Source organism: Microplitis mediator, chromosome 2 (assembly GCF_029852145.1).
Source record: "Microplitis mediator isolate UGA2020A chromosome 2, iyMicMedi2.1, whole genome shotgun sequence".
NCBI lineage: Eukaryota > Metazoa > Arthropoda > Insecta > Hymenoptera > Braconidae > Microplitis > Microplitis mediator.
In genome coordinates this window covers 5,580,940-6,153,780 of record NC_079970.1, presented here as the reverse complement: position 1 = coordinate 6,153,780, position 572,841 = coordinate 5,580,940, and the positions used below count along the sequence as shown (strand labels likewise).

The 572,841-nt window shown below is 32.0% G+C and overlaps 28 protein-coding genes and 3 long non-coding RNA genes across 41 annotated transcripts; 17 read left to right on the top strand and 14 right to left on the bottom strand.

Moving 5' to 3' along the window:
* Positions 1-3,401: 3,401 nt before the first annotated feature.
* Positions 3,402-9,052, bottom strand: LOC130663936 (proton-coupled folate transporter). Its single transcript, XM_057463518.1, has 9 exons — positions 8,860-9,052; positions 8,253-8,435; positions 7,904-8,134; positions 6,110-6,461; positions 5,656-6,051; positions 5,455-5,592; positions 5,283-5,366; positions 3,844-4,000; positions 3,402-3,762 (listed from the first exon to the last, which is right to left on the bottom strand). The coding sequence occupies exons 2-9, from the start codon at positions 8,274-8,276 to the stop codon at positions 3,645-3,647; spliced, it is 1,500 nt and encodes a 499-aa protein (XP_057319501.1). The 5' UTR covers positions 8,277-8,435; positions 8,860-9,052; the 3' UTR covers positions 3,402-3,644.
* A 2,009-nt stretch (positions 9,053-11,061) lies between these two features.
* LOC130663933 (adenylate cyclase type 5) lies at positions 11,062-119,089 on the bottom strand. 3 transcript variants are annotated; one of them, XM_057463512.1, is made up of 20 exons: positions 118,557-119,089; positions 102,425-102,649; positions 93,368-93,628; positions 93,097-93,261; positions 84,935-85,145; positions 83,430-83,842; positions 59,216-59,365; positions 36,516-36,637; positions 34,043-34,135; positions 23,284-23,430; positions 19,785-19,943; positions 19,450-19,698; positions 19,205-19,367; positions 18,262-18,359; positions 17,260-17,344; positions 16,828-16,944; positions 15,636-15,761; positions 15,090-15,470; positions 14,731-14,950; positions 11,062-13,838 (listed from the first exon to the last, which is right to left on the bottom strand). In XM_057463512.1, the coding sequence occupies exons 2-20, from the start codon at positions 102,500-102,502 to the stop codon at positions 13,342-13,344; spliced, it is 3,735 nt and encodes a 1,244-aa protein (XP_057319495.1). In that variant the 5' UTR covers positions 102,503-102,649; positions 118,557-119,089; the 3' UTR covers positions 11,062-13,341. The 3 variants fall into 3 exon arrangements, with proteins under 3 accessions (XP_057319495.1, XP_057319496.1, XP_057319497.1); XM_057463513.1 differs by lacking the exon at positions 118,557-119,089 and adding an exon at positions 110,749-110,920; XM_057463514.1 differs by lacking the exon at positions 93,368-93,628.
* Positions 26,425-30,831, top strand: LOC130663935 (membrane-associated protein Hem-like). The gene is made up of 2 exons (XM_057463517.1): positions 26,425-26,708; positions 26,785-30,831. The coding sequence occupies exon 2, from the start codon at positions 26,876-26,878 to the stop codon at positions 30,245-30,247; it is 3,372 nt and encodes a 1,123-aa protein (XP_057319500.1). The 5' UTR covers positions 26,425-26,708; positions 26,785-26,875; the 3' UTR covers positions 30,248-30,831.
* On the top strand, positions 41,605-45,550 carry LOC130663937 (uncharacterized). Its single transcript, XM_057463519.1, has 5 exons — positions 41,605-41,761; positions 43,074-43,535; positions 43,615-43,809; positions 44,470-44,637; positions 45,029-45,550. The coding sequence occupies exons 1-5, from the start codon at positions 41,708-41,710 to the stop codon at positions 45,221-45,223; spliced, it is 1,074 nt and encodes a 357-aa protein (XP_057319502.1). The 5' UTR covers positions 41,605-41,707; the 3' UTR covers positions 45,224-45,550.
* LOC130663938 (uncharacterized) lies at positions 49,498-50,799 on the top strand. Its single transcript, XM_057463520.1, has 4 exons — positions 49,498-49,657; positions 49,944-50,162; positions 50,233-50,400; positions 50,499-50,799. The coding sequence occupies exons 1-4, from the start codon at positions 49,604-49,606 to the stop codon at positions 50,688-50,690; spliced, it is 633 nt and encodes a 210-aa protein (XP_057319503.1). The 5' UTR covers positions 49,498-49,603; the 3' UTR covers positions 50,691-50,799.
* On the top strand, positions 52,774-57,245 carry LOC130663934 (uncharacterized protein DDB_G0290685-like). The gene is made up of 4 exons (XM_057463515.1): positions 52,774-52,926; positions 53,001-56,126; positions 56,218-56,385; positions 56,460-57,245. Exons 1-4 carry the CDS (start codon positions 52,873-52,875, stop codon positions 56,652-56,654), a joined length of 3,543 nt encoding a protein of 1,180 aa, XP_057319498.1. The 5' UTR covers positions 52,774-52,872; the 3' UTR covers positions 56,655-57,245.
* Positions 81,221-83,782, top strand: LOC130663939 (uncharacterized). Its single transcript, XR_008989265.1, has 2 exons — positions 81,221-81,722; positions 83,246-83,782. It is a non-coding gene; the product is annotated as an uncharacterized LOC130663939 (long non-coding RNA).
* Positions 119,090-124,109: 5,020 nt separating the features above from the next.
* Positions 124,110-133,894, top strand: LOC130663652 (uncharacterized). Of its 2 annotated transcripts, none has more exons than XM_057463011.1 (7): positions 124,110-124,509; positions 125,965-126,280; positions 127,812-128,087; positions 129,155-129,387; positions 129,531-129,797; positions 130,876-131,131; positions 133,014-133,894. In XM_057463011.1, the coding sequence occupies exons 2-7, from the start codon at positions 126,022-126,024 to the stop codon at positions 133,184-133,186; spliced, it is 1,464 nt and encodes a 487-aa protein (XP_057318994.1). In that variant the 5' UTR covers positions 124,110-124,509; positions 125,965-126,021; the 3' UTR covers positions 133,187-133,894. The 2 variants fall into 2 exon arrangements, with proteins under 2 accessions (XP_057318994.1, XP_057318995.1); XM_057463012.1 differs by lacking the exon at positions 124,110-124,509 and adding an exon at positions 125,285-125,635.
* Positions 133,895-149,123: 15,229 nt separating this feature from the next.
* On the bottom strand, positions 149,124-152,017 carry LOC130664164 (uncharacterized). The gene is made up of 3 exons (XM_057463973.1): positions 151,811-152,017; positions 150,286-150,585; positions 149,124-149,495 (listed from the first exon to the last, which is right to left on the bottom strand). The coding sequence occupies exons 1-3, from the start codon at positions 152,015-152,017 to the stop codon at positions 149,124-149,126; spliced, it is 879 nt and encodes a 292-aa protein (XP_057319956.1).
* A 5,633-nt stretch (positions 152,018-157,650) lies between these two features.
* On the top strand, positions 157,651-161,345 carry LOC130663520 (protein SGT1 homolog). Its single transcript, XM_057462784.1, has 5 exons — positions 157,651-157,874; positions 158,022-158,132; positions 159,518-159,719; positions 159,796-159,992; positions 161,025-161,345. The coding sequence occupies exons 1-5, from the start codon at positions 157,842-157,844 to the stop codon at positions 161,127-161,129; spliced, it is 648 nt and encodes a 215-aa protein (XP_057318767.1). The 5' UTR covers positions 157,651-157,841; the 3' UTR covers positions 161,130-161,345.
* Positions 161,346-161,397: 52 nt separating this feature from the next.
* LOC130663519 (uncharacterized) lies at positions 161,398-164,551 on the bottom strand. The gene is made up of 2 exons (XM_057462783.1): positions 164,145-164,551; positions 161,398-162,398 (listed from the first exon to the last, which is right to left on the bottom strand). The coding sequence occupies exons 1-2, from the start codon at positions 164,304-164,306 to the stop codon at positions 161,601-161,603; spliced, it is 960 nt and encodes a 319-aa protein (XP_057318766.1). The 5' UTR covers positions 164,307-164,551; the 3' UTR covers positions 161,398-161,600.
* A 3,388-nt stretch (positions 164,552-167,939) lies between these two features.
* LOC130663348 (kanadaptin) lies at positions 167,940-172,000 on the top strand. The gene is made up of 2 exons (XM_057462519.1): positions 167,940-168,108; positions 168,178-172,000. Exons 1-2 carry the CDS (start codon positions 168,106-168,108, stop codon positions 170,431-170,433), a joined length of 2,259 nt encoding a protein of 752 aa, XP_057318502.1. The 5' UTR covers positions 167,940-168,105; the 3' UTR covers positions 170,434-172,000.
* LOC130663349 (uncharacterized) lies at positions 171,983-174,279 on the bottom strand. The gene is made up of 5 exons (XM_057462520.1): positions 174,120-174,279; positions 173,671-173,814; positions 172,343-172,449; positions 172,152-172,263; positions 171,983-172,076 (listed from the first exon to the last, which is right to left on the bottom strand). The coding sequence occupies exons 1-5, from the start codon at positions 174,166-174,168 to the stop codon at positions 171,997-171,999; spliced, it is 492 nt and encodes a 163-aa protein (XP_057318503.1). The 5' UTR covers positions 174,169-174,279; the 3' UTR covers positions 171,983-171,996.
* Positions 174,280-186,485: 12,206 nt separating this feature from the next.
* LOC130664264 (Krueppel-like factor 3) lies at positions 186,486-400,246 on the bottom strand. 2 transcript variants are annotated; one of them, XM_057464138.1, is made up of 8 exons: positions 398,283-400,246; positions 382,157-382,787; positions 331,728-331,763; positions 319,746-319,835; positions 304,030-304,198; positions 205,470-205,728; positions 201,646-201,866; positions 186,486-192,130 (listed from the first exon to the last, which is right to left on the bottom strand). In XM_057464138.1, exons 2-8 carry the CDS (start codon positions 382,166-382,168, stop codon positions 191,958-191,960), a joined length of 960 nt encoding a protein of 319 aa, XP_057320121.1. In that variant the 5' UTR covers positions 382,169-382,787; positions 398,283-400,246; the 3' UTR covers positions 186,486-191,957. The 2 variants fall into 2 exon arrangements, with proteins under 2 accessions (XP_057320121.1, XP_057320123.1); XM_057464140.1 differs by lacking the exon at positions 331,728-331,763 and having other exon boundaries at positions 398,283-400,244.
* A 1,380-nt stretch (positions 400,247-401,626) lies between these two features.
* On the bottom strand, positions 401,627-406,809 carry LOC130664174 (fatty acyl-CoA reductase wat-like). The gene is made up of 8 exons (XM_057463991.1): positions 406,423-406,809; positions 405,843-405,933; positions 405,524-405,769; positions 403,774-403,919; positions 403,394-403,696; positions 402,450-402,770; positions 402,106-402,363; positions 401,627-401,818 (listed from the first exon to the last, which is right to left on the bottom strand). Exons 1-8 carry the CDS (start codon positions 406,587-406,589, stop codon positions 401,719-401,721), a joined length of 1,632 nt encoding a protein of 543 aa, XP_057319974.1. The 5' UTR covers positions 406,590-406,809; the 3' UTR covers positions 401,627-401,718.
* Positions 406,810-410,199: 3,390 nt separating this feature from the next.
* LOC130664171 (WASH complex subunit 2) lies at positions 410,200-417,173 on the bottom strand. 2 transcript variants are annotated; one of them, XM_057463985.1, is made up of 9 exons: positions 417,005-417,173; positions 416,735-416,869; positions 415,791-416,661; positions 415,529-415,720; positions 415,146-415,459; positions 414,487-414,857; positions 412,403-413,970; positions 412,214-412,326; positions 410,200-412,133 (listed from the first exon to the last, which is right to left on the bottom strand). In XM_057463985.1, exons 1-9 carry the CDS (start codon positions 417,005-417,007, stop codon positions 410,688-410,690), a joined length of 5,013 nt encoding a protein of 1,670 aa, XP_057319968.1. In that variant the 5' UTR covers positions 417,008-417,173; the 3' UTR covers positions 410,200-410,687. The 2 variants fall into 2 exon arrangements, with proteins under 2 accessions (XP_057319968.1, XP_057319967.1); XM_057463984.1 differs by having other exon boundaries at positions 412,403-413,973; positions 417,005-417,172.
* Positions 417,174-417,239: 66 nt separating this feature from the next.
* Positions 417,240-420,229, top strand: LOC130664178 (STING ER exit protein). Its single transcript, XM_057463996.1, has 4 exons — positions 417,240-417,511; positions 418,604-418,760; positions 418,843-419,071; positions 420,051-420,229. Exons 1-4 carry the CDS (start codon positions 417,391-417,393, stop codon positions 420,198-420,200), a joined length of 657 nt encoding a protein of 218 aa, XP_057319979.1. The 5' UTR covers positions 417,240-417,390; the 3' UTR covers positions 420,201-420,229.
* Positions 420,230-420,658: 429 nt separating this feature from the next.
* Positions 420,659-431,592, bottom strand: LOC130664169 (uncharacterized). 3 transcript variants are annotated; one of them, XM_057463980.1, is made up of 6 exons: positions 431,458-431,592; positions 430,110-430,373; positions 429,125-429,328; positions 423,577-428,764; positions 423,266-423,499; positions 420,659-423,197 (listed from the first exon to the last, which is right to left on the bottom strand). In XM_057463980.1, exons 2-6 carry the CDS (start codon positions 430,340-430,342, stop codon positions 422,127-422,129), a joined length of 6,930 nt encoding a protein of 2,309 aa, XP_057319963.1. In that variant the 5' UTR covers positions 430,343-430,373; positions 431,458-431,592; the 3' UTR covers positions 420,659-422,126. The 3 variants fall into 3 exon arrangements, with proteins under 3 accessions (XP_057319963.1, XP_057319962.1, XP_057319964.1); XM_057463979.1 differs by lacking the exon at positions 431,458-431,592 and adding an exon at positions 430,792-430,928 and having other exon boundaries at positions 420,660-423,197; XM_057463981.1 differs by lacking the exons at positions 429,125-429,328; positions 431,458-431,592 and adding an exon at positions 430,792-430,928 and having other exon boundaries at positions 420,660-423,197.
* On the top strand, positions 428,548-430,948 carry LOC130664182 (uncharacterized). Its single transcript, XR_008989321.1, has 2 exons — positions 428,548-428,681; positions 430,570-430,948. It is a non-coding gene; the product is annotated as an uncharacterized LOC130664182 (long non-coding RNA).
* Positions 431,547-433,443, top strand: LOC130664177 (protein bric-a-brac 1-like). The gene is made up of 6 exons (XM_057463995.1): positions 431,547-431,687; positions 431,796-432,013; positions 432,082-432,261; positions 432,338-432,551; positions 432,649-432,741; positions 433,003-433,443. Exons 2-6 carry the CDS (start codon positions 431,807-431,809, stop codon positions 433,260-433,262), a joined length of 954 nt encoding a protein of 317 aa, XP_057319978.1. The 5' UTR covers positions 431,547-431,687; positions 431,796-431,806; the 3' UTR covers positions 433,263-433,443.
* A 30-nt stretch (positions 433,444-433,473) lies between these two features.
* Positions 433,474-435,621, bottom strand: LOC130664180 (probable NADH dehydrogenase [ubiquinone] 1 alpha subcomplex subunit 12). Its single transcript, XM_057463998.1, has 3 exons — positions 435,446-435,621; positions 435,200-435,282; positions 433,474-433,843 (listed from the first exon to the last, which is right to left on the bottom strand). Exons 1-3 carry the CDS (start codon positions 435,544-435,546, stop codon positions 433,602-433,604), a joined length of 426 nt encoding a protein of 141 aa, XP_057319981.1. The 5' UTR covers positions 435,547-435,621; the 3' UTR covers positions 433,474-433,601.
* Positions 435,622-436,026: 405 nt separating this feature from the next.
* LOC130664176 (GTP-binding protein 10 homolog) lies at positions 436,027-437,983 on the top strand. Its single transcript, XM_057463993.1, has 4 exons — positions 436,027-436,239; positions 436,423-436,729; positions 436,946-437,164; positions 437,317-437,983. The coding sequence occupies exons 1-4, from the start codon at positions 436,204-436,206 to the stop codon at positions 437,922-437,924; spliced, it is 1,170 nt and encodes a 389-aa protein (XP_057319976.1). The 5' UTR covers positions 436,027-436,203; the 3' UTR covers positions 437,925-437,983.
* On the bottom strand, positions 437,959-441,101 carry LOC130664175 (tRNA N6-adenosine threonylcarbamoyltransferase, mitochondrial). Its single transcript, XM_057463992.1, has 5 exons — positions 440,870-441,101; positions 439,894-440,152; positions 438,856-438,984; positions 438,421-438,777; positions 437,959-438,355 (listed from the first exon to the last, which is right to left on the bottom strand). Exons 1-5 carry the CDS (start codon positions 441,079-441,081, stop codon positions 438,056-438,058), a joined length of 1,257 nt encoding a protein of 418 aa, XP_057319975.1. The 5' UTR covers positions 441,082-441,101; the 3' UTR covers positions 437,959-438,055.
* Positions 441,102-441,303: 202 nt separating this feature from the next.
* Positions 441,304-443,116, top strand: LOC130664173 (nuclear RNA export factor 1-like). The gene has a single exon (XM_057463990.1). It carries the CDS (start codon positions 441,304-441,306, stop codon positions 443,008-443,010), a length of 1,707 nt encoding a protein of 568 aa, XP_057319973.1. The 3' UTR covers positions 443,011-443,116.
* Positions 443,117-443,137: 21 nt separating this feature from the next.
* LOC130664170 (integrator complex subunit 1) lies at positions 443,138-450,845 on the bottom strand. 2 transcript variants are annotated; one of them, XM_057463982.1, is made up of 4 exons: positions 450,688-450,845; positions 444,751-450,619; positions 444,400-444,672; positions 443,138-443,270 (listed from the first exon to the last, which is right to left on the bottom strand). In XM_057463982.1, the coding sequence occupies exons 2-4, from the start codon at positions 450,587-450,589 to the stop codon at positions 443,155-443,157; spliced, it is 6,228 nt and encodes a 2,075-aa protein (XP_057319965.1). In that variant the 5' UTR covers positions 450,590-450,619; positions 450,688-450,845; the 3' UTR covers positions 443,138-443,154. The 2 variants fall into 2 exon arrangements, with proteins under 2 accessions (XP_057319965.1, XP_057319966.1); XM_057463983.1 differs by having other exon boundaries at positions 444,751-450,616; positions 450,688-450,844.
* On the top strand, positions 450,813-457,102 carry LOC130664172 (DNA replication ATP-dependent helicase/nuclease DNA2). 3 transcript variants are annotated; one of them, XM_057463988.1, is made up of 7 exons: positions 450,813-450,939; positions 452,018-452,975; positions 453,050-454,988; positions 455,055-455,248; positions 455,339-455,350; positions 455,421-455,607; positions 456,404-457,102. In XM_057463988.1, the coding sequence occupies exons 2-7, from the start codon at positions 452,077-452,079 to the stop codon at positions 457,001-457,003; spliced, it is 3,831 nt and encodes a 1,276-aa protein (XP_057319971.1). In that variant the 5' UTR covers positions 450,813-450,939; positions 452,018-452,076; the 3' UTR covers positions 457,004-457,102. The 3 variants fall into 3 exon arrangements, with proteins under 3 accessions (XP_057319971.1, XP_057319970.1, XP_057319972.1); XM_057463987.1 differs by having other exon boundaries at positions 450,920-451,048; XM_057463989.1 differs by lacking the exon at positions 455,339-455,350 and having other exon boundaries at positions 450,920-451,048.
* A 345-nt stretch (positions 457,103-457,447) lies between these two features.
* Positions 457,448-459,489, bottom strand: LOC130664179 (ubiquitin-conjugating enzyme E2 L3). Its single transcript, XM_057463997.1, has 5 exons — positions 459,282-459,489; positions 459,006-459,195; positions 458,696-458,791; positions 458,435-458,621; positions 457,448-457,888 (listed from the first exon to the last, which is right to left on the bottom strand). The coding sequence occupies exons 2-5, from the start codon at positions 459,030-459,032 to the stop codon at positions 457,722-457,724; spliced, it is 477 nt and encodes a 158-aa protein (XP_057319980.1). The 5' UTR covers positions 459,033-459,195; positions 459,282-459,489; the 3' UTR covers positions 457,448-457,721.
* Positions 459,490-461,512: 2,023 nt separating this feature from the next.
* On the bottom strand, positions 461,513-466,511 carry LOC130663279 (phospholipase D1). Its single transcript, XM_057462407.1, has 4 exons — positions 466,171-466,511; positions 464,836-465,465; positions 464,207-464,751; positions 461,513-464,133 (listed from the first exon to the last, which is right to left on the bottom strand). The coding sequence occupies exons 2-4, from the start codon at positions 465,426-465,428 to the stop codon at positions 461,783-461,785; spliced, it is 3,489 nt and encodes a 1,162-aa protein (XP_057318390.1). The 5' UTR covers positions 465,429-465,465; positions 466,171-466,511; the 3' UTR covers positions 461,513-461,782.
* Positions 466,512-472,976: 6,465 nt separating this feature from the next.
* LOC130663340 (mucin-2-like) lies at positions 472,977-498,170 on the top strand. Its single transcript, XM_057462510.1, has 17 exons — positions 472,977-473,066; positions 478,831-480,106; positions 480,174-480,646; positions 480,921-480,974; positions 481,298-481,423; positions 483,873-485,312; positions 486,072-486,215; positions 488,231-491,236; positions 492,703-492,861; positions 492,980-493,036; positions 493,134-493,301; positions 493,458-494,015; positions 494,100-494,180; positions 496,078-496,942; positions 497,040-497,248; positions 497,317-497,586; positions 497,693-498,170. Exons 1-17 carry the CDS (start codon positions 472,977-472,979, stop codon positions 497,762-497,764), a joined length of 9,048 nt encoding a protein of 3,015 aa, XP_057318493.1. The 3' UTR covers positions 497,765-498,170.
* An 11,854-nt stretch (positions 498,171-510,024) lies between these two features.
* Positions 510,025-510,900, top strand: LOC130663362 (uncharacterized). Its single transcript, XR_008989181.1, has 3 exons — positions 510,025-510,137; positions 510,253-510,381; positions 510,582-510,900. It is a non-coding gene; the product is annotated as an uncharacterized LOC130663362 (long non-coding RNA).
* Positions 510,901-511,969: 1,069 nt separating this feature from the next.
* LOC130663409 (DNA-binding protein D-ETS-4) lies at positions 511,970-549,720 on the top strand. The gene is made up of 6 exons (XM_057462615.1): positions 511,970-512,523; positions 536,519-536,916; positions 537,000-537,706; positions 540,033-540,187; positions 543,654-543,855; positions 543,966-549,720. Exons 1-6 carry the CDS (start codon positions 512,491-512,493, stop codon positions 544,304-544,306), a joined length of 1,836 nt encoding a protein of 611 aa, XP_057318598.1. The 5' UTR covers positions 511,970-512,490; the 3' UTR covers positions 544,307-549,720.
* Positions 549,721-572,841: the final 23,121 nt, after the last annotated feature.

Sequence of the window (572,841 nt, the reverse complement as noted above, 5' to 3'; positions counted from 1 at the left end):
GTAAAAAAATGGTGTTAAAGTGGACTTATTTTAACGCCGTTGCGGTATTAAAATGGACTCATGCTAGTGTCACGGTGTTACTCAGCGGTGTTATTCAAACGATATTAAAATGGTGTATATAAGGAGTGAATTAAATGATCGAAGTATAAGATGTGTTTTAAGATCTACGATACGGAAAATAATAATACACGCTGATAAAAAAAATGCTAACTATCACCATCTTGCAATAGGGAATAATTACCATCTCTATGTGATAATAATTATCATGCTCTTATGTTAACTATTCGTTTCTCGTATAGTAATATTTCTTATATCTGAAAAATTTTTTAAATTTGCCTTCTGAGATAGTAATGATTATCATCTCGGATAAGAATGCGTACCATCTCCGATAGGAAAAGTTAACATAAAAGAATGAGAATCATTAAATTGTAAAGATGGGAATAGTCACTTCGTTAATATGGGAAGTATTACCACTTTTTTTTCAGCGTGTAATAATAAGATTTAGTTACAGTTAAGAAATTATCCTTAATTGAGATAAGAACAATTTGATTATCTATGTACACTGAGAGAACAATTTATTTGAGCCTGAAATAAGAAATGTCACTACTATTAAACTGAACAAATTGCATAAATTGTTCATCACTTATCGACTTAAATATTTAGGAACAATGTTAGGAGTAATATTTTTATTATGACTCCGAAGTTTTTCATAAAGAAATAACTGATTTGAAAATGATAAATTAATCATTGGTAATTTTATTTTATTTTTTTCGCTGATTTAGTTTGCAAAGAGATTTGAATCATAAAAATCTGATTCCCATATTTTATACAATAACATTAACGTGTAATTATGGACAAATATTCTTTGGGTTTCTCCATAAATTTGTAAAACTGTCGTATCATTAATTTTTGAAACAATAAAAAATCCTTTTTTTGTATTCAACACACAATTTGACTTCTGATGCTTCAAAAATAAAGCTACTTTTTTTTTACACCGCTTAACACCGGTACCGGTGTTATTTTAACACCGTTTGCGGAGTTAAGTTTATCACCGATAACTTTAATACCGAGATAGGGTGAGCTTACACCGGTTTGTTTTTATAGTGTATTGATTCAAGGATTAATTTTTTTAATGATCAAGAAAATTTATTTTTGTATAAAACATTTATCACTATTTTAAATTCCGCTTAAACTTTTTTTGCTGGTTACGAGAAGAAAAAAGTTTTAATGAGAGTAACTAGAAGAGTAATGAGTTTTGACTTTTTGACATTAAATAGGAAAAGTAAATTTTTAACTTAAAGAATCTGTCTCAGTATTATTACGCAGCAATTATAGAAACAGTTATTTAAAACTTAAAATTTATTTTATTTTTAATAATCTTAGAACATTATCAGAAATACGTGGCTTTATTATAAAAAAAAAAAAAAAAAAAAATAATATCAATTATAAAATTGAAATGTCATTTTTTTTAATCCACCGACAAATAAGTGACTAAGAAAAAAAATTCAAAATATTAAAAGTGTAGCCCTACTTTCACTTTTCGACTTTCGACAATATCTAGTAATTAATTTTATTCAAATTTACACAGACACATTTTCAAATTTTATTATATTATTTTATCTACTTCTATTTAACAGACTAATTATTACCATTTTTGTCTGTTCCACATTAGTGAACACTAAGATTAATAAATCAATTAAATATATATACGTGTGCTTATCAGTTATTATTAATTATTCTAGAAATTAATACTTGTGAATACCATTGTATCTAATTAATTCCAATTGATATAGCTTACATATATAATGCATGAATGCATTCCCGGAATATTATAGATCGAAGGGTCTCAGGACTCGAATAAGATGATTCCTGTTCTATGGAAGTTCTTAATAAACTACTTAAATTTATAGTTCAGTGATCTTACATTTATGTTACCCCAATTATATTACTAATAATCCTTATTATAATTTTTATTTTTGATGGTGAATTTATTTAAGGATCAGATTTTTTTCTATTTAGGGGAGGGAGGGGCAAAACGGGGTACTTAAGAAATACCAAGTTTTCGAGGACTCAAATACACTAAATCTTTTTTTTATTTTTTTAATGACATTCAAAGTAAATAGAAAAAATTTTCAGTTACCGTTGAAAAGCCTGATTCAAAAATCTAATTTGAAATAATTCAAACACGATCCGAAACAATTCAAAGTTGGCAAAAATGACTATATATAGATATACACTTTAACATGGATTGAATTATTCCAAATTAGATTTCTGAATCAGGGAAAAAAAAATTTTTAATTTTGCGGGCAAAATGGGGTACCCCTTAAAAAAGGTAAAAAAAAAATTTCTGGATTTTAAATGAATTTCATTAAGTTAAATTTTTTTCTAAGTAATTTACATGAAGAAAAATTATATTTTACATGATTATTGGATACAAAAGCAGGAAAACAAATTTTTAATAGTTTTTATCATAAAACAAAAGTCATTAATATTTTGCAACTGACAATTGATTTTTGAAAAAGTTTAACAAAAAAAAATCAAAATAACGCTCAATTATATTTACAAAAACGATTTTTGGAATGTTCAAAAACCGTTCAAAATATAAAATACCCTGACCCCTTTTGCCCTTCCCCCTCTCCTATTATTGAAGGAATCACGGCTTTACTGATCTGTGTAATTGACAGAATATTTTTAAAAATCTATACTACATATGTGTGATTATATGTGGATTAATAATAATAAATTGCATTATTTTATATGCGCACTGCAATACCATACATTAATTGAATAGAATCAAACTCTCAAATTATTATTTTATCTACAGATTTTTTTGTTAAAAGAAATAATTTAAAAAATAAAAAGTTATGGATTAATTTGATAAAGGAAATAATTATAAATATGAAGTCATGCATGAATGATATTCAATATGTAATTATGTGGAAAATAACATGATAAGAATAATTAATAAGATTAGCCGGAAAAGTGTTGTAAAAAATCAAGGCTAAGGTGATTTAAATCTGACACGTGTCCATAGAACATTACATCGTTGTTTTTTAAATTATTGTACAATTAAATTTTTATTACTGCTTCGTTTTAATAATTTTTGTTTCAAAATCATTATTCTGCGGTGCGGTATTAAAAATTTAAATACTTGTGCATTAAATATTAATAATGTATTGCAATGTATTACTTAAATAAATACTGAAATACTAGTATACTTTTAATGTCTTTATTGCTTATATACTTAAACCAAAATAAAGTCTTAGTGACGTAACAATTTGAGTACAAAATTATTAACTACAATTATCAATACATTGTAATTGATAATGAATATTAACATCGAACACGTGTAACTACAGCTGATAATTTTCTTTATTAAAGAATAAAAATTTTATTTACAAAAAATATTTACAAATCATTTCGTATCGCGAATTATCAAATACTTTTTATATAACAAAAATTTTCTTTACAAAAGTAAAAAAAAATTATTAAAATTTTTTTTTAGTTTTTAGTTTCAATTATTTTTTAGCTGTAATATAAAACTCGTATATTAATAATTAACATTAATAATTAATTAATAAAAAAAATAATAATTAATTAATAAAAAAATATTAATAATGTACACGAGTTATGAAATACTTTTTTCACGTATTTATACGTTCTTGACTATTGGAAATTGTATTTACGTCTAAAGTCGAAGCTTCGCTGGGATCATAATTATCTTCTTCTCGTTGATTAGTTCCCGATGATAAATGTATGACGCTGTAAAAGTTAATTAATTTTTATCAAAAGAAAAAAAAATGAACATGACTTGCTAATAATTAAAACACAACAATGACTTACAGAATGAGAAGCAGTACTGCAATTTGTGTGGCAAAAGTGAGCCAATAAATAGCACTTGGTACTGTATGATATGTCGCGTTATAAAGTTGTGAATATAATACTCCGCTGAAAAAAGGCACTGCATTATCACATACTGATAACATCGCAAAAACTTTACCTGAAATTTAAAAAAATTCAAATATTAAATAAAGATAAATGCACTGAAAAATCGAGAGTTAATTCGGAGTGATTACAGATTTATTTTAATCTTCACTCCGTTACTCGGAATTCCGGAGTTTTTAAAAAAATCACTCCGCATAAAGAGTAAATAGAAAATTTGTCTTTTCAGTGGAGTGATTTTGGAGGGATCTGGATTTTATTTAAATCCGCATTCACTTCTATTCGGAATTTTAATATTAAAATTAATTCCCTTTGGAGTGAATTTCACTCCGAGGGGATTAAATAAATACACAGTCACCCGCTCCGCATTCACTCCGGAATTAATACGCGTTCACTCCGCAAATTTTTTACAGTGTAATGTTTTTTATTGTAATAATTAATAATTTTTTAAATTCCCGTGTAAGAAAATTCATTCAAAAAATGTTCCAAAAGATTCCTGACAGCGAACTTTAAAAATTGAGACAGTTCTAAACTTTAAGTTGAACATTTTTTTAGCTTTGAAAAAATTAGAAAGTGAACGATTTGCAACTGGTGTAGACTTTTCCTGCGCGTATTTTTTTTAGCAAAAATGATTTGATTTGACAATTGTTTGAGTTTGAAAAACATTGAAAAAAAAAGAAATTAATTAAAAATTATGAACACTTACGACTCTTACCAGAATAATTCAGGTATGAGGTAAAAATAAATAAAAATGATTTAAAAATATTTATGAACATTTTTTTACTTTTATTAGAACTTTTTGGGAAGATCATTTTTTTCACTTTTTGAATTGTTCAAAAATAATAAAAAAAATGAGTGATTGGAATCAATTTTGAACTTTTTAAGCTTAAGAGGATGTGCCATCTATTCTCTTTCTCACACACATGTGAACGAACGGAACTGTCCTTGTTGCACTTACATAAGCAAATGGAAATTTCAAATGAGCCGTTCTCAGATATAAACTGCAATTTCCGAACTAGAAACATTTCATTCGATAAATAATAAGTTTACGCATCGAATGACATATTTCGTTTAATAATTTGGGTCTTTACCTGTGAAAACGGTTCATTTGAAAATCACCTGGTACACTCTCTTAAAAATTTTGTTTAAAAAATTTAAAAAAAAACCCCACAAGAAAAATCCACACTAGTTGAAAATTTTCCACACTTCTAATTGTTTTAAAGTTCCGAAATTTTCAACTCAAAGCTCAGAATTGTTTCAATTTTGGAAGTTCACTTTCAGAACATTTTTGGAACAAATTTTTTTTACACGGATTAATAAAGAATTAATATATAATATACCTCGTTCATTGATTGGTACGACCTTGGAAGTCATTGATCTTAAAACTGGTGCGACTACTGGTCCAATTGCCGCGACTGCTGCCCCTGTGATAAAATTTATTTTTATTAATATACAATTTAAATTAAATGATTTAAAATTCATCATACATATTATACATTTACAAATACATACCAGCGTAAAATATATTTGGTACAGTAGCAGAAGCGAAAAAAATTCTACCAGCAGCATGAGATAACGCGCCAATCATAACAATAATAGTATCTCTTAATCCCAATAATTTGCTCAGTGTTGGTCCGCCAATTAACATCGCTAATTGATTAATTATCATTAATAAATTATTTTAAAAATAAATAAAAAAGTATATAAATTTACCAGCGACAAAGAATGACGACTGAAATGTCCTAAATTTACTGAAAGTCGCAACGTCCCATTGAAAAATTCTCTGAGTGTACAAATAGCTCATGGGTTTTTCGTCTCTTTGAAAAGTATAGAAAGCCATTGCAATAAATAATATCCACAAATGAAGTCTCGCATTGTTGTTACGTGGCTTAGTGAGAGTTCTAATGGTCGCAATAACGTGCTCTTTGTCAAAAAAGTCTGTCAAAACATTGACTCCAACTAAAGGCTTTTGTCGTGGGTTTGTTTGCCACTTCAATACAATAAGTGAATAAATAACAGATATTACAAGCAGAGTTGTGTTTATAATAAACATTATTGTGTATGAATGATTAAATACGCTGGTAAATAGATAAGACCCAAGTGCAATACCTGCAAATAAACAATTTAATCAGTAAAATAAATTTTATTTATTTATTTGTTGTGTTACCTGTTGGCATAGCACTCAGATATGCGATATCAAGGATAGTAACTCGTAGTGTCCGTTGTTTTACAGAAGAAACATCGGATATGTAAGCGAAACAGCTACCAAAAATTGCAACGTCTCCACCGAGCATACCCATGGGTATACTTGCTGTGTAGATGATCATAAATAAATCCCAGTCGGGCATCAATGTGTTTACAACAATCATTCCGGAGTAAATAATTTTACCCAGAAGGCCTATTATCAAGGGCAACTTTCTACCACGTCGGTCACTCCAGTTACCGAAGAACAGAGATAAAATTATTGGCACGACATGACCGGCGATGTTGTTCCATTGATGAAAGTCTGACACTGTCACCTGCAAAATATCAATACAGTATAGATTTTAATATTTGTTTTATAGAGATAAATATATACAAAAAAAAAAATTCTCGACTGAAAGTATAATCATTCTTCACAGTAAAAAAGGATTCGTCAAAATCAACACATATCGTATGTAAAACGAACTTTTTACACTTATTTGTATGTTATTTTAACATGCTGTGAGTGTTAAAAAAAGTTACACACGTATATGCTAATAGTAAAAATTTTCCAAGAAATCTTGTGTGATGTTCGAAATTATTTTTAACATATTTTGTATGTTGATTTTACAGTAACATATAAAAAGTGTTACTTTCGAATAAAGTAACATTTTTAAATTTAAATTGACACACAAAAGTGTTTAAAATTCAACACTCAGAATTCAACACACACTCTTTTTTTTACACTTTGACGATTCGTTTTTTACTGTGTTGATCCGATAAATTTTTTTTCGAAAACCTCAATTTTCTGGAATAAAGTAGAATGATTTTGACCAAGACGAATTTTCTTGGCTCAAAAAAATTCTTGATTTGGTTCCTGAAGACGTTTGTCTTCAAAAATATTTTCTTGACTGAAGATAAATTTTTTTTTTGTGCACGGACAAATTATTCTTGTTTGAAATGCTACGGTGTCACAGTAAAGTCGGACCATGTTGGCCACCTGATGGAAATTCAAATAGACACATGCAAAATTTACAATGAACACAGTAATTTGTGATTTATTCGCTGTAAATTTTACTATGGCTATAGTAATTTTCGCAGATGGCCGACATGGACCTGCTTTTCTATGAAACCACAGCATTTCAAACGAGAATAATTTCTCCGGGTACGGAAAAAAACTCATAAAATTACAGTTTCGCGTGGAAATGTCATATGTTTACAATAATGATAAGAAATAATAAAATTTTATGACAAGTAGGGGAGGATGGGGCAAAGTGGGCCTCCATAAAATTGCATAGAGACCCACTTTGCCCCACCCTCCCCTACTTAAAAATTTTATTTATGATCAATTTATACTAAAATTAGAATATGTATAAATTGTTAATACTGTGGTAATGAAAATATATGTCGCGATTTAATGATATTTTAATTTATTTTGCAGTAAAAAAAAAGTCAGTCGAAAACTATTGATAAATTAAAAAAATTATTAATATTTTTATTGTAAGCATTAATTCATGTATTGCATTATAACTTTTTTTTTAAACTTAAAATTTATCAGTTTCATTGAAGTATGATAATTTTATCACAAGTATTGTAATTTAAAAATACAATAACATTTTTTTTTTATTACACAATTGACTCATAATTTTACGATAAAGAAATAAGAAATTTTTGCTTCTCTTTGAGTCATAAAATTATTATAAAAATTTTAAAAAATGCAATTAAACCGTAACTTTTTTTTTCTATATGAAAAATAGATAAAAAATTTTATTTTTCTTACCTGAACAATATTTTTAACCGTGTCATTTTGTTTAATATTCTGGCAAACTTCTTCAGAGAACCCGTGATTAACTCGACACGATTTGTATACAAAAAGTGCTTGCTCGACAACTGACGTTATCATGTAAGCCATGATATAGAGCCACATTGTCGGCTCTACAGATATGTAACGAATCCATCCGAAGTATTTTTTCAGTACATGAGATGAAGATCTGTTTTGCACTACGACTACCTGACAAAAATTAATTAATTACTAAAATTAAACTCCGGCTCCGGAGTTTCACATAAAGTTAAATAATTTAAATCTATGTCTTGCAAATAATAAATTCAAAAAGTGATTAAAAAAATACCTCAGGTAAAATATCCTCGTTCATTTTTAAAAACTTGATATTTTTTTCACGAACTAAATACACTCGTCAGTACTTTTATAATTACAAAGAGACACTAAGTCACTAAATTGTCCATCCCAAATACTTTAATATTCCCTTTATCTAATGTATCACGATCAAAGTGTTCAGATGTCAGTGTTAATTCTATAAGAACAGTAATAAAGAAGATTAAGTAACTGGATGCTCTAAAGAAAAAAAAAAAAAAAAAAAAATCTTTTGCTTAAGTTTCATTTATGATAACATTTATATACTTATCACAATATATGACGCAAACGAGAATATGTTACTTAAATAATTAAAATGTGACTGCATATAAATAATTAATCATTTTTTTTTTAATATTTATACTAAAAATTTTATTGTAAAAAAAATTTAAATTATCGTTACCGTAAGTAAATTTTTATTAATAATTATTTTTATCAATTAAATTTTAAATTAGAGTAATTATTTGCATCTATTGCGCAAGTAAAATAAAAGCAGTAAAGAATAATTTAAAAATGAATAAAAAATATGACGTAAATTTTCGCGATTTTTTGAAAAATATTAAATTTGAAAAATGATTTTTAACCTTTCATTTTGGAGTAACTAAAAATCCATCTGACCACGTGTTCACAAGTAAATTTAAGTCGACTGTATACAACATGCGCTCACTACGTTGAAACTTTCATAGATATTTTTATATAATAATAATATTCCGACACTGCGCAAGAGCCGCAGACATGCGTTTCCGTACTATCGATTTAAATTACACACGCTCATTTTTCTTTACTAGTATGAGTATAAACGGTCCAGTTTTTTTAAAAAACTTGATTAACCCGTTCCGAGTCGCTCCGTATCGGCGGTTTTTAAAAAATAAATAAATAAAATGCGGGAAAAATAAATAATCAGATGTTTATTATTTTTATTTATTTTTATAATCAAAAATTTATTTATCGTCAATCACGATTATATTTTTTATCAGAATTAAATATTGCACATAAAGCAAATTTTATTTTGTCAATTGAGACTTAATATTTTTTCTTTAGGCCATCAAAGATACGTCAGTTTGTAATAGACTTTAAACAGTTATTAAATACTATACATACATATAATATACATGTAATATAGATAAAATTTTTATATAAGTATATATATGTGTATATATACATATATAGACTTATATAATTATATTTTGAAACAAATTATATTGACTATTTTTTTATCCGGATACTTTTATTTCCTAATTTAGATTTTTTCAACTACATAATAAATTTTAAAAGTTTCTATGATATTTCTTATTTCAAATAATTATTCTTTGGTACAATTACACAGAAAAAAACAATTTCTTGGCGCAAAAAAAATTTGTATGATGAATTAAAAATAAAAATTTTATTAGGACTAAGGTGAGAGACTCAATACCCAATCAGGGAACTAGTACCCGATTACTCATGTATTTTTAATGAGTGTCGATGTAGCAGAGATCAGACAAATTAAAAACTATAAATAAATAGAGTAAATTATTAAAAAAATGACATTTATAAAAAATGCACATTAATTTAGCAATTTTTTAAGTGCGCATTTTTATTCGGTTTTAATTTATTGATTATTTACTCTGTTTATTAATAATTAAAAATTTTTCTGATGTCTTCTACATTCACACTCATATATTTTTATACCTATATTTACTAAATATAGATACACAAATTTACGGAGTGATCGGGTCCTGAGTCTTTTACCATACACAGAAAAAAAATTTCGATTGAAAATAAATATTCTTGATTCAAGAAATTTTTTTTGAAAATTGATATTTTCTTGGGTAAAATAGAAATCTCCTCTGACCAAGACAAATTTTCTTAGCTCAAGAAAATCTTGACGGTTCCCGATGACGTTTGTCTTCCAAAATATTTTCTTGACTCAAGATAACTTTTTTTTATGGGGAAAAAATTTCTTGACGAAAGAAATTTGTTTTCGCCCTAAAAATATTTTTTCATGCCCCAAAAAAAAATTTTTCTCGTCCCAAGAAAATTTTTGTTTGCAATTTTTGGAACAACTGAAAATTTTTATGGGGCGAGTAAAATTTTTTGCTTCTAGAAACCCTTTTTTTCTGTGTAGGTTTACTTAAACCACATTTATATTTTTATAACTTATTTAATTTTTTTAAAACTTTATTATGTAACGTCATATATTTTGAAACCTAAACAATTTTTTTTAAAAATATTATTAAACAAATATAATAAATACGTTACATAATCAATCACGCGGTACATTTTTCCAGCACATTTAAGTCACAATAATAAATATATACTCACTACTTTTAAATTATTTATTGACATATATATTAATATATTATTTGAATACGAATAACCATATCCGCATATATTTTAATTAAATATAATTATACTTTGTTAGTTATCATATCAATTATCACATATTTTAGTACTTAGTTAATATTTTTGCATAATAAATAAAATATATATGCAAAAATAATAAATATACTCAATAATATACTTGACTTCTGTACTTCTGGACCTGCCAGTTAATCGGAAATAAAATATTACTATTATTGTTATTATTATTTAATTTCGATTAATTACTCATTCATTGAACTCGCATCAAATCCACTGTACATGTGGATAAAATATTATTTTTATCTTCGCAATCATTCCGTAATTGGATTTTTATCTTTTACAATTCCTATTATCTCTTAACCACACATTAATTTTTTTAAAATTAAAACAATTAAGACCACAAATAAAATTCATAAATATTTTATTTTATAGCTTTTTATAAGTCCGTCAACGTTAAAGCATTTCATTTTTTTTCATTTCGTTGTTTATCTGTATGCGGTCTCGTTGATTTTACACTCCATTTTTTTAATTATTGACAATTATTTTGTGTTATTTTTATTATCATTATTAATATAATTATAACAAATAATAAATTGCATAATTTTTTTTACAATTGCAATATATTTTATACATGTATATAATTGCGTATTATAGAGGCAAAATATTACAAGGAATGTAAATAAATATATAAATTATTTAGAGTGAGTGTTTGATCTTAAAATTAAGTACATGTACGATTCTAAATCGCTTTGTGGAAGAGCCATTCAACAACTAATTACAACTATTTATTTGTTTATTTTTTTTTATAACCATCAGTAGATAGTGGGAGAGAGCTGGGCAAAATGGGGAGGTGATAGAAAATTTAGTTTTTTATATTGAATAGGTTTAAATTTTTAATTTTTATTTATATTTAAAAAAATAAGAAAAGAATTTAATTTTTCTTGAAACTTTTTTTTCTTTTTGAAAGAAATCGAGGCCTATAAAAAAAAAAAACCCAAAATAAAAGAAGACTATTTACACTGTAAAAAAATTTCGGAGTGCAGTTTAAATCCGGAGTGAATGCGGAGTGGATTTTTATTTAATTCCCTTGGAGTCAAATTCACTCCAAAGGGAATTTATTTTAATATTAAAATTCCGAATCGGAGTCAATGCGGATTTAAAAATAATCCGGATCACTTCAAAATCACTCAACTGGAAAAACAAACTCTCTGTTTACTTCATATACAGAGTAATTTTTTTTTTAAACTCCAAAATCCCGAGTGACGGAGTGAATTCGGATTTAAGGAGAGTCTATAGTAATTTTTGTCCGAGTTTTTTTTCTCAAACTTAATCGCAAAACTAAGAACGAGGCTCGATGCATTACTCTATAAACTAGCAGTCTACGTTTTGATTTTTGAAAAATATTCATTTTTTTAAAAGAAAAACGAAGACAAAGTTTCCATTTACTGCGCAAGTGCAACAAGGATAGTTCCGTTTGTTGACTTGAGTGAGATACAGAAAAAAATTCAGACCCCTCTTAAATAAAATCCGCAATCACTTCGAATTCACTTCCGATTTTTTCACAGCATAATATTTTTGATGGCATTTTACAAGTATTGTAATTACATATAAATTTAAGACAGAAATATAACTGTCACATTTTGAAAGTAAAAGCGCGAAATTTGTTTTTTTTAATTTTGAAAAAAAAAAAAAAAAAAAACTTGAATTTAAAAAAAAAGTCCTGGACATTTCATTGCTCAAAAATTCGAAGTAAGGTAACAGTACCAAATATTGACCGAGTTTCACTCAATGACCAAGTACTTAAATACCCTTGAAAATTTTTAAATTGACAAATTTAATTCACGAAAAATATGTAGTTATGTTATAAATTTTTCATGGATTAAATTCAACAATTTTTAAATTTTTGAATTTAGTATCTGGTCATTAACCGGAGCTGGGTCACTATTTGGTACTGTTACCTAATAAATTACAATTTAGGACCATTTTTAACATTTTTTTTAACTACCCCATTTTGCTTGACCTTCTCATAATTATTAGTTACTTATTTTTTAACAATATACATTTTATTGAGATTTAAATTTCCCGCTTGCCATTCAAATAATCTACTGATATCTTATCTGCCACAAAATTATTTTACCGACAGTAAAATCGTCTGTTATCTACCGTCGTCATAAATAAATTCAAACTCTTAAAATAAAATTTAAAAAATAACAATAATACTATTTATCACTTGAATAAATAAAATAAATAATAAATACATGTCTGTGCGCAAATACAAAAATGAATAAGTAAACCTTAAAAAATTCTATTTAACAATTAATAATCAATAATTAAAACGAGTGCTTAATTAATAATTAATTCAACAATAATCATAATAACATAAAATAAAATTAAAATTTTTCATTTCTTGCACAAATTAATGATCCAATTAATTAAAGAGATTCTTGTTATCGGACATTAAAAATATTTTTTCCACTTCAAGTCTTTTTAATAATTAAATCTATTTAAATACACAAATTTGTCATATATTCATATAGTAGCAGCTAATAATAAAATACAATAAACAGTAGCTATATCGAACATCGTTAATCGAACGCAATTGAAATGAAATAAAATTAAAAATAACTCTCCTCTTATTTAATATTTAAAAAAAAAATCAATTGCGCGCTACAAATACTCTCACTTAAAAAGATAGGCAGTAAAAAAAATCAATTATCGATACTTCAAAGAGCCTGACTACTGATAATATCTGAAGGATCGGAAATTTTTTTATCGATACTATTGATGTTGTTGTAATTAAAGTGACAATCGTTTTCAGGTATAGTAGCCATAGCTTTATTAGGATCGTTGCGACCGTCTAAGAAGTAAGTTATCATACTTCCTTTACCCTTGACCTGAATGGGGCCACGGCAAGTAAGTGGGTATCCTTTGGCACTGAGAATATCGCGTACTTCCTTCGTCACTTGAATGCTATCCAGGACGCCTGTCGAGTCCATTCTCGAGGCAACATTAACAGCATTTCCCCAGATATCGTATTGTGGTTTACGTGCACCTATTACCCCTGCCACGACTGGTCCGATGTTTATACCGACCCTCATCTTGAAGTTGTTGAAGCTGTGTTCATTTACGTAGGCCAATTGATCGCGTATTCTCAATGCATAATCTGCCATCGCTGTTATGTGCTTGTAGTCTTTCATATCACAGGTACTTTTTGTTAGACCTACCCCAATATTCATATCATTAAAATCATTTTTTAAAATTATTATTACGATTATTAATATACTGTAAAAAATTTTAAGTAAAAAAAAAATTTATGAGTTTTTTAATTATTATTTAACAATAAGAGAATTTGGAAATTTAAAATAGTATATTACACACCTAGAGCGAAAAGTACACAGAAAAAAAAAGAATTTTTGGCGTAAAAAATTTTTACTGCCCAAAGAAAATTTTCAATTGAACCAAGAAATTTTTTGTATTATGAATTGAAGCCGAAAATTTTCTTAGCGTAAGAAAAAATTTCTTAGATCAGAAAATTTTTTCTAGTCATAAGAAAATTTTGTTTTCATTTTATAATGCAAAATTTTTTTTGCGCCAAGAAATCTTTTTTTTCTGTGTAGGACATTCCGACCCACGTGTGAAATCGCCTACCCAAGTCGAAGGCGAGGGTGACAAAACGCGGATTGGAACGTCCTGCCTTCTTCCGTGGGTCTATAAAATTTTTCACCAGATCTGCTCGTGAAAGTTCAAATTTTTGCCACTATTTGTGGGTAGAATGGCACACGCGCTAATTTTTATCATTTGATTTTTCATAAGAGAAAAGAACGATTTTCTTTCCTTTAAACAGGACAGGAATTCAAACTTTCGGTACAGGTATGGTGAAAAAAAAATTTTTTTTTGAAAAAAAGAAAACCTCAAAACTGGATTTGAACCACTGACTTTATATTTTTAAAAGCCCGCGGATATTTAAAATGAACCAAAATTTAAATTATGAAAAAAATTATTTCAAGAAGGCTGGCAATTTTGGTAGGACATTTTACCCTACTCTACTGTCAAATTTATAATTTAAAAATTTTTTACAGTATTACAGTAAAAAATAAAAATAGTAAACAAACCTGAAGCTGCCATATAAGTAGCTCCCGTACTCTTAATTTTTTCAATATACTTGAACTTATCTTCAGCAAGTATTTCATCAAAATCAGCAATTATTTCGTTTAAAAGTCTCAGACATTCCACACCTTCATTATTAGCCTCTAACTCAACATAGAACTCGGAGAAGTTTGGTATTGACGCAAACATAATACACACAAAGTCGCATTGCTCATGATATAGTTCCTGCAAAGTCAGAGAAGCTGAGTTAAGATGAAAATGATATTATTATATAACCATAATGTATATGTATCAGAATATTATAATTATTGTCGGGACACATGAGACACCAGCATCCATATATGTCGAAAGTGTAATTACGTACATCAGCAGAGTTTACAGTTCGCAAGAAGTATGCGGCGACATGCTCTGGCAGGATGTTTGCAAGAAGCTTTTGGTTGTAAGCCTTCAAATGCTCCATTTCCTCTTTCTCTTCAGTCGCCTGAAGCTTCCACAGGAAGTCAAGACGATATGTCGCCTCAGTGTGCTGGGAGTGTGCCACCAAGAAGGCCATGAAGAAGATCACCAGTACTCCAGCTAACCATCTGCCTGACTGATCAATGTCCTCTTCGTTCGAGGACTGGTAAATGCTCACAGCCAAATAGCAGACCACGATTATGCTCAGCACCGCTACTTTGAAAACTGACGTCAGTATTTGATACACTGCACATGTTACCATTACCAGCATCACCAACACGGGAAATAACTGCAATCAAATGGTTAATGATGGTTCTTAAATTACACTATTGCTTTTTATTTTATACTGTTACTACTACTTCTACTACTACTACTACTACTGTTACTGCTGCGGTAGATAGAGTAATGTAGAGGTATCTTCTACACTTTATTTATTTATTTTTTTTATTCTTACGTCAGAAAAAAGTGTATAATAGCATGGTCCTGTTGCTGAAGGGATTTGAACCATTACTGTTGAATTGTCATGAGATTTTCTTGTCCAAGTGTTATTACTACAGACATTACTGTTGTCCAATGTGACCTATTTATGTGAAAAAAATTGTTTTATATTTTTATAATATGCACGGGGAAAATAAAATAATAGGAATTACTATCTAGTTATGGTAAAATTTTCTACCATCAGTAGATAGTAGTGAATACATAAAGGATTGTAATAATTGTTATAAATATGGTGAATGTTACAATCTAGATGATTTCCCATACAAAAAAAAAGAATCGGCCCATTACTGGGTCGTGAATGGCTGCAAATTTTCAAGCATCGGCCGAAGATCGGCTGAATATCGGATGATAACGGTATGCCAAGTATGGCAGTCAACAGCATTGGCCAATCGTGGCAATCAATCATTACATCGGCCAAAGCTTGGTATCAAGAGCACTCGATTAAACCGTTGGCCAACAAACGGTGGTTAATTGTGCGCCGTTTTTATAAGCAAAAAGATGGCTGCCAATGATTCGCCATGCACGGGCCAGTATAGTTAGCCATTTATTGGCCAATCATTCCCATACAAAAAAAATATATATCCGGGCAAATCTGGAATATGTCGCATATATGCAACATATATATAAATATATGTCTCATATAGGCAGATTTGCCCGGATATATCCGGATATATTTTTTTCGTATGGGTTACAAACTAGGCATCGGCCGATCTATGGGAAAATTTCGAAACTCGGCGACTTTGTATGGGTTATACAATCATCTAGAGAGTATTCACTATCTATTGATGGTAGAAAATTTTACCATAACTAGATAGTAATTCCTATTATTCAATTTTTTCTGCGTGGAAAAAAAATTTTCATTTAAAGGGGCCGTTCTTAGAATACGTTCGCATTTATGGGGGAGAGGGAGGTGTCGCTTGATGTGACAAGGAGGCTCAGGGGTCTAAGGAAACGTGACATTTGCAGCTCATCAAACAATTTTGCAAATTTGTCTCTCGGTTTTTTAAAAACTTTTTTTTTACGATAGAAAATCAGACGTTTCATATTAGGAAATTTATAAATATTTCCGTAATAATGGGGGAGGGGGGGGTCTAAAAAGGTAAAATTTTGTGTGACGTATTTTATGAACGACCTCAAATTTAAATTACCAATGGCGATAAAATTGTTAAAAACGTTAGGAAGACTACGATTGTTGCGATACTTTGAGCTATCATACGATTTTCAAAAATGGCTATCGATATATTTCTTATCCATTCTGGTATTTTCTGAAAATAAATATTTATTTCATATTATATTTGCTTTTACGATAGAATTTTTTATCTTATCAATTTTTAAAATAAAAAAAAAATTTTAATATCGAGCTAGTAATATAAAGTATAAAAGTTTTATGAAACTGATGTATATTTAAAAGTTCAACGTATCTGAATACAAATGGAATTGTGAATTGAAATATGATAAGTTAAAAAGAAAGATGAAAATGGCGAGTCGATATTTTCACTATTTTCTATTTTCTATATGAATGTTTAAGAAAAAAAATTTATTATTTTATTGTGGCAGTAAAATAGAAAAATTGATATTACCTCATTTTTCTCAGCTAGAAGAATACTATTTATCAAAATTATGATAAATGAGCTGATTCCAGTGCACACGTAAAAATAAATACTCCTAAAAAAAATTTTACATTTATATTCATAATTTTGAAGAATTATTTTATAATGACATGGAGTCTAATTTTGAAAATCGAGTTAAAACAAACTTTGGACTAAATTTGGGGGATGGACAAAATGGGAACCAAAATAAATCAAATTTTCTACTGACATAAAAAATTCTTTTTTTTCATTTTCGGGCAAAATGGACTAATTCCGAATAAATGAAAAAAAATTTTCTTAAACTTCTAAAAAAATTCAATCAGGTCAGTGATTTACGTGTAAAAAATATGAGTGTGAATGTAGCAGACATCAGACAAATTTAAAATTGTAAATAAATAGAGTAAATAATTAATAAATTTAAATTTTTAAAAAATGCGCATTTAAAAAATTTTAAAATGAATCAGTGCATTTTTTCTCAATATCATTTTTTTAATTATTTACTCCATTTATTTATAATTTTAAATTTGTCTGATGTCTGCTACATTCACACTCATGTAAAAAATATGATTATCATATACAAGTAAAAACGTAAAACAAAATTTTTTTAAAAATAAGTCCCGCGCATTTTGAATTATTTTTGAATAATTTTAAAAGTTATGAATAATGATTTAAATTTAAAAAAAAAATTTTAAATACCCCATTTTATCCAACCCTCCAATAAATTTGAGTATCGATAATAAATTATTAAATAAAAAACTTTCAATATAAATAATGAATAGTGATATTTTTATACATAAATAATTGAATATATATTTTAAGTTTAAAACAGTTTTGATTTAAATTGAACGTAAGAATCTAATTTGAATAATAAGATACTTATTTTTCTTTTCTGTACGTACGAAGTGACATAGTAAGAACGAGACTAAAAAACGTGACTCAATTTACAGATGGTACCTCCGTGTGATATATCACATCTATATAAAATTAACATACCCAGACAAACTGATAGCAATTGCGACCACAACAATCACGTAAACGAATCCCGAGCACACGAAATACGCCGATAGCATTCGATCTCGTTCTCTAGAATACTAAAACAAATTATTTATTAAAAATCAATATTAACCGTAACTCTACCTTCTCCCTTAAAATAAGTCAGTGAAAAGTACTTCAATCAATGAATATTCCCGTATACCACTGATTTAATCAGTAATATACTTCCCTATCAAAAAAATCCATATGGGAATCCAGCCTAGATTCCTATTGGGTTCTCACATGGCGTTATCGGATAAATTCTCATATGGTTTCCAATAGAAATATTAATCTGTCCTTTTATTTATGCGTATCAATAGACTGTAGACATAAAAATCTAGATATCCCGGATTCTATAGAAATTACTTGTATAGAAACCCGGATTTCTATGTAAACTTTCTATATGAAAACATATGATACTACAGTTAACTGACGTCTAATAATCTTTGGAATTTATTCAAAACGATAAATTATAAAAAAAAATATTAAAAAAATTGCACCTGTAGTTTTTAAAATTTTCTACATGTGCATATTTTTAGTTTTTTTGTTTTTTATAATTGATTTGTTGAAAAAAAATTCAAAAATTGTTAATTATCTACTAACTTCAGGATTACAAAGAAATCCATGGATTTCTATTATGAGAATCCAGATACTTATAGTTTCTTACATGAATTCTTGTATAAATCCATACACTCCCATATTGATTCCTATGGATTCTTACATAAATCTTCCATACTTCTATATATGGATTTTTATGAGTTCCCATGCAATCCCACGTGGATTTTTTTGATAGAGTTGGGACTGACTCGCAGTGAATATTCACTGATTTACAGCACTTTTCACTGATTTATTTTTAAAGAGTTCATAATAATCTTTTTTAAAATAAAAATAATAATAAATTAACCTTTTCTTCAATATCCGGCCTCCGAAAGGTCAAAATAAAAGGAGTACAGTGCTCGGACCTGAGTCTGTCGATGCTTCTAGCGTCAATAGCCCTCATGAGATACTCATTCACTTCATCCTCGGGATCTTTCTCCGACTCAATTGTCTCGTAGCCGAACCCCAATCTGCATTAATTATTCACAATACCCTTAGCCATTTATCTTGGAGTCTATTTAATTTATTAATTAGTATCAATAATAAATATACTTGTTATGTTTTCCATGTTGCGAGCCATGGCCCATCATTCGCATTTCCTTGGATACATTGCCGTTGACGGAGTAGCCTTTCCTTAATCGCGGGCTCGTTAAATTATCTTTGAATGTATCTCCAGGGACAATTAAATATGTCTTGATATTGTGCTCCTTTAAATAAGAATTTCTCTCCCCGCCATTTCCCTCTTCTACTTCATAGTCACCACCCAGGCAATCTAATGTTTCTTTAGTAATATGTACCCGTCTAAAATTATAGTATAAACAAAATAAATAGACAGCTGACAATTTAATTAATTTATTTATTTATTTATTTATTCATATTCAAGTTACCCAGGTATTCCACCACTTTCCATATAGTTAGCGAGAGTTACATCATTACTCCAGACATCGAATTGCCACTTTCTGAGCCCGAGTACACCACAGTGGACTCTTCCTGTATGAATACCAACCCTCATGTTGACATTCACCGCCATGACCTCTCTCACGAGCCTGTTAAATTAACGTCACACAAGTTAATTAACTTGTGTGCTAACTAACTATATTTTGCTTTTATTTATATTAGGGCTTTTATATTGATCGAAAGAAGAGGAAAAAATAAAAAAAGGAAATCACTCAAATTAATTTAATCCTCAGGTTTTTTTTTTTTTATAATCCAAAAAAATAATAATAGTGTGTATTGTTAAAGAGTATTATCAACTAGGGTATAACGGGAAAAAAAATATTTTTTAAATCGATCCTTGTGGTAATCCTTAAGCTGAGTAATATCATAAGTACCGGGTTGATTATATGCGCTCGCTATTTATATATATTTTTTTTTTTGAATTTATGAGCTAACTGAATTTATGAGTGATGAGATTGTAAGCCGCGGTATTATGAAGGAAAGCTTAAGATGATAAAAAATAAAGAGAATATTGGATGAGATTTTTTGTCGGTCATGAATTGTTAATTTAATTGAAAATTACTGAGACTTTTTTTTTGTTACTTAACTTCGAAATATTGTTTTAAGTACGTGGTTAATTTTTTTTTATTCGTAAGACTATTTATTTTGAATTTTTTTCAAGTACTATTATTATTCTCGCTTCCTATTTTTATTCTGGATTGTAATTAGAACAGTGGAAATGAGAGGAGATATTAAAGAGGATCGTATGTTCATTAAAGAATGCTTAGTAATTTTCGTAATTTAAATATATGTATAGAAAATTAAAAAAAAATTAATAAGAATAATAATATTAGCGAGCAACCTACGTCTGCTCGAGTATTACTGCCAAATTTATTACAAAAGATTTGAATTTAAATGTTTATTAAAATCTCTACTGTAAATCGACTCTAGAATCTTTTATTTATTTTTATGATCATTGAAATTTAATAAGACAAACTTGATCATTAGCTCGCAAACTTATTGATTTCGATGATTGTATAGTACGGTGGTCGTTAAAAATTAAATTTCTCAGGCGACCCATTAAAAGCTTCTTTTTAGTCGAAAAATACGAGGGGAATTTGGTTTTTTCGTTTTAAGTAAAAAGAATACGTGCCGCAGGACGATCAAAGTTCATTTTTCGATGCAATCGCGTTTTTTTTTAATATCTCATGAAATATGCAGATTAAAGGACAAAATCATAGAAACAATTTTGTAGGATATTAAATTCTTGACAAAAAAGGTCATATTCATTTTTTTTTATAAAATGTGTACACTGGAAAAAATAAATATTTGTCCCAAATAAATCAATTTATTTATGGCTTTTTTTTTAATATATCTTAATGACAAATAAATATATTTGGTACAACAAAATATGACAGTTGATTCAAATAATTTTATAATTTTACGGAAATATATAATTTATTTGTGGTAAGTAATTTATATATTTGTAGTAAAGATATTAAATTTGTGACAAATAACCTAAAATTTGGCGATACTATACATATATTTGAAGCTCTTATTTATTTGTAGCAATTGGATCATTTCTTTACCACAAATAAATCACTTATTTCGCGCAATTAAACTACTCAAATATAATATATCTTTCTCACAATTAAATATTTATTTCGACATATCCAAATATACGATATCTTTGGATCAAATAAATCTTAGTTGGCTCAAATAAATCTTTTTTTCAGTGTATTTATGAAGATATTTTAAGAAAACTTTTTTTATATCTTATCAATTGAACGTTTTAAGGATTGCAAATTTTGAAAATAACATTTTTCTAAATATATATAGAAACTATAACAAGCATTAAGGATTAATATGTTACGAATTATGAAGTTGTCTAAATTTAAGAAAAAACGTTATTTTCGGCATTCGTTTCTATTAAAATGCTCAATTGATAAGATCTAAAATAGTTTTTTAAAAATATCTTCATAAACACACATTTTATAAAAAAAATCAACATGACTTTTGTTGTCGACAATTTAATTTCCTACAAAATTGTTCCTATAATTTTTTCCTTTAATCTGCATATTTCATGAGATATTTAAAAAAAACCGCGATTGCATCAAAAAATGAACTTTGATCGTCCTGCGGCGCGTGTTCTTTTTACTTGAAACGAAAAAACCAAATTCCCCACGTATTTTTTCACTAAAAAGAAGCTTTTTATGGGGCCCCTGAGAAAATTTAATTTTTAACGACCACCCTATTGTATAATCATGGGATTCCTTAAAAAAAATCGACACACGATCAAATTTTTTTTTATTAGTCGTCTAATATATTTTTTTTCACTGATACCAAATTAAATCTGTTTACTTTTTATTATCATAGAAGACATGGCGTAGACTAAAGTATTTTTATTTTCTCTTAATAACATATACGATAGTAACATATATTCAGTCATATTCAGTGACAGAATAATTAAAATATTAATTTATGTAAAGAAAATAAATACGATCGTCTTTTTTCCCGCGTAATTTAAATGCGATTCGAATGATAGAAATAAACTGATTCATCTCGATATTTGGCAATAAGAAGGCGTTTAAACCATGAAAAGGCACAAATTCAAGTCAAAACCTTTCTAACAATATAAATAAATGAATAATAATAATAATTTAGTTGTTATAATTTAAGTCATTTGTGATATACATTTTAAATGTCAGTTAATGGCAATATTTAAAATTAAACAGTTCATTTATTCAGATGTCATTCTTGTAAAAGGAAAAATAAAATAAAAAAAATTTAATGAAACGGAAGAAAAAATTACGAGAAAGGGAAAAATTTTATTTTTTTTAAGAAGTTAAAAAGAACTTGTTATTAATAAGTAATTAACAAGCTTGACGGGTAGCCATAATAACTAGTTTCTTAATTAAAAAATAATTAAACTTTTCTGAAATTATAGTTTTTTTTTTTTAATTTATTCAGTTTTAATTATTAATCACTGAATGAATAAGCAATAGGGATGTACATTAGTGACTTAACTTTTTTTTATAATGAAGATTAATTTCAACGGTCCATTAGTTTGAGACGAGGGTTATAATTTCTTAAGATGAAATTCGAAAATCTTAAGTAGATTATAAAGTAATAAATAAAATTTTGATATTTAAAGTCAAGGAAAATATTGCTTTGATAAAAGTCTTAAGAAGTATTGAGAAGAAAAATAAAAGTGAAAAGTGTTTGAAGAGAAAGAAAAAATATTTAAGAACCGTTCCGGAGTTTTAGATATCCAGTCGATCATTAAGAGTTTAACGACTGGTAAAAATTTTATTAGACGAGTTGTTGGACCAAAAAATTGCAATCTTTGAAATTTTACTTGTTAATTTTTTTTCAACGCGCGCGTTTGAAATGGATTGAATTTAAATTCATAAGGGTTTAATTGCGTAAGCAAATATTTGAAATAGTTACGCAATAGCATCGATCATATCCAATCCCATTTCCACACAGCAATGGGCATGATCCGGTCTCGGTTCAGGTAATCCAGATACGCAGTAATAACAATCCCCCAGGAGTTTAATCCTCAGACAATAATGCTCTGCTGCAAGACGATCAAATCTGTAATTTATTTATAAACTTGTATTAATTTTTAAAAATGTATTTTATGCTCTTTTAAATTAATGATTTTAAAAACTCTATATAATTTATTGAAATATTAATAGTTGATTACAAATTCTCATTGTGAAATTAAAAAGATTTTAATTTAAATAATTAAAAAAAAAAATTAAATATAAAATAGAATTTATACTCAGAAATTTATTGTATACATATATGTTTGAATGTTTTATACGAGCTTCAATATTTCGATGACAAGAGATAAAAGGAGGGCGGAATGCTAATAATTATTATTAAATTGAAATCGTGTTCTTGATGTATTATTGGTATATTTAAAGCACTGAACGTTGATTAAATTCAGAAATAATCTAAAATATAAAATCTCAGTTCAGCTTTTGATTATTTCCTTTCTTTTATTATTATTTTTTTTAATACTATAAAATATTATGAACTATAATTAAATTTTTTCTATGGTCTTCCACAGAGTATTTTTACTCCGACATATATTTATTTAACTATTTTACTTCTTTATTTCTTTTGTAAAACATTTTCAAGCTGAATGATAATTTTCTACTCGTACTTGAAAGATAAAATTTCAAAGAGAACGTAATGTATTACAAAGAATGAAAGATCTTCAGTTATAAGTAATATTAAAAAATACGTATTACATTTACGTACGATATCGCATGACTCGAAATAATTATTATTCAAAAGCCAGAAAGATAAAATTCCCTTTATAACTTAAATTACATTATAACCCGTTACGTGATTGAATTGATAGTCAATGAGCTGTAACTCGTTGAAAGAAAAATCTAAATAAAGTTTAATTCTTTGTTATAATTTTCGCAGACTTTCCAGCACTTATTCCCCAATTTATTATATATTTTCCTTTCAAAACGACTTATCGAGTCAATTGTCCGGAGTCTATCGCTTTCTTTCGGTCTCAATGAGTGCTCCCTTATAACCAGAATATGAAACTGGAAAATACCAATTAAATTTTCATCGATTCTCCACAAGCGCCTCATTTTTTTTAAGTAATCTTAACCTTCTCGAATTTTAGATTTCTATTAATTTATTCATTGACTATCATTAAATATTATGTCATTTTTACAGTTTTGAAGTAGAGGGACTTTGCAAAAATTTGATTCTGTAATTTCTACACTTTTTTTTTTCGAAAAAAGTCTATTTGCCTTTTTGTGAAATTACATTTCTTTTACAATATTAATTGTTATTTAATTTGGCCGCAATGAACTCAAAAAAATATCCAATACAATGTCTTAAGACTGTTGGTAAGTTGATGGTCCCTAGACGAGCAGCTCGCAACTATTTAAACCTCCTTACTGTATTCTTACACCGAGAGAAAAAAAATTGAATTCAAGTAAATATGTTTACTTGACTCATAATACTAAAAACAAAAAAACATTTACTACATCGAAGTATTCCCGCACAAAAAAATATATGAATAACATATATGTCCCATATAGCCGATACATTGATGCATGTATGTCACATATATATTTTTTTATGTGGGTTATATTTCTTGTCTTTATAACAATTGTTTAAATCTACTCATAAATTTCTACAGACAATGCATTTTTGCTAAAATTAAGTAAATATTTTTTTGGCACTATTTAAGGGGGATAGCCACTGTGAGGATCGAAAAAATAGGTGATTTTCGGGAATTTTTTTGACTGGAATAATAAAGGAATTTAGGGATCGGGTTTTCTTTGTTTTCTAAAGTATACATTGAAGATAATTCTCCTAAATTTTCATTAAAAAATATCATGTTGTTACAAAGTTATAAGCATTTTTGTGGAGCAACAAAAAAATTTCCCCCACCACGGTGTCATCTCTAACTCAAAAACGGATTATCAGAAACGAAAAAACCAAACGGCGTTGTAATCTGTATGCATGTGGTTATCGTTGCACATAGGGGATTTTGAAAATTTGGATTTGAAAAAAAACGGCGACATATTAAAAATTTTTTCGTTATTTTTACTCATTTTTTTGGATTCAAACAGCCCTAAAAAATCTTAAAAATCAAAATTTTTCAAAATCCCCTACGTGCAACTTTAGCTACTGCATAGACGAATACGGCAAAAAAAAAAGTTGCGAATCGGTTGATATTTATGCAAATTACAGATATCACCAGTTCAAAAAAAGTAGTTTCGAGAAAAATGCGTTTAAAGTTTTTAGTCGATGCAACGGTCAATTGACGCGCTGTCACAAAAATGACTATAACTTGAAAATGATTCGGAATTTTCATATAAAACTTAGATACATATTTTTGAACATATACACTTTGATTTAATAAAAAAAAAAAAAATTTTTTTTTTTTTCAAATTTCACAGTGGCTATCCCCCTTAAGTAAACTAATATTTAAATTAAGAAATTTCACCTGGAAATATACACTTTTTTCTCTCAGTGTATCAGCAATAATAACACTTTTTTTTTTATTTTAATTTTAACAACTTATGTTGGAACTTCTATTCGAACTGGATCAACACAAACAGCCATAACTTTTACAATGATTAATTTTTTTTTCAAATTTTAGTGAAGTCAAGTCGAAACACCATGTAATGATGCTATATTTTTACTTTTGTAAAATAAAATAATTTACTGGCAAAAAAAAATTATTTAAAAACATCATTTTTCCATGCTTCTGACTACCCCTAACCCCTTAAGTTACTTTTATAATAATTATTTTTCTTTTCTTATGTTTACTGTAATTTCTCCACTATTTTTTTTTCCATGTACTAACATGTCAACATCAGTTTAAAAATTTCCACAGAAAACCTGCTTATATCAAATAAAAACCCGCCAGCCGTCACATGTTAAAATCTAAACACTGATTGGTGGACAAAAGTGGGCCTTATCGACCGAAAATATCTACACATAAACTTCTACATTCTTGATTACTTTTTTCCTCTACCGCTAGATGTCGTTCCAATCGGAAATCAACCTTAACCTTCTACCCATGTCTTACTCAACATTCTCCGATTCTCGCCTGACATTGTCAGAGAATAGCAGTATAATATTGTCAAAGTGTTCTCGTGTAAAATGAAATTGTTAAATTCAGTTACTTGAGAACTTTTATATTACTAATTTCTTTTTATATAAATATATATAAATCCACACATATCATATTCCAAGTGCATTTATTAGTTTAATACATAAAAATATATATAAATTAAAATATATGTATATCAGTATTTACTTGTTAACCAAACTTTTACATTCTATAAATTGTTATTGACTGCTGCCTTATTAAAAATTAATAAGTAAATAAATTATTTAAATATAATTATTTATTTAATTATCATTAGTATTTAAAATTTTATTTATTTTATGTTTCAGATACGGGATTTACGTGAAACCGGTGTCTGCAATAACAGTGAGTGAAAGTTTATTTTTAGTATTTTGAATAATTAACAGTATTTTGAAAATTATGGCCCGTTCAGTTCTTCCCAGTCAACAAAAGTTGGCTGAAAAATTAATAATCCTAAATGACCGGGGTATCGGGATGCTAACTCGTCTTTACAACATAAAAAAAGCCTGCGACACTAAATCAAAGCCACCGACAGTATTGTCTGACAAGTTACTTGAGTCGTCAATTAAATTGATTGTCAGAAAATTTCCTAACGTAGACGCCAAGGGATTCCAGACCGTAACAAATCTGCGAAATGAAATAGTTAAATCTTTGTCCCTCTACTACTATACGATTGTTGATTTACTAGACTTCAAGGACAATGTTTGCGAATTATTGACTACCATGGATGCCTGTGGAGTCTACATGGACATCACACTGAATTTCGATTTAACAAAAGCGTATTTAGATTTAATAACCACTTACGTTACACTAATGATTTTACTGTCCAAATGGGAGGACCGGAAAGCAGTATTAGGTCTTTTTAATATAGCCTACGAAATGGTTAATAAAAAATCGGATAACACTTTTCCTAGACTAGGGCAAATGATCGTGGAGTATGATGTCCCATTTAAAAAATTGTCGGAAGAATTTATCCCTCATTTAAATCTATTGCGAGGAGCTCTGACTTCGCTGTGGGCAATTTATCCGAGCAGAAACATGACAGCAGATAATTGGCGCGCAGATCAAAAATTAAGTATTACAGGAAGTCCGGGTAAATTATTAAAGGCTGCATCAACTGACACTATGTCTTGCGAAACCTTAAGTTTAGATAGAGTAGAAAAGTGGATAATCCTAGGCTTTACCTTGTGTCACTCGATTTTAAGCCAAGACCAGCCAAATAAACTGTGGACTACTGCCCTAGAATCCGGATGGGTATTAACGCTTTTCCGTGATGAGGTTATATATATCCATCAATATATACAGTCTTTCTTTGAGTCAATAAAAGGCTACAGCAAAAGGGTTTCAGAAGTTAAAGACTGCTATAATCAGGCGATTCAAAAGTCTGCTTTAAGACACAGAGAAAAACGGAAATTTCTCAGAACTGCTTTGAAAGACTTGGCGCTAATTTTGAGTGATCAGCCAGGTCTTTTGGGCCCTAAAGCTTTGCTAGTATTCATGGGATTGTCTCATGCTAGAGACGAAATATTGTGGATTTTGAGACACGGCGACAATCCGCCGAATCAAGGAAAGGGCAAAAGTCGGGGAAATGAAGATTTAGTTGACAGACAGCTTCCTGAACTTTTATTTCACTGTGAAGAATTGCGGGCTCTAGTTAGAAAGTATTCTCAAGTCCTTCAACGGTACTACGTTCAGTTTCTTTCGGGTTTCGACGCTCCTGTACTTCATCAAATGATTCAAAATCTCTCAGGTCTTCCGGAAGACGAAGGTGTCATTCTAAGTGACTTGTGTTCGATGATGGCGAGTGTGACAGTAAAGCAGGTGGAAGAGCATGAAATGTTTGATTTCCGTGGGTTGAGACTCGATTGGATCAGGTTGCAAGCCTACATGTCAGTGACTAACTGCAATATGAGTCTGGCAGATAATCGTGAATTAGCAGCTTTTATGGATACCGTAATTTTTCACACTAAAATGGTAGATTATCTCGATGAAATGCTTAACGATACCTCAGATTTGTCGATTTACTGCTTCTACAGTAAAGTTTTTGAAGAACAATTTCACATGTGCCTTGAATTTCCCGCTCAAAATAGATACATAATCACTTATCCACTTCTATGCAGCCATTTCCAAACTTCAACACACCAGCTTTGTCCTGAAGAACGTCATCATATTCACGACAGAAGTCGTTCTATCGTTGACATGTTTCTCAACGAAATGGCTAAAGAAGCTAAAAATATTATCACAACTATTTGCGACGAGCAGTGCAACATGAGTGACAGACTTTTGCCAAAACACTGTGCGCAATTAATTTCACAAGCTTTCAATCGTAAGAAAAAAGACAAAAATAAGAAAAATATTTACGAAATACAAAAACCTGGGGTAGAAAGTTACAGGAGAACGAGAGAAGATCTTACTACGATGGATAAATTACACATGGCATTGACTGAACTTTGTCATGCGATAAACTATTGCCCTGCAATAAATGTTTGGAATATAACATTCGCACCCCGGGAGTACCTGAACCAGCATCTTGAGGCGAGATTTTCCCGAGCTCTTGTTGGCATGGTTATGTTTAATCCAGAATCAAGCGAAATAGCTAAGCCATCAGAACTTGTCATAAGTATTAGAGCCTACATGAATGTACTGCAGTCGGTTGAAAATTACGTGCACATAGATATCACGAGAATTTTTAACAATGCTCTACTTCAACAAACTCAACCAATTGATAGCCACGGCGATAAAACAATAGCTGCTCTATACACGCAATGGTATTCTGAAGTTTTATTGAGAAGAGTTAGTGCTGGTAATATATGTTACTCTGCAAACCAACGAGCATTTGTAAGCTTAGCAATAGAGAGCGCAGTACCATTCAATGCTGAGGAGTTTACGGACATCAATGAGCTCAGAGCTTTGGCTGAGCTTGTGGGTCCTTATGGTATGAAAATGCTCAACGAAACTCTTATGTGGCATATCTCTAGTCAAGTGCAAGAACTAAAGAAACTCGTCGCTAATAATAGAGAAGTTTTGATGGCTTTGAGAACAAATTTCGACAAGCCGGAAATAATGATCGACCAGTTTAAACGTCTGCAGCACGTTGAAAATGTCTTGCAGAGGTTCACGATAATTGGCGTGATTCTCAGCTTCAGACAGCTCGCGCAGGATGCGTTGAATGATGTCCTGGAAGACCGGATTCCTTTTCTCTTGAGTTCGATAGCTGACTTACGGCATCAGCTGCCTTCAGACGACCCGATGAATTTGGTTTCCGAAATGACTTCGGCCGTCGGGTTGACGTGCAAAGTTGACCCGACGCTCATCAATGCGCTTAAAACTCAGTCCACAGAAGTTGGAATGGAAGAAGAAGAACATTTATCTGTTTGTCTTCTGATGGTCTTCGTCGCGGTTTCTATTCCGAAATTAGCTCGCAATGAAAATTCATTTTATCGCGCGTCGCTAGAGGGGCATTCTAATAATATTCACTGCATAGGAACTGCTGTAAATAATATATTTGGCGCGCTTTTTACGCTGTGTGGTCAGAATGACATCGAAGATAGAATGAAGGAGTTCTTGGCCTTGGCCTCATCCAGCTTGTTGAGACTTGGTCAAGAAAATGACAAGGAAACCATAAAAAATAGAGAGTCTGTTTATCTGCTGCTCAACGAGATCGTCCAGGAGTCGCCGTTCTTAACAATGGATCTTCTGGAAAGTTGCTTCCCTTATGCGCTGATAAGAAATGCATATCATGATGTATGCAAGATGGAACTCCAGATTTGAAGATATCTCAATGGTTAAGTTAATAGTGATTAAAGACTGATAATACTTTCCATAATTATCACAATTATTGCGTATTGTTGCACAATAAATAGCACTTAAGAATTAAGGTAATCTACTATTTTATTTTATAAATTTATCTGCTTGTATATCACTTGCATTATATATATAATTGGAGTGTGTTGAAGAAAGTAAAATAGTTTATCTTCAACTTTTATTTTCTTAAAAAATAGTTTAATCTTCTTTAGAAAAAAGCTCTCTAACTAACTTTAAGTGGTGGCTATACTAAATAACTTATAATTCTCATTCAAACAATATCAAGTATTGAAAATAATTAGTCTAATAATAAGTAAGAAATAAGTCCTTCTACTTGGTAGAACTCAGTCATATTGTTGGAAAAATTTATAGTGTTAAATTTATATTTTTAAAAATATTTTATATGCGCTTAAATATTTCAATAAAAAGAGATAAAAGGAACGAGGAATGTTGATGATCATTGTTAAATTAAAATCGTGCCCTTGATGTATTATCAGTATATTTAAAGCATTGAACGTTGATTAAATTCAGAAATAATCTAAAATATAAAATCTCAGTTCAGCTTTTATTTATTTCCTTTCTTTTATTATCATTTTTTTTAATACTATAAATTATTATGAACTATAATTAAATTTTTTCTATGGTCTTCCACAGAGTATTTTTACTCCGACATATATTTATTTAACTATTTTACTTCTTTATTTCTTTTGTAAAACATTTCCAAGCTGAATGATAATTTTCTGCTCGTACTTGAAAGATAAAATTTCAAAGAGAACGTAATGTATTACAAAGAATGAAAGATCTTCAGTTATAAGTAATATTAAAAAATACGTATTACATTTACGTACGATATCGCATGACTCGAAATAATTATTATTCAAGAGCCAGAAAGATAAAATTCCCTTTATAACTTAAATTACATTATAACCCGTTACGTGATTGAATTGATAATCAATGAGCTGTAACTCGTTGAAAGAAAAATCTAAATAAAGTTTAATTCTTTGTTATAATTTTCGCAGACTTTCCAGCACTTATTCCCCAATTTATTATATATTTTCCTTTTAAAACGACTTATCGAGTCAATTGTCCGAAGTCTATCGCTTTCTTTCGGTCTCAATGAGTGCTCCCCTATAACCAGAATACGAAGCTGAAAAATACCAATTAAATTTTCATCGATTATCCACAAGTACCACATCCTTTTCCAAGTTATTTTTTTTTTCCTCTTTTTCCATCGCTCCTTTTTATTTATTTCAATTTTTTTTTCCTATTCTCGTTGGTAACCGTAGCTCTTGTTGCATCAAGAGTAATCGTATCCCTTCCGGCTCTAATTTTTTTAAATCCCTCTTTAACTTTATCAACTCTTGACATCGCATTTAGACAACAGCTACAAAAGCAACAAAATACCTCATAAATTATATACTACCGTGTGTAAGTAAAAGGTAGTGTATACTTCCTTACTCTCTCGTTCATAATCAATACATTATTTTTTTTTTCATCTCAACATTATGAAAAAATTATTAAAATTTTCTGATAATTTTTAATCATTGAAATCATAACAATAATAATTTGATCACAAAAAAAGATTTCATCAACATTTTATATTTCATTTATTTATTGAATTTAATTTTTATTTACACTGTAAAAAATTTTTAGACTCGGTGGAGTGTAAATGACTCGGTGTAAAAATTTTTGTGTGAAAAATATACCAAATATTGTGTCAAATTTAGACGGTGTGAATTAAAAATTTGTACACCGTCAAGCTCGTAAAGGTAAGAGTACTATTACCTAGCCCCAAACCAGTAGCCAGCTGACTCATGTTAAATTATATCTATATATATTTTGAGCCAATGTTAAAGTATATGACCGGCTGGCTACTGGTGCTCTTACCCTATACTTATCAATTAAATATATACAAATGTTCACTGATGATTTGTCGCTCATTAATCAAAATTATAAAGAGTAATACGGAATGGTGTGAAAAAAGTAGATTACATCGTTATTTCACTTTACATCGCTGTGTAAGGATTTCGGGGACCATTTTTACACCAAAATTATTTACAGTGTAAGGTAAAAGCCCCTATACCCGTTCACTTTTCATTGGAGTAAGATTAAATCACTCAATATAAATTAATAAATAAAATGAAAAACCAAATTTTTTTATTATAGTTATTTTTTGAAGTTTCGAGTATTAGAATAAAATTTAAGTTTGAAAAATAATCTTGATAATTAATTATTATTAATTTTTTAAATAAAGTCCTTGAGTGTACCCATAGTCGCTCACTAAAAGTTGTCATTTACCATTACTCGACCAACACATGGCCCTATAGTCGCTCAAAGACAATATCAATTAAACTATGATAAGTTTATTGATTTGGACAAATAATTTATAAATTATACTACTTTATTCTTTCATAACATAAAATTTCATGAATTTTAAAAATGTATTTAACAAGATATAGTTATAACAATTCTTAAAAAATTTGACGTAACCTAAATTTAATCTAACGAATGAACGTTAAAGTAAAAAATGCCCGGCTTTGCGCGATTTTGAAAACAGTCATTTAATTTAAATTTATAATCTATTATAAAATAATTTGATACATCATATTTTAATATATTTAGATTCAAAAATAATTATTTATCAATAATAATATTTTAGTTGTAATTTTTTTTTTATAAAAATTATAAAAAATCGCCTTAAATAGTTAAAGTGAGCGACTAATGGTACTGAGCAAGTATAGGGGCTTTTACCTTACCAAAGTTTTTTTTAAAAGGGTTTACTCTGATTATATAATATAATTAATATAATATACATTCAGTACATCTGATGTTAATAATAATAATAATAATAATAATAATAATAATAATAATAATACCCTTTGTCCATTGGGATTGAATGAAAGCATAACATTAATTTATAATTATTAAATTAATATTCCACCAACTCGGTAGACTTATCGATACATTCGATCAAATTATTCATCAATCTATTTATAAATACATCCCTACATATATATATATAAATCATAATACATTGCACTGTGGCATTTTATTACGTAAAATTTGATGTTCCGAACCGCAGGATGAATATTTGTTTCAATTATTAAACAACTCAGTATATACATATCAACTGAAATAGCTTGTCTGTATAATCGAATAAGATAAACATGACATTTTCCACAGTATGGTATTCATCTATTTATAGATTTATTTTGTGATTTAATTTTCTGTATCCATCACTCGTCAGCCGTACGAATGCCTGAATTTATATGCATTCTCTCGACTCAAATTAATTACATCCACTCGTATTCAAATATTATTATTTTCCCAACAAAAGACTAAAATAATTCAACCTATATAACTGTTTTTATTTCGTCTTATTAAACTTTTATAATAATTTTATTTCATGCACAAGTTTTCTCATTCTGTCAATAAAACAGAGTTTGAGTTTGAGTTTACTTTTATTTAGCAAAAAACATCCTCGTTTGTATGGTAAAAGTTTCAATTACATTTAGTCACACAAAGACAAACTTTTCTTGAGGTTATTGCGTGGGTCTCTTTTATTGTTATCGTTATTTTTATTTTATTTTTTATTATTAAAGAGGTCATTCGATATTTAATAATATGTTGTCATCCGACCTCAACGCTATTCATTTTTAATAAATAATCCTTATTGAAGACGTTATCGCTCTCATTATTTATGAGTACTTACCGCTTAAATGAATAGTTAATACTTAGTTAGTATAAAATAAATAAACTCACCTGGCAAAAAGTTCGTTGAGTAGTCGCACAAGTTCCTCGGCTGTGCATTGGTCAGATAATGAAGTAAATCCACAAATGTCAGCAAAGAGAATACTGAAACACGGTTTTCTACGTTAATTGAATTTATTAATTTATTAGATCATAAATTACCCCGTTTTAGTGGATAATCATTAATTTAACTACGCAATTGATTATTTATGCAAACAACGATTTTTCCAATTAATTTGTTTATTATTAATCAGCTTACATAATTAATTATTATTCCCTGTTGCTGGGTAGACCGCGGCAGCACTTTTTGACACTTGATGAATTATTTTGTCCCGTTTATTTACAGTATATTGTACAACTAGTGCGGTAAGTTGTCGATTGCCCACGCACATTTGCTCGTGCGGGTAATCGGCAACACCGCACGAATTGAACATACTTTTTTTTATTATTAATGCGATATGCGTACTATTTTAGTGCTCGATGTTTTGTTCACCAAGTAGCTGTTTGCCCATTCAACTGTTGCCGCGACATTTGTGTGCGTTATACGATTATCTGCGTGTGACAAGTAAATTTAAGTGCGACAAGTTGAATGGGCAAACGGCTATTTGGCGAACGAAAGAACGTGCGCCAAGATAGCACATATCGCATGAATGGTAAAAAATAACTCATTAATGTACACTAGGGTGGTCGTTAAAAATTAAATTTTCTCAGGCACTCCATAAAAAGCTTCTTTTTAGTAAAATAATAAGTGGGGAATTTTTTTTTTTTTTTTTAAGTAAAAAGAACACGTACCGCAGGATGATCAAAATTCATTTTTCGATACAATCGCGGTTTTTTTTAAATATCTCATGAAATATGCAGATTAAAGGAAAAAATCATAGGAACAATTTTGTAGGAAATTACATTTTTGACAAAAACGTTCATGTTCATTTTTTTTATAAAATGTGTATTTATGAAGATATTTTAAAAACATTTTTTTTATATCTTATCAATTGAGCGTTTTAAGGATTGCAAATTTTGAAAATAACATTTTTCTAAGTATATAAAAACTACAACAAGCATTAATGATTGATATGTTACGAGTTACGAAGTTGTCTATATTTAAGAAAAAAACGATATTTTTGATATTCGTTATCCTTAAAATGCTCAATTGATGATAAGATCTAAAAAAGTTTTTTTAAAATATCTTCATAAATACACATTTTATAAAAAAAATGAATATGACCCTTTTTGTCAAGAATTTAATTTCCTACAAAATTGTTTCTATGGTTTATCCCTTTAATCTGCATATTTCATGAGATATTGAAAAAAAACCGTGATTGTATCGAAAAATGAACTTTGATCGTCCTGGGGCACGATCCTTTTACTTGAAACGAAAAAACCAAATTCCCCACGTATTTTTTTACTAAAAAGAAGCTTTTTATGGGGCGTCTGAGAAAATTTAACGACCACCCTAATATACACTTGTGTCTATTAGTGGCAAAGTCTACAAGTGGTCCTTCTATTCTAGCCGAAAAAAATTTTTCTTGTAGTTTTTATTGTCAGTCGCTTCATTGGTTCCGTGGATTAAATAATAAAAAAAAAATCGAATCTCAATTTTCTAATAAAAATGCGGGTATGAAAATAAATTGAGTTATCCAGATTAATATAGATTTTTGTTAATCTAAAATTATTAAATTTTTTTTGAGCTTCCAAAATTTCCATTTAAATAAAAATTTGTAATGTCAAGTCATAATTTTTATTTGTCCAGTTTTAGATTAAATTTTCGTTTTTCAAATTAAAAATTCGGAAAATTTGATCGGGCTGCCAAGAAGTATAATTTTTGTTTTAAATGTTGAATCTGCGGTTAATAAGGTGATAAAAAAAAATCAATCCTTTGAAGGCTTTCTTTAGCCGCATCGAGACCATAACTAAAAATTTTCAATAATGGAAAGTTTTGAAATTTTTTCTTATAAATTTCATAATACACTCTATGTAAATAAATTCAATATTATGCATTATTTGAAGAGTATCGAAGACTCGACTCCAGGATAAAAAGATTTTATTTGAAGCGAAGCTAAGTCAAGTATACTATATAAAAAGTGCATCTGACATTTGCTATTATTCGAAATACGTTTGTGATTGTTTGTCTTGAAATTACGTTAGCAAACCTTTCAGAAGTCGGTAAACTACTCAAAGAAAAGAATTATATATACATATAAAAAGAAATTTTCCCTAAGAGCTGGTGAAGATATTCAGTAAAACGATATTGATCTCTATCGATCTATCAAAATCAATAATCTATATGAACTTAAAGCTTAACGTCACTTATTTACTCAGTAAATTGAATCGTCGATTCGTCAGTGAGTACCGGAAGACAAACGTTGTTCTACAATTCACTTTTCAACATAAAATTTAATATTTTTTTCTTTTATCTCAACTTCATTTGGTTTTATATTATAATGTAATAACTTTTATTCTTATAACATAAATAAAATTAACTTACCTGACATTATCGTGTCTTTGAATGTAAATTTTATGAAACATACTGTCCTTCGGTTTACCAGCAATATCAGCTTTCATCTCAACAGCGACATGTCGTGGCAAAACACTCAACAGTAGTCTTTCCTGAAAAAAAAAAAAAAAATGTTGGAAAATTCAAAAGTGCTCATTTTATTTTTAATCATTATTTTATAATATTAATTATGAATTTAATTTAACTTTTGAATTATTAGTTTGATTTTTTTATTTCGCATTTTCAGTTGAATTTTTTTTAAATATCCCGGCTTTATAGGGGAAGGGCGGGGCAAAAGGGGGTAGGGTGGGCAAAACGGGGTATCCCAAAAATTTTATAAAAAAAAAAAAATTTTTTTTTTTCGTCTAATTAGTATAAATCCGATATATATTCGCGCACTTTTAGCCCTACGCATGAAACTTGGGACAAAATGGACCAGCCGAAAATCTTGAAGAACTGAATCTTTCAAATTTTTATCGTTCGATTAAAAGAAATTTGATATATTTCCGCATTTTTAGCCCTACCCATAACACCTAAGGCAAAATGGACCAGCCGAAAATTAAAAAAAAATGATTCTTTCATATTTTTATCGTCAAATTGAAAAAAAATATAATACACTAATCCATTTTTCGGCTGATTTGTTATAGCTGGGGCAAATTTGGCCACTAAAATTATTCGAAAATAATATTTAACTCTTTTATTGATAAAATATTATAAATAATGCAATATAATCTGCAATCTAAAAAATCAAAAAACACGTTTTTTGGGTTCAAAATAATGACAAATAAGAAATACAGAATTGTTTTTTTTTATTAAATAGCAATTAGTAATTAAGCTAATCGAGGGGAAACGATTTATTACACTTAAAAAAATTTTTCTTGAGTATTATAAAACCAAAAATAGTTGTCAAGAGAAAGAAATACATTCTTAATAATGAAAACAATTTAAAAAAAAAAAAAAAAAAAATATCATTTTTTGGAGGGAGGCCTCTCTGCCCCACAAAATTTTTTTTTTTGCCTTCGTGTCCACCAATGATGTGAAATGTAATTTTTCTTTATGTATATTACATATAAAAGATTCAAGTAATAAAATTTGATCGATTTTCAGAAATTTTTTTTTTCAACTTTTGTTAAGGGTACCCCGTTTTGCCCGCCAAAAATAAAAATTTTATTTTGCAACGGCAGCTAAAAATTTTGTCTATTTACCTCGAATATCATTAAAAACAAAAAGATTTAGCGTATTTTAGTCCTCGAAAACTTAGTATTTCCTTAGGTACCCCCTTTTGCCCCCCCCCCCTCCCCTATCTTAGATATTAAATTTTTAAATCCTACTGTGACACTAGTGCTGCTGCCTCTAGTGCTGCTACCTCTAGTTGATGGAGAGAAAAATAATAATAACACTAGTAAAAATAAAAATGGCCGTTCAATTTTTCGTGAATTATCGGTTTTGAGTTTTTTTTATTAACTACAAATAAACAAACAGGATTTGAGTAGTAAGTTTTAAAAAGATTCTTGAGATAAAAAATACGAAGCTGATAAAAAAATAATTAGGACGCTTAATTACGTGTATCGAGAATTATCGTGTCTGCAAACTTTCATACAAGACAATTGACAGAACTGATTTTTTGGACTAAAATACTTTATTTTAACTCAGCGGAATAAGGTCTTAATATTAGATCGAAATTATTCCTTAATAAATTGTTTTTATACGGGTATAAAATTTAACTCAGGTGCAGTTAAAAAAAGTGTAGAAATAATTTAGCGTAAGAAAAATAGTCCCATAAACTCAAGTGATCGTAAAGCAGCCTCAGTGATTCCGCACTTGAGGTGTGCAATAAAAAATTTAAATTGCACACCTCAAGCACAAACGCGCTCTGTGTGCTTTACGATTAAAATTATTTCGTCCATTAATTTTTACGATTATCTGCACGTCCAATTTTTCAAAGTTAGATATTAATATTTAGTACAGCAATTTTGAGCAATCTAACGCGATATTAACACATCATAATCATGAATTCTGTCTATCTAAAGTCGTGAGGAAACCAGAGTGCAAGTTAGTTGTTTTCAACGCGATGATCTCCCATTGAAATGCAGAGCTGAGTTTCCTCATTTTGAATTCTCTCTTCTCTTATCAAACTGCTCATAGTCGACGTTTTCACAGTATACTCATCTTTGATAAAATATATGTATAGATATGAATATACATATACATAAAATTACTGAAACGTGCATACACGAATCAAAAGGATCATACTCAATGTCGACTAGTAAAGGATTCTCTAAAAATAATGAACCCTTTAGTTTCGTTAGAAATAGATGTCACTCAATCAACTACAAAATTTTACCCCATTTATATGACAATCAACAAATTAAATATATTAATTGATAATTAAAATTTATAATGCAAGGCCCAGTGAACACATGACCTTATTTTGACGTCATACGTAGGTCATAGCAATGTCACGACATCTGATGTAAATTTGATGTCAATCTGACGTTCTACATGACTTTAATATGATGTAAAGCTTGTGACATCATATTGATGTAAGCATGACTCTTGTACTATGTCACAGTTATGACTTATGTATAACGTACGTTTGACATAGAATCTACATCACATTGTTATGTAGTAATAAAGTCATTATCCGTATATCATAATGACGTAATTTTAAAATCATACATTTATGTCAGTAGCAAAGTCACGGTTATACACAATGTGGATGTCACTCTTACATCATATCTTTACATCAGTGACAAGTCAGTATTTTACGCAATGCTGATGTAATGTCCGAGTCATAGTTTTTTATCATCTATTTATTGAAATAAAACAATCATAGAATGAATTTTCAAACATGTGTAAATGTGTAAAAATAACAACTAAACGTCGAACATTTTTGGGGTCAAAGTAATCGATAAATTCGATAATAGATCATTCAGACGTTTTAGATTAAAACATTAGCGTGAGCATAAAAAAATTAACTTTATTTTTTTAAATGATATATCGAAAATATCATTTAGGATGACAAAGAAAATGTAACGACAGTTTGAACTTTTTTGCTATTATGATTTTAAAGTTTAGTATCACAATTTTTCAATCGATTGAATTTCATACGATTTTGTGAAATTATTTAATGTTTCGCAAAATTTTATTTAAGATTTTTTAAATTTCACATCACAACAAAAAATTAAAAAATTTGATGAAACTTAATGAAATTTTATACAATTATCATCGAGGTCGACAAATATTGCTTCTATAAAATTTCATATAAAATCATGGAGTTTTTTAAATTTTGTAAAAATCCATCACGAAAACTTATTAACTATGTCTTTTCCGGCATTTCACTCTAAATACATCAATTAAGCACGAGATTTGAACTCTCGTGATGTGGACCAGTGAGCAACGTTCAGGACTCCCAGCCAAGAGGAGCCGTGTTCGAACCCAGCAGACGCCCAGGATTTTTTCATCATTTAACGTTATCTAATCTCGTTTCAGAATTCACAATGCGTTCGCGCGGTAATAATCAAATCAAAAATTCGGTATTTCATTTTATTTTTTTCTTTTTCAAAATATTTTTTCCGAATTGATAATTTTGACATCACCCATATGTCATATTGACGTCATAGAAGGTCAGACAGACATCACATTTACATCATGCATACGTCATTAGTTTTACATCATAATCTTACGTAAAAAAGTGGGAAATAATGAGTCACACCTGACTCATTCGTGACTTATATCTTACGTAAATGATGACATAGCGTAACGTCACTCTGACGTCAAATTTACGTCAATGTGTTTACTGGGGGACGATCATTAAATTAAATTATTTGGTAGTTGTGATTAAATTATGGTTTTTTATTGTAAGTAAATAAAAAATTAATAGGACTATATTTTACGAGTCGGGTAAAAAATTTTTAAAATATAAGAATATTATTAATTCAAATATCGTAATAAAAGAATAATAATTTAATAAGAATTAGATAGATTTAAATTGGTTTGGTAATACGTTCAATTGGAAATTTAATAAATGAAAAAAAAAAAATAATAATAATTTTATATATTATATTGTTATTTTTCAGCGACTTGAAATTTTTCTTTAGTATTAATTTCGAAATTGCAAACTATTTCACTATCGCAATATCAATTAACACTGCGTCCTTGTAAATTATAAATGATTTTTATCAGTTTCATATAATTGCAAGGGATATCAGTAAAAACTCGTATTACTGCTCAACAATAAGTTTTCGTTCTTAAAATATTAAATTTAATATTTTTCAAAACTATTGTTATAATCATCATATTATTGGATTTAGGGTAAAATGAGTCCGTCTTCTTAAAAAAATCATTTTTTTTTTTTATATTTAATTCCACATTATTCTATTCGCAAAAAGAAAACATTTGATATTAATTCGATCTAAAGTTTAAAAAAAAACTGGAGACCAGTTGACCCTGCGGGCCAGATCCAAATCAGTCCATCATTCAAAAATTATATTCAAATTATAATATTCAAATTATAGATTATTTACATACGTACATGCATACATTCGGGCATTATTTTGAAAATAGTCAAAATAGTTTTCTAGGACCTCAAAACGTCGATCTGTTCAAAAATCGATCCGAAACCAATGACTTTCCTTTATTTTTGAAAATTTTCAGTTTTCTTAGCGAGAAGTTAGAAATAATGCAAAATACGGGATAAAATGATCTTTTCTAAAAAATGTTTCTAGCGAAATATTGGATGGTTTAAAATTCTCCATAATGTCCATCTTGTCCCTTTCTGCGGTTTTCGGAAATAATTTTTGGAGGTTCGTTCTACAGTTAGTAATATATGAAAAATTATTGGATATCGATCATACCTCCCTCTCCTTTTTATTCCATTTTGTTTATAAATATAATTACAAAATAAATATTTTATTTTTCTATATATTATTTCTTTAGATACCTAAAAGGCCTAGTTGTATTCGCAAGGAAATTCTTATCATTTATAAGCACGCGAAATAATTATTTTTAATCGTTAAGTATTTAATTGGACTATACCCACTGCAATATGAATCAATGACGTAAATTATTTAAACAACATCTAGTCCAGTGTCATTTAGTGTCCAACGTTCAGCGACTTGTCCAACAACAACTTAATTTTACAGTCATTGAAAAAATATTTTTTTTTCTGAATATACGTAACAATGAATATTTTAGCAGCTGGTGTTTTAACATTGTTCCTAATATTTAATTCAAAGGTCAGTACACGGAAAAAAAAAAACTTTAAAAATTACTATTTGAAATTATAACCCGGAACCCGGTTGTCAATATGGGGAATTTTAACATTCAAATAGTAAATTTTATAATACGTGTCGTCTATTTTCTAAGTATCAGTTACGACTTTTAAAGTTCAAATTGTAATATTTCTTACATAGACAATAAATTTTTCTTTATCCCTTAGTCGAAAGTACGCACTTCCCTCCCTAATTTTAAGGCCTAAAGTCTTATTTCCCTCTCCTGGTGGAGTTACATGCGCGTCACTTTTGTCGCCGGGAGCAAAAAATTTTTTCGGGCCTACAGAAACAGCCGGTTGCTGCCATCTAGTGATCGTCTACCACTTTATAAATAAAATTTTTCACGATAACGTCGTAGATCGTTGCTTTATATATGCGTCAGTATTTTTGTGTCTCGTTGTACGTAATATTTTAATTAAACAGTGTAATTACAATGATAAGATAAATGAAAAAGTTTCATCGGATGAATCTATGGACGAGGATGAGGTGATAAAAGATTTTGATGCAGAGGCGAAGTTAATTATTGAAAGTTTATGTATTTATTTATATATTATTTATTGGCAGGAAAAAAATCTTGTTTATAGGCATAAATTTATTTCTTTCGAAAAAAAATAGTTATTTTTTATTTTTTATAAGTATAATTATGTCTTTTTTTTTGTTTTGTTTTTGATGCCTGCCCTCGCCGACCAGACGCACTCGCTTCGCTCGTGCTTTCAAATGTCGCGGGGCAGGCAGCAAAAACGCAACAAAAAAAAAAAAAGAGAGACGGAAAAAAATTAAAGTTTTATGTATGTCCGAAAGAGGCGCGTCAATAGGGAGCAAATAAAAAAAACATGGCCGACCTGTCAGCTGAAGGCAGAACGTGGTTGTATTGTTCATAGTATTCAAAAATGTAATTAATAAACGTATTTTCGACCAGGTATAAAGAAAAATCGTATACACCACACGGGAAGATAGTTGAAAGCCCTGCCCTGTGTGTCATGATGCCCTCGGCTTCGCCTCGGGCATCTTATCACACAGGGCAGGAATTTCAACTTTCTTCCCTTGTAGTGTAATATACTATTCATACTTATCCTGTAATTATTCACGTTTTCATCATAAACGAAAAAATTACTATTTAGAATGATGGTATTTACTGATCTCTTTATCATTATATTACTTGTCATTCTCAATTTATATTCTTCATTTTTTTCCGTGTACTTATTTGTTAAATTTCAGCATTCCCTTCAAGAATTTCATTTATAATTTTTATGATTACTGAAAATTTATTTACAAGGTCACTGCCCTTGGAGGTTCGGCATCTATTGGTGGTGGAAAAGCAGAAGGTAGTGTTTCAGGAGATCTACCAGATGCTGGTGGGCAAGTAGGAGGTGATGTTTCTGGAGATCTTCCAGATGCTGGTGGACAAGTAGGAGGTGATGTTTCTGGAGATCTACCAGATGCTGGTGGACAAGTAGGAGGTGATGTTTCAGGTGGAATTTCAGGAAATATCCAACTGCCAGAGAATATTTTAACAGAATGTGGCGTTGGTGGTAGTGCTGACGCTAGTGCTGACGCTGATGCATCAACTTCTGGAGTAGAAGGAAGTGCAGAAGTAAATGTAGATGTAAATTTACCATCGTGTGACTGTGTCAGAAAATTCGATGTCGAAGGTTCTGCAGAGGCTGAAGGTTCTGCTAGTGTCGGTGGAGTAGAGGGTAGTGCAGGTGGTAGCGTCAGTGGAAGTGCTTCACTTGCCGTAAGAAAAATATTCATTCAAATTCATATATTTAAATTTAATCATATGACAATTTTGTTTTATTTATTAAAAATTAAAGATGCCAGGAGTTAATTGCGTCGAAAAAGATACTCCTGATGAGGAAACAGACTCCGGATATTCTTATACAGTAGATATGACAAGAGATTTTTTATTCTGCCCAGACAATGATTTTATCGCTGCATGGCAAGTTGAAAATATTGATTCACCCACTAAATATCTTCAAACAATGGATGCAGATAATTCACTTAAAATAGTAATCATTTTTTATTTATGAAATATTGCACACCTCAATCGCGAAAACATTTAGTGTGCTTTACTGTCACTCTTTCGCTCTTGACCCCACTGACTTAATGATATTAATTTTAAAAAATTGATTTAGTCCAAAGCTACGAGTGCATTAATTGTAAAGTTTGGACACGTAAAACTACGATAACTTTCAAAAACACAACTTATCGACCTAATTTCTTTTCATTATCTTTGTATTTTTGATCGCAAGAACCCTTGAAAATCATTATCTGAATCTTTTTTGTTTAATTGTAATCAATGAAAACTTAAAAACTCATTTTTCACGAAAAATTTCGCTGTAATTTTTGTTTTTACTGTTATTATTATTATTTTCATTACTTCTCTCCATCAACTACTGGCAGCAGCACTAGCGTGGCAGTAAGATTGAAAGAAAGTGACATCTAACACAGAAAGGCGGGAAATTTAAAAAAAAATATTAAACTGAAAATAAGAAATAAAAAAATGAATGAATAACTCAAAAGTTGAATGAAAATTCATATTATCAAAAAAAAATTAATTATTTAAAATAAAATGAGTGGTTGAGGTGTGCACTTTTGGATTTGCCAACATATTTTATGTGTTATTAATATTATTATTATCATATTAATTATTTATTTGTACATAACAGTACGCAATCGATATAACAGTAGGTAAAACTACAGTTTATGAGGTAAAAAAAAGTGATAAAATGGCATCTGTATGCAATGATTCATATCCCGAAAAATCTGTTGAAGCTAATATTTACGAAATCCTGAAATTATCTATCATGGATGGCGAAGGATGTCCTGTAGAAAAAGTATTTTGAATAATTATAAATACCTTAACAATAAGATCCTTTAAAGCCCTAGCAGATCCGAATTGCGGTAAAATACGGTAATCTACCGTAATTTACTGTAATTCGCCGTAAATTACGGTGAAATCCCACAAATTACGGTAAAATATTATATTTTTATAGTTATTCGGATCTGCCAGGGAGAACAATAAAACTAAGGATGGCGTCCCATGGAACTAGTAGAACGGAATTGGAGCGCGATATATTTAAATTTCAAAATTTAGAAGTTTTACATGTCGAACTTTTTTGAATATTTTTTCGAACAAATTTTTTTTATACGGGGCTCCAACAGCTTCATGGGACGTGACCACAATATAAAGACTATCGATAATTTATAATTTACATTAACTTTTAGGGCGATGATTACACTATTCCTCATAACATGAAGTCCGTAACTCTTTCATTCGGTAAACCAATACCGTGTGGTGATTATACATTGCATATAAATATTGATACACCTAAAGGTGATTGGGCACTGGGGATTTATTACGCGTGGACGATTGAAAAAGGTGCAACTGAGTGTACAGATGAAGCTGAGCAACTTGATTAGTGATTTATTACACTAATATTTGTGGTTTATAATATGATACTGAAGTTAGCCGACGTCTAATAATTTTTTGATTATTTTTCTCAAGATAAATTATAAAAAAAAAATATTTGAAGAAATTGCACCTATAGTTTTTTTAATTTTCTAAATGTGCTTATTTTTAGTTTATTTTTTTTTTTTTGTCATTAATTTGTTTAAATAAAAATCCAAAAATTTTTGATCGTCTGTCAATTTCAGGATCATGTTTATAATGATATAAAAATTATGTTGAACCATCAAGCCATGAAATAGTAACTAAAGAAATAAAATTTTTGCGTAAATGCTAAATAATTTTTTTTATTTATTAAAAAAGCAACGTTTCCTATATCAGCATGTAGAATAAACTACTGTCACAATATTATTACAATTTTTTTTTCTCCTGTTTCTACTGTTGTGAAATCCATAAAGGATCTATTACATTATTTTTACCCATCGTATTTTTAAAACTCCAAACATTCAACAACAGGTTTTAGTGGATGCTAAAACTCAAAAAATTTCATTTGAATATTCCCGATCTACGTACAGTTTACTTTTCTCCGACACTTTTAATTCTAAGCTATAACTAAAAAAAAAAAATATACTAGTTGAATGCATCTAATATATTTTAGGAGTGTGCGAATATCATACGAATCGAATCGAATCGAATAGCAACATTCGATTCGAAATACTATTCGAATAATTCGAACTATTCGAATAGTTCGAATAATTCAAATAATTGTCTTGTGCTCTTAAATTAATCGATTTTGATGGAAAATTTGTCTTGTTCGGGTGTATATGACTCAATTTGAACATTTTTTTCATAGAACTCATTACTAAAATAATAAAAATTTTATTTTTAAAAAAAAGTGTCATCCGGTCATATCCGGAATGATGTTAATAAATACGACGAATACAAATTCTTTAATTTAATAATTAGTTTATTATTTGGTTTGAATTCAGATTGTTTGAATAATTCGATTCGATTCGAGACGAATAATTCGTAAATTTGAATATTCGCACACCCCTAATATATTTGATGTAGTGTAAATAATTAAATTATTGACTTATTATAAAAAAAATTTTAAATAGGATTTTTAATGTTGGTCTTTCTTTCGTTATTTAAATATCTAGAAAAGAAGTACTTGCACGTGCAACTGATAACTTTGAAACGGAAATTATCGATAATTATGTAGATAACTAGGCTATGTTTATTACCAGAGAAGTTTTTTTCTAGCAACGAACGAGTGGGTAATTTTTAATAATTTAATATTATATTTTTCATATTACCTGCATTGATACTGAGAGTTTTAATGTCTAGAGACAGTCGAATTTCTGACCGACAATGCAGCAAAAAAACAATGCTGTACATTAAATATGTTAATTTCAGTAATTTAACAAGAAAATCAATGACTTTTTATTGATTTAACGATTCTCGGGTAAAAAAATTCAGCTGCAAAGGCTCAATTTGGCCGAAATCATGCTGAATCCGTAAAATTTTATTTTATTGATAGAGGTCGAAAGTTGGACGAAAAATTTTTATATTTAATAAATAGGCCAATATTTGACTGACAATTGAATCGGCTTATATTCGACTATAGTATTTTTATTTTCAATAAAATTATGAGACTTAAGTTATTAAAAACTTATATAGTTAATTATAAGATTTATATGACCGGAAATATATTATTATTATTATTATTATTATTCATATTCATTTTTTTCTTTTATTTATCTAAATCAAATAATAATGTTATCTTTTCACCAACTATAGGGGATTGAAATTTTTATTTAATTTTATAGGCTTCGCTGCTTCAAAAATCCGATAGATTCTTATAGCTGCATGTATAAGGCATGTATAACTTATTCATTCTTATAAAATTTCTATGGGAATTCATGAGAATTTATTGGATTCTATGAGATTTTCTGAACAGGGTTAATAATTAATCACCCGGGAAAAACTAATTACATATGGCTATATATGGTATATCTTTGAGTGACGACTCCCACAGACTACACTGTAAAAAATTCGCGGATTAAATCCGGAGTGAATGAATTTTTAATTATTTACTCCCCTTGGAGTGAAATTCATTCCGAAGGAGAGTTTTCGCGGAGTAGATAATTTTTTATTAATTTAATCCCTTCGGAGTGAAATTCACTTCGGAGAGGAGTTTTGAAAATATTATTGATAAAAAATAACTCCACTAAATAAAATCGAAGTAAAAACTCGCATATTACACTACTGATTAGCTGATACGCACACACATATTCGGACACACACACGCATACACAATCGCGCACTCGCACACACACGCGAACTCACACACGTACACTTACACACTCACACTAACTCGCACACATGCGCATTCGTACACACACATACTGTTTAACAGTTAAATATAAATTAATATAAATTCATTTAAAAGTTAAAACTCCGGACCGGAGTGAATTGGGAGTGAAATAAAATCTGCGTCACTCCAAAATCACTCTTCTAAAAAAAACTCCCAATTCACTCCAAGTGGCGGAGTGAATTCGGATTGAAATTAAATCCGGATTCACTCTCGATTTTTTACAGTGTACGTATAAATATCAAAAGATTCGTAAGCCAATGATTGTCATAAAGACCTGCATGAAAATTAAAAAGTTTTACAATTCAGAAGAATCGCGATAATCATTTATATTTTATTTAATCAAATCCCTCGCGGTTTTGCGAATGCCGTAAAAATGCCGTAAATTTTCGGCATTTATACACATGCCGTAAATTTACCGTAATAATTTGGTAATAATATGGTTATATTGGCCAGTTTTTTTGCTGTACTTATACTGTAGAGTTACCAGATTATTATAGTAAAATTACTATAAAAATGCCGAACTTTTACCAAAAAAATGCCGTAAAAAAACTATAAAAATGCCGTAAAAAAACTATAAAAATGCCGAACTTTTACCGAAAAAATGCTATATAAATACCGCAATAATGCGATAATTTTATAATAATACAATTGTATTTTTTTTGGTAATTATACCGTAGATATCCTGCGATTTTGCCAGATTTATCCTGATATAATGAAAAATTGTAAAAAATTTGGTTTTATTTTATATTTACTTCTGCGGTTAAAATCATCGAAAATGTGCAAAGTGTAAAATTTTATATTTTATTCTATTAGTTCACACATTTCTTATTGAAACAAAAGAATGTAAGTGAAAATAAGAATCCGGGAAAATTGAGGTTTTCAATTTTCTTAAGTTTGTTTGTATACGTATAAATACAATTAGTGTCATCTTTCGAATAAGCGATTTGGCATAATGGTTAACAGATCAGGCTTTAAATCATCAGCACTCGGGATCGAGCCCACGAGTTGGCGGGTTTTTTTTTTTTTTTTTTTTTCATGACAGTTATTGTACATATAACTTTATAATGTTATATATAATTATATATAATTAAATAAAATTTTCTATAATTATATATAATTTTTGTTCCGGGTAGAACGGTTTAGTGCTGCAAAAATGCCGAAAATATGCTGTATAATTACGGTTTTAATGCTGTTAAAATACCGTATTTTTTCTGTTTTATTACCGTAAATATTCTGAATTTTTTTCGTAAATTTTTGATAGTAATGCGGCAAAAAAACTGGCCAAAATAACTTGAATAATACCATATTTATGCAGTATTTATACCGTATAATTCCGGTATTATTTCGGTATTTCCAAAACCGCGAGGGATATAATAACAATAATAACAGTATAAATCTTCGTCTCTAACGTTGGCCATTTTTAGACTTCATTGTCCGTCAAATTTCGGCTATTTCTAGGCCTAGTGAATTTCGGCCTTGTTCACTACCTGGATATTTATCGGCTAAGAAAGAAATAATTATTTTTTCATCCGGGGAACCTAACATCAACCTGAGAAGCCTTAATTTTAAACTCTTTTTAAGCTGAAGAGCCTAATTTGACGTTTCTGTCAAACTAAATTGCCTGACTAATTGATTTTATTTTAAAGCTCAGTTTCAGCCTGATAGTCTTGAAAAGTAAAATATGACGACCTTTCAGTCTGAGTTCAAGGTCATTTTATAAATTTAAATATTTTAATTTTTTTCAACTCTTAGCCACCAGTTTATTTATTTGTAAATAATGCTGAAATTTTTCGATTCGGGTGATCTTATCTTTATTAACCACAAAAAATAATTATTTCTAAATGCTAGTGAATAATCAAAATATGTAATTGGAGTTAACTCAATATGATAAGAACTAATAACTATTTACTTACTGTCTAACTTAGTGTATTTATTATTAAAAGTTCAAGAAGTTGTCTAACAACTGTTGAATATCGCAAAAGTTAAAAAAATATATTTTTATAATTTTTACGTAACAATGAAAATTTTAGCAGTTGCTATAATAACCTTGTCTTTGATATGCAATTCAAAAGTAAGTACAATTCTAAATATATAATACAAGAATATTTATTTATTTGTCAATTAAATTTCTTTCATATAGAAGTTGCATAGCAAAATCAAATTTATCCGTTTAGGGGAAATAAAATATTGGAGTAACACCAAAATATTAAGAAACAAAATCATTAAAATTTGTTGTTTTAAATAAAAATTTACAATTTTTATGATTAATTAAAGTTAATTTACACCTGTAATAAATTTCCTGCACATTTATGTATTTAAATTTAATGTTTTTTTTTCATATATATTTAAAATATAAGATTCCAAGAGTTAATTGTGTCAAAAGAGAGACTTCTGAACCAGAACCAGAACCAGAAACTACTGAATCGGATGCACCTGACGTATATTCTTATAAAGTAGACATAATAAAACATCTTCTACTGGTCCCTCCTAATGATATTTTTCACATCGAAGACCGAAACGACGATGAACCCGCTGAATACCATCAAACAATGACTGCAAATAGCTCACTTAATATAGTAAACTTTTTTCTTCCTATAATTATATACATTTTTTTTTTTATTACAATTATTTACTTATGAATAATAGTATCGAGCCGACATAAAAATAAACGAAAATTGGGCTTATGAAACGAAGGGTGATGGAAAAATGACAACTTTATGCGAAGATTCATATCCCGAGAAATCTGTTGAAGCTAATATTTGGAAAATTATGAATTTAGCTCTCATGGATGGCCAAAGCTGTCCAATACCAAAAGTATATAAATAATAAACAGTTTAAAAATAATTTCTATTGAGAGACGATAAAACTCCAACAGAAGTAATCGATTATTCATAATTTATATAAACTTTTAGGGATATAAATTTGTTGTTCCCCGTCGTTTACCGTCGACGTTTCTTACGTTCGATAAACCAATACCATGTGGTGATTACGTATTGCATATGGATTTCGACACGTCTGAAGGAGAGTGGATAATCGGGGTCTACTTCGATTGGACAATTGAAAAAGGTTCAACTGAATGTACAGACGAAGTCAATCCACTTTAGCAATAATTAATTACTGTAATGTTTGTGATTTATAATGATGTACATTAGTGTTATTAAAATTTAAATCCATGAAATAAATGAGAGTATTCAAATTTTTGTGAAATCATTGAATGATTCGTTCTATATGTTATGGCTAAAGCCCAATATTGACTAAAGCTAGACTTAGCTGGCTACACTTGTTCATAACAACTTTAGCCCTACCATATACACCAACAAAGTCACTTTGTTTATCGTAACATGTATAAAAAATTTCTATGTCACACTAGAAAAAATATTGTTTTGTTTTTTCCGTGCACTTACTTTTCTAATTATTTCGTTTGAATTCAATAATAGTTGTTTGTTCAATTATCAAAAATTAACATTTATTTCATTTAAATTAAAAGAAATCAAAGATTTATTTCAATCCGAATTAATTCCGTCACTCGAAGTTCTGGCGTTTTTAAAAAAATCACTCCGCATAGGAAGTGAAGAGTTTTTTATCAGCAGAGTGATTTCGGAATAAAGTGAATTTTATTTCAATCCGCTTCCACTCTGATCCAGAGTTTGAATGTTAAAATTCCCCCCCCCCCTTCCTCCCCCAAGTGAATTTCACCCCTCATTTACTCCGCAAATTTTTTACAGCGTAAAAGCTCGCAACTTGCATGTATAGTCGAACTCCATCAACTCGGATTCCATTATCACGAAACTTTCCCTTAATCTTGACTCCCACCTGATGCTATACAATTGCATGGCTCTGTGTATATTTATCTATGCATCATTCATGTAGATGTAAGAGCGTATGTGTCAGTTTAGTTTTTAAGGAAGAAATTAACTCGGAAATTCCAAGAAATTTCTGCTTCTTTGCAGAGTAACTGTCCGAGTCAGTGAAATTCGAATGTAGAACATTTATAAGCATGTCGTAGTTTATGAAATAAGCATCACTTAACATTCGGATGACTTTATTTTCACCATACCTGCACCGAAAGTTTGAATTCTTGCCTTGACTAGAGGGAAAAAAGTCGTTCTTTTCTGTTATGGAAATACAAATGATAAAAATTAACCCTTGCGCCATTCGTCCTCCGCGCAGAAGAAAAATTAAAACTTTCAGGTACAGATCTGGTGAAAATTGTATGTACAACACGGAAGAAGGTACGATGTCCCAATCCACGTGTTTGCCACCCTCGCTTTTGGTTCGAGTAAGCGAGTACACACGTGGGTTGGAATTCCCTCTTTTTCCTGCTTTGGTGTGTAGTATACTATAGATAGTGATTTTCCATAGTGTTCTTGTGATACAAAATACCAAGATAATAAAAAAAAAGTTAGGCCGATTAATGTGACTATCGGGAGTTATCGCATTTACTAAGTTTCATACGAGACAATTCACAACTCGTGTTTCTGAGATTAAAATAATTTATATTTAATTAATGGAATAATGAATCGACTTAATGTTGGGTCAGAGTTATTTTTTAATAAATTGTCTTTATATTAGTATAAATTTAACCCTTTTTAATGTAATCAATACAGTGTAAAGATAATTTAATGTAAGTAAATGAGTCGAAAACAATAGATCGATCATAAAGCACCCTCAGCGCTTTCGCGCTTGAGGTGTGCAATACAATAGCTATGCACACCTCAAGCACGACAGCGCTGAATGTGCTTTGTATTTTATTGTGGTCTACGAAAAATTGATTAGAATATGAAATATATCATTCTATTCTGGATGGGGTTATGTAGCACTTTTTTGAAAATATGTAAGTACTGTTGTCGATTTTAATAAATTTATAAAAGCTTGATGACTTTATTGAAAGTTCTATTCAATTATTCCGTAGAGGAAATATATCTTATAATATAAGTTGTAATTATTATTGTTTCATTTTATTTATGATCGAAGAAAAATATAATTATCAGTAAAATATAAAAATATTGTTTCCTTTAACTTGACGGAAAATGTTATATATTAGTCGATAACTCTTTCATGTATAACTTGGTACTATGTAATAATTATCGATAAGTCAGCAACTGCGTCAGCAATATTCAAGGATTCTAATTATCGATAAGTGTAATTGGCCAATTTAAATTTATTATGATAAAGATATGAACAAAAATTTGACGTAGAAACGAAAGTAAAAATAATATTATTACACTCATGGATGTAAAACCAACAGAGAATAGAAGGATAAATTATTAATTAATATACGACGAAATGAAGGGTATTACTATATTACTGTTGTCGATAGTTGGCATTTTTCATGTCGATGTAAGTACTAAACTTTGTTTTGATCGTTTTTTCATTTGACAATTTTAAATGGTAAATAAAAAACATAATCACAGGGGATGCCAGTAAATGAAGGATATGCGGATAGCAATGGGTACGTGACATTGGGTACAGATCCGGAAAATGGGCCACTGGGTGCGAGACCTGAAGATGAACCAATGGGTAAAGGGCCTGACGATGGACCAATGGGTGGAGGACCTGAAGACGGACCAATGGATGAAGGGCCTCAAGATAATCCGATGGGCGGTGGACCTGAAGATGGTCCGATGGATGGAGGACCTGAAGACGGACCAATGGGTGGAGGACCTGAAGATGGTCCGATGGATGGGGGACCTGAAGATAATCTGATGGGTGGAGGACCTGAAGATGGTCCGATGGATGGGGGACCTGAAGATGGACCAATGGGTGGGGAACCCGAAGATGGTCCGATGGATGGAGGATCTGACGATGGACCAATGGGTGGAGGACCTGAAGATAATCTGATGGGTGGAGGACCTGAAAATGGTCCGATGGATGGAGGACCTGATGGACCAATGGGTGGAGGACCTGAAGATGGTCCGATGGATGGGGGACCTGAAGATGGACCAATGGATGGAGGACCTGAAGATGGACCTATGGGTGGAGGACCTGAAGATGGTCCGATGGATGGGGGACCTGAAGATGGACCAATGGATGGAGGACCTGAAGATGGACCTATGGGTGGAGGACCTGAAGACGGACCAATGGGTGGAGGACCTGAAGATGGACCAATGGGTGGAGGACCTGAAGATGGTCCGATGGATGGAGGACCTGAAGATGGACCAATGGGTGGAGGACCTGAAGATGGTCCGATGGATGGAGGACCTGAAGACGGACCAATGGGTGGAGGACCTGAAGATGGTCCGATGGATGGAGGATCTGAAGATGGACCAATGGGTGGAGGACCTGAAGATAATCTGATGGGTGGAGGACCTGGAAATGGTCCGATGGATGGAGGACCTGATGGACCAATGGGTGGAGGACCTGAAGATGGACCAATGGGTGGAGGACCTGAAGATGGTCCGATGGATGGAGGACCTGAAGACGGACCAATGGGTGGAGGACCTGAAGATGGTCCGATGGATGGAGGATCTGAAGACGGACCAATGGATGGAGGACCTGAAGATGGACCTATGGATGGAGGACCTGAAGATGGACCTATGGGTGGAGGACCTGAAGATGGTTCGATGGATGGGGGACCTGAAGATGGACCAATGGGTGGAGGACCTGAAGATGGTCCGATGGATGGAGGATCTGAAGATGGACCAATGGGTGGAGGACCTGAAGACGGACCAATGGGTGGAGGACCTGAAGATGGTCCGATGGATGGGGGACCTGGAGATGGACCAATGGGTGGAGGACCTGAAGATGGACCAATGGGTGGAGGACCTGAAGACGGACCAATGTATGGAGGACCTGAAGATGGACCAATGGGTGGAGGACCTGAAGACGGACCAATGTATGGAGGACCTGAAGATGGACCAATGGGTGGGGGACCTGAAGATGGTCCGATGGATGGAGGACCTGAAGACGGACCAATGGGTGAAGGACCTGAAGATGGTCCGATGGATGGAGGACCTGAAGACGGACCAATGGGTGGAGGACCTGAAGATGGACCAATGGGTGGAGGACCTGAAGATGGTCCGATGGATGGAGGACCTGAAGATGGACCAATGGGTGGAGGACCTGAAGATGGGCCAATGGGTGGAGGACCTGAAGATGGACCAATGGGTGGAGGACCTGAAGATGGGCCAATGGGTGTAGAGCCTGAAGATGACTCCATTAACAATGGAAATGATGGTGGTATATTTGAAAGAAATGGTGACGATGACGATGATAAGAATGAAAATGATGACGGTGGTATATTCGGAGGAAATAGTGATGATGACAACGATGAAAATGGAAACAGTGACGATGACGATGATAAGAATGAAAATGATGACGGTGGTATATTTGGAGGAAATAGTGATGATAACAACGATGAAAATAGAAACAGCGGTAACGACGATGATAAGAATGAAAGTGATGACGGTGGTATATTTGGAGGAAATAGTGATGGTGACTCCGACGAAAATGGAAACGGTGACGATGACGATGATAAGAATGAAAGTGATGACGGTGGCATATTTGGAGGAAGTAGTGACGATGACGATGATAAGAAAGAAAATGACGACGACGGTATATCTGGAGGAAATAGTGATGGTGACTCCGACGAAAATGGAAACGGTGACGATGACGATGATAAGAATGAAAATGATGACGGTGGTATATTTGGAGGAAATAGTGATGATAACAACGATGAAAATGGAAACGGTGATGACGACGATGATAAGAATGAAAGTGATGACGGTGGCATATTTGGAGGTAGTAGTGACGATGACGATGATAAGAAAGAAAATGACGACGGCGGTATATCTGGAGGAAATAGTGACGGTGACTCCGACGAAAATGGAAACGGTGACGATGACGATAATAAGAATGAAAATGATGACGGTGGTATATTTGGAGGAAATAGTGATGATGACAACGATGAAAATGGAAACGGTGATGACGACGATGATAAGAATGAAAGTGATGCCGGTGGCATATTTGGAGGTAGTAGTGACGATGACGATGATAAGAAAGAAAATGACGACGGTGGTATATCTGGAGGAAATAGTGATGGTGACTCCGACGAAAATGGAAACGGTGACGATGACGATGATAAGAATGAAAATGATGACGGTGGTATATTTGGAGGAAATAGTGATGATGACAACGACGAAAATGGAAACGGTGATGATGACGATGATAAGAAAGAAAATGACGACGGTGGTATATCTGGAGGAAATAGTGATGATGACTCCGACGAAAATGGAAACGGTGACGATGACGATGATAAGAATGAAAATGATGACGGTGGTATTTTAGGAGGTGATGATGCCGATGATTCCAATAACAGTGATTCAGACAGTGCTAAAGAAACTTCCGAAAGTAGTACAGACAATAGTGGATCTCAGGTCGAGACGTCAGATCCAATTGGTGATCAATCTTACACTGTCAACATTACAAGAGCTTCTTCAACTTCGAGCGAAAATGACTTGGTCCAGTCATCGGACGTGCCAAACAAAAAGTCATTTATCAAATATCTCCAATCAATGACTGACGAAAACGCGTTATTAATTGTAAGTTTACAACAAAAATTCACTTCATACATTTGCCTTATGTTTTCATATCTAACCAATATTCTAATACGATTACTTCCAAAATTTTCAGATGAAAGCCAACATCAGTGTAGATGACGTCGAAATCTACGATTCTACTACTAAAAACGACTTGACCAATGTTTGCGATACTTCATATCCCGCCGGATCTGTCGCAGCAAACATCAAGACAATTCTTTCTACTACTATCATGGCCGGTGCCGAATGTCCGATTCAAAAGGTACAGACCATTTTAATCTCTCGATACTCTTCTTCCTTCCCCACTAATACTACCAATCAAATTTTTTTTTTAAGAACGCATATCGTACTGTTCCATACGAATTGGATCCTCTCACTCTCGAGTTCAAGAATCCATTACCATGCGGCAATTATTTGATGGATGTAACTCTCGATACTCCTGAGAAAATGAGAGCCCTTGATTTAACTTTTAGTTGGACGATACCCGTTAGTCCAAATTGTCTAACAGAGCCCATGATGCTTAAATCATAACAAGCTATTTTTATTCTTTAATCAAACGTCAAATTATATATATCTTTCCATTCAAACGTAAACATCAACTGTTCATTTTTATAGGTGGTAGCAATTCATCAACTAATTATCTTACTGCGCTTATTATTACTTACGTAATGTTAACTGATAATTATATAAGGTTGAAGTACCGTTTATGGCCACTGCTCTATTTTTGAACATTTTGATACTTTATTTTAATCAATGAAAAAGTATAAAAAAAACTTGGATTGTAATGGTGTTGTGAAAGTATCTTTAAACACATTTTAAAAATTGATTAGGAGAGAGTTGGGGGGGGGGGGGTCAAAACGTTGTACTTAAGGAAATACTAAGTTCTCGCAAAAATTTCATTATTTGAGGGCAAAATGAGGTACCCCCTAAATATCCTGATTAAACAAAACGTTTTTCAAGTGTCCAAAACTGGCTCTCAAGTGGTCAGAAATGGCACTTCTACCCTATTATTCGTAATTATTCATACAAAATAATGTAATACCTTTAAGTAACCAAAATTTCTATTTTCTATTAAACAATCGTCTTTATTTTATCAATAAGAAAATAAATTAAATTACCCAGTAGATATACAAACTTTTGTTTTCATTTTTACCTTCGTCCTCATTATCATCCAAGCGGTTGATAAATTCTATTGATGAATTTTTAATTATTCTCAATAATTACGTCAAAAATATTCTTAAGAATAATACCGAAGATATAGGGATTGGAAATATGGAAGATTATCTTTAGTACAAAAACAACTTAACCGGGCTCTTGGCCGAGCGGTATAAGGCGTATGACTCTAGATCATTCGGACAAGTTCAATCAGCCGGGTGCTGGGTTCGAATCTCAGTGAGTGCAGATATGAATTTTTCATAAAAGCCTGAGGTCTATTTGCCCTGAGGTTGTTCCAACGCCGAAATCACAAATGTCCCACTGTCCCCACGTTCCATACCCAACAGTTAATAAGTTGCTGATGACCCTGTCAGTTAGGGCGACTTTAAAAAAAAAACTTAATTTTAAATGAACTCTTACCGAAGAAATCATTAACCCTTTCCCTTGTAGAAAAAAAAAATATTGACAACGGGGCCAGTCTTGGCACAATACTGGGCTATCCAGGCTCAGCCTCCAAAGGTTGGTCCGAGATCCGACCAACGTTCAAGTGACGAGCCTCGGTTCGCCAGTCTTGGGTCAAGATTCAGCCACTACTCATGTAACAAGCCTTAGTTTGCCATTCTTGGGACAAGGTTCAACAGACATTTAATTGACAAGCCTTCGTTTGCCAGTCTTGGGCCAAGATTCAGCCAATACTCAAATAACAAGCCCTGGTTTACCAGTCTAAATAACAAATGGTACTTAAAAACCTCTGGATCTATGTATAGTATAACAGCCTAGTGGATAAGACACTTACCTAGCCGCCATGAAGGACCAGGTTCGAGACCCAGCAAATGCAAAAAAAATTAGTTTCATCGATTTACCTGATTTCTCTGTATACAAATTTATTTCCATATGTTACCATCACGCACATGTCTACTAATATTTATTTATTTTTTTTTTTAATTTATTTTTAATAAGTATAGGTGCTTATTTAGCAACAGTCTTGGCACAATACTGTCACTAAAGCTTGGCTTGGTGTTATCATTTCGATGCTTAGACAGACTTGGGCCAAGCTTGGATTTCAAGCTTCCCCCAGAGTTAATGAGTCTTGCGCCAAGCCTCGGCCAAGCTTGGACCTATTGTTTTTTCCTATAAGGGTCATTGGTCGCGCTTCACTGCCCACCTTCGTTGGTCACGTCGCGGGGAATCGCTGTGATGTTAATTTGCTTACAGCGTTGCCAAATCTGTAGACAATTTATGACAGCCATACTAGCTTTCTATACTTCGGTTCCGTATATGTGGCAACATTGAGAATAAAATGTCACTGTCTAGTTTGGTCGCGCTCACGGGGAATCGCCGTGAATCGACGTTCATTCGACATTTATTATTTAATATATAATTAATATAAATAATTATAACTTTAGAATCTCTTTTAATGTATGTTTAATAGATCAAAGAATGAATAGCTGAATTGTTGAAAGCCAAAAAAAAATTATTTATGTTTTATATTACAAAATAAAGAAAACAAGCGGGGAATCGCTTATAGGGCGACCAACGAAGGGTTAATACAAACTTCAGATTTGACGGGAGCCGAAAATTTAATAAAACTTAAAAAAAATGCGAGTCCTCTAACGAAATCATTCTTCCAAAGAATTTTCGTTTTTTCTAGTACCAATAATATGCGATACAATAAAATTCAATTTAAATCACGTGCGTGACAAGTAACTGCTGAAGGAAATAAAATTCAATATGAGAATGCTACGCCTACGGTATTTGAATGTTAAATTTATCTCACAACTTTTTTCAAAGCTATAAATTATGTAGATTGTGGTGAAATTTTTTTCATCAGCTGTCGAAATATATTTAAATAAAATAACGTTTATTATCTTTTAATAGATTTCAAATACAAGCTACTTTCAAATAAAAAATTAAAATGGTTGATATGATTAAAATACCTGTTGCTGATTTTCTCTTTGAGTAGTGAGTCGCGCTTCGACACACTGCCGTGTTTCTAAGAAAGCTTGTCTCTGCGCTATTTCTCTAGGGTGGTGTGTTAATGCTCCAGCGACGTTCGTGCCTCCCACAACGACAATGGAACTGAGTAACTGTAAATAACATCAATAACATATATTTATTCTCTAGCTCATAATTTATATAACGTCGATTGATAAAAAAAAAATTATAATGTCTCAATATTTTCGTTTCATTAAAACTATTAATGAGTAAAACCCAGAGCATAAAGACTTTATAAAAGTGCTCTCAACAATTTCCCTGAAATAAAAAAGCCCTTAATTGCTTTAAAAAAAAAAAAAGTAAAATGTTGAATAAAAGTAAAAGTTTAGCAAAAAGTTTGCTCGAGGGGTTTCGCTAACTTTCATCTATTTTCCGACATTACTTTTTTCTTTATGTATTTTTGTGTCATCTCGAGTTGAGTTGGCATGTGATTCTGGTCACGGAATTCGTGCTTTAGCATGACAAGACCTTTCCTTTACTCTTTTCTTGCTCGAAACGAGCGTTGCCGTGAGAACATTTAAACAAATAAACGTTGTCTAAATCTACTTTGTACACACTTTCGAGTCGAGTTTTTACTTTATTCTTTCTTAAAACAACTATTTTCAGCTGTTTACATGTCCCAGAAAATTCACAAACATCCAACACCGAGCGATAGTCGTCTGAGCCTTTCTAACAAAGACAGGGTTTAATTTAATTCCGGCTTTAGTGCGACACGCTGACAAACTATTTCTATACAAACCACCAAGTGCAAGTAAAAGCGTTGAAGGGATTCTCATATTTTTACTAACAAGTACAGTCTAGTAAATTAAGTTCCAAGGTTAGATACACTACTGTTGAAAATTGGTAGTGAATTCAAAGTGATCAAAGATTTTATTTCAATTTGAATTCACTTTGTCGCTCGGAGTTCCGTTTTTTTAAAAAATTACTCCGAATGCGGAGTAAATAGCGAGTTTATTTTTCCACCGAAGTAATTTCGGAGTGATCTGGATTTTATTTCACTTCGATTCGTAGTTTTAATATTGAAATAAACTCCTCTTCGGAGCTAATTTCACTTCAAGGAGATTAACCCTTTTCCGATTGACCTTGAATCCCTACTCTTAATTTGGATCGTCCGTCTTCGTTTTTAAGTCAAAGAACGCTAGCCTATTTAGTAGAGAAGGAGCAGAAAAAATAGTACTCTCTAAACATGAATTAGTGGAAATTTCATTAATTACGTTAGTGAAGCAGTATTCACTTCATAATCAGTGTATTTAAATAACAAATTAGTGAATTCTCGCTAATAAATTTAGTACTATAATTTTCACTAGCAAATTAGTGATTTTCACTACTAAACTAGCGATATTTTCATAATTTCTACAAGTGAAACTGTTATTCACTTCTTAATTTATGAATTTCACAATTTCACTAGTAACTTTAACTAACAAATAATTAAATATTTTGCTAGATATAAATATAATTAATAATTATGGTACTATTTTTAAAAATTTTAATAAAAAACTTTCAAAATAAAAAAAAAAATAGAAGTACAGAACAATAATATATTTGTATGAATAGTACGTCAATCATAACATCACGGATTTTTTATTTCTTCATCAGTTATTGTTTGGTATCATAACGAATATACTATTTACACTCAGGCGATCACATGCGTAGGCCAGCGCAGTGGATAGAATCAAAGACTTTGAATCGGAAGGATGCAGGTTCGAGCCCAGCAGTCACCGGGATTTTTTCATCAATCAAAATCATGTATACTTCCTCTAAGTAATGATTCTAATACACTAATCACATTTCGGATCTAATTACAAGTGTCTTATATTTTTTTTCGCAATATAATATTTTTTTTCACCGATGTAATCAGTGGATTCCCATATTCACTTTTCAATTTAGTGGATTCTCATATTCACTTATCAAATCAGTGAATTCCAATATTCACATATTCATTTAGTGAATATTCACTAATTCTGCGTGGTACGATTGTAGCATTGACAATTAGTGAATATTCACTTAAAATTAGTGAAAAATCACTAATTCATATTTAGAGAGTAGAAGGGGGAGCATGCATGCACTAATATGATTGAACCGATACTCATACATCCTTACTAAAAACTGTGATTGGTTTTATTCACAGCTCACACCGAGATTCCTCGAGACTCCAAACCGGGAAAGGGTTAAGTAAAAAAACAATCATCCATTCCGCATTCACTCCAATTTTAATCCGCATTCACTCCGCAATTTCTTCACAGTGTAGTAACTAAACCGCGAAGTATTTTGATGACAGTTTAAATTGAAAATCTTTGGATTGTGGAATTGAGATTTCTGGCGATATTAAACGGGATAAGTTTGTCCGAAATTCGTTATCACCTTCAGAAGCTGTTAGAATGGAATCCCATTTTCTAGATACTTGGTACCAGATACCAGAAAATGTCTTTTTAGACATTCCCTTTATACATAATATAACTTTAAGATAAAGCGAAAGAGCAAGTCAATTTAGTAACATAGGTTCTGGACAAGCTTCCACAAGGGTCCAAGAATATTCACGCCCAGTGACCGTTTGACGTCTACTCTCTCTCTAATTAAATCCATCGCCGTTGACCCATGCGTCTATGTATATTCCTGTTAGTAAATTATGTTTGGTTATAGTCTTTGAGCGACATGAAAGAGCTTGAATTGGCTTAAAAAAAAAAAGTTTTAACTTTAGCTTTAGCTTTGTTTTTATTTTTATCTTTAAAGTGAAAAAAAAAATAGCTCACAATGTATTCCGTTGTTAATTGTGATGTGCGACTGTAGAATGTTATCGTTAATTGGCGAAAAAATTTTAGCAGCAAGTGTAGAGTGTTATTGGACATCAATTAATAGCGTCCGCGTCTCTGTTCGCATCTGGTGTGCGAGTGCGCAGGCAAAGTGGGGTATTGAGAGTAAAGTGCGTTATTAGTTACGGAAAATTTAAATTAACTGACAAATGTGTGCAACTAACTTGTTAGTCTTTTCCTCAATACCAGTATCGATGTGCATGACAATGTTTCTCGGGTCGAGGACATTCGGCGATAAATGCGTCAATTTGTAATTGTTGAACCGTATATTGTTACTGATGGCAACTCTATTCGCAGTCTTTTAAATAAATTATTTTCTTCAGATGCAAGTAAATAAAATATTTAAAATATTGTCATTCATTTTATATCGTTTATTATTTCAAACGATAGTAAGTGAAATTCATGAAAATTAAATTACAATCGATGAAAAGTTATTTGTTTCGGATAATAAATTACGTTATCCAAGTTTTGTATTGTTGTATTCATTTAATTCTTAGAAGTACTTTTGTCTCCGTAAATCAATATCCCGTAATTAAATGACGTCATTTAAATTAAGTAATTTATGTTAAAGTTATTAAGCGTAATTTTAATGCCATGTTTTTAAAGTTTATAATTTAAATACTGGAAAATACTTTTCTGTGAAAGAGGGAAGAAATTAAATGAAGGAAACGGAAGAAAAAAAATTAAGAAGACTAAATAGTTTGAAAGTTTTCACGACATATACTGAGCAGAAAAATAAATAATATTTTGACTAAATAATTTACTTTAATCAAGAAATATTTGCTCTTTAAATAGTGCAATTAGTAGCACGGGGTGAAACAAAAGGATTTGAGGTAGAGCCGAAAGCGAGGGGTGCTATCACACAAAGAGAATTGCGTTTCATCGTGAAATAATTTTTAACAATTACCTGAATTTAATTTTAGACTTTAGATGTCGGAAGCCAGTGGTAATAAGATAATTTCAGCACAATAGCGTATGTACAAATTCAGCTGTCAACTGTCAACTTGACAGGACTGAAATGAAGTTAGAAACTCATTTTGCGGACAGAACTAGACATTTTCTGCCCTAGGGAAGAAGCCGATCATTACACGCTGAATCAGATTGATCAGAAGTTTACTTGTTCCGACTGACTAAACAGACATTGAAACTCGTAATTTCGAAGTAAAGATTAAGTTTGTTTTGCACAAATCAAGTTTATGACATTCTGACATGAATTTTTAGGAATAACCGATAAAATTACCAATACAACGATAACTTCAAGTAGTTGGTAATAAAACGAATAATGATCTGTTTTAAAATCGTTGTATTAATAAAATAGTTCTTTCGCCGCTATTCTTATGGCTGTATGCAAAATCAGGTTGATAAGGTTTTACAACAAGTAATTATGTAATTAGACGCGAAGAAGCCGATTTTGATAATTAAAAAGTTCTACGATGGTCCAGTTTATTGTTATAAACAATTTAATTGTATAAACTTAAATTACAAGAAAACTATAACTGATAGCTCTTAAATAATGACAAAATTAGCTTTTTTGCATCAAAATACACAAATAATGCTAGAATCATCTTTCGTCTATCTCTATTATTTATTAAGATATAGCGTCTTAAAAAATACAAACTTTTTGCCAGGTCCGTTTGCCTGTGGATGCGCGCGCAATTTCTAGCCAAACGGACCTGGCAAAAAGTTTGTATTTTTTAAGACGCTATATCTTAATAAATAATAGAGATAGACGAAAGATGATTCTAGCATTATTTGTGTATTTTGATGCAAAAAAGCTAATTTTGTCATTATTTAAGAGCTATCAATTGTACTAATTTACCGTCTTTTAGTGAGTTTAGAGATGCTTGCTATAAACACTTTATCAGTATACAAAATAATAATAATAATAATAATAATAATAATAATAATAATAATAATAATAATAATAATAATAATAATAATAATAATAATAATAATAATAATAATAAATAACAGTTATATTCAAAATTGTTGTAAATTGAGACTAAAGTTAATTATTTATAAATGTAAATTACTTAATAATCACAATGATGTATGAAACTAGATTGTTTTACTATACAGTATACAGAATAATAATAATGATAATAATTAATAACAGTTATATTAAAAATTGTTCTAATTTAAGATTAAAATTAATTATTTATAAATGTAAATTAATTAATATTCGCAATGATGTATGAAACTCGATTGTTATACTATACAAAAATTGTAATTAAATGGATAAAGGATGGCCGCAAGGAGCTTAGACTCCATGGCCAAATAAACAAAATTTCTATCTATCTATCTATCTAGCAATTATAGTTTTCTTGTAATTTAAGTTTGAACAATCAAATTGTTTATAACAAAAAACTGGACCACTGCAGAACTTTTTAATTATCAAAATTGGTTTCCTCGCGCCTAATTACATAAATACTCGTTGAAAAACTTTATCAACCTGATTTTGCATACAGCCATAAGAATAGCGGCGATATGACTAAAATGTTTTATCTAGAGGCAGGTAATACAATTGTCTATTCAAGAAATTTTTTAAATTTAGAAAAATTTGATCTATAAGGTAAAAGACCCAGTACCTGTTCAGGGAACTAGTACCTGATTACTCCGTGTATTTGTATACCTATATCTACCAAATTTGACTAAATATAGATGTACAAATACACGGAGTGATCAGGTACTAGTTCCCTGATCAGGTACTGGGTCTCTTACCGTAGATAAAAATAATAAAAAATGTTAAGTATCGTAAAAGATTTATAAAATAAATACATTTATAAAGTGCTTGAGGATATTTTAAGCAATTTTAAAGCACGTATATACTGATTAAAACTCCTACGGCAGTTATATTACAATAATGACAATAATGATAATAATAATAACAAGTAATCCTTCGCTATTATTCACATTTTCCATTGGCATTGAACTTAAAAAATTCAACAAGGAAAAAATGAAAAATAAATGCACTGAAAAAATTTGCGGAGTGAACGTGGATTAAATCTGGAGTGAATTCAGAGCGGATGACTGAGTATTTATTTAAACCCTTTGGAGTAAAATTCACTCCGAAAAGAAGATCATACTAATAATAAAACTCCGAATCGGATTCTCTTCCGATTTCTTACAGTGGGGAAAAAATTTAAATATCAAAAATGAAAAAACTACCAGATTGCTCAATCAAAATCTTGAAAGCTAATAATTCGAGAGTTAGATAATTTATTAAATTTTTCTAATGGTTCTCTATCAAAGTCTTGATCGTTGTCAAAGCCTTTCTCAATTTTGACGTATCTGTAATCGCCAGCTGTTTGGAATTTCCAACCCTAAACACGAAAGTTACTAAACCAGAACCTAAATACAATAGCTGAGGATGGTACACTAGAGGAAGTCTTGGATAAGTATGAGAACTAAATATATAGAAATAGATGTACATACACATAAGCAAGTACATTGAATATATCGACTTTTCTCAGTTTACGTATAACTGAGCGTGCACGAAATATCGATTTGTAACTTCTATCTCTCTCATTTTCTTTACATCACCCCCCTTCAACTCCTCTACCCGTTTTAGTTCCGCTTCCGGTTACGAAGCTTTTTAACATACAACAAGAGCTTATAGACCATTGATCCCAATGAAATATAAATGTGTTACAAAATATAACAATTTATTATTTTTTTCTGATAACATTTTTATTGTCATCGAAATATTTTTTTAACTGAAAGCCCCATCACGCCCTAAACAAAATCAAAAATTTTTTTCTCAACAACAAATGAAAATTTAATTTCGTCTTTTTGAATAAAAACGGAAGTTCAAAGATTTAGCTAATTTAAGATTTAAAAAGTTAATTTTTTTCTCAGCGTCTCCATTTTGCTGCTCTCCTCTTTATTGGAAATACTGGATTGTATATTCAATATGCACTATTAATTTAATTTTCAATCATGTATGATTCAAGTGCAGCTAATTTTGATCACTGATGAACAGTGATGGTATTGCTGATGAATATAGTTATTATTAATAACAATAATAATAATAAAGCATGAGTGTTTGAAGTATAACGAGAAATAGTATTAAATTACGCGTTATTTTAAAGTGGATACTTATCATTTAACAGTAATTAAATACACTGAAAAAAGTACTATTGTTCAGAATAAATTTTCATTGTTCAAAAATTTTTTTATTGAATTATAGATACATCGGGAAAGAGCGAGCAAAACGGACCACTCTAAAATTTGATAAAAAATATATTTCTTCTGTCTATTACGACTTTTGTCATCATTTTCGTACAACTCAGACTATCCCGAAATTTTTTTTCAAAACGTTCCTTTACAGAATTTTGTTTCAGGGATTTTTCAGTGAACTCAATATATTGTTGACCACAAAAAATACATGTACCTGAAGATCGGAACGTTTTTCGCGGTACGAAAATAAGAAAACAAAATGAAAAGTAAAAAATCTACTGCACAGTTGGAAATTTTATGTTCTTGTGTATAAAAATTCAATGGTTAAATATTTTGTGTCATTTATTTGACACCATCAAGCGTAATTTTAATTAAAGTTGTATGTATTATCTGATCTTAGCAAGTTTTAAACCTGTATTATTGTTTGACACAACTATAATGTGCTGAATTAACACAAAAAATTGAGTGGACCATTTGGGACGTGTGATTTGAGTTAAATTTCTAGATTTCTGAAATGTTTCGTATGAGCGCTAGTACGTTGGCCGAAAATCGCAGCCACCCCCAATTACCTCTCGTCGCCCTTAAGCAGTCAAATCGCATACATTTTTTTTATGTTTGTTGCGCGAAAAACGTTCCGATTTTCAGGTACCTAAAAATACATACGATGACTTCGCTATGTTTAAATTTTATGTAAGTTATTTATTTTCAATAATTTTATTTTCCCGGCATATTTAGTTTCGTTTCAGGAATTTTTCAGTGAACTCAATTTATTGTTGAGCACAAAAATGCATGTACCTGAAGATCGGAACGTTTTTCGCGGTACGAAAATAAAAAAAAACAAAATGAAAAGTAAAATATCTACTGAATCTAGATTTCTGAAATGTTTCGCATGGGCGCTAGTATATTGGCCGAAAATTGCACTCTCTGAATACAAATTAGTGACAATCACTATTTGGCAGTGAATAGTCACTTATTGCTAAAGAAAAGGATACTACTATTTATTATACTACTACTACTATTTGAATTAGTGACATACTTTTCACTAGCAAACAGTGAATAATCACTATTTTTACTATTTCAAATTTAAGAGAGTAGCCACCCCTTGTCACCCTTAAGTAGTCAACTCGCATAAATTTTTTTTATTTTCCTTGCACGAAAAACCTTCCGAATTTCAAGTACCTAAAAATACGTACGATGACTTCGCTGTATTTAAATTTTATGCAAGTTATTTATTTACAATAATTTTATTTTTCCGGTATATTTATTTACTAACAGTATTACAAATCTCTTCTTTTACTTAAATTAGATATTAAAAATTTTTTTCTAGTCATTTTTATAGATGAAAAAAAAAATTTCCTCTTTTATTTGGGGTGATCCGTTTTGCCCGCCCGGGGAAAAAAATTTTCCCACATCTCCAGATATATCTAAAAATGATCAAACTTAAATAAAACAAAAATTGTTTGTATCATGTTTATAGATTAGAGAATATATCCTTGTCTCAAGAAATTTTCCTCAGCAATAGTAATTTTCTCACTCTGTTTACACAGTTTCAAATTTCACTCAATACAAAATTGGTCTTTTATTTATGAAATGGTGTTTCAACAAGCCATGATCAATTTACTGAAAATAAAACCTGATGAAAGCAAAATAGAAGTATTAATTACCATTTTGTTGGGCACGAAGAGCACAAAATATTAAATATTAAATTTTGATTAAAATTATTATTAACATCAACAAAGCTTCCAACTAAAATGTTTTAATTAATATCGAGTTTTAATTAACATCTATTAATAAATCATTTCTAATTAATAAAATATATGATGCAAACGGTGTTCAAAAAATCTAAAATACTCGTAACTAAAATAAGTCTTTGATTTATCGAATGTTGATTTAATGAGATTGGAAGCACAGAATAATTTTCTTTATCGTTCATGAATAAATTTATTTTCGTAAAATTCACCACCGACTACGGAGTTCGTTAGCAAGAGTAATCAGGTTTTGATGCTGCACAATAAATAAAGGTCTCTATACTCTGTACACGTAAATATACGTTAGTTTGAGGGCAGTGTGGCTTTTCATCCAACTTCTATAATATATCACAACGATCATATCTCTTCAGTGATATCACTATCTCTTTGAACTTGCGACCATGAAAATGAAATATCGATTGCTGAATAAATTCAATGAAAAACGATAAAATAAATAAATAAAGTAAAAAGTATCCAATAGAGTACTTGAGCAATAAATATCTATAGTCTACCGTTAAATATTTATTTTAATGTCATATATACATATATAAGGTTTTATATTTCCGGTAATTAAAATCCTCGAGCAAACGTTTCAGAAATAGTTTCCAGTTTCAAACTATTGTCATTAATTGCAATTTTTGACCGGTTAACAGAAGCTTTGATGCATTTTATTTTTACAATAAAAAATTTTTCTCCTTTAAAAAAAAAAATATAAAATTTATTTGTGTATATTTTTTCTCTCAGAAGTATTTTTTTGATTTAAAAATAACGACATGTCCAATGGGAATGTACAGTATTTATTTTTATTTATATAAATTTTTTTTTCTACGCTAAGTGAAACAGAAAAATTGAATAAAATAAATTTAGTTGAAAAAAAAAAAACGCAATGTTTCATGATAAAGATTTAAAAGAGCTGATATGTCACAATTAGAGAGCTGAGCAGTGTTGTGTAAATTACAAGCCACTTTCTCGGTTTTTATTTTATTATTATTTTTTTATAGCCAATTTTTCACTTTTATGCGTATTCTGATAATATGCAAATATAAAAAATAATATTATTTATTTTATAAAGAAATTTTTTTAACCTTGTGCTTTATTTTTATTTATTTGATCATGACTTTTGATTAATTTTAAATATAAATTACAAATAATAACGCACTGGTGAAATTAAATTTTATAGCTGAATTGGTAATAAATTAAATATACGGGCATTTTATTAAATTTCAATCGTTTTTCCATTATATATTATGATTACTTTTATATCGAAATATTTTAGTTTTTAAATTAACAATAAATTTCCAATCTTTTACCAAATTCACTCTCTATTTTTTTCTATTTCATATTAAAATATTTTTTTTTCAACCATAATCAAGATAAAAAAAAATGATAACTAAAGTAAGTACTGTGTAGTGACACAGTACGTAAAAGCTTTGATTTACCTGCTGACAGGCATAATAATGGTAATCATTATTATTATTTTAATAGTTAGTAAAATAATGATTTTTAGTAACAAAAAAAAAGGTTGAATGTGCGATCAACTTGAGCGCGACACAAAAGACGGGAAATCCAATTAATCTTTAGGTCATTGGACATACGTAACACGTACACACCTAAACATGAAGATTAAGTTACCACGACAAGTTGAGTGGGCAAATGGGGCGAGTGCGTGAGGAAACTAAAGCACAATCAATGCTTTTACAAAATTCTATTTAAGTATATTAACATTCTGAACAAATACTAACTATTTAATTATCAATTATTAAACATAGGAAATGGGCGGGAAAAACGAACCATCCCAAAATTTGGTAAAAAATTTTTTTTTCCAAAATCGTTTTTTTAAGTCATTTAATTCGATTCTTGTTATCAGATTTGTATAATTTTAAGTGCCCAAAATTTTTATTCAGAGACTTTTTAGTAGACCCAATATATTGTTGGCCAGATTTTTCTGTAGGAGAGAGGGGGCAGAGTAGGCCCCTTAAGGAAAATAATTATAATATCATTAATTTTTTTTATGCGTTTACTTCTTTTTAGATACTTGATACTCATTGTCACTTCATTATGCTGCGTCCATGGATTGAAATGGAAAAATCGAAAATTAGGGGCAAAGTGGGCCTTCCAAAAAATTTCGAATTTGATATTTTTTATTCTTTACACGTGTGGTATTTGCAAATAACTATAACACAATTGTATTTTAATAACATAAACGTCATTTTAATAGTCTGCTGCGATATAACTTTAACACGTAATTTTATTATCTTTAACTTTCTTAATAAATTATATTTAATCAACAGTTTCAGTGGTCTATTTTAGCCTTCATTGTATAAGAAATTTCGATAAGCTTATTATCCGTCCGAATTCATAGGCGCCTAGAAAATTTTAAGGGGCCTACTTTGCCCCCAGGGGCCCACTTTACCCCCTCCTCTATGTATTTTTATACATACGATGTCTTCGTCGCTACATTGATATTTTATAAAAGATATTTATCTTCAATAATTTTTTTTTTTTCAGTATCTTTATTTAACGTCATGTGGGACAAGTGTGCGCACACTTACTCTCTAAATCTGAAACAGTGACTACTCACTGTTTCATAGCTACAAGTATACCAATTATATACACTATTTTTCAGTGGTTTTCACTGTTTCAGATTTAGAGAATACCCACAGCGCACACTTGCCCCTCATGACTTTACTAACAGTATTATAAATCTCGTTTTTCACTTAGATTATATATAAGCAATTTTGTTACAGTCATTTTTTTTAAATAAAAGAAAAAAAAATTTTCACTTTTTTTGGGGGTGGTCCGTTTTGTCCGTCCAGAGAAAAAATTTACTTCATATGGCATCTGGAAATCTATTAATTACTTCAAATAGAAATTAAAAAAAATTTGCTGTATTCAAATGCACAGAAATCCATTATTTTTTTAGCGGTCCCATTTTGCCCGCCCTTTCCCTAAATATTTAAGTATAATAGAATACCTCATAACTGATATAAAAAAATTATTAAAATGGTTATGCCCTCATTAATTAGTTCTACAAATATTTTACAGTAATTAAATAAATTCAATTTTTTTGAAATTTTTGTTTGTTCAAGAAAATTTATTTTTTTATGGCTACTTCATTAAAGACTGAAAAAAATTTCATCCTACGCGTGCTTGGGCTTAAAATTTTCACCAGTGATACCGTCGACCGTTTCCAAAAAAAAAATTCTTAAATAAACATAATTAAGATAAAGTTAATTAGTAAAATCTATTTGTTATTAATTAAAGCTGTGTACTAATTATGATAATGTAAATTACTAATTAAAAATTTTGCTGTAGACTGAATGAATGTAATCCATTTAATCAAAAGTCTGTGGAACAGCTGAATATAATAATAACAGCAATAGTAATAGTAATTAAATGAAAACTTTTGATAATAAATAGAAAGTCAGAGATGACTTCTGACAAGAAAATTTAACAGCACTCCTTCTTATTAACATTGTTTGTTGTATCTCTTGAGCTTGTTGCTCGTTATATCATTTTTCTGGCTAGTAGTGTATACATTTAACGTTATAACTATTTATTTGCGTCACTCAAAACTGTAGCGGTTTTAAAATAATAACAAAAGGAATCTAGGAGTGAATAGTAATGAAGTTACTAAAGGCTCAAGAATTTTCTCATTTTATTTTATAATTATAAAACCGACATTCAAAAAAAAAAAGTTATAAATATATACAGGGGAAGGGGAGGAGCAAAACGGGGTAGGGTAGGCAAAACAGGATACCCTTAAAATTTTATAAAAAAAAAATTCTATTTTTTAAATGGTTTTTGAAAATCCCAAAATCACTTTTGTAAATATTATTGAGCGTTATTTTGATTTTTTTTTTTTTTGTTAAACTTTTTCAAAAATCAATTGGCACCCGAGTCGAAATATTAGACGTAAGTTAAACATTCTTAACGTTTTGAACGTAATTTGAACGTTCTTAACGTTTTGAAAGTAAATTGAACGATTTTTTTGTATTTTGGTTCATAAAAAATTGATAGTTTCATAAGTTATGATTTTAGTTTAATGATAACATCAATTAATTTATTTCAATATTTGTAATCACAATTTTCATCACCTTGTTATCATAATATATGAACAGATATACATATATAGTGTTAAAGATAGAAGTATGAAACTGAAAAAAATTTTTTTTCAAAATACGAATTCTTTATTTTAGAGCCAGAAAAGCGGACGACAAAATTTTAGGGAATTGACGTGATTATAATCCAGGAGTACAAAATCGATGAAAAAAATTTTTGGTATATGCTTATGTTTTCTTATTGGAAGTATAAATGAGTATTAATTTTATGATAAATATGTTTTCAATTTATGATACTCCAATCTATGTTCAAAACGTTCAATTTACGTTCAAAACGTTCAATTTACGTCTAATATTTCGACTCGGGCAGTTGAAAAATATTAACCCGTCAGCACTTCCGTCAGTTTTTCGGTATACTTTACGCCCGTGATGAGTTTTGCTCACGCTCAACGCTTACGCGCGTAGGCACCAAACAAATTTTTTCAAATTTTAAGCCAGAAAATATTTTTCATAAATTAATTACTCTATGTATTATAAGAATAATAAAAAATAAATAAATCATAATTGTAATTTATTTACGATTACTAAACGTAATTTAAACTTTAACGAATTCCACCGAATAACTCCGCACACCGCAGACTTTTAAAGGTATACAAGCAGTCACGAGAGTAACCGAACATAGAATTTTTTCACTTACGCCTTTACGCCCGTGATGAGGAAAATGCTCACATTTTTTCAGGAGCGTAAAAAAAAATTTTTTTATAATTTCTATGACAACCAAACATTTTTTTTTTTTTAAGCGCAATCTGAAAATGTATAAAACTATTCAAAGATAGAAAAAATTTCAACTATTCGTTCCATTAAAAAAAAAAATTATTCATGTTCAAAATTGAGCCTGAGCAAAATGCTCATAACGGGACTGCTGACGGGTTAATGACTCTTGTTTTATGATAAAAACTATTAAAAATTTGTTTTTCTTCTTTTGTATCCAATAATCATGTAAAATATCGTTTTTCTTCATGTAAATTACTTACAAAAAAATTTAACTTAATCAAATTCATTTAAAATCCAGAAATTTTTTTTTACCTTTTTTAGGGGGTACCTTATTTTGCCCGCGAAAATGAAAATTTTTTTTTTTAATGGTAGCTGAAAATTTTTTCTATTTACTTTGAATATAATTAAAAAAAAAAAAGATTTACTGTATTTGAGTCTTCGAAAAATTGGTATTTCCTTAAGTGCCCCGTTTTGCCCCTCCCTTCCCTATATTGTTATTACTATGAAAATAACTAATTTTGAGTCTTCTCATACTTTTAGCGAACTTTCAAAAATTTTAATTTACGTTCTAATGATTTCTGTATCATTTTTTGACTACTTAGCATTCACAGACGTCGAATAAATTTATAGAAAGTGTGAAAATACTAACAACTAATAACTAATACCTACAAAAAAATATATCGAATTTATTGTCATGACAGGCAGAGGGTATCAAGTTCGGAAAAGTTCTAGAATTTTTGCTATGATAAAAATAAATTTCTTAACAATAATTAAGAAATGAGATAAGAAATAATACACTTATCCAAAAAATTAAAGGAACAAGAAAATTTTATAAATTTTTTAGTGATTTTTGGAAGGCTGTATTTTCGTGAAAAATGATCGTATTGAAAAAATAAAAAAAGCAAATTGAAGCTTGAAATCTCTAGTTTGAAGATCTTTCAGCAAAATATTTTTTTGAGCCACGGTTTTTGCGGAATCAGAAGAAAAATGTCGAGACAAAATTTTTCTAAATTTTTTGGTTTCGTTTTTTAGGTCTACGGGGCCGGGAAAAATTTTTTCAAAAAAACAAATTCATGGCTTGTTTAGGAAATTTATTCAGCTACAATTTGCTTTTTTTTGTTTCTCTGTACGACAATTTGCTGCTGAGATATCAGCCTTCAAATGAAAAAGGATCCTTTTGTCTTTGATTATTGATATCTCAGCAAGAAATGGTCACACCGTAATTTAAAAGGCAGTTTAATAAACTTGAATAAATCCCCTACAAGCTCCATTTTTGATTTTTAAAAAAAAAAATTTTTTTTCATCCTTGATATCCATTTGAAAAACCTTTAAAAAATGGCCATTTTCTGGTTGTTTAGTCGACTCATCGCTACTCTGCAAATATTGATAAAAAAAATAATGTTGCCAGGTAATTTTACAGCTTAATGTACCCCCAAAAACCCTGGAAATTTTCAGATTGATCCATTGAACCGTTTGTCCGGTCCGATTGCTCAAAATTTACAAAACAATTAAAGGAACAAGTTTTGTTCCTTAATTTGTGTAATCATTACCAAAATGAAAAAATTAATTTTTTTTCGGATTTTCTTCCATTTTTGCGTTAGTTATTCAGTAAATGTAAGGTTAAGAGGAAAAAAAAAAAATTTTCCAAAAAACGAGACCAAACAAGAATTTTTTCCAATTTTTTTTTTTTATGTTTTATTCGGGGGGTTATTTTTTTTTTCGTTTTTCGGAAAAAAATTTTTTGTTTTTATTTACCTTACATTTACTGAATAACTAATGCAAAAATGGAAGAAAATCCGAAAAAAAATTAATTTTTTCATTTTGGTAATGATTACACAAATTAAGGAACAAAACTTGTTCCTTTAATTGTTTTGTAAATTTTGAGCAATCGGACCGGACAAACGGTTCAATGGATCAATCTGAAAATTTCCAGGGTTTTTGGGGGTACATTAAGCTGTAAAATTACCTGGCAACATTATTTTTTTTATCAATATTTGCAGAGTAGCGATGAGTCGACTAAACAACCAGAAAATGGCCATTTTTTAAAGGTTTTTCAAATGGATATCAAGGATGAAAAAAAATTTTTTTTTTTAAAAATCAAAAATGGAGCTTGTAGGGGATTTATTCAAGTTTATTAAACTGCCTTTTAAATTACGGTGTGACCATTTCTTGCTGAGATATCAATAATCAAAGACAAAAGGATCCTTTTTCATTTGAAGGCTGATATCTCAGCAGCAAATTGTCGTACAGAGAAACAAAAAAAAGCAAATTGTAGCTGAATAAATTTCCTAAACAAGCCATGAATTTGTTTTTTTGAAAAAATTTTTCCCGGCCCCGTAGACCTAAAAAACGAAACCAAAAAATTTAGAAAAATTTTGTCTCGACATTTTTCTTCTGATTCCGCAAAAACCGTGGCTCAAAAAAATATTTTGCTGAAAGATCTTCAAACTAGAGATTTCAAGCTTCAATTTGCTTTTTTTATTTTTTCAATACGATCATTTTTCACGAAAATACAGCCTTCCAAAAATCACTAAAAAATTTATAAAATTTTCTTGTTCCTTTAATTTTTTGGATAAGTGTAAAATGCGACACAATTGCTCTGTAAAATTAAAACAAATTTCAAATAAATAGAAAAATTCAATAAACTCAATTTTTGTATTGGGGTCGACGGTGAATTGTTCTTATTAATTAGAAATAAAATAGATATGAAATCTAAAAGAGAGTGAAGCACTAAAATAATCCATCAATTGATAGGAAGAAGAAATGTTTTTTTTTAATATTTATTTGAAAAAATCTTTAAGGGTGATCTCATCGATCTATTCTATACATTTTGTTCATTTTTCTTAACGCTATCATCAGACTTTATCCCATCAGCAAGGAAGACATATAAATTCTCGGATTAGAATCAAGGGGATCAAAGTATCAAAGTTAAATGTGTATAGAGTAAAAAGTGAGAAATGTCTCGGAAAAAAAATATATAAAATAAAATAATGACTTTCCGTTAAGTGTTGAATGCCACACATAAGGAGATTTTACGTTTTTAACGATCATATTTATCTCGTACATCATTTATCTCCATTGAAAACATTTCCCAGATGAAAAGAATTTCTGTATATCATTTCAAGGATCTTCAGAACCAGAGGGTTTTGCTACTTTTTACCACCTTCATTCTTATACTTTTTCTCATCATTTTTTTCAGCAATTTAATATTTAATTTTTTCTAAAAATTAATAAATGGAATCTAAGAAAGAAATTTTATTAAACCATCAGAATATTTTTCCCCTTACTGATGATTTGTATCGAAATACTTGTATAGTAATATGGCTGCAGAAAATTTTGTTTGTTTAGGCAGCACCAGTAGAAGCTCTCAGTGATACTAAAAAGACTGGATAAAAAAAATCTTAAATTTCCCGACTCAGCGGAAGATGAAAAACAAAGTAAAGAATGAACACGGGGAGAAAAGCCCTCGTCTGTTCGTCGGTTCTAAATCGCGGCTTTACTACTGTATATTCTTCACTCTTCACTCTTTACTCTTCACTCTTCAACTTTCACACTATATAATACTACTCGGGAGTATCGGTACCTCGGTGGCTGAGAATTTATTCCTACTTTTAGTCTTGAGGGCAAGGAATTTAAGCTACCAGAAAGTGTATAACTTATTCGCATCAATAACTTTTTCTGAGAGAGTAAAACTGGCAATTCATGTTGCTTAAATTTTTTCAACCGGTTACGTTCGGAATTCACTACTTTATTATTTGTATTTTATTATTAAAATTTAAATCATACTTCACATTCACCTTGAGCAATCATTATTAAAAATAAATTTCACTATTTTCTATACAGCTTAACTATTAAATTGTAATTTGTATTCCATTTTAAATGAACTGATACTTGATGAAGAATAGAACTGGCCAAATAGAGCAGCTTAAATGTTTTAATTCTTATTTATTACTCTTATTATTATTTTTTAGTAATTTATCTTAATTACTAGCCTTCTAAAAGTACTTAGGCCCCACCCTTCCTTTCCACCCTCTATCCTTATATATTTTTATTAACAAAATCATTTGAAGACAAGTAATTAATTATTTGTTTACTGACTAATAGGTGGATCTCTTTTAAAAAAAGTTATTTTTTATTAATTTTTAATACAAATTTTTTTTTCAAATTATAGGCATAAAAAAAGGTTTTTATTATTTTAGACTCTATATATATACAAAAAAAAAATTCACGTTTTCGTGATAAATAAATTGATACAAAAAATTTTCAGAGGGAAAATTTATAAGTAAATTGAAAACTGGTTACTTTACTTGTTTTAGCAAAAAAATTTTTTTTGAGGCCACCCCATTTTGTTCGAAATGGAAAAAACAAATTTGAATATTAATTTAAATTTTGTTCATTTTTCCCAACTCTTCTCTATTTTATGAAATAATATCACATGTATCAAGATAAAAATAAAAAAATGATTTACTATGAAAAAATATTTGTTCCTTCTGCCTGATTTTATTTCCGAGCTAACGTCGTTATTTTTTTTACACTCAATAAGATTGCTTGAGGGTGGTCATATAAATCGATTACTCATCTGTCAATCTAACTTTTCAGACAGCGCACACATAAAAATATAATTTTACTCATGTCAGCAAACAACCAAACAAGCAATTTAGCTTTATTGAGATTCGGCAAACTAAAAAACTATTTTTGAATTTATTTTTCTTTTCAAAGTTAATTTCTAACGAGTCTCCATCTTTATCTTTATCTAAACCACATTAAGTTACAACAATTAACTACTTTCTTCTATTGACATTGCCACAATTTAACAGAGAAAACTCACAATGTCTAGTCACTCTAACAATTTAATTAAACCCATTGTTCCGAGTTTCATTGTCAGTGTTTGGTTAACATCCAACAGAATATTAAACTGGACATTTTATCGTTAAAAAAAAAGTTCAAATAAATATAAACATAAACATTAAAAAATATATTAAGCAATCTACGAACGGAAATGGCTAATTTGTTATAAATTTTATGATTGATTGAAACATCTAATTGTTTCCCTTGAAATCGATTGTTTTCTTTCATGATATTTCATTCTACTGTCGATTAAAGTTTTTTACATAAATCATTCTATTAAATAAATTGAACTCTGTGAGCATTGAGATAGAAAATTTATTGAAGTTTTTAAAAAATTCTTTTTCTTTAACTGAAATTAAATTTTCCAAATATTGATTAAATAATTTCTTTTTTTTTCGGACGCAATGATGATAATAATAATAATAATTAAATTTATTTAAAACCGTAAGATGGACGGTGGAGAAAAAGGATCTTCATGAATTTGATGCACTGAAAAAAAAAATTTGCTATAATAACAAGAGTCAGGATTACGCAGCTATTTGTTATGACAGCAAAACTATCTTGGTTAACGCAACGAAGTGACATTTGTTGTGGTAAGTAAAGTGAAGTTGTTGTTGTAACAAATGATATGTGTTGAGGACAAATTTTTTGAATACGCATAGAATTTTGTGCTTTAATTAGTTGAACAATATCATTAAGAATTTATCACAAGTTTTTGATTTTGGGCATAAATTGTGTTTGTAAATTATGGCTAAAATTTTAAACGCTATTTATTTTGAAAAGTATATTAAGTATAGTTAAAGGCGAGTGCCTTGAAGAAGTGATTTTCTTGACTCAAGAGAATATATCGAGAAGCGATAATATTGTAACAAATGTGAAACTGATCTTTTTAAATATTTGAATTTTACTGCTGTTAGTTGTGTACCTGAAGATCGGAACGTTTTTCGAACAACGAAAATGAAAAAAATTGATGAAATTTGACTGCTTAAGAAGTAATTTCGGAGTTAAGGGTTGGCTTAAGATTTTCGGCTGACATATTAGCATCTACATGCGAAACATTTCAGAAATCTAGTCATCCAGTAGATTTTTTACGTTCCAAATTTTTTTTTCGTTGGGCGAAAAACGTTACGATCTTCAGGTACATTGTTAATTGTGGTGTTGTTATTTCTAATCTAAGTGTGTTATCATTGTAGTGTATAAGTGATATTAATTTATAAGTTACAAATACTACAATATCTTAGGTGAAGTAAAATTTTCTCGAGTCAAGAAATCTTTATAAAACCTAATTTAGTATTTAGCTCAACGCATGTCATTTGTTATAACGGCAACTTCACTTTACTTACCATAACAAATGTTACTTCGTTGCGTTGACCAAGATGGATTTGTTATCTTAACAAATAACTGCGTAATCCAGCCGTTTGTTAAGACACAAAAGTTTTTTTTTTCAGTGTGGTTTTTTATTATAAATATAACTTATTTTATTGCTATATTTGTTTGTCATGTTTTCTAGAAAATAAATCAAGCAAATATGAGGAAAAAAAAGTAATTCAACCGCGAGTTTTTTCAGACTATTATAAACGGTATTGTTTGAAACAAGTTTTCAATCTCAGATTATCTATGGCTCAAATCTATGATCAATTTTCTTTATCTTTAGTAGGACAGCTTGTTAACAGAAATAGAAACAAAGATATAGAGAGTCAGGAAATAGAGGATATTACTTTGATATTGATCTATTATTTTTGTTTTACTTTTATATGTCTAATAAAAAAACTTTTAGATATCTATTGATTGTCTAATAGAAAATTATATAAATAACGATGCTACTGAGTCAATTTATTTTATCAGTGGATCTATTAATTACTAAAAAAAGAAAACAATTATAAAAATGAAATAACTTTTTTAATAAATTGTAACAAATTAAGTGTCATTTTCAGATTATAATAGATTTTATTCAAGTCTTGAGTGGAAAAAAGAACTTTTATGAGTGAAAATCACTTTATCACGTACTGAATCGATTATAAAAGCAGAAAATGTTAATTTCTAGATTAAGCTCATGACAAAGCTGAAGTTTAAATAAAAAAAAAAATTTTTATTCATCTGATTCATGCTGTCAGAAAAATATTCATCAATTTAAATATGTAACTGAAGATCGGAACGTTTTTCGCGCAACGAAAATGAAAAAAAGTTATGTAATTTGACTGCTTAAGGAGTAGTTCCGGAGATTGAAGGTGGGCTAAGATTTTTGGCTGACATACCAGCATTCATATGCGAAACATTTCAGAAATCTAGTCATCCAGACGATTTTTTACTTTCCATTTTTTTATTTTCGTTGAGCAAAGAACGTTTCGATTTTCAGGTATATGTTTAAATACATTAATAATTATTTATTTATTTATTTCTTTTTCATTGGAATTCGATTACTAAAAACTCTAATTTTGATATCATTCAGTCGGACCTACGCTGTAAAAAATCGGGAATGAATTCGGAGTAAATATGGATTCTATTTCAATCCAGATTCATTCCGTCTTTTGAAATTCCAGAACTCAAAAAAAAATTCTCTGCGTACTGAGTAGATAGGGAGTTTTTTTTCAGCAGAATGATTTTGGAGTGACGAGGATTTTATTCCAATCCACATCCTCTCCGATCCGGAGTTTTAATGATACATTGAACTCCCCTCCGGAGTAAATTTGATTCCCCATACGAAAAAAATATATATCCGGATATATCCGGGCAAATCTGGAATATGTCGCATATTATGCAACATATATATAAATATATGTCTCATATATGCAGATTTGCCCGGATATATATTTTTTTCATATGGGTCCGAGGGGATTAAATAAATAAAAAATCATCGACTCCGTATCCACTCCGGATTTCACTCGTGTTCACTCCGTAAATTTTTTATAGCATACTCATACATTTTATATATATATATGAATGGATGTGTAAGCTCTATTCGCATCGCCTGGCACAAGAAATTCAAGAGCTTAACGTCGAGAAAAGCCGAAGAGAGTTGTTGAAGAAGATCGTCAACAACCAATACGACATGTTGTAAGACTCGCTGCTACTACAAGAAGATCAAGTTTTACATTCTCTTTTTTTCTTTTTATGCTCTTGAACTTTTCTTTTATAAGACATTGGAAAACTATTTTTAATTCATGTTTAAGTGTTTGAAAATTATTAACGAAACTATTATCCATTAGAATTATTATTTTTATTACTATTGTATCGATTACCGCTTGGAAGTCCCTACTTTTTTTTTATTTTCTGAAAAGTTCTCGAAATATTTCCCCCAGCTTCAAAATTTTCCGTCCTGTTTCCGACACTTTTATAATTTTCCATATGGTCTCAGGTTCTGGAATTTTTTTATACTTTTATTAACTGTTCCAGTGAGATTTTTCAAAATTTTCAGTGATTTGGAAATATTTCATAAAATTTTATAATTTCTTTTAAAAAAAAAAGTTAAATTATCTGGTACGCCAAGACATCTAATATTAAATATTGATGCAGAAATGAAAGCCGTATTGATTGTTCAGTACCTTGACGACAAATTCAAATGGAATAATAAACGTAGTAATCCATTAAAACATGTCATGTTACCAATGTTTATATTTTATAATACATATTTCCAATCTAAGTACTCTCTAATTATCATAACCATTAATCACAGTCTAGGTGTTTATTTTTCTGTGATCGCACTCGACATTAAAGCAAAAAGTTAATGCTCATAATAAAGGAAACAAAAAAAAATAACAATAATTATTTAAAGTTGCATGTAAATAAGTACGGACGTGAAACGCGAAGAATTACGTGCATAATTTACTTGCATTTAGTCGCTCTTATCGTTTGGTAACCTTGTGATAAAGGAAAATTAAAAAATATATCGTTGAAAACACGAATAGTAAACAGTTATAGGTGAACATTACGTTGTAAATTATTGAATTTACTGCCACAGTATGACTTATTTTAATAATTTTTTTTTAAATTACATTTCAAGTTTCTCAATATTTTTATTTATTATTTTAGGTAAGTCAAAAACTCTTAATGTGCCTGAGTCAAAATTTAAATCGTAGATTGAACGTACAAGACGTTGAAAACGTAAATTCAACCTTTCAAGACGTAAATAGTCGTAAAACGTATTTTAGACATAGCTGACGTACGAAAACGTAAATAAGACGCGTAATCGTAAATCGTAGATACAACCTTCCAAAACTGGCGATAAAACAATTAAACTATATCGGAAACATTTTTGTCTACAAGCTTCTAGGTAGTCTGTAAGACCCAAAAAAACTCGAGAAACTGAACATCAGTACCCGCATGAAAAAACTTTATATGTGAAAACATATATGATAGAATATATGAATATTATAATGTGATATATTGTACAATATATAAAATAGTATTTATATTTTTGCCGTATTAATATATGATAATATATTGAAAAAAAATATATTGCTAGAATATATTATCAATATATTTATCAATATATGACTTTTTATGTATGTTTTACATATATATTTTAATATATCTTCTTTATATTGATATATTATATTGAAAGTAGTATATTAATTAATATATAGTATTTTTTATATTTTTTATATATGTTTTCCAATATATTGCAAAATATATGGTTTCCAATATATTGTAAAATATATGGCACTTTTTTTACTTTTCTTAGGTTATTGCCAGTAAATATAAGGTCAATGAAAAGAAGGAGAAGAAATAATGAATTTGACTTTTTTTTTGTGGAATTGTGTAGAAATTGAAAAAGTATATTAAAAAATAAAATTTTCAATATATTGCGAAAAATATAAGTTTTGATATACTGGAAAAATATAATTCCAATATACCGCGAACCATATATTTAATCATATAAATTCTTTCATATATAATCAATTATATAGAGACCATATACCACTAATTATATGAGTCAAAATATATGGATATATATATCAAGTTTATTATATTATACTTATAAATTATATATATACTATCCATATATGATAAGAATATATTGAGCATTATATGAGATAGTATATATAGAAAAATACAAAACATTATATACAAGTAAATATATTATGATAATTATATAATCCAATATATGTAAAAAACATATATTTTTCAATATAGATATTTTTGCCGCTATATATTTATCACATATTCACCATATGTTTTTTTATATACTTTTAACAATATATAGCTTTTCCATGCGGGTAGAGTTATCTCCTGCAAGGCCCAAAATATTTTTCTACAGCTGCTAAGAATTTCTATTTCTTATCTTCTAGCTGCTAGACATGTCTTTTGGCAATGAAATGTTTCTGACATAGTTTTATTGTTTGATTGCAAATTTTGAAAGGTTGTATCTACGATTTACGATTACGCAAGTCTTATTTACGTTTTCGTACGTCAACTACGTCTAAAATACGTTTTACGACTATTTACGTTTTGAAATGTTGAATTTACGTTTTCAACGTCTTGTACGTTCAATCTACGATTTAAATTTTGACTCGGGTGAATGGGAAATTTATTAATTAAATCATTTATTTTAGTCTTGAACGAATCAAAAATGGATGACAAAGGTCCAGTTCCTTATCCAGTAGACCGTGATAATTATCAGGGTCCTTAATGACACTTATTTAATCAATCAATTTGTATATTTATTGGTAAATTAAAGGGGTTAAATAATTTAAAAAATATTTAATTTAAAACACTTGTGTATGAATAAAAACTTACGTGCGCTAGCATTGCGGGATAATCTTGGGAATAGAGTACAAAAGCACCAATGAGATGGGTAACGGAGAAAATAACACCAGCAATGCAGGCATGACGTAGTCGAATTGGCAAAAGAGCGTAGGCCATGTAGATAAAAAAACAAACAGACCAAGCTGCCGCGAGTGGTCCACCTGTACGTAAATGGTCGATTCTCGTCATTGACATTGTGCTGGCTGTTGAGTCAGAGCTTAACATGTCTCTCATGATCATATCCTCGGGATTCATAGTGGCTATTTTATCGTCCCAATTTGGTAAATAGGCCAGATGAATATTTAGTGTAATTTGTAGTCCTAGTAATGTTACTAGTACTGCTCCACTCACTCCTGCTAACCAGACTTCATTCATTCCTGGTCTTGATATTGCTGCCACTAAGCCTGCATTTAAAAATTATTATTTTTAAAAACAAAAATAAAAATATTAGTTATCAAATGGAACAAAAAATAATTAAGAGATTCATTGTTGTGATTAATGACTTTGAGGAGGCTGATAAAAAATTCTGAGTCCGCGATGTGGTGTGAATAATTTGGTATGAAAATTTTCATATCGCCGGTGTAAAAGTTACACGACGTAAGGTCGACTACACCGAGTCCAAAAATTTTTTGCAGTGTATTGAGTAAAGTACCGGCAGGTAATAAGGCCTAGCTAAGGGAGATTTTGAATAGAATCGAAAACATTGCATTTAATTATCGAAATTTATCATTAATCTTTATTTCAATACATTAGCTATAAAATGTAATGGTAATTTATACTACAAACAAACAAAAAATTAAACTTTTACAAAAATCATACAAATAGGCCCTATTTTACTACGGTAGGGTAATAAGGCCTACGGGTTAAACAAAATGGAATGGTTTAATTATACTTAATAAAATTGGTATTAGAGATGAATCATCACTTAAATTTAGCAACAATACTTTTTTAAAGACAGAAGACTAGATTGTTTTTTATAATTTCTTCTGCGCTACGACATCATATGACGGATGATGAAATATAGGAGACAGGGAATGTGGTATCGGGACTCTATAAACTTGTCGTAACATCTCTATGCAAGACCCTTCTACTAGAGTAGCCTTTAGCGGAGGCGGTTATTTTAAATATCATTATCAGGCCTTATTACCCGCGGGTACCTTAATTATTTCAAGTTAATAATTTTAGAAGTTAAAGTTGAATAAATTAATTTCAATGTAAAAAACAATTATTCGACAATGTATGAATTTTAAGCTGATAACACTGAACGGTGTAAAAGATAACACACACCGTGTTAAAATTACACAGCTTGATGTTTCACAGTGAAAAAATTTCACAGTGAAAAAATTTCACACCGTCAATTCACACCGAGGACACCGTGTGCAGTTCTCGGGGACCATTTTCACACCATAAATATTTTACAGTGTAGTCAAACTGAATAATGGCAATAATTTGTTTCAAACTTATTAAAAGGCTGATTTATTAATGTGTATAGTTACCGGCATAAATAGCGATACAAGTAAGTACAGCAAGTGTCAGGGATAAATTTTCAGGCCGTTGAATGAGAGTAAAAAAAGGCTGATCGCTGGTAAATATCAATCTGAGAACTAACAACCCCAGTGCTATTGATAATCCAGTCAGAAGTCCTAGCACATGAGTCATATTACTTTGATTCATACGTAGAAAATAACGTTGGTACAGCATCTCCACCTACGGTTGACATTAAAAGATAAAAGATGTTTAGTTTTTTTATTTATTACCTCATTTCATTTTTTTTAGTAAAAAAAATATCCATATTTTTTATTTTATTATTCTATTATTAAATTTTATGCTAAGAAGAAAAAAATGAAGATAATCAAGATTTAAAGTCGTCTTTCATTGTTTTTGCACAATTTGTAGTATTAAATTTTTCTTTTTATTTCATATTCTGTGCAAGAGAGGGTGGGGTATAAGAAATAAAGTTTTTATTATTCCAATATACCAGATTGCCAAAATTTATTTATTTATTTTTTTATTTTTCAATAAAAAAAGTTTTTACTTAAAAAATGATAAAAATAATTTTCAAAAATGGCTCAAATAATTTAAAAAAAATAACTGAGATTTTTGCTTGATAATTAAAATTTATAATAACTGAGATATTTTAACGATAGTTTGTGTAGAAAATTAAATTTAGTAACGTGAGTATAATAATGATTGGATATAAAATATTAAATTACTTAATTAAAGATAATAATTATTTTAAATTGAACACAAAGATTAAGTTTTAGCTTTTTAAATCCGAGCTGCAGACTCGTATATCTAAATACACGTTAGAGCCAGTTGTTTGGTGTAAAGTTTCTTTGTAGTAACATAGGCTGGGATATTAAACGCGAAAACGCAAAATCTAATTAGAACGTCACGAGAATTCTCTCGCGCACAGTGAAGCGATTACACTATTGGCGGACAATTCGTATTTCCTCTTTCTTCTTTATCAGCCTTTGTTTCGTTTCGTGTACAGCTGGTAGATCTGATGAACAGAATTCTACACCAGAATATATATAAATATATATATATTGAAGTAGTAAATTTAGTGTTATAGAGTGAGTTTAGAGTTTCAAGAGACCGCGTTGTATATAACCCAACTATATTTGCGTAGGAGTGTCGTTTAACGTAAGCCACAAAGAGTTCTATCCCATTTTATGTTTCGCTGAGAATTGCTAATTTTTCTTTGACACTCAAGTTATTTATTATACGTCTCTCAGCTATACAATTCATTTTAAATATTTTTTTAACTTGACATTTAAATTTATTTTTATAAATACTAATAACAACAGAATCATTTTATGTTAAATATTTTTTTGATATTTATTTCATAAATATCAATAATGTATTTTTTGAATCAATCGATTTATTTATTTTTAGCAATTTAAATGTTTGAATTTTTTTTTTAACTTGTTGAGATTGCGAATAAACTGGAACTACATGCAAATCCAGTGAACTCAATATACTTACCCTAACATCAATCTTTGGAGGTAAGTGGTACTATACGTGAGTATATAAAGTTTTTGAGGACTTTATATAGTTCACCCTACATCTAATATTGCCTCATGTTACTTTTATCATTATTATTATTATTTTTATTATTTATGTTTCGAAATACATGAATTTATATTTTGCTTCCCTCTTGAGTTTACACTAGACTGTGTAATTTTAAAAAATTTTTTATGCTCACTTTTAAAAATCTTTCAGAGTACTTTTGGTAAGGAAAAAATTTAGTCGAGAAGTAGACTTCTAGTCGTCACAAAGTACTTTGACATATCGAGGACTTATTTTTGAAACCTTTTTTTTTTTAACACTTGCTCTTGAATTCTGTTACATATTTTTTACTCATACTTGCATGGAAGTAATCATTGTTATTAAATTTCGTTCAAAGTATTAAAACAAATTTTTTTTTTAGTTATCCCAGGTCAAAAATAAAACTTGATTTAGACTTAGTTCACCAACTCATACAAAAAAAAAGAATCGGTCCAGCACTGGGTCGTAAATGGCTGCCAATTTTCAAGCATCGGCCAAAGATCGGTTGAATATCGGATGATAACGATATGCCAAGCATTGGCCAATCGTAGCAATCGATCATCGGCCAAAGCTTGGTATCAAGAGCACTCGATCAAACCGTTGACCAACGAACGGCGGTTAATTGTGCGCCGATTTTATAAGCAAAAAGACGGTTGCCAATGATTCACCATGCACGGGCCAGTATAGTTAGCCATCTATTGGTCAATCATTGCAAACCAGGCATCGGCCGATCTGTGGGAAAATTTCGAAGCGCGGCGGCTTTGTATTGGAAGTCGAAATTTAGAGCCTTCTTTTACAAGACAAACTCGACTTTTTTTTACAGAGATATGAAATACATTGAGTTTTCGTTTTGGTTTAGACTTAACTGGCTTTCTTAGTCACGATTTAAGACGAAAAAGTCTAAATCAAGTCAATTTCGACTTGATTTAGACTTCTTCGACTTAAATTATAAAGCGAAACAGTCAAAATTAAAATCAAACGTGAAAATCAAACTTTTTTTCGACTTGGTTCAGCAACTCGAAAGTAAGGTGAATGATCGTCGTGCTCGAAGTAAAGCCAAATAAGTTCAAACTACACGGAAAAGAAAAAATAGTAGTGGCTACTCTCTGAGATAGTACTGAGTTCTTTCTGTAAAAAAAAAATTTCAGACAGTACTGTATGCTATCTAGACTATATCCACTACTCTCTGGAAAGTACTGAGTACTATCCCGGACAGTAGTGGATATAGTCTAGACAGTAGTGGATACATTCTAGATAGCATACAGTACTGTCTAAAATTTTTTTTTTACAGAAAGTACTCAGTACTATCCCAGAGAGTAGCCACTACTATTTTTTTTTTTCCGTGTAAGATGAAAAAAAGTTCTAAACATTGACAAAAATTTAATTTAAGTCGAAGAAGTCGAGACCTTATCGAAAAATCGTCGGCAAATCGATAACTTCATCAAGTTTTATTTTTGACCCAGGATCCCACTTCGCTCAAAAGTACAATTTTTTTTTCTTTTATTAATGATAATTTAAAATTTTTCTTACTTTCCGTAAATAAATTTCTTCTATATCATTTATAGTGCCAAAAAAACTCGCAAATATTAAAAATAATTAAAAATAAATTCAAATCAATTTTTGAAAAATATAATCATGAGTAAGTCTTTGAAGATATTTTTTTTCAATTAAAGCTATCAACTATATAATACTGAGTATTAAAAGAAACACTGCTGGCAAGACACCCAAAGCTATTAATTTATCTGTCAAATACGCCATAAAATATAAGTGATTATAATCTTTAGCGTAACGTGACGATAAATGTTTATAAACTATATAAGCAATGATGTGTTGATTGAACACGTCTGTTAATTATCCAAAATGAAACAATGTGAGTGATATATAACACTCTGGATGAAGAGTATTCAACCACATATAAAAGGGCAAACGGGCGAGTGATGTTTTGTTAAGCCCAATGTTGCAGAAGAGATGATAAGAGCTGAGTTGTTATATATTCTCAACGTGTTTTACCGCCGCTCGATCGATAGATAAACCACGATAATCTCTGACGTTTATTTCCGGTTCACGATAACAATTTATTATTATCATTATCACTATCGCCATAAATTACCGTCATAATCTATTTCTCGTACTCTTAAATCCAAGGAATCCCAAGCTGTCAAATAATTTTTTGACTCTTTCATTGTTGAGCTTAGAGTCTATTAGCCCGTAAGATAATTAGCTTGAGTCTATTTGCCAAGTTCGAGGAATATTAGGACAATCGACAGTACCCATATCTCAATTGCGATGCTTGTTACACATTCGCAAGCTTCAAATACCTCGTGATCGATAGTCAGATGCTATATATCAGATTGAGTGAAGTCACAAATATAGATAATTTACCTGCATCTACTAATGGGCGTCTGTAGTAGCGCATGAGTTGATTTGGTAATTAATTCTATCATTGCGTCGATGCTGGTAATTCTGTCGATCATACGCAATTCAATACAAACTGTCACTGATATATATTATTATTGGGTCTTTGATATTGTTATATATCTTGATTGTATCAAGTTAAATATCCGATACGAAGGCACTTGATTGTCATCACTTGCAATTAATTAACGCGCTCTATATACACTAATGATCTTTAATTTGATGGTATGGTTTTCATACAATAATAATAATAATAATAATAATAATAATAATAATAATAATTTAAATAAAAAATATTAATGATTTGATTATTTAATACACTGAGAGAAAAGTGCACGGTTGTGGTAACTAGAAATGGATGAGAATGAAAAAATAATCATCTTAACTAATATTTCTAGTTTCTTGAACTATATCATAGTGTCCGAAACTATTTGAAAGTAGTAGTTTTAACTAAGCATTTGTTTTGTTGTGGTAACTATTTAATATTATTTCTCAGAACTTATACTTCAGCGGAATCATAAAAGTTTCAGCAATTGTACGATTATAATTTCATTAATTTAGCATCATTTAAGTCGTCGACGAAAATAATTAAGGATTTTTTCTTCATTATTTTTTTGTAATAAGAATACTATTTTTGACTTAGTTACGTTCGCTATTGTCATTGTTCATTGAACTATAACACAGTTAAAACAGCTATGATATCATCGTACATTTTACAGCTATATATTAGTTATCTGAACTGGGGGTAATAGTGGAGGCTTCATTGAACTATGTTTTTCATAGTTCAGAAAACCAGTTTTTTCTCTCAGTGTGATTTGTTTATACTTATACACTATAAAAAAACGGCGTAAGTCCACGCTACCCCGGTAAATTATCGATCTTAAATATAATCCGAAAAGCGGTGTTAAAATAACACCTGCAGTGGTGTAAAACAATTTTCCGGTGTTAAGCGGTGTTAAAGAAAAATTAGTTTTATTTTTGAAGTATCAGAAGTCGAATTGTATTTCAAATACAAAAAAAAAATTTTATTGTTTAGAAAATTAGTAATATGACAGATTTACAAATTTATGGAGAAATCCGAAGAATTTTTGTCCATAATGATATTTTAGTGTTTTTGTATAAAATACGGGAAACAGATTTTTATGATTCAAGTCTCTTTGCAAATTAAATCAACACGGAAAGACTGGAACCCGACTGATTACTGTTCTGCACCTGACTCAGTACGGTGCTGGAAAAAAAATACTCGATTGTGGTGCAGCACCACACTGATTACTGTGCAGGACAGTCGTGTGCGCATATCACTCAGTCAGGTCCTGCACAGTAATCAGTGTGGTGCTGCACCACAATCGAGCATTTTTTTCCAGCACCGTACTGAGTCAGGTGCAGAACAGTAACCAGTCGGGTTCTAATCTTTCCGTGAACGAAAAAAATAAAATAAAATTATCAATGATTGATTTATCTTTTTTGAATCATTTATTACCGCATTAAAAATAATTACAATATTGTTCCAACATATTTAATTTGACAAGCGATAAAAAATTTATGCCATTTGTAAATAACAATAAAATTGACATTGCTGAGTTTATAGATAATAAAATTGATTTTATCTCATAATTAACGATAATTTCGTAATTTTAACGGATTATTATCATTATTTTATTCTGTTTTGTAGATCTTAAACTTCTTATACTCTAATCGGAGTTAATTTACTTCTTATGTACACCTTATTAACACCGCTACACCGACGTGAGTTCATTTTAACACCGCTTTTTTTTACAGCGTAAAGTATAAACATCTTCATTTTTTTTTTTTTTTTTTTTATATAACGATTCTTGAATGTAAATTAAAGAATAAAAACGATCATATAAATGTAATTAATTATCGTATACTCATAAATTAAATGAAAGTGATATCACTATTTCTGTTGATAATCTACTGGATGAACGTCTTGATATAAAACAAATGTTATATATTGAGCAAAGGTACGTAGCTTGTGGAGTAAAAGGATAAAATAAGTTCCACTGTGATACGGAGACACAGATGTATCTCTTGTGGCAGTTGGAAAATAATCTTGACACGTGTCTTATCATCTCGAAATTCTCGAGGAAAGTTTTTTTCGTGCTACTGAAAGTATAAGAATAAGAAGGGTCGAAAAATGAACAGCGCAATTTTATTTTTTGCTTTGTTATTTTTCTTGTGTATACGAAATATCTCAAGATTTTAGATTTTTTTTTCTCTTTTATCCAGTTTTTTTTATTTGTTATGCTCTTCGGAGTTTTTCGTGCTTATAAGAAATAAGTTGGCATGAGAACACGCGCAGGTGTCGAATAGAGAATCCAATTATGTTTTCACTACACAATGATATACTGTCTATTTATCTCAATATATATATGTATATTACCACTAAAAAAAGTAAGAAAAGTTACTCGTGATTTAAATGAGATAATAACAATTGGTGGAAATTAAATTTTATTAATTTTACTTTATTTTAGACAGTTGATAAGAATTGAATTTTTTTTTCCAAGTAATTTATTTACCTTAAGTTTTATTTTGATGGAATGAAATTTCTTTAAATTACTCGAAGTCATTCAATTATTTCAGTCTTTAATCCATTGAAGAATAATGTTTTTTTTTTTTTAGTGGCCTAATATTTGTTATTTATTGAATAATTGTTATTACCAAGTGAATTGAAGTAAAAACAGTTTTTTTACTCTCTTAATCTGAATCAGTGAATATTCACTGATGTAAATAGTCCCAAGTATATCATTGCAAATCACCCGGGTCATAATATCAAGCCTCAATCTAGCCTCATCGAACCCAAGTAAGCCTCAATCCAGCCTCACTGAGTAAAAAAAGCATTTTGAGCCTCAAATAATGCTCACAGAGCCTCAATGAGCCTCAGATAGTGCTCACAGAGCCTCAAATGATTCGCCAAGATCCTCAAGAAGCCTCGATAAGTCTCAAATGAACCTACTACTCGACTATGTAATTTAAATTCGATTAGTATTATTTAAGGCTCTTTGATCACCATTTGAAGCTTATTGAGGCTCTGTGAGCATTATTTGAGGCTCAAAATGATTTTTTTACCCAGTGAGGCTGGATTGAGGCTTGATATTATGACCCGGGCAGTAAAATATTACTGATTCAATTAGTAAAAATCGGGTGTCCGCTCAAAATATCACAAAAAAAATTTCCCATACAAAAATACCATAAAACTAAAATATACAATGACAAAAATAGCCTGATACAAAAATTACTAAATAAAAATAAAAACTATATACTAAAAAATATAAATCTGATATGAATAAATGACTGAAAAAAATTGATATGAAATGGTGGCAGTAAGTTTTTATTACCAGGTTATTTTTGTACTTAGATATTGTTTACAAGGATATTATTGTGTCTGGTTATTTTTGTATAAAATTATTTTTTTAAATAGTCATTTTTGCATCAGGTTAATTTCGACTAGTTTTTATTGTGATGGTTATTAAAAACAGGGTATTTAGGACTGTAACCAAAAATCGATTTACTATAAGAATCAGTAAAACGTTACTGATTCAATCAGTGGAAATCGCTTTACTATTTTAATCAATAAAATTGTTACTGAATAAAATAGTGATCGTAACAGATGTAATTAGTCATAACTATTGATTTAGTTTTTGATGCGAAAAAAAATCAGTATTTATTGATTAATGCACATTAAAAGTACAAAAATTAATATCATGATTATATATTAAGCCGTTGATGAAAATAGAATCAACATATATACAAGTTTTTTTATCAAATACGTTCTCCATTCTGTAACCAAGTGGTATTACTTCAGGCTCTACATATTCACTGCATTCTTTTGATACATCGATTTGTTGATTTAAATTCTTATGCATATTTCAAAATATTAATAAATAAATTTTCTAATAAAAATTGAATAAGTAAATTATCGATCCGAATTTTTGTCAGCTAATTTAAACAGAAATTTGAATAAAATTCCGATGATAAATTTTTTAATTGACTTTAGATTGTAATCTTTGATAGCCCATTTTACCCATGGTGTCTATTTTGACCTTTCATAATTTAAAAAAAAAATTTCTCAAATTCCCATCCCATTTCAACTTCTCGTCTCTGATTTTTTTCAAATTCATAATAGAATTAAATAATTGAGTGATAAATTAAATATAAATAAAAAATCAATTACCTGAAGATTTTTGAATCGATGTGACCTACAAAGTGCACGTAAAAAACGACTGAGTGCACACTTTCTTTCATTTTCTGTTGAATGAGAACTAAAACCAGTCATCGAAATCGGGTCTTTTAATCCTCCTGTGGCTAAACTTACGCCTATTTCTGATCCCAGTCCCATCTGAAACCAAAAATAAATAAATTTATAAGCCAAGCTCGCAATAATTTTGACGAAAATAAAAATTAAATTCAAATTAATACAATATTTATTTATGAAAGAATAATACCGTCACAATAGAAGGTCTTTGCGCGCCAGTAAAGTGTTCAATGACCTCCCAGTTTGATTTCTTGAACGGTGTATGGGGTGTCCTAGGTGTGTTTGGAGAATGGGGCTGCGAACTGGGTGTTTGTGCTTGAGATTTTTGTTCACGATTCAACAACAATTCAACCGATGGCTTAATACCATCGCCACTAGTCACGTGTTGCCGTAAACTAGCCCATCTTCTTGTGCTCCGGGACCCAGTCATTGTCGTGGTGCCAAGCTCACCCTGAAAAATTTATTATTATGGCCGTTTTTATTTTCCTTTTTTATCCGGGACGTAATTTATCGTTTAAACATATCATCTATAACCTGGATATAATAGGATATATCAGTTTATTTTATCATCGATAAAGTCTTTTTCTTTTACTTCTTACTCTCCTTCGTCTGGTTTCTTTTATTCTAACGCGTTAATTTTAAAGTAAATTTATATACCAGTATATTTATATAATTATGCTATTTTTAAATACTAAACTTCTGTCAGGCTTAATAGATTGACTTGTTTGAAAAATATTTTTTGACATAATTATTAAGCTGTTTTTTAAAAATAATTTATCTGAGTTGAAAAGATAATTTATTATTTAGTGTTTTAAGAAATTTCGCTCACTGACAGGATTATTTCTCAATATTAAAATTTAAATAGGCCATTAAGATGTTTCCGTAGCTGCCAAAAAACTTTCAAGAACTTGTAATTAATGTGGAAAATCAACTTTTTGATATTAAAATGTAAAAAATTTGCGAAATGAACGGGGATTAAATCGGGAGTAATTGCGAGGATGACTGTGTATTTATTTAATCTTTGAGTAAAATTCCTTCTGATGGAGTGTTTATTTTAATATTAAAACTCTGAACCGAAGTGAATGCAGATTTAAATAAAATCTAGATCTGCTGGAAAAAGAAACTCCCTGTTTACTCCGTATGTGGAATGATTTTTTGCAAAACTCTGTGATCATTCCGCTTTCACTCCCGATTTTTACAGAGTAACATAAGAATTAATCAAATTTAATTAGCATCAGTCTTGTCAGTTTGAATATCCTTTCTGTACACGGAAAAAAGGACTGTGGCTGTAACAGGACATGGATCTAGAGACAATGTGAATTGTCTTCGTCGTCCTCAGCCTTGCGGTTCCCATTTTTTTCGTCTCGTTTCGTCTGAAACTACCAAATCATAGTGCCGTGGCCACATGACTAATTATCACGTCGACGCATGTCCGTAAGGGTGCAGTGCGGACAGAGTAAGTTGATGAATTTTCACATACGTTGCCGTGTTTGAATAAGTGCGGGTCTTTGCTTAGCAAGAACTTCAGCACATTGTTCTGTCCAAGTAATTATAAAATTTGTTAGAGGTCAGCCTAAGCCAGGGTTCAACCCACGAATTCTGGTGGCTGCTGGTGAAAATCGCCGAAGTCAAAAGCGATTTGTCTCAACCTGTATCAGCTACAGGACTTAGTTCTGTTGTAGCTACAGGAGTTGCCCTGTAGCTGCAACAGGAAAACCACGTAGTTATTTACAAGATCAGTCCTGTTGCTATAACAAGGCGAGTTCTGTAGCTGCTACAGAACTTTCCTGTTGCAGCGACTAACTCATGCTACAGGACCTATTCCTGTTGCAGCGACAGTTCTTTTTTTTTCGTGTATGGAAAGGGCGGGAAAACCAAACCGTTAAGGAAATAATGATTTTTTATGCACTTCAATGCGACGAATTATTTTTTTTTAACTTCCACTTGGAATAATCGAACCAAATTTTCAGTTGCCATGGAAAAATTTTTTTATGAACTTTTTGAAACGGTATTTATCCTGCCCTGTTTCTGTTTTCCCACCTTTCGCCAAATTGCCTGTTAATAATCTCATTTTAGTCTAATATATTGATTGTAAATGCAAGTAAATCAATGGAAATTTTTAAGTGACGATAAATAATTTTATTTTACTTGTCAGTATTTACTTTTTATTAAATTTGTTTGGCAAAATTTTTAATTATTTGTGTTTAAAAATAAATTAAAATCATGTTAAATAAATAATGAACTTATTTGTTTCGATAAAATAACTCGAGTTTTAAATTGAATTTGCTATAAAAGTTTTAACGTACTGTAAATTGCTAACGAATTTGCTTTATCAAGTCTGTAGACGGCAGGTCAGTAAATTATTTCGATAATACTCTGCTTTGTCTTATATATAAATTTAAATTTATCCCTGTAACCACCGACACTTTTAGGAAAAAATTTATCAGAGAATATTTTACTGTTTTTTTTTTTTTTTTACTCAGATGTTTTTTTTTAAATTCAAATAAATTTTACTTCAATTCAAACATTTTCTCAATATTTAAACTACTGATAATTTTTTTTTAAAGTAAGTAAAGAACTTAAAAAAAAAAAAAAAGTATCGGCACATTTTTCAGTGTCAGTTAAACCTTTTGTACGATTCCTTGAAATAGTTTTTAAATCTAATAGATACACTGGTTTTTACAAAAGAATATTTTCCTTCACAAATTCTTTATCCACATTTTTACTTCAACCATATCTCATTTTTGCAAATCTATAAATATATATATATATATAACCTTTTTATATATTTTGCAATGTACCTAAACCCATTCATAATTAGTCTAAAATTTTTTCTTTAAAAATTCATCAAAATATTTTTGATCCCAAATTTTTAAATAAAAGAAAATATTTAAATAAAAATTAAAGGAGTAAAAATAATCTAAATTTATTTTTTGAGGTTTCTTGGTATCAAGAATATTTTCAAAAATAAAAAAAAAGTAAACCGGAAAATCTTACTTTACTCATCACATTTTCTTAAATGAGTATGGCCGTTGATACTAATGGAGCTTTCAGTACAACAACTTTTTTTGTACCCTCTGAGGATTAACAGCTTCAGACCCGAAAGAACACTAATAAAAAAGCTTGTAAGTACGTGGCAAATATATTTTTTATAGCACATAACATTACACTTGAGTACATGTTACATATTGTTATAGCCACTATAAAAACACAACTCAAAATAAAGTAAACAAGTCAATTTTGTTATAAAGTTTCTTTTTTTTTTTTTTGAGGGCAAAAAATGCTTTTTTCATGTGCGGATGAACGTACGAATGAATAGATTGTGTTATGTTCAGAGATGCAGTATCAGTGCTATGAGATTCTGTGTTACGAATAAACGTGACTTGACTACTGTCGACACGATACCAAACACACGTGACTGTGATCTATAGCATATGCAGTTTGCTAGTATGCAGCCAGTGAACAAGACTAGACTCTATATCAACGAGGATGTATGAATTCATTGAGTAATCGACAGTAAATAATTCCACGTAATTTATTGTTCACAACGAAAATTACACAGGTCACTTGCTATATTCCCTCTACATTATATTTTATGCATTACGGAGATAATTCAGTTAATCGAGTTTTATTTATACCTCAGTAATCAAAGGAATTTTTGATTATTGGTATTTGTTGTTTTGATTCAATTAATTAATTTATTCCATATATATGTCTGGTTATAATTACTAGTGCAACAAACAATTCGATTACTCAACATACCTGGGGGCTATAGAGAGCCTGAATTTTATTTTCACCACACCTGCGCTAAAAGTTTACATTCCTGTCCTGTTTAGACGGAAAAAGTCGTTCTTTTCTATTATGAGAAAATAACTGATAACACTTGGTGCATGCGCCATTCTTCACGCAAACAGAGACAAAACTTTAAACTTCGAGATGCAGATCTGGTAAAAAAATATGAAAAACGGTTGACCCTGCGAGAAAACCCCAAAACTACCGGGTATTTTAGAGCTCAGGAGCTGAGTCTAGATTATCTGTAGAATTTCTATAGGAATTCTTAGACGGCGATCCCGATTCAAATTAAGGTATCCGATGGATGCTTAAAAGCCTTGAGGGTATCAGAAAAGTCTTCTGGAAGAACGCTAGCACATAAAAGTGAAGGAAACAAAATTTTTCTTCAAGTACCGAGCCCTTGGCCTAGATTTTCTATGGGATTTCCATAGAAATTCTTGGCATCAGAAAAGTTTTCTGGAAGAACGCTAGCACATAAAAGTGAAGGAAGTGATTTTTTTTATGCTGTCGATCAAACTTGAAACAGGAATTAAATCATTCAAAAAGTTATTACACTCATACGAAAAATTATTATGCTGTGTCACAATACTTGCAATGTGCGAGAAACTTATCGATAAGCTTTAATAAAAATTACTTTCATACATTATAATCATTGTGATGCGGTATAATAATTTTTTATGAGAGCATAATAACTTTTTGGATGCTTTACTTCCTGTTTCAAGTTTGCTCGGCAGCATAATAAAAATTGGTAGATTTTGAAGCCACATTTTTCTCCGTGTACCGAGCCCTTGGTCTAGATTTTCTGTAAGATTTCTATAGAATTTCTTCAATCAGTTTGTATTTCCAAAGCAGGTAACCCTGTAATAGGAACATCGCGTAAATTCAGCAGTCATTAAATTATTCAGGTATTTAATTTAATTTTAAAACTTTTGATTTCACTGTATAACATATGTAATTTGCATAGTTTAAGATAAATAAGTACATTATAACTTTTTGTGTTAGGAAATGGTTGTCCTTGATAAAAGTGGTCATTGAATTTTTTTCGGTTAAATTTCTAATACAAATCCAAGTAATCCAAGCAAACTAATAACAGTACAAACAATGTACAGATAAAAATAACTTGATACGTAATTAAAAGTGCGACAGTTTCGTATTCTGGCGAAGGTCTTTAATAGGATTAAGTCAATAATGTTGAGAAAAGTAAGCGAAACTTGGCATCTTGTAGTTTCATATATAAAAACCGAGAATGGGTTAGTAATAAATGAAAAAAATAATAACAACAATACATTTTACTGTCGTTGAATGAAACACAAGACTGAATAAGTGAAGATTGGTATGTCCCAACAGACTGCGGTACTTAGTCTGTCCTGGTTTGTCCTTTTCACTCTTTGCAGTTTTCATTCTAGCGAATTGTACGACCCTGCGAAATTTACCGCACCGTAGTTGCGAAATATATCAGTACATCGCAAAACGTATATATATTTGAGAGAAGACAAGTATAGATATACATTGGATATACTCTCGATGCTATTTCTGATTACTAGTACGGCAGTAAACTAGCGTTTTGGGGTTTTAGCGAAGGCAAATTCATCATGTATAGCATGATTCAAATGTCCACATGTTGGAATGCATTAGTATAAATGGACTTTATCAAGGCCTTCGGCCTGCTCTCGGCAGCTACCCTCTGTATAGATTCTCGATCTCTGCACTAGATTCTAACGATTCAAAGTCACATGTGCGCTACTCTGAATCGCGTTAGGATATTGAATTGAAAATGAAAATGGGCTTTAAAGGCGAGTTTCAGCTTTATAAGCTGGAATGGGTAAACTCTGAACTCCTAAAATAACTAAAACTATGTGGTATGTATGTATATATTTTAAAAGTTGGAAGGGATATTCGACGGGTTGTTTAAAGTGGTGGGTAAACACGAAACAGTTTTTAAAAATGAATATTCGTTTTTTAAAATTATTTTATAAGTTTTTAAAATATAAGGACACAATAGTTATCGATTGAACTCTAATTTATAAAAGGAGTGATTAATAGTTAGAGAAATGAAAAAAAATCACTATGGAGGGTGGAGCACGTAATGCAAATAGATGAAGGTGGGGCACATTGTTTTTTTTTTTCTTTTTCTGATTAAAATTGTCACAAAATTTTTTTTTTCATAAAAGTTCATGTTCTTGAAGTCAACAGATAATTAGCAATTTTCAAAATTCTTTTTTTTTTCAACAAGTCCATTTATAAAAAAAAAAATCTGAAAACTGCCTGACCCTGCGGGCCAGCCCCAAAACTTCCCGCTGTTTACGAGCTCAGGGAGTCAGGAAACATTATTACTTGTAAATTTTTGAGCTCCTCGAGCTCAAAAATTCGTTAGGCCGGTAAAACATACCTTCACTAAAAAATTATAATTTTTTGTCCGACGATATCTTTGGATGGAATGAACCGATTTGGACGTTCTTGGTGGCAATCGAAAGGGCTCAACAAGACTTAAAACTGATTCCATTTTGAGGTGAATCGGGTAAGTAGTTTATAAGTTATACGCAAAAAACCGAAAACAAAAAAAATTTTTATTTTTATTCTTCGTATAACTCGTAAACTACATGACCGATCTACCCAAAAATCTATTCAACTCTAAGTTTTGGTGAGCCTTTTCGATTGCCACTAAGAACGTTCAAATCGGTTTATTCCATCCAAAGATATCGTCGGACGTAAAAAAGATCACACACACATACACACGGACGTCCATCCGGGAATAGTCAGAATTGCTTCCTAGGACCTCCAAACGTCGACATCTGATAGAAATTCGATTTTCGAAAATCGGACCGAAACCAATAAGTTCCCTTTTTTTGAAAATTTTCAATTTTCTTAGCGGGAAGTTAAAAAAAAATAAAAATATGCACATGTAGAAAATTAAAAAAACTACAGGTGCAATTTTTAAAAAGATTTTTTTCTTATAATTTGTTATTTTTAAAAAAATCTAAAAGTCATTAGACGTCGGCTAACTTCAGTACCATAAAATTCTCACATCAATCGAAAAAAAAAAAAAATCATTGGAGACTAAATTTTGTATTGTAAGAAAGTAGCAATCAAATTAATACTTTACAAGTATGTTTATAACGTGATTTGTGATTTAATCAATTTACGGGATATAACACCGATGATAAAGGTTGATTATCGACTTGACCTATTGTCAGTACGTTAATCACAAAATACCATAGCTCAAAGCCCGCCGATTATGAACCAAACCGAAAACCGAAGATTACGTTGTACAGAGCAGAGAACAGTACTTAACATCCTCCACGTCTGCTCTACAGTCTATGTATATAAACATCAGTTGAGAGTAAGGGAGTAGACTGACGACAAGTATATAGTGAGTCAACTACTCGTAAGCGGCATACGGGTAAGCCAGATGTCATGATAATCTCGTTATCAACTCAAATAGCTGGCTGGGCTCCACAATTATATCAGGGTACCCCCACAAAATCGATTTCGTCACGGCTTCATTCCGGTTCGTCTACGCTTCCTATCCGCGTCATTCTCATCACTATATCTAGCTACCGCACTAACACTACAACACAATACCTCTCAAATCGATCTTTACATCTGATCACGATAACAACTCTTCAAGTCCAGGAATTTCAAGGATTTTGTAATAAAAATTTATTACAAAATTTTTTTACTTTTTTTACAAAAAGAAAAAAAAAGTTTGAACATTCGATTAAAGAAATAATCGATTTTGTTTGAATTTTAATTTAGTTTTGGTGAATTTCATTATTAAACTACTTAAATTACTACACTGTAAAAAAAAACGGGGTAAGTCCAAGCGATGTAGGGGTTAAAATTTTCGGTGTTAAATTTCAACACTGAAAGTGGTGATAAATAACACCGCCGTCGGTGTAAGTATTCTTTACCAGTGTTAAAAAAATTTCCCGGTGTTGAAATATTTTTTCACTGTTGAAAATATTTGACTTTGTGAATATTTTTACTTACTCGATCACTAGAATTAAACAGTATTTTTATTCACTAATTAAATTATTGGTGATTGAAATGGTGTGCGTAAAATTGTGTTATTTTTAAGTAAATTCCGTACACGGAGAGAAATTTATGGTAGCCGTTCCTAGTACGTTTATGAAATATCATCCCATATCGTTATGGTAATGGTTACTTGGAATTATGGGATATAAGCCCATACTTTCTGGGATAAGTTCCCATAAGTATGGGAATAATTCCTATAATTATGGTAACAGTTCCCATACTGCATGTGAAAAAATAATGGTAATGATTACCATAATATTATGGTAATCGTTCCCATTATACTATGGTAAACGTTACTATAATATTGTGGTAATGGTTTCCATATATCATGGTAATGGTTACCGTTATGTTATGTTATAATAATGGTAATCGTTACCATCATACCGTAGTAACCGTTACCATCATAGTATAGTAATCGTTATCATAATAGTATGGTAACCATTACCACAATATTATAGTAACCATTACCATAATATTACAGTAATGATAACTATAATATATATAGGTGCCATTCGTATAATCAACATTTCAAAAAAACCGGTTACTATGCATTATGGGAACCATTCCCATAATATATTGTAATTGTTACCATAAATTTATCTCCGTGTATAACACAAATAATTATTTAAATAAGTACTCAGCAAAATTAAAATTTCTTCCAGATAATATTCATTAAATTTAAAAATTTTTTATATGTAATACATTTTTTTTTCTAGTTTCTATATGTGGAAATTTTTTTTACACTGATTTAACACCGCTAAATTACTCCGCCGACACCGGTGTTATTTCATTTTAACACTGCGCAGTGTTAAATTGAGTCCATTTTTAAGACTGCTTTTTTTCAGTGTATGAAAACTATTGATAATTAAATAAAATATTAAAGATGTAAGTGATGTTCTCGTATCGCAGCAATCCGTCATTTCCAATTCAACTCAATGAACAATTGTTGCTTGTTAGCAATCCCAAATCGATTCATCCTGTCTCATATAATACACTTGCCTGTCATTTGCACGTAATTTGATTAAAAAAAAAAAAAATTTTTGAAAAAAAGTGTATCAAAGTTCGATGACATTCGCTTGCATGAATAAATTAAATTTTTTTTTTTAATTCCGATGATTTATTTTTGCCTTGTAATGAAAAAGAAAAAGTGCATGGGCTTGATATAAAACAAGTTGCTGAGAGTGTAAAATTTTTTTAATTACATTTTCAAAAAAGTTTAGCTCTGGATTTGGCAGATTTTTAATTGGGTAGCAATTTAAAAGTACGCGTTCGACCCTTTGATTAAAAATAACAAACTACAAAAATAATTGAAACAAAATAATAATTGATATATATGTTCAATGGAACTAATAATTTACTGGTATGTAGGAAGCTAAAAAAATATAAATTGTATTGAATGAAATAGCAAACGAGTACGTACCTGATTACTTCGTCTACTCCCACGCAGACTCAGCCGTTGGGTCCACTCGCGATTCGGCAAATCTCCAAACTTTTCCATTTCTTTTTTTTTCTTTCTTTCTAATTTTTTATTTCTACTATTTTTTTAAAAGTTCTATTTTTATTCTTGGTTATTTTTTCGCCTCCCGGAAGCCAAACTATCTGGCGACCTGAGTGCTACGTTTTGTTACTCCATTATTACTTGTCTCTGAAAAAAAAAATATATATATATTTTTATAAAATATCAAAGCTTTGTTTTTAATACCTTATATTTCATTTTTCAACCCTCGTAACTCAATAAAACAAAATAAAAAATTTATATAAATAATTTTTTTTCATTACATTCTGATTCTGTTGACCAACATAGTGATTATATATTTATTCAATGATTGGTTGGCAATATCAAGACAACCATCTAATAATTGAAGAAATAAAATATAAAATAAATATAATCTCTACGATGAAATACTATATTTAATAAAAATAAAAAAATAAAAGCTCATTTTCTGTACTTGTAATTTTTTTATTTTATTATATATAGAAGATAAAATAACTTTTATTTCCGTAGGGAAGTAAACTTCAATATGATCTTATTACAGAATCAAGTCTTTTGAACTGATAGTTACATAAATTTAAAAAAAAAAACTTTAAAATAATTTTACGGCAAAATTGTAGATTCTGACATCACACATAAATTTTTAGAATGGAAATTTAGTTATTATACACAGTAAAAAAAATTTTTACTCACTCCAAGCAATTTTTTGTATTCTAAATTCAAAATAAAAATTGTCTTGGGGCGAAAAAAAATTTCTTGCGTCGATAAATTTTTTCTAATTCTAAAAAAATTTTTGTCTTCAATTCATAATGCAAAATATTTCTTGCTCCAAGAAATTCTATTTTCCTGTGTCTATGTATGTATATATGCATAGATAGATATATATGTGTTAGTAGAGTAATTATAATAACTTGGCAGCGAATTTTTAAAATTTCTCAAAGCATATACTTGGCTCTTTATGCTGTGGAACGATGCGTGAGAATTCCCACAGCAAATGTAATTTTACGGGCTGTTACTTTGCTTAGTATATTATACCTACTTGTGAATTAGTTTAGTAATAATGAATTACTTGCATTTAATGTATAATAAAACGAGCTTTTAACATTTTCGACTTTCATATCAACATAAATTAACGAACATTTTTTATTTTATATTTCAACATAAAATAAATTTAAAAGTTATTTATTTTTATTATATTTCATAAACTCCAATGCATGTTACTAAAAAATTAATTTAAATACATACATATATATATATATATATATATATATATATATATATGCATTCATAGATACTTATAAATATTCATATACATATAGGGTACGCAAATCTTACTTGAAATAATTTATTCATACTGAAATTAATTACTCTACATTATTTATTTTGATTAATTTTACACGAATCTGTAATCACTTTTTGATAATTTTAATTAAACAATTTTTTTATTTTTTATTCAAATATAAATCCTCTCTTTTTCTCTCTTCCTCGATAAATATACATCTGTGTGATTGATTATTGACTTTTAATATAAATATTGATAATTAAAAAAAAATAAAAATGAAAGTGAAACAAATTCCCAGTCCTTTGATTTTTTTTTTATAGTAAAATTTATCGAGCAATAAATTTGACAATGATGTGCTCATATTGTGACAATTGAATGCTGGACAATAGTTGTCACAACAGTCATTTTTACGGTCAACGATTGTAAAAAAGTCAATAATATTCATCCAAGTAAAAGCTCTTCTACAATAATATTTATCGTATCACTTTTATTTAAAAAAAAAAAAGAATTAAAAACGATGTATCACAAACTGTGAACATGAACGTGAAAATGAAAATGAAATATTACAAGGCCGAATTCAATTGGTAGCGAAAGATACTAACAAAAAAATAAATTAAAACCAGTGATGCTTTATAAATCTAGTTGAAATACCAAGTATGTAACTGAGTATATTCAACGTGTCCTAGTGCATTTAACACACAACTGAGAGCCACGAACATCGGGAATAAATTATGCATACATGATGCATTGTACAAACCTACATCCTGTCAAATTATATTAACCACATCCTAAACATAATTTGATATTGCGTTCTATTACAATCTGCCTGTCCAACCGATAATTAAATAATATATGTCATTAATTTATTTATTTCAAACCAAAAATACATACAAACAAATTGAGGTACTTTAATAATGTGACACTTATGTCAAGTGCATATCCGAGTCAAAATTAAAAAACTAGATTCAGCCTCCAAATTCTACTCGAGGGTAAGGAGGCTGAAATTAGTTTTTTAGATAAGCCCAAGCTGTACAACGAAACCTTAATTTCAGCCTAAACTTGGTATTTTTGTCCGCTTTTACCAAGTTTAGGCTGAAATTAGTATTACAGAACCCTAAAATGACCCTCCAAAGCCTACAATTTGAATCAGGTGCGGGGAAAGAAGGGAAAGGAGAAGGAATGGAAATCAAAATGGCTGCCGGGAGCGGGAAAAATTTAAAATTTTAAAATTATTTTTTTATTCATTAATTATAATTTTCAGAAATTTGAACAAAATATAACTAAAATTATCAAATTACTTTAGAAAGAGAAGACGCAAAAATTGAGCCATTTCTGTATTTTTTTTTTTTTTTTTTTTTTTTTTTTGATGATGCATCAGATTTTCGATCATATTAATTTCTAACCGAGTCGAAATTTTTAATTTAGGGAAAAAACGCTATAAATATCAACCGAACGCACACGATTCAGTGGGATTCGAACCCGGGACCTAACGAACGAAAGACCGACGCTTTAACGACTAGGCTACGCTACCGACAGTGACTGCTAAGTTTACTTGTGCTATATGAGATTGTAAGAATAACTCACTTTTGAAACAGCAAAATATAATTGAAAATCTATTATTAGTAATAACAAAAAAATTTCTTATTTTTTTTTCGTGTGCTATATAATCCTGCGTGTAAGTAATTGTGATATGTGTAATTTTGGTTATATAGTTATGTATAAAATTATTTAAAAAATATATAGGCTCTATATATGGCCATGTACCCCCATGAAAAAAATTTATAGAAAAAATATATTTTTCATATTCAAAAATGTATTAAAAATATATCTTAGAATATGTAAAAAATACATGTATAAAAATATATTTGTAAATATAACAAAAATATAGGTATGGTGAGATAAAAAAATATATTCGTAATAGGGGAGGGTGGGGCAGAGCGGCCCCCCTAAGCCAATTATTATTTTTTGTGGCTTTCAACCATAAGATCACTTTACTTTTGTCCTATTTCGAACAAATTTATGGACATTTTGCCAAAATTCTGAAAATTTTTTTTTTTTTGTGGGGCAGAGCGGCCCCCCTTCAAAAAGTGATAAAAAAATTTTTTTTTTCGTTTTTTTTTTTTTTAAATTGTTTTCATCATTAAGAATGTATTTCTTTCTCTTGACAACTATTTTTGGTTTTATATTACTCGAAAAAAATTTTTTAAAGCGTAAAAAATCGTTCACTCTCGATTACCTTAATTACTAATTGTTATTTAATAAAAAAAAAAATCGATTCTATAATTTTACTTTATTTCAAAAATTTATCACCTAAAAAAAAAAATTTAATTTTTATGAATTTTTAGTGACCAAATTTGCCTCTTACATAGAGAAACGGCCGAAAAATATGAAAAAATAATTTTTTCGAAAGTTTCGGCTGGTCCATTTTGCCCCAGGTGTTATGCGTAGGGCTAGAAATGTGGAATTATGATAATTTTTTTTTAATTTGACGATAAAAATATGAAAAAATCACTTTTTCAAAATTTTAGGCTTGTCCATTTTGCCCCAAATGTTATGCGTAGGGGTAAAAATGCGCAAACATATCGGATTTATAGTAATTAGTCGAAAAAAAAAAAAATTTTTTTTTGGTCAAAATTTCAGGGGGGCCGCTCTGCCCCATGGGGGCCACTCTGCCCCACCCTCCCCTATATTTTAAATTTATAAAAAATATAATTATCAAAATATTAAAAAATTATATAAAAATATGTTTTTCTGTTAATCAACAACATAGAAAAAGAAATATAAAAAGTTTATGTAAAAAACATATTTTTTATATGTTTTTCCTTACATTGTTGATCAACAATTGTAGATTGACGAAATTCTATGTTCCATGAAATCGTAAAATTAACCTACTTATACTCTTAGTAGGCTGAAGTACCGAAAAATAGGGTTTTAAAGCGATCTTAGGTTTTGGAGGTTGAAAATATTATTCTAAAACACGAATTTCGGCCTCCATACCCTAGTTTGAGTATAGTGAGGGTCAAAATAGTATTTCACATTCAGCGGTAGGTACAACATCAAAAGAAATGAGGTTTTTGAGGCTCGAATTAGTGTTTTAATTTTGACTCGGGTTGTCTTGTGAAAAACGGCTCCAAATTTCGACTTGGTAAACCAAGTCTAAATCAAGTTTTATTTTTGACCCGGGTATAGAAATAGGGAATATTTGATTCACTGCAATTTTCAATCGTTCAAAGGAACATGGAAAAAATAAACTTTAAAAATTATGATCCTGAAGTTAGCAGACAATCAACAATTTTTGAACTTTTTTTTTTTTCAATAAATCGATTGCAAAAAAATAAAATAAAAATATGCACATGTAGAAAATTAAAAAAGCTACAGGTGGAATTTTTTAAATATTTTGTTTTTTTTAAATTTATCATTTTTTAAAAATTCAAAATTATTAGACGTCAGCTAACTTCAGTATCATTAAAAATTAGTGTTTGAAATTATAACCCGGAACCCGGGTGTCAATATGGGGAATTTTAACATTACAAATAATGAATTTTATAATACGTGTCGTCAATTTCCTAAGTATCAGTTACGATTTTTAAAGTTCAAATAGTTATTTTTCTTGCATAGACAATAAATTTTCATGCTTATCCTGTAATTACTATATAGAGAATAGAAAAAATTACTATTTAGAATGATAGTATTTACTGATCACTTTATCATAATATTACTTGTCGTTCTCAATTTTTATAGTTCATTTTTGTCAGTGAATTCAATTAGAACAGTAAATAATTTTTAATGTTACAATAAAATTGACTTGAAAAAAAAAAATAATAATAATAATTAGCTCAAAATTGATAACAATTTTAAGTATAATTGAAGCATCAATATTATAGATATTTAAATTTGAATTATTAGAGTACTCGTATTTAAAAATAACTTTTTAAGTCCAACTTCCATTAGCATAAAAAAACAGTGGAAAGAAATTTAACTATAAATAATTGTAGTAAAAGTTTATAAAAGAAAGACGAAAATAAATCATTTTATTTAAATATTCAGTTGTATAAAAAAGTTATACGAGTCGCTAAAGTTTTGTGTTTAAAGTTTTATACGGCGGGTATTTTAACGGTTGTAAGATTTCTTTGTTTATTCTGAGTTCGATGTTTGAAATATCTTTGATTTTTATTTTTAAATGTCGAAGAATTGTTATCTGAAAATCTAAATTTTTTAAATAATTTACTATTTTATTTTTAATTTCAAAAATATTTTCTGATTGAAAATTTTTATCTCCGCTCATTTTTGGGTTTTCAGATTCGATTATTAGTTTAAAATAAATTTTTTTAAGAATACAGGGTAAAATGGGCACCTGAGAAAATAATGAAATTAAAAAAAAACGTTTTTGGTCTCCGACATCTCAGAAAAAAAAGTTTCTTAATTAAAATTATGAAATATAAAGAACTCTCAATTTTCTGTAAGAACGAAATAAAATAAAAAAATGAAAGTAATAAAAATGTTCTTATTAAATTTTTTTGCTGTTCACTTTAAGTGAACAAAAGTCGCCGCTTTGAAATGAATGCATATACCATTCTCTTTGTACTTACATCACAGCAAAAAATATCAACAATTTACTTAAATTAACATAAATATACATGACTATAAAAACTTTAATCATTATATGTAAAAATTTATCGTCACCTTAAAATTTTTAAAATTCTGTTTGTTAATTTTTCTATACTCTAAAAAATTTGCGGAGTGAACGCGGATTAAATCCGGAGTGAACGCGTACCAGTTGATTTTTTATTAATTTCACCCCTTTCTTAGTGAATTTTACTCTACGAGGTTTCCTTTTAATATTACGCACATAAAAAGAAAGAACTTATTGTCCCAACAAAGTTTTTGGATTATGAATTAAAAACAGAAAACTTCTTAGGGCTAAAAAATTTTTAATTTATAATGCAAAAAATTTCTTGGGACAAATGAAAATTTTTTGCGCCAATAAATTGTTTTTTTCTATGCATCACTTCAAAATTACTTCATTGAAAAAAAAGCATATGTGAGTCGAAATATCTAGTGTGATTCCAACGTCTCGAGCATCACAAACGTAACTCCAACGTCTCGGACGTTGCAAATGTAAAATCCATGTTTTAAAAGCATTACAAGCAAGAATTTCATTTTGTAAATATAAAAAACGTAAATTAAACGTAAGATTTTCCGTGCAGTGAAAATCCGGAATGGTTCATTGTTATGAAATCAATTTCCTCGAATCAGGTGGTCCTAAATAGATGAATTTATCTATTGTGGTAGTGAAAAACTATTCGTTTCGATGTTTAATAAATGGTCGAGATCGAAACTACTCGTTGTATTAGGCTTATCGACTTTTCGACTGATCGATTATATGAAGATCATTTGTGTACATTGTAATATTGATTGTGACCAATAGAATGTAATCAGCTGACAGGCTGACAAACTGACAGGCCTGATAATTGTCGTTAATACAAGAACATATATTTAAACTAAATGTTTATTATTTAAATGATTAAAATGATAAATTTCATTTTAAAATATTTTATTGAACATGATGGTAAGTGATCAATAAATTTTCAGTCGCGTATTTTGTATATATTTCATCAATGAACCATTTCGGATTTTCACTGTACTGAAAATCTTACGTTTAATTTACGTTTTTTATATTTACAAAATAAAATTCATGTTTGTAATGCTTTTGAAACATGGATTTTACATTTGCAACATCCGTAATGCTCGAGACGTTGGATTTACACTTGACACGCTCGAGACGTTGGAATCACACTTAATATTTTGACTCGGGCGGTGTAATTTTAGAAAAAATTCTCCGCGTGACGGAATAATTTCGGATTGAAATAAAATTTCAATTCACTCGAAATTGACTTCCGATTTTCTACAGTTTCGTTAATGACTTTCCATCAAAAACTTAATAATTAAGTATCTAAAATAAAACATCTCAAGTACATTTTGCACGATATTTACGATAAACAAACTTTTGTGATCACAATTTCTAATCATAAAGTCGTGAGCTCCCGATTACACAGAATTAAAGTTTCCGATGTGTTAAATACTCAATCAATCATAACTTCGGTCTATATATAGACTCGACAAAATCATTAACTTCTGTAAAAATTTCCGAACGAATAGAAATAAAATAAAATATATCACAAAACATACACAAATGTAGTAGGATTAAATCCATTATGGAATTAAAAGTTTGTAAGTTCTGAGTTATAACTTGTAACTTATAACTGTGAGCTTTCAGCATCATGTACACTGGATTTAAAATCTTACCGAGCGTCTTAAAGATGATTTTATTCGAGGAAAATTATTAAGTTAAAGAGAAAATACTTAAGTAAATGTTTTATATATTAGTTTTGTATATAATACTTATTATATCTTCAAAAAGTTTATTACTGTTTGGAAAGTACTCTCTTTAGTGGATCACGAAAAGTTAAGAAAGGAAAAAAATTTTTTAAGTGGCTGGAGAACGGAAAGAGGGCACTTGTGGTAAGGGAAATTATTATCTTAATTTACACTAGGGAAATTCAATTCAAATTACATGGTAATTTTTCCCTTGATATGGAGCTTTTATGGGATTTACCTTAGGAAAAAAGCTTGAAAAGTTATTTTTCATCAATTGTTAATTCGTCGAGGAGAATGTCGGCATTCAATGAAATATTTTTTAGTTTATTATGATAATTACGAGTAAGTTACGTAATAAAATAAATTAACAGACGTTTTTTAGTAAGAAAAATAAAAGTTTAAGCAGAAAATAACTTGTATAAATGTAAGAGCAACTCTAAAAGCTGTAAAAAATTTGCGGCTGAGCGATATAATAAAAGCTGTTGAATTTTAAAATATACAAAAGGCTTTAAAGTGTACATAAGACTATGTATTCATGAGTGCCTATTCACTTTTCTTTATTTTTTTATTTTTTTTCGTACTCTTTACTTACTTTTCTATTTTGTACTCGTACATGTTAGCCGTTATGTCGAGCACTACCATTTTTCTCTCTTGCTTTCTATTTTATTCTCAAACAATAACATTCACGCTGTGCTCAAAGCATAGGGAGTCAACTTCTCGGAATTGTTTTAACGTACTTTTGACCACGAACAAAAAAATGACATCTTTTTTTTTATGTAATAATGATGAAAACGAAACAAATATTTGTAAAAGACAATTTTGTTCTGAAAACAAAAAATATATACATATATATCGATACTGCCATTCTAATACGTCGTATTCCACATTTGGGAAATTTTTCAGGAGACGATAAAAACGTTTCACGGTCGGCAAAGAAAATTATTTGTAATATGTTTACATTGGTATAACCTACAAATTTATTTTCATGTTTTTTATCAAATTCAAGCAGTTGTAGTGAATAAATAATTTTGAATTATATTCTGTAAGAAGAGTAAAAAATCATGCATAATTACCTTCTTACTGATATCCTTAATTGCTTTCTTAAAATTAACTTAAAATTGAAAATGTTAGGCGTGACTGAACCTATGCGAATATGGGATTTGTACGACATATTAGAATGGCGCGAAAGTCTGCGTATGGGATACGACATATTATTAGAATATTTATTTAAAAATAATAATAAACAATTAACCGCTACAATTTTGAGATAAGTTGCACATTGTTACAATGATTCTATTTTTCAAAAAAAGTGAAAATGCCAAATTTTGTGAGATACAACGTATTAGAATAGCAGTATCGATATGTGTGTAGGGTGGGTAAAATTTTTTTGTAGTGTTGAATTATCTTTTTGACAGTTCGAATTTTTTTTACAACGATTTCCCATCAATTTGAAATTTTTGGGAATCAACTTTTGCGTTTTCAAAAAAAAATTTTTGTCAATCGTTTCATTCTTGAACTGTGTGAACGATATTATTTGTGAAATTTATACGCGAATAACAAGATTTCATAAATTTTCGAAGAAATATGAATCAAAAATTTTTTTGATTTTTTTAGAGATTTCCATTTTCCTTAGAGATACAAAAAAAAGTTCCTTCATAGAAATTGAAAATTTAATCAATTTTTATTTTAATATAAGTGAAAAATATAAGGTTTTGCGTGATCATGATAAAAGAAGTGCATTTTTTCTGTAGCGAATCTATTTTGCCCACCCCTCCTTTATATATATAAATATACTCTATATGTATGTATGCGTGTGTGGTTATGTCTTGTATGATAAGCAATTTCACCAAAAGTATAATAAAAATACGTGCAATTTTCAAATTTAAACGACAAAGAAGAAATTCGCCTTTTGTCTTTTAAAAGTATGCTGATTTTTCTCATAAAATATGACATATAAATCACAAAGAAAAATTCATATATTAACTATTAGGTAAAAAAAAAAAAAAAAAAAAACATTCCATAACATTAACATAAGAAAATAAATTTTTTAGCTGAAATATATCCCAAAATTAGCATAAAAAATACACAGTTTGATTTATTGAAACCGTGTATACTCTAAGTGTTTTACGACCACTAATTTGGTTACTCAAAATTACAAGCCACGTTATAGTCCATTATTTATTTAAAAAAGTACTCAACGTTATAAAGTGAACCTCATAATTTAACTAAGTAACTGGTACTTTATATTTATCGTTTTTAAATAGTTTAATTATGTAATTAAGTATTCCGAGAGGTTATTTCGCGATGGTTGCTTTGAAATTACGGCATCGAAGCTTTGAAACTTTCCTTTTTCTTATAATTATGGAGCGAAGTGTTACATTACACAGAAAAAAAAGATATCTTGTATGGCGCAAAATTTTCACTCACCCGAAGAAAATTTTTACTTGCCCTAAGAAATTTTCTGCATTATGAATTCAAACCGGAAATTTCCTTAGGGAGGGAAAAAAAATTTCTTGTCCAAAATTTCCTGTTTTCATTTCATAATGAAAAATTTTTCTTGAGCCGAGAAATCCTTTTGTTCTGTGCAGTGACTAGGGAGCACAGAAATTAAAAAAATATAGGGTAGAGGTGCCATTTGTGGCCACTGCTCCACTTTTGGACATTTAATCATTTATTTTAATTAGTGAAAAGTATCTTTAAACATATTTCAACAATTGATTATGTTATTGGGTCTTTTACGAATTAATTTATTTTAATTTTTCAAGTGTCCAAAACTGGCTCTAAAGTGAACAAAAACGGTACCTCTACCCTAATGAGACATTGATTTAAAAATTTTAATTTAAAATTTTAGTATCCCACTTTACGAAAGCGAAAAAAAAATTTGATTTAAATGAACAATTTATTAGTTAGATTTTTTTTGAATGAGATATTTATCAGTATTTAAAAATTTAATTTATCATCGCGATCTTAGAGTAATTAACGATAAGAAACTAATATGCCATTAAATATTAAAGAAAATGGAGTGCAGCGAATGAATAAAAACAGGATATAACCTGGAGCGGAAGAGGAAGTGGCGATAGGTCGAAGGGGAACTAAAATCAGGTTAATAAAACCCAAACTACTCGAATAATGATAAAACTGATAACAAGGTTGTTTAAAAGTGTTACAGAGGAAGAAAGTTTCCAAATATACATAAACAGATTTTTTATCGTCGCTTAAAAGAAAAAAAGCATAATCTGATCTGAGTATAAAAAGTGTCAGCTAAAACGCTGCTTCTACAATATAATTAAAATAAATTAATGACATTTAAAAATTAAACTTTTTTGAATATCATTAATTAAATTTATGAAGATAAAAAAAAGATTTTTTAAATTTTATTTTTTTGAAATTTTCTTAGTATTATCATAAACTTGAGGGAACTTTAATGCAACGTATTTACCGTTAAATTGAGTTAAAAAGTTTTGGGATCGCCGTAAAGCTTAAAATAAAGAAGACGTTTTTTCTTTTTGCCGGAAAAAAAAGGTGAAAGTTGATAAAGAATTTTCGTGGCATTTATAAAATAATAATAGACGTCGGAGTTAATTGTAAAGGAAGCTCTTAACTTGTTTAAATAGAATTTATTATAAATTTGACATATTTAATTCCAGCGTGTACCCAACATCTGCCAGTAAAAGAAAGCGAAACTAAATCAAGAGAAGGAAGAGAAGGAATTTATGAAATTCAACCAACTTGAGGCGAAAATTTAAAATCTAACTGACTAGATTTAAGGTCACGTGAACTCGTATTGTATCCAGAGTGACCTCGACTTAGTCTAGATTAAATAGAGCGACACAACGATGTCGTGGTCACAACAATTGCGAGGACAACATACCAAGGAGATTTTATTATTTTAGATTTAAACCGACACTACTCGGAGTGATGCTCAAGATTCTTATTACACTTGAACTCTATATATATATATATATATATATATATATATATAGTTACATACATGCAATGTGCAAGAGTAAATACCTTGTCAATGATTATTTTACGAGTAAGTTCTAATCAAATTAAACGGATATTCCGGTCTAGTCTATTGAGACTGTGTTTGGTTTCATTTGCTTATCGATTTTAATAAATATATTACCTATTTAACTATATACTTTTATTTATTTATGCATCAATTTATTTTTTTAAACATTAAAATTAAATAAAAGCTGAGGGAAATTTATGGATATTCAATTTAAATTTATAATATTCAAAGCAAGATTTATATCATAGATACGTCATATTTATTTTGATTAATTATGATTCAGGGATTTTCGGTTGACTTCTATAATATTTTTTCACCCGGTGCGATCTTATATATATTCATATGTACTGACATTTTTATTTAAATTTATTTGAGTTCTGTTTAACTTGTTTTATTACTCAACTTATAAAGTGGATAAATAATTTTTTCATTAATTATATTTCACACGCAGAGGATTTTTGAGTGTAAATTATCCATAAAGTTTGGTACTGTGAGGACATCTAGTCAGTAACTAAATTTTTACTGTTGTTAGTAGAAATTGCACTTAATTTACATGCTATCGAGTAGTATATTTTAGAATGTGCATGGAGAAAATTTGGATATTTACCACATGGCCTCACAGTATCAAACTATTGGTTAATTTTCACTAAAAATTTATCTGCGTGTAATAAGTTCAGGATTTTAAATTTAATTCATGCCTCCATGAGTCTGAGTATGTTCAATTCAAGCCTTTGTAAGTCTCAGTACCTGTGTAAAAAAAATTCGTTCCAAAAAGGTGCCAAAAAAGTTCCGCACTATAACTTCGAATGGAACTTTTTTGGAACGTTAGTAATTTTGATGGTAAGAAAAAAGTTTTTATGAGCAAATTTAGAGTAAAAAAAGGACGTTCTTGGAACTTTTTTGGAATTTTTTATGGAAAAAATTTGGAAGTAGTGATTTTTGAACTATTTTGACATGTTTCTAGAACGTCTTTAGTCTACAAAAGATGCAGAAGTAGTGATTTTGGAATGTTTTGGAGTGCCTTTTTTAGTCCATAAAAAAGTCAAAAGTGCTGATTCTGGGACTTTTTTGGAATGTCTATATAAAATTCCAAAAAAGTTCCAAGAATGTCCTTTTTTGACTCTAAATTTGCTCATAAAAACTTTATTTTTACCATCAAAATTACTAACCTTTTTTCTACACGGGTAGGTCTATTTCAGGCTTTTAAAATTACTATGTCCTAAAAAGTCTAACCCTTCAGTACTCTCGTCTTTTTTAGTGTCTCGCTTGCACTACAGCGACATCCTATAATTTGAATAATGTCCTGTGAGCAAAATGCTCATAACGAAAGTGCTGATGAAGTTTTCAATGCTCATTTAACTTCAAAGTATGCCTTACATTTCGACTCAGGTTTTTTTCAAAAAACACTTTGTCTTTTTTTTTTAATGAAATTTCAGTCTTATTAGTTTAGTAAATTTTCTCTTACTTTTTTTTATACATTTAATTATTTATAATTACATATATATTTTTTGGTTATTAATTATTAAATTTTGATTTCTGTTATGAGTAATGATAAGTGTTGACAATTTGTAGTTACAATATTTCAAAGTGTTAACGACAAACAGCTCGGAGTAATAAATCAAAACTTGTCACGCTAGACTACGGGCAACTGACTTTGCTCGTAACGCTTAAGTACCTAATAACAATAACTAATATTTTATACAAATGACAATTAGGAAAATAAATTATTTTAATTTTAAAATATAGCTGATGTCAAGAGAGAAAAAAATTCCATTATCACGTATTTTTATTTATTTGCTTTGACTTAAATAATTTTAGTGTAGGCGTAGAGTCGATTGTTAACACGACTCTTGGATCTAAGAAACCAGTTCAACGAGTGTAAGGAGCGGTGACACATACAATATATAAATATATATATATATAAAGGACATAAACCGGAACTTGTACTAACAAACGCTCCCTTGAGAAATGACTATGTTCCTCAAACCACCCGTTTTCTATTTGTGGTACTTCATTGTACTTCTTCTTTTTTATCCCCGTTTTCTTTTACTTTTTTTTTAGAAAAAAATTATTTTATTATCTTCCGATAAATTTCAACTTTAAATTTATTATTACTATCCATTTCGACTGTAATATATATCACAAAAAAAGGAAATTACTTTTTTTTTAAGTGAGGTCAAGAAAAAGACTTTACACTTAATTACTTATGTCAATATATATAGCTCTCATTATTGAATTTATGACAAATATTTAAACACTGTAAAGAAAGCGGTGTTAAAGTCAACTGACACTGATGTAGCGGTGCTACTTAGCGGTGTTAAGACAGTCTACATAAGGAGTAAATTAACTCCGATCGGAGTATAAGGGTATGAGTATAAGTGTTTTAAGATCTATAAGACAGAAAAAAAAATAATATCAATTCATTAAAATAACGAAACTATCGTTTATAGAAATGAGAATAATTTTATTAACTATAAAATAAAAAATTTAACTAAAAAAATCGCATAAATTTTTTATCACTGATCAAATTAAATATTTAGGAACAATGTTATAGTTATTTTTATTATAACTCTGGAGTATTTCATAGGGTAATAACTGATTTAAAGATGATAAATTAATTATTGGTAATTTTATTGTATTTTTCTCGCTGATTTAATTTGCAAAGAGACTTGAATCATAAAAATCTCCCATAATTTGTACAATAACTTTAAAGTGTTATTATGGACAAATATTATGTGGATTTTTCCACAAATTAGTAAATTTTCCGTGTATAAAAATTTTTTTTTGGTAATTAATTTAGATCTGAATTTCATCGCGAAACTCAGATCGTGACACAAATATGACTTTCATCATGAGTTTGCTCCAACTTTTCGTCTAGTGAATTCGTATCAATTCTAAAATTAATTTATTTCGTCTTTGGATTGGACTTGGGATGACTTCGATAGAAACTTGACTGAATTGTTACTATATTTTAAACCTTTTGTGAAATTTATCGATTCAGAAATTACCAATAAATTTCTTCTATCAAGTACTTGATTTACATAAATCAGTTTCGATTGTAAACTGAATTTAGTGAATGAACTTTGGATCACGAGGATTAAAATTTGACCGAGTCATAATTTTGTCGTGTTTATAGTTTATTGGTACAAATTCATTATGAAAGTCATACTTGTGTCACAATCTGAGTTTCATGATGAAATTTAAATCTTAATTCATTGTGAATAAATTTTTTTTTACACGACAATTGTCCTTCCGTAATTTTCGAAACAACAATTTTTTTTTGTATCTGAACTACAATTTGACTTCTGATACTTTTAAAAATTATACTGATTTTTATTCACCCGCTTAACACCGAGAAAAATTTTGATACTCTACCGGCGTTATTTAGTCATCGTTTTCGGGGTTAAATTTAACACCAGGATAGCAAAGATTTACACCATTTTTTTTCAGTGTATTGTTCGAATCCAAATATTTAAAAAAAATATATTTTTTAACTTTAACAATCGAAACTTGTATTCCTCTATACAAAATGTATATGAACGATATATTTATATAACAATCACTTGAATTAAAATATCTATGAACATTATTCTCCAAAATTAATTTAATAGCGTGTTGTTCCTGTTATACAACAATGGTTTTAATTTTAACGTGTCTAATTAAATTCCAACAAAACAAAAAATAAAACATTAAAAAGAATTTTTTTTTGACTCATTCACTAATTATTCAATTAAATTTTTGTGTTAATTAAAATATATGTAAAATTAAAAAATTTGCTACCTCAGAGTTTATCACGTCTTTATAATTAAATCTAATTAAAATGACAAATAAAAGAGTAGAAAAAATATATTTCTTCTCATTAAAATAACAACACAATCGGTCGGATTGACATATGTCTGATTGAAGCAGAGTTCATACTACTTTCTGACCGCGAAGCGCCGCAAGGTCGAGATTACTCGCTTCTATCCAATCGATTTATAAATTACATTTATATATAGGTACCTATAATAATGTACAAGTACATCACAGTTCAAACGATCGCAATGTACACAATAAGTGCAAGCCGAATCACTGACGACAATCGCAATGACATTGTAAACTACATTATGCTAATTTTTTTACTACTCAATAAAAATCGACATTTTGTATTAATGAGTATCAAATAAATTCTCTCCGAAAACAAATGAATTCAAAATTAATTCACCAACAATAATAACAATAATAAATTTTTCATTACTTCATAAATTAAATTTTATTGTTCTATTAAAAAAAAAAAAAAAAATAATAATAATAATAATAATAATAATAATAAGAATGGAATATATTAGATAATATTCAGTATCATAAATAATAATAAATGATCTGCATAAAAAATAAATCCTTACCGCATCTCTTTGGTATATTCGATAACTTCAAACAATCCGCGTCGTGGCATCGTAATGCTCACGTCAAGGACGGAGCTCTCTGCAATTATTTTTAAAGTATTTTCTGTCCATTTCCATCGGTACATTGTCTAAACTATTATTTTATTATTATTATTATTATTTTTAATTTTATTTCAAATTTCACTTCCTACATTTATCGCAATCTCTTATATACAAACTAAAAAAAAACCATCACATTTGTCCACAAACTTTTTCTGTTTTTGGGTGTAAGTAAAAAAATTACTTACACAAAAATTTATATTCATAATTTATGTTTACATTACGTTAATTAAATACACTGTTAAAATTTTTTTAACAACACACATTAGAGCGCCAAAGATTTAAAAATTATTTTGAATTTAAAAAAAAAATTTTATTTAAAATTACTATTGACTTACGTTTCATAGTTACTTAAGATCGCGTATGGTAAGAATAGAAAAATAATCGTCAAGTTATAAATATATATAAGAGCAAATGCAAACCGTCTTACTCGAATGCCGCGCGCTGACTGAACCAACGGGGATTGACGGTTCAGCGATTGCGGCTGCTTCGACGCCACCACCATCCAAACAATTTTGATTTATTTATATTCTTATTTTTCACATTCATTGATCAATTAGCCAGTATTATTATCTCGATCAATTAAAGTAATCAAACAGTAGCAATTATTTTTTAAAATTAAATTATAAATTTTTTAATAAAAAAAATGTCTAATAAATTTCACGAAAATTGACAAGTCTGTTATCTAAATACTTTTATTATATAAAAATGATAATTCCAATGTTTTATAGTCCATTAATATATTAAGAATTTATATTTATAAAAATATATATGAAAAATAAAAGTACGTGATGATGTAATTTAAAAACGGATCATTGGTTTGAAACGAGCAATGTGGCGCCAGGTTTAACTAAGAACATGACAATAAAAGATTACGATCTCTACTAACACCCTCATATGTTACCATTATTATATTTTTTCATATATTTCGTTTATATATATTTAATATCGGCTGTCTCATCTAATTAACTGTAAAAAAAATGTTTTTTTTTTAAAATCGTTAACGAAAATATTAAAAAATTTTTATATTTTTTTTTTCTATCGTTATAATTGCAAAAAATAATAAGCCGTTATATTTTGGTACCAACAAAGCTGAAAAAATGCTATTGTTATTTTTTTTTCACTCCTTTTTTTAATCTCTACGTGATACCGTTTCATAAATAAATATTCTGGTGCAAAAAACTGAATATCGAAGCAGCCGTAAATATGACAGGTATAATTAAATATAAACCGGGTAGTATTGAAATGTAAAGAAAAAAAAATTATTGTTATATTATTGTGGAATCTATTATTGTTCTGAGTTACCATGAGTTTGAATTATCCAGAGTACCCGCTTTTTTTTACACGCGAAAAAAAAATCCGCTTAAAGAGGATTTTTTTTACCTTCATATTCACATTCTCAACTGTACAAAAGTGTAAAATTAAATTTACATTTTATTATATTTTGATAAAATAATGGCTTTCAAAAATTTTTTCAATAATTTTTTTTTATCAAAAAAATAAATCCGAAAACAAACAAGATATTTTAAAATATATTCATAGAATGTATTTGGTTAAAAGAATTGAATTTCCGGTTTATGACGAACAATTCAAAAATTTTTTCTATCTATTTTTTTTTTTTTTTTAATTAACTTATTGTTTTATTCAGTTGATAAAACTAAAATGATTGAAAAAAAAAATTTAATAATGAATATTGATACAAAAATATGTTAACTCAGTTAAAAATAATTTAACGGCTCGTAATTTAAAATAATAATTTTTTTAATGTTTATTTAACGAGGTATTGGATATTTAGTGGAGGCTAAATAAAAAGAGTAGTGACATATAATGCGTGTAACTCAAGTATAACGATCTAAATATAGTATTTTCTAACATAGAGCAAAGAAGTCTAGAGCTTTACCTGATCGTATTAACCCAGTTCTTATCGATTGCCTCCAGGGTTTCGTTACTGCCTCAGATGAACAAAAGTACTTGATAAAAAATATTGTTACTCTTTATCAGCCTGTAAATTGACTTTCTCTGGTAACCAGTCAAATAAATTCGATCGATTTACCAGCTGATCTAATTACTCGTTGTTTATGCCTTCATATTCAATTTTTTCCCTCTATTTTTATTTTTCTCATATTTCGACGCTGTTCTATTATTTTTCCGACTACTCATTACTTGAATTATTGTAAGAAAATATTATTGAATAAACAGTAAATTGAGCCCTTGACAAAATTAATGATCTATTTTTTTTTTTGTACAGAATTTTATTTAACTGAATGAGTTCATTGAACCTCAAATTTCAATAAATTAATTCGTGTTTTTTTTGCCTTAAAAAAAATGAGGAAAATCAAAAAATTTTTTTTACAGAATTCAAATTATTTCGAAGGTTAAACTTTTTAAAGGAGTCATTTTACCCCACTTTTATTGATAGATTTTAATTCATTAATTAAATTGGTTAATTCAAATTAATAAATAATCCTGAATAATTAATGAGGATCTGAAGTACGAGCACAGTTAGAAGTTTCAGAATAAAATAAATTTGTTGAACCCTTACTTAGACAGCTATTAGTATATTCCCTGAATCTTAAATACTGTTCATACCAGAAAAGACATTAAGCTTTTTAATTCATTATTATTACTGGTATTACATCAGGATTTAGAGTAACCCTTTTATTACAGTCTACGATTTAGATCAAAACTTTGAATTCTCCGTTTTGGGGGAGAGACGAGCAAATTGAGACGCTAAGAAAATTATGCATCTTCTTAAACTTTTATAAGCTGGATCACGAGAAATTGACTGAGAACTGCTTGTCAGTTGTCGTCAAAAATCACTCAGTCAAGTTTTCGGTCAATTTTTCATAAAGGAATTTCCTACACGCTGAAAAAAATCCTAACTATTACCATCTTGCAGTAGGGAATGATTACCATCTCTATAGTTGGATTAGCGAGACTTTGCATCTCGGATATTTTTAGTTTTTACCCCCACCATCTAAATTCAATACCTAAGACATTGCGTCTTGATAGTGGGGGTAAAAAACCGAAGCTCAAAGTCTCGCTCATCCAACTATATGTGATAATCATTATCATGCTTTTATGTTAACTATTCGTTTTTCGTATAGTAATAATTACTATTGCCGATAGAAATAGTTACCATCTAGATAGTAATATTTCTTATATCTGAAAAATTTTGGACTTTGCCTTCTAAGATAGTAATGATTATCATCACTCCAATAGGAAAAGTTAACATAAAAGAATGAGAATCATTCAAATGTAAGGATGGGAATAGTTACTTCGTTAAGATGGCAAGTATTACCATTTTTTTTTCAGCGTGTAGACAATATTAAAAAAAAAATGTACGGGCCTTTTTAATCGTAAGTAAACTGCAAGTCATATCATTCAACGTAACCCTCAATTCGTTTACTTGAAAAAATTCGTAAAAATTTTCTCTTCAATTGTATTTAAAGTCCTCCCAGAAAGTAAATCGCCGTCGGGAATTATCGGAAATTTTCGGTTTATATTGTTAATGTTTAGTAACGGCGTGAAATTAGACTTCTTTTCTAATAGTAGGGGTAAAAACCGAAGACGACTTACTCTTTGGGAGGACTTTAGATGCGAAATGACAGTAAAAAATCGGATTGTCAGTTGAACCTGCGGGCCAGCCCCAAAACTTCCCGCGGTTTTCGAGCTTAAGAACCTCGAAAACATTATTGTGAATACATTTGCGAGCTCTTCAAGCTCAAAAATACTTTTGTATGCTGTTGTTTTCGAAAAAAAACGTTTTTCATCATTTTTTCTCCGACGATATCTCTCAAACGAATTGACCGATTGAGACGGTTAAGGTGGCAATCGACGTGGTTTATTAAGTTGAAGAACTGGTGAGATTTTGAAATCGATTGATTCAATTTTTTCGTAGATATTCGAAAAAAACGTTTTTCAATATTTCTTTCATCAACGATATCTCTCAAACGAATAAACCGATTGAGGCGGTTGAGGTGGCAATCGACGCGTTTTATCAAGTACTAAAGCTGATCAAATTTTGAATTCGACTTATTTAGTCGTTTTTGAGATATTTCAAAAAAAATTGAAAAATTTTTTTTTTTAATTCTTTCGACAACGGTTTCTCTTGAATGAATGAACCGATTTTGATGGTTGAGGTGGCATTTGACGCGGCTTATAAAGTTTCAGAGCCCAGTCGATTTCGGAATCAATCCATTGAGCACATTAAAAGTTATCCACAAAAAACATTTTTGAAAAAATTTTATTTTCGGAATATCTCCAAACGCACCCTACCGATCAAACTCAATTTCTCACAGCTTCAAGATATTGACAAGCCGCGTCAAACGATACCTTAAAGTTCAAAATCGGTTCAACCGTTCAAAAGATACAGGTATTTACATACGTACGTACATACATACATGCATACACTCGGACGTCATCTTGAAATTAGTCAGAATAGCTTCCTAGAAGCTCAAAACGTCAAGATCTCTTAGAAATTCAATTTTCATAAATTGGACCGAAACCAATAATTTCCCGAATTTTTGAAAATTTACAATTTTCTTAGCGGGAAGTTAAAAAATTTTTCGGTCAATTTATAACAAAACAATGTTTTGGGTAAAATCAAGTTCTCGCAAGAACTGTCATTAAATTCAAAAAATAACTGGTGGTCAATTTTTTAGCGGTCAATAGACGTCAATTGTCAGACAATGTCTCAATTAACATTAAAAAAATTTTCCTTTGAACAAAATTAGGTCTAAAAAAAAAAAAAATTTTTTTTTTATATTTCTTAGTAAATATCTAAGTGTGAAGATTTACTGAAGTCAGAGATGTAATTTTTTCATAAAGTTCGAGAATAAAAGCATGAAAAGAAAATTTTTCAAGACTGAATGAAATAAAATTTGTGAAAATAATTGCCAAAATGCTTAAAATTATGAGTAATTATATATATTTATATAAATAAATTTTTTATATTTATTTAATGATAATTGATTTTATTTGTATAAATAACTAATTAACTTTCATTGCCCAAGCTACAAAAAGTTGGATATAAAAATTGTTGATTGAAATATAAATTAAAAATAATAATCCATTTTCTTGCCGTTGACAAATAACTAAAAAAACAAACACCTACAATCCAGTGATTACACAATCTGAAGATTAAAAAATCAGGCATGAAAATCCATTAATATCAAGTGAGGTTCAAGTAGACAGTTTTATTTATCGAACCATAAATTTATAAACAATCTAAAAAAAAAATTACAATTAAAATTAAAAAATTATTAAATAGAAAAATCTTTTTTTTTTATTTTTTAATAAAAATATTTAAGAATTTCTGCTTATCAGTCCAAGTAATGAGTAATGAGCAATTAAGCTAAATTACGTATATAAATTTTTAAAAATAAACATTCAAGTGTCATTAAGGTTCATGCGCGAAGCGGGAGTGTGCGCACAAGGATACCTTGTGGAAAGAGAACGAGTAGATACAGCTAAAGCTCAAGCTGCTCAGCTCAGCACTGAAGCTTTTTCAACCAATCTAATATACCTACTGTTACTCTTTAATCGTGATTACGCGTAATATTTAATGATAAACATTTGTGCTAGTCCGCATTGTGATTAATAACTCCGATAATTATCCATCTAAGTATACATATACCTTTACTCACTCAATATATATATATATATACATATATTCATATACAAATATACATATACATGTATATACACATACACACATACATGTATATATGTACAGAAATATATATAAAGTATCATGAGAACGTTTGTGAAATTTACTGAAACATAAACAATTCCTGTGAAAGCTCCCAAGATTATCATTGGGCGGTGTCAGGTTAGGACTTTGATAAAAAAGGTAAGAACAATTAAATAATTACTCACATGCATGCATACATAAAGCGAACTTTAATTAACATCATATATATTTTATATTATTTTATTTTATTACTCATTTTTTAGTAAAAGTTTTTATGTCAGGACTCAGGACATAAAAAAAATTTGAATAATAAAAAAATATATGACGTTATATCACATGATAATAAAAACAGCCGGAAATTATATTAAATTAAATCAATATTTATTATTGATATAAATATATCAAATTATAAATTTCGATAGGAGCAGAAATAATTTTTTTAAAAATACATCGTTTGCAAAATTTTGTCCTGCTAATTTTGAACCGATTTTTTAACGAAATTTATTTATTTAAAAAATAAATTTAGTGACATTTGATATTTAAAATTAGTAATAGAATTTTAATTGAATTGTTTAACTAAAATTGATAAGTATATAGAAGTATATGTATACATATATCTAGATGATAAAATCATGTAAGACTATTCGCAAATTATCAGTGAAATAATGGGCTAGGGAATAATATTGTGGTAGAATGATTTATTAAAGACGGTCGTTATACGTTGAGTTAAATTATACCTTATATTTTAAAAGTTAAGTGATATTTATTACGTAATTTATTATCATACTCCTTTCATCTATATATACACACACATATGTATATATATCTGTATCCATATTGTAAATGTACAGGAATCATATACAGTTGTCATTAGTATGTATGAGTCAGCAACAGTATATATGTCATGTACGTGAACTGTAATATTAAACTATGAATTAAAGACCGGGTTCTTAACAAGTTAGTTTCGTTCATAAAATATTATCGTAAAATTTAAATTTTAATTAATATTACAGCGATGAGGATAAAAAATAATTACTGGTTAATTAAACTAATGAATAGAGACAAAAGAAATTAATTGCTAATAGGGAGTTTATTAATAAATTAAAATAATGACAAAAGTGATGCTGACAGTAACTAATAATTCGCGCTCTTTTATTAATCCACGGCACTGTGTACACTATAAAAAATCAATAAACTACCCGTAGATAGAGGATAAAAAATTATAATAGACTTTAGAACACAAGGCTGTGTACTCTGCCGATCAGCCATGTGATGTACACGCAAAGTAAATATTAAACATACTTATAAACCTTTCGTGGCTTGTGGTGTATGTGTATATATATATATAAATACATCGTTATGGTATTATATAAGAGACGTATTTTTTTTTAATTTAAATTTCCACTCGTTTACTTGTAAACTTTTATAATAATCTATAATCTATGTTCGTTAATTATATTTCAGTTTAACATTTATTATTAGAACTAAAAAAAAAAGTTTTCAAGTTAATTAAAAATTATTAGTTCTATCAATTTAATTTACACGACAATTTTCAAGTTTTCATTACATAAAAGTTTGAAAATTTGTTATTAAATTATGAAATTATTGTTTCAGTGAAAAAAATAAAAAAAATAAGAAAAACTGGCGATTTTAAAGAATTGTATAACAAAAATGATAGACGAGGACGATCACGATGAACAAGTACGTTGTACCGGTAGTGATGTGGAAATAGAAGAGTACACGGACACGGAGGAACCAGCATACACAACTTATCAGTCAACTGACAAGCTCTTTGATACAGAGCAACCGTGTTGGCAAAGGTTTAGTTTTCTAGCCACCTTGGGCATTGTCACAGCATCGGTTACAACCTCTATCATCAGTTTGCCACTCTACCTCGAGAATGTCAGCGGCACAGCGAATGCCTACACAGGTACCCAATTGCACCCTTGTTATGTAGCACTTTATACTGCGTTCTGCACTGAACACTAAACACTCTATCTACTGTATACGCAAAACCATTTTACACACCATTATATAGGTGACAGGTATTTGTGTATTGTGTGAGCTTCGATCAATTGACGTTTACCATCCACTTCTATAACCGGCAAATATATATCACGGATTTAGTTCTCTCAATACAGAACCCAGTAGACGAGCGGAGACAGAATCGGGAGGAGAGACGTCGGGACAAAGCTGATAGCTGTCTCTTGTCATGATAGATATTACAAGCTGTCAATTCATACTGACTGACGCGAGTCTTTGACTTTTAAATAATCATTACTATTAGTATTGATTATTATCATAATTTATGATGCACTGTAAAAAATTGCGAGTGATAACGAATTTTATTTAAATCTGAATTCGTTCCGTCACTTTACAAACGGAGTAAATAAGGAGTTTGCTTTTTCAGCTGAGTGGTTTCGGAGTGATCTGGAATTCATTTCAATCCGCATTCACTCCAATTCGGAGTTTTAATATTAAAATAAACATCTTTTAGGAGTGAATTTCACTCCGAGGGGATTAAATAAATAAAGTCATTCGCCTCTTATTCACTCCGCATTTACTTCGCGTTCATTTCGTTAATTTTGAACTTCCCGCTTAGAAAATTAAAAATTTTTAGAAGGGAAGTTATTGGTTTCGGTCCAATTTTCGAAAATCGAGTTTTTCGGATGGACGTCCGCGTGTGTGTAGGTATGTATGTATAGATGTATGTAAACTCATTTTTGTCGTACGACTTAGAAATGATTAGGTTTTGAAGTCAATCGGCCAAGTAGTTTACGAGTTCCCATACAAAAAAAAAGAATCGGCACATTACTGGGTCGTGAATGGCTGCCAATTTTCAAGCATCGGCCGAAGATCGGCTCAATATCGGATGATAACGGTATGCCAAGCATGGCAGTCGCAAGCATTGGCCAATCATGGCAATCAATCATCGGCCAAAGCTTGGTATCAAGAGCACTCGATCAAACCGTTGGCCAACGAACGGCAGTTAATTGTGCGCCGTTTTTATAAGCAAAAAAACGGCTGCCAATGATTCACCATGCATGGGCCAGTATAGTTAGCCATTTATTGGCCAATCATTGCAAACCAGGCATCGGCCGATCTATGGGAAAATTTCGAAGCTCGGCGACTTTGAATGGGTTATACGAAAAATAAAAATTGAAAATTTGCTTGTTTTAGATTTTTTTCATATAACTCATAAACTACTTGCCCGATTTGGCTCAAAACGTATTAAGTTCTAAGCCTTGATGAGCTCTTTCGATTGCCGCGAAACACGTTTTTGATTGAAAAACAAAATAACCATTTTTTGTCTTCGGAGAGCTTAAAATTTACAAATCATAACGTTTTTGAGCTTTCTGAGCTCGAAAACCGCGGGAAATTTCGGGGTTGGCCCACAGGGTCAACCGTTTTTCAGATTTTTTACACTGTGGATTAATGTTAATTATTTTTTCATCTTGCAGGACTTTTATTTATTGCATTTCTATCAACTTGTATTTTGGGATTGATCTGCGTTATTGGGGAAAAAGTATCGCCACCACCTACACTTGTTCCCAACAGTCTCAAAATAAAAATACCAAGATGTAGTCTCGTCAAGATAAGTTGTTTTTACGCACTCTCGGGAATACTTGCGACACTTTCATTGGATCAAAATCGAGTGCTTTGTCACCTTCAGGATCCCATCAAGGGCATAACGCTTGTTTTCTCCCTTGTTTACTATTTTTTCTTCTGTCGCAAAAGTAAGTCATCGTTTTTTTTTACTCAAATATTTATTCAATAAAAATAACAATAACCGCTGCTTTGTAAGCACGATGATATACCAATATCCGAATAATAAATCAAAATAAATATGAGAAACTGGCAAACAATGAAAACGTGCAAATAATTCAAACGAACAAGTTTTAAATAAAAATTGAAATTTATTTATTTTTATAAAAGTTTTTATATTTAAATAATTATTTACTCACAATCTGGAATTATATTAGTATTGTCGATAGTAAACTCAATATTATGCCAATAAATTTGATTGAAAGGTTGAAAATAAAATAAAAAATTAATTACACTGACTCAATTAAACTCTATTTCAAGGTTTTTTATTTTTTTTCTCCTGTTACATCACTTTAGATCTTAAATTATTGAGCGCTTTAATCCGATAATTTTAAGTGAAGAGACGGGTATAAATTTCTAAACTGAACTATTATTAAGGAATCGATATTCAAGTCAAATTGAATACCAAAGTGTTCAGTACCCAAGAGTTACTTCAATTTGAATTATTTCAGTTGAGACAAAAAATTTTTTCTCAAGTAGCGAAGGGAGAGACAAATTGGGTTTGCAAAGAAAAAAAAAGCAATAGTGTTTTTTTTTCACTAATTCTTTTTTTTTTGTCCTCAAATAAGTGTTTGATGTCACTACGACTCAGTCATAAATAAAAAATGCAGGGCAAAATGGACTGCTAAAAAAATTTTACAACTTAAGATTCAATTTTACTTTTTTTTCATAATAAAAATAATTTTAACATAAATTTTTTTTTTAAATTATGCAAATAAAAATCTGTCGGCTGATTTTAGATTTAAAAATTTTTTGAAAAAATTTTTGGAGGCCCAAATTGCCCCGCAAAGTCTAAATTGATCATATGCAATTTTCGAAAAATTTCTGAAGGCATATTTTCGCCCGTGGAATTTTAATTTAAGAAAAAAAAAGTCCACCCCCTCTGTCTCCCTTCTCTCACTTGATAAATTTAAATTTTTAAAAATAGTTACTGTTATTATTCATAAATAATAAATAATTAAGACCCGAAATCTTTCAGTGATGAGTCTTCAGCGTATATTTTCCAGTACGACGATAATAGTCGGTCTGTTTATAAGCGTGGACTACGGACTGTGTGATGAATTCCGGTGTCGCGGCCGCGAAGTATCTGCACACACATTAACAGAAAGAGGTTCTTGGGGTATACGAGCGGTTTGGACACTAGTTTATGTGGCATCACTGGCAGTGTTTGCTATGGTCTTCACTCTACTTGAGCTCCACTTTACCACCGGGGTAAGTACGGTCATATATATAAATATATGTTTGCAATATAGCATAGTAGATTTGTCTAAGGCCTAGGCAGATAAAAATATTATGCCGCCCACATAAATTCAGCTGTTATGAGCTGATTGACTAGGGAGAGATTTAATTTACAGCAACAAAGTGCCTGTCGTTTGTTGACGACTCAGCACAATTCATTCCTCTACACTGTATCGAGGCTGGTATCATCTCGTGATATAAGACGACGTGGTTCTGAAGAAGAAGGGGGCCGTTTATTACATGTCACTGATCCAGACCCGACGATCAAGCATAAGCACTTACCCAAACCACCGATACTTAAAACTTTGTTTCATATTCATGCCATTTCTTTTATTGTCATTCTCGCGTTTATCTGGATTGATACGCTGCCTGGTATTGGTCGAGTAAGTATTATTTTTTTTTTTTCTTTATTTTATTTATTTTTCATGTCATTTTTTTATTCATACAATTTTTTGTTGACTTGGCATTTTTTAATTTAAGAAAATTTTTAGACATAAATTTTGTGATGCATAAAAAATGTCACAAATTTAGTTAGTGACAATTTCGTAAAAAAATGAAAATTTTTTAAATTTGAAATTTGCATATCTGTTGTAGTTAAATGATATGATTTTTTTTTTTATTTATTTTACCAAAATAAAAAGACCATTTCTCTAAAACTCGAATATTGAGAAAAAAAATTTTTTTACTCTGACAATTTCATCTAAAAGCTTATTTTCGCTTCAATCTCCTTTCTTGTTTTTTTTTTTAATTTTTTAGGTCAATTTGTCCTCGTTTTATTGAATACTGCAGCAAAAAGCTCGAGCTTGAATAAAAGTTATCATAACTAGAAAAAATCATGCCGAACTTAAACTTTTCATTATAAACTTTTCAAATGCAGCTGATTTGACGCGACTGTAATTTTTTTCTCATAACTTTACTCAAAAATAAATTTAATAAATTAGTAGTAGTGTCGCCTCTGTTTCCGCTAAAGAAATTTAAGAAAAAAAAATAGTCAATCTCTCAAATATCAGCGCGAAAGCTCCAGCCCAAGTTACAGTCGGAAATTTTATTTATTGTCCTTAATATTGTTTTGATTTATAGATTCGTATTTTATTTCATACTTTATTTATTCTTTATTTCACACTTTAGACTCGAATAAATTTTTTATTCCGTCCCAATATTATTTATTTATATTTTTTTTCCGCATCCAATTTTTTATTTATCCTTTTTCTCTACCCCTCTTTTTTTCACATACTGTAGTCTCGTATTTTTTATTCCATGCTTTAGACTTGCAGTTTTTATTTTATATCCAGTATTTTTCTTACTTCATCAATCACTACGATGAAAAACACATTTGTTCTTTCACTTTCCTATGCCAGTGTACCCACACATTAATTCCTATCTACAAACACACACACGCACACATACAGAGACTTACATATATACATATTTTATTATTTTTTTCTCTGTACATGGCACTAGGGTCTTACTCCAAAAGAGCTATACACAACAATTGAGCACGGCTTCAAGTGTCACTTTAAAAGCAGCAGCTCTTGCACTGGAGTAGCGAACCACGGATGGATTTTTCTCTTCTCCTACATCACCTTTTCCATATCAATCTTGAATTTTTTGTCCATGTGTGAGAGTGCTGTCTTCACCGTTGCCGCAACTACTATTTCTCTACCTCTATCCGGCATTTGGTGGAGTATTTATAAGATGGATGTTGGTTCTAATGGAGGTAAGGAAACCCTTTACAAATACATACATATTTTATTTATCTAGTAAAAAGGATTATATTCATTCAAATAATTATTAGAGTTTCAAGTAACGGTGCATTAATTTAGTCGAATAAAATTTATTGCAATGAAAAAAAACTGTGGATTAAACCGTGAGTTCACACTGTAAAATATTTTGAGTCCACGGTTGGAGTGAATAATTTGGTGTTAAAATTTTCAACACTGCCGGTGTGAAAGTTACATGATGCGGGATGTTAAATTATGGACCGTGTGAATGAGGACGTTCAGACCACGAATGGTGTAAATGTATAAGTTATTTATTTAAAACTCTCGATTACTTTGACAATAAGTATTTGATTTTTATTTTACCCCTACGAAAAAAGTATATATACGGGCAAAATTGAATATATGTTTCATATATGCGGCATATATTCAGATTTGCCTGAATATATACGAATATATACTTTTTCCGTACGGTATAAAATAATCTACATCAACAATAATAATGATATTAGAGTCGGACCTCGTTATAAGACAAGTTCGGGTCGTAGGGGAAAAAATTCTTAGAATTAAGGCTCCCCCACTATTGTGCTTAGCAGTGTTTGCGCCCGTCTCACTATAAGACTATCGTCGTTTTGCGTTTTATTTGTGTATTCGGTTCAACTCTACTCTATTATACAGTGAATCTATTTTGTATATAATCATAAATAAACAGAATTTTGTCATTCTTTTCTCTTAATTAATTATGTGAAACCATGAAATTTTTCATATTTTTTATGAAAATAAATTACTTAATCTACAATCTATATGTATGCAAATTTTATCTCGATTTTAGTCGTACTGTTCGTTAGTCTTATATCGAAGTTTCGGCGCAAAATTTTCATTGATTTCTTGGTGGGGGAAGCGTTCCGAGAAAGTTTTAACAAATTAAGGGGAAGAGTCTTATAACGCGTAGTTTTATCACTATACTCAGAAAATTAAGTAATTGTGTTTATTATGCTAAATTGTTAATTCCGCTCATCTAGAATGATTAGAACGTTTTTCAATGCAAAAGTACTTAGTGTTATAATTTTTTTTAATAGTATTAATAATTATTGGATGATAACTTCTGTAGTAAATGTCGTAACTCAAGCGCGAAAGCGCAGGTGTGCTTTATGGACGGTTTTTTATTTAATTTTCTGAGTGTAGGTCCGACTGTATTTAATAATTTTTAACCAAAGATTATTTTATCAAACAATATTTGAGGTAATAACACCGAATAGTGTGAAGGAAAACACTCATACGGTGTTAAAAATACACCGCTTGATATTTCACACCGTCAATTCACACCGAACAAACCGTATGAAGTCCTCGAGGACGATTTTAACACCAAAAATTTTTTACAGTAAATGTATATTTTATAATTAAAACTCCGGATCGTAGTGAATGAATTGAAATACAATCCATGTTCACTCCGAATTGACTTATAATTTTTCACGGTGTAGATAAATGATTTTCTCTTTTGATTTATTATAACAAACCTTATTTTACGGGTAATCTTTTACTAACTAAAAATGATGAATCACTAGATTTTTTGACCGCTTTTTTCCCCTCAGACGTAATATAATATATTATAGATAAACTTATCAATTGAGTGAAATAATAGTTACCCTAATACGCTTCTAGCATAACACAAGATATTGATTAGCAACCTTATTTAAAAATAAATAATGGGTCTAGGTCAAAATTCTTGATCAATAGTCCCCAGATCTAAAATCCCTAATGAAAAAAATGTAAATGAGTAATACTCGATCTCTGGAATTAAGTGATTTTTGATAATTTAGAATTAAGTATTTTTAATGGAGCTCATAATTAATTAAGTAATTTATTTTTTTTTTTATAAAGGAATAATTATATGGTCACCTGGTGTAACTGGTGAACTTATCTGCGCTCTTCTCGGTCTTCCTGTAGTACTACTTGGACTTGGTCTTCTTATAAGATCTCACTTTCGTGATACTCAACCTACTTACCAAAGTATTCCACCTCCAGATCTACATCGCGAAATCTACAATAGATGAATTTTATCCTTTAAGAAAATTTAAATTCATTTTTATTTATTAATAGAGATTAGAAACATGAAAGTATGCGTGCGATCATCGATCAATTGAATTTGAAAAGAAAAAAAAATATATATATATATATATAAAATATATATATGTATTCATAATTAATAATCAATAAGTAGTAAGAAGAGAAGTTAAATTTTCATGTCATGCCAAAAATATGCCGAGCCATGTCAACTAATTTTTAAACCTTGTTATAGCTTTTAGACTTTTTACTAATTCCCTTTCCCCATTAAATATAAAAACATTAATAATGTTTTTTATGTACACATCTTTTGTTATCCATATTAATTGTCACGTACTTTTTTAAATGAAAAATTTACAGAAAGTAGTTTTATATAAAAACAAAATTTTTAAAAATCAATTTAGATTTAACATTTTTATTTATTTTTTTATTTAAAAAGATTTTTTTTTATTTTAATAAAAATGCTCACTGCTTTATTGTAAAATACACGGATTGCCAAAAAAATTAATCAGTATTTGATGCTACGACTTAAAAAACAAACACAGTATTATAATTATTATTTAGAATTAGTAATTGTATTAATAAGTGTAAGACAATTCATGCCAATTATTAATATAATTAATTAAAAAGTTATTTTTTTATTAGCATTCCATGCGCTAAATTTAAAAAATTAACTAACTACAAGTCACCGGTTTAATAAAAATTTTAATTAATGAATTTTTTATTACAGTCATCAAATTATTTACTTAAATAATTATGTGATAAAAATGCATAAAATATTTCATAATTTTAAGACTTTTAACATCCGCTGATTTTTTTAAATAGAAAGTGCAAAGTAATTTTTAACGAAAACTCTTAAATTTTTTTCTAAGTAATTTTCATAATTTTAATAAAAAAAAACGATCCTGAAGTTAGCAGACAGTTAAAAATTTTTTGATTTTTTTTTAACAATTTAATTTGAAGAAAAAAAAAACTAAAAATATGCACATGTAGACAATTTAAAAGACTACAGGTGCAATTTTTTAATATATTTTTTTTTTATAATTTATTGTTTAAAAAAAATTTTTTAAATTATTAGACGTCTGCTAACTTCAATACCATAAAAAAATGTAGTCAATTAAATTGTCTTTTAAAAATAAAAAAATTATTTATCGAAATAATTAAAATTAATTGAATAATGAATTTCAATAATTTGTGTAATTTGTAATTTGTAATGATTATTTATAAACGATCCCTTGTAATGAAATTCATTCTAAAAAAATTTAAAAATTGTTCGCGCTGTAGAGTTTTTTAATTTTCGGCGCAAGTCGCCGTAAAATTTGAAGTGGAATTTTAAAAAGTAATAGTAATTCAATTATAATTTAATGGAAATCTATTATTATTTATATATGAATTTTGTTTTTTACTGTACTCATAATTTTATTTCGAGAAATTTTTTTGTCGACAAATTTCAATATTTGTTAATTTTGACGTATGAATAAATAAAAATTTGAGAACAAATTAAAAAAAAACACTAAAAGTTTAAAAATACTGACATTAAGTTATAAATCACGATTATTTATTTTTGAATTTTCTGAAGTTCAAAAAAAAGTTTCACTGTCTTGAATTCTCAACTTCTGTATGACAAACTGTTTTTGAATTTTCTTAGACTGAATTTTATTTTTTCAGAGGGATTGAGTATATATATCTATATTATTGTATAGAAAGCTGTAATGACACAAAAAAAAATTAATGTATAAGAGTACGATCACAAAATTAATAATGTAATCAATATAAAATAGAAATAAATGTAACGCGTTGATTATATTTTACCAAAAAAGCCATACGTCCATGATTTTTATAATTATAGTAACGATAAATGCTAGCACGAAATTAGTAGAAAGTAAAATAGTATATAAATGTTTGCGGCTTTGATGATTGTAATGATTGATACTTAGTTTTGAAACTTTTTTGAAGGTATAAATTCTTCATTGGAATGTATAACAGTAGTCAGCGATTGCGTCCAAAAAATAATAATCTGTCATAGTTTGGTATTCTTTTTTTTATGCTCATTGTTCATTAAAAAAAAAATTTACTTGCAATGAACACAAAGTCCATTTGAGACAATGAATTTTGGTTAAAAAAAAATTGCAGTAAATTTTAAAAATAATTTCTCAATAATTATTTTATAATTTCTGAATATTAAATTATTGTTAATGTATTTTAATTGCTGACGTATAAATTTTTTTGGTCGTTTTCAAAAAATTAAAATAATAATTTAAATTGAAACTAAAACTAAATATTTGAAATGAAACTAAATTTGATCTTCCATTTCCTATAAAAAATTAATAATTAAGATAAAAAGTAATGATAAAAAAAAAATATTCTAAACCAAATGAATGAAAAATGTATTTTTTATGAAAGAATCTTTGCAATTTATTTGCTTACATGTTGTAACTTATAACTTATTTTGAATAAAAATTAATCCGATAATCACAATGACCTACGCTTCATATAATAAAAGTATATAAATGTTAAATATATACTTACTAGTAATGAAATGAACCCTATCAAAAAAATCCATGTAGGATTGCGTGGGAACCCATAAGAATCCATATAGGAAAATATAACTTTATGTAAGAGTCCATAGGAATTCATATAAGTATATGGATTTATATAAAAATCCATGTAGGAAACCATGGGTATGGATTCCCACATGGGAAATTCACATAGGAAACTGAGTACCTGGATTTCCATATAGGAACGACATAGGAATTTGGACTTCTTTATGGGAAGTTTATATTGGAATTTGGGTTTATATATAAGTAATCTCTACTCGCAGAGTAAAAATTACCCATTAAGTTTGATATTGTAAGTGCATCTAGCCAGTAACTAAATTTTTACTATGTTGTTAGTAGAAATTTCACTTGATTTACATGCTATCAAAATGAGATATTTACCGCATGTCCTCACAGTATCAAACTTTTTAGGCAATTTTTACTAAAAATTTTTCTGCGTGTATAGAAACCGCGTTATCTATATTTCTATATCTATTGTCTAATGATAAGAGTATATGAATCTACGCTTTCTCTATGGTTTCCTATAGGAAACCATATGGGAATTCATCCAAAAACGCCATGTGGGAACTCACATAAGATACTGTGGGTACTTGAATTCCCACTCTCTAAACATGAATAAGTGAAATTAGTGAATATTCACTAATTTCCACTAATTCATGTTTAGAGAGCATATAGAAACTTAGATATATGAATTCCTTTATTGTTGGAAATTCCTACAGGAATCTGGGTATCTGGATTTCTATATCTATCGTCTATTGATACGAGTATATGAATATGTGGATTCCTATAGGGAACCATATGGGAATCCATCCGAAAACGTCATGTGAGAACCCAATAGGAATCTAGACTGGATTCTCATATGGATTTTTTTGATAACAAAGCTATTTGAAAAAAAAAGTGTTGCTATAGAATCATGTAATTTAGTACGAATTAAAAAATAAAAATGGAAAATTTAAAACACAAATCTGCTCAATTTGGTCTACTACAGATGTAGTCCATATAAAATATACTGATTCATTGCAAATAAGATTAATTGCTAAATGTATTACCTCAAATAATGCATTCATGTTTAAATTATAGCGAAATATATATATATATATATTTATATATATATATATATAGCGTTATACAACGTTAATTAAATTACTCGGAGAAGCAATTGAAATTAATAAACGTACGCTAAGGAACTAATTACATGATGAATTATTCAAAACTACGAAAATTCAATATACATAAAATTAAGTTAATTAATTGATATAAATTACTTAGTGGACATGTGTTAATTATTATGAATCATAACTATTGATACTTAATATGTGGGTTGTAGATAATAAATAATTTTGGGGTACGTTTATTTAACTTCTGTTGTTGTTCCTCATAAAAATAAAGTAAAATATTGAAAATGAATTAAAATATAAATAAATAAGACTATCATACATTAATAAATAAGAATAAACAAAATGTAATATGTATATGTATATTTAAATCAAACTTTTAGAGATAACATTGTGATTGTTAAACTGTTATGAAAATGAAATTTAAATGCCAACAGAAATATAATAATCTTATACATATATTTTATTTGGTAATTATTTAACCGTCTTTATAATTATTTCAAAATTAATATAATTTACGCTGAGAAAAAAATTGCCAATCACATATTTGGTTGTTTTAACTGAATATTTTATAATCCACCAACAAAACAAATAATTTGAAACTATAAAATATTTAATAAAAATAATTACGCGTTAAGTAAGCAAAGCATAAAATCAAATTGATTACCTGTAGAGCTTATAAAGTGGTCATTATGAAATATATGGGTGTGGTGCATCCCTACAGAGAATTTCTCTACATTATAAAATCTCACAAAGTTTTTCCCTACACGAATCAACTCTACAGACAAATTTTTACATCGCAACAACTCTACAAACGATTGTTTTCACATCGATCCATCTCTACATGAGAACATTTCTCATATTGAAAATCTCTACAGCGATCATTTTTACTAGGCGCTAAGTTCAAACTGTAGAATTTTTGTTATGACATTTCATTAATGAAATAGGTTAAGTATATGAAAGAAAGAATAAATGAAATTTAAATAAAAAGGATTGAACCCTGTGTATTTTAGAAATGATTCCGATAGTATTAATATTAAGGGTGGCGTTCCCATAATTATACGAACTGCTCCCATAAATTATGGACGTAGCTTCTATAACGGTATAAGAAAAAAATCTCATGAAATTATGAAAACCGTACCCGTAATTTTTCATAAGGTCCTGACGAGGTCCTTATCGGGTTAACCTTATTTCAAATAAGGTCCCGATCAGAGTATCCTGACGAGGATCCTGATATGGATGCAACGCTTAAGACCCATGAGGTCCTTATCGGGATTGCCTTATCAGGACCTTACCAGGATATCCTCATCACACCCTTATCAGGTCTTTACCAGGATATCCTCATCAAATCCTTATCAGGATTACGTTATTAGTAATTATTTAAAAAAAAATATTAAATTGAAAAAAAAAAAAAGAGATTTTAATTCGATCGAGAATGTTATCTATTGTATTGAAAGCATTAATTAGAGGAAGTAAACATATTTTTTATTAATGAAAAAATCCCGATAACTGCTGGGCTCGAACCTGCGATTCGAAGTCCTCGATGCTATCTACTGGCCTGACATACACAAGTGATCTTGAAAGTGTAAACATAATATTAATTATGATGTCAAAAAACAACTGATAAAGAAGTAAAAAATCTGTGCTATAATGATTGACGTGATTTTTAGATGATATTTTTTTGTACTTTTTGAATTTTTAGCCTGTAAATGAAATATTTGAAGGAATGGGATAACTTTTTTTTAAACAAGGATATCCAGATAAGGTCCTGATCAGGAACTCGTCAGGTTGACCCGATCGCCAATAACTTATTTTTTTTAATAGAGATATCCTGATGATTTCCTGATCAGGAACTTGTCAGGTTGGCCTGGTGACAAATAACTTCTTATTTGAATAGGGATATCCTGATGAGATCCTGATCAAGAACTCGTCAGGTTGACCTGATGGCAAATAACTTTTTTTTGAATAAGGATATCCTGATGAGGTCCTGACAAGGAACTTGTCAGGATTGCCCTAATAAGACAAACCTTATATTAACCTGATAAGGTCTTTATGGTACTTCAGGCAAATCAGGAAGCAATTCTAGTCATTTTAGTGTCATGCTCATAAAAAAAATAGTCTTCTGATCGATTTTAAGAGCTTGACATTAAAATAAAAATAACTATAAAACAATGCGGAATTCGAAAAAACTTTATTTGGTATAACTTCTAGGGAATAAAATTGTCTACCAAAAAGTTCCCATGATATTTTGTAATAGGTCTGATAGTTTCGCAGGAAAAGTAAGAAAAACTCAAAATTTAATATGAATTCGACTTCAACCTCAAATAACTTTTGATCAAATAGATTTATCAAAAAATGATAAGAAACTTTTTTTGCAGAGCATTCAATTCCCTACAAAAATATGCCTGCCAATTATTCCTATGACGCATCGTTAGCTACTTATAAAAATCAGAAAACATAAAAAAAATTTTTCCCATGTTATTCTTATGGGAAATAGAAAAGTGCAATGCGGACAATGTTAATATTAATATTAAGAGCTCTAATTTTCACAGGCGTCTTTTTTTATCTAAACGAAACTTTTCAACCTGTTTGGAAGAAAAAAAAAAATTTGTTTGTTTTTTGAATCACCCTAATATGTATTCATAATTAATAATCAATAAGGAGTAAGAAGAGAAGTTAAATTTTCATGTCATGCCAAAAATATGCCGAGCCATGTCAACTAATTTTTGAACCTTGTTATAGCTTTTAGACTTTTTACTAATTCCCTTTCCCCATTAAATATAAAAACATTAATAATGTTTTTTATGTACACATCTTTTAATATCCATATTAATTGTCACGTACTTTTTTAAAAAAAAACTTTACAGAAAGTAGTTTTACATAAAAACAAAATTTTTAAAAATCAATTTTGATTTAACATTTTTATTTAAAAAGATTTTTTTTTATTTCAATAAAAATGCTCACTGCTTTATTGTAAAATACACGAATTGCCAAAAAAATTAATCAGTATTTGATGCTACGACTTAAAAACAAACACAGTATTATAATTATTATTTAGAATTAGTGATTGTATTGATAAGTGTAAGACAATTCATGCCAATTATTAATCAAATTAATTAAAAAGTTATTTTTTTATTAGCATTCCATGCGGTAAATTTAAAAAATTAATTGTCTAAAAATTTCTCCGGTTCAATAAAAATTTTAATTAATAAATTTTTGATTACAGTCATTAAATTATTTACTTAAATAATTATGTGATGAAAATGCATAAAATGTTTTATAATTTTAAGATTTTTAACATCCGCTGATTTTTTTGAATAGAAAGTGCAAAGTAATTTTTAACGAAAACTCTTAAATTTTTAACTTTCCGCTAAGAAAATTGTAAATTGTTAAAAATTTTGGAAGTTATTGAATTCGGTCCGATTTACGAAAATCGAATTTTCATCAGATGTCGACGTTTTGAGGTCCTAGGTAGCTATTCTGACTAATTTCACGATGATGTCCGAGTGTATGTATGTATGTATGTACGCACGTATGTAAATACCTGTATCTTTCGAACGGATGAACCGATTTTGAACTTTAAGGTGTCATTCGACGCGGCTTGTCAATATCTTGAAGCTGTAAGAAAACTGAGCTTGATCGGTTATGGGGCTCGTTCAGAGATATTCCAAAAATAAAATTTTTTCAAAAATGTTTTGTTTGGATAACTTTTAATTTGCTCGATGGATTGATCCCGACATGGATTGGGCTCTAGAGCTTTATAAGCCGCATCGAATGCCACCTCAACCATCGAAATCGGTTCATTCCTTCAAGAGAAACCGTTGTCGAAATAATTAATAATAATTTTCTTTGTTAGTTTTTTTGAAATATTCTAAAATCGACTCGATAAATCGAATTCAAAATTTGATCAGCTTTAGAACTTGATAAAACGCGTCGATTGTGACCTCAACCGTCTCAATCGGTTTATTTGTTTAAGAGATATCGTTGGAGAAAAAATGGTAAAAAACTATTTTTTCGAAAAGAACGGCATACAAAAGTATTTTCGAGCTCGAGGAACTCGAAAATGTATTCTCGACAAAGTTTTCGAGCTCGAGGAGCAACAAGAAGATATTGACAAGCCACGTCGAATGACACCTGAAAGTTCAAAATCGGTTTATCCGTTCGAAAGATACAGGTATTCACATACGTACGTACGAACATACATACATACGTACGAACGTACGTACGTACGTACATACATACTGTGACGTTATTTTTTTGGACGAGGCTTGGATTGAGTTGACGTCACAATCACCAACTGATTTTGGGGCATAACCGAGCATGGTAACTCAAGATTTAGAATTTAGCTACAGAAAATTGCGATTTTTATACAGTTTTTTTTTGGTGATCGAGATATAGTTTAAGCATAAAATATGGAGTAACGTTTGGCTACAGAAAATTTATATGGGAAATTTATTGTGGGATATGGGTTGAGATTAGAGTTTGGTAAAAGATAAAGTTTGAGTTTTGGAATTTACAGTTTTTGGTTTATTGGGTATGTGGAAAAGTCGGAACAACCGTGGAATAGGGCTCAAGTAATTGCCACCCGGTTGTATCTGATGTCAGGATGCTTGCCTGACCCTATGAGACTTCCATGTGGAGTGCAGAGGTCTAGCTGAAATGCTAGCGCTCCAAAATAGGGACTATGGACTAGGTGTAAGAGATCAGTTTTGTTTTTATGATTGGCAGGACTCAGCGATGGTTTAGTGACCACTATCGCTGTGGAAGCCGCTATTTCTGGTCATTTTTGGAGTTTTGGGTTTTGTTGGTAGGCCTCAGTGGACAGCTTTGACCAGTGTGCTGCTGAGGGTAACCATTGGTCACTTAGTTTTAAGAATTTTAGTCTGCGATCTCACCGAAGCCAAGTCCAGGAGAGCGCACACATTGGGATATCCATACTCAATATCGAGTTGGAGTTATGGAGTAAAGTATAGAGAGCCGGTATAGATAGCGATGATGTTTTTGGCCTGGGGAGTACAGTGGGGTTTTCGACTCTGGTCGCTCGAAGCGAGCAGACGTGTTCAGGAGTGATGCTTCAGAAAGCTACAGGTTGGAGTAATCGTTATAGAAGTATTGCTTAAAACAGTGTGAGACGTTACTTGATATTTTATTCATCAGTAATCAGGTATGAGATAATTATTATAAATAATTAATCGAGTTTGAGTTAGAATCTTGAGGTATTATGCTACGGTTTTAGTTAAAGAAAAGATATAAGATTTGTGAAAAGTATGAGAAAGTAGTTACAGTTTTGAGTCAGGTTCGCGATCTAATGTTAATATTATTTTTATAAAATAATTATAGGGAATATGTTAGTCAGTAAGTTAATTATTGCCTAATGAACGTCAAAAATGAGATCCAGGTACGTTAGTCGTACGATTTTTGCTACAGCAAGTATGCTAGAGTAACAAATTTAAGATTATGGTTCCCGTTCACCGAGTACTATTTGAGTATCGGTTGGCTCCAGTTATTTAATTATTTTAATTAATTATTTTTAATTAATTTAGTTATAAGGTTTAGACGCGCATCATTTAGATGCCAAGTTGCCGTTCGGATTTACTGGATCGTTGTATTTTTCGGATTCAGTATTTTGTTATAGAGAGTAAGATTATTTGTATTATGTTCTAGTATTTGATTTATTTTATTGTTAAATAAAAATTGCAAATCATTTAATAATTTACACGAGTTTGGGATGATTTAACCCGGACCACTCCCTCTCTCCATAAACCTACACACTGAGCGACACCACGGCATACCGTAACTCTGTTTTTAGTGCTCCAGTCTCTGTCTTGTTTTGCTATTAAGTTTGAGCATTTTAGTTTAAGTTTTGAATTTTATTTTATGCGTGGTTTTGTTGATAATTCCACAGATCAAAAATTATCCACCTCATTTATGCGTGGTTTATGAAATAATTCCACAGATCAAAAATTATTAAAATTTTCGTAATTTACTGGTTTGGTGATTCCAGTGATAAAAATTACCTGGCGCCCTATTAGTATCGAGACTGGAGGCTAAGGACAGAGAACGAAGTTGTAGCGCAAAGATTAGCGTATAATTTTTGCGTTATAATACATACATACATACACTCGGACATCATCATGAAATTAGTCAGAATAGCTTTCTAGGACCTCAAAACGTCGACATCTAATGAAATTTCGATTTTCGAAATCGGACCGAAACCAATAACTTCAAAAACTAAAAATATGCACATGTAGAAAGTTTAAAAGACTACAGGTAAAATTTTTTGAAATAATTTTTTTTTTATAGTTTATTGTTTAAAAAAAATTTGTTAAATTATTAGACGGCTGCTAACTTCAGTACCATAAAAAAATGTAGTCAATTAAATTGTCTTTTAAAAATAAAAAAATTATTTATCGAAATAATTAAAATTTATTAAATAATGAATTTAAATAAATCGTGTAATTTGTAATTTGTAATGATTATTTATAAACGATCCCTTGTAATGAAATTCATTCTAAAACAATTTAAAAATCGTTCGAGCTGTAGAATTTTGTAATTTTCGACGCAAGTCGCCGTAAAATTTGAAGTGAAATTTTAGAAAATGATAGTAATGTAATGGAAATGTATTTCTAGTTTTATATAAATTTTGTTTCTTATTATTCTCATAATTTTATTTCGAGAAATTTTTTTTGTCGACAAATTTCAATATTTGTTAATTTTGACGAATGAATAAATGAAAATTTGAGAACAAAAAAAAAACCACTAAAAGTTTAAAAATACTGACATTTAGTTATAAACAGCAACAAGTTTTTGTTTTACATCAATTTTCTATGGGTTTTCTATCGATTTTCTATGACAGCAACTAGTTTTTGTTTTCTGTCAATTTTCTATGGGTTTTCTATCGATTTTCTATGAGAGCAACAAGTTTTTGTTTTCTGTCAATTTTCTATGGGTTTTCTAACGATTTTCTATGACAGCAACAAGTTTTTGTTTTATATCAATTTTCTATGGGTTTTCTGTCGATTCTCTATGACAGCAACAAGTTTTTGTTTTATGTCAATTTTCTATGGGTTTTCTATCGATTCTCTATGACAGCAACTAGTTTTTGTTTTCTGTCAATTTTCTATGGGTTTTCTATCGATATTCTATGACAGCAACAAGTTTTTGTTTTCTGTCAATTTTCTATGGGTTTTCTATCGATTTTCTATGAGAGCAACAAGTTTTTGTTTTCTGTCAATTTTCTATGGGTTTTCTATCGATTTTCTATGACAGCAACAAGTTTTTGTTCTCTGTCTATTTTCTATGGGTTTTTCATCGATTTTCTATGACAGCAACAAGTTTTTGTTTTATATCAATTTTCTATGAGTTTGCTATCGATTTTCTATGACAGCAACAAGTTTTTGTTTTATATCAATTTTCTATGGGTTTTCTATCGATTTCCTATGACAGCAACAATTTTTTGTTTTATATCAATTTTTTATGGGTTTTCTATCGATTTCCTATGACAGCAACAAGTTTTTGTTTTATATCAATTTTCTATGGGTTTTCTATCGATTTTCTATGATAAATCACGAATATTTATTTTTGAATTTTCTAAAGTTTAAAAAAAGTTTCACTGTCTTAAATTCTTAACTTCTGTATGATAAACTGTTTTTGAATTCTTTTAGACTGAATTAGGGGAAGGGGCGGGGTAAAAGGGGGTAGGGTAGGCAAACCGGGGTACCCCCAAAATTTTATGAAAAAAAAAATTTTATTTTCGTCTAATTAGTATAAATCCGATATATATTCGCGCACTTTTAGCCCTACGCATGAAACTTGGGGCAAAATAGACCAGCCGAAAACCTTGAAGAACTGAATCTTCCAAATTTTTATCGTTAAATTAAAAGAAATTTGATGTTTCCGCAAATTCAGCCCTCCCTATAATACCTAGGGCAAAACGGACCAGACGAAAATTTTTAAAAAATGTTTCTTTTATAATTTTATCGTCCAATTGAAAAAAATATAATACACTAATCCATTTTTCGGCTGATTTGTTATAGCTTGGGCAAATTTGGCCACTTAAAATATTCGAAAATAATATTTAACTCTTTTATTGATAAAATATTATAAATAATGCAATATAATCTGCAATCTAAAAAATCAAAAAACACGTTTTTTGGGTTCAAAATGATGACAAATAAAAAATACAAAATCGTTTTTTTTTATTAAATAGCAATTAGTAATTAAGCTAATCGAGGGGAAACGATTTATTACACTTAAAAAAATTTCTCTTGAGTATTATAAATCCAAAAATAGTTTTCAAGAGAAAGAATTACATTCTTAATAATGAAAACAATTTAAGAAAAAAAAAAAAAAATATCATTTTTTGGAGGGAGGCCTCTTTGCCTCACAAAAATTTTTTTTTTTGCCTTGGTGTCCACCAATGATGTGAAATGGAATTTTTTTTTATGTATATTACATATAAAAGATTCAAGTAATAAAATTCGATCAATTTTCCGAAATTTTTTTTTTTCAACTTCTTTTAAGGGTACCCCGTTTTGCCCGCCAAAAATAAAAATTTTATTTCTTAACGGCAGCTAAAAATTTTGTCTATTTAACTCGAATATCACTAAAAACAAAAAGATTTAGCGTATTTTAGTCCTCGAAAACTTAGTATTTCCTTAGGTACCCCCCCTTCCCCTATATTTTTTCAGAGGGATTGAGTATATATATTATTGTATAGAAAGCTGTAATGACACAAAAAAAATTAATGTATAAGAGTACGATCACAAAATTAATAATGTAATCAATATAAAATAGAAATAAATGTAACGCGTTGATTATATTTTACCAAAAAAGCCATACGTCCATGATTTTTATAATTATAGTAACGATAAATGCTAGCACGAGATTAGTAGAAAGTAAAAAAGTATATAAATGTTTGCGGCTTTGATGATTGTAATGATTGATACTTAGTTTTGAAACTTTTTTGAAGGTATAAATTCTTCATTGGAATGTATAACAGTAGTCAGCGATTGCATCCAAAAAATAATAATCTGTCATAGTTTGGTATTCTTTTTTTTTATGCTCATTGCTTATTAAAAAAAAAATTGGCATTTAATGAACACAAAGTCCACTTGAGTCAATAAATTCTGGTTGAAAAAAATTGCGGTAAATTTTCAAAATAATTTCTCAATAATTATTTTATAATTTCTGAATATTAACCCTGATAGCCAAGTTGGCGAGAAACTGGCGACAAACTAACAGCCGCAGCTAAACGCCAAGTTGGCCGCAAAAGTTGATATTTCCATAGTTGATAGACACTTTCTGAAAAAGTTAGAAATCCGATAAGCTGACAGTCAATTTCTGAGAAAGTTGGTGGCCATAAATTGGCAATCCATAAGTTGACGGAAAGTTGCCTTCAATTTTCTCAGAAACCTGCTTTCGAATTGCGGCTCTTCCTTGGCGCCAACTTTCTCAGAAAGTTGGTGGTAACTTGTAGCCAAAAGTTGCAAAAGCTAGAGTTGTCGACAACTTGTCGTCAAGTTGGTCGCCAACTAATGAATACCAACTTTTTGACGAGCAACTCGTGCTATCAGAGAAATTATTGTTGATGCATTTTAATTGCTGATGGAAACCCATAAGAATCCATATAGAAAGTATAAGTTTATGTCAGAATTAATAGGAATTAATATAAGAGCGTATAGATTTATATAAAAATTCATGTTGGATTTATTAGACAATTTACAATTTTCGGATATTTATTTTAACAAATCAATTAAAGAAAAAAAAAAAAATATGCGGATGTATACAATTAATAAAGCTATTGGTGCAATTTTCTAAATACATTTTTTTTAATGATTTACCGTTTTTAAAAAAAATCAAAAATTATCAGGCTACGGCTAATTTCACGTTTTTGAAAAATAATTTTCTAATTAATAATAATTATGTCGACTATTTCCGTGAAGTCAATTTTTAAATAAACGTTTTTTTACCCGTCAGCCGGTTGTCAAATTTGTGAAAAATATTAAAAATACTTATGGTTGGATTAGCGAGACTTTGCGTTTCAGATATTTTCGGTTTTTCACCCTCATTATCTAAATTTAATACTTAAGGCATGTGCCTTGATGGTGGGGATAAAAAACCGAAAATTTCAAAAACTCAAAGTTTCGCTAATCCAACTATAACTAATGGTCATTAATTACAGTTTGATTTGTCCGAACAAACCCTGTGGAAAAGCTCTCATAAATTCTGATAAAATATTGAATATTTTTTATGAGAATCTATGAGCTTCGAAAATATCTATGAGATTTAAAAAAATTCTCATATGAATTTTTATGAGAATCTATGAGTCAAAGCTTTTGATGTTTTCCTATCATGATTTCCGTACTAGATTTTTAAAAGAATGAGTAAGATTTTTTAATTTATGAGATTTTGTGACTCGAATTCCGCCAACGATTATGAGATTCAATAAGTACTTTCATTTCTATAAGATTGTTACAGTTTATTCTAATGTATTTTCAATAAGAATTGATCAGGCGAATTCCGATGTTATAATACTTACAAAATCTCAATAAGATTATTTTTTTATACGAAATTTTCAGAATTTATAAGTTTTAGTAAGAGTTATCCTAGGAGATAATATCTTATTGAATATCATAAAATATTTGTCATATTTTATGAGAAAATATTTAACATGTATTTCTTCGAAATTTTATGAGATTGAATCAGGAATCACATGGACAAATGCAGACCTTTTTCTCATAAAAATTTTATGAGAATTAGTAAGAAAATCTATAATCGAATTAACTTGTAAAAACTTAAAAGATTTAATTTTAATTTAAAAGCTATGTGATTTATGAGTTTTTGTAAGTTTTAGTTAGAAGGCTATTACTTATAAAATATTATGGAGTACTTATGAGATTTTATAAATAATTTCCATTCACATAAAATATTAATTTTATCAGATTCATTCAAAAATAATTGCTCAACTTCATTTTTGTTTTATAAGAATTTACACCCAAAATACTAATATTATCACTATTTCTTGTACTTTAAGTATTTTAACTGTTCGGAGATGAGTGAAAATATAAGTTTATATGTGATTTTTTACAAACCCAGTTATGTATCTTGCCCCATTTTTTTTTTTTTTTTGGTGCAAGATACATTATTTTTTTGTAGTGATATTGCATTTTTTTGGTTCAACAGAATAAAATTTCTCGGAACAAGTACTATTCTTTTCACGCAAGTTTTTTTGTATTCTCCGACCAAAATAACAAAAGTTGTTTAAGCCAAGAGAAAAAATTTCTCGGGAGAAAAGATCGATATGGAGAAGGGGAAAGTCACCGGTGCTAGGCAGCAGCAGCGGGAGTAGTTCGGTGCTCGCCACGAGATCGCACCTACGATTTGTAGTGTCCCTGGTAAGACATTTATTTCAGAAGTGTTATATTCCAAATTTCAATACGATTTTATTCGAGTACTCCTGTCATTTGACAGACCAACAAGTACCTGTTTGGGTTGTACTATGGTATATCCCATAATACATCATGACTTTAATATTTAATATTAATGTTTACTTGAGTAAATTTGATGAATAAATAAACGGACTCAATTTCATAGATTTTTCGTGAATAGATTGCTAAAGATTTTCCGCGTAAATACTCATACAAATATTCTTGAGTATACATAATAGAAACTTTTTGAATTCATGCTAAAAAATTCAATAATTTAGCATATAAACTATATGGAAAATAACTGTACTCACATTGATTAATCAGTATCAAATCTTGTATGATTACTTTAGAAATCGTCTCATACGATCTTATTCATTTCCAAAATCTACTCAATTGTAAACTTTACATTTTTCGAAAACTTATAAATACTTATAATTACAATATTACAGCTTCTGTTTCTTATAGATTCTGATAATTTATATGAGAATTTTAAGAAAAAAATTTTTTTGATGCACCATCTATGAGAAAATAATTGTATCAGAATTTTTGAGATTTTTCGTGGACAAATACTGATCGTTTTCTCATAGCCAATTTTTTTTTATGAGATTTTATAAGACCTTTTCCACAGGGAAGAAAATCGCCGTTGGATGTCTGAAGTCAGCATCGCTTAGTCAGAGTTATAAAATAATGTACTCTTTTATTATTAAAAAATATTTCTTCTCTATGGAATAATTTGAATAATTTGTTAAATACTATTCACTTGATAAACTGAATTAATTAGTCAATATCATTAGGATGCTTTGGGTTCAATATTCCGTCAGATTGCTATCTATCGAGCCGTGGAAGTATTGCTTGTTTAAAAGCTTCATTATTCAAAGCATTTAAATTACCATCACTACAAGTCGTTTGTTTTTCAGGTCCTTCGGCTTTACTCTTGTCGATTAACACATTTGGTAATGCTGTGCACGCTGTCAGTACACCGATTAATTCGGTGTTTGCTAACATTTTATTAATATAGTCGACACTGGGAGGACGAGTCCTGCAACCAGTGTCGATCATAGTTGAAGCAAGTACTTCTTGATATTCTTTCATCAGTGCCACTTTATGTTCTTGCAACACTTTGTATGATATACTTGTGTTGAAGAAATATTGCAAATCTATTCCAGGCGTTCCATACCTGGACATCTGGAAATCGACCTAAAAAGTTTCAATTCAAACTATTAGTCTTTAACTTTATCCCGAGTCGAAAAGTTTTAGCATTATTTCAAACTGATTAGGCTTAACTGAACCTTAAATGAAGCTGACTGCGCTGAATTGAACCTTACTTGAAACTGACTACGCTTAATTCAGCCTTAAATTAAACTGTTCAGCCTTTTAGTTAAAATTATTTCAAACTGATCAGCCTGCTAGTGGAATTAAGTTAAAGCTGGATTCAACCTGAATAAGCTTAAGCATCAAACTGACGTGAAATTTTCAGGCTGTTTTAAAACTGAACAGCCTACTATATAATTGACACTGAATTCAAGCTGAATAACCTGTCGGTTTAGCTTAACTTTTGAGCTTATTTTCGAACTGAATAAACTGCTATTTAACAAAATTTAGACTTGAATTGAAACTGCCACACTGTCATTATAGAGCAAAATTTCGAACTGAAGAACCTCAATTCTGCACTTATTTGAAGCTGGTCACACTGCTACAATTGAACATATTTTTAACCTAAAGAGCCTGATTTGACGCTTTTGTCAAACTGAATAGCCTGACTAATTGATTTTATTTTCAAGCTTAATTTCAGCCTGATGGTCCTGAAAAGTAAAATATGACGACCTTTCAGTCTGAGTTCAGACTCATTTTTTAATGTATTTCAGATAGCCACTTTATTTTTTTCTACTGTTGGTTAGCAGTTTATTCAGTCTGAATTAATGCTGAAACTTTTCGACTTGGGAGTTACCACGAAAACAAACTTTAGTTACTACGAAAACAAACTTACAAAAACATGATCTATGACGTTCCCTTGCTCGTCATATTTAAACATCATGTTGTTGATCCAGCAATCTCCGTGGTTGATTACGCTGAACTCTGTCTCCATCTGTTCGACTATTTTACACACTCGGGGGAAAATAGTATGTGACAACTCTCTCAATTTTGTTATGCACGATGATGTTAGCTCTCGCCAGGTCTCAGCTGTATTAATGAACGAATCCATTAAGTCCTTGTAAAATTGAGCGTCTTGTGGCGTATGGTCACTTGAAAACAATCCCATTTTATGTTCTTTTTTGCAATTTGGCGTCTAAATAAAAACAAACATAAACATTACCCTATTTTTAACTTTCCGCTATAAAAATTTAAAATTTAAAAAAAAAAAAGGAAGTTATTGGTTTCGGTCCGATTACCATAAAATTCTCAGCGTGTATACGGAAAAAAAAGAACTGTTGCTGCAACAGGACCTGGCCCTGTGGCAGCAGCAGGACTTACTCCTGTTGCAGCAACAGGAAAGTCCTGTTACAGCCACAGAAATATTCCTGTTGCAGCCACAGGAATAGTCTTGAATTCATAATGGGTATAATATATATATTTAATTATATGTATCAATAGCGGAAGGGGGGAGGGGCAAAATGGGTCCCTCAAAATTCTTAACATGAAAAGTTTTTGGGGCAGGGGGAGAGGCGAAATGGGACACTAAGGCAAAATGGTTCCCCTATAATTTTGAACATGAAAAGTGTTGGGGGGGGGGGGTAAAATGGGCTGCCTAGACTTCGAAAACCTACGAATATTTTTTAGCCAAACGGATTTCTAAAATGTTTTTAACAGAAATGATCAAAGAATTATGATAAGGGGCAAGCTAGGTCACGACTTCAACAGCATTACTAGCTAGAATTCAATTTTTTCGAATTAATCGAATAGTAATCCAACAGAAAACTTTGAATCAAGTTATTTTAAGGTCCAAATCTTCACTGTCAACTCTTTTTTATACTAAATACATAGCAAAAAGTTTAAAAATATAAAACGAGTGAGAAACATACATTGAGTTTTGTTGGGGGCCCGTTTTACCCAACTATTCAGGATTTTTCATTTTGATAGACACAGCAAGATAATACTAAAAACTCAGCAGAACGAAAAAAAAAGTTAAATAAACTGAAAAACTTGCATTATGAAATTTTTTTGAGAGGGCCCATTTTGCCCCGCATATATTAATTTTTTATTTTTGAAAGACAGAATAAATTGAAGTCAAATACTTGGCAAGGAAGTAAAAAAGAAGTAAAACAAGTAAAAAATACTGAGGTTTGAAAATTTTTTTTCTTAAGCAGCCCATGTTGCCTCCCCCCCCCCCCTTTCCCCTATTGATATATATAATTAAATATATATATTATACTCAGTATGAATTCAAGACTATTCCTGTGGATGCAACAGGAATAATCCTGTGGCTGCAACAGGAATATTCCTGTGGCTGTAACATGACTAAGTCCTGTTGCTGTAACAGCAACAAATAAATAATACAAATAAATAATACTCACATTTTCAATTATATAAACAGAGCTGGCATGAAATTGCGCCAGCCTAATTAGAGCCAGTCTGAAACATTTAAGATCCAAGCCGAGCAGACGATCAGCCATTTGGTATCCCAATGGGGCCAAGTCTTCTAATATCAGCACGGTAAGATCTTCGATCTGAGAAAAATAGCATCTTCCTGCGAGTTTTATCTTCTTTAAAGCTGACTCCATTTGTTTGAGGGTGGAGTTCATCAATTTGATTTCTTTTTTGAAGAGCTTAGCTTTCTTGATCTAAAAATAGTTGAAATTGAAGGATTAAATTAAATGAATAACAATTTTTCATTATGTTCACGAAGAGAATAATTACCATTCTACATGGTAAACAGTCCTATTTTTAAAAGCATAGGAATCATTACTATATAGCATGAGAATAATTACCATTATTCTAGTAATATTTACCATACAACATAGTAATCATGCTACTGGTAGATATTACTTTGTAGCATAGTAGTCAAAGCCATGCTAGAATGGTACTGAGTCCCATGCTGAATAGCATGAACGCAGTTTCAATATTAAGCGCTGCTATATAGTATATAGGGGAAGGAGGGCCAAAGGGGGAGGGTAAGCTAAACGGGGTACCCCCAAAATTGTATAAAAAAAAACTTATATTTCAAATGGTTTTTGAACATTCCAGAATCATTTTTGTAAATTTAATTAAGCATTATTTTGAACTTTTTTTGTTAAACGTTTCACAAATTAATTCTCAGTTCAAAAATATTTATAACATTTGTTTTATGATAGAAACTATTGAAAATTTTTAACTTCCCGCTAAGAAAATTGTGAATTTTCAAAAATTCAGGAAGTGATTGGTTTCGGTCCAATTTACGAAAATCAAATTTCTAAGAAATATTGACGTTTTAAGCTTCTAGGAAGCTATTTTGACTAATTTCAAGATGATGTCCGAATGTATGCATGTATGTATGTACGTACGCAAGCACGTATGTAAATACCTGTATCTTTTGAACGGATGAACCGATTTTGAACTTTAAAGTGTCATTCGACGCAGCTTGTCAATATCTTGAAGCTGTAAAAAATTGAGCTTGATCGGTACGGTTCGTTTGGAGATATTCCAAAAATAAAAATTTTTGAAAAATTTTTTTTTTTGAATAACTTTTTATGTGCTGGACGGATTGATTTCAAAATCAACTTTGCCTGTAGCAGACAACAATAGCTGTACTCGTATTTTATCGGGTAATAAGGTAAAAGACCCTACACCCGCTCAGTACCATTAGTCGCTCACTTCAACTGATTAAGGAGTTTTTTTATCATTTTTATTAAAACAAATTTCAACTAAAAATATTACTATTGTTAAATAATTATTTGTGAATCTAAATATATTTAAATATGATGTATCAAATTATTTTATAATAGATTATAGATTTAAATTAAGTGGCTGTTTCCAAAATCGCGCTCAGCCGGGCATTTTTTACTTTAACGTTCATTCGTTAGATTTAATTTAGGTTACGTCAAATTTTTTAAGAATTGTTATATCTTATTAAATATATTTTTAAAATTCATGAAATTTTATATTATGAAAGAATAAAGTACACGAAAAGAAAATTATGGGAAGTTTTGCTATGCGTTATAGGAATGGTTCCCATAATGGTATGGGAATAGTACCTATTGGCAAGGTGCGCGACGGAAACGACATCTGTCGACCGCATTAAATCATCCTCTAAAAGCGCAGAGATAATACGGCAAATTGATATAAACAAATAATTAAAATTTATAAAAATCGTGAAATATATGTGCAATACCACACTTGAAAGGTGGAAAAAATAAATAAGATTATGTTAAAAAAAGTAAGTATAAAAAATTTAAATAAATACTAAATAAATATTCTTTCGCACTGCATAAGGTTAGCTTCTGATAATAATAATAACAACAACAATAATAGTCATAATAACGAAAGAGTTCAAATAATTATAATTATTTTAAATTTGAAAACATTAATTTGCATTAAGTAAAGAAATCAAAATGATTTCAATTATTTGTAATTTTAAATTTTGAAACTCTAAAATTTAAAAAACTTTGTGTTAAAAATTTTTAACAACTATTTGTTCTCATTTTTTAACACTGCTTTCATGTAACAATTCACAACATAAGTGCGATTTAACGCGTATTTCGTTCACTGTGGGCGCTGTAGTAGATTCGGTTGTCCCTACCCTATACCCCACACCTTGCCAATACTATTATAGGGATCGTTCCTATAATTTATGGGAATAGTTCCCATAATAGTATGAGAATAGTTCCCATACCATTATGGGAACCATTCCCATAATGGTATGGGAATACATCTTATACCAATATGGGAACCATTCCCATAATATGATGGGAACTATTCCCATAATGGTGTGGGAACTATTCCTATAGGGGAAGGGGGGGGGGCAAAATGGGCCCCCTAAAATTTTGGATGCCTCGAAATATTAGGGGGCAAAATGGGCCCCCAAAGTTTTTAACATGAAAAGTGTTTGGGGCGGGGAAGGGGCAAAATGGAACATTCAGGCAAAATGGGCCACTGAGGCAAAATGGTCCCCTCAAAATTTTTAACATGAAAAGTGTTGGGGGGAGGGGGTAAAATGGGCTGTCTAGACTTTGAAAACCTACGAATATTTTTTAGCCAAACGGGTTCCTAAAATTTTTTTAACAGATATGATTAAACGTAAGTATATTAACTCTACTTTTCTAAATGATATCTGTATTCAAAAATTTTTAATCTTCGCCCTATAAATATTTTTTAAATTTTTATTTCAGAACATACAGAAATTTTGATGCTAAAAAAAGTAGCACTGATGTATTTGTATCAAATATATTAGTAAGGAAATTTCGTAATGCGAATTGTAAAAAAATGTAAACTTAAGAATTCAATTTGTAACATTTATTATAAATATTCTTATCAATAAATTTGTATGCATTTCCGAGATCACCAACAGTCGTGAGTCATTAAATTACTTTTGTTTGAAGTGCTTACATTACAAGTCGCGAATACAAAAAGTGTACTTTTCAAGTTTAAAAAAAAAAAAATTGTAAGCATTACGTTTAATAAAATGTATATGGCTTGAAGATAAACAATAGTTTTGTTTACTGAATTGTAATATAAGATATAAAGAATACTCTCGTAACATTTTTTTCATTTAAATGGGAAATTTTTTCACACAATTTAATAATAAAAATATTATATAAGTGTTCTGTTATTTTTAGATTTTACTAAATAATGCTAGACTACGTAATAGTAAAACTAAAAGAAAGAAATGAAGATCCTTGGAAGGTAATCCCTAAGAAATGGCTTAAGCGCGACGATGAGAGAATGATCTGGTGGCCTGTCAATGATGTTAATTACCAAATGGAATATAAAATAACGTTTAATAGGAATTCTCGTAATTGGAGTATGCATCCTATTACTGCAGTAGACCCAGCAAGTTATGGTTTGGAAATAATTTTAATTAATTAATTTTGTTTTTATCATTTCACTTAAAGTTTTGGTGTTTTCCAGCCGAAAGAAGATAATTTTAGTCCAATGCCGCTAATTAATATTATAGTCCGTCCCATAACCAAAAAGTTTTCGTCCCACTACCATTACTTACCATTACAAATCAATTTAAAAAAGAAAAAACAAAAAAAATTATTATGCGCATGTAGAAAATTAAAAAAGCTATAGGTGCAATTTTCTATACATATTAGGGTGGCCCAAAAAACCCGACTATTTTTTTTTCTTGAGTCTCTTATGAAAATTTGTTAGTTCAAGATGTTTTAAGAAGCCTCTCCAAAAATCAGCTCGATAAAAAATTTTCAAGAGGTCACTCACGAATTTCGAAAATATAAAAAATGATCAAAATTCGGATTTTTTTGTTCTAAATTCCTTTTTTCTCGTGGCAGCTATTGTTTATATTTATGAAATCATTACGCTAAAAATTTCAGCCCAAAATTAAAATATTCAAACGTCGCTCAAGAATTTTTAATGTTTCCGAGAGTACTGTCTCTTGGATGTTTTCGAGCGACCCTTGGATGTTAATAATAAACTTTCTCAATATTTTTATCATCAATTTATATCATACTGAATAAAAATACAACCCGAGAAAGATAAATAATAAGTTATTTATGTACTTTTTTATTTTTTAATTCAATTTTTAGGTTTTTTTGCTTATTCAAAACTTACGTAAGTTTTAATTTTTTTTTTTCTTATTTTTTTATAGTTTTATTAAATTATTTTTTATGATACAAGTATAAATTGACATTAAATATTTATTTTTATAAATAAAAGATCATATTTAGATCTTGAAAGTATGTTTTTGGAGTGATAAAATGGAGGAAAAAAAAATAAACCACAGTAGTTTTATCAAATGATTTTAATTTTTCATTTATTGTTTTATAGCATGACTAATTTTTTATATTTTAAATATTAAAAAAAAATATGTATATGTTATAAAAAACTTTTTTCCAGTCACGCTTAAAAAAATTTTGACTTCGCTTACAGCACTTAAAAAGTTTTATGAAAATGGGACTTAGAACAAAATTTTTGGTGTAAACTTGGTGTATACTCAGTGCATATACGCCGCGTATACACCATGTATATTTGGTATATACTTAGTGGATAGCGACCCAATTTTATTATTTAAAACTGTCCTGTATATTTTGGTTATGCAAAAGTTATATTTAAGTGGAATGACAATAATTGAGTTATAAAAAAATATAAAAACTAATTCAAACTATTAGTTACATATTATCAGTTAATATTCAAAATACTTGAGCGCCGTTTAAATATTTAAACATTGGGCTGAGATTTTCAGCATAGTCATCATTTTATAAAATATTGCTGCCATGAGGAAGAAAAAATTTAGAAACAAAAAATCCGAATTCCAATCATTTTTAATATTTTTAAAATTCGTGAGCGACCTCGTGAAAATTTTTTATAGAGCTGATTTTTGAAGTGGCCTCTTAAAATATCTTAAACCAACAAATCTTCATAAGAGACTCGAAAAAAAAAAATAGTTGGTTTTTTTGGGCCACCCCAGATAGCAACATGACGTCTTGATGAGTTCTGAATGAGTTCCTATTTATGATTTGAACTTTATGTTAACAATTAATTACACTCTAACAAATTGTTGCCTTAAACTTAACAAAAAGTCAACAATTTTTTTTGTGCCGCCTGGGCTTTAGCAAAAAGTTGAACGTTGAATTCAGTGATACGCAGTAGCGTCATCTTGGCGCGAAATTTCAAAATTCAAATTTAATAATTTTATTAAAATTTATTTGTGTCAATAATCATATTAATTAGACTAAAGAGTATACTAGAATTTTTTTATTTTCATCAATAATTTATTAATTGTTCTTGTTACTTGCGCGGTAAATTTAGATATTCGAAAAATAACTTATTAGAAATAAGAGAAATGCACCCAAACAAACATTTTTTTTATCCGCCAGCTGATTGTCAAATTTTTTTAAAATATTAAAAATTTTAACCTTCAGTTTAGCTTCGCTGTCACTAAGCAACCGTTTTGTTTTTAATTTCTCTCAATAATTTTTAATATTAACACCTGTCATTCTTTAATAATAATAAAAAAATTAATAGCATATTTAAATGTTTCGTTATTTATTTTTTTTCTTTCTCTGCATGATACAATTAATGTTAATAATCGTTCAACAAACAGAAATGATTTTGATTAAAAATTTTCTATACTTCATTGAAAGATTATTTTAATAAAAGTTTTTCAAATTTTTTAATTAATAATTAACATAAATAATTATTTTATCGCAAAATAAATAACCAGTGACTAAAGCGCGTAGACGTCAGAATTTTGAACTAAACTTGTTATGATTTTTCTAGAACAAAAAAACTGAACCTCACATCAAGGAAATATAAATCTGACTTTTAGGATTTACTCCAGATTTCAGTGACTTGCAATTCATAAATGAATTTAAACTTAACATATTTTTAATTTAAAAAAATCTCGTTAATTTAAAAAATCGATTTGCAAATAAGGAATAAACATTTAAAATGGCGAGCGAAGCAGAAGTAATAAACAATCAAGTGAGTAAAATTTATTATAAAGTAACGTAGGTAATTTTAAACAGTAAAAAAAAAATAATTACATTCATATCTGTCATCTTAAATTTCATGTTTAATTATTTTTTCCTAAACAATATTTTAAATTAATTTTTACTGTCAATATTCTAGATGCCAACTCCAAAAATAAATCATGACTGGTATCAAACAGAAGCTTTCGTTATTGTGACAGTGCTGGCTAAGAATACGAGTAACGTTAAAGTTCAATACAGTGAAAGAACTGTAAGTATTTAAATATTTATTATTTTATTAATTGAAGTAAAAAACCCATACTCGCTCACTTTTCATTATGATCCTGAAGTTAGTAGACAATTAAAAATTTTTTAATTTTTTTTTCACCAAATCAATTACAAAAAAAAAAAAAACTAAAAATATGCACATGTAGGAAATTTAAAAAACTACAGGTGCAATTTTTTCAAATATTTTTTTTTTTATAATTTATTGTTTAAAAAAACATCTAAAAATTATTAGATCTCGGCTAACTCCAGTATCATCTTTTCATTAGAGTGAAAATGACAATAAAGTTAGCAGACATTTATTAATTTTTTGATTTTTTTTAACAAAAAAATAAATATTAGAAAAATAATTTGAAAAATTGTACGTATAGTTTATGAAATTTTCGACATGTGCATTTTTTTAGAAATATTTTTTTTTCATTATTTATGTGTTAAAAAAAACTTTTTAATTTCAAATGTCTGCTAACTTATGATACTAAAGTTAGCCGAGTCTAATAATTTTTAGATTTTTTTTTAGACGATAAATTATTAAAAAAAAATATTTGAAAAAACTTCACTTATAGTTTTTCAAATTTTCTGCCTGTGTATATTTTTGGTTTATTTTTTTTTTCAACAATTTATCGTTTTTCAAAGAATCCTAAAATTATTAGACGTCGGTTAACTTCTGGACCATTGCTAACTTTACCATCAGAAATTGAAATCAAACCAATCAATATAAATTGGTGAATTAAATAAATAATCACATATTTATATACATGTTATATTTTACTATATTTAGATTTACAAATGATTATTTATCATGTACCTGAAGATCAGAACGTTTTTGTGCAACAAAAAAAAAAATTGGACATTAAAAAATCAACTGGATGACAAGATTTCTGAAATGTTTCGCATATAAATGCTCGTATATCAGCCGAAAACCTTAGGTCACCCCCAAGCTCAGGAACTACCCCTTAATCAGTCGATCTATGAGTATGAATGTAGCAGATATCAGACAAATTTAAAATTATAAATATATAGAGTGAATAATTAAAAAAAAAACATTTCTAAAAAATTCACTTATTAATTTTAAAATTTTTTAAATGCTCATTTTTTTAATTTTATTTTTTTAATTATTTACTCTATTTATTTATAATTTTAAATTTGTCTGATGTCTGATACATTCACACTCATGTAAAATTACATTTTCGTTGCGCGAAAAACGTTCTGATCTTCAGGTGCATTATTAATCAATGATAACTTTTATACTTGAAATTTTTTTCTATAAAATTATAAAAGCGTATTAATCAGTTTCAGTGAGCGACTAGTGTTACTGATCGGGTTAAGGGTCTTTTACCCCATTGTAAAAATAAATAATTATGATTTTTTCAGTTAAGTGTGAGCGCTAAATTACCATCCGGGAATGAGTATAGTTTGGAATTGGATTTAGCCCATGAAATAGTTCCAGATCAGTGTTCATATAAAGTTATACCGTCTAAAATAGAAATAAAATTAAAGAAACGTGACGGCCTTAGATGGAATTTATTAGAAGGCAATCCAGCAGTTAAAGAAGATATCAAACCTATACCTCAAGGTTATTATTTGTGAAACTATTTTTACTCTGACTACTAAAAGGCTTGGAAAATATTACTTATATTTTTATTTTACAGAAATACTCGTCTCAAACCAGCCACCAAAATATCCAAGCTCAAGTAAAAAATCAAAAGATTGGGACAAAGTTGAAAAAGAAATAGAAAAACAAGAGGCTGAAGAAAAACCCGAAGGCGATGCAGCACTTAATTCTTTATTCCAACAAATTTATGGCACTGGATCTGATGAAGTTCGCAAGGCCATGAATAAATCATTCGTAAGTACTTTCGATACTCAATAGTACGTAATGTAAAGTAAAAGCCCCTATACCGGCTCACTTTTCATTGGAGTGAGATTAAATCACTCAATATAAATTAGTAAATAAAATGACAAACCACATTTTTTTTATAGTTATTTTTTGAAGTTTCGAGTATTAGAATAAAATTTAAATTTGAAGAATAATGTTGATAATTAATTATTATTAATTTTTTAAATAAGGTCTTTGAGTGTATCCATAGTCGCTCACTAAAAGTTGTCATGTACCATTACTCGATCAACACATGACCCTATAGTCGCTCAAAGACAATATCAATTAAACTATGATAAGTTTATTGATTTGGACAAATAATTTATAAATTATACTACTTTATTCTTTGATAATATAAAATTTCATGAATTTTCAAAATGTATTTATTAAGATATAGTTACAACAATTCTTAAAAAATTTGACGTAACCAAAATTTAATCTAACGAATGAACGTTAAAGTAAAAAATGCCCGGCTGAGCGCGATTTTGAAAACAGTAATTTAATTTAAATTTATAATCTATTATAAAATAATTCGATACATCATATTTTAATATATTTAGATTTACAAATAATTATTTATCAGTAATAACATTTTTAGTTGCAATTTTTTTTTATAAAAATTATAAAAAAACGTCTTAAACAGTTAAAGTGAGCGACTAATGGTACTGAGCGCGTATAGAGGCTTTTACCTCACGGAAAAAAAAATAGTAGTGGCTACTCTCTGGGATAGTACTGAGTACTTTCTGTAAAAAAAAATTTCAGACAGTACTGTATGCTATCTAGACTATATCCACTACTCTCTGGATAGTACTGACTACTATCTCGGGCAGTAGTGGATATCGTCTAGATAGTAGTGGACACAGTCTAGATAGCATACAGTACTGTCTAAAATTTTTTTTTTACCGACAGCACTTAGTACTATCCCATAGAGTAGCCACTACTAATTTGTTTTCCGTGCTTAGAGTAGTCTTTTAAAACTTATAAATAAATTTGTTTCAATAGATCGAATCTGGCGGCACTGTCTTGAGCACGAATTGGTCCGAGGTCGGCAAAGGCACCGTCGAAAAACGTCCACCCGACGGCCTTGAATGGAAACCCTGGGAATGAACTTAATTTTTTTATAAACTAAATACTCTATCTATACAAATATTAATATCAAAATTAACCAGTAATTAATTTAAAAATCATCGATTTCTGTTTTACCAACTAACCAAATTTACATGTCCATTATTATTTTGTAACATACATTTAATTTTTTATTTTAATCATTTTTTAAATGAAAAATAGTTTGAGTTGTAAATAAAAAAATTTAATAAGTATAAATTATTTTTTTTTATTAATTATATACATATTTATAGTTTTCATAAATATTTCAATCACCAGATTTCAAATTAATTTCATTTTATTCTTAAATTATAAATATTAATATTTAATTATAAATGCAATTAATTCATATATTTATCTAAAATTTAACTAATGGCCGAATTATTTTATTAATTATTAGTCTAGTATTTATTAAATGTCCTAAGAGTATAAATCTAAACTCTTTTTATTTACAAACCATTTAATTATAAAATACTAAGACGATATCCGATTTAAAATAATTAAAAGAAAGACAAGCGCACTGCCAAGTATTATTTTTCTATCTACACCAACATTTTTAATTTGTGGGTCAACAGATGGAATATCACTAGGACTCTGATTACTTTGATATTTAATATCCGGTGCTTTATTCCAATCAATAAAAACTTTTTTATTCTTAAACTCTCTAATGCTTTCCTCCAGCGTAGAAAAATAATTTTTGAACATAACTTCGTTCTTACTCTGTCCCTCGGCAATTATTTTATGGACATCGGCTATTCGTTTATTGTTATAAATCATCGACCCGCCTAGAGAAAGTATCGCGATGACAGCGGACGCTAGAATAGACAGATATTTATATTTTTGCGCGTTAATATTCTGGCTGTCATGATACTCTTTTATGGCAGTGGCCAACTGGGTAAAGTGGTCGCGTTCCTCATTTTCCAGTAGATTTAAGTGAGATATTATTCTGCTCTGATCTTGCAGAGCTTTATTTTCCAAGATTGTCAACTGCACGTACTTTGGATCTTCCCGCCTGGTTTGAATCAACTCGCCGTAGACTTGTTTCAATTTATCGGCGATCACAGATGCCTGGTTGTTGAGATCTCGCCGGCGGTTCTGGCAGTCGAATAATTTGTCTTGGACGGTTATCATCTGTTGTCTTGCTACTTCAACATCTTCGAGACCTGTTAGCTGCTGGTACCATTTCCACCAGATTACCAGCTGCTTTGGCATCGGTGCTGGCTCTAATGCTGCTAATTTTAAATCCTGGATGATTGTCGCTCCATTGACTTGCTATTAATTAAAAAAATAACTCTTAAGTGCATCAATAATTATTTTAATATTAATAATAATTTTGAATAAATTTTATTTTTAATCGAAAGGAATATGACACCAGTAGAATTTAATTAAAAAATAAAAACAATTAAATTCAAATAATCAAAATACTCAAATATGTAAAATGGGTTTTTTTCTAAAAGAGTTCTTAAGAAATATAAAAGCTATGATTAAAAAAAATTAATTATATAGGTTTCAAAATTTTGAAATTTTTAATGAGTGTGAATGTAGCAGATATCAGACAAATTTAAAATTATAAATAAATAGAGTAAATAATTAAAAAAATAATATTTATAAAAAATGCACTTATTGATTTTTAAAGTTTTTAAATGCGCATTTTTTAAAAATATTATTTTTTTGGGCCAGTTTTTCAAACCAGGTTTATTTTTTAACCGGGTTTAATTATCATTGCTGGTATATCATTAATATATAGATATACCAGCAATATTAATTAAAACCCGGATAAATATAAACTCGGTTGGAAAAACTGGCCCTTAATTATTTACTCTATTTATTTATAATTTTAAATTTGTCTGCTACATTCACACTCATAATTTTTTTCATTGATTCAAGAATAATTCAATTTTATTATTATACTTATAATTATTGGCAAAATATATGAAAAAATAAAACAATAAAAATTTATAAATTTTTAGTAAAATACCAGTAGCCAATTAATTTCTATTTGTCCATAAAAATAACAATTTACTTAAAATAAATAATTAGTTATTTATGATATGGAAAGTAGCAGATGTTAAAGAAAGTTATTTCTTTTAAATGAAAAAATAAAATACGTATAGAAAAAACTTTTAAAAATTATATATGGAAATCTTATCGTGTCCGAAAAATAATTTTAAGTGACATTAAAACCGCAGGGAGGTCAATAAAACATTAGAATTTATGAGTGTAGATGTAGCAGACAATTGCCCATTTTTTTAATTTTAGAATAAATGAATAAAATGTACGCAGAATAAAAATTCAAAAATGCATATTTAGACAAATGCAAAATCCGTACGCGCATTTTATTCAACTTCATTATTTCAATTATTTGATTTATTTCTTTGAAATTTAATAATTACCTAATGTCTGCTAAATTCATATTCATTAGAATCTAATTATTGATAAATGTTGGACGTTGCGTCACTTTTATTGTTATTTCATCAGCAACTAAAAACATATCGAACAGAGGTGCTGATTTGGCCACGTAGCCAGTTTTGGACGCTTGAAAAATTTTAATAAAATAATTTGTAAAAGATGCAATGAGATAATTATTTTTAAAATGCGTATTAATGAATCAAGAATAAACTAATGAACAATAATGTAACGATTGAACAGCTTTTATAATTTTAAACATTTTAAAAACAAGTTTTTGTACCCATACCTCAATCACTCAAATTCTGTAGTCTCAATAATATGATAGCAATAATTCATTTTAAATAATAATTATTACAATTTATCAACAATTAGATTTTAAGATTTTTTGTCCTTTTCCCTGGGATTTTAATGATATATAAAAATTATATTTGCGTATGATCTGAAAATTGAATTTTACTTACAAATAACTTGTTTATCAAAATTACAAAATTATCTGATGTCTGCTGCTTTCAGTATCTCAGTTATTTTTAAATAATTTTGCTAATTAAATATATAGAGGAGTAGGTAATCAAGTTCATCATCCAAATAAATAAATAAAAAATAAATTACCTTGACAATAGTGTCATATTTTTTGTTGGCAATATTTTGAAAATGAGTTAATTGTACATGAGCTCTTTCAGTTGCTGATTCAATAGCGTTTGTTAAAACTGGTGACTTATTAAATCTTGATGTTACTATTTCAATTAATTTCCTTGAACGACTTGACATCATTTATTTTTTTATAAAATTAATTTACAAATATTTATAAATATGAGTGTTTACTTTATTCCTGGCATTTGAAGGTTAGAATTTTCTACATTGAGTGCACTCCGAAATTCGCTGCAGCGGCTGTAGCGTAGTGCAGCATTAGACCGTGCAAGTGCAGGTAGTAACAGCACGATTTTTGCACGAAACACTTGTGCTTTTTTAAAATATTTTAAATATTTCTATCATATTCCGCTGCCATTTTATTTAAATTTACAATTTTTAGTTTTTCTCCCATTTGTAATCAATTATTTTTCGAATATCTAAATTTACCGCGCATTTGATTAGAATAATTAATGAATTTTAAATGAAAACGAAAAATTTCGAATATACTTTTTAGTCTAATTAATATAATTGTTGACACAAATAAATTTTTTAATAAAATTATTAAACTTCAATTTTGAAATTTCGCGCCAAGTTGGCGCTGCTGCGCGTCACTGTATTCAACGTTCAAATTTTAGCTAGAGTGGGGGTGGTCTATGGAGACTATATACATATATGTATATAGTCTCCATAGGGTGGTCGATGAATCGCAAAATCGATTGTTTTGTATCAACTGACGGTTCGATAGCGACAGTCAGTATCATCGACAACAGCAGTAGTGGTCCAGATCCTTCTTTGTTCTTTACGTTTGAATTGAAACACAGTATTGTAGTTAAATCGTATAAAATTGTGCAGTGATTGGAAAATTGATCTCTTATTAATATTAATTGTGCAAAGGATCTGTGGTGTAGTTAAACGTTCAGTGTTCAGTGTTAGTGTAAAGTGTTGAGCGTTCAGTGCTAGTGTAAAGAGTTGCTGATGGCTGATCCTGATAGCTTCCAGGTTCCTGATCAAAATCATCTGGCATCGTCTGGTGGGAAATAGCAGTTAAGTGACGTTTTTTTAGCTGCAATACACTTGGAGCAATTTAATTCAAATCTCCAAGTGTATTAGGACACCCTTCTGCATATTATTTCCCCACCAAGGTTTGTTCAAAAACTTGCGTGTTTTTTTTTTTTTAATTTTTTAAATATTTTTCTATCATATTCCACCGCCATTTTATTTTGTCGCATGATTTTTAATTTTTCTGCAATTTCTAATAATTTACTTTTCAAATATTTAAATTTACCGCGCAAGTAATGAGAATAATTAATAAATTATTGATGAAAATAAAAATTTTAAAGTATATTTTGTAGTCTAATTAATATAATTATTGATGCATATATATTTCAATGAAATTATTAAATTTCAATTTTGAAAATTCGCGCCAAGATGTCGCTACTGCACGTCACGGTACTCAATGTTCAAATTTTTGCTCAATTTAATTTAGGAGCTCAAAAATTCGAACTCAAAGGGTTAAATGAAACAAAAAGCCTTGAGACAGCTTCAGGATACTGAAAACTTTTAATTAAAAACTACTATAAAAATTCATCTCACATATTAATATATATTTATTTTTATAGTAATACATAAATGACTTTGTTCTCTTATTAAACGACGATCGCGTTAACGTCATACACCATTAGACAATGAGCATATTTATTTATAAAAAAAAACAACGCAGCTTATGTAGATAGCGTGAAAATTGAAAAAAAAAAAATTTTTTTAATTATATAAATTCAATGATATAAGTATGCCTACTCTAAGAATCACAGGATGCCAAAAAATTTTGTGAGACTGAAGTCTCACAGTGTGTAGTGGACATCAACACAACGCTGTGCTGGTCCTTCTGTCGTAGCTACACTTCTACATTTGCCGGGCTGTGATTATGTGATTTAGCGGCGAAAAGTGAGGGTAAAAAACTTTTATATATACTCTTTAACTATGAGAAGGAGTATTTGCGAGAAAACTAAAATTTTCTGCCACCTAGTGGTAGTGTCCAACAAATTTATCATTTTTCAATTTCCGATTACATTCCGAAATTCGGATTCTTAAATCAACATTAAAAATTTATTTCAAATGTAAATAATAAATCATCTATACATTTTTTTAAGATAAAAAATAAAAAATGATATTTCTCGTTGGAAAAAAAAAATTTATTTTTATTTTTATTTATTCGAGAGAGTATGTAAACATAATATTATAAACGTGTGCATATATTTTCGCAATAAGAAATTTATTTTCGAAAAATAGAATATAAATAAATGTTTTCATTTTTTTTTAATTACAATATTTTTCATAGTTCAACGACATCTTTGACAGTGAAAAATCGAAAAATCAATATTGTGTTTTTTCAATTAAAGCTTTAACCTTTTACTATACAGTAGACTGGCATATATTGCACGCCCCTGATTAAAAATATTCATTGAAAAGTATTAAAAAAAATGAGAATTGAATCCTTATTATAACTTTACTCTCAATTTATAAAATTTCAAGATTTATTTTGATCTTACTTTCATAGCATAACTTATTTTATATTTGTTAGTTATTGAAAATCAAAAGCTTCAAAGCGTTTGAAGCGAGAGTTTTAAATAAACGGTCTTTAATTCCCAACTGGCAGACTGTAAAACAAGCGTGGTGGGGAAAAGCACAGTACAGGGTGCTTTATCAAGTAGTTAAAACAATGAGATGTCACCTGTGGTCGCAGTGGCGAAATTGGTAACGCGCTTGGACAGTTTTCCTGGGGGTCTAGCCCTCTTGTGATCTGTTGTCTGTGTCGCAGGGGAGAGAAGCGATCCTTTGATCCGCTGGGCTGTGTATTACCTGATTTAGCGGAGATGAGGGTTGTGGACCGAACCTGTGGGCCTTAGTGAGACTAGTATTAAAGTCGAGGACGCATGTTTCCCCCTAAGGGCTGCCATTCAAGAATTTCTGGTTCGAATCCAGGCTGCGACATTTTTTTTTTTTTTTTTTTTTTTTTTTTCTCCATGTTGATAATGATATTTTTTACATTTAAAAGAAAAAAAAAATTTATACTTATTCTTTTTTTATTTTCCATTGATAAAAAAAATGTTGGAAACTGGCTTTCAGAGAGTCCAGATCTTTCTTTGTTCTTTACGTTTGAATTGAAACACAGTATTGTAGTTAAATCGTGTAAAATTATGCAGTGATTGGAAAATTTATCTTTTGTTAATTTAAATTGTGCAAAGTATATGTGGTGTAGTTAAATGTTCAGTGGTAGTGTAAAGTTTTCAGTGTTCAGTGCTAGTGTAAAGTGTTGCTGATGGCTGATGCTGATAACTTCCAAGTTCCTGAGCAAAATCATCTGGCATCGTCTGGTGACAGTTAAGTGACGTTTTTTAGCTGCAGTGCATTTGGAGTAATTTAAATTAAATCTCCAAGTGTATTAGGACACCCTTCTGCATATTATTTCCCCGCCAAGGTTTGTTCAAATACTTACGTGTTTTTTTTTTCAATTTTTAAAATATTTTTCCATCATATTCTGCCGCCATTTTATTTCGTCTTATGATTTTAAATTTTTCTCCAATTTCTAATCATTTATTTTTCAAATATTTAAATTTACCGCGCAACTAATAAGGATGCATTCCGAAGTGCGCTACGCTACAGATGCTCGCAGCGCATTCCGAAATGCACCCAATAATATAAATTTCAAACTTACCGACCCAGGAACACATGTATTCATATATTATATATATATAGGTATTTTATTTTCGTGTTTACAGTTTACTTTTACATTGCGCTCTTTTCATAAACGTTTAATTTAATAATTGAGTTAATATTTATTCAATAAATACTTCTATATTCTATAAAGTTAATGTTTATAAATATATGAATAACAAATATATAGACTGAGTTTATATATTCAGTGGGATTTAAAAATTTAATGGTAAGGAATCATAACCTATAACTTTTATTTATTTTTAAAAATATCAATAATTGATTTTTAAAAACACAGACAATTATGGAGGTTAATTCTGACGAGATTAAAAAATCTGACAATCCTGATAAAATCAGTGAAGAAATGGAGGCTGACAAAGTGATTCCGTCAGATTCAAACCAAGATTCCAAGTCTGCAGAATCAGAATCAAATACAGTTCCAATGTCAGTTGATGAATCAAAGCCAGATCATGTTTCAGAAACTGAAGATCATTCGGAACTGAACCAGGATAGAAATCTTGATGAGTCTAAAGTGGACCCAGAAGTGTCAAAGTCAACAGATGAATTACCTGGTCAAGAAGCATTTAAAAAGCCAGCGCTATTAATTGGTCCTCGTCGAGGTAAAACAGGATCGATACGTATACTATCGAATGGAAAAGTATCTCACGTAGCTCCGGTAGCAGTTCAATCCACATCCGACAGCTCTGATGAACCAGAAATAATATCAGAGTCAATAGAACCACCGAAATTATCATCTCAGGATCACAAGCAACAACTACCGTTGCCTTACAAAGAACCAGCATGGGGAGGAAGTCCCTCCGGTGACTACAAAGTTGAAGTATTAAAGTCTGGAGTAATACTGGACACAATAGATCTAACAAAAAAAAGTTTCCACGTCATCGGACGTCTTCCGGTCTGCGATATCCCACTCGCGCACCCGACAATCTCGCGGTACCACGCGATTCTCCAGTACCGAGTCAACGGGGATGAAAAAAACGGCCCGGGGTTTTATCTTTACGACCTCGAAAGCACCCACGGAACTTTCTGGAACGGCTGCCGCATAAGACCCAAGACCTACGTCAAGCTGCAAGGTGGACACATGCTAAGATTCGGGTGCAGTCAGCGTAAATTTATTGTGCAGACGCCCGTTGAGGAGGAAGAGCAGGAGTCCGAGTACACGGTGACGCAGTTGAAGGAGATGCGCCGCCAGGAGTTGATGGAACGAGAGAAAGAAGAACGAGAACGCCAGCAGATGTTCGAAGAAATGGAACGGCTGAGAAAAGAAAAAGAAGAAGCTGAGGGAATAGACTGGGGGATGGGGGAAGATGCTGACGAAGAGACTGACATGACTGAGAATCCTTATGCTATGACTAATAATGAGGAATTGTTCCTTGACGACCCCAAGAAAACGCTCAGAGGATGGTTCGAGCGCGAAGGCTTTGACTTGCAGTACCAGACTGAGGAGAGAGGGATCGGGCAGTTTATATGCTGGGTCGACTTGCCCATTGAACCGGCGGTAGGTCGCAATGTACGTGCGGAAGCTTTGGTCAAGGGCAAGAAGAAGGAGTCAGTTATCCAGTGCGCTATTGAGGCCTGCAGAGTTTTAGACAGATACGGATTGTTAAGACAGGCCACGCACGAAGGCCGCAAACGCAAGTCACGTAATTGGGAGGAGGAAGATTTTTATGACTCTGATGAAGACAATTACCTAGACAGGACTGGTACCGTTGAACGCAAACGCGAACAGAGGATGCGCAATGCTGGTAAACTGGAGACCAAGGCTGAAACTTACGCGACGTTGGTGGAAAAATTGTCTGGAGTTACTAAAGAAATAAAGGAGATCGAAGTAAAGCTGAAGAAACATCAGGACACCAAACGTGGGGTTGATTCAGATTCAAATGAAGACGCTCTCGATGCTTTCATGTCGAATTTGAGCTCTGCTGTCTTAAATAAGAGTGACATTTTGAAAATGAAGTCCCAGTTGCAGCAATTGAAGAAAGAAGAAGAGAACCTGAAGAAGTTGGTTGATTTTGCTAAACCAGCAAACTTGCCGTCGTTGGTGTCTAGTTCAGCAGTGGAAGACCAGACAGAGAAGCCAGAGAAAGAAAAACGACGCAGAACTGATGATGACGACGGCTTGGTTTGTAAGTTGGTGGAAGATGAAGAGAGGAAAGTGTCCAAGAGTCGGTACGGGCTGATCAAGAGCGAAGAGATTGCTGTCATTCAGAAAGAGCTTAAGCAGGGTGATGAGGTTGATGAGCAAGAGAGTGTTGAAGGAAAAAAGACTGAGGAGAACGAAGGATTCGAAGGAAAAATTGAGCAAGAAGGAAGCAAAAAGACGGAGAAAAAAAATGAGGAATTATCGGAAGCTGAGCTCCTGAAAAGAAAGAAGAAAAATATGAAGCGCACGCAGAAGAGGGCTGAGAAGGCGGCTAAAGAAAGTAAGAAATCTTATGACGAAGATATTCATAGCGTTGATTATTCCACTTGGGTACCGCCTTCCAATCAATCTGGCGATGGACGGACTAGTTTAAATGACAAGTTTGGTTACTAGGCTACGATTTATAATTAAGGGCATTCTCAGACAGTGTCCCCACTTTTTAAAAATTTTCAATGACAACTGTCATACGCGTTTCTAAATTTTATCAATTAATTAAAAAAAAATTAAAACATTAATGGAAAAAAGGACAATTTCGCTGATGTATATTTTTAAAAAATCACTTACAGTTGATGTCAATTGGGAGTTAAACGAAATTTAGAAAATAAATTTCAGTGAAATCTTCATGTCAATTTTATAATTCGAATTTTCAAATTTTATAGACTGAAATTTATTTACCAAATTTCGTTTAACTCCTAATTGATAACAACTATGAGTAATTTTTTTAAAATTCTGTCTCAGAAAAATTACAACTACGTTGTCCTTTTTTCAACTGAGGTTTTAATTTCTTTTAATTAATCAAATTAATTTGAACATGCTTATGACAATTAAAAGTCATTGCGTATTTTAAAAAAATGGGAGACACTGTCTGAGAATGCCTTTAAAAATAATGAATAATTATCGTTTTTTAGATAATAGTTTAAAGGCATTCTCAGATAGCGCCCTCACTTTTTTAAAATATTCAATAACTTTCAATTGAAAGACCGTATTAAAATTCTGACAATTAATTCAAAAAAAAAAAATAAAACCTTAATTGAAAAAAGGGCAACGCAATTTCATTTCCGCCGAGACATAGATTTAAAAAAAAATAACTTACAGTTATCATCAATTAGGAGTTAAACGAAATTTGGTAAATAGATTTTGGTTCCATGACAACTGATCCAGACAAGTAATCACACGATAATGGATCCCACAGACAACTGATTCCACTGACAAATTCATAAAATAATTAATTATTAATTAATTACTATGACATGAGTAATTAAAATTTACTGTTGTAAATATAAAAAGTTAAATTAGTTGTTGATAAAAATCAATTGACGATCAATTGTTGATGAGATTAATTTATAGGGATCACTTGTTGTGGTATAAAATTGTTGGGATCAGTTGACGGCACACCATAAATTTTAGCTTAAAACATTTTTAAATTCAAATTATAAAATTTACATGAAGATTTTACTGAAATTTATTTTCCAAATTTCGTTTAACTCCTAATTGATATAAACTATAAATAATTTTTTTTTAAATAAATTATCAAAATTTTACTACGGTCATTACAATTGAAAGTCATTGAATATTTAAAAAAAGTGGGGGCACTGTCTGAGAATGCCCTTGAAAATAACTGTACAGTAATGTAAATATATTACATATGTTGACTTGCTCATTGACAGAATATGTAATTTATAGAATAACTATTTTCATATTACATTTGTAATTTAAGTTTATTTATTAATAGTTTCAATCACCATTGACTTACAAGTTTAATAATTTATTTATTAATTAATAAACATATATTATGATAGTGCGATATATTAGATTAATGCTTTAATCGAGATTTAAATTAAATTTATTGTTCAACAATTATTATTATTTTTTTTTTTTATAGAAACGATTGAAATTAATGTTCAATAAAATTATCTTTGTATAAAAAGTTAATGAAATTTAGTTTGAAATTTTTTTTTATCCACATTTTTTACCACAGCAACTGCGTTTTGGAGCCCGATATCCACGGCTGGATTCTCCCATCAGTGGATTGTATTCTGTAAATTAAATAGTTGGCTTAGATGTTAATTAATTAAAAATTGATTTTAGGGCATTGAGAAAATAATCGGTACCGTCACGGAAACTTGATTTGGATGAAGAGGGTTGGTCACTAGTTCCTAGTCTATTTCCGCCTTCAGCATCTTTTAGTAATTTCATCACTTGTTCTTGTTTTAATCTTTTCTTCTACAACATAAAAATCATAATTTAATTTAAATATTTTCATTAATATTTATATATTTAAATTTGTAAATTAAACAGTAACCTCTTCTTCTTGCTGCTTGGCAAGCTCAGCTCGCTCAAGATATTGTTGCTGCATTCGTTGTCGTGCAGCTTCAATGGCTCTCGTTCGCTCTTCAAATATATCTGGATCTAGAGTTATCAGTAATATTAATTGATATTTTATTTTAAAGTATTTTGTGTGACAAGGGATGAAACAACGATTTCAGACCAGGGTGAAGGTGGCTGACATCATCCGCAGTGAAATCGTGTTTCATCCTGAGTTACACACTAGATTTGTCATGATTATCGGCATCGGAACTTCGAGTTTCAGTGTCAGCAGCCAGTCAGAAATAAGTTAATTTAAGACAAATGGTGTGATCAACTATTAGCGCAAGCGTAAATTGTCATTAAGCAGAAACTATAAATACTAATTATTATTCACACTAATTTTTATAAAACTTGATCCCAGACAGAATTGTCATTTACGCAAATATAATTAAGGGTCTGAAATTACTATCAAATAAATGACAAGTATCAGAGTTGAGATTACGAATGCCTTTAGTCAGCGAGCAGAAAGAGTATTTTTCACCGTACTTGTACCTGAAAGTTTAAATTCCGGTTCAATTTAAAGGGAAGAAAGCGCCATTCTTCCCACAGTCACGCGGGTATATTTAAAAGGGTTAGGAAATGGCCTCCTGTAAAAAGGAGGCAAACTTCGGTCTCGTTACATTAATCTGTCCACAATCAGAGGTACAAATTTAAAGTTTCAGGTACAGATCTAATGAAAAATCGTATACATAGGAGGTCGCAAGTCGTGTGTTTTCCAGAATTACACACGTGGGTTGGAATGTCTTACTTTCCTTCCTAGGTATATAATATACTTTTTCTTACAAAGGGACGAAACAACTTTGTTTTTGCCCGTTGACTGAAACCATTTGTAATCCTATCCAAAAGTCCCCATAAAATCCACGCAAATGGGTCAAAAACTGCATAGAATCCAATAGACTTTTTTTTATTGGTTTCTATATGTACCTGAAGATCGGAACGTTTTTCGTGAAACGCAAATAAAAAAATGAAATGAAAAGTAAAAAATCTACTGGATCGAGATTTTAGAAATTTTTCGCACGCCAGCCAAAAATTACAGACCACCCCCCAACTACCCGTTAAGTCAAGTTACATAAATTTTTTTCATTTTCATTGGGCGAAAAACGTTTCGATCATCAGCTACATGTTTCTATGCTGTTTCTGACCCACTTGAGTTGATGTTATGAGGACTTTTGAATAGGAAATTTACGCATTTTATAATTTTTGGTTGTAAAGACACTGAAACTTTAAGTTTCAATACTGATATCATGAAAAAATATTTAATACTTTTGTGGTATTTAGCAGAATATTCTTCATCATCTTTCTTTTGCTTCCAAGATTTATATTTCTCTTTAATGTATGGTGATGCCCAAACTGAAACTACAATTGCAGCGATAATGTACCAACCCACTGATGCAATTGCTCCCCATACTGTAATTAAATTTACTCATTTAATACAAAATTTTTATTATTTAACAATTAATTAAAAATAGTCAATTATTAAAAAACAAATTCTATAATCTGTTTCAGTGAAAACAATAAATTACACGACTAATAATTATAATTAATTACTAATAATAACAGCAATGCTGATAACTAACTAAGGAAATGACAAAATAGTTTAGAGATAACTAATAACCTAAACTACCGTATGAATATATATATAAAATATATTATAGACATAGATTATATATATTTATATTTATGGATACATATTTAATATAAAAATATCTTACTCATTGATAAATATGACGGTGAATTTGAAATTATAGATTCGCCTTCCATTTTAAAAATTTAAATAATTAAAAACTTATCATTGACAACGTTATGTTTATTATCACTCTATACATATATGTCATATATATTTATAAATATATACATATGACTATGACACTGACGACTAAGTTTCTGTTGCTGTTTTACTGGCAGCAAGTAAGGCTTCAATTTTTGAAGTAAAAATAGTTTTTTTTCTTTTATTTCGTTCGCACAAAAAAATTTTCATATTTAATTATAATTAGCAGTTGATAAAAATTAAATAATTATTTAAAAATTTTATTTTACACATCGCATGATATATTTTTAATAACAATCTCTCTATTATCATTTGTAGTCAATGTTGATAGAATTTTAGTTTAAACTTCGGTTTATAGATCCCAGCATCATTCACTATTTCATCAAATCATTTATTCATAATTTTTGTATACTTCCATAAAAATTTAAATATAACCCAGCCATTGAAAAAATAATAAATTTTTATATTCTAAAAATTAAAAATATGGGAAAATTCACCCTGTTTTAAAAAATTTGAATTTTTTTTCAATCGTTTATTAAAAAAATTCAAAAAGATGTAGGGTAACTTGACCAATTATTAAATGACTCCCAATAATTGGATAAAAAATATTTTAATAAATTTCCATAAAAATATTTTATGTTATGATAAAAAGTACCGAATTTCCGATTAATTCTGACAAAAAAAAACTTAACTCTTAATAAGAATTTAACGTAAAGAAAATTCTTCATTGTTGTTTGATTGACAACTTTTAGAACTTCAATTCTAATTTTGTTGCGTCCTTCTATATTAGAATATTGAAAAATACGATCGTTAATTCAGTGGCTTAGTTACCAGACAATGTAAAAAATTGGGAGAGAATTCGGAGTAATTACGGATTTTATTTAAATCCGAATTCACTTTGTCACTCGGAGTTCCGGAGTTTAAAAAAAATCATTCCGCATACGGAGTAAATTGGGAGTTTGTCTTTTCAGTGGAGTGATTTCGGAGTGGAGCGGATTTTATTTAAATCCGTATTCACTCTGATTTGCAAATTCACTCCGAATTTAATCCACGTTTACTCCGTAAATTTTTGACAGTTAATTATTAGCTTTTTTTTCTACTACCAATTTTTCATAATATTTTTAGGAATTAGAACAAGTAACATAATATAACAAAATTTATCAATATTTTTTTATATTATTTCTTTCAAAAAACCATGAGAAAAATTATTTATGACCAATAAATGGTCGACTTACACAGAAAAAAATGATTGACAATAATTATAGTTCAACTTCTAATTATTTATGTTATGTTCAATCACTAGTGTCGTTTCAATCAGTAAAATTATGATTTTAATGTTTAAACTGCTATAACTAACAGTTAACCGTTGAAATATACTGCTTGACTATTTAAAATTACTAGTTAAACCTTAAACAACTACAAGACACTTGTCAAAAAAATGCATCTGTTATTAATTTCTTACGTTCTACTCCGTAATATTTACTAATAGTAAGTCGCTGTTGACGAGAATCTCAGTAATATTTACTAATATTGTTTTTCCGTGTACCCTATGATTGAGTTGAAACATCCAAAAAAATTAATTTAGTATTTTTTAAAATATTTATTTAATCAGCAAAAAAAAAAAATTAAACCCATATTTTTAAGGATAATAATGAAATTAAAAAAAAACTAATTATAATTTTTAATGAGGCATTAAGACATGATTTTTCTAAAATTAAAATACTGTGATAAGTAAATTTAAATCATCAATTTAATTAAGAATTACAATGTCGTAGTTTGAGGCCTTAAAGGAGTAAAAGGGTAAAAATAAAAGGGTAGCCGATTGTTAAAGATATGCATGAGCAGATAAGCTGGGGTGTACACAGGGGGTCCATTATGCCGTAGGTTTCAAGGTCTATACAGATCGATTAACAAACCAATTTGCATTTAAGCGTAACTAACTTAATGCGGGCTACCCGGTACTTATGCAAACCCGGCGTTGCATTTAACAAATAGCCATTTCACCTGAGTCTATTTAGCTTACAACGCACATTTCTATTCAGTCTCTCAAATTTTATTACTCAATTCCTAAGAGCCGAGCTAATTATCCCAGCATACTTACAACCTGATTACTGTTTGTTAATACTCGGATAATATCATTACCCGATACCTTGCGCAAACAATCGCTCCTTAATTATTATTTATAGTAAATATATATAAATATATATATATAAATATTAATGCATCAAATATTTGAAGTAGATATTAAATTTTATCAAAGTATTGGATTTAATTAATTGAGAGTTTTAGGAGCATAGGTGTCGATAATTAATCTTTTTTGGAGTTAATTAGTTAGCTAAGGTGAGATGAGTCTGTCGTGACATACAACCGAGTTACTTGTTCGTCTTCTTCGTCTTCGTCTTCATCTTAGTCTTCTTCACAAAGAGTTGAGTTGAGTTCAGAGCTCAGAGCTCACAGAAAGTTCAATTCAGTAGCTTAGCAGCTTAACTTTAACGTCACGCCTCTTTTTACTCGTTAGTGTGCACGACTTGTGATATGTATTAATATATACACTAGTATAAGTGTTTATGTTTATAATGTTTATTATTAATTTAATGTCATAATTTTTGGTTGAGGAATTTTGTGTCCATTAGGGCGGCGGTCCCTCATTGCCACTGCATCGTATATCATCTGAGAATTCATGGCGACCCTGATGCTTAATTTAGTCTTGACATTTATCACACTTAGGCTGACAAAATTATTTTCAAACTATATATATTTAAAAAAATTGTTTTTAAATTAATAAATGTAAAAGTTTAATCATTTCCGTAACTTTAGTCCTATTGACCTACTTAACTAATTTTATTATTAGGGTCATAAAAAATTCTTATCAGCATAAACATTTTATCTTTCATTCTTAAACTTATGAGATAAATTTTATTCGTCTAAGAAAATATATTACTTAGCTATAAATTTATCACAATAATAATAATAATAATAAAATAATAATATACTGTAAACAGAGCGGTGTTAAAATTAAATAACGCCGGTGTAGTTTGGCGGTGTTAAATCGGTGTAAAAAAAAAATTCCACGGATAGAAATTAGAAAAAAAATGTATTACATATAAAAAAAATATAAAAATTTAATGAATATTATCTGGAGGAAATAATGATCCAGAAGTTAACAGACAACTGAAAATTTTTGGATTTTTTTTTCACCAAATGAATTACAAAAATATAAAAAAGTAAAAATATGCGCATGTAGAAAATTTAAAAAACTGTAGGTGCAATTTTTTCAAATATTTTTTTTTTTATGATTCACTATAAAAAAAAAAATTTCAAAATTATTAGACGTCGGCTAATTTCAGTATCATAGGAAATTACAATTTTTCTATGTACTTATTCAAATGATTATTTATGTTATACGTCATTTATTTAAAAATTACATACTCTCTAAACATGAATAAGTAAAATCAATGAATATTCACTAATTCTGAGTGCCAACCGAACCACTTTTTGAAATTAGTGGTTCGGTTTGCACTTGGAATTAGTGAATATTCACTTATTTTCACTAATTCATGTTTAGAGAGTGATTTTACGCCCAGCATTTCAATCATCTATAATTTTATTAATTAATAAAAAAACTGTTTAACTGTAGTAATCGAGTAAGCAAAAATATTATGATCCTGAAGTTAGCAGACAATTAACAATTTTCTAATTTTGTTTTCAACAAATCAATTATGAAAAAAAAAAAAAACTAAAAATATGCGCATGTAGAAAATTAAAAAAGCTACAGGTGCAATTTTTTAAATAGTTTTTTTCTTCTTATTTATCATTTTTAAAAAAATTCAAAAATTATTAGACGTCAGCAACCTTCAGTATCATAAAATATTTTAATACCACTTTCGGTTTTGAAATTTAACACCGAAAATTTTAGTACTTACATCGCCTGGACTTACCCTGTTTTTTTTTTTACTGTGTAATAATAATAATAACAATGATCATAATAATAATAAAAATAGTAATATAAATTTTCACGGGTCATATTTATTTAAAAATAATATGATACGGATAATTAAATAATTAAATGTTTGTTATTAATTTTTATAACGCAAAATACAGCAAGCTAGTAATATATAATAAAATATCAAATGGTAATAAACTATCAAGTATTAAAGAGTACTGTACGGATTATATTATACTGCAGTACCGGCAGTAGTGGTAGCCATCGGGCAGCAGAGATTGATCCGCGGGCAGTTTACTCCAGGCTCCAGATGCGTGTTTCGCACGGAAGAGAGATATACTTTCGCACGGTGGTACCACATTACTAATATCATACTACAGATACATATCAATATCTATATATATGTGTATATATAGACAATTCTATGAGCTAAGTGAACAGTTTATGCTTTCACCAGACAGAATCATCAAATAGATAAATGATTACTGTGATTACATATTTACTACTAACTATTAAGTCCAATGTATTCCCGTATAAACTTTTAATTCTCTATATACATATAACACATAAATATTTTTTATTATCATTATTATATTTATTTATTTATTTTTAACTTCTTGGGTAGTCCGAGTCCAAGTTTCACGGGCGTGCTTGTATAATATTTATTCTCACGTTATACTTAAAAAAAAAAAAGAAAGAAAAAGACTAGGAAGTAGATAAGGAAGATTTAAAATCAAGCTCAAAGTGAAAATTTATTTAAAAGAGGATTAAAAAGCACTTTGGAGTATCGTCAATGTTGAGAGACACGAGTATGTAGACTTTAGACGATGCGTAATGTTTTTTTACTATTATTTTTTTTTAAATTCTTGTGGCTCGTAAAGCGATTGGTATATGAGGAGAGATCGCGGTCTTGAAGTCGTAGCTTTATTTTTTTGACTAATAAATATACTGATGTGAGTGTGTATATATTGTATATTTATGTTACTATACTCTTCAAAGTCATACGCTGTGAGTTGTTTAACTTTTATCCAGAGATAATCCGGTATATCCGAGGGTAGATTAGGCCTGAGCAATCTCCATTAGCGTATCGCTTTGATTGAGGTGACGATACTCTGAGGTCTAGTTTGTCGCTTATTTCTTTTCTTTTTTTAATTTGTTGTGGTAACTGGGATTCTGTAGATGTTTTGTACTTTTTCATAGAAAATTTTTTTTTTGTATATTTACTTCCATAAATTTTGTTGGCTGCGAAAAGCCCAGCTGTTATTTTTAAAACCCAGTAGGAGCCAATTTTCAAATTTATATTACAAAATAAATCAACTTTACTAGATTTAAAAAACAAAAAAAATTAATTTGCAACAAAAGATAGGGTAGAAGTAGCAATTGTGGCCACTGCTCCATTTTTGGACATTTAATACTTTATTTTAATTAATAAAAAAGTATAGAATAAAATTTCAATTTTAATAGTGGGTTAGAAGTACCTTTGAACACATTTTGAAAACTAATTATGTCATTGCGTCTTTGACGAATTATTTTATTTCAATTTTTCAAGTGTCCAAAACTGGCCCTAAAGTGGCCAAAAACGGTACCTCTACCCTTGAATTAGAAAAATTGAATGAGATAAAGTGCAAATAAGCCGGGTTTTGAAAATTTGACTTTGACACTGTAAAAAATTTGTGAACCGAACGCGGATTAAATCAAGGATGAATGCGGAGCGGATGACTATGTATTTATTTAATCCCCTTGTAGTGAAATTTACTCCAAAAGGGAGATTATTTTAATGTTGAAACTCTGAATCAAAGTTAATGTGGGTTAAGATAAAATCCGCGACACTCCGCTGAAAAGATAAATTCCCTATTTACTCCTTATCCCTTATAGAAAAAAACAATAGGCGCAAGCGTGGCCGAGGCTTGGCGCAAGACTTAACTCTGGGGGAAGCTTGAAATCCAAGTTTGGTCCAAGTCTGTCCGTATCGAAATGATAACACCGAGCCAAGCTTGAGTGGCAGTGTTGTGCCAAGACTGTTGCTAAATATGCAAATTAAAAATAAATAAAAAAAAAAAAATATTAGTAGACATGTGCGTGATGGTAACATATGGAAATAAATTTGTACACAGAGAAATCAGGTAGATCGATGAAACTAATTTTTTTACTGGCAATAACTCTATCGCATAGTTAGAAGTCCAAAGAAGACCTGCGAATTTATTCAGATTTTTCCTTACAGAATAACATACTTAAATAAGCAGTAGCCGCTGATGACCCATGTTCAACGTTTACGGGTGTTGAAAACAGCGACACAGGATTAGGGTTAAATTTGAAATAGTAAAAATAGTGACTAGTGTATGTCCCTAATTCAAATAGTGCACTGTGAAAAATTCCCAACAAATTTTACTATGGTGCATAGCAACACCGGACTATAAGAAAACTGGTACAAAATTTTCAAGTGTCCCATAGTAAAAGTATGCGCAGACTACACGATTGTGGCCTATGCGCATACGTTTACTATGGGACACTTGTAAATTTTGTACCAGTTTTCTTATAGTCCGGTGTTACTATGCACCCATAGTAATATTTATTGGGAACTTTTCACAGTGTATACTTTTCACTGACAAAGTCACCATTCGCTGCCAAATCGTGATTGTCACGTGTTCACTAATTCGTTTTTATAGAGCAGATTTTCATGCAATAATTTAAATACAATAACTCTAAAATTATTTTTGCCATTATCTCGATAAAGTAGAAAAATAAAAAAAATACTTACGCGTATATTTTTCTAGTAACCTTGATCCAGGCAAATAATACTACACATAGTAAAGTAAATAATCCAGTTACGCGCCGCGCCCGATATTATAACGAATGTCACTTGTATCCTTTCTACCACCACTGTATTCCCATATTCTTATTACTATTGCTGCTATCATTATTATTGTTATTATTATTATAGTATAGAAATTATCTAAGTGTGTACTCGTGCCAGTGAACTGATTCCTAGCGTATTGTGCAATTTAATTTGTAGTGCAACCTTGGACGCGATAAAACTCGTAAACGCCTCACCGTTAATTGCCTTTTCCGCCCCTCTGTGTTCATATATACATCCATATATATGAACTTATATTAAAACATAAAATGAAAGATCGATAGCGAATTACTCCTTGGGAATAATAACTTTTATAAATTCTATTCTTTCAATCAATCCAACAGATTAAATTCACTCAGACTATAATTATAAAAATCCAGTTATTGAATTAATAAAATAACTACAATAGTATTCAACTCATTAATTGGATAAATAATTCAAGGTTTTTAAATAGTTTCTCTTAATCTCCACATCTTTACTTTTTTTACGACCGACTCATTGTTTAAGTTGTCTGCTGACATTGTCGGCATAATTGTTATCATGAGGCGTAAAAAATATAAAAAATTTAGCTAAATGTATTGTGAGAAATATGACACGGTTATTGTCTTTGAATTCAATGCCGTGTACTCAGTAATAACAATATAAATTGGATGTCTTTGTGATTCTCTAGTCTCCAGTTTACTCAACATTTTTTTATTATTTCATTATTTTTGCGTGTTTATTTAACGGTACTATAATAGAGAGATTATAAAAGATGTTTTCACCTACATTTAGTGTTGATGATTTTTAATTGCAAACTCATACACTCTAAAAAAAAAAACCGGGGTAAGTCTACACGGAGAAAAATGTTGGCTCGAAACTTAGCAATTTTTATTATGCTGTCGACCAAACTTGAAACAGGAAGGGAAGCATCCAAAAAATTATTATGCTCATACGAAAAATTATTATGCTGTATTATAATACTTACGCGCGAGACACTTATCGATAAGATTAAATAACAATTACTTCCATACATTATAATAGTTGTGATGCGCCATAATAATTTTTTGGATGCTTCCCTTCCTGTTTCAAGTTTGGTCGACAACATAATAAAAATTGGTAGGTTTTGAGCCAAAATTTTTCTCAGTGTAGGCGGTCTAGATGTTAAATTTCAACGCCGAAAGCGGTGTTAAAATAACTGCCAGTGGTGTTAAATATTTTTCGGTGTTGAAAATATTTTACTCTGTGAATATTTTTCCTTACTCGATCACTACAGTTATAGAGTATTTTCATTAATTAATTAAACTATTGTTGGTTGAAGTGGTGTGTAAAATTTTGCAATTTTTAAATAAATTACGTATAACATAAATAATTACAGTCGGACCTCGTTATAAGACTAGTTCGGGGCTGTAGGGGAAAAAATTCTTAGAATTAAGGTTCTCCCACTATTGTCCTAAACAGTGTTTGCGCTTAAGCCTCGTTATAAGACTATCGTCATTTTGCGTTTTATTTGTGTATTCGGTTGAACTCTGCTCTATTATACAGTGAATCTACTTTATGTATAATTATAAATGTACAAAATTTTGTCGTTTTTTTCTCTTAATTTACTATGTGAAACTACAAATTTTAAGTATCCTTTATGAAAATAAATTACTTAATCTACAATCTAGATGTATGTACATTTTATCTCAATTTTAGTCGTACTGTTCGTTAGACTTATAGCGAGGTTTCGGTGCAAAATTTTCATTGAGTTGTTGGTAGGGGAAACGTTCCGTGCGAGTTTTAATAAATTGAGGGAAAGAGTCTTATAACGCGTAACCTTATAACGAGGTCCGATTGTACATAGAAAAATTAAAATTTCCTCCGGATAATATTCATTAAGTTTTTATATTTTTTTATATGTACATTTTTCTTCTAATTTCTATCTGTGGAATTTTTTTTGCACCGATTTAACACTGCAAAATTACACCGCCTATACCGGTGTTAAATTGAGTCTGTTTTTAACACCGCTCTTTTTACAGTGTACGTGTTTAAATTAAAAAAAAAAAATACTTTTTAATATAAATATATAAATTAGTGAGAAAGTACGAGAGCAGAGAATACGCAACGGTAATGAGTAATGAGAGATATTAAATTGTGAAGGGAAATCTTGGATTGATTTGTTGATTTACAAACGTTTAATGCAAATTGTTAAATGTAAAATATAATGCAAGTTATAGAATTGAGTTATGATCGGTAACTAAACTCTTTAAGTGGCGTAATTTGTGCTCGTGCGATATTTATTGATGGCTAAATTTCTCTTCCATAAATATATTACGGGCTGATGTGTGATGCTACTATTAAAATATACTGTGTCAGCTTTTATTTTCCCACCGGAAAATAACGATACTTATTATTTAATTGCTATTTAATTACTCACTCGTATATATTTATTGATCAATTTCATGCTAAAAATAAAAATAGAAAAAAATATTTTTATGCTTTCATTTCAGTTATTACAGAAAATTTATTAGTCTATAACTATAAATAAAAAAAAATATTATTCGTGAGAAAAATTATTATTTTATTTTAGTTCGAAGTAAATATTTTATGTTACTATACAAAAAATTACTTTTTTAATAAGACAATAAAATTATTTTTTATTCAAATTACAAAATTTATGTGGACAATAATTATTTCAATAGAAAATTTAATCGAGTTATAATGACAGTAAGTACACGGGAGAACTATCTTATGAATTTTCTTCGTTAATTGTGAGTAAAATTGAACCTGGATGAATAATTACTCTTCCGTTTTTAGATAGTGTTCAATTATGGGATAAAAAAGCCAATTTTAAGTTATCCCGGGTCAAAAAAAATAACGATTTGGCGTAATTTTAAAAATTTAAAATCCCGTACAGGGTTTTATGAATGGCCAACTATGGGGCCATGATTGGGTGCCAAGCATACTAGCCTGGCACAGTAATGGCAACTAAGATTGGCCGTTCAACGGGTAACAGCTGGAACCTAACTTGGGCCCAGCCATGACAAACTATTATTCATCCACTTATAATATAGCGTGAAAATTGTGATCAAAATACTGTCAGCCTTCTGTAGCTTACGACTGGGTTAAGAATGTTTTTTAATCATCAGCGAACCATCGATAATCATTGATCGGTCTACCATCGGCTGGATGACTGGCCGATTGTCTAACCAGTGCCTTTGATACGAAATCCATGGGCCGGTATCGAATATTATTGGCCCATTAATGTAATTCGATCATCGGCCAACCAAAGTTACGTATTGATCGGCCAACCATTGGCTGAATGACTGGCCAAGTGTATCACTGGTGATTTCGATACAAGATCCATGGGTCACTCATCAACCATTAATGGCCCAATACTAGTATTTTGATCATCTGTCAATGATTGCAAGCCATTAATAGGCCAGTCATCTGCATTGTTGTATGCCTGGTGGTTCCTACACGGGATAACGCAAGACAAAGTTAAGTTAAGTTTAATTTATTTTTTTAATAAATAAAAAACACATTTTTAGGTATGAAAACTGTTGAAAATGCAACGATAAAGAGTGAGTAGAGTTACCGAAAGTAGGGTTTTATGATCTTTTTGTGTGTCCTCTGAACTCAGAGGCCCAGCAGAGAGACCCGGACTCATCAGTATCCTTCCGACAATTGTTCCGACCACTACTTTAATATACAGTGTTCATAATAATCATATTCCTTCATAATATTCATATACAGTACATTAGTTATATCTTTTGTCATATTGTAAACCTCTATTTAATTACTGCATATTATTAATAAAGTGACATTACTTAATAGTTAATAAACTAAAACCTTAATATCCTATATTCTCTGTTCCACATACTCCTGCTTTCAACAAAAACACATTTGGTTCTGACTCGCCTTCGACTAAGTTGTCGTACTTAGTTTCGATTTACGACAACTAAGTTAAATTGAAGTCACGTTATCTTGGATTTGACTTGAATTTGTGAGTCAAATAGATCAAATTCAAGTCAAACTTGACTTAGTTAACTTAAATTTTTAAGTTAAAAGTCGTATTGAAGTCAAAAAATTATAGCAGTCAAAATCGTTATTTTTTTGACCCGGGATTTTTAAATAAAAAAAGAGTAAAAAAATAAAACAAAAGGAATCTATTTTTATTCTTTGCGTATTTATTTTATTTTGGCCCAGGGTTACTATAAATTGTAGAGTAAATCTTATCAAAAAATTCTTTCCGTGTAACACAATGAACATACATAAAAAGAAATGACTGATATGACCGTGTCTTATTCATAGGAATAATAGTTTATATTTACATCCAAGTTGATTACATGGAAATAATGCGTTAGAAGCGAATATTGCCGGTTCGTGCCGCGTTAATTTGCATAAGATAACGCGGTGTATGTTTTAACATATATATATAAAGAGAGGACAGGGATAAAAATATGTCCGAGGACCACCATATCGTAAAGATCGAATGCGCCGATATTGTACAAAGTTACATGCAGGTCATCAAGAACAAGAGAGTAAAAGACGAATCTGCTAGTCCTCTTACTTTACTCTTTACTTCGCCATTATGTATACATATATACGTATTACTAAATATATTACAGTGTGTACTGTTACAAAGTAAAAAGTAATGAGAATAGTACGTAATAAAAAAAAAAAAAAAAAAAAAAAAAAAAAAAAAAACAAGTACAGAAGGTGAAGGAGAAACGTCCAATCTGAAATGAAAAAATCTATGTTATTTTTTTTGCTGGATTTTATACTGCGGTGAAGACATCTTAGACCCGATGAAACTGTAAAGTACCTTGTCCCGACTTCCTCAATCCTCACGTAAGCTCAAGTAAACCCACAAGATACAGATGAGAGTACGAAGGGATTCGTGACAACGTAGACGTCTACAGCGACTGGTGTCCTGGTGTGTATAGATGTATAGACATATATATAGATGTTGTAAATAGAGTGTATTAGAAGATTAAACTAAACTTTTCCATTCACTCGCTCTGTCTCTATCCATTAAAAAGAGTACACTAACTACTCGCAAGCGAAGTAATTTCTGGGTAATAAACAAGATAAAACCAACTTTAGATTTTTTTAAAATTTTAATTTCATGACCCTGCCAAATACAGTAATAATAGTAATCATGATAGCAATAATATAGTAATGATAATAATAATAATAATTAAAAAAAATATTATTTAATAATAATTATAATAGTAATAGTAACATAAGTATTATAATTAATAATAGTAATAATAATAATAATAATAATGATGATAAAAATAATAATAAGTAATATCTAAAAAATATGTAACCATCTTGATAAAATTATTAACAGCTACCGGTGCGTCGTTGTGCAACATGATATATGTGACGTATGTACACACTGATATACGCGTTTTTTATTTTATTTTTACTTTTTCTTGTATAACTGAATAAAAAATCTGTCGTCAGATTTTTTATTTTACATTTTTCATACAAGACTTTTTTTTTTTTTTATCAATTAATCAATTATACGACACTGTCAACACATACGTATATATATATGGATATTATTTTTGTATTTTCATATAAATATATATATTAGTGCGTATTTATATTTTATTCACTATTTCGTCATTTTTATTCCGCTTACGGATACGTCATTTTTTTACTTAATTATATAATTATTTTATGCCATTAATATGTAGGTTTTTTTTTTTTTAAATATAATTTGTAATAAATAAATTAACCAGAATGATTACAACGAATCGTTACACGATAACAAATGTGTTACAACCACAATTTACAATAAACATATACTTAAATATAATAGTAGTAATTATTAATAATATTATATATATTATTAATAAAAAAAAAATTAATAATAATTATAAACCTTCCCTTAAACTCGTGGCGCGCGTAAAAAATATAAGCAACAAAATTATAATTATTAGTCTTGTATAAAAAGTTAATATAATGCCTTTTTTATACAGCGTTTTATTTATTTTTTTTTTATTTATTCTTTACTAATTTCTTATAAATAAAGACTACAGCTAAATATATTATTGCGTATTAATTAAATATTAAATCTTATAATAAAAATTGCAGCGCGCCGATGATAAAAAACAACAGTTTAACAATATTTAAATCAATATTTAACAACAAACAAATCAATTGAGAGGTCTAATTAATTTACAAAGCAAATAATTGTCAATGTGACAAAGAAAATATATATAAAATTTTTTATCACAATTCCGTAGACACAAATGTGTCATAAATACTTAATAATAAGTCGAATAAATATGAAAAACTTTTAATGAGCATAAATTTTCCTCTCGTTTTTAAAATTAAAATCGCGCGCCGCACAGCAAACATATATATATAAATTATATATATATATATATATAAATCCGTGCGAGATCCGAGAGATAATTACTGGCCCCCATTGGTTATCAAAGAGAAATTTCTTACGCATTACGTGATAGTTGCGACTAAGAATATTCTCATTTAAACTTGTAAGGATACATTTTATAACTTTTTGTTCTTGATATAAATCTTATAAATTTACAAACTATGTACAGTGATATTTTTATTTAAATGCTTAGGGTCTATATTTTTTTTTTTATTATTTTTTATCTAAATTTTATTTGTAACTAAACTGTAATTTTTCTAACCATGCCCACTGATAACATTATTATTATTTATTTAGTTTTTTTTTTTTTACATTTAATTGTAAAAAAAAGTGCACTGTCTACTGGCTATTTTTTTTTGACTACAGATACAAATTTAAAAATTAAATCCTTAGCTTTTGAAAATTAATTTTATTTGTCACTTGCAAAAAGGTGATTAATAACAAATAGGAAGCGTTGAAGGAAAGAAAGTTTTGAATTTCAAAAATTTTTGTTCGACTAATCATTGAAATTTAACCGATTTTTCAAAATTAATTATTGAAATTTAAAATTACTATTGAATTGACCGTAAAATTTGAATTAATAGACAATTTTATTATCAAGGCACTTGAAATGCGAAAATCTAAGAGGGTGGGGTTGCAAAGAAAACCGTCTGAGTTATTTCTTAAACTGCTTCCTATATCCATTCATGAATCACCTTCTAAGGAATATTCAATGGGACTGCATGAGAAATTAGTCTTAATTTATTTTGTCTCCGACGTTACACGATTCCTAATCGTTTTTCTATTTGTAATGCTCTATACAAATGTATAACAGCATCCAAGCATTTACATGACAACATATTCAAAGAAAAAAAAATAAATAAGAAGTATTTGCTAAAAAAATTCCCTCGGTTAAAGTAGAATGCTAATGGACGGAATCGAGGGTTTTTTAAATTTTATTTCTATAATTGATTCGAATTTTGTTTCACGAAGAAAAAAAAATTTCTATATCATTGCGAATTCTCTAATCTCATACATTTAAAATAATATATGAGTAAATTGAAATTCTGTAGCATTTTTTCTGTGAATAAATTCTAGATACATAACACTAGAAAATTTGTTCAAAATTGTTTTTAATTGTGCGTGACCCGATTTATGTTAAAAAAATTTTCTAATTTCGAAATTTCAATTTTTTCCCGCGTATTTGACAGTTAATTTAACAATAAAATATAAATTTTACTATGCTTCAAAATTTACCATTAAATGAAAATTTTTTAAAATTTAAGTCTCGCATAATTTTAAAATTTACCATTAACTAGAAATTTAAAAAAATTAGCAGTCTCGTATAATCAGCAAAATTTAAAAAACAGATTTTTTAACGCAACCGATTAATTTTGTCGAGTCAATTAAATTTAACTGCCAATTAAATTTAAAAAGTGCCGCAAAAACGGAATTAAAATCCGAAAAAAATTGAGCAGATTCAAATTCTAAAAAATTAAATCCTTATATTAATGATCCAAAATATAATTTCACAATTATGTGATAGTATCTGCTACAAGTAATGAAACGGAAGTAAGTAAACAAGCATTAAATAAATTAACCATGATAATTATTCAAGGCACTATAGGCGACTTATATAATTAGAATACCAAGATGATTATAATTATTAATAATAATAATAATAATATTCTATAATAATAAAAATAATAATGATAATAACGCACAGACGTTATACATACGTCGTAACGATCAAAGGCACTATTATCTAATCAAGTGTAACGGCGTAATAATTAATTAATTAATTTATTTATTTATAAATAATAATATTTGTTAAATATTTTATTAAACTGGCTCTAGCATATACTGGCATCTCGTTGTGCATCTCAATGTTAATATTAAATTATTTATAAAACCATTAAAATTACTCTCTCTACATATTTGTTGCATAATTACTCTGTGCATTGTCATTATGATGGCGAAAGTTTTCGGTTCCTCACTTTTTATTAAATAAAATATTCAACTATTCTCCGAAACCATTGTGCTAAACAATTATTTAACTCAACAATACCAAGTCTGGTTACTTTAATTACTAATTACCTCCAATTAATTTTTAATTTTAATTTATTATTGCTATTGAAATTATTTTTAATAAAATCTGCTCGTGTTAAAGTGCTTTATAAATAATAATCATAGTCTACGGCAGTGATTTAATTTTGTTAAATTACTTTTTTTTTTTAAAGCGATTTCTAGTAGGACGGTAATTATTAAATAGTCCCGATTCAAAAAAATAACTTGATTTTGACTTAATTAACTCGATTGTGGCTGCTATAATTTTTGTGACTTGCATTTGATCAAGTTAACTTCATTTTGGCTATACCTACTTTTGTTAACGTTAATATGAATTCTTTAACCTTTAAACGATAACTCCGGTCTGGTAGACCGCTAATCAAATTTAAAACCGATAAAACCTCTTTGAATATGTTTATGTTAAAATGTTAATTAATGTGAAGTTTCAAAATATATCAAATTTATATTATCATCAAATCATGTCTTTTTCATGGATATAGTTTTATTCGTGTAATTGATAAAATCCCCTTCTCAAAAGTGAAAAAATCGAATGTACTTCTATTAGCGGTCTTTAAGACCGGCATTACCTGTAACGTGCAAATTTTTAGGCTTACCGTTAAAAGGTTAACTTAAAAATTTAATCCAACTCAGTAAAGTTTGACTTGGATTCGATTCAAAAATTCAAGTCGACTAAGGCAAATTAAAGTCACGTTGACTTGGATTTGACTTTAATTAAAGTCAACTAAATCAAATCTACTCTCTTAAATTAGAAATAGTAAAAAAAAGTGACTATTCACTGTTTACTAGTGAAAAGTATGTCACTAATTCAAATAGTGGTATACTTTTCACTGCCGAATAGATAAAGCTGAAGCTAGCGGCCGTAATAAATAGCGACCAGGCAAAAATTGTTGGCCGTTACTTATTACTGCCGCTACACAGAGAAAAATGTTGGCTCAAAGTCTACTAATTTTTATTATGCTGACGACCAAACCTGAAACAGGAAGTGAAGCATCCAAAAAATTATTGTTCTTATAAAAAATTACTATGCCGCATCACAATTATTATAAGGTATGAAAATAATTGGTATAAAAACTTATCGATAAGTTTCTCGCGCGTAGTAAGTATTGTGATACAGCATAATCATTTTTCGTATGAGTATAATAATTTTTTGGATGCTTCACTTCTTGTTTCAAATTTGGTCGACAGCATAACAAAAAAATTGGTAAGTTTCGAGCCATCACTTTTCTCCGTGTAGTTTCAGCTTCATGCTAAATAGTGATTGTCACGTGACTTTCACTAATTCGATTTTACAGAGTAAGATAACGTGATTTCAATTTGACTTAGTTGGCGTAAATCGGTACTAAGTAAGACAACTCAGTCAAAAACAAGTAAAAAACAAATGTGTTTTCATATCTTAAAATATTTTCCATTTATAAAAAAAAAATAACTGAAATTTGACTTGATTTTGTCTTGCTAGATTTGCTTTTTTTACAATTTTTAAAATTACGCCAAAATCAAATTATTTTTTTGACCCGGGGTGACACTATAAAGCATTTTTATAAATTAATTTTTTTTTTTTAATATTATTGTACAGCCTTAACTGCCAGCCTGCACTTTGGCACCTTTCACACAACATAAATTCACGACAAATAGGTACAAGTTTAATTTATTTATATATTATACTTTATATATATTTATATATTCAATTAAATATTATTGCTTCAATTTACCTATTAGAATTATTACTAGTTTTTTTTTTATTTCATTTATCTATTTTTTTTAGATTATATAATTATATTATTAAATAGACCGGAATTAATACTTGACTATTTAAATATTAAAAAAAAAAAAAACTTATTTATGATTGTCCGTTTTATATAAACGCGGAATTCTTCTTTTATAATTTTTTAAAAAATTTTTATTAATTACTACCGATAGTTAAATAATTTTTTTTTTTATTTTAATAATTATTCACAATCACGATTGTATTTATTTAACTGAGCATGCTAAGTCCCAAGCTCCATCAAAGGAGTTGTCATTTTCTCTTTAATAACATTTTTATTTTATTTATTTAATTACTTTTATAATTAACTATATAAACTTATTATTATACTTTTACTGGCTCCATTTATTATTATGATAGTAAATCAACATTGCTCTAGACTAGTTGAGCTGGCCTTAATAAAAAAACGTTCATTTGTAATAAAATAACCGAATTAATAATAACATTTTTTAAAATTCAAACTAATTCGCGCCCGAATTTAAATCATTCAAGTCTGCGCGGGCATTATATATTTTCGCTATTTATTTAACAAAGACGTTTTTGCTTGATTTTATAATTTTTTTTACTTATTAATCGTAAAAATAATAATAATTATAATAATAACTAATGAAAAAAAAAACGTGTTACGTTATTGGCCCGCAGTCCCGCGCGAAATAGCGCGCACCTCGAGGGAAAGGGTTGTCTCAGGTCCCGAATGTATGTGTAGTTAAATCGTCAACTTGGTCTAGGATTTTATTTATTTATTATTCAAGATTCCATATATTTAGGCTCTCATATTTGTCAGTGCCTCTTCATGTGCAGTGACAGGTGATCGCTCCGTGAGAACGACCGCTGACAAAGATGGCACTTGAATGGTTTTTGTCCCGTGTGCTTGCGATAGTGCCGCGTCAGCTCGTCCGAGCGGGCAAATTTCCACGTACATCCTTCCCACGTACATTGATATGGTTTTTCTCCTGAAAAAATCATTTAAAAAAATAATTATTAACATGACACTGTCATTAATTTTTTATAATTTTTTAACCTCTAATGTAAAAAAATCGGTGTTCAAAATGGACTCAATTTAATACCACGCGGTGTTAAAATGAAATAATACAAGTGTAGGCGGAGTAATTTGGCGGTGTTAAATCGGTGTGAAAAAAATTCCACGTATAGAAATTAAAAAAAAAATTTATTACATATAAAAAATATAAAAATTTAAGAATATTATCTGGAGGAATTTTCAATTTTGTTAAGGTCTTATTTAAATAATTATTTATGTTACACGGAATTTATTAAAAAATTACACAATTTTACGCCCAGCATGTCAATCAATAATAATTTAATTAATTAATTAAAATGCTGTTTAATTGTACACTGTAAAAGATTTAGGTGTAAAAATGGACCCGGAGGACTTTACACGTTCATATCGTGTGAAACATCGGTGTAAAAATTCTCTCGGTGTAAATTTTCCATCCGTAATATTAACACGGTGTAGTCTACTTTTTTTACACCGTTCCGTGTTACTCGGTGTGTTTTTGTTGGATGATCAACAGTTGACCATTGAATATTTTTAGTTACTTAATTTTAACCCTTAATTAATAAGTATATTAATATTATTTATACATTAAATAGTTTTCACCCGGAATTCGGTGTAATTTTCACTCTAAAATTTTTACACCGGGTCCATCAAATTTTTTACAGTATAGTGATCGAGTAAGTAAAAATATTCACAAAGTAAAACATTTTCACCGAAAAATATTTTAACACCGGGAAATTTTTTTAATACCGCTTTTGGTGTTGAAATTGACCACCAGGAAATTTTTCCAACACCGTTTTTGGTGTCGAAATTTAACACCGAAAATTTTAACACCTACACCGCTAATCTCAGGGATATGATCAGACCTTTTATTCAATACCCGGGATATAAATTTGTACAAAAAAAATTATAACAAATCTCGGAAAAAATATAGAAATAAATTTCTTAAAAAATTTAGATTTTTTTCGGGTCCGGAAAAATAAATTTTATTTTAAATTACTTGCCTACTAATTTATAAGTGGATTATAATTTTTAGTACAAATATTTATTATAAATTATTATTGCAAGAGAAAGCATTAATTTATGATTAGTATTAATTACGTCAATTTATTGACGATTAAATTTTATGTTTGTATTTTATCAAACATAAAAATTTTTAAATTTTCATTTATATTTGCATAACATTGTAATTACATTTCTGATGTAATAGAATTAGACAGTAATCGTAAAAAGTAATGACTAATAAGTAATAACTCTAATTGTATTAAAGAAAAACGATATCTTCGTTAAGTATTTTCGTGCAATAAATATAAATTTATTAAATAAAAAATGAAATAAATTCGATCGATCTCACGATCATGAAGAAGCCTGAGGATAAAACAAGTCACGAGGTCCCCAGCGATACGATCGACCAAGAAAACGGAGTTGGTTGTCTCAAAGTCTTTTCACACCCAATTATTGGCTCGTCAGAGAGTAGTTGGATCAGAGATCGGCATTTGTGAGATTGCCGTGTGTGTGATCGGACATAAGGTCGTCAATGTCGTTGGTATCAATTCCTCAGAGCTGAGACTTCAGTCTGAGTGTACAGAAGTATATCAATCCTAAAACTCATTGACAGTCTGTCGTAATTTTTACTGATCACAACCCATCAATACTTTTTTTACTTTATATATAGATATATCTATACACTGAAACCTTTTGTTTGTCTTTAAAATCGTGATTCGCCAAGTAAAGTGGTCAGTAGAATCCTCAGATGCAATCAAACTTGTAAGTTTTAAGAGTAAGTAAGAAGACTAAGTATTTAAGTTGGCAATCGTTGGGTCGTCTACCTGATCCTATTACCCAGCTAAAAGACTGCTCGGGACTTGACGAGGTGAAGGATATAATGGGATCTTTGGATCAAGACGGATAAAACCTGAGTACTGAGTACTGAGTATGAGCGGACAAGTGCCTCATCTATAGTGAAGAGTTCCCGTGTTTGATCACCGAGGATCGAGCTTAGATTAATTCAGCCTCATTCATTCTTCCTCTTTCTTCATCTCACTATTCTTCCTCTTTTACTATTTACCCATCTAACCTATTCAAACTGATTATACTTGAGTTTCACCGGAGTTTATTCTTCATTGCTAATTGTGTTTGACTGGTTTTACCCGCGATCGTCCATGGTTTTATTACTTGCTCAATTTATTCACAAAACCAAAATCTTCCTTTTCATTTTCATACATTTTCTATCATTTTTATTTCTTATATAAATATTTTATATTTGTTTTCACAACTGTTAGCATTAAAAAAATTGATTTGGTGACAATAGAGCACTACCTCCGCTTCGCGTTCGAGGTGTGCAATTATTGTAATAAATTTTTTGAATGGCTGTGTTGTGTAATTTAAATTTATAACTTCAGTCTTGACATTTCACGCTCAAAACTATACAAATAAATTATTAAATTTTTTTTTTATATATAATTTATCAAAACTCATAACAATGATTTAAAAATTGTAGTTACATTTATTTACAATCCAATAAATAAAACAGGTGTAACTACTTATTATCCCACAGTATGACCTTTAGAGTATTTAAATATTGAATATACAAATCACTGGTAATTATATCAGAACTCGCAATATTTAATTATAAAACCTTCTAATAGAATTATTGAAAGGTAACTTGAGGGTAAATGAGAATTTAAAAAATATATAAATGAGCCAGATATAAACATATCAGGAAATTAAATTCTAAATAGCTGCCCAACTATATATATATATAAACTGATAGAAATCGATCATCATAGGTCGCAGAGGATTGGGTTTGTAGTAGCGATTGCTCGACATTGTATTGCGCAAGACGTCCGTCCGGTAATCGCAAACTAATGACGACCATAAGAAATCAACAGCCAAGAGTTGCGTAATTCTGAGTAATTAGTCCATTTACGAGCTCGGGGCTAAGACTCGGGATGCATATATACCAACAAATATATATATATATATATATATATATCTTTTCCTATGTATCTAGCCATACCCATACCCATACCCACTCATACTTATGGACTTAGGTCTATGGGATAGTCAGATATTATTGCTGGCACATGGTAACGGAGCATTAATATCGCCGTTATTAATGCATTTTCATATTTATTTTAAAAGAACCGACCAACCGTAAGCTTATTGCGCCATATATTAACGCCGCTATTGCTCCAGCTCCAATCCACTCATTAGTCTATACTATTATGTCTATTATACATTTATATATTTAATGTTCTTCTATTGAATTCGTTTATCAAGCTTTTCGTTGAGGAAATTATTCACTCTGCATCATCAAGTTCATATTTATTTATATGCACTGGTCACAAAAATTAAAAGGTATTTAAAAATCCTAAATTTTTTGGTCAACTTCAAAAGGCTGCTTTATTTTACGACAATTTTTCAATAAGTAACAGCCTTTTGAAAATGACCTAGAATTTTTTTTTCTCGAATATTCAGCTTATAAAAATATATATGAATTTGACGATGCAGTGTGAATAATTTTCTGAACGAAATAATGCTTGATATCACGAAATCAATTTGATCAAAATTTTTTTAACTATGCAGTAATTCGACTTATGTTAAAGTAAATTTTTTCAAGGCTTTAAAAGTCTCAATTTTTTCGAGCTTATTTGACAATTAATTTAATCAAAAAATATATACTTTTAGGGTGCGTCATTTCGGTGCAACATTTTTTTTAGGCACATGGGGAAAAAAATTATAGTTCAACACAAAAAAAAAAATTTTCGCGCAAGAAAAAAAATTCTATGTCGATTACAGACCTAGCTCATTGAAAAAATCGATTTCCCATTTAAATAACACGGGAAATTTTTTTTTAACTTTGAATATTTTGAACTCGTTAACAAATCAATAGATCGAATAGAATAATACATATTTGTGTAGGAAATTGAACGATTTACAAAAAAGGACTCTTATCATTTTTTGATAAATCCATCTATTCAAAAGTTATTAGAGCTCGAAGTAAAGTTGGAGATCTTTTTACTTTTCCGGTGAAACTATCAGACTTATCACAAAATGTTACAGGATCTTTTTTGTTGGCAATTTTATTCTCTACAAATTATTATCAGTAAAGTTTTTTAAAATTCCGCATTGTTTTCTAGTTATTATCATTTCAATGTCGAGCTCTTTAAACCGATCTGAACACAACTTTTCTTACCATCAAATTAAAATTTTTTAAAATTATCAGTCTTTTGCATAATCATCAAAATTTCAAATCCGATTTTTTAACGCAACTGATTAATTTTTTCTAGTCAATGAAATTTAACTGAATCACGAAATTTAATTTTAGGTGATCTTCAAAAGGCTGTTACTCTGTTCTACGACCATTTTTTGCCAAGTAACAGTCTTCGGAAATGCCCCGGAAAAAAGTTATAAAATGATGATAGATTCGCTCTGTTGTGCCCTGGTCTCGTATATATGTATGTATATATAAAGTATGAGTATATTAAGTGTACAATTGAGAGGGGAAATGGTTTAAAGTCTGTTCACTTGAATAAATCTTGAGCGAAACAAATGAAAATATATTAAAAAAGTTAAATGTCTGATTAAATTGGAGCATAATATATTTCTTGGTATGACTGTTGAATACTTTTGTGTAATTGGACTCAATAAAGCGATGATGCATGTAATGTTTGGGAAGTATTAAAGATACTCGTAAATTCTGGTAATACTTTGTAGTGGGTCAATAAATAATTCGTGTTAATTTAATACTAAACAATAAATTGACTTTTGATTTTATATTTTTGAGATAATAATTGGATAAAAAATTAATATCTGTGATTTATTTATCAATTATCGCAAAATGATTCGAGAGCTTGTTAAATTAATTTGGTTGTAATAACGAAAAGAAAGATGACATGAGAGGTTTGAGAAATTTAAAAACCCTGGGGAGTAAGAGAAACGAAAAATAAAATAAAGTGATATGAAGAAGTGAATCAGGTGGTTTGGAGAATGAGAATCACGTTAATCGAGTGGGCATAATATATTCGAATAAAGTTTACGAGGACGTAGTTACATATACATTTGCAGATATTTATCCCGGGGCGTTTATGAGTCGGTCGTCATTTAACTGCTCGGTGCATCAGCGATGAGATGTAGCCTCTCGTTCAATGGCTTTAATTAACGTCTTAAGTAGAACTTTATTATAGAGCTTTCTCAGCTCGGTGCTCAAGATAAATATGACGATGCGACACGCCCAGGATTTGTTAAAGTATTTCATTGTATGTAGGGGAGACCGGACACCACGCGATATCTCAGTAATGTGATAAAAAAAAATTCTATTTTTTTTTTCATTCTTACGATTTTATAGGATTTATGTATACGTAAATTCAAAGCGATACAAAGCCAGGGTAAAACGGAGAATATAAAAAGTAAAAAAAATAGTTTTTTTTGTTATAAAAAATTATTAAAAAATGTTGAAAAGTTTCCCGGGTCAAAAATAAAACTTGATTCAGGCTCGTTTCAAATTATTTCCTTTTGAAATTATCGATTTGCCGACGATTTTTCGATAAGATCACGACTTTTTCGACTTGAATTAAATTTTTTTCAACTTTTTGAACTTTTTTCATCTTAGTTTCAACTTATTTTAACTCATTCGTGTTTTTTGATCTTAGTTTCGACTTATTCGTCTTTACTTCGAGCACGATAGTCATTCACCTTACTTTTGACTTGCTGAATCAAATCGAAAAAAAGTTATTTATTCGTCTTACTTTCGCCTTAATATATAAAAATTATTTCACCTTAGTTTTGACTTTTTCGCCTTATAATTTAAGTCGAATAAGTCTAAAGCAAGTCAATTTCGACTTGATTTCAACTTTTCCGTCTTAAATTGTTACTAAGTAAGCTAGTTAAGTCTAAACCAAGGCAAAAACTTAATATATTTCATATCTCCGTAAAAAAAGTCGAGTTTGTCTTGTGAAGAACGGCTCCAAATTTCGACTTGGTAAACAAGTTTTATTTTTGACCCGGGTTGTTAGATATAAATAAAAAAATTAATTATTCACTCAAGCAATCCCTCGTGCGCAGTTTTCTCTACAGAAAAATTCACATCCATTTAAATTTTTGAGATCTGCAATTACAGTTGACCAACAACTGACCTTGCTTACCTCTTTACATAAACTTAGTCCCCTATTACCTCAATAACATTTGACATAACATGCAAATAACAAATAAAATAAAATGAAATCCTGATATGAGGTCTCTCGATGAGTCCCAGAGCGTACGCGTGAGATCATCTCATCTCCAAGACGATAGACCATCTGAGGTCAGCCGCACGGGAAACCGTTGACCTCACAAGGAATGTGTACGTTATGTTGCATAGCCTGTGGCCCGAGGGTTTACGCGGGGGTGCATTGTTCATGTCAGAGTACATCCCGTCTGGTCGCGTCCCACGGCGGCAGTTGGAAAGATAATTCAGGTTAATTCATATGTAAAATCCCTTCCTCCTGTCTATCAACCGTCACGCTACCTTTCATATTTGCTATTTATATTATTTTTTAATGTATAATAAATAAATATATAAATATATGCTGTGCTATATTTCCCTATTATAAATTTATCAGCGCGAAAAATTAAATATTCCCGGTAAAATATCAATAATAGCTGCTGAGAGGGATAAAAAATGACTCGAATGAATGGGTGTCGTGTATACTAGACGGACATACGGAGAATATAAAACGTGTGTTAACACACGTAATAAAGTAAGAGTAAGAGTGTTAAAGTATACGTTGTATAAAATAATTAAGACCGATTTAAAATAGATATTTAAGCTGTGAGAGTGTTAGACACGCTGCGTAGTTTAAGATAATAGGTGCTATCTCCTCGACTAATGGATCCCATGGGTGTCGCTTAAAACGCTCCCAGTGTGGGTAATGATGTTTTATCGATTCGCGGATCCTCGTAACTTAAGCCCCCTATAGCAACACAAATACACTATAGCCACTTTGCTGTTGCACTCTCTACATTTTAAAACTACGATACAATATAGTGTCCAGTGTGTCGAACGTGTACACACTGTCTGAGTATAACCGACCTCTAACAGTATATTACTGGCTGGCTAACTATCGTTTCCTATCCCAGAGTCCAGAGACCAACAGACCAGAGGTAACCCATGTTTTCCTCCCTCGCAATAAGAAACAACTATAGTTATAGACAATCAATAAATCCTTTATTTTATTTTACCTATTGGTTAAATTACTTCCGTATCAATAAAAATATTTTATTTACTATCTTTGCATGAAAAAAAAAAAAAATCTCTTGAGTGAATGATTACCCATTAAATTTTTCTTACTAAATCCGAAAGGGATAAATTATTTTTGTGGTATTGTACTGTACAAAATTTACGGAGTGAACCCGGATTAAATCGGGAGTGAGTGCGCAGTAGATGACTGAGTACTTATTTAAACCCCTTGGAGTAACCCCACTTCGAAAGGAAGTTTATTTTGATATTGAAACTCTGAATCGGAGTGAATGCGAATTTAAATAAAATCTAGATCACTCCGAAATCACTCATCTGAAAAAAAAACTTTCTACCCGAGTCGAAATTTAGAGCCTACATAGGCCGCTCTAACCCGAAATAGATCCGATTGAGAGCCCTGTAGTCCTTTCGCTCCGACTTTGAACCCAGAGATCCGAACATTCACTGAGAGATCCGATTTTGAACCTTCAAGTCCGACAATATTAGTCCCGTAATAAATTTCGATTCATTATAATTTAATTATTTATGATGATATAAAAAAATTAAAGATTTTAAAAAATTACTTGTAAGCATTATTTTTATGCCATGCAACGAAATTTATATGAAATTAATTATTATTGTTATTATTATTATTATTAATTTATTATAAAAAATTGAACTATTAACAGCATTTGCTATATATTTTGATAATTTTGATTGAAATTATTGTAACCATTGTGAATGAAAATAAAATCCAGAGTAACATAGATTATTATTTATCATAATATTAATAATGCTAATGATATTAATAATATGAATATTATAATTATTACAATAAAATAGGGCTCAGAGGTTCAAAATAGGACCTAATTTTAATTTTCATCAGATCCTATAATATTGAACCCTAAAGTGCTGAAAACGTAAATTTGTAGCACTTCAGGACCAAAATCGGACCTAATTTAACTAGGAAACAGACTCTATTTTGAGCCTCCAAGTCCGAAATAGATCCGACTTTAGAAGGTTCAAAATAGGCTCTAAATGACGACTCGGGTATATTTACTCCGTATGCGAAGTGATTTTTTCTAAAACTCCAAAACTCCGCGTGAATTTAAATTCAAATAAAATCCGTAGCCACTTTGAATTCACTCCCGATTTTTCAAGTGTAATTTTATTTTACGACATTAATGTCGACAATATTTATTTAAATGATATATTGTAATTTGTGTAATTGGTTTTTTTTTATTATAAATTTTTCAGCCCCATTTTTCCGTGTGCGCTATTTTTATTCACTCAATTAAATGACTGATTTTATTATTCAGGAGTTAATTAAATAATTAAATTTTTTTTCATGTAATTGAATAATGTGTTTTAGTTGGAAAAGTATAAAAACGGTATATGCGTAACAGTACAATTGAATAAAATAAGTAAAATATTTCCCCACTGCAATGACATTATAATACAGGAAGTAAAATAATAAATTATATTCCTCAGGATTTTAATTACTAGAAATAGTTTTATTCGCACCTCTGACGTCTTCACTCGCTGACACGCCGGTTGATTAACGAGTGTGTCGGTACGATTAATCCAATTACGCGGTTCTCTCCACGGCGCTTAAAGACTAAACTATTTTCCACGCGCCTGCTCTCCCTTATAGAGCTCACCCGCTTACAATATACGTTTTTTTTCTTTTTTTTTTTTCCCTCGAGAAGTCGAAGAAAATAATAACACTTGGATTGTATTAATATAATCCCGCACAAAGGGGCGCAAAAAGCTCGCGGTTATTTATGAGGATCGTGAAGCGCCACACTGTCTAAACGTTTTTTTTAGTTATTAAACAATAATCCGGCTTATTATCATAATCATAAAGATAACAAGTAAAACAACCTGGGAGCTGGAATAATAACATAATGTAATTAAAGTATAATTGTTTAAAAGCTGTATTAACATAAAATTATGGCAGCAGTGGCGACGTCTCGCGTTACAAAAAGCATATTTCCTCAGATATATATTATATATGTTTGCTATATTATATATGTAGACATGTAATGGACAGGAGGAAACCGAGGCCACGAGGCCGTGAAATCATCCGTGAGCGCGAGCCTATTGTCCGCGTAATTAATTCCTTTTTAGGATAAAGTAGCGTCAATGTTGAACATAACGTCGACGTCCATCAACATCAACAGAAATGTTAACAGGAGTTTTGAAAAAAATTTATGAATTTAATTATTTAAACTTACCGGTGTGCGTTCGCTTGTGTGCCTTAAGGTGGGAACTCTTGGTGTAGACTTTGTCGCATCCCGCGACGTCGCATCGATGGACTTTACGTCGCTTGAGGGCATCCCCGCAATCACTATCGACGTTATTGAGACTACCACCGTGTCCACCGACTCCGTGTCCGCTGTTTCCTCGGCCGCTGAGGCCGATCCCAGGCGTGAGCGCTGGTCGCTTGTGGAATACACTAAGAAATGAAATAAATAATATTATTTATATATAGATATTTATATATATATGAGCTTACAATAATGTATGGTCATAATAACCTTACACACATAAATGCCGAGTACAACGGTACAAGGTTATAAAGCAACAAGAAGTGGATGACAATGAATGATCAAGATCGATGATGGAAACATAAAGCTGGCTGTTAAGGTTTTTTATCCGCGATCGTGCCTGTTTTGGCGATGAGCCTCGAGAGTAGCTAATGTAATAATTTTTTATATATTTTTATGTCTTGGATAATATTGAGAATTATGACGAGTGAGTAAGAGATCAAGAGAGATTAAGAGCGACGATAGAAAAAGGGAGCAACCGAAGGAATAAGAGATAGCAAGAAATTTGACGGCATCATATAACGATAACCTTGGGGATTTATTTAAGATATAGATATATTAATTCGCAACATCTTCATTTCTTTAAAGTTAGTATATGATGGCTGATGGAAAAACTTGCTGGTAATATCCTTTCTCGGCACGACGGCAGCCTACCGATTGTCTACTCGGACATACATCAATAAACTCTTAATAATACATATCTATCGATCGTTATTCTCACCGTACACCAACAATTCAAAGTAATCGAATATAGAAATTGCGTTCGTGACCGCATATACACCGGGATATATACCTATCTCTGTATTACAACAATCCCGTTCTTCGTCCATCACTATTACATTTATACCCATATCCATATCCATATTTATGTACCCTCCCCTCTTTGCATTATGCATAATTCCATTTTCCAATGCCCGACCTAAACCAGGATGAGTTTCGTTTAAAATAGCACGTGGTCAGTTTCATTTTATCAGTTTTTAAGACCCCCCGCGAACTCGTCTTGCTTCAACACCTCTCAACATTGCCTTATATTACTCGCTTTGGCTCTTTTTACTTTTTACTGGCTATAAGAATAAGAACAAGAAATAATTTAAAAAAAAATATATATATATATATATATACAGACTCTGTTAAGCGAAACAACTGTGGGTGATCTCGGTAATTGATATAAGGGCTTACAGGTTCTCTTCGCTTCACGGAAGTTGATATTTTATTTAATATCCTTAATTATTTCATTCAAATTAATATTTTATCAGAAGTTATTAGAGATGGAAAAGTTGTAAACTAGATCCAAGTACACGGAAAAAAAACTGTTCCCGAGTCAAAAAACAAATTTTATTTTAGTCCTCAAAAGTCTCAATTCCTTTGATATTTTATTTACTGCCCAGAAAGTAACTCTACTTTAGTACTCAAAATCCTCAATGAGAACTATGAGGTTTAAATGCGAATAATTTATCGATTTTTAATTGTAACTAAGACCTCAAAATCCTCAACAAATGAAAAGTTATACTTCGGACTTTGAGAAATTTTAGATAGGAAAGGGAAGGGAGAGAATACGTCGAATGAGACTTTTGAGGTTCAAATGCAGATTAAATTATTCCTGTATGTTCTGAGTATTTTGAGGCTCTTATCTAGATTATGTTATTCCAGTTTAGTCTTCAAAGTGGTAAAATGGGTCGCAACTACTACTTTGAGGGCTAAACTAGGATAACTTTCTATACTGTCGTCAATCTTAAAATTTTAAATTGATCCTCAAAAACTTCATTGAGAACTTTGAGACTTAAATCTGAATTTGTTTTTTGACTTGGGTTGCTGCAACAAGACATTATCGTGTAGCAGCTACAGGACTTAGTTCTGTTATAGTTGCAGGACTTGCCCTGTAGTATTTAAAAGATCAGTCCTGTTGTAGTCACAGATTTATTCCTGTTGCAGTCACAGGAATAGTTTTGAATTCGTAATAAGTATAATAATGTCAATTACTAGAGTTGAGAATCAACGCCATTAAAAAATATGATTTTACTATATATATACATATAGTAAAGTGTATATTTACTAAATATGACTACAAGAGGAATAAACCTGTGGCTGTAACAGGACTGATCTTGAAGCTGTAATAAGGCAAGTCCTGTAAGAACTTTCTTGCAGCAACAAACTCGTGCTACAGGACCTATTGTTATTGCAGTAACAGTTATTTTTTGTGTGGTATATAAAGTTTTTAATATGAATCCATTTGCTTCAATTCATGTATAAGTTTAAACGGATGTATACTCATGTGTTTAAATTTCTTTACGGTACGAGTATTACTCATGCGTGTATGCGTGTGAATATATGAAACGAAGGAATAAGGAACCTAAGAGTAAGAGTCAGGAATATGGTATATCGAGATCGAGAGCCGTTTCCCACCGTGAAATGACTCCCAGCGGAATCGATCGGGTTATACTACACGTCGATTCTACTGGACGGCCGCGTGCGACTCGATTGGACGCACGTCGTGATGAAATCCCTTAGCGTATTGAGTAGTCTATATATAAATATATACGTGTATATAGTTGGTAACTCTTAATAACGACTCGTATGTTGGTTACGTTCAAAGGCATACGTTGGTCAATCTATGAGTATAACTCGTCCTTCGAAAACACGAATTATTTTCCCATAATTTACGTACAACAACAACAACAACAACAACAACAACAACATCAACAGCAGCAATATCAGATATTTTTACAATAATCACAACATTTTTATTATCAGTTGACGTTTTAATAGCCGGTATAAAAGTATCTTTTTAATTAATATCGATTTCTGATTTAATGTTTTGTGCAGTAAAATAAAAATCAAAATAATTGCTAATTGGAAATAAGATTTTATTATAAAAAATTTGTGTTATGGATAATTCGTTATAAACATACAGTAATGGAAATAGTGGATATATAAAAAATAAATATATTTTCTAGCGGTACTTTGAAGTTTATCTGCTGGGAGTTGCGGACGATTATAAGAGAGATATTTACCAATATATTAATAAAATGTTTGTAATTTATATAAATATTTAAAAATAAAATAAAAATAGTTTAAATTGTGATTTAATAAACTGTAGACTCTATAGGCTGTACACGGGCTTAGATTTTCTCGTAAAGTATGCACTCGAGTAAGAGTACGGATGTACGGGAATTCACCGCGGGAGGGTGTCTGTGGTATGAATATGCGGGCGACTGTCCGCACAAGTTATCATATTATATATCTATCTATCTATCTTGACTATTTATTTACGAGCTACGAAATAATCAAAATATCATAAGTGATGCATTAATAAATTAAACCCATCGCAATTATAAATAACTAAATAACTTGAATAAATATTTATATTTATTATTTACAAAATAATAATTCAAACTTTTATCGTATTATGCCGTCTAATGCAATAATTTCGCGCTAATTTATCAGCTTCCTGCTCGAAAGAGGTCAATCGAAATTTCTCTTCTCGAAACAAAAAATATATTCACGAGCTAAAACTTTCACGAGTTAAATGCTAAATAAATATTTAATTGTTTTTTTTTTTTTAATTTTACTTTTGTTAGTTATCTTGTGTACAAAGTACTTTATAGAGTCTCAGGTGGACATGAACACACCCTGAGCTCTCAGAAGAGCCGCAAGGATTTTTGGGAACCGAAAGAGCCGATGAAAAAAAACAAGACGAATCGACACGAAATAAAACAGGATTGTGTACTTACAGTGAGGCCTCTTTTATCCTTTGTAGAGCGAGGAGGGCCGCTGAGGAGGATACGAAAACAGGATCAGGTGGTTCAATACCACAGACTGATACTTCTCTCTCCCTGACGCGGTCCCGTTGCCTCTCGCGGTGCTCTCGATCTCGTTCCCGGTGTTCTCGCTCACGTTCTTTATTTCTGCTCGCGTCTCTCGGTTCCCTCTTCCGGTCTCGTTCCTGTTCGCGTTCCCTCACTATGTCCACTAGTGGTAATGCCGGTGACACTGTAACAAATTAATTAAAACAATAAATAAATAAATAAATAAATAATTTAATGAAAGAAGAAAAAAAATTGGCTGCATTTAATTTTTATCTCAAACTGGCGCCCAATACATGTGCGGTAAATACATAAATGTTTTCATACATAATGTTAAGTAGACAAGGCTGTGTATCATGTTTTAGTTTCTGGCAAAAAACGCGGAATACCGATTTACTCTCGATACGTCTGAGAGATGGATCGGTCGGACGATAGATCGATCGATTAATGCCGATGATACGCACGCATTAACGTCCTTGTCGTGTTTACTCGTCCTAAGTACATGACATGTTCATGTAAGTAAATAATATTCTGTGCAATATGATAAAGGCTTTCCGGATGCTCTAGATTTCCCGATTCGCAATAACACTGTTCTCAGTAATCACACGTTCTTGTCTCTAATCCATCAAATCAAGGACTACGCCTTACTTTTTTTCTCTCTGCTACTAACTGGGTCATGATTTTGGCTCCGAGGTCAACAGTTACTATTTATTGACACACGTCTCAATGTGAAATGTCTGAATGCCCATAAATATACAACCGCTAAGATTAATTATTGTAGTTGGAGAAAAAAGGATAATTGACATGAAAGATTAACTTTTGTAGACGCATGTATGTTAATAAAGTTTTGAATTTATTTGACATTTTAGTTGTAAACAAATAATAGCTTTCATACCGAGCACCGAGTCCATACTTTCTTTTAACGAGTAAGAGACACATGAAGAGATAACGATATTAAAGCAATTTCCTTGTACTTGAGAGCCCACGAGACCCGGCCACCAGCCATCAACCGCTTAATTAACTGACTACACACTGAACTCTGTTGTTATTGGTTTTTTTTTCTTTTTTATTAAAAACTATCCCCGGCTCTTTTTTTCTCTCTCTTGCACTTGTTCCCCATATATTTATATTTTATGCTTGTTAACTTTTCTCGGGACTGGGACCGGGACCGGGACTTGGTCAGCGGAAGGCTAAGGTCTGTGATCTTCGACATGTAATGACGTCGAGTGATCATGAAGATACCAACTGACAGGTCGCTCGGCAGACTCATTGGGATCCGTGACCCTCTACTCCGCGTATATGTATTATACTATTCTTAATGCTGCGGCTAACCCCGCGAGCATTTACCAGTAATAGCCGCAGCAACAACCCAGCTTAACTTAAAGTTACTGAGTTGATGCATATATTCCATGTTTGTTGGTTTCATCCAGTCTCGCTACTCTTGTTCATTTTATTGAGCTTACCGGCAAGTGAACCGTAGATGTAATATCCATACTGGAGATAGAATGAGAGAGAGTAGGTAATTGATAATGTTTAACTCGGAGGTTAATCCGTCGATTTATGGCCCAAGTGTGTAGCGAACATTTTTTGAGATGAGCCAAATTGAGGGATAATCGGCAGACGCTAATGCCTCGCTGTCGAGCGGATGAGATAGCTGCCCAGTGGGGTTAAAGTGTACGTTTAGCAATACATTCAAACTAGCTTATGCTGCGTGGGCAACGTGTTTGATTTAATGCGTTTAACAATTGCCTGCATCCATCCCAGCAATATAGACACGTACATCCAATTCATCGCTATATACCTACATCCATCGGCTAACTACATCATAGCTAAATTACTAAATTATTAGACAGCGTAATGCTGCTATCACTATAACTATCAATTACTATTATTATTTTTATAATTATTTATTATCATTATTGAATAAGACCCACAATTTAAAAATTTTACAAGTTCGATTTTGAATTGCACGAATTTTTTTAAGTCCCATAATTTTAGTTAAAAAAAAATCTATGGCCGAAAAAAGGCCGATTCAATTGTCAGTCAAATATCGGCCTATTTAATCAAAACCAAATTTTGAGCCCGATACCTTTCTGGGGCCGATTCGGTATTCTTATCGTCCCATGGTCTTTTTTGTTGTATTTTCGGCCAAATATTTTTACCCGAGGTGTCGCAAAAATTTTTTATTTTTAATACACAGAAAAAAAAGTTCTTAAGACAAGAAAATATTTTGGAAGACAAACGTTTTCGGGAACCAAGTCAAGATTTTCTTGAGCCGAAAGAATTTGTCTTGGTTAAAAAAAATTCGTCTTGGTCGGAGAAGATTTCTACATTATCTGAGAACATTTAGGCTTCCAAAAAAATTTTTTTTAATCAACAATATTTACCTTCAGTCGAGAATTTTTTTTTTCTGTGTAGATACCAAGTGTTTGGAAAATCAAAATGTCTATGCCTTAAGCACTCATGTTATATTAAAGATATTAAAGTGAATTAGAAGATTTTATTGCAGACACAATAATTTGTCATTGAAAACCTTCATATTATTTTTCGTGATGCGAACGGTCTGGCCACTGAAAATTTTGATGGTCGCGTGACTGTCATGATAATTATAATTAAACCATAAGATATTGAACTGCGATTTTCAAAAGGGTTTAAATATGAAGGAATTAACACAAATTAAGTTGAAAAATTGTATTTTTCAAAAGTTATAGTGATTTCAAGCTCTTAACGAAATCGACGTCATAAGTCACTAAAAACAGTATTTTTTTTATACAGCTTAAAATGTATCAAATTTGTGTGCTGTAGACATGCAATGTCTTTATGAAAGTAAATGTATGCAGACTTTGTCAAAAGTAAACACCGCGAATTAAACTGAGATAATTGTTTCGTTTGTTTGTTTGTTTGTTTGAATGTGTATTGTGCTAATCAACATCTACAGACGTCTTTTTCGCTTTACTTGGTTCTTAGTAAATTACTGCTGAGTGTTAATTGCAGAGACGGGTGAAAGTGACGCGTGCCAATCTCTGTCACGATTGTGCTACTAATTTATACACTTTAATAAGTTTATGCTATTGCGACAGTAGTAATAGTTTATGTTGGTTTTTTTAGACATTAAAAAAAAAAATAGTTGGGTAATTGGATTTATTATTAAGTTTTAACAGACAGCTGATAAATTTAACTTCAATAGACTTGCATTTTTCAGATTGACCTTAAGTATTTTTGCCGTGAGTATTAAATGACGGAATTTACTATTTTTAAATTTAGTTGTATATTTAAATTCAAAAGATAGGCTGATAAATTGTCTTTAATCTATGGACTCTTTAGTTTTATAACGAACTTTTGAACAATTTTGATGACTTGATGATGGTTTTATAAATTCATAAGTGAAATAAATTCACAGTTATTTCATTTTCCTGAACAGGAAAAGCGACATGACAACTCTACAAACGAGGATATGATTTTGACCGGGTTTATTAGTCATTTATCTAAGGGATACATATAGTGGATTTTGATGTTCAACAATTATTGAGATCCAACAATAATGATTGATATTGTCGATGGAATATTAATAGGCCGAGATGATGGATTGAAAATATGCATCGGCAACAGACATTGCAGTATTTGAGCGCATCCTCTGTAATCTGTCATGCTTATCAATGACATTTCGGGATTCCCATCATTCCCATTTCCGGTTCATTTAGAATTAACCCTCTGCTCTTATAAATTTGTACTTCATCAGTACACGGAGAAAATGAAATAATAGGAATTACTATCTAGTTATGGTAAAGTTTTTTACCATCAATAGATAGTAGTGAATACATACATTTTCTTCGTGTACAGTAACGATACTTTCCAAATTTTTATTTTTTAATCGACTTATGAATTGCAGTAAAACCATCGCTGTCTCGATAGTTCACTTCTTCCACAGTCAATTTTTTTACTAGATCCGTGACTATTTGCAAACAATTTGCATCAATGACAGCTGAGTTTTCCGTGAATTACCGGTTTTAAGTTTTTTATTGCTTACAATTAACCAAAAAGAATTTGGATATTGATTTCAAAAAAGTATTCTTGTCACAAAAAATAAAAATTAGAATAACGTGAGTGAGTCACTCGAAAAAATCATTTCGATCGAAATGAACACACAGCGCGTTCGCGCTTGAGGTGCGCAATACCGTAGTATTAAAAATAAATGAAAATAATTTTTGAATATTAGATAAAATAAATATAGCAAAATAAAAATAAATTCATTGGCTCGGGTATCATAAAAATTTGAAATCGTTATAGCAAAAATTTAAAAATATTATTCGTGTTATAAGATAAGGTAACAGGGCTATTAGTACTCGATGGTGGGCTCAGTATCTTCTCGAGACGATATCGCGAATCCTCGATATAATACATACAAACGAGAGCTAAACCCGTGCGGTATTTATACAAGTAGCAACTTCCTTACAACACCAGAAATATATGTATACATATATTAAAGGAGGTATGTGAGTATGCCAGTAGAATCGTGAAAACACAACCAGGGTTTCATTTTTCCGATCAATCATTATTTACAGTCATCGATTTGAGGATAAGATAAAACCCAGAGAGCGATACCGCAACAATATGTAACCCGCATCTCTTGTTGTGGTGTTGTATGCGCTACAAAGGCGTGAGAACATCGATACTAATGGCCGACGGTCAGCTCGTCGTGTTTCAGTATTGCCGATAGCATCTTCGCTAAGTGCGATATAATGTCATAACTTTAGAAAAGGACCAGTTGTACCAGTAGTGCACTAGAGTAGAGAGGGTAATATTCATTCTTTCTTTCTTTCTTTCCTTCTTTCTTTGAAGAAGCTCATATATGTTGGTACAGATCCAACCATACCAGCTTATAAAATCGATTTAAGAATAAACACGCGCGTTGGTGTGTCTTTTACTGCACGTGCTGTTGAGGCTGCCGATGCTAGAGAATTCTTAAATCCAAGTACACCAGGAAGCTCAGCCAAAGCCACTCCCGTAAATCTTCTTTACTCCAACGGGAGTATACACAATCTACCAAGAGTTTAAAACAATCCTACGCTATATCTGACGTTTGTTTTATCTTTTTAACTTTTATTTTAAGAGTTTATATATACTTATATATATATATATATATATATATATATATATATATATATATATATATATATATATATATATATATATATATATATATATATATATATATATATATATATATATATATATATATATATATATATATATATATATATATATATATATATATATATATATATATATATATATATATATATATATATATTACTCCCATTAAAATTAACAAAAATAGTTATTGAACTTAATAAAGCGGTTACGTCTGATAAATTGTGAATTATTATTATTTTTTCCGGGCAATGATTGATCGATAAGTTGTGTGCTGGCGGTTTTCAACCGAGCGTGAGAACCGACGATGGGTTATCGATTATCGCATGAGAGCGAAGCCCTTACAGTCAGTCGTATTTCCCGAAAGCAAGATGAGCAATATAAGGTACTTGTTGGCTGTTACTTGTACACTTGTGCCTCCACCATATAAAACATTTTATATATATTTATAATCATAGTATTTACGATATTCACTCACAAACTCTCCACGAACCCGATAGCCTCTCAGTAATTTTATTTACTTATTTACAAATAAATAAATATTAAAATTAATACAACAGCTTCCGAGTCTCTCCGCTGATTCAACGAATATATATATAAAAATTTACAACACCATAAAATTTGAATTAATTAGACAATAAATTTTTTCGTAAATGTATTTAAAAAGCTGTTATCAATTTATCAGTTTTGCATTGCGTGCGAGGAATCTATTTTAAAAATGAATGAATAAATTTATAATGATAATTATTAAATAAACTGGGAAATTAAAAGCCCGATAATTTTAATTGTGTCGAATCATGAGTATTAAGAGAATTTAAATTTAAAAGTATTTATTATGGATTTTATTTTTTATTTTTCTGACGCTTAAACCCAGAGGGTTATCGGTCCAGAGCCCGGAAGGACCAGATCGTAAAGCAGGAGCAGGATTGCCGAATGCGTTTTTGGCTCTGTAATTATATATTACAGGCCGCCCTCACTCTTTTATTATACATATCTGATATTTTATACATACACACTCACACACACACATGGTGGACACACACACATGGCGGACACACACACATGGCGGACACACACGCACACAGTTATTTTATTCTTTGGGCGTCGCTGTTTGAATTTCCACAGCGAATCTCACTTTATACTCTCAGCTCTTAAATATATTTATACATGTATATATATGTATATATATAAGCAAAACAACACGAGCAGTACAAGAGGGAGTGAAAAGACAGGCGATGAGTGCCAGAGTGCCGCGTGGGTGTATTACTCCAAGAATTGCCGGAGGAGAGGTTCTGGAATGCAAAATAACGCGAGTGCTGAATCCTGGTTATCGACTCAACGTCAATTACTCCATATCAATAGCCTTTTTTTATCCTACACCTCCAACAAATTTTTTATTCTCTTATTACTCGTCTCTTCTCCATTTAATTCAATAATTATTACCATAAATTTTTAAAATCTCTATTTCAGAAGTAAAATCGTCACCATCAATCATTTTTGAATTTTCAAAATAAGAATTTATTTACTAAATTTTTAAAGGCAACTAAACAAATTGAACACGAAAAATAGTTATTCAAAAAAAAAAAAAAATAACAGCTAATTTATTATAGAATTGAAACATTTAAATGACGCGTAGTATAAATTGTAGATGAATAATGGATTAATAATTGAAAGTTTGTTGTGATTGGATTGATTTCAATGAATCGAGGGTTGAAATAAATGGCTTATACCCGACAGAGGAGGGGGAAGAAAGGGGAAAGAGGAAAGAAGACGATGGATTCGAAGGATCGCAATGTGCCGATACACGATAAATCTATCGAGAGGTGATAGATGAGCCGAGGTGGCTGTAGGTCGCGGCTTAGCCTCGGACGAGAGGTGAATAGTATCACCCTACCTCTGACTATTCACTGCACACTTTTATATCCTTTTTATAAATATACATAAATAGTGGCATGTGTGATGTAGACTTGGCTTACGTCTACACATTTAAACATTCACCTGTAAGAAACCATGAGTTACTCTTATGTACCCGACCACACATACATGTTTATACGCACGTATAAAATATAAATAAATATATATATAAATGCGTGTATATGAGACTGAGTATTTTTCGTTGTAGTTATTTAAAATGTCGAGATTGTGCCAAGGATTCTCATATATATGTACACATAAACTCTTTAGCAGCGAGGTACAGAGTATTAAAAATATATGAGAAGATGAATGGAGTTTCGATAAAATGTCTTGGCTTGTCCGATTAAATCCAAAGAGACATATTATTTTTTTTATTAAATTCATTATTTAAATAAATGTTATTGTCCCAAGTATTTAAACACAACGTATTTTATTAATAATTTATTGTTGCTGTAATGAGAATATAAAAACATAAATGTGATATTGAATTTTCTGTGATGAAAGTCTGCACGAAGATCTAAGTATTATAAGGAGAGAAGTGGCGATTATGGGAATAATAAATTAACGCTTACGACCTTATCGGGGTTTATAATTCATCAACCCGTTACGAGGATGTATGAATTTTTATATTTTATTTTTTTACTACTCTTTAGTGTATAATATATTTAAATTTTTCATTCCGGTCTTTTGTCAGCTCTCTCTAGGTTACAGTAACCTCGTAAAACTCTAACGGCAATTCGCGAGCCCAAAGACTGGTATAGTATGAGTGCATTAATAAACGCATGGCGACGAAATGCGTGACGAGGCACGAGAAAGTCGGTGGTACTTTGTCGTATGTACATCAACTGTAATGCAATACAATAATAATAACAATGATTAATGTACTATGCAATAAGGCAGAGACGCGAAAGATCACGAGGCCGCTTCCCGAGTCGAAATATTAGACGTAAATTGAACGTTTTTAACGTTTTAAACGTAATTTGAACGTTTTGAACGTAAATTGAACGTTTTGGACATTAAAAACTCAATTTGACAAGTTTCAACCTATTCAAAACGTAGATTAGAGTATCGTAAATCGAAAACGTAACTAAAACCAATTTGGACTTACAATAAGAAAACATAAGCATACACTGTAAAAAGAGCGGTATTAAAAATGGACTCATTTTAACTCCGCCCGGTGTAAAAATGGAATTACACCGGTGTAGGCGGAGTAATTCACCGGTGTTAAAAATACCGGTATTAAATTAGGGTAACCGGAGTAAAATCGGTGTAAAAGCGGGGTAACCGGTGTAAAAGCGGAATAATACCGGTGTAAAAGCAGGGTAAACTGCGTCCGCTTGGAGTTTTAACTTTAACGATTATAAAATACAAAAAATGTCAATTCTTTATGAAAATAATTAAAGAATATCATTTATTAACAAGTATAGTGATCGAGTAGGTAAAAATATTTACAAAGTGAAATATTTTAACACCAGTCTATAATATTTACACCGATGGCGGCGTTATTTTCACACCGCTTTCGGGGGTAAATTTAACACCGATAATTTTAACACCTACACCGCTTGGGATTACTCCGGTGATTTTTTACAGTGTACCAAATATTTTTTTTCATCGATTTTGTACTCTTGAATTATAAACATGTCAATTCTCTAAAATTTTGTCGTCCGCTTTTCTGGCTCTTAAATAAAAAATTCGTATTTTGAAAAAAAAATTTTTTTAGTTTCATACTTCTTTCTTTAACACTATTATATCTTTTCATATATTATGATATCAAGGTTATGAAAATTGTGATTACAAATATTGAAATAAATTAATTAATGTTATCATTAAACTAAAATCATAACTCATGAAACTACCAATTTTTTACGAACCAAAATACAGAAAAATCGTTCAATTTACCTTCAAAACGTTAAAAACGTTCAATTCACGTTTAAAACGTTAAGAACGTTCAACTTACGTCTAAAATTTCGACTCGGATTTTCAGTTTGACGATTTAAAAAAATTTATTTAAAATAAATAGTCGGGCACTTTGTTGGTATTATTGGGGAAATAAATAATTTTTAAGTGGTAAAAATGTACTTATTGAAAATATAGATTTATAGTTATTGGGTTACGGTAAAAGAAAAAGTAGTTAGGAAAATAGCCAAGCAATTGGTCAGAATACAGAGTTTGTCCTTGATGTTAGTGAGTTTGCATTTAAAATAACGTTTGCTCTCCAGGTATAGTTATCGAGCAAATTGATGTCCTCGCTTCTGTTATATATACTGTACGTTAAGTCAACAGTAAGAGTAAGAACAGCTTCGCGATTAGGTATAGAGTGTAGTACAGGGGGATTTATAAATAAAAATTTAGAGAGAACAGCAACATATATCGTGCAATAACTGCGGCGAAGCACTTACGCACTCGACAAAGGGAAAGGAAACAAAGTTCCATCTTGATTGCAGTGGCAATAACGCCAAAACAGCGGTTACGCATCTGTGAGCGATCGTTGCTGGTATAACGAGCTGCCGCGGTCCCGCAATGGCCGCGAATGCTTGCCCATTATCTCCAAAGACAGAATAAACTCCGTGGGTTGGTTTCGATATGTTTCTGTATCATTGCTTGGTCCAATTCTTAGTCGAAGTCTTAGTCGAAGTCTTTTACTTATATATTTATATACAATTACAGTCTTAGAATTGTTGTAACAACGCACCTCTGTTGATAAAATGTTAAAATGTTCAACAACCAGCTGCGTTGGATCCGGCAACTGGACAGTGAGCTGTTGCATAAAAAGTTGATACGAAATTCGACTTCGGTTAAATGAATTTAATATTTATTATGGTAATTAATAAAAGTTACTTTCTCGAAGGAAAATCTGATTACTTCACTTGACACGGAGGGCGTCACTTGGGTTTTTAAATTCGGAATCCGGATGTGGATGGACATTTTTAGTCCATTAAATAATTATTTATCAGACACTGTCTACTTTCTGTTATTGATTATAAATAATTATTTTTATGATTAATTGCGTGCGTAATTAGCGGCTTGTGAACTGAGTATAGATTTTGGCGTAAATATTGTGACAGGTTGATAAGTGAGGACTTGTGACTTGTTTTTTTTTATCAGAAGAAGTGAGATGCTGATTTGCTAATGGATTATTTTTGTAACGAGTTTGCAAGACTGAGTATTAAACATCACAATTAATTTGATGATGGATTTGAAATAAATAAAGAACGGGAGTAAAATGAATTTGAAGATTTAGATTTGGATTTAAGATTTCGGGATATGGCAGAAAATAATTTATAGTCGGGTTGGGTTGTTTGCAATAGAGCGAGTAATTGGATGATGGATGAGTGAGTACAAGTGGAAAAATTTTGATGTGATCAGGCGATTGGAAAGTGTATTAGAGTTGTACTAGTTAGTAACCAGAGGAACTTGTTGATTATTGAGTATTGAGAATTGAGTATGTTTATTTTATTTCCGCTTAATTATATTTCTATTTTAATTACCTCCAAGTATGTATGGATGTAGAGACAAGTTTTGAATTAAAGCGAGAAACTTAGCGGTCGTTAAAATCCAAATATGGTATCGCTATCACGCACTCCACCTTCGACTGCTCGGTCAATCGATTAATTAATTATCTCCGATTGCGGTAACGGATAAATAGTAAAACCGGTAATTATTTGACGTTGAGGGTGCTCCAGGCACCGGGCGTCGTCGCGTTGACGCCTAGCCAGCCGGCTCCTCGCCAACACACATCATTGTGGTGTTGAGGCTCTTGCGTGTTTCCACAGACAGATTCCGCCTCGAGGACTGCAATTGTTCTTTCTCTCATTTATGCTTTCAATAGACCGCTCGCCGAGATTAAGAGATTTTAAATCTTACTCTTTATTTGTGTGTTACTATAATTTATACTATTACTTAATGATATATATTTTGTTATTTGCAATGATATTTTGTATTCATTTACTAGATGAAGATGTTCCGTTACCTCTGCGCATTTTTTAGGTATATTATTAAATAATTATTTATATATATAAATAATACAACTGAATTTCAAGGGTTCGTTGATGATGGTTACGAAATATATAAATTTATGTTCACTGAGAAAAAAATAACTTTCGTGAAAACAATATTTTTTCAAGTAATAAATCAATACAAATTATTACATTATTAATTTCATGACTAGTGTGAGGATTCATTTTCTTGACAGAAGAAAATCTAAATTTATTTACACAGCTGCCAAAAAAAGAATATCAAAATATCTTGAAATTCACGGAGAGAAAAATATTGTCAGAGTAAGTGTACGTATGGTTATTCTGGCTATACGCTGTATACTCATCTTACTCAATGATACGCCGTATAGCCAATTCAGCTATACAAAGTTTTCTCTCAGTGTATCTTTATTTTAGGCGTTATATGAATCTCTGACATGACTATTGCGCAAATTTCATGATTTACTCTCTAAACATGAATGAGTGAAATAAGTGAATATTCACTAATTCAGAGTGCCAATTGAACCACTTTTTGGAATGAGTGGGTCGATTTGCACTTGGAATTAATGAATATTCACTTATTTTCACTAACTCATGCCCGAGTCAAAATACAAATTCTAGTTTAGTCTTCAAAAGCCTCAATTCCTTTGATGTTTTATTTGCCGTCTAGAAAGTAACTCTATTTTAGTACTCAAAATCTTCAATGAGAACTATGAGGTCTTAGAAAAATTTTAGATAGAAAAAAGGAGGGGAGAGTATACGTCGAATGAGACTTTTGAGGTTTAAATTCGGATAAAATTATTCCTGTATGTTTTCGAGGCTCTAATCCAGATCATGTTACTCCAGTTTAGTCTTCAAAGTGGTAAAAAGGGTCGTAACTACTACTTTAAGGACTAAACTAGGATAACTTTCTGTACTGTTGTCAATCTTAAAATTCTAAATTGATCCTTAAAAACCTCATTGAGAACTTTGAGACATAAATCTGAATTTGTTTTTTGACTCGGGTGTTTAGAGAGTAGGCAACCGAGAAAGATCCATCTTATAGCCAATTTAGCGTTGCGGATCCTCACGCTTGCGCAACAGTTACTTGTATCAATGAAACTACATATGTTTACAAAGGTTATTTGTCGTATTTTCAAATTAAATGAATGAATAATTATCCTAAACCAAATACACATCATTGTTTCAATGATAATATAGACGATGAAATGAACTTGCAAGTATTCATAACTAAGGTTACCGTATCGTTATTCTGATGACACGTTATTTGAAGATACATTGGATAGTGATTCTGACAATATTTTTCTCCGTGCAAAGTTGGGTTTCTTTGATTATGAAAATTATTTTGAATGAAATCTTCAAATTTGTGCCCCAAAAATACATTAGATTGAAAATTTTTAATATCACAATTTCTCGTGGTGAGAATACACAACCATTCGAAAAGATTTTTTTCTCGGTGTATACATAAGATATGATGATAGTCTCTTGTCTATAAATTAACCAAGGCTACGATAGTTATTAACGATGGAATGAGCTTAGTATTAGTTTCTGTAAAAGGTAATATCAGAGCTAGCTGATGCTGACCTCGTCTCTGCGTACTTCCCACGTTTCAAGGGTCCCAGAGATTCTATCAGATGTGAAACAAGAGGTGAAATATGAGACAGCATATGTCGATATAAAAAAAATTAATACATAGAAAAGAAGAGTCAACTGATCACTTCAAGGTCTCTGGATTTTATTTTATCGCGTTAATTACACATTTATCAATAATGAAATAACAACAATAACAATATTTATAAAAATAATAAAAATAATACTAATAAATAATGATAATGACGATGATAAAAATAATGAAAATAATGCAAAGTAATTGGGCGCTGTGAGTTAAATCGTAAATCAATACAATGATTTTTACACTGACCGAGCTCCGCCCATAATGCTCAGCGATTTACACGCATTACACTTGGATTGGAGAAGGTATACAGTACCAGTACATAGAGATCGATTTTCGGGATAAAATTTTCGATCGCTTATTAACTTTCAACGCGACGCGTCGCGATTCACAGAAGCCGCCACACAATAAACTACACCACTACCACCACTACTACATTATGTATTACATACATTTCAACATATAGATGTATAGATATGTACATGTATAGATGGAGATACATTTATAAAGGCTTAAAAATAATGATGGTACACCCCAGTGTAAATTTCAATCGATCATACTGTAATTTAATATCACATCATTTATGTGCCCAAACGAGGTACCTCACCTACTTCTTTTAAAATCGACTTGACTGTATCATCAGTCTGTATCAAGAGTTATGTAGTCAATAACTAATGTCCATTGGTTGTTAAATTGTTCTGACAACCAGAGTCACGATCGATGACTCGGCTAATTTTTATTTTATATTATATTATATTATATTATATCAGCTCTTTAAATTTAAGCCCAGCTAAATAACAGGCTCTGGGTCATGAAATTTGTTTACGTGCTCGGTATTTATGAAAATAATTTAAAAACGTGATGATATAAAAAATGTTATTTATGTATTTAGAACCTGCACACTGTGGTGTTATTTATTATTTTTAATTTAAAAGTTAATGGCGCAAGATGATGTTGTAGAAGCAGATGTTTAAAATGTTTGAGGCGCGGTTTATATTACAGTGACATCTTACAGCTCGTAATGTGGGCTGCTGGATAGAGGAGAGACCGAGGGAGAGAGATGTATACGTTTGTTTTCTCGGGAGTCACTTGCTAATGTAATATAATGTAACGTAACATAAGACTCTTCTTTGAGCTAAGATATAATAAGAGCCAGGTAAGCCGGTGAGTGGCGACGGGTAAAACGCTCTTGAGTCCTTGAAGACGCGCGGGTCGGCTCTAAATAATCCTGGTGTAATGCTCGACCACAACTGCCACAACCGCCTTTGTTAGTCGCGGGCGCCGATGGATTTATAAGCCGCGCCTTGCCTTTTTGCATCTTTTATACCTCACTACTACACACCAACAGAACCTGCTGGTGTCAAGATAGGACACTTTATCATCGCTAAGTCAAAGTCTGATAAAGTTTACGAGTTTCTTGACGGTCAATTTTACAACATCTTGCACTCGGGTTCTAATTTTATCATTCTGATGTTTAATATTCAATAGATAGGGAAGACCAGGGCACGACGAGATGCCCATAAATGAGTAATTAATTCTTGTGGTTTTTGTGCACCGAACAAAGTTCCTTCCTATTCATTTCGAAAACTTCTGTGTAAATTTTTTAATAAAAACTAAGTCTTGTTTTTTTTTTAACAAATTTTCCAAGCTGGTGCTTAGCAAAACTTTTTATTCAAACCGAGAACGTTCACAAAGTTTGCGAAACAATTGCAAGTTTTTAGAATCAAACTCTGGAAATACGCATTTCTGATGCAAATAAGACTGACTAGAGATTCGACATGGTGACAGGGTAGCACATGTGCGTGTTTAGTACAGCATTTAAAATAATTTTTAAGAACTCAGCTAAACTTTACGACCGTGTTCACCACGTGAATAATGTAGATAGTAGGAATAGTAGTACTATATATATGTACATATAGATGGAGATTGGTTTTATGCGAAGAGGTAAAAGCCAAGCTGACCTGAGTCACCTTAAACGCAGTAGGACCCAAGCAACTAAACCAGGAACGAGGATTTCCGTGAACGTGGTAACCAAGACAAGTCGCTTAATCATCTTGTCTATCTTACTTACGCATGACTGGGTATCTCGAGTATGGAGATTAGTACCGGCTCATTGAGGAATGTTAACTTGAGATTGATATTACCATTCGCGTGACTCATTCATCTTTTTCTTACTCTCGAATTTTCTCGCAGAATCTCCTATCCAGAGAGTCAGCTAAAAATAAAATAAAATGTGAGTGGCCATTTATTAGCAGTCTTATTCAATCACAAGATAATTATTAAATGATTAAATGATAAGACTGTGTGCTAATATCTCTGTAGAGACGAGGGTTCAAAGAAAAATGTTCCAGGATTAAGTTAAAAAATAAGACATGATACATTACTCGCGTGACGAAGGATATCGTTCGAACGTGTGGTATAACTTATTTGGAATTAGAAAGCCACGTACACGAGTATGAGTTTTAGCGAAAGAATAAAAGGGTTTCGTTAGCTCGTGCGCGAGTAGACTCGTGTAATATAACGTTAAGTTAAATAAAATAAAATAAGTTATCTGTCTGTATAAAATAAACTGATAGACCTATAAGCGAAAGAAGGCGCAACTGCACGGGATCGCTTATATCGAACACACGTTGGCAACGGTTACTACCTCAGAAGAAAGATCACTCGGCAATGCACCTCCTACATGACGTAACCGACGTTGAGACGTTGAGCCGGTGAGCCGGCTGCATCAATAACCGGCCCGACCTCACCTATTATGCTAATTAATGTTAATTAAAATCAAACACGCGTCCGCATCAATGGGCGGGGGAGTCTCGTGATTAAAGGCCGCTTCAATCCAATCTGTACTTGCGTTCGTTTTCTTATGTCCTACTTGCTTCCGAGTGTTTAATTATTTAATAAACCAACTTTCAGCCTACTTATTTTATTTAATTAATTTTAATTAATTATTATCAATTGATACGCTTATCAAAAATTATAAACTGGAAATTCGCGTCTAAGCATCCTCGGACCACCGGGAAAGAATTTTCGGTGTCGCGGTGAAATCTTTCCTGTTAGATTTCTCTCGGTAAGTTTGTTGGCACGTGGGGGACTAGTCTCTTCAGATGCACATAACATAACACTCGGATCATCGCACAAGATCTTGCATACATAAAATGTACATACACCAGGACGCGTGATACACGAATCACGCTCAACTCGTAGTCCGCACGTGCCTGTTGGATAATATTTTCTCTTTCTCTTTCCCTCTCTTTCTCTCTTTCACTTCATCCTTACTTATTTTATTTTATTCGTTTACGTTTTTTCTCTTATTTCCTCCCTGTCCTATTTGCTCATTTATTTGTCGTGTGCGCTGCACAGAGAATAATAAATGAATACAATAGATAAAATAATAAAATATATACATGTATGAACGTATGTATGTATGCATAGACTGCATGGATGGATAGGGTGAAAAATATAGGATTTGTGGTAGAGCGCACGCGATATCGTAGTGTGTAGCTGTGAAAGCGGGTCGCTCTTATGAGCTTGAGTGTGTCTATATGCACATGAAAGCGACTATGTCTACACAGAAGAGCAACTATAAAACGAACGGAACAATTTACGCGGCAATGAGGCTCTGGATCTCTTTGAGGACGTCGTTATAGGTTGGATGTGCACGGCCGCGACCTCGCGAGTCGCTTATTCACCTTTCTGCATCGGTACAGAGCACAGTGACTGTGGTAGATATGCTGTAGTGGTGATGGTTGACTCAGTGTCTACTCTAAAAGACTATTGCTCTTTTTACATCTCGAGTCGGTTATTCTCTCGGGTTTTATGCCAGAGGAGCACACCTTTTGCATATAGAGGCTTGATTGCGACGATGCATCCTTTCTGGCGCGCCCTTGTTCTTTAATACACTGATCCGTCTATGCTACACCGTCAGCACTTTATAGTGTACTTTATACTGTACGTTTGAGGTTGCTGATCCGCGAAGATTCAGCCTTTGTGGTGGGGTTCAGCATACACGGAAACGGCGAAGTTAAATGCCTTTGACTGTGAAAATAATAATTCCATTAGTACTCAAGCTTTTCTGTTTACCTGCGTGTCTTTAATGCTAGCGCTCAATAAAAAACATTAGGAGTAATCATCATCAGCTAATCGTTCTAGTGTTTCGATGCTTCAGAATTGCTGATGTGAGTTGAAGGGTTTTTGAGAAGTTTATTTTTTACGCTTCATTACTAGACAGGGATTAGATGGGGATGAAGCCAAAAGAAGCTGTTACGGCAGTGCAGAGTCAAGAAAGATCATCTATTGCCAGAATAGCATACCAGATACGCCTATTATTAGCCAGGTAGATTGATGGAATCAAGCAACCAGTCATTTGCTGAGGGAATCAGCGAGAATTAATACCGGGCTATTAATTTCATCTTGCTCGGTTGCTTGCTTTCTGAATGTATGAACCTGTATGATATGAACTTGTGGGTCTTCTTTGTATATAAATATATGTATGCAGACACGCATTTAGCGAGGATATTAATATACAAGGTATAGGTATCTATGTGTGTAGACGATGAGAGAAATCAAACACTGGAAAGGATATTCTTTAACACCGCACAGCTGACTCCGTGATTTAGGTATGGGTTTTTAATTTTTTGTTCTTCAACTTCTTCCTCTTTTAATTTTTAAACCTTACGAGCGTGAACTCGGTGAACCCTTCCCAGGTGGTATAGAAGCTTCTCTAGTTCTCCTCATGACGGGCATCGGGGAAACGGTCAGCGCGAATTAATGCACGAGCATCGATTACGTGGATTTCTTGGCAATATCTCCAGCAGCAGCAGCAACAGCAGCTATAAAATCAGATGTGGGAAAGAGATTTCATGAAGAATATATATTTACTAAGTGTCTGGATACTTCACTCGCTGCTGGATACCTTTTGATGTTAAATCCATCAGTCAGTTTGTATTAATCATAAACTAACTATCGATGTATGTTAATGAATAATAACTGATGATCGTTTTGATAATTAAGATGACTGGAGATTTAGATCTAGGGATCGGATGTTACTCAGTAGTTTTGTAGAGTATCGCGCGATCTTGTTCTCTGAATTGTTGGTGGCACTTACGATGACTTGCTTAAAAGAGCCTGCTGTTGAGTTAGCATTATCGAGCATAAGTACCAGGAGAAGACATCAGCAGCAGTACTAGCATCGTAATGTCAAAAGCCTTGGCAAGTTGTTAGCTGGTTAGTTTGTTGGTTCGCTGGGTGCATACACTCAGTGCCGGTGAGATCTCAAGCGTTATGAAGCCGTTGTACGTTCGCCGCAGGGGTCCTAGTGCCGGGCGTGTTTGTTGCCAGCATAAATTACGCGCGATTTTGCATTTACACTGAAAACTTGAATGACGTAGATTATTTATCATCCGACTGAAAGACCAAGATCAAGACCGAGACCAAGACCGACTTTAAAAGGTCATAAAGTCCAGCGAGAAAAAATACTTTTGAGTTAGCGCTTCTTTTGCTGAAATCTGTTCTGTCATTATCAAGAAATTGTTGATAACTTTTGTATACCCCATTTTGTCCGACTCTCGCTTGTATCGCGGAAATAATGTTTTACATAATGTATCAATTTTAATGGAGTTTCTGTTAAATTAGGATGTAAATAAATACCAATAAAAGTAAATATCCTTTACACTTGTTTCGGTATGATAATTTATAATTCTAATCCTGTGTAAAATCACCTCGTATTTACCACGTGTTACAAAATTACGTAACACAAATATAACGCCTCCGCGGTGATACCAAATACGGCACACGTATGTATAAATATCGTGGAGTGTTGAGTCCAGCATGAGAAGTAGTAGAAATGTATATGAGTATAAGCAGTAGCCTGACTCTGATTCTAAAAAGTTGATGTGAGAAAAAGATAATAGGCATAAGAAATGTAACGTTAATCGCATTTGGACGTTAGCTTATGTATTGTTGAGAAATTACGACTTAAACAAAGCAGCTTAGAACTTCATCCAGAGATAAAGTAATTTAAAATAAATCCCTGGTGATTGAAATCTGCCTCAACTGTCCTTCATCGGATACTTTATATCATTTAGCTACTTTATGTTATTTATCCATTTCGATTAAATTCATTCTCTTGCTCAGTCTACTCTGGATACTGAGACATGAGCATGAGCACAGTCATCGGTGATGAGGGAAAGGTACCAACGAACGCAATACTCACAAGGTATGCATACGTTATCTAGGTGAAAATATTATTCTAGAATATACCTCGAAATCGTTGAAGCGATCACTAATATATTTGTGCACAAACAATAATATAAACCGTGGAAACTCTAACTGGAAATTACATTTTTAACGTTCATGTTATTTATTTATTTGTTCGTTTCTTCGAAGTATTAGATACGCATTCACGTATTGCGCAATACGCGATCGAGGAAACTCTAATGTATTGTTCTGCGTAAAAGGAAGCTTCTCATACATATACAGATATATGGAATCAATCTTTTCATATCTTCAGAACCAATGAAATCGTGTTATAGATTAGTTGCGACACAAAAAAAAAGGATACTAGCATTGTACTAGCTGATACAAATTTTGTATCAGTGCTCGTTTCACATAAAATGACAGCAAATTAGTATCAGTTTCGGATAAAAATTTTGTATCTAATGTATTTTAAATGACGTTCATCATGCTATATATTATATAGATTAGTACACAACAATAGGGGCATGTTCGGAAAGTCACCCTGGAAGAGAAGATGCAACTTCTACGTTCTCAAATATTATCTGGTTGAACCAGAAAGCAATTTGACTGCCATAATGCATTCATGAACTCTGCAGAGAAGGTAAAGGCAGTATCGGGTATTCTTTCGTTCCTCTAGTTTTAATTAAACCACGTGACTTTCTATTTACTAACCGTCTGGTTTGATATTTATCAATCTCCAGACTATTTTTCTGAACACGCCCTAGAGTTTATACATCAATACGGCTATAAGCTAGAACTATTTTTTGATTTCGTTGTTACATTGTATAAAAAATTAAAACGCCCTTAATTTTGCTGTTTATGAAATTTCAAAAATTGTTTTTAAAATAAACAAAAATGAAAATGATACTGATCAATGTGAAAATAAAAAATCTAGTGTGACTTGACCATCACTGTTTACATTCCACGGTTGATTGAAATGCGCGAAAACTGATACATAATTTATATCACTACACTGAGAGAAAAGTGCGTGGTTGGGGTAACTAGAAAGGGATGGCTTTGAAAACATAGTCATCTTAACTAATATTTCTAGTTTCTTGAACTATATCATAGCGCCCGAAACTATTTGAAAGTAGTAGTTTTCACTAAGCATTTGTTTTATTGTGGTGACTATTTAATATTAGTTCTCAGAACTTATACTTCAGCAGAATCACAAATTTTTCAGGAATTGTACGATTATAATTTCATTAATTTAGCATCATTTAAGTCGTCGTCGAATATAATTAAGGATTTTTCTTCATTATTTTTTTGTAGTAAGAATACCATTTTTTACTTAGTTACGTTCGCTATTGTCATTATTCATTTAACTATAACACAGTTAAAACAACTATGATATCACCGTACATTTTACAACTATATATTAGTTATCTAAACTGAGGGTAATAGTGGAGGCTTCATTGAACTATGTGTTTCATAGATCAGAAAACCAGTTTTTTTTTCTCAGTGTACACAGAAAAAAAAGTTTCTTGGCGCAAGAAATTTTCTCTCGCTCCAAAAAATCTTTACTTGGCTCAAGAAAATGTTTGTTTTCAATTCATAATGCAAAAATTTCTTAGGGCAAGTAAAAATTTTTTGTGCCAAGAAATCCTTTTTACTATTTTATATCAGTCATAGTATTATTTTAGCATCACTATTTTTTTCCATATACTTTTCATTGCTCTTTATTATATATATTTATATTTATTATTATTGAAAGTAAATTTAATAAAAAAGGTAATTATAAATACCGATAGGATAAACTAGACATATTTCTCGAGACATTACAAATTCATCAGAGGACTGTAAATACTATTGACTAACCCTGAGCCAGTAATTTTATTTAATGATTATTTGTATTTGTTATTTCCTTTTTTTACAATATTCATAGTTGTGAATTTTTTGTTGGTAGATGTCTCGACAGAGATTTCTTGTGATACACGAGAACATGCGTACGGGAAATTTATTTATTTATATATCTATTTGATCTACACGCGGATACTGGATGGAGTTGAGTAGTGTAGTAGTATAGTAGTATAGTAGTTGACTATGACGATGGATAGGAAAGCTGGAAAGACACATTCCAACAAGACGTGTGTGTAATACTCTCATGGTCGATTCCTTTTTAAGATTTTATAGAATAGACACGTTTGTAAGAATAATGAATTATTAGTTCTCTCTCGACGTATATAACATATTGTAAATGATAATTTTAATCGATAATACAAGCAAGTAAACCTGTAAGATTATGAGTTTATTGTTGAAAAAAAAAAATAAATAAATAAGTAAATAATTACTAAAAAATATGAGTAATAGTAAAATGGATTAAGTTTTTATTAAAAATCCATAAATTGCTAATTAATGTCAAGATTGATTTGTGGTTATTTTTAGTTGTCGAGTAAAATAAATAAATGAATAACATTTTAAATAAGATCAGTGCCTCAAGTGTTAATATAACAAGTCATTAGTGATAACACATATGTAGGATTTAACTTTATCGATGTAGGAACTAATCATAGAACATTATTATTTTTTTTGTTGTTAATATTTTTATTTATTCAGTCTAGCGAGGATGCTCAGGGCCATAATTATGAGATCTCAAATGACTTACCCGGGGTTTTTAACGCTTCGAGGGTGATAGGATATATATATATAACATTCTCATTGCGCACGTGTTATCATACGCGAATATCCAGCGAAACATCCATCATCCGCTGTCTCTATCAAATCCTCATCTAGTCGGTATCTTTAACGCACTAGTGTTGTAATCTACTTCATTACTAGTCTCTTTATATCGTTAAATATAAAACTAGTTCAGTTATAAATTTATATTAAAGTTATAACATCAATCCCATTAGTGGGTAATCTAGTTTATTTTTTATAAATAATGAATAATTTCTCATAATTTACGACTATTAGAGTTGATGTTTCACATGTTACATTTATTACCACGTGGACATAAAAAAATTATTTATTAGTGACTTTAAATTCTAATAAATAAAATTGAATCCTCAGTACTTGAAGAATAAAATTATTATTTTAAGTACTGGAGAATTTAAAATGACTGTAAAGATTTAAAGTGAAAGATTTTAATTTTCCAAGCATATTTATAAGTAATAATAATTATAATAATAAAATAGCTTATGTGCGTTTAGTTCGTGCCCATTGCCGAGGATCATCATCGACACAAACAAATGGCCCCGTGACTTTAACACTAAGTCGTTATTTACATATGCAGATGTTTCGTGCACCCACGCTGCCTCTGCGGTTGCTAACTTATACCAACCTGTGTGTAGTTACTTGGATACTCTTGACGTATACCCAACAAATATATATACACATATGTATGCTGGATAGAAGGCGCAGTAGAGAATATATTTATAAGTTGCAATAAATAATAGCTCATTTATTAATCGACTCCCAGTCTTTTCTCAGCAAAACATTAAAACACTCCCCTTCGAAATATTGATTACGTCTAATAAATTAAGTTTATAGTCTGTACTACCGCAGCAAAGATATAAATATTGGAGTTAGTATATTAAACAAACTGAATAAAATGGTATAATGGATTTACAAAGCAGTTTCCCATTAGGAATACATGATTTTCACAAAAAACTGCCTGGGGATAGGCCTCGGCTGTCTTGGGTGGACTAGGAGGAGTGTAACGCAACATCGAAATACCGTGTCTGGGCTGGTATTTTTAAAACCGGTGGTTTAAAACTGTGGAGGCAAGATAATAGATTTACGAGGCAAGCCAAGGTAAGATCCATGGCAATTATAACCGGTGCCCTGGCATCGAGGTTATCTTTGGCAGGGCGTGCCGGACGTACCGGCTGTGTGAGTGGACGAGTGTAAAAATATTTGAAAGAGTTTTACGAAAAAAGAGAATGAGCGCGTTGACGGGGGCGTCGACACCCACGCGAGCAGGACAATGAAATGCGCGGGGGAGATGAGAGTACTAACCCATACCAAGTCCACGGTCTAAACTTTACTATACCGCCCAGTGATATCTCACGCTCGATGCGAGTCTTTCTTTATACTGTTATAATATCTCTCCGGGGCGAATCGCCTTCTTCATTCAAGGGTCCATGGGTTAGTGATTGCCGTTAACCATCTTAGGGTGTGGATATAAACGCTCAACAATTGCATCTTTTATTATTTTTACTGTAGGTGACTTGTATTGTTTTTGCTTTCGAGTACTATTATATTGCGTTGGCTCTGATAGATTAAATAAATGAGGTGTTAAATGTTTTTTTCTACTTGTCAAAAGTTTTTATTTATTTTAATTTTTTATTTACTTTGATTTATTGAAACTTAGATTTAATAAGAAAAATTCACTTATTTACTAGAGAAGACCGAGGTAAAATGGGACATCATAAAACTTGAAAGTTTCTCAGACAAAACGTGATACTATCCCGAGTCAAAATATTAGACGTAAGTTGAACGTTCTTAACGTTTTGAAAGTAAATTGAACGATTTTTTTGTATTTTGGTTCGTAAAAAATTGGTAATTTCATTAGTCATGATTTTAGTTTAATGATAACATTAATTAATTAATTTCAATATTTGTAATAACAATTTTCATAACCTTGATATCATTATTATGTCCGGATTTAATTAATTAATAATAATTAATTATTGGAAATAGTCGCAAGGGCCTCAAGTGGGAGGCACCGGGTAAACAGGGTGATTTTCCTAGAGGATTAGCTCTAGGTTTTATTTTTATTGTGAGAACTCGAACGATAAATCCCGCAGGGGCCTCTCTGTAGTTTCGATGCAGAATTTGGAATATATAAAAAGATATAATAGTGTTAGATAGAAGTATGAAACTGAAAAATTTTTTTTTTCAAAATACGAATTTTTTATTTAAGAGTCAGAAAGGCGGAGGACAAAATTTTAGAGAATTGACATGATTATAATCCAGGAGTACAAAATCGATAAAAAAAAATTTTTGGTATGCTTATGTTTTCTTATTGTAAGTCTAAATAGGTTTTAGTTACGTTTTCGATTTATGATACTCCAACCTACGTTTTGAATACGTTAAAGCTGTCAAATTGAGTTTTTGATGCCCAAAACGTTCAATTTACGTCTAATATTTCGGCTCGGGATAATTTTAGTAAAAAAAAAAAATTTGAAATTGATTTTGAATTTAAAATTGTTGGGTAGTCATTTTACCCCAGATGGCAAACTCGCTACAGGAATGTACGGTATATAGTGAAAAAAATTTTTCTTCAAATTTTCGATCCATTGTGGCCGTAGCTTCCCGTTAATTGAAATAATTTAAAAAAAATTTCATCCAAAAATAAATATTTGAATAATAAAAAATTGACAATAACAAAGAGTGTTGATGGTTAAGAGCAAATTCTCGCGATGCCACCACTTTCTATCCGAAAGTATAATCGCACCTTTCGAGCATACATCCATTATAACATTTATTATGTGTATATATTATTATCCATATTATATATCCGTTTGTCCGGGTGTGAGAGAAGCGAACCGAGGCCGTGGAGCTTCTTTAAAAAACCGAGACTTTCGGCGCCCGTTGCACCGTAGGCGTCACCGGATCTTCACGCAGCTCGATAATTTAACCCGTTAATGCTGAATTAAGCCGAGATATTTATGCGGGCGTACGACGATGATTTACAGATGTGCCTCTGCCACGAAAGTTGGCGTAGTCACCGCGAGGCCGATATGCGCGACCACCGAGATATCTTCTGCTGATTAACAATATATTCGGTCAGATTTTGTAACGGTTTTAATGCATACACTCCATTCCGTAGCCTACATATATCCTTCGTATGATCGATTTAATCGGATGAAAAGGTACTGAAATTATAAATACAAAAATAATAACGAAAATATTTATCTTGTTTCTTTTTTGTAAATTTTTCATATCATTATTATTATTTAAAATTTTTTTTGCTCTTGAGCAAGAAGTGAAACTATGGTTACTCGGACTGATTTGCGATATAATTATAAGCGCAAACTTGTTCGGCACCTGGGAACATTGAGAGGTAAAAAAGAAGGGAGAGACGGTATACCACAATTTTATATACATATATATATATATATATATATATCTATATATGTATGGATGTATGTACACGACAGAGGATATTAATCGTTGTGGAACGTGCGAGTCGTTTCGCGGGCGCGCGTACAATATAACCAGCATAATAATATCACATAGATGTTATATATATATAGTACATAGAGAGTAGCATAGAGTTTGCTCGCGATCCACTCGACTCTGTTACTTAAATCCTGTATCCAGGTATATAGTGATTCGATGTACACAGGGACGCTCGCAACACTGGTGTATATATGTAGTGCATAGTCGTAATGCGCCTCGAGATATCGAGCATGTACGTTGCATTGAGCATTGAGCCGTGTGTTGTATTACGTAAACACATTGAGGGAGTGAGCGAAGAAGCTAAAAGGTGCAGTCTTCTAACATTTCATAGTCTATTAGCGCACTAAAAAAATTATTTACTGGTTATAAAAGTATTATATTGAGCGTCTAGTCAGTTTGTTATTTTTATTTTTAAAATTACTTTGACTAAACGATCCTTTCACTGTAAAAAAACTATAATTGAATATTTTAATTGGTAAATTTACCAAACGTTTTATTTTTTTAAAAATAAAATAAATTTATTTTAACAAACGAAAAGCAATTACTCGAAGATTTAAACGAACTATTTCGCAATTATAATACTTGCAGGGCGGCAAAGTGGATATAAATGAATCAAGTCTCGTGAAATTGAAGAAGCCGCATGAGGGATGAAATGAGAAAGCCAACATCTCTACAGAAATAAACGCGGGGGTCATAGGTCGGCTTGACGCACTACGAGTTTATATTCAGTCATCATCTCTGGCTCATTTATCGCAATCAGGATTTCCGTATTTGCTAAAATTTAAAAATTATAATAAACATTTTCCTCGGGATAAGTTACTTTTAAAATAATAACCTGCATATAATTAATAAAATTATACAGTCGGAATAAAAATAAATAAGCTCGTGGATGAAAGAGAGATCGAGATCCTCTGGGGATATAAGTCTATATATTTTCCCACTTATTCTGTACTGAGGATTCGAGAGCACGCGCGAGGTGGCAATTCACCAGAATCTCTAGAATCTTAATATAAAGTACGCTCACCGCAGCGTACCCCGGTGAAAGGTGAAATAAACTCGACGCAGTTAGCTCGTTAGCGGGCTCACGTATTGTCGTTTAACGCGGGACGCGGGTCAAGTTAAAAGCTTTATACTCTAATGTATCGGCACTATTATACATAAGTGTCTATATCTGGATATCGATTCTATGCCGTATAATCTCTCCATTGCCGCTCGGCACATTAACGACCTCTAGGAAATAAAGATAAAAATAATAATAATAAAAGACCCAAGGTTTCTTTCATACCAAGAATAATAAAAAGATTTCCAGTATAACATAAGTTAGACACACGCACATTCTCTCTTACGTAAAATAGTTTAAAGCCTAACTGATGTGCAGGCAATATATGTGCAAGTATTTTATCGGGAAAAGGATATTGATGTGGCGTGCATCATTGACTGAGAGACGAGCTTCGGAGATGATTGCCTTGACGTGTAGTCCTATTCCTTTATATTTAGTTAGCATATATTTTATATATACATATATGGATATGTGTATGTGTGTGTTGTTATGTTGGAACTGTCTCGTGACACGCAACAGTATATTACGACAGCATAACGCTTTATAACAGCAGGAAGTTTAGTTAAGTTCATGAGTCCAGTGAAATTTGATATGGTCGTTTTGATACGACCCTTGTTGTGTGGATGATAGTATGCCTTGTGGCTACTTATCATTTGTTAAGACCTTTTTATAATAATCGTTATTATGGCTTAATAAATTACTCCGGTTTTTTACATTAAATTATACCGCTATTATCATTAATATTTTTGTGTGAGTATTTTAGGTCCATGCAGCAAAAAAATAGAGCAAAAAAGAATATTCGTATTGATGAGAAAATTCAAAAGGTCAAAAAATCATGTACCTGAAGATCGGAACGTTTTTTGCGCAACGAAAAAAAAATTGGACAGTCAAAAATCTACTGGATGACTCGATTTCCGAAATGTTTCGGATATAGATGCTGGTATGTCAGTCTAAAATTTTAGGCCACCCCCAGCCTCAGGAACTACTCCTTAAGCAGTCGAATTACATGAGTTTTTTTTATTTTCGTTGCGCAAAAAACGTTCCGATCTTCAGGTACATAAAAAATCTAGTAATTTTTTTTTTAAGCTAAAGTATTACACATAAAAATACACGGAAAAAAAACAGGTGCTGGAACAGGGTGCAGGCCTGCGGGAGCAACAGGACGAAATCCTGTTACAGCAACAGGACAAAGTCCTGTCACTGAAACAGGATTTTTCCTGTGGAATCAATAGGATGAGGAACAAGTTTCATAAACCGATTTTTTTTGTCAGTATAGTAATATTTCAAATTTTGAAAAAAGTTAAAATTCTGGATGTGTCCTGTTGCTGTGAAAAAATTTTGTTGTTCCCACAGGATATGTCCTGTTGCTACACGCATAGAAATTTTTAGTAAAAATTACCCAAAAAGTTTGATACTGTGAGGACATGTGGTAAATATCTAAATTTTTCCCATGCACATTGTAAAGTATACTACTCGATAGCATGTAAATGAAGTGCAACTTCTGCTAACAACATAGTAAAAATTTAGTTACTGGCTAGATGTCCTTACAATACCGAATTTTATGGGTAATGTTTACTCAAAAATTGTCTGCGTGTATAACATGAAAATCCCGTTGCTCCCACAGGACTGCAGCACCTATTTTTTTGTTTAAGAATGAAAATAAGTGTCTAGGTAACATCTAACTAACATTTTATACTATACGGAAAAAAAGAATTTTTGGCGCAAAAAATTTTTGGCACTATAAATCGAAAACAAAAATTTTCTTAAGGCGGGAAACAAATTCTTGCGCGTAGAAATTTTTTTTCTGTATAGAAAAAAAAAATTAGGTGGCAAATTGAAATTTTTGAATGTGAATATACATTATTTAATTACTAGCCATATATATGGGATATAATTTGTTTACGTTTGCTGTAGATAGAAGCTGTTGAGAATCAAATATTAGTAAATTATCGATAAGTATGTGGGATTTTGTTTGAAATTTATTGCAAAGAGAAATGTGTAGTGGATGTAAAACAGTAATTGGTAAGCTAGTGGGTCTTTAATACGCAAACCGTTAATGCGTAACAATAAGAAAAGCGTGTCTGATGCATCGGCATCGCTTTCTTGCACCCCAGGAGTCGGATTGCAATTTGTTGTGAGTTAAAAAAATTATGGAACATAAAATACAAGAAAAAAGTATCTAATAACCGCACTGAGTATGCCATTAATATGTGGTAAAAAAATAAAAAATAAGAATATGCTTAAAGCCATTTAAAAGTCCAGCATAAATGCAATTAGAGTGAAATGAAGAGGGAAAAATATTGACAGTAATTTTTCACGCTGTCAACTGCAGGTATAATCATACACCATTTTTGGGCTCTACCGTCTTCATTAAACCCCAATTGCTATATATACCAACTATATCATCGATCAAAATCCGAGAGAAATGATAACCATCTTTTTTCATTCGAATTTAATTCATAAATTATATAAAATAAAATAATAATAATAACGATAATAAAAAAAGAAGAGTTAAAATCATGGCAATTTGTGGCGATCGGGACAGTGAAATGAAAAGGGACGAGTAATAATCGATCCATAACGGGTAAAAGACAAATTATGCAGTTTGCATAACCGATGTACACCTCAATACGCATCTTCGCAAGAGGTGGGAGGAATAAATTTCCCGGTTACTTTCACATATTCTCTGAAACAAGCTCACGAGCCAGTAAAAACCCGCCGAATTCACTGAAATTATAAGTTTTCGGGCTCACTCGGCATATGGATCTTTTTACTGTCCCATTTCATGTCCTAGTAACGCGTATGCTCACATTTAAGATAAATATAAATGCGTATATGCATGTATTTATTTAAAACGCGACACGGACAACAAACGCAACCGGTTCCCTTCGATTGGTCCTCGTGATAACGACATGTTTTACCGCAAACATTCCGTTAATTTTGTCTGTAAGTCAACGACACGACGTTTTATGCAGTTGCAATATTAACAAATCCTTGAAAAAAAAAAAAAAAATAATAATCAGCATCAGCATTTACCGCAGAAAAATAAAATCAAAACCAACAAGCTACACGCGCTGTTACACCGAGCCATTTAAATAATTCATTTGTCCAAATTATACATTTTAAATCTTCCCATTTATTTATTCACATTAAAATAACACGAGTTTTAATTTTTGCGTCGCTGATAATTCATTTATTACACCAAATTTATACTCTACATTTAAAAACAGCGATTGCAATAATAAATCGGGTCTACATCGTCTCTCTTTCTCTCTTTTCTTATCTGCATATATATATTTAATATGCGGTATTATGAGATTTAACGTGTTCGTTATTTAGCGGATTTATCTTACACGTGTAAATAAATATGTAAATATACAATAATAAATAATAAACAAGTGGCAAGTTGAAGAATTAAAGATAAGGCTGGCGCTTGCCGGCGAGAGATATCCAGTTTGACATTGGTTCAAGTGGAACGAGGCATGACGGGGTAATCGTGTTAATCTATCGGCTGAGATAATCGATAATGTCGGTAATCTATTCCAGGTAGCTCTGCTCCTGCAACCTTCATACATACATACATTATATCTACATATATACATATATATTTATAACCGACTAAATATATAACCAGAGATCCAGACAAGGCACACGTGTAATCTGAGGTAAATGACGCGTGTAATCGCTGTCAACGGATAAATCCCGACTAGTCCCAACGCATCTTCATTCTCGAGCCCCTTCAGGGCTTTTAGTGTCGCCTGAATTATAAACCAGCATCTTAACTCCTAGTCTTAAGCGCTCCCAGTAATGTCTGTCTGTGGTTGAGCCGGTGTTAAAACTGTTAAAGTCATGCGCATATTTAATATATTTATTTATTTATTTATTATTTATTATTAGACGCCGATAAATAAACGAATTTAATAAGGGACAATTTAAAAGCAATGATTATCTTAGCGCTATTGGAGCTATCTTTTAAATTCCAATTACGCTTTGATACTGGATAAATCGCCGACTTAACTGCTGGTGTATTTTCTTTAAAACCCACGATTGTAGACGGGAATCCTGGCACATACGCTCGGCCAGTGTAAATACTACAGCCGGTCTTTATACTTGTTTCAGCAGTTAAGCAGTTTGTTTAGTTACCAATTGCCGGGCTGCTTACAGTAAGACTCTATAGATATACTACTGTAGTATACTACACAGAATACAGAGTTTTCTTACGCGGTCTGGCCTTTAAATCCCTTTTATTCCCTGTTCGTTGTGATCGTTTAACTTGTTTATATTAATGCTCGCGGGTTCCCACAGACTGGAGATCGGTGAATTGGCTGGTTAGCTCGTACCTAAAGATATTAGTTGTGGCACGCGGTCAATTTGCGTCTAGCACGAGTCAACTCGGTGCTGCCGAGCATCCGCGGTGTCATAGACGATGCATAGAAATGTCCCGCGGGATGAAGAACGCGTAAAATAAGATGTAGCCTCACTGATAACAGCCAGCAAGAACCGGGCTCGGGTCCCACTGCTGGCAACTTTTTAAAAATAAAAATGTAAGCATGAATTGGATTAAAAATAAATATGCATACATATGTATATGTATATATAGATACAAATAATATATAGAGGGAATTAGAGAGTTGGGTATGGAGAAGAGTCTGCTGTTATTTCTCTTGATCTGATAGCACACACGCGGCGGCATACGCGTATCGAGCTTGTAAATTCGTGCTCGCCTCTTTTATATAACTGCTCGCACACAAAAGTGCCGACTAGCTCCCAACCCCAAGTACCTTCGGCGAACCATCAGCAGCAAGTTCGACGCCTTGCAGCGAGAAAGATTAAACAAGAGTGAGTGGCAAACAATTAAACGGATTTTACTTAAAATTTTTAGTGTTTTCACATCGATACTGCCATTCTAATACATCGTACACGGTAAGAAATATTTTGTGGATATCACTATGCCAGTATGGGCTCGCACGCCATACTGTATAGTATCGAAGATTTTTATAGGTTATAAAATTGTATACATAGATGATCCAACCATTGCGGGAATAGTAACATTGGCAATAGTTGTCGCGGACGCCGCAATGTCAGTATGGCCGTCAGGCCCATGCTGCATTGCCGTATCCACATTACTTCTGGCCGATAAACCTAGTCTAACGACATCTATATAGTTTTGGTGGTAATACGATAGTATACATTGATTGACACGCCAGAAATTATGGCGGGAAAAACTAGTAGCATTGTGCCCTCGGCATTGTAGTATGGGTCTCGGGGCCATGCTGTTTCGCCGTGCCTACTCTGCATAAGTATGAGCAATACAATAGCTCCAGTACTATATAGTATAGTAAATAACGCCATACTTCTGGGACTCGTTACAATACTGTCTTGGAATATTTGACACACTATTTTAGTATCTGTCTTGAGACCATACCAGCATGCTGTTGAACGCCATGCATTTCTTACCGTGTATCCCACAAAATTTGTCATTTTCACTTTTCTTGAAAAATGGAATCATTGTAACAATATGCAGCTTATGTCAAAATTTTAGAGGTCAAATTGTTTATTTAGTATTTTTAAATAAATATTCTAATATGTCGTATCCCACACGCAGACTTTTGCGCCATTCTAAGATGTCGTATCCCACATTTTTATGTAGGTTCAGTCATGCTTAATATTTTTAATTTTAAGTTAATTTTAAGGAAGCAATCAACGACACAAATAAGAAGGTTTGCATAATTTTTGACTCTTCTTACAGCATATAATTCAAAATTATTCATTCACTACAAACGCCTGTATTTTATGAAAAACATGAAAATAAATTTGTAGGTTATACCAATGTAAATATATTAAAAATAATTTTCTTTGCCGACCGTGAAACGTTTTTATCGTCTCCTGAAAAATTTTCCAAATGTGGGATACGACGTATTAGAATGGCAGTATCGATATGAATTATTTGTTTAAATACTTGCTTGCATCTAGTATAACATCTTAAAAAAATAGTAAAATACTATAGTCGAGTAGAGGCTTAACTGTACGCGAAATAAATAGCTGCGAGTAACTGCGTGACATTAAAATGAATAGTAAGAAAATTTAATTCCTAAACCGGGTGTATTATGGGTATGGGCAAGTAGATAATTAATGCCTACAACTGTTATGAATAACTAAGCATATCTTTAATATACATTTTTACTAAACTCATCTATACTTATATTACTTGGATATCACAGACTTACTTATCCTTCAGCTGTTATGTTTATGTATACTTTATGGTTATTGGAGGGCGTTCCCTCAGCAGCTTCGTAAGGATACGCTATCGCTAGAATATTTCTTCTTATATACCAAGTAAAGTTTCCAAGACATCTCTTAAAACTGAACTCCATCGTGATAATTTAATCGGAAAATGAATACACGGCTCACGAGCGGCGACTTTTATTTTTAACAGCGGTCATAAAATACTGCGAGTCATATGTCATTAAGGAGTATGAAGTAAAAATAGTCCGGCATGAAAGAAACTATTTAGTTTTAAGAAAAAGTAATAAATATAATGAAGTAATATTTAAAAGAGATAAAGGCCTTCGGTGATGATGAATGTTACCCGGGAAATAGATGAAAGTATTATAGACCAGAAGCCAGCACTTGTTTAGCTGCACATCAGTACTCATCCGAGCGCGATTGATTGTCCATTGATGAGAAATGTCTGTTAACTCAAGACTTGTACACAAGTGCCTATTACTACTACTACTACTACTACTACTACTACTACTACTACTGCTACTACTATTATTGTTGTTATTATTGTTATTATCATCATCACCATCATTGATTATCCACGTCAAACGGTACAAGAGCGTCATCTGCAGACCGCGCTACTGGTTTTTTCATCAACACAAATCACAACGTCATTCTCAGTAACGTTACAATTTATAATACACAATTCACGTGTCTTGTAATGGAATAAACTCGTGTACTATAATATTAAATTCTTGTTACTCATCAAACATAAACTCTTTTTTATATTAAATACAATATTAACATTACAGTACTGTACAAATCGATGGATATAAATAAAACATGCATTAATATATGTTTTACAACTAGAAAATTTACCATCTGAGCATCTGATGGCAAGTGTTTCTTGTGCCGAGAATAACTGCCCAGGAAATTTAACCACCTTTAGCTCCTGCACATCAGTAAGAATAATTAGCGTGGCGAATTGTAATTACTGGATAGCTACTCTGGGCACTTATGACACCGACCCACGTACTTTGCGCCGCGGGATATTGAATTTTATTTTGTTTAGATAGATCGTGGAAATTAATGAAAATAATAAATTTTTTAAATATACATGGATATTGTACACTACCTTTTCCGCAAACTCAGACTCCCGATGGGTGGGCTATCCGTCTGTCAGATTTAAATGCAATAGGTATAAAACCTTAGAGAAAAGTTAACAGTGTATATACATTTACATTAATGTATATATATATATATAGGAGTAAGTGATGAATGGAGTGATTACCGAGGAGTGACGGGAAATGCTGGCGAGGTGACCGCGCGTGTATACCCATTGGATGCTCCAATCATCATCAGTTTGTGTTCCGGCGTTTTAAATTTATCCGAGCCAGTAGTTACTATTCTGTTTTCTGCTCAGGTGAACTAAGCATTTATCTTACACGCGTGCTGAGAAAGTATCTGATCTTTTTATATATATGTATATGTAGTAGACTGCGCCAAATAGAATTGATTTTTTTTTTTCGGTCCCAGACGAAAATTGGGTTGTGTGTTAGATACAAAAATTGGGTACCAAGTTGGGCTCTATAGTCTAGTCGACATGTTGAAAATGGTCCAAAATAGAGATACTGCTCTTAAAATTAGGTGTGATAGCTCATTGGATCCGGAATGACGCCTAGAAAAATGTGCCAAAAGCGTGTATTAGCACATAAAAAATTGCAAAAGTTATAAACAATTAAAGATGAAAAAAAAAGACATTTCAGTTTTTTGCCAATATTTCATAGAATATTAATATTTAAGAAATTAAAAAAAAAAAAACTTAAAGAGGAGGAAGTTTCCAATAAATAACTCCTACCTCCCGGAACTCTATCGGAGACCCATTTTCAGCGTTAAATTAAAATTATAAATAATGGAGATAAAGTTCCGGAAGAAAGGAACTTCTTATTGGAAATTTTCTCCTCTTTAAGAATCTTTTTTTTTAAATTTCTTAAATATTAATATTCTATGAAATATTGGCAAAAAACCGAAATGTCTTTTTTTTTTCATCTTTAATTGTTTATAACTTTTGTAATTTTTATATGCTAATACACGCTTTTGGCACATTTTTTGAGACGTCATATCGGATCTAATGAGCTTGTCGACTATACTACTACTCAATTACAAAACGTGCGTTCGCTTAAATAAGATTTCACATTTAAATAACAGGGAAGAATTTTTTTTTAACTCTTGAATTTTATAACTCGTTAACGGATCGATAAATTGAAACGACTATAACATATATTTGTAGAGAATTGAATGCTATACAAAAAAGGTCTCTTCTAATTTTTTTATAAATCTCACTGTTCGAAAGTTATTTAAGCTTAAATTCAAATCAATGGTAAGTTTCTGGTTTTTTTACTAGTTAAAAAAAAATAGTAATATGTTGTTGTATTATCAATTTAAAATTTAAATTAAAATAACATAATTATTCATAGCCGTTAGATAAAATTTTTTTACTGGCATATTAAAATTTATAAATACGGATATGAATTTTTCTATTGCCTCCTGTGATTATCGTTGATTTCTGAGCCCCATTTTTCCCGTGTAGATTGAAATAATGTGAGAAAAAAATGAGTAACAAATGAAAACGGATATGACGGTAGAGCTGGTAACTGTAACGAAGGTAATTAATAGTGACATTAAATTACTATTTTAAAGTAAAAGGAAATTTTTTCTAAGATATTTTTGTGCGAGGCCGACGCGGGTATCAAGTTTCGCGGATGATTATTTTTCAGAGTGATAAGGATCGTGAGTTATTTTGCTAGTTCTGTAGAGTTGAGAGGATTTATATCACTAGTTTCCTGGTGACTAACTCAAGTTGGCTCGTTACTTTGCTGCTGAATTAAGAGCTTAACACTTACGTCCTCGTCCATGTAAATTAAGTAGTCGCATTTATAAGTTTAAAGTTTGCGCAGGACAAATCGATTGTGACGACACTGAAATAATAATTTGTCGTTAAGTATTCGACGTATTTATAAGACGAGAGATTTTTAGTGTCATGTAAGTCGATTTCTATACAGCAAACACAGTTCTTCCATTTAGCGGTTAAAAAAAAAGTAAACTTGTTCTTCAGGAGTGGATGAGTAGACAATCGAGCACAAACTTGTCCAAGACATCAATTGTGGCTTCTATAGAAAACTTTCTTTTAAATCTACAGTTTTCTTGTTGGTCTTTGAGGTTTTAGTCGGCGATTTGCCGGCAATAAATACATGAGATAAATTTTAAAAATCAGTCTTTTGTCGCAACGATAGCCAACAAAGTAGAGTTTAAGTCTATGAAGTTTCTTTACTTCACGGATCCTTGAATCGACTTGAGTTTTTCCCCCGTTTTCTCGCTCGAGGATCGATTGCCAAGACCGCGTCTCTCTTTCCAACACTTGGGTCCGCGGATCTCGCGGCGGGCATCAGACGCCGCATTTATTCCCATTTAAGTAGAGCCAAGGCGACGACTACGACGAGGAGTCGGTCACACAAATCAGTCACTCTGGACTCTGGCTCTTGGACCAACGTTGAGGTGCCGCAGCAGCATCAGTTTGCCAGGCGTCCACTGGCGATCCATCTCGTGAAATCAACCGTCTCGTCTTTCCTCGTTCGTCTCACTTGTCTTCTCAACCGTGAGAAAATTCACTCGCCATCACTGTCCCTCTTTTTCGTTCTTTATCTCCTTCATTATTACCCACAATTATTTTCACCCATTTATATTTTAACTTATTATTTATTATCAATTATTAATGCACACCAAAAGTGTATGATAATAATAATAATAATTATAACAACAATAATTATTATTTTATGCATACGCAAGTCATGAATTTTTTAAATTACTGGTACATGGAATTTAAACTCGGAGGTGTGGTTTCGGAGTATCAAAAAGTTTTTTACGACTTGACGTCATCGATTTTGGCTCGTTAAAAAAAACTTGTATGTAGTATAAGTTTAAAAGTACTTTATGCGCTCATGGGTCACCTTAGTCACAATTTTTAATGCCGACTGTCTCTGGAGTGAAAATTTTTTATTTATATGCTGGTTACCTGAGTCCCATCCTGAATTTCATCTCAAGTGTCTGTAAATTATTTCTCCATTTCGTTAAGTTCATTTACATTTTTTACTTCGGTATTATACTTCTCCATATTATTATTATTATTATTATTTGAATATTTTATTTTTAAAATTGACGATTGCGATCCAATAAAAAATTAAGTAACGATTTGACGTAACGTTTTCCCCTACTTACTGCTTAAATATTGTCATGCTTATTTGTTAATTTGATAATTATTTTTTATTTCAATTTTTTTTTCCTTCATTAATGGGCAAATTAATAAATGTGTAAATGCATAAACGGAATAAAATTCGTCGGATTGTGTGCGGTAATTTAGAATAACTGAAATGTGCAAAGGAACACCCGTGGTGATTTTTTAAAATAATTTGCATCGCATTAATATTTATGTATGAAAAAAATAATTAAGTAAAAATTGTGCAATAAAATATAAAAGTGTACGGGTTAAAATTATTATTTATTTCGGTATGATAACGAGCCATCGGAATTTTAACTAATTAACTGTCTGCTGTGATATATATGTATATATATGTATGAAGGTGATGTTAAAAATTTTCCCGGTTTTTAATTAACGACCATTATGATATAATTATATGGATAATGTGATGTTTGTAAGGGATAATGTCATGTGCTGACATCTTTAGCACACGTCTAAGAAATACTTTTATAGGGATAGAGATAATGGATTCGAATGTTTAAATGAAAACTTAATAAATAAACAGCGAGTGTATGTTTGTGTAAGTACAGGAAAATGGTCTTGTATTTGTGTCGGAGTTAAAAGTATTGCCTCCAATGTCCAAACTGCCGCGAAATGGGATACTCGTGTACTCGGCTACTCGTGAAGATAATGAAATCTCAAGTTGCTTCAAGAGTTTGCTAATTACCGTCGTAAACATTAATTAGATTAACGTATTCGCGAGCTATCAACTTGTTTCCAGACCTCGCGAGTCTTTTATCCTCATCTCTTTACACTCGAGTGAATTCTTTAGTGTCACTTGAACACGTACTTTTTAAATCAAGTGCTCAAATATCGCATAGTGAGACGTTAGTGCCGACAAAAGACGATTTAATAAAATTTAATTGTTTGAGTCAAAGATTATTTGAAATTTAAATTTCATTCCAAGATTTTAAATTTATTACATCACTTGGCAGCGATAAGTAACATTTTATTGTGCCACCAAGTATTTAATTCCGTAAAAGTGCACTCGGTATCGATCGGTATGCAGTTTGAGTTTCGTCGATTCAGCCGAGTGTGATAACAAACTTTTTTACTTTTAAAGTAAAAATGCTCAAGTTTTAAAATATTTTCTTTGGCGACTGTTACATGAAATAGAGTAGCGACTAGTGTAAAATCCATCCTGCAATTTAAATGCGCGACCGTGGAATGTCTGATCCAATCTTACCCTATGCTACACACAATATATATACATATATATATATGTTGCAGGTTTACTCCGCCCATTTATGTCTCACTCGTGTGTACAACTTGCTGGACTCTTCTCGTGTCGCCACTAGTGTAATAATTCAGTCTCGATGAACCGCGAAATCTTTCGTTACCATCAACATCCATGCAACACACACGCATATCCATAGTCTCAACATATATTACATATTATATAAAACTCAAGTATCGCATCGTTTACGTACCAACAGAAATTCCTGTTAAATTTCCGTAATCATAAGAAAATATCTTAGTACATCGTATACAAATATATAATCTCTGTGTAGCGTACGTATGAAATACTAATCTAGCGTAGGTACTCGGTACTTCTTTAGCTCTTGATTCAAAATTGATAAGATCTATTTTAAACGATTGCGTCGGATTAGCATACAGATTTCCAATAATCCAAGTAAAGGTCTACAAGTAAGTGTGCGCTGATTAAAAATAACTAACAACTAAAAACATAATGCCGTATTGGAAAGGGAGCGACATTAGCAGCCTGAAGAAGGAAAAGGTGCACGAGTTTGGTTATTTCACTGGTAGCTAATCGCCCTTCGGCGATCAGTGCTAACTCTGAAAATGAAAGTACTCCGGATTTATAAAACATAACATACACACACATGTACATATATTCATATATATGTACATACATTACACAGCTTATAAAAGTGAGCGCAGCAGATTCTCCTGTACACAGAACATAAATTGATGGACGGGATTTAAAATTTGACTATAACACTAATACTTATAATTTACTATTATTTTTTAATTTACATTTGAGTTTAAAGTACTTATAGATCTACCTGTACAAAATCGATGCGTCAATTAACGTAATTAACAGGAGTTACAGCAACGTCCTATGAAACCGCGCATTCGATAGCCGCAGATATTGAGTACGGGTACAAGAATTTACGCAACTTACTTATTAGTGTCTGCAGTATGTAGATATATATATGTATGTGTGTACTATGAGGGTAAAACACGCACTGCGATGGTCAGCAATGGTGATATACCACTCGCAAGAGAGTAGATCGATAAAAGTAAGATTATGTGTGTATGCTAGATAGTAATTGAGTTGGTCGCGATAAATCTTACGAAGCAATGCTCTAGGCATACGGTAGTTACTGTTGTTAAATCTAATCGATAATCAAGCGACAAAAAGTCTAGTATTATAATATGTACATATATATATTTGTTGTGAACAGTCTTATTACGTTATGGTTATTTATGATTCTTGAGGCTAATTAAATCATTTTTGTTTTTTTTTTAAATTTAGCTAAGAGTTTAATAGGTTAATTGAGCTGATGATTGGTAGATTAACGTTTGTAGATGAGACGGATTGTTGAACAACGTGTCTAGAATGCCGAGTAAAAGGTACTCGCACTTTTACCCACAACCGAGTCACGCGCCAATCGACAAAGTTATTGAGTTTGCTGGTGCTCTGTTATTTATCTTATTTTTTATTCCATAGTTACTTTAAAAAGATTAAGAAAGAGATAGAAAAAATGCGAGTCAGGTAACCTTGTAACCATTACAATAGTTTATGGATAAAAGTTTGATTTACTTAATGGTCTGTCATGATTGATTCGCTTTATGAACTTTGCATCAGTTATAAATACAAATACAATAGACAATTGATAATTGACGATTGACAATTGACTATAAAGCCATTAGCAATTTCATTATGTTTTCTAAGCCTTATTAGATTTAGTGATTACGTGTAAACTGTACTGGGAATAGTACTCGCGCGGACGGTTTTGGAATTGAATTAATGAATAACAAGTACGTTTTAGAATTGTCAATTATGTTGCTGTCTGTTGTAATATTGTTTTTATAGACATTTTGTTGAATTACGATGTGAGAAGCTGACGGAATCTGGCGTCGCAGAAGGTATTTTATTTATGGTTATGATAGAAATGTTTGTTGGCTACTAAAAAGGTGTCTTCTGTCAGCGTTATCTCGATTGGACAGGTTCCTTAAATATTTTAGTCCACCTACATGGACTCAATCTTTTTGTTTTTATTTATTTTCGGTATTTTTAGCGACAATAACTTTGCCGGAGAAACCTTAAGCGCGTGGGTTTAAAATTATCAGAACGCCGGTCATTTAACGATCTCGGCAAACTCGAATTAATTGGAAACACGCTTTGGTTAATACTTGTGACTAAAAACAAGGCTTAGAGAAAGACGAAGATAAATAAGAAGAAAAAATATATATAAAATAAAGGAGTAAATAAGAAAAGTAAACCGAGTTGCGACTATCTTCTCTAATTACATTGTTTAAATCGGCTTTGGATTACTGCTCTTGAGATATTCCCGTGGGAATCGTCGCCGCGTGGCAGGCGTAGTCACGGATTTAGTAGTAAATAATAAAAATAACAAATAACTACTCCAAAGGCCAGATAAAACCGATAAACCAAGACGATTTATATTTTTAAAATAAATAATAAATAAACAAATACAAGTACGATTACGCGGACGAGTGATTTCGTAAAATTGGTTTTTCATACGTACTGTAAACATAGGTTAGAAAACAACGGTGGTATTGATTACACTATCCGCGTACAATACTATTGAACAGAGAAGAGTGAAACCTACTGACGAATGTTACTTATTTTTATTTATTTTTTAACTGTGCATTAAATTCAATAAGCATGAAACAGTGTATCGATTTGCTGGCTGAGTTACGATCGATTCCGGCGGGTTATTATCCGCTTGGAATCTCGAGTAGTCATTTGCTTCTCTTTATCTTTCTCTTTGGTTAGTGCCATTTTCAATACCCTGTTGTAATGTAAGTTAATATCAACAAGAATAATAATAATAATTTGTACAGATTAATATAAAAATCACACACTGTAAAAAATCACCGGGGTAAGTCCAAGCGGTTTAGGTGTTGAAATCGGCGGTGTTAAATTTTAACATCGAAAGCGGTGTGAAAATAACGCCACCGCTGGTGTAAATATTCTAGACCGGTGTTTAAATATCACGGAAAAAGAGCAGTTAAAAAATTAAAGTTTCTACACGGAAAAAACAGTTCTGTAAAAGTTACAGAAAAAAATCTGTAAAATTTACTGATGATATTATTTGTAACATTTACAGATAAAATATGTTATTTCTACAAATTCATAAATGTTATTTTTATAAATAACATAATGTAATACTAGCAGATAATATTCTGCAAAAATTACATATTTTTTCTGTACACTGTAAAAAGAGCGGTGTTAAAAATGGACTCATTTTAACTCCGGCCGGTGTTAAAATAAAATTACACCGGTGTTAAAAATACCGGTGTTAAAGCGGGGTAAACTGCGTCCGCTCAGAGAATTAACTTTGGAAAGCTTACAAAACGCAAAAAATATCTTGACACACGCACACACACACACAAACTCACGAGCGCACACACGCTTGCACGCACACACACTCAACATGCAAGCGCACACACTCACACACAAGGGCGCGCACACGCTCACACGTGAGCTCACACATGCATACGCACACACGTGAGCTTACACACATGAGCTCACACATGCGAGCTCACTACACGAGCTCACACGAATGAGCTCACTACACGAGCTCACACACACGTGAGCTCACTACACGAGCTCACACGAATGAGCTCACTACACGAGTTCACACGAATGGGGGTAAGTGTGCGCATGTGTGCGGGTAAGCGTGCGCATGTATGCAGGTGTATGGGGGTAAGTGTGCGCATGTATTTTGCTCTGTATTTATACATAAATACTTCTGTGAATTCTACAACTTCACTATGCAACGTTTACAGCCTCAAAATGTAAAAATTACAGATTTAGGTTCACAGAACTCACAATGTAAAAATTACATTTTTGGTTCTGTAAAAATTACATAATTTAATTGACAGATAAACATCTGTAAATTTTACAGACTTTTCTGTCATTTTTACAGAACTGTTTTTTCCGTGTACAGTAAAAAAGGTTTTCGGGACAAAAATCTTTAAACATTAAAGCTTAAACTGTAATTTTAGAAATTTGTTATAGTAATAAAATTAATACAATTTTAAGCAGCAAATTTTACAGTTTAAACCGAAAATATCGAGTTTGAAACTGTTATATTTGTTATTTCTGTAAAATGTACTGATAAAAAATGTAATTTTTACAGTTTCAGGCTCGGAGCGCTTTGCTACTATACGAAACTGTAATTTTTCAACTGCTCTTTTTTCCGTGATTTTACTTTGTGAATATTTTTACTTGCTCGATCACTATACATGTTAATAAATGATATTTTTTATTAATTTTCATAAAGAACTGACATTTTTTGTGTTTTATAATCGTTAAAGTTAATACTCCAATCGGACGCAGTTTACCCTGCTTTTACACCGATTACTCCGCTTTTACACCGGTTACCTTGCTTTTACTCCGGTTTTTAACACCGGTATTTTAACACCGCCGAATTATGCCTCCTACACCGATGTAATTTCATTTTAACACCAGGCGGAGTTAAAATGAGTCCATTTTTAACACCGGTCTTTTTACAGTGCATAAACGATTGTGAAAAAATGTATGCCGTCTCTTCGCGCCGAATTTCTAAACGACTGTAATTTACTGCACATGCATAAATAAATAAACCCGACTACCGTGTTATCAACAACCCTCGCTGAAAGTTTATACATCTCAAAATAAACTGTAATACACTAGTGGAAAATAACCCAGTGATAACTTAAATTGCAGGTTATTTTTTTTATCGCTGATAATTCGTACGATTGTTATTGATTTTTAGCAGCGAGCTTTCTATATATATTCATACATGCATCGAGGTGGTTGATAGCGAGGAAACTATCTAGATATAGAACTATATGTTCAAGAATACACTGACAGTAGTTACTGGGTTGTTCCGAGCATATGGTAGCTCGAAGACGCGACACGAAATAGACGTAGACGAGGGTGCACAGTAGTGGTTACGTCTGTCGTATATGTCTGACACTGTACTGCCGATCTACTGTATATATGTACATATAAATGTATGTATATATATTTTTTTTCATCCAATAGCACAATTATTATAAGTTTGCTTTTCAGCTCAGTCATTCAATTTGATTGGACTTCACATTCATTATATTTTTTATTCATTTAATTGAATGTAAATTGTTGTCAATTGAATTATAAATTTAAAAAAATTTTTTGACTCTTTTATTACTCGGGTGTTAAAATGTCGATCGGTAATTTAGTGGATTTAAAATTAAATGTTACATTTCTTTGGTACGACGTTTAAAATTTATGCGAGTTAAAGTACACATAAACACAGGAAACGTATGTGAAGCTGAGAATTATCGAAAAGTGTTGAGGCTAAATATTTCATTACATACTATTACGTTAACGTGTATCTCTTTATGTCAATTGATTTTTTAAAGCCTACGGGTTGCATGCCAAGTGATATTACCTCGTTAAAAACCGACCGTTATTTTTAGTTAGTACTTTTTTAAATTTTTTCGTTCATTTTTATTTCAAAATACTGTAAAAAAATTAATCTACAAATTTATTTCTACTTCTTTTACGCACGAAAATATATATTTTAGTCACGGTAAAATTATGTGAATACTTTTTTTTATTTAAAAACATGGCGAGATAAATGTGAAATTTTTTAGCGTGAAAAATGTTAAGTTATAAATTTTGATTGACACGATAACGTCAGAGTGAAGATTGCATCGCTGATGCCCGATGGCACACTTAATATTTTTATACTTCCTTTACACAAAATTTTGTTTATCATGTTTATCATGATTGAAGCCTTTTCTCTATTATAAATATTACTTTTTTGTTTATCGAATACGTTATGCTTGAAAGATCTTAATTTACCTCACACGATGGCAGCCCTGCAGGGACACTAAATGTTTTTATTTGCCACCAAGAAATTTTATAAATAAAAAAAACGGCTTTGAGATGAATTTACGCTGCTTGAAATAAATTTCATCAAAGCCAATAATTGCCCGGTTAGTCATTAACTTTAGGACCTCACGTGAGTCAATAAATTGCCGAGTACCCGAAAAATCCAACCAATTTCCGTGAATTAAAAAGTAATAATACTTAAGAAAAGGTGTATATGCATGTAATTATATACAAACATATGTATATACATCAAGATTAAAAATTCTCGTTAAATGATAGAGTAGGTGAGATAAAATTTAAAATCACTGATCGACTTTCTTACTCTTTACTCTTAATAACAGAGGGACGGCCATTTATTGGACGAATTGGGAATTGTTGAATAAATATATCGAGTAGTTTGGTTGTCTATGCTCTCACAATGGTAGTAAAGAGGATCGGGCACTAATTGCCTGAGCTCGTGAATTAGCATCGGCAATAAACTTACTCCGGTACTCCCGCGAGTCGGACATAAGGTGACTGTAAAGGTTCATTAGTCACCGCGCACCGTGTAACTAGTTGCCCCCCGTTTATCCCCTTGAGTCGTTCCGCACGCCGAGCACGGGCTCCTGCTTCTATTCCATTCTGCCCCAAGACTTCTTCAGTGAGAATAGAAAACGAGCAGACAACTAAGTAGACTAAGATGAGAATACCCGGCCAAGTATCCGACCACTTGTAGCTGTCGCACCTGCGGCTAAAGATAACTATGTTTTTTTCTTTAATTTTTATAGTTTTGTTCCTCGTCTTCTTCGTTATGCTTCGTTATTTTTTATTAAAATCATAGTCCAATAAATTACCAAAACAAATAGTCTAATTTGGTTTGAATAAGTAATAAAAATTTAATTTCGATTCCTTCCATAAAATTAGTAATTAAGAAAAATTTTTTTCAAATTTTTTTTACTGCAAAATTTTTTAATTTTATTTAATAAAAAATTAACTACACGGAAAGAAAATTATGGAAAGTTTCGCTATGAATTATGGGAATAGTTCCCATAATGGTATAGGAATTGTACCCATACTATTATAGGGATGGTTCCCATAATATATGGGAATAGTTTCCATAATAGTATAGGAATAGTTCCCATACCATTATGGAAACCATTCTCATAATATTATAGGAAATATTCCCATATCATTATAGGAATAGTTCCCATACTATTATAGGAACCATTCCCATAATATTATAGGAACAGTTCCTATAAATTACAGGAACCATTCCTGTAATGTTATGGGTAGCATTCCCATAATTATAGGAACTGTTCCTATAATTATGGGAAACATACCCATAATGGTATAAGAATAGATAGATCCTATACCAATATGGGAACCATTCCTATATCATTATAGGAACTATTCCCATATCATTATGGGAATAGTTCCCATACTCTTATAGGAACCATTCCTATAATATTATGGGAATGGTTCCTATAATTTATGGGAATGATTCCTATAAAATATAGTGTTCATTCCTATGTATTATGGAAATGATTCCCATAATATTATCGGAACCATTTCTGTAATTATAGGAACCATTCCCATTATTACAGGAACTGTTCCTATAATTATGGGAAACATTCCTGTAATTATAAGAACTGCTCCCATAATTTAAGGTCATAATTCCTATGTTGGTATAAGAAAAAATTTTATAGAATTATGGGAACCGTTTCCATAATTTTCTTTCCGTGTACTAAATAGTAGAAAGTTTTTTTTGAAAATAATTATGAAAAAAAAAAGCATGAAAATTTGTTAGGATTAAATTTCTCAAGTGTCACAACAAATCTTGTTCATTATATATTTCAAAACATTGATCTATATACGAGTATATTTATTATAAATTTATGATGGCCCAGTAATCTTACAAGCAGTTACTTGAAAGGATTATTTTAAGTTGGCTCTGAAAGTGTATAAAGGTTCGTTAGTAGCGCACATCAGTGACATTTTTCATGTTAAATATTTAAATGTCCATACAGAACCGCTTTCACTTCCTTCGAAAAATGTTAAATGTTAAATAAATTTAATGAAATTAATCGAATATAATTTATCTGCGTATTGCAAGTGAGTTAATGTGAAAAAAGTAAATCAAGATTGAGATTGAGAATGAGAATGATAATAATGAAAGGTAAATCCAGTGAGTCTGTGAGCAAGTGAGTGAGCAGGGAAATCAATCTACAATCAGCAGTATGCAAACGCACAATTATTGTCAAGTGTCGGGTTGTTTACGACATCTGGAGTTCTTGTTGGCTCGCAACAATGAACAGTGTCCTTGGTACCCGGCACAGTTATCCTGCCGAGTAATAGGTTTGAGCCAAGTGAAGCTAATATGTCGTTTCTGTTGATTCTCCTCATCGTTCGTCTTGTTCGTTACGAATACTCAGCGCTGTGTACAGTACAGAGAGTTCTGTAGAGAGTGAGCTTGAGGCTTTCAGGATTGAGAAGAGGAGATTCGTCAGAGAGTCATCATGCCATTTACCTCGTCAATCTATTTAGACTTCCTCGTAAATTACCTCACTCAGACCTTCTATTCGCGACGATTTAATTGTGATACTATTTATTATTGTCCAGCATTTATTTATGTTCTCATTCTAATCTAGATCTATTAAATGTCTAGAGGTCTGTCTTACTTTTGAATTAATAGACAATATTATAAATAAATCAATTTAGATTTATTGTCTGCAAAATCATTCAACCAAATAAAAACACATATAAAATTTTGATTTTTGAATGGATAAATTTAGTAAAAGTATCGACGCTTCTTCAATGTACTCTGTGTAATGATGTTAAATATTTGTGTATATTTATTTTAATCTCTGTTAAAATATAAAGTCTCAGAATAACGCAAAGACCAACCGATGCTCGATAGTGATTGATGATGATTAGCTGGCGATTCACGATAAAAGAAGGTATGGAGCGCACGCTCAAGTCTTGTTGTGGCTTTAAACGTGTAGCCGAGCTATGATACAGGCCACGATATTGGTCCTTCAATATCTATCTATCCGTGTAAATTGCAAACACAATGTGCAATTACCCAAACCCGGATTCAAAACTTTTAAACCTCGGAAAAATATTAAAAACCATTCAAAGAAAGAGAGACAACCAGCATTTAAAGTTTAAGTACAGACAAATATAAATTTAAATCCCGACTTGTGTCGGCGGCTTACAATCCGATCGGTGATTAGAACAGTGACTTGTAGTACCCGATCGACGTTAAATATTTAAGACACGGATAGATCAGCTCGGCACTCGGTAAATGGATTCTATTGGGTTTTATCAGACAAACCGAACCAACTTAAGTACCGACACAACATTTTCTGTCTTACATACGCACTTTTAACTTTCAGCAGCATTTAATTCTTCCTCTTCTTCTCACATTACGCTGCATTAGCCTCTGCTTTGAATTCACCTGTCTACCGATCAATGCACCTCCGATCTCCTTCGCACTCTTTCGTATCATCCTATCTTAGTCCCGGTGTCAAAGACTAGCGTGCATTTCAGCCAGCTCGTTAAAGTTAACTACAGTATTTTATATATTTTTATTTTATTTACTCAAACATTTGCTTCAATTTTATAAATCTTTTTTTTTTATCCTTCCCTTTAATCCATCCATTTGCTGGCTGCCCTCGGCTGATTCGGTTACCGGATCTCCTGCCCAATGAAACCGGGGATAAACTCGATGCGAGACAAACCAACACAGAGCAACGTGGACCTGAACATGGACAGCATGAACATGAACATGAACGTGAACACGGACGCGGACACGAACACAAGGAGGCGGGTAGGAAGAAGGAAGAAACGAAACAGATGCAAAAGCTCGTTTGGATGTTCCTTCGCCGCCGTTTATCTTGTTCAGCCCGGGTGTTCTTTTTATCCAAGTTAACCGACGCTTAGCTGTCGATAGGTGCCGAGTTTTGCCCCTATACGGTGTAAACTCTCCTGCCGCTGAAGTCTACGCCAATAAACCCATATACAAATACCATATACTCGACACTATTCGATATTGCCCAATAGACTCAGCTCGGTTCACTTTGCTTGGGAAGAAAACAGTCACACTAGATAAAATAACCGTTGTATTGAGTAGTTGTTCTACCTTTCTACTTGTACGTTTGATGTTAAAGCGACGTTAAACGACACACGGTTATATTTATCAACTTACTGTCACATTATAAAGGTTTTTTTACTTCTATTCAGCAACTATATTTATTCAAACACCACGCGATGATTGTGAAAAATTTATATTGATTTGTCGACAGGCTATTTATATTACCGGCATTTTATAATTTGTCTATTCGACGATGGGTTTAATTTCCGCAGAAATATAAAATACTGACGTCTAAATTATGTCTCGGCATGTGTAGGTGATTGGATTTCAGCGGAGATGCTGCGCTTAAAATAATCGTGAAATACGACAGAGTTTCACCCTTTCACAATATAATACTTCTTAGCGGTATGACAGCCTCTATAGAGCCATTCGCGGTAATAACTGACACGATAATTTTTGAAATTCTGTAGGAACGGAAAAAAAGGCTTGCACGACCTTACATCAACACATTATGCTACATCAAGTAAGAGATTTTCTTTTACACCTGTTGTAGGATTCTCGCCTTAAGGTCAAGGTGCTTAGCCCTGCGTTCCTTTGCGCGAGATAATCAAGTTATTAGTGTAATAAATATATGTATATATGCTGGCAATATTTCTAATAAAAAATAGTATTAAAATATTGTGAGGGTTAATCGGTTGACATGATGGAAATATTCCCGCGCATTTAACTCTTGGCTGCATCAAACTGAACCCATGTCGAGATTTACCAATCAGTCACCCGAAATCCCGATAGAGGGCCATGGCGTGATTAGTTCTCGCATGAGAAGTCGACCCGGAAATGAATTAAATTCTAAATCCTGTCTATTGAACGCAGATGCTCGTTACTGATTCCAATTATTAATAATCAAGATCTACAAAATAGTTCAGTTCTTAAAGATCTTTAGTGCTTATGATCGCAATCAGGCTGGCAGGTGAAAAAAAAAGTTGCTCACCTCAGTGTTCAGTAGCGAGTGTTCTGCGTTCGGTAAACGGTCCGCTGGATCCCAGGTAGAGTAAATAAATTAATAAATTGATCGGGCGTATCTACCTGCGACTCGTTCGGAATGTGCCGCGTGCTTGATAAAAAATGTAAAAAAAAAAACGAGCCAGCTCGCAATACACTGCATTCTCTCAACTGCTCTCTCTCTCTTTCTTTCTTAATATTTGTTGTCTCGTACTGGAACGGGACTTGGCGATGAGCTTCGTGCCAACGGAAAGAGACAGAGCTGATTTGTATGGTCATTGGACTGAAAATTTTATTCGTTAGCAATCACCATTGGCTAAGAGATGTCCGAAGATCGTTCTTACTGATGAACGTTTATTTTTTGTCTTTCAATGCCGTGTTGTTTTACTTTTTGGGTGGGCTATTGCATAGAATTTATAATAACAAATTCAAATATAAATATGTACACGTATAAATATATAAATATAAGTAAGATTGAAGAATGTTAAATAAAAAAATGAATGTAAAAATAAAGAGACACACCTTCAACTGTTGTGACATAGTTGCAAAATTTATTCTCGAATATACAGAGACACGCGTTCCCTCTCTCTCTCTCTCTCTCTTTCATTTATATACATGTACATATATATTTATATATATATAGCTTTGCAAGTTTCATTAAAATTTATTTATGAATACTTTGAAAGGGCTCGGCATTTCTACTTGCCTTCTGTCGGCTCATTGTCGTCGTACATTTTTTTTCATGTAATGCACGGGCGTGTCATTGTTACCGCGTAATTTGCTCTATATATGTTTTTTTATTCCAACATCAGTAGTTTTCTTTTGCCGATTAGGTAACAATGTAATCACTGCCGGCTATTAATTTCTTATATATTTATTAAAAATAAGATAATAAGCAATAAAATACAAGACTAATTAAAAAGCAGCTTGAAGATCCTCACGTCTTTATAACCATCCTTAACCCTTGAATCTCCAGTAAGGATCATCAGATAATATCATCACCGCGTACCCAGCAGCTAGTAAAGTAAGTGCGAGTAAGTATAAACTACTGTACCGCCACCGCATGAGCACCACCCCAGGACACAGACATATACAACTCGGCGTTACGGCCCACTGATCAGATACCATCTAAATCTTTCCTTCTCGATCCTTGTATCCTATGCATTACAACCCTTCTATTCTATCACTAGAGACTGGTATAAAGTAAGAGCGCGATGCCAGCTTCAAGACTTGTTGCTGTCTTGCATGAGTACCTCCGATTCACGGTTACTACATGGTCCCCCCAGGGATCGCACGTCTCGTCTTAGCTCTCAACGTCCTGGTGCCCGATGATGCTGTGCTACCACCGCGTAGACAGACACCAGTCTCTTATCTACAATACACACTACTTAAACTAAAACTCATCGCATTATATCGTGAAGCGCGTGATCTCCGATCACCGAGATTACGCCCGTTTCACACGGACTTCTGGGCGTGTCGGTCGTTTAGCCCAACGACCGAGTGCATCCACGTCTTAAAATCATCGTCCGATCTATGCTTCCACACTATCTTCCATTATTTAAAGACTAATTATCAGCTAATAAATATAATTATTGTCATCATTGTTACTAATGATAGTTAATGATGAGGATAGAGCTTAATTTAATTAAAGGCTAATTGTAATTAGATAATTGCCATCAGCTATTAGATTAATGATCACCCAGATGAAATAGATACTTCTTACAGAGTTCGCCGCACACTTGATACCTACTACTGTTAGCGGAACCGAAAAAAACTAACTGCTGATTTTCTTACGATATATGCTGACAAACGTATTGCCTTATAGCTTTAACAGAACAAACGGCAATATATTTAAGTGCGGAGCTCGTTGTAGAGTGGAGGAAAGAAGAGGATCTTATAACATATACTTACGTTACATTACATTACACATTACATTAGGTTCCCATAGAGAAGAAGAAATAAAAAGACATTGGTAGTTCTCCCACGCCACGCGCTACTTGGGTTCCGGTACCAGCGCAACCATCAGCCGGCTCTAGGAACCAGGACAGTCTTGATAAAAAAAACAATCAGCAAATAGATTCTTAAGAATGCGGATTTTTTAAATTAATTGAATTTTTAAAGCGCGCTTCAAATGATGTCAACATATTTTACAGGAAGTATTTGACATGCTGGGATATTTGTCTGAGTCAATGTTTTGAGAGCGAGCATAATTTTTTCGACGTTACTGTCCGAGAGGAGATCCGATGATGTTTAATGTGAAGACCGTCGACAAGGGGTTATCTTGAGATCGATGGATCATCGAGTGATGTCTAGTCAATACAGTCTATTGCGTTGGCAGTGTTAGTCTCGACTGAGACTGAACCGGAGAGCCGCGAGTAGGAAAGTACAGATGGATGATCCATCGGTAGATAGATGGATGCTCGGACGGATTCAATGTATGGATGAGTCTGTTGGCTGTGATTAAATTAAACCACGACAGATACTAATCTCCGAGGTAACGCCGAGCATTGTTAATAGGAAAATGATTGGCTGTCTTGTGCCTGGGTGTAAACAGGTTGTCCGGTGAAAAACCAGTGACAGACTTATGTTACTCGACGATATATATGTATATATCTACACGACATTATGTAGAGAATTTGCTCACTAGCAAGTTACAGTACAAACTATAAAGCATTTTATTATACTACATGAATCTGCGACTCATCACATTCACCTGCGCTGCTTGTCTCATATCAAGAAATTCCTGTCCTATCGTCGTGGACGCTGTTGTTATTTATTTATTTTTTTGTTTTTTTTCTACACAAACAACTGGATTTTCTTTACTTGGCGAAATACTTTAAGGCCTTTTTCTAGTCCTAGATGTCTCAAAAGCACAAAACATGATGAAAATGTCTCCGAATACCAGAGACTCCTCTCTCAAACGTATTTTTGCCTCGTTCGTCGTATTAACAAACTACCTGGTAAATCTTACGATTGCTATGTACGATAGCCGTATATTTTTCTTCAGCATACGCACTCTCGCGTAGTTTTAACAGCCACCTAGTAGACGCATGCTGTATGGTGTCTTTAACTACATGCCAGATGCTACTGGGACATGCGAAAAATTCAGCTCAACTATTTTACGAGGAATCATACGCACTTACCCATCTCCAGAGGTACAAGATTCTTTAACGGTAATGCGATTGAAAATAGTCACTCACCTGCAACAAAAAAATATTCAAACGTCAATATAAATTTGCTAAATAATTAATTTAATTTTTTTTCTACCATTAGAAGCTCGAATAAAATGTTTGAAAAAATTTTTAAAAATATGTGTAGACATATATAGTATATATATTGGTTTCCCATAGAAGTGTATAAAGTACAGAGATAGCTGGTCCTGATTCTCTTGGTACCAATCGATTCTCTCGTCTAAAAGCGGCGTATCCCTAACGCGATCGCTCGGTTCGGAAGACAGGAGGCAAGTAAAGAACGAATGAGAATAAGAAGAAATAAACAGATAACTCTAAACGAGGGAGCACACAAATCGTTACGCCACGATGGGGGCAAGTTACACGGTTAAGTTTTAAGTTTCTTTGAGTGAGGGCGCGATAGCCGGCATAAGATGTTTCTCTCTTTCATATATATATATATGTATATTTATATATAAATAGTTATCCGCTACACACTAGTGGTTCATCCACTGGCTGCTCGTCGGGTTGCCCTAGGCCGACCAATTCCGGTTCCCACGTTTACATTTCGTGCATGCGCAATGCGCGACGTCGGTGTATAGCGGTGGGTAGCTCGTTAACCGCATAACGGTAGGTCGCGATGCAGCATGCCACGGTGCAGAGTGAGACAGTTGTCGGTTGTTGTTGGGGTCTAGTGTAGTGTAGATTCAAAGCAAAGCCAGTGATAGAAGAATAAGAAGAAGAAGACGACGAAGAAGAAGAGAATGAAGACAAGGAAGAAAGAGGAATGGGGACGAGAGGATGAATAAGAGAGAAGAGATAATACATTAGCTGGAGGACGAGTTAGTAAGCGTATGTAACATCGGTCGTCTCTACTCAGAGGCCTCCTGAGTGCTCCGCTTGAGGCTAGACTCATATAGCGCGACTTAACGTGTCTATTTGAGATATATCTGTGATCGAATGGAACGGCTAAACATGCCACGGTATTGCGCGATGTCGGGACTTATCTTAGGCTCTTTAAACCTGCCCATATGCATGGCTCTTATACCCATAGGTTTATATACATGTAATACATAACAGTTGGACTTGAAATGTATCCAGTGGGATCGTGATCCTGCGTGAGAGCTTCGCAGAATTCACATTATATATATACATTTATATTTATATTTATACTTATATATTTATATTTTATATGTATATATACACCCACGCTTTGAGATTCCTGGACAGCCCTTTCGCTCTTTACCTGCTCGAGCTCTTTACTTAACTCTTGTATTCCCGCGCTAGAATTACAAGGTACACATCCGTGCAAGCTCGCGTTGATGCAGGTGGGATGTTAATTACTCGACGCGTTATGCTTGCATACTATCAACCATCTAGACTACGAGGCCGTAAATTGATTATGATACTCCGATGTCACGTGATATTATTTTAAATAATAAATTTTCTCTTGAGTTAATAAATTAAATCTCACTTTATTTTTACTTTTTGTCCGGCTTTTTTTTTTGTTTATATTTTATATAATTTAATAGACTAACGATAGAAGCTGACACTGTGAGCCAAGTAATTAACTAAAGATTGATGAAATCATAATGGAATTTAATATTTTATTATTAATTAAATATCAATCTAAAATGATGTTAATCTAAAATCGATTGACTGGTGAAGTATTAATAAAAGAATTTATAAAACAATATCCATCATAGTGTGAATTTAATATTTAAAGTAATTATAAAAATTTTATTATATTATGAATAATCTAATAGACATTAGACGTTATCTTAAATATCAATCTTGGCACTTGTTATTATTTATATAAATTATGAATCATAATTTACCTCAGTTCTATTGATCTAACAACAAGCTAATGAAAGCTCATACTAGAATTTTAATTTTAATCTTGACATTTAAAAGGCCCCGCTGATTTTAAATTGATTGGATTTATTATTTTTATTGTTCATGTGTATTTTATTTTATTTATAATTAATAATTACAATAAAAGTTAAATACCGAGTGACAAGTGAAACACGAGCACGCGACCCTGAGAGCATACGACCTGGAAATAAACGACAATCATTATAATTCCATTATTATTTTCTGCGGCTGACATTTTTTAGCCAACGTCAACGTTTCCTTTCTCCAGTTCTGGAGCGCAATCTCACTGGCATCTGTAATGGACTAGTGTCACTGCACTTTACGATAAATGTACAAGTTCACATGCATAAATAATGAATTTATAATGTCTATGTGTAGACGTATGTTTATAAATACTTATATATGTATATGTGGATAATAGATATATAAATGTATTTACGTAAAGACTATTCATGAAGGTCGTCGCACTGACCTTGGCGAATGATATCCTTCCGAAGGAAAATTATCGTTCCGTCTTGCACCCGCGGAATTACTACTTGGCTATTATAATGAGTAATAACGTCACGCCTGCCGCGAGATTAACCGCAAGAATTGCAACTACTTATTCTTTCATACATATGTTTGTATGTTTATATGTTAGTATGCATATGTACATATATAGTCCTGAATACGTAAAAGAACATTTGGTCATACTTGACGACTGTTTTCTATGTTGCATTAAGGAGGGTCTATAGTAATTTTTGTCCGAGTTTTTTCTCAAACAAAACCTCTAAACGCAAAATTAAGAACGAGACTCGATATATTTATATATAGTGGAGGCCTAAACGTGCAAACCTTCTCAATAAGACAATTTATAGATAAATTGAGAAAAATATAGAAAGCCCGAACTGGGAATCGAACCTAGACCAAGCCGGTATCGCACCGAGTGCTGTACCAGTTAAGCTATCCGATACTATACTATATTCCGTTCAATTTGATCTATAACTTATTGAGCCACACCGTCCATCGTACGGTAATACACCATTTAAATTACTCCATAATCTAGCAATCTACGTTTTGATTTTTCAAAAATATTCACTTGTTTAGAGGACTATAGTAGATTATACTATAGCCCAAAACCACACATACATGATCATAGGTTAGCTAACCCGTCGGTCTGTTGAAGACAACCGTCAAAATTTGAACCCGGAATAAGTTTATCTGCCAAATAACAAATTCTAGTTCATCTCTCTCATGACGAAATCGGCCATTGTTCGCTTTTTCTAGTTTTGAAATTGTGAGACAAATTTCTTTGAATATTCATAACTGTTGGAAAATCAGGAAATGCGTGAACTATGCAAAAGGAATTAAAAGGTTTTATTAATCACTGTTACTGTATTAAAAGATAATAAACTGTTACAAGAGAAATGTTTAAATGTATAACTGAATCTAGAATGTTTGTAAATAGCAAAGTATGAATGAATTTAATGTGACATATTGATGGTCGAGATCTTCCTTCAGACTGATTTGAGTGATGGTCATCGGGTCATCGGAAAAGGTCACAGGTAACAAAATATTACCCTTACCCTCTCTGTGTTTTCTCTCTATGCGTTACCAGTCATTTTTCGTTGCTTATTTCAACAATAACTTTTTTACTAATCGGTAGTATGATAATTTCTATATATTTTTAAATTTCAAATGTATGTTTCTATAATCTATTAGTTTTTGGAAGGATTCTTAAGAAAAATAATTTGAACTATACGTGAAAATATATGACTTTTTTTTAGGTTAGTCCGAGCTACTACATGTTTACTGTGCGCACTTTGATTATGAATTTATCGCTTTCCAAACGGTCAAAAATTGTGATTTTTTAAAATTACATGCAGGATTACCTTGATATCATATTTCAATTGCATGAAATTCTTATGAAAAGTCGGTTTGCGAGTGAACTGAAGATAAAAACGCGGACAAAATAACTGCGCAAGTGCAATAAGAACAGTACCGTTTGTTGACATGAGTGTGATAGAGAAAAAAGTTGAGACCCCTCTTAGCAAACACAATATTAATGAAAAATTTAATGACAATAAAATAATAAACATTACAAGTATGTTATCATTATCATAATCATGCTCATGATCTTTCGACATTTGATATGTCAGATTAGAAAGTTCAATTATTTTATAATAAATTTATAAATGACAATTATTATTTATTTATTTTACGGAGGATTTATAAATTACATACTATTATAAATTTTTTTTTTTAGTAAATTATTACAACAGATTAAATTGTTTGTTTAATAATTTAAAGAAAAATTTCATTAATTTAAAATTACGCGTTCTCACGGTAAAAATGGAAAATATTTGAAAATGTGATTATTGAATTTAATAATTATAAAAATAAATAATTTAATAGAGTAATTAAGAATAAAATGGTTAATAAATTGAGATTAAAAAGTTTTCTAATAATTCTTATAAACGCCTCATTGACAACTACGGTGAGTTATTTTAATGGTGTCTAATGAAATTATAAAATGCAACATAAAAACAGATCGTTATTAAATGTAATAAGAGTAAAGTATACATACTGCTAGCAAGTTTAATGATACGGTGAAAATACTTGAGTAATAATTTTCATTAAAAAAAATATAAAAAAATTAGCAAGATATGACAGATTAAAGTCTTTCTTTTTATTTATTTCGAGCCGCCTAATGGAATTATAAATGGAGAACACCTAGATGTAGCGTGGGAATAGTAAACCGTCCTTAAGGAACTTGGCTTACTATTTTTTAAGTTTCTTTCCTTTTTATTATTTTAATAAAAACACTAATGATATCTGATTGCTCCTCATAATTCAGCTCAGTATAGAGAGATGATACCCGATGCTCACACGATCACGTCACGTCGTCCTCGCGGTCGTGTGAGCTCGCGGCGTCTAACTCGATGCGCGTTCCTGTCGACGTTCTGTTGTATCTTATATCACATCATATCGCGCTCGTCAAACATGACACCCATTAGCAACTTTTCTCCTCACATTATTAACTAATATACTTATTTATTTACAAACATCTCTATTCTCTCTCATTTTTTTTTCGCGCCAAAAGGTCTCGGTAAAAAAAACCAATAAATGTTTATTTTATTTGCAAATTTACCCAGACATTGGTGTCATTTTGCCAATTTTTTTTGGCATTTAACAGGAATATAAATTTCAAATGGAGGTAAAATTTATTCCACGACAGGAAAAAATAATAACAAATATCAAAATTAAATTACCAAGGGCAGTAATAATCAAAGAATATTGCAACAAATTGTATATTTATATGTATATGTATATATAAATATGTGTGTTATGTATATGAGTGTTCTAAAGAGAGAGTAAGAGAATATTAAAGCTTCGAAGCCCGCATACAACACCAGCCAAACAACCAGTGTACAAAGTTACTTTAAAGAATCGTGACCAAGTTGGCGCAACAAGATCTGAAGCCGTGTAACGACGCTCGCGGCTAGCTTCCGACGCGCCGCTTAGCCGCTGCTGCTTCAGCTAAGACTGTTGAGGCTGCTGATCCTGGTTATAGGTACCTTACATTACATTACATTGCCGGACTGCTCGTATCTCCTGGCAGTGTGGCTGTGGGAGGAACCCGGCAAGCTCATTCCCAGCCCGCTGACGTAGACGGGAATCCGCTGTTGTAACGACCAGGGTAGACCCGAAACACTTGCACACAAATCCACCACCACATCGCAACATAAATATATAAACGTTTATATTTAAGTACAAACAGTTTATTTATGTATCGAATATATATCACCTGGGTATTGATAGCCAATATGACGATGATTAATTGACTCGGGTTCACTCGTATCCCATTTGTTTGAAAGCGTAACAATAGCATTCTACTCTCAAATGTCTAATCGACTTAAAATAGGACGCCAGAGTAATTGGCTTACTTATAAAACAATAATCGGCTGCATTAGTGACGTAATGTGTAGCAAGACCGCGGGTTGATCGATCAACATCTCAGACACCATAGATTTCATTTTTACCTTATCTAGAATATAATATATTAATTTCAAGGCTTCTCGGTACGTGTGAAAATCCCATTCATTAAGTCACTAATGTAATATCTCCCGTAATGTACATTAAGTGAGTGTATAACTGTTTTATAAATACTGTGAGTTTTCAGTCGGAGTCGGATTGATCGATCGCCGCTTTAATGACCAAGTTAATTTCATTTTATTTATATTTTTTAATTATCTGCTGTTGCATTATTGCACCGCTTAATAATCGGTATTATTTAATTACATTTTTTTTTAATTGTAATTATTGTTATTTATTTTCAGTAACTCACGGTAATAAAGTAAGTAATATGTGAGATAGTTAAGACTCATTGAGAGTCCATTCAATTAGTCGATATCAAGCATTGAAGCACGTCATCTAGCCGTCGGTGAGCGCTTAACCTTAATGACGTGTTTTTAACGACGTGCAGAAAGGTATACGCGTTCATATATTTATACACACTGCTCTCTGTCTCTCCGAGACTTTACTTTGGTCTTATAAATATATATATGTATGAATTTATATACATTTCTTGTCGTTACTATTTCATCTTGTCGGCTATAGTTCCTACACACAGTATATTAAATATAGTTGGGATTGTGGACGAGTGGTGTTGCAGAGAACTTGAATAGCAGCAAGCATCAGCATCACTGGAGTGCCACGCGGCCTGGACCATCGTTTCCCACGAGCCTAGACTCGTTGTTCGTGGCCACGATCTCTTAATCGTTAGTTCGATGTCCGTGCTATGCCATTGCTGGAAAACGGGTCAAAAAATACCACAATGATTTTTATTTAACCAATGGACTATATAACACAACTGCTAACGTGCCCAGTCATCAAATTCTTCTCTCTCCCTTTTGTTTTATTACACTGCAGTATTTTGTCATCTTGAGTCTAGACGAAACATTTTTCCCGCGGGTCATTTATCAAATCTCAGTTAGTATCTCAAGATATTTAATACAAGGCTGTGATTGTAGGCAATAAAAAATGGGTGGGTATAAGGTGAGAAATTTAAAGTGTTAAAGAGATATAATTTAAAGAGTCTAAACAGGATTGTGTGGGTGTAGAAGTTGTAGTAGTATTTATATGAAATAAAAGTCGAGGGTATTGATTGGCTAGACTTTTCATGGATTAACAGCGATGCAAAACGATTGAGTCTAGTAGTTAAGACTAGCGGGAGAGAGATTGGCGAATGGGATTGGCCAGCGGGTCGGCTCGTCCGTTCGCGACTTTTCCGATCGGCAATCAACGTTCTCGCGGATTCCCCTCTCTCTTAGGAGGAGTCTCGTAAAGAAGTAGGTCATCCTGTGCTGGCTCAGCTTTTGCCTATCGTCACTTCTCTCCGAGGTTAAGAAAATAAAAATATCCAGGGGGGGGGATGCCGACAAAATAAAATGAGGTAATTAAAATAATAATTGTATAGTAACTAGAAAATTTAATTAGTGTATAAAAATAATAAGGAGTTAATTAAATTGTCGGCGATATATGTATGAACTGTATAATGATAATTAAGTGGGAAGGAGTTTAACGACGGAACAAGTGTGAAGATTAGCAAAGCGATGTGTGTATCGTATAAGTTTATACAAACTGTAAAACAAACCTCTACTCTTGAAGGTGGAGAGAGCCGACGATCAGATATAATGTGTGTTTGCTCAGGTCTCTCGCACGTGGTAAACTGATACAGACGTGGCTCTTTAATTTTGCCGACCGAATAGAAAAAGAAGACGCTGATAGAAAGAGATAGAGTCCGGCGAATTCGGTTGTGTTGGACTGGAACATAACCAACGAGAACCGGTCGCGAGAGAGTGCGTCTAATCGTGTTATCTCGCGTTAACCCCGTGACCGAAGATGCCTGTACAGATAATGAGTTAGAGTTCTCTTATTTCTGGTGCTGTGCGATCGGAGAAGTATAAGTAGAGACTTGAGAGATATCGTATATAGGGACAAAATTCAATAGGGGATATTACTGTGTCCGTAGGAAAGAAGACTCTTGATAAAATGCACTTACGAAGTTTGTATGCACCGTGTGTGCGTGTGTGCATGTGTGTGTGCATACCTATGTCCATAAAAGTGTTTAGCAATAAATCAGCAAATGCTGCGCCGGGTCAATCGGTACAGTATATAATGTATTATCCACGCGGAAAGAAATCAAATGCACGTGCTATCGCGGATATATATCGAGATGTTTAATTTTTTCTTTTCAACAAAATTTTTTTTTACCACGCGAAAATAGCCGGATTAAGTTCCTCAGAGAAATATAATATTTGAGCGTAAGTATGAGCATGTGCGAAGAGCATGTTGGGTTAATTTTTTTTCGCGGTAGCAACGCGCGGTATAAGAAAAACCTAAGTCATTTAATTATATGTAGAAGAAGGAAGCTCGGGCTCGGGCTCGGGATGAAACGTGGGAATGCATGTGGAGGGCAGTCGAAGGACTGGGATAGGGAGGGGAGGATAAAAAAATAAAAATAAGTAAAAAGATAATCGGAAAGAGTAAAACGAGAAGCCGCGGGTGATTACTGGGAGAACACCTAGCATGACTTATGGCGAGTCCGGGGGGGCTGAGCAAGAAATCCCTCTAGAGGTTACTGTCTCGCTTACTCTTGAGCTCACGCGATGTATAATTCTTCATAACGTAATAAATATATATATATATATTAATAAATATACAAGAAGACGCGGGTGTTGTTAATACGTCTTCACAATCTCCAAATGCGTTGTTCAGAGACGTCTCCTTGCTTGAGGCGATAATTTTATTATTTTATTTTGTTATTCGTACAGTAACTTATAGCCGAATTGAAAAATAGCAGTGCTACTTCTCTGCGACTCCATTCGTCATCGCTTGGCAATTACTTGGTGGGTGAAAGAAAAATATCGTCATCGGGAATTTGATAAATTAAATTCAAGAAACATCAACAGCTTCGCCAACTTCCGGTTAGGGTGATTGATGATACAGTGTATAAAAAGCTATTATAATTATAATAACAATAACAATAATAATAATTACTGAGATGAGGATAATAAAAAGATTGCAAGCATATGACAAGGTATTAATGTCACAAGAAATTATTGAAGGAATTTCTCGGCTTGCCAGAACGATAGAGTTGTTCAATATTATTTTTATAACTTGTTTATATATTTATGAAATATATAAATCAATTTACTACAATTAGCTGTTTTAATGTGAGAATAAATTAATCTTTGTGTATGTTGCAAAGAAATCGCGGCTATTTATTCTTAATGATGATCATTGAACAAGTAATTGCAACACACTAATGAGAGCTACGAGATGTATGATATATATACATGTATGTGAGTGTGTTTGAAGAAAATATGACATTTGTGATCGTTTATCCCGTCGAAATATTAAATGTAAATTGAACGTTTTTAATGTAAATTGAACATTCAAAACGAAGGTTCAACGTTTTTATAGTACCCAAAATGTAATTTCGTAATCACAATCTATAGAAGCATAAAACTGAAATTTTTTTTTTCAAAATCCGAATTTTTCTGCTAGGCCTTTATGTCTCCCGGTATTTGCCTTAAGAGCCAGAAAGGCCCCGGGTCAAAATATCTACCCTCAATCCAGCCTCACTGAGTAAAGAACGCATTTTGAGACTCAAATGATGTTCAAAAAGCCTCAATGAGCCTCAAATGATTCGCAAAGATCCTCAAGAAGCCTCGATAAGTCTCAAATGAACCTACTACTCGACTATGTAATTTAAATTCGATAAGTATTATTTGAGGCTCTTTGATCACCATTTGAGGCTCAAAATGCTTTTTTTTTTCAGTGAGCCTGGATTAAGGCTTACTTGGGTTCGATGAGGCTCGATATTTTGACCCGGGCGCGTACTAAAAAATTTTTGGGAATTGACGTGATTATAATCCAGGAGTACAAAATTGAAAAAAAAATTTTTTCGTATGCTTACTCTCTAAGAATGAATTAGTGAAATTCACTGCGTATCAGTGGATAGCCACTATTTCCACTGCTATAAGTATACCACTAATTCAACCAGTGGTATATTTATAGCTGATTCTCAGTGAATATTCACTAATTCAAAGTGAATTTCACTTATTCATTTTTGGACAGTATATTCCTTATTGTAAATCTAAATAGATTCTAATTACGTTTTGGATTCGTGATAGTCCAATCTACGTTTTGACTAAGTTAAAAACGGTCAATTCAAATTTTTAATGTCCAAAACATTCAATTTACGTCTAATATTAGAAATATATATTTTGACTCAAGTAATACTCTCTAAACATGAATTAGTGAAAATAAGTGAATATTCACTTAGTCATGTTTAGAGAGTATCTAACTAACCCATGCCTCTAGTTTTTGAAAATATAATATAAATTATTTTTGTTTCCTAAATAAAATCAAGTCACGTTTATGCAAAATTACTCGGACAAAGAAGTTATTCGTGGTGGCTGGTGCACGAGTGGACTGTTTTTGTTTTGTGAAATATCAAGAACAAAAAATAAAAATTCAGCGATACCGAATCGAGTACAGTAGAGTGTACGAGACAGAAAGTACGCGGCAAACAATTCGCTGAGGCAAAGCCCCAGAGACGATACGGTGAGCGAGGACGGAACCGAGTAGTGTATTATTATTCGGTTATTAATCAAGCTTTCTTACGACCACACCTGTCAGCTGGTAGTCGCTCGGTACCAGTGTACAGAGTTCTTGTCCAGCGCTGGACGCTAGTGCAAACAAGTCTGGCACGGGCGCGGATCGACTTATCGACGCAATGCTCAGCTTTTGCTGGCGATGCTCTCTCAGAGTCTGATGGGGGCTAAATCTTGTTTTTGTCACTTTTAAGAATTATTAATGACTCGCCTTTTCTCGATGCAGGAATCCGAATAATCAATTTGTGCGCAACTCGACTTGATACAACAAAAAGTTTCACAAGCGTTGACGTTGCAATCAACTTATTGAATTATATATTGCGGATAAAAATAACAATAATAAGAAAAAATAAAATAATAAAATAAACGTGAATGAAAAAATTTTAAGTCCGCGGATTAAATTTTTAAGATTCTTTAAATTTAGTAATACGCCTTACGGTCATTTAAAATTTAAATTAACGATTAATAAAAACATTTATGGACACTTTTTATTGTGGCGATATGCAAACAAAATAATTTACAATTCACCTAAAATATATTTTCACTTTTTTAATTAAAAATTTTCTGCCTTTAAATTTTTATTAAATCATCAATTTAAAATTAAAACCCGATTAAAACATTTGAATATTTTTCAATAAAATAAAAAATAATTATCCACATGAAATAAAAATCATACAGACTTATGTACTTAAATATTTTTACAAGATGAAAATTCGTGATTATAAATGTACAAGCAAAGATTTAAGAGTTAAGCAAACAGTTGAATGTTATACAGTAAGTCGTGTTGATGAATTGCTTTTGCTTCGGACAATTATCTGCGATCACCGGTGACAATCCGCGTAAGATATTATTTTTATTTCAACCATACATTTTTTTCTATTTTCCCTTCTTCTTTCCCTCGAGTTTTCTATTTATCCATCCACACAGTACTGGAGTCTTTCTCCAAGTACTCAGCTCGTAAGACAGTAGTAATGGACGTTGAGAGATTCTTTTCACATTGGTGGAGGTATACGCTCCTCGGGAGCCAATAAAGATGGCATCGCGAGATACGCGCTACGCACGAGCGGACAGCAGTATAAACGTGACGTATAACCCAGGAAGAAAATCACATCGATGCTGCTGCTGCTGCTGCTGCTGGTGATTCTGCTTCTGCTATTTTACTGTACTCAACTCTTCCACAAATTCATGAGCTCCAAACCAAACCCACGTACATAAATAGATACATATACACACATGTACATATATCTATATGCTATATACTTAAATACTATATTATAGTAGTTGTATAGTAGTCATGTGATGTCCAGCATACATGTACACTAGACAACTGTTTGCTGATCTAATCAATAATGGATAATTCAGTGTATTGCAATGACCAATGAGAAATACAAACTCTGCTGTTTACTACCCAACAAGTCTCAAGTCTAGTCTCTACTCATCTACAAGTTACCATAATACAGGTACAGACACAGGTAGATATAGAGGTAGAGGTAGAACTAGAACTAGAGGTAGAGGTATAGGTAGAGGTGAAGGTACAAGTACAAGTACAAGTACCAGTAAGTAAAATAAGTTTTGTGGGTTTGAGGGTACTGGCATCAGTTATGCTATAGACAGTACTTGGTTTAACCATAAACGACATCATACATTTGATGGTGATTACACACAACAACACTACGCATTGGAGAATAATAAGAATAAGAATATCCCTCTATGCCATTTAATTTCATTTAAAGCCATCCCATTCCATTCATTTACGATCCTCCGGAGTCCCCATACTCGACACAACATGGTAAGTACAGTTGACATCGGTGTCATTACAATTTCATTGCCGTCATTACGAAACGCACTGAAGAACGTGTAATTGGCCTCCCGTCGTGTCTACGACTCAAGTTATATAAAATAGAGATAAAAGATATGAATTAAGCGATTGCCTGTATAACTTTTAAGTATTTTAAATAATAATTTATGCTAGTGGATTGAATTTTCACTTTCTTATTCGTATGTTACTTGCAACATAACAATAAAATTAATTTAACTCCAAGACGCGGATAATCGTATTGAGGTATTTTGGTATTTCTCTGGTGATTTATGTGACGTTTAAGAATCTTTTAAATTTGAATAATCTAATTTGTTTAATGTGTACGTCGTTTGAATAAGTACGTTCTGCGCTTGTGGCAAAATATATTGTAGTAATAATAGCAGTAACGGGCGCGTTTAAATTTCATGTCACTGTTGAAAGATAGTTAACTTTAAACTGGCACTTTTAGGTAATTGAATATTCTTTCTTGATAATATTCAATTAAATGAAATTATTATCATTATTTAATTATTTAAATATTGTAGTAAAATAATTGAATAGATCTTGAATATCGCGTTGTGAGTTGGAAGCGCGTGATTTATGATCGAGGTTTAAAAATAGTAAAATAACCGACAATTGTATAATTTTTATAATCGCAAGCTATTGTATTGTTCTTGGTCTCGTACTGAGAAAAGGATAAAGGCGGTGTGGAGGACTGAGAAGAGGAAAATACATCATCAGTGAGCGCTTACGCGGTCTCTCATATTCTCTGATATTATAAACAGAGTAGGCGAGTTACTGCAGGGCTATTCTTAAAGAAAGCGGCTTCGTTCTTGGCTTGGTCCTTACTGCTGACGAAGGCACATGCAAATGCCCAGTGTACGTGCTCCTTGCAAAAGGGTAGCGTTTGTCGGCAGCCGTTGGTACATTTTCTGCTTTTGCTTTTGCTTCTGCTGTTTCGTTTCTGTAACTGTTTGTGTACATGTACACAGTACGTTAAATTTATGGCTGAGAACACAAGGAGGAGCCGATTACGATAAGTCGGAGATAAAATCTAGCGACTATTGCTAAAAATAAACTAAAAGATGAATATTTAATATCATCAGTTTTATAATTTTCCGAGGCATTATTCTCGGCGGATTTATTTGCATCCGTTCGCGAGAATAAACTGCACTGTCTTGTCGCGGTATTATAAAATATGTATAACTAGAGATCGATGTATGTATAATAGGGTAGTATATAATTTTCTCGCGGTAGGATCAAAGCCATTCCACAATCACAAATTATTCATTCAAAACAAATCGATTTCCCATTGGTTAGAATATCATCGTTTATCAAGGCATAGAAGCGTCTAAATACAAACAACTTGTGTGTCTTGTAGCTGGAATCAATTATTAGTTATACAATTTGTGGATTTACTATGTTACAAATACGACGTCGAGAGAATAGTATATAGTTAGCCCTTAGGCGAAAACTGCATAATATTTAGTAAGAGAACGATAAAGAAAGAGAGGGAGGGAGAGAGGGAGACATATAGGATGTAGATGGGTAGAATAAAGTCTAGTGAGGACGGTAGTAAGTAGTGAGGCAATGACAATTCAAAGTCCGTGTCTTAGCTCCCGGAAGATTTCCATAATACTGATGCATGCAGGTACTTCTCGGCGAAAGCGGGAGACGAACCGCATATAGTTAGTGGCACAAGTTAACATTTGACGCAGGCGGAATACGAAATTCCTGAGCAGAGGTAGAAAGATCTCTGGATATCTCGGCAGTGGTACTGCTACTGATGCTACTGGTCAGGTCCCTGTGCGGACATTTGCTGTCCTTGTTCTTTATTCGTTACGCGTTCGTTGGAAAAGACATTACATATATTAAACGGTGGGGATGCTGATGCTCTTGCTGCTGATGGGATTGTGTATCCATAGGGATTATAAACCGAGCCAATAGACAACAACAACGGCAATGACGAGGAATGGATAATGATTGGATTACAAGAAAAGAACAAGTGAAGCCAATTATGGGACACGGACATCAATTAGATACTCATCGCGATTTACAATCAGATAAACCACGCACTAAAACTCTGACTTTGGTCTTACGTTTATGAATTTTATAAAAAATATGTCCCGAGTGGATTTTAAACGTTTGCGGTCTATGTTAGGTAGTGAATTAAATTAAGTATAAATCTTAGGAATTCTTTTTGAATTTGTTGGGGACAAAGTCTATCGAGGTAAAAAATTTTTTATTGGTATGGAGTTGGGAGAGATGTGATCGTTTGTAGTGGGTCAACAGCAACTGAAAGCATCGGCATCAGCAGCAACAGCGACTGTGCTGTAGCTTTGGATACACATACAGCTGCAGGTAACTCGGTTGGTGTATAATATCAAACGAGGAAGATTCCCAGCGGAATTTGGATTTATGTTCCCCGAGGAACATTGCTACGACAATACCACGAGTAGTCCGTGTAGCATCGGGGATAATCTTTGGCGGCCGTTAATCAGAACGGTACAACAACACGACGCGCCGGGACGTCGTTCCAGCAGTTTATCCTCCCTCACCCCTTTGATCCATAGAGTTAAACATACAACACACGAAGAGGAAAGAACTGAGGACGTTATGGTACCACGGCAGAACCCAACTCCTGATACTCTTGAGCTCTAACTCTCCAACGAGTTTAACAATCCAGGAACAGACTGAGACCGCAGACTCATAAGTGAGTAGAGCAATATGGGTATGGGTATGGGTATGGGTATGGGTATGGGTGCAGCTCAGTACCTGGCATACTGCAGATCTCTCTCACTCGGATCTGTTGCGCAAAGGTTCTTCTTACCGCGAGTGAGCACTTACCGCGTTCACCAGCATCAGCAGCACCGGCACTGCCACCACTGGTAGTGGGACTCGCGTGCCGTAAATTTCGAGCTCGTGCGGCTCGTACGTGTGCCCCGAGTGTGCACGAAGTGTGCCACAGTAGGCGAGCCCCTCGGTGAAAGAGTCCAAAGACATCCTCAGGAATTCACAGCATTTAATTTCTCCCAACGAGATCACTTGTCAAATAGATACTGCATACCGGTAGTTTAAGGCTTTTTAAATATATTTATATACATATATATACAATACGGCATTCTCGACATTCACTTGCATACTGTCGAGTAGCTTTTCAGGTAAATCACTTATATGCTAGCTGATGGGCCCATTCGTACTGTTCTGCTGGATCGTGATCGTCACGTCTCAGTCGACAGTAGAAAGACAGTTGTGGAGTTTAGAGAACTGGAATTAAATGAAGAGGAAAAATCTGTACAATAAAGAGTGAAAGAGGAGAACAAGGAAGAGAAACAAAGAGGAGAATAATAGAGAACGGAGATGGTGACGAAGAAGAAGAAAAATAAAATAAGGGGAAGAGGATTGTATGGTGACTTAGCGTCTTTGATTCTGACATCGAGGAAGTCACGCTTCTCCAGTACTGTACGACAACGACGACCAAGACGACGACGATCCCTGGCTGGCGACTTATAAATTGGCACAGAAAGAAAGACCAACCGAGAGAGAGTACCAGCCAACCGTCATCAGAAGCCATATACACACGTACACATATATCTTCATATATGTGCACCTGAAGCTAGTGTACAATCTCGTTAAACATCTATCGAGCAATAAATTTCCAATGGGTTTAATTTACAAAGTTGAACAGAGATAACGAAAGTGACTAGATCCAATGAGTCGATCCTTACCTGCTAAATCTATAAGACCTGTGCTATTCAAAATCATCAGAATAAAAATAGAATAGTATATGTGTGTACATACATCTATACGTGTATTTATTTAGATATTTTCAAGTCTAGGATATGCTGATCCACGAGCGCACGAATCGAGCTGAGCTCTCGATTGCGCACTTAATAGTTTAGTTGTTAGAGTTCCTGGTTCACCTGCATCAGACTCTCTACGTATCGGGCAAGTCTCGCCGGCACTCGTGTGTGCCACTCCCGATCTGCGACTGGATCTTAGAGCAGTATACCACCACCTATTCAGCGACATGCCGCCTTTTCACTACTCCCGTACACACCGTTATTATCAAAGTTCACGATGAGGACGCTCGCCCGAATTACCATACTGCCTTTATGTCGGTATACTTGTCTATAGGTCACGCGAGGGGAATCTCCGACGGGGGCGTCTACGTGCCTTTACTTATATATACATATATACTTCTTCATACCAACCAGCTCCTTCTCCTCCTCTTTCTTATACTTTTATAAAATACTATTATAACCCCTCGAGCGGTGAAATGTACATTGCTCGCGGTAAGTGCGTCAGTCTTTCATTATTACACTACTTCTTTGCATTAAATATCAAATTTAGTAACGAATGCTATTGTTAAATAGTAATCACAGTCTGCAATGCGGACATAACTCATCAGCTTAATACAATTACCAACAACTTTTAAAACTGAAGCTCCAGCAAGTCCCGGAAGCACTTGGGTACTTAATAAAAAAAATTTGACTGACCGTACTTACGCTCCGCGCAGAATTTCCTGCACCCGCAATGCGGTTTGCATGCCAAGTATTCTCGGTAAATTATAAAAGTAAGTTATCTTCAAGACACTAAAAACAAGATTTTATAAAGTCCAACAACAGACTTTTTAATTTAAGTTATTAATATACTAATTAATTTATACATTTTTAAGAACATTTATAAAGAATTTAATGGCTGTGAAGAAATAGCTGAATTCCAAGGTCTCGGGTCTTCTTTTACGTCGTTGCAAACGTAATATTTAATGGTACATTGCATCGTAATTTTACATCTGTCTCTCTTGTGTTCGCGGCGAGTCTTCATGTAGATGTATATATATATATATGTATATGTATACAAGCATCATCAAAAACACGGAAACGTAAAAGTTGTGCAGCATTCACTCTTACATACACTCCAATACTTAACCAAGCAAATGAAGGCGTGATCGCGGTCCTCGTGGTATTTAAATAAGGGTCGTCACCTTTCAGTAATTATATAAAATTGTTTGCAAATATCAAACCTGTTTAGTTAATTGTAAGTCAATGTCTCCATACAATTGTTAATTAACGAGATTAAGCTTAGCAATTATAAAACTTTAAATTAATCACATTAGCATATCCATCAATACAACATTCAAAGTAATTAATAAACAGTAAAATCTAAAAATCTATAAATAGATTTTCATCGGTTAAGAATGAGGACGGAAATGAAAGGCAAGATGATGTGTGTTATGGGAAGTAGATAGAGAATAGAGAAGAGATGAGTTGTGCTGCATTGTCGGGGCGGTATAATATTATAATAATAGTTAGCATAAGAATGTGAATGGGGGTATAGGTCTCCTAGGTCGGTTTAAAACTTAAAACTTCCACAACTAAAGAGTCATTGATAATGTAACCATGATTAAATACTCTCACCAGTACTGTTAAATTACAGCACTACGATTATCGAGTGGTTTTTCAATGCCGGGGGGCGTGTTCGATATTCGCTTACGATTAAACAACCTGAGACAACAACAACAGCAACGACGTTTATTAACTAATGCTCGACATTAACCAAGTCGTTAACTTTTTGATGCCGATCAAGATATAATTCTCTTATATTGCATTTAATAGCAAACTTATCTTTGGCAACTCTCAGAATAAGACCTTTGATATTTATTAACATCACTTATTTATACTCAAGTTACTGTGATTACTTATAGATGATTCTATTTCCTTCACTATTCTGACGATCCTTCTCAATCGTTGTAAAGATTCCTCTTATTTGGTATATGTTATTCTGCGCATCATTAATAATGTCAAGAAGTCTATATAACGTTCATTGCTCGAGTGGAAATTAAAATAGCTATGTCACTAAGATGCTTACATCAATCATTTAAAAGTACTTACTTATTAAAGTACCTTCATATTGCTCGTGATATTGTTTTTTTGCTTTCTTTTGATGGTTTCTAGTCTCAAGTATACGGAGCGAGTCATTATTTGCGCACATGTTTGTACTGTAAGGTGATTATGATTAGTACATATAAGCGTAATCTGCACTGAAATGAAGTGTGTAGATGGATCTAGATGTGGATATGATAAATATGCAGCGACAGATTACACCAGAGTCTGTACGAGATGTTTAGCCAGGAGTTATATAAATGTACAACATTGCTAATTATAAAATGAATCATTTTCCAGACATTTATGACGCTAAAGTTATAAAATAACGCCGTGTGAAATCATTGCTGTCAGTTGATATCAAGGTATTGCTCGAAATTGCGCTCGAAATTTTTATATGATAGTTCGCTATGACGTTTTCAGGCCACGGGCTTAATTAAGTTTACACGTGTGTTAAATATCCAGTCAATAAAATCAAATAAATGATTGCTTTATTTTTTTTTTTTTGCCAAAATAAAGTGCGCACTAAAAATGTATGACGATTATAATTGATTATATTAGCTAATAAAATTCGCTTATTATATTCTTTATCTGGCGCTTATATTTTTAACGACAGTATCGTTATTTTTAAGACACATAAATTATCAGTTAATGAGTATATAAAGTTTGTCATCTGAATATATATAAATCTTATTATTTATAACTGGGTATAGTTGAAAATTCAATTTGAAATTTTAAAAAATTTATCACTCAATTGAATTAATTTATTGCGCAATTTTTTTTAACGATTATTATCAATTAAAAAAATTAATTTTATAATGATGACATTTTTTTTTTTTTACAAATGGCAGCTATTAAAATCTTTAAGTTATCCATCGGTTGCACAATTAACTAGTCTAGTTTATTTTTCACAAATATTTTATTTCCATATTAATAATTTATTTATTTTAATTATTACAGTTAAGTTGTTTCGACATTTTTAACCGTTTCATGGGCTTTTAGTTAATGATAATTGTTGTTAAACAACTTTTTAATCTGCCTAATGTCCCTCATTAAATACAAATTACTCGTAATGCAATATTAAAGATTAAAAAATAAATAAATATTATTTACAAAAGCCCGAGACGTTAAAATGGAAAATATTCTCGCAATTTATGTTTTCTCGTAAAAAAATGGGTGCATATTTTTTTGAATAGTAAACTGAGACTCTTGGGAAACTGAAAAATGTATAGCAAAAAAAAAAGAAATAATAAACAAAGCGTTGAGGTGAAACTTTAGTTCAAATGCTCGAGTGCACTCGTTTCTATAAAATATTATTTACATTGTTAGGATAGCAAACGTTGAGACGGTACGTGAATCAACAAATATAAATATAATGAATAATATATATATTTATTTATGTGTATGATGTGCATCAGAAATATGAAATGGCAAGTCACGTGAGAGAAGATTTGCGTTACGTTGCAAAATATAAAAAAATACGTGAGAGCCAAATTAACCCGACAAAGTACCTCTATCACCGGATAATCCTTAATTAGTAGGACTAATTGCTTGCGGGTGACTTGGCACGCGGAAAAGGTTAGTCAAGTGATTTATCAGCAGTGTGTGTGTCGGTGGGTATTTATAAGTGTGCTCTTCCGTCTTAATTGAATGCAAGCTCGTGCACGGCAACAACTCTTTGTGTACCACACCAACCGATTAAAAATCCCAGATAATCTTATTGAGGTAGTTGATTTTCTCATCCAGTGTTTAATCTAGTCGAGGAGGTAAATGTTTCAAGAGCTGATTGAAGAATCAATCAGACACACAACACTCCCAACTCACAACTAGATCGGAATATACTTCCGTGTTGTTGAGATTCATCTTGAGTTTAAAACGGTACACAACACTTGGCTATCATCTCGTGTTATTTCAGACTCTAACGTACACTCCATCATATGCAATTAAATCGAGATTAAATAAATAGTTGAGGTTTACCCTGGAACTTGTTTTGTGATATTGATTGAATAGAAGCTCGTTTTTAATTAATTTGTAGCAAGCAATTTTTCTTCAACTTTTGCTGATTTTTTTAAGATCAAAAATACGTCAGAACTGAATGGAAATTTCCAAATAAAATTTTTAGAATCGTCGTTATTTTTGAAATTTTATTTGGTATTTCTATGGATAAAAAAGCATTCAAAGTCTTCGCTCTTGGGTTTTTTGAAAGTATTTTTTTATAAAAAAATTTAATAGTAAAAATATTTGATAAAAATAAAGTTATTTTCAACAGATAACAAGAATTATTTGTTACAATGTTAGTGTAAGTTTCATTGATCTCACATCTATACGCGTATCTGAAATTTGAGAATCGAGGATGGGATTCCCAGCAATTATAAAATAAAAATAGAAATTAAAACGTAGAATATTGACGTATATATATATGCAAGTATAATATTAATGACTCTTTACTCTAGACCTTTTTGAATTACTTTAATTTCAAATTGTTTTTACTAATTAAACGATCAGTTTTACGTTCTACGTTCTGAAAAATAAATTTTAATAAAAAATGGAGAGCAAAATTTATTTATTCATTTCCTTAATAACTTTATCTAGCACAGCTATAATTTTCGGACATATCATTCACGGTGAGTTGACGGAATCGCGTGAATTGGGTGAATCTTGTAAAAACGATTTCGATTGTTTGAAATTAGACTTCGCAATATGCAATGAAAACAAAAAATGCGAATGTATAGATAAGTTTACTGCATTAAACGATCAGAAATGTGTACCTCTCATCGGTGGATATTGTTGGAACAACGATAATTGTTTGATAAAAAATACTGTTTGTATTAATCATGCGTGCGAATGCAAACCTACATATGCAGTACAATCCAATCGATGCGTTCCAAGTTAGTATTTTTCCCGAACTAATCATGATTAGTTTATCCACGAAATTTTTCAAACTTCTATGAGCTTTTAAAATGTTCTCTTATATTTCAGCGATATTAGGAAAACCCTGTGAAACAGACAATGAATGTAGCTCCATATACCATGCGAAATGCTCTGAAGATAAAACATGTATTTGCGCAAAAAATAACATCGCAGTGGACAACTCTACTTGTCAGCCTCTTTTAGGAGGATTTTGTTGGAATAATGAACCTTGCGCAGCCTCTAATTCCATTTGTGTTAATAATGAATGTCAATGCAAGAAAAATTACGTATCTGTATCAAATCACGAATGCGTAAAAAGTAACATTTTTCAAAGTAGTTCTATATCATTAAAAAAAAAAAACATTTATGTTATTTTTTGTCTTCTCAGCTTCATTGGGTCAAGCTTGTGACAGTGATAAAGATTGTACAGCAATAAAACTTGCACGTTGCTCAGCAAATAAAACGTGTACTTGCAAAACGCGAAAGATATCACATGGCGAACGAATCTGTTTACACGTATTGGGTGAATATTGTTCAGAAGACGACGAGTGTGCATCGGAATATGCCTTGTGTATTAATAATAAATGTCAATGTGCGCTAAACTATGAACCAATATCTGACTATGAATGTATTCAGCGAATGTATGTATAGTCGTATGCAAAAACAGTTTTCACCATACCTGTGCCGGAAGTTTAAATTCCTGTCGTGCTTAGAGGGAAGAAAATCGTTCATTTCTTTTGTGAGAAAACAAATGATAAAAATTAACACGTGCGCCATTCTTCCCTCAAATAGAGGCAAAAATTTAAACATTCAGGTACAAATCTGGTGAAAAATAGTGTATACACTACGGAGGAAGGTAGGACGTCTCAATCCGCGTGTTTGCAACACTCGCCTTTTGCTTGGAATGTTCTACTTTCCTCCCTTGGGGTTACCTGACCGTTGATCCAAAGACGATTGATCCCCGACAATAGATCCACCGATAAAATATACTCACACACATATAAATGTGAAAAATTACACTTTTTTTTCACTAATTTTGTGTGCGTGTAACATAAAAAATATACTCACACACAAATTTTTCACCTTTAAGGGAAGGGGGGGGGGGGCAAAACGGGATAGGCCGGTAAAATGGGATACCCTCAAAATTTCGTCAAAATTTTTTTTTCTCGAAAACTTTCGAAAATGGTCAAAAATGACATCTAGTATCATTTTACACTATTAAAAGCTAAAAAAAACATTTTTATATTTTTTGCGAAAAGTATAATATTGGCGCCAATTTCAAATTTTGAAAAGAAATAACAAGGAAAAACTTCTTTAAAAATATGTTGAGAGTAAATTTTATTACTTACATCAATTTAGAAAGACATTATTATATCAATTTTATTCACTTGAAAAAAAAAAAAAAAAAAAAAAAAATTTACTTTTTTTTGGGGTATCCCATTTTGCCCGCAGAAAATAAAAATTTTTTTCCTGATGGCAGTCTAAAATTCGTTATATTTATTTCAAATAGAATCAAAATGAAGCCAATTTACGATATTCATGTCCCTAAAAACTAAATTTTTCGTTAAGTATCCCGTTTTGCCCCCCCCCCCCCTTCCCCTATATGTGTGTGAGTATATTTTATCGGTGGATCAATCGTCGCAAGGATCAATTGTCAGAGACCAATTGTCGGGGATCAGTTGTCTTTCGATCATCGGTCGTGTCACCCTCCCTTGGTGTGTAATATACTATAGTATTATTACCAACGCATATTTTTTGTAGGAGAATAAAATGGAATTTTTATCAATTGTTTTTTTTTTTTTTTTTTATAGAATCAAGGTATAATTCACATGCCAGATTATAAAATCGAATTATATTTTTTTATAATCATAAAATGTCAAATAAAGTGTACTGCTCATAGAATAAAAATTCGTTGTTGCTAATTATGATTATATAATTAAATACATTAATAAATCAATCAAAAAAAACTTTCTGATGTCTGGAATTATTATTATGTTTGTCAACTCTATTTTATGTTTTTGTTAAAATATGAGTGTATTGTTTAGTTTTTGGATTTTAAAAAATATTTTTTAAGTAAAAGTTAGGTACTAACTAGATAAAAATAACTTGTTTTTTATAGATAACACAAATTGCTTTGCAATAATGTTCGTGTAAGTGTTATCAATGTTGCTTTTAATTGTTAAAATTTGAGAACCTTGAGTGGCATTCCAAGCAATTATAAAATATTTTTTTAGATAAATTCTGAAGTAGAAATCAAAACGTGTCATATCGACGGATAAAGTCTTTAAATCGCCAACTCGACAATAGATAATATTCTCAAATTTTTTTACTCTAAAACTTTTAACCTGAGTTCTATTTTCTACGAAATTAATTGACGAAAAAAAATATGGATAGCAAAATTTTATTATTGATTTTCATAGTAACTTTAAACAGTACAATCATAACTTTCGGTTATTTAATACACGACGACTGGTCAGCATTGCGAGAATTGGGCGAATCATGTGAGAACGATTTAGATTGCTTGAAATTAAACTTCGCGAAATGCAACAAAAATAAGAAATGTGAATGCATAGATAATTTTATAGCATCTGACAAATTCAAATGTTTACCACTCATAGGGGGGTATTGTACGAAAGATGAAAATTGTTTGATGAAAAACTCGATTTGTGTTAACCGGGTGTGTAAATGCAAACCGAAATTCCTTGAAAAATCCAATCAATGCATTCCGAGTAAGTATTTTTTTTTTTGAACCTAATATATAATACTCAATATTATTTCACACTCTAAAATCAAGTGTGTAGTCAAAATTAATACACTTGCCAAATATTATTGAAACCCCATAAGTAGTTTATAGATATTTAACACACCGTAAAAAGTGTTTTAAGTAACTACAAAAAACTATAGTTTTGCTCATGGCCTCGCACATGAAACACATTTAATGTGTGTTAAAATAATACACTTGTAATACACTTTGTTTTAGCGAGTCAACTCATGAAATTTTTTCCGAAAATATTCAAAGTTCATGTAGCTGACGATCGGAACGTTTTTTGCGCAATGAAAATGAAAAAAACTTATGTAACTTGACTTAAGGGGTGGTTGGGGGTGGTCTGCAATTTTTGGCTGACGTGCGAAAAATTTCTAAATCCTAGATCCAGTAGACTTTTTACTTTTCATTTCATTTTTTTATTTGCGTTTCACGAAAAACGTTCCGATCTCCAGGTACATCAGGTACATCTAGAAATTATCAAAATATTTATTTAAATTTCAGCAACGTTATGGAAATCTTGTGAAACCGATGATGATTGTAACTCTATACATCATGCTGAATGTTCTGAAGATAAAACATGTATTTGTAGAAAAAATAATATCGTAGTAAACGAAGCTATATGTCAGCCAGTTTTAGGAGGATTTTGTTGGAATGATGAACCTTGCGCAGCTTCTAATTCCGTTTGCATCGATAATGAATGCAAATGCAAAAAAAACTACGTTTCCATAGCGAACCATGAATGCATACTAAGCAAGTATACATATTTATTGAAGCAGTTTGAGTTACAGAAAAAAATAATCCTATTTTTTATTTCCTTAGGCTTTTTGGGAAAAACTTGTAAGAGAGATAGAGATTGTTCAGAAATAAGACTTGCACGTTGCTCGGTAAATAACACCTATAGTTGCGAAACGCAAAAGATATCACACGGTCACAAAATCTGTTTGCAAGTGTTGGGCGAAAATTGTTTAGAAAACGAAGATTGTGCATCTAGATCTGCTTTGTGTATTGATAATAAATGTCGATGTGCGCCAAACTACGTACCAATATCTGATTATGAATGCCTTGAACGTAAGTGTTAGTCATAAAAACAAAAATACAGTCTAGTCGCGTTATAAGTCCGCCGAATTATATTTCTTGGAAAACATTCCCTCTCTATGACTAAGAAAATAATCATGTACACACTCACACGCTTGCAAAGTAGGGGAAGTGTGAGTTACGTTTGAGTTAAGTTTAAATCGCGCGCCAGAATCTTGAATTCTGATTCGTTTAGTAAAAAGAAGAATGGGAGAAAATCTGAGCAACTTTAGGGAGGGCAACTTTAGAGAGCTTCAACTGTACGGCGTTCAACTGCTGAACAAAGTGGGGGTACAGGAATTTTTAAAATTATATTACCCTACACCCCTGTAGGCGGACTTATAACGCGATTCGACTGTATTGCTTTTTAGTTGCCTAAAATAAAGTAAACTTTTCAAGTTTTTTTTTTAATTTTACAGAATGGAAATACGATTTATATGCTTGACTATAAAATCAAATTATTTTTCCTGCCAATCATAAAACGTTAAAGAGATTGTTTTACTCCCATAATAAAAATATGATGTTCCTCATTATAAATAAATAATTGAACACAAAAAATTGTCACTGAATTACTTTTTTTTTCATAAAAAAAAAAAAAAACAGTCACTATAAAACAATAAATTTTAATTAATGTTTTCAGCGAATTGTTAAATGCCCGAGATATTTTCTGACGTTTTAATTTACGGCCGTTGTAATGCTAAAATTTAACAAGCTCGAGAATTGAACAACACACCTATCCCCTGGCAATTATGATATAGTATATTTCCCTTAGGTAAAATATTAAATATATAGTATAAAAAAAGAAAAAAAATAATGCAAGAAAAACCTAGTGTGGAGTTAAAACCGACAAAATGATTAATGACTGGAAAATGTCGACTAGATTGCATATTAATTTTCTAATTACACTTAATTATATGAGTCTACTGAAATTTTCGTGCTTTATAAATAATCGGCGATTCCTCGTCAGCTTGTATGCTCTTGAAATTAATTGCACCTCCAAGATTTTTAATTTCTTTATTCCGTTTTACTTTATTTCTTAATAACCTCTCTCATTCGGGTGGTGGTTTATGCACACTGTTGATTTAACGACTCTCAATCTACACATCGCCTTACGTAGACTATACTTGCGATAATGATAGAGAATCGTTCTATGGGATTACCATCACATCATAGATCTACTCTGCACGCTCAATATCTTCACGCGATATTTTATCTGATTAAAAATAATTTCGGGTACGCAGAAAAATGGATTAAAAAACAACAGTATTTTAATGTAAAACAGTGTCTTGAAAAATAGTCACGACTTGAAGAGGATTTATTGGTGAAAATATATATATAGCTAATATATGATTTCGTAACGTAACTGGCGTCCTCTTGTTGCAGACGATAAGATCACGTGGATGTCAGGTGCGGCCCAATGTACAGAGCGCATACATCGACAATACAAGTTGAGCCTCAACTCTCGACAGTACCCCTCTCTAATAATCCATCAGCTTTCTCTCTTGCTCCTCTCCTTCGTTTTATATTTATCGCACTATATTATTGCAATTGTAAACTGTAACACGCCAATATATGCATTATGCAGCCACGTAGTCTCCCGCGTACCCGTTCGAGAGTAAAGCTCGATAAATTTAGCGCTCACTTTCCATCTCATTAGAATATATACGGAGGTTCATATTTATATGTGCGCTCGCGCCGCGATGGCCCAATCCTCGATCGCTGACTAAAGCCTTAGATAGATGCCCACGGTTTAGAGAAACTCAAACAGAAGGCCAACACAAAATACGGTATAGCAAATCCGAGCAGCATGTGATACAATACAATACTGTTATATTATTATATATATATATATTTATATATAATACAAAAACTATGAATTTTATAGCTGCTGCTTCTGCTGCACCCGCTGGATTCGCTTATTCGCCCGGCAATTTTAAATCGCCCAAAGCAATCTCCCGCTCTCTAGTCACGTGCGTTCGTCGACCTATCCCCCATATGTTATGTTACCTCTCGTAAAATTACAGAACGTCTTGATACTCTGGGCGAATAAATTATTTTTAATAATACTCAATAAATCATTTCTTATATAGTATTAATAACTCGACAATTAATTCGTTAAACTTCCCGAGTCGAAATTTAAATCGCAGATTGAACGTACAAGACGTTGAAAACGTAAATTCAACCTTTGAAGACGTGAATAGTCGTAAAACGTATTTTAGACGTAGTTGACGTACGACGTAGATACAATCTTTCAAAACTTGTAATAAAACAATTAAACTATATCGGAAACATTTAATTGCCAAAAGACATGTCTAGCAGCTAGAAGACAAGAAATAAAAATTCTTAGCAGCTGTAGAAAAATATCTTAGGCCTGGCAAGAGATAACTCTACGGATGCCCAGTTTCTTGAGCTTTTTTGGGTCTTACAGACTACCTAGAAGCTTGTAGACAAAATGTTTTCGATATAGTTTAATTGTTTTATTGTCAGTCTTGAAAGGTTGTATCTACGATTTACGATTACGCAAGTCTTATTTACGTTTTCGGACGTCAACTACGTCTAAAATACGACTATTTACGTCTTCAAAGGTTGAATTTACGTTTTCAACTTTCTCGGGAATTGTTTCATATAAAATTAAATATTATCCCCGAGTGATATCAAAAGAGAAATTAGTCAAGCGTTGAGCGGTATAAAATATATGACTAGGTACACATATGAAATATAAAAATTTTATCAATTAAATAGACGGTGCTCGAATTACGGTGGTTGCAATTAATAACATCAATACGTGCAATTTAATAGATAAATCATCGACATGCAAAGGCCACTTTCTTGTGCAAGTCACACTCCTTAATGATTTAATATTTAGTATTAATAAATATATTAAATTTAAATGCATATTATTGATGATACGTAAAGTTAAATAAAAGTGAAATTTACAATCAGAGTTAAGTGTGATGTCAAAGAAACAAATCGCGTGTCTTGTAGCGAACGCCAGCAGAACGCGTAATAGAAATAAAATTATAATTACAAGGCAGTAGCTCTACAGAGCTGTCATTATATATCCACACGGTTGAATTGTGTCTACTGACAATTTAGTTCGCTTTCATGCAAGTAAATACTCATCGCAAGCTTCCATCTAATATGTCGGTGAGAGTCTGCGTTATAGCACGACTATTTTCAGATTATGATGATGATGATGATGATGCTGTCATGAAATCAACTTCAAGATTAAGACTTTGTCTTAGTAATTATCATTAATGCTTCATAATCCTACCGCACGCTTTATGCAAAACTCTTTGTCTAGTATTAAATAATGATAATTAAAAAAGTAGGCGATAGGTGTAGTAAAAAAAAAGCAAATGTTTTATGACGCGAATCTTTTGTTTCCATATAAGTTTGTACTGAGATTAATTATTTATTTCTGAGAAATAAATCATAAAGCATCGGTTTTATTTGCACAAGAAAGTGAGGATTGTCGCTACCGCTTGATTTATGACACCGCTTAATTATTGAGTATGCTAATGCACAACACAAATCGATTGTATGTTATGGCGCACATGTTTTGCTGACTGCTGCTGCTGTTGGTGTTCTGTACTAGGCGAGGCGCGGTTTCTTTTTACCTCTATAATAATACTTGCAGCGATACGCGATACGGTAATTCTAATGCCATCAGAATAAAATCCATGATAAATAAAAGTACTGAGTATGAGCACAGATCAGAAGGGGCTCTGCCGCGAGATAATTAACGCTTGTGAATGTGAGTATTGTGTATAATGTGTACTGCATCTACTGTACATGTAACTGAGCATGAAGCAGAAGCCAAGCAAAAGCGTAATACGTTTGAGAATCACCATAGCGAATGCGAGGACAAACGGACTATCTGTAGCTTTGTGATTTCGCGCAACCAATTCATTATTATAAAAAAAAATTTCGTCTTTTTACTGTGAAGAAAATTTATGTTTTTTTGTCTAGTAAATAATTATTTGAATAGTACAATGTAATTATCAGCGGGATAATGATTGAGTGAATGAAATACATTTTTTTTTTTGAAAGATTTATGAGAGTTGATGGTGTTTTCAAGACATTGCACCTGAGTGATAGCACACGAGACCCTGGGATCGAGTTCGAGCGGCATTAAACTTGGGATAGGAATGTAACTCGGAATATATACTTAAGTTAAAAGTTAAATGTAGGTATGATATGAGTACAATGTTATTAGAAGAGGGATTAGGAGCGCGAGTTAAGTGGATGGAGTAACGAGCTCGCCGAAAAAGTGGATTTATATCCGCGCTGTGGGTAGACGTCGTACGTGTTTATGTCGGCCGCGGATGAGAGTTGGATATAACTGTAGAGCGAATGGTAATGAGAGGAGACAAGACAAAGACGGGAGGATGAGCCAGAAGTAGGAACTTTTAATAGCGATGGGAGTAGATCTAGTTGGGTATGTGGCGATGTGTACATATAATATGGAGGATGGTGGGAATAAACGAGTATAGAGTATAGTTGGTAATGTAAGGATAGAGGAAGGTTACGCGGTTAATCTTGCTTCCTCGTCGCGTCTAATCATAAAACCCAGTGTGTGGTGTGGTGTGGTAAGTATAATAGTGTTTGTGGAACTGGCGGCTTTCGCGTCGGCATACACCCGGCTCATTAACATGCATTCACACTGGAATATTTATGACGGGATACATGCCGTGAGGCTCTTACTTGGCTCTTGGCTCGTGCGGCGGATGTACATGCCCCGAGCACAAGTATATCTAGATCCTCACCAGATAAATACCACTCGAAATAAAAAAACATTCTATGATCAACTCACGATGCTTATATATGTATACACTTTTTCACTTAACTTAAGTTTCCTTGGTTGGGTTTACTTAACTTGTAAGATCCAAAATGTATGTTAGGCGCTCTCGGTTTGCTGTTGTTGTTATAAACCCAGAATCGAGTTCTTTGGCTTGTTGAGAAACCATTTTTATCGTTTAAGTAATGTCTAACGGTAACCAAGGAGCCAGGGTCTTTCACACGTCGAGGCGAACATTGTGAGCAAAAAAATAATTAAAATAAAATGATATCTACGGTATATTTTTACATACATACGCGACCGATTAATCAAATGGATATTAAGGTCACCGTAACGTCTAAGCACACAAGAGGATCCAAGCAAACAACCGGTTGCTCCTGTCGACTTGGCGCCAATCGTCATTATTTAAAGATACACAAACATTTCATCCTCTATAAATATTTATATATTTTTAGTTTCATTAATATTTAAATGAGAGAAGACACCGAGATCATTTTTTCTAACTTACGTGCTCAAATTTTTATCGCCATCATTATTATTATTATTTATTTAATCTCTCGAAAGTGTATTTTTTAAATACGCAGGCTGATAAATCAGTGTCTAGAGTTTAAGTAAAAATAATTAAGATTTATTTAAAGAATAAGTTTTATCAAAGTTGAGAACTCTAAAGCCGGATAACGATCAGTAAAACGATGACCACCTTCACGAACTACTTGTTAGAATAGATAAACCCGAAGCATTGAATTATTTCCCTTATAGAGAGCACCTGGCTGTTAGATATCCCGAGGGTTAAACTTGGAAAGGACGAGCTAATCTCGTTTGCAAGATTCAACGACTCGTGGGATTTTCAACGATATCCTCGATAGCTAGTAAGATTCCCACCCTCGCTGATCAACCGGTTGGTCGTTTGATACTCGCCAGCATACACGAATATATAAAGAGTTGTGTGGAAAGTAACACTGAGAACAGATCGGTCTACTGGTGATGGTGATGATGCTGGTACCGGTACTGGTGCTGGTTCTGGTTCTGCTGCAGCCTCTACTAACATGAGTGCGAATCTTCGGATGCAAATCACACGTCTAGGGCACGATTGTGACTAGACACGCGAGCAGGCCGTCGAGAAATGCCTATACCCAGCTATAGACAGCGAACTCCTCTCTACTGGGAGTCAGCCCTTACGCAAACTACTCGACTTTACTGGTTAAACATACACACAAGTGTGTATAAGAATAAATGGCCGCGGTAACAGGTAAGCATTCGAGTAGCTAAGATTCCTAAACAAACAGACATGAGAAAACCATAACCACTACCAGTAGTAACAAGTAAACTACTCGTCAGTTATACAGTAAAGGCTTACATTATATATTTTTACTAAATCCTAGATCCTCATCAACGGCCTGGCTGTTTTCATATGTTATCTTACTTATTTTCTTACGCTATTATAACTTTATTCTATTTGCTCACTTCAGCAAATCTCCACTTATCGGTTTAATGCTTTTTCTTCATCTTTAGACACACACTCAAATATACGTATATGTATATGCATGTGTAACATGAAAAATTTGTACAAGCAGAAGCTTTTAAAGACGCAAAAACACTTGGGATTCTGGGCATGATGAAAAGTGATAGCTGTCGGCCGGCGGGATTTAAAAAGTAGGGAAAAATAAAATTCATCGCGATTATAAAAAAGAACAAGTTGCTATTAGAGTTTACCATTCTCGAAGAAAAGAGTCTTCTTGCTTATCCAGAGACTATAAACAAAGCTCTGGGTACTCAAGAGACCAAGACCGCTCCTTGATAATCCGTTTCAGTCATACACAATATGCCCGTACCACGAAACGTGTGAGAGAAAAATAGCGGATTACTTTTTGTCGCAAGTGTCGACATTTGGATCATAAACTGCGAGATACGAGTTTTTAGTTTGACGAGACAACAGCAACAAGGTCTCTCGGCCAACGACTTTGAATTACTTTTTTTTGTTATTTCCTTTTTAGTTTTTACCAGATTCAAACGTGCCCGCGCAACGCGACACTACTTCACGCCACCGATCAGCCAATCAGGTCCACGCAAGACTTCTCAGTATTTTTTCATCGCTGAAAAATGCGCTTCCAAAAGCTAGCACCGAAATATCAACGCGCCGTGTACCAGGAAGCGGTTCTCGTAATTCAAGCATCAGTATTTTTCACTGACTAAACTAAATAACAATACACATGCTGATAATAGCAATAAAATAATGATAGTCATAATAATGATAAATAACAATAATAATGATAAAAGACATAAAAGTATAAGTAATATATGTATATAGATATTATCGAAAGCCCAACGAACCTTTCCAACGACGATTACGTACAAATTATGGGCAATCAGTGGGAAATGAGAATCCACCTGCTTCCAGGAATGCATTAATAACATCATTCCTTTCATTCCTCAATCGGCGCTGTGCTGGCTGGCTGGTTGGTCCGTAATAATCGCGCTACGTGCCAAAACATCAGATTACTTGACGTGAGACAAATGAGGATTTAATGTTGCTATATGGATATTCAATAAATGTCGGAACTTTCCATCGGTCACAATTATTTTTTTTGCATACTACGTATTACTCAAAAATAATTCAATCATTTTTTTCTCCATTTTAACGTTTTAATAAATACATACATATATATGCTCAATCAATTATATTGTAAGCGTTTAATTTATTAAACCACTTTGGTACCGTGTTCAGTCTTTTTAAATGCAGCCCGTGAATATTGAGAATATGAAAAGTTTGTATATCGATATGTAGGTATGTGTGCATGCGTGTGTGTATGTGTGTGTGTGTGTGTGTGTGTAGAGGTCATGCAGCAGGAAGATAAAGTTAACTTTTAAAACGTCTACCGTGGAGGAGCAATAATAATGCGCAGTGTGTTGTGTACGGTGTGCGTAATACACGCGCCAGCATAATCCACCGTTATCGTCGATGCAAATTAATAGTTGGAATCGGGCGTGCATAATGCACGGACGATTCATGAATTATACATCGCTCGGATGACTGATCTACCGGCTGGCTGAAGCTGTGCAATGGTGTTTTCCCCCGTGCCGCCGAGAACGCGTTGCGCGTGACTCTATTCAAGTATTATATACATTTTTTTTCTTTTCTTCTCCATTTTTATCAGCCTCCCGATGCGATGAGATTTGTACGGCTCATTGAAAAAAACCTCGTGGAAAATTTGCTGATCGATAGTAATAGAATTCCATCACGACGTGTTCATTTATTGCGGCAATAAAAAATTTTCGGGTGATCAAGTTGAACGCAAATAATCTAGACAACTTTCTAAGCTATTTGTAGCTGAAAAATTTTATTTTTTATTGTGCTGTAAATTTACCACGTTATTATATTTAATGTTTTTTCGAGCATAGCTAAGTGTGTCATATTCATTTATGACAATTATCTGGTTGGATTATTCAAGATGTAAATGTCGAGAAATTCAAATAAAAGTAATATTCAGTGTTGTGGCGCGACCCAGGTCGTTCCGTTTAGTGCGGCCGCATTTGAGATTTTATCATCATCCGGAGCACAAGAAAATTGTTCTGAATCGCAGGGGGTCTCTCGTTTTGCTCTTAGCTTCAATCTCGATCCTCGTTTTGTATACTCGTTTTGACCCAGGAAACGTATTCAAAGCACGCATTCGAAAGATGTCGCACAAAACCTTGGCTGCCAACGCCGTCCCACTAAATATACTTCTCTTTGTAATAAATAGAGTTCACAGTCAAAAATAAACAACACACTCTTCCGCAGTAACAATAAAAGATTCCTGACAATTGACGCCTCACCACTATCATTATTATTAAAATAAAAATGAAAAGCTACAGCTGTAGGAAACATAACACATTTTAAAATTATAGTGTGCGTCGTAATGTGTCCGATGTCATTATTTTATTGCATTGGGCGCGGGCATTCATTCGTGATAATAATAACAACAACATCAACACCAACAACTTGTCGATTACTAATCATTATTATTTATCATTGAACGTGCCTCTCCAACACACGCTTTTATCACTTTTATGTCACGGGTTTAGCAGTATCAATCATCAATCCTCAGATGTTGTTTCTCGAGGACAGGTGTGGAAGCACGTGACTATTTTTCTTTACAATCACACTCCAATTTACGTATTTCGCTAAGTGACCGTATAGCACATGATTGTCATAATAAAGAAAAATAAATATTTCTCAAAGTTTATAGTAAATTCCGTCTTTATTTTATGTATTAACTTGCAAACACACATGTAGACAAATGATGATTTCAAATTATTTTAAATAAAATTTCTAAACTTTCACTGGAAGACATCAGACATCTCATCAGATTGCAATACTCAGTTATATTTAACCACTTTTTTTATTCGCATCTTAATTAGAAAAATAGCATCTTATAATTGCAAATGCAATAAAACTTTGAGTACTTGTATCTTGTTCAATGAGACTATAGATTAATTAAGAATGATCACTCAATAATAATGACGAGAAGCACCTCAGTTACGCGGACAAGTGTTATAAATCATATAAATTCGCTTCGCCAGAGCTAATGATTGTGTGTGTCGGCGTTTGTGCTAATTCGCAAGACTTTTGCCGCAGGCTATATATATGTTTATGTATATATATATATATAAGTTATTTTATTTTCTCTATGCTCTGTGTTCTATACAATTCAACTAGCACGTACCGATATATACATGCTGGCTGGATACTTTCTCATTCTTGGTTTGTAACACTCTGACAAAACGTGTGCGTTGCACATCTCACATCTCAGATCGGACATGTACGTTGTATATATATGTTTATATATATAGTATAAATGTAAATGTATAAACTGAAGACGTGAATATAAAAGAAGGAGAGAAGCATAGAATAAACTCGTGGGAAGTGCCCTGGCGCCCTAACAGCACAACGGAACAGAAACACACCGTAATCACTCGGGACCTATGGTAATGATAACTATTCGACGTAATTGTAAATTCGTTACGCCCTCGATAGAAAGTTATTCGCGAGTCATTACTCCGATTTTCCCATTATCCATCCGCCAACCAGTGCAATCTCAAGCGGGTAACGCGATATCCACCGCGCTCTCTGATACTAAATCCTTCAATATTGTCTCTATGAGAGCTAAAGTCATATGTAAGACGAGACAGACATCATGAGGATATATGCTAGGTAAATTTAGCAATTCGATAGACCATCACGAGTCCATCAGCCAGTCCGTCATCATCATCATCATGCTAGCTCATGATGAATATTTTTAAAATTATACATCAAAGTTTTAAAATATTTACCATTAGTAAATGCTGGTGCTAACAAATTCAGCATTGTCATGACGATAAATCGTGCAAGTTTGGTTGATTTGAATAAGGCTGCAAAGTAGACCAAGTGGCGAATCATCCAACTCAGTTGATCCTTAGCCGGAGATTAAATTCCAGGGAACCGGAGATATCAGAATAAGAGCTGGATCCTTGGTAATACCTAGAGAAGATCTGAGTCTGTTGAGTATAACTAGCCTTAGAGAAGAGTTTCATCGAGCGTCAGCATCTCTGGTGGTGTCGAGGCACGTACGTAAGCATGGGGACCTCGCGAGATCGTGCCCGTATGTAGATATGGCGCGAGAGGTGTCTCAAACCACGCCGTGCCCGCGCACGAAGGTGGTCTATTAGTTATAGGGACACACTTGCAGGCGGTTATCTGAATGTAGTGAGCTGAGAAGTGGGCATATCTGAGATCTATCCGATAAGATGCAACAATACAGGAAGTCAACACAAAACTCGGCATAGGATACAAGCATTTGGTTTTAGCTAGCCCTGGATCTTTGATCAGAAACCACCAACATTATGTTTATTTAATATATATAACAGTTTGTTGGTTTTACTGGAGGTTGAATCGTTCCGATCGGCAGGAATACTCGACCGGAGCAGATGCTTGTTGATACAACGCAGTATCGGCTCAGTTGTACTATCGAACGCAATCCAAAACGGCGGACAGATGAGAGATCTAGATAAGATGAGAACACGAGATGAATTAACGTTAATGCGAGGCATATAAGGTGGATCCAGTGGTATCGGTGCTCTTAGAGTTGCCGTATAAGCATTTCTCATGAGACGTTGTAGTTGTCGTCATCGTTATTGGCTTGTATTATAACAACTTTTAGCCAATACTACATAATCAAGATCGTCATCATCATCATCATCATCATCGTGATCGTCGTCGTCGTCGTTGTCGAAAGGATTGTAAAAAAAAGCATAAGGAATGATACAAGTATAGATTGTGATTGAAACATCGCCATCCATCATGGACATTATTTATACCTGATCATCATCATATTCTCAAAGTAAAATTCCAAGTATGTTTTCGAATAATAATACGGCTGAATCGATCGGCTTTCTTTAGCAGAATCGGTACACCAGGATCTTGCTAAGATAACGATAAAATATATATAGATCGGAAAGGGAGGGCACGCCGATGGCGCTTCGTGGCACGAGGCCGACGCCGTGACGACACACCGTGGAAAAGCTCCACTAAAGAGCAGCAAAAACAAAACGAATAAATTGAGAATAAAAAGATCCTCTTTAAGTTTGCATAGCATCTTATGTACACACAGGCATAGTTCAAGTCACAGAGAGACCCTTGTTCAAAACCCTCCTGCAAGTTGCTCGACGGCCCACGCGAGGATTCCTCAGATGCAAATTTCGCTCGAGCTATCGCCCGGATCGTGAGCTCGGCTGCTGCAGAATGCAAGAGAGAGGACCGATAAAACGACACGAGGGTGCTGCGGGTGTTGAGACATCGGGGGGAGGACAAACACCGAGGGACCAGTGTTGCGAGGGTGACAAAGAAAACAAGGATAAGAAGTTGGTAATACTCGTACCGTTGCACTTGCGCCACGATCTCAACTCGGATGCATGATGTATATCCGCCACCGGGACACGGGTGGATATGCAAACTAGCAGTGCACCCGTGAGCCTCAGGTCATCACCCGGTCATGTGTGTCATGTTTAAGCTGATCGTGTTGCAGAAGCAGGACCATGTCTCATCGGCAGCGCATCATCATCGTCGCCGCAGCCGTTTCCCCTCAACTGCTCGTAAATCATTCACTGTACCCACTTTCAACCTATTGATTCCTCCAGCTTTTTCAGCCACTCATCCTCCTTGGAAAAAAAGTCACAGTTTCGTCTTTTATTTATGCTGGCTACTGATTGCAGAGGATGATGACAAGCGCTAAATTTACGAACGCGGACAAACTTACGACTTATGTAATGGGCAAGAACAGCCCGTGCATCCGAATTTTTTATTATCTTTTTACGCACTGTCTGGAAGAAGCGGGTAATCGACGTAAGAAGTTCTTTTGGGCATGATAAACAGTCGCTTTTACTTGTGTTGGCTCCGTAAATCAATCAGTGTGTTACTATGCAATTTTATCTTCAACTACGTGCTGAGCACACTAATAAATTGCGAGCCAACTATTAACCTGATTGCTAGAACGTGACAAAACCGTAAATTTCTTGCGACCGTTTTTTTTAAATTTTCTACAATTATTTATTTTGTTTATCGTCTAATCTCTGTTGTTAAAAATCAATAACCACAAACATGTTTACCGTAATAATTACAAACAACTTTTTGAACTAGATAAAAAGTGTAAAATAAATAATTCAATTTATGTAAACCTGAGAAATTTTTTTCTCAATAATAAGCGTTTATTTTTTTTATTCTATGAAAGCAAAGTCATTGAGAATAAACAATTGTCAGGTTTATTGTTGGATACTCGAGTGACTAAAAAATAGCGAACAATAAAAAAACATAACCACTGATGGGCGATTATTGAACTTGCGGCGCTATAATGAGAGATAAAAGCTAAGGAGGAGCGGAATAATTGCAAGATCGGAAATCGATCACTCGGTTGATCTCATGCTGGAGAGGACACGAGCACCCACAGGTGCGCAAACCGGCTCAGGTGCGGTCGAGTCGCTGGAGGGCCTACTCCACACTCACAAACACACTTACGGCTAAAAAAGAACGGACCGGAATCAGAGGAGACGAAGAAGCAGATGAAGAAAAGGATGAAGAAAAACAAGAGTAAGAAGACGTAATGGGAGATGAAGCAGAGAGAGGGAGATGCCGGAGAGGGCATTCCTACACGAGTTGAGCTGGATAATGATACTGAGAGTGGAAGAGGCGAAAGGAACAAGTGGATGAGTCGGTCCGAGTGGCAGATCAACTGGACCCGGCACAACACAGAATGGAGCTGAGCCCCGAGCAGGCCATCGACTTGCCTGATATGCTCTTGCTTGAGACTGAGCGATCTCCCATGGCAGTTGTTATCCACTTGCGAGTTACAGACCGCCTGTGCTACTGGGTCAAGCGCCAGCGCTCGGGGCACGGGAACCCAACCACTGACTTTACCTCCGCTGATAATACATCCTTCTAGACCGCTTCATCTTTCCTAATGGATCTCTTACAGTCCGAGAAACTCATCCACACCCGTTTCACCTCCATGAATTTATCTTTTCTCATTCCGCGATTCATTCCCTTGATCTAACATTTATATTTACATTTACATCTAAATTTTTTACACTAAATTATATAAATTACAGACCAATGATAACTGACAAAAAAAGATAATTATTTCTGCTTATAATTGATTATTTGATTGATTAGTGAAAATTATAAATGTAGTTATCGCTTGGATCGTAAATATAAATAGTGAATTGAAATTAGTACAGTTTCAAAGTGTGACTAATTTTCACGGTTATTTTGTCTCGATTATATTGTAGCAGTCTATTATCGGATAGCAGCAGGTGTTTCGTTTACAAACAACTCGTTTAGCAAGCAGCCGAGGCCGTTGAAAATCGTCCGCGAGACTGGCAATTGTGCGCGATAATACGTTTATTACGACACCCGATTTACGACGCACTGGATACAAACAACACACTCTCTGGTATAGGTGGTACAACAGCAGCAGCAGCAGCCGTGGTCTTTCTGCAATTTCTACGGCCACGTGCGATATACATAACAGTCTAGTACATAACAATCTGTTTCAATGTTCCATTCTGCTGCACAGCTTTTCAATAGAAAAATAAAACAAACAAATAATGGAAAAAAAAAGTAAACAATGAGGCTAGGATTGGAGGTCAATTGACTGGAGATAGTTTGGAGCAGAGTGCATATATTTATTATTATCGAATTAAACCGGCGCTAAGTGAGTAGACAAGCAGACGACGGCGTCTGCTCGCGGGAGAGTGCGACAAGAAACGAAACGAGTGTAGTGGCGACGAGTATGAAAGGCTTTGAGTACAAGCAAGAAAGCAGACTCACCGTGGTCCGAAGGTGGATGATGGTGGTGCTAGTGGGGGCGTGCGATAGTTCAAGTCGTGAGCGGACAGCCCCGCCCGACACGACCGCGGAGCATCTTCGTTCTGACCCCCGCTGACTTTCCTTACTCCCCTCTAACCTCCCAATCCCCCCGAACCCGGCAATCTACCTCGTCTCGATCCTCCGCATCTGCCTCTTCCTCTTCTTCGTCTACTCCAACTTATTTCTTTTCCCCTTCAAGGTTTACTACAACACCCCACCCGTAGGCCCATCGCCAAGGGCACCGATTCTTTTCTATCCTGATACACTGGGCTCTACTCTCTCAGCCTCGGTCTGAAGATGAGGATTAAAATACTCAATGCCAGAGAAGAGAAAACCAAACCCAACACGAAAGAAGAGCAACGGTATAGTTAGCCAGCTATCCCCAGTACAAGTTACCGAAGGAATAGAATGAGATTGTGAGTGAACATGCTCGAGCACGAGCCAGAGAGGGGCGAGGCAGTGATAAGTGTGGGAAGGGCAGGTTGCATAAGGTCTAATATTATGCAAGCACAGCTAAGCCTCAATGCGTTGGATCTCAGCTATTGAGCTTGAAACCTAGGATTACTTTGTACACTAGAAATTAAAAAGAAGAGAAAAGAAACAAAATCTAAAATAAAACTAAATTGTAAAGAGCGTTGAACCCAAAGTGACCATGAGGTAGTCAATGATACTTAAAGTGAACGTGGATATTTACAGGGATGATTATGACAACTTAAATAGACGGTTTTTTGTTCAACAATCAATATCCGATAACTCTGGCGGCTAAGAGCATGCAGAGATTCCCACAAGCCGGTGGGTCGTTGTCTGAGTTCACGGTATCAGGTAATCTAGGTGAAGGATTGAGTTGACAGCGGGCCTGTCAAAATTAAACTGGATGTGACCTTCGATCCGTGAGTAGAGCGGTGAGAGACTGCACACGATGATTATTATAAACTAAAAGAATGGAATGAATAAGAGAGACTTGTAGAAATAGACGAGAGGCGTACATAGTAGACGAAGGTATAGGATGATAAGTTGAGAAGAGAAAGACGAGTGGAAGAGATATACCTGGGCAGCGAAGGTCACAGGGCTAAGGCACTTCTCACGCCCTCGTGCAGCCTCTTGGGATCATCTCACTCACTTTTCTCGGATACCCATGTACACAACATCTACCCATACGTATTTCTTAACACGGGCGATTAGTATATAAGCTTAATTGCTGTTAACATGTGTGCGTGATCATGGGCATTGATCATCTCCTCGCAGTCTATATCTTTACAAAGGGATAAGAGTATTATACATACACATCCTCAGCCTCAGCCACATCTACATCTACATCTACATCTGGATCTCCATCTATATACATGATACACTTAGTAACGCTCTCATTTCCTACGGCAATGTACGTTTTCAATGCAGACTTTTATGTTTTTCTGCTGTTGATGTTGCTGTTGCTGTACTTCCTGATGACTAATGTCATGGAAGGATAAATGCTGCACAAAGTACAGTGTGGGAAGTTAAATTAAGTTGAATTGTAACGAGAAATATCCTGGGGAGAAACCCAATAGTTTATTAGATAGACAAATCTCAAACTGTGTGCGTGTGCATACGTCACTTGACAAATCGCCCGATCACTCTTAGCGACACCCGCCCCCGTTTACTCTCAAACGATCAATGCAACTATTTTTCTGTGAAGAAACTCGTTACTCTAATTAATGACACCCAGTCTAGCGAACTGAACTGTATAGATATTGACGTGGGCTCGCCACTTGCCAGCAATTCGTCACAGTTTCTTCAATAAGCTTTCCTCAGTCTCGTTGATCTCCTCACCTCTTTCTCTCCTCCTTATTCTTATTTTCCTTCTTCCTCATCCTTATCCTCATCCAACATTTTCAAAAGCATCACTATTATTGCCATTTATTATATTTTTTGTTAATAATTATTATAAAGGCATTACATCTCGAGTCGTGATTTATGTTATCTCGTGCGCAATTATTAATTCCATCCTATACCTCGTGCTACAGGATGATAATCAGTGTCATATTAAATGAGTATAGCTTTTCATGATTATAAATACTCGAACTAAAAAAATAACCATTTTTATCTCGATTATTTTTCTTACAGCTCAACTAGTCGTACCAACTTGTTGCTTTTACTCGTTAATTTATTAATGTGCGTATCTTATCAATCGATAGATGTATAATTAAGATGCTCCGGGCATCCATGCATATTATTTCATTATTATTATTGACATACCAAAGAACGTTGTACGTATTTATAATAATCATTAATTCTTTGAATCGAGTAATTAAGTTCTCTTTGTTTTTTTCTTCCTCTACAATTACTATGTAATTTTTATAATTTATTACTCATTATTTTATATTTTTTTTATCAGATTATGTAAAAATATCACACGCAAAAAAATGAATTATAAAAATTAGTAATTGACAACTAAAAATTTATAATGTGGTCACAGTTTAATATCATTGTAAACAGTAATTTCGTGGTTTTATTGAATATATTATAATAATCTTAATTTAAATATTGAAATTTGAAGTTTATATGTAAATAAATGATGTTACAAGTAATAGAAATTACTGTTTGATAGATAAAAAAATGAAATTATAATAATTTAACGTTACAGCTTCAACATTCGATTTTTGAAACATTTAAGTTTATAGTAAAGAAGTAATAAAACATTCAGTATGATAAATAAAATTTTCAATGTCGAACAATTGATTTTATGTACAACGGTATATAATTATTACTTTCTTCAAATTGTCAAAAAGTATATCTTAAGCGCATCAGTTTTTATAGTTTCAAACAACAAAATTTCACTTGTGTTTGTAAGCTTTTAATGTATATGAAAGAATTATACAACACTGAAAAAAAAGTATGTCCCACGCTTATAAATTTAAGTGATATCGCAATATTTGGTATTGCGAATATACTTATACCAAATATAAGTCTCAACGCAATATTTTGAAGCACTACACTTAAACTCGTTTAAGTCATACTCTTAAACCGAGTTTTAGCGGCACCGCAAAACTCATATCAGCACTACACTCAAATTCTTACACTCATAAATTCACAGAATTAGAAAAGAAAGCTTATGGAATTAAATATTGCTATAGATTAAAGAAATGACAATAAACCCAAATAGTGATAATACTTGATGATAGGATGATAAATTCTACTTGGTTAATTTATTTTTCACCAATGAATCCATAAATGATTGTTTTTAATTCCAATTATGTAAATAATCCTATTAATGCTCTTCAGAACAATGTATAGGCTAAAGGTATAATATAAACACGGGGAAAAAAGATGCAAAATACGCGCCGAGTCTTACGCGGGAATTTTTTTTATTATACTTTTTGGACTTGCTATAGTATCGTACGGAAAATATAAGTCACTCACTTAAACAGAGTATTGCGATAATACTTAAACTTTTTTATATCATATTCGCAATACCAATTCATTAAAAAAGTGTATACCAATAGGAATTAAACTTTTTTTCAGTGTAAAGTATTAATGATGCGCGGCTATATCTATATGGCAAGATCACGTATTTTATCATTTCAAACAATAAAATTTGAAGACCAAAAGTGACTATTTTTTTTTTTTCATATCAATATATTTTAGAGAATCATTCTTATACTTTTTCGCTTTCAATATTATATTCTTTATGAATTACCTTCTTTGATGTGGGTTTACGGTTCAAACAATAAAAATCAATTGAAAATCCGACTACAATTTATCATTTTTTTTTTTTTTTGCGTGCATACTTTGTTTATGGATAACGTGGCGATAGGTTTGAACGGTCTCAAGTGAGCTGCGATCGAGTTATTTAGAAATGTATATATGTACGTCCAAGTAAATGCTTAGATGTAAAATAAGAAGCCGATACGAGTGTAGAGGATCTGAGAGTATATAGCTAAGCGGAGAGATGATATCTCTTGCGGTGTGCTCGAGGCGTGATATGACCACGTTGCCTATTGCTACCCGTCTTACGAGCGGGCACTCGAGTTTGCCCCACCTTGGCATAAACCCACTATATACTGAATACCCATACGATTTATCTCGATCGACTTCACCGAGATACTCATAATAATAACAATAATATAGAAGACTCCTTACCCAGCGGTTAGCTGTAGTTATACCGTTTCGTCGCTGGGTGGCGTAATGCTAGAGTCCTCTCGATTCTACATCCGCCCGATCGTATCTTTAAATCCTTGTAAGATAGTTTTGTTATTTTATAATTTATAATCACGAGGTAAACAGTCGTAGGAACCGAGTGACTTTCTAGTGATTTTAGTACAAAAGAAAAAAATATACGTATCTATATTATTATTTATCTAGATGTAGGTTTGAGTTAAAGTCAGTCACTCTCTTTCCAGGCTGCTCATCGAGAAAATTAAAAGCGCATGCAATTAATCAAAGACAATCAAAGTCTGGGAGCGTGAACACAAGTCAACTCCCAACAATGTTACTGCTATCTGTCATATTATCTTCTCGCGATAAAGTTAATAAGAATGAACTTAATAAAAATACAATAATAATAATAGTTATAAGGTGTAAAATATAAAGAACGCCCACATGAATAAATATATGTGGAAAGATAATATTATATATTGTTAGAAAAATAAAATATACTTTTGTTACGGATATATGTGAGTTTTGTTTAAAAAATATAATATAGACGTACGAGGTTGCCGTCCTTATTCTTATCGTACCTTTCTATCCGTGCGATTTAACAATTCATTGATACTTTACACTATGATTAATAGCAACGATGGTTTAGACTAACAAATAGTCGATGTGTGTGTGCACGTGTGTGTGTGTATTAATTTTTAACAATTGTTAGCAACGTCTCTATACGCTTTCACTGGAAGACTAGACGCGGCGGCGGATTTATAAACTAAAAAAAAAAAAGTAACATTCATCTCTCGACAAAGGGGTATACCCGACTGAGGATTTCCCGTTTGTTCGTGGGAAGGACCGTGGTGGCTCATTGTAAACGGGCCTCGCCTCCGCGGGATTAATCTCCAACAACTTTACGAGAGTCCACGAGCTCTCGTGATGAATTCCCTCTTCATTTTTTTCAGTCAACTCTATTTATATACACATTTATTTAGACGAGCTTTGTCCTAAAAATAATTGTTCCTCGCCAGTGAAATTTCAATACCATTAGAAAATGAAAAAAATGAATATAACAAATAAATAAATAGTTGGAGTCGACTTTACAAAAGAGAACAGTAATTAATCCTTCAACTTTCTTACAAAGAGTAATTACTGTTTGAAAAAAAACTATTTTTAAGTATTTTTTTTTTTTTTTTACCGAACATAAATTATGAAATTTTACAACTGAGAAGTAAAAAAAAATTACCGTTTATGTAAAATTAAAATTTTGATACATTTTGATGAAAATTATAAACCGACGGACGTTGAGTAAAATAATCACAGACTGTGTAAGGCGGCGGCTTAGCGGTTTTATTTTTGATTACGTCACGACGGATATTGAAGCCGATCTCCAAAAGACCCGAGACCACGTATAAGGTATTGACGTACGATAGGAATTTTCCGACAGTCAGGACGATCGAGGCTGAAAGTTTTAAATTTATTGCCGCTCCAAGATATATAGAAGAGTCTTTGGAAGCGTTATATCCTGTCCTTATTGACAAGTAGGTTCCCAGAGACCAGCTATAGATAAATATATATGCACAAAGACATATATTTCTATTAAATGTATGAACAGGTAAACAAGCAGATGTCGCTGGAGCGAATCGAGTGGAGTTAAATATCTGGCTATCTCAACGGGAATCGGTTATTTGCGGGAAAACAATAGAATGTCGAGAGGGATGGAGCTTAGAGAGGCGGCGAGAGGTGAAGGGATATCGGATCGAGGTGTTCTCTCTCTGGCTTGAGACGTGAGATATACGTCTCGGTCATCCGGGTCTATCTGCGTGGTTTTCTCCTGGGGAATGTCAACAGTGCCTTTGCAAGCTTACCGAGAAACGGCCCCCTCGAAGCCGTTCCGGCTCATGTTCCACCTGTGCACCTGTTCTCGGATGGTGTGCCGAGTTGGTTTGAGATATTCGACGTGGAACAAGCGGAGGAGAAAGAATTAAAGTGAGAAGTACTATGGAAAGAAACTATACTGCGGGTAAAAAGAAGAATAAGTTCTGTTGAAGAGGGATAAGAAGAAGAAGTAGAAGAAGAAGCAAAAGCAGAAGAGTTGGCGGATAGTGTAGAGGTGAAGAAGACTCTTGAAACAGGTGGAAACGCGTTTGAAAAAGACACACTGCCTGAATAGCAACCAGTGACGAGGAATTTTATTTTTTATTTCTTTTCCTTTTGTACTCAATGGCTCCACATCACTGCAGTAGAACACGAAGAAATTCACCAAGCGAATGTCGAAAAAAACAAAAAGATCGACGAGATTAATCGCGGAATTGGAGATATGCGTGGATTTTGGTTTCTCTTTGGCTAATTCAATTCTATTTTATTATACCGTAAGAGTCCATAATGTTTTAAATCTTGTTATTTCTTCTTTCTCTTGCTGCTGCTGTTGTTGTTGTTATTTATTTTGTTTATTCTTTAGTTGTAAATGTTGTTGTTTTTTAGTTAATTTATTTTTTACGTCTACTCTGCTCAGCTACACGGGAATAATTCGCCTTTGTGGAATTTTAATCTGCGGAACACAGAGCGAGGTTTACCTCGGGCAAACGAATAACGATCGTTACTTACACACGGGGTACATTACGCAGACAATTACCACGTTCAGTTAACCAGGTGAAAGTTACTTTACGCTTAAATTGGGCCTCTAATCTACTCCATTCTAACGCAGTATTTTTTAAAACAGCATTTAATAACGGGTGTGTGCCTTTTCTTTCACAAAGTCTACTGTTTTTTATTTTTTTATGTACCGACCATTTGTTAGTTTGCCAATTATAAAATAAATTTGACAAATTGATTTTATAATTGGCTTGAAGAATGATAGTGATCATAATAATAATAATCACAATAGAAATAGAAATAAAAATAAAAATGATAATAATTTAAAATTATAAAAAACAATTATAATAGCAGCAATAATTGATGATTAAACATTTCGGTCACGAAGTCGTTAACCTGTGTTTAATCAATATTCCATGCATGCAAAAACTGGACACCCGTGACCCGTGATGTGACCTTTGTGAAAACCGCACGACTGTTGAATAATTACGGAGAATTTTCACATCAGAGAGTTTGAGCTACAGCTATCTTTCTGGTAGATATCTAGCTAGCGACCCTACCATACCTAGTACGAGCTACAAATACATCTACATAAATATAAATACATATATATGTATAAAAGCACTCACCAGTAGACGGGCAGATCGGCAGCGGTGTGGGTGTTGTCGACGGCGATGGAATCCTCCTGGCCGAAGCGGTAATTAATGCTGCCGCTGGACTGTAACGAGGCACCTGCAAAACAACCGGAGTCTTCACCGACAGGTCCACGGGTTCAAGCTGCACTGGCGGTCCCGCCGCCTGCAAAAGCAAAATCACAATCCGTTAAAAATTGCTAAGAAAAAAAATGCACGGCGAGAAAAATCTCGTCAAAACAACTGAACATTTCGTTACTACAGCTATACTCTTTATAGTCAAATTTTTTTACGATATTCTGTACAGTCATTTTCAAGTATCGTCGCAGCGTAACGTCAAATTGGCAATACTATTGTCATTATAGGTATCCGAAGAAATGCTGATAAGACAATCTTGTAGATACTTTTAGATAAAACAAAATATGTGTAAATTGAAAGATGTCAAGTTAAGAATACAGCCTCATTAACCATTTCATAATATGATATGTTTCAATATTCAGGCTCAGTAACTTGTATTGATTAATCAGTTGCTAACAATAATTTAAAAAAAAAAAATTCAAGAAATAATTTTATTGGTTAAAATACAAATACTAAGACATTTTTTAAAGCTGAAAATGTCAATCCGCGCTTGATATAAATCTATTAATTATAACAAAGCAAAAAAAATTATCTGGAAGCATTAAAATTTTTTTACATTGGAAAATAATTATTAAAATCAGTCCGTAAAAACTATTGTGATTATACAATAGGTACACATCCATTTTAATTAGATTATCTCAATTATAATAACCGAAAAGCTCGTTAATTACTAATAAAAAATATGTGACACGACGCTCACAAAGGATTTTTGATGGTTAGATTGACATTTGCCTAACTGCGCAAGTTTCACGTTCTTAATCAACGCTGTTACGATCCATCGTATTGTCAATATAACGATACGAATACGCATAATGACAAAACGATAACCTATTTTGTCAAAATAACTGAATCTCGATGGCAACTTTTCGGAGTATGGCTCAAATTAAGATATGAACTCTCATTCAAGGACAAACATTGAATAGTTTATTTAACGATACTATAAATCATTAAAATCAATAAGGATGTTGTTAAATTATCTATACGTGTTGGAATAATTAACAAATGAATAGTTATTGTCACAATCAACTGTTTGACTATACTTTGAATCGCTAAAATGACAAAATTTTTCTCGCCGTGCATGGGCATTTGAAATATCATTTTTATTGTTGTTGTTGTTATTGTTATTGTTTGATAAGAGCTTCTAGGGAAGCGGCAGAAATATTTTCTCAGTTATTAAAATAAAAACGTGATAGCTACAGGACAGGGTCCAGTGTAAGCAAATGCAAATGATTGTTCCCGCGAAGAATCTGACGAAACGTGGGAATGTTTAAGCGCGCGGAGGGCGAGCCACCTGTCATACGACTAAATAAATGGATCGAGTCGTGGTACACGATATAAACAGCTAATAATGCAATGCTGCTGGTGAGTCGTTTGTAGATGCCGGAGGCTACTGTCGAGTGTGTGACAATCACAAGTCGTGTTTACAGAATATCGATCTTGTCGATAGATGCTTTCTTATACTATACCACTAGTGTATGCCGTCCAAGATCTACACTGACACCCAGTTACTCTTCTACCAATTATGATACATCTTGAGCATAAGCCGATGTTGCTCGCTGACAGAGATATGCTTAATAATGTCCGATCTTTTCATCTGTCTTATTTATATTCAACTGTCAACGTTAAAATATCTTGAGAAATTATTTTATCAACACTATCCATTATTTATTTTTTATCGTCGTAAAGTCCTTGAAAAAGAAAAAAAAAACTCGCACATGCAATAATGTGCTGTTATTAAATAGCAATAAAATAAAAAATAATAGCACACCTAAAGTGATAAACTGATAATTATAATTTCGATTTGCATTTATAAATATAATAGTTTATAAAATTGAAAGATTATAGAGTAGTTTTATTCATAACACCTGAGTGGGAGCCAACCGCGATCCTCAATAATAATAAAAAGGAACTGCGCATAACAGGTAATGAGCCTATCCACGTAATAACGAGTAATTACCCGAACCGTGATCAATCCCGCTCGATAATTCTAAGCATACGCTCGGTTGATCCCGCAACAAAACCATAACACTTTATTATCATATGTTATTTTTCATTATTTCTCTATTAGCGTCCAACCTCAAAAGTTTTTTTATTCTTTTTCAAGATCGGAAGAAAATAAAACTTTATAATACTCCAATTCTGTAGGATACTGTTAGTAAACCAAATTTATTTACCACTTAATCCTTTTTTTGTCCACGATTTATGTTTCTGTTCAAGAGAATCACATTTTATATATATAGCGAGCCAATGATGCATTCGGAAAATAAAACCCGTATGGTTGATTTCTCATTACCAAAAGACTTGTGCTCTGATACACAGACGCAACTAATTGATGTATATATCCATCTTCTTTTATTATCATCGTTTCACAATTACAGCCCAATCGTAAGGTTTAAGTTTATGGCGCCCAAATATCCCGACGTCTTTCTTTGGTTAGTTCTTCTGTCTCGTTATACAGCTGGACGTAGATCCAGTTAATTCGACCAGCAATACACTTATATTGCAAGTGATACTGAAAAACCAACCGAACCTCGTTAAGCCGATTTCGACTCATAAAATTGTTAAGCGAAAATTTTGTTACCGCGTAAGAGCTTCTTTAAAAAAAAAAATTATTTTTTATCGTTCGTTATTTATCCAAAAAACACTTGTCTAGAACAACGAGTTGCTACTCGGTTGTCTGGTTAAATTCACCAGAACTGATGTCGAATAAAAGTTTTATAAAAATTCATTTTTAATGATCCATTGTCAGAAGACAAGATACTCGACTCTCTTGACTTCTCTCGAGACAACCAGATAGAAATTACATTTTGATATGCGCATTAAACATTGACGAGTACCAGAAACTGTTACTGTAACATCACCTTGTCTAACTTCTTGGTTTACTAAGACACGCCCGTCACAAGAATCCATTTATATAAATATATATATATTTATGTATATAAGGCAAGCCCCTGATCTTAGACGAGACATTTGAGTTGAGTAAGAGGTGCATCGACCGTTCTTCAACTCAAGACTTCGGTTAAATTAAGCTACGACAGATTTATCGTACACCCAACACTTCTGTCTCTTGTTCTTCATTTCCATCTTCGCCTTCATCTTCATCTTAGCTCTCATCCTTCATCTTCCATCTTTCATCCTCTAGCAGCACCACCGTTTCAACTTCCTCGTCCCTTCACAGCTCAGCTCGACTGACTTATCTCGTACCTCACCTCGTAAAGATGTCATTGATCATGATCAGAGTCTCTGAATATTACTCAGGTGTAACCACCGATGAGAAATATTTTTTCATTCATTTATATCTTCATTCCTCGGGATTTTTATTTACAATTCTTTGTGCACAAGACACTTTTTTTTTACAATAAAATTTGAGTATATAAATTAGCCAACAGCTCGCGAGATTAATGACCAACAAAACAAGAATTTTGTCGTAATGCAACTAATAAGTATACTCAATCATTAAATAATTAATGCCCAATACCAACAGAGCTGAAGCTTAAAAATTATCTCCATTATTTAACTTATTTATTAATATTATTTATTTCAGCTCGACGATTTAATAAAAAAAAAATTTCACTACAACAATATTTCGCAAGTTTAAAATAAAATATATTATTCCATTATAATCGTACCGTTGGTTTTGCTCTCTCTCAATTGAAAACCCGCGTGAGACGATGGGAGTCGAGACTTTGGAGCACCGCGTGCTCAATAAATTTCAACAAATTCAACACCAGGACATTAATCAAATTTCGTGTTCACTGTAAGCTCATAAGTACTCATATCTCATATATATATAAATATAAATATATAAAATGAAACTTATTCGGCAGCTACTAATTATCAGTTCATTAACTGTACAACAGACTACTTTATTGATTTAAATAAGAGTACCATGTCATAATTTGTACAGAATTATTACTCATTCATCTGTTGCTTATATATTTGTGTGTATGTGTATTTGACTGTATGTATTTTTTTAAATTGCATCAATATGTTGTTATTTTAACGAGTGTTATTGATACACAGATATTTAACGGAGGTAAGATTATTATAACTCAAGATAAAAATGATTACTTTGAATTACATAGTCTTCGTTATACAACACTCAACGGCGTCAGATAATCAATGAGTTTGCGGTAGTACATCAGAAGCCTCGAGATAAAAATTATTAATTTCGCATATTCATAAAATTAGGCAGAGCCACTGCTTTCACCTGTCGTATCTTTGGCATCAACTCCGCCTCCTTTTCGCCATTGTCCGATCACTGTGGTCTTGTTCTACTTTCCAGGATGTTATTATTCATAATCAAAAAAATATTCAATATTTTTAAGTATACACTTTATATTTATTCTCGTCAACACGCCGTATGAAAAATATAACATTTATTTCACAACATCCGTCGATAAATCATTTTAAATGAAAATTTTTTTTTATTGTAATTATGGATCGATATTATTCATTTAATTGATACTCTTCGGACATTAATAACATTATTATTTTTTAAAATATTATTTTTTAATTACTTTACTTTAACACCGGCTTGTATGGACAGATGAAATCTTTGGGAGTTCGAGATGACTGAGCTCAGGTCCAGAAGTGCTGATGTAAATTTTTCAATTTTGAGATTTTTGATTGACTGAGTAAGAAATATTAGTGAGATTCAAAATTATTTCCAATAGAAAAAAGAAGGGGTAAAGTTGGTCACAAAACCAATACTTCAAAAAATTTATTTTCACTGAAAGAAAATTATGGGAACTTTTGCTATGCATTATGGGAATAGTTCCCATAATGGTATAGGAATTGTACCCATACTATTATAGGGATGGTTCCCATAATATATGGGAATACTTCCTATACCAATATGGGAACCATTCCTATAATATTATGGTAATAGTTCCCATACTATTATAAGGATGGTTACCATAATATATGGGAATAGTTCCTATACCAATATGGGAACCATTCCTATAATATTATGGTAATAGTTCCCATACTATTATAAGGATGGTTACCATAATATATGGGAATAGTTCCTATACCAATATGGGAACCATTCCTATAATATTATGGTAATAGTTCCCATACTATTATAGGAACCATTCCTATAAATTATAGGAACCATTCCTATAAATTATAGGAACCATTCCTATAAATTATAGGAACCATTCCTATAATGTTATGGGTATCATTCCCATAATTATGGGAACTGTTCCGATAATTATAGGAATTGCTCCCATAATTTATGGTGATAATTCCTATGTTGGTATAGGAAAAAATTTTATAAAATTATGGGAACCGTTTCCATAATTTTCTTTCCGTGTTCTACTTTTTTTAAACCATCAAGCAATCGAAGAAAAAAAAACATCTATATGGGGTAAAATGGGCCCTCATAAAAAAATATTTAAAAAATTACTGTCAACTCATTACCTGAGCAAAAATTTTTATCCAAATATCAAAAAAAAAAAATCAGAGCCAGAAGATTTTTAAATTTTTGTCAAAAATTATTGTATGGTTGATTTTACCTCACTTCAAAACTTTCCCTATTTTAAATTTTAAGTTATTTCTTTCGTAATGACTGTAATGTGTAATAACACAAAATAAGACGAAATTTTTCAATAGACTAATTACGAGTCTTAGAAATGAAAGAGGAAATTAAAAACTGTACGAAGGTTGGGAAATTAATTTATAAATTGACAGGACTGTAGTAAAATGAGTTGTGTTGTAAGACGTAAGTTCTGTTAATAATTTTTAATCAGCCACGAAATACTTGAACTAGAAATAATTTCAGCCGTCAAAAAAGATTGATATCGATTGTTGTATAATTAAATAAACCCATTGATAAAAAAGAACCGAACGAAAATTATCGTGATATATTTTGCGTACATTAAATGCAATTATAATCAATACATCATATTTATATTCAATCATCGATGTAGCCTATGACGTGAAAAATGTTAAATCATTTTTTTTATGTCCAACACACGCTAAGTATATGCAGGAAGAAATAAATGCACGTATATATAAATATAAGTTATCAATAATCCATTACGAAAATACACAGAGAGAAATTACAATATTCATCATTGATAGATCCAAGTCAGCGAGAGCCAAGAAAGCGCAGCACCAGCTCTGCAGTTTGATCGGCTCAATAAATCAAACCTTGGAAATCTTATACTGCACTAGCCAAGAAAGAGAGAATAATTTTCCACGCCGTAAGATCTTACGATCGGAGATGAGGAAGCGCCGGACGTTCAATATCTACCGATGTGTATAATAGCCGAGGGTTTATTACGTTGGGATCCATACCAGCTGAAACGTCCAGCTCCAGCATTAGTCCCACCACCACCACCATCATCCCAAGCAAGAACTCTTCTTATTTTTATTTCCACTCAAGAGACGATTGAAAAGTACTGATTGATTAAGTGATTCTTGATCATAGGAATTGCCCGATAATTTTATTTATCAGCCGATCTGCTCTTATACCAGCAATTTAACTTTAAAATAAAATAAACCGCTAACTAATAATAATAATAACAGTAATAATAGTAAGTAAATAAAAATAAATATATGTGAATTATCGCATTAAAAATAAATTGGATACCGATGAATAAAAAAAAGTGAGAAAATACACGATCGAACGACCGATAGTACTAATGATCTTCAGCATGTTTAAAGATTAAATTAGTGAGAAAAAAAATAATTTAACAACTCTACTATACGCGCCCGATCTCATTAAATCACTACTCTACTCTCTACACATACATTTAATGGATGTTATTATTATTATCATTATTATTATTTATTTTTGACCTTACAATGTAAAAAATTTGCGTAGTGAATGCGGATTAAATCCAGAGTGTATGTGGAGCGGATGACTACGTATTTATTTAATCCCCTCAGAGTGAAATTCACTCCAAGAGGAAGTTTATTTTAATATTGAAACTCCGGTTTGGAGTAAAATTCACTTCTAAAAACACGGAAAAAAAATTGTAGTTCTAACCACGATATGGTAGTAAAACATTTGTAATTGTGAACCGGGTCGAAAAAATGAACTTCAATTATGATCTTGAAGTTAGCAGACAATTCAAAATTTTTTGATTTTATTTTGAACAATTAAATTTGAAGAAAAAAAAACTAAAAATATGCACATGTAGAAAATTTAAAAAACTACAGGTGCAATTTTTTTCTTCTGGTTTATCGTCTAAAAAAAATTCCAAAAATTATTAGACGTCTGCTAACTTCAGTATCATACTTCAATTCAAACCTCGAATTGCGGCTGCAAATGAACGTATTTCTGAACCTCATTTGAACCTCTATGCTGCGCTGATTTCCGTTTCTGCACTATAGAGGTTCTATTTTTCGACTAGGGCGAGTACTCCAATATGTAGTAAAGGATACTACATAAATAATACTGACTTTACTACTGTCTAAACATGCATTAGTGAAAATAAGTGAATATTCACTAATTCCAAGTGCAAACCGAACCACTAATTTCAAAAAGTAGTTCGGTTGGCACTCAGAACTAGTGAATATTCACTTATTTCACTTATTCATGTTTAGAGAGTACAAATGTGGTTGAGGTTATTTCAAGTTGAAGTTCCCGCACAAAAAAGTATATAAATGACATATATGTCCCATATAGCCGATACATTGATGCATATATGTCATATATATTTTTTTGTATGGGTTGGCATTTCTTTACTCCAACTTGTAGTAACCTCAACTACAGCTGCTGTAATTAAAACTCCAAATCAGAGTAAATGCAGATTTAAACAAAATCCAGTTCACTTCAAAATCACTCCGTTGGAAAAACAAACTTCCCTTTTACTCCGTATGCGCAGTGATTTTTTTCTCAAACTCCAGAACTCCAAGTTATGAAGTAAATTCGGATTTAAATAAAATCCGCAGTCATTCCCAATTTTTCACAGTCTATACAAATTAATTTTACGAAATAACTTTTTATTATTAAGTTATTACCACACATACTTATTAATTCCGTGTCTCAATTGACTAGACACATCGCCTGGGATTTATTTAAAATGATCTGATATTATTGAGCCAGGTATCTTGCGCATTAACTACACGACTAATAACTCGGAAAGCCAGATAATTATTTAACACATTGGTTGGTAATATATGTGGTTATACATTGGGTATTTGGAGGCAATAAAAAATAATTAGTCATAATTAGATGACAGCCAATAAATAGTAGTAAAAGTAATGCGTTAATTGAGCTGTTGGAAGTTTTGATAGGACACTACATATATTATGTATCATATATTATGGTATAAATATAATTATGCTACGTAATATATGTATGTGAAATATATATAAAGTTATTACAGTAATGATATTTAATTTTGACAGTCGTATATAGGAACGATAATGATCATTAAGTTGAAATAGGGACGTCAAACTCGAGCCAAGTCAATGAGAGTTTTAAATTGATCATAAGAAATAATCGTTGAGACGAGAAAGTTGATCGTATCGGACTTGACTAATAAAAAATATTATTTTGTTCAAGTTATTGAGTCGATTCGGTTTATTGTCTGGAGTTTTTACCCGTAAATAAATGCAAATGAGAGAGCCTTAATTACTAATTATAAGTAATTATCGGTTAATATAAATGTTATAAAATTTAATTCACCATTGAAATTAATTACTGACAGTTTTATAAATAAAACAAGTAATAATAAATATATATATGTGTATATTCCTGTTCTAATTACGTCAAGTTTAACGAGCTGGTGACAGGTTTAAGTTGTGATTCAACAACGCAAATTGTTATCGCGTTTTATAATACATACACTTGTACACTTTATTTCCCTCTGTGTTAAACAAATTAAATTTAATGAAACAAAATTGCGTGATCGTTTTGAAGAGTCTGGAGATAATTGACGTAAATCGAAACTCATTTTCATATCTTACACAATTTAATAATCCCTAGTTGCCGTGAAAAAAAATTATTTATAGTTGTGTGTGTGTGTACGTGTGTTACTAATGGACTGAAATAGGGACTATGTATTCAAATGAGAGTAATATTGATACTGTAGTGGTTGTTTAAGTGTCGAATTGATAAATTGTCTCATGGTGTAATGACCATCATCAATGTCCCGGAGATCAAGTTACGAAGAAGAGAGTCTGGTGATCGCGACGGCGGCGGCGGCGTTAAGTGACAAGCTCGTTCTTAGTTTACCAGATGTTTTAACCGGGCAAACTGTACGCGAATGCACGGCAAACGTGTGTTTACGAGGCAGGGGGCACTGCTCCATACTTGAGTACTTGAGAATCTTTCTCAACGCATTACGTTCATACATATATGTATATACATATATATGAACATAACAAGTAGTATTGGTAATAGTATTGGTATTGGTATTGGTATTGATGTTGGTGTTGGTGCATACTTTGAACCACTAGCTCAGCAAGACGACCGATGATAAATCACATGGACTCGCCCAACGCCTGCGCCGCCGTCAATTGCTATGTACTCCAACGACTTTTCTTTGGCTATGAAAAATGCTAGTAAAGATACTTGCTCTCCTTCAATAGCACAAGAGCCAACTAGATCGTTCTTCTAGATCCTATTGAAGACAGCTATCGTCTTAATAGCTCTTCGAGTGGTACTAAATCTTCGAAAAAATTTGAACAACTTTAATGAATAAAAAAGAACCGGAGAAATACCTCAAGATAAAATGTGTATGTATGAATTTATTTCTTATACATTTTATTCAGTAGTTTTTTAAGAAAGCTTCTTGTAACATCAAGCATTCTAAACAATTTTAACCCATGAGACGGCAATAAAATATGTAATTCACTATGTAACGGAATATATAATTTTATTAAATTCAGTCGACATTTTTTAAAAATGAATTGTAATATTGGAAAAATCGATTCAAGTAGCACGAGCTAACAGTAACTAACCTAGTGTAATAATTCAATATAGTATAAGAGTATGTGTGTGTATGAGAGGTAAAATGCAATAAAAGACACATCCAAGGCGTTGAGATTCAAAGACGTATAAGATCTGCACTCTTAATACTTTGAACGGTATATAGCAAGACAAATGGCAGATGTTACATCTTTCTGGTTGCTTACGAGCAAACACCTGACTCGGCACGTTTTCGCATTGAAAAATTCCCTGGCTTTTATGGCCGACGCTTTTTATTTTCCATCTATTCTATTCTATTTAACGTTTTTTTTTCCATGTTCTATTTAAAGCCATGCTCAGCTCTCAGGAGTTATTTGTAAGCAAATCGGTTAAATATTTGTAGGAATGATAAAAAAATAATTATATAAATTATTTTTATTGTGGTTATAATAAGCATGAGAAACATGAGTGAACAAGGAATCCCAAAGTAACATGTATCAGAAATGTGTCGTGGGTTGCGTGTGAATAGACACGAGATCAACGCCTTCGTCTGGTTATGTCGCGTCTGTAATTCTTGAGGAAACAATCGAAACCGAGTGCCGAGGGAAAAAGAGGTAAGACGAGACTTTGTGTCTGTCTGTCTGTCTGTTTGTTTGTTTGTTTGTTTGCTATTTTTATTTTTCTTTCCTTTATTCTTACCTACCCTCACACTTGTATTGTGCATCCAGAAGTACTTGGCCAAGAGATACTCGTCGTCGACGTCGAGGTAGTTATAAGAAGAGCTGGTAGGTACTGAGTGTGCAGAAAGACCGCATCGTGCCACACCTTGCCGAGTGTAACGATCGTGCGAAATAAATGTAAATTTGCGAACGCCATGAGTAAAAAAATACGGATGAGGATAGCTATTGTGGGAATCACACGCGATATTGTTGGAGGCGTTGAGATACATCATTCGAGTGTGAACAAAGACAATAAAATAATATGGCAGTCTAACTAACTACATGAAGACAATTCGTAGTTAAAATGTCACTTTAAAATAACATCTTGTTTATATGTCTTCTATAACTTTTATTCTAATGAATTCGTTAAAATTAACGTCGTTCTCAGCGAGGAATTCCAATAACAACAGCAGCAACAACGAGACAACATATTTGTTGGTAATATTTCAAAAAGTCTTTCTTCATTGCGGAAGTTGCTGTTGTTGTTGGTGCCGTAGTTGAAACATGGTACAGGTTGGTATTAACCAACTTAAGGAATTCACGATAAGTGACGATGTAATTCGTAGCTATGTTGTTCTCATCATAATCATCATCAGGGATTTTCACACAAGAATTACGATGCGTAGGTAAGATGCGGGGATTAACGATACGCAAATGACCTCTGGACCCTGGATGTCAAGTGCGATCTACCTCGCGGGCTGGATATTCACGAGCACGTTCCTCTATCCGCTGTTCCTCAGGAGGTCCCTCGACACCGGGGAAGCGCAAATAAAAGAGGATGAGCAAGATAAAAAGTTAACAACTAAACAAGAGGAGATGAAAAAAACAGAGAATGGGTAAAAAAAGAGGAAGGCTGGTCATAGGGCGTGCGCCTACTCCAACGCGGACACGTTGTCGTTCCCGTTATCGCACGGTGCTGATCGCGATACGCTCGTGGCGGCATCACCTTCTTATTCTTGTATACGGGGGAATATTCCCAAGATGGTAGTGACCGCCGCATCTGCCGATGTCGTCGATCGATACCTACTTTTCTATAGTCGTCTATACTTGGGTGTATATATAGATATACAAGTGTGTAATACATATGGGCTGAACTTGGCCTGAGGTGGTTAAGGTGGTTGTTATATACCGGCGATGGTAATAAAAAAGAATAGGTTATAGACAAACGTACAAAAGAAATGTCTGTTTGAATGCAAGAGGCGGCTAGAGAGCTCGATACACAATAGATATAAAACATCAATCGCCCACGCACGGTCACTGTTGAAACATATATATGTATATACAACACCCGGTTAATATAATAAAACAAAGAACTGAGAACGATCAATAACACACAGATGGGTATTGCCGATTTAGAGCGGATTCTCGATGAGCAAGGTGCGGAGACGGCGCATTCATTTGCGATGAGGTAATGGCTAAAAAGATAGAAAGAATTTTAAAAACATAGTATATAGGAGAACAGAACAGAGAAACTGGTAAGGCTATTTTGCGATGGAATTCCGACTGAACGGTCGAGAGGATAGATGTCATAGTGACGCGATCGCGCCATTGAAATCCCTCTTAATTAGAGGCGGAGTGAAGTTGCGACTGGCCGGTGATACGCATCCCAAGTGACTTTAACCTGTTGCAGGTGAACTGGTGGGTACACTCCAATGATCATTCTTGATACTGAGGAGTCGGTCTTTCTCTCTCTGGGGAGCTTAACTCTCCCGCGCTAATCTCCGTAAGTGGCGAGTAGTGCCGGAGCACGAGCAAAGCTGCTGGTTCTGCTTCTGGAGTCTCATCGTGCATGTATACACTGATCCCACAATCCCACAGTCTGTCGAAAGGTTTGCCTTTAACGGACACCCGTTGAGGAACACGACGATGGTCTCCTCGAGTGCAGAGAGCAAGATAGAAGGTTGTGACCAAGCGGCCGTGTTGTCTTGTGTGCCGAGTCCAGATATATATATAGGTATTTATCAGTAGAGAAACCAAAGAATGAGTCCCGGGGATTCCGCGGCTGCCGAAGAGAATCCTCCGGACGACGGCTTTGGAATTCCAACTATCGGAAGCAATCGCGAATATCCCTGTGCAATAATTTAAGTCCGCTGTTTCCCCTCTTTTTTTAACAGACCAAGTGTGTACTTCCTCATGAGAGTGTTGCCCATGGTAAAAACACACACAAATCCAGCACACATATATACATATTTATATAAGTAGGATTGTGTGCCGGCAGCAGGTTGCACACGACGAGCAAGTCGTAGAAAACGCCGGGACAGAAGTGTTGGTGTCACATGGAGAAAAGATTGTGATTCGATGCATACACAAGTTTGTGAAGGAGAAAGAATACACAAAGCCCATGAGGACGAGGACGACGCGTTGGTATTGTTGTTGTTGCCGGTTGCGCTTGCGTCTGTACCGTTACATAGTAAAGCCGATAGGCCCGACCACGACGTTGGAAAAATGTCGATCGCGTAAGAGGGAGATGGGCTCGGATATTTATTGAGCCAGGTCCTACAGGTTTAATCTGAGAAAAGAGATGAGAGAAACAGCAACCAGCATCCAGCAAACTCTGCCAGGAAATCTTTCGCGCGCATTACAGTAAAGATACTTGTATTATCCATACGTGTATCAGTGTGTGAGTATGTTTAGTATATAATATGAGTATTAGGTTGTGTGGGTGCGTTCGCGACGATGAGCGTGCTGATGCACATGCTGTTGTAAACTTTCTACGTCCGTCTTGAGGATCCTTCAACCCCGAGGACCTTTGCTCCTTCTCTACGCGGCGCTTGACCCCAGGCCACGAACGGTACACTCCGGTTCCCTATGACCTCTTCGTGTGATTCCGATTGCTTTCGTATCGTGCTGCTGAGTACTACCGACATTTTCATATTTTTCACGCATATATATGTATATATATATATATACCTTTTGTAACTTAGAATTTATGATCATTGTAATTAAATATCATTAAGAGCTGATCTATAAAAATTTAAATGCAATCTCGAGCTGTAACTTGCGTTGAGAAACCCAGTGCAAGTTAAATTGTCCATCTGCCCACGTAGATCGTTACTCGTGTTGCTATCAGTGGCCGATGAACACTTCTCTTCAGCTGATGACCATGCACTAGAATAAAAGACACTTTTACGATTGCCCGCGGCAGCATTGCACGTACCAACAAGCCCCAAGCTCTGAATGAGCGATCTGTTGCCGGATAAATCGAACTTTGACGCCTCAGCTTACCTAGTACGATAAGAAGAAAGGGAATAACTCTTTCGAACGAGTCTAAAGAAGAAGACGAAGCAGAAGCAGCAGCATCTAGTGGTGGCGGCGACGCTGCTGATCGTATTCCCAGGCTTCTCAACTCTTTGGCTATTCTTTATTTTTAATCTCATGGTCGTTACACTGTAATTCGCTTTCTTTCCTTCTCCTCAACAGTTCTCTGTCACTCTATCATCCGGCATTTGCGGCCTCATTTCCTTCTTGGAAACCAGCATCAGCCAGGAGATACACCCTATGCAGAAGATTGTCCGAGACTGTATATATATGTATATATAAATATATATATGTCTATGTACGATACGTAATGCCAGGGTCGGTGGTACGTGGCGATATAATATCTTGGACTGTTGAACAGGAGCAAACGCCGTATAATGTGTATATAGATATAGACAACATGAAGAGCAGCTAGAGGAGCAATGGAGAGCGAGATTAGTTCCGATTGCTTCTGGCATCGAGAAGGGTATTACTGCTAGTTCTCGGTCAGGCATTGATCCCTGACTGGCTTCTGGCCGTTAATGAGTCATGTTTAATTGGCGTGGGAAGACCGGGTATACGTCTACGTGTAACGGCATTCCCACTACTGTATATCCTCACCACTGAGTAGTACCACCAGAGAGCTATAGTTGTGTATATGCATCGATTGGTGATGCTTTGCCCTGCTCCCCCTGATGCTTTTGCCTACTGATGCAGCTCCCCATCTTGAAAGACACGGCATCCTATCATACTATCCAGACACAGTCAATGTCCAGCTGAAGTATTGCTCTGCTGGGCCACGATTATGCTGGCTATCAAGACTACTATGACAAAGACAGCGGTTTTAATCCATTAAAACGCGTTGACTCAATAGACACGATGAATATATCATGGGTAGGTACGGATATGAAAGGAAGACGCGGTTTAGTAAATCGAGTTTGCAGAACGCCGCGCTCTTGTATTCCTCCTCAGTGAGTAATATCCATAAAGAATGCCAAGTCACACCCATCATACTGGCGCGTATACCAGCGTCGCCTTTGTCTGTAGGTGGAGTCACGCGAGTATACCGCTGACCTCAGATAAATCATCTTGAAGTTGCTTTAGACAATTCTTTGGATTTCTTCGGGATTGTCTTTTTTACGATACAACCGACTTGAGCGTCACCGCCACACAGTCTATTCATAATACATCTATATCTAAATATATAATAGATTACTTGTAGTAGGAAGAAGTTTGTATAGTCCATAAATCCTGATGAGGACACATCAGAACTTGGACTCGTAGCAGTCGCATTCTTCAGCACATTCATATTATTAAACATTTTATAAATCAACACCTCACCGCAAGATCTAAGTGTCGTCAGTTAATCGGTCTTCCTAGCTTGCCTCTCTACCCCGTAGCACTTGGAACGTGACAACACGCCGCACTCAATACCAGTAACCTTTTTCTCGCTATTCTTACTGCTATACTTCTATATCCACTGGGACTGCCGATACCTGATACTTGCTCAGTCCTGTCGTGCCGGTAATTGTAACTCAGGACCATACAAGCTACCGGTTATGATTCGGGTGCCATCACGTACGACGTGACATCGTCTAGTTTCCTTCCCGGGCGACACTACCACCCGTTCATAAACGGATTTAAGACTACTAAGTATCGCGTTCTTGGGCGTGAAAACTCGGTACTACACACTCAGCAAAAAATACCAAGCAATGTATGTAGTGTAATGTTACGGATGTTAGAGTACTCACCTCCCTAGACGTTGGAGCCCCCAGAATGTAGGGGCTGTCTGGGCGGCGGGGCGCACTGGCCCACCGCTTGCTCGAGAGCTCGTTCTCCTCCTGAAGCAGAAATAAAAATAAAATTACACATTATTAAATCCAACGAAATAATAAATTTATAAAGAAAGTATAAGTGTCTTGAACGTGTCGTGACCGCGAGCGTGTACTTCCAGCTGGCGTCGGAGTTGGTGTCATGCGGAATAATTAAGATCGCATCTTGGCACGGTGTCAACGGGAAATTGTCGCGCGGTGGATTGCTGAGCTTTTACTGGGACAGCCATGCGACGTACATGTGGAGTTAAAAAAACAACAACCAGAAGATAGTCAGAGCTATAAAATAATCCTGAGTCAGTTAATTCTCTCCTTTATTGCACACCGGTAAGCACGCGAGCGTAGTTATTAAAACGTTAAAACAATTACATGCCAGCGACACACACGATCTCAGTTGAAAGACAAAATTATAATAATAATTACTCCTCTCCAGCTTCTTGCTGTGTTCAGCTTTAAGTACAACGTTAAAGTTACTCGCCGTAAAAGGACCACCTGGATAACCTACTCGCGCGTCAATCTTCTCTAATTGTACATAATTTAACAAATCCTTTTTAATTTGTTTATAATTATTTTTTAAACCAAAAAGAATTTTAAATAATTACTTTTTTTATTAGAAAGCAAGGCTTGGTCTCCACTCTTTAATAAAATTCCCATGGAATACTTTAGTGTCACGACTGTGTCATATGGATATTACTCTAACAAAACCGGATTTGCTATCAACATCATCGTATTATATTACATATAGTATAAAAATAAATAAATAAATAAGTAGAATATATATATAGTCAGATATAAACATGTGCAATGCGAGCAACCAATGTTACGCTTATACTTTCGCTAGATTTCTCCTATTTTCCGTAATACACTGAGATTGCATTTGAAATGGAATCGGCCAGATTTGGAATTGAGTGTGTAAGCCTTTAGGTGATTTTACAACGTGGGCAACAACTTCAGTACTCAGACATCACAAGCATACAATGTATATGAAAATATGGACTGTTAAATTTATTTCAGAGACGCAAGTAGACGAGAGCACCAAATAAAACATACGATCACGTCTTGCGTCAAAATGTTTTGAGGAGCGCCTGTCTTGTAATATTAATAATAATTCCATTCTAAACTCGGCACCACTATTACAATATTGCATTACATTATTAGACTAGCGAATAGCAAATACTCTCATAATACGTCCCAGTGTGGCCCGCGATAAGGAAACGAGGAAGTCATTAAACTGCTCAATGAGTTGCTACGTAAATATATGCAACCCGGCCAGATCAATTTACCGAGTGCATTTAAAAAGTTGTAACTTATAAGTCGGTTTATTAGACATTTATATCAACACTTGGATTCTCACGCGTGAATAAAAATTTCTATTACAGGACTTACCTAGTCGGGAATGAAAAATAACAATTTAAATTTTCATTAGAGTAATGAGGAAAAATAGTTTATGATTTTAAAAACTGTTATTGTTTTTTATCTCTCCTCAAATTAACTAATCGGCTAGACTGTTTAAAAGTTAAAATAAAAAAATAGATACAAGAGTTAAAGCGTTCTAATCGATATCCCAACGCTTTTGTGAACGTAATTTGCTCAGGCAAGTACCACTCGCGTCTGTCGTAAACAGCTTGAGAGCAGCAATCATAAAAACATGACTATGAAAATGATTTGTAGCTCGGCAATGTTTTACGTTTTGTTAAATTTAACTGACCGAGCTGAGCATGCCCACAGCTAACATACAAGACAGTCAACTCCCTGGTGTTGGTGAGCTACAAAACATTCTTACCAGCAATAAGGAACTTGTAATCAACTTTTGAATACTTTTTATGTATATTTTAGGAATTTAAGTTTATAAGCCGCAATCCAAGGTCTGAAAAATGTTCAACATTTTTATTTCTTACAAAGAATTTTATTCGTTGAAATAAAACTAGTAAATTTGATTTTTTTGATGATAAATTCCTGGGGTCAAAAATTAAAAAATTTAACAACAACGAAAAATCGCGTGCCAAATGCCAAAAGGGGTTATAATTTTTTTTTTAGTGCCAATCGTTTTGTAAATATGTTCTAAGCCTAAAAATGAAAAAAAATTTTCCAAAGCCAAAAGGGCTGCCTCAATAATCAAGCGAATGCTAAACAAAATCATTGAAAAAAAAAAAAAGGATTTGTAAATGTCAAATTTTTAACAAGCTAAATTTTGGGTAAAATTGAACGAGGGCATCAAATAAAAATACTAAATATCGTACAGAACGATGAAAAATGCTGACTTTTTATGAGTGCATAAAATTATTTTAAACAGAAACAATAAAGAGCAGGCGGGGGAGGGCGCGATTGTGAGAGCTTTGGACTATAAATTACCTTGTGATAATAAAAATCATTATTCTATTTATCTTTTTAAATTGTGGTGCAATGATAGTACTAGAATTATTTATCAGCGTAATTATCGCCGCGACACATTTGGCCTGGAGTGGGACCACCTTGGTTGAGACGTATTCGAGAACACAATGGCAATCCTGATTTATGGGGGCATTATTATCGACCTACGTAGTATATACCTTGGTAGCCTATGTATATGCACATTTATATATCTATATATACCTATATGTGCGCGTAAACAGTATAGTGTGTATAAATAAAAGAGTAGAGCATATAGTTGTGTTGTCAGACGCTACTGTGGTACGCGGAGCCTCGCCCTTTGTTAATTCTTCTTGGTAATAATGTTAATACTCAATTATCTCATTACATTCTTGATCCATTTATCATTTATAAAATACACTCAATAATTTATATACTAATACAATAACGTCTGATGTTAGTATTTATGATTTAATTTATTAATAATTAACATCAATGACTTTATCTAATTCGTGATTAGATTCGCTAACAATTATTCATGTTTTTATGAATAATTAAATAATAAATATCATATCAAGTGACTGCTAGGTGATAATTCTTAAGAATTGAGACAAAAGTAATGGGATAGATTTAAAAAAGTTACGGTGAAAGTAGTTTAGCTCCTTATTCATAGCGCAAAATGTCTTGTGCCTGGTCTTGTTTTAGTTTGATGCAAAGTGTGAGAGAAAGATAGAAATAAAAAGAAAGAAAGAACGGCGCCGAGACGCCGGTTACCGTCGTATGAATTATAACCCATGTTCGCGGCTGAGCAATCGGCTAAATCATGTAACGAGCATGGCACGTGTTCTTGGTTACATATTAGATTACACGTGAGAGGCGCGGGTACATCGTGCATATCGGGCGTCTATATACCTAAAGAAATGGAAGAAAACTAAAGCAGGTATATACCATCATCATCATAATCATAATCATCATATATAGAGTATTAAAAAGGACGAGTCGAGCTGCAAGAGAGCAATGCAGAGATAGATAAAATTAAATTAACGGATCTCTCACATCTGCTCGAATCTCATCTCCATCGGGTTTTAACATGCAATTATTTCTGAATCGTGATCTCAAATGCCAAAACGTTACACGAGCAGTCTTGTTTTAAATTTAATTTTTTGGTTATTAGCCTTTTTAATTCGTTTAATTAAGACCAGCCAGACTTCATGCACTTAACTAAACAGTTTAGAGAAGAGAGAGATGTTTAATCCACACATTGTAGCTATGAAACATAAATACCTACTTTTATGTAGGGTTTAATTGTGTGAGATTTTTTTGCCGAGTACATAAAGTAGGATTCGTTGTTTACGAGGTGTGTGAATAAAAACTGCGGTAAAATGTATGTAGGGAAGATTAAAAGTAACTTACGATAATCGCGAGTCTTTGGTACATAGTCTGCATGAAAATGAATGAATGTAACAACTACTTAAGACCTGGAGGAGTAACATCGTTCAGACGTTGTCAAAGTACACGATGAACCCTCGTGTGTGGCGGTCTAGGGTTCAACTCAGAGGCATTAAATTACCGGATGGAGTCATACTACACGTTTGAGCAGACCCCTAAACCTGTCTCTTGTCTCTTGTCTCCTCAGGTCTTTTATGTGCCTGGCTCGCGCATTACACGAATAAGAAAATACGGGGCGAATAGTTGATTTAGAAATTTCTCACATCATACTGAAAGTTATATCCTCGTAAGTGATATTTTATTTTATTATTCAAGTCCAATAATTTTTATGTTTAAAGCCACGTATGTTTTTTCCCACTAAAACCTGTAATAACTTAAATAATCTTAATCTATAGGTAAATTATTTTTATGCCGTTCGCAATTTACATTTTGCACGTGCGTTGCTCACGATTTTTTTCGGATACCGCAAGATTAGGTGAGAGTGTATAGTAAAATTGGTCGTCGTCGTCGTCGTAGTTGTAGTCATCATCATCATCATCATCATCATCATCATCATCATCATCAGTAAGACAAGGCGCTGGCACACATGCGTGATCGTGACTTGTCGTATGACCTGTGACTTTAGAACTGATGAGCGGTGGTAACAGCATCGTCAACTTTCCAGTTTCAAATTGTAAGCAGTTAGTGTCTTATGTATATATGTACATATATATGTATCTACGAACGAACGTAGGTAGGTATATATCCATCATCATTATAGTCATCATCATTATTAGTAAGGCCAATGAAATTTCTAGGATAAATGATTCGCGTGATTTACCCAATTGGTAATGTAACTACATAAGGATCTCAATATCAACGCTTTTACTTAATCGACAGAGCTTATTTTTCACACGTAATAAATCTTTTATATTTTACGCGTGAATAAAGAAAGGTGTAAGTCTGAAAAATCCTAATAATGTCCTAAGAAAAATTTAATCTTAGCTCTCTAAGCCTTTACTCTCTAGTCTCGAGTCTTAAGTCGGCATATATATATCTATTTATATACATATATATATGAGCAGTGGCACTGACGGTGTTTACCGGATAGGAGACCAGTTCTCTCAGCAGGTTGGTCTACGGTGCGAGCTATTAGCGATTCGTTGCCCTGGCTATCCGCGACAAGGTGTAAGCTGATACCTTGAGACCACAAGAACTATATGTTCTTCCACGTATTTTCTCCTTATACTTCGTCACTTGTCCGCAAGAGTAACTTTTTAGCATGTGAAAAAAAAAGATTATTTATTTATATTTATAAACGTACGTCCGTCAAAGATAATCCCTTTTTAAAAGCTGGCTATAAAATGATTTTCTGTACACAGGGAATTATAATTCCCGCTTAAACAGCGACTAGCAGTATAGCGACACATAGAACCATCTACTGTTAGTGATAGTGTATGTAACAGCAACAGCAACAGCAACAACGACAACAACGACGTTGCGCATCGTAAGCAGAGACTATCTCCACATCAGCATATCTTCCACGCTTTTGACCTAACGTCCCCTCGATTTATAGCATGGACCTCAGTGTGTGCGCACGGGCCATTCGCCTTACCTTCTCTCCCATATTATAATGTACGCGGAAAATTTTCTTGCGGTAGAAACTCTTTGCTTCTCCACCTATCGGTTAGACAGTACAGAAGAGCACACATGTTTCATTTTGTGCATCCGAGTGTATGTTTGTGTGTGTACTTGGAAGATGCTGCAGCGACTTGGGACAGTGGGACCAACCGCTATCGTGTGGTAGCAGTACTTGAGATCCAAATGTAATCTCTGAGATCACATGTGTATGAGTTTATATAAATATACATCACACAGTTTATCATACAAACCATATAATAGATATCGCAGACCACCCAAATATACGAGGTACCCTACTCATCCGGAATAACAAAATGGCCGGAACAAAAAAGATCCTTGATACAGTGAGAGAACAGAGTAGAGTAGGAATAAAAGTGGGTTTTAAATATCGATTGGTATTATATACCAGGAAAGTAGATGGATCAACTGATCTGTGTATATATTATAGGTATTTATAGTGCTGAGTTGTATTGTAAATAAAAGGATTGAGGATGTGGTACAGAGAACTGAACTAAACACAAGAAGAGACGAGAACGATTCGCCGCGGCGACGAGCGTTTTGTCGCCGGTGATTGGCGTTTGAAAGGATAAGCGCGTACAATGCAATTACCTTGGCCTCGGCCCGTTCTAGACGCCTGGATTATTCAAAGACTACTCTCCTCGTCTTGCACTTTTGCTCATACACACTTACACACAATTAAATAAATATAAATATATATTCAGCGACAAACGACTACACTACTCAATGTTTAACGCGAAAAACGTAAATTAATGAAGTTGATTTATTTATATATTTATATTTTTTGCATCCATATTTTATTTATGCACTCTCGTAATAAGATTCAGCGGCTAACGAACTACAATCATTTAGTACTTTTATTATACTGAGAGTGATCTGCCCGTTGAAATAAAATTCACATCGCGTATTTAATGACAATAAAAATAAATATTAAAAAAAAGTTGTTCCTCCATTTATGTTGATAAACCAACGATCAAAGAGTCTATAATAACGAGGCGCCAATAAAATTATGCGATTCTCTCGCCGTTGGCTGGCCATTCGTCTTCTCAGAATCTTATTCTGTTCGTCAATGGAATCGGGTGCTGCTTTAAGTTGAACACGTCTTGATTTAATAATTCACTCCTCTTATAATGTATCCCATCCAGCACTCGATCAATACTCGGAGCTAAACTCCAGGCTCCACTCGATACTTGTTACATACCACCAGAGAACTAACATCACATTACATTACATTATCACTGTTTCTGTTTCTGATTCTGTTGATATTCCTGTTGTATTGGGTACCAGCATTATGTTATGTGGAATACTTAAATGGGTATTTATTTAAATAACGTCGCGTATAAATGTATAGATTAAAATCGTGAGAACAAACGTATCACGGTTGAGTATACGTTTAAGTATACATCGAGATACAGCATTAAGCAAATAATGTAAATACTGTTTTTAAAATAATAATAATAATAATAATAAGATTGATGTAAAACAAAATATATGAATGAAGACAAGAAACAAGTGCGGCTGGATCGGTAAACGTCCTCGTCTACAAGTGGAAACTCGATCGGTGGCGGTAAATAAAAATTCAACGCGTTCACTGCAGAACCTCAACTTGTATATTCTAGGCTGGGTGAGCAGCATCACGAGCAAGAGTCTCAACTCTGCAAGGCGGTACATCAATCGAACCGCAGCTCGACAGCAGAGGTATCTCCCGGACTGGAAATCGCTATGGGCGATTTCTTGCGCGAGCTGTTGACCCTCAACTTCTAGCATATAGTCTTCTCATGCAGTATAACACACTCGAGCTAGCTCACAAAGTACAATCCTCCATAGACTATCTTCACTGACTCTACTAAAGACTCCGTTCATCTGGACTCTGGTCACTAGTCAAGTGAGTCGCTGATGCGATGATGCCTCTGGACTAAACTCACCGCGTCCGACTATAACTACGGAATAATATATTGCATATCCATTGGTCTAGAGGGAGATAAACTTTACAAAGACCCACCAAGATTTACGCGGCCCCGCGTAATGAAGTGAGTTCATCAACTCCTCGTAATTGCCTCCGCGCCTTTGTCTAAGAACCGAACATACTCGGCACTAAAAGCCTCAGATAATTTACTATTGTACTTTTTTTTTGTCAATACAATAATTGCAAGGTATTTAGCGAGGGTAAAAATCGTAGGCTCTCAATCAAGAAGATATTTTAAGGCTTAGAAATTTTTAATACCAGGCTGAAAAGATTTATTGTGACGTGATTATGAAAAAAAATGAAAAAAATACATATTAGTTGTATTCTATATGATAGTTATTAAAGTACTTTTAAAAATATAGATAGTACTTATGTGCGAGTGAAGAACGCCAGCTGTTTGTGGTAGGGAAGTGTGTGAAATAACACGCACCTGTGTTATATGAAAAATATATGAGTATCAAGAGAACGATGTACGTTAACTTCTATTTTAGTTACCACTGTAAATTGTGGTTATTTAATTGCTGATTACTCGACAAAAATCTATAATTTTGCGGGAGTTTACTTCAAATAGAAAATATTACTCGCAATAATTGCATACAAAGTAAAATTTTTATCGAGTATTTTTAAAAGAAAAAAAAATAATACTTATTATTTGAAAGTATAAATATCACTCCGAGTGGTGAATTTTCTCTACATTTATAACGCGGTCATTAATTTCATAAATCCGTGACATCCGCGCCTTGAACTAACGTAGCTAATCACATTTCTCTCTCTCTCTATCTTAATAATTTTTTTTTTATTCTCTCGTTGAGCCGGGACGCTCCCAGTCTGTTGCCTCAACCTGACGACGGCATCTATGCTTCATAAAAACCGGTGATTGCACAACACACGCGTGATTATCATCTTCATCTTCATCTTGTTTATCTTTAATATTTATATTTATGTTTACATTTACATTCACATTCGTATTTTACTTATCCACTCGACTGCTTCTATTATCGACTACGTTTCCATCCACTCGAAATGCAACTTAATGATATTTTAGCATTAAACTGTGTGTAATCTGATTGACTACAGACCAGGTGGTCCGTTAATGCTAACTCATTATAAGACAGCAAAAATTTAATTATAATAATTTAATGAAAATTTTTTTTTAATTAAACGTACTACACTGTAAAAAGAGCGGGGTTAAAAATTAACTCAATTTAATACCATGTGGTGTTAAAATGAAATAACACCGGTATAGACGGTGTAATTTGACGGTGTTAAAATACCAGTATTAAATGGTGTAATTTGGTGGTGTTAAAATACCAGTATTTAATCGGTGTGAAAAAAAAAAATTCCACGTATAGAAATTAGAAAAAAAAAATTTATTACATGTAAAAAAATAAAAAAATTTAATAAATATTATCTGGAGGAAATTTATGATACTGAAGTTAGCCGACGTCTAATAATTTTTTGATTCTTTTTTAAACAATGAATTATAAAAAAAAAAAATATTTGGAAAAATTGCACCTGTAGTTTTTTAAATTTTCTGCATGTGCATTTTTTTATTTTTCGTTTTTTTGTAATTTATTTGATGGAACAAAAATCCGAAAATTTCTAATTGTCTGCTAACTTCAGGATCATGAGGAAATTTCAATTTCGATAAAAAAGAAAAATATTTTAACACCAGGAAATTTTTTTTACACCGGTAAAGAATATTTACGCCGGCGACGGTATTATTTTAACACCGCTTTCGGTGTTGAAATTTAACACCTACACCTCGAACTTACCCCGGTTTTTTACAGTGTAATTATTAAATGCAATTATTTTTTTTTTTACTTAAATATACTACATTGTAAAAAATTTTTTGAATCCGGTGTAGTGTAAATGACCGTGTAAAAATTTTGATATGAAAATTACACTAAATTCGGTGTGAATTTAAAATTTTTACACCGCCAAACGTGTAAATTTATAATTCATGATAATTTTTCGTTAAGAAAAATAACCATAAAAATATTGAGATGTTCCGAAATACTATTTAATATCTAAATAAAATTGATGTACAGCCAGACCTCGTTATAAGACCATTATTCTGTCTTTTTATAAACCAGGTATCGTCATAGTTTTAGAGAGAAACCCATTAGTCTTATAACAAGGTCCTATTGTAGTTATTTATTAAGTAGTTAAAAGTGTTTAATATCATTTGTTGCTCATTAATCAAAATTATAATCAGTAACACAGAATGGTGTAAGTAGATTACACCGTGTTAAAATTACCCTGATGGAAACTTTACACCGAGAGAAAGTTCTGTAAGTTGTAAAGTTCTCTGGGTCCATTTTTACACCGAAATTTTTTACAGTGTAGTAGCAAGAAAAAAAAAAATTATTATTATTATTATTAACGCCAGTAGGCCCGTAAATTACCGGGCGGTATGACAATTATGAATGGCATATGAAGCGTAGGCCAGTCGTGATAAAGTTGATGCAAAGTAAAATCAGTGTTTCAACAAGAGCAACAACAAGTTGATGTAACTGATGCAATGGCAATAAAGATTATGCCAGAGTGAAGAATAAATGTTTGGCTTATCAATAATCTCAGCGTTTAAATAAAGGTGTGGCTCGTACTACTTCTCGGTTGTTATCTTACGTGAAGCAAATATGACAAACTAAATCTCAACGACTGAATTATTTTATTGCCGTATAAACTAGAGCACTGCTATATATTTAATCCGCGAGTGAAATAAATTGTCGGCGACAATAAAAAAAAAAAAGAGAAAATAAATAAAATAAAATGTAAATATGAAAATATCAAGTGGATCAGCTTAAAAGGTGACAGGTAGACATGGGGAGATTCTAAATCGACTTTTAGCGCCTCACGGTCATGCTCATGTAACTAACATCAGATGCATAATGCATGTGTGTTATATGTATGCTCCGGTCTCCGGTCCTGTCCTACGTCTAAAGTCTAGAGGTGTTGGCGCGACAATGGTTGCCCTGGTAGTCGCAGCCCGACTCGACATATCGTGCCGTGTAATATAACAGACGCGTTCCGCACATAGAGTAGTGCCAACTACTAAACTATTTATACCTCTCCTCCTCATTCTACTGGCAGTTGTCTAGTTGTCTTGGGGAGAATAACACTCGCCAGATCTTGTCTCTGATGATACACCGTTGTAAACCATTGTAATGGTAATGCCCCACAACTGGCCAATAAATCACGCCAATTCATTTCATCACCTCACGCGTTTCGCGGCTTACTAATAGCCTACTGTGAATCTAGATCTACCAACATATAAATTCACACTTTATGTGACGCGACTCAACCAAACCGACAATGCATCTGCTCAAAACAGACAATTTACTATTGATAATTATTATTTTATCATTTGATAAATATTATTTGTTAAATATTTTAATCGAAATAATCTGTTAACAGTTGGGGGTTAAATAAGAAACTTCATACCCTCTTAAGATAGCAATCATCGTATAACAAATAGCCGCTAATCGATTATTGAAAGAGGAAGCCACTGGCATTTTATTATGCTCACAAATAAAACCAGACTTACATCTTCAGGCCTCTATAGCCTTCAGGGACTAGTATATATATATAGGCAGTGACCATTGTGGTTAAAAGCAACAACTTATCTTTTAACCCCTCGCATTTGAGGTGGGGATATAAATTTTTAATAAAAAAAATCTCAATACGACGGGCAACAAATACCCAGCGCACATGCATTAGTCGCATTAATACTTGGCTTGGATTTATTAATGCCCATATTATATTCATGCGTATATAAGTTACGGTAGGATATATTCTGTTATGTCGGTGCTGGACTAGTGAACAGTACACAGTTTTGCAGTAGTGTATAACTATGCATGCCGATGATATATTCAGTGTCGCCTATGGCCTATTGTTCGTAGTTTAAATTCTTGGCATATTATGTATACATAAAAAATATAAACTATAAGCAATACTATCTATCTTACGCGATACTAATCCAAGTATGTGTTTTATTTGTAGTTTTTGATTAAGATGTATGGACTATTCATTCATTTTTTTTTTTTTTTTATCGCCAATCGATTGGCTGTCCCGTTAAATTCTCTAGGTGTGATAACAAGTAAATGCGGAGGAATTTTATTGTTTATCATTCGATTTTCTCGTCAGCTGGCAATGACTTCATATAAATTAAATTTAGAGGACCGTAAGAGCTGGATGATGGGACTGAAGACGGGCGAGTACCTTCGATCGCGGATTATCTTCGGGTAATCGGAGAGTTTATTGCCCGTGGAACACCCACGTTTGGCACTAAGAACCTCATTGCTTTTGTACATATTCTCGGTTGGAATATTCTCTATCCAATAGACCAAGAGACATACGAACGCGTTAGACACCGAATGACCCGTGAAATTGAGTCTATCGATGTTTAAACATAAATGCTTTGCCATATATAAAATATACTACATTCTTTTTATATATTTCTATGATAAAAAAAAATATATTGAATACATAATTACCAATTTGCGAACCCGCGACTCTTTAAATGCACTCACCTGTAACAAAAATAAAGAAAATAATTAGTTAAGTGATTAAATTAATTTGTTTAAGTTGTTTTATTTGTGGGAAAAATATATATAAAAACATAAATAACAGTAAAAGTGGTAGTGATATCGATATCTATTGAACGGTATAGTATCACAATACAGAAGAAAACAGATGCTGAGGATTCCCTCGTTAAACCCACGCGGCTGCCGAGTTAGATATGTGTAAGATGGACGAAGAGAGCCAGCTCACTCGATCGCGGGTTGTAACAAACACCTCTATGCTACTCGTATCGGTAGTCTCGAGAAATACGAGCGAGATAGAGTAGTATAAGGAAAAGGAGAAGAAGATGGAGATGGAGATGAATAACAAGTCAAGTAAAAGGAGAGGGTGTGAGGTATATACGAGCAAGTGGCTTTTCCCAGGCTATTCCCACGTGCAATCGTCCGCATCCGTCAACCCCCGTCTTGTTCCCCTGGTATAACTTGTTGGTACACAAATATAAATATCGTACCAACACACAAACTCTGGTATTTATACCAGTACTAGTAATACATGAGTTGAGTCAAGAGTAGACTCGAGCTGAGGCTAAGACTATGTATTATAAACTATATATATATATACATATAAGTAAAGCCGCGAGAAGGGCGCGGAATAAAGAAACATGCCGGCCGACAACGAGTTAAGTAGAGAGACAGCTTGTGCACGCCAACAACGTCGATACTCGTTAACCCACCAGATACAGACGTGTGCTTGTGCTTGCATCCACTATATGCAGTACAATCATCAGTACAGGACAGTATTCCACGGCATCAGTTAACGAAATGATGGCACTTGAATGATTGTGAAGATCTGCACTGGCAGCAGCAGAAGTGCATCATCAGCTACGATGGTGGCAAGTGTGTGAATGCATTGGCTGCATCCAGGTCCCTTTGATGTGATCCAACCGATACCATATTGAGACCTACTCTAACTCGAGATGAAACCTCCGTGAACTATATTATTCGTGACTCTTTTAACTTGACTGCACGTGCATCGGTACGATTGGCCACCCGTCGGGCGGCACTTGAACGTGCTTCACATTTCATCCACCCTATGTACGCCACGGAGGAAATATATACCACTGCTAACATTATAGATAGTTATATATGTATGTAAGACACTTAAAAGCTACCAATGGCTACGTTGCTGGCTTCTCATTTTGATGCTAAAATACTGGTTTACTTTTTTTTTTTTTTTTTTTTCGATATTCTTTCTAAGGCTTTTCTGATACAAGAGTGTACTGTTGTACTTTAGCCAATCAATTTTATTCTCCTTGCAGTGGTTGAGGAAAAAGTAAATTGTCTCAAGATAAATGGCAGTCTAGAGCACCAGCAAAAGAGGGTGTAGAAGTAAATTATTTATGTCAAAGGGAAGTTTGTTCTGAAGGGTTATTTAATGTATGTATATATATTTATACATTACATACAAGTCGTGAAAAAGGAAAATTACACATAGGGGAGGGTGGGGCAGAGCGGCCCCCCTAAGCCAATTATTATTTTTTGTGGCTTTCAACCATAAGATCACTTTACTTTTGTCCTATTTCGAACAAATTTATGGACATTTTGCCAAAATTCTGAAAAAAAATTTTTTTTTTTTGTGGGGCAGAGCGGCCCCCCTCAAAAAAGTGACAAAAAATTTTTTTTTTTGCGTTTTGTTTTTTTTAAATTGTTTTCATCATTAAGAATGTATTTCTTTCTCTTGACAACTGTTTTTGGTTTTATATTACTCGAAAAAAATTTTTTAAAGCGTAAAAAATCGTTCACTCTCGATTACCTTAATTACTAATTGTTATTTAATAAAAAAAAAAATCAATTCTATAATTTTACTTTATTTCAAAAATTTGTCAAGTAAAAAAAAAAAATTTAATTTTTATAAATTTTTAGTGACCAAATTTGCCTCTTACGTAGAGAAACGGCCGAAAAATATGAAAAAATAATTTTTTCCGAAGTTTCGGCTGGTCCATTTTGCCCCAGGTGTTATGCGTAGGGCTAGAAATGTGGAATAGTAATAATTTTTTTTTAATTTGACGATAAAAATATGAAAAAATCACTTTTTCAAAATTTTGGGCTTGTCCATTTTGCCCCAAATGTCATGCGTAGGGGTAAAAATGCGCAAACATATCGGATTTATAGTAATTAGTCGAAAAAAAAAAAATTTTTTTTTTGATCAAAATTTCAGGGGGGCCGCTCTGCCCCATGGGGGCCGCTCTGCCCCACCCTCCCCTATATATACACGAATGTACATTTTCTGAGGATAAAAAAATAAGTGAAAATTTCAATTTGTTACTGTATTTAAATATTAAGTAATTCAGTAATTTGTTAAAAATTTCAATTTGTTAAATTAGCATGTTCCACCCTCGGAAACAATTCCCCGTGCTCTTTGTTCTCTTTTCGTAAAAGTTGTTTGTCAATTTACCTTTTTACGTTTTTTTTATTCTGACGCGCGTTGTCTTTTATTAGGGTACTGTCGTATCTAAAATTCACAGAAGGGAAAGCACAATGTTCTTTGGTGAATATTTAATGCTTCACTTTCAAAAGACTACATCAGAGAACATAATGACAATACTAAATTCAAATGAAAAAATTCATTTCACAAAGAATTTTATTTTTATATCTCACAAACTCTACGGATAAAAATTTTTCAGCTTTCTAAATTTATCATTTTTTTTTTTTTAATCATCAAAATTAATCATCATAATCTTGATATTAAACTCATAGAGCAATCAGAAGTGAAATATAAACCATAAATACTATAATCATCTCATTAAAAGTAATAAGACTATGATTAGATTTAAATTTCCCGCTAATACTTTTAATTACAATAGAAATTTTTCCAAGAAATAAAAAAGCTTCTCAATATTTATGTCAACTTTAAAGACTTAACAATAAGTACAATGCTTTAAATACACTGTAAAAAATCGGAAGTGATTTCGAAGTAGTCTAGATTTTATTCTAATTTGCATTCACTCCAATTCAGAGTTTTAATATCAAAATAAACTTCGGGCAGAGGCAGCCGATTGGTTCTTGTGTGGCTCGGGCGATCACCAAAGTTAAGCAGCATCGAGCACGGTTGCTATTTGGTTGGGTGACCGCTTAGCCATGCATTGAGCTTGAACGGACGTCTCAGCACAGAAAAAAAAATTCTCGACTGAAGATAAATATTCTTGATTCAAGAAAATTTTTTTAGAGACCTAAATTTTCTCAGATAAAGTAGAAATCTTTTCCAACCAAGACGAATTTTTTTTAACACGGAAAAAAATGATTGTCAATAATTGTAGTTCAACTTCTAATTATTTATGTCATGTTCAATAAATAATGTCGTTTCAATCAGTAAAATTATGATTTTAATGTTTAAACTGCTATAATTAACAGTTAACCGTTGAAATATACTGCTTGACTATTTAAAATTACTACTTAAACCTTAAAAAACTACAAGACACTTGTCAAAAAAATGCATCTGTTATTAATTTCTCACGTTCTACTTAGTAAAATTTACTGAGATTCGGTCTAGGCGCGCTGTTGACGAGAATCTCAGTAATATTTACTAATTTTTTTTTTCCGTGAAGCAAAACAAATTCTCTTGGCTCAAGAAAATTTTGACTTGGTTCCCGAAAACGTTTGTCTTCAAAAATATTTTCTTGACTCAAGATAACGTTTTTTCTGTGTGTGCGCTAGGCGCGGACTGAAGATCCAGTAATCGGGAAAATCGGGAATTTTATCGATCACTGGAACTTCACCCGCTCCGAAAAATGACAGCTGTACTGGCAAAAGGTTTTCTCTGTGGTTTCCCTTTGCCACCATACTCCCATGGCAAAAATGTGGGGTATAGGGCATCACGTAATGATGCAGTACAGAAGCACAACTCGGTCCACAGCCGCATGAAAAAGAGGATGGAATAGAAAAGGTAGCAATTGCGATTAAAGGCAAGAAGTGTAAAAGGCAGAAAATGCTCTACACTGTTAACAATAGTAAAAAAAAAATATTAACATAAACTTCCCTTCGGAGTAAATTTCACTCCAAAGAGATTAAATAAACAAACAGTCATCCGCTTCGCATTCACTCCAGATTTAATCCGCGTTCACTCCGCGAATTTTTCACAGTGTACTGGTTTATTTTCTAAAACTTTATTTCATGTCTGTATAACTGTGTCACTATATAAAGAAATAAAAGTTTGTGTAACTCTTCAAAGAGGGACAAAACAAATACTTTCTGTTTTCATTTATTTACATATATTTTATATTAATGCCACCGACAACTTTTACACTCGGTCTTTGCTTTATCTTCTTTAATAAAATAGCAGTCTATATCAACGTCATATTTTTTTATCGATCGAACGAGTAATAATGACATTTAAAAAGTTTTCAACAATATCATCATTAAAAAAATTTTTTCAAAATATCGAGGATCTGAATAAGAAAACACTGAAAAGTTGATCAATTGAAAAAAAAAATTGTGTGTTTAGAGAGATACGTGATGGATAAAAAGTCTAGTTTGTATGTAGTAATAGACAAAGTTTTTTAAAAAATGAAGCAAACATTGACATTAACATACGATGATAGACACTTGACTGTCACTAAGAACGAATGTGGTAATGACGAAATATAAAAATAAAAATAGTGAATAAATAATACCAACAGGTTAGAGGTAAAGAGAGTAGGGTGGCTGTCAGTATATAGTGTGCTTTTACACAATCATGTGGAAAGCCTGAAGTAAACACGACGGCGCCTCGTCACGCTTTTGCAATGAGGATAAATGTAACTGCGTGACTTTTTGCTGGTAATTCATCAAACGATCTCAGCACGTAGACAACGTTTATATACTCTTGTACACAGTCAGAGAAAAAGTTTGCCTTCATGCATATTATCGTTGATGGTGCCGGCAGAGCTGTTGTTGCCGTTGATGGAACAAACTAACAGACTTTGATTTTTAAAACAACAATTGTTTAGCAATACTTACAAATGTCCTCATAAATCAAATATAACTGGAAAAAATTTATTTTAAACTACTCCACGTACTTAATTACTAGTCGAAGAGAGAAGAAAAAATCATGCTTACTATCCGCGGCAAGTATAATAAATATTTCATGATGATAAAAATTCAGCATCAAATTTCTCGTGTGTTTTCACCACCAAATAATTTGTTAGGACGATTTCATTAACAAATAATTTGGATACCGCGAAATGGAAGACGATTTACAATTTAATTTATTTGTATGAAATATACGACCGGATTAATCCGGTATTAAATTGTGTGAGTTTGTTTGTTTGATGAAAAAACTGGTTAAGGTATTTTAGTATCTATAGATCGAGAGCAAATCGCAGAGAATATAGGAGCACATAAGTATGGGAATCCGCCCCCGCGCAAGAAATATTCTCTTGGGGCGCCTTAGCCTTAGCTTCGCCTCTTTAGTCTGTTGTTACTTGGTATGTGTTTAGGTGCTGTTGGAACGCGACTTGGACGAATCCTTAACACGGTGGAAAAACCAGCCCCGGCAATTTGTGAGCGACACAAGGTGCCAGGTATTCCTATGGGGGATTCTACGCATACATGTTCATATAGAACAAGGACGAGGATAACCAGTGAGAGTTTGAGAACGAGACTAAGACAAAGACAAAGACGAAGAAGAATAAACGATAACGAAAGAATAAAAGACAGATCCGTAAAGTCGTGCCGTTTATGGCGGCATTCGCGCAAAGAGCCAGACACTCTTGTCCACCCTCTGCGCTTCATTAGGGCTTTAATGCCTATAGCTAATTCGATAAAACTTAAAAATTCCGATGTCGAGTAAGGAAGAAATATTTCTTCGAGGAAACCGTTTAAGGACTTGTGCTAAGTATTATACACTGGGGACAAACGCGCCCAAGAAAACAAAGAGTTGTTTACAGTATTCTGTTATAATCCTGTACAAATTAGCGATATAAAAACAACAAGCTGAATAAAATCACTCTTTTTATACATTTATTTACACTCGTATATATTTATCCCTCCCGACGTCAACTTTTTATTTTATCGATACATTAAAATTATTATTTTATTTTATTCTATTTATATATTTGAATTGTAAACTCGATGATTTTAAGTCACCGAGTGGGTTTTATTATTGAGATTAGATCAATAAATATGAATTTAAAATAAATAAATGGTTATTCAGCGGTTAAAATTAGCGGCGCAATAGTACAGATAATTTGTATCTGTGGAATTTCAAATGCCGAAGAAATTCCAGCGAGTGTGTACCCAGAAGTAGTACATGAGTAGTTTCTATCTCTTGCGTATGGAAAATCCGATAAAAAAATAGCGAAGCAGAAGCAGCTGAGGCCAATAAACGTGTGAAGTGGTGGCATTACTTGGGTTCGTTAAGAATTTAATGTTTGTACAGGTAATTTAATGATAGTTCGAAAATTCCTGGTGTCATAAACTAAAGATAAATCATTTATAAATGGAGCTGGGTGGGGTGTACGTGCTACCGGGCGATTACACGCTAGACCAGCCGTCTGCTAAGATGCTCTCTCTTCTTATTTTCCTGGCTAGCTGGTGAATACCCCGATGATAATAACAATTAGCTAAACTGGCTCAATTACCTTAAATTATGTGACAGATAATTTTCCTAAGCGTATATATTTGCGGCACTAAACTTAAGTGTGTATTAAACTTAAATACACGGTACTTTGGTTAATGAAACGAATTAATGATTCCCGTCATCTTTACCGGTAACGAAAAAAAAAAAATTCTTGAATAAAAAGATTAAATTATACTCTATAAATAAACTGTTTTGTCATTAAATATATTAAATATCGTGTTCAAATAAAAAAAATAAAAATGATAAATTTAATAACAACGCGTTCGGTCTTGAAAAAACGTTCGGGCGTGATTTAACCGTCCAGATACGGAATACACGATAAATCCTGTGTTCCACGTGGGCGTGCACTTCCCTTCCGTGGTACACAGAGCGCACATACATCTGAACTACAGCACACACACATACGGAAATCAACCCAGCTAAATTACGACGACGAGTTGTTGTTTGGTTGGGTCCGTGCGAGCGGTTAAACAGTGCAGGTTCTTCGGTCCTGCCCTCCTTTGACCTTGAAGAGGAACTAAGCGAAAGTCAGGGTCTACTCACAAGTTACAGTCTGATGGTGCTACACCAACACCAAGACAATCACACCAGTCGTTAAGTCTAGATCAACAATCTTTTTATTTATTTTTCGAAAAGAAACAGAATAAAATTAAATTAAATGAAACAAAACCGAGTACTCTGAACCTAAACCAAGTGTTTAAGGGGTAACGGTAACCAATTTTCAATTAAATTTAATTCACAGGCAAACACTGGAAACCTAAAATAGAGAGTCTTTAGCGTTTTTTGAAACTTTAGAAGAAGGCTAGAAATTTCGTATTTTCAAAAATTCTAATTCGTCTCCAAGAAAAATTGTTTTAAAATTCTCATTTACTCTACGAGTGCAACAAAGATGGTCCCGTTTATTTTGAGTATGAGAAAGAGGACCGGTAGTGTATCCCCTTAAGTATCTCTCCACTGAAAGAAATTTTCTTTAAAAATTAGCGTTATATTCACGATAATCGTGGGACGAATGGCACAACCTAATCATTTGTCAGTAAGTGAGATAATTTTTAACTTTTTTTCAACAAATTTTACCGTAGTCTACTGTAAATTATATTCGGTTTTCGGTAAATTTTATGAAGTCTACCACAAAATAAATAAATTTTTTCGTAATTTTTATTTAAAAAATGGTAATAAATAAAAGCGCCGCATTATGTCCCACGATTACAGTGAATTCAACGGTAATTTTTAAAGAAAATTTCTTTCCGTGTCTAAATCTACTGTTCTGCATATTAATTATCGATAAATGTTATTGAACAAAAAGTACTCATTTGGCATTAAATATTTATTGAGTAACGCACTTGATTAATCCTGATATGTAAGGAATAAATTATCATTTTAATAAAGAGAGATACTTTCTTGGAATTGACCACACCTTTATATACCTGTTTCTTCTGTATCTCGATTCCTCGAAATTGATGATCGAGTAGTCTTTATATCATGAGAGTTTCTAAGGATCATGTTGCACATGTGGAATATGATGTGACGGGGTTGTTGATATTTTTCTCGGCAAATAAACTGCAGCTATTTATTTATTTATCCTCTCATGTCGTTAATTATTATCGTAAATGAATGAATAAATATGGCGTTTACGTAATAAAAAAATTTTAAATTATTTTGAAATGGTCAGTATGAACATAATATATAGATACTAATCCGCGTGTAAAGTTAATTATCCTGTCCATTTGCACGTAAATTTGTGTAAATATTATCTACTTGAGAAATTTCGAATCCCGTCGATTGCCGTACAACTGATGAGACTCAGTAACTTAGCAGATAAAAAGAAAAAACGTTGAGTTGTATACATATATTTATTTAATATATATGGCTGTATGTATTTATACTATGGTATGGAGAGAGTAAAGGGGTGTGGAGAGCTCGTTAAATTCCGTTAGAAATTACCACCACAATCTTTTCACCTCATAAAGATTACCCACTGGATGACTTACATTGCACACAAATCACCAATATAATTATGCCACCCATGGTTAATATTTCTAAAACGCATTTATTTTATTTGCGCATTAAATTTAACCATGAGAAAGCAGAATATACCTTATTTTCGTGAAAACTTTAAATCCCTCATTACAACTGACGTCTGGTTCATGAATACACTTTTAAAAATAATTTGAAAATTACAATAGAAAAGGAATTGAATTTTCATAACTAGATATTTGAATTGTATTTTCAATAAAAAAAGCTTCAAATTTAATCTACGTAATTTAATAATCAAGCTAGTATTTAAAATTAAGATAAAAAATATGAATTTTAATAAACGTACTTAAAATTTATACTTGTTTTTTAAATTTTCAAAGCAAGTATTGAAAATTCTAAGCCACATTGAATTTTAATAATTCCATTTGAAATTTCATAATACTTATTTGAAAATTCAAATGCTGGTATATGAAATTTCTGCGCGTGCCGTGCTGCGCGTTCGCAGTAATCAAGGATTGTGTAGTGTATTATTGTTAAGTTTTTCTTTCCTCAATAATATTAAGTAAATAAAACTTGTGACTGAACTGAACATCATTGACAGTATGATAAATGATAAAATGATACAGTATTAAATGTGATGTACACTGTTAAAATAATTGTTTGAATTTTCAAAACATTGTATATAACGCAATAAACACATACAATTGTGTTTGAAATTTCATTGTAACGATCGTATAGAATTTAAATACACGCTTTTAAATTTTCGAATAAACGCTTCAGATTTTCAAATACATTTATTTAAAAATTAAAAAGAAAGTATTTGAAAATTAAAAAAAGAGTATTTAAAAATTCGAAAAAAAGTATTTGAATATTAAAAAACTTGTATTTGAAAGTTCAAAAAGAAGTATTTGGAAATCCACAGTGTTAATTTGAAAATTCAAAACCATGTATTTTAAATTCTATGCTATTTAAATTCAAGCACAAATGTATGTGTTCATTGTGTTATATACGATGTTTTGAAAATTCAAACAATTTTTTTAACAGTGTATTACAAAATTTATATTCTATTTTAACGTCAATAAAGTGTTTAAATTTTAAAAACAATGATGATAATAAATAAACATCCCGCAAAAAAAAAAATGGATAGGAAATAAATCGGTGATTTAAAAAAAAAAAAAAAAAATAACGGGATTTTCGTAAGTAATTATTGTGGATTGTGGCTAAAAATAAAAAGAGAGTGTGAAAGAGAAATCATAAAGTTATCGCAAATAACGTTGAGAAGTTTACGCCTACAAATATTAGCTATTGTTCTAAACTTGTTAAATTAAAGCGGAAGTTAAGAAAAAAAAGAAAAGAAACAAAGTTGAAGAAGACACATACTTATGCTCACACGGAGACTTAGACGCAGGATGCAACACACAGATATACTCATTATAAGTAGAACGTTAATCTTCCCACATGATCGTGTGTATATCGATGATCTCACAGGAGCGATATCACGAGAAGTAAAGCTGAATAGAGTTAAGTGTGTTGCGTGCGTGATTATTGTATGCGATACTTTTAAACCGGTATATTTAAGAATAATAAGATCAATGCCATGTTTTCCCGTGAGCACATCAAATCCCAAAGTGATTAGCAAATATCAACCCGTTTGTTGCTGATTTGATCTCAAAAACTCGTTCCCGCGAGTTTGTTTCTCGCGTTTATATGTATATCTTCTACTATCCACCTTACCTGAATCAACTATATCTGTATCTGTATATATATCTATATATATACATAATACCTACCTGACTTGCCCAACCATGACTTTAATCGGTTTCTGGGAAACACGATGCTTAGCACACCGTCTAGACAATAATAATGTCGATCGGACTAATGTAAGTCCGCGAGGTTACGAAAAAAAAAAAAAAATGAAATAATAAAAGTCGAAATCAAAAATAAAAAAAGGAATGAAATATTAGCTATGTCGCTTTTGATAGTAAACGTTAAATTAACGTCCAGGTGAACACGTAGTGTGTATTAAAGGATATATTTGAATGTTTGAATGCTCGGTGGATTAAATGCCGATAAAGTAAAAGTAGCAAGGTGGGTTTGATTTAATTGAGTCGTTGCTCATTGGCAAGAAGTGGGCAAGAGTCACGTTTGCCGTGTGCTATGCAGCAGCCGATACACACTACTCGACAAGTAAACTAAACCCCGATAGGATACGAGTAGAGCAGACCATAGTCTCTTCTGTTCTGTGTTCTGTGTACTCTAGCAGTGCTGTGTCTACTATTAAAGGGATCCGATTCAGAATATAGACGACAAAGAGAGACATTCGGTAGATATGTACATAACGAGCTCGGTTGATCGTTAACGTGTGTTCTTATTATACTTTACTTGTGTGTAATGTCTTTTGTTGTGTGGCTCTATCGTTGTATGCTTCTGTAGTTGGGTATTGTATATTCTAATCCGTAGATTGTATTGATAGAAACAGAAGTCGCATTAGTATCGATGTCGTGTTTATTTATTTTATTCATACGTCCTTGGACAAAGACGTCTAAACGTTATTTATTTTTAATATTATCCGAGCACGAAATAATGAAACTGTACACCTATAATAGATCTATGATTTTTAATATATTACGTATATATGTATGTATATATATTTCTACTTGGTTTCTATTCTGTTGAGTTGAGACTAAAGCTGAAAATTGAATATAAAACAAACCGATCCATAGTTTAGTTGGGTCCCAGTCTACCCCGCGGTGTTTTATCGCCATGGGCGTTGCCGAACGATCGACACGGAATAGTAATTTGAGTCGACACGGCAGTGTGTCGTGAAGTACGGATCGCCGATAGTCGTAATGGCCACATAGTTCTGTACTGCTCGGGTTCGATTTAAAAACCAACCCGTTCGGTTGTTATATGAACGTAACACAATACTCTGGACCAATAAGCGAGCTGAGCTTACAATAATGAAATACGTATACACAAGGGCTCGTGAAAGCCATCGCGTAAGTGATGAGGACATTGGGAAATGATAAAGACGTTCTAATGCCCCAAGGCTAGAGACTACATAAACAGTTGTCTTTTTAATGCTTAAAAGACAAACACTTTAAGCGGTTTAGTTGGTTTATGCTACAAGAGTACATTTGTTTGTTTGCATTGAGTAGATGAGATAGAACCGAGCCGACCGCAAACCGATAATATAAATATAAACAATGCAGCAAGAATGTTGACGAAATATCGCGGGGACGCGATTGTCCGCTTAAAAGTATTAGAGTTATATTACGCTGGTGGGAGACAGCGTGAAAGACGTTCGATTCGCGTGGGAACTTTTTCAAATCGTCCATGCCAGTGCGGGTAACCCGATTTTTTCTACACCGATCGTGATGTAATTTGTGGGATGGGAAAATCGGAGATTGGGCAAACACTTTTTAGATATTGGGGAAGTACGTGATTGTCATACTTATGATTTTTTTTTTTATGAAGTAATAACACGTAAATAATAATGATGATGATGATGATGATGATGATGATGATTATTCAAGTTTATGTTTCGACTAGTGTGAGATGTAGCGTTTAATGATGAAACAAACGGTGGTCCAACCAAAGTACCTTTAGTATATCAGGGCGCGGTATTTCGGGCCAATTAAAAATAACGATTGCACCAGCCCAGAAAAGAGAGAATGCAGAGACACGACTACCAGGATCCACTGTTAGGAAGATAGCTTCAGTTGGTGTAATAATAATTTTTATTCTTTTACTAATTTTTTTTTTCTCATTAAAACCATCATGTGGATAAGAGGCCAGTGACACTACACTGCACTGGACGAGGAACAGAAGAACTCAAAAGCACACCAGAACAACGACAGAGTTAATGCTGATGGGTGATGTACTTCAAGGACACACCTGTCGTATTTACTTTGAGTATTCTTCTCGATTTGCGCTCGGTTCTTCAGTGATTACATTCCGACTTCAACGAAGTTTATTCCTCGCTCTCTATCTTTTTATAAATTTTTTTTTCTTTATACTCCTGCTTACTTTATTTTATTTAAATAAAACTTCTATGTAGAAATTATATCCCTACGTAAATTTATGTTCATTATGAAATTATGTTTAGCAATAACTAGTAATTAATAACTAATGATTTGCGGATAATTATTGAAAAATAAATACTCTGAGTAATATTAAATTATATAATTATCAACTCATCAAGACATGAAATTATAATTTTATTAATTATTTTCTCAGACACGTCCTTAGCTCCCAGTTTCATCGCAATTACTAGTATTATTATAGATAAAAAATCCTTAAATGTGTCAATAATTATTCACTTACTCTAGTACAACAGTTATCCTAGTGGAAATCGACACGAACATTGCACGCGATAAAATACTCGTCAGTATTTAAAAATGTGTATAGTATACTTATTATAAACAAATAACATAAACGTTAAATATAATGGCATGAGTTTTACCCAGTTATTTATTTTGTTCCAACGACCATTACTGTGGTATTCAGAGAGACAATTTTTATATTATGTCGAGAAGAACTCAGTGGATTAGTCACGCACTCATAAACGACTTGATGTAACATACAGCAGAGAAAAGCTGCTGAGAGTTGAGTCCTCGTGTTACGGCAGCTAAACAGTTTAGTTTCATTTGCTTTTACAGTCCACTTAAAAATTAACTAAAACAATTTGCATCCAACGTCATAATTTTTTCACTTGTTTTCTTTGTTTTACTTCACTTTGTTTAGTCTCAAGTTGGTTTCTTTTGAACTGAGCTTTGTCGTGTTAAAAGTGTTTTTTTTATCAGCTGTATATTTTTTGTTTCAAATTGCAATTTTGCTCACTCCCAGTTCCACTTTGTCGATAGAAGAGACCGCATACTTGCAGCCAGCATATAAACGCAACAATTTATCGCACTAATTTTGGGACAATGGAGCAGAATCACGATTGTATGCTGTAACAAACCCGCACACATCGACGCACATGAGCGCTAGCATGCAACGAACGAGGCTCACTCGTATCGCGCAAATTACATTGCCCCGTATGGCTGTAAAGGCAAAACAAACAAACAAACAATCGAAAACATCAGGCGTGTCATGGTCATGATAATACTGTATAGACTTTAGCAACGACACTTTGTACTTAGCAGTTAATGTTTGCACAGAAACGGCTACAGCTACAGCTAAGCAAGTACTAACACTGTAAATATATATCCCAGAGTCAAATGTGCATCCTCCTGTGGTACGGATACCAACAAAACGACCCCCTACTGTTGTATTGTGCGGGATTTGTATTTTATTTTTATCTGAAAAATTAGCATCCATGTATAATATAATGGCCTATACGAATAAGAGTGTAATCCTACGGAACTTGGTAATATATGTAATGTACTCCAAGATGCTTACACTCTTCAGAGCAATTAGGAATTTAAATTCACGTTGATCCCAATTTGGCATTAAGCGAATGCCGATCTCACATGAGAGAATCTTTGTGGTTATAAACAACTTGCTCTTTGGTTTATAGACTTGACAGTTTAAAATTCACATTTTAAAATACTTTCCCAATGTTAAGTATAAAAAAAAAAAAAAAATTCTTTAAAAGGGCATTTTTGAGAACTACCTTCGATCAACGGTTTCTGTAACCATTTTAGTGATTTATTATTTTAATACTCCTGTGAATAAATCCATGACCTTATTTATGCTCGCGGGACCGCAATTCGCGGCCGCAACTCCGCAATTTGATAAAATAAACCTCTACTCGTAATGGTGAACTCGATAACTCGAGACGTCAAAGTGGTGTCAAAGTTTCATTTACAGACTGAACATTGATACGACTTTTGAGTTTGAATTTTAGTTAATCTAGTAACTGATAATATGAACCGGATGTTTAAAATAATTTAAAATATATAATTGCTAATTATATAGACTTTAAAAATCCGAGGCTTTCAGAGAATAACTAATGATCGTATCTATGCTATATAGTATACTATATTTTATACTGTTAGTATATAGTGTACTCTACTCTACTCAACAGAGCTCTGGGAACCCACAACACGACCGTTCGACGCCCATGATCGATTTGGTCTGGCCTGGATATCCTCCGTAATTATGTTCCTTCCTCCGTGTGAATCTGCTCCAGACGGTTCCGAAGACCAGCTCTTACACACTCTGAATAAAATAATAATAATAAAAAAAAAAAATAAAAAAAAAAGAAGAAAAATTGTTTCAAACTTTTTGCTGTCGGGAATCTACTAAATGAAATCAATGAAAGGATATCATTTGTAGCCGTAGCATTTAATTCGAAACTTCATAGGCCTCGAGATCGTTATAAAGTGGCTGTAATTTATTATATTTTTTGTTGCCGCGAATAAAAAATAATAACCAATAATTTTGTTAAGTAATGCACGTGATTGTGTATGGATAAGTTGATAAAAAAATATATAAATGTTTAGGTTTCATTTATGACACCTAATTAAAGCTTGAGTGTATGGACATAAAATAACAGCAGACGGAAATGAAGGCTGGAGCTTTACTCGGACTAGTATAGACACTGGAGTAGACAACCCCCTGCTACTGTGGACTTACAGCTCAATATACTCAGACAAGTAATGGTCGCTGTTTAATACGTGTAAATATGTAGATATATAATTATATATATATATAAATATATATGTAAGGGGACTAGTGGGCAAAAAGTTTAGAAAAAAAAATGTAATCCGGATGTTATAAAGTCAAGCAATAGTTTTCTTGTGGCGCTGACTGGACAGGAGTGAGAGCGAGACGTGGAACGCGAGACCTAAGGACAGCACAGGTGACAAGCCAGGCGACTAACGAGTAGACATAGTCGACTGGAAAAAGGAGTACTGTCCTAACTAAAATATAACGTCCAGAGTAGAGCAAAGTTGGAGTAGAGTAGAGTATATAAACGCACAGTAAAACTCCGCAGGCGTGGGCGCTCGACCGATTCGAAAGTTCCGCAGTTTTATATTTATTACGGGAAACGTTGAGTCTTCGACAAAAAATCATTGTGCCAATTTAAAAAAAAATTGTTGTAAAACTAATTTAACCTTAAATCGGCAATTTTAAACTTTTTGTTCCGCCGTTGACTAAAAAATTGCTGCAATTCCATTGCTGTCAAGCTCCAATTTTTTTTAAAACTTCCAATAATGTACATATTTCATTCCCACATTGAATAAATGTTGAGAATAAAATACAAGTTTCCATAGTTTTTTAAATTTTCAAATGAATATTAAATAAAGTTAATAACATTCAGTCCATAAATGATAGATAAACAAGTAAATCAAGTTAACTAAAACTGAGATTGCAAATGGTTAAGCAGAAAAGGCTTCTCTTCTCGGTAGAAGTATGACACATCTAGCAAAGTAGCAGTCACTAACGAGCTGGTTGGTGTGCATCCAACCATCCGAAGTTACCTCCCGAGCAGCACATAATACTGAGCAGTCCCTTTTGCTACTTCTCTGTGTGTGACACACAGAGCAGTCGAGATATTCTCGACGTGACGGTCAACACCGGCTGTACACATATCTGAATCACTTCATATACATATATATTTATATGTATACCTGCTAGTGAGTAGTTTTATCCGAGCAGAGACGCTGACAACTTTGTTAGCGACGCTAGATAGAAGATAGAGCCTCGAGGTCCACGACGTGTGCCTGCATGATCATTTAATCGGTTCCGGCTCTAATTTACTATTTCTACACACAAAATCCTCATTGACATTTTCATTTTACGTAACACATTTGATAGTATGATGAGACATTTTAAATGCTGAAGCAACCGCCGCTTTAAGTTTAGAAATTATTGAGATATTTTTTTTTCCTTTCATTGTATCGAGACGTACACTTGCAGGGGAACGTACGATAAGAAACCGAATAGAGGAGACGGTAATTAACGATTCATCCGACCAACGATCATTCAATGGAGCTTTATCTGCAGATAAATATCTGAATAAGTAGAGATGAATAGACAATGGCGGGACTATTGGCTGCGACAAGTCCTAAAGGTGCCGCCGTGTGTTTTCTCAAGCTCTCACAAGTCTAGTCTAAGTGATTTTTCATAAACGGTAGTAAACAAAAGGACATTAGCTAGATATTATCATTTTAGGTATATTACTAAATATTAACGGCATTGAATTAAATCCGAGTTGCATGAATAAGTTTTAATGTTTTTTAACTTTTTTTGTTTTTTTGTTCGGATGAAAAAAAAGTTTCTGTAAACGGGAAGTGCGTAACGCATTTGAAAGTTTTAATAAACTGATCGAGGAGATAAAGGTACAAGTCGGCAGCAATTCATTGCCGATCTACTGATCTAATCGACTGTAACCAAATGAAATTTTTATTTTAAACGGACAATTAGACTAACTAATAGACTTCTAGAACCAGCAGAACTCGGTCAGCAAACTAGTGGGCGTGTAAGTGGTAAACGCCTTTGATTTATGTATATTAGATAAATAAATCTTGTTTTTTTCTAAAATAATGATAACAATCACAATAATTCAAGAAAACGATTTAAATTTTATTTCACAAGTTGATTTTCTCTGACACTTGAATATTTTATTTAAAGCTCAGTACTACGGCAGTAACAATTGCACGAAGTACTCAAAATTTACATTTATATAGTCTGTCAGTTGCTCGAGGCAAATCCTTCTGTTTACTTGCCCAGAGTCATACCGTCATGACCCAAAGGCACTTGTAATTTTAGATAACACCTCGAGGTTGTTTCCCTTTTTTTTTATTTATATACCGACATCAAACAGACGGTAATAAAATCCCGAGCACTTCCGGGAGATTTTTCTGCTGTCTTTTTTTTTTCCATGCCTATTTTTTATATTTTTTTATTTAGTAAATTTATTTGTCTCATGAGAACATAATAATTGACTGTCTTGCAGTTGTGTCATTCTTCGAGCACGTGTTACTTTAGATTACTACCAGTAATTATCATGCTTCTACTAGTATAGTAGACTAGTAGTAGTAGTATTAAAGCCCAGCATTTTTTGCATCACGTATTTTATTTAGCTAAGCTCAATAAGAAAAAAAATGACAATTCGCGCTGACCGCATAGTACGCGAAAGATTAAATTTGTTTTCTCTTTTAAAGGCACGCCTTTAGCACACATGTACACACGCATACACACACATGGAGAAGAATTCGCGCGACACACATAGCAATAAAATGGAATTCTCAGTGCACACAGGGACATCAGAATCAACAGCTAGAAAAAATATCAAACATTTCAGTATCTGAGCGACCGGCAAGGTCTCATTACCCTTACAAACTCGTGCGCTCTCAAACCGAGATCATTACCTTGAATACCACAAAGAGGGCAAAATCTTGTTAAGAAAAACGTTGAGTAAATATTTTAGTGTTGTCGTAGGTTACGCAGCATATTACAGCTCTACCTACCGACATATAATAACAATAATAAACCTATATGTTGGTTTTATTGCATTATACCTTTTACTATACATAAAACAGGGAATAAAATACAGATATAGAGTAAAAGTTTAGTTTAAAAGTGTTGGTGCGCAAGACACGAGTACATAGATCTTGTATCAGTAATAAATCGGCGGGTACTTAACCAGTAAATCGGAAGCCCTTGGAAGGGTTGGTAGCATTATGAAATATATCGGTCGTTAAACAATGACAATACAGCGGAGGACTAAACTTACGAGCAGAGCGCCGGTAAGATTATCCAGGGATTGACAAACAAGGAAATAAGCCATTACCGAGTAGGTAAGAACGCGCGTGCCTGAGGCCTACACGACTCTGCTTTGGCTGTTCACCACACTCTAGACTCTACTCTACACTCATATCAGGTTTTATAATATATAAATATATATAATATAACATAACATAAACAGAGGACTTGATACAATTGTGCGTTCACTTACATTACACTCGCACATGCCTTAATAAGCGCACCAATACTTGCAGCGATCCCGCATTATGGACGTATTGGTACCTACTGTACGCAACTCTCGTATTATATATAATATCTGAGTATGTTGTATGTATGTTCGTATGTACGTATGTATGGACACTAAGATCGCGGATCGCGGCGGCAGGTAAGGGCACTTACGCGTAATTACTCGTACAACGCGCTCGTACTCGATCCAATTACCATTTTTCGACGCTCCTGTGTTACAATCGCGAGCGGCGTTGGGAATCAGAGGAATATAAAACCAACCATGTTTTATCTATCCGCGGTTATTTTATGTTAGACTATTACGCGTTCTCAGTAATTGTTTAAAAATAAATAATATCGTTTACAACCATTGCCTTGACTATGAAATTGTCAATACAAATGTTAACATCAACCACCACCGGCATTTATTAAAAATAAATAAAAACCGCTGATTCACTTTCTTCATAACATAAAATAATGTTTTTATGCATCAGACTTATGTTAATTATCAACTCTTATTAACATTTTATGTAACTATTTAAAATATTAAAGTTATACCACTTTAATCAATGGTTTTATTATTTAAATTATTTTCCTTAGTAAGTTAAGCTGATTAATTATTTATAAAAATTTTAAAACTAATGTTACGCAAATATAAATCTAATTATAGTATATTTTAAAAATATTATGAAGAAAGTGTATGAACTCTTTCAGTTAGCACAGTGGCATTGACTCTCTAATTACGTTCTCAAGTGTACGTAATAGTGCTTACTGCCGCAGCTTCACTAAAAGTATCTCTTCATATATTTTTCTTCTTCTTTTTCGTCCTCATCTTTGTCTTGATCTTTTTGTTTTTATTTTTTTGAGCCACCCGAGCTAAAATATATATATATAATATTTAAGGCACTCAATCGAACCGAAAAACTTGGCTATTTTAACCGGATTCTCGGTTCGATGCCCGAACTGTCGAAATAACGGGTTCTCGTTAAATTTCGGTCGAGTGACTAGAAATATTTTAAATGTACAAAAAATATAAAATTCGTATATAATTCAACACAATAATTAATTACTGTAGATTAAATCTCACAGTAGTATCATTATAAATATCTTAATTCCTCGTTAAATAATTTGTATAATATAACCATCTCTGCAGAGAGGTAAAATATGTGACTATATATACTCATACATGTATATAAATTATATAATACATTATAGATCCATATAAATATATGTAGGCAGGCACTTAAACCAATACCCAATAAATAATATATTTTAAAAAACACATCACACCATTTAAATCGATATAATTGTATTTACTTACAATAAATAAATCGAGTACACCCACGTGGTGTTAGAACCCAGAGCACATTTCTCTTATACACACGTAAATACTCACACTTAATTATATACTTGACTGCCAGAACTGCCAGCTACTGCGGGCGAGGCTCGAATGAGCGATAGTTTTCTGCTTACCACCTATTCTATTCTATTATACTTTACTTGCAATAGTGTATTAGTGCAGTTAACCACCAGCACCGAGGTACTAAGCCAACTTTGCCCTACACATTATTACTCGGATGCAAATGAAATTAAATACTTTGCTTGCAAACTACTCGACACTATATATCAGTAGTCAAAGTATTTAATCGCCAAGTTGTAAATTTATCATTATTGGACTTAATCTATACGCCAATCGATTTATTAACAAATGCAATGCAACGAAATTTTTGAAACGAAAACCAGCGGATCTGTAGCCTATGCCGACTTGAGTCAAAAAGCAAATTCTAGTTTTGCCCTCAAAAGCCTCAATTCCTTTGATGTTTTATTTACCGCCCAGAAAGTAACTCTACTTTAGTACTCAAAATCCTCAACGAATGAAAAGTTATACTTCGGACTTTGAAAAATTTTAGATAAAAAAGGGAGGGGAGAAATAAGTCGAATGAGACTTTTGAGGTTCAAATGTTTAGTTCTCACACTGAAAAAAAGATTTATTTGAACCAACTAAGATTTATTTGAGCCAAAGATATCGTATATTTGGATATGGCCAAATAAATATTTAATTATGAGAAAGATATAATATATTTGAGTAGTTTAATTGCGTGAAATAACTGATTTATTTGTGGTAAAGAAATGATCCAATTGCTACAAATAAATAAGGGCTTCAAATATATGTATAGTATCGCCAAATTTGAGGTTATTTGTCACAAATTTAATATCTTTACCACAAATATATCAATTACTTACCACAAATAAATTATACATTCCGTCAAATTATAAAATTATTTGAATCAACTGTCATATTTTGTTATACCAAATATATTTATTTGTCATTAAGAAATATTTGAAAAAAAGCCACAAATAAGTTGATTTATTTGGGACAAATATTTCTTTTTTTCAGTGCAAAGTCGTAAAATTGGCCATAACTACTGCTCTGAGGACTAAACTAGGATAACTTTCTATACTGTTGTCAGTCTCCAAATTCTAAATTGATCCTCAAAAACCTCATTGAGAACTTTGAGACTTAAATCCAAATTTGTTTTTTGACTCGGAGAAGAAGCAACGAAAGAGTTGAAAAAGAAGAAAAAAGATAAAATGTTTAAGACAAATAGTTTAATAACCGAATTGGTGATGGAATTATTAAAATTTTTTGCTCCTTTTTTAAATTCATTGATTCTTTTGAATGTGAGAGATGTACAGGAAGCAATTAGTCATCGATCGCAGGACGGCGTCGAAGGCTGGGAGATATCATTCGGATCACGTATTGCAGACAGCGTGTGGTCTCGCCTTCGCGGGCAGCTTTCGGCTGAGTACCAGATCTGAGCAATAACATGACACACTTGCACATCATGTTGCATCTGTATCTCATATAGATAAAGTATTTATTCAACTGATAATAATAATAGGAAAATTTCAAGAAAAACAAGTCGCGATTTCAATAGAAGTAGATGTTTAAATTATTTATTTACCATTTACAAAGGATATAAAAATGATTTCACGACATGCTTCTAATGAATAAGAATTAAAAAATTTTTTGTCGTCATCTTAAGAGAGGGTTTTTTTAATGTTTATTATTATTTAAACATGATGGATTCTCTCACTCGAGAGAGAAGAGCTTCTGAACCGGATGCCAGATGATGGCATTTTTACCTTTTTCACGGATAACTTTTTCTTCACAACGTTAAACATGACTTCAAAGTGTATATTAATATAAAGACTGGTTTTATTGGCTGCTATTAACTGCGATTACCACGAGCGAAACGACTCGTCTTTGGAATACAAATTACGGCATCGACAAACTTACAATCAATTTCCGAAACCCGTCGACCAAACACTTATCGGACCATTTTCATCAGCTCCTTACGTACTCAATATTGCACACGTTTATTTTTTACGAAATTCGCTGACTGATACCCGCGCGTACAAATATAAATATAATACGCACGCACATAAACGGACAAAAAAAAATTCGATTCCCCGTAGAATTAAATGCTGCGAAGATCCATATACATCAAACACTTAATGTGTGAAAAAAATTAAAATTCAGTGTATCAATTTAATTCTAATTTGGTAATTTTATTATCATGACTCATGATACTCCTGACATATTATTTTTATTTCTGTGAATAAAATTAACGAATAAATTTTTGCGGATCGCATGAGTATAAGTATATTAAATGAGGTTCAATTACTATATAATTGATGGTTGTATAGTTGGGTTTTCGGGGTAATAATAAGGGGCACGAAAAAGAAGAGAAGTTGGCCGGTGGCCACATGCGATGATGAGACATGTTATGATCATCGATCGCTCCGGTCGCACTTCTGGTGCTACGTGTGTGATATTTAACTGCTCCTGTTACTGTACTACTGCACTATACATCCTATAAAATAATATCTCTCTGAGGAATCACGTACCGGCATGGAAACTGTGCCGTCCTCATCGTCGGAGTCGTCCACCGATAAATTAATATCCACGATGTAACGCCGTGTGCCGCCGGTAAGCATTAAATTGCACGGTCATTAGCTACGTATCGACATGCATAATTAGCTTTCGGAGGATTTTCTTGTACATAACCGCTTCAACATGACCAGTCTTCTGTCTTTTAACCTCTTTTCGTATTTTTTTAAAATAAAAAACGGAACAAAATTATTAAAAACCAATAATACTTATACTTTATTCGGCGGATTATTTTCTAATTGTACATACAAGTCAAAGTGAGCAGATGTTATATTGATTAACTGATAATGTTTACATGTGATAATGAATTTAAAAAGGATTTTACGTTGGTTTTAAATGTTTTAACAGGACTTCTGTCATGTTAATTCAAACGAGTTCGAGAAAGTGCTAATGAAATTAAAAGAAAAAGTCGGAGGATTGAGTATGTGCGTGTACCATAATTTGCATCGGACTACAGACGCACGTACATTGCTAAGTGTTTTAAGTGGATTGTCGTTTAAATTCCATTGAACAGCAGTAAACAAAACCGAGGATCGCTTGAGAAGTTAAGAAAACTACCAAGTTGAGTTTTATTTCACGACTTTCTTACCAAAAAACCAGATAAATTATTATCACCAGATTTAAATAAAATGGGGAAATTGTTGGCCTTTAATTCGGGGGCAAAGATACTCTTGTAAAACATGTTTTTACAATCGGCATCTTGCCGGAAATCGCGAGTTATTTGTGGAATTCGAGAGACACTGGGTTTTAATTTTAATTAATGGCATTAGAGGAAAAAATAGATAGTGGGTTTAAGGTTAATGTCCGGTACGGTAAAATTTCTGATCCGATTGTTACCGAGTGGTTTGATGCAGCCAGGACAGTTAGAAAGCGTGCTCAAGTGCTGGAGATACACAAGTTGTAATATTGACCAGTCAAACACTCGAGATCCCTATGCTGCACCTGAAATACTCTTGAGTGGAATTAATGCTGGACATGGATGAGTTTTGCTTGGGGCTTGGGAATATGTACGCACTGTTATTAAGAATATATTCTTGACGCACAGTAGGTAGTGTAGACTGTGTGTATGATAATGGCGACGGTACTCGTCAGAGTAAGACAGCCAAGACACTTCAAGGTGAAAAATAACCGGCAAGGTCGAGCCGCGGAGACTTCACCCCGGAAGTTGAGGTTAAACGTGTGTATATATACGCGTTTATTTATAACCACAACGGGATTTTTTTATTCGAGGGTTCAAGTGTGTGCACTGCGGCGATAAGGCGAATGAGAATGAAAAGAGTAGAGCGAAAATGGAGAATAAGAGGATATATGCTTGAAGAAAATAAAAACCCCGGTCGTTAAAAAACTCGGGTCACACCTACGCCTTCAGTATTCTCGTGACCGAAAGTTTCAAGGCCGCGTGGGCCGTCTGCCGATCCGGAAATGCGGGTGCCGGGCTCTGTACTTTTGCTTATCATTACCCTTACACTGCAGATTCATTGGCTGTTATAAAAATAAAAAATAGTAAATGGAATAAAAAGTATACCATGGAAATAAAAGCCGCCCGCAAGTTTCGCGTGAGATGGTAAAATAAACGCGATTCACATCACGGGTGATAAAATTGTCCGAAAGATAATAAAAGTAGAGTAAAATTTAATGATAAAAAGAAATATTCATTGGGAGTAAAAAAAAAAAATTGATTTCGGCCAAGTTGGAATTGCGTGTAAATGTATTATGTACAGTCCAGTAGCGGCATTTATTATTAGCTGAGTAGTAGTTTTATCTTTTGCGGTCATACAAATTGATTATTCGGGCGCATGAAATTGCAAGCGAAATCAAAAGTACCTGTCCGGATTAAAAGCAGCTCACTTGCAGTGGAAAAAAAAGTTGTAAGTAAATTAAAAAAAAAAATAAAAAGAGAAAGGATAAGAAAGAATTTAGCTGGACACCCGATTGGTAAACGTCTCCCTCGAGGATAATTAATTACGTGAAACGTCAATGCATCAACACTGAGTTGATTGGAGAGCACGGTAGACTGGTACACTTTATTAGGCAATCTAATGTTTTATATATTTTTTTCCTTTTATCATAATAAATGAATTTTTTACATAAAACTTTATTCAAAGCTATATAATACCAGCGGTAGTGAACGAGTCGAGTGAGTCCTTGAAATTTAAATATACATGGGTATTGACAGAGGGAAGTAATGCGGGTAAAAAAAGGCACTAATGACACAAAGGTAATTTTTAATGCTAATAGATAGTGCGTTAAAGCAGGTTTATCATGAATCACGAGTAAATAGATGGATCGGACAATAATTTATCAGTGTTGAAGAGTATAATATAGCGTATACATTATCCCTCGGTTCAATTCCATAGCTGGTGTGCCGTCTCTCTTAAGGCCGACACAGTAGTGCCAGTAGCACCATGACCCCCGAGGGAATAGCGAAAAAGAAGCCAACCGAGTGGTGGTGCACTGTCGGCATCCGCGCGCTATCGATCACCGACGACCAAAGATCTCCAATGAGAGTGGGCTGTCTTGTGTATATACATATAAATGTATGTATGTGTAAGTAGATAGCCAAGTATCGAATGGCTCAAAAGAGTAAGAGAAAGAGCCCGAGCAAATAAACAAAGACAGATTTAAAGAAAGACACAGCATAGAACAGAACGGACTCTCTGCTCTCTGAGCACTCGTATACGTGGACGACAAGTTTACGAGGCAATAAAATTAATGAAAACTACTACTGTTTATGCTGCTGCTCACTCGCTCTCTCAGTAGGTTGTTTGTTGATAAAAGACGCGGTGGAGTTGCCGGTGCTCTCATCCGGAAGCTGCCCTCGTATCCTGCAGTATTACAGATATATTGTTGTATCGGCATCACTAGCCGTAGTACCCAAGTAGTAGTGTAAGTAAATAATTGTAAAAAGTTGTGGATGCAAGCCGAGTACGATTAGTTCTCCGCTGGGGATATAACGCATTGTTGGCTCGCGTATAGCGTCCGCTAATTATCGCGCTAAACTAATTGATCTTCGATATATCGCCGGCTGCTCTCAACTCTATCTATTATTATTTTACTACATCTTTTTCTGACCTCTTTGTAACCACCACTCATTAAACTCCCACCGGTGCTTCTGGTTAAGCTCAGAGCTAACAAAAAATGATTTACGTACCAACGCCTGGTGTTCTCTCCTCAACTTTCCTTACATTATTTATTGACTTTTTTATAAAATATTTATTAACTCAACTCCTGCATTCAGTTTCATTATATTCTGATATTACTCACACTTTATAACGAACGCCAGTAAATATATAATAGCTTCTTGGTTTCAGTTTCGTATTCGGTTTTACACTCGGCAACTCTCACACCCGAGACGTGACACAGAAATCATTAACTCAACTCTGCCTTTTTCTTTTCTATTCACTTTTAATATTATCCGGCTACGAATAAAACACTTCCGAGTAGTAATCAACACGTTGATTGTTATTATATATATATATCTATATACATGATTTTATCGCGATTTGCATACATATAAAATTTCATTACGTGCGTGGTCCTCAGCCTATATAATATATATGTTAAAAAAAACAATATACTAATAATGATAATAATAAATAAATAAATAGCCTGGCATGCGTAGTCACAGTGCAGTAAAATACTTCTCGTTACAAGAAGGAAAAGGCGCGAGTTATAAAAAAGACAAAGTACACGTACATGTACCGTTACACCGCGCATGCTACTACTGAAAAGACTTTTCTTACTTCCCCTAGCCCTGTCCCCCGTCGATTCGAGTTCTATTGTAGAAATACACCGTGCTTGGTATTATTGAGCAAAAAATAATGCCTGATTTACGCTCTTAGCATTTCATTGCGTATATCGCTAAGAAAACCTCGTGCGCTGTATTAAATATGTATGTTATGTATATGTTATTTACGTATATATGTATGCATATATGTGAATACGGTGTTGACAGTAGTGTAGAGTAAAGCTGTAAATAAGTAAAGCAGTCGACGCGGTGTCGCGGACTCTACAATGAACAGAATCATAATTAAACTAATCAGCGGCACGATCAATCACATATCGCTGTCGCGCAGACAGCCGCTGAGTTATGTCCAATCTATAAATATCAAATTATACTATACATTTTATTATTTAATACTCAGATAAAAATCTCACTGCATAATAACATTAATAACGACAATTCCTGTGCTCGGTACACTCATCACAATAAATTAAATAAAATAGTGAAAAAAAATAATCACGGATTCAGACACGGACCTCGACATTATTGTAGAAAATACGATTATACCTTGTATGGTTTCGCGATTGCTCATATAAGAAATCTTTATCTCGGCGCATCACGGGCATTACTTGCGTTTAATTATAAAATCCTTCTTGTCACGATCATCAATGAGTCAATAAAATTTTTTTTTCCTCTAACTTCAGCGCGGATACGTTTCGTCTAATATTTTTCCCTATTTGCAATAACTATTCATTATTTATTGTTTATTACCATCACAGTAATAATAAATATAATAGTAATAATAATAATAATAATAATAATGGATGTTAGGTGTTACGGAAGACAAGATGAAATCAACATTAAGCGAGTAACAGCTTAAGCTTGAAGACGATCATAATCATGAAATCTCTCTTCTCATCGCGTTTCTCGTTTGCGGAAATAAATGACCATCGAATCGATCGGCCCACGCGGGATACACCTACTTGACATCAGAGCAGTTCTGCAGTGGACTAGCTTTAGACTATAGCCTCTAGACACTGGAGTAAAGATGCACACGTGATCTCAATGTAATGATCCCCAGATAGTCACGAATGCTGGAGCTCAAGCTCCCACACCCATCCCATGACTCCTATTCGCATTTATTTATTCCATCAACATCAGCATCACAAGCAAAGCTACTCCCGCGCAATTAACCATTTTCGATGTAATGAATAGACGATCGCGCGATTACAACTCCAAGTCGCGTGCGTGTCAGTCTACGAATATTTAATGCCGCATGTAAGGTAATGACCCGAGTCTAGCCTGCAGTTTGAGGTTCGTCGATTATTTTAAAATCTTAAAAGCTGGAAAAAATGAAGTGAGGTACAAGAGGTCACTGGGAAATAGCTGAGCATGAAACAAGGGTACGAATATGTATGCACACAAGATAATGAGTGTGAGCACCAGGATTCGTGTTTGATGCGAGACCTCCTCCGCGGAAGAGACTCAACAAGTAAATGACGCTGCTCTATGCCTAGAAACCATATGATAGTATCCCCAGTACAGGCGTCTTATACATATTAGTATTTAATATTTCTCTCTCTTTCTAACTTAAGCGATATTTGAAAACGTTCCGGCATTCAGGAGAATCATGGGTAGGGTCAGAGAGCCGCTCCCTCTCTGTTTATATTTCTTTACTCTTTACTCTTTACTTAGTGTGCGCATCTTCATATTATATATATATACACTCCTGTTTATACCCACGCATTTGTTACTTCCATCACTCCCATCTCTGGCACCTTAACATAATATATTTATAATCATACATTATATATATAAATATATGATCAATGATCATATTAAAGTTTATCGATCAGCATTTCCCGATTGACAAATAGCTAACTAACAATTCGACTAATTGCAGTATACAATTTAGTTTGTTAATTTTAGTTGTCACTTTTATTTGCTGAGTAATTTTCAGTAACAATATATAAGACATGTGTGGCATATTGGTCAACATTTAATTTATTTTCACGTGGATATTAATTGAGCTGAATGTGATGTAGTTAATGTGAATAACAACAACAAAAGATTGTTTATCCATCGTGGGAAGGCGTCTTATCTAGCCGAAACGAATCACTCACTTCCACTTGTATTCATTATTCTTCATCTTCTTCTTCCTTTGAGTCACTCCTTTCTCTCCCTCTCTCTCCTTCTCTCTTTCTTACTCACACCCTCGTTAACTCTTTTTAAAAATCCTTTTTCTCTCATTACCCCGGACTTCCGCAATGTCAATTACGTTTAGCATTGGCCTGCACCCTTTCGTGCCCACAGCATGGCTCTGGCTCCAGTAACAATCATTATAATTATCGATTGCTATATACTTGTATGTGTACACAATACACTAGTAACTAGATTGGCTGTTTCACCTCTCAAACACGTGTTGTTTGTTAAGTCTCAGCTCATGTACAAACAAATTTTCCTTCTCATTCTCCCTGACGAGTTGTTTGACCGCGAATTCCCATGAGAACTTATTTTCCATTCGGGATAATAATTTTCGCAATACGTCAAAAAATAAGACATTTTTAAATACGAACACAAATAAATATTAAATAAAAGTTGTTTGAGGTCGTAACAGCTCGACTGGGAAATTGAATAAAATAGCAATTAAAATGTCCTTTCGATCAGGCGATTGGCTGCTCTGTATATCGAGTTTCAATCGATAGTCGAGTTGCGTTTACGCGTCGCGTCTCTCTAAATTTAATCTTTATCTCCCTCTCTTCCTCTCTCTCTCTCTATAAATGTATGTACACATTTATATACGAAATAAAACCAAGGCTTAAACATAACATTTATATCTATATAACCATACATATATATTTATAAACATATATTATACCGTAGCTGTACCCTACCCATATCCATTTACTTTTTGATTACCGATCTATCGATCGATAGATCGTCGAACACACAGCACGCCAATGAGCGCCCACCTTACATTTATTACACTAGATATCTCTGGGTCCATGTGGGACATACTCTTGTATTTATTCTTTAGCTTTATCTCTAGCGCTTGCTTGTGCTTCAACTAGTCTAACTTTACTATGGTGCACATCAAACACGTGACGAATGTTAATTAATGCCACGAGATTTAATTAAATTTTCTTATGACCAGACGTAATCACGTAGCACCAATCGATTAGACGCAAAAAACATCTCCAGTTGATGCTGTTGCGACTATACCTTAGTTTTACACACTCTCTGTACATACAATAACATATATATATAAATATATATATGTAGAATACCATATGTACGCACAAGTACTGGAGTTTACTAGTATCGAGATATATAACCTTATCGGGGTGTTATACTTGCAATCGATCCTAGTCTTACTCACTGGTATATATATTTATTTACACTCAACCACTGGGTGTACGACTGGCTTTTATAAATACATATGCTACTTTTTTGTATGTCTACGCAGGTTACTTAGTAACCCTAAGGCTCGTATATTATTAGTAAGTTATATATTTAAATTAATTAACTTCTCTCCAAGCGAGTCAGCTATTCTGCGGTTTAGCTAAGCTACATTACACTCGACTAAGTTAACTATTAATCTGCTTGTTTATTTCATTTTTTTATCTGACTTTAAAAATATTAATCGACGATTTATTAGCTTTGTGAAAGCACTTTAGAATGTCTAAATACAGACCAAAATACGTTTATTTAAATCTTATATGAATATCCGCGAGCGCTAAGCTGACAACCCGACGTATTTAAAATTATTTAGGAGGTACTGTAATTATTATTATGAAATTAGTAAAAAAAAAAAATATCGATAATACTTTTTTTAGATAATACACTGTAAAAAGAGCGGTGTTAAAAATGGACTCATTTTAACTCCGCCCGGTGTTAAAATAAAATCACACCGGTGTAGGAGGAGTAATTCACCGGTGTTAAAAATACCGGTGTTAAATCGGGGTAACCGGTGTAAAAACGGAATAATATCGGTGTAATAGCGGAGTAATACCGGTGTAAAAGCAGGGTAAACTGCGTCCGCCGGAGAATTTTTTTTAACACCGGTACAGAATATTTACACCGGCGGCGGCGTTTTTTTTACAACGCTTTCAGTGTTAAAATTTAACACCGCCGATTTTAACACCTACACCGCTTGGACTTACCCCGGTGATTTTTTACAGTGTACCCCATGTAATAATTTTATTTTATTTTTATCAAATCGAGTTTAGGCTGCGACTTTTTTTTTCAATTATACGAGTCAATAAAATTAAGATTTGACACTCAACTGCACGTGAATGTGAACTTATATAAAATCAATTAATTAAATTATATGAATAAATTAAAATTTGCCTTAAAGCTGTTTGTCTACTTGTAAGCCGGTACAGTATGGGTTAACTGTACACTATATTATACAAATCCCAGCTCATGTTTCAGATATCATCGATCCTTAAATCCTATTAGGCGAAAATAAAGTACTCATGCTGGTAGCGTCTCACTTGATATAAATATGAGTTTTAGCCGAAGATAAATAAACATCAGCGCTGTGGGAAAAGAATCCAAAGACTCAGTATGACAGCTGGCATAGATATTTCCACTATCGACATGCGTATAAATAAAATAAAAAGTTAAATGAAATAATACCATCAATAAAATTATTATATAAATTATACGCTTATCCTTAAACGGGTTTATTAATTTTACTTTATCTATTTTCTCGGCAGATTATCTAATTTAATAAAAACTTCAATCGTCATCATCAATTACCGTATACAAGTCAATTTATACAGCATTTTAAGCTATAAATTAGTGTATAAATTTATCGAACGATAAAAATGTGGCAAGTTAATAAAAAATATCGGATTTGTTCGCTTTCTTAAACGGTTTCGCATGGACTCGAGGTAAAAAAATCTAAATAAAAAGTGCAGGTGGGAAATGAAGCAGATTGTAGTTTGTAGTACGGGCTGAGGAGTTTTTAAAAGGGGAACCAGAGAAGGAGAATAAGCGAGACGAGGTGAGTCCGAACCCACCAGCAATTATCCGGTCTAATGAGCAAACATTCCGTCTCTACCCGTAACGTTCCACCCTTTCTCTCTTGTTCTCCCAGCAAAGCAGCATTTGTGGGGCATCAGTCTCTCTTGTATTATTTTATACCCGTAAGAATACAATACCGACGGGCACTACCACCCAATAGCAGTCCGCCTCAGAGACTGATGAAGTATAGAATCGACAATCTTACAAGTCCCGATCCTTCGTTAATGAAGATTATTAAATTAGTACCTCTCACCGTGAGCCCCTTTTTTATACATAAAAACCCGCAGAGACCCAGCAATCGTGTAGGTAAAATAACTAAACTCGCAAGAGAGGATAAAGGATCCTGAGGATTGCCCTGAATCGAGATTTAATATCTCTAAGATCAAAGTGTACATGTACACATATATTTAGTAGTGACCTCACAGCAACAGCAACAACATTTATAATTACTGCTGAGAGATTTAACGGGTTATTCGTGCACGGTTTATATTCTTGTCAGGTCTATCCTCAACTTACAATCAGTGGTACCTCAACTGAACTAAACTCTACGAATTAAATTCTGGCAAGCTGTAGCCTGTATGTATATATATATATATATATATAAATGTATATATATCAGTGCGCTGTGTAATATAATACATGATATAATAAATAATACGCGGCTCATTCTCATCTGCGTCAATTAGCGGATATTATTAAATTGAAAGTCGCTCCTATGCTGAACTGATAGACGGCAGCCAGCTCGTTACGCAATCGATCCCGGAAAAATATATAGATTGATGGCGTGAGAAATTAGAGCAGCCAATTTATGAATATGCCTCATGACGTGTTTACAATATATTTATGGATGTAGGAGAGAGATAGAGATTACAATAATCCAGTCATTACTAAAATGTGAGATTGATTTAAATGATCGGCGTTTGCTACAATTAAAATAACCATTGATGCAATAAACGGTGTAATGAGTGAACTCTGGGTTATATATTAAGGCAGTCAAATAAAATTCATGTATTATATATGTGTAATATCCAACGGCAAGTGGTCCGACTGTGTAAGCGCGGTTTGACGATTATATTCAAGGAAGAAATTAAATAAAACATTCTTCTCGACTACTCAGCTCGTGCTGGATATGTATATATGTATATATATATATATGTGCTGGAGCGCCCGAGAGAAATCTTATATCCTTCAGCATATTCTCCGCCTCCCTTGTTATATTATTGAGACGACGATGAGGCATATCCAGAGGAGCCGTGCTCTTGCTCATGTCAGAATAATATTTTCTGTGAGATCACGTCCTTTCATCGTAAATCTACTAGCTCTCTCGCGTTAAGACGAATTATTAAATTATGCTGAAATAACTCAGTCTTTTTTTTTTATTATTTATTATTATTATTGTTATTATAGAAGAGAGTGAAGAAGCTGATTTGTCATCACGATTGGATTATACATCGCGGGCCTCACGACATCTTGACGCGATTTACAATAAATTGCGTGTGACTTTTCGCTCGTGCTCGTTAACATCGAGGTCGAATTATATTTTTTATGCATATGTGTATGTATAGATAAAAATAGTGGGGACTATGCTTTAGAAACGGTAGTTATTTTTGCGGCAGAGATAAAAAAAAAATCCGCAGTTATGAGTACACGTCAGTAAAGTAAAGGCGGGGAAAGGAGGATGAGTTTTAAAGTGAAAAGATTATTTCTTGAAGAAATCAAGAGGCTAGACATGTGGATGCTGATAACCGGATCCAGCGAGGGACAAAGTACAAAAGAGAATTGGTTTATACACGCTTCTGCTGTACTTTACACTGACGACTTTTGTTCAGACGTTCAACAACGAGCTTGACCTTGATTACTTGTATACTTGGTTTTAGCATATATGTATATAAATATACCATTATTTTTTTTACGTGTGTATGTTGGCACAGTGAGTTTGTAGACGACGCGGCGTGAGACTCATCGCCGCGGACGTGTTTAGTGTCGGCGGAGAAAGGCAAAGTGGGATGGGATAAAAAAAGGTAAAAAATAAAAAAAAAGTACTAAGACGGGTTGAAAAGGTGACGGAAGAGGAGGCGGAGAGAGGTGCAGACCGAGAGACAAATGAGGCTGCTGTGGAGGTGGTGGAAGATGATGTCGCGCCTTGGGGCTCTTTTTAGTCCGACAGAACGCGCGCCAGATCTCTCGTGTTTAAAAATTGAATGTTTACCGAGAGCTAGTCGGTCACTCCTACTCTTATCTCGGGTAATAGTTTCTCAGACAGTGAAGAGTCTCTGAGAAAAAGTACACGACCGGTGAGGATTTATGTGTGCGTACTCTGAGGATGAGTCCAGGCAAGTGAAATGAAAGTAAATAGAGAGCAATGAGAGTTTGCGTATTATTACAAGCGGTCAACATCAACCAGAGACAAAAGAGTCTAGAGAAATTACACGGAGTTGTATTGAGAGAGTCGTAATAAGAACAAAGCTGGAGATCACACATGATGATGATGATGATGAACTAAAAGGCGTTGGTGGAAGGAAGACAGTGATCAACTCGTCGGTGCAGCAGGATGTGTCCTCTCGTCCCTCACACCACTTATTCCGGCTCGTTCCCTCGCTCTTAACTCTTGTGGCGTGCCACGCCCGCCATTCACCTTCAACTTGGGTTCCAGCTCAGCACAGAAGAGTACAGCAGAGCACAGGAAGGACGTCGGACGTAACGTACGTCTGTAGCAGTAGTGTTGAATATACCAGAGAGCAATACAAGTGAAGCTGAATAGAAGTTAAGTCGGGGAACAGAGTCTTGAGTATTCGCACGAACGCCGGCGGTTCTCTACTCCATTCTTCCTCTACTCTGTATCAACTACTCCCGCCTTGTTTGCGATCCTCTGCCGCTGTTGTTGCTGCTGACTGCTGCTGCTATAAAGAGAATCGCCGCAATAGTGTGTAGACGACTTTGAAAGACAAGACAAGTCCCAACTAAACCGCCACGAAAGAATACCAGAATCCTAAACCAGTTTGGACAAATTGTATCGGAATAATCGCGAGAAACCAGAGAAGCCGGCTAAGGTCGTTTGTGACTCTCCACTTATTTTTTATTTTATTTTGTATACTAGATTTTGTTTTTTTTAAACCTTTTAAACAGCCGTTGCCTTGCTGATCCTACGCAACAGTAGACTCCTAGCAATATAATGCCCGTCCCTAAAATAAATGAATCCCTCTCTATTATTGATATTAATTCTCATCGTCATCAGTAATTACAACAGTCAAAATTAATTAAAGTCAGCAGCAACTCTAATCGTCTCTTGAAGACAATTCGCAGCTAGAAGTACTGGTGGTGGGCCATCCGTGCTCGATACTTGTGTAAAGTGCACAAGGTCTTTGTTCCCTGAGGATTCGAAGCGGCGTAGTAACGATTACATCGGATCGTTGGTGGTTCTCTCAAAGTTCTCAGGGTCTTTCTCCAGTCCATGGTGTCTGGTCTCCTGCATCGGCAGTCTTGCAGACACGAGTAAAAAAGCCCTCCCCTCACTTACATAAACTAACTACTACTCACTACTTACTATACACTCAGCATATTAAAGTTTAAAGCCAAAGCGTTTGTAGTAACCCAGCACAAAACGCCAACAGAAACGATTGCAGGCGAATCGTTTGAGTACATACGGGCGTGGCACACATGTTTCTCTTTCTCTCTCTCTTATCTTTCTCAGTCTTTCTTTCGAGGCATTACATGTAATGCATAAGTATATTAACCCGTTGGTATTATATTTCACACAACGTCCCATGACATGCTTTGGTATCCACACATCAGGCGTACAATTTTCCTCCTCTATTCTATTCAGAGTAATTGACTTTTAACATCTCGACACTCCGCTAGTATCGAGTGAGTGTTAAATACTAGAGAGCAAGAGAAAGACAACAATAATATGATTGAGGGTAACATTAACGCGAATTGCTGTGTTTTATTGATTCACAGACAGGCGGTGGTGGTGAATTAAACACAATTATCGTAACGCAAAGCACCTCTAAACGCTCTATTCGGTTTGGTTTAGTTAGCACACGACGGAAACGCCCGTGTTGTATTAAATGTAGTGTATGTATACTGTATCTGTATAGTATGCCAATGTATACCATAGACCGTACCGTAGACGGTAGACCGTACACCGGTGTGCGGTGTAGAACGAGGTGAAGGCTGTTAAATGTAGATTGTGACGCCTGTGGCGGATTCAAAGTCACAATCTATCTGGTAATAATGTATAACCACCACGATACCAACGATATAACAACTGTGTAACTCTCAATACAGCTCGGTATACTGCCAGAGTAGTATATACAGCACAAACTATCAACATTTAACTCGCTGATGATGATAATAGTATACTCATGAACATGATCATGGTAGTGTGTACTAAAAGATGCTCATGTTTTATAACACAAATTACTTGTGCCGGGTTATTATTTATTGTTAGAGTTACGAGTGTCTCTAATAAGCTCGTATCTGCCGGCTTCTTTATTATATATATATGAATATATATATATGTTCCCTGTATTTGCTGATTAAATAATATTATTTATTTTAAAAATAAACCTCTGTACTCGCTGACGACAATGATGATAACGACTGCCGGTTGCGTTATTGCATAACGCAGTGGGTGTGCACGTGGAATACAGTTTCGATTGTGGACACGACACAATACAAGGTCTCGCCGTTTTATTACCATAGTTTTATTTTTCATTTTTATTTTGCATGTAGATATAGTATATATATGTATACAGAGAGAGTCTACTGGTCGTATCGGACAACAAAATGTCACGTAACGTCAACCGTTGAGCTGAATTTATAAAGACAATCTATTTATACGAAATTTTTTAAATTAAATTTACTTTTATTACTTTCGATTTAAATAAATTTAGACGATCGTGTTGATGATTAAAAAATAATTACTATACACAGTTCTAAATTAGTAATTGGAGTATTTAAATTTATGGATCAATTACCCGTAATTTATTTCATTTATGAGTCGCTTTCAGTTTTAAGATAACTGCCCTCTAATAGCGACATTTATCTTATGCTCGGGTTATTTATTTATTTTTTTTATTGGCAACATAAATATATGTGAAAACTAATATTGATTATATCGATAATAATGATAATGATAAGTTTATATCGATATAGATTTACAGGAGCCGTAAATGGGTATTAAGAGTTATAAATAATATGGGTGATAGGGATAATGAGCGTAATGATACGTTAACAGATTGATTGATGAATAATTAATGCAAATGAGGGAATGTGTAATGGATAAATGGATAAATATATGAGTGATGTGTGTTAATAAAGGGATAAGTGAAAAATGTTTGGTTTGGTTTACTTGGAGAGACACCCGGTATATTTAATGCCATGTAGTATGTAGTAGAGTAGTAACTAAACCACGCGACGTATCGTGCGACGTGTACGAGAAGGGCGTGCCTCTGTCGTTCAACTGCGCAGTTTGTTGCACGCGCTATAATCGTGTGTGTACCGAGTAGAGCAACGAGGCATTACGCGTACGACATACGCAAATACTTGACAAACTCGCTGTACGTTAATGTTAACGTGCAAGTTTCGTTTCAGTCAGTATTAAATGGTAGGCTGCAGTATATGTGCACTCTGCACTCCATGTGTGGATGTTTATACATATATATGTATATATAATACTAGAGTGGTGTGCAGATACCGAGAGCCCCCCAAGTAAAGTCCCCTGGAGTGAAATTTGACGACGCAAGCAATAAATACAAAAGGATGTTTGAGCACGAGATGTGTGCAGTTGCAGTGTGTGCAGTAGGTCGCTTTTTTTCGCTTGCTCAATACTTTGCCGACATAAAATTATCTAGAGTGTCGGGATCTCTAGATGCTGGAAGAAAAAAATTTCTGGGTGGATGAAATTTTTTTTTTCTTTTTTTAAATTAAAAGACAGGTGAAAGAACACACTTGTGGGAACATTATATCAAATTTCACACGGAAGCACTTTAACATTTAATTATTGTTTGTATTAATTACTTTTTTTTTTTTTTTTTATTAAAACTAGGGAAGTGTGGTTATTATTATATCTGTTACAATAATCGCTCGGTTGATATGTAGTAATTGAAATAAATAAACAGATAAGAAAATATAAGTCGTGCGTGATTTCAGAACGTTCTCGTGCATAGAAAATTTACTCATATCTACTAGGATTGTCGGAGCTGCTACTTATTAACTAAACTTGCTAGGGCTTTTTAGATTAAGAATCTGACTGAAATATATTTTAACCGTGGGCGAAAGTGACTGCAGTTAAGATGAGATAGATTTAAAAAAAAAATTTAAACATTAATACTCAATTTGGGTGTTTACATTTTCAGCTGTATAATTATTATTGTTTATATAAATTGTTGTAAACAATTGACAGAGTTTGTAACGAGCGAAATAATTGACGTGGATAAAATCCGAGGGAGATTCATCGGGACTTCCGATCGAGATGCAATTTCAATGAGATTGAGTCGATGTTAGTGAGAGAGTTTAAGTAGTTTACTACTACCACAGTCCCACTAAATACCTATCATACTGCTATATATACAGATATATATGTATACATATAAATGGATAAATGTATACACATGAGGGGATCTCGCGATGCTTCACCGCGGCGAGCAGTGGCGGCAGAGAGAGCCGAGGAGCGTGGAGCGTGTCGACGGCAGGGGTCCCCCTACTTCCGGCGAAGCATATCCGGCAGTACGCCTACCTATATCTCGGACCGTCAGAGCGTGGACTCCCCTGTAATGTGTGTTATGTTATTCTACAATCAACTCTAGCACCAGCAAGCTGAGTACAATCGCGATAGGCGTGTCAACCCGCTAAGATTTTTGAAAATTCGGTCTTGCTTGAAAACTCAAAGCCATCGAAAAAAAAAATTCTTAACAAATGTTGCAATTGTTTTCGCCAAAGACGTCGCACTGCATAATTACCTGGAGCCGAACCGCCTTTATTTTGTATTGTAAAGAGAATATGAGATGCCAACAAATCTCGGTAACACAGTTTCCGGTTTTAATTTACGACCAGAGTGTAATCATTTATGAAGTTAAAGTGGCGTTTTAATGACAACAACAATAATGATAATAACAAAAATACAACGTTAAGTTCAAGAGCGCATTGTATAACGTGAAGATATGTCGTCTCTTGTGATGTTTGTCATCGAGATACGTGGGCGGACTCATTTATATATGCCTGTCGCAAAGAATAGAATAGAATAAGTCTGGTAGTGCCGTTAATACATTTATAGACTCGTTATGTATGCGGTGATGTATGTACACAGACGACATAGTACTTATTAGACAGGTTTTATTATTGTCTCAACTTAAATGTGTGAGTATCTGTGGACGACGGAATTTACTTGTCAAGGTTACTTGCGATTGCTGCGGCCTTGACTGAAGACACAGGAAGTTAAGCTGGATTCTCATCTTTGTCAGAAGTCATTTTAAAAAAATATATCAACATATTTATATATATATATCGACGTGAAACAATATTTGTATGTATAAGAAGTAATATAAACATATAATTTATTAAATAGAGTCATTTCTCGAGTTTCTTTATTAACCGGAAACCAACACTCTGTAAGAGACGGCGCCGTAACGAGGCTCTCGAACAAAAAGTGCATAACGTCGTTATAGATATTATGAAATGGCAAAATGCCGGCGCATGTCGCGTTCTTTGTATAACATAAACAAATAAAAAACTAGCCGCGACTGGCCGGTCTCAACTTCTGGCATCTGTCGGCTCTGCCAGAACGTCGAGGATTAATTTCCTCAGAGTCTTCTTTTTGGCTAAGTTGTTTATTCGCATAAAAATTATTGTCAAGATCGATCGAGAATGCCGAGACAAGTATGGCCAAATTTATATCGCCGACTTATGAGGATATGAGGACGAGAAACATCCAATAATATTGACGGATCCAAAACCTGTTGAATTGCTTCCAAGATAAAACATCAAAGATAAATATCAATCATACATAATATTTCATTACATCGATGTATAAAAAGATATTGAGTCTTAATCCACTTTAGTTATCGAGCAGTAGCCTGCCCGTTCCAAGTTCCTGAATACCACGAATGTATAAATATGAGAGACATGTCAGCCACATATTATATGATATGACATGATATATATAAATAAATATGTATGATAATTCCAAGCGTGTGATTGGATATGACTAGATACAATGTCACGGTTGTCGATGAGGACGTTGAGCAACTAATGCCTGCAAAACAAACTACAGGTCGATGACCGGTCCGTAGTCCATGCGATTGCTTCTGGTCTCATGTGTAAGCATTTCCTCGCAAGTCTTTTGCTGTTACACCCGACAGCATTCGGTCATGCTATGAAGACAGTCTTCTACAGCAGAACTTAAATTATTGTTATTACCCTTTTCCACTTGTTGTTGTTGTTGATGTTGCTGTTGCTGTTGTTATTGGTGTCGTTTTCAGTCTTCCTTCACTCATTAATCGTCTCTTTCGTTAAGTAAAAAAGTGGAACCCAATACAGAGACAAAAGTATAAAAGATAACGGGTGAATTGACCGCGTCAAAAGCACAAAGTGACCGACACGTATCCGATCACTGACAGATGTATCGGTGCTAATGTTTCCAGGCATTAACGAGCAACATTACACCATTTAGCTGCTAGTTAGAGTGATATATTTAACGTTGACGAGTACAGTACAGTCTATTAGACATTAATAAACTTCCAGCTTCCGCAATCTTTGTCAATTATCATATTAAATAAATTAATGAGTACTGTAATCGTCTGACGCCTTAGCGATTAAGATATTACTGAGCAAACATAAAAACTATGTTATCCACTTGGTAAATAAATCGATCAAAGCTTCAACTAATCGTGGAATTAAATTACGAATTCTTATAATAAATATGTATAGATAAATACACCGCGTAAATAAAAGCGATTCTTGGTTGTTGTTTGTCGTGTATCGTGACTGCTCACGATATATCTTAAAGTCACGCGTACATACCCTACTAAGTAAATATGCATAACCGCCCACTGCTTCTGTTATGCCGGTGGTAGCTCTAGCTGCCGTTACTGTCATTACTTAGTTTGCAATTACAACTGCTTCCCAATTTGAACTAGAATTCGTGAGCTTAAACAATTGCATACGCGTAATCCTCATTTTTTACAACCTAATGCTATAATACTCTCATTTACACACCAGAGCAGCCCAATGTATTGAACCCGCGTCAAAAAACAAATTCTAGTGTAGTCCTCAAAAGCCTCAATTCCTTCGATGTTTTATTTCCCACCCAGAAAGTAACTCTACTTTAGTACTCAAAATCCTCAATGAGAACTATAAGGTCTAAATGCGAATAATTTATCGATTTTAAATTATACTAAGAACTCAAAATCCTCAACGAATGAAAAGTTATACTTCGGAAGAGAGGGGAGAGAATACGTCGAATGAGACTTCTGAGGTTCAAATGTGGATAAAATTATTCCTGTATGTTTTGGGCAGATTGCCATGTCTACTCAGAACCTAACTACCTCGTACCAACTTTATTCAAAAATCGTTAGCCCTAATAGCTCAGCTCAAAAATTTCTTGATTCCATTACATCATTATTCCAAGACATCTACCCAAATTTTGGAGAAAAAGTAAACAACTCAGTAAGCAGGAAAATGCTTTCTTTTTCTCAGAAATTTGGATAGAGTTGTCTTGGAATAACGTTGTAATGGAGTAAAGAAATCTTAGAATCAAGAAATTTTTGAGCTGAGCTGTTAGGGCTAACGATTTTTAAATAAAGTTGGTACGAGGTAGTGAGGTCCTGAGTAGACATGGCAATCTGCCATGTTTTGAGTATTTTGAGGCTCTAATCCAGACTATGTTACTCCAGTTTAGTCCTCAAAGTGGTAAAATTGGTCATAATTACTACTTTGAGGACTAAACTACGATAACTTTCTATACTGTTGTCAATCTTAAAATTCTAAATTGATCCTCAAAAACCTCATTGAGAACTTTGAAACTTAAATCTGAATTTGTTTTTTGACTCGGGAAGACTCACAGCCCAAAGGATTCGGTCCAAGAAAATAGCGATTGTCTAGCTCCTGCAAAACCAGACCTGCTTATATTTTTCAATGCAAACTCTGCTAAATATTGAAAAATGTACACATAGAGAACAGAAAACTAACGAGCTGTCTACTGCGGCTCGTGGCCAAGCATCGAAAATTGATGCTTTGAAAAGATCGTTCAGAAGTTATGTAGTGATCAGATGAAACTCGTTTTCAATATAAAATGTATATGATATACGATATGACTGATTGATTGGGTATGTAATAATGATGATGGCAAGTCATTCTGATGTAAGACAAAATAAAAAAACAATCTTTGTAAAAAGAACATAATGACCTGTGACCTAAAGGCGCGAGCTACATGATGGAGTTCTGGGATTGTGGGCAACCAATAGATCAGCACAGGTGAAATGTCTATGAGTACTGAGTTGGTTGGGTGAAGTCTAATGTCTGATGTGAGAGAAAGCACGTTAACACATATATATTGTGGTGAACTATTATACATATAATTTATATATAAAATACATTGAAGACGGTCCATGTACTTATTGTGTTTCGTATCTTTCATTGTATTATTTTTTGTCTTTTTTTATTTATTTATAGATGTGTATATGTATATATATTTTCTTTGTCGATGTTCATACACACTCGAAGTCTCTTTAATGGGTTGATAGACATGCTTAGTCACGGGCACTACGACTAGACCGATAAAAGTTTAAACTCTCTGAGTACGTAATGGTGGATTTAATAATTCGTCCGTAGCTGCATTCAATTTTGAATTTAGCTGTCTTAACTATTCGAATAGAGCAAATGAAAGAACGTTAATATTCTTTCACTCGTGTGCCACGACAATAAGAGATCATTTATTCACATCAAAATACAGACACTTTGACGGATAGTTCGGACGACCGTTGTTGTTGTTGTTTAAAGGAATAAAAAATAAAAAAAGTACTTGCTTAATGATATTTTTTTAATTACCGAAACATTAAGAGAATTATTATTATTTTTTTTTCCGAGAATAAAAACAGTAATAACAATATTGAAATAAAAAAAGGACTTCTTGTGAGGCCGAGGATGTTATAAATGATGCTCTCAGTAAACAATTTTTAATACTTTTCTCTTATTTCAATGCCCGGTAAATGTCAAAAGTCTGCGTGCTGTCTATTATTGTTTAATTTTATTATTTGTTGTATTAAACAAATATATATAAATCGCTAATGTATAATATAAAGAAACTGTTTTTCAGATAATAAAAATTCCAGCTTTCTTTTTTTTTATACAGCTTTTGATGAGGATTTAAATAATATAGTTTTTGCTAGTGATGTAGTTTTCATTTATGTTCATTTCATTGGTTTTCTATGTGTCTTTATGACCAACTCACTCACTCACTCACTCACTTACTTATTTACTCACTCACTCAAACTACTGCCTCGTCCTATTTGTCCGTTTTGGGCAACGATGCACGGAAGAAATCTTTCCGGTTTTGGTGGTGCAACCGGTTCCATGAATTTTTTTCCGTCACTGCAACAAACCGACACGAGCTCTCTCACAGACTCTCATTTTTGTTGTGGTGTTTGTTGTTTTTTTTTTCTCTTTTTTTAGTTTTTTTTTTTAAGTTAAATTTTCATTGCGATGTATGATGCTTACACTCAATCACACTGAGTTGTAACATCAGTTTTCTGGTAATAAACAGTTATAATAAATCGACAAACATATATCTTTATAAATCCAGACTCCTTGACGTACATGAGTGTCATGACGCTGCATTCAATAGTGATAAATCTATTTAGAAAATATTATTTTAATGAATATAAATATATATTCATTTATGAAAGCTACCATTAACATTCAAAATATATTTACGTTTAATTAAAATCTCAAGTACCATAAACCGACGCACTTTAATATCTAAAACCAATTATTACGTCAACTATTAAAAGTAACCGTTAAAAAAAACATTTATGATGGAAATACTGGTATACTATTACTAGTAACAAATCAAAAATTTTCCGTTACAATCTCTCGCTCATTGTTTCTCAATTAGACACAGACATAAACACTTAACACGCATAACAAATTTTATTTCTAATGTCTCTAACGGTCTTTCACTTGGTCAAGTGTTACGACTAGACGATGACACACGTTATGAACTTAATTGATTTATAAATAAATGCTACTGTAAAAATAAAAGTTATTTTTGTTCTCATTTTCATTAGTCATCATTAGGGACAAGATTTTTAGCTTAATTTTTAAATGAATTATTCAATTGTTTGATATTGTCGCGAAAATATTTGTTTTATCATAAAAGTTTTAAAACAAAATTTGTAGGAAATTTAATTTTCTAAAATAAATTTCTCGTATGATTTTTTTAAACGACCAATATTTTCACCGTAATTCCAAAATTAAGTTTCATAATGAGTGATTCAAATTTTTGATAATTACGAAAATCTTAATTTTGAAATTACGGCTTTTTTATTGCTGCTATGAAAAAATTATAAGAGACATTTTTTTTATAAAATTAAATTTTGAACAACTTTTATTTGAAAAGTTTTTTGATACGACCAATATTTTCACCGTAATTCCAAAATTAAGGTTCATAATGAATGATTCAAATTTTTGATAATTACAAAAATCTTAATTTTGAAATTACGGCTTTTTTATTAGTCCTAAGAAAAAATTATAAAAGACATTTTTTTTAGAAAATTAAATTTCCTACAACTTTTGTTCAGAAAAAATTTTTTTATACGACCAATATTTTTGCCGTAATATCACAAATTTCACACCATTATTATTTTTAAATTAAAGCCAAAATCCTGGCCCTAGTCATCATTATCATCATATATTTACTAAAAATATTTTATAAAAATCCGTCAGGCTTAATTTTATATGTATCATAATTTAATTAAATACCTGCAAGTTTAATTAAATGTACACAAGATATCCTACTCAAAACTATCAATCAGTGAGTTTAAAATAAACAAAATAAAATAAGAGGCCAGTGACTTATGATGATTAACATGGATCCGATTTAAAGATAAGATATAATTCAAATTAATCAAGCTCGCACGCAAGACATATTTTTTGCGTTTAAAAGATCTACCGGGGGTTTTTTTAATCTTTTTATCAGCAATTACGTTGGTGACATTTTCAAAATTATCAATTGGAATTTTAACGATATTTATTTATCATTTAATAGTCTACTAAATAAAAAATTTTTGTTATAAAAGTTAATCAGCGTCGTAACGTTAATTAATAAAATAATTATGCAAATGTAAATAACTCGAGTTAATTTTTTAATTAAACTTATATATTGAGCAATAGCAATAAGGCGTGAGTCTAGTAAGTAACTTTATAATAAGTAATTATTAACAAAATAAAAATACAATAAAACAGCGGATAGGACAGTAGTTTGATTGGTTTATGTGCATGGCTTGAAAAGTTTACGAGCAAACATTTCCATAGAACAGAGTACATGAAGTGCAGTGCTAATAAATATTGGTGATCCTAGTACAGCTGTATGGAGTTAACAACAACGATATCTAACAACGGGTGTATGGTACTATAAAGCTGATGGTAAAGGCCAAAGACACAGTAAACGATCGAGGTACATATACGCGTTGTTGAGCAAAAAACAGTGGCTTTTCCTTGGTGGACATGGTCCTCACCGCGGGATCGCTCACGACAATATTCTCTCGGATTCTGACCCCGTATTCTGACGCCAGAGCACGCTCTGGACCCAGAATCATCGTCCAGCTCTAGACATTCTGACACTTTAGTTATCATCTAGATTAAACTTCATACCAAACCATCTCTATTTTTTATTTTTTTTAACTGGGTACATAAATATGATAGCTTTTCATCGTAAACCCGTATTTTTTAACTATAACTTTAAAAAAAAATAACTTAGTAATTGATTTAATTATTACGAAATACGAGTTTGCAGGCATTTGTTACATTAGTCAGCAAAAAATTGACTAATTATGGCATCGAAATTTTTTTTTAATCGATTGGAAAATTAAAATTATTTAGTAAATAGTACTCTCTTAAAATGAATCAGTAAAAACTTCTGCAAATCAGCGAATATTCATGATCCTGAAGTTAGCAGACAATTGAAAATTTTTAGGTTTTTTTTTTTTAAATTAAATTTGAAGAAAAAAAAAAATTAAAAATATGCACATGTAGAAAAATTCAAAAACTAAAAGTGCAATTTTTTTTTTTATAATTTACCGTCTAAAAAAAAGTCCAAAAATTATTAGACGTCGGCTAACTTTAGTATCATGAATATTCACTGCGAATCAGTCCCAAGTATATCACTGATTGAATTAGTGATATATTTGGGACTATTCGTGCAGTGCATATTCACTGATTGGACTACTTTTCACTGATTCATTTTAAGAAAGTACACAGAAAAAAAAGTTACCTTGAGTCAAAAAAATATTTTGAAAGACAAACGTTTTTAGAAACCAAGTCAAGATTTTCTTGAGCCAAGAGAATTTGTCTTGGTAAAAAAAAATTCGTTTTAGTCAAAGAAGATTTCTACTTTATCCAAAAAAATTGAGGTTTTCAAAAAAAATTTCTTGAATCAAGAATATTTACTTCCAGTCAAGAATTCTTTTTTTCCTGTGTAAAAATAGTCAATTTGTCTTGGATTTTTTGAAAAATTTCAAGTTTATGTTTTCTTATTGATAAAAAAATATCAACTTTTATCATACGAATTTGAATTTTGACGAATAATTAATAATTGAAATTTTTTTACTGCTGACAACATCTGAAGTACAAATGAATCACAAATTTAATTATTCACTCAAATCTACAAAAAGTCACGTACGATCTCACGACTCAAAGCTATTGATATAAACTTTTCAATGTCGCGTGATAACCAGAAAACACTTATTATTTTATTATCGCCATTCAATTGTTTTATATTTACTCCCCATTACATAAATCTGAGTTATTCTCTTTCCCGTATCTTTAATGCCGCTGTAAAAAATAACAAACGCCTAAAAATAAACGAAAAACCACTTTCTTAATGTATATACAGAACATCGGAGTTTTAGTTAAATCACCAAGGATACAGTAGTTTGAATTTAATGTACGTGGATATCATTAATGTAGTGTCGAGAGATTTCGGAAATTACTCGAAAGTTGAATTTAATGTCAATGTTAAACAATTTCAGTCCCACGATATTATTAAAAAAAAAAAAAAAAAAAAAAAATTTATCGTACAATGTACAGTCAGCTGATAGCATAACTGCGATGACGAGGTTTTATATGTGCATATAACATCATAACATGAATTTGTAAATGACGAGCCGAGGGATGCTGCCGTATAGGAGTTTTAGTGTTTATAATAGTGATACCGAGTTTACGAGTAAAAGTGAACCGCTACCACAGGATAATAATATTTATTGACGATATTTGAGGATAATATAGGCACTTAGCGAAACTTGCAGCCTGTTGTATTCAGTGTTGAGTGTGTCGGCGGTGACACGGCTTTAACGTTTTGAAACGAGCTCTTGGAACTCGAAATGAGCTTATATATTTAAGAGAGAACAACTTTGAGTGGGTCATAAAATCCTTGGGATATGTTACACTGGAATTCGAACGTCCTGTCTGACAACACGGTAAAGCTTTAAAAATTGCAATTATTCCACATTCGATTTGGACGGTTAAACACCCGGTTTTTGACACTTTAGAGCTGCTTTTAACGCTCCATTTACAATTTAAGGAAAAATTATTTTACTACTACCGAGAAAAACATTTATCAATTTTTATTGTCAAGATTAATATAATAAAATTTTATTTATTATGAAAAAAATATTTTATATCGCGGGATACATTGTGTACAAAGGATAACTTTTATTATATGGTATATATTTTTGTGGATACATATTTTTTTATTAAAGAAATATGATAATGGTCTTATGGTCTATACCAATGATATACGATATCTTTTGTGTAGGAGACCTCCGAGCGTGAATAATGCTCCGAGCATCAATCCGAAAATAACCAATTTCGCCATCATCCAATCCAATCTCTTGGTTCCTTCAGATATTATACCATACAGCAAATAAAAAAAAGTTATTTGAATGCAACATAATATCACAAACTTTTGGTCCGGATCGATTTTTAAATTTTGCACCTCTTTAACCTGGACTAAATTTACGCAGGGTTTTTAAAATTTTTCAGCCACTACACGCCGCGGTTTAATATAATACCGGCAGTAAGGTGACATTAACGATTCGTAAATTAAAAGGCGCCATTTTGCGCTTTCAAAGTCTGTCCCAGTGTGTAGTGTGGGTTGAGGACCAAGAGGAACAACAAGACGACGACATCACCGGAGATGAAAAGAAGAATAAGAGTTAAATAAGTAAAGGAAAAGAAGACCAAGAAGAAAAAGAAGTTGTCGGTCCATTCTCTATCTCATCTTCCTCGAACCGTTGCTCGCGCTTTGTCATGCGACACTGGACACAGTACCCAGTACTACTGCGTCGTTTGGTTCCCGATAATTTTTTTGTTTTTTACCGGCAGGGACACAAGAGAAAGCCGTCTGTTTCGTGACAAGTTCGGCTGTCATTATTACTTGTCCAATTGAAGAGACAGTGTAATAAAAATGTATAAATAAATAAATAAATAAAATGAGTAAATGAGTGGGCGTTGCATACATTTACAGTATTTGTGTCCTCTGATATTGTCATTAATATAAATACTTAGGTAATTTGTGTATCTGTGTGTTATTTTTTTACTCAGCACGATACCGCAAAATCACGTACGTGCGGATTGTCCTGCACGCATCGGAGAGCCGCACCCTCGCGAAATCAACGCTCATTTATTTCGACTGCCACGGACATTAAATCTATCGAAAACAATTAACCGGTCTCAGTAGTGCGTGGCATCTCTACTCACTTACTCGCTTATTTACTTACACTGTTCAACGCGCACGCTGAGCTATCAATTTTTCTTTATTTTTTTTTCGTTTCATTTATTTTTATTATTCATCCTCGGTATCAACAGTATGCATATATATATACATATGTGTAAGCGAATGGGCGTAGGCGTTTCATGAAAATTATGTTTCACTCCCTCGAATCGACATGTCTCTCCTTACACGTCGCGTTGTCACATTGCATGCAAGAGAGAGTTTAAATATATATATGTATATACATATACGCACATTACATGAAGACCTCATATTGTCGTGCTTGCATTCCTTAACTTTTTTTAACATCAATTTATTATAAATTTAATTTATAATCCGACTAAAAATACTCGAGTGTTATTTCAATTATTTTATAATATTTCAATTTAATATCCCAGATTTTATTACTGCGCAAATCGCCAATTAATTCTTGACATTAATTTTATAATAAATTCAAGTTTTATATAAATAAATTACAAAAGAAAAAAAAAGTAAAAGTTATTTGTAATTTTTAATTTTCTCGAATGCTCGTAAGACAAATTAGTTATTTATTACATCAAGGACAAGGAATAACGGAAAGACACGATTTGCATTTGAAAATAAGAGAATTCGCAATAAATGAAATCCCGCTCATCCTTCAACCACCAGTTTATCCCGGCAATTTTTTTTTTCAAGCTTTTTTATCATTTTTTTTCAGCTCAGCCGCACACGACTGGTTTATACGCTTCTTTTTTACAGGATCTTTTCAAGTGTCCAGCAGTCACAGAGTAAAACTGACTTCTCTACCATATACACCTTATATCAAAGCTAAGAAGACCAATAGTATTATACTTGACGTCTGTGCGGGTAAGATACAAGATTCCTCTTATTTACGGATAAGAAAATCCTCGAGGGTTAATGGACTTTGCCACACCCCGTCCCAAAAGATTGCTAAGGATTATTAATGCCTCCGCGTGGTTGACCTCTGAACTAAATGACTTGAGATACTTGAGAGCTAGGCGTTAACAGTTAACAGTTAACAGAAACCCACATCCAGAAGTTCGTAACTTCGCAAAACATACTCGAGGGTGTTTCCCCAACCGCCACCACCACAAACGCAGACCAAATATTAGTCTACGACCAGAATAAAACATTAATGGTCAAGTTTTGTCCGTACAATCCTAAATGACTAACGTTAATTAAAACTTAACATTGCCAAGGGTAAGACCAAGAACAAAACCGAGACCAAGACCAAGACCAAGACCATGATACAGAGCATATTGCTATTGTAACAAACATTATTGGCCCGGCTAATTTGTGTAACCCGCTACCACATAAACTGTCCGACAAACCGCAAAAGACCTTACACACAAGATACAAGCCACTCGAAAAAATAAAAAAAAGTTAAAATAAAAAGCAGACTCTTTATTTTCACTGCAGTAGTCCCACCACCTTCGACCTGAAGAACTTTACGGGCAATTTATGTTGACCAGTATTTTGTTACAACTCCCGCGTATAGTACTTCGATACACTCCCCAAAGACTTACGAGACAGCGAATCGAGTTGGATACACTGAATGCGAGAGTGTGTACGTAACTCGTGCACAAGCAGCCAGTGTGTACACAAACAAGTCTTAAAAGTGAGTACATATAAGAAATAAGAAGTACAAGTAAAAAATAAGAAGCAAGAAGCGAGATGCATCAAGCCTTCTTCTTATATATAAACATATACTGTAACCGAGTAAACCAACCACACTGGAGACAACCGGGCTTGCAAATAAAGATAATTCCCCACGTGGATGTAGTGGTTAAAGTCCTGGCACTCTCAGATCCTAAGAAACTACTCGCGGATTAATCGTAGGTGGGATCCATTTTCTGGATCTTATAGATTTAACTGTTTTAATTATGCTAATTTAATAATATTCAACTGTATATACATTATACAGTATAGATATTATGTGTATCAAGTATTTGGTACGTATTAAGATGTTTGAAGTTATCATATAATTTAATCGTAATATTTTTTTATTAAATCAGACACTTGTTACCACTTAGTATTCATATATGTATATAATTAAGAGATTATTTGAATACATGTTATTAAGCCGTGGTACAACAGAGTCTAGACGCCAGAGGATAAATAAAATACTCAGTCTCTGTAATATATAACATGCGGTAATAATAGAAGAATAAATGATAAGAGTATGACTCACCATGAAAACCATGAACCTTGATTGCAGGTTGGCGTTCCCGATGTAAGTCAGCGTTTCCAGCCACCGGCTTGCGTGTCTTGAGTACTTTTTCACCCTTTTCCTTCACAACTTTTTTTTATTTTTATATATAACACTCTTTATTTATTTATAATCCTTTAATACGACCGTTCGTAAACCGAGTTTCTATTATTTAGCTATAGCTTTTTCCTTGTATATATATATATATATATATACTGAAGTAAGTAAACTTGGATTCGCCGGGTTCGTTACACTCACGAAGGCTAGATGTCCACTACTTAGATATTAACCCTCGCGATTGAGAATAAAAGTAGTAGTGTACGTAGCAAATAAATTATTGCGGAGAAAACCGATATTCGTTCACTGTGATAGTGGTTTTATAAATAATAATATATATTTATAGAGTACTAATAGTTTAAATAACTAAGATATGTTTAATGAACGTTATTATAGTGATATTTTACGTAAATGCATTGCTTAGAGATTAATTATTTAGATTTAAGTTTATTACAGGGACTTAAATCTGATAAGTTTATTACTGGGCTGCTGGCTACTGGCAACTTGGATATATTGGCATACTGGCATAAATACTGGCCCGTTTGGCTTATGATATCTGCAATGATAAAAAAACAACGATAAATATTGGCTGTGTAAATAAAATAACAACAATAATAATAGTTATAGTAAACAATGTAATTGGAAATAAAAAGTGTTGACAAGTTAGACTGGATAAAATCCTAAGCCATCTTATCGATATATCTTTTTAGTATAATTTTTTTTGTTAACCTCAGGCAAAATGTCACATTGGGTTGGCAAGTAATTCCCAAACACGCCCATTCCCATCTTTATCGATAAATCGGTCTAGATAATACGGGCTGTATCTGATATGAAATAAACCAGAAGCCGGCTGTGGACACGGCACACACTGGGTGTGGAAAAAAAATAAGTAAGAAAAGAAAAGATAAAAATAATAATAATAAAAAAAGATATAGATAGGAAGAGTGTCGCTCGAGATCTCGACATCTGGTATCTGTTGGCGTGCCGTACAGCAGAAGCACTGGCTTCTGACTTCAGTAAGATAAATTGATGTTACGGGAAGAAAAGAGAAGGCCTAATGACTCTCTGATCCTGTAGATGGGAATATTAGATACAGTAGCAGAGCATGATGGGGAAATTTCGTCACGTTCTGGAGGCTGTGCGCGAAATAAAAAGTTGTAATAAAAATAATGGATGCAATGAAGATGGAGATGGAGACGGATTTTTTTAGTATGAAAGCTGCTATTGTAAGAGTTGAGCTAAATAAAATTATTGGATGGAACGACAATTTATAATACAATTGAAAAACGATTGAGAGGGCGCGGTCGCTTAGCCGGGCCCATGACAAGCCTGTTCTTTATTTAAATCATTCGATCCGGCACGTCACAATCGATTAACGTTATTGCTCTTTCGATCATCGAATTCAATCCCCACTGGTCTACGTTTATTTTTATTCATATCATTTTTTTACCCTTCTATAATAAAATTATTTTATTATTTGTTTTTTAATTTGACAGATTTAGCGAATCGAGAGAAAATGAATGATTAATATCCAGGAAATGAAGGATTTAGTGTATCTACAATTGAATTTACTAGCTCTTAGACTAAATGGGATTGAATAAATTATTTTATATATATCGAGTCCGCGAATGAAATTGGCTTTTCCAATTCAATATTATTCTCTCAAATCGATGAATTAAAAATAAAATAAAACGACTTAATGAAATGTAAATTACATTATCGAGAATACGACTAATGAAATGTATAAATAATTTAATGCAGAATATTAAATTGACATCAGTGAATACTAAAAATATATACATATAATAAATGAGTTTTGAATTTATAATGACCTTCTTACCAAATAAATTCATTGTGAAATAACCAACAGGAATCGTAATATAATTTAAAACCTCAAAGTTAACATTATTGTTAAGCATAAACGTTAATAAATCCCCGTATAATTTAAATGTTAAATAATACGTTTAAGTTGGAATTTAGTTACTCAATTGTAGTAAAAAAAAAAAAAAAAAAAATTATTATTCTTCCGGAACAAATTAATAATAAATATAACGCAAGGCCATAAATAATAAAATGCAAACAAAATAACTACTGAGTACAGCCGTCAATTTATCCGAGGAACCTCTCTATTTATGAGCATATATTTATATGAGCAATAATAAAATACTCAAACGTACAAAGTATCAGAAGTAACGAGAAACTGTCGTAATTAAAATAGTATTAAATGATCGATTTAAATGTCCCGAGGCACTTGCAATCGACTTTATTGCAGTGACGAAATTATAAGCCGAAGAATTTTTTAATCGAAACTCGTAAATGGTTTCGCGCCCCTTCACTGTATCGCGACTTTGGTCAATTGGATCGAAGATATAAACATACTTACTAACAACTATAACTACAACTACAATTACAACTACAACAGTTACACCGGTACTTTAATACATACTGTTTTTTTAATTAGTCACATGCTAAGAATGTCCGTGTTACGCTCAATTGATTTACGCATTTTTTTTTTTTTAAACTTGCATGCACTATTCATAATAAAACTGTTGTTCCATTTATGTATATTAAACATATATCTGTATCTTAATTTAAAATCAATTAAAAGTATGCAATTAGTCTGCTATACGCTGACGAACATACTCCGGATATCGCATATGTGGATATCCCTTTTTTTAATGATCACTTTCTTTGACGGATTACTCAAAGTGTACATTAGTAAATTCCAGTGGTCATACACCTCGGCCATTCAGAGATCGAGGAGAATGTGACTTGTGTTTTATTTGTTGTCGACTTTGGGTGTCGAGGTTCATTATACTCGAGGTTGTTCGTGTCACACGTGTCTTTTTCCAAAACGACTTTACTCAGCGTAGTGAGCTCAAGCATGACGAAGTCTTTGCTTGCAATTCTGTTTTATCTCAACCCGTACCAGCATAACTGTAACAAGTGTGCGCAACTTGTAATAAGTTATGGCTTCAAGGAAACCACGACCGAAGTTTTCTGGCACTATCGTATAGTGGGAGATTAATTTTTGTTAATAATCTAAATGCATTAAATTGATGGGTTTATTTTAGTTTAAGTGATTAGTGATAAATTTTTTTCCAAGGGTCGGGGCAAATTTAATTTAATTATAAAGGAAAAGAAGTATAAGTTACATCTAAATTAGCATGACGATACATTATTGATATGGTTGGATGGGTCTTGGGACGTAACCCAACCAAGCAGGGCAGAGTGACCAGCGGTTTTCCTCGATCCCTAACACAAACAACGACCAGACCGAATTATGACGCAGACTTTTGGTTCCTCGAGTTAAGTCTGTCTTACGTTATATTTACATTTGCAACTGTCGGATCCTATTTATATCTGGTGTTGTGATATTTATATACAAATGTAATGTATATGCATGCATAATATGAATCTTTGCAGCAAAATATAGTTATATATGCCAATACTTGTCTCGTCTTGCTGACGTGTGTACCCGAGAGCTTTACTTGGGTCTTTATGAATGAGGTAGCACGCGTGTGCGACGACTGGAACGGAGTAGAGCACGAGCTCCACAATCAACAACTGTCTTGGAAAAGTGACCTGCCTGCTATTAAACTTTATACACGTGCTATCACAAATTATTTTTAATTATTATAATTATTATTATTGTCTAATTCTTTTAAAAATTATATTATTGAGAGAATAAAAAATTTTTTTGACACTCGGGCAGTCATATGAGGGCTGCAGGTGACTAATGTATATTCAACTTTGATATAGTTTTATGGATTTAAAAAAAATAATTTTAAAAAATTATCAAAAATTAAAAACTTGATTTGTCATAAAAATAAATTGTTAAATAAAAAATTAATTAATTTTAAAAGATGATGTTGACTTATTTGTTTTTTTATGACCTATTGCATCAAAGGCTATAAACTACTCAACGAAAAAAAAAAAAATATTGTCGACTAGACATAAATAACCAGTTATATTCAGTCGGGATATATGTTTATGCCCATTAAATTTTTTTTTAGTAAATTCAATTATTTAAAAAATTTTCAAATCCTTTTAACCGACTCCAACGCAGTAAAAAATTGTGTGTATTTGTGTAAAATTAAGACATTTTACTATGTTACTTGAAAATTCGAACTAGGTCTACTATCTACCATTTAAAAAGTGTTACTACAAAAATTGTAATTATCAACATTTATCAAGTGTTAATTTAAAATTAATGAACAATTTATGTTAAAAAGTCATACGATAGTCACGGAAGAATTATTAGAAAAATGAAAGTGAAGTCGACATTTTATAAATGTCAATTCAGCTTAATAATTTTGATTATTAATAAATTAAATTTACCATTTACTAAAAGCTGAAGTGTTTATTATACAAATAAACGTGTATTTTTTTTTTTTCTTAAGAAATTAATTGATTTACTATTTACAACTGGTATGAAACATTCCGTGATTTTTTTTTAATCTTGACTCTAATAAAAATATTGATTACTGTCAAAAAACAGTTTAATGTTAAATAACATTTTTTTTTTTTTATTATTGTTGACAGTGTATAGCATTTTCTGCCTTTTACACTTCTTGCCTTTAATCGCAATTGCTACCTTTTCTATTCCCTCCTCTTTTTCATGCGGCTGTAGACCAACTTGTGCTTCTGTACTGCATCATTACGTGATGCCCTATACTCCACCTTTTCGTCGTGGGAGTATAGCGGCAAGGGGAAACCACAGAGAAAACCTTTTGCCAGTACAGCTGTCATTTTTCGGAGCGGGTGAAGTTCCAGTGATCGATAAAATTCCCATTTTACCAATCACTGGATCTTCAGTCCGCGCCTAGCGCACAGAGACTTCCGATCAAGCTCAATGCATGGCTAAGCGGTCACCCAACCAAGTAGCAACCGTGCTCGGTGCTGCTTAACTTTGGTGATCGCCCGAGCCACACAAGAACCGATCGGTTGCCTCTGCCCCTTAATGTTAAATAATAATTGTTGTCTCTATTGATAACCTCAAAATAATATATAAATTATTTTACACTTATGGGGGAGGAGGGAATGTCGCTTACTATATATAGCAAGGGGGGTCGGGGGTCTAAGGAAACGTAACGTTCGCAGCTCATAAAATAATTTTTCAAATTTTTCTCTCGGTTTTCTTCAATTTTATTTTTTTGTCACGATAGAAAGTCATTCGTTTCATAATTCTAAATATATAAATATTTCCGTCATAATGGGGGAGAGGTCTATCATTTGTGACGCAATATTGATAGGAAGATCGCAGAAAATGTGACATAGCATGACGAAGGGGGAGGGGGTCTAAAGAAGTAAAATTTTGCGTGACGTATTTTATGAACGGCCCCTTTACTGAATATGATACAAAAATAAAATGTAAAATTAATATCTTTTTTTTGTGTCACCACTGACATTTAAAGTGTTAAAGTTTCTTCTCGTATTACCCGAAATTCGTGTTGAAATTCTACACAAATATCGTGTAGCCGTTTCTAGCACACAGATTATGTAGATTTTAACACAATATTTTGTACTGTGGAGTTTAACACAGTCCGTGTCGAAATACGAAATTTTCAATAAGTCGAAAATGATTTAAAGAGAAAAAATCTATAAATATATATGCAGATTTATTGAGGAAAATAGAGAAATAAATAAAATGATATTGAAAAAGACAATTGGGATATTTGAATAGTATTGTTAGACACAATCTAGATGTAAATAAGTGGATTGTACAGAGGCTAGATAGATAATGATCGTAAGTGGTAGATCGCGGGTTGATCTACGTGAGAACTCAAGCGCATTTACTACTGGAAATATGTATTACCTTATCTGCTGTTGGTTTCTCACTCGACTGTCTTACTTTATAGTATAAATATACTTGACCTTGAAAACTTTAGCTATCATATTAAGTTATAGACGTTAATATTTTCGCGTTTTGTCTCTACTGACATAAATAAATATCGTACTTGCGAAATAAAAATCAACAATTACGGTAACGACAAACAGATTCAACAAGTTTTAACTACAACATTATTTATGATTAAGACATTACATATATAACCGTTTTCTACAATGTGTTTTATTTGGTTTAACCGATAATTGATGAATTAATTAGCTAATTAAAACTCCATTTAAATTATATTGAATAATTTCGTAATGTACCAGTCATTAAAATTTTCATCCTAACCAAGTAAATTCTTAAAGAACTTTTTAATTTTATAATTACCATATTTGGTTAAGAAATATTTATCAAGTATACTTTAAATACAAACTTCTTCGAAAAAAAACAAGTCGAAGAGGTTGAGTCCAAATAACTGGAGTAAATATACTGGAATATACGGAAGAATCTGATCCAAGTGGTATATAACTAATTACTTCATACTAATGATAGAAAAAAAATAAATAAATCTAAATGAATAAACTTTCACGAGAATCGATCACTCGGCAAATTCATTTACTCTGGGATTAATGAAAACTCTTTAGGGAAAGGTGAAAAAAAAAAAAAAATATGTCACCGTAAGTGTTTAGTGTGAAATTTTGCGCACGATTTAGTAACGATTTGTCAGTCACACGTTGCTACATCACACTTTTACCAGCATTTGGATCAATGAAATTGTACTTACTAAGTTTATAGTAAATCTATACGAGTATTTGTGCCTACAACACTACACTAATACTGTAAGCAACGGTCGTAAGTCAGCTGCTATTGGTAAACTAAATAAATAAAAAATAAATATATACGCATTTTAAGTTTGTCGCTGAAGGAAAATGTAGTAACCTAGTGACACGTTGAGAATTCTCGTTCTGTATACTGTCGACGATCGCGAAATTGCAAAACACATTCACTATCACCTTACTCTTTTAAAATATATGCTGCTATTCTCAGTTGAGCCGAAAAAAAAATAAAAAAATAGTTGCATACAATGTTATCAACTTTGATTTTTAACTCTGGGTAGACTCGACTTTCTTTGAAGTGATACCGGATTTAAATGAAATGTGAAAGTGACGAATAAAAATATATTTGCATGACATCACAATGAGCTATTGAATAAATAATAATTTGATGAGTACTTTTTAAATGGTAGTTTTAAAAACAAATCAAATGTGTTGGTCATAAATTTTCGAGGTATTCCAACATATGAAATTAATATTCTCTGAACCACAAGGCAGTAATGTAGGCGTAAACATTTATAGTTCAACGCGAGTTTAATGCTCTTTAAGTGGCGGTTGTTCGGTTCAGTGTTATGCTGATTCCAATACTAGAAATCACGATGATGATGATGATGATGATGATGATAATGATGATGATAATAATGATGATTACAATGATGTTAAGTCGTTAAATCTTTAACAGATATATATATTGAAAATGTATATAATATAATAATTTAAAATAATGATAATCTATGCAAATGCAATGAAAATTATGTTATTTATTTAATATCAATGTGAATAAAGATAATAATTAGTATTAAATTTAATTTACAGTGTAATTTTTAATCTTGCAAAATAATTTGTCAAGTAAAAGAAACATTTGTTGGAGATTGTGTACTGGAAAGAGATACAAACTCAGTAAGAGAGCGACCGGCTGGTATTTTCTGTGCAGTATGGATAAGTTTTGCAAGGAAACCACACCCAGAAACGTTTTTCCTTGCCTCCCAGGGACATTCAAGTTTTCCCAAGCGTTCGTATGCTATTTAACACATACACGCACACACACATATATATATTTATGTATGTATCCATATGAGAAGTAGTCATCCTGATATGCTGTTAAATTGTAATATCTGGAAATACAACCACCAACTAGCCAGAGAACGCTCATGGATACGTTAGTATCACAAACTAAAGAATAATGGTCCGTAATCGCAGCCTGTTTGAACGAAACCGCGTAGTTAAACACTCGTCAATTTCGCGCAAGAGCATCAACCGCAGGGAATTGTCTTTTTTTACAACGAAAAATATTTCTTCACTCACCGCAGTTTCATGCCCGCTCTCAGTATTATAGTACTTGATAAAATATTTAAATGCGATAATAACAAACGATGCATTTAAACATTACAGAATTTTTTTCACCCAACTACGAGATATTTTTAAAATAAAATTACACTTAATCAATCGATACGACAATTTCCGTAGTGTCTGGCAATATAAACGGGAGTCACCACATTTCCCATCGTATTGGTTCGGTTTCTATATAGCACCGAGTGGAAATCCAAGAATCCTTCACACTAAATATGGAGCCGCGTATATTTTCCATCGTCGGTCCGTTCTGTTCATAGCTTAGTGCCGCTCGCGGCTTAGCTTGCTTATGGCTCAAGGCTTTTTCCTTATCGCGCTTGCATTTCTCGTACGCTTTATGTCGTTGTCATGCTATACATAGTATACTGCATACGCACATGTAAAAGGTACACACACACACACACATATGTACATCACACATTTATGCATGTATATATTCGTATACGCGATATACTATTCAGCAGAATTTAAAAAAAAATAAAATGAGATCGTCGAGTTAGTGGTTACATATAGCAGAGAGTGGCGTTGTCGACATTGTCGTTAAACAACATCAACGATGGCTCTTATCGCACGGTACGATAAAGCTCTCGGGTGTCCATCCGTCCATCCTCGTGTTGAAGACCGGAGATTGCACTTTGGTGTGACCTAGGAAGCAATCATAAGCCTCTGCCTAATACAATAAGCGAGTGTAAACGTTTATGAGTTGAGGGAAGAGGGGAAACAAGGAGGACATTGGTAACACGAGCAACAGAATATCACGATTCACTCATGTACATACAATCTGGTGTACACTGTGCATGTACAGGGTTATTTATAAAATAGAATCCTGTTGTAGTAAGTGATGGTGTGTGTGTATGCGTGTGTGCATAATAAAATTTTGAATCTCGGGTCTCGAGTTGCGTCGATAGTAAACGAGTTTCGGCAACGACGTGCCTACACGTGACAAGAAAAAAATGATTTAAAAGGTACATACTGCCTTCTTTAAAGTATTAAATGTCAAGACTCTTTCCTCCGACTATTAACTTTCAGCAACGCAAGCGGGTTATCACTCGCAACACGAACCCATGTGTCATCTGTATATTACTGTAATTTTAAGAGGAGAAAAAGAGATAGAAAAAGATTGCCGCGCTCGCGTCCGTTGCCGTCCCAAACCTTCTTTTATCACTGTCGCGAATGATGCATATATATTAAAAACAGAGTTGAGAGAATGCCGAACTGGTCATGGAGAATGGCCCACTCGTCTTTCATATCTTTTATTATTTTTTATTCTTTTTTATTCTTAGTCTGTACATATGTATATGTATATGTATCTGTATAGATATATATATATATATGTGTACATATACATATGGTATGAAAAAGGCAACGCCTCTTGCATTTTCGACACACTGCGAAATCAGGACAACGTGTAGTGTGATCCTCTTAGCTCGATTCGTCAATGTCAATACACACCGAGCGCCTTTGATATACATCCGACTCGGTACGGATTAATATTAATAATAAACATTCAATACTAAATTATGAGTAACGAGTGCACATTACGGCTAATGATAATTTGCCTTTTTAAATTGACAACCGACATTTATATTTTTTTATTAACAAATAACCCTTTTTATTATTCATGATCCGAAACATATTTCAAATTTAAATGTCTGCTCTTTTTTTCATAAATATTCAAAAGTATTAAAAAAAATATTTGCGTAAATAATTAAATATTATTTTAAAAATATTTTTTATTGACTATAAACTCCAGATCTAAAGTTTAGAGCCGGTAGCCGTCAACCGCGATCCCATTAGCTCGCATTGTATGCTAATGATCGATTGTCACGTGTAGATCGACAAAGCATAAGTATATTGCTTTGGAGTGCAAAGGTTCTCATATAAATAATAATAACAACAATATATAAGCTAAATGCAACAGCTGGATGCTGGTAAATACAATAAAATGAACAGAAGTTATCTTTTCAGCAGATAAATAAAACTAAAAGTGTCGAGACTTGTGACATTATCAGACAGCAGGAGCAATACGCCGCGCAGTAGCTGTATAACATACACAGAGACAATAGAGAATACTCATCTACACACTCAAAGGTGTAGCTTGTGTGTATATACGTATATAGGGACGTGGGCCGAAGTTGTTTCGCGAATAGGCAACGGTAGTCGCGTGCTAGCCAGAGTTTCTGCGCTGATTAATAGCTTAATCATTTAACGTTTTCTTAGCTCGTGCAGCTATCTTATCCAAGCGGAACTTCTTCTTCACGCCTCCCACGAGCGATTCGCAAACTCGATAACTCAACCGTCACACACAACTCTGTCCTATCGATATTGCGTCACGATTATCACGGATAATCGCACATCCAAATGTTATTGATGGATTCTGATGGACGATAGTGAGATCTTTAATCTGATAAAAGACATAAGTCACTCCTAGACACCTTGATATATACCTCATTATTATCCACTACCACTACACTACATATATAAATATAAATATGTATAGATATAGTGACGGAAAAAAATGTATATTTATTTGATGACCTCATTTTGTTATTTTTCGAACAATTTAAAATTGTGAAATAAAAAAATTTAGAATCAAAATTTCATCAAGGACTTTTATAATAATAAATTATATCCTCAAGTCTTCACCTACTAAAGCATCTTCTTGCCTCTAGGCATAATTATATTTATCAAGAGTCGTCGAGGCGTACCAGCCACGTAACCAAAGACGAAATAGCGGTATTTCGTAGGCGGCGTCGTCTTGGTCTTGGTCTTGGTCTAACTCTCGGTCTTCTTCGTATCGTAGACGTCCAAGTCTTGGTCTTGGTCTTAGTCTTGCTATTGTTATTGTCGTCATAGTCAACATTATATTCATCAAGTATACATTATAATCATATAATACGCGAATAGAGGACTTAAGTTTGTATCGACGGTAATTTCTTCAATAATAAGTTTTATTAATTACACGTCCTGGCTATCTTAGAGATTGCAAAAAGTCAACAATTAAATTTTTCGCGGAAGATGACTCAAATCCATACGTAACGGTCCGATTGATGGGTTCATATGAATGTATTGATATGGAGGAATATAAAAAATTTATCAGCAGCGCCACTTGTTATTCAGGAATTTCGATACTCATACATACATATATACATGTAAATATATATACATATGCTAAAGATGATTTTATTAATACGCACAGTTATTTAACTTTCTTTAATATAGTATTCAACTCAATAAAAAATCATTAATGCCAGACATGTCGGGTTAATTATAAATATTGATGTCAAAATATTGTTAAGAAAAATAATAATAATAATAATAAATAAATATAATAAAGTATTAAAAATAATTTATGAATACAGCGAGTTATGAGGTGTGACCTTTTCATTATTGAAAGTGCCATGTAATTTTGTATATATATATACTTATATAGGAAAGTATATTTTTTTAAGCTATTGGAGTGGAATGATTAATAAAAATGAGTTAGTTTTAAGAAGAAATAGTTGTATATTTTTTTAAAAATATTTCCCAATCCATGGATATTCATTAAAAAAATTTTTCGTAAATTAATTACCGACAAAAAATGTTTTAATTGCACAGAAAGTAGATGCCATTATATTGATGCAAAATAATAAGTAACGAATGGATAGAAAATTATTAAAATTGGATGCAAAATTTGCTACGAGAAGATTTGAGTAAAATCGCCATCTAGCGGGAAATTACGTAACTAGAGGATTTAAAAATAGTTAAAGCATTTTAAAAAGATGATACGAATGACAGTGGATTATAATGTGTTTCGTAACGATGAAATTATATTCCCGGATGAGAACTCAATTCGTGACGTTGCCCGCATGGTCGACCGCATTTGCGCGAGTCGATTGCCATGCGACATTATTGTGATCGATACGGAAACGCCCCGGAGCCCGCCGTCGTCTACTATACAGTTTGTTGTCGTTGTTATTACGTGCGCTTAGAGACTACTCCTGTGACTACTCTTGTCAACATTCATGTCTTTTTAAATATCTAATACCAGTACTGTACACTACATATATAATATCATATATGTAATGCATTTTACTCAACACACATACACACACATATTTACAAACCATTGAATAAAATGTTGCCTCAAGAAATAACCAGCGCTAATTTACTTTACCTCAATAGTCTAGACTAGACAACAACTGACCAGCAAAAAATATATTTTAACACGTGGACTTTTACGTCAAAATTAAAAATAATTACCCGCAAAAACATATGACTTTACAATTGGTAATAAAATCACGATAGACAAGTTACAATAATAACTACATTATCATGATTTATGTGTTCAGTCATTTAATTGATTTATATTATAAAATTCAATTAATCCTACGCACGCGTTAATAGCAAATTGCGCGGATTAATACATTTTTTTTATGAATAAAAAAAATACAGCAGACAATTATTACAACAAACATCGGACGCTCTATTTCTTCCTACATAAATTGAATTTTTTCCTGCGGGTAAGAGAGAGACAGCAGCAATGCTTATAACGAGTCTACTGTTTAACTATATCATTATTACGCGTAAAATAAAACTCGATGGTTGTAAAAAAGTTTGAATCGTCATATTGCGTTAATGAGTTGAATTAACAGTACAAATATTGTCTCTCGATCCATGTCAACATAATTATGTTACCGGGTGTTGGGTAGATATTGTGATATGCCAATGGCAGGTGCCCATTTAAGCTCCTTTGGTGGGATAAATAATCCCATTAGACTTATCACTGACTCAATCCGACAGCTAACAAGTCGCTAATATAAATTAAAATATAAAGAGAATACACTAAGAGTCACATATACCATAGAATATATGACTTAGTGACCGATGCACCTCAGGTGAAACTTTTACTGTGCCCTGTCTAAAGCTACAATAAGCGAGTGTAAATGTTTGAGTTCAAGTATCAGTTCTTACGAAAACAAGAATGACAATCTGTGTATATTTACTCTGATTATTTTAAAAATATAATGCGGTCGTAAAAGTGTTGATGTGTGTACGTAATAAAGTTTATAATCTTGAGTTAAGTCTCGAGTTGCGTCGATAGTAAACTAAACGAGTTTCGGCAACAACGTGCCTACACGTGACGAGAAAAAAATGATTTAAAAGGTACATACTGCCTTCTTTAGAGTATTAAATGTCATAACTCTTTCCTCTGACTATAAACTTTCAGCAACGCAAGCGGGTTATCACTCGCAATATGAACCCATGTGTCATTTTTATATTGCTTTGGTTTTCAGAGGAGAGAAAGACGGGAAATGAATTTTTAAATTGAGATTTAGTTACAGAATTTTAATCTATAGATCTCAGCACTGATATGTCGCTTACTAGCGATAATGTACTCATACAAAATGTATGAATCGATAAAAATAAATAGAATTCATGGTTACGAAATTACGGTCCACGGAAGTGGAAGTCGATCTTCTGATATGAGTGTTAAATAATGCAGGTGATTTTTTTTAATTCAAATAGGAGACTGTTGTAAAAAACATTGGGTCGTTGCGTTAAATAGTTATTGATTTATCTTATTTACAGAGAATTTATGAACCACAGAACATGATATTGAAATTATCCGACGTCTAATAATTTTTGGATTTTTTTAAAAACGATAAATTAAAAAAAAAAATTTTCAGAAAATTGCACCTATAGTTTTTTTAATTTTCTACGTGTGCGTATTTTTAGTTATTTTTTTTTTCTTTACTTAAATTGTTAAAAAAAAAATCCGAAAATTGTTAATCGTTTGCTAACTTCAAGATCATCCACAGAACAGAGACGGCCACAATATAATTTTTTTATCGGACTTTTTTTTTATAATATACGTATTACATAACTTTAAAAAAGCATCCGGCTTTAATAGTGTTTCCTCTTTCTATTAATATGCTTTCCATAACGTATTGCGATATAAAATAAAAACATGACAATATCAATGAACCGCGTGATTAAAAAAATTTGATAGTAAAGCCCAACTTCTCCGCTTCGCGTTCAAAGTGTGCAATATTATACGATGTTGATAAATATATACGCACGCTCTGTATTTTACAATCAATTAAAAAATTTATTTTCTCTGATGGATTTGAATTATTACTGTCACGGTAACAAATGACAGGCATTTTTTCATTTTGACTTGAGACATTATTATTACTTGCAAAGATTCAATTGATTAAAAAAAATTTTAACGGTTATTCATTTGTAATTTATCTCTTCGCTTTAACATTCAATACGACAATATTATTTTTCACTTCATGTATTAATAATCAATTTACTAAGAGACGTATATTCAAATTCAATTTAAATAAATTTTTTTTTTAACATAATTTTAGTTGATAAAAAAAGTTTACCAATAAAATTTGTTTAGAATTTTTTCATACGTTTATTTATAACTAATTCTATACTTAGTTTTTTTTAAATGTACTTTTATAAAAAAAAAAAAAAAAAAAAAATTAATCAATAAAACCGCGTTGTAAAAAATATTACAAGACTCTATCTATTATAATCTTCAATTTGATACTTGACATTTAATTTTATTACAGTAGACTCGCGATTTTCTTCCATTTGACTCTTTTTTAAAAAAATATAATGAACTAAAATTTTATTAAAAAATTTAAAACAGACATCCTAGCGATCTTATAAATTTTATGAGTGTGAATATAGTAGACATTAGACGAATTTAAAATTATAAATAAATAGAGTAAATAATCAATGAAACAAAATTTTTTAAAAATACGCATTTAAAAAATTTTGAAATTAATAATTGCATTTTTTTCAAATATTGTTTTTTTAATTATTTATCTAAAAATTTTTAATTTGTCTGATGTCTGCTACATTAACACATAAATTTTACGTTAAGAACACATTAATTTTCTAAAAAATATATGTAAAATGACCACGCCTTAAAATGTCACGGAAAATGTTAATTTGATGAAATGTAGGCGTAAAACCAAAACTAGTTTTACAACTTAGACAAAATTTTATCATGTCAGATTTTTATCATCCAGACTCAGTGATATCACACATAAATCATAATCTACAACCCATGCATTGAAATATATATATGAGTAGATGTAAAACTCGTTTGTTTATTATCGATTGCGGTTAGTGGCGCGCGACACTTGATGCATCAATACCCTGCACGTGTTTACGTCCAAGCAATTGCACGTTTATCGTTTTATCGTCATTACTACTTACGTACCCCACACACTCTGTACACACGTACGATCAGCAAAAAAATTAAAACGCATCATTAATATTAATAAATATAAATTTATCATGCAAATGATATCAAATACGTGATAATATTTATCATCAACTATCACTTATCGCCGATACAATAAATAAATAAATAATGATAGTAAAGTTGGCGGGCATTTGCAAATTTTTTAAACTTTGAAATAATAAATTAAAATGTTCATAAACTAAAAATAAAAAAATGCATGTTTAGAAAATTCAAAATTCAGTACATGCATTTTTTTTTTAATTTTATTGTTTTAATTATCGAATTTTTTTTTTTCTATGTCATAAAAAAATTGATGATCTTAAAGTTAGCAAATGATTAAAAATTTTCGGATTTTTTTTTCAACGAATAAATCAGAAAAAAAAATATGCACATGTAGAGAATTTAAAAAACTACAGGTGCAATTTTTTCAAATTTTTTTTTTTTTTATAATTTACTGTCTAAAATAAAATCTAAAAATTATTAGACGTCTGCTCACTTTAGTATCATAAAAAATGTCGTATGTCTGCTGCATTTATGATACTGAAGTTAGTCGACGTCTAATAATTTTTGGAAATTTATAAAAGTGTTAAATTATAAAAAAAAAAATATTTAAAAAAATTGCACTTATAGTTTTTTCAATTTTCTACATGTGCATTTTTTTAGTTTATGTTTTCTTCAAATATAACGTTCCAAAAAAAAATCCTAAAATTTTTAATTGTCCGCTGACTTCAGGATCGTCTACATTTCCATTCATAAATAAATAATAAAATAAAAAAAACTTACTCAAAGTAGACTTGAAATAGAAGCTCCGTGATCTGTCAAACTAATCCACCAGCTTGACAACTCAGATCCTCATTGACGTATACAATAAAACTCCTATCACAGTATTATTTCGCGTGTGAGTGCGTAAGATAAACCCCGAGTTTATTCTGCACAAAGTAACAAGACCACGCGGCACTTTATATTACCACGGAAATTTTAAAACACTAATTCGATAAGACTCCACTACTAATATCAACATGTTCATTTATTATTATTTAAATTTTAATTAATAATTAATAGTAACACTAAAGTAACATTTAATTACACAATTTAAATAGTATTTATTTATCAACACTCGCGTTTTTTTTTAAATTGTTCGCCGCGATTTTAGTCACGTTGTTAATTATCACGATATTGGATAAATAAATGTCATTGATTATAAAATACTTTAATGAGTTATTGTATCAATAATAATACTAATAGTAACAGCAATTAAAAAATATAAAATAACAAAAAAAAATAATGCTTTGTCATAGAGCTTTTGCGATTGTCCGAGTATCGATCATAGTTCTTTTGCATTTTATCATCGGTAATTTAATGAAACATTTTATCATTAAATACATAACCGATCAAATCGATTTATCGGGTGAGCAAATATTTAATCCACGAATAGTATTATTGTCTGCGGTTGTCACCAAAGTAAAATACATTTCCGGATTAACTGGAAGCTGCGGGCGCGATAAGGCGGCAAAAATTCAAAACGACAAATTGTGAGATAGGGAGGGAGAGAGAAAGAGAAAAAGTGCGGAATTAAATAATTAATAATAAATATAGAGAAAATAATATGAGAAATGAATGAGTGAGTTGAGAGCGATCGATGAACTCTCAACAGCCCGATGAAATTCTCCACTTGATAAATTCAGAGGTCACTCACTCGCGATCACGTGCGACGCAGACGACGCGAATAGATTACGCTTAATTGTCATATGTGTCGGCAGATCATTTTCATAATTTGAATTACAATATTAATATTAATATTAATATCAGTATCAGTATAAAACAATAAACTCTACACTGAATAAAAGTAAAACTTGACCAACTAAGGTAATGTTTATTTTTAAATATTTAAATCCCATAAGCACTCGCAATGTCATCTGCCCATAAAGTTTATTTATCTCAATTATCTCAATGTTCTGTATCAATTATTCCGTCTATTTATCTATTAATAGAATTTAAAAATGCTCTATGACCGTAGACACAAACACTGAATTAAAATAACCGCACGTGATAAACTGACTGTCTGTTGTGCTCAGACAAATTGGAGCAGTAGAAGAATAAACTGCGGCAAAGTCGCGATCAGCTGATCGAAGCCACGCGGTACTATGGCAACCGGTGGACGGTTTGCGCTCCAGGGTGCCGCGTTAAAAAGACCATGACGTAACTTTGCCAGTACAATGATCACAATGTCTAATTATTTGTTTACTTTTATTGTATATTTTTTTTTAAACCTCACTGACGTTCAAATTTAAATCTCACTCCCGCTCTTTGCAATCACAACTAAGACACGCGTCTCAGTAGCCGGCTCACGTCATTCAAATCCTATAATTTTTTAAAAAATACTATATAATTTTTAATATACAAATAATATAAAATTTAAAAATAATAGTGTATAATAAAAATGCCACCGCGTGATTTTAAATGAATTAAACTAAAAAAAATTTCTGTCCACCCTTTTTTAAAAACTGTTCTTGCTGACACTACTGTAGTTTATCGGTGTACTAAAATGCAAATAATTAAAATGATAACGACGAGCAGAAGGTTTTATAGTACTGGGAAAATCGTACTGGGAATGTTTTTTAAATAGAAAGGACATGTGCACCATCCGCTCGTGTCGGCAGCCGGGCGTACACTGGCTCGCAGAGACTCTGAGACACCGAGTTGTTGAAACCGCGGGTTGCGGGTTCTCTCCTCGCGCCGATGCGAGTAGAACCACCACTCAAGCTACTCCACTCGTACACTACTCGTATCGAGCTCGTGATACAAGCGCAGCCCACACGATCGAGCTTATCCGCCTCTCTCAGTCCTACACTTCGAATCACAAGCTGTTCTATCTCCTAAGTTGGATTACTCTAGTAAATACATGTCTGTATATTATTTTAAATCTTAAGCGCCACTTCCTCCCCCCAATCTCTCCCCCGCTCTCTCTGTTTGCCTTAAAAATTAATTCTTATCATTACTTCCCTCAATCATCTCAACTAAAATCAATTGCCCTTAAACTCATCAATCTGAACTTCCGATTTTTATCAATTCAAATTCAAATGTTTTTCCCGCGATTTTTATTTAATGACAACTCAAAAATTTGGAATTAAAAATTTTAAAACGTATTGTCTTTAAAAATAATAATAATTAATTTTATTTTATTCATTTATATAAATAATTTTATATGAATAAATTAACGCGATATTAATTTTTTTTGAGCCGCCATTTTAAAATTTAGAAATAATCAGCGAAAGCTCATGAACAAAAGCTTAAAAAAATGGCTTCGGTTAAAAAATTTTCAAGTGTTGACTTTAAATTAATTTAAAGTCACTTGATATTATATATATTAATTAATTATTCAGCAAACATTTTATTTCTTACCAGTAGTATTATTATGATTGATCGACTGATTTAATAAATTAATTGATATTGATAATAAATGAAAAGATTAATGGGTGGATTGTCGGGCTCGTCTACATCATTCCGGCGTCCGTTGAACACTGATGCTAGTGGATATTCGAATCTCTGCTTGTACTCTCGGCGCCACCTACCGGCCGCTTCGGTAACTTTTGAGGCCCCGCGCATTTTTAAAATGCGCGGTCGGTAATTTTTTATGGTAAACAGCAGCGCAGATACTTGAGAAGAAATCAAATTTTATTTAGTTTTAAAATAAACAAAATAAATATAAAATATTTATAAAAAATTTATATCAAGGACTGAAATATTTTCGCGTACGTATTTTTATAGTAGTATTTTTTTTAAAGATAAAATTTGTTATTAATCTATAAATTATCAGGCGACCGACATTTTTAGTATCAAAAAACTATGAGTGTGAATGTAGCAGACATCAGACATATTAAAAATTTTAAATTATAAATAAATGGAGTGAATAATTTTTAAAAAAATAATTATAAAAAATGCACTTGTTAATTTCAAAATTTTTTTAGATACGCATTTTTCAAATTTCATTCCCTTATTTCAAAATTTTTTAAATTTTAAAGTGTCAGCTACATTTACACTCATAAATAAATATGAGAATTATAATTTGCAGTGACAGGTAATAATTAATTTTATGAAATTTTAAACAATAATTTATTAAATTCAATATGAATAAACACAATAATTATAAAAATAAACAGGTGTGAATGTAATTAATCAATTGTTGATGAGTTGTTGTAATTAGTATTAATTTTAAAAATCAAAATACCATTGAAAAGATTGTACAAAGTAATGTCCACTTTAGCCATAACAATAATAAACATGTTATTGTTACAACAGTATAATGAGCGATTCTTAACCTGTAACAAAAAACAATATACAAAATTTGAATATTAATATAATTATTATTATTATCACTTTCACCCTGAGTAACTTTGGTCATGTCAAAATAATTTTGAACATATAGGAAAATATTAAAACTTACTTTGGATAATAAAATTACTAATCTTCGAATTAAAAAATTATTTATTGCGCGTATTGGAAAAAAATTATGTCATATTTAAATATTATTTTGTTAGAGCAGAATTGCGCATTGACAGGCGAAAGTTACTGAGATTGAATTTATATATAAAATAATCGCACTTACGCGACATATCTTTTCCTACTGTATTCGAGACTATCGAGTGGATCGTTGAGTAAAAATAATCTTACTCCCATAATATTATTAGACAAAACATCTTCCCACCTGAATTCGCCGACATGGAAATAAAAAATCTTACGGTCCGTTGGATTTAATTTATCCCACAATTTAATCACATTGTCGTTACGGAATTTCCATTGCTGAGTACAGAAGTACGATATAACGGCACTGAATTTATGAATTTTTTTATACGCATTCAATAATCTGGTTGAGTAAAAAAAATAAAATGTGATTAAAAAAAAATATTAATAAATTATTTTCATATAAATCAGTAAGATAATTTTCAATACATTGGTTTGCGGCCAGCCAATCTTGCAACGATGTCAACAATCAGAGCGGGAAATAAGTGGAATAGATATATATAAATATTGTGTATCCAAAGATTGCTGTTGAGAGTGAGGCAGTAGTACCATAAGACTTTTTTAGATGGAATTTTTGTACCATATGTTTCAGTGTGCTTCATAAACTCACCCCACGTTGTTGGATTTTGTACTGAAGAAACACAATTATATATCGGCGGGTTCTCATCATCTTGATCACTATTTTTATTTAACCCTGACTCGTTTCCATCAGTTTTACCAGGTGTCAAAGCTTTCACCGATTTTCGCATTCTAATAATCATTTAATTTTATTATTTAAATGCATTATTATACAGACTTTTGTTCGCATGTACAGAAAAAAAGTATTTCTTGGCGCGAAAAATGTTTACTTTCTCCAAGAAAATTTTTTCCAATCCTAAGAAAATTTTTGTCTTCAATTCATGATACGAAATAATTATTGCGCCAAGAAATCCTTCTTATCTGTGTGGGTTATATTTGAATAAAATACATTGCGTAGCACGGGATAAAACGAGTGCAGAGGATGATGTCAGCCCTCTCCAGCTCAGACAGTCAACTTTACCCCCGTCTGAAATCATTTTGTTTCATCCCTTAGTACGCAATAGGATAGAGGTACCGGTTTTGGCCACTTTAGGGCCAGTTCTGGAGACTTGAAAAATTAAAATAAAATAATTTGTCTAAGACGCAATGACATAACTAATTTTTAAAATGTTTACAGAAATACTTTAATCACATTAATTATTTAAAATAAAGTACTAAATGTCCAAAAATGGAGCAGTGGCTGCAAATGGTACTTCTACCCTAACTATTAAATTCAAAAAAATAATAATTAAATTAAACAAATTAATAGGATTTTTCAAGTTTAAAAATAAATATTTAAATATTAAAACATTTACTTTGTTGTTCCAATATCCCATGCGGCAGCGATGATATTATTAATAACATAATCAGCAGGTATCATATCAGCTATATTCGAGTGCTCACAATGCAATGAACGTAGTAAGCCTATACCGGCACCAACAACGACCCCAGTGGGACCATAAAGGTTATTAATCCAACCCTCAACAGGCTCTTTGTACGTTCCAATCATTATCGAAGGACGAACAATACAAACAGGTAATCCTTTACCGCATTTTAGCACAACATCTTCAGCCAAAGTTTTTGTAAACGCGTATGTGTTTGGCCATTTGCCTATGAGCCTGTATAAACAAATGATAAAGTTCACTGTTAATAGTATCAATATTTAAAATAAAACAATATAATAAATAATATATACTTTGGAGTTACATATTCCAGCGCTTCGTCGTCGAGTATATCGATCAATGTCAACAATTTATCACTTTCAATAGGGCAATCATAATATACTTCATCGATAAATTTGTTCACACAATTCGAAAATGCCGTTCCAATATGAACAATTGCCTACATACGATTTTCATTTATTTATTTATTAATAAATTATTAGATAATAGTGGTGTGTTTGAACCCCACGTCCCGGCGCACTAGGGCGCACCCGTGTACCCGGGAAAATTAAAATTCATAATTAAATTATAGAAAAAAAGTTAATTACCAATAAAAAATAACGTATGAATTGTCAAATGTTTTGATTAAAGTGAAATTTAAGTAAGAGAATCTTAATGTATGATTATGAATAATCTTTATTACTAGTATCAATATAAATAAAGAAAAATGGCAATTGTTAATTAATAAGAAACATAAATAAAAATCAATTTTATTATGCTACATGTCACACAATTTACACACGCACATTTACTGCAGACAGATAGTGTATTAAAACCGATTTTCATTTATATATTTTTTAAGGCTATTCTCACACAGTGTCCAAAATTAGCACACTTGATAATTCATACTTTTTAATTTCCCGCTAAGAAAATTGCAAATTTTCAAAAAAGGGAAGTTATTGGTTTCGGTCCGATTTTCGGAAATCGAGTTTTCATCAGATGTCGACGTTTTGAGATCCTAGAACTTTTTTTGTCCGACGATATCTTTGGAACGGATGAACCGATTTGAACGTACTTGGTGGCGATCGAAAGAGCTCACCAAAACTTAGCCTTGATTAGATTTATGTGTAAATCGGTCATGTAGTTTACAAGTTATACAAAGAATAAGAATTAAAAATTTTTTTTATTTTAGTTTTTTATTGATTTCTCAGAAACGACTTATACGATCAACTTCAAAATCTAACTAGCTCTAGAACTCAATCAAACACGTCGATTGCCGCCTCAATCATCAAAATCAGATAATTCGTTCGAGAGTTATCGCGGGAGAAAGAAATGGTAAAAAACAGTTTTTTGCGAATATCTTTGAAACAACTGAACCAAACAATTTCAAAATTTTATCAGCTCTAGAACTCAATAAAATACGCCGATTGCCGCCGCAACCATCAAAATCGGTCAATTCATTCCTGAGATATCGTGGGAGAAAGAAATGCTAAAATCGGTTTTTTTTTAAAACAATGGCACACTAAAGTATTTTTTTTAAAACAATAGCACACTAAAATATTTTCGAGCTCGAAGAGCTCGAAAATGTATCCACAACAATGTTTTCGAGCTCGAGGAGCTCGAAAACAGCAGGAAGTTTTGGGGCTGGCCCGCAGGGTCAACCGATAGACAGATTTTTTTTATTGGAAATTAACTTTTTTTCTAATAATTTAATTATGAATTTTAATTTTCCCGGGTAAATGGCGGGCACCCCAGTGCACCGGGCGGGGGGTCCGAACACACCATAAGGGTATGCGAATCGTATTCAAATCAAATGTAACTATTCGATTTGAAATTCGAATTTTTTAAAAAATTTATAAAATCAAATAATTCGAAAATTTTTAGACTCGTGCCTGAGCTCTAATTACCTCTGACAAATATTTGATTTATTAAGAAAAATAATAAAACTTTAAGTCATTCAAAAGAAAATTTTTAAGAAATTACGAATAATTCGGATTCAATTTGATACGAATAATTCGTAAGTTCGAACTTTTCGCACACTTCTATTTAATACTTAATAATTACCTTAAGATTAGGCATTTCTCTTGCATACAATAAAACTTCTTTAGTTCCCCGAACATTTATATTGACAGCAAATCTTAACTTATCATCAAAACGTACAGTTGCAGCCCCATGAAAAATAACATGTGAGTCTCTCAGCAAATCGCGACTTTCAGAAGATAATACTAGTCCACTTTCTTCTAATCCACCTTCAATCATAACAACTTTGCTTGCAAAATCTGGTTTTTCTTTTCTTAGTCTATCGTACACCTGAATTTAAATAATTATTATAAATTTATCTATTTCATTATTATAACTCATTATAAAAAAAAAAAACACATACAACATCCTCAAAGTGTTCTTTGTAACGTTGCTCCGAAGATTTTCCTTTTTTTGCTCTCATTATAAGATAAACTTTAGCGACATTGCAGGATCTATAAAAAAATTAATATTCATTTATTTAAATCAACAATGTGAAATTTTTTTACTTATTAGCTAATGACAACAATACAATTATATGAAAACATATATTTGACATGTAAATATGTCTTTGTACTATCCAACGGGTGATTTCCGGCGACGTAAAACAAGGCCTCGAACAAGACAAATCCATAGGCATGAACTATTTTTATAAATAATGCATCTCATTTGATTGTATATATTGGCCTAAAGCTAATAACTAATTTTAATTACAACTATTCTTATATAAGTTACGTCTAATATATTAATTTATTTAAGCCACCTGAATATTTCTACACTATCATTTTACCCTTTGACTGACAATTATAATTCTCACGCTTTTTTTCCGATTTCAATGAAAAAAAAATCTACATTTATTTCTTTTTAATCCGCATTTTTTTTCTCTTCTCAAATAAATAAAACTTAATTAAATTTAAAGTGTTTATTAACATTTAAATACTTACCGTAATAATTTTTCAACAAGAAGTTTACCAACAAAACCCGAACCTCCGGTAACAAGTACATTGCAGCCGTCAAAAAATTCAGTAATTTCACTTTTATCATCTAAATTTTTTTCATTAGTTGTGTCACTAACAAATTCATTTAATTTATCTCTAGTACGCGCTGACATCGTTATTTAAAAAAGAAAAAAAATTAAAATTTATCAGTAAATAGCTCCCCACTTTTACCCTTTCTTTAATTAAAACTCTAATAATAATTAATTTTTAATTGAGGTAATATTATTAATTGCTAATGACCAATAAATCCAATAATTTATTTAAAAAATGAAACAGTTTCGCCCGAACTACAGGCGACCGAAGTGTCTTGTACGACGTGCGAATAAAGACTGTGACTTGGTATTAATAGTTCTTATTAATTATTCTCATTCAACAGTAGATATAATCCGAAATATTGAAGGTCATAATATCAACCATGCATATTAATACACTTGTATCATATAATTAACAACTTTTTATTAATCAATATTATTTATAGGATTTATTTTCCATTCAACTACTCACATATTAAACACTTAATTCTTTAATTAATTCCTTTATCTTAGAATAGCGTTCATCAAGACCTACCTTATGAACTAATTGTCAATCAATTCATATAATAAACAAGAGTAAATTGTCCATCGTATACTCATACTCATACAATGATAAAAATAATAATTATTGCTTACAAAAAAATTTCTTTACTCGATAATTATTTTTAGTTTATTAATTAAATATTTTACACCAGAAAAATTTAGTAACAAAAGAAAATTTATATTCATTTTTACGCGTACAAATAGATCAAGGGATGGTTAAACTCGAATTGAAAATATTTGTTTATCATCTTGATTGGTCATTGAGGCAAAAATATATTAATAATAACTATCAATAAATTGACTCCTTCAATTGGAAAATTTTCGTTAGCAAAATTATTATTTTCTTCCAGCTTACAGTGTAAAAAATTTTCGGAATGAACGTGGATTAAATCTGGAGTGAATGCGGAACGGATTACTGTTTATTTATTTAATCTCCTCGGAGTAAAATTTACTCCGAAGGTGGATTCGTTTTAATATTTAAATTCCGAATCGGAGTGAATGCGGATTTAAATAAAATCCAGATCACTCCGAAATCGCTCCGCTGAAAAAAACAACCTCCCTATTTACTCCTATGTGGAGTGATTTTTTTTTAAACTCCGGAACTCCGAGTCTATGAATATTACTAATTTTTTTTTAAATTCAAATAATTTAATTATTAAAAATACATGATACTGAAGTTAGCAGACGTCTAATAATTTTTAGATTTTTTTTTTAGACGATAAACCATAAAAAAAAATATTTGAAAAAATTGCACCTGTAGTTTTTTAAATTTTCTACATGTGCATATTTTTGTTTTATTTTTTGCAATTGATTTATTGAAATCCGAAAATTCAAAAATTTTTAAATATCTGCTAACTTCAGGGTCATTAAAAATACTTATATTACGTAAACCATAATACAATATTATTACAAAGTTCAATAAACGGTTTAAATATCTATATATACATATAAATATATACGTATACAGAAATATACATAGTTCGAATTGAATAAATTAAGTTTTGTTATGTATACAGTATACAGGGGTCAATATCGCGATCACCCTTCGATGACTAAAGCATTTATAACGATTAAAAGTTACAATAGCTTGTTTGGATAGTTAAAGTCGAATCGAATTAGAATTAAAACATTTCATTCTTGCCGGAAACCAAAAAAAACCACCGGCCAATAGTTCACTTTCAATACGTATTACTATTTTATTACCAATAAGTAATTTTAGTTGTTACGTACTTTATTTTTTTTTCTAATCAATGAGTTTCATATAATAGGATAAATATCTTTGCCGATGTCGCTACTAAATATCAAACGACAAAATATCTAATCAAAAAATATCAGACGTCAAAATATCTGTCTGATTAATGTCATCTGATATTTTGTCTCTTTGCCAACCCCGGATATTTTGCTAAAATAATCTGTTCTCTTTGATATGCTCGTCCATATAAATTTTTATAAAACTACGTCATTAATAAAACAGAGGTAGTCGAAAGAAGAAGACAACTTTGATAATAAGAGTCAATCAAAATAATTGGATATGAACTATTGCGTTGTCTTGATTTATTGTTCCATAGACAATTCATTAAAGAAATTGGAAAACGTAAGACCGAAATTTTTAAGAGAATTTTTTTTAAAAAAAAATCAGATAAAAACTAACTGGACTCCAGCCATATATCATCTCAATCAACATCAACTTATAGAAGTTACATCAGTAAAGGACCTGGGTGTAATTGTAAATAATAAACTCAACTTCATAAAGCATATTGATAAAATTACATCTCAAGCCTACAGCATACTTGGAATCACACTCAGATCAGGAAGAGAATTCAACGACGTTCATACACTTATACATCTATTCACGTCATTAGTCCGACCGATCCTTGAATATTGCACTATCATATGGTCACCTCATACCCAAGTCCAAATAGAAACGGTAGAAAAGATACAAAAAAAATTTTGTAAACATGTGTCATATTACATGTGCATTCGTGGATCCAATATGACTATGGACGATGTATACAGCCAATTTAAAATCGATAGACTCCTAAGTCGTCGACAAGTTGCCGATGTAATATTTTTCTATAAATTCGTCAACGGATATATTGAATTATCAGAGATACGTGAACGATTTTAAATTATCCATCCAAAGCCAGGTTTAAGACAACATAGATTGTTGGACGTTATTAAGACAACAAAAAGCTATGTTTACCATGTCCCAAGGAACAAGATAGCCAATCTAGTCAACGATCACTGCCAGGATTCCAACTTCTTTGAGGATTCAATGTCTGCTTTTATAACAAAGATCAAGAATACAATACTAAACAACTAATTCATGTACAATATCACCAATTTTGTTTTATTTTATTTTTAGTTTCATTTTCATTATTTATATTTATATTAAACTCAAATATCACTTCAACGTTCTAATTAGCAAATTGTCTAACTCAATATGTTTTAGTAGGTGATTCTGTGCAATTTTCAGACAGTAATTGTCAGAAAAAATATTATTTGAGTAACCTTGACAAAAATATTATACATATACTAGACATGGAATTGATTTTTAGTAAAAAAAAAAATTTTTTAATTACTTGTTTATCACATAAATGGAGGATTTTCTGAAATGGAGTTAGACAATTTGCTAATTAGAACGTTGACTTATAATGTATTATTGTTACTATTAATGTATACTGCTGATTGGTGTTCTTTTGCAATAAATAAATAAAAGAGTTTTCAATAAACCTTTTCAATCACTTTAAAATCATAATCATTTTAAATGAATAAATATTAATTACAATGAATCATACAGCTGCGGCGATTCCCTCGATCCGTTATTACGTGACTAATTTAATCATCATAATTTACAATGAGCAACAAAATATTTTCAAAAAGGGCACATGAGTAACGAAAGGTTAATGAATAAAAGGGAAGCAAAAAATAGCCAGCATATTTTTAATTTCAGATTTCCCACCTTGAAAACTAAAACATCACAATGTTAAGTTCGAATGTTTATATTCATTACAAACGTACATTCAAATCGCAACTTATGAAAGAATTGCCCGTGACCTGTTCTCTTCTAGAACTTTTTTCTACGACCCAAAATAGACAGTTTTAAAAAATAAAGACAGACAATTGTAAAATGAATTAATAGTTTAAATAAAATTTTAGTTGTTATTTTTATTTCAATTAAAGATTGTCTATATACATACAACAGGTCTCAATAACATGGCACAATTACTTATAATTACAAATAAAACAATTTTCCACATGATTTATTTGTTACCGTTCAATTAACGGCAATAATAATAACAATTGTCATTTAAATATATAATGTATAAGTAATTACTGTTTACCAAGTGAGACTGAATCGATTAAACTTGAAAAATAAAATTTATTTTTACATATGTATATATTTATATTTATTTATATTATATTTAAATTCATTTCAAAGGTATTTGCATATAATTTAATTAAAGCTTCAAAATAATTATAACAATAATAATAATGTTTAAAAAAAAACAATTGTTAGAGTATTTTAAATGAAAATTCAATGTCAATCCTGGTAGAAATCATTTTTTTTACAATACACCTGATACTTTATATATATATTTATGTGTGTGGGTGTGTAACATGTTCATAAACAATTCAATCATCATCAAGCATACTGAGCGGATCTTCAACAATAGCCTCAGCTGTTTTTTTTAAATCTCTCGTAACGGATTTTTTAACTGGCGCCGAATTTTCTCCAGACTGCGACGCACTTCCACTTGGCGCCGGTTGTTTTTTTATTGAAAACAAATCATCGTCACTTTCACCTTCATTTGAAAAAAAGGAACCGACTTTACTTACAGCAATAGGCTTTTTGGTAAAAAAAATATCGTCTTCGCCGCTAGACTGCTCACCAAAAATGTCACCTAATTTATTTTTTATTTTCTTAGCATCTGTGGCTGCTGGTGTCGTCACGGTTGACGGCTGATCTTTACTCGACTCAGGTTTTTCACTGGCATCAAAAAATAATTCTTCTTCATCGTCGTCCTCAATTCCATCGGGTTTTGACGCAGTACCCGCGGCGCTTACATCAGTGTCCGATAGTTCGGATTTACTCAAATTACTTTTTCTACTAGACGCAGAAGCAAACAAATCATCTGTCTCATCGTCATCCTCGCTGTCTAAATCATTGAACAAACTGCTCTTAACACCAACACTTTTAACCGGTTTTTTAACTGGTTTTGTAAAAGGACCAGAAAATAAATCACTCGCTGAGTCATCCTCAAATAAATCCAATGGTGATTTTTTAGTTGACTCACCAGAAGTCGTCGTAGTTGAACTAGTCACTGACGGTTCTTTTTTACCAGTTGTACTAAACAAACTGTCATCTTCATCAAACAACAAACCCTGACCTCTCTCCGGCGAAGGAGTTTTAGTGACGAATGCAAACAGTTGACTCGGATCTTTAAGAGGATCGTGATTATCATCACGCAGTGGATCTACCGGTACTGGATCTTCTTTATCAACGGTCTCTCTGTCCCTCTTCCTAGACTCTTCACTATCCCGGTGTTCATTTTCCGTGGACTTATTTATAGAAACTTTTAATTTATCATTAGTGGCAGTGTCGTCTTTGTAACGGTGTCCAAAGTGATTTTTCGACCTGCGTACTTGAACAGGCGAGAGAATGGGCGCCTGGTCAAATAGACTGTCTTCTTTGGGCGGATCTTCTGGTAAATCAGGCGGTACGTCAAACAGATCCTCTTCGTCAGTTGACGGTGACAGTAACGTATTTTTAGTTGTACTTATCGAACCATCTTTGCTTATACTTATTTCCGAGCGATCGTCTCCCGTTAAATTGAGATACTGGTGCTTATTTTTTACAACAGATTCCTCACGACTATCATCGTTTGTATGTATCGTTGTCACCCGATCGTTTTTAGTGTCTGCCTTAGAACTAGATAAATCGCTTGAATCAAATGCACCGGACGAATCAGTCGTATCAGTTGTTTCGAAATCTAGGCCACTTGTTCTGAGTGCCGTTTGACGGGCTTGCCTACTCTGAGGTCTTCGTTTAACAGGAATCCGAGCCCGGTTTTGTAAAATCTGTAATTTATAACAATTTAAAATTTAAATTCAAATTACAATTTAAAATTTTAATTCAAAAATTAAATAATTTTTTTTACCTTTGAACCTTTAATTGTAAGAGTTTCCGCTTGCGCTGGAACATCAAAACTCACTGCAGTTTCTGTCTCAATCGACGGAGACAGCGACACGTCTTTTTTATAAATATTTTCATCTAAAAGAATAAATAAAAATTTACAGACACTTTTATTTTTTATTTTGACAAAATAAAAATTATTTTAAATTATTACCAGACACAACTGTCGGTGATTTAGTACTCGGTATACTAATAGAACTTCCATCTTCACTATCACGATCCGGTGTATTATCATTTTCCGAGTCTTGTTTATCACCAGCAGCTTTTCTCCACACAAGAGGAGTGTCAGTGGGAGACAAAATTTTTAAATCACCCATTTTACCCATAAGATTTTTTATTTTTCCCGAAACCGCACGCCGCGGCGGTGACACCGAGTCATTATCATTGTCATCATCAACAACACCAGTAGGGATGGGCAATTTTATTTTCAAACTTTTCGGTGGTCCCGTGGTCGCGGTATCTTTGCTATCATTAATCCGCGACATTTTACCACCATCTGTCGTAGAAACACTATCAGTATCTTCACAATATTTATCTACCTCAGCACTTTGTACACTTGTTATCTTAGTTTCTTTAATATTTACAACACTATCTTTCAAAATATCAAAACCCCCCGACACAATGGACGACTTAACAGGTTTTTTCCCAAACAAACTGTCCTCGTCGTCGCTGTCTTCGCCAGCAAAGTCATCAAAAAGTCTACGGGTCTGGGACTGTAAATTACCATCTACTTTAGTAACATCAACTGACGGCGGTACTTGGTCACTGTTGTTCTGTTTCTCATCTAGTTTCACTTTACTTTTCTTCTCTCCCTCCACACTCGTCACGGCCGCGGAATCTTTTTTCGGCCTCGCCGCCTCTTCAACAGCCTCCTCCTCTCTGTCTTTATTTTGAGTTAACTTTCGGAAAATATCATCATCACCATGAGCTTTACCACCTCCATCGCCACCATCAAACATATTTGAAGGTTTCTTCGTTATTTTCGTATTAGTGCTAAACAAGTCGTCGTCTTCCTCATCACTGTCATCAAAAATACTCAGAGTTTTACCGACATTACTAGACTTTTTTCCCACCGATGATGCCAGTGATTTTACCTGCGCTATTTCCTCACTGGTATTTACACTTGCAGCCTTATTAGACAGTAGATCGGATGACACCGTCGGTGAATTTGATTTAGACTTTTGTCCTGCGAAAATGTCAATGTCCGGAACGTTTACGCTACCAAAGATGTCACCGTCAATCTTCTGATCGTCAAACAAATTATTTTTTTGCTTAATTACTTTCGATTTAACTTCCTGGGCTTCTTGTTTCTGGTTCATTAAATTATTACTGCTATTACCCAATACCTCCGCACTCTTTTGCGAACGTGAGCCAGAGCTTGTATTCGAAAATAGATCTTCTCCCGAATCAGAGTCATCAAAAAGTGACATTACTTTGGACTTGGACTTGATATCATTTTTAGATAACGGCGGTGGACTAAATACGTCATCATCAAATATATTTACTTCTTTACTGTTACTATTAATATTATGTTTACTTTTACTACTTAAATTTTCCTCTACACTAACTCCTGGCGCTGGATTACTGATAATTACATCACGTCCAGAATTAACAGCAACAGCATCAGCTCGCTGACGCGTTCGTTGGTTCAAAAGACTATCGCTCGTCAATCTTTCGCGGGATAATTCTTCGGAAGTCAAACGAGTTGATTCCATCTGAGGTCTTCTAGAAATATTTTTAAATAATTTAATTACGATTACTTGTAAACTATAAATTAAATAAATAAACAAATATTTGTAATTATTGACTGTAATTAATGGAATGGTGATTTTAGTCCAGCGAGTTTGTATGTATTATTGAAAGTTATTAACAAGTATTGAATTGAGTGAGCAAGTAAGTGAGCGAGCAGCCGAGTGAGTCATAAATCCACAACTAATACAACTAAACAAAAGTATTCGAATAGTCCCGCATAATATCGTGATCGTCATAGCAAAGCAATGGATCGATGTGATTGTTCATGGCTAACGAGATTGTCTTTGTCATATTTATTATAACGGATCGTGATATTATATAGAATTATAAATAAATTCCTGAGTTAAATTAATACTCCAACAATAAAATGTATGTAATTTCTTAAACCATAACTGTGCGACAGCGTTTACAAGCTAATTGTTAAATAAATAAGTGTGTAATTTAAAAAATTATTTATGATTATAATTAAAAAAAAAAAAAACTTACTCAAGACCTAGACTAGCGGACAGATTGCTGCTGATACTTTGTGGCGGGACTGAAATTCCGCTGCTGTCACTACTTTCTCTGACATGAATCCGATTTCCTGCGATAGTCGTGCTCGCACTGGACGTCGATGCACTTTTATCATTTTCACCCGACTGAGTAACATTACTTTTGTTACTTATATTTATACTACTACTATTGCGACTCCCGCTAGCACTAACTGTTGATACATTCTTATCTCCTTCTTCTTTAAATCTAACACTCTCCTCATTTTCAGATGATTCAGATGAATCCAGACGCGCACGCTGGAATATTTTGCTGCCTAAGCTTGATGACAAAAGGTCTGCTTTGCTTATCAATACTCCTGGTGGTCGCTAAATAAAAAAAAAATATTTTATAGAATTTATTTTATCATGATCCTGATGTTGGCAGACAATTGTCAGTTTTTGAATTTTTTTTCAACTGATTTATTACACAAATAAAAAAATGCACACGTAGAAAATTGAAACAACTATAGGTGCAATTTTTCTAAATATTTTTTTTTTATAATTTATCGTTTTTAAAAAATCCACAAATTGTTAAATGGCTACATTCAGTATCATATTTTATTTTATTGATCAATTAATTTATGAAGTCGGTATACTAGAAATTAAAATACTTACGCCTCTGGATGAAGTTTTTGTTGCCTCTGATGACTTGACCGCTGAATTTTTAGCAGAACTAAATAAACTGTCATCCTCATCCTCGTCGTCTTCAAACAAATTAGGAACGCTGTTGTTCATTTCCGGTGTACTCGTCGCTACTTTTTCAGCAGTCGCGTGTCCAGCAGCAAACTTATTCTTTGGTTTATCACTCGCAGCATCAGCATCTTTAGTAACTGAACTCTTGATGGAACTTTTAGGCGCAAATATGTCGTCGGAATCATCAGAATCGACGTCGCCAAATAAGTCGTCAATTGAAGACTTGGGTTTAGCCTCTGCAAATAAATTTATAATTTTAAAATAAATTTCCTGTCACGTGGACTAACAAAAGAGCTGATACGTACCAACAGAATTAATAGGAGGCGGTAAATCAATACTAGCAGGAATGATATTCGATTGCTGACGTCTCAAGGGCTTGTTGTTCCATAAACTGTTTGGCACATCGTCATCAAAGAGTCCTCCGTCGCTGAACAAATCGTCTTTCTTATTATTGAAGACGTCTTCATCATTCTTCTCCTCATTAGCAAACAAATCATCTTAAATTTAAAAATAAACTGTCAGACATATTTTAATTTTGAATAAAATTCATAAATAATTTTAAAATACCACTAGAGCGATTGATAGACGAGCGGTCAGCTTTTGAGTTGTCAGGTTTGCTAGCAGGCAAGACACTTCCTAATCTCTTGGCAAGTTCTTCAGCAAAACCAGGAGCATCTCGACCAGAACTCTTACTTCTAACTTCAATCGGCGTGTCTATTTCCGAAGTTGAATTGAGAGTATCCTGACTTCTCGTGTACATTTTATCGGTCGTCGAACTGGGACCACTGGCCAGTTTATTTGTATTATTACTTTTATCATTAAAATCACTGGATTCACTTGACGACAACGAAGATCTTGCGGCCAATAAATTATTACGCTGATTTGAATTAAAGATATGTGTTATTTTATCACCCTCAGTGCTTTCATCCTCATCCTCATCATCATCATCTTCATCTTCATTGTCATCGGGTGCTTCAGACTCGCTGCTTGACTCCAGCCCTATTTTATTTGAAGCTTTCCATTTATCCGAGCCGATGACGTAAGGCAGCGGTCGATCTCTGTAAGGATCTTTTGGTCTCAGTATAAAACTCGGTACCGACACTTGATTGTCATCCTCACTATCATCGCTCGCGACGACTTCCAACCTGTCGTACTTGTCATCCATTATCTGCAAGCCTCTTTGAATGTTATCGCTCACGGCAGCGATCATCTCAGCTTCACTTAATTCCTTCTGTGCATCAATACCTTCAGTCTTTTTGCTCCGCTCCTGCTGTTCGAGAGCTGGATCATCATCGTGGACTCGACTCTCTATAAACTGAGTATTGGCCAATGCAAGAGATGCATTCGTAACGTTATCTATCAGCACAGTCGTTTCATTTAAATCACCGCACAGTAAATCAAGATTCTTTTCCGTACATTTGACCCTGGATGTCAATGTCTGGTGATAAATTACATAAACTCATTAAAGTTAATCAATAATAATTAATAATTATTAAGTAATTAATTAATACTTCGGAAAATTCTTGGAGATGTCTTAGTAATCCAACATCACCAGCTAAACTCCACTCTCCCTGTTTCAATCTCATTTCATCGGTTGTCCAGGGATGATCCCATGGTTTTTCGGGCTCTTCTGATGTTGATAAATTCTAGATATTAAATATTAATATTATTAAAATTATTAGATAATTTTATTGCTATTATTATTTAATTAAGTAAATAAAAAAAGTAGACATTAAAGTTCAGCTGTCATTGATTTCCTTAAAAACTAAAATATAAATTACCATTTTTATTATTTTTTATCCAGTGGCACAGGAACATCACATTGGAATTATTATTATTTTTAAAATACTTTAATCATTACTGATAATTAATGTTACGCCTATCAATCGAAACCCTAGTGAGTCAAATGACAAGATCCAAACACTGGAAAAATTTAGGTGGCAGTAGTTTTACACAATGGGTCAATGTTTTTGAACTGGGTCTTGGATCTTGATCTTGGAACTTGGATTTTATTTGATTTTATATTTATGAACGTGAATAGTGAAGTGGAGGTGGATGTCATTAGAATCAGCTGCTGTTTTGTAGGTTAGAAACATCAAACGTTTCCTAGACGTTTATTTATTATAATAGTGATATTTATTTATTTATAAATAAATAGTGAATTAAAATGCCGAAAGTTGTTTCAAGAAGTATAATATGTTCGGACACTAAAGATCAGGAGGAATATGGAGAAGAAAAACCATTGTTGACTTATTATTGTTTATGTGGACAAATGACACTAATTTTGGGTAAATTTTATTATTTGAATATTTATTAATTTTAAATTAAATTACCGCGAAATTAAATGTCAAAAAAAGCACATTGACGAAAGTACCCCTGGAATATTCTAAACAACAATAAGATTATGAATGATATAAAAAATTTAAAATTTATTATGATACTGAAGTTGGCCGAGGTCTGATAATTTTTAGATTTTTTTAAAATCGACAAATCGTAAAAAAAAAATATTTAAAAAAATTGCACTTATAGTTTTTTAAATTTTCTACTTGTGCATATTTTTATTTTTATTTTTTTTTGTAATCGATTCCAAAAATTGCTGATTGTTAACTTCAGGATCATAAATTCAATGAGTGTAAATGTAGCAGACATGGGACAATTTATAAATTTGAATTAAATAAACAAATTAATTAAAATAATGAAATTTCAAAAAATGCGCGTACGGATTTCACATTTATCTATATATACATTTTTTAATTTTTACTCCACTTACATTTTATTCATTCATTCTAAAAGTTAAAAAATCGACAATTGTTTGCAACATTCACACTCATTAATTCAAAATAATATAAAGATCTGTTAAAATGAAAATGAGTGTAAGTGTAGCAGACATCAGACAATTTATAAATTTTAAATAAATAAATAATAAATTAAAATAATGAAATTTTAAAAATGCGCGTATTGATTTTTCATTGATCTAAATTTACATTTTTTAATTTTTACTCTACTTACAGTTTATGTATTTATTCAAAAATTTAAAAAATTCCCACTTGTCAGTTACATTCACACTCACATTTTTAAATTAAAATTCTACTTGCATTTTATTTATTCATTCAAAAATTTAAAAAATTCCCACTGGTCAGTTACATTCACGCTCATATTTTCTAAATTTTTATTCCACTGACATTTTATTTATTCATTCAAAAATTTAAAAAATTGCCACTTATCAGTTACATTCACACTCATAAAATAAAATATATATAATTGTTAAAAGATTTAAACTTAACAGCAAAAGATTCGTAGTTGCTAAGGACCCACGAGGTTGATGCGACTTTAAATAATAAAATAAAAAAATAAAATAATTAATTTGTTTTATAATTTAGATTGTGCGATTGAAAAATTACCGCTGCGCAAACGTGACGGAGCTCGTGTAATTGATGGAAGTAAACATGCTCATAAAATGATAAGTGAAACTGATGAAATTGTATTTTTGAAACGGTCTGAAGGTATTGAAAAACAACACAGACAAAAATGTAAAAAGTATGTTTAAGTATATTCATATATTTATTATTTATTTGTAAGTGAAGGTTATCAATTATTAGCTTAATTTACTTATTTATAGATGCGGGCTCTTGCTGTATTACAAACATGATCCGACAGCAAACATTGTCTTTATCGTAAAAGGCTCCGTGATAAAGAGTTCTGGTGAAGGTCCGATGACTGATATTTATAATCAAGTAGAAGTTGAAAAACCTAAAAAAATAATGGTTACCAAACACACTAAAAATATGGGTAAATTTAGTTCTGTTACTGTTTCAACTATTGATGAAGAAGAGGATGAAATTGAAGCTGTAAGTATTTTAATTAAATTATTAGAATAAGTACTCCTACAATCGGTCTGTGCTAAAAGTCAGTCACGTCACATTTTTTTATTTTTCCAAATAGTTATTCAAAAAATTCATAACTACCCAAGTAGCACAGAGCTGTAACATCTCTTAAAAAGGACAAGACAAATTTTATTTTGTCTTAAACCCACTTTTTTTTTTGCATAAATAAAACGTACAGATGTTGATCCTTGGGGTCATAGAAAATTCGTATTTTTTCCAGTGTTACAAAAGTCATTTGCTTAAACAAGTCGTTCATGACTTATGTGATATTTATTTGAAATTAACTTTTTGCCGCCGGTTGTGTCAAGTTTTTAAATCCAGCGCTCCCGCGTTTTTTAGTGTCTCGCTTACACTCGCGACATCCTATAATTTGAATAAAGTTCTGTGAACAAAATGCTCATAACGGGAGTGCTGACGGATTTAACAGAAACTTTTTTTGATGACATTAATTTTTTATTGGTTGTCAACATTTTGGTGCCTTATCGATAACTCAAAAAACAGCCTCAAAACTCCTATCTTATAGATGTCATAAAGCCAAATGTGCTACTTGGGTATGAAGACATAAATTAGAAATTTTTACCACGTGCTTTGTAAAAATGACATTTAATACATCATCATAAATATTTTGAAAGGTCGTGAGCTACAAATTTTCAAAAATTTTTACGACAAAATAGCAGACACTCCACTATTTTGGTGGTATTCAAAATTTATAAATTGTCTCATGTCTGCTACATTGACACATAAAATTTTCTAAATGTGAGTTACGGCCTTCTAGAACATCAGTAATGCCTAGTGATACATACTATCGAGTATATTAGTATATTTTACAATGCACAGTAAAAATTTATGTTTATCAACTGTCTACATCACCTAATTATTTTATTAATAATAATAACTTATCTCTTTATAAATTTACTAATGATATTTATTTAAAATTTTTTAGCGCGAAGTTGCTGATTCTTATGCAAACAATGCACGTATCATTGAAAAACAATTAGAAAGAAAAGGAATGACTAAAAGAAAAACTGTCCCAGTACCTGATACTGATCCTATCAAAAGAACTAGACCACGAGGAACTTTATTAGATGTTTAATAAATTACTCATAATATTTTAAATATCACCAGTAACATAAAAAAAAATCTTGTAATTTTTTTTATTTAAAGTAAAATTATTAATTAATAATTAATGTAATAATTATCAGATTTTGATTCCATGACAACTGATCCCCGACAAGTGATCTCACGATAATTGATTCCACAGACAACTGACCCCACTGACAATTTCATAAAATAATTAATTATTAATAAATTACTTTGACGTGAGTAATTAAAATTCACTATTGTAAATATAAAAAGTTGAATTATGTAAATTAGTTGTTGATAAAAATCAATTGTCGATGGGATCAGATGTCGGTGGGATCAATTTGTAGGGATCACTTGTCGTGGTATAAAATTGTTGAAATCAGTTGACGGCACACCTCAGATTGTATTTGTAATTAATAAAAAAAAATTAAGTGTAAATAATAAAACAAAAATAAATTATTTTTGAATTATACTTTATTTGAATATTGTATTTAAATACCTTTATTAACGTTACATTAACATAAATATTGAAAATATATAAATGACTAGATACAAATATTGCATAAAAATGTACATTGCAAAAAATATATAAATTCATTAATGATTAATTAAATAAATATAAGAACTACATACATATATAATAGGATACAAGACAAATCATTCATTCCCTCTTACTTGATTACTAAATTATTTATTTTATTTTATTTAATTTAATTTTATTTATAATTTTAAACAAACTGGAAAACTGCCAATCCTAAGAAACATGCCCGCATGATATATCATCATTATTTATTTTAATTTAAATACTGCGATTGGCAAAATATAAATATACATTAAACCAACGTTATTTATTGTTCGAGCCCTCATGTCCACCAAACAAATATACAAAAAAAATAAATATAAAATATACAATACAAAATAGAAATTAATTATTAACCGAGTAAACAAAATGTCACTAAAAAAATATAAATATATATCTATATATGTAAATATTATTTATAATATTAATTGTTAATTAAATTTTTTAGATGGCAACATTTGTGAGAAAAAAATTATATTTAACCGAGCATTAATTAATATTTTATGATATGGCTCTTTGTTTACATTAACGAGTGGTGAGAATTATTTATTCTTATCATCTATTATCAACAAACTGGCCGTAATTAATCATTATTATATAATAATATTTAATTTTAATAAATGTAGTCATATATAATTACGGTTCTTGAAAATTTAATTGCATCACTGACTTTAGTAGCGGCAATTAAATTTATTAATTAATTAATTTAAAAAAAATTACTCACAACAATAAATTTTTTGTAAATTTCTCTGAATTTATTTCTAAAACTTTCTTATCCCAAATAAGATAATTATTAAGAATAAAAAAAAGCGCGAAAGTTTAAAAATAAATCCAGAAAAATTAAACCGTGCAGAAACATTTTAATTATTTTGAAAAATTCAGACTTTAAATTAATGGAAAATTATATTTACTCTACCAGACTAATTATTGAGTCTTGAAAAATTCTACGCAGCTTAAGTGGATAATAATATTCATAAATATAAACAAATCAATAGGACACTTTCTCATGGTCATAACACAGTACATACAATACAATAAATGCTTCATATTATTCATTAATTTTTTTTTTTCAAGTTTAAATAGACTGCAAATCACTCTTATCCGAACTCAGTACTCAATATACGATTTACAGATAAATTATTTAATATTTATTATTCCTCCGGTGGAAGTAATATCACTTTACACGATCAATCTCGCGATTTATATATTATTTTAATAAGTATCAATAATTAAATTTAAATAAAACGAATTAATGCGGATCTCACTCAATTATTTCTCTACTTTTTTTAATTATAAAGCAATTTGTGTAAAAGAAAAATAAACAAACTATTTATATATATATTTTATTTAAATAATTTAAGATGTTACTTGTGTGGTTTTCATGTCGGACTTTTTTAGAATCGTGGGTTCGTCTTTCAAAAAAGTACCGGATCTAGATCCAACGGTGAGTTGTTTTGAAGCATCGGCATTATGGCACTTAAGTTTACTTTTTTCTTCAGTGCCTTTTACAATATTTTTTTTAGCTGCTTGTAAATTACGATTAACTCTATTGATACCGGCACTACCGCTACCATTTGATTTGGGAGATCTCTTGCTGGGGCTGTCGCTGCTAGAAGGGTTTGAATCCTTTTTGTCTCTCTTTAAGGCGGGGGGAGTACTAGTCGAGGGCATGCTCTGCCGAGTATTTACTTTAGATGCGCTACCATTGACCAATTTGTTGGGGACATCGGGAGTCTTGGCGGCGTCCAGAAGGTTTCTACGTAAGTTTGGAGACCCATGATAAGCACTGATGGCCGCGACACGGTTCCGACTCGCGGCTGTTGAGCTTTCGACGGATCTTACGGGTCGCCTTGTCACGCCGAGCGGACTCTTGTGCTGAACAGGCGGTGACGACTTCTTTGCGCGCTCCATGGCCAGACTTTTAGCAGTCGGTCTTCCTAGAGTAGGCGACACTTTGTTGGAGACTACGGATTTTGGAGTCGCCGTGACTTCAGTCATCAGACTGTCAGCAGACATGGAAGTATCCATTTTCTCAACTTTTTTAACTGTCAAAGGTTTCTTTTTGGATTCCGCCAGCGAATCAACAGACAGACCGATCTCTACGTCTTTAGGTTCAAGTGAAGGTGACTCGGGTCTAGTGATACCACAACTTTTACTTAAATTATCACGTTTTGCTGATGGCTTCGCACTTGTGTCCGTCAAACTGTCAGACGAAAGCGCTCTTATATCTTTTTTAACAGCTGCTTTTATTTTAGCAATTGGTTTTTTATCAACGGCGCGTTTCATCGCCGGACTCGATGTTCTTGAAGAGTCTGATGATGAGATCATTATTTTACGTCTTTGTTGGACAGTTACACGTTCTGGTAACTGTTGAGCTGTGTCTTTTGATGTAGACTTATTTCTTGGTTCCAAGTATCTCGATTTCACCTGAAACAATAATAATATTAAATAATTAATTCATTAATTATTTATCAAAGCAAATAATTTATATTTACCTCTATTTTATTCGGCCACGATTTAGGTCGAATAGTTGATTCAGCAGCTAGCAATTTACTGTCCTGCATTTTACGTTCCAGAGGATCACTCTTCGGTTTCGGTAACACTTTTCTCGTCTGCGCGATAACTGTTGGCTTGGGTGTCGTTTTATTGGCTTCGGAAATCGTCATCTTGACTCGTCTCAAGTCTAAACTCCTGCTGGCAGAAGTTCTGCTCGGCGGTGTCTTAGTATCCTAAGAAAAAAAAATTTTTTAAATTTTCAAATTCATTTCTCACCAACAGGTCAAACAAAACTAAAGTAAATACAAACCTTAAGAAAATTGGAGTGTCTAGAAGGTCTCTTGAGAGCTTCATGAGGAAGAATGACAAGACAAGCAAGTTCTTGGATCCTGCGTCGTAACTCAAGGTCCATTTTCATCCAAGTAGTGGTTCTAGAAGCTCTGGAAGCTTCTTTGACCAAACACTTTTCAACCCGGCCCTGGATCTTGCCCAGAAAGTCAACAAACAATACACCCCACTGCGGTTTATTAGTCGGCGAATCCTCTGGCTTGACAGCTGCCAGCATTTTGGCCAACTTGGCATAACTCTTGCAGGCCTGATCCGGAGGCAAACGGTCCGCCGCAGCCAGAACGCTGTCCTCCAGTCTACTGATGTTCCACGTAAGATCGCGACCCAGCGCTTGGAAGCTGTCGTTGCTCAAAACACTCGAGAAATTTTCCGACAAAAATTTAAGCGCCGTTTCTAGAAGATTTGAGACCATTCTGAAGACCGGTTCCGCCCATCTGACATTTGGCAAAGTGGCCAGCAGTTTATCGCAATCCATTATTGTCTGGAGAATATTATCAGCTGACATGTGGACAATGTGTTGATGGTAACACTTGTCAATAAGCTCACGCGGCAGTGCCGCAAAGGCTTTGCAGGGCCATATTCTTACAAAGTGTCGGGTTATCCAGCGCAGCGATTTTCTGTAGACTTCATCGAGTCCATAGGCTGCCGCCAGAGGCAAACATTCTAAGACTCCCACAGCACAAAGCTGGCATGGCTTGTGGAACAAATGACAGTATTTAACTTTAATAGTATATCCGATAACTTCTTTAAGACCTTCAAGACAAAGCATATCCGCTAGTGTTGCTAACTCGACGATACTTATTGAATCGGGTATATTACTTTCCCCACTATAAATATGACAAAGTGCAAAGTGTACCGAGCTATAAGAGTATCCTTGCAATGATATAACATTACCAGCGCTTTCAATCCAACCACCGCTGAGAATAGCCGCGAAATACTGGCAACGTGAGCTTAAAATGCACTTATGGGCTCGTATACGTCTCCCACTTACGTCTATTGTCACATCTGGATTTATTTCTTCCAAGAACATCCGCAGAAGATCTTCACCGAGTCTATTATAGGGTTTAGTATTTGCAAAACTAGACGTTTCTGTTTCTTCGGTACTGACGTCTGCTCCAGAACGTCCCATGCTGCTTTGCATACTACTGAGATCAGACTCGGAAACAATTCCCTCGACTTCATACTCGTTGGCAAACTCTTCTATCGGTGATTTATTGTGTTTTGCTGGCAGCGAGGTGCTCATTATTGAGGTAAATTTACGTGAAGACAAAGTGCGGACTTGACACGGCCCATTCGTGCGGTTTACGGCTAATTTGCTCTCGACCCAAGACATCTCTGGAATGCTGCTACTCATCCTATAAGGAATGTTACGAGTTCCAGTAGTCAGCTCTTGATCAGCGGCTCCGGTTTTCGGTGCAACTTTATCTAGATCTGATAGACGAACGAAACCCGAACCAGTTGCTTCCTTAGTGTCTTTACTCTCCGGTTTTTTAGTATCTGGCTGACCGTACTCTGGTTTGTTAAACTCGCACTCAATTTTTTTAATTGTTTCAGTCAAAGATTTATGAGTTTCAGCAATTTTGCTGGGCACTTCAACCTGCCGCCTTTCATTGAAACCCGCCGAGCCATTTCTATACTCACCGAGTTCAAACTCATGATTGTCGCTGCCCGGTGATGGTCCGCTGGCACTTCCACTGCTGATGTCGAAGGTCTCACTCTTCCTCGTGTGGCCTTCAGTCCCAGTGGTACTCTCAGTTCCCGTTTTTTCCCACACTGACACCTCCGATTGATCGTCATCGAAGATCTTGGGATCAACTGAGGCTCCAGCACTCGAACACATGCTGCTGCGCATCAGATCTTTGTACTCCTGACGTCTGACACATCCGCGCAGACCGTCGTTTAAAATCTCAACGTGAGAATTAGGCGGCGTATCACGAATCCCATTGTCGAAACCCTCGAAAGACGTGGTAATACTTGGAGGTTTTTCTTGGACCGTCGGTGCAGCTGGAAGCGAAGACCCGCGTTCCAGTTGATTCAACGAGACACTAGAACCACTTGGCTTAACCTGCAGTAATTTATCGGTACCCGGTTCAATGGAAACACTGTGTGCCCGTTTGTGTTGACGGTAAAAACCTGTAGCTTCATCGCTACCTTTGGCGATGATACCGTTGCCCGGACTCTGTGATTTATCAGCGACATTCCACGAGTGCCTTTGAAAAGCGGACCGCGATGTTGAGAGCGTACGTCGTCTCACAACCGGCGAATCCGACTCAATAAACATAAACACGCTCGGTTTTTTATCTCGCGATCGTGACGGTTCACTCGGCGACTCGTTACTTGAACTCTTGGCGCTGTCTGTCATGCGATTAAACAATTTATTTGATTTTTTATCTCTACAAGTAACTTCATCTTCACTTTTCTTCGTACTCGGTTCGCTCAAATCGATAAACATCGAAAATATATTTTTTTTCTCAACATTATCAGCCACGCCCGGTTTATTTTTCGGTGATAAATCTTTCTTGCAACTACTTTTTGTTATTTTATCCGGCTGCGCTGACATATCAATAAAAAATTCACAGGACTTGGTAGCGCTTGCACCACCAGGAGTTACACCGAAAGTTCCACCAGCATCTTTAGATGTCTCCGGTTGCTTGACGCCAGTTGTTGAATTATTTGTCGTACAGTTGATGTCTTTCAGATTAACAAAGAAGCCCGTGCTGCTCTGTTTCTCAGCAGCTTTAGCTCTGCTAGAACTTTTGGGACTCGTTTCCGTGTATGAGTAACTATGGGACATGCTGCTTGAAGATGAGCCATTGGTAGACTTTGTACTGTGATTATTGTTGTTATTGCTGGCAGTATTTTTCCCAGAATTACTCATGTCAACAACCCATGTAGTCATCGACGAAGACATGCGCCCTGAACGCACGCGCTCACTAGGAAAATTAGTAATAACCGAGCCACCAGATACTATCGGCGTAGATTCGGTTTTACGGCGGACAGAGGGGCTGTCAGTTGGTCGAGAGTAATCAGCACTACTGACACCGCCGGAAACAATCGGCGTCATTTCATCTCGCTTTGTTCTTCTCATGGTGCCCGACTGACTAGAAGATGCCAGCGGATGATCGAAAGTCGTCGGCAAACTATTGCAGTCTGTTATTGAGCTGTCGTCTGTTTCCGAACCAGTACCGATAAATTTATCACTCGCACTTTTAGCCAGCGGGTAGAGTCCATTCGTTCCATCAAACTGACAATTTACAGTCTCATTATTGTTACTGCTAATATTAATATTATTAAAAGACCTCGATGTGTCTACGAACGAATAATTATTATTTTGCCGCGTAACATATTTTTTAGTCACATTATCAACATTTTTATTCTCACGCGCTGGTTCAGAAAAGTACGAGGACAATGACGAGTAGTTTGTGCTGTTAAGTGACGTTAGATCATCATCCACGCGATGACCAGAGTACTGCGGAATTGAATTTTTAAACACAAGATTTCCCTGGCGACGTTCGTACTCTTGCCTCAAGTGCGATAACTTCTCATCCCCCGACTCCAACTCGAATGTGTTGCCGCGTACTAACGATAGTGGCTGTGAATCACATGAAGAATTATTATCAGACACATTGTCATTGATCAGTATAATACTTTCTTTGTCTTCATTGCCAGCATCACCATCACCCTCATCACCACCAACACTATTATTACACTGCGCTTTTTTATTATTATCAATACAAGGCGATGGATGATTACTTTCCCCACTGTCGGCTTCTTTAATCTCCACAACCAGTAACTCCTTCTCCACAGTCTTGACCTGACATTTTTCCTCGTTTATCAAATCAACGCTTCTCACTTTACGATTTTGCGATTCATTATTAGCCACCGGAATTAAATACTCCGTAAGTTTTAATTCGCGTTCAAACTCAGCGGTCGTTTCTTGCCCGGTCGTTGAAGATTTTCTCGCAGACAGTCTGTTGTCGTCATCATCATCATCATCATCATCGTTATTGTTAATGTTATTGTTATTATTATTATTATTAATATTATTATTATTATTATTGCTGCGCAACTCCAAGCCGTAGTGTTGGTCTTGGTCGTGTGACTTTGAAGGAATGTAGCTGACAGTTTCTTTTAAATAAGTAGGCAAACTAACACCGGAAACAGGAACTGAGGAAGCTCCGGAGGAAACTCTGTCTCTGGTTAAATTACTCGTAGTTATTTCATTATCATCATTAAGACTCGACGCGTCGATAAAGTAATAACTGTTTACACTCGAAGAACTTTTTTTTATACTTAAATCATCTTTTGCGTGTAGTAATAATGAAGACGAAGACGACGTGTTATTAAATGCTTCAGCAGTCATACTACGCGACTTAGAATCACCAATAGACTTTTCTTCCGGCGAGTCATTTGATAACTCTCGTCGAATAGCGTTGCCGGTAGGAGATAAATTTCCCGGTTCGATGAATTCAAATGACCCGGTAGGAACAAAAGATCCAGAGCCACTCTGTTCATTATCATTATCATTATCGGATTCGTAGAAGGGATCGTTCAGTACCTCGTTCTCGTAACGCGTAACATCATCAACTGGATCGTCCTCACGATATCTTAGAGCTTCTTGTGGACTTGTTGCTTCGTCACTGGACTTTTTGTGATAAGAATTAGCTTTTGGAGCTGGCGGTTGGTTCTGCTGTCTAGCCGATGGTTTATTGGCGCCACATGCACAGACGTCGCTCGAAATAGTTCCCTGGTTGTTTATGGGGTCTCGGTCACTACCACTACTGCACCAGCAACTCTGATGACTCGATGTTGTATTTTTATTCGGGTGTGATTTTTCTACATCCCCACTGAGCGACACTCTAATAAAATCCTCGTCTGTCGAGACGTAATCAGTAACATGTGACTCTTCAAAGTCTGTGCATGAGTTTTCAGACTCAGTGTTCTCATGAGGGCTTGCGGATCCGGTTTCTAGACCGGAATCAGCCATTTCTGATGAGCTTACAGTTAAATCAACCACATCGCTAGTTTCAAAAGATATATTTATGATATCTACTGGTCCATTTAACGGTAATATTTTATCTTCAATGTATAAAATATACTCTACCAAACGTTGCTCCTGTTCTTTTATATCCAAGTTGCAGTATAAAAGTCTGGAAATAATTTATTACATCACATCATTCATTTTTTATAATTTTAACTGATAGTAAATTTATTTTTAAATCAAAGTATCAATAATTTAACTTTAAATTATAAAAATAAAAATAATTTTTGAAATTTCGTCTGCTGTAAACTTCGATTTAATTTATCGATAAGTGAAACCTCAAACTATTTATGGCTTTTAAGTAATCAGTTACAACTTTTTAATTTAAACTTTTAAAAAATCATAAAATGAAAATAAATATAAATTCATTTCAATTTCCCATCAACTTTTATATCACTAATTAGTAGATAAAATAATTAGTGACCTAGATAAATAATGAAAATTATATAAATATGATAAGAGCTAATACCTCACAAAGCCATTGATTTGATGAAATATTTCTGAAGAGTAGAGGTAGCATTTAATTGGACTCGCGTTAGCATTTTTAAAATATTTATCTTTCAACAGCTTATACAAGTAAGGTGATCTTGCATTGAAGATGCAACTGTTTATCTCTAGGACACTGGACTCGTGTATTATATAAAGATCCGTATGAAGAGACTTGTCGAATATTCTAAAACATATCCAAGTTCAAAAACATTAACTACATTCAAATTGTCAATATTTTTCATAAAACTTTTTTATTTTTATAATTTTATAATTACAGACACTTAAAAAAATCAACACAATCAAATTTATTTGATATTGACGTAAAATAAATTTGTAAATATTAATTTTTTTTTATATCTCAACAAGACAAAATAAAACTGATAACATTTTTAGAGTTTATCAGTGTTTAATTTAAACAAATAAATAAAATATTTAATCTCAAAATAAATAATGAAACTGAAGTTAGCCGATGTCTAATAATTTTTGAATTTTTTTTTGAACGAAATTATAAAAAAACAAATATTTTAAAAAATTGCACTTATAGTTTTTTAAATTTCCTACCCGTGAATACTTTTACTTTTTTTTTGCTGTAATTGATTAATTTAAAAAAAAAATCTGAAAACTTTAAATTGTCTGTTAACTTCAGGATCATAATAAATACCAAGAATTTTGAGAAAAACTTTTAAAAGTTCCATCAAAAGTTCTGTAGTTTTTTAAAGTAAAAACTTCTACATGTCTACTTTTTTTTCTTCTTATAAATTTTTTTCTACACATACTTGCATACTACTTCCGGTTAAAATAAAAGATGTCAACAAAAACAAAAACTAATAGAAATATATGGAGATTTGAGTACAGAAACTTGAGTAAATAATTGAACTTGAGGTTCACGACAACTTGACAAATAATTTTTTAAGTTCCCTAAAAATTATCTCATATTTGAGTCCTAAAAATCAAAGTATGCTCACCTAAATATATTTTTTTGCAGAGTAGCAATAGCTTTTTCACAGGTGTCTCTATACTCAATATATTTTTTCCTTTTAAAAAGTTGACTCGGTTGTATTACGCCAGCTTGATAATAATTACAAGTTGTCTGGTGATGTTGATATTGATATTTTAGCAGATGTTGATGTGAACATGACCACACTCGTACTTTATTCAAACTTCCTTGCCTCCTTTCAATGCCAGTCCTTTCAGCCATGAGTTGGATCTACTCTTCCATATTTATTCACCTTGAAAAATATACGTAAACATTTTATTTTATATTTATCAACAATTAAATATGTTACTCTTATTATTATTTATTTATATTTTCAATTTTAAATGCTGAATAAAATAACAAAAGCCTCAGCACGACATTAAACATTTTAACGTCTAATTAATCATACAGTCCATTAAATATTTTTTAAAAGCTTTCTTTAATTTCAGGGTTTAAAAAAAAATAATAATAGAACAGAGTGACCATGAATTAATGGACTAGGTTACGAAATATATTTATAAATTTAAAAAATGCAAAACAGTTTTTTTTAAATTTTGTTTTTTTTTAACCAAATAAATTTATGACTACCGAGTAAGCGTGGGCGTAAGTAATTTATTATTTATAAATTTAAATGTGTAATTTTAATTCCAATAATTTATTGATCGCAATACCTGCGTTTTCACGCCGCCCTAGCACACTTGCACCAAATAAAACTTAAATTACACACTACGTACAAAACTTTACTTATTTATCATACAGATAATTAATTATCTGATAATTAATAATTAATCATCATTTATTAATACATTTGAATATTGTTTTTTTTTTTTTTAAATAATTTTTTTTGTCCAGTTTATCACTTAATCCATCTTCACACTCACTGGAATCGAGACCAACTGAACTTTTGTAGAGGGCGTTGAATATCAACCACGAGTAGTCGATAGTTTAATTATTATTATTATCAAAAATTATGTACATATAAATGTATATATATATATATATTTTTTTTTAATTATTGTCATTCATTACTATGTTATCACTTCAATAAACTGATAATCAAATTGTCAATTTTTTAACTGCGTTTGAATTTTAAATTTGAATTGCCGCCTATTTTTTTGAAATTCAAATCTAAATGATTTTAATCTAAAAAATTAACAATTGGAGTTGTTTTCAATAACTTTTTGTTTTTACGAGTAAAAATAAAACAAATTTACTTGAATAATTAAAAAAAAAAAAACAAGCGACAACGACGCCAATAAAAAAAAACTCTAACCTCTAAAAATGTGTAAAAAAATAAAAACAAAGAAATAAAATAAAAAAAAAATGTCATTATTTACTGCGTTTTATTTTCCACATGGCACATGTTGAAATACATGTAAACATATGTATTGTATATGTATATATATACATCTTTATATGAAGATACTGGATTTTTTAGATGGTAGATGATGATTCCAGGATTTATGTCATGGTCTATCATAACTTAACTACATAATTTGTTCAAATTTTTATCACGTTTACGTACGATATTTTTAAAATTGTCTTCGGTATACCATTTTATTTTAAGGTACACTCATTATATTTTATTATAAAATTTAATTTGTTCAATAAAGTGAAGAATATTATTTTAATAATTAATTATTTTTTGTTTGTTAATCAATTAATTAATTAATAGATTTTAGGACAATGGCATTGACTGATGATGATGATTTTACTTCAGAGCAATTTGCGTTACGTTGGAATGATTTTTCAAATAATTTATCCCACGGTTTTTCGGCGCATTTAAATAATAAAGATCTAGTTGATGTCACTTTAGCTATTGAAGGAAAATTATTGCAAGCGCATAAATTGATTTTATCGGTTTGTAGTACATACTTTCAAGAAATATTCAAGGTATATATTTATAGACACTAGAACTATTATTTAATAATATTTTAAATCATCAATAATTAATTATTTAGGTGAATCCATGCCATCACCCGGTAGTAATACTTAAAGACATGAAGTACAATCATGTCGAAGCTCTGGTTAAATTTATGTACCAAGGAGAAGTAAATGTCAAGCAAGAAGAGCTCGGTAATTTTCTAAAAGTCGCGGAAGTACTTAAAGTCAAAGGTCTTACTTTAGAAACCGATAGAATAGTCTGTATTTTTTTTTTTTTTTAATTGGTTGATTTATTAGAACGTTCAGCAATAAGTCATTTTATTTTGTTTGTAGGAATTAGACGAACTTCCAACAAATGGCCAAGGAGAGCACGAAGTTAAAAATTTGAAAGTTAAACAAGAGAAAAATAAAAAAAGAGCACAAGATACTCAGTCGAGTAAAAATCCTAAGAGATCTCGCGATTCACTTAAAACTTTAAAAACTGACTCTGAGGATGACAAAGATTGTGGTGAAAATTTAGTAGATCCAGCTGATGAACCAAATAATGGTAATTAATTTTTGTTAAGAGATTGAGGAAAATAAAAAGTTATATAAGAACTGCTGGTTATTAATTTTATTAAAATTGTTAATTAAATATTTCCCAGGTGAATCTGAAGATTTGATCAAAGAATGTGATGATTTAAATGACGATGATCTATTGACTGATGACATGACTGATAACATCCCAGTAGAACCAAGTAAATTAATTAATTTTTTTGTAATTTAATTAAGACAATCAAATTCTAATTTTAATTTAAGACTTTTAATTAAAATTATTTTCAAAAGTACTCACTAGTAATCAATTCTCTAACTCTCTGATTCATTCTACTAGAATTAATTAATTTAACGTAATGAATTAATTACTGAGTACTTATAATAAAATTCTTAAATTTAATTGGAGCTAAATAATTTTTTTTTAGTATATGCGCATGACTAATTTTCTGATAAATTTAAATTAGATATCGGACCAGTGACATACAGACTATCTGCCAGAGGACGACCCCAATTAGTGTACGAAGGATTTGTTTACAACTTGACATCGCGTTCAGAAATATTGAACCGCTCGCACTACCGCTGTGCCGAGCAGCATCGTGGGTGTCGTGGCAAATGTGCGGTAATCGCTGAGAGATTTATGCCAACAGGAGTTAAAGACCACAATCATCCTCCCGGTTATCTCTCCGAAGAGGATTATCGCAAGAAAAAGTTATGCGATGATTGAGAAATATTTTAAACTTAAAAATTACGGGTACTCAGATACATTTGTATCAGAATTTTTTTACTCAGACATTCCATAGCAAAGTAATTTACATGTTACTTGATTTAATAACAGACACCAAGAGAATTTTACCAATGTACTTTAATTTTAATTGACTAAGATAAGAGTAATTAATTTTTAATTGTTAATTAATAATAAAAGAAGAATAATTAAATAAATTTCTTAAATAATTTTTTATTTACACTAATTTTTATTTAAATAAATCTGCGCTATCAAGTATCGCATGTTGGATTTTACGTCTACATATTTATCTTTTTTTTGTTTAGAGTAAGACAATTAATTTTACTGCGGAGGTTTCCAAGCTTCAATTTTGGGTTGTGTTGTACTGTAAGGCATGTAAGCTTCTTTAGTACCCGACATATTTTCCCTGTGTTCAATCATCCACTTGTACTTTGGTCTTGATGGATCCTCATGTGGTAGCAAATCCGTTTTGTAATGCAACCATCCAAACCATTCGGCTGGTACTTGGGATGCATCGTAATCCATATTGACGTGATCAGCATAAATTACCCAGCGATTTGTACCTAATTTTAAATAATAACAATTAATATTATTTTCGTGATACCAACATCGAAACTTGTAGTTTCAGTATCTTTACAGCCAGTCGAAAGAAGATAATTTCAGTCCAATGCCGCGAATTAATTAATATTCATTAGCAAACGCGTAAATTGTTAATGCCTTCACGGCTGCCCAATTTCAAAACACAGTAACTGATAATAATAAAATTTTTGAAATACGTGTTGAATCATATTTACAAGACTCCACTGGAACTAGAAATACTAAAAAATTTATTTTGAAAAATTTATCCCGTACTCTGTTTTGAAATTGGGCAGCCGTTCAGTCAATGGGCAGAAACAATGAGTGTGAATGTAGCAGACATTAGACAAATTTAAAAATTATAAATGAACAGAGTAAATGATTTAAAAAATAATATTTATAAAAAATGCACTTATTAATTTTAAAATTTTTTAAATGCACATTTTTAAAAAATTTTATTTTATCAATTATTTACTCTATTTATTTATAATTTTAAATTTGTCTGTCTTCTACATTCACACTCATCAGAAACAAATTTTTTTTGTCTCTTGAGAAGAAACGAATAATATTTCTGCCCACTGACTGAAGACATTCACGGTTTCAACTCTGATACTTGTTATTTTTTTAATAATAATTTCAGACCATTGATTTTATTTATGTAAATGACAGTTATTAAATGCCGCAAGATGGACAGTGGAGTCGAATTTGAAATTTGCGACGTCGGAAAGCGAGAAATAATCATGGAAATAGATAGGAAAATCCATGATTATCCTCACCCATCTTCATCCATCCTAATTTATCCTCATACATTCTCAGTAAATGGTTCAAGTTTCGTACTTGAAAGTAGTTAATTTCTTATTCATTGTTTCAAATATTACTTTTTTTTTTTTCAACTTAATCACTGACTGTGATTAAGTTTTACAAAAATTAGTGTCAATTATAAATATTATTTATAGCTTCTGCTTAATTACAAATTCCAAATGACAATTTACGCTTACGTTAATAGTTGATTACACTATTGGTCTTAAATTAACTTATTTCTAACTGGCTGCTAATGAAACTTCAAGTTCCAATGCACCCTAGTAGTTATCTTAGTCAAGATCTTGAAATCACAGTATATAGATATAATATTTCGCTGTATTCTCCTTGACTTGCTCAAGATTTGCTTCAGAATTGATCAATATTGCCACTAGGGCAGGTAATCTTAAAAAATCTTGTGTATAACTCAGGACGAAACACGATTTCAGACTACGGGTGATTTCACCCTGGTCTGAAATCGTTTTGTTTCATCCCTTGTCATACAATACACTATTCCATAAAATTTTAATAAAATAAATATTTACCGTAGAAGTAAAAATCATTTTGATAATAACGGTTGCCGTATTTATCAGTACCAACGTGTTTACCAAATTTCAAATTATCTGTTCTGTAATAATAATAATAATAATTGTTATTAATTAGCAGATTCAACTGATTGATAAATATACTGGTGGGAGTAAATTGAATGAATAAGTTGATAGTTGATACTGGAGATGAGTGACAAGATGAAGTAGTAAAAAGGTTGCAATGGATTATTCTAAATAAAATACCTGTAGAGTGTTCCTAATACTTTCAAAGGATTAGGTCCATTCTGACGAATTATTTTTGCTAATCTAATTATTTGGTCTATATGACCTTTTATAAAACTCATTGTTGTTTTTCACGATTATGTAAATACGACAAACATCAGGTAGACAATTGATACAAATTTTAGGTTATTATTATTTTTATGATCAATAAAAGAGATTTGACATGAGCGACGATTGATAATATCAATAAAAATCGAATCTATTCTTACTGACAGACGAGCAACAAATCGCGCGTCATCTGGCGGGAATTTAAAAAAATTCAAATTACAGTACCCTGATCCTGAAATTGACAGACGATCAACAATTTTCGTATTTTTTTTTCAACAAATCAATTGCAAAAAAATAAAATATAAAAATATGCACATGTACAAAATTTAAAAAACTACAGGTGCAATTTTTTCAAATACTTTTTTTTTTAATTTATTGTTTAAAAAAAAAAAAAAATCCAATTAGACGTCGGCTAACTTCAGGATCATAAAAAATATCAGTCTCGAATCGTTTGAGTTAAAACAATCGATTAAAAATTTAAATACAGTAAAAAATCGATTGTAACAATAATCGACTTTGAATCGTAGCTCTTAACACTCAGCACTTTTGTTTATTATGATAAACAAATTAATATAAAATTTAAAAAAAGTACTTTTGTTATAAATAATTTAAGTTAATAAAATAAAAAATTTTAATATCATTTTTGACTTTAAAATTTCAAAAATAAAAAGATGGTTTTCTTGACACGTTTCTTGTGTGTCCCCAAGGTAATTTTTTCGAATATTATTTATTTATAAATACAGAATTATTTTTTAAAATAATAATTGTAAGTGAGTGAGTGTAGCAGACATTAGACAAATTTACTCTATTCATTTAAAATTTAAAATTTGTCTGATGTCTGGTACATTCACTCATTAATTGTAATTAATATTTTTATTACTGTCCTGCAGAAAATTCCAAGAAAATTTTTAAGAGCGGGTTTTCTTGACAGTCTACATCTACGAGTAAAGGCAGGTACCGGTGGCATGGGTTTAGCACGATACGGTGGAGTCGGTGGTCGAGGTGGAGATGTAGTTATTGTAGCTACTGAAGGATTGTCATTACATCATATAGCTGAAAAATATCGTAACCGGAAAATTATAGCCGGCCATGGTAACGACAGCGAGAAAAGAGGGATCATTGGTCAACCTGGTGACAATGTTGAAATCCAAGTACCTCGAGGAGTTACCATCTATGATTCAAATAAAACTGTCATTGGTAAATAAATAAAATATATCTCATGACAGTTAAGTTGGCAGACATCTGACAATTTTTAAAATTTTTAAATAATTTTATCAATTTAATTGTTTAAGTTTTTTGTATGTAATTTAAAAATTGTCTTATGTCTGCTACATTGCACTCATATATATCTCGCATCATCTCAAGGTTTGTCATAAAGCATTAGAAATAAAAAAAAAAATTTATTTGCAACAGGTGAAGTAGATCAGCCAAATTCAAAACTAGTTGTAGCTCGTGGTGGAATCGGTGGTTGTCCAGAGAACGGTTTCAGTGGACAGAAAGGCCAAAATCATGTGATAACTCTCGATTTAAAATTAATTGCTGACGTTGCTTTAGTAGGATTTCCTAATGCTGGTAAAAGTACTCTTCTAAGATCGATATCAAATGCCAAGCCACGAGTTGCTGATTATCCTTGTAAGTCTAATTAATTAATGATCATTTACTGATCACTAAATAATTAATAAAACTTCAATCTTCGTGTCCATACTTTACAATAATTAATTTGTAGAAAACAGGACCAGAAGAATAAATGAATTAATTTAAATAAATTTTTTATTTTTTTTCAGTTACGACAATTCGTCCTAATTTAGGAATAATTCATTACCCAGACCTCAGAAGAATTACCGTTGCCGATTTACCAGGACTTATTGAAGGAGCTCATGTCAATATTGGCATGGGCCACAAATTTCTCAAGCATTTAGACAGAACAAAACTGCTTGTTTTTATTGTAGACATTCAGGGTTTCCGTTTATCACAACAGCACAGTTACCGTGACTGCCTCGAGACAGTCATTCTGCTGAACAAAGAATTGGAACTTTATAACCCAGACTTGTTGGACATGCACGCAATTCTTTTGGTGAATAAAATGGATACTCCGGATGCTGATGCTAAGTTTAAAGAAATAGAATCAATGTTACGTGACCTCAGTACAGTAATACGTGAAATTCCTGATGAAATACAACCCGAGAGATTGATTGAGTTTGACGAAGTTATAACGACATCATTGATTAAAAAAAATAAAGACGAAATACAGATGATTAAAGATCGAATACGTCATCATCTAGACAGAATAGCTGTAGAAGAAGTTAAAAAACGTGAAGATAAAAATGTTGAAGTAGAACTGTACGAAAAACTTAAATCCGAATCACGAACACACGCTCCGACGATGGTTTAATTTTTATATATGTGTAAACTTTATTTTGTATATGTAAATAATTATTCTTATTAAATAATTTTATAGTAATTGTTATTTAAAACAAACAAACTATTTACACTTTTTACATTTTAAATTAATTAGTTATTAAATCAAGGGTATAAATCTCTGGTTTTTATGTTTTGGGATTTAATATCTGCGTCTTTAATTAACTGCGTCCAGTCTTCACCAAGTGGCGCTCTGGCCTCTGAATCAGCTTTTTCAATTTCAACTGGATCTCTAAGTACTCCAGCATCAGCTTTCCATCGTTCAATTCCATTCCAAGCAATCATTATACCATTGTCCATACACAGTTGTGGTGGTGGACGTACTAGACGATAGCCCGTCTCGTTACAGACTATTCCTAATGCTTTTGCAATAAAATTATTACACGCAACTCCTCCTGATACAACCTGCAAGGAAAATTACATTTCATTGAATTTCTAACTTGATAAATAAATAAATAAAATTAATATACCAGAGTACGTTGATTATGAGGAATTAAATTTTTCATATCCAAAAACTCCATAGCTCGTTTTGTTTTAAGACATAGTTGTTTAGCGATAGCTAATTGAAATCCAGCACAGAGATTTTCAATGTCTGGAATAATTTCATCGCCTATTACTTTTGATTTAAATTCCTGGCGTTTAATATGAGACGTTACGCTGTTTTTTAGTCCAGAAAAACTGAAGTTGCAGTCACGGTAATGTGTCATGCACATTGGGAATTCAAATTGTTCTGGATTTGTTGCTTTACTTGCTGCTAATTCTATTGCTTGCCCGCCATTTTTACCCCAATATTCTGGCAGATTAATCATTTTTAGTCTACGCGCTGTCTGAAGAGTTTAAAAAATTGTAATTGATAATTTTAAATTGTAAAAACTATTTAATTATTTATTTAATTAAATAGATACCTTATCGAGTGCTTCACCAGGAGCATCATCAATTGATTTACCGAGAATATAAAACTCACTGACATTTTTTACAAGTGCCAGTAAACAGTGACCTCCTGATATTAACAAAACCAGAAATGGAAAATCAACCTAAATTCAAAATTAATTCATTTTTATTTATATAAAAGTGGAGTTTCACCGGTTTTAGTAAGCAACCATCTAGGGCGTGTTCAGAAACACACTCTAGAAGAGAAATATTCAACTCCTGCGTTTAGAAATATCCTCTGGTCGAACCAGAGGTGCGATTTAACATTACAAAGGTACTAATCACACCTGGATAGGTAATTTTTCATCTCTAGAGTGTATTTCTGAACACGCCCCTAGTATTGCACATATCGCTGGACAAATTCCATTAGTATAAAAAACAATACATTCATCAAGTATTTAAAATTAATGTGACGTAACTGACAGTTGCAATTTTTTTAATTTTTGAATAAATAAATGAAATGTAAGTCAGGTAAAAGATCAAGTACCCGATCAGGGAACTAGTACCCGATCACTCCATGTATTTGTATAGATATATTTAGTAAAATCTAGTAAATGTAGATAGACAAATACATGAGTGATCGGGTAATAGTTCCCTGGTCGGGTATTGGGTCTCGTTCCTTAAGTACAATAATAGTATGTTGAGTGAGAAGGGAAGAAACAAAATGATTTCAGACAAGGTTGAAGTTGGTTGACATCACCCACAGTCTGACATCGGGTTTCATCCTGAGTTACGATATTTTTCATGATCACCTGCATCGGAACTTAAAGTTTCAGTGACAGTAGTCAGTCAGAAGCAAGTTAATTTAAAACCAATGGTGGGATCAACTGGCTGGAGAGACACTGAAACTTTAGGTTTCAATGCTGGTATTATAAAACCATCAGTAAGCGCATTTTATTAAGTTTCATTATTTTAATTGATTGATTTTTTTATCTAAAATTTATAAATTGTCTCATATCTGCTACATTATTGCCCATTTATTTAAATTGTAATCAAAAAATCAAAATAAATACCTTTTCAACCATTCTTGCAGTCAACGCATGTGCTTCCATATGATGAATAGGAATAAATGGTTTGTTGCCGACTCTCGACAAATATTTACCGAAATTCCTACCAATCATCAGTGACAAAGCCAGACCTGGTTTGAGAGTCGTGGCTATTGCATCAACATCTCGTAATCTCAGCCCAGCTGACCGCAAAGCTTTTTCACATACATCTGTTATATTTTCTCTGTGCAATTCTCTTGCTACCGGTGGAATTATTCCTCCGTATCTATAAATTTATGAGCATTAAACAAATATATAAATAAAACAATAATTTATTATCTTAAATGTATCAATAAATCCGATACTGAAAGTAGCAGACATTGAAAAAATGTATTTCTTTTAAATAAACAATTAAAATATTTATAGAACAAACTTTTAAAAATTGCGTATAAGAAAATTTAAAAAATCATTTTGTGCGTAAATTAAAAATAGTATTTCACTTACAAGCAATTTGTTTATAAAAATTATAAAATTGTCTGATGTCTGCTTCCCTCAGTATCATAAATAAATAAATGATCTCGAAGTTAGCAGACAATTTACAATTTTTTGATCTTTTTTTCAACAATTCAATTTAAAACAATAAAAAATAAAAATATGCACATGTAGAAAATTTTAACGATCCTGAAGTTAGCGGACAATTAAAAATTTTTGGATTATTTTTTGAACAATCAAATTTGAATAAAAAAAAAAAATAAAAATATGCACATGTAGAAAACAAGTGCAATTTTTTAAAATATTTTTTTTCATAATTTATTGATTAAAAAAAATCAAAAAATTATTAGACGTCGGCTAATGTCAGTATCATAAAATTTTAAAAAACTATAAGTGCAATTATTTGAAATATTTTTTTTTTTGTAATTTATCTTTTTTCAAAAATTTAAAAATTATTGGATGCTGGTTAATTTCAGTATCATAAATAAATAAAAATAAAATAATAATTTACTTTAAATGAACATCAAGTTGCGAATGTAAAGCATCGCCTAGAATATTCCCATTGCTATCAACAATAGCAACACCCGTATCATCACAACTCGTTTCAATACCCAAAATTTTAATAACTCTACTGTTACTATTTGAAAAATTTCTATGGAAATTATTCATAAATTTACTGAACAAATTATTATATTTCATAAACTTCATTTTTAAAATAAACATTCGTCATAAAAATTTAAATAAACACTAAAAATATATTTTCCTCTACACACGTGATGATTTTCTGTCTTCGTTGCAAGCCGGTCTTTGTCTATCAGCTGATTGCGCCAACTCCGCCAACTTCTGTTGATTCTGATCCTTACTTTCATTATCAGTGTAAACATATCGTCAGTGTGGTTAAAAAATATCAATTTCCGGTTTACTGAAAATTAAAATAAATAATCAATGAGAAAAAGAAGAAATAGAATGCCAACGGCATCAGTTCAAATAAAGTCAGCAACCATAGCCCTGGCAACAGCAAATGCAGTCGCTGCAGTGACAACACCACCGACCACCTCAGCAGCTCCAGTAAACACAACCTGCGAACCATTGAGGTTAACTCACATTAAACCATCTTTCAATAATCATGAATTAGCTTTAGCTGCTAGACAAGATCTATGGCATAAATTTATAATATTTGACGTCGGTGAGTTCAGCATGGAAACTATTCTGGACTCTATTTTATCAGCTTGTCAACCAGAGGTTATCTTGCCAGTCCAGTACCAAGTCGATGACTCCAACAAAGCGACTTTTCTTGCTAAATGCACTATCACCGCGATAGATACTTTCGTCAAACAAGGACTGATGATAAGACTGCCTGAGGATCATATTTTAAAGATGGATATAGTCTTAGGTTTTATAAACATGCAGGATCTAGATATAAACTTACACCGTATTATCGCTGATGTTTTAAATTCGCGGTATGACGGCGTCAAAAAAATCCTCAATCTCGAGGACTTTCATCATGACAAACAACTTGGGTCACTTTATTGTCCCTTATCATCATCTGGAGTTTTAATTCTGGTGTTAAAATGCTGCAAAATGCGCATAGGAAATTCGCGGGACAATAAATTACAGATACGTGAATTAAATTTACGTAACAATCGATTATTTGGTATATTGTTGTATGAAAAATTGTTTGGATTCAATCTAACTAAGCTGGATTTAAGTCATAATAAAATTTCAAACATTGACTACTTGCGTTATTTTTCCGAGTTCAAAGTAACGGAACTCTGTCTTGATGGTAATCCATTCTGCGAACAGTTCAATAAACCAGAAGATTACATTCAAGCTGTTAAATATGTGTTTCCAAACCTACAGAAACTTGACGGTGTTATAATTGATGTAAAACACCAGCATATTCCTCTTAGTCAAAAGTATTTTTTGGCTGACGGATCACGAATGAATCTTGTGCGTCAATTTGTCCAGCATTATTTTACTCTATTTGATCAGAAAGATCGGACCGATTTGAATGGACTCTACGAGTCTAATGCATTTTTCTCAGCGACATTTGGAGATATCGCTAACCCACGACACAGACAATTGACTAAAATACTTAATATTAATAGAAATTTATTGAAAGTTGTTGATTATTCGAGATGTTACAAGTATTTGTTGAATGGAGCTGGTGAAATAATTGATTCTTTGAGAAAATTACCGCCCACGTTTCATAATTACAAGACTTTTTCAATTGATATTCTTCATCAGGGTAATAAGCATCTGGCAATTAACATCCAGGGACCATTTTTCTACCGCGAGTTCCCGATATCGCTCTTCTTTAGCCGCACATTTATTATTGTCGAAAAAGAAGACCGGGAATTTCGAATAGTCAATGACCAGTATCACATACGGAGTGGAAATGCCACGATGATTGAGAATAGTAATGCGAGTGCTGCATTGAATGTTGTGCCAGACTTCACTCCCACTTACTTGGGCGAGGGCGAGAAAAATGATCTAGTTAAATTTTTATCAAATGTCAGTACGATGAAAATGAGTTTTTGTCGGGAGTTTCTTGAACAATCTGATTGGAACTTGCGAGATGCTATCAGTAAATTCATGAAATCTTATTCAGTGAATGACATACCGCCACAAGCTTTTGAATCAAAGTACTAATCTAAAAATTATTGTAATCAATTAATAATAATCATCATTTTTTTTTTAATACAATATACATGTAAATATAAATTTTTATTTAAATAAACAAACAAATGAATAATTATTTTATATATTTATAATCATTTTTTATACTGATTGTTATCAACATCCTTGCTGTATATTTAGTAGCATTATACTTTTAGTTATGTGAGGAATCGTGTTGACGTTTGAATTAACTCCTAATTCAAATACTTTTTGCAACAACGGCAATGCATGTTCTGTAAATAAAATATTAAAAAATTTATTAATTAAATTTGAAAATTTATAAAATTTTGTGTTCGGCTGCTTGCTCTGAGCTCTTTAAAGCAGAACCGATTGATACCGAAATAATCCGATGTCAATTTATAAATTTAAAATTATTTTACTCTGAAAATTTATTTAAAAATAAGGAAATTTTTCCTTAATTTTTATGTAATGTTCAAAAATAGATCATTTGTCACAATGATCAAGTCGTTATCTATAATTTTTTTTTTTAAATTAATTTAATAAAAAATATTTTACATTTAACTAAACAATTTATGATTTTGATAAATAGGTCAATCGGTTTATTATTCGAACTGCGACTTTAAATTATATAAATTTGTAGTGTTGGGAAAACCTCGTTCACTTTTGAAATTTTTCACGATCCCTCCGAGCAGCCCAAAGCACGTCATTTTATTTAATTTTAAAATATTCAAATTATTTTTTTTTATTCAAGACTCAAGTAGCACAGAGACAACTTTAAGATGTCATAAAAATATCTTTTAAAAGGACAAGACAAATGTTTTTTTGTTGTTCCAAAGCCAAGTATTTTTATGAAAATAATACATACAGATGTTGGCTCTATGAGCCATAAAAAATTTCTTATTTTTTCGATCTTAAAAAAGACATTTCAATTAAAAAATTTAAATGACAGTTGACAATTATTTGTAATTTACTTTTTGTCGTCACTTGTGTCAAGTCCTTTAAGCAGATAATTTTTTCGTGAAAAATTTCTGATTATTTTGTCAACATTTTAGTGCCTTATCGACAGCTCAAAAAACAGCCTCAAAACATGATACTGAAGTCAGCCGACGTCTAATAATTTTTGGAATTTTTGTAAAATGATAAATTATAAAAAAAAAAATATTTCAAAACATTGCACTTGTAGTTTTTAAAATTTTCTATAAGTGCATATTTTTATTTTTTATTTTTTTTTGAAATTTATTCGTTGAAACAAAAATCAAAAAACTGTTAATTGTCTGCTAACTTCAAGATCATCTTAAAACTCCTATCTTATAGATGTCACAAAGCCGTGTGCTACTTGAGACGCCCTACATAGTGACAGTCAAAACTATTACGGACACTTGTAAAATAATAAAAAATTACCTTGCATACAGAGAACAACATCAGGAAGTCTATCAAGTGCAGACATTAAAACATCGGACCTAGGACTATCAAGGCAACGTTGGAATGCTGATAATATCGTAAGATTAAGTGTTGGTCGATGTTTCAGCGCCTTTGCGAGCAATGAATGAGCAAGACTTCTAATATTTCCTTGGGGTGATACCAATAACTCAGTTAGACTGTCAGTGACGTATTCAAATATCAAAGGCTTGCGGGATGACAGGTGATCTATTTCTTGCAGAGCCGATAAGACATCTAGTAAAATTATTTATAATTACAATTAAAAAGTTTTCACAATTATTTTAAAAGAGTTAATACTGAAAAGTTGTTTACCTTCGCCTTGAATTTTCCCGAGCGCTCCAACAAGGAGGTGCCAGTGCTGAGGTAAGCCGGTGTCTTGATGATTGATTGGTGGTGGACCAGCTAAAAATATTTCCTCCCCATTACTTCCTTCTCTGGGTCCCGGTATCGTGGCAATTAATGATCTTAGACTGATTACTCCGGAATAGTATGACTGGAGTTCACGTAACACGTGGACATGATTGTGAAGATACTTGAGGGCACGTTGAGCGTCATGTGAAATGTAAGATTGTAATAACGCGACAAATCTATTTAACAGTGTTAACAAAGTATGATGTTCTTTGTAAGTTCCGTAGTTTTGGAAACACTGGAAATAATTTTCCAGTGTATTTTCCAAAGCAGTTTGATGCTCCTCGTTGAACAAATAAGGCTGAAGAAGTTCCAAAAGTCCCATGACTTGAATAAATAAATTTAAATGATTTCCTGTACGGAAGTCAATCATGTCTAGGTGCGATCTGCCCGTAAGCGATGATGCGAGCATCGGTAATTGCCGGAGAACTAGGATTGGATGTACCGCTGCCATTTTCCTAGCACACAATTCAAACTCCTGAGACTTTGAGATCCATGATTTTTGTCTTGGAGTCGCTGCTAGTGCGGTCAGCAATGAATGACTCATACAGTCCAATACTGATCCAGTCCACTCGGTAATCTTGGCACCGGCGACAAATTTTTTAGCTTGAAATTGATTTAAAAAGCAAATGACTTTGGGTATTTTCATGTACATGTGCAGAAGGAACTGATGAGCCATTTCTGATTCAATGACATTTGTGTTGTTTATCATACGATCTGCTAGATACTTAACGACTTCAGACGTTAGCTTTTCTTTAGTAGACAGGCAATGCTGGAGTAAGTCGAGCCGTAACTCCATTTGCGTCAACGCAGCATTTTTTCCCTGGCGACCGTGGACGACAATGGCTTCGGCTACGACGTAAGCCACCAGAGTTAAAAGCTGCTGTTGGGTGAGCAGTAAAATGTCCTCTGGAACGTAATGCTTGGGAGTGAATTTATCACGACCTTGCCATAACTTTGGATTGCACGTTAGGGCCCACAGAAAATCCAGAACAGCGGTTGGATCGTATTCTTCATCGCATTTAGCTAGCAGGTGTCCAACGCACTTGTACAGAGTCGCCCAGCTTGCGCGATGAGTCAGCAGAGTCAGCAGATAAGGACGATAAGCATGAGAATTAACGATACTCTCATCAATCTTTACATGTAATTTTGATTTACCAAAGAGAAGCTTCATTTGTAAAAGAGGACAGACTCCAATGAGCTCAGGTTCGATCGACGCCAACCAGTCAATCAAAAGACCTGTTCTGGGTTTAATCAAACCTTCATTACTGTCCGACACCAATGATTGGGCCATTGCGTTGACTAAAATATTATTGTTCGCGTTTTTCAAGAGAATATCTAGCAGAGTTCGTCCCACACTCTCTAAATTAACTGGGTCTGTGTTTTCTAAAATTTCTGAAGGCTCACGTGTTTTAGTCAAGGCCACGAGGTCATTGCGTCGCGCTGTTTTAGTTTTCTGGACATCAGCGAAGTTACGTAGAATAGACAAAATTGGCGCTTTGACATCACCGATAAGTGAAATTAAATTCAAACACATACTTCTACCCAGATCAATCAAGTTCATTGGCGTCCCAGGTTTTTTTAACGGCAATAAAATAATTCTCATTAGTGTGCAAGAGTACTGAGGCATGTGGACAAGTGATGAGAGAAATTGTTCAACTTGCATTGAACTCAACACACTGCAGATATGTTGGATTGCTAAAATAATAGCACCGCTTTCTTTTGTTGACTTTTGCAAATCTTTAGCCAGTGTTTTATGTAATCGTCTGTAGGCTTCCGCTTTCTGCACCAATGGAATATTTTCAATGAACAATTTATTTATCAGATGAGGTACTTCCGTTTTAACTGGATACTGTATGACAGATTGATTTTTAATCATCGCGCTCTGAGGTAATGGCTCTTGTAATTTTTCTGTACCAACTACTGCTGCCTCGAGTAACTGTGGCTCGACTAGTTGGAGTACTTGAACAAATACCAGACCACCAGTTGCACCGCGATGATGTTGCACCTTTACCAATTGCGCCATGTAAGCTTTGTCAAGTACAGCTTCGCCAACAGAGCCCGGGTCGATTTGCACAGCGAGATCTAGTGTATGCAGCAATTTACTCATTGAGGAAACTGGTATTCCAAAACTCTGGATAAAAAGAACCAGTTGCTGGGGCTCAAGATCTTTTAGAGCAGCGTCAACGAGTCTGGGCACATTGCTCCGTATCATTCGTAACTTTAACCAGTCAGGAATCAGCAGAGCTTCTTCACTGGTATCAACAAGATAAGCCTTCGGAGGATCGCTGTCTTCAGGGAACCAGGTCTCCAATAAATCATTTGACAGTCCACGTTCATCGATAACGTCATACGTCAAAAGAATAATCATTGCATGGACAACGAGGATGTGCATCGTACATTCTTCGCCGCTGCTCCACTGTACGAGTATCTGATCCTGGCTTTCGGACCACGTGTAGCCTTCGCCACTAGGTGAGCGCGCTTTTCTCAAATAATTACAAAATATTGTTTTGAAAGCTTGAAGAGTTTGTTTAGCTTGCGGACAATCGCTGTCAGGTTCTGGTAGTATTGCTGCAGTTATTGTGCTTCGCTCAACAACCAACTGGGATATTTCGTTTGCTAAGTCTGTAAATTCTGGTAGTTCGTCGTCCACAGTATGTTCAGCTAGATAAGCAATATAAGCGCGTACTAACTCTGGATTATTTTCAACTTGACAAGCGCTACGCAGTGCAACAGAGACCAGTGTCCGTACTGCTGAAAAATGGGGTATGGAGGGAAGCTTTCGCAGCAGCCAGACTTCGCTTTCGCTGCTGCCGTCAACTTCCATACTCTCGTCTTCAAGAGGAATCGAATCTAAAACTAATTTTAGTCCTGTTATTGCTTGAATACGACTGTTACTCTGTTGACTGCTTAGTCTTCGTAAAAAGTACTCCAATACTTCGTAAGCGTGTTGTTGATTTTCACTAGGATCTGTCAGAAGTTTTTGAAGATGTCCAAGTAGTTGCTGCTGGCGAGGTTGTTTGTCCACAGCTTGGGCGGTCGTTGATAGCAAAAATTCACAGAGGCACTGGACTGGCAGTTGGCTGAGAGAACCTTCGCTGTTTTGCACAAGATCAGCCAACCACGGCATACTTTGAGACGAACTCTGCTGCTGTCTCTGTATGATGTCCAGCAAAAAATCAGGCTTACGTGAACGGCAAAGCAAATGTCCAAGTCTGTGAGAAACGTTTAGCGATTGAATATGCTCTAGTATTGCTGGCGGTGGTCTTCTTGCTATTCCACTTGGATCCATAGTAATTAGCTGTGGTAATAATAAACTATTTGACTCAGATATTTGGACTTTTGTCGACGCAGCAGCCAAGTGCGACTCGTACTCAAGTATTTCTAATTTTTCGCGAGCCTCTCTCTGCATTTCTTTAGCACGCTCTTGTTCAATTATCTCCGGAAGTGCTAGAGTCGGTGGTGGATATGAAAAATGATTTGTTATACACATCTCCATAAGTGTGCGCAGAATTGGATAACGATTCCAGCCAGTAGCACCAATAGTTGTGGGATTGTGCGCTGCTAGTATCAATAATATGGTCCAGCCTTTCCAGTAATTATTAGATATCGCAAGATTCGGAGGAGTGTAACCAGACGGTATGTTTATTGATCCAGGAGGTTGATACACACACAAATGAAATATTAAATCAATGATATCTTGTTTGTCTGCTTGTAACATCGGGAATGTTTCCGTTGAATTTCCAGCCGCGCGTCTTACCAACTGGTCAACGACGTCCAGTATTTCTAGCTGAGAATTTCCTATTTCTTTGGACATTCCCATCATCATTATTCGCAGGACAGTAGTCTGTAATAGAGGAACTTCGCAGACGATGCGCATAAATAATACACGGTCTGTTTCCGGTGGCCAATTGTCTAACTTGTAATAATGCTCAGGAGAATCCAACAGCATAATTTTTTGAATAGCCTTCAGTAACTCAACTTTACCAACTCCATAAACTGCCTGAGCTGACGTCTGAAGCCAGGCTGTCGTGTCATACTGGATCGTCGAAACCAGCTTCTGAAATTGTTGTAGAGGCGCAATATCTTTTTTCTCACCCCGTTGGGTCATCAAAACAATTTCTTTTACTTGCGGGCTTATCGCTAAAAACATACAGAGGCAGAGTAAATCAATTATTGATGCAAACATGCGTTCTTTAAATTCAAATGCCGCAAGTTGTTGCAATATTTGCGGGCGCTCTTTCATCATCGCTCGTGCGAGTGTTATCATATTTATATCATGACGACAAACGCGTATTATCTCACGGAAAAGTGCTCTCAGTGGACGCAAAAAGTCTTCACGATTCATCAAGAGATCTTGGAATATTTCTGCTAATAATTTTGCAGATGCTTCTGGCGCTGCTTGAAACATAACTGCCAACATTGGCATGTTGTTTGAATTCCTGGCGTTGGATAATTCATTGTAGATTGTGTGCTTCAACATGGTAGATAAATTTTCCGGGTGTAATCCTATCAGTTCTTTGATTCCATTTAAATACAAATTAACGACTGCTTTTGTTTTCAATCTCAGCTTCACCAGCTGACTTATCACCTCGACATCACGTTGTGTGTGAGTGGTACAGTTGAAGCAGATGTAAATCAATAATTCCTGAGCTGGTTTCATGAGCTTGGGGTTGTGTAGCCACACTTCAATACGTGGTAACACGAGATTTCGTATCTCCACGAGACCGCATGCGGACGAAAGTAATTTCAAAACATTTTTTGTTATTGACTCCGGTTGACGACGGTTCAGTTGTTCCTTAACTGCATCTAGTACTATTGTTTCGACAGTCTCAGGACATTGTGCATACCTAAGACTCACAGTAAATTCCGACTTGTCTTTATCACCAAGTTGTATTGTTGATGTTACCGAGTCTTCGTCTTCCATTGTCGACGGGCTGTGACAATCACGAGGTGCTAGTACAGATAACTCATGCTGGAGTGCACTCTTGGGAGGTATTCTTGTACAGAAACCTGTTAAAATATTGTCTGTAAAGCCTTTACATTCGTCATGATCAACCCATACACGTTCGCCCAGCGCGTCTTCAATGTACAACTTTATAAAAATATCTGGCCAGGCTTTTTTGTCATGGAATCCGCGCATCAGCAGATTAGCAGCTAGTACAGGTACCAAAGGATTGCCTTTGCTCTTAAAATTATGAGCCTGATCACGTTTCAAGAGCGAGGACAGGGCATGTAGAATACAATCATTTGAAAATATTGATGGTCTTATTTTAGCTAAATACATAAGCCCCATGTAGAGCAGAGAATCAGGTTTCCATCGCTGGTTTTTAAGAGTTTTAATGGCGCCGCAAATTAAACCAATAACTTTATCACCCTCGTCATTGTCACTGGCTTCCAGTACCATGGGCACCAGGTCTGGGGATTCGCAATCAATGGCCACGACTTCCCAGGCCTCAGCACTGGACATCGGTGGACGTGGATTACTGCTAGCATGACTTAGCTTAGCTTTCTTCGGTGCTATGTAAGACTGCAATGAGCCAGCAGGTGCTTCTTTCTTTCGTTCTGAACTCGACGCCGTTGACGAAGTTGATGACGTGCTCGGCTTGCTGTGTATAACTCCAGGTCTTTTAGACTCCAGCACATCTCGACCACTTTTAGAACCCAGTGCAAACAAATCTGGTGGATGCTGAGCTATTTTGTTTTTGCCTCGGCTGATTATCGCTGGTTTATTTCGCTCCATATTTTATTTTGTTTCTCCTCTACGATCCTGCTAATTAATTTTTATGTCATTAATTTATTTGTAAACTTAAGTTATTATATTAGGTTAGGATGTCTTACCCAGTATTCCCATGCTGACACTTCAACGGACGTTATGGTTATGAGCTGCTCTGTTTATCTCGTTTGTTTATATCACGATTAAGAACATCCACCAGGAAGCGCTGCTGATCAACAAAAATGGCCAACTTTGACAGCTGTCCGTTGCACCCGTAAAATTTCTACAATCACTTATTATTATTTTTGTTTTTTAATCTTCAGCTGCTTCAACGTCCATTTTTCCCTCCTTTATTATCTTTGTTGTCATAAATTCACGTGGGTTATTTTAATATTACTACCGGTTTTATTTAATTTATTTTTCATAAATAAATAATTTATATTTTGTTTTAAATTAGTTTTAAAAATAGAATCAGAATTTAAAAAGGCAATTCTTTAAATTATTTTTATAATCAATCATTACTTTTTTTTTAATTTTAAATTAATTACAACCATATATTTTTTTGTGAGTGTGAGTGTAGCAGACATGAGACAATTTATAAATTTTAAATAATTAAATTTAAAAAAATGCGCGTACTGATTTTTCATTGATCTAAATACGCATTTTTAAATTTTTTTTCTACTTACATTTCGTTTATTTATTCAAAAATTCAAAAAATTCCCACTTGTCAGTTACATTTACTCTCATTTTTATGATACTGAAATATTGTACTGAAGTTAACCGGCGTCCAATAATTTTTGGATTCATTTTTAAACAACAAATCATAACAAAAAAAAATATTTGAAAAATTTACACCTATAGTTTATAAAATTTTCTACATGTGCATATTTTTATTTATTTTTTTTTTTAAATTAAGTCGTTGAAAAAATAAATTCAAAAATTTTTAACTGTCTGCTGACTTCAGGATCATTACTGAAATTAGCCGTCTAATAAATTTTGGATTTTTTTAAAAACGACAAATTTAAAAAAAAATTTTTCAGAAAATTGTACCTACAGTTTTTCTAATTTTCTACTGATGCATTTTTTTTTTTTTTATATTAATCCTAAACAGTTGAACATGGGTCGTTTGTGTCTAAATATTCTACTGTAAACAGCCAACATGCCTCCGAATTTCGATGAAAATGTTTATTGAAAAAGGAATTTTACGGGCTGGCAATAACTCTATCGCCCAGTTAGAAGTCCAAAGAAGACCTACGAATTTATTCAGATTTTTCCTTACAGAATACAGAATATCATAGTAAATAAGTGGCAGCCGCTAATGACCCATGTTCAACATTTACGGGTGAAAACAGACACCGGATTAGGGTTAAATTGTTAAAAAAAAATCCGAAAATTGTTGATGGTTGCGAACTTCAGTTATTTATAATAATAATAACAATACATTTTTATTTTTAGAAGTGAGAGCTGCTGTAAAAAATATAAATGATAAAAAGATTGTCAATAATAAAAAAAATATGAATAAAAGACAAAGAGAAATGGAAGATTATGATGATGATCGTAATAAAGTTAGCAAGCAACGTAAAATAATAAATAGCGATACACAAGACAGTTGTTTTCTTGATTTAACCGATGACAATTCAAATGATAATGATGAAGAGAAGTACAGTAAATTTACTGCATTGTTAGATGACTCCAGTTCTGATGATGATGGTACTAATGTTGGAAATAAATCTGACAACCAACATCCAGTGACTAGTAAAAATTCTGTAGCAAATGAAACTAAAGATAAAAATGAATTTAATAAATTCACTGCTTTGTTGGATGATTCAAGTTCTGATGACAATAATGATGTAGAGAGCAAATCAAATAATCAAAACTCAGTGTCATCTAGTACAACAATGTCTCCAGCAGAAAATAAAACCAAAGATGAGTACACCAAATTTACTGCTCTGTTAGATGAGTCCAGTTCTGATGATGATAATGATGATAAAAATGTAGGAGATAAATCTAGTAAAAAAGATCATCATATAGATGTTGGTGACAGTGCGCTGGTGAATGAATTACTGTCCCAGTTTTCAGACGATGATGATGATGACTCGTCTTTTATTGATTCTGGACGTGGCGCCAGTCTTGCACTGACAGATCAGACAATTTCTAGTCTGAGTGTCCCATCAAATTCATTTAATGATAAAAAAAATAATTTAATCAGCCAGGATTCTGAACTGATTATTGAAGACGGTCTTGGTGATTTCTTTGGCGACTGGGATGATGACGATAAAAATTCAGCGTTGGATCTCACACAGTTCAGACGTTGTGAAGTTATTGAAGTTAAACGTCAAATGCGATGCACGCGAGTCTTAGTTGAAGACTTGGAGTCTGGTAAACGTGCTGAAGTTCTGTGTTCCGAAAATTGGTAATTATTTTTTTTATTCGAAAGCTGATGAACTACGCAGGATAATCTGTATAATTTTTTTGTTTTTTATCTAGGCTAAATACACAATTTGTAATCGGCGAGCCGGTGATGGTGAAAGCTGTTAAATATTTTGACGAATGGGTTGTCAATAACGAGAGTGGAATGTTTGTTACCCAAGCAGATACTCTTGTATCCGGAACATCAGTAGTCCAAGGAATATTTTGCGAGCGTCAAGGAATTTTAGCTCAAAAATTTAATGGTATTAATTGTCTACCAAACATTCCAGCAAATGATGCGTCAATGTCTTGCGGTACTATTGTACACGAGTTACTACAGACTGCACTCAAGCGCGAGATTTATGATCTACCAGGAATACGGGCTTTGCTGAACAATATTTTAAAGCAACCGCACATTGTTCAGTTGATCTACGGTTCTGAATTGACGACAAAGGAAATAAAAGAACTCCTAGATGAGTATGTGTACATGATAAATCAATTTATGGATCGTTACGTTATTGGCAACACACCCGATCACCGTGACAATGACTTTCCTGGTACGATTTCTTGTGTAAAAGACGTCGAGGAAAATGTTTGGTTGCCTTCGTTGGGTGTTAAAGGTAAAATAGACGTCACTGCTGAGGTAAGTATCGATAAAACACGTAAAATTATGCCGCTGGAGATAAAAACAGGCCGCGCATCTTATTCTGCTGAACATAAAGGACAATTATATTTGTATACGATGATGTTGAAGTCATTGGGCCATGACGTTAATTCAGGACTACTGCTCTACATCAAGGAGAATAGAATGCAAGAAATAGCGAGCACACGTCACGAACAACGTGATTTAATTTTATTGAGAAACAGTATCGCTTATTATTTATCACGACAGCCGGTCGTCACAGAAACTGAAAATGAAAACCAAGAGATTATCAAAAATTGGCTGTTACCTGAATTACCAGAGCCTATAAATTTTGTTACGGCTTGTAAAAAGTGTACTTATAATACAGCCTGTTGTTTATTTGCTAAACACGATCCTAATTCTGAGCTTTCAGAGTCACACCCACATGTGAAACTCACTTCAACTCTGCTTCAGCACTTGACTGACGATCACATGCGATATATAATGGCCTGGGTATCAATGCTACAGATGGAGGAGTCGTATAATCGTAGTGCTGCGGGTAATCGTTCAATATGGTCACAGACTCCCACTGAAAGAGAGACACAACGCATGTGTATGAGTTATTTAACGGTTGTGAAACCGGTTGTCAAAGAAGATGAGGATGCTTTTATTCTTACATTCGTACGCGGGGAATTAAAAGACGACAGTATTAAATTACCAGTTAAAAATTTCAACGAAGTATTTGACAAAGATGGATATGTCATGGTAAATACTTGTATGAGAATAAATATTATTACTGGTTACGTAGTTGATGTCAGTAAAGATTCAGTATCAGTTTCTGTGGAGAAAGACATCACTAAATGGAGTACTGCTAAATTTTATCACCTTGATGTCGTTGCTTCGGCTATGACTCCGTACAGAGTACTTGGAACTCTTGCGACCCTTCTTGCTGACAATGACATCACAAGAAAATTACGAAGAATTATTATTGATAAACAACCGGCATCATTTGGTGATGAATCGCCTACAAGACTGGCTTACGGAGAGCCGGCTAGAATACTTAATACCCTTAATAAGTATCAGCAGGAAGCTTTAAAAGCTGCTATCTGTACCAATGATTATGCTTTAATAAAAGGAATGCCGGGTACTGGAAAAACCCAGACACTTGTTGCGTTAATTCAAATTTTAGTTCATTTAGGAAACTCAGTATTGATAACAGCCCATACTCATGTGGCGGTTGATAATATTTTGATAAAATTACATGAGAAAAATGTTGATTTTTTACGTTTAGGTTCGAAGAACAGAGTCCATCCGAGTTTACATCATAAGATTGACGAAGTATTTCTCAGACAGTGTGATACGGTAGAAAAATTGGATGCAGCATTTCGTAAAAAGGCATTTTTATTTTTTTATTATCTTAAAGTAATAAATAAATTTGAATAATTTGGTATTTTTTTTTAGCGTATTGTTGCAGTTACATGTCTAGGTGCAAATCACACACTTTTATCACGACGTATTTTCGATTATTGTTTAGTGGACGAGTGTACGCAAGCATTGCAACCAGTATTACTCCGTCCACTATACAATGCCACTAAATTTGTACTAGTCGGCGATCCAGAACAGCTACCGGCTGTAATTAGATTCAATGAAGCTAGGTGAGAATTAATTGTATAAGCGTTAATTAAATAAATATTTTTTTTTTCTTTTACATGAACCAATTTTGTTATCTGTTTTTATGCACCAAGGACAATGATGTCGTATGTAGACTTGTCAAAAAAATACTTAATTTAATTTTTTAAATTATTTAAATAAACCTATGTCTTTTAGAAAACTAGGTATGAATGAAAACATGTTTAGTAGACTGGATAGTGTTCATAATACACGTATTTTGAAGCAACAATATCGAATGAACAAACCAATTATGGATCTTGCTAATAAATTGACTTACAATGGAGAACTTTTGGCGGGAAATCAGAAAATAGCCAATGCTACGTTAGAGTTCGTTAATAAAAAAGTAAGAAAATTTTTTTTAAATTCGATTCAGGGCATTCTCAGGTAGTGCTCCCCCCCTCCACTTTTTAAAAATATGCAATAATTTTCAACTGTCATAAGCGTATTGAATTTTTATTAATTAATTAAAACTTTAATTTAAAAAACAATTTCACTGAGATATAGAATTTTTAAAAAATTACTTACAGTTGCTATCAATTAGGAGGTAAATTTGAAAATTCAAATTTTAAAATTGACATGAAAATTTTATTGAATTTTATGTAACAAATTTCGTTTAACTCCTAATTGATATCAACTGTCAGTAAATTTTTTAAAATCTTTATCTCAACGAAATTGTCCGTTTTTCAATTAATACTTTACCCTGATTAAGAAGTCTAATTTGAAATGATTTGAAAAATCTAAATTATTTCATATTGTTTCATATCATAAATGATTCAATTTAATTTGAAATGATTCGAGCGTTTAAATAATTTCGAATAATTCTAAATCATAAAATAATATTTCGTCATTTTTTAATTCAATATGATTTAAAATGATTCATTCCAAAATTTATACTCGAATGCAAAATAATTTAGACAATTTAGAATGATTCAAAATAATTTAGAGTTACGTAATCTCAAATCATTCCAAATTAGATTTCTTAATCAGGGTAATTTTTTTTGTAATTAATTAATAAAATTTTGATACGCTTGTGACAGTTGAGTTATTGAAAATTTCTAAAAAGTGTGGGGAGGATACTGTCTAAGAATGGCCTTAAAATAATTTATTTATTATTAAATGATAACTTTTTAATTTATCAGGTCGTGGAATCCAGCGAAGGTTGGGTAAGAAAATGTCTATCTTGTGATTTGAAAGATGCCGTGATTATGCTGGATACCGAAGATACTTACAATCTACGTGTTGAAATAAAATCATCGCATGTACTTGATAATGAAGTATCTCGTTGCGTTAATTACTGTGAAGCTGCCGTTATTGTAAAACTATTAAATGTATTGAGAGAAGCGGGTATTGAATCATCAGAAATAGGTGTGATTGCGCCATTCACTGCTCAAGTTTCTCTTCTTAAACGTTTAATTGAAAATAAAATAGAAATAAATACCGTGGATCAGTATCAGGGGCGTGATAAGCGTGTCATTATACTCTCGTGTACGAGAAGTGATAGACGTGAGTCGAAAAAACAAGTAACAGATTATGAAATTTTAAATGATCATACCAGAATAAATGTTGCGCTTACTCGTGCTAAGCACAAGCTTATTATTATTGGCGATAGACAGAGTCTCGTGAGATTTACACCTTTTAAAAAATTATTTGATATACTTAATGACGAAGTGATGGTTTTAAAACCCGGTTGCGATGATTTCGCTTGGGATAAGTTGAGTAAGTTGGTTACTAAACCGTAAACTGCTTGAGAGTAAACGTACGATATTTATACATAAAATTCAAAAATTACTTTTTCTTTCTTTATTTATCAGCAATAAAATTTTTTTTAAAACTTTTTATATCCATGAGTTTTAAATTAATTATTATCCTACTCCAGTCATCGCATCACAGTAATCATTAATTTAAATATTTATTATATTTTGGTATTAAAGTATAATAGATTATTTTTATTGACCTTTTGGCATCTACAGGAGTTATCAAACTCGATGTGACAAAAAAATATTTAGTATAGAGATAATTTTAAAATAAAATAATGGAATTAAATAATAATTTAAATGCAGTATCCAGTATAGTTTAAATTTTGAATTATGCGCCAGAATACAGAAAAGTTTTTACGGTTATCATTATTTGATTTATTATAATAATAATTATTAATATTTATAAAGTATGCGTTTTTTTAAATATACTGTACTCTTAAGAGTTTATTTTTTTATTTCTTCATCTTATAAATATTATAATTACCATGTGCTCATCGTCGATTAACCAATACTGTACACGGGAAGCGAGGAGAGGGAGGGATAGATAACTATTTTATTAAATTTAAGAAAAGAGAACTGAACCGGATTGAATTTAAAAATGAAATGAAAATAGAAATAGAAAAAAATAAAAAACAAAATTTTCTCCTTGCGGTATTTATATATTTTAGGCATCGAGGTGAGATACGACGACTAATCAACGTTATTCCGCAGATGATGGCTCTCGTCTTTTCTCCGCATGCTTCTTTGTAAATTCTTCAGCGTTTTTTAAATATTTCTTTTTGTCTTTAAGAAATTCTTCGGCCAAATCCGCCCTCAGCGGGTGCTCGGGTTCCGGATCGTTTACTAATGCAATTAACGCTTGAATCACTGCAATTTAATAACTTACTTTTATCATACAAATTATATTTTAAATCATAAATTTTCTAGAAGTTGTCTAGAATGCAAATAAAAATTTCTGACATTTATTCATTTCCAGACTAAAACAAAATAGTAGACCTAGTCCCCGATCAGGGAACTAATATCCGATTACTCCATGTCTTTGTATAGATATATTTAGTAAATATAAATATAAAAATACATGAGTGATCGGGTACTAGTTCCCTGATCGTGAGGTGAGTTGATAAGTTTTCATATACGTTGCCGTGTTTGAATAAGTGCGGGTCTTTGCATTGTAAGAACCCCAGCCCACTGCTCTGTCCGAGTAATTATAAAATTTGTTAGAGGCCAGCCTAAGCCAGGGTTCAACCCGCGAATTCTGGTGGCTGCTGGTAAAAATCGCAAAGACAAAAAGCGATTTGTCTCAAGATAAATTTAGTAAATATAAATATACAAATACATGAGTGATCGGGTACTAGGTCTTTTACCTTAAATATTAAATGTTCTATTGATTAAAAAGTATAAAATAAAATTAACCTTGATCAGTTTTTGTCGCTGGCTTCCAATTTTCCGCAGTAATTATTGGTAAACAAACTTGACCTTTCTCATCAACATTTGGATGATATATTTTAGTCTTAAATGTTATCCTCGGTGGTTTGAATGGATACTCTGCAGGGAAATTTATTTCGATACGAAACGCTCCCTTATTATACGGCGGGTTATCCTGGAATTAAATGTAACCCATAAAAATTATTTATCAATAACTAAATAATATTCCTCATATATTCATATATTTACCGGTAAAATTAATCCTTGCCAATTAAGAATATTGGATTCATCAACTTGAATGCTCGTAAAGTTTTTCATTGCCGATGCTCTCAGATCATTCAGCTCCTAAAATTTTTTTAAATAAATTAAACTGGTAAAGAAAAAAAAACATTCATTTGATACAAAAGGATTTATCCTTGAGTTCAATGACTTGATACTTTTTTTTTCGTACAATTAAATGTTAATGACACACATAAATTACAATGACATGAATAAATATATATTTGAGACCCGTGATAGATAATTTATAAAATAAAAAAATAATAATTTTTGAATTTACCTTTTGCAATCTTCTGGTAGCTGCCATTTTGAATAAAAAAATTAACTCTTATAACTATTAATTATTACAGTAAGTATCGCAATAAATAGTGATATAAAAAAAGTAAAGCATGTAATCAACAGCCGCAATTGTCGTGAATTTAAACTTCCGATAGACTCTTGTCCTCTTGGATCTTCCGTACGATGACCAACTATATTATTACAGGATTAAGAATTCAGTCCTCAATAATGTCATCTATATATTTATGTATATATATATTAAGACAAATATAAATACTTATAATATGATTAAAAGTACAGAATAACGGCAACAATTGTTTGGTTTTATTATTTTTAACGATTTAATTCAGTTTAATGCAGCCACACTATTTAAATTGTTCACTAAAATGTAAGTATGTAGGCTACATAAATGAATGAGGGACAAATTTTATAATAATATCTAGCGTTTTCTCGATCACGACACCATCATGGACGTGTGTGTATTTATAAATAACCATTGAATTATTTTTTGGGCTGTCAATTTGGTAGGATGAATTTTTAACACTAGACAAATAAATTTTTTTTTCTTCAGTTTTTATTAATTAAAACTTTGGTAATTTAATTACTGATATTTATTTTTAATTTATTGAGTAATTTAATTGGTGTTTAACAATTAATACTATCGTTTTATTGATTGTAGTATTGGAATAATTATTTATTGAAAAATTACTGAAGTCAGCGCTGCCAACAATCGGTGTCGCGAGGGAGCGTTAATTTAAATTTTGCGCCATCTTGAGTGCGTAGTAAATTTAAATTTTGCTGCGCATCGGCTTTTTAAATTGGATCAGTTTTACTTGGGAGCTGTCTTGAGATGTCGGGTAAATTTTTTGCTGATAAAAAAATGAAGTTCATTTAATAATTAATGGAGAGAAGTTATTTTAAATAATTGATTGTGATATTGGAAGAGTTCAAAAGAGAGGAAATTCAAAATGTGTTTCGACGGACAGTATGAAGACAATGGTTCGTATTATTAGTTTTACTTTTGATGCTGAAAATTTTCTTGTTTTTAAGTATCGAGTTAATGGTGCGATCATCAGAAAAATTCAAAAAAAATATCTAGAAGTAAAGTTTGAAAATTCTATGATCCTGAAGTTAGCAGACAATTAACAATTTTTGAATTTTTTTTTTCAACAAATCAATTAAAAAATAAAAATCTAAAAATATGCACTTGTAGAAAATTTAAAAAACTATAAGTATAAAATTTGAAAATTAATGTGCATTTTTTATAAATATTATTTTTAAATTATTTACTTTATTTATTTGTAATTTTGTCTGATGTCTGCTACATTCACACTCATAAAAAATCCAAAAATTATTAGACGTCGGCCTACTTCAGTATCATAAAATTCTTCACATGCATTTTATAAAATTATTGCCTGCCAATATTTACTCATTTATTTTAAATAAATAAATTTTTTTAATGACTACTACATTCAACATTATTTACAATTCAGTAATTTACGCTAATTTATTATAACTTAAATTAGCAGACAATTGAAAATTTGAGTGTTTTAAAATAAAATATAAACTCAATCCTAATAAAAAATAATTTTATTTGAAAATAAAAAAATTGAAAGATGTCTACTATTATCAGTATCATAATTCACTTGGAATGACATCACTTTTAAAATTAATTTTGGAAAGTCATTTTTTTGTCTATTTTCATAATTAAGAAATCTAATTAAGTATAGATATTTTATTTTTTGATAAATTAGAAAAATTTTCTCACAAAATTTCTTCCTCTGCCTCATTAGTACGAAAATACAAGTCAAGTATTTGTATTTTTATTTAAATAATTCTTACAAGTATTTTTTATTCATGATAAATCATGATAAAAAAGATATATGTATATAAAATAAATAATATCAGAAGTTAATGACAGCAGCTGAAACTTTATTAGGTCAGTCAATTTTGATACGACAGTAGTTTGTCATTCAAATAATTATCTATATAAATTTTTGTTCCCTAGTAGCACAGAGACAACTTTAAGATGTCTTTTAAAAGGATAAGACAAATTTTTTTTGTCTCAAAGTCACCTTTTTTGGTATAAATACGACATGCAAATGTTGGTTCCGGAGACAGAAAAGAGTTGTGTTGTTTTTCCTGTCTTATTTCAATTAAAAAGTCATTTAGATGAGTTATTTTATCACTATTTGTAATTTACTTTTTGTCGTCACTTGTGTCAAGTCTTTTAAGTAGACATTTTTTCGGTGACATAAATTTCTAATTGTTTTGTCAACATATTGATGCCTTATCGATATGTCAAAAAGTCGTCTAAAACAGATATCTTATAGATGCCACAGGCAAGCGTGTTACTTGGGTTTCTGTCGATTATTTTTACGCATTAAAATAATGAAATCTACGAATAAATAAAACGAAAAAATAGTATTTTGTATAAATTATTTAACAATTGAGTTTTATTTTTTAGTAACAAATTACAAAAACAAGATTATATTATTTAATAAATTATTTCTCCAAAAATAAATACATTTATTTAACAATTTAACTACTAAGCAATTATCAGTAGCTTTAAATTCATATAAATATGTATATCTTTGTACAATTGTATATGTTTTATATAAAATAACAGGACATTGATTATTAAAAAAAAAAAAACAATGCAAAATATGCGTACCAGTCGTATATTAAAAAAATGCAACCGCTGGTTTCAGTTTTTTAAAAAAATTTACATAATACTGTAGTAAAAAAAAAAAAAAAAATAACGATATTTAATATAAATCAAGTCCACAAAGACGTAGGCATTATTCCTTCAACTGTACCAGCAGCTGGAGTTAATGTTTCGTCTTTTAAAAAATCTAATGGTAAATCAACTAACTGTCCACGTACGTTCATCAACATTTCTTGTGCTGTCATATGATCAGAAGTACTCAGAGGCACTTGTTGTAGATAAAAATTCAATGTTTTAAAGTCAGTAACTTCATTAGAAGGAATACAGCGAAATACTTGTTCGAATATTTCTGTATTTTCCGAGCTTACTTTTTTCCAAATTTCCCAGTAAAAAGATTCCTTGATAATATCATCGACATTTATATTTTCAGATGACCAGAGCAATCCTAAATGTTCACGGAAAAGTTGCTTACGCAGTGAACCTGAAAATTTACCGCATGGATAAGGCGCCGAATTCATTTTTCCCTCTTGGAATTCCAAATCATGAATGATGACAGCTATTTCGCTGTCTCTCCTCGCAATCATACTACGATCATTTATATTCGCTGATCCACAAATTACAGTTTTATCATCAACAATCATCAGTTTACTGTGTACGTAAATTAATTCTGTTACCATCGTACCGTTGAGTAATGAGTGTGTTCTTAACCCATGAAAAGTAATGTACTCACTGGGATTATCAACACCCGCTGCAATTAATCTATTAATTATGGCATCATTTCCTCGTGATATTGAGGCATAATTCCAGTGAGTTATTGCATGCAAAGCTGTACCAGTTGGACCGCCAACTTCACCTTCAAATCCCGGCAGTAGAGGCATCACCACAAATACTCTAAAAACCGCACCCTCTCTGTGTGCACGTAAAATTCTCTTTAGTAAAGTCTCGCCTATCCTATTTCTCACCACGTGTTTATCCATAGTCGCGAGAGTTATGAAAAATTGATTTTCTATGTAAATAAATTTTTCGGAATTCGTTATTGCTTCGATGTAGGCTTCATGAATACTCTGTTCCACAGTGTCCGACTCGAGGAATCCAGCGGACCAGGAGCTCACGGATCGCAATACTTGACACTTGACATTGTGTATGGAGCTGTCAGGAATAAAAGGAGCATTACTGGAGCAGTCTTTGTAGGATTTTGGCAGTAGAAATGGGTAAGTTGAACTCAATTTAGCTTTTTCTAATTTAATGGCATTCCAACGTTGAATAAAGTGTCGAGCGATATCCCGCGCAGACGCGCCTTGAACCATAACTCCTATATCATGCCAAGGCATCCGCGGAGTCGTGCTCCTGTCAACGAGATCTTGATACGGGCTTTCGAGATTATCAAAGTCTTTGACAATAAAATTAGTGTAGTCTTTACCGAGCCACAGTTTAGCTGCACCCGGAAGACCCGATAGTATGTCCGCATTATTTTTCAAAACTCCCTCCAAGTCAACGGGTTCGTGAATCACCGCCCTGTCGACCTGATCACCACCATCATCATCACTGCTATCATCTAATTCATGTGGATTATAAACCATATTAATTAATTCCTGACGTTTTATTTTAACATTCTGCTTGACTCGATCCACTGTCGTCTTGGCCATGTCCAGTATATTTTTTTTCTGTGGGTCGGGTGTATTGCATTTGAATCTCTCAGTATTTGAATCATCTGGCGGAGATAAAAATCCCGGATTGATAGCTGCAGTACTCTGAGGGGTTCGTGGCGATGAAAGAGTTTTACTGGGTCTTGGAATTATCGGAAGAAATCCGCTAATGGCCATTGCTATTGTATTGGTAGCTATTGCTAGAGGAAGTACCACATGCTTATTAGCTCTAATTTCAACAGTACGTTTGCTGCTGGTGGTTGTCACTCTCCCTTTGGTGGGTATGTAGATACTCGACTGGTGAACTGAACCCAGGTCCGTTAATCTGTGCTCATTAGTATCCCATCGTCCGTAGCAAAGATCAATCCCACCAATAAATGCCAGCTTTTGGTCCACTACAACTATTTTCTCATGATGAGCCCACAAAAATACTCCAACTCTCGCATGGTCTGGGTGCCTAAATACTTTAATATTTTCTGGACACAAAGAAACTAAACGTTGCTTACTGTAATAACTATTTATTCCCAAGGCTAATTCAACTTCTTTGTAAATCATCACAAATATTTTAATACCAGCCATGGCTTTACGCTGTAAAATTTTATCTAATCGCCAATAATCGCCGTCAATCATCGGTCTCTTCATATATATTTCCGGTGATATCCACCAGTCAGCGATAAAAATTTCTTCACTTGCACTTTCTAACGCGTCCGCAACCGCTGACATGTAACTGGAACCGTCGATAAACCAGGCGGCTGGTGTTGGTGAACGGTACGGTGCGAAAGATCGGTGAGGATTTTGCTGAATAAAACATTTCCCTAAAATAATTATTAAATTAAATGAATTATTTGATTGAATCTCTATTGCAAAGAAATAAAAAGAAATATTTACCCTGATTATTAGCAACATTTTGAATAAACTCCAGCCACTCTTTGGCTTTTCTCCTTGTCCAACACTCAATAACAATATGCCGACTCGAGTTAATAATTTGCAAACCATTTCGTGAGCCAGTGGCATACAATCCAGAACTAACTTCAAAACAATTATCCATCAAAATTACAGAGTGTATTCTACCGTCTTTAGGTCTTATGTAAGCGATAAATGTATCTTTAACAACAAAATGACGTGAATGCCATTTACCGCAGAGTGATGTACAAAAATGACTGCAGTGAATACAACTTATACTTTTTAAAAGACCACAAAAATTACAACCGGCTTTTGAACCCGAACCCGTACGTTTTAATATTATTGACTCTTTGCCCTTATCGCCCAGATCACCAATAAACGAAAGATGCGATAATTCCATAAAACTTATCGTCTCTGGATGACGTTTATAAATTTCTATTTTCAACAAATTACTCAGGTAGTCTTCGAGTACTTTCATTCGGTGCTCAAGACACTCGTAAGGCACAAGACCGTCCGGTTTGTTGGGGAATCTGTCGCATTAAATAATGAAATAAATAAAATAAACAAAAATAAATGAAATAAATAAAAAAAAAAAAAAAGTAACGAATAAAAACCTCGGTAATGCACCTCTGGGTTTATTTTTAAGTTTACTGTCATCCATATTCTTCAAACTATTCCTTCTGCTCCTGTGGCTTTTCGTAGGAAACGGAATAGTCAAACTGGCGCGAAATATTTTCAGTTGATTGTGCAAATTTTGAATATGCTTGTAACGTTTTTTGACAGTCCAGACAAATGGTCCATGTCGAAACTCAATAGTATACAAATTCGGATTCAATAAATGCGTGGTTACGCTCCGTTCATTATCGATTATCCTCACGTGTATGTCTTCCCCCGGTATAAATACGTTATGTTTCTGCGATTTGAATTTAACCGCCGGTGCATGAATTGCATTGAACGGCAGTACATTTACTTGTCCTATTCCTTCTTTATTTCTTTCGTTACTCTCATCATCAGCACCATCATCATTATCGTTATTTCTAATTTTATTATCATCAGTTGATTGACGTTCGTTATCTGCGACCGTTATCTCCAGGGAGTCTGGTACTCCGAGATCATCATCGTATTCCGAATCATGGGACATTCCGTGATCTTCATGATCGTAATCCCCGCTTGATTTATCTGTTTCATGCTGACCATTTTTAACCATTTTCTTTATGAAAAATATATACACTGATAATTATTATCTGTAATAACAAAAAATAATAATAATAATAATAACGATAATAATATAAAAAATAATAACCCTGAAGTTTGTAGACAATTAAAAATTTTCAAATTTTTTTTTTCAACAAATTAATTTAAAAAAAACAAAAACTAAAAATATGCACATGTAGAAAATTTCAAAAACTACAGATGCAATTTTTAAAAATATTTTTTTTTTTATACTTTATCGTTTTAAAAAAAAATTCAAAAATTATTAGACGTTTGCTAACTTATGATCCTGAAGTTAGCAGACAATTAAAAACTTTTTGATTTTTTTTTCAACAAATCAATTAAAAAAAACCAAAACTAAAAATATGCACATGTAGGAAATTTCAAAAACTACAGGTGCAATTTTGAAAAATATTTCTTTTTTATAGTTAATCGTCTTTAAAAAAAAATCCAAAAATTATTAGACGTCTGCTAACTTCAGTATCATTAAAAAATGTTAATTTTATTTTTACTTAGATTAAAATTAATGATTAAAAAATATAATCGATAAAATTACAAAGCATGAACAAAGAAACTCTCTTTTTTTGGCCTTGAAATTTAGGTCAATTCAATATTTATAATTATATGTACTCTTTATGTTTACAAATCATGTTAATAATAATAATAATTATTAATTACTAGTCCTTTTTAAAATTTTAAATTAAAAGTTTATTAATATTTAAATAATCAGTACTTACAGGATCACAGATGTGGTAATAAACAAAAGTAAATAAATAACCAAATATTATAAAATTACTTTTGTATGAGGTTATAAATAAGTATTACTCTATTGGAGGCAATAATTGAAAGTAAAACAATAAGACAATTGTTAATATTAGTCAGCATGATATTATTAAAGTCATTAACTTGTTATCTCGATCAGGTTACTTTATAGGTGTAATTAACTGGCTGAGAAATTTAAGTGCTTTTGTTGATAAATTTAATTAAATGGTTAACTTTTAACTGTACTAATAACCTGACATTAGTGTGTGACATTCTGACATTACACGGTACAGACTAAAGGTACACACGGAGTTACAGACAGACACATGTACGAGTTTACTCACGGGTATTTAATCACGACATTGCTCGAAGAAAGACGAAGTATCACGATTTTTAAGACAGATGTTGATAAGATAGAGATTCTTAAAATTGTGATTTTACTGATATCAGTGACGTACATGGAGGAAATTGTAGAAGGAAATGATAAAAAATGATCAAGGGCTGATTGAAAATACTCATTGAAAAGTATTGAAAATTATTTAAATTCTTTTCAATCCATACGGAGATTTTGAAAAATATCAAATGGAATTGAAATTTCGATCATTTAAATACTTTCTAATTTTTATAATGGAATTCAAAAGTATTGAAAAGAATTCCATCTTTAATCATTTTAGAAAAAGATTCAGAAAGATTTGAAAATGTGAATTCATTTTCATTTATTTCAATTTAAGTCATAATTCGAAATATGGAACTATTTTGGTATTGAGGAAGATTTAGAAAGGTCGAAAACTGTCAATTGATTCGAATTTTTTTCAATGCTACTCGTAACCCTAAAATTCGAAACTTTTTTGGAACTGACGAGGATTCAGAAAGATTAAAAATATCAATTGATTCGAATCTTTTTCAATTCTATGGAAGTTTAGAAATTCTTATATTATTTTTAGATTCAATATAATTGAAGTATTAATTTTATGTCCAGATGAAAACCTTGTGGAATAGGATTTATTCAAAAGTATTCAATTCTCATCTCTTTCAATACTTTTCAATAAGTATTTTTAATCAGGGGTATTTTGAATAATCAATTAATTAACAAAAAAAATTTCGCGAATCTTTAACGCGAAGCGGAGAGGTAGTGTTCTACTGTTACCAAATTTGAAAACTGAGATTCGATCGAATAAATCATCTTCACTAATTTTATATAGGATTTAAATAAATAAAAAAAAAAAAACAGAAGCCCTAATAGCAAGAAGAAACTTTCAATGAATAATTCTAACATAATCATCAGGGTCGAAAAATTGGATCTGTTTTAAATCAAATAAAAATTTTAAGCAATTTCTATTCAGTTTTACTTTTTATTTGTTTTCAATTAACATTTGAAATTGCCTTAAGATCAAAATCTGACTTTTCCTCGTAATATATTTTCTTTTGATTTTATCTGGATCAAAATCAGACTTTTACTGCCTATTATTTTTATGTCTGTTTTTGATCGTCTTTAGATAAAAAAACAGCTTTAAATTTTTATAGAAATTTGAAGGCAGACCAATTGATCTAAATAAAATCTAGTTAGACTCAAATCAGATCAAATTCTTTGACCCGGGTATACGTTTTTTATTTAGACTTGATTATTTTTACTATTCTATCGACTAAACTTGTGCGCTATAATTATTATTTTGAGCCTCTAAAAATTTTGTATTCTCTACTATAATTTCTATTTTAGACAAACAATTTTCATTGCAATTTATCATACGGGGAGATCGATATGAAAAGTTTAATATTTTTTAAGAATACAATTTGAACGAGTTTTACTTGTTAAGCTCAATTAGCTATCTGTTATTTTTATATCGCGTCACTAATTCCAAAAAGACTTAATTTTTATACGCCCTTTTGGCTTTAGTCACTAAGTTTAAAACTAAAAGAGCGTATCATTATTTTTTTCATTGTCAATCATACTGTAGACTTATTCTAAAGCTGAAAATTCGAAAAATAATTTTGAAAGCCAAAAGGGCGTACACAGTAAAAAACGAATTGTCAAAGTGTAAAAAAAGCGTGTGTTAAAATTCTGAGTGTGAAATTTTTATCACTTTTATGTGTCAATTTAACACACAGTACTTATCTTGTTTGAACTGTTGCAATCGATTGATTTTTTAACATAAAGAAATGTCATTTTATTCGAAAGTAACACTTTTTATATGTTACTGTTAAATCAACACACAAAATATGTTAAAAATAATGTCGACAATCACAAAAGAATTTTTGGAAAATTTTTACTTTCAACATATACGTGTGTAACTTTTTTTGACACACACAGCATGTTAAAATAACATATAAATAAGTGTAAAACGTTTGTTTTACATACGATATGTGTTGATTTTGACGAATTCTTTTTTACTGTGTATACAGTTAAAAAATTTGTGTTAAATTTAAAACAAATCACATGTCCCAAACGTTCCACGCAATTTTTTGTGTTAATTTAACACATTATACTTGTGTCGAACAATAACAGGTTTAAAGCTTATCGAGATCGGATAACACATTCAACTTGATTTAAACTTACACTCGATGGTGTCAAATAATTGACATAAAGTATTTAACCATTGAATTTTTATACTCAAGAACACAAAATTTTCAACTGTGTATAATTTAAGCTATGTGCTATATTAGCTTCGATTTTTTTTTAATTTTTAGCTACAAAATAAGTCTACAAATCGATTGACAATGAAAAAAAAAAAATTATACGTCCTTTAAGAAGTAGTGACGCGATATCTTTTGTGTATAGTTACTTTATACACAAAGAAATTTATATTTAGATGCACGGAGGGAAAAAAATTGTAATATATACTATCGCAGCGTAATAGCTACTATTATTTTAATATAATAAAAACTATTGTTTGAATATAGTAGGCTTTCATATGCTATAGAGTAATTTTTACTAGGAGAGTAATCTCTACTATCTTAGTTGGTATTAAAAATGACTAATCGCAGTTGCATCAAATTGTTCATGTTACTAATGCAAGATGGTAACGGTTACCATCGCACATGATAGGAATCACTATACGTATTGTAATTGTTAATATATAAAGATAGTTATAGTTAAATTTTGCGATTGTATATAATAATTATGATTCGGACATAGTAGAAATTTCAATTCGATATTTTTCTCTGCGTGTGGGATAATTGACGTCGGCAAAAATAATATACCAATGTCATTTAGTTGACGTGTATTATTTTTAGTCTGACATTTTAAAAGACACCTGTTCAATTTTTTGAGGTCACTATCGAAAGCATCCTCTAAATTATGTATATTTGAGCTCTAATAATTTTTAGTTTTGTTTTTTCATTTTTTACTCAATCGTTCATGCGAAAAGTTGTTTCGATAGATAATAATTTTAGCATGAGTAAAATTTATTCTAATTGGTGAATACAATTATTTTAATGGATTCATATTTTGTTCTAAATCACAAGTACATACTTTGTCTTTATTCTTCGATAATGGATTGGAAAATGTACTGAAAGTGTATACTTGAAATACTTATAGTATAAAAATATAGACATAAATTTACAGAACATTGTAATGAGGAGATTAAAATTTTTTATTTTACTTTGTTTACTATATTAAATTTTTATGGCGAAACAAAGATGATAATTAAATAAAAATAATTATCAAAGTTCTTGTTATTATATTAAATGACGAGGTTAAAATAGATGCTAACTATAGTGGGGAAAATAATTCAAATTTTTGAAACCCAAATCCCGCAACCGAAACTAAAAAATGGCAAATTATCAAAATGTAAAATTTCTGAAAAAATTTGATTTTATAAGAAATTTCGGAACCTGGACAAAAAAAATATTTTTGATCTCAGAACATCTTCATAAATCTTTGAAAATTTGAATAAATTAGATATATGTTTATCCCATTAGATCTCAATTATTTTCATCCGGGAAAGATAGTTCGTTGTTTTGAAAAAAACCTGATGGTAATTTTGGAGCGATCTTCAGTTAATATCAATCGATTGATTTTATTTTTCTGCATTTTTTGATTCACAGAGACCTAAATTCCGTATTTTATTTAGACCTCCACAGATCAAATAATATAAAAAAATGAATTTACTTAAATTAAAATTCTAAAAGAGCCAAATCAAACTCAAAATTAAAAATTTCAATTTTAAAATATATTTATCCGCTTAGATGCAAAATAAAATTTTTTATTTCAAATTAATTCAGAAGTAAAAGGATAAAATTATAAGCGACCTAGTAGTCGTAACTTTAGATTCCAGGATTACAAAAACACTTAATGATTTTCCTTAAATTTAAATATTTTGTAATAAAATACTTGTCAAAGCTTATTATGCCAATACCGCTCCTTTATTATCATCAATAATATAAGTAGAATGAAGATGTCTCTGCGTCGCAAGTGGAAACAGTCATCACAAGTCAGACACGTCAATACGCCTGATTAATATATGGAAGCATCTTGATATCTTCTCACTCGTAATTACAATAATGTCACATTTTTATTTTATCTGACCGAGTTTTTTTTGCCTGCAATTACGTATATTTCTTACCTTATTACTTATAACTGAGAATGTCAAGGGAAAGCTATGTGTTAGCGACGCGTAACGTCCAGCGTCGTATACATCCTGTCACTTTTTAAATTTCAAAGATTTACAATAATTATTTAAAAATAATACTGCCATTATATTGGCAATAAATATTTATTCATTTAGCTGAATATTATTCTTAAAAAAAAAAAAAAAATTAAATAATATCCTTTAACAAACCAATACAATGATTCTTAAAAAAACATAATTTCGACAGAATATTTTCATGAGTATTAGAAATTTATTATTAAAATATGAAATAGCAAATTTAAAAATGATCATTCTAACGTCAAGGATCGACACGCTCGAGTGATTGAGTTATCCATCAGTTAAGAACTCTCCGTTTTATTCACTATTTGAGTCAATCGTTTTATTTTGTTGGCGTAAGTTGAGTGCTGGACGGTGTGTGGGCTAATCTAAGTGTTAATATCAAGAATGACCAGCGGCTAAAAGCTAGCCAAAGTGATACTCATACTCTTTTACGCCAGTACGGGGAGTATTGGGCCTTTGGTTGGGCTTGAAAAAACCCCACCCGAAACCCCCGATCCTCCAAAGCTCTTAAGGATCGCCAATGGAAGGGGCCACTCAGTTGGTCTCCACTCCAGCAATCTCCAGTAGTAGGGCAGCAACTAAAGTCCAATATACGGTACGATATATACGAGCGAAAGGGAAAATGCCACAGTCTCTTGGCACACTCGTACTTTTTTTTTATTTTAACTTTTTCTCCTATCCACTCGCTTACTTACTTACTTGCTTACTCTCTCTCTCTCTTTTTGTTTTTGTCTTTGTCTTTTCCCTCGCCTGTTGCTCCTGCCCCAGCTCCGGTTTTTTTGACATGGCCATTCGATCGAGTTCCATTTGTCTTCGACACTACACCATAGACTGTCGTACTTACTGTTGTTCTGCGTACTCTTGTACTCCGAACCGGCTAAAATGTTCTAAGACAAGTGTCTTATCATTTTTTTATCTTGTCCTCATCAAAGGATTTCACAAGTCATCCCACAATTTAAATAAATAAAAAAAATTCAATTAACGTTTTTTTTTTAATTAAACAATTCAATGTGATTAAAAAAAAATTTTTACTTAATATTTTATTCTTATTAGTGCTGTGTATTTATTTATTACTTTAAGTCAAAATCCGTGAGCTGTGATATGTTGAAGTTGGATTAAATTTATTCGGTAAAAGGTAATCAATTTGTAAATTTAAATAGCAGTTTTTTAAAAAAAGTGTTACGAGAAATTATTATTATTTTATCAGTAATTTACATGTTGATTAGAAACGCCAGTGGGCATTTTAAGTTATTGTCCATAAATAAATTCTTATGATTACTTTCAAGCTACACAGGTTGCAGGAAATTTTTCAGTTAAAAGTATAAATAAAAACAATTTAAAATCCTGATTTAAATAATTCAAAAGTCCACGTTGGTCGTTGGCAATACCGAGCACAGGCTTGTGGAATATTAAACGAATAAATGGGATTAACTGACCGCATGTTCGTTCATTGGTCTCACTAGTCCACTTTCACGACTATATGACTTATTCCACCAGATGTACTTTTTAATAACTTACGTAAAGAATTAATTTTTTAAAATTCTTATTTCATTTTCATTTTTATTATATCAACAGATGACAATACCAAATTTAAATGACTATTTTTAATTATTGCAATTGTGTATTTATAAAATAATTTGAATAGTGTGAAAGTATATTTTCACTTGTAACGATCAGTTCTTTATGCTTAATTAATTTTATTGTAAAAAACTTAATTGAAATATTTAAACAAAAGCTAAACAAATATTTAATTTAAATAAATTAATAATAATGACAATTAATTATTGAAGAAAATTTAAAAAAATGGTTCAGATTGATGTTGAATGAAGTGAATCATTGAATTAAAATCTATTACGGTAATCTCTAACTGTTCCTGGTGTACTCTATTATCCGCACATCTTAATCCTTTCTCTCGAACGATCTATGATTCAAAACAAGTCACGAATATCTTGTTATTAATAAATTTTATCTCAAGTCCAAGGTCTTTCGGTTTAAAAGAAAAATATTTATGATCAATAATATATTTATTTATGAGAGTAATTAATAAAAAAACTAATTACAACTAGTTAATAATTATTTTGGCCTCATTTATTTCGAAAGTGACATTTGTTTGATGTTTATAATTTTATAGAATGGCGAGGAGGTCTTCGTGGTTTGCGGTAGCCCTCGTGTTGGCTCTGCTATTTGTCACGAGTCACTGCTTGCGTGGACCTGCCACTCGTGTAAGTACTTATATTTACTTAAATCTTATGTTAAAATTTAATAACATTTAATTAAACGATATTTTAAATTAATTCCGCCGGCGCATTGCAAAACCCGGTAATTAAATTTAAATTTATCTCAAAACATTTCAATACCACATACTTTTTTTTATAACTCGTTATTATATTTTCGTTATTACAATTGTCGTTATTAGTGTTTTTTATTACTTAATAGTAAAAGACATTGAATACCGGAAACTAATATATTTTTAGAAATTGCATAATATGAGATGCGTGCGTCTAATTAAAGGAACGGAAGCAATATAAGTATGCTTGGATAAACAGACAGATGATTATTATTTGAGAAAAATATTTTTAAATCATTAGATATATATTTTTATTATTTACATACATTTACAATAACAATTACAATTACAGTATGCGTTATTGTCAAGTTGTCTCTTTCTCTGGCAGACATCCTATCTGTACATCATATATATTTATATATATGTATGCATTTTATGTGTCGTATTTGAACTGTCATTTTCTCGTTGATTATCGAGCTATCAACCATTTGATTTAACTTCTCAAAAGTCAATAGCTTTCTCTATTTCATTCTTTATTCATATGAATTATATATATTTTTTTTTTATCTTATTACTATTTACATTTACACATTATTATTTTTTAAAGTGCTTTCAATTTATCTCTAACATCTTGACCGCGATTTCTGTATGGTGTAATAAAATTTCCCTGCAATTTTTATCTGTGCCGGAAATTTTTTTCTTCTGCATTAATAAAAATAAAATTTTTTATTATATTTATTTGAATAATTTAAAAATATAAATACTGAAAAAATCTTCGATAAAATATCGGCTTAATAGATTAATGATAAATCGTTTAGTGAAATAAAAAGCTGGGAATATTGCAGAAATCATAACACGTGACAATAAATATTATTGTATAACCAGGACACAACCTTTTGGCACGTGCACGCTATAATACCTCTTATTTACTTATACTCGCGTAATAATGAACGGGAAATAATAGATTATAAACGCGAATGAATAGACTCATTAGTTTATTAATAAAGTGTTTTAGTATCTTGTACTTAGTAAAAATTAAAAATAAATAATAATAATAAAAATATACAGTAATAAATAAAAAAAAAATGACTTTCATAAAGCGTGAAAATGTTTCACTCACATAAATGACGTATTACTGTTGAAGGAATTGTCTATTTGAGTTTATTAATCTGTGTGGAAAGTTAAGTAGACTATGCCGTATGCTACATACTACCGATTCAAGCAATCCACTGTACCGCTTGTTATACATTACACACAAACGAGAACATTACAGAGCAGGTTTTCCGCGAGTTTATCGTATCACTTTTGTGTTAACCGTATATCCTGATACAGGATTACATTTCTTACATTTCATTTAAAATATTCATATCATACATTATATTATTAAATATTTACCATCTCGTACATCTTACAACTCATAAAATATAATTATTAATATATGCAATAGTTTTTATCAAAAAAATAACTTCCTTATGTATAAATTTCTTCTTCATTATCTTGCGTAATTATAATTGATTATCTCTTACGTTACGTTTCTGATTTATTATTATTATTATTTTTTTTAACTGTATCATCTATAGAGACAGATATTTATATATATATTATATTGAAATACTTAAACATTAAATTGCGAGCATGACATGATGACCATTTACTCAATTTTATTATTTTCATTAATATTATTAAGTGCACTGTGCAACAATTCAAATATCTACAATCAAAATGTTATGTTGTATTATAATTTATAACAATAAAAAAAAAATTTGCATAATAAAAAATAAATCCTCTCTCTTTTACAACTCATGTTGTGGTAAACTAAACGATGAAGGATCGAAGTAATGTATTATAGAGTTCAGATACTTGCTGTCCTCGTAAATACTACTGTCTAACCAGTGCAAGGACGATATATTTATAATAAATATATATATATTTTTTTTTATTTAATTCAAATCTTTGAATTTATTAGAAAATTATTAACTTTTTTTAAAGACAGTCATAGTAATCTAATTACAAAGTAACAAGAATAATAAATCAGAAGTAATTAAATGTTATTAAAAGAAACTGTACTTTCATACCATTGAAAAAATTTTTAAAACTTCATACATATTTATAAAAAGTTGTAAAAAATTTACTTCAGATCACGTTTGATTTTTTTATTTTCATTAATTTATTAATTATTTAATTAAATAGTTTATCTTCCGTGAGAAATTAAGTTGTATAACACGCGTTCGTAAAATCTCTTAAATTAATTAATTGCGATTATTATTACAAGTACATTTAATTAAAATGTTAAATCTCATTTTTATTTGTAATTTACATTAAGTGCGATAATGATAAAAAATTAAAACGGAGGCGCAACTTTCAAATAGTTCATATTGCACATCATCGATGCGTAAAGATTGTCATGAGTAAAAAAAATCGACGTAGAGAATAAAAAAGTACAAAGTACTTTTCATCATTTAATAAAGAGCGTGACTAGATAATAATTGATAGTTATTACGGTTTTTGCACTAGATGCCACTGTCATTTGCGAAATCTCTCGTCCTACTCGTCTATAATTTCTCAATATATTTTTACACATACATATATGAAATACATTTATATATCATGATAAACATATGGATTAACTTATGTAGATATTAATCAGTAAGACGCAATTATTTCGCAGGCACTTTGTCTGTAAAGACGCGTAGCAAGTGCAGTATTCTGACGTATGCTCACCTGTGCTCACTTGAGTATAGCAAACAAGCATAGCAAATGTATGAGGATAATGCTTGCATATTATTTTTTTAACGGGTTAAGTGCGCCGAGAGCATGTTAAATAAACCCAACAGTAATATACTTACGTATGCCAATTCCTCTTTTGATGAATAAATTCAACGTCACGTGATTATTTTAACCGGTTATTTTGTTCATGTTTTTTTACTTCTATTACTTTTTAATCGCGGAAACTATTATTATAGATAGCAGACTTGATACGCGTAATTGATTCGGTATTATGATAAATTTAAAAATAAATGATAAGTGTCAATTTAATTATTATATTCGATTGTCAATTACGACAATAATTTAAGCTACGGAAGTTTAGCCGAGCATCGGATAACTTCCGTTAATAATTATCGATCAAGGGTGGCGGAATGGAAAATTGATGGACTTGTTTAAAAGTGAAACGGTCGTGGATTTCACTTAATAAAAAATGAAAAAAAAATTTGCATTAACTGAGAAAACAAATAATAATTATCGTAATCATTAAAAAAAAATGTACATAGAATATATGACATAAATATCCGAGATTTAATAATTATTATGATTTATTTATTTATTGAAAAAAGTGTTTTATAATGAAATTTAAAAACTTATGAAATTATTTTGATTAGAAAGTAAAGATAAATTTTAGTATATAAATTATTGAATTAACATGAGATACCTCATGTAAATTAATTTATGTAGAGTTGATATGAGAGTGAACAGTGAGTTATGAAGGTGATTCTTTAGAAATCGAAAGGATCAATATGAGGACGGTCGATGATCTCGAGTCCAAAGAACGCTATTATTTTTTTATTGATTTATTTTTTTTCATAACACTGATGGACAGTCGGGGATCGAGTTGTGAAACTCAAGCGACATTAATTCCGTTAAGAAATGTTATCATTAAATTAACATTTTTTTTTATTTATGTTTACATTAAAAATTTTTTTTCGCAGTATAATTAACTTACGTACTTAACAAAATTGGATTGTATAATATTTTTATTAAGTATATTTGCGTGTATAAATTACGGTACGGTATATCACCCATCGTCATGTGTGTTTATACGTGAAAGGACCTTTTCTCTTATTTTAGCATGGCCACGCCTTCGTTATTGGGGCCTCGAACAACTTTTCAAGTCACACTTACTCTTTAGTGTTCTCTTATATTTTGCAATTTACTGTTTCTGTTAATATTTTATTGAAAGACTGTTAATAACACACATTAAATACCGCATTTGACTGAAAAATATATATATTAACAGTTAATTCTGATAAGTCAATTTGTAATAAAAAGGAAAAAAAATTGTATAATAAATTGACAAAATAAAATAAAAATTTTTTATATTTTAAATATACACAGAAAAAAAAGATTTCTTGGCACAAAAAATTTTTACCTGTCCTAAGAAATTTTCCGCGTTTTAAATTGAAAATGAAAATTTTCTTAGAGCGAGAAAAATTTTATTGAGGCGAGAAAAAAATTCTTGCGGCAAGAAATTTTTTTCTACTCCTAAGAAAATTTTTGTCTTCAATTCATAATGCAAAATATTTCTTGCGCCAAGAAATCTTTTTTTCTGTGTACGATTAAATCTGAAGTGAATGCAAAGTTAATGCGGAGCCGATGACTATTTGCTTAATCTCGGAGTGAAATTTACTCCGAAGTGGAGTTTATTTTAATATAAAAACTCCATATCATATTGAATACGGATTTAAATAAAATTCAAATCACTTTGACGAAAGAACAAACTCCTTTTTACCCCGTATGCAAAGTGACCTTTTTTTAAAAACTCCGAAACTCCGAGTGATGGAGTGAATCCGGATTGAAATAAAATCCGTAACCACTCCCGATTTTTCAGAGTGTAATAATTATTTATAATATATATATTTCACACGCTTTGTTTAAAACAATTTACTCTATACATCACACGCTCCTTGAGTATTGATATGCATCTAATTAAATCCATCACGAAGCTCTCAAACAAGAGGTAATTAGAATCTTCATTTGATCCTTGGAACACTATACAAGTTGTTCGTGATAATTACTTGACTCGTCTTAGCATACTATTGCAAGTCTTAAGTACTTAATGATCACGAAACATATTACGAAATATTTAAAATTAATTTTATTTTTTTAACAAAAGAAAAAATAATATCTCTCATGAGTTCATGGCTGATGATTTTTTTTAGCGAAAGATAATTTTCATATTTATTTTTATTGATTACTATCTTTAATTACAAAGAATTTAAAACACAATTTACTGGTTAAATCCGTTTCAGATAAAGAAAAATAAAATCATAGAACAATTTTATTGAAAATGAAGATTTAATATCGTGTGAAATAAAACAAGAGATCAACAATTGGAGAAAAATGTTACAAAAGATTCCATTACTCACTTTTTTTAAAAATTAAATAGCTGTTGTCAATTTATCGGTTACTTTGTTTGGTTTAGTTATTAAGAAATTACAGGTTAGTGTAGCAAGACATCAGTTAACTTCCTTCTCATCGTTTTTTCTTCTTCTTCCTCGTGTTGTTTCTTGTTGTTGTATTGGTCAGAAAGTTAATTAATGCTTCAATAATTTTTGTCGTGCACGATTGCGTCTCTAGAAACATTAAAAATTTTTTCATTTTTTACGATTCGTATATAATTAATGGGAACAATATTTCTTCTGTTACGAATTTGCATAGATCACAGGGTCTCGAAGCCTTTGACACTAAGAAGATAGTTTGATTAGATAGTTCAATCATCGTACCAATGACAGGTTTCATTGTTTCAATTCAATAAAATATGTTTCTGGGACATCATTTTTCTAGACATTAAGCCAACCCATTATTAATTTTAAAAAATAATTTAATATTACCATAAACTCGTTATCCCATTACTGTAATTGTCAATGTAAGACTTATTTATTCAGAATAAATAAATTTAATATACTTTTTAAACCAATTTTTAGGATGAAATTCGAGATACGACTGTACGAAGCCGTGGAGTTTCTCGATTCAGTACCAAGGCCGCAAAAGGACTCGAGACCACCCCCGAGCCTTTCACCAGTACATCTAGGTCAACACGTCGAGGTACCAAAATAACGAATCGTGCAAACACGTCTATTTATCAGCGATCGAATGATCCGAAGATTGAAACAACTGAAAAAAATACTCCAGTTTCTAAAACAGTTACGCAATATTTAGGGAGACGTCAGACGCCGAGAAGTGAAGTTAATCGCGACGATTTGACTAGAGCTGCTAGTGAGGATCGACGATATTTGCCAGAGCCTACTGCTAATAGAAATAGTAATTATAGGAATAATAATAATAGAGATGAAGAAATAAATCTTAAAGCTCCTGATGTTTCTCGTACAAACAGTAGAAGTCAACGAAATTTTCCCTCCCGAAAGTCGCGAACTGAATTTCAGAGACGAAGTGAATCCGTTGATCCAGTTGAGTTAATTGATGACGTTACTGAAAAGTCTAGATTCAGAAGTGGAAGAAAAATCCAGACGACGCCTACGGAAAATTTTAAAGAGTCTAGTAGATTTTCTTCAAGAGTTTCTTCACGAACTGTTGAAAGTTCGTCAACGTCATCAGAACGACCTGATAGAGTAATCAAAAGTGACGTAAGACGTAGTACTGAAAGAAATTTAAGAAGACACGATAGTGATTTATCGAATTCGAATCAAGTTAATGTCGGAGTTTCTTTTTCAACTGAAGGCTCAACTGCTCCGAGTGTTCCTTCGAGAAGTAGAAAAGCTCTAGGAAGATCTCGAAATGTCGCGACCGATAAAAGTGATAGTTCTTTAACTTCTGCCCGTGGTAGTAGAAGAATTTCTTCGAAGGCAGTCGATAGAATTGACGGTAATTCACTTGATGAATCTGCGGAATCGAGTACGAAGCGTAACCCAGAAGAAACTAAATCTCGAAAGTCTTTAAAAAGTTCAGAATCGACTTCCGCACATGTTACGTCAAGCAGACGAAGTCGCGGGCGAAGTTTAGAGCCGAGAAGTGAAACGTCTGAAAAGTTTAAAATCGAAGCTCGGTCTCGAGATATTGCGTCAGATAAAAATAAATTAGATCGACGCGGAAGAGTACCCGATAAAATAAAACTTGTGAAATCAAATAATCTCGGTACTGGGTCACCGAGATCTCGTTCTAGATCACAAACTAAACAATCTGTTTTATCAACAACAGAATCTTCAACAGAGTTTGCTACTTCAACAACATTACTCGAAGAAGGTACTTAAAGTTTCATTATTTCTTGCTAAATTATTTCATTTTACTTAATTTAATTATTGTTTTACAGCAACAACTTTAGTCCCTTCGACACTGCAACCAACAGAATTTCCGAGCAATCGTCGGGCATCAAAATCAGCGATAAAAACTTTGCCAAAAGAAGATTTTTTCAACCGCGGTCTGGGATTTCGTGGTAGAAAATTTGTCACGTCCTCACCGTCAACTGTACCTACAACTTCAACGACCCCAGCCAGTCCCAGTTCAACGCCTACAGCTCGCGTAACACCTCCATGGACTCTTAATCGACGTCCATATTTCAAAAATAATAAAACAGAACCATCAGCCACAACCAGCAATCCAACAACGCCACCAGCTACGACTATCAGCAACGAAATTTCCTCTGATCCTCCGTCGACGACAACAAATCCACGGCTCCGAGGGAATAAAGTTTTTAACAAAGCTTCAGTTCTTCTAAAAGTCAACCGAGAGATTGAGGAGAGCGATAATTATCCCCTGGAATTCAAGGCTAAACTTGCGCAATTGGTAATCTTTACATGCTAAGCACTTGATTTCGTGTCTAGTCTTTAATGTTATGAGTAATAATTGATAGATATTTATCCGTAATCGAGTTAAAAGGATTGGACGTATTGACAAGCTGCTATTATTTTAATGTCTTTAAAACTTTTATAAACATAAATATGTATTTGCTAAATTACGCTACTGACATTACGATATTTTATAATATATTTGCTCTTTATGAAATCCCATATGACTTTAAATCAATAGTAAATTAATAGTATACTCATTTATGTTTTAGAAAAATAATAGCGTGAAAGAATCTGGGTCCGAGTCTTCTTCAAGGGTCATCAAGGTAACGCAAACTTTCTCTTGAACTTTATCACTCTAATTATATACCTCCTTCAATCATTGCATGTAATTAATTGCATTCGTCAGCATGAATGTTTAATCATTACAAAATTAATTCATTTTAACTTTAACTGGAGTCTTTTAATCCCAACTGCATTACGTTTAATGCTTCGGTGTGGCAATAATATATTTAGATTTAAAAAAAAAGAAAAGGAAATGAAAAACAAAACCAATAGAATAGTAGAGTGAAGCTTTTGAAGGGTTTGATAATAGAAAATATAACAGTATGATTAATTTTAAAATCATCCTTGATACGTTCATCGATAGGATCTGACTAGCTCTCGTCAAACGCGCTCGATCAAGCCCACAGACCCACTGGGCAAACATACTGATGTCAATGAGTCTTCGGCAGGTATTTCCTCGGCGATCCTGGAAAGTTACGAGGCAAATGAAGTAAGATGTTGTTACCCAAGAGTGATGATTTATTTTTTGGTTTTGTAGATTATATAGACAGATTTTTTGTGAGCTTTATTGTAGGCATCAATTATCATCAATTGAAGATGGGCAATTACTGTTTTTTTGCTTGGGTACATCCAGCTGTTTTTTTTTGCCTACAATTGTGTTTACGGAATAGATAATTTTTTTGTTTTACAAGAAAAGACTTCGTGTGTATTTTGAAAAATTTTTTTTTTCGGTTACAAATATTTGAATTTTTATAAATTTTGGTGGATTAATTTAAAATTTAATAAATTATAATGTTAATTGAGGTCTTTTCTTGATACTAAGAGAAACAGGTGGCGATAAAAGCTTCAAGGTGACATAGAAACAAAAAGATAAAAAAAAAAAATTGGTTAATGAAGGGAATTTGTTTTGTGTAACTGTACAACTTTGTTGTAGTATGTCCTGTGTAAAAAAAATTTTTGTTCATAATTAATTTAGATTTGAATTTCATGACGAAACTCAGATCGTGACACAAATATGACTTATCATAAATTTATTACATTTCTTCGTCTAGTAAATCCGAATCAATTATAAAATTAATTTTTGGCTTTGAATTGGACTTGAGATGACTTCGATAGAAACTTGATTGAATTTTTACCTTTTGTCAAATTTATCGATTCTGAAATTACCAATAAATTTCTCCTACACGGAGAGAAATTTATGGTAACAATTACAATATATTATGGGAATGGTTCCCATAATGCATGGTAACTGGTTTTTTTGAAATGTTGATTATAGGAACGACAACCATATATATTATAGTTACCATTACTATAATATTATGATAATGGTACCATATATTATGGTAATCATTACCATAATTCTTTCACATGCGATATGGGAATTGTTACCATAATGATGGGAATTGCTCCTATACTTATAGGAACTTTTACCAAAGAGTTTGGGCCTATATCCCATAATTCCAAGTAATCATCACCATAACGGTATGGGATGATATTAACTACTTGATTTACGTAGATCAGTTTCGATTGTAAAATTAATTTAATGAATGAACTTCGGATCACTTGGACAAAAATTTGACAGTCATAATTTTGCCATGATTAAAGTTATGTTGTTACAAATTAATGATGCAAGTCATATTTATGTCACGATCTGAGTTTAGAGATGAAATTCAGATCTAAATTAATTATTAATGAAATTTTTTTATGCGGGGAATTCAAATTATGTTATTTCCTTTTATTATTGATTACCCACAAAAAATCCCTGAAAGTGAGAACGAACGAGTGTGTATGTATGAAATTCGGCCAAGAGCAAATACTGTCTGAACCTTGCGGTATATCCGGAGTCGCCCGAGTCTCGTATTTGTTTTTTTTTTCGTTTTTTTATTATGATTATTATTATTATTTACTTTATTATATTTATATTTCTCTCTTTCTATTGCTGATGGAGAAAGTAACGAAGTAGATTGTAGTTAATGGAGGTGGACAACGAGGTGAACGCGATTCGGTCTGATCGCAAGAGCTCTCGCTCTCGATCTCAGAGAAAAATATTGCGTAATTAAATTATTTCACTTAAATATTTTATTATTTTTTTTACTCGCGATTTTTAAATGTCGTTGCTCATTTATAATTTTTAAACTATTTATTAATTACACAATCCTTTAAAATTTATATATATTTTTTTTCTCAACTTTTAAACCAATTAAGTTGATGACTAAAATAGTTATTACTTGTGGTTTACTAAATAAAAACATTAATAAAAAAAAAATAAAATAAAAAATAGATTAAAACTATTTACAGTTGGTATCGTCATTCATCACAATGTGGTCTGTCTTCGCGCAGCCGTTTTTATCGTGGATGTCTTCATATTTTCGTGGTGAGCCCTTTCGTGACCTCGTCTACCCTAATTAAATTTCTCTCTGCAACAAATTTATTGAGCAACAAATTTTTTTTTTCTTTAACTAAAAAAGAAAATAAACTAAAATACTATTATTTTTTTTTTTATTAATTATAAACATTAATTATTAGTTATTAATTTATTAAATAAAATTACTCTACAATTTTTATTTAGCAATCATTAATCCCGAGTGCTATAGAGTGAATGATTTTATTAAAAAAATAAATAAACAAAAAAAAAAACGAGGACAATGGTCGCTTGCTTGTTTTTAATTGCAGCTGTGTTAAAAATACAATTAAAAAAAAAAAAAAATAAAAACAGTTTTTATAACACTGTGATACTGCATGTAGCGCAAAAACCAGCAACGGATTTAAATTTATTTTTGCTTGCGGGTTATAATGCAAGAAAAAATAAATATTTTAATTAAAAAAATGCACGTGTTAAACGCTTGGACTTTTTCTTTCTCTTAAGTGGCCTATTTAGTGTTGACTTTTATTAAGTGACCTATTGAGTTGACTTTAGAGACGAACTCAAGAATTTTCAGGGTCCAAAGAATCTAGAGGCAGGGAACCCGAGTTTCGTTGTGAGGTCAAGGGAAAAATTGGCAAATGCACGGCGACAGGTCAAGCCGGACTCAGAATCTCAGGAGAATTCATCAACATCAGCAGCTTCAGTTGACGTCAGCGATTCAAAAAAACACCGCGCTCCTAAAAGATACAGTAACTCAAGATTAACAACATCATCAACAACTCCAGAAACAATTGTTACTGTAACAGCTGCTAAAGTTGACGGAAGTTTTTCACGTACCAGCAAAAGCGTTGAACGAGGAAACACTAGAGTCGGAGAAACTACTCGAGTTCGACAGTATCGTAAAGAAGTAACGCCTACAACTAAACCAGTTATTTACAGTAAAGTAGAGACAGTAACTGAAAATATAAAAGCATTTATTAAATCAACTCCTACTGTACGTAACAACGATTCAATAGCAACGACAGAGAAACCATCGACTACAACCAAACGATCACGAGCATGGAATGCTGTTCACATTGATAAGAATTGGCAGGAACCAACAACAAAGTCAACAAGTGCTGATAAAATAACCACAGAAAATCCTATCAGTTCTTCATCGAAACCAACTCAAAGACCCAGACACTGGAATGGCGCTTATATTGATAAAAATTGGCAAGAACCAACTTACAAGTCGACTAACGCAGAAAAAACCACGCAAAGTTCTATTAGTTCTTCATTGAAAGCAACCAAAAGACCCAGGCACTGGAATGCCGCTCACGCTGATAAAAATTGGCAAGAACCAACCAGAAAACCTGACAATAATACTGAGATCACAGCTTCAACTTCGTCGAATAAATTTGAAAAGAAAGCTAACAAATATTCGGTGGGTTCTAGTACTGAAAAATTTCAGCCGACAACGGAAAAGTCTTTGAAAGTCGAGGATAAATTACGGAGACGTGATTTTCGATCGAGAACAGCAACATACCGCCGTCATCTTGTGTCACCTGTGTCAATCAATTCGCAAGAGATAACTAGAGATATCAAGACGTCTGAAGAATGGAAAGCTGAAGTTAATAAACGCGAGAAAATTCAAATAGTCAAACCAGAGCCGGTAGAAAAGAAAGAGCCCGCGAGTGTTGCCATAACACCGCGATACCACGCGTCGATTAAAACTGAGAACACGACACAGCGGTCGGTAAAACAAGAACCCGCGTTGAGTTTAAAACTTTCAAATACAACCGAGAGTAAAATTGAATCTGAAGGATCACTTAACTCGACTGGTATATCCTCGATAAGTCGAGGCAGCAGCGGTAATTCTGATTCCAATATATTTAATCCGACCAAGAGCACTTATTTGATCAGCTCTAATATTAGTTTGTTAGAGCAGCTTAGAAGTACTGTAGCACCGTTGTTGAGTGTTTTGGGAGCTAAAACTCCAGAGTTTGCTGCTGCTTACAGCAATGTTAACAACGCGGTAAGATATATTGCTATCATTCAAACTGTAAAAAATTTTTGTGTAAAAATGCCCCCGAGAAATTTAAACGGCCGTGTAGTGTTAAATAGCGGTGTAAATTATTCACACGTATAATTTTAACACGGTGTAATCTTCTTTTTTACACCACTCCGGGTAATTTGTCATAAATTTTATTAATTAGCAACAAATGATCATTGAACATTTTTAACTAAATCAATAACTACACTGTAAAAAGAGCGATATTAAAAATGGACTCATTTTACCACCATGTGATATTAAAATGAAATAACACTGGTACAAACGGGGTAATTTGGCGGTGTTAAGTCGGTGTAAAAAAAAATTCCACGTATAAAAATTAGAAAAAAAATTTATTTCATATAAAATATTTTAACTCCGGGAAACTTTTTTAACATCGGTAAAGAATATTTACACCGCTTTCGGTGTTAAAATTAAACACCTACACCGCCTGGACTTACCCCGTTTTTTTTTACAGTGTATATTAATTTTATTTGGATATTATACAGTATTTTGAATATTTAAATATTTTCTGATTTTTTTTTCTTAATGCAAAATTATCATAAATTACACATTTACACACTTGACGGTGTAAAAATTTTTAATTCACATCACCTAAATTTAACACGATATTTGGTGTAATTTTTACACCGAGTCACTGAGTCGAAAAATTTTTTACAGTGAATGATCTATTGTAATATGTAAAAAAACAATTTTTTTTTAATTATTAAATATAATTTTCAGAGTTTATCAGTTCCCAGAGTGACACCAAGTGGTTCTCCTCCGAGATTTAGCGCGAAATACCGCGGAGTTGAATTCTTTGTTCGGAAACCTAGTGGTACTAATTCAACGGGAGATACTTCAACTACTCCACTTTTAGATAATCAGGTATGATTTATTTATTACGATTATTGACAATTACTTAAACATGTTTGCAAACAATAGAACATGCATGTTTTGTATACTTGAGATAATTATTGAGTTATTTATTTAAAAAATATTAAAAATATATTTTTAGTTTTTCTTGATAATTTTATTAAAACTAAAAGTTATCGTCACGATTTAGTAAAGTGTTATTGCACCATTGTAATAATAAATGTGCGATAGATATTGTCAAGCGAAAGCAGCAACAAGCACAGCTCTCTTTTTACTGTCACTGTAAAATATTGCAAAATAGAAGAGTAGTGTTCAGTTTGTTCAAGTTACGATCGTCGTGGTGCGATATTTTATGTTTCAAACTATAGCTCGTAGCTTTGAAACAGTTCTCGGAAATAAATTTTTTACAATACCGATACATCTTTGACAAATAAAAAATTACATTTTAAACATCATATACTTTAATCATATTTTTTTTACATTCTGACAGTATATATCGACTCCATCTTTCACAATGGTTTAGTATTTTTATTAGGGCTGTGCAAACCGAGTTCGAATCGAATATAACTATTAGATTCGAAATTCGAATAGGATGATTCGAATTTCTAAATCATTTAAAAATTTTCAAATTATTTTTCATTGTAAAAAAATTGGGGGTAAATTCAGAGTGATTACGGATTTTATTTTAATCCGAATTCACTTCGTCACTCGGAGTCCCGGAGTTTTTAAAAAATTTCTCTACATACAAAGTAAATAAGGAGTTTGTTTTTTCAACGGAGTGATGTGGATTTTATTTAAATCTGTATTTACTCCGATGCTGAGTTTCAATATTAAACTAAACTCTTTTTCGGAGTGAATTTCACTCCAAGAGGATTAAATAAATACACAGTCATTTGCTCTGCGTTCACTCCGCTAATTTATTACATTGTAACTTTTCGAATTATTCGTCAATTTTAGAACTATCCGAAAGTTTTTGAATTATTTGTAACTTTTCAAATTATTCGATTCAAATTTAAAAAATCCTGATCAGCTTTCAAATATAAAATTTTTATTTAATGGAGAGCTTATAGTTTTTAAAGTAACCAAAAATAATTTTTTCGTCGATTCGTATCTGAGTTCCATTTACCTTCGACAAAAATTTGAATTAATGGAAAAACTATTACAATTTTGTCGTTGAAAAGAAAATTTCCGAATAATTCTAAAACTTACGAATGATTCGAAACATTCAAATTATTCGATTCGATTTGATACGAATAATTTGTATGTTCAAACTATTCATTCCTAACTTTCATATTTGATTCGTCACTCAATCAATTTTCACAACTCATTTTTTTTATTACTCTAAAATCATCAAAAAGGTATTTTGTGCATAACAGTTATCTGTAGAGAAAGTAAATCGTTTTGCGACGTTACTTTATTCACCATTACTACACACTCACTTTCTTATTGCCCTCATAATACAAACAGAGCGCTAGACTTGTATAAATAAATCTAAATATAAGTAGACAAAAAATAAAAACAAATAAATAAATTTAAATAAAAAAATAATTGTATTATAAAAAAATTTAATAATACAAAATACATAACACACCCGCTTGCTGAGAGTTGGGACCGTGAGATCTGGAGCAGTGTAGGTGGATGAAATATATCGACGATAAAGAAGTCAAGTCAAGCGTGATAGTAGCTGCTCTCAGAACTTTAAATTGCTAGGCAACTGTAATAACGATCTTATGCTCAAACGTTGTTTAAACATGAGCAGGTGTAATGTGTAAATCTTGCTAAATTTTTAACAGACATTTTATTCACCAATTATTATTAAATTATTAATTATTAATCATTAATCACTAATTATTAATCATTAATCATTAATCATAAGTACACAAATTATACATAGAAGTTAGTTAGTTTAATTTTTTGCGTATCGTAGTGTAAAGTTTGTATTTAAATGTAAATTAGACATTCCACTTAAAGCACTTTAGCAAAAAAAAAAAATGTACAGCACCCTGGCACCGCGTTTTTGTTTACAGGCCGAGAAGCCATCGATACCGGTCTCGATTTCGAGCCCGGGCGAGCCCAAAGTACTAACTTATTACCAAGCCCTGGAGACAGTCAACATAAATAATGAAATAGACCAGCATCTAGGTGGAGTTGGCAAGGTAGATGCCAACGCGATCGTCACTGATAAATTCTCTAACGATTCGAATAACGCTTATAACTTTACTACTGAAACAATAGTGACGACCGTAGAGCCAGTAGTTACTATTATTAAGGATGATAATAACAATGATAGTGATAATGATAACGATAATTTAACAGTGGTAATGGATTCCCCATCTTTAGATACAACAACTCAGCCAGAAATAACCACGAGTACTTATACAACTACCAGTAGTTCTACCACTAGCACACAGGCCATGGATATCAGCACGAGTCCTCCTGAGACCACTGAGATAAACCCGAGCCCTTTTAACCCTGAGTTTATTAATAATTCTAGCACTGAAGGAATTCCTGACCCCTTTAATACTACGCCGATTCTCGTAACTTCAACAAACGATAATTTAATTACCACTGAAATGAATACCGAAGTTAGTATGACTTCTGAAGCAGATGTAATTACGACTACCCAAGAGGTTCTTTCAACTTCTGATGAAACTTCAACGGTATCTACTAGCACGCAAGTGGCTATGGAAATTATCATGGCGAGTTTGGAAAATAGTACTTCAGTTACAGAAAGTACTACAGCTTTAGTTACAGAAAGTACTACAGCTTTAGTTACAGAAAGTACTACAGCTTCAGTTACAGAAAGTACTACAGCTACGTCAGAAACAATGTCAACGACTTTTTCAACAACCGATGCGTCAATTTATACGACAGAACCTGCGGAAACCACTTCAACAACTGAAATAATTACTAATGCTCTAGATACTGCTAAAGTATTACCCGATTCACTGGAAGTTAGATCGCAGTTGGGCGAAACACTCAGTACCGAGAGTGCGGTAACAATGGACCAAACTTCGATGGCAACCACCGAAATTTCCAGTTCCAGCGAATCGTTTGAAATTGACCAAACGACGTCTACAGTTGAAACTACATTATCCTCAAATGATTTCAATGAAACATCCGAAGAAACGGTGACTGATGCTCCTGATTCAATAAACGACGAATTACTGTCGTTAATGATGAAACGACTGATGGAAATTTTCTCATTAGACGAAAAAACAACACTTTTGAAAGACATATCCAAAACAAGTAATGACACTGACCCACGAATGTTAGGCGGGTTTATAGACAATAGAAATTTAACAGACATTGATAATGATGTAGGAGTTACCGAAAATTTAGTAGAAGGCTCGACCACAATTTTAGATAATTTAATTGAAAATAGTTCACCCACTGTACAAAGCCCCGAGTTATCAAACGAAATCTTTACTACGGTAGAACCACAAACTACTCAATCGAGTACTCAAACAGATTCTGTAAATAATAAAGCTACGACAATGTCAAATTTAGAAATAGTAACATCAAACCCTCAGCAGGAAATTAATGAAGTAGATATGACACTAACTAGCACGACATATTCATCAACTGACGTTACTACTAATAATGATATTAATAATAATAATAATAACAATAACAATAACAATGTAATGACTAATCTTAACTCAGAAATAACTACAACAGTAGCTTACTCAGAATTAGCTGACGATACTAATGTAACGACTAACTTAAATTACGAAATAATAACTACAACATTAGAACCAGAAGTAATAAAACCAACTCCTAACATAGAAACATTAGATATTGTATCAACTAGTCCAGGGGATAGTGAAGTAACGACTAATCCATCAACAACCATCACAACAACCCGTGCCCCTGAAACCACTACCGTCGGCACGGAGGATCCTAATTCTGTTACGACTTTACAGGACGAAATCACATCAACCGCCCAAACGACGGCAAGTTTTCAACAATCTACAACTCAACTCCCTCCATCAACAACTAGTTCTCCTTCTTCATCAGAATCAACAACTAGTTCTCCTTCTTCATCAGAACTAACAACTAGTTCTCCTTCTTCATCAGAATCAATAACAACATCCATCCCTTCTACAACAAATCTTCCCTCATCTACAGACTCTACTCTTCCAATTCCTACCACAACTGACTCTCCTTCGACTGAAGAATCTACAACTATTCCTACCACCACCCAATCATTGACATCACCATCATCATCATCATCATTACCATCATCATCAACTATGCAGACTACAACAACAGCTTTACCTGAGACAATGACGACAGCATCATCATCAGAAATCCAGAGCACGAATGCCAATCCAACAGAATCAATGTCAATAACAACTCCGTTATCAACAACAACAACAACAACAACATCTACCACACCACCAACAACTGCATACGCCGGTCGTTTTGGAGGCTCCAGAATGACTCCAGCACCTCGTTGGAGTTCAAGCTCATCGACGAAAACTCCTCTGCGAGACTACCACGTCTACGGAATCTATCCGAACAAAACGATCGTCCGAAAACGACCGGAGGATAATCTAATAGACGCCCGAAACATCGACAGCCCGTACGTCATCTTTGGGATATATCCAGACGGCAAGCTGGTGCGCAAGTTCCCGAATGGAACGGTAATACCGGACCCGCCGAGCAACCCGGTAGAAGTTGTCTTTTCGCTTAGCACAAGCACAACCACTAACAGGCCCACGCCCCAGACCCAGGTTCTACTTGAAAATAATATAAATAACAACCAGGCTAATATCGTTAATCAGCAAATGAATAATAACAATGGTAGCGCCACCGCGAGCTCTAATAATCGCCCGGCAAACATGACTCTACTCACCAATATTAGTGGAGACCAGATGAATGATGGTTACCGTAGCCAGATTAATCTCGGACTATCCGATAATTCTATCAATCCCAATGGAGCTGATGAAGACCCTAATCAGTTTGCCGACCCTACTTTAATGCCCAGCATCAGTAACTTCAATACCCAGCCCACCACTACGACAATGGTACCTCTATCGTTTTTTTTAATATTACCGGCATCTCATTATTTATTTATTACTTTCCTGAGTCGAAATCTGAGGCATACTTTGAACCTAAATGAGCATTGAAAACCTACATTAGACTTTTTAGGACATAATTATTGTATAAGCTTGAATTGAACCTATTTAGACTTACAAAGACATATATCCTGAAATGAACGAATTCAGAATCCAGGACCTATTCCACTTCTAGGTGTCATTAATCTACTGATAAAATTTCTGGATCACTTGCAGCAATTTTTTACCAGCCTTAGAATTTAAATTTACCTTCTGTTAGTCCCAGGCTTCCTGTGGGACCCAATCCATCCTTGGGTGTCATTAGCCCACTGGAAGATGACTGGATCACTTGCATCAATTCTCCAGTATTCCGCGAATTTAAAAATTTTACCTTTATTATTATTATTATTTTTTATTTAATTGACCATGAAGTCGAAGCTTTTTACGGCCATCCCTTAGTACAATATAACATAACAATAGTATAGTATACATAAAAGTAAAAATAAATACATTATTAATTAATTTAATATAACAATTTAATATCACACTCAATCATCACATAAATATAAATTCTAACAGTAATCATACCATTTACCATTAATTTAAACTTAAGAAATATTCATAACACGAGGCACGAAATTCCGCAAAGGTAGGCTTTGTAGTACAATAATCAGGCAATTGATTCCAAATTCTTATTGCAGATATAATAAATGACTTATCATACTTAGCACTATGACATCCCGGTAAAACAAGGTAATTCTGACGGACCTTTTTGTAATATTCCTTGCCATTCCTTCCGTCCGTTAAGTCTAGATACCTTCGTTTCACGATTCATGTCTATGTAGGTCTAATTCATGCCTCCATAAGTCTAAGTACATCCATTTCAAGCTTTTACAATAATTATGTCCTAAAAAGTCTAATGTAGGTTTTCATTTCTCATTTAGGTTCAAAGTATGCCTCAGATTTTAACTCGGGTTATTACTTATTTTTTTTTAAATTAATTAATTACTGATTTTATTTCATGGCAATGCATTTTAACGCTTTCCTTTCATTTATTTATTACTTCTAAATATTTATTCACTCGGTACTTTACTATAAAAATATCAAATTTCTCTAACTTATTTTACTTTAGTCGATATAAATGAGCTTGCCTTAATTTTCAGGGACAATACTTTGAAATACGATATATTTCTCATATATTTTTATTTCATTCTTGTACATACATACATAAAAAAAAAATATGTATACATAAAATTTTTTTTGTATAATTGTAAATATTTTATGCACTCAAAGCGCACATGTTATAAATTTTCCACTTGAATGCACGTCAACAAGGCTTTTATTACTTTATAATTTATATATATTTTGGGAAAAAATAAATAAATGGGTAGTTGTTAAAAAAAAAAATATGTTAATGAAATAATTGTGTGGTATAGATAACAGACGCGTCGTCGCGAACAGCTGGACCACCTTTGGGCTTGACACCCTCGAGCGTAAATTCGCAGGGTGGTCGTATTATTCAGGACATTGAGAGGGACAAGGCCAGCAGGACTAAAGAGGCCGGAGGTCAACGCAGTACCGTGTACATTGGACAGGTAAGTAGAGAGACGGAGATAGAGAAATAAAAGATAAAAGACAGCGGGTGATTTATGCCCGATGGGAATCTATTGGCATTGGTGAATCGACCACTGCGGTGGCGCTTTGCTGTTTCAGGAGAAGTTTATCAACTACTGGACCAACGATTCTCTCCCGTCAAATAATTCACGTATCGTGAGTGTTGAAATAAACTCTATTTCTGTATGTATCCCACCCCTTACTAATTTTGATATTGATGACTAATTTTTAAATAATATTTCATTTTTTTTAGAGCGCATCGAATGAAGGTCCAGGTACCAGTTCACTGCCATCACTGGATATTCTTACCAACAATAATATTCAAGGGCAAGGTATTGATCAGGCAAATTACCGGTGGAAAGATCCCTTGGATCAGATCTTTGGTATAACAACTAGACCATCCGTTCCATCTAACACTCAAGTAAGTACCTTAAGTACAGTATATTTATGTCTATGTATATATATATACATTCTCATACACATTAGCGAATGACGTTTGGTCCTAGAAAGGTCCAGGTCTCGATTATTCCAATGTAGTAGATATTATCAACGTCGCTCACATAATTATGTTACACAGGACGAGTCGAGATCGGCGATCACGGCGCGTCCCATAAATCCACTCTCGGAGGTCTTCACCCCCGTGTTGGACGCCAACCAGTTGGCTCGAGACACTTCGATCACGATCACTGATGCAACTACCAATACAATCGCCAGCAGCACCATCAGCAGTAGTACTTCTACTACTACAACAACACCAACAACTACTACTTCTACTACTACACCAACAACTACTACTACAACAACAACTCCAACAACTACTACTTCAACTACTACTACTACTACTACTACTACTACTGCTGCTCCAACAACAACATCGTCGACAACACCGTCAACGACAACAACAACCACTACGACGACAATACCCCCAACGTCTACTACAACCAGTAGACCAACGACCACCTCGACAACTACCACATTCGCACCACCTACTTCTTCACCAGCATCCTCATCATCACCACCACCGACGACCAACACAATCAGCGAATCAACACTGCCTCCAGTGACGACAATAGACATCCCTCGTCAAACGGCATTCGGAACTACATTTGACGACTTAGCTTTCCTTAACTCGCTGGTAATCTTCCTACACCCATATCATTAATTGGAAACTAAATGCCGAATATCTCGATGACTAAAAAAAATGTAATATTTATTTCAGCTCCAATCCCATGACAATTTAAATTCAATAGGCTCTACTCCAAAGACGTTGACCGAGGTCGAGCGGCAGTTAGCAAACAAGGTAAGTTACTTAAACATACGAGGATTCTTGTTATCGGGATAATCAAATAGAAATAGAATTGGTCGCTGCACTCTCACTTTATCTAATCCATGTGTATTTCTCAACTCCATAATCTATATCCCGTCATTTAGGGTTACCGTTGCTGTTGCTATTGCTTACTATTATTATTATTTAATCGGCTATTTACAATCCAAGAGTACGCGGCTGTGTAAACTCTATAGCGAGAGCGTTCGAGCGCGAAGTTAAAAATAAAATAAAAAATAATCGTCCGTATGAGTCAAATATAGTGAGTTGGTATAGTTTTTTATTATAGAGAACCAGGTGGTGGGTTGAGATCAATTGATAGTTTGTAACGCAAATGCTGTTTATATGTTTTACTTATACTTATATAGACGGGGGTCTTTCTGTCGTGGGTCACTACTCGGAGTCAATTCTTATTTCGAAACGCCAACGCAATCCATCTATATATATATATATAAATATATATATATATATGATAAAAAGCTATAAACTGGTGGTTAGATACAGCGGTAGCGGGTATACTATTATCGTCTTTAGCGGCTAGTCACGGTGAACGTACGGTTACGTCCTTGCCGTCGGCCTTCATCCGATGACGTCGAGACGTTGGGGCAACACGGACATTCACTGATTTTATAATTTCTTATTATTATAACCGTTTTTTTTTATTATTTATATTTTTACTTAATAAATAATCAGCTAATAGTCGTTTGTCATTATTGAACCAGAGAAAAATTATCAGCTAAGATATTGCCAATAGCTTTTAACTCGAAAGATTAATCTCGAATCTAACGATTAATCATATACTTAAAAATATTGCGCTTGCGTAAACTATATATTTTTAATTAATTAATTGACTGTTAATTAATTAATTAAATGCTAATCGTTATTGCGATTTAAAAATAAAAATAATGTTTGAATAATGAAAATGTTTAGTGGAAAAATTTTCATTTAATTGTCGAGTCGTAAAGTACATCAATGACTAAGTGTTTAAAATTCAATCGTTTATTTATTATTTTTTTTTATTAATTATTCTTGGACATTAGTTGTAATAAGAAATTTAAAAATAAATAAATAAATAAATAAGTAGATGTAATCATATAAAAGAATGTTGACGACAAGACAAGTAACGGGAGATAGAAATCAACAAGATCAATTACCAATCGCATCCCTCATGATCACGAGTAGTTTGTGGAATAAAAATATAAAAAATGACACGTTTGTTTTTCCGTGATTTGTTATTACACTTAATCATTCTTTGTACCGAGACGTAAATACTTACATACATATGTTTATATATGTATATTGACACGTACATGGACATAAGTTGTTGGAAAATTGCACGATCGTTGCGAGGTCACCTGCCAACTGATTCGACCTCTCGGTACTGTGGCCAATCGTGCCCCTGAGGCATCCTTAACTTGTTTTTCTCACTTATTGTTTTTTCTTCCCTATATATTTTCGTGTCTATCGATCTATCGCGACGTGTGGTCGCGTGCGTGTACTCCGCCAAAGAATTTACTCGTTTCCTTTTATTTTATTTATTTTATCTGGTTATTTTTTTAACGTCTTGGTCTTTCATGCGGCAATTATGTGAATCGTTCTGTGGCAGATTGCTACGATAATTAACGTTTTACGCGCCATTGGCACTGAACGAGGTAACAAGAATGACGTCAGTCCTTCTCTTCTCCGTTTCCTTATACTACTTACTAATTCTTCAGCTCCTTAATCCTTTGTGCTAACATCAGATTATTCAATTTTAATTTTAAATTTAAATATTCATTTTATAAATACAAGTGAGGTTTAAATTTACAAAGAATAGATTTATTAATTTTTACTAATGATGATAAATACAAAATAAATAAATATTTTGGTACAGATTTTATCATTAGCTCTTAGTAAAGCAGCCGGACCGACACGTTCACCCAAAGCCATTCAACCATCAAATATTTCCCCGAATTCATTGGACGCATTTCCTCGGGCAAGTTTCGGTCACTCGTCGTCGCCGCCGATAATAATCGATTTACTGCAGCCGACATCGAAAAAACCAGTAGCGAGAATCACGACTTCAGAACCATTCACTTGGAAACCGGTGACTGACGTCACTTCAACAACACCAACGAGCAAAACAACCAGTTCGAAACCTACCGTATCAACTTCAAGCACTACCACTACCACAACTAGTACCAGTACCAGTACCAGTACAACAACTCCTCCGAGCACAACTACAACTACAAGTACCACCAGCACATCATCAACAACTGTAACACCTTCTACCCAAGTTACGTGGAAGCCATTTCCAACGCATCCACCTACTTTAAAATCTGTAGAAAGTATTCCTGTTACTAAAAAGCAAACTTATGTAAAAACAACTACGGGAAATTCAGTAAATAGACCCAAGTCAACGACTCCGGCACCATTGGGACTGGGTGCTAGTTTACTGCAGGCGATATTCGGACGAAATATCTTTGCCCCAGCAACAACGCAACGACCTGTAATCAGAAGGCCCCCGCAGACTACCAAGAAACCTATCGTGACAACAACCTCCAGACCGGTACAAATCACGGAATTAGTTATTCCAACACCGGCTGTTCGGAATCAAGTTCAAGCGGCTTCTCAGCATGTGGATGATGTCAGATTTTTAAATTCTTTATTAAAAGACGGCAAAATCAGTTCGTCGACTTTTTCTCCAGAAGATGACGCTAAATTTTTACTCGGACTTTTAGACGATACTCAAAAAAATGGTAAACAATACAGACTTGATATATTTTTTTTTTATCTCAAAAATATTTCTAGGAAATTAAGATGTTTAAATTTTTTGTATTGTGTGATTCTGTTAAGCTAAAAAAGGCGTGAAGGGACCGAGTGTTCTTTCGCAAGATGATGAAACATTTCTTCGATCGATTCTCAGTGGTCAGGCTAAAGTCCGTACGCCTTCCTCAGTTTCCGGGAATTCAGGTTCCAATAATGCTGCGTTACTTGCTGAACTTTTGAAAGTCCAGGGTATTGAACCATCAACTCCCGTAAATCGCCTGCAAGAACAACTTCAGGTTGGTTTTGTAATTAAAAGTAATTAAATATTAACAACATAATAAATTGGATTTAAAAATATATTTAGGGTATTAAAGTCACTCCAATGCCAATACAATCTACGACTAGAGTTATCGCGACAACAAAAAAATCGGTAACCAGGCCAAGGCCTTCTGATTGGCAGCCGAGTTCCACTTACCCGCCGCCTCTATTTAGTAATTTTAATTTTGGATTACCAAGGGGTGAAAGTGATTATGATGATAATGGTTCTGGTGGGGGAGGAGTTAGGAATCAAGTATTGAATGCTGCCATTGGAGCTACCAGAGTTTTTAGTCAATTTCTCGGTGCCGCAATAACGGTATGGAAATAATTTAAAAATTTTTTAAATTCTTTTTCTCTTTTTAAATTTTTTAAGAGGTAAGTGCATGTACACGCATATTTAAATTTACTAATACTTTTATCAGGGAGCTGCACATCAGTTGCAGTCTTTCGTGAGAAACAGTACTAAGTACGTCACAGGAGCCGTCGGCGGTTAGTCTGCATCCTTATCATGGAATCCGGCGCCAATTGTGAAATAAAAAAAAGTTTTTTTAAAAATACAATAAATCAACGAATCAATTGGATATAATCTGATGATTATTTGTTACTACCGAGATTACTCTACCGAGGCGTGATCTTTTTAATTTAACATTAAAATAATATGACTATTTGTTTCTCGTTAGTTAATTTTTAACATTTAACCAGATGACAAATTACTTTTGTTTTTTAAGTTTAATATTTTTCGACGATTTGCAAACGTTTCTAGGGTAAAATTTCATTTTTGAAAAAGTACTCGTGAAACATTTGCAACGTCTTAATAAATAAAATATACAAATATTTTATATGATAAAAAAAAACATTTTTTGTACCTAAAATTATTAAAAAAAAATTTATTTAATTTTAACAACCATTAAAATAATAATAATAATTATTATTGTTATTGTATTATTGTATAGTTTTTTTGTGTATATGTAATCTATGATATTGTAGTGTGTTGTGTTTTGTATAATAAAAAAGTTTGACATTTTAATATGCCTGACACCTCAATCAAATCTATTAAAATACCTCTCCTGCAAATTTTTTTTTTATAAAGAAACGTCTAAAATATTATTACTTTCTCATGATCATGACCATGATGCAGTTCCATCATCTCGACAAACGTCATCGTCCAACCAAAGTGTGGGAGAACATATTTTTTGTTATACTAACATGGTAATAAGACACTAAGACACATTTTTCCACGGGTCTCTTTTTAAATTTTTTTTTATCCGTCAAAAAAAAATTTTTTTTCCCGTCACAGTTTATTTTTATTTTCTTAACTAATGCTTTTTACTATGGTTATTAATCATCCATAATGATGTATTAAGTATTCATTAGAGTAACATCGACACTAGTGATGTCGTACTGTCAGTTGAGTTACGGCAACTGTCACAAGAATAAAGTATGTCCTTTAAATCTTACTATTGACAATACAACGACAATAATAATCATCAAGTGATCTTGTACTGTGAATATGTATGTGAAATACCCGGCATAAATAATCCCGAGTCAAAAAACATTCGGATTTCAGTCTCAAAGTTCTCAACGAGATTTTTTAGGATCAATGTAGAATTTTAAGATTGACAACAGTATAGAAAGTTATCCTACTTTAGTCCTCAAAGTAGTAGTTGTGACCAATTTTATCACTTTGAGGACTAAACTGGAGTAACATAATCTGGATTTGAGCCTCAAAATACTCAAAACATTAAGGAATAATTTAATCCACATTTGAACCTCAAAAGTCTCATTCGATGAATTCTCTCCCCTCCCTTTTCTATCTAAAATTTTTAAAAGTCCGAAGTATAACTTTTCATTCCTTGAGGATTTTGAGGTCTTACTTATAATTTAAAATCGATAAATCATTCGCATTTAGACCTCATAGTTCTTATTGAGGATTTTGAGTACTAAAGTAGAGTTACTTCCCGGGTCAAAATATCTAACCTCAATCCAGCCTGTATGCGTAAAGAAAGCATTTTTAGACTCAAATGATGTTCAAAAAGCCTCAATGAGCCTCAAATGATTCGCAAATATCTTCAAGAAGCCTCGATGAGCCTCAAATGAACCTACATTTTTCACAGTGTACTACTCGATTATGTATTTTAAATTCGATCAGTATTATTTGAGGCTCTTTGATCACTATTTGAGGTTCATTGAGGCTCTTTGAGCATTTTTTTAGGCTCACTGATGCTTTTTAAACATCATTTGAGGCTCAAAATGCTTTTTTTACTCAGTGAAGCTGGATTGAGGCTTACTTGGGTTCGATGAGGCTAGATTGAGGCTAGATATTTTGACCCGGGTTTCTGGGCGGCAAATAAAACATCAAAGGGATTGAGGCTTTTGAGGACTAAACTAGATTTTTTTTTACTCGGGATATGTAATGTAATTGAATTGAATGTAAAATAAATAATATCGATGGTGAAAAAATATCGAAGACAAAGAAAATATAAATGAAAGAATTTAAGTGATGGATAAAAAATAGTAAGGTCCAGTCCTTCGCGTTCCGTTGGCATGTCCAGATGTTTTAAGAGTTTAAAAGTAACATGAGTATATGTATTTGCTTATGTACCTGAGGATATAAGCAGAGAAGTATAAGAAATAAATAACAATAATAATGATAATGATAATAAAAATAGTTAAAACCGTGGCCCGAAAGGCGTTTAAAGTCAAAACAATAAATAACTAAATCGCTGACAATGGCGAATCGGTGAGATGCCATTGGCTTGGGGTAATTTAAATAAATTAACGCGGACCTTTAGTTCAACGGTAGAGACTACTGAGAGACAAAGGCTGATCAGCGGGTGGTTGGGATAAATAAAGAAAGAGGAATAAAGAGTAAAGTAAAAGGAAGAGGATGAAGAAGAATTATAAGGATGAGAGGTAAGGGTGGCGGATAGTCTTTAAGGACATTTAGAGAGAAGAGGCAACGGAGTATCATCTTTGCCAAGAGGGTTAGAGGGAGGAACACCCACGCGTCCCTGATGCCACAGCAGCGTGCCATGTTTCGCGGTTATTTTTTCTTACGATAATTACGGCTAATGGCAGTTGCTGTGAATAAGCGCGAGCACTCGTGTATGTATCCATTGTACACTCTTTAGTATTAAGAGAAGAATAAAAGAGAGAGTGATATATTAACAAGAGAGATAAATATATATATATATAACAGCAGCAACGTACACACATACAAGTTTTTAACGTCGATATTTAATTTATCGGTTGAATCCTTAAGCAGATACCATTATCTTGTGTTGGCAGCATTCGAGCTACAACGCTCTCTTGATCTCTCTCTTTCTCTCACTCTCTTTTTCTTTGTCGAAAGAGAGAAAGTGTATGTGTGTGAAGATACAGTGAGCTTGTATGAGGAAGAACCACGAGGACTTACTGCAGATAGCATCAAGAATTGGCAACAGTATCGGGGGAGAATTGAGACGTTCAACCGAGCGCGAATCGCGTTGGGTATATCGCTTTCGAGGATGAATATTCATTTGCTCGTGGAAAATTTACTGTACACTATTAAAATATAATATAATTTAATATATTTTTTTACTGTATTATAAAATCGGCTGATTTAAATAAGTATTGTTAGAAGCCCTTGGGTATCAAATTTATGGGTATAAATATTAAGTATGTGTTTATACTTATCACTTATTGTAATGTCTATTATTATTATCGTTACCTCACACTCAAGAGTCACTTGTTACTTATTGTAAGTTCGCATACTTTTCTTCTTCTCTTACATTACATATATTTATCCATATATATATGCTGCATTACGTTACTTGCTTCGGAAATCCCCGAGTCAATATGAATATAAATTCAAGTCTATTATTGTACAAGTATACACTTATAAAATCCAGTCAGACAGTTAACACGTTGGAATAACGAGCCCAATTATACGTGTAAAATTATTAAGTAATAAGCGGTTTTTCCAAAGACCGCAACTGCTATTATTTATTTTTCATTTATAATTTAAAGTCACAGTTAAATATTTAATTATCGAAATGGCTCGCGGTAAACTGAAAAAATATGAGTTAAATGAAATACTCAGACAAGTGTATTATGTAAAATAGTAAAAGAATCTCTGAAACTCGAGATAATCGATTGTTTTAGAGTTATCTCGGGCATGTTTTAACAAGAGTGGAGATAGAGATAGAGTAGGAACATCCAGAGATACAATATGTATAAATATAAATCTGGTGTATCGCGTGCGTGGGGCTTCAGATTATAGATCTCTGGCGATTCGAATCCCCAATAAGTTAATCTTTCTTCTTCATCCTCATCTTCATCCCCAGTCTTTGTCTTTGTTTATGTCTTAGCCCCCTTTATTTTACTTTTTTTTTATTTCATTTGGGTTTCTCACTCTCTAAGACCTTAATAGTCTTTCTTCGTTGTACTCGATCAGATTAATTAGGTAAGATATCCAGGGTCCACGTGAGGTATCACGTGATAATAATCATCCTGCTAGTAAACACGTATGAACAAACTCATTCTTTTTATTTTATTTTTTTAATTTTCATTATTTTTTACCTCGATTTTATTTATTGTACAGATTTTGTAAAATCCCCGTCTTACAGTTGTAAGTTGCGAGTATAGATATTGTTCTTGCGAAAAAGATGAATCAAGATACTAAAAAATATATTTGCTCATCATCTTGTATCGTGATAAATTCAACTGTCTTATACTGTTTTATTATATACATACGTCTTTACTCGTGATCTCACCACTAACTATCTTTTCACATTGATTTATTTTATACATACATTTAAATCAGATGTGTTAAAACAAATTGCATTTTTTTATACTTAACTTCAGTTAAAAAAAAAAAATTATACGGAAAAAAAATAAATAGTAAATGCAACATCATGCAGTTTTGGTAAATAAACATGATGAAATCATGTTGCATCCACATGATTTGTTATGTTTCGGCTACATGATGATCATGTTGCGGTAACATGAGAAAATCATGTTTCGGCTACATGACAATCATGTTGTGGTAGCATGAGAAAAATCATGTGGCAGCAACATGATTATCATGTAGCCTTAATAGCATAAAATTAAGCTGCAACAACTAAATATTTATGCTTCAGAAAAATGATTTATTATCAAGCAACAATCAAGCGAAAAATCGATTTTTTGAAAATCCTGACTATCCCTAACCCCTTAAGCAAAAATATCATTTACAAATGATTTAATTTGATAATTTACTCTAATTTCATCTGCAATATTATAAATCCCAAAAAATCTAGTTGCTTGATAAAAAATAATTTTTCTGAAGCATAAATATTTAGTTGTTGCAGCTTAATGTTATGCTATTAAGGCTACATGAAAATCATGTTGCTGCAACATGATTTCCTCATGTTATCGCAACATGATTATCATGTAGCCGAAACATGGCAAATCATGTGGATGCTACATGATTTCATCATGTTTATTTACCAAGACTGCATCATGTTGCATTTACTATTTATTTTTTTTCGTGTATCTTACATTTTTCCTGCAATTTTTTACGAGTGTAAATGTAGCAGATATAAGACAATTTTCAAATTACATATAAAAAAATGAAACAATGAAATTTATAAAATAAAAAAAAATGCATACTGATTTTTGAATTTTCGAAAAGTCAATTTGTTAATTTTTTTGTTAGAAAAATTTTTAATTCATTATTTTAAAAATTGTCATATGTCCGCCAACTTTACTGTCATCAATTTTTTTTTAAAATTAAATTGATGTCAACTTCACATTTTTTTTTTTACTCTACTGTTTATGGAAAAATGATAAATGTGATACTGGAATTCAATTGACAGTGAATCAACGTCATTGCATCTCTGTACGATTGGTAAATAATTAAGAATTTATAAAGATATTACCTGGATCGAAAATATATATCGGAGGTATCATATAGTATCGGTTTTGATGAGTAGCGTAAGCGCGTGAATCAGAGCCTGTGTTGATGCCTGCAGCAAACTCAACTTTATAAGTATATATGTATATATATGTACATACATAGTACATAAATATATATATATGATATCTATACTGCATGTACACCGTAACGTTGTTATGTTGTATTGAAGATCTTCATGAGAGCTCTCGTTCCCTCTAGGATACATTCCCACGGTATACCGATGTCGCAATTGCAACAATGCCACTTAAATTATTCTACACGCGCACTTTGATCGAGTTGCAATTATTCTTTAAATTTTTACCCAGATTTATATGATAAAAAAATTTATATCTCTCTATTTAAATAATTTATCCTCTTTGTTTAAACGAAATGAATTTTTAAAAACAATGGCAATTATTACAAATTAATTTAACACAATGAATATTTATTTTATAAATTGTTAATTTAATTGTTATCGCAGTGAATAATCAGTAAGAGCTGAAAAATAAATCAGCAAAGTCTTTATTTAAATCTATGACTTGTTTGTATATTTTGAATAATAAACTAGCCGTGTACGATAGTAATAAAATATTTTTAAAAATAAAATAGCGTCATTAATGTCGAAAAGTTGCCGCAGGTGTGTTAATCATCGGATAAGGGCGACAAAGAATACTTAACATTTAGAATTAAAAAATAATATAATTATAATAATAATAATAATAATGAAAAGCAAGTAAAGAATGTGTCTGAGATTCAACAGAATTTTACGAGATACTCAAGGTCGCACATTGTATCATTTGCTTAATCCACAGACTCTCACACACAACAGTGTAATCCTCAGCCATTAAAGTAAAGATGAGTCTGGCAAATGGTTATAGCTCGATTTTAGCTTCAACTTCACATTAACACTCTCGTTTGCCACGCCATTTAATTACCACACCGTCCATAAAACTCGTCTCTCTGAATTATTTATACCATTCGATTCTTATAATTTTACGTTTATTTACAACAAATAATAATTATTATTATTGCTATTTTTTTTTGTTGGAGTTGGTGTTGAAGAATCAACCGACAACTTGATCTCGGTATGGATTTAACGTCGCTATTAAAATTAACACAATATTACGCGGTATAATTGAATGGCTTGAGCATAAACAATACCTTGAGTTGTTTGTGTCTATATATACATATATGTATAGATATATATATATAGTGGAGATGAAAAGTGAGATATCTTAATCGCCTGTAGAGAAACGCGTGTCCGATGTATGATTTACTAAAGAAGTCCACCGCACGGGGTTTATTTTGTCGAGGTTGAGGTCGATGAGTCAACACAAAAAGACGAGCGCAAGTCCGATCCTAGTATATCATCTCACGCAGGGCAATACTTGAGGCGAGAAGAAAGACATGAGGACGCCCTCTGGTGTGTTGAGAGAACGCAAGAATGAAAAGGATAATGTGGCGACGCGTATTATTTAGTATACTAGAGTGTATAAGAATAAAAGAGTATAAATAAAGGATTCGAGTAGAAGGATTGGACGTATATATGTATATAGAAAGAGTAACGCAGGAGCAAAAGGCAGCAAAACACCGGTAGGCAGTTTTGTAGCTGTTTTTATCAGCTTCTGGGCATCGGGGGTCCCAAGTCCAACGCCGGGACGCATCTTGGGAGGTTCGTGTGGGAACGTACGTCTCTTTAGCGTACTTTTATCTTCTCCTTTACTCCTTTAACTCTCCCTCTTTCTGCTTCACCCTCACAGAGATGCTAAAACACAGCTATCTCTCTTATGTTCTCTACTCAGCTATTATTTTTCATCTCCGTTTCCCCATCTCTTTTACTTGATTTTTCGCCTTCGTCGGCTGCCTGGCATTCGCTCGCGACTTGTTCCGCAGACTTCTTTGTCTTCTTAAACTTCTTCTTCTTCTTCATCGTCTTCTACTCCTTATTCTTTAGTTCTTCTCATCTTCTTTTTCTTAGGTCTTATCCCCGCTGAATTTTATTCGCTGCTCTGGGTTGCTTCTTCCTCAACATTTACTATATATACACACTCTCAAGAACTACAGAGCCTCGCGGGTACTGCCCGGGTCATCAGGGTCAGCCCTCTACGGTGGATCGCTACATGGTGCCCTATATTTACGCACGGTAAGAGCACCCTGAAGACGATCTCTGTAAAAAGAGCTAAATGTGTGCATGAGGAAGGAATGAGAGCGGGGGCTGCTCAATAAGTTTTGCTTTTTCGCATCCATACTACCTCATATATATATATATATATATATATATATACTACTTATATAAAACCAACGTCATAACATTCCTCATTATATTCCTCTCAATGCATAATATCTATCGTAATTTTTTCTCAACTTCAATAGATTATTACCGTAATTTTACACTTGATTAAAATAATAATTATTATTTTTTAAAATCTTTATCGATAGAAAAATAAATGATTAAATTTTAAAAAAATTACCAATAATTCTATTCGTACTTTTAGAGTAAGCAGAAATCATGCGAAATATCGCGGGGTGGTCGCATAACCACTGGACCCAATGTGTTGCGATAAAAAATCTGATCGGCTGATCCCCGCTCACTCTCTTGAAACAATGGGAATTATATCTTGTGGGACTTTGCAATTATTAAAACCGAATTACTGGCAAGCCTGAGTCTACTTTACATTTTATTTTTTATACTTTACTTTCCTTTTATTTTTCTTCATCCGCCAGTGCAGGGATAAGGATTTAATATTGTTTCAATGTTGCTTCAGAAAGTATACTTGCAACTTGTACGTACGTACTTGAGAGTAAAAAAAGAGAGTGGGAGTAAGGGAAAAATAAACCGTTTATTGTTAGTTGATGAAGATAAGAGTGAGTTAATAACAATCTCTCAACGACGATAGTGATTCCACTTTATCAACCAAGCATTAGTGGCTATAGAGGAAGGGCTTAATAATACAGTACTTCTTTAGATATTGCATAAACTAAACGTATATACCTTATTAACAATTATTTTTTCAATCGCTAATGTCCCACGATAAACCTTGTTATTGCATATTTTCAATACTCATTTAATTATATTCAATTTTATTCAATTTTTAAATTATCGTCTTAATACAGAATAAACAACTAAATAAAAAACTGTTTTTTTTTATTTTTGTGGTCATTAATAATTATAAATTTAATTGATTTTAAATAATAAATACGATACATTTAGAGCCGTAATAAAAATACATTTAAATTAAATCTGACAGTTGGTATGCCGAAAAACGCATCTGTTGGCACATGTAACCAAAAAGCGTTGAACCGTTTAACCACTGGGATAAATCGCCTTATTTCTTTTTCTTTTGCTCTTATATTTTATCATTTTTTTCCGTAACTTAAATTTTTGTCTCAATGTTTTTTTATTTTAGTTCCACTTGCAAGTCGCGTTACCAACGTCATCACTGGCCCGAGCTTCATTTTTCCATTGGACTCTCACGATTTTGTCGCCCCGGGAGACATATATACATATATATATGTGCAAAACAGACTTATACCCTATAATATAAATGCTGCTGTAAGTAAACCCTGTTGGTTTCTCAGTTTCTGTTTCTCTGACGTACAAACTTATTTTTTTCCCTCACTTCCTTTCTTTTTCACTCTACTAAATTATCTATCTGCGGATTCAAATATGTGGGAGCCTAAAATTTTTATAATTTTATTTTTTGAAAGTCAGCGGAGTTTACTTGGCAAAAGCACTTGGGATAATTGAGGATTTATTTTATTTTATTTTGTAGTTACTTGTGTTTGTTGGGTACAGTGTAGGTATTACATAAAGTATGGGAAATGATAGTATGTATAGATGCTGAAGGTGTAGATAAAATGAAACATTGAATAAATAGATAAACAAGTTAGTTCTGACAATTACACATGCGGATCCAATGAACGCCTGTGGCATTAAATAAAGTCCTCGGTCGAGTAAAATAAACATAGCGACGTTAGATCGTAAATGTTAATTTTAAAGGAACAACCTCAACTCCTGAAACAAGGATAAACGGGTGTGTGATTGTCATCGCGGAACGAATTTTCCGTAGCCTCTAGGCGACAACCCGCAACTCACGTCTCTCGTTATTGTCTCACGCTAAATGTCTACTTCGATATTTCCTTATTAGATCACTTTTTCAATCACGCCTACATGTTTATAATCTTTACTGTTGCATTGACTATAATAATTTAAATAAAATTCTTTCAGATGAAATTTCTGATATAATGGCTGTTGGTGTGGCCGTCATAAAACGCTTGAAAAAAAAATTTTTGAATACTGAAGGAAAAAAAAAAAAATTTCCAATTTATTTTGCGATTCATTTAAAACATAAAATAATTTTTTTTACTAAAATTACATACATTAAAAAACTTCAAAAGGCTGAAGAGTTTGTCCCTGATGTCAGACACTATACTCTCTTAAAATGAATCAGTGAAAAGTAGTCCAATCCGTGAATATTCACTGCACGAATAGGCCCAGATATATCACTAATTCAATCAGTGATATATTTGGGACTGATTCGCAGTGAATATTCACTGATTTGCAGAATTTTTTACTGATTCATTTTAAAGAGAGTAAGCTCGAAAAATCGGTAGATATTTCCGGTTGATATTGTCTTCGTTTTCAATTGAGATTTTATAGACTCGAATATTTCAGTTTTTATTTAAAAAATATTCAAAAAATGAATTTTCTTGTAAAGACTCAAAACAGCATAAAAACATACACAATTTATTATAAAATTAGTAGATATATGAAAAGCAACACGTGCGGGCTTACGCGCGACTTATGACTTTTAGTTTTCTATTATTTTACATTGAAAGAGCCTAAAAAATAAGGTGGGATGATAATCAGTAGGCAGAATGAAAAAAAATTAACTGATAAATACACAGAGTAGGTGCCCAGACACTTTCCAGACCTATGTAAATGTGAATGTTCTGGAACTCAAATTTTTTTTTTTCTTTAGTGTTTTCCAATATTTTACATTAAGAAAGCCTCGAAAATAATGTGGGATGATAATCATTAGACAGAATGAAAAAAAATTAACTGGTCGACACGCAGAGGATATGGCCAGACACATTCCAGACACTTTTCAGACACATGTAAATGTGAATGTTCTAGAACTCAAAATTTTATTTCTTTAGTGTTTTCTATCATTTTACATTGAAAGAGTTACAAAAAACGTAGGATGATAATCAGTAGGCAGAATGAAAAAAAATTAACTGATTGATACACAGAGTAGACCCAAAAACTTTCTAGACACATATTTCTGTGAATGTCCTAGGACTCCAAAAATTTTTTTTCTCCCATCTTTCTATTATTTACATCGAAAAAGCTGCAAATTAATACGGGATGGTAATCAGTAGGCAGAGTAATAAAAAAATTGATCAATTGACATACAGAGGAGATGCATAATATGTTTCTGAGAAGGATCTAGGATTTAAATGTTTTTTCCTCAAGTATCCTATAATAAAAAGGAGTTGGAATGTATGTCTCTTTTTCGAACACCTGATCGGCTAAAGACAACATAAAAATACACAATATACATTAAAATAAATATGTATGTGACACGCGCGCGCAACATTAATTCTACAATTGTTTAATTATATAGTTTTAGCATTGAAAATAAAATAAAATAAATTTACAATGCGTACATTTGAATTTAAATTAAATTTTTTTGAAACCCAGCTAACTTTTAAATTAAATAATTTTTTGTTCTTAAACTATATATACAGTTTAATTACGAAAATCTAAAAATTAGATAGTAAATTTTTCAATGAAACCGAAATAAAAAATAATGAATTTTTTAACGCAATTGTCTATCAATCTTATAAATTTAAAAACATGTTTAACAATGTAGTGATAAATATCTATATTATAAAATATTAATTTATAAATAGCCTTCGATAACACTTATTGTATTATATATCATAAAACATTAAAAGTTGTTTTAATGTCCGGTAAAGTGTCCTGGAATCTGTTTCACAATCAATTCTCGAGCATATACGTGCGTAGTCTGTTACGTGTGACTGAACTTAGTGTATCCTCGTCAGCTACAATGGACCATTGTCTTGTTTTATTCTTGTTCAATAACACCATGGATTCGATTACTCGATCTGTATATCTCGCCCACATTTTAAAATGTAAATACTTTTCTCCGATACTTGCAATTGCGCCAACTCTTTTAAAATTATACTAATTAATATAAACAATTAAATATATAACAATTCAATCGTCACTATTAATTACACCGACAAATGATAAATGATAAGATTATAAATTAATTATGTAATCATTTCATGAATGTTTTTTTTTATCGCGTTATTAAATTGATATGAATTAAAATAAAAAACGTTAAATGTTAATTAGTTTAATTTTAAAAAATGTAACAATTATTTATGCCAACAGACAAGAGCAACAAGCGAACGTTTATGAGTTCTTTATTATACCCGTGTCACTTACCCCGGATTTGCAGGCCGTGATCTAATTTCTATGACGCACGTACACTTCGCAATGATGTTTACCTGCACGGAAAAAAAATTCGACGAAAAATTCCAATATTACTATCGTAATCCTGGACTATACTTTTATTATCTGTAACTTTCAAATATATGATACGAAAATTTACAGTTTGTAAAAGATTTTTTACTATTCACTATCGTAATTTTATTAAGAGCTTGTTGTATAAAATTCAATAAGAAATATTACAATGTTACTATCGTAAATAGTAAAAGAATAAAAAATGAGATTTAATTATAATATTTATTCTTTTATTCTTCCTCTTAATTTACAGTGCTGCCTCTATGTTTTTACAATACAAGTCACAAAAATTACGATAGTTGAATTGTAAATTTTTTGACATGGTATAGTATATGCCATCTGAAGCGTTTCCGTATGAAAGACAAATGTCACAATACCATGATGTGATGCTTGTGTGAGTATATATATATATATATATATATATATATACAAATGATGACATCTACTTTGTCTGTATTATTTGTGGTTCAACTATATATATTTATAAATCAGTTCATCTTTATCCACAGTGTAGTGCAGAAATAGAGGTTATTTTTCATGACGTTTTTCGGACAATTGTAAATAAGAAATTTAAAAAAAAAACTGTGCTTTCTTCATAACAAACCTACATAGATTCTGGAATATAATAATTTGGTAGTGTAAGTATAATTTATACTATTTAATTTTTATTAAACTGAATATTCTGTGGGTATATCGTTCGTTTTAAAATTATTTATCTGGACATGAAGTTTATTTTTATAAACAATTTAGTAGTATTATGTGGTCATAGGATAAATGATTCTAAATGAATGAAAATTTATTTTTTCTAATAAATTCAATTCTCCTAATTTTGTTACAGGATATTCTTCATTTGTCGACAATAACCTCAAATTATGGACATTTAAAGTTTCTTTATGGATACTGAAGTTAGCAGACGCCTAATAATTTTTGGATTTTTTTACAAATGATAAATTATAGAAAAAAAGTATTCGAAAAAATTGCACCTATGGTTTTTTTAAATTTTCTACATGTGCGTATTTTGAATACAAAGAAATGAGTTATTTATTCAAAAGGAAAAAATTATAATACTTTTGGAATCTGATGTAATATTATAACTTATAAAGTTAAAATAATTAATACTAAATTTTATATACACCAAAAAAATATATTTGAAAAAATATTAAATAAATATTTTATTATTACTACTTCAACATGTTTTATTTTTATTTCGAGATTGTATTTTCCTTCTTAATTTAACTGTTAAAAAAAAAAAAAAATTCCAAATGATAAATTTTTCTTTTCTATTAATTATAAGTTCTACTTTCTTAAGAAAATATATTTTACTCCATTGACTTCTAATTATTATTTTATATTTAAAGAAATTCTACATTACCGACTCATTCATTTTACGATAGTTGTATTAGAATTTATGTTGACGCAAATTGTATAATTTACTCTATAGTATCTGATTTTTTCTTTCAGGTAGTAGTATAAATTATAAAATAAAAATTACGATAGTCTATTGTAAAAATTATTATTGAAAACTTATAGTCCAGCGTTACAATACTATATAATGAAAATTACGATAGTTAAATCGTAAAAAATCCGTGAATTTTTTTTCCGTGTGTAATTTTTTACCTTCATTTATATGTCTATTTATTATATCAATTATTTAAATTTTTAAAAACTTCATTTATTTAAAGCATTATAATTATTTTATATTAAATATTAAATATCCATAAACATATAATTACTATTTCATATATTTTATTCGAGGAATTTAAACATCAACGGTAAATAAATTTAAGATAAAATCTATCGATTATATTATAAAATTAAAAAAGTATGTTTATTAATATTTAATTTTATGTTTATCTGAAAAAAATGAACTTTAAGATAATAAATTATAAAACTAAACCAGTTTAAATAATTAATTTTAAGTTTACAGTATAAATGTAATAGTTAAATAATTATTAAATAAATATGGCGGATAAGAAGTACATTAAAGTAAAGTGTCGACAATGTCCCTTATGAGGTTTGTGTAGATTAGATGAATAATAAAAAATTGATAAAAAGTATAAGAAAAGTAAGAAGTGGTGACTCTGGATAGGACTTAACTCTTTTTAAAAGATTATTCGAGTGAGTATCGGTGGGTGGTGAAAGAGCGCATGCGCGAATCGGTTGGTGTTTAGTAGGTCGGCACTCGCGCGAACTGACTCGCGATGCCAGCAGCAGCAGCACCACCAGCACTAGCAGCAGCTTAAGCCAGAGTAGAGCCAGACCAGGGCATCGTGGTGGCATTCGAACTGCGTTGTCTCTCAGTCGTACGTAGGCTTCCACAAGACGCGGCCAGACTGAGTAGCGGCTCGCAACAAGAAGCCGCGGTTTTATTTATTTACGAGGCCCATGTGTGCCTCTAATTACTTTCCATATTAATTTACAATTAATCCGATCATTTTTAAATAATTAATTATCTGTGACCTGTGAATGTGAATCAAAAACTTACTGATTTTTTTTTTAGCTAATGGACGTGTTACAAGTGGACTTTAAATTTGAATTTTTAAAACTGACGCGCATGGCAAGACACTAGATATTTATAGTAAATTTGAATTTTCAAATTTACGCGCGACTATCGCGCCTGTGCACACCATCGGTGTCTGTCATAAAACATTGTGGTTTAAAAATATTATAAAAAGTGGCGAATATTTATAATTATTTAGACATTATCAGGATAAATAAATCCTGTTTTATTTTTCTTCGAGGATAAAATGGTGTACGGTGGCAATTTCAAAATGGAGACGGTAAATTTTTTATTTTTTATCACTCACACATTCAATATTTTGCATTTTAAATTTACTAATTTATTTTAACGGTTTTAAAATATTATTAAATTTATTTTTTAACCGGTGAAAGTTTAAATATTAAATCAAATATATATACAATATATATTTATGGATGTCTACGGTGGACGTCAATAAAATAAATAAATATATAAATGTGCTTGGTAATAAAATAATGGATTGTTAGATTGATTTGTGGGATAAATAAATTAGAAATAGTAGGTCGGGACATTATCATTGTTATTATTATTGTTATCATTATTGTAAAATAATGGAAAAAATTATTGTTATTATTATTGTATGTAGTGTAATAAGAATAGTGGAGTATAAAGTATTTGTATGTATGTAAGTATGTGAGTAGTCTGGCATTGACAGTCAACAGTCGCGTAATTCCATTTGGCGCGCGTTTCTTCGCACGCGGTTGACCCAGTCGCGATATGTACAAGTCGCGACGACTTAACGTCTGCGCGCGCGCACGCGACAACTAGAGAAATCGCTCTCGAAAGCTAGGAATTGAACCAATTTTTACAATTCACTGTTTACTTTAGGTGACGTTTAAATTTAATTTTATAGATCATTATTTTTTGTTCAACTATAAATATAATAATAATTAAAATATAAAAAAAATTAATTAAGTTTTTTTTTATTCTGACATGCGAATAATTTTTCTTTTTGCGAGAACTAAAAATGCAACGAGTGAGGAAGAGACGATCATAATGACGTATCACGGTTTCTTCGTGAAAGCGATCGCTAAACCGTGTAATTTAGGGAGGCTACAATTGTTTTTTTATCACAAATTATTATTTATAATTTTTAATGGTCCTGAAGTTAACAGACGATTAACAATTTTCGTATTTTTTTCCAATGAATTAATTACGAAAAAAAAAACTAAAAATATGCACATGTAGAAAATTTTGAAAACTATAAGTGCAATTTTAAAAAAAATGTTTTTTTTTCAAAATTTATTGTTTAAAAAACATTCAAAAATTATTAGACGTCGGCTAACCAGTATCGTGATTGTAATCCTGAAGTTAATAGACAATTAAGAATTTTTGTATTTTTTTTTAAGAGATCGATTACAAAAAAATAAAAACTAAAAATATGCACATGTAGAAAATTTTAAAAACTACAGTTGCAATTTTTTCAAAAATTTTTAATTTACTGTTGAAAAAAAATTCAAAAATTATGAGACGTCTGCTAACTTCGGTATCATAATTTTTATCTGTGTCATTCAACAAAATAACAATTAAAATTATTCATTATGAAATTTCCAATTATTTATTTTTATAATTACTACAATGAATAATTTTACATTATTTTAATTAACTGTCTAGTAATAATAATAATAATTAATTTTTAATTAATTAAGGCAAAAATTAAATTTCGGATTATAAATTAAAATAACAAAAAAATATATATTAATATATATAAAGTAACAAACAACAATGATGTTGATATGAGCCGTCGGCAGACAATGTGACTCATAATCCGAAAAAATAATTTTTTTTACTTGTCAATTAATTAAAAATTTAAAAAAGATTCGCTAATTAGTCTGGTTCGCAAAACAAATTTAATTTAAATAAAATAAAAAAAAACCAAATTTTTTTAAGCTGTCAAATGATCTTGATCGATAAATACATACATCACGGTAATAATAATAATTACGCTAATTAAATGAATGTAAATGACGAAAATAATAATTAATTATTATTTGTAATGAAAATAAATACCGATAAAATAGGAAATTAATTATAATTATTCGCGGCGTCCTTGCATGTCATGTCATAAACTAGCGTGCTAGTGTCTTTTGATTGTCGTATGCTATAATATGTATATATATACATATATATTTATATATATATCACATTTTTCTATCACTTTTATCATTTGGGGTAGGGGGAAAACGGAGTATATTTACTGTACGACAGACATGACAACGATCGAATACGCGAGTTGTTTGGCCGCGAGGAAGGCTAACTTTCGAATCTACTCTACTCCTCCTCCTCTTCTTGTGTTGACGAGAAATTCACTCGACACTTACGTGATGGAAAATTTTTTGTCTTCCACAATAAAAAAAAAATCACAGCATCAACAAAGAAATAACAAAAAAAAAAATGATCTTTGTATTTTCATCGCAATTTTATCGTATTCTTTGTTAGTAAACACTTTCAAAATTTCAATATAAATATACATATATATATATATATTTATAAATTACGATAATTATCTCACTAGATTAAATCATCTCGGACTTTGTCCATATTTTTAAATAAAACTTATAATCATAATTCGTTTAATTTTTTTTTTCAAAGTGATAATAAATATATATAATAATATAGAAAAAAAATTATCACGTAGTTCACCGTTAAGTTACTGACCTTCGCAATATGAGAAAGTTAATAATTTATTTTACAAGTCGGAAAAAAACGGAGTCCGTAGTTTTAAGAGCACAAATTTCGATCAAAACAAATTGGGAAAATATTTAAAATTTTTATAACAAGAATTTGAATTTCAGTAGGCAAAAAAAAATTGTAACTGAATATGGATTAAAAAAGAAAAAGAGTATAATTAAAGAGCTTTAACGTAAAAGGAGTAAGCTGGAGATAAGATTAAAGAGAACAACAATTTCTCGGAAAGTCTTCGTGCCAGTGTTCACACGATTCGCATGGATTTTAGCCCGGGGTTGAGTAAAGGGATAAATTCTACCACATCTTCATGTGCGTGCGGCTTTAAGAGCCCGCGAATCGGCGGCAGTACTCCCCAATTAGCCGGGCAGTGCCGGTCACGCCGTGGAATCTCCTTAAGGATAGACTCACGGTAGCTCCGCTAACTTTATCCCATCCTTCTTTTATCCAATAAAACACAAAACGAAATAAAAAAAAAAGAAAAGAAAAAGGAAAAAAACTTACACACTAGCTACTAGCTACAAACTACTGCTTCCTTTTTTTATCATTATTCAAGGTCGAATGTTAAATGTGATCATTAAATATACATTCGATAATATCTTTATCGTCTGTCGAGTTCTGTGGGTCACTTGGTTCTCATAAATTTATTTTTACTTACATATTTTATATTTAGTATAATTATTTTTATCCAATCAATAACTCGTTCTTCCACTTGATCATCAAAATTCCTTAAATTTTTTACAATCATTTCCGTTTAACTTTTCTATCCATTTAAATATTCATAATTTTTCTCATTAATATTTATATTCATATTCATATTTATACATATAAATACATTTATAAATAATGACTCTTTTACTTTTAATAAAAAACAAACTTTTCTTTTTAAATTCATTTACATCAACGAAAAAGTAATAAATCGTTTTATAGATACGGTGATTTTATATCGGATATTAAAAACGACAAGTGGATAGTCCGCGTATGCGTGCAGACAACATGTACGATAAACATAACCCACAGTTACATTTGTACAAATGACTCAGGTAATTGGAACTTACTCATATCAGTTATTCCGGACTTATTTAAAACGGGGTAGTGTAATAAACGTTTCTAAAAAAAAATATAAAAATATATATTTGCGTACTGCACTATCTCTTTTGTGGCCTGTCTCGGAGTTAGTCGATGTCCTTGCTACGTCAATTCGAATCCTGTCCCTCCCGCAGTTGCTCTTGCATTAGCGAGGGCGTGGTTATTATTTGCGTTCGGCTGCTACACGTGCAATTGTTTTATATATACTTACACTTACACTTTGACATACAATAGCTGATAGAAATTACTTTAATTATTTAACACTAACTTTTATTAACTGTAAAAAATTAGCGGAGTAAATTTATTTAATCCTCCCGGAGTAAAATTCACTCCATAGGGAAGTTCAATTTAATATTAAAACTCCAAATTGGAGTGAATGCGGATTTAAATAAAATCCACATCACTCTGAAATCACTCCGTTGAAAAAAAACTCCTTATTTACTCCGTATGCAGTGATTTTGTTTTAAAATTCCGGGATTCTGAGTGACGGAGTGAATTCGGATTTAAATAAAATCCGTAATCACTCCGAGTTAACTCCCGATTTTTTAGTCTACGATTTAGTGGCGCTTATTTTTCGCTAATGATAAATCTCAAAGTTCGTCGAGTCACTATATATACATACATACATATATATATTTATATATAGCGTATAACGATTGGCTTGAGATATTCGCGTAAAGTGCAAATGGTCACCCGCTTAATTACGCGTTCAAGCTCATTAAGGTCGTTATCCCTGGGTAGTGACTCACGCATTAGCGAGAGTCTGACCGTCAACAACTTTACATACTGAACAGACTATACGTTGGAATTTTCAACCCCCTCTTACCATCCTGAGACATCAACATAAATTCCAATTATTTTTCTTTACTTACCTATTCAACCAACATTATCTTCTTTATTTATATTTCATTACTTTTTTGTCCAACTCCGAGTCAGCTTGAAAGAAAAAAAAAAAAATGAATTGTAACAGAAGTCATATCCTTTGGAGGAACTTGTTTTTATAGTTGTCAATTGTTTTATTATTTAAAAAAAATATATATATATTATTTTTATCTCGAAGCTTATACGCTTGTTGGGTCTTTTTCCGCGAAGCAAAGCTACGGCTCGACAAGACGGGGGCGAACGGTCAGGGCCGGCGGCGCGTTCCTCGCGGGAGGTCCCCGTCCGCGTCTTTGTCTCGGCGGTGTCGCAACTGCTTCTGCGGAGCTGGGTAAAAGGCGCCGATGTGGATCGCACAGGGCATAAACACACAGCTACAACTTTCGTTGCACAACTATTTACTATATAATAATAACCGCCCCCTTCAATACTCAGACTTAACTCAACCACGCAATCGAAAAAACGCAACACCCCAACTCTATTAAATCTATAACCGAACGCACTCTACTTATCTCAACTTTATCCCAATGATTAATCTTTTTTAATAAACCTTTTTTATAATCTCTTTTGTAATGCCTTATATCTAATCCAATAGACATTTAGACTACATATGTAACCTAGAATTTACTACTCACTTTTTTTTTATATAAATATACATATACACATAAATGCATACATGCAACTTTATCTTAAGCGAATGCTCGACCGGTTGCCCTCAGAGTAACGACGCCGTGACGCCATTACGAGATCGAACCGGCCCCAAATCTTGACCGTTTATCTGTAATGCGTATTTAACTTTTCAAACTAATATTGACTATAGAATTTTTATTTTTTTTTTTTTTTCATTCATTCACGTGAATTATTAATTTATTTATAAATAAAAATTAAAGACTTAACTAAATTTAATAATAACAAAACAAATGGTTACACACATACACACACCCACACACACACACACACACATATGTATATATATATGAGTAGGGTCAGTGTAGAGGTTAGTACAACAGCCTATAGGGAAAATAACTCAGCACATCATATCCATAGTTTGACTTACATAGATCTTTAAATATATATATATATATATATATATAGTAACACTACAGAGAGAGTACACACAACAACGTTCACCTCAGCGCGAGGTCGACTATTCGCTCTTGCAAAACGATTTACCTCTCTTCTTTTACTCCTCCATCTTCTGTACCTTCCTTCTCAATCTTCTTTATATTTCTTTGTACCTATATCACCTATACTACTATACCTCTTTACTAAAACAACAATAACAACAACAACTAGGTATCTCACAGATGCCTCTCGCCCTCTCAAGCTCCCGATCCTTTCGATCACCAACCACTGGATCGTCTACTCTTTTCTCCTCTCCAGCTCGTCCCCGTCCTATCCTCGGTAAACTAAACTGCACATGCTGCAGATACATATGCAATCCAATGAGAAAGGACGTTCTTCAGACTTAACCCGCCAGAAAGTGCTAGCATTAGCTCTTTCCTCTATATCGTTGTCAGACATGCTGCTATTACTTATCGCAGGACGCGCGACCAACCAGATGCATTAGCCTCTTACGTTGTCTATCTCTTAACATTTTTTTTTTTTTTTATGTAGTTGCTAAGAGTATACTCTAATCCTTAACATTATAACTGTTACATCCAACTACACATTACACATTTCATACGGGCACTTACTTACTCACTTACATATCTTTGGCATCTTCAAAGAAATTCCGTCAAAAATTATCTACATTTTTTATTTCTCCATTAAATTAAACTTAATTTTAATCTACATACTATTAGTTGTTAATTTATATATATATGGTTAATATTGATTAATAATGACTTAAAAGTAGATTAGATAAAACGAAGATTAATGATAAAATATTAACGGTGGGTTATGTATCAAGCACGTTCCAATTATGCGAAGGTCCGTGGCAATGGACGTTTTATTTGTTGACTCGGGTACGCAACCAGCGTGCAGTCTGCACACGCACAATCTCCACAGCTATATAAATATATACAGTATACACATAAATGTGAGTGTGTATAAAAATAAGTTAAGTACAACACGATGTACAAAGTAGGAGGTGAAGTGCATCCTCAAGACATGTGAGTCTTCCATTCATGCCGAGTGAAAATCTCAACCGGCAAATAAGTCACATTTACGTCACTACTCTCTTATTTTTTTGAGTAATTTCTGTTCCATTAAGAGCAACACTCTGTATTACTTATACTACTTTTATTACACACATTGCAATTTAATTATTTTGTTAATGAATTATTTTAATTGAATACCGAGTCCTGAATTAGATAATTGTTAATTCATTACTTTAATTTGACAATAAGATTTCTTAAATTATGTTATTGTTTGCTGGCTGACAATTGACGTAATTGCATGAAAAAAAAACATACTTATTTAGGTCAGGTATTTTTATACAATATTAAATGTCTCTTATATTACAGAGACGATATTTATTGTCGTACAAATAAATTTTCGTGCAAAATTGACGGTCGAGTTTGAGAGTCCATTAAATTATTTCATGAAATTTCCTTCTGGCGGTTTATGCGTCGGCACGTGCAGGCGCGTGTGCTCCTTTACCTCCTTTACTTCTCGTGGCATCTATTCGAGTGGGCATTACTTATATATACATACATACATACATACATATACATTCATTCATACATATACATTACACTCTACACTCTTTACATACATAAATTCACATTCCTATCGTGTTTATCACATTACTATTTTATATATTTAATGCATTTACAGTTAAACAAACGCCTTATTGTTCCACTATTGTAAAATTACACAAAATAAATTTTATTTATCGTAAAATTAGGAGTCGAAAATAAAACGTTTCATTTGCGTTTATAAATTCACGGTGTACTTGGAGCATTAATTTTATTCAGTAGTTAAATGCGTGTACGCAGTAACAACTCAACGACTCGGGTTTCTTATATTAGTTTTTTTTTTTATATATATATTATGGTTGTAACGCGGCTTTTACCGTTAGTCTACGTCGCCTCTTACCTAGGCTCTTTATCCCCGACTTCTTCTCATGTCTACCAACTATGAACGTGTCTGTTCGCCTACATATATAAAATATATAAATATATATATATGTATAAGTACACTTATGACTTCTCCTTTACCTCTTTTACGTGTTTTTCCGTCTTTATTTATTTCTTCATTCGGTTTATTTATTTTATCATTGCACGAGACATAGCTACGTAAAGTATATATATGTTGGTAGACACTGACGGACAGGTTTTCACGGGCAAAACTACCCAGATCATTGCTATGCGAATAAATTTTAAATTGAGTAGTAAAGCAATCTAATAATGAAAAAAAAAAAAAGAGAGAGAGAGATGTTGTCGGCTAAATTTATTGCCACGTAATTTTCATAATTGCCGTAAATAATTGCATTATATTTATTTTTATATATTTATTATTTTATTACCATTTATTATTTTTTTCCATTATATAATTCAGCATCTAAGCATGATAACATATTTTTTTTTTAATTCTTCAATCTTGGATTTTATTTTTCTCCTCAATTTTATTTATTATTCAATAAAAAAAAAAAAAAAAAAAATAGTTGCATAATAAAATAAAATAGAATTTTTTTATTGATATAAATTATGATAAAAATATTTTGAAAATGTCAACAAGAATATTTCAAGTATTAAAAAATTTTAAACTTAACAGTAAATGTAATTATGTTTTTTATAGAATTTATTTGTCATTAATTAATTTTATAAGTTTTTTGGCTTCGTACACTAAAAAATTGGGAGTTGATTCGGAGTGATTACGGATTTTATTTAAATTCGAATTCATTCCGTCACTCGGAGTTTTGAAAAAAAATTCCGTGAATAGGGAGTTTGTCTTTTTAGGAAAGTGATTTCGGAGTGATCTGGATTTTTTTTCAATCCGCATTCACTCCGATTCGGAATTTTAATATTAAAATAAACTTCCCTTTGGAGTAAATTTCACTCCGAGAGAATCAAATAAATAAACAGACATCCGCTCCGCATTTACTCCGGATTTAATCCCTGTTCACTCCGCAATTTTTTATAGAGTACACGAAGAAAAATGTTGGCTCAGAACCTATGAATTTTTATTATGCTGTCGACCAAACTTGAAACAGGAAGTGAAGCATTCAAAAAATTATTATGCTCATACGAGAAATTATTGTTGTATCACAACACTTACTACGCACGAGAAATTTATCGATAAGTTAATAACAATTACTTTCATACATTATAATAATTGTGACGCGGCATAATAATTTTTCGGATGCTTCACTTCCTGTTTAAAATTTGGTCGACAGTATAATAAAAATTTGTAGGTTTCGAGCCACCATTTTTCTCCGTGTAAAATTCTAAATTTATTTTATGGTTTTATAAATACCTATAGATAAAATAAGTGAATAATCATAGAAAAAAAAAAAATATTTATCATGTGAGGAGTGTTCGCGGAAGCCGTTTTCACGGCGTCGTTATTGTCTCTGCGTGTCGAATATATACTTCTCGTCAGAAGACGATGTTGATATCTCTTCTGTCTCTTCAACATATATAGTATGGAGTATATAGTATATGAGTATCCAAAGCCAAAGTACACTTACCAGCAGACTATAATACCGGTGAGAGGCAGCTCTTTACTTGCTCTTGCTTATCAGACGTGCCTCTGTCGTCTGCACTCTCGTCGTGATAATCTCCGCGACTTTATTATCGCCATTTAACCACGTCTGAGCTAACATTATCCGCTACTAAAAAACCTTCTGCCTTGTAGGTACTGAGAAAATAAATAAATAAATTTAAATAAAAAAAAAAACGACCTAAACAAAATATATATTTACATGGGGAATAGTTATTAAATTTTTTTTTACATCACGATAGAGCAGAGCCTTGATGTAAAGTACGAGAATACGAAATTTAAAAAAATTTATTTATAAGACGTCCAGTTGAAGAGTCAAGGAGACAATCGGGAAAAGGGCATTTAAAAAAGGGATAAAACGATATCGCGGGTGAATTTCATTTGAATAGAATAGGACGATTGTGATTTACAGTATTCACCAAGGTAAACTTGTCGCGCGTGACTTCCTCTCTTTCGCATTTATATATCTCTGTCTATTTACCTTTTTTTATTTTTTTAAATTCTTCCCCTACATTGTTATCTAAATAACTTTGACACCTCCAAAGCTCTATTATTTTTATTTTCATTTAAATAAACAAAATTTACCATCAACCAAATAAAGATATCAAATATATTTATATGTGACAATGACAATGACAATGAACAAAATAAAACTAAAAGTATACATATACGGTATAAACAAATTTAAATATTGATATTTCGATCTATACAAATATTCCGGATACGATCGACCCCAACCGGTGGCTTATGAATTTTATATTTTATTTTCTTTGCACTGAATGCACTCGAGTTAGTGTTGTTGCTGTTGCTGTTATTTTTATTATCATTATTATTTTTATTGTTATTATTATTGTTGTTGTTATTGTTGTTGTTGTTGTTGTTGTTGTATTCAAGCGAATCGCGCATGCCAGGACATAAATTCAAATGCCTTGTCTTGGGTATTGGGTATATAGGTATGTGGGTATTGGCTAGTCGATATATATATCTATATATATACATATATGTAAGTGAAGTAAGCAGTCTTATTCGAGAATAGTGTATGGGGATTGGTAGAGAATAAAACTGAGACCCTGTATCTGGAGACCCCGTACAGGAACGAGGGTACGAGGGTAAAAGAGAGTAAATAGAGTCCATGACCACCCCGATCCACATACTGAGACAACACCAATGTGCATATCTATGTTTACGTTTGGTCATATATATATATATGTAGTGTTACGAGGGGAAGAGTCTTCTCAGAAGCAAGAGGCCATTACTGGTACCTGGCTCCATACTGATATCTCAATACAAACCCCTTAGTTTGAATCCATTATAATATCCGATCCCATCAGATGTATCTTGGAATACTTTTTTAAAGTTCAAGTATTCAAATCGATAACTTTAAATATTTTGTCTTTAACATTCAGTGCCTGGAAATTTAAGAAATTCTTGTGGTTTTTTTTTAAAATTGTCGGGTCTGTTTTATATTTTGGAAATCAAATGATTTAATTTTTAGTCAAACGATTGTTTAAAATATATTTTATTTGAATATATAAATATTTTTTTTTTCTTTGACAATCTGCACTTAATCTCACTTGTACATACTTGCGCTCGCGTATGCAAGATACAGTACCACGATGTACCGCTGAATTATACATAAGTCGAGGAATAAAATATGCCGACGGCGTTTTAATGTTACTCTACATGAAAAAATAAAGTTAAATAAAATATTTTAAAAAACAAGTTATATATGTATTTAAATATATATACAACATATTTAATCGGATAGAATAAAATATCATAAGTTTGTATTATGGATCAAGTGTTAAAAAGTGCTCAATCATAAAAGTCAAGTTAAAAAAAATAAATTAAACATTCGAAAGTGGATTGAATTATTAAATATTATGCGTTGAATAAAAAAAATTTTTTTTGGCTATTCAATAAATACATGTGTAACTAACTGTCAATAACTATATACTTACAGAGATCTCAATATTTTTTTTTATCATTCTTTATATATTTATACATATATTGGTCGTCCAGTCGACTCATCGAGTAACTGGAGTCTGGTTTATTTTTATCATATCTTTTCTCCTTTCTCTACCTTTCAATTTTTTTTAAATATTTTTTTTTCTATACCTTTTTTACTTTTATTCGAAGCCCGAAATAGAATTTATACATATTACCTTTCTCACCTTCCATTATGTTTTCGTTACATTTAAATTCTTCAGTCACTCTCTCTTTAAACGTCACTTCTTTTCTCACTTAATCATATACCTATATATATGTATATATATATATAAATATATATTAACCAACGACTGGGCATTGGCCACGAGTTACTAACAACCTTCAAGGCCGACCTGACGGGTTTTCCAAATCGCGGTCGGCGATTTCCTACCTCGATCTTTGTCTAACACTTGTCTGCCGTTAATTAAACCAAAAAATATATATAAATAAAATAAAATTTCATGAAAAATAAAATAAAGTTTAAAGACATCTGTCTACTCAAATAAATTTATTACATTTTTTATCCATACTTTCAATACTCGCATTAATGTTTTATAAATACTTTTAATAGCTTTTAAAATATTTTTTTTTTCCCGCTAAGAAAAAAAAAATTCATTACAATAACAAATGAAAAGAATTTTTTTTTATCCAGATAATAATCAACTTTATTCTTGTATCAATAAATCACTGACATAATAAAAAAAAAAAGATAAAAATTCAGATTGATTGAAATAACGATTTTTTTTTTTGTCATACAACAGACAGTGATTTATTTATTTGAATTTATTTTTTGTCGCGGTAAAAGCTACCGGACAATTTACAAATTAACAATGATCTATTATTCCTTTATTTTATTAGTAATTGTTTTTAAATTTTTATTCCCTCAATAATTTTATTGCGGATGTATTTTCACATTGAAAAAAAAAAAAAACTATAAATAAATAGATAGATAAAATACTCAATCAATTATTAAAATATTTTATTCATGATTACAGTATATATTTATGTTATTATAAATCAATTATTGAATAATTACTCGAACGAGTGTCTCGACCTACAATCACAGGTTAATAAATGTTTAACAGTTATAAACAATTAATTTAAATAATAAATCATCGTCGATCGTGTACACAAGACGATTAAAATAAGTCTATAAATTGATAAATAAATCATTAGTTCCTCTTGTAGTTCTTTGAAATTAACAGTATTTGTAATGCTAATTTATAACTGGAAAACATAAACATCAACAGTAATTGTAACATTTATTACTCGGTACAAGTGATAAATTTAAAAATAGCCTTCGTACTAATATCTATATACTGATAAATAATAAATACTAAAGTATGTAATTGATAAGAAATAATAAAGTGACGAGTGACAAATTCGCGGGTGAGAAATTAACGGATCGTAGGGAGAATTGAATCGTTCGATTATGCAAAGCTACTCGGCCTTAACGCCTCCACACTCCTGCTGGTCACTATATAATATATATATATATATATATATATTATATATATATATAGCATATAGTAATTGTGTTCAGTGGTATAGAGCCTTCTCTTCTTGTACTCTCCGTACAAGCGAAGAAAACCGAGTAGAGTAAACGACAATGTACTCGTTACCACGACTATTAATAGCTGGGAAATAATATCCCTTTGTATAGGATACAATCCTAGCTGACAAAACGATTCATTTATAAATAATTAATTTTACATTTTTTTTTTCTTAATAGTTATGACGGTTGTAAATTTATTTTTAAATATTATTAGAGTCAGGGGAAATTACATGAATTTTTGTGATGATCCTGAAGTTAGCAGACAATTAAAAATTTTCAAATTTTTTTTTCAACAAATCAATTACAAAAAAATAAAAAATTAAAAATATGCACATGTAGAAAATTTTAAAAACTACAGGTGGAATTTTTTCAAATTTTTTTTTTTTCATAATTTACCGTCTAAAAGAAAATCCAAATATTATTAGACGTCGGCTAATTTTAGTCTCATATTTTTGTGAGATCATTAAATTCTAATGGAAATTTATTTATCAATCAATTTTTGTGGGTAAAGAAAATTTAGAGGAAAGGGAGCAAAATGGGCTGCAAGAATTTTTTAGGTTGTATGGAGGGGTGATATAGAGACTATTGGGTAATTTTGGCCACCCGAAATTCGTTAGAAAATTTTTAACAAATTTCGGTGAGTGATTCAATTAAAGCATTTAAAATTTAAAATTTTAAATTAATTTCTCAACAATGAACATGAGTAGAATAGTAGATTTGGCATTTTTAGGAATTTCATGTGAGGATTATTTTTATCATGGAAAAAAAGTAAATTTACTTTTAAGAAGAAATGCAAAAAGTTTTGTTATTTAGAGATTAGGTCCATTTTGTCCAAAATTAAAAATTTTATTTTCATAATTGGGTCATAATGATACTGAATATTTATGATAGAAACTGAATAAAGACTAAAAAAATACTTTTTTGCAACGATTTGAAGAAATGAAATTTTTTTATGGTTTCTATTGTAAATTATTTTTTTCTGGTATTTAAAAAACTGAATTGAAGTAAAAATAAATAGTAGACTTTAAAATTTGAAAAATGAAAAATAAAAAAAAATTGTTAAACATTTTCCAGCAGTATAAATTCTCATGTCATGAATATTAAGTTAAAAAAAATGTATAAATAAATATATGGGAGCAAATCAAAATGTAATCCTGCGATTCTGACCTCTCGAACTTCCGACTTCATTGTTCTCGTGGAAAGACGAAGGATAACGCCCAGTAGTGTGTACACGAGTCCATAAAGCATTTAACAATGTCCGCGGCGGGCATAAAACAGCATCAGCAAAAAGCACAAGCAGAAAAGAACAGTAGAGAAAATAAAATAACCGAGCCCAAAGATTTTTCGTCTGCCGGACAAAGGCTCAATGTAACTCGACGTGGTGATGCACGTGGGTCATTACCGTGGCACGTTATGCCCCCATTATGTAGTATTATGTTACTATTTGCGCTATCGCAACTGCCTATTTATTTGTCTTGCTCGCCTTCCACTCGTCTCCCAGCGGGACATTACTCTTTCCTACTCATACATTTATTTATTTACATATTATATTTTTTTTTATTCTTTCTTTTTTCTTGTTCATTTTATCTTTTCAACAAATTATTTTAATTAAATAACAATAACATTAACAATAATTTATTATGACGTACTTATATATTTATATACTATAAATTGTGATACTTAATTTATGATTACTATCATATATTTCTTATCTTAAATTATCCATTAAAAATCAATAAAAATTAATAAATAATGTATGAGAATGTTCACGTGATTTTTTTTAAGTTGCAAAAGATTTACGAATTAAAAAAAATTAATTAAAATTTTTTTAAAAATCATAATTAAAATTTAAATTAAAAAAAAACGTATTTTTTTAAAAACAAAATATATGTATATATGTAAAATAACGTCAGTCTGACAAATGAGATATTTTATCTACTTGAGCAAACGCGTGTAATTTCGCCGCTAGTAGATACAGTCACGTAATTGTCAGGCCGGTTTACTAGTTTACAATTTCAGTGTTCTATTTTCCGCGTTTTATAATTATTTAATAAATAAAGAAAAAAAAAACAAACAAATGTTCTAGTCTAATTCTTAAGCACTGTAAAGACCACAATAATTTATTCGCATGTAATCTAAATTATAAAATTTTAAAACACATGTCCCATATTTCATTCTGTAGACTTTAATTTTAATTACTCGCTTACTGAAATAATTATTAAATAACAATTTTTAATGGTCTAGAAAATTAATAGCTGTCGTCAATTACCATTATTTTTTTTTATACTTAAACACATTTTAAATACATATTATATAAATAAATGTAGTCTTGCACGTGAGTTCATTAACATTAAAAATCAATCAAGTTCACGGTAAAAAAAATTTTCTATTTTTAATAAATGTGCTTATAATTATTTTTTAATTAAAAAAATAAGATATCAATCTTATATATTTTTTTTATAAATATATAATTATCATTAATGACCGAAGTAAAATATAATTATGCGACATTGCCAAGTTCCTCCATAAAATTTTAATTTTACTAGTGCATACAATCATTTGCGCACCCATGCGCGTTTCAAATTGCTTTCAATCGAATTGTGCGAGTTGTTCTATACTATAACTATATATACATATATATATATACGGTATATAATAATGTAAGTTGTATCAAGCAGCAAAGTGAGGAGCGGCGATCGCCCACACGCGTAGAGTATGAAACGCGCTCGAGTCCGCGTTCTATCGACTACATAAAATATATAAATATATATACTAGGGTGGTCCTTATTTTGGACATTTTCGAATTTTTATGCTCCCAGAGGCTTATGTGGTTCGAAATAAATAAAAAAAAATATCCTCAAAGTTTCAGGTCTCTATCTCAATTTTAACCCGTGCCGCACAGCGATGTAAGTTTCCCATTTAAATAACACGAGGTTTCTGGCATTGAACGATTAAATTTTTATTCCGGCTAAAGTAATTGTTCGAAAAATTTGAAACTCTGTAGACTTTATCCTCATATAAGCAGTTACTCCTCAGAATTTTTACAGATTTTCAGCTACTATAATTTTGGGGGTACAGCATGATGAAAAGAAACAAAAAAAAAATTTTTTTATTTCTATCTAATATTTTTTTTTAAAAACATATCAAATCACCCTGCATCCTTTTCAGAAGTTCTTCCTTTTTTTCATTCTCGCACCCAAGTGGGTGAACGGCATATCTTTGTTGCACTAATACAGTAATCACGAGCATTTTTTTTCAATTACAACAGAAAAAATTCCCTTAAAGTTTAAGCTCTTAATTCTAACGGGAAGAGTTACCGCTAAATTTTTTTTGTGATTTTTTCAAGAAATATTTTTGTTTATGTTATTTGACAATGTGTCTTTTTCAAAAATACATAATGCATTCAATTGATATCTGAGATCGGTATATCAATGCCACTAATCATATTATGTCTCAGTTTAACAGTTGATAAATATTATCAATAAATTAAATTTCTTTCAATATTTGCTTAAATAAGTTGGTCACCTTTAAGTTTATTATTTGTTTTAAGCAATAAATAATAAACAAAAGGTTGATAGTTTTGTGCATTATAATATCGAAATAATTATTTGTTTACAATTTTCTAACTATAATAAATTATTAATAAAATAGATCTCTTTTATAAATAAATATAATAAACTTAAAAAATCACAAAAACAAAATTTGCGACACGTGGTTCCGTTGGAGTTAAGAGCTCAAACTTTGGAAAATTTTTTTCTGCCGTAATTGAAACCGTTTGTGAGGTAATCGTAATAAATTTAAAAAATCCTTTTAAGGAACCCTTTACTGCACACTAATGCAAAGTTCCTGATTACTGTATTAGTGCAACAAAGATATACCGTTCACCCTCTTAGGTGCGAGAATGGAAAAATGTAAGAACTTCTGATAAGGATGCAGACTGATTTGATATGTTATTTGAAAAAAATTTTAGCTAAAAATAAAAAAAATAATTTTTTTCTTTTTTTTCATCATGCTGTACCCCCAAAATTATAGTAGCTGAAAATCTGTAAAAATTCTGAGGAGTAGCTGCTAATATGAGGATAAAGTCTACAGAGTTTCAAATTTTTCGAACAAATACTTTAGCCGGAATAAAAATTTAATCGTTCAATGCCAAAAACCCCGTGTTATTTAAAGGGGAAACTTACATCGCTGTGCGGCACGGGTTAAAATTGAGATAGAGACCTGAAACTTTGAGGATATTTTTTTTTATTTATTTCGAACCACATAAGCCTCTGGGAGCATAAAAATTCGAAAATGTCCAAAATAAGGACCACCCTAATATATACATATATATATATATATGCTGAAGACTATTTTATATAGATATAGCATACAATACAATAGTACATATACGGAGAGACAAAATGAGAGACTTTACGATCGGCGTCGGTTATTATAGAGCCAGGATAAGTGGCGCAAGATACGACACGTCTTTTGACTCCTCTAATCCATGTTGTATTGTCTCTCAGCCTCAACGTCATGTTCTACATTATACACGCACGCAACACAAGATACCAATGGGTGAGCTACTGGATAACGTACAGACATACGTATGCATTATTATAAATATATACATAGGAACGTAGGTACTTGCCTCACCCATTCGCGATTAGAATAAACGCGGAAGTTAAATGTCAATGCAATTTTATTCCTTTATACTAAAATAATTATTTTTACACATGAGCTCGATAAAAATTCTATTTTAATGCTCGATAATAAAATATGCTGATAAAAATAACAAAGAATCCACAGTAACTACGGTAGTTACTGTAAAATCGGGTACATTGTCATGCAATATCAATGCAGGCTAAAGTAACGCTGGACTAATAGATGGGGTATTTAAATTTTTTTTTAAATTTCACCGAGTGGTAAGTGCACTTTTGCACTTTAAGAAGCGTAAAAAAATTGCTGTAGATGGAGGAGCAGCTGAATATTTAATAAAGAATGGGGTTTTATATTTTATTTGGTTAATATAAAATAAGAGAGCGAGGGATAGGAGTAGAGGCTAAACGGTGTCGCAGGAGCGTCGATCGCCCACACATGGTATAGTGAACCTTTGGAAATAATAAAAGCATGTGTGCATGCTTCGGTCTATATGTTTATAAAATAAACGCACGGCAGTAAAGTTATCCTTACGATTGCTATTGCAATGTCAACCTATTATCTATATACCCTAGTGTACTGTGTATATTTCTATACATGTGTACATACGGTATATGACTTTAGAAGAGTATAAAACTCGGCCTGGTTGCTATTTTACTTTAATACTCGTACAACTCATATATCAAATTATTTATCGTCTTATTAATCTATTGAATGACGAAACTCTTCGTGACATTTCATGGACACGGTGCACTCTTAATGCGCATTATCTTCTGTGTCTTATTAAACTTTATTTTTATTTTTATTCTCTTTAGATACTTAATAAATAATTAAAGAGAAAAAAAATTTAATTACAGTGCTAGCGGTATTTTATTAAAATATCCCAGTTATTTATTTTCGTCCCCGAGTTGAAAAATAAATTTGGATTTAAGTCTCAAAGTTCTTAATGAGGTTTTTGATGATCAATTTAGAATTTTAAGGTGGACAACAGTATAAAAAGTTTTACCACTTTGAAGACTAAACTGGAGTAACATGATCTGGATTAGAGCCTCAAAATACTCAAAACATGTAGGAATAATTTGATCCACATTTGAACCTCAAAAGTCTCATTCGACGTATTCTCTTCCCTCCCTTTTCTATCTAAAATTTTTAAAAGTCCGAAGTCCGACAAAAAAAAAAGAATCGGCCCATTACTGGGTCGTGAATGGCTGCCAATTTTCAAGCATCGGCTAAATATCGGATGATAACGGTATGCCAAGCATTGGCCAATCGTGGCAATCAATCATCGGCCAAAGCTTGGTATCAAGAGAACTCGATCAAACCGTTGGCCAACGAACGGCGGTTAATTGTGCGCCGTTTTTATAAGCAAAATGACGGCTGCCAATGATTCAACATGCACGGGCCAGTATATTTAGCCATTTATTGGCCAATCATTGCAAATCAGGCATCGGCCGATCTTTGGGAAAATTTCGAAGCTCGGTGACTTTGTATGAGTAGTTCTCTTTGAGAATTTGGAGTACTAAAGTAGAGTTACTTTCTGGGCGGCAAATAAAACATCAAAGGAATTGAGGCTTTTGAGGACTAAACTAGCATTTTTTTTACTCGGGTCTGGTTAAGAAAGTAATTGTACGGTAAAAAAATTAATTTCCATAAAGTCTTTTGTGGTGACAAACGGGGGCTGGTCTTCAAGTAGTCCTCAAGTTTCTTTATCTAGAAATAAAACTCGATCTAACTACGCAGGTGTTAACTGAAAAAATATACTTATGCAAAAAAACGAGATAAAATTAAACGTCGAGACTTATAAATAATAAAAGATTTTATTTTAATTCTATAGAAGATGAATTGACCTCGAGTTGAAAAAAAAAAATTTCTTCAGAGGTATAATTTAAATATATATTTTAATTGCTATTGTTACTTTATGTTTAATGTGGATGTAATTACGTAGCTGTTAAATACTTAAAATTAATAGTTAGTTTAATATATCGATATTGGTAATCGAGATCAAGGTATGCACCGAGAAAATATAGCACAGGACAATCCGTTGGTCGTGTAAATCTTGTTGATAGTAATCGCTGGTGTAGTCGTTTTACGGTGTTGATCAATGTAACGGGTCGTATAATATGCGAGTGATCGTGTTCCGCGGTTGTAACAACTTTGCGTACGTTAGTGAAGATTAAAAAAAAATCTCTGCTGAAGAAGTGCGAGTTTGCTTCGGCCAAGTCCGGAAGAAAGAACTTGATGTACTAACAGTTTATAAGTAATAAAGTATAAGAAAAGTAAGAGTTGATTAGAAAAAAAAAAAAAAAAAAATATATGAAATGTCATAAAATTAACTGTAGTTACTTCGATATCGATAAGATGTTTCGCAAAGTCGATCATTACTTGGCGATTGAGAGATAAAAAAAAGTGGTTTGTTTAAGATGAAAAAAAAAGTGTGTAGCATTTAAGTTATATATTTTCTCACGTTTATGGTGGTTGATATTAATCGAAAATCAAGCATGACACTTTGTTGATCTCTGACCTTTGTTTTTGTTCATCTTTTGTCTCAAGTCACAATGTATATTTAAGTTTTATTTTTAAAATAATTCAATTTTATTGTTGGTGTTGTCGGTGACCCGAGGAAAAAGAGCCGCGAGAAAACAATAACACTGAGCTAACTCGCGAAATCGTTTAGGACCTTGAAGACGACGTGGCACGTCATGAAACACGGCTTAACATTCCAGCACAACGGCCGATCAGTTTAGTCATCGCTTCACGCTTTCGTGACATGTACACTCTTACTCTCTTGTTGTGTAAATATAAATATATATGTACCTGTATTTTTCTGTTACTGGTGATGGCGCGAATAAAGTCTAACAGAGGGCGGAATTTCACTTTGGAAATAGCAAATTTTTTTTTTTTTTCACCAGATTTTTAGAGAGTTTTATTTAGGACTGGGACAAAAAAGTAATTATATATAATTGATTGCTAATGAAAGTCTAACTATTGCGATAATTGTGACGTCACGGGCAATTGGGAAAAGTGACACATGGTATTAGCGGACGTATTTCCCCGCGAGCTTATATAAATCAGCAAACTCATGATCCTTGAACTCGAATGCTCGTCCGAGTTCAATGAACCCTGTCTCAGGACATTAGTGTCCTCCATATACTCTTGAGCAAATGACGTGTGAGCACACATACACAAATCTATATACATATATATATACATTTATCTGTATCAGTATCTATATCTGTTTCCACATATACTTGAACGTACCACACATATAAAACGGCCATTTTGGATCGGTCTAGTTATACAAGTTTAGCACTGGATCCTATCTCTCAATTGCCTACATCACATCCGCCGCCGTTAGTTTCTTATCCACTTTCTTGCGATACGTATATCCAGATTCCGTTTTCTCTCTTTATATATTTGTCTCAACATCGTCTCGATCCTCGGGATTTAACAATTTAACGATTATTCACACCCACACAATCCCGTTTTATTATTTTATTTAATTTATCGATTTCACAATATCGTCTACAATATTTTTTATTATATCATTTAAAATGTCTTCTCGTTGTTATCCTTGAGCTTTTTCTATTGTCATGTCAGCAATAAAATGTGTTAGACTCGGAATGATTGACCGATCGGTTAAATTTGTAGCGTTAATTTTTATCAGCCGACATCGCCCCGTGAACGAATCCCACGGGATGTCATGGTGTGCTGTGTCTTTAGTGTGTACATCAGAGTATTATAGCTCTGTAGCACCGTGAATTCCCATCAATGTACTGTACGCAAACCTCTGTGCCAAGCGAACAGCACACCGTACCCTCTATCTAACACTTGAGTGATATATTCTCCTCACCAGTTAAGCTCCTATCTATCTATCTATCGCTCTGCAAATACACATACATATGTGTACATATATTTCTTTATATGCAGTGATTTTAGCTCCAACCGCAAACTTTTACCACCTGGTCAATCAATTCCCGCTTTCTTTCCTTTGAAATTTTCCTTTTCTTTTTTATGATTCCGTTTGCTGGCACTAAAGTCAACTGGACACACGATCTTTTGACCAGACTTGGCCTTTCGCTCGTAAAATGGAGACAAGCTTAAAATGTAATATATATTATTTATTGTACAATAAATAAATAAATATATGTACGTAAGATTTATTTATTTATTTATTTATATACATAAACTATCACAGCATAATTTAAAATTTTTATTTTATTATATCTCTATAGAACGTCATTTAAGAATTTAGATCTCTCAATTTGATGATAATCGAAGGGTGTTTCGCGGCGAGGCTTGTTAGCTTTTAAAGTTGTTCGACCGAGAGAATTATGAAAAATAAAAATAACAATAAAAGAGAGACGTAAGAAAAAGAACGAGGGATAAATAAAGAAGGGCATAATCGTTTATTTCGCTTGCCGAGCTCTGGGATATGCACTACGTCAAGTTGTCAGAGCACGACCCCGCCTCAGCGTAGCCAAGATGCACTTGGGAACGTTGTAATGGGCTTACAAAGCGTAACAAACTGATGCGAGGTCAAGCACACGACGGGCAATAAACACACGCGCCAAGATAAACTGCTTTTATATAATCTCTTTTTATCTCTTTCTCTCTCTCCTGCTTACTCATCTCGGAACCTGGTGAAAATGTACCGAGCATCAGCTATTGCCCACGGGGATGCTTTGCTACAGAGAAATCTAGGGTTGATTTTAATGATGACAGATATTGTTAACGCATTTTACTTTCCAACGCCTTACACATCAACAAAATATTAATAATATAATTATTTCCGAGTCAAATAACAAATTCGGATTTAAGTCTCAAAGTTCTCAATGAGGTTGTTGAGGATCAGTTTAGAATTTTGGGATTGACAACAGTAAAGAAAGTTACTCTAGTTTAGTTCTCAAAGTAGTAGTTACGACCCATTTTACTACTTTGAGGACTAAATTGGAATAACATGATCTGGATTAGAGCCTCAAAATACTCAAAACATACAGGAATAATTTAATCCATATTTGAACCTCAAAAGTCTCTTTCGAAGAATTCTCTCCCCTCCCTTTTCTATCTAAAATTTTTCAAAGTACGAAGTATAACTTTCATTCGTTGAGGATTTTGAGGTCTTATTTTTTTCTTAGGACTAATAAGAAAGCCGTAGTTTCAAAATTAAGATTTTCATAATTAACCAAATTTTGAATCATTCATTATTAATCTTAATTTTTAAATTACGGCGAAAATATTGGTCGTATACGAAAATTATAAGATACATTTTTTTTATAAAATTAAATTTCCTACAACTTTTGTTCAAAAACTTTTTTACTAAGACCGATATTTTCTCCGTAATATCAAAAATTTGAACGGCTCATTTAAAAAACAAGGCAAAAATCTTGTCCCTACACGGGAAAAAATGCTGGAGTAGAATTTACTACACCAAACTAGTAAAAATTTTACTACACTTTGTGGTCGCCGCAATGACAGCTGTAGTAACATAAGGCACAGTGTGCGTGATATTTTACTACCATAGGAGTTCTGCTTACTACTGTAATGTGGTAAAACTTTGTAGTTTCCACAACTACTCAATGTAGTATAAAATACTTATTTTGTGGTTTTGGGAACCATACAATTTTATATGAATTGGTATCTGTTACTATTTTTGGAGTATACAATACCAGATTACTTGTACAATCTACTCCAATGTGTGGTAAAATGATCGAAAGAAAAAAATAACAGCGCCACCTACAACTTTTTACTCCATTCTGTGGGTATCCTTTCAGTGTATTTAATATTATAAATAATATTATAAAACATTATAAATAATAATATATATAATTAAAAATCGAGGCGTGCAATTATAATATATATAATTTAAAATAAATATATATATAAAAAATATAATACAAAAAAATTTGTTTTGTATTACCTGTCATTCTTCCTTTTGCTTACCTCACTTACAACTTCTTCTATAAAATTTTATTTCTATGCTCTTATCAGTGAATCGTGATTTTAATGCAATTTTTAAAATCATTGCCTATTGAGTATTTGTTATTTATTAGAATTATAACTTTTAAAACGATGTTTTTCATATTTTCTATTAATAAAAATTAATACTTAATTATTCTAAGTTTATACTTATACGAGAGTTTATAGATTACAAATATATTTTTAAAATTATCCTTATCAGATATTGATAAAAAGTAGGCTTTTGAAATTTGAGTCCTTATTATTTTAAGTTATTCATTAATAAATTCATTTTATATCATTTTAATTTGATATACTGTAAGTCCGAAGAATCTAAGATTAATTTTTATATTTTGATAACGTTTTCAATATCATAAAAACTAATGATCGTTAACTAACAGATATTTAATTAATACATTACGAATAAAATATATTCTACTATGTTGTGGAGTAAAATGAACCACAGTGGTTATTTAATGCTAGTTCTTATTACTACTTACTGTAGTAAATGGTATTACAGGTTGTGTACCACAGTGTACTAGTAACTGTTACTAAACGTGTAGTTATCCTATATATTACTAGTCAGTGTAGTAAATCGAACTCCATTTGTAGTAAATTTAACTACACATTTTTTTCCGTGTAGTTATAATTTAAAATCGATAAATTATTCGCATTTAGACCTCATAGTTCTCATCGAGGATTTTGAGTCGGGATTATTTCTCAAGATTTACATCAGAAATTAATTTATAATAACTATATTTATTTAATTTTACAGATGCCACAGACAGTACCAACAGCCGTTGGATTCTCACCTTCATTTGAATACACAGCATTTCAATTTGACTTGTCATTGCTACCAGATGACTACAACTCCCCCAATAATACTCACAATCAAATGACATTGAAACCCATCCAAATAAAACAGGAAGTGTTATCACCGAGACCTGGATCACCCACGACATACCCCAGCCCTCCTTATCCCGGTTTAACTGGCGCATTGTCACCAAATTACTCACGCGAAGCATCACCCGGTTATCCCAGTAGTCCCTACTATGTACCTCAGAGTCCGCAGAGCGCACATTTGTATCCCACAAGTCCAGAACCAACAGCCACAAAGCCACCTGTTAAACGGGAAAAAAGCATCGATTTGCTTACCATTCTACAGGAATCCAGGTAATTTAATTTATTTTATTATTTAAATAAAAAGAAAAACAAATAAGAAGGATTTTAAATTAATGGGCAAGTAATTATTTCAGACTTTTAGCGGAAAGTCTTGGTTACAAAGAAGATTCCACAGACTGCACGGTACCTTGTACACCACCAAGGTCTGAAGAAGATATTTACAACTCTCTGGATACTGATTTCTTTCCAAAACGCGAGGAAACGAGCAATCCATTGTTGAAAGAAATTTTATTTAAAGAAGAACCCACGTCTGTAAATTCTCCTCAGTCTTCAATTAGTCACCAGTCATCAATTAGTTCACAGTCATCACCGGGACCATCGCCTGTCGAAACTGAAAATTCATCTCTCCGTAGTCTTCTATTTCCGTCAAATAACAAACAAGACTCTGTTATCAGAGATAACAGCAGCATCGATGACAACCGGCATAAAACCGGTCTAATAATACCCAAAATAGAAATTACTGAAATTACTGACGAGGAGACTTTTACGAGTCAAAAAATAACCGCGAGTCCGCTCAATCGCGAGGATGAAATTTTCAAGGATCAAAAGAGCGACCATCAATTATTGCGCGAAGTTTTAAGAGACACGAGTTTCCAGAGGAAATATAATCTGAGACCGGTAGATTTGGGAAACGTGGGCACGGGTTTTGTTGAAGACATGGAAAATGGCGAGTGCGTTGGTGATCTCGCTCGCGAACAGATTGAACCAGTACTCAGTCTCGCCATCCAACAGCTGCAAAAAGATTTCGACAATACCTGCGTCGCACTTGGAATTCATCCTGGTAAGTTTTAATATTTTATTATCACGGTTATTTAAATTGTACACCATAAAAAATCGGGAGTGAACTCGGAATTATTATGGATTTTATTTCCATTCGGATTCACCGTCACACAGTTAGAAATTTTGTGTATTTGGTTAAATTTTTTGTGTTGATTTTCAACACAGAAATCTGTTAATTCAACACAAACCGTTTGTGTTATTTTACTTCAACAGATTTTTTATGTTAAATGATTAGAAAATCTAGAATGTAACACATTTTTTGTGTTATTAGAAAATTAACACAAAATTTGTGTTGTTTGACTAAACGTTTCCGCGCGATTCTTCATTACTATAACCAAGCAAAGCATTGTCTGCAGGGAAATTTTGATTATAATTTATTTACAATTAAATATATACATTTTACGATAAAATTTCGATAACTTTCATACCTTTTTGACCTGGTTCAATTGTTCGCTAAATTGACATAAGTTCTACTAAGGGTAGATCAGTATACTTGAGTTGGTTAGATTATGTGCTTATCCCTGATTAAACAACTGAATTCGATCGAATTAAACAGAATCAAATTTTTAATTCTATTTAATTCAGATAAATTCTGTTAATTCGGTACCTAACTTAAAAATGAATTCTGTCTAATTCGGCAGGAAAACTAGAATTTGTCCAAATTAAAACGAATTTAAATAATTCTATTCAGTTTAATTCTGATGAATTCAAAAATAATTCTCCAATTTCTGGTTCTGAATCCGAATTAAACAAAATTTGAAATTTTTAAATCGGTTTTATTCTGTTTAATTCAAATTCAAATTTTTAATTCAGTTGAATTCTGTTTTGCAGAATTCGACAGAATATAACAGAATTAAAATTTTTAATTCGGTCGAATTCAGTTGTTTAATCAGGGATGTTTATTAGTGGATTTTAACACGAAAAATGTGTTAAATTTACACAAATGTTCTGTTAAATGTAGATAAATTTTCTGTCAAAAGAACAGATTTTATGTGTTCAATTTTATTTAACATAAAATTTGTGTTAAAGATCAACACAAACGCAATGTGACGAATTAACACAAAAATTTGTGTAGACCGTTTGCAACAGACGATTTGTGTTGAATTTTACACAAAATTTCTAACTGTGCACTTAGAGTTTCAGAGTTTTTACAAAAAATCACCCCGCATACAGAGTGAATACGGAGTTCGTTTTTTCAGATGACTGATTTCGGAGTGGTCTGGATTTTATTTAAATCCGCATTTACTCCGATCGGGAGTTTTAATATTAAAATAAACCCCCCTTCGGGGAATTTAATTCGCGTTCACAAATTTTTTACAGTGTAAGATATTTTAAAATAATTTGTCGGATGGCAAGTAAAAAATAGTCAAGTAGATAATTGGCAGGCAAAAACCAGAGGAAAAAAAACACAAATCGTTGACCTCATTATAATGATCAGACGAGCGGAGGAAGGTCAAAATGTTTAAGATCTAGAAAAATTATAAAATTTTTTTTACGTCTAGAATCCTAATGGGCAGTTAATTAATTATTTTGTTGATACGAATTAAGTGGTCAGTCTAGTTCACTTTATAATGGATTCAAAAGTCTAAAAAATTTTACAAAGTCACGATTTACTATCGAGTATTATTTTGTCCCGTTGTCTCGGAGCTTATTCTCTTGGATTCCATCTAATCAGTAGTCTCTTATATATAAATATATAAATATATATGCAGACAATGCAATAAAACAGTATAGAATATAAAATATCATATATTTCCTAGTCATTTTCTTCTTTTACCTTTAATCTATCTGTACACGACGTACTCGATCCATTTTAATCGACACGTAAGCTGGCTCGGTACGGCCGTAGGCCAGTTGTCGCTGGTACTCGGCTGCCGACACGACCGGTTTCTCACTATTCGTCTATACTATTATATTATATACAACAACTATACACACAACTTGCATGATGTCACGCCGAGGAATAAGTTATGGAGGCATCAGAGGCATGTGTCTTGCCAGGCAGTTACGAAACCTCGATGTTGCCTCGTCCCAAGGTCGTTAAGTGGCCCTGCTATTCGGCATACACTAGATTTTTTTCCGGTATCTAATATAACACCACATCTATATATAAACATAATTTCGCCTGTTTACTTTTTTATAGAAAGGGTCAAAAGATCAATCAATTTTTCTCTCAATTTCCATAAAAAATTTTTTGTTACACATCGGAAATTTTTTAGTTTAGTCATTGTCAGTTTACTCTCTCCCGTCTCCAATTAACGTGAATAATTATTGAAACCGGCATTAAATTTCTCTGATAATAATAAAAATAAAAAAATATTTTTCAGAACCACGTCGCTGGAGTGCAGCAGATGTTGCTGCGTGGGTCCAATGGGCCCGAAGACAATTACAACTGCCATCAGTCCCGTTGGACAGCTTCAACATCGACGGCGAAACACTTGCATCTCTAACGGAAGAAGATTTTTGCCATCGCGCGCCTCAGGTAAATATCCGTCTATTTAACTCGCAAACCACAAACTTGAATTTTTTTCATTATTATCGCTCCTATAAAAATACTTTTTAAATCTGATGACGTTTCAATTGAATCACAGTATTTATTTCATTCCTTTTCCGCTTTTTTTTTCTTATTCATTCTTGTCGTGGCGCCATACCACGAGATGATTGCGGAACCTAACGGATCCTCTTGGTCGCCGCGGTCTCGGACAGGGCCAGCATCAGCCACATTCAAATACATACATATATATATATATGAATGTATGTATGTGTAATATAAGCGTACGTGGTCTCTGACGATTGCGCGATTCGGGTGGAAAGGAAAGTCCGCGGTGAAAGTGAATTTCTGAGAAATCCACGTGCGTCGTTACTTTGGTATCTTTCCTCGTAAAACATTTACTTCGTCATATTATTTTATATATGTATATAAAGTGATATATGTGTTAAAAGTTGCATACAGTATATTGTACGAATAGAGAGCAGGGTTTTAAATCTCGAGTTTTAAATACTGAGCGGAGGCGTTGGAATTTAACCGAGAATTTACCATCACATCGGACAGTAACATACAGACTTACAATTGGCAGTATAGTAGCGTTGTACAATCACTAGTCGATTACAGATTAAACCCACGATAGCGGTATATACTTAATGAAAGCGAATTGTTACTTTGACCTTGATCAATAGTAGTTGTAACTCGATATATATAGTAGACTTCAATCATTTATTTTTTAAATTATCAATTTTTATAATTTTTTTTCACTCGCTGCCTGCAATAAAAATAATTATAATTATTATCATTTCATACTCTTAACCCCGGGCGTTTCAATAATAATAAACAAGTATATATATTTAGGATTATAAATTATTTTTAGCACTTAAATCTATTTTCTTAAATAAATAATAAAGTTAATTGCCCACGATCCCACGACTAAACGTTTACTTAACAAACCGCCAATGTAAATAATAACAAAAAATGTTATTAATTATATATATATTTATTTATAAATTAAAATATATAGAGGTTTGAAATAAGTAAATAGATATATAAATAGTGAAAAATTTAGAAAATATAAATTAAAGCGATAGACGTGATTTATCTTTAATCCCCATCTTGAGTCATCCATCACACTACGATGGATTATTTCGCAAATGCTCGATGTACAACACATGACTGGCTAATTTCAATGCTCTGTAACATTAACTTAAGCTTGCAGAAGATATCTTTCTCGGTTTAGTACATTAAAAAATTATTATTTTATTCCCCTGTACTACAATCCATCGGATAGGATCGAGATCGAGTGACTTGGAACTAAAACTTATACTCGAAACTTAAGTTGTTTTACAATAACAACAGCCGCGAGTTGCGCGATCAATTGATCTAGTTGCGCGATCACGATCGAACTTATGCAGTATATATTTATATATATATTTTTATATACTATTATGGACTAATGGCATTTCGAAAGATACAAGACACAAGATGTTACTTGTAATGTTCGGTTGTTAATATTAGTCGAGCCGTGGCTTGGAATCATCACGTCAATGTAAAAGCGTGTGGTATTAAATAAAATAAAACTCCGTGGCGTCACATGCAGAAATGCTCCTGCAGATGATAATTTAAAATAAATTTTATTATGCATTGCTGGGATTAATCGAGGTGCGTTAAAACTCTATCAGTATGTGGTACTGCTGCTGCTGGTGATCTCTAAGACCATACATTGAATGTTAAACAGTAAGAGCAAGACGTGCGTCATCATTGTCGACGGCACGTGAGGTTCGATTGGCTCGTACTGTTGTTATTGTTATTGTTCGTGGTATTGTATGTATGTACTGACCAGGTCTCGACGGTTTATGCCAGCCGTTTAGTTGTTGACTATGCCAACCAAGTAGGTCACTCACTACACCATAGCCATCGACTGTTGCGTCGCCGCTTTCTCTTTACTTTGCGGTGTGAGCCTCATACTTGATGCCCGAGAATTAAATAAAAAAACAAAATAATAATAATGATAATGATAGCAATAATAATAAAAGGAAAGAAGAAAGAATGAAGATAAAAAATTTCAATTCGACCCGTAATTGCATCAGACTGTAAATAGGGGAGGGAGGGGGAAATGGGGTAGAGGGCACTATGGGGTATCCCCAAAATTCTATAAAAAAAACTGTTTTTTAAAATGTTTTTTAAACATTCAAAAATTACTATGGTAAATATAAGTGAGGATTATTTTGAATTATTTTTGTTAAACTTTTTCAAAAATTGAGTTTCAGTCAAAAAATGTTAATGATTGCATCCAATAATTTTGTGAAATGTAATTTTTCTTTATGTAAATTACTTATAAGAAAATTTAATTTTATTTCCAGAAATAATTTCACTTTTTTTAGGAAGTACTCCATTTTACCCGCAAAAAATGAAAATTTTATTTTTAACGGCAGCTGAAATTTTTTCTATTCACTTTGAATGTCATAAACAAAAAAGACTTGACGTATTTGAATCGTTTATTCGAGAAATCCCATAAGTCATGTTTTTTACGAAATTGGGTTTTTTGCATTGTTGGGTTCTTAGGATGTCCCTTCGTAGAAATCAATCAAAATATGCATCAAATCAGCGTTTAAAAAAAAATTCGCGCTTTTTTGGGAAATTAATTTCAAATGTTGTTTTATTGTTGACTGTTATATGACTAATTAAAATGTTTAAATTAATTATAATTTTTTGTAATTTCTGAGTTTCAGAGTTCAAGTACATATTTAATATTTCATTTTATCAGTGTAATAAATGATTTGAGTGGAAACATTAAAAAAAACAATGATTTTATATCTTTTTTTTCCGTTTGGTTGAGAAACCCCATAAGTCAATCAACTTTAAATAATTTATTTAAGTAGTTTCAGTTAAAAAATTAAATTTTTCTTGTTGGAATCTTTTTTAGAGACGCTAACATTATCGTATTTAATTATTTATTAATTATTTTAATGTCAAGTTTTTCCAAAAAAATGTTTTTTGTGTTTCCTGAAAAATTTTGTTTTCTTGACTTATGGGGTTTCTCAAATAAACGATTCAATTGTAATTGAGGATTATTTTGAATTTTTTTTGTTAAACTTTTTCAAAAATTGAAAGTTTTACTCAAAAAATGTTTATGATTACATCCAATAATTATGTGAAATATAATTTTTCTTTATGTAAATTCCTTATAAGAAAATTTAATTTAACTTCCAGAAATTTTTTCACTTTTTTCAGGAAGTACTCCATTTTGCCCGCAAAAAATGAAAATTATATTTTCGGCAGCAGCTGAAAATTTTTTTTATTCACTTTGAATGCCATTAAAAAAAAAAAGATTTTACGTATTTGAGTCCCCAAAATCTTAATATTTCTTTAAGTGTCCCGTTTTGCCCTCCCTCCCCTATTGTATTTTATTTGGTTTTTTGTCTCAAATAAAAAGTTGTGCATTTTTTTTTATTTCAAGTGTGGAAGTATGCTGCACGCGCAATTAGAAATTTGGAAGGCTGCCGTCGAGGAGTCACCTAGAAATACTCTTGCAGCTTCCTGGAGTCCTGCTGGTGCTGTCCAGCCGTCTCCAGTGAGTACCAGTGATCCTAATTCATCACTAAGTCCGCCCGATGCCTCTTCTTCTTCGGCCTCTTCTTGCAATATGGATTTGACAGACGGTAATTACTTTTGATTTATTTAATTGCTGATAGGCAACAATTTCTGTCTGTTTGTTGGTAAATAAAATCATTAATTTTAATTTGTTTTTTTTTTTGGTGTTTGGTTGCAGACGAAGACGATGATGTTGCCGCGGTAACGCCAGTTAACGAAGGAGGAAAAATACGTAATGGGGGATCGCACATTCATCTGTGGCAGTTTTTAAAAGAATTACTTCAGAGTCCTGGTTTACACGGATCGTGTATACGTTGGTTGGATCGTACGAAAGGTGTTTTCAAGATCGAGGACTCGGTGCGTGTGGCGCGATTGTGGGGTAAACGTAAAAATAGACCGGCCATGAACTACGACAAGCTCAGCCGTAGTATCCGGCAGTACTACAAAAAAGGTATAATGAAGAAAACAGAACGCAGCCAGAGGTTAGTTTACCAGTTCTGTCATCCCTACAGTTTATAAATTATTATTTTTTCTTTTAAATTCCTTGTAAAATCAAATGCTCGATTGTTGTTCCGTATTTAAATATTTTTAAATGGTTTTTTTTTATAAATTAATTCGAGCGGGGGAACTGTGATCGAGAAATCGGCAATATAAAAGGGCTTCCGGTTTTTTCATAAGAAAAGACCTCGTAAGAAAATTGTGTGATTGTAATATAATGATAATAATATAACGTCAATTGTATCAATGATTTTTATAAATTTTATCGACTAATATTACTAATATTTTTAATTTTATAAATTTTAAAAGTTACGTCCTTTTTATTTTTACTACTAACATTTTATAATGAATCTGCTGTGGTTACGTAATATATTTATTTATTAAATAATTAACTGAAATATGAGTGATCACAGATGAGTAATTTTGAACCATATCCTTATTATTATTTTAAATATTATAAATCATTGCGTGTTACTTAATTATTCGCGATTAAATGATATTAATTTTTAGTATAAAACGAGGCAAGTTTGTATATAAATATACTTATAATTTTATTTATATAAAAAAAAAAAAGAAAAAGAAAAAAAAATATGATAAAATTATTTCTTTTATTTGTCTTAATTTTATAATAATTTTCCGTTATCTTAAGAAACTTTTTTGCACTTACTTGCAAAATATCTTATCTGTTTGCTGGACCTTGCCAACTTAAAACTCGATGCTAATTTTTTTTGTGTACAGTCTACTAAAAAATACGGGAACAAAATACTCAAGATGACTAAAAAGAGCGGAGTGATTGTCATTGTCATGATATGGGGAAGAATAGAAAGAGTATATGAGCACGTGGGGATATTTCGAAAATTTGACAAACAAAAATTTGTTTTTTTTTGTATACACAGAAAAAAAAGATGTCTTGGCACAAAAAAAATTTTACGTTATGAATTGAAGTCAAAAATTTTCATGAGAAAAAATTTCTTGGCGCAAGAATTTTTTTTTGCCCCAATGAATTTTTTCCTGCTCCAAAAACTTTTTTTTTTTAATTTATAATGCAAAAAATTTTTTAGGGCGAGTAAAAATTTTTCACGGCAAGAAATCCTTTTTTTTCTGTGTAATTTTTTAGCCAGAATTTTTTTTTTTTTTTTCGTTAAAATTTATGAAAGAAATAATCAGAAATTTTTGCATAATAAACAAAATAAAAATGTGTATGGCAATTAAAGTCTACAAAAATAATTAACTCAGATACTCCGTCATGCCCCACTTCCCTGTATATGTCAAACAGCGATTTTTAGTCTCACTTTTATTATTTTTATGGATTTAATTATTTATAAAATTAAAAATCCTAAGGATAATAAATAAACTCATGCAAATAACTCAGGTGAGTTATTTACTTATAAAAATAAAACATTATTATTTATTATTAATCATTTGCCGCTTTAATTCGCGACACTCGGGATTTGGTACGTCCATTAATATAAATATATATATATAACAATAAATAGGAGAGACCGGGGCACGACGGTCGCCTAAGTCGCTAATTATTTTCTGTAGCTTTTGAACTGAGTACAAGTTTTTGTGATCTGCCTCGAACAAATTCATTATAATTAAAAAAAAAAAAAATTCAGAGCACGACGGGCCCCCCTCCAATAAATGATGAAAAAAAAATTTTTGTTAAATAACTTCATAGCCGGCCTTTTAAATATCATTTGTTAAAAATGTTTTAAAATTTTTTTTTGTTCTAAAAGCTGAATTTCTCATTTATTATATTTTTTAATAACTTTTAAAAACTCAAAGATCTTATCTAATAACAGTAAAAGAAACTCAGAGAATCACTGGATTTAAGTCCGCGATCTATCTGCGATCAGATGCATAAATAAATTATTGGAATTTTACTTTCTGATGACTGTCGGCACTTCTTAAATTATTATATTTTTTATAATAATTAAAGTGTTTTGATCAATAATTGGGCAGCCATATCTCCGAAATCGTACAAAATCGGGCCCGTGGTATTTTCGTAGCGATGCACAAAAATGTCAGGTACCCGATTTTGCCCTTTTTCTGAGACATGACTCCTCAATTATTTTCGAAACAATAATTATTATAGAAAATTGGCCTTTAAAGGCCACGACGCCGCATTCTCGGTTATTATGTGATTTTTTTAATTGTTAGGGGGGTCTCTCGTGCCCCAGGTATTTCGTATCGCTTTGAAACCTGGTAAATATATCAATCTCATGAAAATATAACAGTGACCAAAAGAAATTTTTTTTCTGCAAATTTTCGAGAGGCTCCGTTGTGCCCCGGTCTTCCCTACAAGGAAATTAGATTTTAAAAATTGCAATTTAATTTATTTATATGCTTTAAATAGAAGTTATAGATATAAACTATTTCTTCAGTTTAAATTTTCATATTTACTTTTATCGTAATTATTGACATTTTAAAATAATTATTAGTTTGTATATAGAGTTGGGGTCTATGTTTACTTTAAATAAACATTTATACGTATATTTTACGTGTTTAATAATTACCATGATAAAGATCTCATGCACTGTGAGAAAATTTGCATATATATATGTATATATACATGTATATACGTGTGTATCATTTTGCATTGGCAATACGTGACCTGTTTTAAGCGCGTGATTCACGATGTACCAACGAAAAACAGGCTCTATATCCATGTTAAACCCAATGAAAATGTCGAATTCCGTGTATATACATATATGTAGATATATATACGGCTTGACAGTAGATTTATGAGAATTTTAAAAGGTCGCAATCGTATTCTTTGTTTAATCATGTAAAGTATATGAATTAAAATTCTTAAATAACTTTTTTTATTTATTTACTTTTTTTTTCTACATGTAACCACACAAATATTATAATTACTGCTGATTAATTCACACCGTTAAATATTTCTCACAGTGCAAGATAAAATATTATTTACAATTATTTATAAATTTTTATAATTTATTATTTGTTTTTTTTTTCTATGATAGTAAAAAAAAAAAATGATAATAAAGATATATAATGTATTATAAAAATTGAAAACGCTCAAGGGAAAATTGAAAATAATCGAGTGCCTGAATTTAAAATAAATGTATAGTAACAACATTACTAATAATCTATTTATTTTTTTAAATATTTTTTTAAATAAATAACTACTTTGATGATTTTTTGTTGCAATAATTTTTGAAATTTTTGCTTAAAAAAACGCCGGGCAAAATAAATTTATAAATTTCGTTGGAATCTAAGTAAAATCAGATACCAAAAAATTCGGGTAAAATAACTAACTCGAGCTTGACAGCAAAAAAATTTTTAGTCGTTCATTTTACCCTGCAGTTTTGTCCAAATGATTTTTTTTTTTGCTAAAAATTAAGTCCCCATTGCCCAGAATTTTTTAAGACCATAAATAAACAATACAAAAATATAAAAATTTGTTTTTCCAAAGCAATGTCGATTATGTCGCGAGTATTTCTTGTTAGAAATAATTTAAAAAATTTAATCAATTGCAACAAAAAATCATCGAATCACATAAGTTTTAAATGTTAAATAAAAATTTCGACTAAAATGCCAAATTGTAATTAATTAATAAATTGAAGTAAATAAATAAACGTATTAATTGACAATTTGTTCATATAATTAATTAGATTTGTGAGTTAAGTAGTGAAAGCCATACAGTTTCATGGAGGTATATACTGTTAAGTACTAAAACTCTCTTAACTAAAACGATTTGCGACTGAATCAACGCGTTTACATAATGGCATCGTAAACTGACCGGGCTACGATATGTAGTACTTATTGTACTTATATTATGTATATATATACAGGAGATGGGTAATGTAATGTTTATCCATCCCATTATCTGCATATATATATATTTTTTATCTGTACAATTCATAGTTTAATCACCGGCGCGGTCTTAACCAAATTTATACGGTATCAAACTTCTATAGATTTTTTTTTTCTTTCATCTTGTTCATTAGTCTTAAATAAATATATATAAATCATTAGCAACCACCAGTCTGATTAAAATGATTAAAAATACACTTATCCAAAAAATTGAAGGAACAAGAAAATTTTATAAACTTTTTAGTGATTTTTGGAAGGTTGTATTTTCGTGAAAAATGATCGTATCGAAAAAAAAAAAAAATTGAAGCTTGAAATCTCTAGCTTGAAGTTTTTCCAGCAAAATGATTTTTTGAGCCACGGTTTTTGCGGAATCATAAGAAATAGCTCGAAGAAATCGCAAAAACCGTGGCTCAAAAAATTATTTTGCTGAAAGATCTTAAAGCTAAAAATTTCAAGCTTCAATTTACTTTTTTGATTTTTTCGAGACAATCATTTTTTACGAAAATGCAGCTTTCCAAAAATCACTAAAAAATTTATAAAATTTTCTTGTTCCTTTAGTTTTTTGGATAAGTGTAGTTTAGATTTAACGATGAAAGAAATTTTTCAGATTTACTAAAAGTTTTGCACACCTCAAGCGCGAAAGCGCAGGTGTGCTTTATGGACGGTTTTTTTTTTATCTCTAATTGACAATAGAAAAATCAGTATTCGATCAAAAATTGTTGAAAAAATTTTGATGTAGGTAATTTTTGAATATCAAAAAGAAAAATGATCGTCTTCCCGCGCGAAATTTGAATATGCGTAAAAGTATTTTAAGTATTTATTGAATTAATAGTCTTATAAAAATAATAAAAACCGTCAGAAGCAAAAATTAAATGCATTTTAATTTAATCTTAATAAAGTTATCGTATTAATAATAAAACATTAATCATGTCAATTATTCAAATATTGTTTTATTTATTAATTCATTTGCTAATTTTTTTTTTGGTGCTCAAGATCCAAGATCTTGAGCACCAAGCTAATAATTTAAAAGGTACTACAAATTCGTGGCAATGTGTCCATTAACGTTTACGGTGGTCATGTAAGATGCGCAGACACAAATAACTAGTACATGTACTTAAAACATAACAGAGTTAATTACGTATGGTTACTTGCTCAATATCAAGGTCACAATCAGCAAATACTTGCCTGTATTTATGTATTTATTATTATTAACAACGTATTTATATTAACACTCAAAATTATAATATATCAATTGAGCAAAAAATACTTTTTAAAAATTAAGTATTGAGAGAAAAAAAATAAAAAAAATTTCAAGTTTTTTTTTTTTTTAATTTTCTCTACTTTAAGTTTTAGATTAAAAATAATAATATTCCAAAGTAAGTCTACTTAATAAAATAAATTGCGCAGTCATGACATATATTAATCAATTAATGTAAATTTTCAGATTTATAATAATTGGTAAGAGTGTAAAATATAATACTACAATTTAATACAATTTATTATGTGTAATAATAAAAATAATGTTAAATATGTAAACATAAGAATGTAAAATAATTATTTTGTCAACGATAAAAAAAAGAAAAAAAAAAGATGAGCGTATTTTTAAAAGTAAAAAATAAAAATTGTATAAATAATTATTTTTTTTATTTACATACACAAAAATTTAAATAATAAATCCCTTCCCTAAATCCTAAACGTATTTACCCAATGGATGACAATTAACTTAAGAATGAAATAGTTGGTAGAGTCTGTAAGTGAAAGTCGGTTTAATCTTTCTCTTTCTCCTTTTTTAACCATTATTCCAGATAAATTAAAATGAATCATACATTTATATTCTCCAAGCCATTACACACAAGTAATAGAAACTTACAAAACACGTGTGTGATTAGACTTTTACGTTAAAAATGTTGTCATGCTCTCTTTCGTAAAATAGATGGAAGGATTTGCGTACGTTTATTGTCTCTTGGTATCGCGTAATCCAAGTTTATATTTTTAACAATAGGTTTAATGTTGCCTATGTAAATACTCATATATAAACATACATATAGAAAATAAAAGTCCTTATTCATGCGCTCATAAGTTAACTTTAGGTAACAATAAAGTTTTGTTTGTGAGTGGATATGTACAAAGGAGAAAAGATAAAGGGAAAGAGTACATGGGTAGACGGTCGTAAATTAAAAGTAGCGGGTCGCGATCGAGAGGAAAAATCGCGTAGTGAAGGCCCCCGGCGGCATTGCAATTTGAGGTGAGGGAATAGAGCAAGACGATATGATAAATATTTATTAACTTTTATTGTTTTTGTTGGTTAAGCTGAGCCAAGTCGAAAGCCAAAAAGGCTTTAGTGCAAGAGATAGAGATACTGATTGTGATTGAGGGACGCTTGGGATAGAGGGCGCTTTATTATAGATACAATACGCTTATGGACATTGGATAAACCCTTTTGAATCAGATTTCTACTTGAGGATGCGGAATGGACTGTGAGGTTTGTGGTTCGTCGGGCAACAAGGGATGAGTTTAATATTTAATATATATTTATATGTCGGAGTATATAAGGAGTAAAGAGTAAAGATCATTGCAAGGGACCGGTTGATTTGCACGAGAGTCTATAACTTGAGTTGTGGGCGGCTCTTCACTGATTTACGAGGTTTTAATCGTACAATTAATCTAACACCTTGTTGCAACAACACCTCGACCGTGAAGTAAACCAAGTGGAGATGATAAAATGAAATATAAAAATGATAATGAGCTGGATAAAAATGGAGACGGTTTATCCGAAGGGATAAATACTTTTATATATGTGGATGTATATGCATGGATGGATATACATTGTGATGAAGAGTAGTAAAGTCTCAAGTTATGGATGACTGAAGATATATATACAGACCCTCTATCGATTATTATATTATACCTCGAGTAGTTCATTTCGCTCATTTCATCGGATAACTCATGGATGCCGTATTATAGATCATTTGTTATTATATTTTGTTGGGCTGTTCTTCACAACAAAGCTCTGGTAAATTGCGTCTTTTTTTTTAAGTATAGAAATATATAAAACTTTTTTTGTAATATTTATTTATGATAGACCAGAAGATCGAAAATTTTTCGCACAACGAAAATGAAAAAATTTATGTAACGACTTTAGAAGTGACTTAAGGGGTAGTAAGGGGTGGCCTGCAATTTTCGGTGGCCTGCAATCCCGTAGATTTTTTACTTCTCATTTAGTTTTTTTATTTTTTTTCCGCGAAAAATTGTCCGATATTCAGGTCCATTATTTATAAATATATAAAAAATATATATATTTGTTAGCAACAGTATTTTTAAAATTAGAAACTGCTATGAGTCTATTATGAGAATAATAAAAATTAATGTATGAATATATTTCTATATATATATGTATATAAAAGAGAATAATAGCGGTAATAAAAGCTAGGAGTAATATAAGTAAGGAGAAGAGAAAGATCGTGTATATATATATGAGTACATGGAAAGGTAGAGTCGAAAGGTCGAGTCATTAATGATACGGATAAAGGGCGAGGCGAGGCGCGAATACCGTCGTCGGCGGGTATACGCGCGAAGCCGGCCCTGAAGTTGCCGATATAAATCCGAAGGTTAACGGGTACGCTCGAATTATGGAAACCAAAGATAAAAGGTAATCGCCGGGGGCTTAGGCAACGACCAGGACTATACCGATGCTGAACCTTCCCCACTTTGTACACACGATAAATCCTTTAAATTTTTATCAAACATTATTACCCTCATCAATACAACCCGGCGTTATTTAACCGATTACTCTAATTAAGCGATGTCGCCTAATCGTCCGAGACGACGTTATCTAAACTCATACTCAACTTTTAATCTGCAAATAAAAATGGACGGGGTACAAGCGATTAAATTAATTAGCAATCTGTATAAACAATCGATTGGACGATACGGGGAAGGGTGAAGTTTGAGTAAAAATCATAAGAAAACAAATACGCGAGAACTTTATCACATTTTGTGTGCGCAGTTGATTGGAGAGAAATTTCTCTGGTCTACTGGCTGTGGTCTACTCGTTGCTTGCGTTTGACTCAACTCACTTGGTTAGCACAGGTATAGGTATAGGTATAGGTGTAGGTATTGTCTACGGTACAACTACGGAAAACAAGTAAAGGCACCCCCGCAAGAATGATCGCGCGTGCTCGCCTGTTGGACCAAGGACAACAACATTCTCTGCAAAACTAATTGCCAAGTAAATATATAGTATACACACATTTGTAAATACATCTAAGTATGTATATAAATATATTTTTAACACACAGAGATGGAATTTATTGCTACGTCTTTGTGCTAAAAACAGAATGAACCTTAATGGTGTCCTGGATATAATGTGTTATTTATTAACTTTCATTATCAATTGCGGCTAATTCGTTAAAGATTCACAATTAAATTAATGCCAGAAACCCTTTATTTATAGCTAATAAATAATTAAGTAAAATTTTTAATTATACTGAAGTCAGCCGACGACGAATAATTTTTAATTTTTTCTTAAATGATAAATTATAAAAAAAATATTTTTTAAAATTGCCTATAGATTTTTTTGATTTTCTACATGTGCATATTTTAAAAAAAATTTTTTTTGTAGTCGATTTGTTGAAAAAAAAAAGTCTTAAAATTTTTTTTTCAACCAATTAATTACAAAAAAAAAAATAATAATCTAAAAAAATGCACATGTAGAAAATTTAAAAAACTATAAGTGCAATTTTTTCAAGTATTTTTTTTTATAATTTATCGTTTTGAAAAAAAATCCAAAAATTATTAGACGTCGGCTAACTTCAGTATCATGTTAACTTCAGGATCTTCTAAAGTTAGCTGACGTCTAATAATTTTTGAATTTTTTTCAAAAGAATGAATTATAAAAAAAAAATTATTTTAAAAAATTGCACGTATAGATTTTTTAGTTTTCTACATGTGCATATTTTTTTTTGTAATCGATCTGTTGAAAAAAAAAGTCTGAAAATTTTTAATTGCCTGGGAACTTCAGGATCATCTGAAGTTAGCCGACGTCTTTGGTTCTTTTTCAAAAGGATAAATTATAAAAAAAAAATATTAAAAAAAATTGCACCTACAGTTTTTTTAATTTTACACATCTGCAATTTTTTATTATTTTTTTTTTTTAATTGAGTTGTTGAAATAAAAAATCCGAAAATTGTTAATTGTTTTGACTTGAAGATAATTTTTAAAATGTTGAATTAAAAATAAAAATATTAATATTTGTTGAGCGAAATTTGATATTGAAAATTATTAAAAGTAGCTCGAGGCGTTGTCGGTATATATAATATGAAAGTGAATAAAATATTGAGGTGCAAAGGATCTGAGAATTCAGTGTTTTTAAAAATATTTTTATAAAACGTAGAAAACAGAGTCGGGGGTCGATTGACGCGGCCTGCGGTGCCGCTTGGGTACAAACGTTGTAATCTATCGGTCCTCAAGACTATAGTCAGTGCAGCAAGTATTTTCCGCGAATGGTAAGAAAGGAGATAAATAAAGTTAATAAAAATATTATTTATAAAAAAAATAGCATAGTGGAGAAAATGAAATTGAAATTACAGTGGTTGGGACACGACCGCCGTGGATAATGGCCAGTAATGATGCTCTTTCTTTTATATCTTTACCTATCAAATCCCTCATTTGCTGGTAGTTTTATCATTTTTCACCGATAATATATACTACTATTTCATATCTACTCATATATATCCTTCTCTTGTTTCTTTACATTGTTAAAATGAGATTAAAATATCTATCGTCTTGTTAAATCACCGATTCAACCGGATAACTCATGACCGTTCATTTTATTTAAGTTATATACTTATTTTATCCATATGCTCTTGTTCAGAGATTATTTTATTTAAATTCATTATTATCATTATTTTTATTTTTTTTATTATTATTATTATTATAATGATATACAAATCAACAACAGCTCCGAACTATGATTATTGCAGTACAGTGATGATAAATTATACTCAGAATCATATAGATATATTACAAAATTTACAAAATCTTGCAATGCGAGTAGTCTTATGACCGATTTCTTCATTCGTACCCATACAAAAAAAAGAATCGGCCCATTACTGGGCCGTGAATGGTTGCCAATTTTGAAGCATTGGCCGAAAATCGGCTAACTATCGGATGGCAACGGTATGCTAAGCATGGCAGTCGCCAGCATTGGCCAATCGTGGTAATCAATCATCGGCCAAAGCTTGGTATCAAGAGCACTCGATCTAACCGTTGGCCAACGAACGGCAGTTGATTGTGCGCCGTTTTTATAAGCAAAAAGACGGCTGCCAATGATTCACCATGCACGGGCCAGTATAGTTAGCCATTTATTGGCCAATCATTGCAAACCAGGCATCGGCCGATCTATGGGAAAATTTCGAAGATCGGCGACTTTTGTATGGGTAGTTGTCCTTTGATTAAAGTAATCCCTCAGTTAACTTAAGTTAACGGGAGATTTCTTTTTGTTCACACTAGTTCAAGAACTAACCCTTGATTACTTTTGTCTTACGGTCAAATATTTGGGTGACTAAATATTCGACTATTCGTACTATTAAGTAAAAGTAACTAACGACTTTTATTAGTACGGAGTTAAAGATAGTAGAGATCTTTTAGGTACATACGTAAAATTTTGGTTTATTGGACCCTTTACTAGATGACCCTTCGGTCTGTTGGAGACAAGAGTGGAAACTTTAAACCCGGAGTAAGTTTATCTGCCGAATACTAAACTCTAGATTATCTCTTTCATGAAAAAATCGGCCATTAGGAGTGAACAAATATATGAGAGCCGATTTATAATGTTAGGGACACTACCCTAGATGTTCATCAGACAAAGCCTAAAATAAATATACATTAATTTTAATTTATAAAATGATAAATAAACTTACGCCAATGTATCTATAAAATCATATAAAATTTAAAGGTGAGATCAATAATTATTATACATGGAATTGATCAATGATAAAAATTAATCGCACTCGAACACATACTGCTGAAAAATCGACAAACGTGCAAAGGCATCCAATAGTATAATGAATTGTCTAATCCAATCAGATTAGAAAAACACTCGAGGGTTTCAAAAGATTGTTGAAAACTTACATTAAATCATGTAATTAGTGTTCTAAATATATATTAGATATGTAAATGTTACTATGTACGAAATAGCAATAATTCACGAACAAACAAATAAATTGTTATTATTATTTTTATCTGGCACGCGTTAAAGATAATAAGTGTTGAGTTTAAATTGTCTATAAAAGGGCGACAAAAATAGTTTTCTATAATGTTAAACAGAGTGGGATCGGTATCATCGTGCAGCTGCCAGGGATTCTCGACATACGAATGCGAACATAAATCCAAATTAGCGGCAACATATCGCTTGCGACCAACCGCACAGATCGATCGGATGCATCTCAGAGAGTATTTTCATGACTTTCCACCGTAACACCTTTAGAAGAGATTTTAAATCGTATGTGAGACTATCAATACAATCGTATCCACCTGTATATTATTATAAATATAAATATAATACAATGTTGTATGTTGGGTAAGTATGCCCAGAAATGAGAAGAGATCGAGGATTTGAAGCTCTATATGGATAACTTCAAACTTCATCTCTAGTGCTGTAGCTGTGGAACGCATTAATATTTAATAGCTGGTATATTGGAATTTTTAATAATCTTGCACCTTTCTATTGCTCATAAATTAGTATTCTAACGTATATTAAATTTATTCATTAAAGCCTAGCTTAATAAAGGAATAAATTAAATTTTACGATGCGTATATTCAAGTTTAATTGCCACTTGATACTTATATGTAAATACTTACCTATATTATTTTAAATGTGAAATCTATAAAAAATACTTTTTGAAATTCGTATTCCCTTTTTTATCGTTGGACGGTACTCATTTTCTCGGTACAAGAGATGATGATCGAGGAAACCCAGATAGACATGTCGTCCACAACTTGACGTCAACTTGCTGCTAAAACTTGACGTCAATATTCCTCCTGACTGCAAGACTTTCTGGTCAGAAAGTTGGTGTCAATTAGTGGCAATCAAGTTGATGACAATTTGTCGAAAACTTCAGCCTTTGTAACTGTTGACTACAAGTTGTTACCAACTTTCCCAGAAACTTGGCGACAATCTACTGCCGGAATTTGTCACCAACTTTCTGGGAAAATTGAAGGCAACTTATGGAAATGCCAACTTTTGCCACCAACTTCCTCAGCAAGTTGACATCTAGTTTGTCATCAGTTTGGCTCTCAAGGCCTGTAACTCTTTGGTGTTACCGCAACAGTTGATGGCAGAAAGTTTGTCAACTTGTCGCTAATAATTGAATCTTCAAATTTGACATTGACCGAAACTGTTTCTCCGTAACTTAGCTGCAAGAAACTGTGGCTTTCTGGGATACTTTCGCTTACCGTTAATTTGTTGCGACCCCTACCTTATTAACCGATAGTAAAAATGAATAGCAGGTCACTGACTTTCATCATTTACATCGGCAGTGGATTTACTAAAATTTGTTTTTCATTAATTTTGGGTTGAGCTGATTTTCCCGAAAGACAAAATTTCGTAAATTCGATGCCATTGTAAATGATAAAAATCAGTGACCTGAGATTCATTTTTATTATCGGTCAGTAAGGTAGCGGTCATGAAAAATTAACAGTAAGTCAAATTTTTTACTGGGAATTTACTTACGGTTGGTAATAAAAATGTCTGAGTACTCAGTAGATGAAAATTTTTGTTGATATATCCTCTTATAAAAGAAAATTTTTTTTTTAATTTCAAAAAATAGTAGAATTGTTTTATACATCCTATTATTTATTATTAATTATCAACTTCGCAATTTCCTTGTTAAGATAAAAAACGTCAGAAAAAAAACTAAAATCCAAAGGTTCTATTTAGCCCGAAATTACAACCCTCGACAATTTGAATTTTGTTATTCCCATAGTGAAACGGAAGTGAATGATTCGAGGTAGTGAGTGATTTCCGGTGTTTAGCCTTTGTTTGGGGTAAAGGAAAAAAAAACAAACTAAAAATTGTTGATAAAACATATGTACGTTATCGGAAGAAAAATAAAAAAAATCCATCGTAGTTTTGATTTCCCTGGGCGAGGAAATTCGTGGATTGTTCGCTCCAACGGGCAATGCTCTCCCTTTTTATCATTTATTTTTCTATCCTCTCACTCCTCTCACTCATGCTCAGTCACTGCTCTCTACAGCTCTTTGTTCCTCAACACACTAGACTTTAACTCTTGACTCCCCAACAGTTTCCACCACCTTCGCTCACTTTTTTTCCAGCTTTTCCTTTCTCCAGACTTTTACACTCTCACAAGCACACTTGCAACTTCTTCTCAACGTTAACTTCAATCTCGATGAGAGCACTTACAATCATTCACTGTTTCATACCAACCAAAACATACATATTCATTTTTTACTCGAAAAATTTTATATTAACTTTATCTCAGCAATTATATTTATTTTATAATTATCGGTTTTTATTGCAAACACTAAAAATCATTTACGTACAATTTAATCATGTAATTTATTGACATGATAAAAAAGTATACTAATTAAGTTATCTGACCATCCTTAAAAATATAAATACCAGCAAAACTACGTCGTAGCGAACCTTTGTCTGATGAATCGATCTTGCCGAGGGTAACAGCCCGTAAAACCCGTGACTCATGCTCCATACCCCTTGCACAGGATTACGTCGGAATAGTAGACGTGCTAAAAATTTACTCCTTTCCCTCTACTCAACCGAAAATCATTTTGTCTTTACATATAATAAATATCAAATTAACTAACAGTAAAAATCTGTTTCAAGCAATAATTTTTCATTTAAACCTAAAAAATTTTATTTACACTATTCAAATTCCAAAATTTTTTTATTTTCAAGGATAATTGTCATTTAAATTTATTTATTTTGCATGGATGTCAATTTGGTAGGAGAGACCGGCGCGCTATGGCCCCCTCAAAAATTTTGTAAAAATTTTTTTTTTTCATTTCCGGTCAAATCATGATACCTCTGATGTTTCAAAGATATTTTAAGCTGATCTGCGATATCTGGGGCAAAATAGACCACCAAAAAGAAATTCGCTACAGAAATTTTTTTTTTTTTCTAAACTAAAATGAATTTGAAAAATTTATTGATTAAAACTGTTTTAGGTCAACAGTTTCAAAAATGAAAATTTCAATAAAACTGGTTATAACAGCTAAATAAATTATTTTTCTAATCAATTTGAAGTCCATGAGATTATAAAGGTACGGAAACAGTATATTTGTGGTTACAATCTTTTTTTTCAATAAAAATAATACAAAAATTTTTTTTAAGCTTTTTTTGGAGGGGGCCGTCGTGCCCCAGAAAAAAAATTTTTTTTTTGAGTTTTGGTAATACTTTAATGGATTTGCTTAAAAAAGGACTAAATTAGGTTGACCTATAGATTAAAAGCCATAAAAAATAATTACCAGCTTAGGAGGGCCGTCGTGCCCCAGTCTCCCTTACATAATTAAACAAATTTAAGTATAGATAAAAAATGAAAAAAATAATCAAATGATCAAATAATAAATATTTTTTACATAAATGTGATAATTTTGATGATTTTTGAAATAATTACCGTCTATAAAATTTATATTATTTAAAATTAATCAACTTATGAAGAATCAAAAAATAATGAATGGAATAAAATACATTGGGTTCGAACTTTTTATTCATTCATGACTCGAAAATTTAAAGAAATGTAAAAATAAAATTTATATTACATAAACTTCTGACTGATTTACTTGAATAATAATTTGAAGGAATTTTCTTTTAATAAAATAAAAATTTACCAGTTTACAGTCGACTACTCGTCATAAGCCTGGTCCGTAATAAGCCTCACCCCCGCAATCGGCAGTTACTGAGCCCAAAGAGCTTCCCCCATTTAAATAAACACTTTTTTCAGTTTCGTACCAGACAGACCGTTATAAGCCTCCGGTAAATTTGTCAAAATTATAAGTTAAGAATAGGAAGAAATATATAAATTAATGATGAAAATTAACTATGTATGTTTCGTGCAGAATAACTTAATCAATATTGAGTAGAATATAATGTATTGTTGTGATTGTAATCATGAATTACATTTGAAGCTTTTGTTTTAATTGAAAAGTTTCACTGAACATTATGTTCATCAATCAAATTATAATTACTATTATTATTAATACCGTTATCATTATAATTATTACTAATTTAAAAAAATAAGTATTTATTTTAGCAATACATGCACTAGAAATAACGGGATAGTGGCCCTACATAACAAAACAAAGCATGAGAATAGAGCAAAATGGGCCTTTTAAGAAAAAAGGGCTTATATGTACAACATAAATGTAAACCCTCCCCCATAACGTTCAAAATCATACGAAATAAAATGGACTTAGAACGAGTAGTCGAGAACAAACGCACGGTAGTGGGAAGACTGAAATTACAAGAAAAATTTCCTCCACGTCCCCTAGATCAGGCTTATAACGGGCAGTCGACTGTAACAGCAAACTCTTAATTGTTACTTTAAAACTAATAACCGGTTGGTTAAAAACTTAACCATTAACTATTAGCAAGACTGCTTTAGCCCTTAATATACCAGGCAATTAATCAACAGATTAAGCGTTAAACGCGTATCCAACTCTATATATCCTAGTAAATCTCACGCGACATATCTCAAGGGGAAGGCCTCTAGCAGCTCGCTCTGGCTTGACTTATGCCGTAGAATTATCGCTGACGTGTTTAGTTGGCATACTGCTCTCCAATACCATCTGTACTAGCAACATTCACCAACAATTATATATATACATATATACACATATATGTTAACATGTATACTATACATCGCTATTTCCTATTGTATTAATATCCATGCCAAAGACCACATAGACCTGCAGACCAAATAATACTATAGTCTAATTGTCATCAGACGCGGTACCGTTATAAGCTTAGGAGATCGTAACGGACTCCCTTGACGTACTATGACAATCTCCCTCGTTATATCCCCCTCTCTCTCTCTCTTACCCTTATCCTCATTCTCATCCACCCCCAACTTCAACCTCCACCTCACCCCTTTAACTTACTCGACGACAGAGAGTTACTCACCGCCCTCACGACACCGCAATAATAGGTACGGGCGACGCTTCATCGATCGCCGTTCGAGTCGCGTCGGTCGTCCGGCCGCCATCTCCTCACTCTGTTTGTCCATTTAATTTATATTAACGTTAGTCTCTTAGTACTGTATTCATAAAATATATATCAACACTGACACTAATACCGACATTGATACATTTTTATCTTACTTATAAACATTTTAGCGGATGTTATAATGTCATAGGCGTGGCATTGATTATTAATTGACATGCATCATCCAATAAAAATTAAATATAAGTTAATTAGCCTGCAATTTATTGATTACATTAGCGGAGTATAAAGAAGTAGTTTTTTTTTTTAGTCATTGAGTAGTCTTAGATTCCACCTGTGGAATAATCAATCTAATTAAAAATATATATAGATGGGTGGACTGATGAACGGGTGGGTGTATATTATATATGTACCTGTTGTTATCATCAGTCTGGTAACGTCGCATGCGCCATTGACTTTTCATCAACCTAACAGGCAGAGCGTCTGAAATATCGGAATTTAGCTCGATAAAATATTTGCGGAGACCAGGTACTACGAGAGCAGCGTCGGGTCGGTCGGACGGGTTATGAAACAGCCTGTTGCATACCCTAGTTAAAACTGTCGCAGCTTTTAAGATTTTTTACCCATTTCATTGCAATCTTCTTGAGGATTTCGGGATTATTTTTAATTTATTTTCAAGGGACAGGTGTTTTATTGCCGTTAATCAGCTTAACGGCTCGCTGAGTAAGCTGACGTCAGTCTACAAGCTGCTGAAAAATAATTAGTCCTTTTTTTTATTTCTCAAACCCTTGCAAAGGACTTTTAGGTCGATTTCTTTAGAAACCGGACTATTGCCATGGGTCTCATCATGGAATTATCAAGGAATTTTGACACTATATGTCTTATTTTACCTAGTAGAGTCAAAAAATATCATCCACTCGGAAGCTTATATATATTATGTGCGATATTACGCGCCTTGTCATCACGATAGCGCCCGCAATTCTTAACGGATCTTCATGAAAATTCATACACTTATTCATTGGACGATTACTTTAATCAAGATCGAAAATGAACCCAATCGGTCGATTACACGGTAAGAAATATTTTGTGGATATCACTATGCCAGTATGGGCTCGAACGCCATACTGTATGGTATCGAAGATTTTTATAGGTTATAAAATTGTATACATACACTGTAAAAAGAGCGGTGTTAAAAATGGACTCGTTTTAACTCCGTCCGGTGTAAAAATGAAATTACACCGGTGTAGGAGGAGTAATACACCGGTGTTAAAAATACCGGTGTTAAATCGGGGTAACCGGTGTAAAAGCGGAGTAAAACTGGTGTAAAAGCGGGGTAACAGGTGTAAAAGCGGAGTAATGCCGGTGTAAAAGTGGGGTAAATTGCGTCCGCTTGGAGTATCAACTTTAAAGATTATAAAACACAAAAAATGTCAGTTCTTTATGAAAATTAATAAAAAATATCATTTATTAACTAGTATAGTGATCGAGTAAGTAAAAATATTCACAAAATAAAATATTTTAACACCGGTAAAGAATATTTACACCGGTGGTGGCGTTATTTTAACACCGGTATAGAATATTTACACCGGTGGCGGCGTTATTTTCACATCGCTTTCGGGAGTAAATTTAACACCGATAATTTTAACACCTACACCGCTGGACTTACCCCGGTGATTTTTTACAGTGTAGATGATTCAACCATTGTGGGAATAGTAACATTGGCAATAGTTGTCGCGGATGCCGCAATGTCAGTATGGCCGTCAGGCCCATACTGCGTTGCCGTATCCACATTGCTTCTGGCCGATAAACCTAGTCTAACAACATCTATATAGTTTTGGTGGTAATACGATAGTATACATTGATTGATATGCCAGAAATTATGGCGGGAAAAACTAGTAGCATTGTACCCTCGGCATTGTAGTACGGGTCTCAGGGCCATACTGTTTCGCCATGCCTGCTATGCATAAGTATGAGCAATACAATAGCATCAGCACTATACAGTATAGTAAACAATGCCATACTTCTGGGACTCGTTACAATACTGTCTTGGAATATTTTACATACTATCTTAATATCTGTCTTGAGACTATACCAGCATGGTGTTGAAAGCCATGCTTTTCATACCGTGTAGTTTAAAAGTGGTCGATGTTTGAAATTCTTTTCGATTTTCATAAAAATGAATTTTCTGGCTGTGTTCTTAAATAACTTTCTAACCAAAAGTGATAATTTTGTAAACGTCATCTTAAAGTTTGTACAATTAGCTTCAATTTCCACTATATTACTTGTTTTTTTAAAGATTTTTTCTAACAATTTGCTGATCTCGAAGATTTCACAAAAAATTAAAAAAAGTTATTTTTGCAGCTTAGTTCTCTAATAACTTCTGAATGATAAGACATAACTCAATTCCTTGAAATTCATGTTGTAGCTTACAAAATAAGTATTAATTAATGAGTGTGAATGTAGCTGACAGATGGTAATTTTTTTAATGTTAGAGTAAATGGACGAAATGTAATTAGAGTAAAAATGAAAAAATGCATATTTAGAAACATGCAAAATCCGGACGCGCATTTTTTTGAATTTCATTATTTTAATTAATTAATTTTTTTTTTTTTCAAATTTATAAACTGTCTCATGTCTGCTACATTCACACTCATATTAATTACACAACTGTGGCGTATTTTTAAATGAGTAGTTCATTTTTTATGAAATTTAAAAAATTTTTTATACCGGGTAAGGCCGGATGACTCTTTTTTAAGTAGTAGTGGAGGCGCTATGGTCAGCCGTAAGTTATTTCTTGGGTTTGTTATTTATTCAGAGGGGGTATAAAATTTTTTTTACCGACAAATGGGTAATTAAAAGTTTACATGGAGCTTATTGATAGTAAAAAGGGAATAATTCACCTTACATTGTTGTACAATAGACCTATAGATAGATGAGCAATGAGTGGAATTGGAAGTAAAGCAAAAGCAAAAGCAAAATGTAATAGAGTGAACTCGCTCGTAGTGTAGTAGGTTTTGTCGAACGTACAAATACGCAGTATAGATGTATGTGTTGTATATATCTATATGTGTATTTATAGATAGATGGAGAACTAAACTTGGTAAGCCGATTACAGAGGAACAATCGCGGTAATACGTATATCGGTTGTTGTGCAGTGATATTGTTGAGAGTGTAATATCGGGTGGTCTTTGATGTGAAAAATACGTGGGAAAAAGCTTTGATGTTTTTTTTTGTTTCCACGGATCTATAGATATACATTTATTTTCATTTATGCATTCATATATTTTTTTTTAAGCAACTTTTGTATTTTGCAGTGTGATATTGATGTTTGTCAATATGAAAGGTGAATGAGTATTAGAATTAATGAGTAAATATTTGTTTTAAATTTTAAACAAATGCTCTGACTACGTAAATTTATGTTGTAAAATAAACAGGAAAAAGAGAAGTAAATGAACCCCAAAGGAAATATCACTGATGTTATTTTTTTTGCGATTTTTACACGGAAAAAAATGATGCTCAAAATTTTAATAGCTTGTTGGTTATTTTTGCCTTAAAATTAGTATATTTGTATACTAATATCAAACCAGGATCATTAGATATTACAAAATGACTATTATTTATATTAAAATTTGATACACATTGAAGAGCAAAATTTGTAATTTCGTATATTAAAATTAATATGAAAAAGAATCGATAAATTGGTATCTACAGTTATTTATTACTATTCAAATAAATATAGCAAAATTTGAAAATTGACCTCTTATTCGATTTATGTATATAATAAATTAATTTATAATAACGAATAAATAACATTTTATATTAATCATTAGTCAATGGGATAGAATTTATAAAATAAGAGTTAAAAGTTTTCGTTATTTTTATGAGCAAAAAATCAGTATCTAGTATACTAACTTTTCATTTTATTATTTACCACTTATTCGATTTATGTATATTGTAAATTAAGTTATAATGATGAATAAATGATATTTTAAGCTGAAAATTGATTAGTGATATTGAATTTAGGGGAGGGTGGGGCAGAGCGGCCCCCCTGAAATTTTGACCAAAAAAAAAATTTTTTTTTTTTCGACTAATTACTATAAATCCGATATGTTTGCGCATTTTTACCCCTACGCATGACATTTGGGGCAAAATGGACAAGCCCAAAATTTTGAAAAAGTGATTTTTTCATATTTTTATCGTCAAATTAAAAAAAAATTGTTATAATTCTACATTTCTAGCCCTACGCATAACACCTGGGGCAAAATGGACCAGCCGAAACTTTCGAAAAAATTATTTTTTCATATTTTTCGGCCGTTTCTCTATGTAAGAGGCAAATTTGGTCACTAAAAATTTATAAAAATTGAATTTTTTTTTTAGTTGATAAATTTTTGAAATAAAGTAAAATTATAGAATTGATGTTTTTTTTTATTAAATAACAATTAGTAATTAAGGTAATCGAAAGTGAACGATTTTTTACGCTTTAAAAAATTTTTTTCGAGTAATATAAAACCAAAAATAGTTGTCAAGAGAAAGAAATACATTCTTAATGATGAAAACAATTTAAAAAAAAAAAAAACGAAAAAAAAAATTTTTTTATCACTTTTTGAAGGGGGGCCGCTCTGCCCCACAAAAAAAAAAAATTTTTTTTCAGAATTTTGGCAAAATGTCCATAAATTTGTTCGAAATAGGACAAAAGTAAAGTGATCTTATGGTTGAAAGCCACAAAAAATAATAATTGGCCGCTCTGCCCCACCCTCCCCTATATAATAAAAGTTAGTAACTTTTTCAATTTTTCGGCTGGAAAAATCAGTATCTAAGATAGCAATTCTTAATTTGACCAATCATTACTTTTTAATAGATGTATGCCATAAATTAATTAATTGTCACTAATGTCATGTACCCTCTAAAAATGAATTAGTGAAATTCACTGCGAATCAGTGGATATTCACTATTTCTACAGCTATAAGTATACCACTAATTCAACCAGTGGTATACTTATAGCTGCTTCCCAGTGAATATTCACTCATTCAAAAATAATAATATTGTATCAAATGTGAAACTGATCTTTTTAAATGTTTGAATAACTAAAAAACAAATGCCTTATTCTCTTGTTTTATACATGCGCGATTGAAGTTAGTCAGTCATATATTGACAAGTAAACAGCATACGTCTTGTATCAATAAACTATATCGCTCTCTTACTTTCTTTACTGCTGTTAATTGTGGTGTTGTTATTTATAATTTAAGTGTGTTATTATTGTAGTGTATAAGTGATATTAAAATATAAGTTACCAGTTACTACAATATTTACTTACTTTTTTAAATAATTGATAGTAGTTTTTAGGAATCTACAAAAATTAGTAAACTACTTTGCATTAAGTCCATAATAGTACTAATTATTGATAACAGATTCCACTTTTTACTATTATTTATTAATTATTAATATTCTGTTTTTTCCGTGATACTTCTATTTAAACTGTTAAATAAGTAGTCAGTGTCAATGTTCATTCAGCCATTGCTCGTAAAAATTTTTAATATGTGGAAAATGTTAACAATTTGTCTTTCAAATTCCAAAAATTATTTAATTGTTTTCAAAATTTGTACTGTTGTAAATTTTTTAACAAAAATTATTGGGAGCCCATTTTGTCTTTTTAAATTTTATTGTATCAGACTCATCTTGACTTCCTTCCCCTCAGGGTAGTCCTGTATGAATATGAATTATATTTCATAAGTTTTTTTTATTTTGTTTGGTGATTTTATTGTCGGTAGAAATGACAAAAAAGTTAAATGTATAAGAATGAAATTTATGTTATTCTTCATATAAGTTGAGAGTTATGGCGGGTTTATTTTAAAACCGCAATGGTGGTAAGTGAAAAAAAAAAATAAAATGGGAAAAAAATGATTGCGTGATAAAAAGCAACGTTCTACAGCAGCAGTCACAGTAAATCAAATGGTTTCAAGTTTAGTTTCTATGTTCCAACGTTCCGCAAGTCTACGCAAAAAGAAATGAAAAAGTAAACAGAGGGAGTAAGAGAGAGTCAGAGAGAGGGAGAGAAAAAGAGATAGAAAGAAAAGAAAATAAATGTGAGGGTGAGGTAGTAAGCGAGTGATAGACGGTGAATAGCAGGTTTAGTTGCCCGACGGCAGTAGTTGGTGTTGGCATTTTTGATATAAAAATCCGAGGGTTGAATCGTCTACTCGGACGTCCGGGCTACTGGTTGTAAGCACCACCAACTGGCTATTGAAACTGGCTGATTGAAGGCACTGCTCTCTGGACTTGAGTGGTGCTGACGACCTCCAACTAGCAAATCCAACATTAAACTCACTGTGGACCTTCCTCGACGTGCTATAATCAATCGTCTTTGTGTTACAGCTATATATCTCTATAATAATAATAATAACAATAACAATAATAATAATAATAATAATGTTTAGCTGGGAGTAGTCGCTTAGAAACGGATGTCAGTGTTAATATGAGGGTGACCCAGCAGTAGATGAGAGATGCAAGATTGATATTGATCATTTGCCAGCAAATCGGCCGGACGATAAGCTGAGAGACCATGGCAACTAGAAATTTATTTTTATTTTATTTATTTCAAAGGTTATTAGATCAAATCTGGTTAAATTTATTCTGTGGAGAAAAACTACAGATCAAAACGAGGACGCTGAGGAAATAATTCACTTTTTTTCTGAATCTTGTACTTTTTTCATGGATTTAAATAAAAGACAAATTTCTAATTGTCATTGAAAAATTTTCTTTCTCGTCTTTGACAAATCGAAGGATTAAAAAAAAATGTAGTCCCATTTTTTCCATGTGGAAAAAATAATTCGATTATGAATAGAAGTTATCAGGTAACGCATTTTAGCCCCTTCCTCTAAAAGCTAAAAAAAAGGTGACATTTGAAAAAATAACTCAACTACGGAAGCAAACAAAATATTTTATTGTTAGATATCATTATTATTATTATTAATATTATTATTATAGTACAGTACGTGTAGCCCGTGACACATTAAAACAGACTATATTTAGTATATTCTAAATAAATAGCCTCGCTCCAATATTTATATATATATATAATAATATATAACCAACCTTGATATGACAATCGCTCGATCCATTAATTCTCACATTCTCATTTTAATTATTTTTTAAAATTTTATTTGCGCTCACACACGTGCTCTCTCTCATTTGAACAAGCCAATAATAACGACATGCAGTTTATTCACGTATAACAGGGGTAAAAGGGGTATAATTATCATTAATATTATTATTATTTATTATTTATTATTTATCATTAATAATATTTTGTTTTATGGGGGACGTCGGGCGGTTAGTGAGTTTCGATAGAAAAAATAATTTTCGATTTTCCCGGATCGCTTATTTTCACGTTCCAGATTTTTACTTAAACTTTATTATTATTTATTTTACTTGGAGAAATATTTTCTTTTGCTCTCTCTCGGAAGGGGGAGGAAGAAGGTATTCTCCAATTGATCGACATATTTATTATTTTTATTCCACTTAAAAAAACAAATTAACAAATTATTTTTTTGTACCTAAAAATATTTTAATTAAAAAAAAATCTAGTTGTCGATAAATTACGAGAATTCCATCATCAATCGAGCACTAATTAGACACTTATTCGACACTTGTTCGTGACTAGATATATTTTTATATCGAGATATATTTAACTCGAGTAATTTACTTACATAACATTACACATATCTATGTACGTATGGATCCATATATATATAGATATACATATTTATATGGTAACATAGTCACAGGCCATACATTTCGAAGTACACAGCACAATTATTGTATAATAATTATAATTTTAAAGTGTTAATTCTATTCTATGGTATTTTTTTTTTTACTGCCGTATAATACAGTACTGATTTAAAACAATACAATATTTTTAAATTGACCAGATAGTATCTATTGACTAGGCACAGTTGAAAAAAAAAATTAATTTGAATTTAAATAATAAGTTTTTATTGTTGACTTTTTAATTACGGCCGCACCTCGAGTGTAATTACATTTAATTTAATGTCTGCATGTAAGAGTCTACGTATTGATTTTTTTTTATTGTAATTACATTAGATAATATTTGTTGTTACAATTACACAGTAAATAAAGAGGTAATGTAATTAAAAGTCTTAATAATATAAATTACTTAAATATAATTGAAACGTCATTTTTTTAAAAACGTTATTAGTCGATTTAAAAAATTTTTTGAATTGTTTGTCACCTTGTCTTCATTCTCTCATTTATTTATTTTAATTATCAATTAATTATTAGTCATAATGAATAAGTAGTTAATATATTATCGTATTTCTATGATAATTATGGAAAAATAGAAACTTCTGACAATTAAAACCAAACAAACGTTAATTTGACGATCGGAGGTTGAAGGTGATGTCTTTTTTTTTTTTTTTACTTTTTATACCAAAACATCCTACGGAAATATTTAACGATATTTCAATTGGTATTTTTAAAATTTAATATCAATATACATTTATTTACTTTTAAATATTAATTATTATATTATACATACATTGTATATACATATTACAAAAAATAAATAAACAAATTAGTCAATATTATAAAATAAATATATTTTAAAAGTGCACAAACGACTGGTCAACTTGAACAAAATTTTTATTTATTATTAACAAAACAACCACTTTTATTATTATCATCATCATTATTATTATTATTATTATTATTATTATTATTATTATTATTTATTTTTTTTTTTTCCAACAACCCCCGATATGCTCTATTATTAATAACTTGCATTCTTAACGTCATATCACTTAACATATATATTTTTTATCATCTAATTACTCAAGTTTTTCACTCTCTTTTACAATTTTTTTATTTTTATTCATTCATTTTCACTCAATTTTTTTTTCAACTTACTGGTAATTTAATTAATAATAGCAATAGTAATGATAGTAATAGCAATTAATAGTTAATTAATAAATTATAGCTAGTAACTATATTTATATATATATACACTGTAACAAAATAACCGGGGTAAGTCCAGGCGGTGTAGGTGTTAAAATATCTTTACTTACTCGATCACTACAGTTAATTAGTGTTTTTATTAATTAATTAAATTATTGGTAATTGAAATAGTGGGCGTAAAATTGTGTAATTTTTAAATCAATTACATAAAACATAAACAATTTTTTAAATAAGTACTGAGCACATGCTAAAAAAAATGCTAACTACTACCTTCTTGCAATAGGGAATGATTACCATCTGTATGTGATAATTATTATCATGCCTGTATGTTAACTATGCGTTTCTTGTATAGTAATAATTACTATTGCCGATAGTAATAATTACTATTGCCGATAGTAATATTTCTTATATCTGAAAAATTTTTTAATTTTACCTTCTAAGATAGTAATGATTATCATCTCCTACACTGAGAAAATTAAATAACTGGAATTACTATCTAGTTATGGTAAAATTTTTTATCATCAATCCGATAGTAGTGAATACTATCTAGATAATTGTATAAATCATCTAGATGGTAACATTCACCATATTCATAATAATTGTTACGATCCTGTATGTTAACTAGAGTTAATTATTATTATTATTCTAAATAGTTATATTTATAATCCAGATAGTAACAGGTACTATCAGAAATTATAATAATTACCATCTAAGGTGATAAGAATTTAAACATTTTTTCATAGCATTCAATAATATTAATTACCATCCTTGATAGTAAATATTATTATCCTGATAGTAAATATTAGCATCCTAATAGTAACTGTTATCATCCTGATGGTAATTGTTACCATCCTGATATTATTGATTCTATTAAAAAAAATTATAACACTAATTATTTTTGCACTGAAAAATGTTTCAATCATTTTAGATGATTGGAATTAAAAATTTAGAATAATAAACACAATTACTTAATTTTCTTCGTGAATAGGAAAAGTTAACATAAAAGTATGAGAATCATTAAAACGTAAAGATGGGAATAATTACTTCGTTAAGATGACAAGTATTACCCCTTTGTTTTGCGTGCGAAATTGAAATTTCCTCCAGATGATATTCGTTTAATTTTTATATTTTTTTTATAAGTAATACATTTTTTTTCTAATTTCTATACGTGGAATTTTTACTACACCGATTTAACACCGGTATTTTTGCACCGCCTACACCGATGTTAAATTGAGTTAATTTTTACCACCGGTCTTTTTACAGTGTATTTATGTTTTGATGTTAAATAGGTCGCTTATAATGTCACTCAGATGTTTAGTGTCACGTTAGTGTCTCAGTGTCGCCTAGTATTTCATTTATTTATTATTTTGTTTTATTTATTTATATATATATTTAATGTCAATGATATTACCTGTATTTGTGGATGTTTAAATGACGTCACGATCGTTTTTTATCATCGAACGTGACCGGTATGGAATGTAGTTGAGAGACGTGCTTGGCGTGCGATATTTTAGTGTACGTCCATTAAGAGACTGATCGATTCGTATTGACGATGGAATGCCCTCGTGAACATTTCATTTACTTTTGTTTTTTTTTATTTATTATTATTATTATCATTATTGTTATTTAATTTCTTCCTCCTAGCCTGTATGTATCATCGAAAAAATAATGCCGAGGATATAATGGACGTGATAATAAAGGATTTTTTGTCTGGTAAAAACTAAAATCTGGATGTGAAAAAAAGTGTAAAAAAAAAATAATGAAAGTTAATTGTTTGTATATTTTTATTAATTTAGATTATTTTTCATATAAATAGCAATTAATAGTTAATCGATTATTATTATTATAATAATTTATATACTAATTAATAATATAATAAATAAATAAAACATAAATTAAACGTTTTTTTTTTAAATGTAAATTCACTCTCACATTTTTTTGTGCATTTAATTAACAATTGTGTTTATAAATAACGCGCTCGCACCACCAGTGGATTTAAGATCGAGATTTATAATTTAAAAAAAACTTCTTTTTTTTTTTCTTTTTTTTATATATATTTTTATTTTATATTTAACTTTATTATTATTTTATTAATAATAGATGATAACGACTATGGCTAGATATAAGTTAGTAGAAAAATCGGGCAACAAAAGCGTAAATTTCGAAACATGTAACCAAGCCCCAAAACGCCCGTGACTGAATCAATTTAAAATTCATTACATCTTTTATTATTTCGTAATAAACTCATTCACATCTATTATTTTTTACTTTATATATTTTTCTTTTTAGTTTACTTTATTATTATTTTTTCTTTAAATTTATGTTCGTAATTATCAAGTACGAACAAGCACGAACGTCGCTTGGTCAATTAGAGTTTACAATTCAACGTACAAATATAATAGAAAAATATAATCGGTAGAAGAATAGAGATAGAATAGTGTAGACTTAATCATTTTTGTCATATTATAATCGACAATTATTAATAATTACTGGAATGTCTAAGTCTCATTTTGAAATGTACATACTTTATTATTATTATTATTATTTATTAATTAATTAATTAGTAATTATTATTCATTAATAATTATCTTATAATTACATCGATTAGATTTTTTTCTCAATAACCATTATTATAATTATTATTTTTTTTCGATTCTAAGCTCGAAATGATGTTGCTCCTTAATCCTCCCCTAAAGTTTTATCGCTCTAATCAGATTGTTATCGAGCTCGTTTACCGATTCCGTTATAATCCCCACATACTAACGCGACATTACATTATATATATATATATAATATATGTATATACGTACACACATTATTAATTGATCTTATATTCGCTTATAAATATTTAGATTTTTTAATTAAATATAAAAATCAACTCCATTGTCTTTTTTTTTACGTCTATTTTACTCTACTATTTTAATATTTATTTTTAGTTATTTATATGAATATTGTATTTTGAATTTTTTCAACACTTGATTATTTGTTTATATGCTTCAACGTGATAAAAAACTTTTTCTTTAACAGATTATTTTTTACGATTCGTTACTTAATTATCGTTCCTGCTTGCTCGGTGCGTCGATGTGCGTCTTGTGAATGTGTTAACTGTATTATTTTTTTTTGTTAATGTGATTGTTATATTTATTTATTCATTTTTAATATCAATAAATAAATTTATTAATTACATTTTATCGACTAAATTTTTTTTCAACACTTACATGTGAGTTTTATCATTTATTTAAAACGTATGGCAGAATAGTGTGGGTGATTTGGAAGTTTTAGTTACAAGTTTAGTACAAGAAAAAACAGTCAGTCTTAAGAGGGTGTGGAGAAGGGGATAGGAAATTTTTTTTTAACTTTTATTTTTTTTTATAATAAAAAGTCCACTTCTCGCTCATTCTAAAAATCTTTTGCTTCTATTTATCCTTTTTTTTTTTTTGTTTTACTCATTACATATTTTTAATTATGCTCTTATTTTATTCTCCATGTTTTCGTAAATTGTTTAGTCTAACTTTCGCAAATTTTCGTTTTTTTTAGGTAAAACGTT

Bases quoted from the DNA above. Each gene is read 5' to 3' on its own strand.
- LOC130663936 (XM_057463518.1), bottom strand. From the start codon at position 8,276: ATGAACGAGGATATTTTACCTGAG. The intron at 8,135-8,252 runs GTATTTTTTTAA...AATTTTTGTCAG, and splicing joins ACGAGGATATTTTACCTGAG to GTAGTCGTAGTGCAAAACAG. The intron at 4,001-5,282 runs GTATATTATATA...TTTAAATTTCAG, and splicing joins CGTACCAATCAATGAACGAG to GTAAAGTTTTTGCGATGTTA.
- LOC130663935 (XM_057463517.1), top strand. From the start codon at position 26,876: ATGGCCCGTTCAGTTCTTCCCAGTCAACAAAAGTTGGCTGAAAAATTA.
- LOC130663937 (XM_057463519.1), top strand. From the start codon at position 41,708: ATGAATATTTTAGCAGCTGGTGTTTTAACATTGTTCCTAATATTTAAT. The intron at 43,536-43,614 runs GTAAGAAAAATA...TAAAAATTAAAG, and splicing joins GTGGAAGTGCTTCACTTGCC to ATGCCAGGAGTTAATTGCGT. The intron at 44,638-45,028 runs GTATTTTGAATA...ATTAACTTTTAG, and splicing joins AAGGATGTCCTGTAGAAAAA to GGCGATGATTACACTATTCC.
- LOC130663938 (XM_057463520.1), top strand. From the start codon at position 49,604: ATGAAAATTTTAGCAGTTGCTATAATAACCTTGTCTTTGATATGCAAT. The intron at 49,658-49,943 runs GTAAGTACAATT...TTAAAATATAAG, and splicing joins CTTTGATATGCAATTCAAAA to ATTCCAAGAGTTAATTGTGT. The intron at 50,401-50,498 runs GTATATAAATAA...ATAAACTTTTAG, and splicing joins AAAGCTGTCCAATACCAAAA to GGATATAAATTTGTTGTTCC.
- LOC130663934 (XM_057463515.1), top strand. From the start codon at position 52,873: ATGAAGGGTATTACTATATTACTGTTGTCGATAGTTGGCATTTTTCAT. The intron at 52,927-53,000 runs GTAAGTACTAAA...ACATAATCACAG, and splicing joins TTGGCATTTTTCATGTCGAT to GGGATGCCAGTAAATGAAGG. The intron at 56,386-56,459 runs GTACAGACCATT...TTTTTTTTTAAG, and splicing joins CCGAATGTCCGATTCAAAAG to AACGCATATCGTACTGTTCC.
- LOC130663933 (XM_057463512.1), bottom strand. From the start codon at position 102,502: ATGGAAAAGTTTGGAGATTTGCCGAATCGCGAGTGGACCCAACGGCTG. The intron at 23,431-34,042 runs GTGAGTTTATTT...AATAAATTACAG, and splicing joins CTCAACGAACTTTTTGCCAG to ATTTGATCGTCTTGCAGCAG. The intron at 17,345-18,261 runs GTATGTTAATTT...AATTTTTTTTAG, and splicing joins ATTGCTATCAGTTTGTCTGG to GAGTATTTATTTTTACGTGT.
- LOC130663652 (XM_057463011.1), top strand. From the start codon at position 126,022: ATGATAGACGAGGACGATCACGATGAACAAGTACGTTGTACCGGTAGT. The intron at 126,281-127,811 runs GTACCCAATTGC...TTCATCTTGCAG, and splicing joins CACAGCGAATGCCTACACAG to GACTTTTATTTATTGCATTT. The intron at 129,798-130,875 runs GTAAGTATTATT...ACATGGCACTAG, and splicing joins CGCTGCCTGGTATTGGTCGA to GGTCTTACTCCAAAAGAGCT.
- LOC130664164 (XM_057463973.1), bottom strand. From the start codon at position 152,017: ATGGAGTCAGCTTTAAAGAAGATAAAACTCGCAGGAAGATGCTATTTT. The intron at 150,586-151,810 runs GTGAGTATTATT...GTTTTTATTTAG, and splicing joins CTGTTTATATAATTGAAAAT to ACGCCAAATTGCAAAAAAGA. The intron at 149,496-150,285 runs GTAAGTTTGTTT...GAAACTTTTTAG, and splicing joins ACGTCATAGATCATGTTTTT to GTCGATTTCCAGATGTCCAG.
- LOC130663520 (XM_057462784.1), top strand. From the start codon at position 157,842: ATGGCGAGCGAAGCAGAAGTAATAAACAATCAA. The intron at 159,720-159,795 runs GTTATTATTTGT...TTTATTTTACAG, and splicing joins TATCAAACCTATACCTCAAG to AAATACTCGTCTCAAACCAG. The intron at 159,993-161,024 runs GTAAGTACTTTC...TTGTTTCAATAG, and splicing joins AGGCCATGAATAAATCATTC to ATCGAATCTGGCGGCACTGT.
- LOC130663519 (XM_057462783.1), bottom strand. From the start codon at position 164,306: ATGATGTCAAGTCGTTCAAGGAAATTAATTGAAATAGTAACATCAAGA. The intron at 162,399-164,144 runs GTAATTTATTTT...TTTAATTAATAG, and splicing joins AATATGACACTATTGTCAAG to CAAGTCAATGGAGCGACAAT.
- LOC130663349 (XM_057462520.1), bottom strand. From the start codon at position 174,168: ATGGAAGGCGAATCTATAATTTCAAATTCACCGTCATATTTATCAATG. The intron at 172,450-173,670 runs GTATTAAATATT...TGATAACTCTAG, and splicing joins TTCTGCTAAATACCACAAAA to ATCCAGATATATTTGAAGAG. The intron at 172,264-172,342 runs GTTACTGTTTAA...TTTATGTTGTAG, and splicing joins CCAAGCAGCAAGAAGAAGAG to AAGAAAAGATTAAAACAAGA.
- LOC130664264 (XM_057464138.1), bottom strand. The intron at 205,729-304,029 runs GTGAGTGCTTTT...AATTTGTTACAG, and splicing joins GCCGATCTGCCCGTCTACTG to TGTCACCGGCATTACCACTA. The intron at 192,131-201,645 runs GTAAGTTTAAAT...TGATTTTTTCAG, and splicing joins ACACAAGCGAACGCACACCG to GAGAAAAACCATATCAATGT.
- LOC130664174 (XM_057463991.1), bottom strand. From the start codon at position 406,589: ATGTCAGCGCGTACTAGAGATAAATTAAATGAATTTGTTAGTGACACA. The intron at 403,920-405,523 runs GTAATTATTAAG...AATCGTATGTAG, and splicing joins GAGAAATGCCTAATCTTAAG to GCAATTGTTCATATTGGAAC. The intron at 402,771-403,393 runs GTAAATGTTTTA...AATGATTATTAG, and splicing joins TGGGATATTGGAACAACAAA to AATGCGAAAATCGGTGAAAG.
- LOC130664171 (XM_057463984.1), bottom strand. The intron at 416,662-416,734 runs GTATTAATTAAT...ATTTATCACCAG, and splicing joins ATCTCCAAGAATTTTCCGAA to ACATTGACATCCAGGGTCAA. The intron at 415,460-415,528 runs GTACGTATCAGC...ATTTATTTGCAG, and splicing joins GCCTCCTATTAATTCTGTTG to AGGCTAAACCCAAGTCTTCA.
- LOC130664178 (XM_057463996.1), top strand. From the start codon at position 417,391: ATGCCGAAAGTTGTTTCAAGAAGTATAATATGTTCGGACACTAAAGAT. The intron at 417,512-418,603 runs GTAAATTTTATT...TTTATAATTTAG, and splicing joins ACAAATGACACTAATTTTGG to ATTGTGCGATTGAAAAATTA. The intron at 419,072-420,050 runs GTAAGTATTTTA...AAAATTTTTTAG, and splicing joins AAGAGGATGAAATTGAAGCT to CGCGAAGTTGCTGATTCTTA.
- LOC130664169 (XM_057463980.1), bottom strand. From the start codon at position 430,342: ATGGCTGAAAGGACTGGCATTGAAAGGAGGCAAGGAAGTTTGAATAAA. The intron at 428,765-429,124 runs GTATTAGCTCTT...AATTATTTCCAG, and splicing joins CAAATCAATGGCTTTGTGAG to ACTTTTATACTGCAACTTGG. The intron at 423,198-423,265 runs GTAAATATAAAT...TTATTGTTTCAG, and splicing joins CGTGGCCGAATAAAATAGAG to GTGAAATCGAGATACTTGGA.
- LOC130664177 (XM_057463995.1), top strand. From the start codon at position 431,807: ATGGCATTGACTGATGATGATGATTTTACTTCAGAGCAATTTGCGTTA. The intron at 432,262-432,337 runs GTCTGTATTTTT...TTTTGTTTGTAG, and splicing joins CTTTAGAAACCGATAGAATA to GAATTAGACGAACTTCCAAC. The intron at 432,552-432,648 runs GTAATTAATTTT...AATATTTCCCAG, and splicing joins AGCTGATGAACCAAATAATG to GTGAATCTGAAGATTTGATC.
- LOC130664180 (XM_057463998.1), bottom strand. From the start codon at position 435,546: ATGAGTTTTATAAAAGGTCATATAGACCAAATAATTAGATTAGCAAAA. The intron at 435,283-435,445 runs GTATTTTATTTA...TTATTATTACAG, and splicing joins GTATTAGGAACACTCTACAG to AACAGATAATTTGAAATTTG. The intron at 433,844-435,199 runs GTAAATATTTAT...ATTTAAAATTAG, and splicing joins AAATGATTTTTACTTCTACG to GTACAAATCGCTGGGTAATT.
- LOC130664176 (XM_057463993.1), top strand. From the start codon at position 436,204: ATGGTTTTCTTGACACGTTTCTTGTGTGTCCCCAAG. The intron at 436,240-436,422 runs GTAATTTTTTCG...ACTGTCCTGCAG, and splicing joins GTTTCTTGTGTGTCCCCAAG to AAAATTCCAAGAAAATTTTT. The intron at 437,165-437,316 runs GTAAGTCTAATT...ATTTTTTTTCAG, and splicing joins ACGAGTTGCTGATTATCCTT to TTACGACAATTCGTCCTAAT.
- LOC130664175 (XM_057463992.1), bottom strand. From the start codon at position 441,081: ATGTTTATTTTAAAAATGAAGTTTATGAAATATAATAATTTGTTCAGT. The intron at 440,153-440,869 runs GTAAATTATTAT...ATAAATTTATAG, and splicing joins CAACTTGATGTTCATTTAAA to ATACGGAGGAATAATTCCAC. The intron at 438,356-438,420 runs GTATATTAATTT...TTTTCCTTGCAG, and splicing joins CTCATAATCAACGTACTCTG to GTTGTATCAGGAGGAGTTGC.
- LOC130664173 (XM_057463990.1), top strand. From the start codon at position 441,304: ATGAGAAAAAGAAGAAATAGAATGCCAACGGCATCAGTTCAAATAAAG.
- LOC130664170 (XM_057463982.1), bottom strand. From the start codon at position 450,589: ATGGAGCGAAATAAACCAGCGATAATCAGCCGAGGCAAAAACAAAATA. The intron at 444,673-444,750 runs GTAAACAACTTT...TAATTTTACTAG, and splicing joins CGGGAAAATTCAAGGCGAAG to ATGTCTTATCGGCTCTGCAA. The intron at 443,271-444,399 runs GTAATTTTTTAT...TTTTATTTACAG, and splicing joins TGTTGTTCTCTGTATGCAAG to AACATGCATTGCCGTTGTTG.
- LOC130664172 (XM_057463988.1), top strand. From the start codon at position 452,077: ATGAATAAAAGACAAAGAGAAATGGAAGATTATGATGATGATCGTAAT. The intron at 452,976-453,049 runs GTAATTATTTTT...TTTTTTATCTAG, and splicing joins GTTCTGTGTTCCGAAAATTG to GCTAAATACACAATTTGTAA. The intron at 454,989-455,054 runs GCATTTTTATTT...ATTTTTTTTTAG, and splicing joins ATGCAGCATTTCGTAAAAAG to CGTATTGTTGCAGTTACATG.
- LOC130664179 (XM_057463997.1), bottom strand. From the start codon at position 459,032: ATGGCAGCTACCAGAAGATTGCAAAAG. The intron at 458,792-459,005 runs GTAAATTCAAAA...AAAAAATTTTAG, and splicing joins CTACCAGAAGATTGCAAAAG to GAGCTGAATGATCTGAGAGC. The intron at 458,622-458,695 runs GTAAATATATGA...ATTTAATTCCAG, and splicing joins GGCAAGGATTAATTTTACCG to GATAACCCGCCGTATAATAA.
- LOC130663279 (XM_057462407.1), bottom strand. From the start codon at position 465,428: ATGGTTAAAAATGGTCAGCATGAAACAGATAAATCAAGCGGGGATTAC. The intron at 464,752-464,835 runs GTTTTTATTCGT...TTAATGCGACAG, and splicing joins CCCAGAGGTGCATTACCGAG to ATTCCCCAACAAACCGGACG. The intron at 464,134-464,206 runs GTAAATATTTCT...TAATTATTTTAG, and splicing joins AAATGTTGCTAATAATCAGG to GGAAATGTTTTATTCAGCAA.
- LOC130663340 (XM_057462510.1), top strand. From the start codon at position 472,977: ATGGCGAGGAGGTCTTCGTGGTTTGCGGTAGCCCTCGTGTTGGCTCTG. The intron at 481,424-483,872 runs GTAAGATGTTGT...AAGAATTTTCAG, and splicing joins AAAGTTACGAGGCAAATGAA to GGTCCAAAGAATCTAGAGGC. The intron at 493,302-493,457 runs GTAAGTACCTTA...TATGTTACACAG, and splicing joins CCGTTCCATCTAACACTCAA to GACGAGTCGAGATCGGCGAT.
- LOC130663409 (XM_057462615.1), top strand. From the start codon at position 512,491: ATGGTGTACGGTGGCAATTTCAAAATGGAGACG. The intron at 540,188-543,653 runs GTAAATATCCGT...TTTTATTTCAAG, and splicing joins TTTGCCATCGCGCGCCTCAG to TGTGGAAGTATGCTGCACGC. The intron at 543,856-543,965 runs GTAATTACTTTT...GTTTGGTTGCAG, and splicing joins CAATATGGATTTGACAGACG to ACGAAGACGATGATGTTGCC.